This window comes from Equus przewalskii, chromosome 13 (genome assembly GCF_037783145.1).
Source record: "Equus przewalskii isolate Varuska chromosome 13, EquPr2, whole genome shotgun sequence".
NCBI classification, from domain to species: Eukaryota; Metazoa; Chordata; class Mammalia; order Perissodactyla; family Equidae; genus Equus; species Equus przewalskii.
The window spans coordinates 82,179,150-82,755,865 of record NC_091843.1 but is presented as its reverse complement, the minus strand read 5'-3'; the positions used below and the strand labels follow the sequence as shown (position 1 = coordinate 82,755,865).

At 37.6% G+C, this 576,716-nt stretch overlaps 2 protein-coding genes, 4 long non-coding RNA genes and 1 other non-coding gene across 16 annotated transcripts; 3 read left to right on the top strand and 4 right to left on the bottom strand.

The window, feature by feature from the left end:
• Positions 1 to 176,330: 176,330 nt before the first annotated feature.
• LOC103563710 (uncharacterized) lies at positions 176,331 to 179,240 on the bottom strand. The gene is made up of 5 exons (XR_547929.2): positions 179,137 to 179,240; positions 178,057 to 178,128; positions 177,546 to 177,693; positions 176,909 to 177,074; positions 176,331 to 176,490 (listed from the first exon to the last, which is right to left on the bottom strand). It is a non-coding gene; the product is annotated as an uncharacterized lncRNA (long non-coding RNA).
• Positions 179,241 to 179,261: 21 nt separating this feature from the next.
• On the top strand, positions 179,262 to 188,205 carry LOC139075168 (uncharacterized). The gene is made up of 6 exons (XR_011525303.1): positions 179,262 to 179,389; positions 179,847 to 179,885; positions 183,567 to 183,723; positions 184,102 to 184,330; positions 186,153 to 186,210; positions 187,652 to 188,205. It is a non-coding gene; the product is annotated as an uncharacterized lncRNA (long non-coding RNA).
• A 107,026-nt stretch (positions 188,206 to 295,231) lies between these two features.
• TMEM167A (transmembrane protein 167A) lies at positions 295,232 to 321,441 on the bottom strand. Of its 2 annotated transcripts, XM_008539151.2 has the most exons (4): positions 321,277 to 321,407; positions 309,530 to 309,639; positions 304,417 to 304,451; positions 295,232 to 299,252 (listed from the first exon to the last, which is right to left on the bottom strand). In XM_008539151.2, exons 1-4 carry the CDS (start codon positions 321,277 to 321,279, stop codon positions 299,182 to 299,184), a joined length of 219 nt encoding a protein of 72 aa, XP_008537373.1. In that variant the 5' UTR covers positions 321,280 to 321,407; the 3' UTR covers positions 295,232 to 299,181. The 2 variants fall into 2 exon arrangements, with proteins under 2 accessions (XP_008537373.1, XP_070425873.1); XM_070569772.1 differs by lacking the exons at positions 295,232 to 299,252; positions 309,530 to 309,639 and adding an exon at positions 300,113 to 300,453 and having other exon boundaries at positions 321,277 to 321,441.
• On the bottom strand, positions 307,534 to 307,668 carry LOC139075454 (small nucleolar RNA U109). Its single transcript, XR_011525816.1, has one exon. It is a non-coding gene; the product is annotated as a small nucleolar RNA U109 (small nucleolar RNA).
• Positions 310,375 to 315,280, bottom strand: LOC139075167 (uncharacterized). The gene is made up of 3 exons (XR_011525302.1): positions 315,159 to 315,280; positions 313,165 to 313,279; positions 310,375 to 310,510 (listed from the first exon to the last, which is right to left on the bottom strand). It is a non-coding gene; the product is annotated as an uncharacterized lncRNA (long non-coding RNA).
• An 8-nt stretch (positions 321,442 to 321,449) lies between the features above and the next one.
• On the top strand, positions 321,450 to 556,712 carry XRCC4 (X-ray repair cross complementing 4). 9 transcript variants are annotated; one of them, XM_070569769.1, is made up of 10 exons: positions 321,558 to 321,727; positions 325,965 to 326,307; positions 327,665 to 327,763; positions 338,417 to 338,568; positions 345,029 to 345,204; positions 413,637 to 413,803; positions 420,559 to 420,711; positions 421,781 to 421,887; positions 463,541 to 463,688; positions 556,111 to 556,712. In XM_070569769.1, exons 4-10 carry the CDS (start codon positions 338,430 to 338,432, stop codon positions 556,220 to 556,222), a joined length of 1,002 nt encoding a protein of 333 aa, XP_070425870.1. In that variant the 5' UTR covers positions 321,558 to 321,727; positions 325,965 to 326,307; positions 327,665 to 327,763; positions 338,417 to 338,429; the 3' UTR covers positions 556,223 to 556,712. The 9 variants fall into 9 exon arrangements, with proteins under 9 accessions (XP_008537347.2, XP_008537320.2, XP_008537311.2 ...); XM_008539119.2 differs by lacking the exon at positions 325,965 to 326,307 and having other exon boundaries at positions 321,511 to 321,571; XM_070569771.1 differs by lacking the exon at positions 325,965 to 326,307 and having other exon boundaries at positions 321,526 to 321,571; positions 338,420 to 338,568.
• On the top strand, positions 388,121 to 393,077 carry LOC103563648 (uncharacterized). The gene is made up of 3 exons (XR_547915.2): positions 388,121 to 389,082; positions 390,549 to 390,592; positions 391,155 to 393,077. It is a non-coding gene; the product is annotated as an uncharacterized lncRNA (long non-coding RNA).
• Positions 556,713 to 576,716: the final 20,004 nt, after the last annotated feature.

Sequence of the window (576,716 nt, the reverse complement as noted above, 5' to 3'; positions counted from 1 at the left end):
AACTATGCCAAAAGCAGCAGTTCTTTTGGTATAGCTGAGTTGTGTGTAGCCAATTTTTAATAAAAATAAGGACTATAAATTGCTTTTCTCAAGTTAAGATGCTCTTTTCTCAGGCACGCCACTACAATCTCTTTCTCCATTTAGTTACGGTGAACAACATCTATACACAATAATGGGATTCCTTCCGGTGAAACCAGCTGCTGCTCAAGCCATGAGCTAACACCCAATGTCCTGGTCAGAGAGGGAGAACCATCTGGCTATTTACATTCAATTTTTGCTTTTGTTACAAGTTGCTTTTCTTTGTTTGAAAAGCACCAGACCCCTTTTCTGTTCCACTTTGTAGTAATGTGTAAAAAACGCCATCATTACTGGCAAGAGCTTCCCAGGAGCTTTTCTCGTCCTGATTCAGCGGTTTCATTTGAACTAATCTGAAAGTTACCTCTGTGTTAAGCTCTTTTATTTTGAAAATAATAGACAATTAAGCATGCCTAGGAATTATTTACTTGTTTTTAAACAGGCTGAGTGAACACAAGATCTTGAAAAGATGTGAATGATGCTCAGTCCATGCCTGACTTATTCTAAATCATGAAGTGGGGAGATCCCACTTGAAGAGTTCAGACCTGAGTCGTGAAATAGATATATCTCTCCCATACACACATGAAATATAATTGTGTAGTTTGAAAAGTCCGAAATGTCTTATGGAAATACTTGGGACTCACTGGGGAGGTTTCTGTAACAGGACTCTTCCCTGCAGTGAGCAGTGAAGCGAATGGAAAAGGAAGCCTGGTACATTAAACCATAAAAGAGTCATTAGTACTGTCCTCTAGGCCAGATGTTTTTAAAAGATTGCTGGGAAGATTTCTCCCAAAGAAGGCTATCTGATGATTGACTATTTGGCCACTTGAACAATTGGAAGCATATTTCTTCGTGGGCATGGTTTCCTTTGGGTTGGCACGTTTAGAGTTGTAGAGTGTTAGATTGCTCCCATTGCTGGTGGTGAGCAGAGGGACACACAGGTTTTGTGATCTGAAAAAGGTCACTGAGTGACAGAGTGGCAGAGCTGGGACTAAAACCCAAAACTCTTGTTAACAGTTCCTCAAAACCAGAGAGCCTGTGCTTTGTTCTGGTTTGTTTTATTGACTTATCAAGAGAGATGCTTTATGACAAAAATGTCAAAAGAGAATGTACCAGATTCTTCTTATTGGAGTACTATCTAAAAACACAGTAGGCACTACTTCTCTTCACAGTCTTCATTGCATATAACAGAATAACCACTTAGAACTTACGATATTAATTCTGACTTCATGCCTTCCCGGCACAGAACACAGATAAGCCACTGGAACCACTGATGAGAAACGGGTTGGTCCCAGTCCAACCAATCTAATAGGGTAAACTAGACCTGAATAACAGCCACAGGGCAGTATTTCCTGGCTCAGCTCCCATCTAAAAAATGTGGGGCCGCAGCCCCCTCAAATTTCTCTCAATTAGTTCAAGAAATCCCTTGAGCTTATTTCCAAATATGGTCATGTAAACAATACTCCTGGCCACTAAGTGGAGTCTTCCATTTTCTCCAGCAGGCACTTGGGGATGCTGCTCTCCTGGTACCTCATAGTATCTTTGCTTTCTCAATTTTTGTCTTCTCCCATCTATCTAGTATAGTGATGTTGAACTCTGCCTACCCCATCTGATCCTCCATGATGCAGTATGTCCTCTGGGATTTCTAAGCAACTCCAGATGTAGACTAGATAGGCCCATCAGGCTACTGTGACTTCTTCTGCTTTGCATCTTGTGCTGGGTTACCTAAGTCCCCAGTTCAGCATCCTGCTGAAGGAAAGCAAAATTCTCTACCTAATTCACGTTAGACTATTCCAGGGCCACAATGCTGGGCTGTCTCATGCTGTCAATACCATATAGTAAGCCTAGTGAAACTGCATATGTGCTCCTGCTATTGCCCTCGCTCTTTCAAAGGCTTCATTGTGCAGGACTCTGGCACAAACCTGAGGTAGAAGGATGAGCTGGAGAGCGATATACATCCCAGTGGTGCTCGCAAGAGTACTTCTCTCTCTCACCATTTCCCTTGGTCCATACTTGCATGAATCATGTTTTTCTGTCCTTAGGATATGTGATTTCATGTGGTTCTTCACTTCCTCATGCAAACATTGTCTTTGAGGCGCCACCCACCGTGCTCAGATAGGTGTGGATTTGCATGGTGCAGATACTCAAGGCCCCTTGTTGAGTATGTTTCTTTCTACAACAATGAAAGAATGCATTTAACTTAAGGATATTCTGTTGGCTACCAGAATTCAAGATATACAGAGGCTTCTTGTCGTGTAGTCAATTTCTTTTGGTTCATAGTGATCCACAAAGCTAGTAGTCAATAAGATATCAGTCATAGTACAACACGTGAACCATGGAAAAGTGTAGTTACTGGTGTGCTGGTAAATTATCAGGAGCCAGCTCTCTGGAGGGCAAATCCCTGATTTGTAGCAATTGTTGATTTCCATGGTGTAAATGCTCCTATCAGTGCTGATTTTAAGCCAATGACACAACATCACTGAAGGTGGAATTCGGAAGAGAGGCTCAGTAGCAAAACATATAGTATTTTCACCGAACAGATACAATAGTGATAAATAATCTCAAGGGCATAGATACTAATAAAATAATTAGGAAATGACAAACTTTTAGCATTTGTTACCTTTGCTTTGAATATAGTTTATTTAATTGTAAGTTTATATAATGTAACTTTTAATAATGGCTGTATTGAATAAGTGCTCACAAAATTCCTGAAAATTTAACAATCGGCTCTTACAAGCAGCACACCCGGACTCCAGCACTCCACTGGGTGTAATATAATGAGGCAAGTCTAATACTAATCTTCCAGAGCTGTGTAAGCTAGCACTGCAGATTGTCATGAAGGTAAAATGAGTGCATATGAAATGAAAATGTCTCGTATAATGCCTGGCACATTTGGTGCTCAATAAATTCTGGGTGAATCCATTAAGATAGTCTTGGATGGTAGAAGAGGCAGGAATTAGTGCGATGCTCTGAAGCAAGTCAGAGCTTTCACCTTAACAATTCTGAGACTGTATGCACTTTGTGTCCTGCTCAGAGTGGATCAAATCCTACAGTTAGAGAGGGAGAAGGAGAGAGAGACCAAATGACATCATTTCGCTTATGCTCCTCAAATGGTCCTCATTAAGTTGACTGCACAGACTATAAAGAGGGATTTTAAGAGCCTGGAAAAGTTGAAGGCAGACAATCCCTTGTTCAGAGGATGAAATGGGGTAAACCATAACATATGTACCAAATAATATAGTCTTTGTTTTACGTAATAATTTATTTTCCTTCCTCCCCTTCCTCTACATAGAAGAGCCCTAACTCAAGGTCAATTCTCAGTACCCCTGAAAGCTGAAGAAAGAGCATAACTGATTTGACGGCTTCTCTGGCAGGCACATGGCTGGAGTCCACTGCACAGTGGCAGCCTCGCCGGTTAAATTATGATGGCTGCTTTGATGAGAGGAGGTTTCCTGCTTTATGAGGCTGATAGCATTCTGCATTTAAACCATTAAATTTTGCATCTGGGAAAGCCCTGGTCAGGAAAAGGTAAAAAGGTCAAATTTTCATAGTGGCTCTCAGAGCCAAAATGGTATCTTTCCTGAAGGGCTGGCTGGAAAACATTCAGCTTTTTGTTGTAATAGAGGTCTTGCTTAATTGAAAATCAGTGAGATAAAAAGATCTTTTAACAAGAGTACTTAAACTCATTGACAGATATTTTCCTACTAATTCTTGGGACTAGTGGCTAAATATAGGATGTTGCTGTGAACACAATGAATCTCCTCATTTAAACTTGTGGGGATCTATTCCCTTGAGTTCATCAATATTGTCAAAATGAGCAGATGATTGCCACACATCCAATGAACTTAGTGTAGTATGAAACCAGACTTAGAGCCAGTTTTTCAAAATTGTTTCAGGATTGAGATTTTATAACTTTGTTGAGCCAATGACAGTTTATTTTAAGATGACGTTTGCTGCTCTAATAATTCTTAGTTCTGTTTCTCCCAAGTACGGTCAATTGTGCTATAATGTGACATGTGCATGCCTAAAATGCACATGCTATGCAAAATCATTTAACGGAAACCATAGGGCTTTAACGCCAAAGCATGAGCCATAAAAGACAAGACTGATGAATTGAGCTTCATCAAAGTGAAAAACTTTAGCTCTGTGCTCTGTGAAAGACCCTGTTAAGATCATGGAAAGACACACTACAGACCAGGAAAAAAAATTTGCCATTCACATAGCTGACAAAGGACTAGTATCTAGAATATATAAAGAACTCTGAAATCAACACAGTAACAAGGCAAACAAGCCAATCCAATCAGAAAATAAGAAAAAGACATGAACAGACATTTTACTGAAGAAGATATACAGATGGTAAATAAGCACATGAAAAAATGTTCAACAACATTGGGAAAATTAAAATTAAAATCACAATAAGATTTCAGCATGCACCTGTCAGAATGGCTAAAATAAAAAATAATGACACCATCAAATGCTGATGAGGATCCTGAGAAAGTGAGTCACTCACACATTGCCAATAGGAATGTAAAATGGCACCGCTGCTCTGGAAAACAGTTTGAAAATTTCTTAACAAACTAAGCATACAGCCTCCATACAGCCCAGTGTTTGAACTCCTGGGCATTTATCCCAGAGAAATCAAGACTTACGTCCCTACAAAGACCTATACATGGATGTTCATAGCAGTTATATTTGTAATAGTCCCAAACTGGGAACAACCCAGATGCTCTTCAACCCTGAACAGTTAAACTGTGGTATATCCATACCACAGAATACTATTCAGCAATAAAAAAGGAACAAACTACTGACACATACAACAAGTCTAATGAATTTCCAGGGAATTATGCTGAGTGAAAAAAGCCAATCTTCAGAAGGTTATATAGCATACATTCCATTTATATAACATTCTTTAAATAACAAAACGACAAAAATGGAGAACAGATTAGTAGCTGCTAGGAGTTAAAGATGGGGGGCGGGGGAGGACCAAGGGGGAAACAGGAATCGCTCTAAAAAGGCAACAGGAAGCATCCTTTTGTGAGGAAATCATTCTATATCTCGACTGTCTCAACAACAATATCTTGGCTGTAATATTGTACTATACTTCTACAAGATGTTATCATTGGGGGAACTAACTGAGTAAGGATCACTGGATCAGTCAGTATAATTTCTTACAGCTGCAAATGAATCTACAATCATCTCAAAACAAAAAAGTTTAATTAAAAAAACTATAGGGATTAGGTGAAAAATGAGGTTGGGGGTACATCACTCAAAAATTTTGTCAGGTATATTAAAAAAATAGGAAGAACCTGATAAAACTGGTAGCACAGTTTTACGTGTGTTAAATGGTTAAGAAATACAGAAATACCACACTACACATGGCACTTTACCTTAAAAAAGACCTGAAGCTAGCCTGTGGAAGTGCACACTGCCAGGGTTGCAGCTTGTGAGTTCCAGGGAAGTGGTGGAAGAAGGCTTATTTGAAATGGGATGAAAAGTTGTAATGCCAGGTGTATTGGGAACTCAACTCATGCAGTGAACTGAGATCGCTCATAGATGTTGGAGAACTGAGATGTGTGCACGTCTGTGTTTTGTGTATTTCTACCCATCTCGTGGTAGAGCTGGGTGTAGTTTTTGTTCACCTACTATTTCTTGCAGTCAAAACTACACATAAATAAACACAAAATTGTGCTCAAATTGTTCCCCAACATATCAATTGCTTTGAAACAAATTTGCATTTTTTAAAACAAGCATTATAGCAGAACTGATTGTACATTCGGTATCCAAAAGGGACAAAACCTCCAGATAATTACTGGAAAGGGAAGAAAATTCCACTTCAAATAAAGATAATGCCGTCAAAGATTTCAGAGACTTTCAATCATAGTGATCTACACAAGTTACTTTCTGCACCTGGAAAGTATGTTAAATTTTGGCAGGATTTGTTCTTCTTTGTTTCCCCAATGTAAATTGATTAAACTTAAAAATAAACAAGTAGAACCTTCTGGATTTTGACTTAAAAACAGTATTTGAGTGGTATCATATGTGAGCTAAAAGGAAGTCAAAAAACAGATTTGTCACAATTTTAGAAAGAAATTGGGCACAATATATTTATGCTTATTTTTTTCTATTTTATTGGTTATCTTACCTATACTCCAGTCTAACAAGTAAGAGAGAGAAAGAAGTATGTGTGGTGAACAATTACACTTACATTGCTTTTTTGAAGGAACTTAAAATGTATTATATATATTTTGTTATTGGAGGTGCTGTACCTATTGAAGTGGATGGGGACATAGATTGCATATTAGAGCACATTACTTATGGAGTAGGAAATTGAGCCCATGGTTGATTGGTTCATTTAGGTAGAAACAGAGTCCTAATAAAACAAAGGCCATAAGCTTGGTTCCTGTGGTCTAGTTAAGTATGTTTGTTTCTGTTGATGCAGATGGCTCACCTAGCCACACTTGCCATCTTGTAGTACACTCTATTGGTTACCCAAAAAATTTATGAAATTATACATAATTCAAATGTATCACCACTTTGAAACTCTAGTGCTTACGGATCAGTAGTATTAAGGAATTCAACTTAGACATCTAGACTGCCCATTAGACATTACTATAATCATGGCTTCATCTTTGTATAACTGGTCCCAGAGCTCAAACACTGAATTATTATGTGGTGATACACAAATTATAGGGAAAAAGGCACCAGATGATTTTCTTGTTCCCGACTTAAAGTTAATAACCCCCAGAGATAGTGGGAAGAGAAGCTGTTGTGGAGAAAAATTCTAAGCTGCATGTTGAATCATTAAAATAGGTGTGGTGTTTTCTAGAAATGAGAAGATGATAGCAATAACCATGGGATAAATTAAATTCCAGAAGAGGAGGACACCTTTGGTTAAAGCTCACACTCCTTCTCAAACCAGTTGTAAATAGCACATTAGTGAAAAATAAGAGAAAATTTCTCCATTTTCAATAAAACAAGGAAATAGCCACAACCTCAAACCACAAATTATAAGGCAAACCTTCCAAATACTGAGAAATCTATACCAATGAAAACAAGAGGAAGCTGAGTGCCCATGTAAGCCTCTTCAGACATCAAGCAGGATACAAATTTCCTTAAAAGTCAGCATTACAATCCTAAAAGGCCCAGCCGGTGATCCTTTCATTAGACGAGATCTCCAGGTTGTGGGAAAACTTAGAAGAAGTAGGACCATTCCTTGTAGACAGCTAGCTCAAACAGCTCAGCATGGCCGGGAAGGTATTATCTCTGCTGTAGCCTCCTAGCATAGGTACCTGACAGGGCAAAGAAGGAAGCAATCTGGCATGCAAGGGACTTTACTGTTAGGAAAGCTGGGTCTTTGAATGCCAAACGTGAAGAAAGAGAAATATGCACTCAGGTAAAAGGAAAAAACAGATACAATGGAAAAGTTTCAAGATAACAAACCTGAGTTGTAGAGTTGTCCATTTATTCATTCAAAACATATTTATTGAGAACTTCTTTGTGCCAGAACCACTGCTCTCTGTTGGTGACAGAGCAGTGAAGAGGAGAAACATCTCAATCTTTATAGAGTTACTATCCCGGGATGCAGGTGCATTTGTATCTCCAACTCAAGAACACTCCTCCTGATACTATTCTTCAGCAGAGAGCTCGCTCCATTCAAAAATGAGTAATCATTAGAAAAACTGAAAATGGATCATATACATGAAAAGTGAATAAGAATAAAGCAGGAAAGGAACTTAAACAATAGGCAAATTAAGAATATATATTTTTATTTCTATCAATGTAAACATTAATTTCATATCAATAACATAAGAGTATATTTTGAATTTCCAAGGACCAAAAATGAAAATGGAACCAAAAACCTCTCCTAGAGCTAAGGCAGCCCTACAGGTATTTGCCACCATCAGAAACATTTGGCCATGGATTTTAATAGCTATATGCATTCAGGAACAAGACTTTAGATCTGTGCAAGGGGCAATTAGAACCAAGAATGCTGCAGGGTAGGTGAGAAAATATATGCCTTTCTGAAAAGGGAGACTGCAAATTAATTTGTCTTTACAGTGAAAAAAAGAAATTCTTCCCTGAGAATTTGTAACCCTAAGCCAGCCATTACATGAATTTGAAGTTTTAAATTTGGACTACTGTGTAGTCCAGGAAACTCATAATAGGAAATTAATTTAAAGTAATCCTAAATGCTCCAGGGTCCTTGAAAGAAACAAATGCAAAACTTGTCTAGAGGAGTGCCTTTTCAACTTGGGACCCTCATGATTCCCACAGATTTAGATCACCAAACTAAGAGCATACAACCCAAATTATAAACAAGAAAAGAAACCCTGCAAGTCAGCAAAAAGAAGCAGAGGAATTAAACCCTGAAGGGCTTCAAATTTTGAAAATATCATATGAGAAACATGAAATGATTATCTTCAAATATATAAAGAAATAATAATGAAACTAAGAAGCTATAAGATTAGATTAGAAAAAAATTAGAAATAAAAGTAAAAATTTAGAGGCCAGCTGCATGGCCGAGTGGTTAAATTTGCATTGTCTGCTTCAGCAGTCCAGGGTTTCATCAGTTTGGATCCTGGGCACGGACATGACACCGCTCATCAGGCCATATTGAGGCAACGTCCCACATGCCACAAATAGAAGGACTCACAACTAAGTTGTACAACTATGTACTGGGGAGATTTGGGGAGAAATAAAAAGAAGAAGATTGGCAACAGTTCTTAGCTCAGGTGCCGATCTTTAATTTAAAAAAAAGTAAAAATCTAATGTACAGGTTAGATAGTAGACTAAATACAATTGAAGACAGAATTAATAAACTGGAAGATAATTCTGAGGAAATCACCCAGAATGTGCATCAAAGAAAGAAAAAGTGAGGGAAAATATGAAAATAAGTTAAAGAAACATAGGGAGTGTGATAGAATGAGAAAGTCTAAATATATCTAATTAGAGTTTCAAAAAGAGAAAAGAGGGGGGCCAGTCCCATGGGGGAGTGGTTAAGTTCGTGCACTCCACTTCGGTGGCCCAGGGTTTCACTGGTTCAGATCCTGGGCTCGGACATGACACTACTCGTCAGGCCACACTGAGGCAGTGTCCCACATGCCACAAATAGAAGGACCCACAACTAAAATATACAACTGGGTACTGGGGGGATTTGGGGAGAAAAAGATAAAAAAATAGATTGGCAACAGTTGTTAGTTCAGGTGCCAATCTTTAAAAAAAAAGAAAAGAAGGAAAAGAGAGAAAATGATGGGAGCCAATAGTGGAGATAAATGATTAAGAAGTTTTAAGAGCTCAAGAGAAACATCAATCGAAAGATTCAGGAATCTCAACAAATCCCAAGAAGAATAAATTTAAAAATCCCTATCTACACACATTGTGAAATTGCAGAACACCCAAACCAAACCAAAGAGTTTGAAAGCAGTAAGAGAGAGAGAAAAAATGATCTATAAAGAAAAGTTAGTTATACTGATGGCTGACTTCTCAACAGCAACAGTAGAAATCAGAAGGTAGTGAAATATCTTCAAAGTGCTGACAGAAAATTATTGTCAACTTAGAATATTTATCCTAAAGAGCAAAGTAGACCATTTTCATAAAAATCAAAGCTGAAATTAGACTGCTAATGGACTTTCACAACAGAATCTTCTAAAAGGTGTTCTTCAATAAAAAAGAAATTGAACCCCAAAAAGACTCAGCTTCGAGAAGGAAAGATGAAGAAAGACACTTTTAGACACGTGGGTAAGTCCTAAAAAATATTGAGCACATAAAACAATAATGATGTTTTTTAAAAGAAGAGAATGAGTATAGAAACATAAACAATGATAAGATGTAAGATGAAATTGGACTCATGGCATTAGTGTCCTAAGCTTTTTGTATCGTCTAGGAAAAAGGTTGAGATGATTAACTTAAAAAAAAAGATCACTGTAACAATTTTAGGGGGTGCCAAGTGTTGCATATGACTTAAAAACTAATAAAAGAGGAAAAATGGAAATAAAATAGCAGAACCAATCCAAAAAAAGGTATAAAATTTGGGTGAGGGGGGATCACAGGAAAAATAGGAGAAATTATAAGTATAAAATGAGACAGTAGAAATAACAACAAATAGGCAGCAATCAAAAAATGTATAAGCAGACCAAACACTTTGGTTAAAAGATTGATATTATCCTATTGGCTTTAAAAAAAAATCTAATTCTGTGCTCCTTGGAGAAAGTATACCTAAAAGGTAAGAACACAGAAAGGCTAAAATTAAGATACAGAAATTATATACCAAGCAAACACTCATCAAAAGAAATCTGGTATAAAATTAATACCAGAGAAAATAAACTTTAAGTCAATAAATATGTGAGTAATAAATAGTACTGCATAATGACAAAAGATTCATTTCACCAAGAGAATAATACAATTATAATTTTGTGTACATAAAAATACATGACATAAATATAAAAAAACAAGTATTAACAGAACTATAATGAGAAACTGACAAATCCACTTTCATAATATGAGATTTATGACACTAAAATTATAACTGGTAGAGTAAGTATGAAAAAGTTAGCAAGACTGTAGAAGACTGGAATAGGGTGATTAACAAAATTTGATCTAACAGGTAGATACAGAAACCTACCTCGCCAAATATATTTCACAGTATTGTTAAGCACACATGGACTATTTACAAAGCTAACCAAAACCTAGGCCATAAAACAAGTATTAACCAATTTTTAGAAATCTGTTATCTTGTGTTTCATTCTCTAACCACAAAATTTAAGGTAGCAGTCAATAACAAGATAACAAAAAAGCCCCTATGTGTTTAGAAATTTTAAAACTTACTTCTAAAGAGCTCATAGGCCAAGGAAGGAATTAATATGAATTAATAGGCCAAGAGAGGAATTAATAAGAATTTTAAACCGCATTTTAAAATTAAAAGTAAATGATTAAAATAAAACTAACATATTGAAAACTACATATCAAAATTAATTGACTGTAGCTAAAGCAGTAAAGAAAGGAAAATTTATAGCCATATATATTTATATTTTTTATATATAAATATATATACTTTAAATTTATATATTTATTTTTTATATATATTTATTTTATATAATATGTTTTGTTTATATATATTTTATATATATTTATGTATATGTTTATATATATTTGTTTATTATTCGTATATTATTATATATATTTATAAATATATATATATATTTGAGGGGTTAGTGTCAAGATGGTGGTGTAGGTGGACTCTGAACTGACCTCTTCCCACAGACTCAACAAATTTGCAACTACTCTTGGGACAATTACCCCTGAGAGAGAGCTGAAAACTGGATAAAAAGAACCCCCTCAACAAGAGACAGTGATGATTGAGGCGGGAGAGGCAGAAAGTCCTTTCTGGAGAGGAAAAAAGCCACCTTTGTAAGCTGCAGCACTCCATGGCCAGCCAGGAGCAATCCTAAGCTATACAGCCTTCCCTGGAGGAACAGGGGATCTGAGTGGGGGAGTGTTACCACTATCAGCAGCTTTTGGACTCAGCACAACCAAGACATGTGTCATAATATCTGGCTTTGCTGGCTACTAACAACAATGGGGAATACCCCTGGAAAAGCTATCAGACATAAGGGAAAAAAAGCCAGCTACTAAATGCCCCTTGCATAGATTCATTTGTTTCAGAAAGCAACTTAAAATCACCAGAAAAAGAGGTGCACAGTGCTTTGGTGATAGGTTCTAGGTGCATCTCAGTGAGACCTCTCCAGGCACTGAGACATTGGTGGCAGCTACTATTGTGACCTAGCACAGCTATACTGACACAGACGCTGGCAGACGCCATTGGAGTTCTTCTACTGACCCGTTAGCCCAGGATCTGCCCCATCCACTAGAGCACCAATTTAATCCAGCTCAGCCAGGGCAGGTAGCCCCCCTAGGAACTGACCCTACTCAACAGCAAGTCCTTGGGCAACTTGTGGGCCAATGTAGGCAGAGTGCCTGGGTCCTCTACAGCTGGGTGAGTGGGTCCACCTCTGTGGGGCAGGTGTGCATGACAAGCAGGTGGAATGTATGCAGCATTGATGGCGCGTGTGGGGGCTCTGCAGCAGGGTTATGGGCCTGCTTCAGGAGGTCAGGGCACATGCACAGGGCAGGACTATGTAGATGGTATGTGTGGCCCTGTGGATGGTGGGGCTTGTCAGCAGCAGAAGACTTGTCTTTCTCAAACAGCCACATAGGGGATAGGCTCCAGCTTCCAAAGCCTGAAACAACTGAGTCCTCCTGTGCCTGGGGCCAGACCCACTCAGCTGCAATCCTGAGAGACCTGACAAGAGCATTGCAGGCCAGAGACATACAGCAATTGAGATCCCTGAGGCTAGCAATCAGCCAGGCTGGGGGCCTACTCCCTTAACAGAAAAACTGCAACAGGAATGTGCTATTAGACCTTGCAGCCAACTGTGCTTGGGCTCCCCATGCCTGACAAAGTGACTGAAGAATCCATAGCAGCCACACACAGCTGAGCATTATAACAAGTTGGCCAGGGGCTCAGACTAGCCTCTTTGGCCAGCTGTGGCAAGAGCAACCTTGCCACAACAGAAGGACACATGTAGCACACACAGGGGTCACTCTTGGAACACTTGGAATTGGTGATGAGAGGGAAGCACACTGCCAGGCCTCATAAGGCATCTCTTACATAAGGCCACTTCTCCAAGATCAAGAGATGTACCTGACCTACCTAATGCATAGATATGAGCACAGAGAAAGAGGCAAAATGAGGAGACAAAGGAATATATCCCAAGTAAGGGAACAAGACAAAATATCACAAAAAGAACTAAATGAAACAGAAATAAACAAGCTACCTGACAAAGAGTTCAAACAAAAAGTCGTGAGAATGCTCACTGATCTTGGGAGAAGAATGGATGAACTCAGTGAGAACTTCAACAAAAACTGGAAAATATAAAAGGACCCAATCAGAAATGAAGAATATAATACTGGAAACGAAAAATTCACTAGAGGGACACAATAGCAGGGCAGATGTTACAGAAGAATGGAACAGTGAGCTGGATGAAAGACTAGAGAAAATCACCTAAACTGAATACATAAAAGAAAAAAGAATTAAAAAGAACAAGAACAATCTTACGGACCTCTGGGATGACATCAAGCACACTAACATTTGTATTATAGATGTCCCAGAAGACAAAGGAGCAGAGAATCTATTTGAAGAAATAATAGCTGAAAATTTTCCTAACCTAAGGAAGGAAACAGACATCGAGGCACAGGAAGCACAGAGAACATTAAACAAGATAAACCCAAAGAGGCCCACACCAAGACAGATTATAATTAGAATGTCAAGAATTAAAGATAAAGAGAGAATCCTAAAAACTGCAAGAGAAAGGCAACAAGTTATATACAAAGGAAACCCAAGAAGGCTATCAGCTGACTTCTCAGCAGGAACCTTACAGGCTAGAAGGGAACAGTATGATATATTTAAAGTGCTGAAAGGAAAAAACCAGCCAAGAATACTCTACTCAGCAAAGTTATCATTCAGAATGGAAGGAGAGATAAAGCATTTACCAAACAAGCAAAAATTAAAGGAGTTTATCACCAAGAAACCAGTCTTACAAGAAATGCTAAAGGGACTTATTTAAGTGAGAAAGAGAAGACCACAAATAAGAATAAGAAAATTATCCAAAAAAAAAAAAAAACAGGTAATAAAACTACTGGTAAAGGCAAAATACAGTAAAGGTAGCAGATCAACCACCTATGAAGATAATATGAAGGTCAAAACACAAAAGCACTAAAATTACCCATTTCCATGATAAGAGGGTAATGGATACACACACACACACACAAAGAGGTTAGGTATGAGATAAAAAACATAAAACGTGGGAGGAGGAAAGTAAAAGAGTAGAGCTTGTAGGAAGAGGTCAAACAAAAGAGACCATCAATTTAATATAGATTGCTATATATGTAGATTATTATATACGAACCTCAGGATAATCACAAACCAGAACCTATAATAAATATACAAAAAAATTAGGAGAAAGGAACTCAAACATAATACTAAAGAAAGCCATCGAACTATAAAGGAAGAGAGCAAGAGAAGAAGAAAGGAACAGAGAAGAACTACAAAACATTCAGAAAAGAAGTAACAAATGGCAATAAGTACATACTTATCAATAGTTACTTTAAATGTCAATGGACTAAATGCTCCAATCAAAAGGCATAGGGTAGTTGATTGGATAAAAAAACAAGACCTATGTATATGCTGCATATAAGAGACAAACTTCAGACCTAAAGGCACTCACAAACTGAAAGTGAAAGGATGGAAAAGGATACTCCATGGAAACGACAATGAAAACAAAGCTGGGGTAGCAATACTTATGTCAGACAAAATAGACTTTAAAATAAAAACTGTAATGAGAGATAAAGAAGGGCACTACACAACAATTAAGGGAACAATCCAACAAGAGGATGTAACACTTGTAAATATCTATGTACCCAACACAGGACCACCTAAATATATAAAGCAATTATTACCAAACATAAAAGGAGAAATAGACGGTAACATGATAATAGGGGACTTTAACAGTCCGCTTACACCAATGGCTACATCACCCAAACAGAAGATCACTAAGGAAACGTTGACCTTAAAGACACATTAGACAAGATGGACTTAGTAAATATATACAGAACATTCCATCCAAAAGCCACAGAATGCACATTCTTTTAAAATGCACATGGAACCTTCTCCAGGACTGATCACATATTAGGCCACAAAATAAGTCTCAATAAATTTAAGAAGACTGAAATAATACCACACCTCTTTTCTGGCCACAATGGTATAAAGCTAGAAATCAACTACAGGAGGAAAATCAGAAAAGCCACAAATATGTGGAGATTAAACAAAATGCTACTGAACAATGATTGGATCGATGAAGAAATCAAAGGAGAAATCAAAAAATACCTGGAGACAAATGAAAATATGACATGCCAGAATTCATGGGATACAGCAAAAGCCCATTCTAAGGGGCAAGTTGATAGCAATACAAGCCTACCTCAACAAACAAGAAAAATCTCAAATAAACAATCTAACAGTGCACCTAAAGGAACTGGAAAAAGAAGAACAATCAAAGCCCAAATTCAGTAGAAGGAAGAAAATAATAAAAATCAGAGCAGAAATCAATGAAATAGAGACTAAAAGAACAGTAGAGAAAATCAATGAAACTAAGAACTTGTTCTTTGAGAAGATAAACAAAATTGACAAACCTTTAGCTAGACTCACCAAGAAAAAAACAGAGAAGGCTCAAATAAATAAAAACAGAAATGACAAAGGAGAAATTACAATAGACAATTCAGAAATACAAAAGATTATAAGAGAATTCTATGAAAAGCTTTATGCCAACAAATTGGATAATCTAGAAGAAATGGATAAATTCTTAGAATCTTCCAACCTTCCAAAACTGAATCAAGAAGAAATAGAGAATTTGAATAGACCAATCACCAGTAAGGAGATCGGAACAGCAATCAAAAATCTCCCAAAAAATAAAAGTCCGGTACCAGACAGCTTCCCTGGTGAATTCTACCAAACATTCAACATTCAAAGAAGACTTAATACCTATCCTTCTCAAACTCTTATAAAAAATTGAAGAGGAGGGGAAGCTTCCTAACTCATTCTACAAAGCCAGCATTACTCTGATACCAAAACCAGAGAAGGACAGCAAAAAAATAAGAAAATTACAGGCCAATATCACTGATAAACTTCAATGAAAAATCCTAAACAAAATAGTAGCAAATCAAATACCAACAATACATTAAAAAGTTCATACACCATAATCAAGTGGGTTTTATTCCAGGGATGCAGGGATGGTTCAACTTCTGCAAATCAATCAACGTGATATACCACATTAACAAAATGAAGAGTAAAAATCACATGATCATCTCAATAGATGCAGAGAAAGCATTTGACAAGATACAGCATCCATTTATGATAAAAACTCTGAATAAAATGGGTATAGAAGGAAAATACCTCAACATAATAAAGGCCTTATATAACAGGCCCACAGCTAATATCATTCTAAATGGAGAAAAACTGAAAGCTATCCCTCTAAGAACAGGAACCAAACAAGCATGCCCACTTTCACCACTCTTAATTAACATAGTATTGGAAGTCCTAGCCAGAGCAATCAAGCAAGAAAAAGAAATGAAAGGGATCCAAAGTGGAAAGGAAGAAGTGAAACTTACTATTTGAAGGTGACATGATTTTACATATAGGAAACTCAAAAGAATCCACCAGAAAACTTTTAGAAATAAATGAATACAGTAAAGTTGCAGAATACAAAAATCAATATACAAAAATCAGTTGTCTTTCTATATACTAATAGTGAAGTAGCAGAGAAATTAAGAATACAATCCCACTTACAATTGCAACAAAAAGAATAAGATACCTACGAGTAAACTTACCCAAAGAGATGGAAGATCTGTACACTGAAAACTGTAAAACATTGTTGAAAGAAATTGAAGAAGACATAAAGAAATGGAAAGACGTTCTGTGCTCTTGGATTGGAAGAATTAACACAGTTAAAGTTTCCATACTTCCTAAAGCAATCTATAGATTCATTGTAATCCTTATCAAAGTTCTAACAACATTTTTCACAGAAATAGAACAAAGAATCCTAACATTTATATGGAACAACAAAAGACCCTGAATAGCCAAAGGAATCCTGAGAAAAAAGAACAAAGCTGGAGATATCACACTCTCTGACTCGTATAGAGGGTTATGTCTATAAGTGTATAGCCAAGTATATATAATTATTATTGTTATTGATATTATCATCACTATTAAAGCATACAAGCTAGCAATTTATAAACATGGCAAAAATTACAAATTAATGGTTGTAAAACTAATATTTTTGACTGTAGAATGGCTTCGTAAAATGGTGAGGACCAAGAAAAAAAGCCAAGGAGAAAAAGAAAGGGATGGATCATTTTTTTGGTAGAATCTCCTAACCACGACTATTTAGCCTTGAGTTTGTGTTTATTACCATGATTCCACAGTTCTGAGCAGACACTGAAACATGATGGTTTTTCAGGACTGCCGCCCCCTTCTCCCCACTCCTTTTGTCAAAGCATGAGTAGACCCAGTGTGCACACCTGTGAGATCAACTTTCCAGTCTAAATATCTTACATAAAATCTTTTGAAAGCAAGAGAGTGTACCACTTAAAGCTTGAGGAATAGGAGCCAATTTTTAATTTGTTCCTCCTGTTTGCTGAAAATATAGTATTTCTCTTTCAAAGACTTTATTAGAAACTTGGTTTTCTTATGGGAACACAGACAAGCAATATGCAGTGATGAATTAGTGATGATGGTTAGAGTCAAGAGGTTCTTCAGTTATTAGAGGTTTGTACTATTTTAAAAAGGCATTAAAGTTGCACAAATATTTCATCTTTTAAAGGAGCCAGTTCCAAAAAGAGAATAAGAGCAGTTAATAATGACAGTCATGATGATGATAAGGACAACGATGACTACTACCCTACCTGACGATATGCCAGGCATCATGCAAAGCATTTCACATATATTTTCTCCTTTAAGAATAAGTACAAGTGGATGGCACAGTCTTATTAGAATTATGTCAAGAAGTATGTTGTGAAAATGTTGATGGCAGAAAAAAAACCAAACCTGCTGTACATTATTTTTTGAAGCCATAAAAGCATGGGAAAAATAGGCCTATTGCCCAAGGACAGTGGTGCAATTTTGGAGATACAAAAAGCTGAACTCCACATTCTGTTCTGCTTCTCTCTTTTCCATCAAGAAGAATCATCTTGAGATGGAAAATGATGAGATGATACAACTAAGGAAAAAGAAGCCCAAGATGTATAAAATGATTCTAAAAGTTTCCCTAACTGCTCTGAAGGAGTCTACCTAACGGCTAAAATGAATTCAACCATAAGATACATAGAGAACTTTCAAAAGAGAGCAGCAGCCATCTTGTAATCTTGGAAGACAGAGGAGTGTTGAAAGACTAGGGGTACATGTGTGTAACTCCGCTATTTTACAATGAGAGAGAAGCATATGCCACAAACTGCTTTGTGGGGCATGATTCTAAGAGGGATTATTGTGTTCTCTTGATTTTTTATTTATTTATTTAATTTTTTTGGCAATGAAGACTGGCCCTGAGCTAACACCTGTGCTAGTCTTCCTCTGTTTTGTATGTGGGATGCTGCCACTGCATGGCTTGATGAACAGTGTGTAGGTCTGTGCCCAGGATCCAAACCTATGAACCCTAGGCTGCCAAAGCTGAGGGCGCCAACTTAACCACTATACCACCGGGCTAGCTCTCTTGATTTTAAGTCACACTTTTCTTTTTAGCACATTAACATTTTGGAAAATGGAAGGTGTCTAATAACTAAAGACAAAGAACACTCTTCAGCCATCAGACCCAATATAAATTGTTAATGCTTACAAATGCATTAGTGATGATTAATTGTCTCATGTTCTTTCATGAAGTTATTTGCACTGAACACATGTGGTTGGGTTTGAACTCAAATTTGGATCCTTTTTTTGTCATATAAAATATCTTAAAAACCAATATGATGTAGCATTGGAACCAAAAGCTCTGGGGCATATAAAATGTGCATTACAAACAAAAGACAATTAATACAATTATGAGTGGTAGAAATAGTCACTTTTCTGGAATACACCATAGCATTTTCAAAGCTCAAAGAGCTTGGCGTGACTAATATATGTGATGTCCTCTCCCTGCCAAAAACTTCAGGATATATTTTGAACATTTATTCATAGCCAAGTCTAAAAGTAACAAGAGATCATAATCATAAGTATGGGTTTTGAAAAGAAGAATATATCATGGCAAGGCCAAAATGATACAAAAGAATCCTTAGGCTTTGAATGTAAAGAAGGCTGAGATTTTTGAAAGTGGTATATAATTGTAGGCTAACTTGTGCTATTTTCAATAAAAAGAAAAAAAAACGTCATTCCACTCCAAATATATTATTAAATTGATGTGATTTCTTAGCATGCTGTTCTATTAGATTAAAATAGCATTAAAAATAAACTCTAACATTTACGGTCAAATTGCTTTAGACATAGGGGCCAAGACAATTTATTGGGGAACAAAAGAGTCTTTTCAACAAAATATGCTTGTACAAGGTATCTATGTGCAAAAAAGTGAATTTAGACCCCTCACACAATACAAAAAAATTAACTCGAAGTGAATCATGGACACAAATGCAGGAGTTAGAACTATAAAACTGTTAGAAGAAAACACAAGAGTAAATCTTTATGACCTTGAGTTAGTCAATGATTTCTTAGATATGACACCAAAAGCACAAGTAAAAAAAGATTGATAAATTGGACTTTATCAACATTAAAATTTTTTTTTCTAAAGGATACCACCAGGAAAGTGAAAAGACAACCAGCAGAATGGGGGGAAAATATTTACAAATCATAACTCTGTTAAGAGACTTGTAGTTAGAGTATATGATGGACTCTTAAAATTCAACAATAAAAAGACAACCAAATTTTTAAAATGTATAAACTATTTGAATATTGACATTAATCCCAAGAAGATGGCTAATTAGCACATGAAAAGATACTCAACATCATTAATACTAGGAAAATGCCAATCAAAACCGTGTGATACCACTTCACATTCATTAGAGTGGCTATGATAAAAAAGCAGACAATAACAAGTGTTGGTGAGGATGTTGAGAAACTGAAACTCTCATTCGCTGCTGGTGGGAAACATTAGAAAACATTTGGCTGCTCCTCAAAATGTTAAATATGGAGTTAACACATGACCCAGTAATTTCACTCTTAAGTATTTATCCAAGAGAAAGGAAGCACAGCCTCACACAAAAATTTGTACACAAATGTTCATAGCAGCATTATTCATAATAATTAAAAAGAAAAAATAATCCAGATATCATCATCTAATAAATGGATAAATAAAATGTGATGTATCTATACAATGGAATATTATTCAGCAATAAAAATGAATACTGATACATGTTACAACATGAATGAACCTTAAAAACATTAGATAAAATGAAAGAAGCCAGTCACCAAAGAACACATATTGTGCAATGCCATTTATAGGAAATGTCCAGAATAAGCAAATATATAAAGGCAGAAAGTAGATAAGTGGTTGCGGGGAGGTATAGGGAAGGGGGATGGAATTGGGGTGGAGGGGATGGAATTGGGGTGGAGGGGATGGAATTGGGGTGGAGGGGATGGGAAGTAACCGTTAATGGGTACAAGCTAAAATGAGATTACAGTGATGGTTGTATAACTGTAAATATATACAAACCATTGAATTGTACACTTTAAAAAGGTGAACCTTATGATATGTAAATTATGTTTCAACCAAACTATTGTTTTTAAAGCCATTAAAAGTGGATAGTTCTTGAGTTGCTGGAAGAGAAACCAGAGATCACAAGGACCCAGCCTGGGTTTACTAAAAATAAATCAAATTGGGCTAACTTCATCTTTGTACAGGTGGGGCTACTCATCTACTAGATCCAGAAATGCTCTAAACCTAGTGTATCTGGATTTTATTAAGGTATATTGTAAAGGACTTTCATAAGGTTCTGTTGAACAATTGGACAATTTGGGGAAATATGACTTGAAATCATTGAGAGTTTGATGGATTCATAACTGAACATAACAATACTAAAAAGAGGCTTATTCATGAATTCTCATCATTCTTAGAGGGATATTTCATTTTGAGATGCAGTATTATGTATCAAATATTCTTCTGATTGTATTTTTATCAATGACTTGGTATATGATAGATGACTGGGAGTAATTGCTTATTGAATCCTAGCAACAAAATGCTAAATATCATTGACAAAAGATCTCAGTACATTAGCTAATATTTATCTAGATATACCTAGTGAAAAAATCAATGGGAAAATGAAACAAAAGGCAGGAGATATTTCCTGGGATTCCTGGGATGATCATGTATTCATATGCTCCAAATAACTTTATAAAATGTTCAAATTTAGAAAAATGGGGTCTCAAGGTATCTAGTTCTATTCTTTTTCCAAAGTGCCCCCAAATTTCAATTCAGAATTGAGTAACTAAAGCCACTGGAAGGTACATGCATGCTGAACAACATCGCTAGTCTTGGCCAGCAAGGCCCCCACGGACTAGAGCTGTGCACAGGCCATAATGAGTACTGGGTTTTGTTTCCAGACACAAAATTCACTTCCGCAGCAAGGAAAGGCTAGGAGACGCTTGGGGAATTAACATCCTTAAGAACCCATCAAGACAAGCTTCTCTTCTTCTGGCCAGTTTGAAACAAAATCGATGGTTCTGTGCACATGTTGTCCTCCACCTGGATTGCATGCTGACTGCTCCATGATATTTATTAAAAGTGGAAAAGCCAAGTACAACTTGTTTTGGAAATTAAATACCTGGTGTTCTCATACACACTTTCTGGATGAGCCTTGAGTTAATGGGTTCCTCACAAATGCTGGTCTGTTCATTCAGTGTTTACTAGGAAAGATGTTTTCTGCTCTTTTTTTTATTGCTTGGTTAGAATACATTTTTTCTCTGGGACTTTGAATAAAGTCGGAAGATGCACTTTGCCAAAACACAGGTTGCAAAACACCTTTAAGTGACTGAAGCTGCGGCACCAAGCACAAATTGCTGAAATCCAGGCTTTCCACGCTTCCGCAGAGTTCTTGCAAACAGTGTTGGGTCTGTTCTCCAATGAAATAGATACTGTATGCTGTTCTCCAGGGCTTCTCTCAGCAACCTACTTCCACAAACAATGCAAAGCAGAAAAGTGGTGGCTTTTAACAAGATAAATGCAGATTACGTGTCCTGTCTAAAGAACATATACTATGTGAGGGCTTTAATAATTAATTTAAAGTATTACTTAACATTGTAATTTCTGCCTACAATTCTCTGATAGCATCTCTTTCTTTAGTCATAATAACATAATTTAGGCCAAATCCCATGATTGCTTTGGTTTGGGTATGGGATTACTTTGCCTTGATTCTAGAGTTTTCAATGACTCTAGTAATCCTAAGAGTACATACCATTTGGCAGTTGTGCCAAACATATGACATGCAGCATTTCCAGACCTTGTAGCATTCCTACAAGATAGATGTTACTGTTCCTATTTTCTGTATGAAGATGTTGGCGCTCAGAGTGATTAAGTAATTTGTATAGTCTTACTAGCCGTAAGTGACAGAGTCAAGATTTGAACCCATGTTTGTCTGACTCCAGATTATTGTCTCCTCCTTTGAGGTGGGTGAGCCAGTCTCATAATCCTTTTCTTTCAGGTTTGCAAAGCTTTATTATTGCTTAAGTGGGAATGCACAGATATGCTTGCAAAGCTATGCTGCATATTAAAAAGAGTAACAAATTTTAGGTGAGGAGAAGAATATTCCACTCAGGGGTGTTTACTATATATGATTTTAAGCCTTCATTTATAAAAGTTATAGTTAGCCCATCTGTTTCTTCATAGCATAGATTATTTTCTTAGTCTAAAGACCCACTATTGTCCTATCTATATTAAGTCCTGGGTCTTAAGGCTTTTTGATTCTCTATTACCTTTCCTTCTTATTTATTCTAAATTACACACTTTTTTATTTATTCATTATTTATTTATTTACTTTATTATCTTATCTCCAACTTGACTTTTTTCTCAGATAATTTACACAAAAAGATTTATGTAAATCAGAAAATACACAAACAATCCGTTAGTGTTGAGGCCCTAATGTATTAAATTCAAGTATGGATTATTTCCAACAAGTTTTACACACACATCATCATACCTCGTGATTTACCTTGCAAAAAAATAATTAAAATCTTACTTAAAAACAAAGAGTATTGTAGACCAAGAATATCATAAAAGATGAAGCTACCAAAAAAATCCTCTACATTACAGTGCATTTGTCCTTTTTTCATTGAGTAAAAAGGACCATAGCAAAGAGATTGCTTCTGTCTTATCTGTGTCTTATAATCAAAGATTTAAGAAGAGCTGGCATTGCAGTATTTTCTAGTTGAAAAAAAAAAACAAAACAAAATCTGATCTAAAGCAGGGCAGTAACAAACAGATGGTGTTTTAGGAAGCACCTCTGGAGGCATGGAGCATATTTAGGAGATTATTATAATAGTTTATGCAACAGCTGCTGAGATTTGAACCAAGATAGAGGTAAGAGAAAGGTATCAGATGTGAGAGCTGTTAAGGAGATGATATCTTATGGGGCTGAGGGGACGATTGGATGAGGAGCATGAGAAAAAGGAAAGTTTCTTGAGTGTCTCCCAAAATGAAGAGGAGTAGGTTTGGGAGGAAAGATGATACTTACAAATAGATTTTTTTAAATCTCTTTGCATATTACTCATCAATTAGATTGTAAGAGCCGTAGGACATGAATTTAGTTTTATTTGGCTTAATACCTGACATTTAATAGACACTCAATATCGAGTAAGTTCAACTTGCTTATGTTGAGCTTTAGATGTTTGTGGGTCTATAGTTAGAGGTGTAAAGAGTCAAAAAAAAAAAAGAACTAAAATACTAATTGTGATTATCTTGTTTGTTAGAATTGTGCTCATTTTTATTTTATTTTATTCTGAGTACATCAGATTTATCTTAATATTTTATTTTGAATACCCCAGATCACTACAATGAACATATAATACCTTTGTTTTAAGAAAAAATTAAAGCTTACTTATTGTTTCAAAAGATAATAAGGCTGAGCAGACAAATATGAAACCATTGGGGCGACCTACAGGGACAAATAATTTATATCAAAGAAATGGTTAGGAATTTGAACAAAAACTTTATACGAATTTTATACTCCCATCCAAATTTTGGCAGCGCTGTGTCGGCACACAATTAAGCACAGGTGTCATAGCTTGTTTTCAGACTTCATATGCCCCTCTATGTTAATTAGGGGAATCAGTGTTCTGGGCTAACTCATCTGGTCCTTCAGACTCAAAAAACAAAGAGCCGGTAACACCCCTCAGCCGACAGCTCCACTTCCTGTTACACACCTCTCCTTCTGTTTTGAGTTTCTAAAAGTCTTTTATGTTCAGGCAAAAGAGATCACTGTGTCTGTCTGTAGCTGCTCTTAGTTGTCTTCTAAACTCACATTTTATTAAAAAAAATTCCTCTAGCAGGCAGTCCATTTTACAGCAGAACTAAATATGAGGTAAACAAAATAAATGCCAAACACGTAAGCTAGACATACGTAAAACAATGTTTCGTTTTTATTTTTTCAGCCTAGAGTGAAACTTTTCCTTAAGTTTCTCTGACACAGGAGGGGTAAGAAGTAACTTTATGTAAGCCAATGCAGCTGCTTTCCCTGACAGCCAGAAAAAAGAAAAGGAAAGAAAGGACAAAGAGAGTTCTTTCAAGAACCATATGAAACAAAGAATTAAAGAACGTGTAGTCCATTGGAAGAGTGGAGGAACTGTGACCTACATGAGGAGACAGAAGAAAAATGGCTTAGCAAGGAAGAGAGGAGGCACAAACAGACATATTTTCTCCTGTCATTAATACAAAAATATTAAATATTCATTGCAGGGGCCGGCCTGTGGCCGAGTGGTTAAGTTCACGCACTCTTGCTTCGGTGGCCCAGGGTTTGCCAGCTGGGATCCTGGGCACAGACCTGGCACTGCTCATCAAGCCATGCTCAGGCAGCGTCCCACATAGAAGAACTGGAAGAACCTGCAACTAGGATATACAACTACGTACTGAGGGGCTTTGGGGAGAAAAAAAAAGAGGAAGATTGGCAATAGGTGTTAGCTCAGGGCCAATCTTCCTCACCGAAAAGAAGCATACCTTTAAAAAAAAAAATCATTGCAGACAGCAATAAAGGCAAAGTAGAAAAGAGAGAGAAGGAAAAAAAGAACAAAGTCTGTCAAATGTCCTATTTTATTTCCTGTCATTAACTTGCGGCATTTTAAACTCTAACCAAGTGTACGATGCTCTGCTTTTTCGCTACAGGTCTATAATGCAAACATATACATGTGACGTTTCTGGAAAACTTGCTTTTTCCTATTGACCCTCTTCCTCTGCAAGACATTTCTTAGAGGCAAACATATTTTTAGTGAGATAGGACAGATTAGTGACATACCAAGCACTGAGAATAAAAGATCTAAATGGTCTTTAATGCACCAAGAAGAGAAGAGGAAAAAAGATTATCTGTCGGGGAGAGGACCAGTCTCAAAACCATCCTCCTAATTCAATATCAGAATGCAGTTCAAAGAAATCATCAAGTGACTCGTTCAGGATTTTATCGTGGGCATCTTCCTTATAAAGTCACTAGGCATGTCACAAATGCCAAGTGTGAAAGAATGTGATGTAAGGTTTAGAGGGTGGGGAAATTCTTGGCTGACTTTTGAAAACCCATATGGAGGGAAATAGTGAAAACCGCTGGCTGGAATATGCCATGAGGACAAGGATCTGTATCGTTCATGTGTTATTTACAAGTGAAGGGGTTGCTAGCCAGGTCATCATGCACAAGAGACATGGTGATGTTACAGATGTCAGCTAAGGACCAGGATCTAGACAGATTTGAGCTATTTATAGAAGAATGTAAATATAAGAGACAATCGTGACTAGGAGAGACCTAGTATAAACCATCAATCATGACTCTTTTTCACAGCAGTGGAAACCTTCAGAAGATATATCTGCCCTTGGATACTCATCGTAAATTTGGGTTTTAGATACACTTAAGTTTGACTTGTACAAAATCTGAATGTTTCAGTTGCAGTCAACAGAAGCATATTATTATAGAGAAAAATGTGTATATTATATTACTTGCTAGGTAATAAACTTTATATTTATTCTAGAAGAAACAGATATATGGAAGCAATAATTTGAGAAAGACTGCTTGTGAGGGAAATTGATAAATACAGGAAAGGAAGAAGGTGGTACAAGATGGCATTCAAAGGGCCAAGGATGCATACATTAATATATTCTGATGTGTGAAAGTTATTGCTTCAAGTTGTGAATTACCTTAGCCTGGAAGACGCTGTGGCCGTGATTTACATGGACATGGGTATGGTAGACTGATGGCATTAATGGTCTCAGTTCTTCACCCTTCCCTAGGTCCATGTTCTTTGCCATGTGACTTAACAGCTCTTGCCATCCAGAGGTGAAGTATGTTTCCTTGTTTCTTGATTCAGAGTTCAGCCACGTGGCTCACTTCGGCTGATAGGATTTAGAAGATACGACCAAGTTGAGACTTGGGAAGGTGTTTGCACATTTTCAGTTGTGCTTTTGCCCTCTTTCATCATCATGACAACACATCTGAGCTAATCTACTTGATAAGATCCATGTGAAGCAGAAGTGAGTCACCCCAGTCAACCTAGCCATAGCCATCCTTGATCAGCCATGAGCTAACCACACCCCAGACATGCGAGTGAACCCTGCCAAGATCACAGGATGCTTAACCACAGACCCCGATGTGTGAGCAATCAATGCTTATTTTTGTATGCTGCTAAGGATTTATGGTTGGTCATTATGGGGCATTTTTGTGGCCATAGAAAACCAAATCGATGGGTAAGATGATTATGCTTGTAACATCCAAGACAGCCAAATGATTTCTTATGGATAGACAGAATCATATATTTTTGATTATTTGTCACTGTAAGATTTGTTTTGAATAGTGGGAAATGATCAAGTTTTCAAAGACTTTTGTAAACACGTCTTCCCTTCTGGAAATCAATTACTTTAAATATTTTACTCAATGCATTAAGAACTTAATGTTAACCATCTGGCCTCTATATAGTAGGATGAATTTAAAAAAATATAAAATATTCCATAGAAATTTTCAATTTATTTTTAGAACCAAAATTAAACATGATTTTTATCTGCATCTATTTTCAAAAGGTTTAAATGGTTTATGCTAGTTAATATTGTTGAGTGCTTACTGCATACAATGCTGTAAGAGAGAAGTACTAATATTATCTTTAATTTCCAATGAGAAAACTAAGACCAAAAGAAGCGAAGAAACTCGTTCAGAATCACAAAGGTAGGAATTAGTTGAGCTAGAATTTAGTAAGGCTTCAGACTCCACGCTTTAACCACCATACTTCATTACATGAAAAATAAGGGAATAATTAAGTGTTGGATTTGGCGATACACTTGTGGTTTTATTTTTAAAGGAGTATTTCAGTGTACATGCATTTTAATCATTTGCAAGTGTCCAAAACTTGTAATTAATTTTTAATTCAGTAAATAAAAAGAAAGAAAACTGGAGTTAGGCCATTGGGCACCTACTGCTAGTTCTATCAACTTTATTTTTAGATATTTTTGGACATTTTTATGCAAACAGATTAACCACTTTTTTCCAAGTAATTTTATTGGGATCATAATGATTTATAACATTGCATAATTTCGGGTGTACAGGATTGTTAGTCAATTCCTGAATACACTTCATCCTGCTCACTCCCAGGAGTCTAATTTTTATCCATCACCATACATATGTGCCCATTTGTCCCTTTCACCCACCCGCCAACCCGCCAACCCCCTTCCCCTCTGGTAACCCTAATCTGTTCTCTTTATCCATCTATTTGTTATCTTCCACATATGAGTGAAATCATGCAGTATTTGTCTTTCTCTGTCTGACTTATTTCACTTAATATCATACCCTCAAAGTCCATCCATGTTGTTGCAAATGGGACAATCTTGTCTCTTTTTAAGGCTGAGTGGTATTCCATTGTATATATATATATATACCACATCTTCTTTATCCATTCATCTGTAGAAGGGTACTTGGGTTGCTTCCACATCTTGGCTATGGTGAATAAAGCTGCAGTGAACATAGGGGTGCATAAATCTCTTTGGATCACTGATTTCAAGTCCTTTGGATAAATACCCAGTAGTGGGATAGCTGGGTCATATGGTACTTCTATTTTTAATTTCTTGAGAAATCTCCATACTGTTGTCCACAGTGGCTGCACCAGTTTGCATTCCCACCAGCAGTGTATGAGGGTTCCCTTTTCTCCACATCCTCTCCAACATTTGTTGTTTTTTGTCTCGGTAATTATAGCCATTCTGACTGGTATGAGGTGATATCTCAATGTAGTTTTGATTTGCACTTCTCTAACAATTAGTGATGTTGAGCGTCTTTTCACGTGTCTGTTGGCCATCTGTATATCTTCCTTGGAAAAATATCTGTTCATGTCCTCTGCCCATTTTTTGATTGGATTGTTTGGGGTTTTTTTGTTGAGTTGTATGAGTAAGATTAACCACTTTTGTTTTCATTTTCATTGTATGTGTAATCAGGGCAATAGCATTTGATTCATTAAAAAAATAATCTTTTGCACTTCTTACATTAAAAGATACAGAATAATTACATTATTATTCCTATTGTGGCATTAACACTTAAGGGTTGGTAGTAGATGGCAAACTTTCTTATGTAATTACACAGTTCTGCACTGTATTGATAGAACACTGACCTGTTGATGGTACAACACCCATTAGAATAAATGCCAAGACTCTGTGCACAGTCTTCATAGTCCTAGGCTGATGATAAACTACTGCTTTGCCATTTCTAGGAAATCAGGACTAATAACACTATTTACTTTGCAAAAGAGCTGGGCCTGATGAAGGCAAGTATACCACTTCTATTCAGTTGCCTCGACTAACGTGAGACACTTAGATACATCACACTTAGACATGCTTAACGATGGCACCCCCAAGGACTGTGGAGGGAAGTTGCAACATGAGATACGCTTGGCTTGAGCTGATACTTAACATTGTAGAGACCTAGAAGAAAAAAAAGTTAAAACATTTCACTTAGTTTTTAGGCAATAGCTGGAGAAAATGAATGATACTGATCATCAATTTTTTCTTCTCTTTCAAGCAGAGGTTTCCTAAATTTGTTCCCGTTATTTTTAAACATAGGGAAATGATCACGCAGTGGAAAAGCACAGGTCTGAAGCAGAGGTCCTTAACTTTTTTGTGCCGTGATCACCTTTGGCCTTCTAGCTTATGGATACATCTTAGAACAGCGTTTTTAATACACAAAATAAAATGCATTCTACTACAAAGGAAACTAATTATAATGAAATATAGTCATCAGTATATTTTAAAATGTTGCAATATAGTCCCATTTGTGTTCCTTTATTAATGACTAAATAACTAGACAATATATTTAAAATATAAGAAAGTTAAAGTTAAATACCGTATTTTCAAGATAGAAATTTAAAGGCTAGAATGAGAACATTAGGCATGGGGTGGTCTTTAATTCACCTTCTTCCCAGTATTGATCACCAACAATTACAGGTATGAAGTGCTGGAAAGTAACCTAGACGTCTGGGTTACCAGAGTGGGAAACCTCAACTTCACCATGTTGACTGAACTACAAAACACCAAGTGCCTGGATAGTTCCCATGAGCATCCATAGGCAGGAAGGCGTGAATCGCATGTGATCCAGCAGCGATTTTAAAGTAGTCATGTATGTAAATGAGAGCTCCAGGTATCTTTTCAACTGTATGGTGATATGAAAATGTCTATTACTTCTATTGGTGACTATCATGAACAGACTGTGTCGTCCTCAAATTCATAAGTTGAAGGCCTTTGGGAAGTAATTAGGCTTAGATGAGGTCATGAGGGACGGTGTCCCCGAGATAGGATTAGAGGCCTTATAAGAAGGAGAAAGACCAGAGCTGCTCGCTCTCTTCCTGCCGTGTGAGGACACAGAAAGAAGCCATCTGCAAGCTAGGAAGTGGTTCTCACCAGACACCAAATCTGCCAGCACCTTGATCTTGGACTTCCCAGCCTCCAGAAGTGAGAGAAATAAATGTCCATTGTTTAAGCCATCCAGCCTACGGTATTTTGTTATGGCAGCCCAAGCTAAGACAGTGACAGTCGCAGGGACTATGAATACTACTGAGGTTTATTGCATACATTTAAAATGGAAATAAATGCTTAGTTACAAGTTATGAAATAAAGATATGAATTGGTTTTCCTACCCAAGTTCAGGGATCTCCTGAATTAGAGTCATAAATCTAGCTTTAAATAAGGGCTCTACCACTTATTGACTGTGAACTTTGTCAGTCATTTTAACTTTCCGAGCTTGGATTTTTTTAATCTATAAAGTGAGGACACGAATATGTTCTTTACAGTATTGTCTCACGATCAAATGAGATACTGAATATAGGAATGCTTTTTAAACTCTAGAGGAATAAACAAATGTTAGCTAATTTTATTATGTCTTTATACTTGCATCCTTAAGGAAATTTTGAATTTGGTTTGGATTCAAGCCAAATTCAATAAGATTTGAATCCAGTTTGTTCTCTCATGAACTCAAGTGATTCTTCAATCTCCCATCACTTTCCATTTAAGATATGAAGAGAAAAGGATGAGAGAAGAAGAGATGGGGAAACTAAATAAAATAAAATAGAGCAGGAACTAGAGAGGAGACTAACTGAAGCCAGCTCTTTTACTCTCTTCATTTTTTAGTTGAGGTCAAACACACATACAATAAAGTGCATAAAATGTACAAGTTTTAGGATTATACAGCTTGATGACTTTGTACCTATATACAGACCTGGGTAGCTACACCTAGATCAAACTATAGAACATTCCAGACCCCAGAAGTCCTGAATGTCCTTTCCCAGTCATGTCCAACTGTTACCCTCTGAGATAACTACTATTCTGACTTCAACACCAAAAATTAGTCTTGCCTGTTCTTGACCTTCCTATAATGAACCATATAGTATGTAGGTTTTTGTGTCTAGCTTCTTTGCTCAATATAATGTCTGTGACATTCATCCATTTGCATGATATCAGTATTTCATTGTTTTTATTGCTGTGTAGAGCCCCTTCACTTTTATCGTTGGTTTCATCTTGCTCAGAATTCTACTAATTCGACTAACGATTTGTATCTCCACTTTAGAGATGGTACAAATATGATGACCAGTTGCACCCTTAAAGGAAGTAGAGTTTTCAAAGACAGCTCTTACTTCCCCTATCTTTCCAATTCAGGAAGAAAACTTTTCCATTTCTTGTGGGTCTCCTTTCTTTCACTAGGTCTGGAATGCATGAAAATGTGAATAATCTATAGTGTGAAACGAGATAATATGAGCATTTTTGTGGTCTTTTCTGACACCATCTTTGAGCAATTGCCCAATAGACGAAATCAACATTGAATCAATAATAACCATTGTTATAAGTTAAAGAAAAAAGAAATACAGATCTAACATTAACAATAGAAGAGCAGAAAATCATCTGAGAACCTAGTGTGAACCTTTTCGGTAAGTTGTGAGTATAACTCTGGTTCCGTCACATTAAAGATTGTTATGCTTGTAGAAAAGCTGAGACACTGGGGTCTGTTTGCAATTTCCAAATCAAAATGCCATTAACTAGTCACTGGGAACAAACAATGATGTCTTTAAATGCCCTTTTGGAAATGCAGAATTGGTAACGGGGATCAGGTTCCCAAGGTTCGGATGTTTTCACTTACGAGCCTTCCTATGAAATATTGGTCTGAGGATAGCTGCAAGAGCCTGTCTTAGGAGAGAGAAAGAGAGGGAGAGAGAGAGAGACAGAAAATACAAAGCAAATGGCACTTGCATCTAGGCACTGGGGCTTCTCTTAATTTCACAACACTTCAAAGGAAACTTTCTCTCCATTCCTGAGTCATTTTGTTCTAACCTCACTTACAATGTATAAATACATTTCAAACTAAGGATTGAATTTTGCTAGCACATGATCTTTTTCCCTACAAAATTCTTACAGGAAATGTCTCTGATATGGCTGAGATATGTAATTTGGGTTAAAAAAAAACTTTGCTGCTTATGGCAGTAAGAATATTTCATTTCTCTTTCAATAACAGCGTAGCTGACAAGATAGAAATGTTCATTTTCTCCCTTCTCCTTTGTAAAAGCGTTTCTCTAGTGTATTATTTCCTAAACATTCATTTGATGTGTATTAGCTATTTGTTGTTTCCTGTAAAATCAGTCTTTAGTCAACATTTGGCTATAGCTTTTAATGGAGAACAAAAACATTGAAATATATCTATCAAAGTGGCAATAATAAAAACAAAATAATAACATTTTTCATCCTTCCAATACTTGTCCATTACAAAGGATGTTCACTCAGTGAAATTCATAGGCATTCTCTTTATATTTCTCCTGATACTATACTGATGGAGGTGGGAAAGGCTAGTAGAATGGTTTGAAGTTGAGCAAGAGGAGAAGCAGTGGGGAGTCTGGCTAATCCATGAGCTGTTTCTCAGACTGAAGTTTGACTCAATAATGGCCCCATAATGATGGTCTCAGGGAGGAACATGGAGCCGTGAAGGATTACCCTGAATTCAGTTGACTTCTGAGGCTCATGCTCAGCTCACTCAGGAGCAGAGAACTCTAGAGGTAGATTAGGTCACTCCAAGCATTTTATGCAAAAACAGCAGAAAAAAGCCCACCAATTTTCTCTAAAGAGTGCTTCCCTCAGCAAAAAGAAGTAGCTGCAGACTCACCCCTAGTGATTGCTGGCCTGGAGCTAGTATAATTGGAAGCCCTATACCATTTGTTGAAATACTTAAATGTTATATGTCAAGAGAAAATACTCTTAAATAAAATATGTTAGCCTCCTACCTTGATAAATGTACCTTGATAGAAATCAGGAAGGCCAGTTTAGAGCTCGGAACTCTTGGACTCCTCAGAGTTCCCAGCTGGAATGCGGCAGTGTAGGGGGAACTGGTCCAGGCTCTGCTCCCCTTTCTCCACCATCTGCAGCCTGCCCCACTTCTCTTTCAGCCCCAGCTCCAACCCAAATCTCAAGGTGTCTTCTGAGTTCGCATGTGGACACCCTAGCCCTCTGGTCCAAGCTCCATCCACAACCCCTGCAAAGAGTCATCCCGCGGCCGGTCCCCAGCCTGGGGGTGCATACATTGTGGGCTCAGGGGAGAGCCCCTAGGAGGTCAAACGTGTGGAGAGGTCAGCTCAGTCCTTTAAAAAGTGTTTGGGGCCATTTGTGCAGTGAATTTCAGAGTCCATGTATTTACAGACTAGTCTAGAAACAGGGAGGGTTCTGGGTGGGCATGGCCCTCAGCCACAGAGAAGCCTCACCCCATTGGGAAAGGCATAAGTGCAGGAGGCCAGAGTAGAGCCCTTCACAGAAGGGGTCCCCCTGCTGGGGTCTAAGACAGTACTGAATAGCTGCTCTGGACTACAGGTTAGGGATGTCAGACACTTCACAAATTCTTCCCTTTAATGTACCAGGGTCTGTGCCAGATACTGCAGATTCAGAGATGAGTAAGTTACCACCCTTAAATGAATTATCCCCTTGTGAAAGGGCTACTACAAAATACAAACATCAGCACAGGCAGAGAGAGGAGTTTGTTCCTTCCCCAGGACCACTGTAATGTGACTGTCTCTCAGATGGGCTGTTTCATTTAAAGGGTAGTACTGAAAGCCAGAGCTTGGTTGGCAGAGCCACTGATTCATGTTTTCTAAGAGACATACGTGCTTCGGTATATAGCTCTCCATCTAGTTTCTACTTCAATCCTGACCCACTATCTGCTCTCCACCCTTTTCTTCTGACTGTAATTTCCTGATCACAAACTCATAAGAGGGGACCCTTCCCCACCAGCCAGTACCCAGACCAACCCACCTGGGATTTAGAATCTTTGGTAGCTGCATCTGCCAGAGTCTTCCTGAGCAGTGGTCACACACACCGGTGGTCTCTCCTGGTCTGGACCAGGACCTGTGGGAGATGGCAACTGGGTCATCTTTCCTGCCTAGACTACATCATCTTAATAAGCAGACAAATCTGGAAGGCGAGACACTCTGCGAGACTACTGGGCCAGTTCCTTTGACAAATTGAGGTCATAATAAAAACATTGTGCTTGATTAAGAGACCTAAGGACCTAATACAATGAGTCTTCTTGGATCTTGGTTGGGACAAAACAGCTGAAACAGTGTTTTAGGGACAATTGGGTAAATCTGAATATGGTCTCAGTATTACAGGAAATGAAATTTTATTGAAAGGGAAAGATGAATATTGGTGATTGGAAAAAAAAGCAAGCTGGAAAAAAATATCATATTTGCAGAAATATCTGGAAAGATATGACTAAGAATTTATAGTGGTGATCATTGGGTTTTGGAAATGTAAAATTTTAATTTTTTTCTAATTATCTCCAGTGTTTGTATACTTCTATAAAGAGGTATTATTTAAATCTAATTGGAAGATGTAATATTATAATTCTATTTGTTTAGAGAATTATTGCATACTTCTCAGCCTATCCTTCCAGACTAGCTCAGGCCTACTACAGACCCTAGAGCAAGGTGTGATATAAAAATCAGGAGTTCCCAGAGGTATTTGCAGACAGAACAGCATTAATCTTTTACCCTCATAAGTTTATTGAGTTAAAGTTTAATGTTATTCCTTCAGCTTCCACAGAAAGATGAAATAGAAACATCTATTTGAAGAATGATATGTAAAACTGTAATAGAAGTCATTTTCTTATTATTTCATGTGGTGTCTCAAGTAAGTACGTAATTTATGAATTCTATCTAGAGTTCAGTGGCTAGAAAAAAATTGTCTTCCTTTTAGCAATTCTTTTTCTGGACAAGAGAACACTATAATCTATCAGGTTTTCCTGTTATCTTGGCTGCTGGGGAACTAAGATGTAAATTTAGCATGTAATTGCATTAACTCATTACCTAGGAGCTTGAAAGAGTAAACTATTTCCTCTTTACATTTCGTTATGATTTCATAAAAATCTATCTTAAAAACAATTCTAATTGCCTTTTTCTGCTTATATGATGATTTTCTACACCATTTAGAATTCGTTTTGGAAGAAGGTAGAGTATAAATCAGTAATGAGACTGCCCTACTGATCTTTGTAGAACCTGCAGGCAAGGGAACGAACAGTAGACAGTGTTGCAGAGTGTCTGCCCAGCCCACGCTCTTCTCACTTTCTCTGAGTAGTGAGCCCCCCAAGGTGACCCTCCCGTTTCCAGCTGCAACTGCACAACTGGATCCGATGGACACAAGGCCAAATCAGAGTGTGAGAGTCCATTGTGGGCATTAGGAATCGGTAAGACAATTCTCTCTGATCTTGACTGCTCACTTAGGATGCTGTGAGGCATAAATAAGCCAACAATTTAAACATCCAGTCTGTAGTGGTCTCTTTTTATCTTTGAAAAAGAAATACAACTTAAACAAACCATGCTGAATCATCTTATTTTGCTTTTTTCTAAAAGATGGATATTGGAAATAGGAGAATATTCTAAGCTCTGGAATCAAAAAGAACCAAGCACAATAGCATGACTACTCTGCAGTGTTCAATGAAGCAGCCTTAGTGAGCTGGGTAGGGCAGGAGTAGGCGACCATTATCATCACTTGAGGAGCAATGACTAAAAGTACATTTCACCCCTATGTCCCCCCTTCTCTGTAGAGGAGGCAGGCTTTAGGAAGGTTCGCTTTTAAAGGCTATAGATAATTCTGATGCCTGCCTACTTCCTGCCTCCTCCAAGAATGAATAAAGAAAGGATCTGTGTCCTTTTTAGTAACGATGATTTGACTGAACATCATTGCAAAGACAGTGATGTACGTATAACAGAGTCCCTGCCAAGGAAATGCACTCACTTCCCCACATGTCATTAACATTCTCAATTGTCTCCACTTTTGTAGTTTCAGACAGACGTTTTTGTTCTGGCTGGTGTACTATGTGGCATTTAATGTGCTTTTTCCCCAACTTGAGGTTTATTATGATTGCTGGAGTTGCTCCCCAGAAACTACGAATTACACAAAAATCCATGTTTTGTCTCATCAAGCCAGCCTCTCTAACTAAGTGGTTGGAATAAGAATTCTCTCTTCTCTCAAGTGGAACTGATAAGGTAAGCTTTTGATAAACGGTCACTGATTTTAATAGAATTAGAATTAAGATCACACTGCTTTAGTGGCATGAGAGAGCAACTTGTTAAATAAGCTCCTTCCGGTTTGGAAAAGCCAATAAGCTTCTCAGATGAGACAGGTTCAGTGCCCTTACAGCTGAAATGCCCTGAATGGAGCAGTGAGAGTGGCTCGAATTGGTTACACCTCTAACAGATCAAGGGCCTACTGTGAGTCCACTCCACCCCCTCCCACTCCCAACCATAGACTCCAATTCTCTACACAGAATTCTGATCCCTTCGTTTTCTGATTTTCACATGTCTGTTAAAAAAAGAAAAGTGATGTATTCTCAAAACAGAAACAGATGTGAGATCTAATTTCTTATTGGAAGTGACAAAACATATAAAGATTTGGCAAGATTGTATTTCACATATTTCAAGATATCAAAAATAGTCATCAAATAAATAAAGGAAGAGCTAGAGAGCAGGGCGATCTTTCTCTGGTTTCTGTGTTCCTTTTTCTAAGATTCCCATGATGGTCTATTGTCAATAAGATATAGAAAATACAGAAATGTCAAATATATAGTAGAAAATATATAAATATATGCTATCAAAATAATGATTTAAGAAAAAAAACAGCAAGATGTTCTCTTAGTTTTAAATAAGAACTGACTATGATAATTTCTACATTTTAATCTGACTGTAAACTTCTATCAAATCATATTTAGCCAAATGAGATTTCTGTATCAAAAAGAGCAAAAGCTCACAAAGAATCATTTTACTCATTAAGTTCCAAGGGCAGTTGCTGTACAGAGCAAAGAAGTGGACATAATAGCTTTTAAGAAAGAAAGACGTGAGGAGGCATATACTGATGAGTGTGTGTGATTGTGGTGAATAAGTAAATTTGCATTTATATAGCACCATTTTTCAGGTGAGACAATTGGTAATATATTTGCTACAGTGCGGTGCTGTGATGTAAAATCCATACTAAAGAGAAATGATGTGGCTCTTTTTCTAAAATAGAGGCATTTGGATCTGATGAACATTTATCTAGAGCCTACAATGTACCAGGCATGGGGCGAGGTAGGGACTTCTTGCTGTCATTTAACTGTCACAATAACCCTGTTCAGTATTACTACCTCCATTTTTGAAAATACAGAAACTAAGTGTCCAGGAAAATGAAATGACTCAAAGTCACATATTTGGTAAATTGCAGGCCAACATTGGAATGTAGACTTTTCTGAGTCTGAAGTTGTTTTGAAATTACCCCAGTTAAATTGAGGGAAAATGCGACAGATGTTCAGATGTCCTTATATTTGAATAGGGCCTAAAGTTTGCAAATTAATTTTGCAGGCTGTTTTTTAAATCCTTCAAACAACTTGTAAAGACATCATGGTAGAGATGAGGAATGGTTCGCAAAGTTTCGGGGACTTGCCAAAGTTTGCGCATGGTTTGTGAAGAACAGGAGCTCGGCAGCTTTGGAGGACTTGGATTAGTGCCTGACACTCCCCTCCAGTCAAGCTCAACCAAAACGTGTTGCGTGAAAAGTCTGCTCTGCTTAGAAGAATGGTGGTCTTCTAACTGTGTCTCAGGCAGCCCACAGGCTTCTGCGGAGAGCCTCAGATGGGAGTCTGATGGGGAGAGGAAACAGTAGCTAGGGAACAGAGACCTGGGGTAGAATCTGTGCAAATGGGGCTTCAAGCTACCTCTCCCTTTTAATCAGGAGAGTCCTGCTTTAATTTGCTTTGTATATTGACCTCCCTTATCAGATTTTGCTTGGAGAAAAGAGTTCTATGGCTTTAAAATGTTTGAAAACTACATCTTTACTCCATGCACATATTGCATCATTTTGAAGTTTTTGTATCCAGGCATTTGAGGAGCCTGGTTAAAACCAGTGATTAAGAAATAGACAAGTAAGGAAGGTGGAGCAGAGTGTTTGAGAGTACATAAGGTTATGCGTATATTTTATGTGTATATCACAGTCAAGATTCACCAGCTGGTTAATGTTTACCAGTAATCAGAAAATTAACCAACTATGTCTATGTTGGGCTTTAACATCAAACCTAACAGACTTTCTTGAGGGGAGCTTCTTGGTGCATCCCAACAGCTGTTTGTGGAGCCTGACAAAGTAAGCATGCCACTGGTGGTTAGATTTCCAATTTTTAGGGCAGCTGTGGGTCTTAAACAAATGTAAGATGTGCTAAGATTTCTTATGGAAGGATACAAATAAATAGATCTCATTGTAGGCGTTCTCTCCCAGATTATTAATCACTTGGGAATATTCACACATACACACACGCATAAGCACACACACACACACACACACACACACACATATGCATACATTCACCCATCATGGATACTGCTAAGGTTCCTATTTTCAACTCCAAATTCATCTGAGTTTCTACTTTAACTGTACACCCCCATTTCTATTATTCTATGGCACTGATAAACTCTTGAATAATATCATTTCTGTGTCATCTGAAAGTTAAAATAATACCATCTTTTATTTTTATTTTTAAAATATGGTAGAATGGGCCTGAGAGCAATTTTTGGCTTTTGTCCAAAATGTGCTTAAAGTAACTGAATGCTATTTGTGTTATGTTATGATATTTTCATACCCTATTGGACAAACTATATGTCTCCAATCCATCAGCATTTTGGATAGAAGAGGATAAATCTTCTGGACAAAAAAATGTCTTATTGATGGTAACCATGCTTCACTTGAGTGAATCTCGATTCAAATGATACTTCTGTCTTTTATGATAAATACTACATTTAACCAAAGGTATTCTTGTTCTTGGATCCCTAACATAGCACATCCACAAGTGACTTTGAAGATGCTCTTAGAAATTCTTAGGTTTTCCCTTTGGACGGCAGTAGAAATATTATTGAATCCATACCAAGTATGGTTGTCTTTACGAATCTCTGAGGAATTTTTTTTGGATTGAATTTAATGGTCTTCTCGGCTTCCTATCCTCTCATTCTCCATTGCTCACACTATATATTTCAGCTGAGATCACCTAAAAATATGCATAAGCTCTTTCCCACTCTGAGTTCCGGGACTGATACTTTCCTCAGTCCTACTAGACTAGCTCAGGTGAGGTAGCTTCTAGTCAACCTTTCCTAGTCCTATTCTGACCCTGTGCTCTGTTTGTTTTTCTTCTTTATACATAACATATAGTTATTATTAAAATTTTTAAGACAAAAATAAGAGCTTAAAAAAAGCAGAGGATAAATGTTCATTGGGAAGGATTTGGCAAGTATCTCCGAGACCAGCTACGTGGGGAAAAGGCAGTGATGCAACAAAATATCAAGAGAAAAAGTAGACCTTCTGCTCCCAGAGCTCCCACTCTGAGGCCGTGAGTGGGCGAAGCTTCCTTTTTACCAAGACAGCTGGTAGAAGAAATAGGTCCCAAAATGCAGTATCTGAATCATCTGAGAAGCTTTATTAATATTCATGTATCCAAGCCCCACTCTAAAAATTCTTATTAGCAGGTCTGAGATAGGGCCCAGGAAACAGTTAGTAAAAAGTTTCTCAATGATTCAAATGCATAGCTGAGTATAGAAACAACTGGCATGTTTTGATGACAAAGCTGCATTTCTAAAGCCTATGTTTTCTTTGGAGAACTACTTTCCGAGTAGAGATTGCATCACTCTGGACCAGCACACTGTTGCTTTCTCCTATGGAAGTGGCTATTTTGATCTAAGCAATTGCTTGCTGAAAATTAGGATTGAAAGCCCACAAGGTAGAAGTGTGCATAGCATGATCTTTACTTCCTGTTACAGGAAGCATTCCCGCATGAGATCTGCCACCACTGAAGCAGGACTGCATTTTCCCCAACTTGAAGATATATACCACTTTCTCCTAACTAATGGACATCCATTCCTTCTGAAGTCCTTATATTGAGGATTCCTAAGAATCCTCCAGAAGCCACAGATTTCAGAAGTGGACTCAAGATGATGCAATATGACTAATTTTCTGATTCTTCAACATCTATTTCTGTCCCTTTACTACCAATCTTGCCTATCATTCCACTTTACCTCAAGTGGTAGGGAGTATTCTTGGATGAAATTTGTCAACATTCAACAAAGACTGTATTGTAACAAGAAAGAGGCTAACTTTTCTCTTTATAATTGGGAAGTAAATTTGAGGAAGGGATGCCCTCCACCACCAGATGGGAAACACTCTCACCCATTCTGGATTATTCTTTTCCAAAGTGGTTACTGGATCCCAAGCCGCATCACTTGTGAGTATAACAATGGACCTGCTCTGAGGGAAGTAGAAATTCACATCTGTCAGTCATGCTAGAAAAAAGTAGATCCTGGGACAATGAATAAGGAAATGGTAGACTGACTCTAGTCTGGAGGGAAGCTTAGGATAAGAAGTTTCTTTGGATCTACTCAGTTCTGGATAAGAGATGATCAGGGGAGATCCCAGATGGTGAGGGAAAGACGACCTCAGCTAAACGCACACACCAAGAACTAAACAGAAAGGAAAGTTCATAACTGGACAGAAAAGAGTCTATGGCCTGGCTTGGAGGTACCATGCAGGGTTTTCCTAAGGCGGAGTCAGGGTCTGTGCTGCAGGATCAGTCCTGTGGGTAGAGAGCTAGTTTTCTGTCCCTGTGTTGTAATTCTCTTCCATTAACTGGGGACCTTTACTAAAGTCTTTTTAAACTTTACATACTAATCTTCATATGCAAGGGGGACAAGCCTTGCATTGCCCAGGACTTTCTGGGTTGTAAGTGACAGAAAACAGCTCATATCCACCTAAGGTCATTTATATTCACCTAAAGGTCATTTATTGACTCACAAAACTAGAAAGTCAAAGAGGCAGCTGGCTGAATTCATTGCTAGATCTAGAAATGCAGATGGTATTGCTCCCTCTACCCATCCCTTGGCTCTGGTTCTTTTCCCATGATGGCTGCATTATCCAACTTCTGTCGAGAGCCTCTCCTACGGTGGTGGAGGCACCCACTGGCACCCTGAGTCCCAGTCTCTCACCAGTCCATGTTTGTCCTTCGTATTGACAGCCAAGCATTTGAATCCCTGTTCTGGAAAAAATAAATCCTTCCATAATACAGGTTCTTTATGCTTCAGATGAGAAGGACAAGAAAAGGAAAAGAGAGCTTCTGAATTTAGGAAAAAGAACATCAAGAATATGACAAACTGCCTTCTTTATTAATTAGAATCAATCTATTTCTTTCACAATCTAGGCAAGAAGACTACAAATATTATCAAGTATATTAACACTGAATATTGTAATATCAACTTCTGAAAATAAAATTAAGAATAATTTTTATTAAATTTAAAGTAATTATAGCAACAAAGGAAATATGGTCGGGACCTAAAACAAGAATGCAAAAGTGATCGTTTCTTAGAAAAGAAATTAGTGAGATAAAAATGGAATACATTTAGGCCTTGAAAAGAGGTAAATCTATCTCCTATCTACAAAGTGCCATTTTTGTTTTCTTCTCAGAGATCAGTCTTTTTCAGCTGCTAAGACCCTCTTCCCTCTGCAAACTGTGATAATAAATAGGAATATGAAATCACTGTTAGAAATAGGATGATTATTCCTGTTGTGGGACCACCTTTTCTCCAGGCATCATAATTTCCCATGGAGGAATTTAAGATTAACACTGCTGGCCTCTCTCTGGCCCTCCCTTACTCCTGCCCAGGGGGAGGAGGAGAGACTGGGCACAGGGGCTCAGAGCTTCGGAGCAGTCCCATCAGACCACTTGTCTGGGCTTTGCCAGGCTCTCTGGGGCCTGCCACTTCACAGGAGACCTGCAGAAGCCCGGCTTCGTCAGGAGCTGTCAGATATGTCTATTTAATGCTGGAATATAAAATTGCAAGCCTTTTTGGCTGCAGATCTAAAGTCACATTGTCTAATTATCAGTAATGAAAGTGATACTTTGACTTCCATCTGTTCGACTCTTGGTTCTGTCTCCCAACTGATTCACAATTCAGCTAGCAAAGGAGAAGGTCCTAGGTATTGATCCCTTAAAATTCCAACATTATTATTATTATAAACCATAGTAAAATAAAGGACCACATCTTCTAAAATTGTTTTTCACAGTAGCAAGTGCATGAATGCATACAAATGATGTTTGAAAATGCAGTTTCCAACACTGAATTGGAACAGATGCCAAATAGTTTTCCTCCCTATGGAGCCAAAAGAAGAGAGTAATTCAGGCTAAAATCCAACATGCATTTCCAGCCTTGTGTGGGACCACGGAGCAGCCCTGAGACAATCCACAACTTTGCCCCTAACTTTCTGCTTTGCTATTGCTTGTCTTATGTCTTTCTTTTTTTGAATAATTAGTTTATAATTTGACCAATCTAAAAAAATTCCAGAAACATGTTTCCTTGCATTTTACTCTAAATTCCCACTTCAATATACAAATGCCAATTTTGTCCTTATAAGGGGAAAGAAGAAATGTGTTCCATTTTACAAACCATACCGTTCCCTCACCCCTTACCTATCTCCCTTCTCAGTTCCTTGTAATTCAGCTTGCTTTGCAATTGAAAAGAAAATGCCAGATCCTCTAGATTTTTGGGTGTGATCCAAAATTGCTTTCAAGGATCCCGCTGGTCTTTTGGCAAAGGGAAATCTCAGTAGATTAGGTGATTGAAATAATGTAACCCCAAGAGAAGTGGACACTAAGCAGTGTGCTTAGCTGCTAAAGTGAACTTCTTTAGTAACTTAGGAAACAATGCAAAATTAAACAGTAATAATTGCACGGAAGAGCCACTCCTCCTATTTGTCTTTTACTGTTTTTCTTTGTTTTTCTGAGTTGTTTAGACTCATTCCTCTTCCAAGTCAACTTAGAATTCTAGACTCTGGTAATGGGAAAGTCTTTCAATTCATCACCTCCATCCTTTGGTCAGCCTCCTCACGTGTGGACACAGACAACTCCGCTGTATAGCCAACACAGCATCACATACATGGCCGACCAGAAAATAAACCCACCCATGAGCCTCCTTTCTATTCTTGCTTGTTGATTTCTCACTGCCACGTGGTTATGAGAATTTAGGAAAGATCTTTAAGATGTTGGAGGTTTTTGCTTGTTTGTCTGTTCATGAGTTTCAGCATGAAAGAAGAGTATAGAAAGAGCAGCAAGTCTAGGTAAATTTCCTTCCTCCCTTTGTCCTGATTCATAGTGCCGGGTAAAATGCATACAGCAAGTGTACTTCTAGAAAGAATTCAGCCAGCACAATTAAGTTTTATCAAAGAAAGAAGCTTTAACATGCAAGGTTTCCTCCAGCATTTCACACCCCCCATCTCTTCTTTCTTTTGAGTCTCTGCCTCTGGATGTTTTTCTTCTCTGACAAGAGTTTCTGACAGCTGAAGAGTGGGGAGCGGGGAAAGTTCTCGCATCCAGTCTTGGGAACTGAAGAACTACTGTGTCTTGAGTGCCTTCAGAACTTAATGACTTCAATATAGCCAGCTGTTTATTGTTGATGTGTTATCTATTCCTACTTATTTCATGTGCTTGCTTGGCCTTCCTTTTAGTGTCCCCTTTTCCTTTGTGTTTGTCGACATCCTGCACAGCACACACAGGGCTACAGGTTTATTAGACAGACACAGTCCATGCTGATGCTAATGGACAAAGAAGACCATCTGAATTCCAAGTCCCAGATCAAGCTCCAGCATCCAGTAGTATTGGCTTTCTTTTCCGGTTTTGCTGCTTTAAATTGATTGTAGAAAGGGACTTGACCAAACAGCCATTGTTACTCAAGAACAATGGTCCTTTAACATAATGTGAATCACATTGAACATCCTAGATTTCTGGGACTTCGTTCTGGGTTGCGATGTCTGAGATGTGCTGTGATCCCAGAGCATTCTACTGTCAGCTAGAGTTGTCCCTTCAGACTGCACAACCTCTTCTAACGTTTCAAATATAACTCCTGGCCAGAGGTGAAAACAACCAGCAAATGCAGCCCTTACTTACCCTCTGAGACTGGCTGGTTTGCTTCCAGTTCTCCTGTCCTATGAGCACTTCTGCCTTTCTCCCACTTTTTGTGACTAACACACACACATGCACACGTACAGTCACACACGCGAAGGCACACACATGTGCACACACGCGCAAACACACCCCTCCCTGGAAACACAGTCGTGCCATTTTCTTTTCTCTCAGGCTAATCAGTGATAAGAACCATATTTGAAAGCCAGATAGAACAAAGCTAACATCACTTACGAATAACACACGAGATGCTATTTTGAAAAACATTGATCCAATCACCACTGGCTCTGTTAAATAAAGGATCTCCAATGTGGCCCGTGATCAAGCTCACTTCCTCGTTAAGGGCACAAGCATAAGGAAAGACAGAGCCTCCTTTGTTTAAAAGAGACTGTGTGCACTCTGCCACGAGTCCCCAGACACCCCTAAGTCCTCTGTTCTGAACGTGTAATTAATTCGTAAGAAATCAGGTACCACTGCAGCAACGGTTTGACAGTAGATTCATTCAGCACCAGCCAGATGTGAAAGGCTTTCAGAGGGACCAAAAAGCCCGCCTATTGCCCAAAGAAGCAGGAGACGGTAACCTCTGGTTAGCAGCCTTACCATCACCCGGTTATGCCATTTCTAATATATTTCAGTTTGCTCTTAACAGTCACAGATGTTTTTGCAAAACCCAAGGTTATTGATTAACCCAGAGCAGGTAGGAGGTCCCTATTTGAGTTCTTATATTTTTTCAGCCTCAGATAACTTATAAACCACCGGGTAGGAAATCCTCATGTCAATCATATATTACTACTTACTAAGCTCTTTTTCAAACACGGATAAAGAGTTATTTTCAAGGATTAAAGGAAAAACATTTTCTTTTAAAAAAATTGTAGGTTCTTTTCATAAAATGTGCTTTATAGAGAGGGTGATAAAAAGTTTCTTCTGGGAAGACTCTATCAGAGTGTCGCTAGATTCAGTTCTATTCAATCTCCATCAACAACCTGGAAGATGGAGAAGGTGTCTTTTTTACATTTTGAAATGACACAAAGCTGGGAGAAATACTTAATGCAATAAGCTAATTCGAGATGAAAAACTATCTTGACATCGGAATCGATAATGCAGAACTCATCAGCAATAAATACGAAAACTTGCATTCAGGATTTAAAAATCAATTATGCAAGAAGAGGATAAAGGAGGCTGGGTGTCTTTGAATTCATATTAGAAAAAAATCTGCGGGTTTTACTTTGTCGTAAGTTCACTGAGAATTGGCAATATGGTTTGGCTATTAAAAAATCAAACATAATTTTGCACTACATTAATAAAAAGTCATTTGCACACTAGTCATTCTGTATTCTGCCTTAGCCAGAGCATATCTGAAATATTATAGTAAACTCTGGACTTCGCATGTTAAGAGTGACGTGGCTTTTCCAGAAGGTGCAACTAGCAAGGAATTTGGAAACTTTATCAGATAGTGTTAAACAAACTGAGTAGCCATCTTCGAATACGGCCTCCCAACCAGTGTGAGAATCCACCGTAAAGTATCCGTGCCTGATGGTCATTTATCTTTGGCTAGAATGTGTTTAGTTATAAGGAGCTCATTACTCTGCATTGTTGGGCAGTTCCCATTTTTAGGCTTTTTTAACTTCACTTTCTATTATTGCTCTCTTTATCCTAGGTTATTAGTAACCTGTTTCTCTTGACAAGCCATTTTAGATTTGAAAGCGGATTATGACTTCTTTGAAGGATTTAAAGAAATTCCTTCCTTTCCTCGGAAAAATCAACTTGTAAGAAAACTGATCAATATGATAATGAGCAAAGATGTCCACCAGGTATTTAAAATTTGGTAAGTACAGATTGTAATTCTCAGAGGTTATCATAATTGTTGATAGATAATCAAATTTTTTAAAAACTTCATCAATTCTTATGTTTTGTCATTTGAGTGTCTGCGCTGATCTTTAAACTTGGTTAGCAGATTTATCTGATGGAGCAAACTTGAATTACTACAGGAGTCTCCTCAGAGTTCATCTTCTCTCCAGTCAATTTCATGACTCCAGCCAGCTAAAGCTAGTAATTTGAAAATGAGCTGGTTTTTGTCTTTAGGGATGTTTAAAATATAAATCATGTCCTAGCTGATAAAGGTAATAATTTACTATTTAAATTGGCCCTAACTACTCTTTACTCCACTAAAGACCTATCACAAAAGAGTGAAGAAAAATTATTAAAGATGGTGGGTTTTCGTGTTATGCCATGTTCTTAATTATTTAAGGTCTATTTGAGAGACTGAGAGAAAGAGAGAGAAATAAAAGGCATCTTCACACAGGCTGAGGTCAAGTCATATAAAGAAGGAAGAATGGGTGAGACAGGGGAGCTAACAGATTCACAATTTGAAGTGCCACTAATACCCCTAAATAGCAGTACCAAACTTATTTACAAAACCTTACATATCAGCTCTTATGTGTTAAATTTTACGTCTGCCTCTGGCAAAGACAACGATCTGGAAGACAATCCGGAGTCCTTGGACTTATCTCCCCAAAGGTGATTTGTTACCCAACACTCCTCCACCTTCTTTACACAGCACCTGGTCGTTCCTAGTAGGATCCCTTTCAGCCTGTCTCTGCCAACAGCAGAAAATACTCCCTTGGCTCCAAATTCAAGGAGACTAGTATACAGAAATTCGGGTTCCTTTCATTTTGTCTAAATCTTAGTGGCACAAGATAAATTTCACAGTCCCCTGAGGTCTATTTGAGAACCAAGGATGTCCGCATGTGGGATGTCCCCATGCATGAAAGGGCCTCCGGTGATGAAGAGAGAAGAAAAGAAAAGAGAAACGGAACCATGAGAAGACCTCATACCATTTGGGCGGGAGCGCTGACAGGCAGTAGCTGAGGGAGAAGTTGTGGTTATTGCCCTGTTAACACGTCCCCCTGTAAATCCATCATTGGAGGGGAGTCTTGAAGCAGGGTGTGGGAATTGAGAAAAAGCAAAACAAGAAATACACACCAACAATTAAAAGTAGGCTTTTTAATGAAAAACATATCTATAATGTCCAAAGTTTTGCAATGAGACAAGTAAAATTCATGGAAACATTTATTAATGAGACAAGTGAGCCATAGTTTAGGTTTCTTACCATGATCTCTTTCCCCTCTTCACAAGGAACAAAGAGGAGAAAATTTTATGCATAAATATGTAATATCACATGAAGTATATTTCAAAGATTGCAGAGAATTAATAGCCTTACTACTTCCCATGCTGCAGTTAATTAATCCAGCGTATGTGAAAAATTGAAAAATGAGAGAACAATGAAATGAAGCAGATGCCAAAGTATCTGGAATGAGAACAAAGACAAGGAAATGAGACAATGAGCAGCCACAGAGCAGGAAACCACAGGCAAATTTCCAGGAGAAGTGTACAGATGATAATTCAGAAATGTCTATTCAGCATTTATTTTGTTTAGAACTGTCCCAAGTACCAAAAAAAAAAAAAAAAAACAAAATATCTAAAAATATACACAAATAGGTGAGAAGTTGAACAAAATAAAGCCATTTGTCTCCACTAATGAATGTGCACCTGAATAAAAAAATTTGTGGGTGAATTTGGTATAGGCATAGAGGAATCGAGAAATGATGGAATTTTTTAAGGTTTTGAACTGCAGTTCAGAGAATCTGATAGTAGAAATCATTCAGAAATTAAGGAGATTTTTCCCTTCTACTTTCTTTTCAATCTCTGTCTCAAGAACAGGGGGCCTTTGTTACCTACTCTGGGCACAAAGATGGGGAGCATCCTGTGTGACTTAAGATGAAATGCACAACCTCCTGGGGTCACCAGCCTCTCCTCTACAAAATGCCACCAAGAATACTGAAGCACCTTTAAACTTGGCCCTTGGGATCTATTGCTTATTAAAATGGTTATAAGAAAGTTTAAGCTTTCTACACGCATTAAATATCAATTACCAAACAACCTTAATTTCAGGTTCTTTTCTTCCATTTATATCTCATGAGTTTAAAGAAAAGCAACAGAAAAGTTTTCCCCATATTGGAAGTATGAGAGTGACTAGAGGAAATGAGTCATCAAGATAATTTATGATCTTTCCCATAACTTGCAATGCACGAACATAAGTAATCCTTTGTTATCCAGGCCACTCAGTGACCAAACTCCAGGACCTTGATGGGACATAATTAAAATAGGATTTCTGTATACTCAAGTCTCTGCTTTACATCCCAAAATAGTTTTACCTCATGGCAATACACACATTTAATAATATTTGCTATTTTTTACCCTTCCACTATATGATCACATCAAGCTAGCCTCCAGAAGAAATTATTTTTTAAATGAATAAAGTAAAGTTCCTGGTTTCTAAGAGCTTATAATCTATAGGAGAAGCCCCAAAGAGCTGGAATACTCGGTGAAGTATGCTGAGTCACAGGAGAGATTCAAAGTATTAGAAGAGAGAGAGATTTTGCATTCAAACCAGAGGTTTTTGTTTAGTTTTGTTTTCTTAAGATTTGAAACTTCTGGATCAGTATGGAAACACTTCTAATTAGGTGTGGTTTTTAAAACTCTGGTTATTTTTGAGAATCATTTGATACAGAAGTCAAAGGATGTCCTTCGACTCATTTCCAGGGAGAAAAGTGTTCAACAATTTAAAAACTCTAAGAGGTGAGTAAAGTTTTGTATTTTTAAAAAGTTTTATATTTTCTATATATTTGTAAAATTTACTTTCTGAATGCCTTTCTAGGTATAGCGCATATTATCTTAAATAGTCTCCCACCCGTGAAATGTGATTTAGCCTGATTGGGTGTCGAGGGGTGTCCTCCGGGCCCAGAGCAAGGATAGCCTTTCACATCCTGTCTTCTGGTAAACACACCATCGTAAAGCACTTATCCTTAACACCTTGGAAAATTGGGAAAGACCTGGCCTTTGGTCTGCCACATTATTTATCATGTAGATGCAGTCCATTGATAATTCCAGACACTACACATGGGAAAAGGAATTTCTAAAGTAACACATTGACCTCCCTCGTGAGCAGCAGGAAACTCATTCTGTGTGGGAATATTTGCTGAGCCAAACTCTGGTTTGGTGAAAATATTTTGTTGGGCGGATACAATTCAACCTTAAAAAAGTCATCTGACTCACTTCACAAAGAACATTTTTTGGACGTTATTTAGTTCTGGCTATGCTAGTCCATTGCCTGCACTCTTGGAGATATTAGACCACGTATCTGCACATGAACGCATGCATGTGCGCATGTGTACCACACACAGTTCTATGTCATGTGAGGTTAGCTCCCAAGTGCCCACTGGAATACCAAACACATTTTCCTAAAGTTTGGGCATTCACCAAATTATGTAAAGCCGTAAGGATTTAAAATAATTTCCTCCATTTCTAGACAACGAGCCCCAATTTTTGGCTTAGAAAATATGGTCACCAAGTATATACAATGATGCTACTGACCCACCATCAATATGGCATGTACTTTTTGAAGTTTCCTGGTGATAATCAATCCACATTAATTATCTGAGAATAATAAATGAATTATGAGATGCCTGGCTAGATTCTCCACCACAATGGATTGGAACCAAGTTATGGCCCCTACAGGGAATAATCGCAGGCAAAAGGTAGTATGTCCTTTCCTAAGATGACACCCTCAATAATTGGGGAAGAGTAAGATGTACATCCCATACAGAACAGAGATTCTAAAAGAAATCAGTGCAATCACAATACTATACCTCCACTTCTCCATCTCTCACACGTTTATAATCTCTTTTCCATGAAAGCTTTTCCAAAATCTGATTCTTTTAAGACTCATAATTTGTGCTCCTGTGTGGCTGCTTCCCCTGTTTGGCTCTTCTATTTAGAAAGATTTCTACAACATGTGGGACTGAGTTTTAAGTTGTATGTAGGTAGAAAAAGAATTGTTAAGCAGCCAGGGTGTTTGATAAACATAGAAATACCTAGGCCTGATAATTCAGGTCTTAAATCTAATGCAACACCAGTCAAATTAACAAATAATCAATAATTACTTCCTTTCTTAAGGAGTGAAGTTGGGCGGAGGAAGCAGAATGAATCTTTTGTAATAGTCTACTATGAGTTATGTATATCACACAGTATCTTACTTCCACTTCATGACAAATGCTATTCTTAGCCCTGTTTTACTAATGAGAAGGAAATGGAGACTTTAAGAAACTAATAACTAGCCTGAGGTCACAGAGCTAGTAGTGAGGAGAGCTGGAATTTGATTTTGGTTGGCTGCAAAGTCCAGGCTCTTTTTAAAACACTAAGCTGCCTCTTTACTATCCCAGCTGAGTAGATACTGCCCAAATGAAGAATGGTAAGCCAAAAACATAAAACCAAGGAAAGGTGGGGGTGGGAAAGTCCTCGTGTGATCCAAATTTATTCCATTCCTTCCTGGCAGCTCAAATAACCACAGAATCCCTGGTGATCCTAAGCATTTGAAGATGAATGCGTGAGGTATGGAAAGTACTTGCGCTGAAGGGCCAAGTGATCGACTAATCATTCCAACGTGCAGCCTCCCCTGCACTGTGTGCCCGGGGAAAATGAGATGTAAAAGAGAGAAAGGACCACAGCTCCTTTTGCTAGAGCGGAAACATAAAAGAGGAGGCTAAGCAATAACACATATGAACATTCATTTACAATTACTTCTCTTCTAACTTAATGTAGGGCCTGGGGTCATATGATAAAGTAGCAGTTTGGGCACTTCAAGGCATAATAACTTCCTCTCTTTTCAGAGATCAGAGTGAGAGAATAACTCCCCCAAGCCGTACGTTGCAGTAAGTCTCTACAATAAGCCTTTGGTGCTAACTAGTCTGTATTTTTTAGCCTTCCAAGTGACCTTCAAACACTTTCTTTCAAAACCTCATGCTTGTGGTTTGCTAAATCTTCCCCAGGTCTTTTCCTTAGAAACAGCTTTTCTTTCCCTTATTTTGCATTGCTCCCTTATTAATGGCAGGACTAAATTTACCAGTTCAGAATCTTCTTAAAGACAATATGTAAAACAATATTTGGGATTGGAATGAATTCCCACAATAGTTGTGTATCCAAAAACTCCGGTTAATAAATGCTCTCTGAGCTGTGGAACTGAAATACCATTCAACCTACCTCTAACTGTCATTTAGAGGATTGTTTTTATCAGGAAAAAAATGTATTCCCGGTTCCAGATTCATTTATTTCTTCATTCAAGAAATATTAGTGAATGCCCACTAGGGTCCAGGTAGCATGGACAAAATGGTAAGTAAATACCATGAGCTTGGGGAGCATTCAGTCTAGAGGTTAAGATAGTCAATTAAACACATTAACACACACCAAAAAATGTGATAAGGAAAAGTTCAGGCTGTGACTGAATACACTGCGGGGGCATGTGACAACCTAAATGATGAACAGGAATATGCAGGTAAAGGTAGTGACAAAGAGGAGGACACGGGTCACATGCAGAGGGAACACATGGGAAAGATGAAGCAGGAGAGAGCACAGTTCCCCAAAAGCACTTAAAAAGTTGAGCAAACTGGAACCCAGGACAAAAGGGGTTAGTGACCAGGCAAAGCTGGGCAGATGGGCGTGGGTTGGACTTCAGAGGGCTTACGAGCTGAGTGAAAGAGTTTAAACTTTGACCCAGGGAAAAAGGGAGAGTTAAACATGTCAACAACATGGTCATATACTCTTTTTAAGACAAGCTTGTCAAACTTGGGAATGCATAACAATTATCTAGAGAACTTCTTAAAATATAGTGTCTTTATCCCTTTGTATAGAGAGGATGAAGAGTAGGCCTGGAGTGGGGCTTGAGAATTTGCATTTCTAATAAGTTCCTAGGTGATGCTGACGCTGCTGGTCCATGGACCACACTTTGAGTAGTACTGTTTTATAAAATTCGCTCTGGCACTCTGCAGAATATGTTGGTAGGGGTGAGACTGAGAACAAAGTTCGCTTTGTCATTCATTTATTCACTTATTCGTTCATTCAACAACTGTTTGTTTTGGAACAGTACATGCCAAATTCCACTGTAAACACAGGCGCTATAGAAATGAACAGAATGAAGTCTCTTTTCTCATACAGTTTACATTCTAATCAAGGAGACAAGACGTCTAATAAGTAGATAAACTATATTAGTTGATGATAAGTGCTATGAAGAAAGCTAAAACAGGATAAAGGGACTGGAAAGTGGTGGTGGGTGGGGTGATGCTTTTTTAAGTAGGGTGCTCCAAAAAGGTCTCCCCAAAAATGTGACATTGAGTGGAGCTCTGAGTGCAGTGAGGAAGCGAGTCCTGGAGAGATCGAGGGAGAAGCTTTTCTGGCAGAGGATTAGCGTATGCTAAGGTTCTAAGTTGGAAGCATGCTTGGTGTTTTAGGGGAGGAACAGCAAGAATATCAGCAAAAGGTCAAAGAGGGAGAGATGGGGTAAAAGGAGGTGTCAGCGAGGTGGGGGGAGAGGGGCCCAGAGTAAAGATTTTGCATTTGACTTTGAGGTGATTGAAGGGACATATATGTAGAGAGGTGGTGGTTTAATGTTTGAACAGAAGGAGAATTGAAGTAGTCACTGCGAAGAAGGGAAAAGCAGAGACAGTGAAATATAGTGGGGTGCTGGGCACGTTGAGGACACCGTGATGAATTTAGGGTGCCAGTCTGCCTGGTTGTATGATTTCCTTCAGCTGCTCCAGGCACAGGTGAAGAGAAGGGTAGCAGGTTGACCCAGCATTTTGCAAGACAGATGATGTACCTTAAAAATGAGAAGGTACAACATTAAAGCGACTGAGCCAATCTCACCGTGGAATATGAATTAATTTGTGAACTATGTGTATTATAGATATAGTACTTTTCTAGATTGGCATATTATTCAACGACTTCAATCTTCTAATTCATTAAGTGCTTACGGGAGCATTTGAAGCCTCTTCCTAAACGGCGTTTCACCCCAGAGTAACTTACTTTTGGATCTCACTAGAGTTGTATTCTTGCTGACGTTTGAGTGTGAGGTCTCCATGTTAAGAAAATAATGAACGTATCCCTTTACAGCTGGACTGCGTGGAAGATGGAAAGAATACGTGTCCTCACTCTGTCCTCCTGCTTGGCTAATCATTAAGTTCCCACTGCATTGAAAAACTGATGCAAACACCTCCAAAAGCTGGCGATCTCTAAACTTGCTTTTAAACCCCATCCGAGCAGCAGAAAGATACTGGTTTTTGTTTAAATGAAAGCAGTATCTGATTCTGAAAAAGCTGGAGTAAACCATAATGGCAGCCTCACAAACCTGAGAGGCCTGTGCCAAGAAGCAGGGCGGTGGAGTCTGGTGGTGGTGGCCAGGAACACAGGCTCTGGGACCATGTAGTCAAACTGTGCCTTCACGACTTAAGTCTATGTCACTGTGGGCAAGTCACAGTGGATGTTCTAGATCTTAATTTTCTCATCTGCTAAAATAGGGTAGTAGTACCTAGATTATAGTATGGTTATGAATAACAACCTATAAAAAGCCTGGAGCTAGCAGAGTGTCTAGTTCATTGTAAAGCTGTATACATTTTAGCTACTATTATTTTTATTGTTTCGATTAGCAAAGAACTTTAAAACTTGATGAAAAAAATGAATAGGAATCCAAATGGAAGATTTGTCAATTGAGGCAATTGAGAGGTGGATGAATGAGGACATTTATAATATCAAAATTGTGAAAAAAAACATTAAAACTTATTTAATGTTGTAGAACTTTGAATAATATCAACGAATATTGATTTTACTGGGAAATAGGCATCTGATGTAATCTTAAGTAAAAAATTTAAATAAAAAATTAATGTATAATTAATGAATACTTACAGTAGAAATTCTGGATAACTTTACAGTAAATACAATAAAAGAAATCATTCAAAATCCCAGCATCCAGAGAAGATGATCGAAATTTTGGTATATATCCTTTAAGCCTCTTATAGAGCAAATTAACATATGTCAATAATATGGTTTAAAAACAATAAAGCTTTATTGTAAAACTAATTGTGGTAATGATAATGGTTGTATAGTAATGAGAAATTTGATACTGTATGCAAGCTTTTGCCTGTGATGGATGGTCCAGGCACATCCAGTTGATTTCTTTTCTTATGGCTTATTCCTACTCAATTGGAACTTCCTAACTCACAATTATAAGATATTAAGAATGGCGCTGTTTGATGGTTTTCTCAGATAATTTCTGGATAGTCAGATGAAACAATGACCCAAAAACTATGGAGCCCAAAGGGCCTAGGGGACAGTCCGCTATCAAAGTGGTAAGAGCTTGTGAAATGAGAAGGGCGCCAGCATTGTGAGAAGCTCAGTGGTGACTATCCCGGGACACATGTGATAGATATTGCTAGATAACGGGGCTCCCTCGTGGCAATGTAAGTAAGAAGATCCTGAAACAATAGAGATCAAGTGGAGACGCTTAACTATCGGAAGCAAGGTAGGTGCAAGTACAGCAATAAAAGGCAAGGTCAGAGGGGGCTATGGAGCTAGATCAAAGAACTTAGCACCCGTGGCAGCAAGATGAATGGGCAGCAGGCAATATGGATATTAATCTATAAAAGAAAAAGAAATAAAGGATAGATAGATAGGATTAGATGGCCTCAGGGCAGCTGTCCAATAAAAAGTCAAGGTCTCTCTTAGTTTTAGAAAACAGGCCTGTTTTAAGGCTCCGAGCTCACTGACTGTAGAAGGCAGGTCCCCAAAAGGAAGGACCGTGCAATATCACAGTAAATGTATAGGTAATAACTCCCCCAGAGCCTCCCAAAGGAGGCTGTTTACTCACAGAACTGTGATCTGGGGAAAGAAGAATACTCAGATATTTTGAGACCTGCTGTAACAGGGTCCAAGTTGACATCGATACCAAGGAACGTAAAGCATCAAGATGATAAGTTGTTTACATTGAACCCCTTCTACCCTGGAAGGGACAGTGGTTCATCTTGCCCAGAATTGGCACATATTCTGAGTCAGAGTTTGTCTCTCCTATTCACAGGGCCTCAGCCAGCATCACCATCCAAGGACTGATGGAGCATTTGATCCACTGACATGACATCCCAACTATTATCCCATCAGACCAAGGAACTCACTTTAAAATAGAAAAGAATGCCCATGGGATTCACTGATCCTATCACATACGGTACCACCCAGAAGTTGCCAGCCTGGTAAAACAAGGGAATGTCCTTATGTTGGCGCAGCTGAGGTACTAGCTTGGAGATGATACCTACTAGGATGAGGTACCATCCTCCAGAACAGAGTACATCACAAATCAAGGACTATTATACGATAACTTTGTCCCCATGGAACCAACCTATGGTTCCAGGAATCAGGAGCAGAAGCAGGAGTGGCCCTACTTACTATTGTGCCCAGAAACCAACTTTCTGCACAGCTTAGGGTTTCCAAATGTGCAAAAGTAGAAGTTGCAAAGCCTTACTGAGACTTAGCTGTGGAGCTAGCAAGGTGTTGCTTCTGCTGCATTTCATTGGTTAAAGCAAAGGGCTAGTCCATAGTCAACAACTATTTACTGTCTTTCCAGAGTAGAAGGGGCCCAATGTAAATAACTTGCCATTTTGATGCATCAGGGCCCCTGGCATTAATAAAAATTTGGACAGTGTCCAGCTACCCTCAAAATATTCAAATATTCCCCTGTCACCAGAATGCAGTCACTTGAGTAAGTTGTAATGGGTGCTGTTGGGGGAGGATGGTGGAATTATTACTCTATATATTTACCATGATGTTACAGGGTCTTTATGCCTGGGGACCTGGCTTAAAAATATTATTCCCTTCAGGGGACATCAAAATGGCATAAATACCAGGAGGTATAATTTACTGGGAGCCACCACTATAAAAGACAACAGCATTCCTCAAAATGAGCTCATTATTTCCCTAGTGTTATGAATGGGAACCCAGGTTCTATGCAATGCCAAAGGCAGTGCCTGAACTCACCTTCCTACACTGTGTAGGAAAGCAGTTCTAGTGTGAAGTGCGGGCTTCCCTCCTGAGCACACACCTGCTGTCTCCAAGGTAGGGAGGGTCACAAACTCGGAGTTCATTAATACAAATATCCTAGGTCTCTTCTTCTGTGACCCTGTATTTCTGCCTTAGGGTTTGATTTGTGTTTTTGTCAGATAAACTTCTTCATGGTATCTGCAGATCATGTAAATAGTCTTAATACCTAGCTCCTCTGGCAGTTTACTTCTCTCTCCCATTCTTCTTTCTTTCTTTCTTTCTTTTCTGTGAGGAAGATTGGCCCTGAGCTAACATCTGTTGCCAATCTTCCTCTTTTTGCTTGAGGAAGACAGTCCCTGAGCTAACATCCGTGCCAATCTTCCTCTACTTTGCATATGGGATGACGCCACAGCATGGCTTGATGAGTGTGGTGTGTAGGTCCACACCTGGGATCCGGGCCCACAAACCCCAGGCCACGGAAGCAGAATGTGAAAACTTAACCACTACGTCACTAGGCTGGGCCCCCTCTCTTCCATCTTTATTTATTAATATTTTATAGGCAGGTAGGGATGGGAAAATCAGGAGTAAATAATTTTCTGTTTCTTTAATTAAGGATAAGAATTTAGTTTAGCAATTTGAGGCTGGGGTAGGTGAGGGGAGTCAGTGAGGAGAGTCAGTGAGAGAGGAGAGGATGAAGAACATAATTAAGGAACTTTTCAAGTTGTACCCTTAGCTCTCTGGTGAAGTGATAGAGAGGGGAAAGGGGAAAGTTTGAGGGCCTTGATTACCATCTTTTTAATGGAGAACATATTGTAAATATAACGCTTAGCTTCCCAAAAATTATTATTGGAGAATATCTATCTTTAATTTTTATCTAAACCCTAGTTTATCATTTATATTTAAAAATTCCTTTTCAACCACAAAGCGTTTTACAGAATCTGACTCTTAGCAGTTAGTATGAGCTATCATTGCTTCCTGCTGAAATTTTCCTTGGGTTTGACTGTCCTTACCTAATAGGTAAGCTAAAGTAAGAGATGCTGTTTATGAAAATTTTGAGGGCATAGAAAGTTATTTAGAAAGAAACACGAAATCTGAGGAAAAGCAAAAATATTTTCGGTACCCTCTCCATAGCCTTCTTTAGCTATCGAAAATTACTTTGTTTCTAAACAGGTAGTTCCCTCTTTGATTTAGGCAATTATTCTATCCAAACTAACCTTAAAGGGAAGCAATCCTCTGGGTCAAATTAGCATTGAGAGAACCAGAAGTTTCTGGGTTTTCTGCATACCACCAAACAAGCTTGAGGCTTTGATCATGCTGAAAATCCACTGTCCTGACTCTGTCAGTGTACCTTGCCAGACTCCGAGTGAGAAGGGTCTCCTGGAGAGCTCAAATCCCAATTCTAAATGGAGCCTGAAATAAAAATAAGCTGCTAAATGGTTGATAAAGTATGCAAATATATTAATATTATATCACATAATAAAAATATGGAAATTAAAACTATACCTGCACACCATTTTCTACTGTTAGGCAAAAATTTAAAATATACCTAATAAACAATGTTGAAAAACCTATGGGGAAATAGGCATTCTCAAATATTGTTGATAGGGCATAAATTGGGTATTTTGAGATCCATCGGTATTATTTTTAAAGATTGGTTTGTTTTCTAGAATAATTTCAGAAGATGTTACGGCTGTATTACACAGAGTACTTCTACAGTATTGTAATGATCCTATTTGATAATTGTATTCTGTAGGCAAGTTTTTCATGAAAACATTTCTATTGCCTTGACAATAGACATCATTTGGGTAATTGCTCTAAAATAAAAATCTTGAGAACAGATTTGGAAAGTTTTTAGGAAATCATGCTTAACGTGATCTCCTCCCCGGCCTGCCCCTGAAGACATTTCTTACTTTTTTTTTCCCGTCTATACCCATCTCTAAATGTGGCCCTGTCCGTCGCTATAGGCCTCTGCATCCAGTCCACTAAGATGATCAGATAAGTTAGAATTGAATAAGTATGTTGATTTACTTATTGATTACCAGTCCAAGAAAGTCAGTAAATATTTTGCATACCTTGGGAGTGTTCACACAAAAATCCTTATTTCTGGCCATTCTTCAACACCAGCAACTCAGTCTATATTTTCGTATAGAATCAGCGTACAGGAGCTGAGGAGCAGCCGAACACTTTAGAAGGGGTTTATACTCTCCAGACGGCCACAGTTCCCCCACGCCCCCATTCCACTTTACTCTTTCATTTTTACCTCCATGGCTCAGGGCCTTTCAGTTTGCAATCCTCATCTAGTTATTTCCTCATAAGATTGTTTCGCTGAACCTAGCACATTTCAGTTCATATTCCTGGCTCTCTGGTGAACTGGGAGAGAGGGTGAAGGTGGAAGGTTGAAGACTACGATTGTTACCTTTTTAATAGAGATCATACTGAAAATGTTATGTTTTACTTTTCCAAAAATGTATTACTGGGGAATATTTATTCTTCTTATTTCCAGCACATAGTACATGTTTAAGAAATGTTTACTGACTAATAAATGAAGATCAGTTGGTCAAAATACCCTAGTAAATAAATTGCTCAATTCACAGTCCTCTCAAGTCCATGTTTACCTTTATTGTACTGAAAATCACTCCCATCAACACCACCAATGATAAAAATCGCTACTAGAAAAATATATCATGTATCCCAGGTCGGGTAAAGGCTAAGTTCATGTCACAAGGAGGCCCCTATATACAGTGGCTCAAAGAACATACAATTTAATATACATATAACAGGAACTAGGTTAGTAGGGCCACTCTGTTTCACTCAGTCATTTAGAGAATCAGAGCAGCTCTTGTTGCTCTGCCAGACCATATCCAGGCACTACCTTAACCTGGCTTGCAAACAAAGGAAGAGAGGACATGGATCCAATATTGTAAGGCCCAGACTTGCCATTGGAGAGAGTCACATGACTGAGGAAATATGGAAACTGGCTGTGCAGCCAGGTGCCTGACAATGACTACCTCTATCCCTATGCAAGAAGGTGAGAATGGATTCTGATTGATCACTAGCGGGCTCCACCATACCATTAGATGTATATCTAAAACAAAGAGCAAATGCAGACAACATTCAGTACTATTTTTTTTTTTTGAGGAAGATTAGCCCTGAGCTAACATCTGCTGCCAATCCTCCTCTCTTTTCTGAGGAAGACTGGCCCTGAGCTAACATTCATGCCCATCTTCCTCTACTTTATATGTGAGACACCTGCCACAGCATGGCTTGTCAAGCAGGGAGTAGGTCCACACCCAGGATCCAAACCAGTGAACCCCAGGCCGCCGAAGCGGAATGTGCGCACTTAACCGCTGCGCCACTGGGCCAGCCCCAACATTCAGTATTTTTAAAGATAATTTTCTGATCCATTAGAGGAAGTCCTCTCAAGATTGAGGACTGGATATTTGTGCAGAAGCTGATGAAGAGGGATAGTTACCTACTATAAAAACACCTAACTTCTTCGATCCAATACCAGCCTAAAGGACTTGTGTTTCTTGGTGCCTGTCAGTTTATGGTGCACTTTCCAATTCCTTTTGTGGTTTACTGAGAGTTTCTCAACCTTGGCACCGTGACACTTGGGGGTGGATAATTTGTCTGAAGTGCCTTGCAGGATGTTTAGCAGCATCCTGGCCTTTACCTACTAGATGCCAGTAATGCCTCCTCACCCCCAACCTCCATTGTGGTAACCAAAATTGTCTCAGACATTGCCAAATCTCTCTTGGTGCAAAATTGTCACCAGTTGAGAACCACCGATTTAACTATAATCAAAACTATAGAGGGGCCAGCCCCCCTGGCGGAGTGGTTAAGTTCACACGCTCCGTGTTGGCGGCCCAGGGTTTCACTGGTTCGGATCCTGGGTGTGGACATGGCACCGCTCATCAGGCCATGTTGAGATGGCATCCCATATGCCACAACTAGAAGGACCTACAACTAAAATACAGCTATATATTGGGGGGATTTGGGGAGACAAAGCAGAAAAAACAAACAAAAAAAGATTGGCAACAGTTGTTAGCTCAGGTGCCAATCTTTAAAAAAAAAACTACAGAAAATATAGCAGTTTTGATAAAACATGCTTTTCAATTAACTTCTTCCTATGGATATGTGGTTAAACCTCTCTCTGATATTTAAATGGTTTCAACATAATAACAACTGTATTTTGCAAATGATTCTAACATCAATAGTCTCTTTCCTTTATGTTAGATCATGCCACTTCAGATGTTTTTAGTCAAGGTTTATGAATCATGCTTGACATCAAGGTTTAGATTATTAGGTTAAGTAAAAAGCAATTTGAAAATGGTTTCGTGGTGGCAAAAATAAGATGTTTATGCAGGAATGTAAATTATGTAGACTCATATTGTAACAGTCAGCAGCAGCTGTTTCAGGAGAAAGTTTGACTACATATCAATTGGGTTCATTAAACGGATTTCCATCCCAAGTGTGGAATTTGCCTAAGCCTGTTCATATCATTATTCATCTCTGACAAGATTGAAAATTTACTAAAGAAAGAATGTTAAATTTCTCTTTTCTACTTAATCTTTCTGCCTTTGGGTTTAAACAAGGATTTGATTGTCAAAGCACTAACCTAGGTATTGTGGAGACTATACAGGCCTCCTTTCAAGGGGCTATAAGAGGAGCTGGAAGTTAGGAAGAAGATTGTGTGCCTCCCCTCCCAACTCTTCTGAAGGAATTTAAGGAAAAAGCCATGCCCCCTACTGAGTAGCATCCCCTTGTGGCTTTATCCCCTTGGATTCAGCCTGACTGCAGTGGCTGGCATGCCTGTCTCCTATGGAAATTTCCCACATGCATGGCCTTTATGCCTGGTTAGCCCTGTTTTACATCTCCTGAAAACCTCCCTAGCAACTAGAGCTGATTGGAGCAGGGGCAGACATGTGACCCAAGAACATGGATTCCTATGAGTGAGTTATGACATTGGTCCTAAAAGATGAGCTAGACCAAACGTATTTCCTCTTGAGGATTTACTCTAGGGAATATGCAGTGAAAGTTGAAGTTGATAAACTACATAGAGAAATGGGCCATGAGGTAGAGTCAGGGTCTTAATATAGACTCTGAGCTGTAAGGCATTATGCCAAACTAATGTTATGAATAAGAAAAACACTTGTGAGGATACAGAAACTAAAATTTAGAACAAATATATTTAGAATAGAGGAAAAGAATAACTCACTTGTTGACTATCTGTATGGGAAAGAAAAAAAAATACTTTTGAATTCCCCCCTCTCTTTTTTCACTAGAATTATTACAAGAACTCCAGCCAAAGGTAATATTGTGTAATGGTTAAGGGTGTCGGCTGTGGAGTCAGGCAGCCTGGGTTAGAATCACAGCTTTGCTATTTCATAGCTGAAGGTTCATAGTTATGCAAATTGCAAAACTCTCTGTGCTGCACTTTCTTCCTTCCTCAGAACCTGGAGACCATAAGCTGAAAGCAACCCTTTCAAAAATAATTTTCTCCTTAATAGGTGGGTCTCTGGATATGCTCACTTTCTTTTGTTCTAAGCCCTCAACGTTGTCTGGGGCCTCTGTGTCTCCATTGCTTTTCCAGTTCGTGAATATGCTATTTAAAAACATATAAAATATACAACAATAAAAAACCCAACACCCACCCATTATAAGCTGGTCACTAGCTGGGGATATCCCACCCTCTAAGGAGGCCTTGGGGCGAGATGTCACTTTTTAGGACACTAACTGCTCAAAACCTCACACGTCCCTACACAGCACAGCTCTACCCCTTCCAGCCTTCCCTCTTTATTTTTTCTGAGATAATCACTCCAGTCGTGACAGATTTGTAGATTGCAAATATGTCTCCTCATATAAGTTTCTCAGTTCTGCTCATTATATGTCGCTTACTTACAATTTATCACATATTCCTCCTCTTGGCCTCTCCTGAGCCCTCTCCCCCTACAAGGTCTTCCAGGAACCCTTCCCTGGTCATCCCACCCCTGACAAAGATTCTCGCCTTGATGGAACTTAAGTCAGGCTCCTCGGAGCCCTCTGCTCAGCTAGGCCTGAACTTGGGCTTCCCTCTCTATCCTTGTAGGGTCCAGTTGTAGCAAGAATCGTACTAAGTCCATTTAGCCAAGATCTCCCACCCTTGGTATCTGATCACCCTTCATATCTGACCAAATTCCTCATCTCTTACCAGCCCCTAGGTAATATCTGATCACCCTGGGCTGCCTTCAGCAAGAAGCCTAATTCATCAGTTTAGCAAAAAATTACCCTATCCTCTTAGCAATTTTTGTCCACTAACTCCCTCACTCTGCTCCTTGGCTAAACACCCCCACTTTTCCTTGTTGTATTTGAAATTGAGCATGATCCCTCTCTCCTTTACTGCAAAACCCCACTGCAGTAGTCCCTACACCTATGGCAATAGTCCTAAATAAAGTCTGCCATACCATTTTAACAAGCGTCATGAATAACTTTTTCTTTAGCCCTCACGTTGGCCTTGTCTGCCTCAAGTCCCGCTGTGTGTACAGCTCATTTCAGCCGTTATAAGCTACTTGTGGTGTTATTTCTGTGCCTCAGAGTCTGCAGCAAATTGCTCCGTGTTGCCCACTGTGGTGCCTCAAACACTAAATGTATTTAATAAATAAGTGTCAATTCTTCTAGAGATACATATAACTCTGTCAAGTTGGCATAAGACTGGGCAATGTGGTGGCTGAAAACTCCTAAGAAACTTACCCCGCAACTTTGTGAGGGACTTGCAGGAGCGGGGGAAGATCAGGTGGGTTGTGTGGGAAGCAGATTCTGGGATGGAGATTGATGTGCAGGAGGGTTATCAGGCATGGGATCAATGACTGAAGAAGGGGAGGGAAGGAAGCAAGATTTGGCAGAGAGGGAAACTGGGCTGCAGAGATAGTTACAACAAGGCCTTGGCAGACCAACTGGGGAACATTGAAGTCAGGACAACCCTTCAGAGGCTTCCCAAATCGGAGCGAGGGGAAGAGACCTTTACACCCACTCTCACCTCCTTGACCAGTTGTTAGATGTGGACTGCCCTTAAAGAGACCACTCTCTCCAGCTGAGGCAGTTCCCAGAGAAGGCTGACAACTGAAGTCTATCCACAGACAGCATTCCCAGGTCCTTCAGTTCTGGGAGGCAGAGCACAAGTTCCAAAACAGACCTCTGCAAAGAGTTAAGGACCTTGAGACTGGAACGATTGAGTCTAGATTATATCAGACAAGGTCCATATCTGTGTCAACAACCCCTTTTGACTCTTTCCTGATACTGGCACAACTCTTACCTCATGAGGCATTTTCTTCAACGTGCTTTTAACTCTTGCCCAGGTAATAAAGTGCCCTCTCTTCTGCCTGCCATCCAGCCCACAGTGGACCTTTCTTTCATTCCTTCACAACCCCCAAAACACCAGAATGACTTCTGCTTGGCTCATGTTTTTTCCTCTGCATAGAATACCCTTTGGCCATCCAAGCCATGTCCACCCTGGAAGCCAACTCTTTTCTTCCCATCTCATCCTTCACTGACCCCTCACCCCAGCCTTGGCTACCAGTTCCTTCTACAGTACGCAAAAATTGTTCCATCTGCTCCATTTGTTCAGGCCCTTTAAAATGCCCTGCTCTGTGTGGCCGCGTATCTGAGAGATGTGTATATTTTGCTCTGCTGGTGAACTGTTAAGTTCCTTGAGGGTGAGAACCGTGTTTATAACATCCGGCATAGGGCATGGTACAGAGTAGTCATCCAAAATATATTTACTCCTCAAACGCTAACCCACCTCAGGCCTGCTGTGTAGGAGAAAAAAAATCTTTGTTTCTTAAAAATGCTCTTGAATGGACCTCACTTAGCTCTCCTCATACATGGGTGCCTCTGCTGCAATGAGAACTCATAACATTCAGCTCAGTAGACAAAAGAAAAGAGAAAAAACAAAGGATGGGGCCCCTGCTCAGATGTTCTCTTCAGTTGCAACATACTTCAAGACAGGAAGTAAAGACTTCCTGCCAATTCAAATGACATTATTTTTGTGGAAACTTATCCACTGGCATGTAGGAAGACATGTGCACAAGATTAGTTAATGCTATCCACTATGAATTGGTTAAAACTGAGTTCAAGTAAATCAGAAATTTTTGAAGAGTCAACAAAATTTCAAAATTCAGTCATTTCCTGAAAGTACAGTCTGGTAAAATTGGCTTATCACCTCACTTTTAATGCACATATGTGATTTCCTGCTCACAGCATTTCCCAAAGGGATGAGAAAAAAGTATTTTACAACTTGGGAAGTTTTATAAGAGGGATTATCTATAGTTCCTGCATCAGAAGCCTGCTCCCTCCCCAGCACACCTGCAGCTCCTAATAACCGACTTAAGCAATTTTCCTCTCTACTTGAATCAAAATTGGCAATAAATGTTGTATACGTCTCAAAAAGTGAATTTTTAAATCTTATATTTACTGGTTCATGAAGCCGGTTCCCTCCAGTTTACCAGTGCGAAGGGGAGGGTTTGCAGAGAGCAATTAGGAATAAGATAGCCCAAGAAACACAAAGTCAGTTGAAAAAAGAAATCTGTGTGTCTGGCTCTCTCTATGAATTATGACTATTCAAGGGGGAAAAAAATCTGAACCTTTGCCAAAAGACTGGCGTGTAAAGGGACAGCTGGAGTTTTCTGTTGGGGGTTACAATGCATTACTTGTTCCATAAGGGAAGAAGGAGATCCCTCACCACAGTGACTCACACACTGCGCGAGCCACGGGCACATCTCTACTTCGGGAAGCATTTTCTTCAAAGGAAAAGAACTCGGTATGTCAGGAAGGTCACTGAGGATCTCTGAGTGCAGACACGCTGACCTTCCTGGTAGAGATTCACAGCCTTTGTGGAGTGTGGACCCGGTCTCTATAGGCGTCTTCACTGTGCTGTAACTTTTATACAGGATGCATTGTTTAAACTGCCAATCCTAACTCCAATTCCCTTGGAGACTCGGGAAATTCTAACTAAATGAAACAAAACTCCATTGTATTTTTCTTTGGTTAAGATGCAAACAACTACTTGGAACAAGAATGTGAATGAACACGTAAACGTGGTACAAAGCTGAAACTTTCAACGGGACTCTAAAATCTAGATGTTTCTAACAGCAAAGGAGACACGAGTAAGGAGAATGGGAATAGAATGATAACCACATTTAAAAATCTATCATAGCGGCCAGAGCCTCTGCCACCGCTGTGTTCTGCCCCTGAACGTGTGCTTACAGGGGGTCCGTCTGTTTGCCTCTCAGCCCTGAGAACAGCACCGATCAGTGAGGGTTAAACTCGGAAGGGCAACCCTCTCCACCAGGGTTGATGCAGATGCATGGGGACTCCTTTCTTAACCCTAGATGCAAGCAAACAAACAAATGTTTATAGGCTGATTGGACAAATCAGGGTCAGTGAGGTGCAATCTGTTTATTGTATACAATTGGGGTTAATTTTCTAGATTTCCAAAATTACTAGACGAGTCAAACTCCTTGCTCGTTGAGCATATCATGACATATTAATTTAAAAATTCATCATATATTTGATTTGCCTTAGAAAGTCACATGTTTAAATAGATACTCATAATGACTATAGAGAGAAAAAAATACTTGCTAAGTCCAGGACCTGGTGCATTTAAACCAAGCCTGAGGTGCTTGGGAGTCTCAGGCAAAGGGGCGCGGGTTCCAGCGTTCACAGTAAGAGCCTTCTGGAAGGCAGCTAGCTGGTGATTCCATTTGGTTTCCTTAACAATGGAGCACATACCAGTGCTTACATCTTCTTGGGCTGTGGCCTCAAGCAATGAAGCTGCACTAAAGGCCCAGGACTTGTTCAAATTCAAGGGCAACTCTGAACCAGAGTCTCAGAGAGCAGGCCGCTCACATTCTTTTTAGACCTCTATTTGTGGGGAGACTTCAGTAGAAAGAGGTAACTGTAGTTGATGTATAGTGTTTTCCAGAAGGTTCCAGTTGCCTGCAGGACTTCCTATCATTTAAAATGTCTGTTGGCAGGTATACTGAATAAAAATAATTTATTCTCACTAGGACTTTAGAAAATTGTTGAATGCTTATATTAATGATGAAAGACCTGAAAGAATATGAAAGGAGCCCACACTGTTTTATGCTCTGTTCAGATCACATATTAATGTTCCAGAAAGTAGCTCATTACCATTCCTATTGAAGAGATCCCTTTCCACTTCACTCAGGTTTGCTTTCTTTAACATCACATAGACTAAAGGAGTCTGTTTAGTATTTTTGTCATTGAGCTTTTATCTTTACTCACATTTTGCTCTGTAATATCTTATGTGAGCGTACATATTTCTTAGAATGGGTAATGTCTGTAATCTTTTTTAATATCATAGAAAGAAAAAACAGGAAGTCCTTAGTAGTTGATTGAAGAACTATAGCTTGCAATCACAGTTCTTTTTTTTAATCATCCGGATTGTTTTAAATTGTGGCAAAATACACATAACATAAAGTTTACCATCATAACCATTTTTAAGTACATACAGTCATGCACTGCATAACGAGGTTTCAGTCAATGACTGACTGCATAAATGGAGGTGGTTCCATAAAATTAGTACCACCTAGCCTCGGTGTGCAGTGGGCTATACCACCTAGGTTTCTGTAAGTACACTCGATGATCTTCACACAAGTGTGAAATCGCCTAAGGACGCATTTCTCAGAATGTATCCCAGTCGTTAAATGATACATAACGTGCGTGATGCGTGATCAGTATTGGTCAGTGTATTTCACTCTACTGTGCAACCATGCTCCAGAACTTTTCAACTTGCAAGACTGAAAGTCTACCCCCATTAAACAACTGCATACTCCCCCCTCATCCCAGCCCCGGGCAACCACCATTCTATTCTTTGTTTCTATAAACTTGACTACTCTAGGTACTTTGTCTAAGTGGAATCCTGCAGTGTTTGTCTTTCTGTGACTGGCTTATTTTACACAGCATAATATCCTCATGGTTCATCCATGTTCTAGTGTCAGAATTTCCTTCCTTTTTAAGGTTGAATAATATTCCATTGTATTTATGTACCACATTTGTTTATCCATTCATCCACTGATGGACACTTGGGTTGCTTACAACTTTGAGCTATTGTGAATAATGCTTCTAGGAACATGCGTGTACAAATACCTGTTTTGAGTCCTTGCTTTCAATTCTTTTGGATGTATATCCAGATCATCTGGTAATTCTATTTTTACTTTTTTAGGGAACTGCCATACTGTTTTCCATAGTAGCTGCAGCATTTTACATTTCTACCAACTGTGCGCGGGAGTTCCAGTTTTTCCACATCCTTGTGAACACTTGTTACTTTCTGGTTTTTCCGATAATAGCCGTTCTGATGGATATGAGGTGATATTTCATTGTGGCTTTAATTTGCTTTTCCATAATGATTAGTGATGTTGAAATCTTTTCCTATGCTTGTTAACTATTTGTATGTCATCTTTAAGGAAACATCTGTTCAAGTCCTTTGCCCATTTTTTAATCAGGTTACTTCTTTGTTGTTGTTGTCAAGTTGTAGGAGTTCTTTATATGGTCCGGATAGTAATCCCTTATCAGATATATGATTTGCAAATATTTTCTTCCACTCTATAGGCTGTATTTTCATTCTGTTGATTGTGTCCTTTGATGCAGAGAAGTTTTTAATTTTGATATATTCCAATCTATCTACTTTTATGTTTGTTTTCTGCATCCGCAGTCATTCAGTTGATATTTGTACATTATAAGAGATTAATCAGATTTCTACATCTGTAGTTAAATTTAATGCTGTTTCCACATGGCAGTAGTTTCTAGCAGTTTTTCAAGATTTTGAGCTTGATAGACAAGATGATGACTCCATCCATTTAAAGGGTTGAGTTGATGAAAATATAGAGATTGGAGTATATTTAGAGAACAGCATTTTTTGTTCAGCCAAATTTATGCCACTCATTTTTTTTCAGTGAAAGACTAAAGGAATTTTTTATTACTGTATATTTTAGCTCTCCCAAGAATAGTAAAAAGGGAGAAAATGATGCTTTTAACATATAATCAGAAATCTATGCATTGAAACTCAATAGAGAAAGGCAAGAGATATTGTTCCTCTCTGTAACTACAATTAACACAACCTGCCTTTCTCCTAAAACCAAACCTTTTGATCTACACTGAGAGTAAACAGGAGTTTCTTTGTGTAGTCTTACAAGCCCTGAATGCTGAGAAGCTAACTCTGGAGGATAAAATATTAAAGAAGATCTCTTTGCGTTAGGAGAGCTACTGCTCAACATTTGTAGTTTCCTGGTGGAAAATATGGTTGCAAAATATCAGTAAAGCTCATATGCACTTACAGGAGAATGGAGAAAAGGGTAACAAGAAAACACAAACCTTTGTTATTCTTTTCAAATCACTACCATTAATTTTTCCTTTTGTGTTTTTCCCCCCATTTTATTGTGATGTGTTGAAACAATAGATCTACAATGTAGGGCATTTTTTGTTTTTCTATGCAAGTCTATATTTAAGCATTAAAAAGTATTTTACTTTTCTTTTTTTCTATGATAATCCAACAGCTGCTAAAGTAGATAAAGGTTAAGGTCCATAACTATCTGTGTTATTCTGTATCTTTCATAGCAGACAGATTCTTACAGGTCAAATCTGAATTTGGTTTCTGCAGAACATTCAAGACCTCAAGGCTATCTCAGACTTTGCTATCACTTGCCACTTTTAACTCTCAACTTACTGGGAGAGAGTGCATTCCTAGTGGTCTCGGATAACTTTTTGTTCTCATGTATGTGCGATTTATAAGGACTTGAGTAATGTCCTGATGACCGTGTGTCACCTTTTTGAGATGAGCTTCTGGTTGGATGAGGCCTCTATGGCTCTTCCTATGAATATTGACTATTTATGGAAATGCAAATTGGGCTTATTACATTCAAAGGAATATTTCTTTTTCTTTTTCTTTGTTACTTTGATATTAATATTGCTTTTACTTTTTGTATTGGAAGGAGAATAAATGTTATGGTGAGGAAATTTAGAAAAAGAGTGGAAGGAATAAATAGGAATAAAAGAAATGATAAAGAGAAAGAAGAGAGAATAATTAGGAGGCAGGAGTAGAGACGAGAAGAAAAAGCGAAAGTAAAACAGAATATTTTGATCTGCCTGCCCCTCTGCTAATTTTTTACAGCTTTGAACTTTATACCGTAATTATTATTCAAATGACCTCACACATCAGGTTGGTAAGATGAGAGAAGCTGATGACTTGAGAATTCAAGCTGAAGGAGCCTTTGAAGGAACTTTATCTAGCTAAGCCCCACAACTTGAAAAGGGAGAAACCACCATGTGAAATGGTTTCTCCAAGTTCTCCCTGGTAGTTAAAAACAGAACTCGAACTAGAACTAATGACCAAGGCAGTATTATAAAGTGACAAATGGGGGTAATCAAAATTCTGAGATTAAACCAACTCAAACTCTAATGAAGGCCATTCCTCATACATTACACATTCTAAATCGTGTCACTGCAGTCTATGTGAATCATGCCCTTCAGAGGCTCCGGAAAAGGATTTGGGAAACTCCTTTGCCACAGTGGGCAAATCTCTTCACTTCTGGGCTTCAGTTTCCTTGTTTGTAAAATATAAGAATTGGACAGATGACTTCTAAAGTCTTTTCCGGGTCTGAAGATAAATCTCTGGAAATATATCCTCATTCAAGCTCACATATCACTCCCCACATGCTCAGTCCTCGAGTACCTTTCCCAGAGCAGTATTTGTCTAGATCTCATCAGCATGCAATCCGCCACGTCAACACAGTCACCCTGGCTGGCCGGTGGGTCTGGATCAGCTTCGCTGCTTTACTCACTTTGAACCAGCCAGAGCTACTCTCCTCTGCATCCACACCACTCAAGTTTGCATTCCTGATCTGGCCAACATTGCTGAATGGCTCAAAAGGGGAGAGTTTTTGGTTTTTCGCTTTTTCTTTTCATGTTTTCTTTTTAAATTCTCAACAGAGAACAAAGAAAAGGGTATTAGAAAACTACATATGATACAATTACTCTGCTAGGCTCTGTACATCATCCTAGAGAGGGCAGGACTCATTTCTCCAGCCCAGAAAATTTCAAAAGCAAACCTTAAATTTGTCCAGCATGAAGTTAACTCCATTGCACAGTGGAAAGAACCTCAAAAATAGACTTGGTTTATTGAAGAACAAAAGAATGAAAACAGATGTAAGACTTTCGTAAATAGTGGGAAATGATCTACAGATGGATGGATGGATTGCCATAAGAGCTGATGTGCTTGTAACTAAGTAGTGTGAACATACATCCTGCTTGCCTGGGACAGTCCTAATTACTCCTGTTCTTCCAGTGTAACTATTAACAGCACTTCCTTTTACTCCAAATGTCCCCTAGTTGGGACATTTAATAGCAGGGGCACCCTTCAAATAAGCCACGCTAATGAAAGGAAGTCTTCTCCACTCCTGGAATGGAGGGGACAGCTCTCTTCAAGGCTCCCTTTCAAGATTCTTACCTTGAATTCCTAACTCAGGAACATTGGTCTCTTGTATGTCCATTACAGTAAAGTTTATTGTCCCACTTCAGTTGCCTATCAACCTAACCATGAGAAAGCTATTTGATCATACTTATGGATGATTCCACCTCTATCTTGGACCATTTGAAGGCAGATTCCCAATGGCAGCATCTTCTGAGTCACGTGTCATGACACTGGGAAGTGACCTTCTTTGAGAAACATTGACTCTCCACAGCTTAAGAGCAGCTCAGCCTTTGTTCTCCTCTTTGCTGGAGAAAACTAGGCTCCTCAAAGATAAAAAATGGGGGAGAGTGTGTTAACTGTTAACGTGTGCCATATGTCAACACTAAGAAGGAAGAATTTTGTACTACAACATAAAAAATTAAAAAGCTTGCTTGTTGGTAAGTGAAGTGGACTGTCAATTCACTGTGTGTTTTTATAAACAGGAGCCAAAATAAATTTTCAGATGTCCTATCATAGATCATATGATCCACGAGAGGGATGGTTCTTGCCAGGCAAGACGAGGCGTGTAGCACCACTACTCACATGGAAAGTCAGATGGTCACATCTGGGGCTTCTCCAGGAAGTGCCGAGTACCCTGCATCACAGAGAAACACATGTGGATGAATGTGGCATCTTTCATTCCCTGTGAACCCAGACACATCCTAGGAGGACAAATGGAAAAGGGGTGAACCATCTACAGGAGGCATGTTTGTTTTGTGTCTACATTTTTTTTTCTGGTGGTTGGTTTTATTTTTATTTTTTTAGAAGGAAATGATAAATATACTGGGAAATTTCATTTTTGCTTTATAACAAACAGAGTTTCTGTAAATAGGCAGATATTTTTGCATTAGACAATAATCATCCATATCAAGTGTATCCTAGGAAAACAACAAGAAGGATAAGATGTATGTGATCTGTGATTATATGCACAGGAAAAAAAAAAATTCTTTTGCCTTTTTTTTGCTGAAAATACAAATTGTAAATGTAAAGGGACCATATCTTACTCTAGGAGACATTTTTAAAAATTGAAGCATTAATAAAGTATTACAAGACCTTTCAAAGTAATACAATTAGAGTAAATAAATTATTTACTTTTTCATAGGACAACAAATATTATTGACATTATTAATTGCATTAATATTTAAGTAGAAGAAAAAAGAAGCGATTTATTATGAAAATATTTTAGTAAGTTCTGACATTAGTTTTCCGGAAAGAACACCACTCCCATGTCTAATTTGTTCATCCTACTTAAAATTTTTCTTTTCTTTTCTTTTGAAGAAATTTCTCATCAGCCATATCCCTGAAGCCACGTCTTTCTATAATGTTCTTTTGATGACCTTTAAGTAAAGCTTTCCTTCCTATTTCTGGGAGCCATTTCAGCTAACCCGTAAACATTTTTAAAGATCATAGAAGGAACTGGATTGAGAACTAAATCACATTCTTTTTAACTCATGGTGGATTCCATTTCCTCAGTATTTATTCACCCAACAGTTCCCAGGGGATTTTCCTAAGATAGACGATGGAGAGAATCAAACAGGAGGCCCTCAGAATTCCTACTTCACATTGACATCGTATTTGCATGGACCCCATGGAGCATGAAGCTTGATTTCTGCCTAAAAATATTTGTTTACTATACTTGGGTTTACTTTCTCTCCCCAATATCATATCTTATCCATCTTTATATCCATTGCACACTTTTAAAAAAGTATTTATTGAGCTTAATTATGTCCCACAAATTGACTGATGAGACTAAATAGGTCCAAGCTGTTCTTGGGAGGTGTTTCATCATGTAGATGATTCAAATCTTTGAGGATTTTTTTTTTCCTTTTTCCATTTGTGTTTCAATTTTTTTTTTCTTTTTTATCCCATTAAAGAGAGCATTTCTTGTGGACAGCCCCATGCACTAGTGGTTAAGTTTGGCTTCAGTGGCCCTGGTTCAGTTCCTGGGCACAGACCTATACCACTTGTCTGTGGCCATGCTGTGGCAGCAGCCCACATACAAAATGGAGGAAGATTGGCACAAATGTCAGCTCAGGGTGAATCTTCCTCAGTAAAAAAAAGAGAGAGAGAGAGAGAGAGGATTCCAAGCAGGAGGCTCTTAAATGACACTGGATCTGGCTCACCCCTTTCCTCACTTTTTAACTTTCTGGTTTATCAAGAAAATCTAGAAGTGGGAGAAGACCAGAGGGAGAAAAACAACTGGGTTAGGGTGAGGGGAGAGTCTCTGAGGACTACAAGATCATAGCTTCACCCAGATTCATGTCCTCGAGCCTCCGGAGGGCCTTGAAGTGTATTGGCATGCAGCACCGTTGTTCTAGCTCCTCCTTTATGAGACTATTTCCCTCTTCCGTTAACAATTCAAGTGCTTTAGACAAGCTCTCCCCTGGGAATATAATGGAAGAATCTTGGGATCTCACTCTTCAAGATGTAATTGCTTACTAGAATTTATAACAGTTTGCCCAAAATACAATAAAAACATGCTGAGTCAGGCTGCTTCATTGTCTCTTTTGCTTACAAGAGGGACTAGAAAGATTTGACACCCAATTCTTATTAAAACATCATACTGTTATAAAAATCCTTCTCAGCTGTACCAACTGTCTGTAAAATAGATGCTTTCTTTGCCTTTTAGACCAAAAGAGCAGTCTTATTTTTCATCCTATTCTGGGTTTTGTCTCGAAGCGAAATAAAAAGCATGTTCAATTTTCTCACACTCAGTTTTCTTCATATGGGAAGACATTTGCTTTCTTACTTCAGAGCAATGATCTGATTATTGTCCTTTAAAAAGTAATGTCTTGGAGGGCTGGGTTTAGCCGTATTTACGTTCCGTTTATTTGGACTGCATCCCTTTGAGAAAACGGCAAATTCTTTCGGTATGCCAGCAGGAGAGGGATGTGCTTATGTACAAAGCAAAAACCACTTTTGTTTTTAACAAGTAATTTTTTTCATCTGGTTCAAACAAGGATTTCTGCACAATCCATCAGTTGATTCCACCACACAGTAAATCTGATTCAATTGTTTAATTGACAGGAAACTGGTTTGAATGGGTTTAGAAGTTTTTAAAATTTTATTTTAAAGAAAAGAGCTCAGCCTCCAGGAATATCATTTTAAAAACCAGAGCTTAATTCCTTTTCAGAATTACAAATCAGTCAATTCTCTCTCATTCTTATTCTTTTTCAAATAATAGGTTTCTAAATCTCTTGTTAACCATTTTACAGCTATTATGCAGCTTCATGAAGCAATTTAGAAGTCTCGGGATATGACAGTGTAAAGCTATTTATAAATACTAATCAAAAATGAAAAACCTAACACTTTATTGTTCGTGTAGAGTTTTATCTTCCAAAGAAATGATTATTGCCTGGTTTGGCTAGTCTACCATCTTGTTTATTAAGTGCACAATATTTACCACTTTATCCAGCTCAATTTTGTATTCATTTGCTGGGTTTAAAGATATTCTTAACTAATAAACAAATCCTAATAGAAAATGGGAGACACTAAGCAGTACTGGAAAGACATTTTTCTAGAGATTATAACTTTTGTTGTTCCTGTGTTCTGTCTTGATAGAAAAAAGGATGACTCTATCTTCTGCATCTAAAGCAAATGATACTTGTTTCTATTTTTTGACAAAAAACCTAAAACCATAGTTCCTTATAATATCAAAATCATTGAACTTTTTATCAGATTTACAAATAGACGCATAAAAACAACGACCATTTTTGCCTTGTTTGTTCTTAATTTTTTTTTTTTAAAGATTTTATTTTATTTTTTCTCCCCAAAGCCCCCAAGTACACAGTTGTATATTCTTTGTTGTGGGTCCTTGTAGTTGTGGCATGTGGGACGCTGCCTCAGCGTGGTTTGATGAGCAGTGCCATGTCCGCGCCCAGGATTCGAACTAACGAAACACTGGGCCGCCTGCAGCAGAGAGCGCGAACTTAACCACTCGGCCACGGGGCCAGCCCCGTTTTGTTTTTAATTTTTGATGAGGAAGATTCACCCTGAGATAACATCTGTGCCAGTCTTCCTCTATTTCGTATGTGGGATGCTGCCACAGCATGGCTGATGAGTGGCATAGGTCCCCACCCAAGATCAAGCCTACAAACCTGAGCTGCTGAAGTGGAGCACACTGAACTCAACCACTATGCCGTGGGGCTGGCCCCTTGCCTTTTTTAGCAGAACCTTTTCAGAACTTTTCTCCTTACCAATTTGATTATAATGCACCTTGGTGTGGTTTTTACCATGTTTCTTGTGCTTGAAGTTTATTGGGTTTCTTGGGTCTGCGGGTTTATAGTTTCATCAATCTGAACAATTTTCCTCACCTTTCTCTCTCCCTTCCTCTGGGGGCTCCGATTATATGTATGTTTGGTCATTTGAAGTCATCCCACAGATCACTGACACTCTGTTCTTTTTTTGTTGTTAGACTTTTTTTCTTGGTGTTTTTTATTTTGGGCTGTTTCTATTGCTATGTCTTCAAGCTTTGTAATCTTTTCTACTGCAATGTCTAATTGGTGCTATTCCCATCCAGTGAATTTTTTAATCAGATGTAGTTTTCATCACTATAAGTTGGGTTGTTTTTATATTTTCCATGTCTTTACTTAGCTTGTTCAATCTTACTTCTGGCTTCTTCAATGTGTGGAATACAATGATAATAACTGTTTAAATGTCCTAATCTAATTCCATCATCTGTGTCAACTACAGGTCGGTTCCAAAGGATTGATTCGTCTCGTAATTATTTTCTCACTTCTTTGCAGGACATTGGATGCCAGACATTGTAAATTGTGCCTTGTTGGGTGCTGGATATTTTTGTATTCCTGTAAAGATTCTTGAGCTTTGTTTTAGTACTAAGATAGCTTGTTATGATTGGATGTTGTTTTTAGACTTTGTTTGCAGACCACTGTGGCAGGTAGTCTGGGGTTAAGTTTCCCCATGACTGTTTTCTTAGTACTCTAAGTGATGCCTCTGAATTGTGAGGTTCTTCCTCAACTCTTGGAATCAGGCACTATCCCTGGCCCTGTGTACGTTCTGGGCACTGTTTCCTCTAATTCTTTCAGGAGGTTTCTCCCCCAGCTCAACTAGCTTCCTCACAAACATTCCCTAATCAGTACTCTCTGGAGTCCTCTGTGCCACCGTCTGCTCTCTGGTGCTCTGCAACCTTGAGACACCGTGACTTCCCCAGACTCGCAGCAGGCTCCTCAATTCAGGAGATTGCTGGGCTCCCTCTGGTTTCTCCCTCTTAGTACTGTGGCCCAAAAACTTTCTTCAGGTAGAAAGTTGGGCAACTGAAGGGCTCAATTGATTTGTTTTCCATCTCTCAGAGATCCTTTGCTACATGAAGTCCACTGTTTTGAAAGCTGTTGTTTCATGTATTTTATCTGGGTTTTTAGTTGCTTTAAGTAGAAGGATAAATTCAATCCCTATTCCTCCATCAGAGGCAGATCTTCCAGGGTGGCTTTTAAAAACAGAAATAATATTTTGTCAGTCCCTTGCTCCAAATCTCCAAATTGTTTCCCTTCAAACACTTCTTACCAAGGTCCGCAAGACTCTACATGTTCCGGACTCACTTACCTCTCAGATGGCATCTACCATTCTCAAGCTATGTCACTCTCAATGCTTATCTTGCTGTTATTCCAAAATGCCAACCTTGCTCTTGCTTTTGGGCCTCTGCTCTAGGACCTCTCCACCTGGAGCATCTTTTTTCCCAGATTTTCTGGTAGCTGACTCCTTGTCTCCACTCAGGACTCTACCCAGCCATCATCTCCTCAGCAGGGCCATCCTGTCTAAGTAGCTCTGTACCTCGCCTTCACTATATTTCCTCACTCTACTTTATTTTTCCAGTGACACTTTATCCCTGACATTATATTATATAATTTTTTACTTACTTGCTTATTGTCTATTTCTTCTATAAAATAAGGGAAATAACTTTTTCTTATCGACCACTCTGTCTCCAGAGCACCATTGTCTGGCACTTAGATGCTCATTACATTTGTAGTGCATGGATGGATGGATGGATGGATGGATGGATGGATGGGTGGATATAATCTCAAAGTTAAAGGGTAACAGAGAATCCTATATAGGAAGTTAGGTACCAATTTACATTTCAGACAGTTCTTGTGTCATCAGTTGACAGTAGGAGGCTGGAGAAAGAAATAAATTTTCGTAGAAAATGAGAGTTAAAAAATTGCTGTCTTCTTCTTGCTCATTCAGAGTTTAAAGGAAATCCACAGCCCAGCAGTCAGAAGACCCAAGTGCTGGAGATTTGCCCTCATGACCTCCCACCCCTGACTGTTGCTTCTTTTCTTGTTTCTTCAGCTGTCGTTTCTCTTTCCTTTTGTCTTCCCCAATCCTCCATGTGACTTGAGAGGTAAGTTCCCTCCCTGTGGATGGCTGCGCTCAGGGCTTTTTTGTGTTAGTCTCACAGGGCTGCTTACTCCTGTGCTCGGTGGCCAACAGCCTCGTTCTTCTTTGGAGCCTGGCACACCTTTGTTACTTACAAGGCAAAAGGTAAGTCTTCAGCTGCAGAGGACACATTCCCCCAAAACTCCCATGCCATCTTTCAAGTAATCTTTAGGAACAGTTTCTCTCCACTAATGCATCTACCACATGACCTTACAGCTTGGCTGAAGTCACTGTCACTGAGGTTTTTTACTGAAACGCCATGTACCCTCAAAGATTGCATGCCCTACACCATGGTTTTGAGATAGAAAATTTGTAAGCTGATATTGAATATGATTAGACCTAATGCATTGGATATTATTCACTGAATTTTAAGTATGAAAACCCAATTTTTTTTTTCTAGATGAAGGCAATTCTGCTTGGAAGTGAAAATGTGGATTTTGTCTACGTCCCTCACTTATAAATATAAGCATCTGTAAAATATTACAAATTCCTTCTTGGAAGGAAGATTCTCTCTCTCCCCACACAAACTCCTCAGAATAAACTTATAGTAAGTGACTTACCGAGTTATTCACTGATATGTGTGATATTTACTCTGATATCCTTGTCCTAAAATGTTGCTGTGGTAAGACTGTGGGGACGGGAGACATTTGAGGAGGAAACACTTGATTAATTTTTTGGTCAGAGAGGAGCTGGATTTGGAAGTCAAGCTTTTCTGACTTGATGAATTCCTGTTTCCATGATGGTTATAGATCATCACATCACTTCAGAAACATTGACAGTTGAAGTTTTTCATGAATTGATCTGAGAATCTAACTGGCGTGTATAACATTGTTTCCATAGGAAAGTGCATTCTGAATTACAAATCAACACCTTACACATAAGCTGTTGGAACACAATTGCTCTATAAGTTGTGAGCCCTCTGTACTCAGGGAACAAAAAGACACAATTGCCAGTAAGCACCTCTAAGGAGAAGAGCTACATCCACTCCCAAAGAACAAAGTAAATCCAAAGAAGGGAGAGGTTGGTCTTCTTTTGAAAGAGAACCTTCTGGTAGAGTGGAGAATGCGAATTAGGTCAGGGGACCTGAGTCATAACTTCATCTGTGTCGCTCCTAGCCAGAGTTTCCTTATCTATCAGTTCATAGCACTGGCCTTGATGTCTTTGCTGATTCTCAAAGATCGGAAGATCAGAAGAGTGGCTGGATGGAGGCCCTCTTGCGACTCCCACATGACTACTGAATCTTACCTCTCGCCAGTGTTAGAAATGGAACTCCCAACCTGCAAGTCCCTGAAGCCAGCAGGCTGAAGAGGTCATCCTTTGGAATGAGCTCTAGGCAAAACTGAGGAGGGGACTAATTTAGTCTTCAGTCCTCCCTTCCTGCTCTAACCTAGCCCTGCCCTTCCTGGTGCCCTAAGATTTCTTCTGACTTCGTGGTCTTTCCTTCCTCTGTTAAAACACCCTTAAAGAATGCTTTAAATGACTAAAAAAGCTCCATATACTCCTTCTTTCTGGAATGTGTGCTTTACAACAGAAGACAAAGGCTGTAATTAAGTCAAAGGAATGTATCTCTAATCATTGAATCTCAAGCATTCAGGTGTCAGTAGGGGAGAAACTCAGGAGAAGAAGGATTTTTTTCAGCACCTAAGAAATCATTCTACATAAATAACCAATTGATTTTACCAGTCCTTTGAGAGGCTGTTAGTACAGTAGTGGTTCTCAACTCTGGCTGCACATTAGAATCTCTAAGTTTTTAAGAACTATCTGATGCTGCAGGCCCCCACAAAGATGCTGACTTAATTGGTCCAGGGTAGAACATAGGCACTGGGATATTTATAAAGTTTTGCAGGCAATTCTAACAGGAGCCAGGATTGAAAACCACTCTTATAAAGGTACAACAACTCTTGTGCTCTTTCCTCCAGAGACACTTTCTCTCCCATCCCCACCCCTGCCTCTAGCAGGCCTGACAGTGCACCCCTTTCTCTCCTCTGTGCCCCTGCTCCACAGGGCTGAGTGGCCAGTGTGTCTTTGCCCACAGCCACGATGGAACAGGAGCATGTCCCTGCCTGGAGAGGGGGTTTCCCTGGGAGAGAAGGGTGTGTCAGTGGGCGGCCGACTTGCCAACCGTCTGGACCTGAGCAGGCGGGTTTGGGCTCACTGGGTAGAGTAACATGCTCCTTAAGAATATTGTTCTAGCAGATGGACTCACCAGGGGGATTTTCTGAGCAATTTGATTCAAATGACAATCTATTTCTGCCCCTGTAAGAACCACAAATCAATATAGCAGTTTCTATTGTGAGTTAGTGAGATTGAGCACTGCTATGAATGTTTTATGTGCTGAGAAATCCACACATTTACTCAGAGCCATTTTCAGAAAACCTTGATCACAGATAGCCCTTTTTGTGAGTTTCTGAGGAAGTCATGTGTACCTGACGGGCATTTAAATGAATCAGGTACAATTAGGTCTCCTGATTCGATGAACTTGATAAATTAATTGTTCCTGCAGAGAACTGGATCTGCCGGGCTGGTCTCAATGGTTCTCAATTCTGACTGCACACGAGTCATCTGGAAGCTTTAACAACAACACCAACAACAAACTGATAACTGGCTCCACTCCAGAGGAAAAAAACCTCTGAGATTGGAGCACAGAGATGGTGCTCTGAACGGGGCCCCAGGCCTGGAGATTTTAATGTGGAGCCAGGGGTGAAAACTGCCACTCACTCACAAAGCTTGTCAGGTCGTGTTGGGGGCAAGTCTACCACTGCAGCAAATTCACCCAAGTCTGCTCCACACACAGTAGATTTCTTTTCTGAGCAACCAGGTTCTGTTTGGTTTGGCTTGGTTGATAAATCCCATAATGCTAAATTTTGAGGAATGTTGTTGACCAGCAGCAAATGTAAGCAAACCTTCGAAAATCATCTATTTTCCCGTATGTGGGGAGCTGTTTTATGTTTAATGTCATAAAAGTTACCAATATGTTTGCTTTTCCTGTCCAACAACTCATTACGAAACTTAGCAAGAAAGAAGTTGGCCCATGGTGAGAATGGGATCTTCCTTGAGCACTTCTGAAGCATAAGGCTCTTGAAGTGACACAGTAATCTTCCTGCGGCCAGCAGAAGGGCAGGACTTCGCCCAGGACTTGACGTTAGAAGTGAATATCGGAAGAAACTTTCTGGTACCAGAGACTGTTTTGAGGAGGAAGATTTTCTTTTTTCTGACAGGACAAACATGTCAGAATTTTCCTTTCCCTTGGCATTTAGAAGAGCCCTTCAAGTTTCTGTACGAACTTTAGAAAACAGAATCTGAATGCTCTTTTTACAGCCTGGCTGTAAATGTCCTGTACTATCAAATGGAGATTTTTCTCAAGGTGAAGAAGAGGACGTAATCTGATGACTCCTGATTCCACCGAGGCAGCCAAACAATAAGAGCCCATGAGAGGCTTTATAGGACGTGCTGTGCAAGGACACAAATCAAATTCAATTTTCTAATCTATGTGGACATACAAAATGACATTCAGCAACCACATCTAGTTGGAATCTCATTCAGACTAGATAACTGTAAGAAAAAGTACACATATATACATGTGCATATGGGTATATGGCACTTTTGGCAAAGAACAAGAAAACGTTGTTAATAAGAATCACGCTTAAAATATGTGAAGAGAATTTTATTAATTGGAAAATAAGAAAGGAAGAAAGAAAGAGAAAAGAAAGAAAGAAAGGAAGGAAGAAAGGAAGGAAGGAGGACAGGAAGGCAGTAAAGAAGAAACAAAGAAAGAAAAAGAAGGCAAGAAGGACGGAAAAGAGATGGAGGGAGGGAGAAAGGAAGTCTCAGACCTTGAGAAGCTGTCGTGTAGATCCAGGTCCTGTGAGGCTGCTGTGCATGCGAAGCGAAGGACTATGACGGAGATCACGGGTGGGGTCTGGGAGATCCCAGTTCTGCCCTAATCACCTGTGTGACCCCAGGCAGGTCTTTCTTCACTTCTCAGGGCCTCACCTTGTGCAAGAGAGGGAAATTTCCTTTGAGTTCTGAGATTTCCCAGGAAGAGGAATGAGAAAAGGACTATCACTTGAAGGCAAACGGGGAAATTTTCTGACAAAAATTTAGAAAAATGCTAGTCAAATTCCAAACAAATAAAGGCAAGAGCACATTCTCAGAGAAAGATGTCTTTGAGCTTTCCCGCATCCCTGATCTGTCACTGGATCAATATTGGCGTACTTTAGGTTTATTTAAACAGAAGAGCTCTGCTTTGTGCAGCTTCGCTGCTCATCAGCAACCCACAGAACCCCAAGACAGGAATGTTTTGAATATACAGAACAGAAATTTCAGGGCATAGTCTGGCTTTGGGGCCCTGAAACTAGATTCTCCTGCATTCTCTGGTAATTTTTAGAAATCTGTGTTAGTAAGTGGAGGCACAGGATTCAATTTTGAGAAAAGTGAGAACATGGGCCTTTTCTTTCCTCCTACATCAGATTTCTAGGTGAAGTTCTAGAATGCTTAGGATATTTTTTTTTTTTAAATGAGGAAGATTGTCCCTGAGCTAACATCTGTGCCAATCTTCCTCTATTTTGTATGTGGGACACCGCCACAGAATGGCATGATGAATGGTGTGTAGGTCTGTGCCCAGGATCCAAACCTATGAACCCTGGACCACCACAGTGGAGCACATGAACTTAACCACTATGCCACTGGGCCGGCCTTAGAATGCTTAGGATTTTTGTCAGTGTTAGTAGAATGGCTATAAAATCTAATCATTATTTAAAACCTACTGTCCTGATTAGGCCTATGATCTGGGGAAACGTAACATGCAGACCTGGGTACATCCTGCCCTACTGAGGAGAAGCTGTAATTGGAGATGAAGTGCTAAGCTTTCAGTCTTTAGCAAGGATGAAAAACTGCATGCAACCCAATCTTTTCATTTGAGATTTAGAAGGCTCTTGCAGTAATTAACAGGAGAGCCACTTGACTTAGCGAGATCCATCCTCTTGGGAATTTGGGAAGCTGCCCACAAAAAGCTGGAGCTTTCTGCCCAAGGAGAGGATTACAGCCTGATCCTTGGGAGAGACCCTCCTGTTTGTTCTTTGAAGTGACTGCTTCTCTGCAGGTGTCAAGTAGCTCCCTTCGTGGGGCTGCCTTCAGATTTGGAGCTTTCTACTAAGCACTCTCAGTGACCTTTCTCCACGGGTCTTTGGGAAATTTACATGGTAATCCCTTAAAAGCCCTACAGAGATCAGAAACAGTTCTTAAAGCAAAATCGAAGAAGGGTGCCCAGCACTCTCATTCCCAGCTTCAATTTTTCTTAAGGTGGGACTAGCCCAGGTGAGGCCTTTCCAGCATTCTCCTTCCCTCTCTTCAGATAGGCAGCATCCTGCCCTTTCCCAGCCAGGCACACAGGTCAGAAGGACAGTGTTTTCCAGGCTTGATCCTTCTTTGTTTTTTGTTTTTGAGGAAGATTACCCCTGAGCTAACATCTGTGCTCATCTTCCTCTACTTTATATATGGGACGCCTGCCACAGAACAGCTTGATAAGCAACACATAGGTCTATGCCTCAGATCCAAACTGGCTAACTCGGGGCGGGCGAAGTGAGCACATGAACTTAACTGCTATGCCATCAGGCTGACCCTTGATCCGTCTTTGTTAAATGTCCTATGCCAGAATTTACTCCTCCAAGGTGGAGGCACTGGAGGTGTGTCCCATTCCTGTGGCCATCTTGAGTGACTTCCCTATCTCAGCCTGGGGCTCTGGGACCAGCCTCAGGTGTTCACTTTTCCTGTTCTACCTTTCTTTCCTCACAGCTATTCCAACTACCTCTCTGTCAGGAAAGGGAGATGATAACCTCATTTGTTTCTCTCCGTATTTGGGGTATTAATGAGTATTTTCTGTACTCGCTGACGATGCCCATTAGGGCTTTGGCAGGCGAGGCAGGACAAGGGGCCAAGGAAGGCCACCTTAGGACTAGTTCTCATGCTTCTTTCCCCAGCTGTCACTTTCTGAAGTTAACTTCCTTTGTTGTGCCCTTTTGTTTAGTTGTTTCTTTCAAATTTTTTAAAGTCTAGTCTCACCACTCTTAAATTTTATTTAAAATCTGTACCGGACTAATTAATGAACTAATTTTATTCATTTCATTTCATAGCAGGGAAAGTAGATTTTTTGATGGTTCTTCATTTCACCATCTTTAGTCAGAATAATTGTTAAATATTCTAAAAATGTTTTTGGTTAACAAGAGACAACTGTATTTAAAAATAAGACTTGTTTGAGCTCAAGTCCTTGCTGTCTAACTTGGACCAAGCTGCTTCCCCTCTCAAAGACTCAGTTTCCTCACCTTTAAGAACTGAGAAGATAGCACCTACAACACAGCAATGTTATAGTGATTACATGAAGCAATGGTGTCTAGCTTCCAGCAGCACGCCCAACATATGGTAAGTAATCCATAAATGACAGTGACCATGAGGATGACCAGTGAATGCATTTTGTGTGGAGGAAGGGGCAGAGTTGATGAAGGGGGAGATCACTGTGCTGGGAATCTGCAAGTTTGGAGCAGACATGAAAGCAACAAAGGAAACAACTTATTTAAAGATTGCAGAGATAAACAACAGCAAAGAGCTCAAACAGTACCTATAACCAGGAGCAGCACAGACTCCACACACATGTACATACACATCTACACACACACACACTCCTTCCCTCCCCCCCACATGCCTGCACACACATATACGTATAGACTCACATACTCCCCCCAACATACCACATTTATGTACACACTCATCCATATATGCTCACTAATTTATGCACGTACACGTGTATATAATGCATGGTTTGGAAAGCTATTGATAGTGAGGACTTTTTAATTATGTGTTCAGCTTAAACAGTCACCTTGTCCTAGTCTTACTGTCAGGAGCGTCCCTGGCTGTTTCTGGCACAGTTCTATCCCAGATATAGGTCATTCACTTGACTACACTTTGATTTGACCTTGTAAACAAGCTTCTTTCCCTGCTGTGGTCCATGTGGTTTCTGTGGTCTTCTATTTTTTAATCTGTTAAAACACTTTGAAGTTCAGCTTTGTGGATTTGACATCCAACTCCCACTGGAGCCTGGTGTTGGTTTCCTATTTCTGGTTTATTGCTAAAGAATGATCAGCAAGAGAAAGCATAGACCAAGGTCACTACAATGTGCTAAATAAGAAATATATCCATAGTGAACGTTTCCAAGGCAAAATAAAGAGGGCTTCCTCTCAGGGTGATTTTCTGTCTTTGTCCTGTCTTAGAAAATGAACTATAATTCTCTGGATTATTTGTCACATTACTTACTTTATCAACCATGATATTTCTATCTTCACATCTGCTTGTAATTAAAGAGAAGGGTCTCTGAATGTGGCAAGGACACTAGAGTACATGCAAAGGGACCTGTAAGCTGCTGCAAGAAGATTTTGGTTGAATTCCCCAGCTACTTTAAAACTCTGATACTCAAAAAAATATCAAAACAAAAAAACACCTACTAACACTTGACCCCCAAGAGCTGCTCGACCTGCAGATCTGTGCTGAGCTGCTAACATGAGTGTCTGTTTGGCCAGATGATGTTTGTTCGAGTTGTCAACAATGAAGCGTACCTCCAGTGATGCCAAGTGTAATCCGGGAGAGGAGGAGAGGGTAGAACTGAGTACTATGTTTAGAAATGCTTGAAAATCCAGGATAAGAATAAGTAAAACACACTCCAATACAGGATGATAGTGTAACTGACAGAAAGGTCATGTGAAAAGTGCTCGTGCTCATGAATTCCCTAAGTAAAGAGTAAGGGTTCTCCTGAGAAATGTTGCTGTGGCACATGGTTGTGGCCCCTGAGTGTCTGCTGTGGGCCAGCACTACTTCTTAATGGGTTTGGCATCAATAAGACCTCTGAAGATCAAGTGGAGGCAGGAGAGACAAATACAAGGTGGAATATAGTGAAGACCAACTTTTGCAGGCTGCTTGGATGCCAGCCTCACCAGAACTCTCCCTGGAAACAAAGCTTTTGGGGTTCTGAGGGAGCTGAGGGTGGAGACACATTCAGCCCTTACAGCACCGAATGATTCCGAGCTATTGCTGAGAAAGCAAAGAATTCAATGCAGAAACACCTTATAAGCACATCAAGGGAAGAAGTTGAAGGGACTTATACAACAATTTTCTCTATACACTATGAACGGTGTAACTCCAGACCCGGCAGGAGAGATGCTGGGGAAAGTGCATTCGATCTAAGAGAAAAATATATGATTGGAACAGGTGTGACAATTGATCCAAAGGTAGTCAATTTCTTCATATGCTTCCAGAAACTTATGCCCCGTGAGGCTTGGCTAAAAATCCTAAGTGGAGCCAATCTTCCCTAGGAATGTGGAGACTGAAACACGTGTTAGTGAGCAGATAGGGGTCAGAAACCTGAGTATCAAGAGTTCCCACAATATGACAGGAGCTGGATCAGCCCCTCTGAATTACGTACATGCTGAAGAAGAGGTAGGCAGAGATGAAGATGGATCATACACACAGAGAGTAGCAGAGACCCCATAACCCTGTGGCCTCCCCAGAGAGATGGAGCAGCCTTGATTCCTAACAGCTTTGCTACTTTGGGTCTCAGGCCTGATTACATAATGGGTCCAGTTCCTGGATTTCTATGAGCCTCACCTTATCTTTGTAATAACCTAAGTTCTCGAGCCACTGAAGTGGGTTTCTGCTTCTTGCTACCAAAGAACCTTGACAGGAACACGGCCTGATTACATGATGTCGTGGAGAAAATGGCTAAGTCCATGAACATCTGAGAGAGGCGTTTTGGTGCAGGTCATTTGAATGACTCTTACCAGGTAACCATTATCATATTTATAAAGATTGCCATTCTGACTATAATAGAAACAAATACAGCTGTCAATTTATACATAAAAATTGAATTTGTTAGCCCATCATGCTGGTACAGTTTTGAATGCACTGAATATATAACATATAGCAATTTATGGGTGAAACCTATCTCACTGGTAACTCTGAAGTCTGACGAGTTAGATAAGAAACCAAAATCTCTATAACAGTTACTATGAATTTAGCATTATAGATTTAAAACCTCCTCTACACTATTTCCTTTCCAAAATATAAACCTACAACTTCTGCTAGATATCCGCAAGGCTATTGTCTTAAACTTCTGTCTCATCTTTCTACTGACATACTTTAAATCCTGAAACATTCTTTCATCTTTTGAACCTGTCATTATGATGTCTATTTTGCAGTAAATTTCAGCCAATAAAAATATCCAGAATGATATAACTCTGTAAGATTCTAATGTCGTTTTTCAACTCAAAGAGAGGTATACCTACTGTCCAGAAATATCTTGAAGATTCTGTCTTTTAAAGAATTAAATTGTATCCTTCCTCTTTATACAAAATAAGTAATAGTCCTTTAATTGCATGGACATATCAGTAGAATGTGTGTTCTTCTGGAATAAAAAAATTAGTTATTAAAGAAATGTTTACCCATGTGCTCTCATGGTAAAAATGGAATTTGTGTGGGTTTGAATAGTCATAAGTTAATTGCAGCTTGTGAGATACTTCCTTATAGATATTTTAAAAGGAAGCATGTTCTATAATCTAAAACAAAGAGGTTAGAAAATTTAATTGGGAAATGCAATCAATTGAATATTTGCCAAGTAGGAAAAAGTCCTTGTAGTCAAGAAAACTACAAATGTAAAGAAAAGAATTAATAAAATCTTGAGTCAGAGAAGGCCACATGAATTCAGGGTCACTCTGACTACAGTAATATAATATATAGGTGGAAATGTACAGGACATAGAATTACAAAAGCAATCTTGAAAAAGTAGAACAAAGTTAGAGGACTTTAAAATACCTGATTTCAAGAATTACTGTAAAACAATCGTCATCAAGATGGCATAGTGCTGGTGTAAGGCGCAATGGAATAATATAGAGAATTCAGAAATAGATCCATACATATTTGGTCTTTTTTTTTTTTTTTAATGAGGAACTAAATAGCTCAATGGAAAAAGAATAGTCTTTTCAACAGATGCTCCTGGAAGAATTGGCTATCCATATGGGGAAAAAAATGGACCTCTGGGGCCGGCCTGATAGCGCAGTGGTTATATGCACACGTTCTGCTTTGGTGGCCTGGGGTTCACTGGTTTGGATCCAGGGTGCGGACAAGGCACTGCTTGGCATGCCATGCTGTGGCAGGTGTCCCACATATAAAGTAGAGGAAGATGGGCATGGATGTTAGCTCAGGGCCAATCTTCCTCAGCAAAAAGAGGAGGATTGGCAGCAGATGTTAGCTCAGGGCTAATCTTCCTCTAAAAAATAAAAAAGAACCTCGATTCTTACCTCACACCATACATAAAAATTAACTTGAAAAGGACCATATATCTAAATATAAAAAATTAAAACCTTAGAACTTTTAAAAGAAAGCCCATGAAAAAGTCTTCATGGCACTGGCATGGGCAAAGATTTCTTTGAGGACAAAATGCACAGACCATAACAATGAAAATTGATAAACTGGACTTCATCAAAATAAATACTCTACTCTTTGAAGACACTATTAAAAAAAGGAAAGAGTCAAACCAGAAACTGAGAGAATATATTGACAATAGATATATCTCACAGAAAGTTTTGCATTCAGAATACATCAAGAACTCTTAAAACTGAAGAATAAAAAGGCATGGTTCAATTAAAATAAATAGGCAGAAAATTTAAACAGACATGTCACAAAAGGAAATTTATGAATGGTCAATAATCACATGGAGACATGTTCAAAATCATTAGTCATCAGGTAAATATAAATTAAAACATGAAATGCCACTACATACACATCATAATGGCTAAAATTAAAAAGACTGAAAATATTGACAATGCTGTGGAGCAACTGGAACTCTCATACATTGCTGGTGAGAATATTAAAATAGTGCAGCCATTTTGGACAACTGTTCGGCAGTTTCTTATAAAATTAAATGTATACTTATATACAACCCACCAATTGCACTCATAGACACTTACTCCAAAGAAATGAAAACGCATGCTCTCACAAAGACTTGCACTTATATGTTTACAGAAGCTTTACTCATAATAACCAATAATTAGAAATAATCCAAATATACATGAGCAAATGAATAGATAAACAAATATGGTGTATCCATACACTGGAATATCATACAACTATCTAAAGGAACAAATTACTGGTACATACGACAACATGGAAGAAACTTGAAAACATTGTGCCAGTTGAAAGAAGCCAGAAACAAAAGATTCCAATTATATGACAGTAAAGAAAGAAAGAAACTAACCTATGGTGACTAAAAGCACATCAGTAGTTGCCTGGGGGCCAGTGTGTGTGTATGTAGAGGGGGATGTGATTGATAAGATACACAAGGGAATTCTGGGATTAATACAACCATTCCATATCTTGATATCTTCATGGTTAAGGTGATTCCATAGGTCTATACATTGGATACAAGTATCAAACATCCAGAAAGACTTTTTAGATGCATCATCTAAGGTGAAGACAGTAAAGTTGCAAAAACTAAAACCCATTTTTGAGATACAACTGTAAAGTCTTTTGACCAAACTAGCAAAGTTTAACCATACAAAGTAAGTTCAGCCTAATGACCTGTGTGTGAGTCAACTGAGACGAGGCATCTGGGTTGCACTGTCCCAATAAGAAATTAACCAATTGATCATCTGGATCTTGTGACCTCTATTGTCTGCAGAGGTGTTCTTTTTCTTTTCAGTCTGGTAATATTTCTGCAATGCTAGCAAGATGTTAAAATTATATTTTAAAACTTTTGGAGGATATTAAAATCAAAATAGTTATAACCCAGGGGAGATACAGAAACTAGCATAGAAAACAAGTAAGGGAATGACTTTAAGCTCACAGTGTTAGCTTTTTGGAATATGTTTATGTATAACTGTATTCATTTGTATGTTTGTCTGATTTTTAAATATTTGATTTATGGAAAATAATCAGCAATAACAAAATTTTTATTGTGTAAACTGTTTCAGGAAATTTAAGATCAAATGTTTGATTAATAACTAAATGCTCAAGAAAACAATTAGTTCTCAAAATTTTTAATTTAATAAAAGAGTTTAATAATTTTTGCACTCAATGTTAGGTGGTTAAATGTGCCCTTTACATGTTTATAAAATGTATGCAAAACCATCTTGCCACAATTAAAGAACAGCTATAGCCATGGCTCCTTGTGAACTATCCAAGAATCTGAGATTTCTGCTATTTCCCTGGGAAAGGACTTTTCATTTGCATTAGTTAGAATTATTCCAATTTCAAGGAACAGAAAAAGTTTAGTTAAACAGAGAAATAAGGAATTATGGGTAGCTTCTCAGCAGTCATATAATTCTTAGCACTTCTAAGGCCAAAATATATGGCCATAATCTGACCAAGAACGTGGGCACCCTGTTGTCATAGTTTGAGTTTACCCCGAACTCACATCTAAACAAAGATTGAGAGAAAGTGATTTATTAAAGAGGTGCTCTTAGGAGAAACCAGTAAGGGGGTGGGGGAAGCAGGATAGGAGGGAGGAGAAGCTAAGTAAATGGATTGCAGCCTGATCACAAGGGCATCTCTGGGATGTCAATCACTCCTCAGAGTTCCTATTTCCCTGAGGTGAAGGAACTGGGCTTTTATATCTCACTCCAATCAGCAATGGCGAAATGGCTCAAGGAAGGGGGAGAAGGGAAGAGAAAGGGAAGAACGGAAAATTTCAAGTCCTTTGGTTCAGGCAAGGCAGCTCCTGTGGCTCCAATGGCCAAGGTCAGTCTTAGCCTTAGGAGCAAAGCAAAGAAGCTGGGGGCTGGGCTCGCAGGGTTAGTGGAGGAAAACCCAGGGGATCTGGGTCGGGTGGCAACAGTCTCCACTACACTTGTACAGTCTAATAATGTGTCACCCCTTGAAATGCAAATCAAAACTACACTAAGATATCACCTTACACCCGTTAGAATGATAAAAATATCTAAAACTAATAGCAACAAATGTTGGAGAGGTTGTGGAGAAAAAGGAACCCTCATACACTGCTGGTGGGAATGCAAACTGGTGCAGCCACTATGGAAAACAGCATGGAGATTCCTCAAAAAACTAAAAATAGAACTACCATACGATCCAGCCATCCCACTACTGGGTATTTATCCAAAGAGCCTGAAGTCAGCAATCCCAAAAGTCCTGTGCACCCCAATGTTTATTGCAGCACTGTTTACAATAGCCAAGACGTGGAAGCAACCTAAGTGCCCGTCAACAGAGGAATGGATAAAGAAGATGTGGTACATATATACAATGGAATACTACTCAGCTGCAAAACAGAACAAAATCATTCCATTTGCAATAACATGGATGGACCTTGAGAGAATTATGTTAAGTGAAATAAGCCAGCAAGAGAAAGATAATCTGTGTATGACTCCACTCATATGAGGAATTTAAAACTATGGACCAAGAACAGTTTAGTGGATACCAGGGGAAAGGTGGGGTGGGGGGGTGGGCACAAAGGGTGAAGTGGTGCACCTACAACATGACTGACAAACATTAATGTACAATTGAAATTTCACAAGATTGTAACCTATCAATAACTCAATAAAAAAAAAAAGAAAGAAAGAAAAAAATAATGTGTCACCCCTTCAAACCTATATTCTCCAATATTGGGACAGATGCTAAGAACCACTTAGAGAAAAGGTAGAAAGCATGAACTTCAGTGACAGAGCTTAATCTCTCTACTATCTACTCAAGAAATTCAAATCTAACCCCAAAATGCAAAATTCACTCAGGAAAGAGAAACAACCCCCTGATAAAAAGCTACAGTAAATGGTTTTATTCTTCTTAAAAGGCAGGTTAGGAATCACGCATTGCGTGTCTCTTGAAGTAGGTCTCACCTCTACCTCAAACACCTTTTTCAAGATTTCCTTTCAACCACATTATAACACTCTTTCTGAGAGAAGTTCCCAGTGAACACGTCTTCTCACATGTCCAGGGCTGTTAGCAACCCTTGTGGATTGGTGCCGCAGGCTACTTCCCAAGTCTTCCTTAACCCAACTCAATACAGCAAGCCCCAAAGTGAACTGGAACAGGCGGTCATCACCTACTGGATTTTAGCATCTATACCACACAGCTAACTCCCTCATCCCCTTCAAGAGTCTGCTCAAACAGCTTCTTAGTAACACCTGATCAGAACACTCTGTTTTAAATTTTGTTATATATTTTTTATCACAATAAAAAACTTAATTTGGGGAAAAAAATCAAATACCAAAACCCCATCTACCACCACTACCAAACTTTTTTTTTAAAAAGATTTTAGTTTTTTCCTTTTTCTCCCTAAAGCCCCCTGGTACATAGTTGTATATTCTTAGTTGTGGGTCCTTCTAGTTGTGGCATGTGGGATGCCGCCCCAGTGTGGCTCAATGAGCAGTGCCATGTCCGCAGCACCCAGGACTTGAACTGATGAAACACTGGGCCGCCTGCGGCGGAGCACGCGAGCTTAACCACTCACCCCCGGGGCCAGCCCCCAACTTTTTTGATCCCCTTACCAAGCTCTCTACCATTTCTGTCCATAGTGCACATAGCACCTTCCAATCTACTATTTATACATTATGTTGATGTCTTACTGTCTGTTCCCCTCTCCCACTACGATGAAACTACATAAAGTTAGGCCTTCATTGCTTTTATACATTGATGTGTTCCAAGCACCTAGAACAGTGCCCAGCACATAGTAGGTGCTCAATAAATCTTTACTGCTTCAGAATCCTACAGTGCAAGTGGATCCTGATACCCTGCTGTTCTCTAAGAAGCATGGGCCCTTTGTTCCCTGCTGTGGTGTCAGCCATTCTCATGATTCAGTCCCAGCTTCTCCCTCGACTGACTCAACTCTATTCTCTCTCTCTCTCTCAAGTTCCTTAAACAAAAATAATCTGATTAGGTCTGATCAGTTACCATCTGCTCTGCAACATCTCTATGGGGCACGCTTTAAACAAGGCTTCCTAGGGAACAGATCCATGAGCCAGCAACTGTTGCCTCCGTAGCAGGACTACAAGACATGAAACATGACAACTTCTGAATTTTAGCAACAGTTCATTTTCTTCTCATTCTAAATGAGGTCAGTGGGAACAGCCAATACTTGGCTGTGCCTCAAACACTTATTTCAATGAAAATGTATGTGTAGCTATATCTGGACGTGAGTTGACGACCTCAGGGCTCTGGCCCTCTGTCAATTGGCTCCCCAAATCACCTCTTTCGGGAACCCTGGAGAGAAATTCTATCTATGACAGACTTGCTGGTGAGGAAAAACAGCACAGAAGAGAGACCTAGAGTTTAATAGCAAACTGTGATCATATTTAAGTAAATGTGTTTATAGATTATAGTCTGGATATAGGATTAAAACGTTATATGGGTATAATGATTCCTTTGACTTCCTCAAGTCCATAAAATTTAGAAAGAAAAAAAATTGATGTTGTGGAAAGAACTGGGCACTGGCATTCTCATCTAGCTTCTGCCTCTAAGAAATTATTTGACACTGGCTAAGTACTATAACCTCTCCAGTGCCCCATCTTCACACCCATAAAACAGTGGGCTTGGCCGAGAGAACCTGTAGCCTTGCCAGCTTGCAGTCACGCCACGATCACTTAGAATTCTGGATTCAAAGTATATGGATGAACAGTCTGCTAAATTCCCCCAAATACATTGCCTCGTCAATACATTCCCCACAATAACGTTCTGAAAATACTACACACATTTTAAAGGTAAGAATTCCCCATTCGGACAGAAACCAAAGAACAAAGAAATAATAGTTACAAAATTCATCTTTTGTCCATTATCCGGCATTACGGCATGTCTGTGGACAATTTTAACCACTAAAGAATGATGCTTTTTATCCTATAAAATATCAAATGTAGTACTAATCCATTACAATATGAAGCGCCAAGGGTCACAGACAACCCTGCTAGCACAAGCTGTCTGCATTATGGTGACAGAGCCGGATAATACAGCACAGTGCACTGGGGACATGATGAGCACGCAGAGTTAAGAAGAGTGTTTGTGTTGCTTTATAATAGCTTTTTGGTCTTTTAACAAGGATCCTGCCACTCTTGCCCTTTAACAGTCTTTGTTCAGTAGCTATAATTCAACTGCATTTTGCCCAACCTATCCGTAAAACATACAAAAATGTATCTAACCTTTATTTTGTAAAATTATCCATCCTTTTGGGTTTCTCTGTGAGACTGGACTGAACGTGCAGTAGAAAATTCATAAGAACTCTATTCTGAAAATACAATAATGCGTCTCCAACCCTAAATAAATTGTAGAATGATAGAACACAAACTTGATGTCCATCTTATCTAAATCCATCATTTAACCTGTAGACAATGTTATAGATGAAGTGACAAATTATAATGTCATTTTTTAAAAGCTTCCAGCAATAATAGTAACAAATACTGATATGGCCCTTCTATGGGCACTGTTTCAAGGGTTTTACCTGTATTAACTCATTTAATCCCTCCTGCAATCTGACCTTTGACAATCCTATGAGATGCATACTGTTTATTACTCCCATTTTACATATGAAGAAATTGAACACAGAAAAGCTAAGTAACCTGGTCAGGATCACACAGCTAGTAAGCCATAGGGCCAGTGTTTCAACCCAAGCAATCTGGTTCCATGTGTAAAGGTGTATATGTGTATCAAAGAAAAGAAGAACCCCTACAAATAAAAGGCTACTAGAATTTAAACATATGAATAGACATATTTCAGCTATTTTGCACTTCTGTACCAAAGGTAACCATCTCTTTCATGGGTGAGTTTCTTTTGTTAGATCACAAAAGTCTTGCTGGAGAATTATACGGTGGGTCTGACTGTCATACCAGCGTGGCACGCTAGGAGCTCTGTTTGGATTTACATTGTGTTCATCACATGTCATATTAAATAGAGGCATAGGTGACTGGCTTTGTGGGTTTTAGTACGACTATTACACAGATTTACTATACTCTAGGACTCACTAAATGAACTTAACATAAAGAATATGCTATTTGGCACACAGCAAAGGATTTAAATTTTCAGCATGATTCAAAGGAATAATGAGAAAGAAAGCAAAACCTGAATTTCCCTATAAGATTTTAAACAAAGAATAATCAGGAAGTCATAATCAAGCTTGTAAAAGCTCTTTTATACAAGCTGACCTGCAGAATAAAGTCAGTTCAAACTCTTTCACCTTCTTACCTTACCTGACAGGAAAGCGTTTCCCCTCAATTCTTCCCCTTTCAACATCATCACATTGATGGTGGTCATTGTTCTGACAGCTTTTATCGAGTTCTGAGTACTTTGAGGTACCTTACATAAATTATTTCTAATCCTTACCACAGTCCTGCAATTAGGTATTGTTATCCCCATTTTCAGTTTAAGAATCCGAGGTTCTGAGAGACAAAATAACTTGCCCAAAGCTATGTGATCACTCATCAGGATGGTAGAAATGAATTTACCACACTGAGTTTACATTATTAATTCGAAAATCTGACTCCACTGAGTGCACCCCATGTGCCAAGCATTGTGCCAATTATTTCACACTCTTATTTATTTCTTAAAAACATCCTATAGGGGCTGGCCCAGTGGCGCAGCAATTAAGTGCGCACATTCCACTTTGGGGGCCCTGGGTTGGCGGGTTCGGATCCTGGGTGCAGACATGGCACTGCTCATCAAGCCATGCTGTGGTAGGCGTCCCACATATAAATTAGAGGAAGATGGGCACAGATGTTAGCTCAGGGCTAGTCTTCCTCAGCAAAAAGTGGAGGATTGGCAGGTGTTAGCTCAGGGCTGATCTTCCTCAAAAAAAAAAAAAAAAATCCTTATAACATAGGTGTTATTTTTCCTATTTTACTGATGGGGATGGGAGGCTGAATAATGACCCCTCCAAAGATGTCAATGTTTGAATGCCCAGGACCAGTGAATATATTACCTTACACTTTGCAGATGTGATTAATTTAAGATTTTAAGTTGGGGAGATAATACTGAATTATCCAAGTGGGTCCAATGTAATCAGAAGGGTCCTTTAAGAGGCAAGTAGAGAGAGACTGACGATAGAAGAGGAGTGTCAGAGTGATGCAGCGTGAGAAAGACCCCACCAGCCGCTGCTGGCTTTAAAGATGGCAAAAGGGACCATCAGCCAAGGAATGCAGGTAGCCTTTAGAAATGAGAAAAGGCAAGCAAATGGGTGCTCCCCTAAATCCTCTGGAAGGAACACTGCCCTGCTGACTCATTTTAGGGCTTCTAGTCTCCAGAACTATAATACATTCGTGCTTTTTTAAAGTTACAGTCACGCACCTCATAATGATGTTTCAGTCAATGAAGGACCACATGTATGACAGTGATCCCATAAGATTAGTACCATAGAACCGAGGTGTGTAGTAGGCTATACCATCTAGGTTTGTGTAAGTACACTCTATGATGTTCACACAACTACAAAATTGCATAACAATGCATCTCTCAGAATGCGTCCTGTCATTAAGTGACACATGCTGCCCTTAGTTTGTCACAATTTGTTACAGCAGCAATATGAAACTCATACAAAGGAAGTTATATAACATGTCCAATATCACACAATTACTCAATGGCAGACTTAAGATTCAAACACAGGTCTGTGCAGATACAAAACCTGAGTTTTCAATCACTGAGCCTCTGGCAGAGTCAATCAAATGAGCTGCTTGGTACAAGATGGGGAATGTGTTCATCCCAGTCAGGATTATGCCAATATCCTCCTGACACCTATTTGTACACACATTCCTCTTCTTAAGAATTGTCAGAATATTTGATTTCTTCTTTTCAAGTTTTTGAAATTCATGTTGTCTAAACAGAACTCACAGGGTACAAGATGAGAATACAAGAATTGATAATACTTTTGCCAAATCTCATCCATGCAAAAACCAGGACTGAAAACAGATCACTTTCTCATGGAACCATTTTCTGGAAATAACTGCTTAAATTGAAGAGAAGAAAATGTCTGTCCAAGAAAATTACAAACATAACTTACTATTGCCAAAACAGTTTGTCATCTAACAGATTGTCATCTAACATCTGAGAGATTTTCACTTATAACTTTAATTAAAGCATCATAATTGTTATCACAATTTTATAATAATATTCTCTATTTTCTAATTTTTTCATTGAGGTATTATTATATACAGTGACAGATTCTAAGACTACAGTCTGATGAGTTTTGACTCCTCATTCATGTAACCAATGTCCCAATCAAGACAGAACACTTCCATCACCTTTCAAAGTTTCCTCATGCCCCTTACAGTTTTAATCTTAAAGATGACTATTTAAGATTAAATTGTAAGCAATCTATTTCTTACTCCCTGATTTGTTACCATCTGTTGTACCCACATCTGATAATACACATATTTGGAATAGAAATTAGGGTTGTATTATTTAGGGTACACCTAAAGAATACTTGCTCACCTTTCAATATCATCTCATTGAGTGGCCTCCATAATTCGTCCCTTCTCCTCTTTGATTGTATGCTCCCTAGTCGTAGCATCCCCTACTCTGACCCCACACTCCTAGAGAATATCTATACACCTTTTAATATCAATTCAAGGCTACCTCTTCATTGAAGCCCTTCTTAAAGTCCCTCCCAATTTAGTAAGAGTTCTCTCCTCCTTTGTGACTGTCTTAATCTTTTCAGGCTGCTATAACAGAATACCATAGATTGGGTGGCTGACAGACAACATAAATTTATTTTTCACAGTTTCAGAGGCTGGGGAGTCCAAGATCGAGGTGCTGGAAGATTTGGTGGCCGGTGAGGATCTGTTTCCTGGTTTGTAGATGGCTGTCTTCACGATGCGTCCTCACATGGTGAAATGGGGAGAGGGAGCTCCTTGGAGTCTCTTTTATAAGGGTACTAACCCCATTCATGAAGGCTCCACCCTCATGACCTAATCACCTCCCAAAAGCCCAACCTCCTAATACCATCACGTTAGAGGTAGGATTTAACATAAGAATTCTGAGGGACACAAACATTCAATCTATAGCAGTGCCCGACTGTGTCTTTATCACTTTGCTCACAGGAAACCCATTATTGCATTTATTTATATGTGTCACTTTCCATTAAAATAGGGTCATAAGGTAGGGTGGCAAACTCAAATGCCTTAATGACCAAGAAAAAAAATGAATGAAGGAAGCAGCTGGATTAATATAATAGGGGATGATTGGGAGTGTAGCAAACTAGAAAATACATACCACCAACTAGAGAATGCAAAGGAACTTTTTAAAGTAAAACAAAACTGAAAAAAAACTATAAGGCCAAAAACTTAAGATACTATTCCTTTCACCTATAAACCACTAACGTGAGTGTGGACTCTTCAAGATGGAGAGGGCAAATACTAGCGACTGACCAAGGTTTAAAAGAGTTTGCATGTCAAGGAGTTTCCTCGCTCAATCCCTATCTAGTAATTGGCTCTCCTGCCTGGGAGAGGAAACCACAACTAATTGCCCTTACCTAAATTTCTAGGTATTATCTGAGAAAACAGGAAACAATTTTCTTCCCAATACCTAATTGCTCACAGATTAGTTTTACTTCCGTAGAGAAAGTCAAGTGAAGATACAATTTCTTATAAATACTATATTCCTCTCTTTGACATCACACAACAGCTCTTTCTCATTAAGCAGCATGCTTAAACTCGGGATTTTAAAACATCTACAACATGTTCCCATTTTATAGGCAACTATGGCACATCATGTGTATAATGGGGATCTGGATTTACGGCACATTGTCAGATAATCTCCCCACTAATGCTCACGACAAGTCTTTTATAAGATTTATTTATTTTGACAACATTACTTTCTTGAGTATTTTCACATTCCTTGTGAGGGGTCTCACTTCAAGCAATATTTCATGGAGTGTGTGGTAAGAAAGAAATACAAGCCAGAAGTTTGAACAATGCCGCTAGTCAGATGCTCCTTTGAAGAAATCAAGTCTCAAAACTTCCAAAGGAAATGCGGATGAGGAAGAAATAGTTCTGGTAAACTCTCTTTAATCCCTTGGAAGACCATGATGAGTGATCTTTGCTAGAATTTTCGATGATGCTAATGTAATTTGAAGCATCTGCTTATGTAGGCAGTGCAGTGCAGAGATTAGTTGTACGGGCTCTGAAGTCAGAGGTCTTGGGTCAAATTTAAGGTCACACTTAATCCTTTAACCCTCAGGTTCCTTATCCGTAAAACTAGCTGCCTCACAGGCTTGTTAAAAAGCCCAAATGAGGGGCCAGCCCAGTGGTGTAGTAGTTAAGTTTGACCACTCCACTTTAGTGGCCCTGGGTTCCTGGGTTCGGATCCTGCACACAGACCTACACACTGCTCATCAAGTCACGCTGTGGTGGCATCCCACATACAAAACAGAGAAAGATTGTCACAGATGTCAGCTCAGGGGCAATCTTCCTCACCAAAAAATATAATAGATCAAATGAGAGAATTTACAAAGTACTTGGCATCAACTGACACAAGTAGGACTCAATAAATGATAACAGGTACTACTATTATTATTTGCCTGAAATTAAACCAAGAAATCAGATGACAATTATACTTTTGGTTGTAGAGAAGCTTTTTTCTGACTATTCCTTTTACTGATTGTTTAAAAGCTTTAACATCTCTGTTTTATATACACTCACACAACATACATATATAACAATTTTTATGATAAGATTATAGTAAAAAAAATGATAATTTTACCAAAGCTACAATGACAAAGGAATTATCTCTATGCAAACTCCATCAGCAGTGTTGGAAACTATCACAAGAAACTACAGTGTAATTGCTACACATACTTATTCAATTACTGACTTCACTGACCTTTCAAATTCTTATTCAAGCACGATGAAGAGAATATAGGATGTTCAATCTCTAGTTGGGAAATTATAAATAATTAAATTTAATTAAACCCTAATTATACATAGAGAAAAGCCTAGCATTTCCTTGGGCCTTGAGATGTTCATGCAGTCTCCTGACTAGCTGGGCTGGGTGCACACAGCCGCACAAAACTTGAGAACTGATAGGAAACCTAAAATGTCAGCAGATGCCATGAACTCAGTGTGTACACTTGAGCAAGTGACCCTGCTTTTGTGAGACTTAACTTGCTCCCCTACATAGCCTTGGGTGGGATCAGTTCCTTCCAAGATTTCTTCCAGACCTCAAAGTCTGTGCTCTTATGATCATCTGCTCCACCTTTTTCCTATCCTGACATAACTGAAGGAAAGCAGCACATTCCCATCATTAGCAGTGACAGTGACCCTCAAATAGAACGACAGATGCCCCTACTGGAGACCATCAGAAGTGCTAGTGAGGGGGGAAGGGAAATCCGTAGATTGAAGATACTCCCCCACCTCAGGGCAATCCTTCAATGCCCTACAACTGGGCTTTACTTCCCTCTTCTCCACTGACACAATTACACCAACCATCCAAATATTAAATTCTAAAACATATCATTTAGAAAATCTCTAATCCAGAGGTCATAACAGGGTGGCTTCCAGACTCTTAATAGCCTATCTAAATATTTTATGCGGTCAAACAGGAACCGGCAAGAGAACCGGCATTCCTGATTTCCTTCCACCCTCAGGCCATCAGGCTACGCTAGGCTCACGTTGCCGCAGAGCCCCGTGGGCTGCAGCCCAGCAGTAGCTGCGTCTCCGTGCTCTGCGTGTCCACAGATCTGCCACCCTCTATGTGCTATTCAACGTTTATCACTTGGCACTGCTCTCCTTTTTCTTCTAGTAGAGAAACGTTTCTCCATATCCTCGCTCTGTCAAAGGTAGGAAAATGAAAGGTGGACCACGCTCTCTGCACCCACGCTGTTCCGTTGATTTAGCATGTGTGTTGTCTTATTTGACCCACCACAATCCCTCTGTTTGTTTCCCACAGACTGGTTGATCCAATACCAAAATTTTTTTCTGTTTTATCCCTTTGGGAAATATTGATTTGACCAATTCTTACTCTTACACTTTTTATTCACACACTCTCAAGTTGATTACCAGATTTTCCTTTCCTCTGAATCTTATTTATTTTAACAAATTATAATATATGTATGAAAAGTGCACATATATGCATGTACTAGAAAAAGAATATTCATGATACACACAGATACTATAAGGCAAATATAAGAAAACACGACCAAGAACTTCATATAGAAGAAGACAAAATGTTTCTGAAAGATATAAAAAGTAAGTATATATAACGAACAATATGCCACATTCACAAATAAGAAGAGGCGATAATACAGGATGCATTTATCCCAAAATTCATTTATAAAGTCAGGAAACTTCCAAAAAGAATTAAATATTTTTTGTGAAAATGAATAAGCTGATCCTAAAACGTATACATAGTATCAAAAGGGCCAAGTCAATTCAAGAGAATTTTCAACAAGAAAAGGTAGAAGAACTTGCCCTAAAAATTTCAGAACTTTAAACTATGGAAGTTAAAATGATAAGGTATTAAAACAAGAAGGAGCGACCATACAGAAACTGACACATATGTCTCCCTAGTGTCCATATTGTGGTCTCTAAATATCATTTCCTACTAAAATGAGCCAGAGCTCCTTAGAGAAATAGCTGATTCCAGATCTGAGGTAATAAATTTATAAGATGGTCTGAAATATCTTGTCATCCCCCAAAGCAAGAAAGCTCTCAAAACTACTAAGGTTGTGACAAAAGGACTTAGAAGCCAATGTAAAGAGGTTCCCACAGGTCGAAGATAAGCTAAGTATCCATAAGAATAATAATAAAAGTGATTGAAGTAAATATGTATATATCATTGAGATCACAATGATGCTACACAACAGTAATCACCGTAACAGACCTCATTCATCACTTTTAGGGGACACTGGAGAACCAACTTATTTTGCTAACTAGTAAATAAAGGAGAAGAATCAAGCTTTTATTCTGACTTTCCAATACAAACTATAACTCAAGGGATCCAAAAAAGCAATGAGAATTTTTTTGCAAAAGATTTTCCGCTAATAAATCAAGAAGGAATGACAGAATTAGAATATCACTATTTTCTAACCCTTAGTGAAAGAATTAATCTAGGAAATGATTATTAACATCACCAAAAGCAAAAAAAGACATGGCTTGCTTTCTAAAAGAAGTATGTGTCTCAAAATGTACCCTTGGGATTTTAACATTGAGAGAGGTAATGCCGTTGAGAGAAGATTTTCCTGGAGGAGGGGGCAGGCCACAGGACTCAGGGTCACATTGGGAAGCACCAGATCTGCTCAGGAGGCAGAAGGGGCAAGAGGAAAGCATGACTCGCAGATTTTATTGTGCCTTGGGGGGAAAGGCAAGGTAAAGTGGGAGAAACCATTTAGGATTGGCTAATTGGAATAATATCAGCAGGCTCTGGGCTCTAGGGGTGGTCTCTAGTTGTCTGGTACCTAGCCCTGGCTGATGAGGCGGAAGCACCTTGCCTTTTGGAATGTAAAAGCCAGATAGAGAAGGTGGTTCCAGGTATGGGCTCTGGATTGGCTAGGGCGTGTACAATGGAAGTCCTTGGCTATCTCTGAGGATTGGCTAGCTCTGGGAGGGGCAGTCTCTCCACAGTCAGCAAGGCCACAAATGCCAAAGCATCAAGAATATGGAAAATAAGAAAAGATAGTTTATGCAGTATGCACTGCCATGTAGGAAACATTACTGCCCCAAAATTGAACCTGAAATATATATACCAGCACACAGGAAGTATTATTACCAAAAACAATTAATCTGACCAAGATTCTGGGCCTAACTGCCAATTTACAGGATATAGAGTATGAAGAGGAAATTGTTAAATGACACCTAGGATGCGTTCAGCAAAATTCAGACTATAGGAAACTCTGTAAGACAAACAAGCCTGTTTCTCAAAAAAACAAATTGCAAAAGTAAGTAAATAAATAAGAGAGAGGGGACATAAATTGAGAGACATCACACTTCAAGCAATTGCAATATTTAGATCTTATATGGATCCCGATACTAATAAACTGTGAAGATACACAAAACAATTGGGAAAATTTGAACACTGACTGGGTATGTAATGATATTAAGAAATTATTGTTAGTTTTTTAGGTATGACAATGATTTTGTAGTTATTTTTAAAGAATCCTCATATTTTAGAGACTGAGACTGAAATACTTACAGATGAAATAATATGCTGTCAGTGCTTTGCTTCAAAATATTCATCAAGGGTCATTATAGTACTTTCTGCTTTTTTAATATGTTTAAACTTTTGCATAATAAAAAAGCTAAAAAATAGAAAACTTGAAAAATTAGAGTGAGGCAATATCCAGTTTTGCAGGCCTGTAAAATCCTGGGAGTACAAACTGGTCCCTCTGCTTTAGAGAACAATTTGGCGACATCTGGTAAATCTGAAGACGGGAAACTCCGCGACACGACCAGTCCACATCTAGTTGTATACCCCAGAGAAACTTTTCATCCGTACACGAGAATACACATACAAGATTACTCTTACTCCTTGCCAAAAAAAAACAAACAGGAAATAACCTAAATGTCCACTAACAGAAAAGAGGACAAATGAATCCATATAAACGACAGATACTCCATAAAAATTAAAAGAAAGAAATGAGAGCTTCATGCATCGTCACAACTAAATCCCAAAGCTATAATTTTGAGTTGAAATAAAGTTAGTTCTAGAATAATAGGTATAGTATAATTTACACATAATCTTATATAAAGCTCAAAAACAAGAAAAATTAAACTCGTATAGTATTTATAAATACATGAGATAATAATGTATAAAATACATGTGGTTATGATAAACTCCCAATTCAGGACCGCCATAGGTGCCAGCATGCTTAAAAAATAGTTCATCGTTCTAAAATAAAAATGATGATGTGTTCTGTGTCAATAATGCAAGAATGGAATGTTGCAGCTGTTTCAAAATTGCCTAAAAATAAATTAATGATGTAAACCGATGTGAACACAAGGATGGGTCCAGGGAACTGAGAGTCTGGACCTCTCTGGTGTTAAGTGAGTGTTATGACACCCAACTGGCCTCTTACATTAACTGCTGTTAAAACAGGAAAAAACGTATCTCATTATCCTAGCTTCTATTTTTAATCTACTCAATGAAGATTAGCGTTTGTTCCTTCCCTTGACTTTTGAAAATCATAGTTTCCACTTCTAATATAAAACTGTTTAGCACTAGCTTGACTTTGTGGGGCGACTGCATTATTAGATGCCTCATATATACAAATGATCACTTGTAATCCGTTTTAAAGAGCCCAAATGAGATAGTTGCTTCTTTTTTTATGTTACATTTGAAATCAGGCTGCAGCAAACAGACACTTCAGTGATGACTCCAAATACTGACAGCAATAAGGAGCTGCAGAACAATCCACTCCTTGTTGCCTACAGTGGTTTCTTTCCAATTGAGAGAGAGATTTGAAATGCTCCGAGGTAGGCTTTTTTTCCTTTCCTCCCTTTTGATCCTATTTTCTGTCTTTCTTTTTTGTTATTAGTGTTGCCCTAGAAAGGATACCCAATGACATTGCTTCAATTCTGAGAAAACGTCTTTTAATACTGTGGCCATATTTTAACGTCAGCGGTTGGCACATAGTGTGTTCATTCTCATGGAGAGCGAAGTGTGAAATGTGCTATAGAACGGTCCCATATGCATGACTCCACAAAGATGCCTTCTGTTGCACAGCCAAAGCCTGTCAGCAGCATCTTTGGGGTGCAGCAACAACAAGTAGTCGTAAATGGAGACAGAAGGCTAGCCTCTGACTACAGCAAATGCTCAGCCTCTGAGGGGGCTATTATTAGTGTCTTGTTAAGGAAGCAATAGAAAGACTCCAAATACGCTTGGTAGAATCTCTGAAAGAAAGCTTAGTCAAAAGTCTCTAGAATCTCTGCCTCCTTAATTTCAGACTGTTAAAACAGGAAAGACCCAGCTCTCTGGGTGAGTGGCGAAAGAGTAGAATCACCCAGGGTGACGGACTTGGCATAGATGTCACTTCTATATGTTGGAAAATGTATATGATCTTCAGAAGCAAGACTGTAGGCAGATGTGTTTGTGACTTATTAGGGGTATTATCCCAGTGCGTTCCTGTTTAGACAATGATGCAAAATAAAACAAAACAGGAAATCATTCAGGTTTGGAAGAAATCATTGGCTTGTATCCTCTGTCCTTTTCCTAAATTGGAACACACTAGAAAAATGGCCTCAATTATACAGGGAGGGAGAGTGTGAAGACTAAAGCTGTGCTTAAGCCAAAGCAGAGACAACCTTTTCCACTCTCCTCCATTGCCCTTCAACAGATTTCCTTTCTATAGAAGGAATGAAATGGAATAGATACATCAACTTCTTAATTTCTTTTTTGTTAATCTCTATTTTTGCCTTCCATTTTATCTTTCTTGTTCTGTTCTCATTCCTTTCTTAATTTTCTTTCTTCAGCTTCTAGCTTGACATTCATAATAACCTTTTCATCTGGTTTCTACCCCAAACCACATGTTTGCATGTTTGTTCTTATGACTTCTGGTTATTGCAATTGCCATAGTTCTTTGCTAGCTATTTTCTCATCTTGTAACAACTTCATCATAACTTGGATGTCTCTAAGAAAATAAAACTACATAAACTGTGATACTAAACAAAAATATCTGAAATTAATCCAAAAAAATCACAATTTTTCATGAAATCCTGAGAGTTAACGGGTCAGTAAATAATTTCAGGGTTTTCTCCAAAAAATGAGCACAAAAAACAAAAAGTATTTTTACCAAAGTGGACATAAAATGCATATTTATCTCCTGAGACTCTGAAAAATATGTGAATAATTAATTCCTGCAACAAAATGCTCATCTCATGGTTGCAATTAATTTGGCTGAAATCTTAGATTTCTTCCTGAGTTTTTCTTGGGTCTACAGAGTCTATCATCTAGTCCTAGGGGGTCACAATTTCTAACAGTTCTTGGAATAACAAGAAAATCACCGCATATTTCAGCTCCTCTTTGTCTGTCTATAAACTTTCATTGGTCTAATACTTTGTCAACAGTTCATCAAGGTAACTAATGCGCGGTCTGCCAGTTTTATCTCATGGTCCACCACATCCATCTGTGAGGTCTCCCAGTTGTCTCTCCATGGAAGAGTGAATACACAGGACTGCTTCAGGGGCTGGGTGGGGAACATCATTCTTTCCTCTCCAGGAGTCTAAGCCAATCCCGATAACAGGCCCAAGTCATTTGGTCTTTCTCAAAATGTGTTTACAGAAGAATTTTTGTTTGTTTGCTCAAGCTCTGTTATTTATGTAATGTTATGGTGCATTTGGCATCCAATTTTTGTTTCTAAAGAATTGACCAAGTAAGCTGACCAAAACTGGAACCATGTCCTTCTCACGGCTATACCCCATTGGCCAGCACAGGGTTTATCTAATTTAACACCACGATGTAGCACTTTACAAACACTAACTCATTTAATCTCCATGATCGCCCTGTGAAATTACTTTGGCTTTTATCCCCGTTTTAAGGATGAGGAAACCAAGGCATAAAGATGTTTAGTGACCTTGCTCAAGGTCTCTAGACAATAAGCAATAGAACCTAGCTTCCAAGTCTCCAATATTCTTGTGCTGGTTTATACATTTATGTGGCGCTGCTTCTGGCACTTCCACGTATTCAGTACAAGTCTGTGGATGCGAGAGCAGGTAGAAATGCGAGAAGGAGGAAAGAATGGAGGGGGAGAAGGAGGCAATTTTAAAAATACATGAACCTAAAAATATCATTAATGAATCAGAGAGAAAATTTGGATTTGAATTTTCTTATTATTACATAGCACCATCTGGACTAAACTTTCATTACCTTTTTAATGTATTTGGATAACTGTAACATATAGGTAATATTTATTTAAATTTTAGAGCATAATAATATAATGAATACCCACAAAACTACCACTCATTCAAAAACTAGAATGTGAGTCTACCAGTGCATTACTAACGTCTCATCTCCCTGTCACCCCTGGAGAAGCAGTAACAGCGGGACTGAACTTTGTGTTCACCATTCCCTTCCTTTCTTTATATAGTTTTATCACACATATTGGTAATCTAAACAATACATTCTTTAGTTTTGCTTGGTTTTGAGTTTTCTCAAAATGTCACTATACTATATAAAGTCTTCTGTCATTTTCTTTTTCACTTCACATGGTACTTGTAAGATTCGTCTACGTTGAGTAAATAAATTCTTTATAAAACGTCATAGTTTTCAAAGCACTTTAATGTAAATTATCTCATTTGATTCACATAAAAATCTATTGGAAACAGGTAGATTGGTCAAATTTTTCCTATTCCTTTTATAACAATAGTATCAAACACTGTGCCAGCAGCCACTAACAAATTTGGATTTTCAGTCGGGTCACCATATGCATCAGGACCCGCAGGTCAATATGGGCTCTAAGTCTTAATACCAACGGTGACACTACAAGCATTCTGTATCAGTGGATATGTTTGAATGCTTGTAACTGTGAATTTACTTTCCATGTGGTAGATGTTCCCATATCATACTGAGAGAAAAAAAGTGAAATAAAAATGAGCCAATGCACTGTCCTGAGGACTTCTTGGAAATTCATCTTATTTCCATATGTGTGGCAAATAAATAAAGCTTTGTGTTCATTCCAAATACGATTGTCATGTCTATTTCATCATATTCGATAGGAGATGGTAAATAATAGCATCTGTAAATTCTCCCAAAAATGTATCTGAGGGAAGATTCTGTCTTTTGTTACCATCTGAATATCTTTTTCAGACATTCTTTCAGCTGCCTGGCAAGCACATGAGGCAAGAAGAGATCTGATGTTCCTGTGGTTGTCATGGGTTTGGGGTTATTTATTCCTCATTGATGTGCTAATGTCTCCCTTACAAAATACAGTGGTTAGCAGAGAAATTAGAATTCTGCTTCCTACGTGAAATGTTCAGAACAAATATACCAATGGCCCATGATGCCCAAGAGAAGATTAAGAAAGCAGAAAGCTTTTGTTGACTAAACTGAAAGAGTACTAAATGCTCTGGTGGTTTCCTCCGTGGCATGGGACTAACTGATAGCTCCTTGTCTTACATGGTATAGTTAATACAACACTGGATCCTTTCTTCATGACTTTTCACTGAAGTTGTGTCTGCATATGGAGATTCATTAATGAATTGAAGAAACTAACAGAGTAATTCAGAGCACCCTTCCCTAACTGTTGGGAAAAGAGTGAAAGGTGAATTTTCCACATAAACTTTTCAAGTTCTCTTTCTTCTGGATTGAATAGCCAGTTTAGCTGTCTAACCACAAAAAGATAGTCATTATCATCCAAGGAGTAAAATATATGTATATACCAGCATCAACGTGTGCTGTAAAAATAGTGAGACTTGGCTTGTGTTAAACAGTCAAACTAAAACAGTTACCATCCTGAAGACAAGAACAAGTTGTCCAATATCTCTTTTATTTTTTTAAATATTGGCATCTGAGCTAACATATGTTGCCAATCTTTTTTTTTTTTCCTTCTCCCCACAGCCCCTCAGTACATAGTTGTGTTTTCTAGTTGTAGGTCCTTCTAGTTGTGGCATGTGGGATACCACCTCAGCATGACCTGATGAGGAAAGCTAGGTCCATGCCCAGGACCTGAACCAGCGAAACCCTGGGCCACTGAAGTGGAGTGCATGAACTTAACCACTCAGCCTCGGGGCCGGCCCTTCAACATCTTTTAAGTAGTCAAAAGAACTGCTCCCCTTTGGGTTTATATGGCTTAAAGAAAAACCTAGAGCAAAACTTGTTTCCTTTACCTTATTGGCCTGCAATACAGTACAGAAGTTGAGGGCACTTGATTTGGTATCAACCAGTCTTGGGTTCAAGTTTCATCTTTGCCTACTAATTTCAGAACTTAAGAAAGTTACCGAACCTCTTTGAACCTTGGTTTCCAACATTGTAAAATGGGGATCTTTTTTATGGTCTTTACTTCATAGAGTTGTTATGAATAATACGTGAAATAAAGCAAATAAATCACCTGACAGCATGTGACATGTAGCAAGAGCTCCTTGAGCAGAGTGTCCCATTGGTTGATGGGATCATCCTGCTGATTTAAGAGCTCTATCATACTTGCCATACTAGGACCATGTTCTCCTGCAGGCAGAGAGTTGGTGGTTGCATTCTTAGACAACATATTGCATTTGGTTTCCATGTGGCCCCCAGCTGGAGCAGAGGGACAGGAGTTGGTGCTCAGCAGCACATGGGGAATGGCCAGTCTGCACTAGGGTTGCACTTTGTTTGCTCAGACATCTGGCCAGCCGGAGGAGGCCCACTGCCTCCTCTCTCCCCCGTGTAATCCCTATGGAGAGTCAGTATACACAACCCACTTTATTTTTGCCTCCACATGGCGATTGCTGTTCTTTTCTGGGGCTTCATGTTTTCTTTCTTACCAAGTCCTTTTCATGTTAAAGTTGGTCAAGATGCATCTGCACAGCAGGCCTGCTCTCCCTTCCTGGTGAGTATCTATCTATCCCGCATGGCTAAAGCTGGTTGTTTTGTGAAACAAACAGGCTTGGCCCAAGTCAGGGCAAACAGGATGTGTTCCTGCTCAGGGGGTGGCATCTATAAAGGAAAGGCCCCCGTGAGGTATGCTCTTTCACCCAATTACTCTGTTTGAAATGGTCAAGAAGACCAAAGAAAATCTGGACAAAAGGAATAAAGTTCATCCAAGTGAGATTTGCTGGTTTCAATCAGAGCCCATTTTGCTTCAGAAACAAAACTGGGCCTAGTATTTTAAAGATAGAATACACTTGGAAACTATAATCAAGCAGCATAAATGTACTTAGGATATGAAACTGAAATTAGGAGTTCCATTCTCAAAACTGAATGATTCCAAAGGGCTTCCAATGACTGGTATTTAACGAAAACATGATGATTTTAGCTCACCACTGAATAATATGTATCACAGAGAGGCTGAAGAAAAAAAAGAGAGAGGGGACCTTCTGGTTTAGTTCAGAAATGGAAATTGAGAAGAACAAGGGTAGAGTGAAGAAAGGGAAAACTATAGGGAGTCAGTGGAGAGAATGGTGTTTCCAGTGAGAATTGGCCGTGTCCTGAACTCAGAGTTCTAAGGGGGCGTCTTCCCCAGGATTTCTCAGGAATTTCCCCAGGAATCCTCGATTATTTCTTGCTGCTACTTTCCTCCCCTTAAACGTTTATGCACAGACAGTCAGTTAGAGGTGAGAGTCCCAGCCGGTAATTTCACAGGCTGCGCATTCCTCTCATCGCACAGCTTCATCTTTGGCCTTTTGGCTTGTCATTTCTTTTTCCCAATGTAACTCTTGCACCTACTGCCAGTCTTGCAGTATACACAGTCAGCTGCATTGATTGAGACTGACTGGGATTCTCATCTTAAGCAGATTTAAACTCATTTGAATATATTTCTATTGAAATTATTTTAATGCATTCTAGCACACAGTTTTCAAAACTTTCAAATTTAGTTTTTTAAGGAATTGACGGAAAGGTTGATTGGCGTCGTGGTTTTTCAAAATTCATAGAACTGTACACTGAAATGGTGAAATTTACCTAATGTCAATTACACCTCAATTTTTAAAAGCTTTTAAGAAAGAGAAGTAAATGTTGCAAAATTATCTGCTAATTGGAGCACTATACATTAACAGAACAAGTTGGGTATAATGTACTGAAGCTTAGAACATCATGAATGCTAGATTTTAGGCCCAGCTAAGCCACTAATCAACTGTGGGATCTTGGGCGTGAAATTTAATCTCTAAGGACTCGGTTCATCGTCTGTAAAATGAAGGGTTTGTCCGGATTAGCATTTCTCAAAGTACATTTGGCAAAATGCTAGCTCTTCAGAATGTTCACAGTTTTTATATGAAAACAAAAAAGATTCCTTTGTCAAATTTAATCAAACAAAATCAAACACGTTTCCTTAGTGCAGCACTTGTCAAGGCCTTCTCGCCTATATACAAACGTGTGCAACATTCCGTAAGCTTATTTAATCATCGCACCCTTTATCCACCACAGCCCAGCCTCCAGCATCTGTGGGTGTGGTATAGGAACTTTGCGGGACACTTAACAAAGCCTAATGTCTTCTTGACAATTGTTCTCATAATTTTGTCAGCTAACAATTTTACTTGGGCCCTTAAGTTCGCACATGCAAGCAAAATGAAGTTATCAGTTTGTTATTTTAACACAGCGATTTGTCACAAGAAGTTGAATAATTAGGACACTTCACATTGCGTGTGTAGACACAGATATGGTCAATGTATTTATCCTGTAAATACGTTTCTGGTTTGCCTCAACATCTTTTGAGTGGGGTGTATGTAAGTAGGCTGAGGCTAGCAGAAATAAGAGATAACAGAAGTATGGACGGAGTCAAACCAAATTCCATTGGAAAACAAAAACAACGATAAGCCTGAAAAATGTTTGAACCATGTTACACACTAGAATCAATTATTTTCTCTTTCCTCTCCAACCCCTATAGGAGCCAAGTTACAGCACAAACAAAGGCCTCATTTTCAGCCCCATTCTGGGAGCCCATGTATCTACTGTTGAGGTGCAAAGCTGGGAATGGGGGATGCTTCTGAACTCAAAGAACTAGAAAAAAGCAGTAAACTGTTTTTCCACCCTGTAATTAGCAGCCCAGCTTTATGCAGCCATATCTCTAAGGAAAAGTTCATCTTAACTTTTCCCAAGTTCCTTTGGTATATATCAGATTATTTCTGTGCTGTCAAAAATTGGCTGAGACCCAGTTACCCACAACTATGCACAATTCCTAGAAAATTTAGCATACAATGTTCCTGTGGTCTTCTCTGCCTTTCTACGAGAAACTTATTTAGTTATATTAAGGGTTATTGGACTCTTTTACCATTCTTTTGCAACAGAATCCTTCTGGACAACACAAATATACAAAATGTAAATATGGTCATATGTAATAAATGACTGCTTTTACAATGGCTTGTCTATATGGTGTATATGATGAATCCCAGTGGTCTTCTCTCTTTCCGAGTTATATTTATGAGAAAGGGTGATTGAGTTTCTTATGTTACCAGAAATAATACACTGTTAAGCAATTCCCAACATACATTTTTTATGAGTTAAATTTCTATCAGTTAAATAAATAAAAATCTTCGTAATTAAATTAATGGCATAATTTTCTTGGAAAGAAGTTGAACAAATGCAATGAGGAAAATATGGAGACCTCAGTCAGAGTTGCAGAAAATAAAATTATAATACACACGATTGGAAACAGAAGGATAATAGAAATTTGTGTCTCCTCCAAGGCAAAATTTCAAGAGTGACCTGACTAGCCATTTACTGGAAAATAAATGGATTTAAGTATCTTCTCCTTCACTCTACTAGAGGTTTTTAGTAGGAAAGAGGAAAAAGCAGCAATATTGTTTTCTCCTGTATGTTAGAGCAGTCTTTACCCATCAGCCGGGGGAATGACTGATCTCTAGCAACAGAACGCTTCCTTCTACTATTGCCCATGCTTACACTATTATACTTCAAATACCCTGCAAGTGAAGAAAATGCACCCATTAGAGTCACTAATAAACCTCTATAAGTACCTTGAGTTGATCTGGCTGAACTTTGAATTAGTAAATAACAGGCTCGCCTTCAGCCCCTAAACTGTCACCTTTAACCTTTCCTTATTCTGCCTGGTCCCAAGTGTTCCTGGGCCCACTTTGGTGAAAACTGCTTTCATAATTGTAATATTTCTGTGTTTGGTTTGATATCACCAACATGGAATCAGATCTAGAGAATTAACACCATTAGCATCTAATATAGAGACATCAATCCTTGATGTAAAGGTCAATAGTAAAAATCTCATGAGATCATAAAATTGCATTGGTTTTTTAGATTTTTATTTGTAATTTCCTTCAGTTTACATATTTACAAAAGAGCTTAAAAATAATATAGTTGAGTTTGGTTATTCAAGATGAATAAGTCCTAGAAATCTACTGTGTAGCGTAGTACCTAGAGTTAACAATACTGTATTGTATACTTAATTTGCTGAGAGAGTAGATCTTATGTCAAGTGTTCTTATCACAAATGATGATAATAATCATGATAAATAAGAGGGAGAGAGGGAACATTTGGAGGTGGTGGATAGGTTTATGGCGACGATCGTCGTTATAGTTTCACAGTGTATATTTATTTCCAAACTCATCCAGTAGTATACACTAGTTATGTGCAGCTTTTTGTATGTCAATAAATAGTTAAATAAACAAGTTAATAAATAAAGAAATAAAAGAAATTAATTTAAGAATAATAATAATTTGAACTTCTTCAAAGATAACTACCAGCTATGTATGTCTTGTTCCTATTCTGTGAAGAAAAAAGAGGACATGAAAAATATTATTTCGAAGTTTCCAGCAATACCTTCAAGGTACATAGTAAGAAATTTAAAATGCTTAATAAGTTGAAATACTGTCAGCTAATGAGTAATTATCTGATAAATAATACCTATGAATCTCATCACTTGAAGATGGCCAAAACTAAACTACGGACTGAAAAGTTTAAAAAGCTCCAGAACACAATAAGATGGTTGGCCTTCTTTCCTGGCACAGCAGGATAAGGCACTGAATAGACCCCAACCCCGGAGAGAATTTTATTGTCCTATGAGTCTTCTGCGTGCTATTCCTTTAAATGCCAGTAACTTCTTCCCAGAGGAGAAATCACCTGACATTTTCTGTATTCTCGGGACAGCAAGAAGAGTCTATGCTGTTCACACACTTGCCTGCATGACCCTACTATGTACTAGCACAGGGCTGCTGCGCTGGGGTCTGGCACAAGGCGATGACCCAGATTTGAGGAGAAAAGAGAGAAGATACTGCTTGCCCTAAAAATAACACTTCATGTTTCCTAAATTGATGGCCCAGTTCCTTTATTACTGCTGCAAACAAGACTTTGAAGACTGTTGAAATGAAAATATTTGGGTGAGTAATACCTTTTAAGCCTACTACGGTAAATAGATTTGACCCCATAGGACATCTTTGATCAAGTGGCAGAGGCTGTCTGTAATGTGCTGAAAAGGACTCTAAGGGCACCTCCAAACTCAGCAGAAGCAAATTCTGTTTTCAATTAGCAGCGTCTGCTATGAGAATGGGAGAAGAGATTTGCAACATGTAAGCTGAGTATTTCCTGACCCTGTTATTTTTGCTTGACCAGCATCTATTGCTCTTTCTTCTGCCAGTGTCCTGATTTTCCTTTGAAGATTCACTTCTTCCAGAAAGCATCCATTAGCCTTCCAAAATTTTTGTATCTCTGTTCCTTTTACACATTAAGATTCAGATCAGTTTGATTAAGATAGAAATGTGTCAATAATTATAGATGTCCCCTCCTGTCAACTGCGTAGGTGGGCTAATTGGTTGGTGTAGAGAAGAGGGGTTTGCTCTAGCTTCAGCTTTGTAATAAATGGATTGACAATAAAACTTAGAAGAATTTGCATTGAATCATCATGTGCTTGGTGAGAACATCCAGCAGTTACAGAGCATTTTTCTGAGACTTAAAAGAATAAATAAAACAAAGAAGAATAAAGATCAAAATATAGTATATTTCAAGCTAGTACAGGCTTGTTCAAAATATTTTAAAAGTGGTGCAAGATTATCTGACAAAACCTTATGAGATAATCTGTAGCACCAATTATTCTTTCTCAAAAATTAAAGAAGCTGTTTAAAGAGAAGAGCTATCTGTCAGAGCAAGTTTCTAACACCGATGCACCTGGTTTCTGCGAGAGAATATCTTATTTGATTTAACGGACTCTAACCCTACATTGACTTCCATGTTTCTTGTTTCTCCCCTAACCATTTATTTTCCCTGAGAGTTTGATCTTGCTGTCTATGACATTTTGAAGAAGTAAGTCCAGATTTTGCCAAAGGGGTGTGTCAGATTTTCTTTTCCATACGGCAATCTGTAAGGCTTCCTAAATCAGCTTGTTCTTGGAATCCATGTTTTCAAAAATAGGTGTAAAATTTCCCTCTATCTCATGCCCTGTTTATTTCCTCCATATCACTTATCACAATCTGTAATTAATTTCTTTTCTGTTTCCCTGTTCTTTGTCTACATCATAAAAGCTGCATGAGTGCAGGGACTTGTGTGTCTTGTGCACTGTGTGTCTCCAACACCGGGCAGAGTGCCTGGTACAATAATTATGTGTGAAAAGGGTAATGAATAAATGAATGAAGTCGATGGTGATAGAACAGAGTGGAAGCGGTTTTATTTCGCAAGCATCTTCGTTCATCAATTCATGAGTTCATAAGCGGGAAGCTCGCGAGTAGAGAAGCTTCTGTACTCCTTCCTGCTTCTCTTGAGCATGGCCTCAATACTCATCTCATGTAGATTTCTAGGCTGCCACTTCCAATGGATCCCTGACATTCCTGGACTAAGGTATTGTGAACCCAAAGCAGGTTTTCATGTCTCTGTTGGTCTTGAGTCTGCTGGGAGCCTTTACTCAGTAAAGTCAACAAAGGCGCATTTTCTTCTCATGTCTTACCAATTGAGTCTGCACAAAAGTTTGGACCTTTCAGTGCTTTGTCGAGAAATACTCTCTACACCATTCATAACATCTGGCCCACAGATTCTAATAACCAGCAGGATGCCTTGACACATACAACAGCTAATTTCCTATTATGCAAGGTTTTGGTTATATTAAAAAATGAGATAATGTACATGGGGGTACTTTATAAACTACAAAACCATATACAAATGAAATAGATACTGATCATGAATATTGCCATCATCATTGTTGCCTTAGCTAAGACAAAAATCTCTTTGAAAAGCCTTTTCACATTCTTTCTTTAGGCTTTTAAAAAATATTGAGCTACACACTTCCAGGGAAGAAATTGTTTCCTGGCGTTAAAATAGAAATTTTAAGAAAATCACATTAACACTTCCAAGTGCTATATTATAGAAGAGAGGAGAAAAAACAAACAAAAACCGTTTCCTCTTGACCCAGATCCACCCTTTATCCAGAATGTGGAGGCAGGCATTTCTTAGCGGTTTATATTAGCAGGCATATAGCATAAGTTTTCAAATATACTTTCATTTCCTATCCTGAAGATGAGCCTGATTCCCCCTTTCACAAACTATCTCCTTATCCCTCTTCACAGAAACTATCTCCTTAAGGAAGAGACCCCGCTATGCCAATCAACAGAGCAATATCTCAGATCACATCAGACTCATCATAAGAGAAGTAGAAGTTGCCTGACCAGTGTAATTTGAAGCGCATCAGAAAGGTCCCCAAATGGCTCTACCCAGAGGTCTGGCCATGGGGATTAAATAAATTGAATAATAATCCTCGTCTCTTTGAGCACTTTCAACCAATAAGCAAAAGTCACGCTAAGCAAGTGGGAGTAAAAGATGGATATATACAAACATGCTTCTTTAACATATGAATGTTCCTGGGAGGTATTGAATTACAGGTTAGCAAGAGAGCTAGCTGAAGAAAGGGGAGTCTCAGAAAGGGTCTTATAAGCAAATTCCTCTGTTTCACAAGTTTGTCTTTGTGTTCAAGAACATTCAGCTGTCTCCCACTACCTTGAGCAATATTACCATTCCCTATTAATCCAGATAAAAGAAAATGTATACCAAGAGTCCTTGAAAGCCCGTCACTTACCAAATGACACCACAGGACTCTGAATAAGTTGATAGGGATTTCAAATGTGTAATATACTCTCATGAGGGATCATACTCTCACAGAAAGAATGTAGCTCATCAGCTTTTGGAAGAACAAAAGCACTTGTCAAGGCTTATTTTTTGCAACATCAGACTTTCCTTTAGCTCCCCTCTAGTTATGAAGAATCAGAGGGGAAATAATGAAACCTACCTCAAGTAAAAGGCATCTGACTGAGGGACCTCAACATTGTTTACAAGCATTTGACACTGACTTGACGTTTCACTGATGATTGGACTGGAAGCTAGCGTTTGTGAAGAAGCCTTTGCATAGCATTCAGCAGGCTCTTAAAAATATGGATAATTTAGCTCTGGTAGTTTGCACAAAGTAGAGGTTAGATTCTGCCAATGACCTTTCATGACCTTCTAGGAGGGGATAGTCTTTTGGTGTAAAGGTAAAAAATAAAGACTCTCTTTTCCTACCAAGGTGGCAATTACACTTAAGTTTAGATAGTTCTGGTGTACGTGGGAGATCTTTATAATTTACTCCTGGGTAGGCTCTCTCTGTGAAGCTTTTTTTTTCCCTTGAGCGAAAAAATTTTTTTTTAACTAACATCCTTGCAAATTGGATAAGTGTTGCATTACAGTGCTTTGCAGCCCATTGATAGAGACTTTCATGCTTTGAACTTTAGTAACAGCATTTGAAAGAGAGGTTAAAATCCTCTTAACCAGCAAGCATTCACTTTCTAAAAGTTCCTATTTCCAAGGCATGAAAGCACTGCACGTTGAAAGCCATGTAAGTCCAAGCAAACAGAATGTACCTCTACTCAAATGAGTTCACTGGTGGTCGGGTCTTTCGGAAAATGACTTTTTTTGAGGCTGTCTGCAAATCACCAAAGAAGCTCGCCCTTCGCTCAACATCACAGGGTTCCTCTGCCATCATGATAATTACACATATTGCCAACCCAATTAAGACTGCACAGGGAAAGATGAGTATTCATTGCAGCCATTTCGCTTGACAGTCAGTAGTAAATTCTGTGAGAAAACTTCATCCGGCAACTTTCCCAAGCCCCTGGAAGGGGGGCCCTTGGTGGTCAGCCAGAAACACGCAAACCTATCAATATAATTCATGCTGCTTAGGGGTTCAAAACAACAGATATTTCCCAAGCCAGGGCAAATTAGCCTTTGGCATTGGAACTCTGGATTATTTATCCACTCAGGCACATCTATACAATGAGAAACAACTGCCTTGAAAGGCAATAAAATGTTGCACACAGTTCCCAGGGGCCTGTCCGCCTGATGCAGCGTTTAACCGAGTAGGCCATGGAGCCATTTGCCTTCTATGTACGTAGGGGAGGCAGCCAGTGAAGCTGGTTAAAAGGAAGCCATCTGGCCCAGAGCTTGATTTTCTCCACAAGGCTCTTCAGGCAAAGGCCCAAAAGTCCATCTTCAGGCTATTGCAGGGTGTTTCCCGCTCAAGAAATCAACTCTGCTTTCTCAGGAAACTCAAGTCGGGAAGGTGTTTGTCCTCACCCTCCTCCTGAACTCTCAGACTTGTGCTTAGCACTTCTGACTAATCATTTTGAGTGTTTCAGTTTTCTTTCTCCAATAATAATGGAGACTACATGCAGGCAGGAGGATGGCCGTTTTCCCCACAGCATCTAAAAGAGTGCTTGAGTGGAGAACTGGTTCTTGAACAGTGCGTCTTGATTTGTCTACTCGTGGCCCCTCACTTAAGCAAAATTTCCATTTGGAGATGGGAATACCCCACTCCCTTACGTAAACATAACCTTCCCTTTCTTTTGTTCTAGGCCTTTCCCTCAACCCTTTCCATCTTATGCTTCCTGACTATGAAGTCTCCTAGGTCAAAAATTTGCTACTTAAAAAATTTTCAGGGGCTTGCCAAGTGGCATAGTGGTTAAGTTCAGCGTTCTCCACTTTGGCGGCCTGGGTTCAGGGGTTCAGCTCCTGGGCGTGGACCTATATCCGTGCTGTGGCAGCTACTCATATACAAAATAGAGGACGATTGGCACAGATGTAGGCTTAGGGCTACTCTTCCTGAGGCAAAAAGAGGAAGATTGGGAACAGATGTTAGCTCAGGGCCAATCTTCCTCACCAAAGGAAAAAAAATCTTTTTTCAATGTAAAAGCTTTCAGAGAAGCAAGATAACTATGCATCAGAGCAAAAGGACAGTACTAGTTTCTCTAATGGTACTTTGCATGTAAGAATAAAAGGGAAAAGATCTTTTGGAACTCTAGTTTTTCATCTCTGGAGGAGCATCTGTACAAATTAACTGGCCTCCTTATTCAGGACGCACAAAGAACCTTCCTTTATGTATTTGAGTATTATGGATGCATTTATTTGAATAAACTTGTCAGGCTCTGCAGTGAGCTCTAATTCCAATCTCCAAGTCCTCCTTACTGTAGAACCATTGATGACTTATTTGGGGTCTAGGTGTGCTGAGCTATACCAGAGGATAATCTCATCTCTACCACTTATTAGCTGTATGATTTCGGTCACATTATTTACCCTTGATGCCTCAGTTTCCAAATTTGTGAAATGGAAATAGCAATAGTTCATAAGGCTATTGTGAAGATTAAATGAGTTAATACAATTAGCATTTAGTGCCTGGCACTTGGTACACACTCATCAAATACCAGTCATTTTTTTTTCTTCCAGATTTAAGGATGTTCTTACGTGTCCCAGTAAATTTTGTCGCATATCAGCTGAGTGTAGTGGGAGAGTGCCACTTCTTAATTTAGAGTTCTTAGTGCTGAGTCCTTGGCCTTTTAGTACATGCTTGTTCAAAATATAAGCTTCAAGTGATGACTCTGTATTTCCACTATCTCCAGGAACATCTTAGATTGAGAGATCCCTAAGGACAGCAACTCTATCCCAGCTTCTTTGTATTACCCACCCTGCTGAACACAGTATGTCACACAAAGAGATCCTTATTTATTTTTGTTGATAATTTTTTCAGTTTCTTCCCCTCCAGTTGTCCAAGGCTGATTATGGCAACATTCCACTCTTCATCCTCTTCCACGCCATGTGTGTTTTGATCTGCTAGGGGTTACAGAGCCTGTGAAGCACAAAGCGATGGGGGACTTAACATATCACTAACCAAATATGTGATCCTTGCCAGAACTCTTGCTGTTTAGAAAGAAGAAAGGGCAAAGATGCTTTGGACAGATTTGTGTCCTGGGTAATTCGTGGGCTGCTTGTGGGGTACTTATGCGTTGGCATGCTGATAAAATTAGAAGGCATAAAAAATTCTCACAAACATTCAATTGAAGAGAATCATTGATTTTGAGCAGCTTTGGCTGCATCATCAGAGAAGACAGTCCATAAAGGTGTGTTTAATGGAAAACACTCCACCATATGAATGAAGATAACGAATGAAAACTTCTTATTCACTAGACCAGACTCCTTTCCACACATTCTCATGTGGTCCAAGGGCAAAACTCCTCTTTCTCACCTGTTCATTGCATCTTTGAAATCAAATTCAATAGTCAACTGGCCTCATTCTCTCCAGAAGGAAGTATTTCCAGTGCTAGAAAATGCAGCCACAAAAGAAAACCCTTGTAGAGGAATTTCACTCTGATGGGAAGAGTCAAACTCGCACGTGACCAGATGGTTTTCACACAAACTCTACGGAAAGTCCCTTCTCTTGTTCAGTCCTCTGCCTCCCCATTTGGCCTAATCCCCCATGATAGTATTCAGAGCTATGTTGTGATTATTATTAATGTTACTAGCTTACTATTTCAGACATCCTAGGCTCCAGGCCATAAGAGTGAAACTTCCCTTTTCTTATCCAACTGCTTGCGAAAGACCTCTCCTGGATTTTTATCCTTTAGGTTCTGACTTTCCTCAGCACCTTTCCTCAGTTTGGTCTGATTTGTTGTGTACTAACTTTAAAACAAACAAATGGGGCCGGCCTGGTGGCGCAGCGGTTAAGTTCGCACATTCCACTTCTCGGCAGCCCGGGGTTCTTGGGTTCGGATCCCGGGTGCGGACATGGCACCGCTTGGCAAAAGCCATGCTGTGGTAGGCATCCCACATATAAAATAGAGGAAGATGGGCACAATGTTAGCTCGGGGCCAGTCTTCCTCAGCAAATAGAGGAGGATTGGCAGTAGTTAGCTCAGGGCTAATCTTCCTCAAAAAAATAAATAAATAAAATAAAATAAAATAAAATAAACAAATAATTAAATTAAAAAAGTTATTCTAGTGAAGGGTTTTGATGTTGTTTGCTTTTCAATTTTGCTCTTTTAGATGCTTTTCTAAAACCCAGATGTTGTTTAAAATTAGTAGGGGACATTTGAACTGTATGACTCAAAAGACATAAACTATCATCATCCACTGAGTTTCATATATTTTTAAATACATAAAATAAAATTATACCTACTTGTGATTTGTTGGTGGGTTTTAAATTTGCGCTCTAATGAGAAGAACTTCGTGCTATTGTCCAGCATGAATTACTGAGGAAATTTCAAATAAGGAAATGTCCTTCTCTTCAAATTGGTCTGAATATCAAGAAGGGACAGTCATGTTTCAGGCCAGTTTCTTTGATGGCTGCCAAAGAGGTCAGGAAGATCCCGCTTGAGCGGGACTAGGGCAGAGAAGATCTCAGAAAACAAAGCCTCCTTAGTTTCCTAAGCCTGAGAGAAACCGGGAAAGGAGGTTCCTGAAGGCGAGGATGAGGTCTTTCTTACTTACTCTGTAAATAGCCTTCTCTTTCCCACCAGCGTCGACAACAGGGAATAAAAGTCTAGCATTAAATGCTGAACTGAATTTTTAGTTTGGGTTAGAGTGAAGGACTTTCAAATCTCCTGGAGGTAATCACTAGGTGATTGATTGCTCTCTCCCTACCACTGCAAGTTACTTAATCTCTCTGTGCCTCAGTGTCCTCATCTTTAAGAGCTGTATCGTTTGCCTCCTCCACTATCTCCCACAAACACGAACACAAATGCCATTCCAGTGCTGCTGGTTGCTCGAGCTATACAGCTTTATGTCCTCAACAGGCTATTTCCACTCAACTGAAGTGAAATAGAGAATTGAAAGTAAATGGAGAATTGAAATCACATGTTCAATTTGACTCTTGCAACATTCAGAGAATGACTGCCTTTTGAATACCTATGGAACTGCCCTGGAACTCGCCCTATGGTAAATAAGGAAATAGATGGAATAGAGGTGATATCCTGGAGCTCCTTTTCTTCAAACATCTACCGCCTCAAATCCACCAACATGACCTGTGCTGAGATCACCAGAACCCTCCTAATTATCAGATCCAACGGGAATCCAAGCTCTTCCCATTCATTATCTTCACTGACTTCTCTGGATCATGTGGCCTTGTGAAATTGTGGGCCAGTCTCTCCACCTGAAACATTTTTTGTTTTACTTTAGGGAGGCATTACAGAAAAGACAACGGTATTGAGTCTGGAATAAAGTGAGCCACTATCTACTGGCTCGTGTTCTTAGGCAAGTTACTTGACCTCTCTGTGCCTCAGGGTCCCCATCTTATAATTGGAGATAACAGAACTTTCTTTATAAGGTTGTTGTATTAGTTGAGTTAACTTACACACAATGCTTAAAAAGGGCTCTCCCACATAGATGACATTCAGTAAATATTAGCTTAATTATGCATAACCCTAATCTCCCTAGTTTTCTTCCCATGCTGATCACTGTCTCATGGTCTGCTCATGGGTACGCCTATACCATAAACTCAGTGTCCTTGTCTCTTCTTGCTCTACACACTCACCTTAGATGACCTCATTCACCCCATTCCTTCACATGCATCCAAGAGGCAAAACCTCTCTAATCTCAGTCTCCACCTAAGCCTCCCTCTTGAGCTCCAAGCTCTCTCTACAACTCCTTACTGCACAATTCCTCTTGCTTCTACCATCAACACCTCAAATTTAATATGTCCAAAGAGGAATTCATCAGCCCCTTTGCTAAAACTGTAACCACAAGAGATTAGGGCAGTCCACTCCAAGCAACACGAGAGGGATACCAAGGTGGGGGTAGTCGTTATGAGTGGACAGAGACTTCAATCTAAGAAGGTGAGTTTGGCTCAGCTTTTTACAAACCTTGTTTATAATTCTGGATTCCATTCTATGAGGAATGGGGAAATCATTGAAAATTTATGATCAGAGCAACTCCTAAAAAATATTATCACATGTTTCTAGCTCTCATGTCATTACCTATTAGACTTTAATGACATCTTGGATGATCTCAGTCTCTTCCTTTGTGTTCTACCATCTCTGTTAAGAACAATCAAAGAGCCTGCTGCCATCAGTTTTTCTATCAGTTGGCTGAAATGGTCCAAAATGCGAACATGAATCCTTTCCACCACGGAACCCTGAAACCCAGTTGACATGGCTCCCTGCCTCTTTCCAAAATCTCTGCTGAAATGAGATCATCCAGTTCCAGTTGCAGGACTTCAGGCCAGGCTGACAGCTGGTGTTTCATGGCAGGTTATGCTGCACTATTTTAACTCATACCTGGGAGGGTATTTTTCACAGATTTCCTGAGACATGGTCGCAGTTTAATATTAGTCATCTTATTAGATCACAGGTTCCAATTTCTTCAACTACCCATATATTCATGGAGTAAAAGTCCTAAGGCTGGGGCTCAAGCTGGACACTCACCAGTGACAGCTTAAGCGACTCTAAAGAGTTGGCAGGGCAGCCAAACAAATCATAGGAGATGGCCTCAAAGCATCTTTACTTTGTCATCTAGTAAGAAAATGTAACACAAGTCAGAGAAGCTGTCGCCACTCAAGACTGTCTTCCTAGCACAGTATATGTTAATGCAAGGCAAAAGAGGACCACAACCACACCGGGTGTAGATGGCATGGGACATCCACAGCTGAAAAGAGTAATTTCTGACTGTTACATGCTGAGCATGCAAAAATTACTCAGGAGGAACACTGTCATTCACACCACTTCATTCAATAACTATTAATTTAGCATCTATTAAATACCAGACACTCTTCTAGATGCCAGGAGTACGCCAACAAACAGACAGACAAAAATCCCAAGCTCATGGAATTTATACCCTATTGGACTGAGAAGGGATTTGAGACATGGGAGATAATTGGATTGGAGAGTTTTGCTTAATTGTCTTGCTGAGACCAAATTCCTTAATTGTACAGCTCTGCTCTAGTATTAAAGCAATCAAACAAAAACATACACACAGATATATATACTGACATATATGTATATTGTCATACATAATCATAAATATAATTAACAACACCATTCCCCTCACCCCACACGTATTTCTATGAGTGAGAAGGTGTTCTCTCAGATGGTGTCACCGTTGAAAAGAAAAGCAGATGGTACTCCTAGAGGAGGCAGCTTGCTTGCTGAAATGTCATGGATATACAGAAATAAAACTGAAAATGAAAGGCAAGAAAATATTCTCATTTGAATAATGAATTATCTGATGTTTCCTCAGAGCTATGCAGCTCAGAAAACGAAAAGAAACACTCTCAGATCCTTTGTTCTGCATTTACAACAAAACTCAAACCACATGTCTGTCATGTAACAAGCCACTCTGGATAATTTCTTGAAGAATAATAATCATCGTTTGATGGAACCACTTGTAAACTCCAGAAGGTACCCCAGAGAAGCTGGCACTCATAGTAAACTATCCAAGGGGTAATTTGTGATGACAAATGATACACTGAGTATTGCATTTAAACTTTAAAACAATTGCTCATACACAAAAGAAAACTCATGGCTGAGCCCACTCTCCACCCCAGCTTCCTGTCACTGTTCATTTTTCAGTGTGCCCCGTGGTTGAAGGAAGCCCTCAGGACTCATGGCAGCAGATAGTTCAAAATGATGCCTATAAAGCTTTTATAATTATTATTATGTTAAACACATAATTTGGTTGCTTTGTTCTGTGACTATAAGTGCTCATTTCAGCCTCATAATAGTTGCCAGATTCTGCTGCATGATTTGTATCCTGCAGTGAAATGCACAGACCACAAGTTTGCTTTTCTTCACCCTCTGTTCCACCAGCGCTCTGCACATCAACAATGCCCATCATTGTCTCCCGGGAGCTTTGTGCAGACCTGAGGTGACAAAGGGAGTAACTTCAGATAAATCAACAGAATGTAATTACAGGTGAGGAGTCTGGCTTTACTCCCTCGAAAGGTCTGTGAGGCCAGGGATAAATTTTGACTCAGCACCAACTGGACCGGTTTTAGAATCAGTTGTTTACTTAAATCTCTTACATCCAGATTTCACATGAGCCAAGAAACCCACCTGCAAAGCTTGCCCAAAGTTTACTGTCTTTTCAACTACCTTCTGGGACAGGGAAAATCCTTTGGGGAAGATTAAGTGAAAGATACTGGAGATGTGACCTTTAGCACTGTCAGGGAGGACTATAACCAAGTTGTTAAGGCCCGTGGGATCTCAGTGATGCGAAGAGGAGACAACCATTGCATACATCCCTCTGATGATTGCCACCCCACTCCAGACTCCCTCCTCCCAAAGCTGCTTCTGGGAACAAAGCAATTTGCCTGCTACTTGGAAACATATCACCCCTGGTCTGAACAGACAGAGCAGACGTTTCTTTTACAGAGAAGTTGAGATGCTCTAAAAGTAATGTGAGCCAGAAAGGGAAGAGGTTTGGAAAATCGATTGAATTGTTTTCCCTTAAGAGTTGCTTAATTGAATAGTGAAAGGCCAATTGTTAGAATTTGAAAACAATTCAGAAGTTGTAGAAATCCTTTGACTGTAACCTCCCTTGCCCCGACCTTGGTCTCAGGAGAAAGAAAACTCTCTTCAATTAGAGTTGGCAAATCATGGCTCCACTAAGATTCTCGATAAGGGCAAATGAATCAAAGGCAACAGGAGGCAGCCAGTAGCAGTGCTTTGCAGTCTGACGAATCCTGGTTTTAAAAATCCGTCCTTTCCTGTACATAGTGGAGAAATCAGACAACATATTGACCAGGTGTCACGGTTAAAATTATCAAGGAAAGGAAGACGGACATTGGGTGCGATATCTTGAGAAGGACACAACCTCATCTACTAAATGTACTGTAGCTTCTTGCTACTGTATATTTCACTTGAAACTGATATTAATTGAACAGCCATTGTCATAACACGTCCCTGAGATGCTTTTCGTGTTTATAAGATATCAAACTGGAAACAGTCGAGAACTCTGATTGAGGAATTCTTCAGCTGGAAGTGACCGCTGTCTCTTTGACCCTTTCCATCCCCGAGTATGTTCGCTGTGTTCCCGTGGGAGTCATTCCATTCAGGCTACGTCATTCTCATGAGACTGTTCTGTGCCTGGAGCACCTTCTGCCAGAGCTTGTGTTAAAGAAAGTACCGAGGGAAGGGAGAAATGGTGCCTGGAGGGAGAGCCTCTCCCTTTTATAAGCTTCTGCTCCAGATCCTCCCTGCTCAGCTTGCCCTCAGAACACTGGCCTGGCCTCCCAGTCTTCTCTGGAACGCAGAGGCACTGTGTCGGAACTCTTGGGTTAGAGGCTCATCTGCCAAGGAACTGTTTTCCACCAACAAATCAAGACTGTTTGGTTGAATTTTCTGAGGAAGAACCTCTATTTTCTCTCATTTCCCATTCTCAAGAGAGCAAGGTAATGTTTTTCCTGTAGAGACTGACAAATAAAAATGGCAAGTAATAGGCTATATTGGAGAATATGAGGAAGCCATTTGGTGTAAACCTAATTCGGCCTGACCTTGTCTTTCCAAAAGGGCCTGACCGAGGCCGTTGAGCATGCATTGTATATCTGCTTTAGAGATTCCCTATGGCAAGGGCAAAGGCCCTTGAGATAAAGGTGCAACTTCCCTCCTCCTCCCAACGTTGGCATTTCTTTAAACATTAAACATCTTTCCTTAGGCTAGAAACTGATTGCTGCGCTCACCTGTGACCACCCAGCTCACGACAATAGGCTTGCCTCCTGTTACGCCCTCTGAGAGAGCAGACCCACTACCTGCTGTGTCCATCAAGTGCTGTGCTGACAGGGCAATCTTGTGACTATTGTGGGAGGGACATTTCAATCATATGTGAAAGGTCCTGTTTGGGGGTAAATAACCACTCTGTATACCTCACTTCCTTGGTGCCCTTTCTTCCTTTGGGAAGAAAGGCCCCGGGCCATGGTCCTCAGATTTCAGCTCAGAATAAACTCACCCAAATTTTCATTTATAGATTGGCTATGGATTATTTTTGTCAACAAGACAATATTCTCTTCAGGAGATTTGAAATTAGACAGACTTTTTTTCAAATCCTAACTTTATCACCTACTAGTTACATGACCTCAAGCCATATTTGACCCATCTATAAAAATGGGTTTTATAGATAGGGTGATGGTAAAGGGTGATATTTATCTTTACATCATCAAATATGTATAGCAGGTACTCAGTAAGCTATTCAATGTTTGTAAGAAGAATAAATAAATTCCTAAACATCCCTGTTTGGTCAAGCTAGACCATGCTCTTCTTTAAAGCTGTAGAAATAAAACCTTGAGTGGCAAATACAGTTGGAATGTCTTAGGTGATCTATAGAAGCCATTTTCTTGGGCTGGAAACCTCCAGTTATTCCATACTTGGTATATATCCCGAAGAGGTTCTCACACAGATCCAAGGGGCCACATACAAGGATATCCACTGCAACATTACACGAGGTAGCAGAAAGTTAGAGTAAGTTGCATGTCTATCATTATGATAGTGCAGTGTATATGCACCAGGAATGTAACAGTTAGAAGCAATGGATTCAGTGTATACATGGCAAGAAGGATGTATCTTAAAATCATCGTGCTTAGGGACAAAAAGTGAAACACAAAGCAATTTACATATAGGCACACAAAACAGCAATAGTCATTTTGCGAGGAAAGCATGCAAATAGAAGATTCACAATAAAAGGAGTAGAGAGATTGACTATGGGGTGGAGAAAAACGACTAATGGGAATGAAGATTAAAGAAATTGGATAATGAAGGAAGAGAAGAAAGAGGAGGAAAGGGAGGAAGGACGGAGGAAAGGAAAGAAGGAAGGGAGGAAGGGAGCAAGGGAGGAAGGGCGGGAGGGAGGCAGGGAGGAAGAAGGGGAAAGGAAAAGAGATTCTCTGCTTGCAACAACGATTATTAGGTTCTATGAGCTGAACTGAAGGGTATAATTAATTGTTCCTTCTGCACTGAGGTCAGAAACGAAGACATAAAGAAAAATGAAATAAGCCGATAAGAAGTAGTTCTCAACCTCTCCCCAACCCCCAAACCCCCTGCCCAAGAGTTCCAGTATCCTTCCAGCAGGACACTAACTCTCCAGCGACTGGAGGGGAGGAGCAGAGGAAGATGGAGGTTTACAATGTGTGAAGATCACAGCTCTAGGACAGTGTTTCTCAAAATCCGGTCAGAGCCAGCCATCTCAGAAACACAAGAGGCTCCAGTTAAAAAGGTGAGTTAACGAGCCTCATCCCAAACCCACTGACTCAGCACCTCCAGAGGTGAGGCGGGGGGTGTGTACTTTGACAAGCTCTTTGGGTGATTCTCTCTCACCTGAAGTGTGAGGACCACTTCTGTAGAAGGTACCACTCTTCAGTCTACATCAAAAGATACTAAGCCTTTCCTTGCACTGAGTTCAGATACATTTCTATAAGCTGATTTGTGTTCCCTGAGCTTAAGGCTATGAGGCATCCAAGTGAGTAGTTATGGAAGCCATCTCCTTTCATTTTCTACTTACTTTTATGGCAGGCAAAGTTGGAGAAGAGGAAAAATCAGGTTTATTAATCAGATGTTATGAAAACAATTTGCCATTCCTTTTCACACAAAAGTAAAAACAAATCCAAGAAATTTGTTTGCATTGATATATCCTAAGGGCTTCAAATCACATGACATTGGCAATAAAATGTTAGCAGAACTGGTATCTGGTATAATTTTACATATTGTTGTGTTATTTCTTCTTCCATGGAACACATGGCAACTATCCAGAAATTCTTGATCTGTTATTATACTGTAATATTCTTCAATGCAGAGGAAGATGGTTTTTTAAAACTTTTCCTCTTACCTTTGAAATTATTTCCCATGCCTTGCACAGACCTTGGTAATCTTCCAGAACTTTTCTAATCACTGTAACATTGTAAATTGTCAGAACAGATTTTCTTCACCAGAATTTATATGAAACTATACATTTAATATCTATTCTACATAAATCCTTCTATCCTTTTCTTTTTGTGTTATTTCATTTGTTTCTTGAGTGTTTTTTTTTTTCTTTTCAGATCTATTGAGTTATCTCCAATTTTAAGGGCTTTATTAAAGTGGCTCTAGAATTCCATCTCCAGGAAAACTGAATCAGCAGAATCTTTTTGACAATTTTCTGTCGAGTTACTTGGAGTTCGTGACTCACTTCATTTGAAAAGCTTCTAAAAGGAAGGCTGTTAGGACCTTGAGGAGGAAGAACTGTTTTGATCAAACTGGTTAGTAAGTTCAGTTGTATCACTAGCGAATTCCGATAACAAGCTGGTTGATTATGAGGTTGTTTTGTTGTTCTTTTCAATATATTGAGTGGCTGTCTTAACGAATTTACCATATAACAGTTTTGTTTGTTTTGTTATATTTTGCCTCATTCTAGTCCATAATCATAAAATAACCATATTGAAAATAAAATTAAAGCTTAAAATCAAACAATAATAGCAAATCAATAGATGAAGTTGCTTCTTCGTGTAAACTGTTTATAAACCTTCCACGCTTCAAGTTGTTTTCATTGTCTTCTTTGTCCATTAGCATCACTGACATAAAAATAACATGCTGCACAAGCTCCATAATCCATCTGCATCATATTGGCTTCCATTCCTAAAGAAAACTCTCTATATGGTTTCTCTGGAGTATCAGATTTGATAGTGTGAATAGAAAAATAATACTTGTCTGAAAACACAGAATGTAACAGCTGCTTAGGGTATATTAAAATAATAGATCAGGGGCCGGCCCCGTGGCTGAGTGGTTAAGTTTGCATGCTCTGCTTTGGTGGCCCAGGGTCTTGCCAGTTTGGATCCTGGGTGCGGACATGGCACCACTCATCAGGCCACGTTGAGGTGACATCCCACATGCCACAACTAGAAGGACCCACAACTAAAATGTACAACTATATACTGGGGAGAAAAAAAGCAGAAAAAATAAAATAATAAAATGAAATAAAATAATAGATCAACTTCATGTTATTATTTGTTTTGTGGTTTTTTGGTTTGTAATTGCTGTCATCCTTTAATCTTCTCCGGCAGTGCAGTGGGATTTAGGAATCACTGGGTGTTGGTTCCACATGGTCATCTACATCTTTGCTACTCAGTGTAGTCTGGGGACCAGCATCATCAGCACGAGCTGGGAGCTTGTTAGACACACAGAATCTCAGGCTGCAATATGTACTTGAACAGGATTTCCTGATAATTTGTGTGCACTTAAAGCTCGAGAACTGTTCTTCCTTGTGATGCACTGACTGGCTTCTTCTTGCATTCACATTCCTAACATGACCTCAATTTCTGGCATCAATTATTTTTTGTTTGTTTGTTTAATGAAATCAATTATCACCCACCGGCAAAACTTTCGTTTATTTCTGTGGATTTCTCTTTTTTTTTTTTTCTCCCCAAAACCCCCTGGTACATAGTTGTGTATTTTTAGCTGTGGGTCTTTCTAGTTGGGGCGTGTGGGATGCCGCCTCAGCACGATCCGATGAGCCGTGCCATGTCCTCGCCCAGGATCTGAACCGGTGAGACCCTGGGCCACCAAAGCAGAGTGTGCAAACTTAACCACTCAGCCGTGGGGCTGGCCCTTTTTTTTTCTTTCCCTTTGGATTTCTTTTTCGCTACAGATAACACAAAAACAAAAACTTACATTGCTTGACTTGACTTTGTCCTCCAAGTGAGTTAAACTAGCAGAGTGCCATTGAAATGCACTTTACCTGAGTTCTGTTTGTAGGTGCATCCTGGCCTCAATGGCCTAGGGAGGGCATTTAAGGGCGGTTTCGACTACATGAAATTTTTATCATACAGTTATTTAAAACCTAATTTCCTTATAAAATAGATCTGTGATTAAATATTCAGAATTAACAGGTTATTTTGGCACCAATTCACCAATTTTTAAAAATGTTTATGTTGTATTATATAGATAAAACAACTGATAATTCAGAAAAATGTTCTAATGTTAATAATCACTTGCCTGAATGGGATATAAAAATAACATTATATGACAAGTTAAAAATGGAAAAAAAAACCCTAATATTTACCAGGTAAGATATTATTCTTCTTTATATAATGTCACCATAGCTGTAAATTACAATTATGATTTGAGCTCCATATATTTCAGCATTCTATTGACTTTGTGTTACTGATTGTTCTTTTAAAAAACATACATTGGAGAAGATATGCAGGATTTTATATTTATTAAAGACCTGCCAACCAGTAGGAAGATGTGAGACTGGATATGTCCTGAACTTTACTTACCTTTGTGCTTATTCCTGTAGTGTAATATGAGCAGACAAGGAAGGAACATGAAAGGATGTGTGATTGAGTAAGAAGAGCGGAGACGAGCCAACTCGGTGTTCATGAGTTAGCAACAATGTTAGTTATTTTGCAATATGAACCTTTCTGTCAATTTGGGTTTAAGGCTAAATGAGAATTATTTAAACACTTTGAAATGAGACTGCTGACAGAGTGGAAATGTTTTGTTTTCTGAAAATACTACAGACTATTTCTGAAACATTTAGACCTTGGCATTAACCAAATATATTTTCCAAATGCCCTTTCCCTGTTTAAAAATATGAATACATATAGTCCACATGTTTCTGATTCATTTGCAACTAATTTATCAAAATTGGCAAGACCGACTTGCTGACCACAAGACCTAGGGAGCCAGTTGAAAAAAAAGTGAAAGCCTTTTGAAATCTTTCTTTTGGGCCATTCAGTTAATCCAAAGGGGGTTCAAACTCTGATGATGGGAGTTGATTAAACACCAAGAAGCCTCTGAGTATTTCCTTTCTGTCTGTTGTTTCTATTTGATCTCCCTGCCAATCGGAGAGGGCCCCAATTCTCCTTTGCCTGCTTGCTCTCAAGATAGGTGGGACATGTTCACTAACAATATTAGCAATAATAAATTCCCAAAATATGTATTATGAATATTAATACTTGCATTTCCCTTGGTTCTTATTTTGAAACACAAAAAAAGTTATTGGAAGTCAGCTGCATAAGGAATTTAGCACATTTACTTTTGGTTTCTTCCATACTTAACTGATGGTGTATTTCAGTACAGATGTCTTCCACTTAAACTTTCCCCAAAACCCAACACAGAAGCTGAGTTTGCATATTAGAAATTAAACAGTTGAATATCTAAACATTAATCTATCTGTTAATTAATCAGTTAACAAATATTCTCGTATTACCCAGGCTCCCAAATGTGCCTCTTCATAGGACTTTCCCGGTGGGGCCGACCCGGTGGCATAGCATTTGAGTGCACACTTTCCGCTTCTCGGCGGCCCGAGGTTTGCTGGTTCAGATCCCAGCTGTGGACACGGCACCGCTTGGCACGCCATGATGTGGTACGCGTCCCACATGATCAGTAGAGGAAGATGGGCACGGATGTTAGCTCAGGGCCAGTCTTCCTCAACAAAAAGAGGAGGACTGGCAGTAGTTAGCTCAGGGCTAATCTTCCTCAAAAGAAAAAACAAAAAGGACTTCCTCGGGCACTTACTTAACAGACAGATCCCTGGTCCCTGCTCTGGAAGCTGGGGAATGTGGGTGTTTAACCAGTGCCCTGAAATGACTCTTGACAATCAGGGCCTTGCCGACACTGTGCTGGTTCGTTATGCTTGCTATGATACAGAGGTTCTCAAATGGCCTTGATTTTGGATCATTTCAATAAAGATAACATTTGACATGTACAATTGCATGTCATTTAATATTTTATACATCATAAGACCTTTCCTATTAATATATTTACCAGCTGGAAAACTTCCTTTGTCAGACCACTTGTAATTTTTCCCTAGGAAAAATGATCTCCATAATATTATGTACAGTCTCTCTCTTCAAGAAGGTTGAAGGAGCTGTTTAGAAAGGAGACATACTGGTGACAGCCACAAACTAGCTTTGTGACATTAGACAAGTCACGTAATCTATTTTAAATTCACCTGGACATTAAGGCAAATATCAAAATTAGAAAGAAAGTTGTATATACTCTGAGAAAAAAGCAGCCCATTATGCCATTGCTTTTATTTTATTTGGTCAAAGTACTTATTTTTATTTTGTATTTTAGGTAACATTAAAGGAGTACTAAATGTGTATATTTACATTTATGAAACGGGGGCATGAATCAAAACAGGTTGAGAAGTACTGGTTTAGGAGGTACAGTAATTTTCTATTGCCATGTAATAAATGACCACAAATTTAGTGGCTTCAAACAACACACATTTTGTTTGCTAGCTTCTGTGGGTCGGAAGTCCAGGCACAGCTTGGCTGGCTTTTCTGCTCAGGATCTCAGAAGGCTGCAATAAATGTGTTGCCTTGATTTGGAGGCTTGAATAGGAAAGACTGTGCTTCCAAGCTCATTCAGATTGTTGGGAGAATTCGTTTCCTGGTGGTTGTAGGACTTAGGGCCCTTGCTTCTTATAGGTCATCTGCTGGCGGCTGCCCACAGTTCTCGGTCCACTCCATAGGCAGCTGATACCATGGCTGTTTGTTCCTGCATGCCAGTGGGAGCGTCTCTCTCCAGTTCACTAAGATGAAGTCTTAGGTAATAAAACAATTACAGGAGCGACATCTCATCACCTGTGCTATATTCTATTGATTAAAAGCAAATCATAGGTTCCATCTGCTCAAGGGGTGGGGATTATGCCAGGAGCATGAATCACTGGGAGTTACCCAAGAGTGGGTCGACCACAGGAGTGTAAAGTAGATCATGTCTAAAGTAAGTTCTGTACTTAGAAGACAGTGTGATTTGAAATGTGGTCCCTAGACCTCATTCATGAGAATCTCCTGAACTGCTTATTAAAAATGCAGATTACTGGGTCCAGATCCACACCTGCTGAATCAGAATGTCTTAGGACTGGATAAAGGAATCTATGTTTTTCAGAAGCTCCCAGATGATCCTGATGCATATTAACATTTGGGGACGTTATCACTCCTATGGTTCTGTGTATTAATTATGAAAAAGTAACTTGTAAAAGGTAATGAGGATCCCTGGGCTAGCCCTGATGGCCTAGTGGTTAAAGTTGGGTATGCTCCACTTTGGCATCCTGGGTTCACTTCCCAGGTGCAGAACCACACCACTCATCTGTCAGTAGCCATACCATGGTGGCAGCTCACAGAGAAGAAATAGAAGGACTTATAGCTAGAATATACAACTATGTGCTGGGGCTTTGGCGAAGAAAAAAAGAGAGGAAAATTGGCAACAGATGTTAGCTCACGGCAAATCTTCCCCAGTAAAAAAGAAAAAAAAGGTAATGAAGATACCAAAGAAAGAAAGTAATTGGACTTCATTAAAATAAGAACTTTCATGCTTCAAAGGATACTATCAAGAAAATGAAAAAACAAGCCACAAAATGGGAGAAAACATTTGCACATCAGGATGTATTTTCCAGATTATATAAGTAATTCTTACAACTTAAAAATAAAAAGGCAAATTACCCAATTAAAAATGGGCAGAGAATTTGAATAGATATTTCTGCAGAGAAGATATAAAATTGGCCAATAAACATATGAAAAGATAATCAACATCATTAGTCCTTAGGGAAATGTAAATCAAACCTCAATGAGCTACCACTTCACATCCACTACTATTGTTATGATAAAAAGACAGATAATAACAGGTGTTAGTGGGGACATAAAGAAATCAGAACTCTTATACATTGCTGATGACAAAGACTTCCTCCTTGATCAAACTTTAGCCAGGCTCCTCTGAGCCTTCATCTCCACTAGGCATCATCCTTAGCCTGCTGTCCTTGGACTGCTGAGCCCAGTTCCACAAGAATCCTGCCAACCCACGTTAGCAAGAATCATCCACCTTGATACCCAACCAAGTTCCTCTTAGTAATTTTCCGTTCACTGATTCCCTCACTCTGCCAGTTGGCTATAAATCCTCAGCTGCCCCTGTTGTATTGTAGTTGGGTTCCATCTCTCTCTCCTATTGCAACTGTCTTGAATTAGGTCTTCCTTGCATGTTTAACTCTGTCCAGTCCAATTTTTATATGACACTGGTGAGAATACAAAATGGTGCGGCTGCTTTGAAAACAGTTTGGTAGTTACTCAAAAGGTTAAACATGGAGTTCTCTAGCAATTCCATCCCTATGTATATACCCAAGAGAACTAAAAACGTAGTTCACACAAAAACTTGCACATGAATGTTCATAGCATAATTATTCATATAGCCAAAAAGTGGAAATTCAAATGTCTATCAACTAATGAGTGGGTAAACAAAATGTAGTACATCCATACAATGGAATATTATTCATCCATACAGAGAAATGAAGTATTGATATATGCTAAAACATTATGCTTAGTGAAAGAAACCTGACACAAAAGGCCACATATTATATAATTTCATTTATGTGAAATGTCCAGAAGAATTCATAAAGACAGCAAGGAGATTAATGGTTGGCAGGGACTGAGGGTGGAGGGGAATGAGGAGTGACTGCTAATGGGTATAGGATTTCTTTCGTGGATGACGAAAATATTCTGGAATTAGATAGTAGTGATGGTTGCACAATCTTGTGAACAAACTAAAAGCCACAGAATTCTACACTTTAAGAGTGTGAATTTTATGGTTTGTGGATTGTATCTCATTTTTTCAAGAAGTATATTAAAAAAGCATTGAGAAGACATCTTCTAAATGAATGTGCTTCCTGTGTGTTGGTATGTTATGTAAGTCTGATTGCTGAAAATGAATATTAATTGAGACTAAAATAGAAAATAATTAAGTGTTAGTATTTCAAACAAGTACACCATCAAAATTGATACTGGGGGTCAACACAAGGTTGACATAAGGGAAGAATGTTGTAAGAAAGAAACCATATTGTAACTTTGAATGACCTCTAATGAACTAACCCAGACATGCTCTGTAGATTTTGTGGCCCCTCCCAGCTGCTATAAGTTGATAACTTTGTTCTTTGGAGTCCCTTAGGAATATGATGACCCACCACCTCCCCCCGCCCCCGACCCGAGGCAGAGAGTCTATGCTGACAGCCATAATCAAGGAGAACTCAAAGATAAGGATGTAGGGCCTTGCTCTGGTCTCTAATGTATATCCAGCAAAACAAAAGATTACCAGGAGCTAAGACCAGATGTCTACTGCCACCCAAAGACCAGCTGCCTCCCTCACCTGGAGACCAGCCTCCTACATAACTGGCCTGTAGTCTTTGTTCCTTAAGATGGTTCTTTCAGACATGACTCAGCCATCTTCCCCTTTGCTAGCAAGCTGTAATAAAAAACCCTTTCTCTCTCACCATCTTGCCTCTTGACTATTGGCATGTCTTGCAGTGGGCAGATGACCCCTCACCTTGGGTGGTAATAAAATCACTTCTCTTTTTCTAAGCACTAAATCTAACCTTGCACTAAGCTTTTAAGGACTCACTATCCTTAACTAATTAATAGAAAAGGGTCAAGGAACTAAGGTGCAATGGATAAAGCTTTTCTGTAGCACATCGTCAGAGATATACACATTTTCTCAGATACGTAGCTCATCTCACTGTGCTTCTCTGAAGCTTTGTGTTATCAAGTCGGGGAGTGGGGGCAGGGAGGGGGGAACAAAGGAGGAGGAGGGAAAGGAGGAGAAGCAGGGGGAGGGAGAAGAAAAGGAAATAACTTAAAAAAAGAAAGGAAAGGAGAAGAAATAGTCATTAAAGCTCATCCCTGATTTCTACCTTAGTGCTTTGAAGCTGCCGCTGGTTTTCTCCAACACTATCAAGATTAGGCATTTAGGCTGCAAAGCATTCTATAACACATTCTGAAATACATTTTGCAATATTAATGTGTAGCTATTGAGTTACATGTCCAATGGTTTGGAAGCAGACTACAAAAACAGGAAAAAACAAACTGCTTTGCATAAGAAAGGAATAGGAAACTCATGAGTGAAAGGCAAGCAATTAAAAACAGCCTCAGGAGGGGATAGAGAACCCAGTGAAAAGACAGAATTCCAATAAAATGGTGAGCTGTCCAGCTCTGTGGGGAGGTGTTAGCCGTTGAGAATGCAGAAGGACTCTTTAAGAACAGGAATCTCTAATATAATTGTAAGGAACTTTTTGAGTGGTGCTACAGTATACTACCACTTGTTTTCCCTCAAAGTTGGCCAAATGCGCAGCATCTTGCCTGTAGTACTTTGGGAAGTCAATAAATAAATGTCAGGGTTGGAGGCGAGGTGTCCCAGTACACAAAGTGAGAGGATATTGTGCTAGTAGCAAAGTAACCACACAGGTAATGCTGTGAGAGAGTGGAGATGCTAAAAAGCAGGGAGTAAATGTGGTGAGGCGGTTGTCTCTGATTGCGTTGGAAAGAACCCTGCATTTCCCGCTGTGTTCTTCTGCTCTCTTCTGTCTTCTCAGGGGAGGCTATAACAGGGCCTCCTATGAGCCAATAAAGAATAAAACTGAAAATATTAAGTTCATATTTTCTTATCCTATGAACTAATTACAATCATTTTGGGTGTCATCCTGAGAAAGGACTTGTAAGAATTCAGTGTGCAGAATGTCACATAGAGGGAATGTCACAAGTCCCTGCAAAAGACTGCGCTTGGCTGGTTCATCCTGGCCTGTCCATCCACCCTATTCACTGGATACCAACTGTGTCAGACGCTTTGATGGGTGTTTTGGCGTAATGATCAATAAAAGATGGTCTCTGTTGTTAAGGAAACATTGATCTATGTTTAAAGTGCAAATATAGTGTTAATGGTGCTCAAGTCTGGTGCTACTCTTAGAGTGATCTGCAGACCACTGCTAGTCCACATGATGTTTACTGTGGCAAGATAAGTACAGAAATTGAAAGGAAGTGTTTGAAACTTTTATAGTACATTGACAGAACAATTTTATCTTTGATTCTAATGATCAAAAATTGGGATTGTATTTTATATCTTTTTCTTTTATTTTTCTATGGATTTACTTATATATTATAAAATTATTAGTCCTGGATTGGACATAATGGATTGGAGTTAAAAAAAAAATACTAGTCCTTCATCGCTAATACTTTGAGAAGTTCTGTTCTAATAGAGAGATTTAGGGTGCCCGATAACTAAACCTGTTCTGGAGAGTCAGGGAGAACCTGCCAGAGGAAATGATTCTAGTGGAGAAAACTCAAAGGTAAATAGATTTGTCAGGCAGACACGGAAGAAAGGCATTGGAGGAAGGAAGAAGTGCACACGCTGGGGCAGAGAGTTGTGGGCTAGCGAGGTGCTCTCCAAGAACTGCAAGTTGTCCAATATGGTGGCCTGGGTGCTGGGTTGGGGTGCAGGGGGAATAATTGGAGGTGAAATTGGAAAATGACCTTATAGTATAGTTTGAATTTCACATTGCAGGCAATGGGTGAGGGTAGTAAGTAGAGACTGTAGCTCGTCTTCGTCTGCTCAGGCTACTATAATAAAACACGGTGGGCTGGACAGCTTAAACAACAGGCAGTTATTTCTCACAGTTCTAGAGGCTGAGGCGTCCAAGAGCAGGGTGCTGGCAGAATGAGTTCTTGGTAACGGCCCTCTTCCTGGCTTGCAGACCGCAGCCTTCTCACTGTATATTCCTATGGTAGAGAGAGGAAGCTCTGGTGTCTCTTCCTATTCTTTCAAGGTCCCTAATTCCATCATGGGGGCTCCACCCTTATGACTTCAGACTTAGATATTTCCCAAAGGCTCTACCTCCTAATACCATCACATTGAGGGTTAGGACTTTAACAGACAAATTTTGGGGGAACACAACCATTCAGTCCGTAACATAGCTAATGAGTTGGCCATGTCTTGTTAGAACAATAGTTGGACATCCAGAAGAGCTGCCCAGTAGGCAATTGTGTGTATCAGCATGGCACTCAACAGAGACTCACCCAGGTTCAAGATTTGGTCTGCAAAGTCATCAACCTAAGGCGATCATTAAAACCAAGGAAGTACTAAGATGCCGCAGGTATAGGGTATAGAGTTACTAGAGAAAGTCAAAAACCGTGGGGATTCCAATAGCCACACAGCAGAAGAGGAATCTGCTTAGGAAACTACAGGACACTGCCAGAGAGAGAGGGAGAAGGGAACGTGGAGTCAAAGAAGCAAAAGAGGAGAATTCCAAGGATCGTGGAAGGGCTGTGAAGGATACACTACTGATGTGCCCCCTAGTCCCTCCTATTGGCTGGCCACTTTGTTTAAAATTTTATCATCTGATCATCCCAAATGTTAGCAAGCCAGTGGTGGAAAGATGCAAGAGCATCCTGACTCAGCCTGGTTTCGCTTCAGACTTTGCTACCTATTGAGTCATCATCAGTGAATCATTTAGCCCCTCAGAACCATAGCATTGTCACCTGCAAAATCAAGGTCATATTTCTAGCCACATCTCCTATTTCACAGGGTTGTTGTGAGTATTGAGTGAAATCATACGTGTGGTTATTAAAATGTTATGTCTACAAAATGATAATATTTTAAAAGTGTCCTGCTAAGCTGCAACATCTTAACTGAGAAGAATTTATTATCACCCATAATCACATTTATGGTTGATTAATTCTCATCAGCTTCCTCCCAGAGATGGAACATGTGCTTGGGTGATCACAGGAAATGTCCACGGCAGGAAATACAAAGCTGAGTATCAGAAGGACACTGAGAAGAGAGATGACAACAAAGGACAGCGGGTGTTGAAGAAGAAACTTGTTCCAGGCCAGAATTACTGGGTCTAGAAAGGTCCGTGAATTCACAGCATTGCAAAGTCCCTGCAGTTTGGTGAAAGGAGAGGTGGTCCTTTGAACTCAGTTTTAAAGAAGTTACATTTAAAATTCACGTGCAATGGAAAAGGTCCTTTAAAAGAAATAATAGCTGAAGTGTCGGCATAGTTACCAGCTGGTTTTCTAGCGTTAAATACACATTCTGAAAATAGAAAGGACATTTCATAAATCTTCTTCTCTAGCCAAACAACCAAGAAGTAAGTGGTAGAGGTCTCAGACCCTTGGATGACAGAATTACTGAACTCAGGGAGGAGAAATGTTTCTGATGCTGGCGCTTCTAAAATTACTGGTGACAAGACTATGGAGAATGTGTCAAATAAACAAAAGCACCAACTTCAGAGACCACAAGTCACCGATTTCCCTGTGGAAATATCAAATGTTTTACAGGAATACCTGGCCCAATGTATGCTCAAGTTAGTTAAAGAGAGCGTATTGTGATATTTTTCATTTCTCTTGCTCTGAATTTGTTATTTACATATTACAAAGAAAGTGAAGTTGACAGGTAGGACAAAATACAGACTAGATGCCTTGATGGTCAAATCGGTTCTGAATAAGACAGTTGCTATTAGGGAATTTCCCATAAAGGAATTTAAGTTTTCTAGCCTTGGGCATAGAAGCAGAAGGAATTCTTGTAGAATAAGTGAAACAAAGAAGAGAAGAATAGGGAGATGTTCTGCCAAGTGAAGGATTCGAAAGAGAGCCAAGTTTTCTTCAATTCACTTATTCATTCATAAAATGAATCCACACAACAATTATTAATTGAGTCCTTTTATGTGCCAGACACGTTGCCAGAGCTGTGGAACGAGCAGGAAGGAGCTGTAAGGGGCCTCTGCTCTTACAGAGCTCACAGCCTAGTTGGGAAGACTTACATCCAACAAGTCATTAAACTGAGCACCACATGGTTGTTTGGATAGACAATGGTCTGTTGGAGGGAGATGAATGGAAACTCACTTGAGGCTGTGGACACTACACAATGTCTTCAACCTCTCCTTTCCCTCAGATTGCTATTTGCCTCAAACACTGTGATTCTGTTCCAGCCTTCTTTTGATTCTAACAAAAAGTTTGGAAGGTTTGGACTGTATGTCAGAAACTGAAGAAAGGCCTTGGCTCAGCACAGAATCAAGTGCTAGTTATGGTTGTAGCCAAAGTTAATCTGTCAAACTAGTGGACATGCACAATCTATATTGCGCTTCACTGTAATTAACCTTAAACGATTCAGGTAAATCACTTGAATTTGTATTATGTTGACAGAATCAAACTACTTTGTGTTGTTGTGTTTCTCTTCACCTTTTAGTTTAATCTTGTCTATTATTGACATCGTAGCTTATGCTAGGAAACCATCAGTGTTTCTCCCGTTTGCTATTGTCTGAAATTCTTTCAGCAATGATAAGAGAACAGAGAGGTGTCTTGTATCCCACTATGGGAGCTGGAATGAAGGAAGCTGAAGAGTCAGGGCTGGTCTGCATGGGTTCTTTCCAAGAACCTTTGTATATTTGTAATTTTGTATTATTTTTTCTTGAATAGGGCCCCAAAATCTTGGATGCACCCTCAAACAAGATTCAAACTAAAAAAGTGTATACCCATGAGAATAAAAATGTTGATTATGGCCATGGCATAATGGTTAAGTTCAGCACACTCTGCTTTGGTGGCGCAGGTTCATGGGCCCGGATCCTGGGCGCAGACGTACACCACTCATCAGCCATGCTGTGGCGGTGACCCACACATAAAGTGGAGGAAGATTGTTAGATCAGGGCTAATCTTCTTCAGCAAAAAAAAAAGTTGACTAAAATATATTCACACACTATCAGTGGGGCATTACAGTAAAAGATATATTTGCATGCAGGACGGGACTGTTCATGGAGGAAAAGGTGCAGAAATAAACTTAACTGGTTTTTTCTACCCTTGCTTGGGGCCAGCACTTTTCAAACATTCAATAACTCAACAAATATTTATTGTGTGTTCACTATGTGCCAGGAAGTATTCTGGAAAAGTGGAGCACATCAGGAAACTAAACAACCAATAATGCCTGACTTGTGGAGCTCACATTCTAGCCAAGGAAGACAGACGATAAACACTAAGCTTAGTAAGTAACCACCTACTACATTCGAAGGTGGTGAGTACAATGAGGGGGGAGGTAGAGCAGGAGAAGGGAGATTGAGAGTATGGGGTGAGAAAAAAGTTCCACGCTGCTAGGAAAAGACTGATTATTCTGTAGTTCCAGTAACAACTTTCAATGAATCAGGAAAACTCACCTCGGTGAATATGTTTTTTACAAGCCAATCAATCCCTAGCTTCTAAGTCAGCCAATCAGGAAGGAACTCATTGCAAAAAAATATCCCTCTGAGTACCAACCCACCAATCAAAAGCAGTCTCAGGGAGTAAGCTTGCTGCTACCGATGAAATTCATGCCTCTGAAATCCTGCCGATCCCTGCACTTCATGCTCCCCAAAACTCTGTATAAGGTTAATCTAACAGTCTGCTCTCTGCTCTGCTTGGAGAGACCATGTGTGAGCCATGTAGCTCTCCTACCATAGTAAGCAAAACAATTGAGCTTTGCCTTTTTATTTCTGAGATGCTAAGGAATTGAGTGGTGGACAGTATTGAGTGGTGGACAATTGGACAGAGCAGATTCCATTGAGAAGATGACATTTGAGCAAAAACATGAAGAAAGTTAGAGAGTTGGCCAAGCAAATATCTGGAGAGAGAAAGTTCTAAGAAGGAGCACTTAGTACAAAGACCCTCATGTAGGCTCGTGTCTGACATGTTCAGGAACAGAAAAGAAGACAGTGGGCCTGGATGAGAGTGAGCAAGAGGCAGGGTAGTAGGAGATGAGAGCAGAGAAATCACGGAGGACACATCACACAAGGCCTATAGGCCACTAAAAAGACTTCACATGTCCAATTTGGAAAAGATGCCATAGACTGGCCTCTCCCTACTCCTCCCTGCTAAGTACAACTATAAATCCTAGAAATAATGCAAGAGATAATCAAAGAGCTCTGAAAGGTGGGAAGCGGAAGGCAAACTGCTTTGGCATCTCGAGACTGGAGGAGCAACATAGCAGCAGGACATCTTACAACCTTCCACCCAGAAGAAGAAGGTGGTCCAGGCGCAGCATCTTCTGACCCCCAATCTAGTAACAGAAGGCATCCAGGTAGGCTCATTTCCCCACCAGATCAAACAGAAGTCTCACCAACACCACCAGGTGAACCTGGTATAATTGGCAAGGGGGATAGATCAGAAGACTTCTTGAGAGAAAGTGGTAAAAGGAGGCCTTCTCTTTCTCTACCAGATCTGAGACTCCCCTCCCTCACCCACAGACACCTTGTTGCCTAGGGGCACCAATAAGTGGCACCATGTCACAGGTAGGCCAGTTTAGGAAGCTTTGCCTCTGAGATTTCCTTCTCTCACCCAGAGACACCACATGCCTGGGGACATCAAGAGGGATCATGCCAGAAAAAGCGGCCCCAGCCCAGGAAGTACTCTCATTGCCTACAGGGCTTGAGAATCTCCTCCCCAAGCAGAGACACCAGCAAGGGGGATCCCACCACAACAAGCGCCTGGCCCAGGAAGCGTTCTTTGTCCCTACCTGCCAGAAACTTCTCCCCTGCCTAGAGGCAGCAGGCAGATCAGCCTGGTTCCCTCCCTCTGGCCCTCAAGCAGCATTTGCAGGGACCAGCAGGAGCCCCAGGGGCACAAGATAAACCAAGCCGACCAAAAGCACTACAAAGGCTCGAAAATTAGATTGCCATTGAAACCACAGCCCACGAAGGTAGACCTGGACCTGGATGCTAACCATAAACAGAGTGACTGCCTGCTAAAATAAAAAAATGTAAATAGGACCCAGAGTCTCCTAACATAATAACCAAAATTTTCAAAAATCACCAAGAACTGTGAAAATCACAACTTGAGTGAGAAAAGACAGTTAACTCACACCAGTACCAAGATGAACCAGACATTGGAATTATCTGACGAGGATTTTAAAGCAACTAATGTAAAAATGATTCAACAAACAATCACAAGTTGTCTTGAAACAAAGGAAAAAAATAGAAAACCTCAGCAAAGAAATAGAAGTTATAAAACAAGCCAAATGGAAATTGTTTAATTGAAAAATACCGTAACAGCAAACAGAAAAGAAATCATGAAATGGCAACAATAAAATATCAATAATTATCTGAAATGTAAATGGTTTAAATTCTAAAAGAATCAATCCTCCAAGAAGATATAACTATCCTAAATGTACATGGACCAAACAACATGAAACAAAAGCTGAATTGAAAAGAGAAATAGGAAAATCCACAATTATGGTTGAGACCTTAACATCCACCTTTCAACCACTTATAGAACTACTAGACAGAAATTCAGCAAAGATGTAAAAGGTCTGAACAACACTCTTAACCAACAGCATATACAGAGTGCTTTATATGTGAACACTTCACCCAATAGTAGCAGAACACACAATTTTTTCACATACTCTTGGATATTTACCAAGATAAACCATATCCTGGGCCATAAAGCAAACCTCAACAAATTTTTTAAAAATGAATAGAAGACTTTGGCTTTTCCTGTGAACAAAATGTGGACTCATTGCAGGGTGTTGAACTAGAGGGACCTGGTAAGTCCACTGTAGCTATTTTCTTCTCTTGAGGGCAAGGGTAGAGGCTTTGAGACCAATTGGGAGGCTGTAGCCATAATCTGGGCAAGAGATTATGGTGGGTTTGGATCAAGGTGTTAGCTTTGAAGGCAATAAGAGTGGTACAATTCTGGAAACATTCAAGAAAGTACAGAAATGTTTTAATCTTGCTAACACTTGAAATAATATTCATGGTGAGGGGCCAGCCCTGTGGCTGAGTGATTAAGTTTGCGCACTCTGCTTCAGCAGCCCAGGGTCTCACTGGTTTGGATCCTGGGCGCAGACCTAGCACCGCTCATCAAGCCATGCTGAGGCAGCATCCCACATAGCAGAACTGGAAGGACCTACAACTAGAATATGCAACTGTGCACTGGGGGGCTTTGGGAAGAAGGAAAAAAAAAGAGGAAGATTGGCAACAGATGTTAGCTCAGGGCAAATCTTTAAAAAAAAAAATATATATATATATATATTCATGGTGAATGATAATAGAATACTTATCTGAGAAGAGAAACATTGTTAATCTTACGTGACACAACTTGCCTTACTTTTCCCAAATAATAATTGACAAGCTTTACACTTCAAAATGTTGGTAAAGAGAGATTGCTTCACATTTAATTTTTGTGAATTCAATTATCTTGTCTTGACAAAGAGAGACAGAAGGAGGAATTGATGAAATAGGAGGAAACAAATAAGTTAAATTGGGTTACAATTCTTTGCACTTTCGCTAAACATCCACGGAATGAAAGAGTCTGCTCTCCCCTAGATCCATTCCTGAGTGCCTCTTAGCATAAGACTAATGTTTAAAAACATGAATTTTGACATCATGTGTTGCCTACATGAAAAACTGCTACACTACTTGATGTGCAATCGGAGAAACAACAATCCGCTCCAATACTGGAAGAAAACTCGACAGTGGTAGACATATTGAGATACGGACTGTGGGTCTCCAAAAAGGTGACTTCCTAAGGATTTTCAAGGAAAAATTGATTATATTTAAATATCACTTTACTTACTGATTCTCAAACCTAATCACCAAGTAACATGCAATTCCATTTGTATTGAGACATATTCCTTCTAACACTGTATTCCAGTACTGTTAAATATGCTAATTATTTTATCTTCATAATAACTCCATAAATTTATATACACACATACGTATTTATCCTATGAAGTTTCCATTCTACTTATGAAGGAATTGAGGAACAGAGAGCTGAGCAATTTGCCAGCGTCACACATTTAGTAACAGTAGAGCTCGGGTTTCAAACCCAGACAATCTGGCTCTGGAGTCTGAGCTTCCACAAGTTGGGATATATTACTGTAGGAGTGCTTTTATGACTAAATATTGATTTTTGCAAACTCAAAAATGGTTGCTTTCTTCCAAGCAAAGGAAAAGTTTCTTCTCATCTTCCACCAGTCAATATTAAGTAACCGAATTCACTATACCGCCACAAAGTGCTTAAGCGTTGTGAGATTCAGAAGAAAGGTAGAATGTACAGACCCCTGATGCTGAGAAAAACGAAATGCTCAAGACAATAGACAAACCTTCCATGGCCTCCTCAGGTGCACAGAGCTAGCACTTTCCGGAATTAATGATCTGCTGCTTCACCATTCTCCACGCCCCTCTCTGCCTGCCCCACCCACCAGCCCCTCCCGAATGGGAGCGTCTAAATAGGTAGAACTGTGCTGTCTGCTGATAAGAGCCCAGGTGCCTAGTACAGTGCCTGGTACATAAGAGAATCTCAAAAATGTGTTCAATGAAGTAATTAAATGAATGAAAAAAAGAATAAAATTGTGGTTTAGATGGTGATTGACTTTTTGTTCTTTTTATCTATATATGAGTCAAACATGCAAGAATATATTATTCAGAAAACTTGAGGCTGCTGCTCGTCACTTTCAGGGAGCCCCGAGTAATTACGCTGTCCTGAAAACTCTATGAAGGGCCTTGTGCAAAATCTTCAGAGGCTTATCCCCAGGGGCATTCCACATTAGGTTACCTAAAGCAATTTTTGGAAGCAGTAGAAGTACTATCAAAACTAGCAGAAAGTGGTCACTTGCTTTTATGTACATAGTGAATTGCCTGTCTTTATCGTCACCTTCATAAGGAAGAAAGTATGTGTTTTTAAATCCAGGAGTGGAGATAATGAAATGGTGAGGGAAAGGCCGAATTCTGTGCTGACTTCGAATCATTAGCAATAAAGATGGTTAAAATTCAAGGGTGTTCCCTCTAAGGCAGAGTTTGCACCTCAGGGCAATCTTTGCTTCTTTGTGAAACCAAGCTGGCTAATTGGTATCCTCCTCTAGAAACGTCTGCACTGGGTCTCCAGAGCCCAGCAAGAATCTAGGGCTCCCAGCTATGTAGCAATAATGGGGACAAGAGGGGAATAAATTATCATTAAAGGCTCATTGTCCTCCAAAGCTGGGAGTTTGGGCATTTGAAAACATCAAAATGTGCTGGGTCACTTAATAATTCACTTCCTGAAGTGCAATCTAATTCTAATTGGAATGTATGTTCTAATTAGCACGATGTGGGAAACTTAAAATCGAACCGCACTTCTAAAGGCATCTCTTTGAGAACTGCAGGCTTTAGTTTTATCGAGCAGCCTCCCCTTCATCTGCATCACTTTCTAGTTCATATAGATTTTATAAAGGTAACTCTTCTCGTAAATCTGGTACAGGGTTGGTTTTTCCCCTCGACTTTGTTCATGCAGAATTCAGACGCCTGACTCTGGAACAGAAAGTGAACAAGCATGCTTTGCAGATGATTCTTACTTACACATACGGCTATTAGGTTGTACATTTTAAACATTATATTTAATTTAGTAACTTTAAGTGCTTTCCATATGGTTTTTTCCTTCAATTCCATGCAGATTAGTTCTTGCTCTCCTAGCCCATAACCTTGAGGGCTATACTAATTGGTCAAAGAATGACCACATACCAGCTTCAAGTTGTATGTAGTTAGAACTCTTTTGGCTGCCAGTAACACGAGCCAGCTTAAACAATTAGGACAAATATTGTCTCATTAACTGGAAAGTCCAGAGCCCGGGGAAACTCCAAATTTGATCAGCAGCCCGACCATGTTACCAAAGCCCTGGGTTCGTTCTTTCTCTGCTCTCCGCCAAACTCAATGTTCATCCAAAGGCTGGCTCCCCTTGTTGTACCAAGAAGGCTGACAGCATTAATCAAGCCTTTATTCTTTCTTATTCTTGGCCAGCAGGAGAGAGAAAGAAAGAAACCATGCCCACAGGCAACGTCTTTGCTGTCACCCTGGCTGGGCCATCTTAGGCCCCAGACCAATTACCATTGCCAGGAGAAGGTGGCCAGCTTAGACCTTCAATGACCAACATGGTGGCCACGAGCCACATGTGGCTACTGGGGAGTTGCAATGAGGCTAGTCCAAGATGATACGTGCTCTAAGTGAAAAAGACACGCTGGATTGTAAAGACTTACTATGAAAGAAAGAATATAATATATCTCATTAATAATTTCTATATTGATTATATATATTGACAATGTATTTTAGGTATGTTGAATTAAAAAAATACATTATTAAAATTAGCTCTACCTATTTCTTTTTACTTTTTTAAAAGTGTGACTACAAGAAAATTTAAAATTACATATACGGCTCTCTGTATTTCTATCAGACAGTGTGAGCTAAGCAATCAGGACTCCCTCTGTAGCAGGCGGGCAGGTACACACAAACAAAATTCAGGGTTTTCTTAGGAAGAGGAGGAATTGGTGTTGGATAAACAACCATATGGTCTACTACATATGGAGAACTATTTCTTTAATTACTCTTTTGCTATTTTTATTCCTATTTCTAACTGGTGGCTGGAGGATATAGGAAAATCAGGAGCTCCCCATGAGTTCCATCTTGGACAGGATAGCTTCTTCTAAGCATTCCGAACCCACAGCCACTGTCCTCGCCAGGAGTTTTGAGGCAGCAGAGAGTTCAAATCCTGCTTCTGATTTCCCTGCAAACCCGCTTACTGGGAACAAAGCTGGAATCATCTCACAGGCCTGGGTTCTCTTCCCCCACTTAGCCCGAAACACTTTTATTTTGTTTTATATTTGGTACTCTGTCATTAAAGCTGTGTAACAGCAGTAGCTTGGTCCCTGTGCGGGGGAACAGGAGAGTCCCTGGCTGTTGCTCGTTGCCTTCCGGCTCTGCACCACTGCTCGTTTTCACCTTCTGGTTTCTGTCTTACACACGTAAGTAGAAGGGTTCTTTTCCACACTTACCTTACTGGGAGGTTATCCCTGTCTCTCTGACAGCTAATTGTGCAATCGTTCTAAGAACAAGAATCCAAAAGGATTTGTAGAGTAATCAGGAGGCCTGTAGAAATTAGTAAAGAAAAATCAAGTGTGAATTCTCAAAAAATTAAATATTATGGCCAAGCTCAGTTGTAAAGTGAAGACTCTTCCTTTGAGAAAAGCTTTCCCTCTCTCTTTGTTCAAGGTGTGCGTGCAGGGCAGAGCTACCCTCAATTTTAGAGGCAACTACACCCAGAGCCAATCTTCTGCTGTGCGCAGCAGCACAGGCTATACCAGGAGAGGCAATACTGAACTGCTTCTGTACTAATCAATTAACAACCACTGCCTCAAGCCCCCACATGCCTTTCTTACCCCTGGCTCTCCTGGCCTCTCCCCCCGCAACCCTGCAGGCCCATGCAGCGTCTCCTGGCACTGGGGGGCGCCTCCAGCACTCTCCCGCACTTGCAAACAGCCCCATCCATGATTTAATGTTTTGAACCTAACTTACACAATTGATCAGCTTTCCTCTTAGCAAAGAAACAAAGGAAAACAAAAGGTTTGGGACAAAAACCAAGAAGGCCACTCAGTAAGTTCTCTTCGATAACTAATATTGAAAACCACAACCACCGTTTTTTTTTTTTATGAATACATGCCAGTTAAAGACCTCTCCTAAAGTGTCATAGTGGAACAGCGAGAAGACCACTGAACTTGGTGACACAATAGCTGGACTCCAGTCTCTGCCCCCTGACACCTACCAGCCATGTGAACTTGGAAGGGTTCTTAATTTCTCAGAGCCTCAGTTTCCCTTTAGGTAAAAAGCAAGAATGACAGTTCCCACTTCACAGAGTTATGAAAGGAAAAATGAAATAACAAACTGTGAAAGCACCCACCCCTGTCCCCGGCACATCACCAACGCTCCATGAGTTCCAGTTGAATTAGAATTTGAAAAGCTGGGGGAAACTGCTTGAAAAGACTTTTTGTAACTTTTTTTTTTAAAGATTTTATTTTTTTCCTTTTTCTCCCCAACGCCCCCCGGTACATAGTTGTGTATTCTTCGTTGTGGGTTTTTCTAGTTCTGGCATGTGGGACGCTGCCTCAGCGTGGTCTGATGAGCAGTGCCATGTCCGCGCCCAGGATTCAAACCAACGAAACACTGGGCGGCCTGCAGCAGAGAGCGCGAACTTAACCACTCGGCCACGGGACCAGCCCCTTTTTGTAACTTTTTATTGAGGTAAAACATACATGCAGAAAAATGCACAAATCGTTGGTGTGTACTTCCGTGAATTCTCACAGACGGAACACGTGTAACCCGCACCCACCCAGAAATAAGACATCTGCCATCCCCAGGGGCCCCACTGCCTCCTTGCAGTCACCCCGCCCCTTGGGGTTGCGGAGGCCGAACTGACAGTTTGGTTGAGCATAGAAACTGAGAATGCTGCACACGCCCTGATGGACTTTGATGCTGAAAACCAAACAAAAAGGTTTAGGTGAGCTGTTTGCCAGGTTCAATAGAGAACCTGTGATAGATTAAGCAGAGGAAAGTTCAAGATTAGCAGAAAATCACTCACTCGCTCTGCAAATCTGTGTTGATTTGCACGTCTGCAAATGACACTGTGTTAGAGATCACGGTGTTTGAGAACATGGTCCTTGTTCTTTAGGATTTTTACAAAGGGATCTGTGTTAGCAAAATGGGAAAACCTAGTGTCTAGGGATCAGTGAGCAGTCTGGTTTCTCCCAGTCTACTGGTGAAACACAAGCCTCGACTGGAGGGGTGGACTGGAGAAGGCCGCAAATGCCAGGCTAAGGGGATATCAGCAGGCAGTGTGGAGCTAAGGGTGACAAGGTAGAAATACTATTATTGTGGAGGATGGATAGAGGAACAGAGAGACTGGTAGGAGGCTTTGGGAAACAGTGTAAGCCAATGGTGCGTAGAATCACCAGGAGGGCTTATTAAGCCATAGATTGCTGCTGCTCCCTGGGGTTTCTGATTTAGTAGGTCTAGGGCAGGATTTGAGAATCTGGATTTGTCACAAGTTCCCAGGGTGCTGCTGTTGCTGCTGGTCTCGGTACCACACTTTGAGAATCACGGTCTGTGCCAATGGTTCTCAGCCTTCACGAGACGTTAGACTCACCTGGAGAGAGTTTTTTAAGTAACTGTGCTCACAGTGTACACTCCAAAAAAGAGTCTGGCAAAAGCCTAGCCATTGATATTTTCTAAGAGTAATTCTATTTTGTAACCAAGTTTGAGAACCGCTCCTCTGGATAGCGATTCTGAAATGTGGCCGCCTGTCAGAATTACCCGGGAGTTTATGAAGCGGATTCCTGGGCACCACCCCAGCGCATTCTGATAAGGAAATCTGGAGCAGGGCCTGGCATTCACGCGTTGACTCTTCACAGACTAGTCATTGTGATGCTGCCAGTTTCTGCACTGGCTTTTGGGAAGTGCTAGTCTAGACAGAGAAGTGAAGACACAAATCCTGAAAACAAAGTAGGAGGCGAGGCCACAGCACAGATTTCCTAGGATTTGCTGACTGGTTAGATGGGCGGATCAGGGAAAGGGGTTGAAGCCTAGAGGGTGGAAATACACTAAAAAGTCACAAGAAAGCCTTATGTGGCAGTCAAGGTATTGCCATCGAAAACTGCCGGTGACACAAAGAGCCACTACTTGAGTGAATTTTCTTCTTGCCATCAGCCTGGCACATCCAGACACCCCATCTTGTCAGACCCTGACAATTAGTGGAGGCTAATTCATGTGGACTAAGTCCCAGGAAGCTCAAATCCCTAACACGGGATAACAATTGTTAATTTTCAATGAGAAGCAATAATGACCAAGGCCACCAAGCACTCGTATCTCTCTCATGGACAGATTACACAGAAAGCCAAATTAGAATCAGAAAGTTGCCGGGTCAGCATGGAATCAGAGCAAAGGAGTGAACTGTATGATTCAAATGTTTAGAGACATCAGCTTGTGATAACTGGCCGCATCCTTCTCTACAAGTAAACACTGGATGAGACTGAGAAGATACACACCCTGGTGGACAGTTCCGATGGGCACAGCCAGTATTTGCCCCAGTGACTGCCATGTTTATGCTCCTCACAACTGATTAACTCATTATTTCTGTAGATATATAAATACCCTCAATCAGATGAGTCTCCTCTTGCCTACCTATGGGACACTGTGTTTCTTAAGGTATTTTGTATCTCTCCCACCTGAGCAACATTGTATATAATAGTTTAGTTCTTGGAGGACAATTCCGTTTTCCTTAAGTCTTCATTTCTGGGATGGTTCCTCAACTTCACTGTTGCCACATGCAGTTCATTTTCATTCTTTTGACAATGATTGGACTCTTTTTATAATTAGAGGCTAATATTTTAATTAAGAATTCTACTATGTTTTTTCAAAAAACAATTTATTTCCAGGATAAAAAGAGACTTCGTTAACCATGAGCATAGGAAGCCTTTATACTGTGGGGGCCTGGAATTGGCCACCCCAAGATATGTCTCTTTGGCATGAGGATTATTTGGGGCTGGTTACTTTTAATAAACTGCAGACAGGAAAGGAGGCTCTGAGAAGCAGAGTTTACTTACCCTTTGTTAAGAGACATTTACATTGTGAAGGAAATCTCCATCTGTAAAGATGTCTCCCTCTCTGTGCCAGGAAGAAAGGGGGATAACCTTATCTCTAGAAATTCTTAATCAATGGGGAAGACAAGGACTTAAATCTGTATTTGTTTATTGTGCTTGTCTGGTAACCTCCTGTAACTGACTCCCCCCACCCCCCACATCCTCCTTTGTCTTTAGCTGAATATGATATTTAAGGTGGGGGCTTCAGTCATTTTGGCGAGTTGCTCAGGTTGCCTGAGCCTCTCCCATGTATACCTGTTATAAAGCTTTGTTTAATTTTCTCCTGTTATTCTGTCTCATGTGAATTTAATTTGTTCTCCGGCCAGACAAACCCAGAGAGGGTAGAGGCAATGTCTTCCTCCCCTACAATACTCGGACCATGAGGCCACAGTGCCTGGGTCCCTCTTCACCTTCTAAGAGCTTCCTCAAAGAGCGGGCAGGAAGCTGTAATTGGAAGGGAAGGAATCAGGCTCCACAAGTGTGTGCGCCAACCTAAACCTGCAAAGTGATGGCACATGGCCCAACCACATTTTAGCTTTACAGTTTTACCAAGAGTGAAGAGCCAGAAATAGAACAAAGCATTCTATCATGCTGGATATAGATAACAAAAGAAAGAAATCCAAACTACAGCACTCGGTTGATGTCTTTTGGGGTGAGGGTGAAGCTGGGGGCGGTTGAATGTAGACTCTCCAAGTGCCCATTTGTTGCTTTGGAATATAAGGAGCAGCTTTCCACCGGAGGGCAGAAGATGCAGGTGGGAAAGGCTTGAATCCGCTTTCCACGGGAACAGACAGGATGTGTCTCCTGCGACCTCATGCTCCTCTCCTATTTATGTCAGGCCTTCTGGGTGATTGCGTTCAGATCCTTATTTAAATCCAATTAAATCTGAGACTTGAGTAAACACACATGTATACCATCCAGAAGATAGTATGAAAGGATTCTGCATTTAGGCCAGAACAGCTGTATCTTTTCTGCTAGTTAAGATTTGTTCTTTCTCTTAGTATCTTTGGGGAAAAAAAAATTGGCAGTAAATATTGGAGGTTTTAATTTCATACAAAACCAGAGTGTCCCTCTTTTCTGGTCTTTCTCCCTTTTTTGTCTAGGCTGGACAGATTGTCTTAAAACATAATCTGATCGGGTCTCTCTCCTTCCAGGGGCTCCCCTTTGCCCACAGAATAAAGTCCAGCCTCCTAGGGGCACCTCAGATTCCCTTTATGAGCTGGTCCCTTCTTGTCTATCTAGCTTTATATGGGGCGACTTCTCTTCTCACATAGAATATTCCATCAAATCCAGACTCTCGCATATTCTCTAGCTCTGAGCTGTTTCACACCTGCAAGCTTTACTGGCTTGTTTATCTTGCCTAGGAGTGGAAATTATGCAGATTCTGGAGCCCAACCTGCATTTTGGCTCTGACACTTTGTTAGCGGTGTCTGACCTTAGGCAAATTACTTAATGTCTCTGTGCCTCAGTTTTCTGTTGCCCAGAGCAGGAATGAGAGTATCTATCTCCCATGCTTATTGTAGGGATTATGTGAATCAACATGTGTAAAATACCCAGGATAGTGCCTGGCACATAGAAAGTGCTTAATATTAACTTCTACTTAGTCTACACAACCAAGACTAAACATTATTTCCTGCGGGAAGTCTTATCTGAAAAAGAATCCCCTCCCTTGTCCAAGACAGTTGATTTATTTAATTTCCCCGCTGTGCCTTATATATCTCCTATCATGGCATTTATACCCTTCAACTCTCAGTCCCCCACAATCCCCTCAACTCTCAATCCACCCCCATCTGCATATCATCACGTGTGTTTGTGTGTGACTGGTCCTCAACTAGATTGTGAGCTCTAAAAAGAATGGTCCTCTGTCCTCATTGCCTTATCCTCCCCAGTCGGTAGCACAATAATCAGTGTGTGGTAGTGTCACAGACTAATTCCCCCAAGGAACTCAAGGGGGAACTTTAACTGTTTTTCCAAATTGTTTTTTTCCCTTTTCTTATGTTAAGGAGATGTAATCACCAACCACCCTGAACCAGACCAAGCCTCACCACAAGAGCTACGCCTGTGACCTTTGCCTTACTTTTAACACTAAAATCTCTCCAGGAGGAGCTTAGGCCTTATTACCATAACCTGCAGTGTATGTGGAAGCGTGTTTCCCAACTGAGCCTGAGCAAGCAAATACCCACTTCTCCCTTTGGAATGTTCATTCCCCATCTGAAATAAAAGGGCCCTGCTCGCCTTTGTTCCGGGACACCATGATTCTGCCTGGTCTCCTATTTGCCGCAAATATTCTTTACTTTGTGAGACAACTACTTCTGCTGGAGAGTCGGATTTAACTCGCCAGGAGGGAACCCACTTTGGTTTCGGTAACAGTAGATGTTCTGTGAAAGAATAAACCATTTTCTAGAGTATAGGAGCCAATATCCACTCTTTCATTATAACTGAATAGTTTCTAGAAAGAAGATGACTGAGGGCTACCCTGTGAAGGGCAAGACTTTAAATTTATAATACTTGCATTCTCACTTTTTGCTAATTATAAAAGATCACCAGACATCGCAAGATTTCAGTTAGCGCACAACAACATTTTCGCACTCCATGGACATAGATGTGGAGTCTACCAATTGATCACTCGCAAACTAAACTGGGAGCATAGTGTCGATGAAAATAATCCATAACCAATCTATAAATGAAAATTTGGGTGAGTTTATTCTGAGCTTAAATTTTAGGATTATGACCCGGGAGAGTCTTTCCACAAAGGAACAGAGCACTCCAAAGAAGTGGGGGTTCATAGGGCGGTTATATACCCTCAAAGAGGGTGTTTCACATATGATTGCAATGTCCCTCTCACAATAGTCACAGGATTGCCCTGTCGGCACAGCACTTGATGGACACAGCAGGTTGTGGGTCTGCACTCTTGGTGGGCGTAGCAGGAGGCAAGTCTATTGTCTCCAGCTGGGTGGTCACAGGTGAGCGCAGCAATCAGTTTCTAGCCTAAGGAAAGATGCTTAATCCTTAAGGAGACGCCAACGTTGGGAGGGGGAGGGAAGTTGCACCTTTACCTGAAGGGCCTTTGTTCTTGCCATAGGGAAAATCTAAAGCAGATATACAATGCATGCTCTACGGCCCCAGTCAGGCCCTTTTGGAAAGACAAGGTCAGGCCGAATTAGGTTTATATCAAATGGCTTCCTCATATATTCCAATATATCCTATTACTTGCCATTTTTATTTGACAATAGCCATCCTGAGAACTAGCTAGGTGATCTTAGGCAAGCCACTTCACCTCAGTATCATCTAAATTGTAGACCGGGAGCAATGATAGACTACATACACTCTCTACCTCAGAGGAGTGTTAGAACATGAGAGAATATAATTTTTGTGGACACTTCTGAAAATGTACACTGACAGATATCAGGCAGTTCTCACCAAGGAGTGATTTTGCCCCACCCCCCAGGGGGCACTCAGCAATGTGCGGAGACATTTCTCATTGTCGCAATTGGGAGGATGTTCCTGGTAGAGGCCAGGATGCTGGTAAAAAATCTACAATGCCTTGGACAATCCTCAGCTCCGCAACAAAGAATTATGAGGCCCCAGATGTCACTAGTGCTAAAGTTGAGAAATCCTGATGTAAGGTGCACTGTGACGTTTCTTAGCATTCAGTTCCGCTAATATGTACCCTTAAATCTTTATTGAAGACAACAAAGGATGACAATAATACTTAAGTTTTGCAAACTATAACTTGTAGACTCGTGGATTTATTGAATTGTAGGCTTCTTTGCCACCTTAGTTAACTAGCTGCCACTCTTGAGCAGGTGCTGTTCTAAGCACTTTCCCTGTATTAGCTCATTTAATCCTCATCACAACCCTGTGAAGGAAGTACTTTATTACCCCATTTTACAGATGAGGAAACTGAGTCAAAGTGACAGAGCTGGGTTGGAACTCAGTCTTGCTCCAGGCATTGTGCAAGGAGCCGGGGAAGACTCAGTCCCCCTGTGCTCCATCCGCCATCAGGAATCATCTCACTGCCTGTCTTAAATGTTATTTAATCCTGTTTTATTTTTCTTTCTTTGTCACCTTTAGCAGCGAGATCAACTCTGGTGTATCGGATCCTCTTAACAGAGGACCTACTGAATTTGAGGTGTTAGACTGATTGCACAAGAGAACAGCAAGAAAAAGGGCATAAGAAAATAAAGCTCTCGAGAATTTGGGATTTGAGCCTGGTCATCTGTGTGAAGGCACCTTGCAAGTTGCAAGGCAGTCGTTTTCAAACTATAATATATTCAAGAATTACAGGGGGGCTTGTTAAAAATGCTGATTGCCCAGCGTTGCCCTCAGAGTTTTCCATTCGCAGGGTCTGGGAGGTTCCCAGGAATCTGCCTTTTTAACAAGCTCCCAGCCAGGTGCGCCTCAGGCAGGCGGTCCAAGCACACACCTTGAGAAACACTCCCAGACATGCGGGGCTTGGGGACGAGAGCTGGCTAATCCCAGGAGACTTGAGTCGGCCTGCACATTAATTCAAACCACCTGGGTGGAAGCCGATTTGTGCTGCACTGGTTCCCGTAACTCACTCGCTCCAGGCCAGGGAGCTTGACTGAGAGGGCAGGGATGGGGAGGATGCAAAGGAGAAGAAAGGAGCAGGCCAATTACAACCTCTTCCAGGGAGGCCATTGTTTCTCTGTGGACAGCGACGGAGCTGTCACTGCAGCCCCTTCTTCCTGCAGTATCCCCCTAATTGGCTGTAGTGGCTATCATTCTGCCCTGAGGGAGTTTAATAGAAACAAGGAGAGAGAGAAAAGGACGCCGAATAACTTGGAGCGGGAACAAAAGAGGAACGGGGCTCTTTTCCACCAGCACGGAGAGAAGCCCTGATTGGTCCCTCTCCCCCAGGTCCTCTTTCACACCGTCTCTGCAACCTTTCCCCTCCTTTTCCTCTTCTCCCTCACAGGGACCAATAAACACAGGTTGTCTGGGCAGGCAGAGCTTTATAATTATCTAGGGAAAATTCCGATGGCCCAGAATTCTGCCCGAAAGTAATGTGCTATTGCAGAGTGGCGCTGTTCTTGACCTTCTTCCTGAATCACATTCTCTTGGAAATGAACACCGGGGAGAGGCTCTTTAATTCTGAGCATCTTTCCAAGAGATCACTTGAGTTATTTTGATTTTAATATCTGAGTATTATATAGAATGCATTAACAATGTAGGCGACTTTGCCTTTCACTCAACTAAGTAATTTAAAGTCGTTTCAGCAACACAGTGTAGCATAATGATTAAGACTGCCTGGCTTCAGTCCTAGCCCTGCAAATCACTGGCTGTGTGACCTTGAAGGTGACTTTACATCTCTAAGTTGCAGGTACCAATCTGTAAAATTGAGATAATAATAGGACCTGGCTCCAAACACACACACACACACACACACACACACACACACACGTGCACACTTCAGTGGATTGTTCTGACCACCAGATGAGACAATGTATGTAAAATATTTGGCCTCATTCACAGTAAACCCGCAATAATGTTTACCTCCATTGTTTTCAATGTTTTTTCCTGAATTATCAATGTTTGATATTTTAAACCTAACATCAGGACAAAAATTGGCAGAAAAATACAAGAAAGAAAAAGAGAAACAATGGAAAAAGCGTTTCCCCTGTCTTCGCATTGAGTTTCAATGCACACTGTGAGCAGAACAACAGATGAATCCCATCCAAAGGGAAGGAACATAACTTGAGAAGCAAACAGACAGAGGGGAAGATAAATCACTCAGTTGCTTACCACACACATTGTGAGACACCAAATGTGGATGAGAAGTTCCTTACCAATAGTTTGGCCCCCATTTCTTGAGTGGTTTTATATTTCCAGACTGCAAACAAATGATCATGTGTGTGAAAAAAAATATGTAATAGGCTGGAGCACAAATTCAAGTGAGCCAGAAGATCGGGGGCTCTGCACTTCTGGTGTGTTGCTCCCTGCACAGGGAGTCCTGAGTGCGGTGATGCTGACAGCCGTCTCATTCACACGCGGGTTCCTCCAGCTCCAGCTCTGAGAGCAACCGCCCCCAGCCAGTGCGGAGTTACGGAGCAGCTCGCCTCCCACTGAGGCATGCAAGGAGAGAAAGCCTGGAGTGTAAAAACAAAAGAAAACCAAAACGCCCTGCTGAGCAGAGCTAATAACACAACCTGCTCTTCTCCTTTAGTAAATTTACCCTCAAGCTAGTTTACCTTCACCAGAGGTAGAAAGTGATCTGCAATTTTATAAAGCAACTTCAAGCAACGTTTTAGATTACTGCCCATAAATTTTATGTTAAAGTGGAGCCTTAGACAGAGTCATATTGTGTGTATCATCTCTCAACTGGGTGCCTGAATGGAAGGCAATTATCATTTGAAGAATAGTTTTAACAACTAATTTATCCAATTTTTAGTTTTGGACTTGAAATTGCTCTATTATTTTTATATTATCTAAGTCACATATGCTTACGGCAAAAATTACTATTTTTGAACTAGTTAATGCAAAGATGACAATGAAGAATAGCCAATTAATGATTTAGTTGGATCATTATTGGCTTCAGTTGGATCATTAGAGCTTATTTTAAAAATTCCAAATCTGTACATGCTTGTATGTTCCCTACACGTCCCTTGAGGGAGACACAGTGGGACACTTTCCTGTTCTAGTTCTTTGACTGGCATTTATTAGCCATTGGTCTGTGCAGAGCACTGTGCTAGACACTGGGGCTGAAGGGGAGAAGGAAGAAGATAGGCCGAGAAATGGCAAAGGTCCAACCCCTCAAAGCAGCACAGATTTAGTGTTTCCTGCACGTAGATAATACAAGAGGTGATGGCAGGGGGAATGAGGAAGCTCTTAACCATGTCATAATTGTGGAAATCACCAGCTTCAAATTGCCAAGTTAGAGCATCACTGTTGTTGCCTTTACCAGGATGGGGCAGGAGAGCAGGAAGGGGGAGTGTCAGAGAATGAGATTCCCAAATAGAAATGAGCGTGGGTCTGACAGCATGCTGTACCTTCCAGCCTTTTCCACAGCATGGTACATATACATAAAGAAAACCATAGTTTTATTTTTACAATGCATCAAGGCAAAAGGAGTTGCACGAGAGGAGAATGAGTCTTAGGTGAGCCAGATCTTGTCCAGCTGTTTCCAAGGCTGATAGGCTTGGCACACCTGTGGCCTGACACGCCCCCTGGGAAGCTCTGCCCATTTGAGACATGCTGCTTATTTACATGGTTTTGCCCTCTGGTGAGCCAGAATCTTCGACATAACATGAAGGAATGCTGCTCCACACAGTTAACTACAGTATGTGTGATGTGGCATGCTCAGCAAGGCAATGGAGGCAAACCGAGCTGGGACAGAAGCCCAGCCTGAGCACTCACTGGTTCACACGACCTTGGGCAAGTTAGCTCAATTCTCTAAATCCAGGAAAACGTCACTAATAATATGCAGTGCCCATGCTGGAGCCTGATCCTATACATACTTATCAAAATCTCCTCCCGTATTTTGAATCAACTGGGAAAAGTCCACGGAAGCTCTCCAGAGAAGACTGACGCCTGTATATAAAGCTTTGCTTTGCCCATTCTGTTCGCACACCATTATAAACCCTAAAAATTGCTAAGCTGGTGGGGACATGCTGATTGGGAATGCCTCTTCCTGTTGCATAACAATACAGCGTTGTACAGCCTATTTTTATTTAAAATTATGTTTTATTCTTCATGAGGTTTTTGTATTAATTTTGTTGTTTTTTAATATTATATTAAAGTGTTGTTTCTGTTGAGTGCTGACATTTTTGACACTCCCTTAAATTTTGCTCCTGTGTTGAGTGCATCACTTGCCTCACCCTAATCCTGGTCCTGAAAATATGTGCTTCGAAGGACTATTATAATTAGGAATAAAGATTGTAAAACATCTTCGCAAAATCAGCCCCTCAAAGTAGTAGCCATTGCTGTGTTATTTTCTAATATCTACTGGGATTCCGTAGCTCTTAACAGAACACATTTGCTGGGAATCCGGGGAGCAGCAATGTGTTACTAACAGCACGCAGTTTAGTAACGTGTTTGAGAAGATAGACAGTGAGTTCTGAGATTCGCCTCCACATCCTGCTTACCAAGGAAACGTTGATCGTTAGCCAGAATCTGCAAGGAAGGGTGCTGGCCCAGCGAGGATCCCTCTTCTAAGTTCTGGGAACCCTCTTGTGAATTCCACACCAATCTGCACTCTGATGCCCACCTGTCACTTTAGACCTCAATGATTACAATCAGATAGTTTTTAATCGTTGTCCCCAAAATATTCTATAAGCACGGAGTTTACCAATAGACTTCCCTAAAAAGCTCCGATTCCCTCCATTATGCTCAGCAAAATGCGAATGGCCTGCTCGACTAACTGCCCCGTAGGCCTTCTGTCTCTCCAGCTAGGTAATTCCTCTCTGGCCCAAAGTTGATTCTCGGCGGACAGACCTGGGGATTTTAAACCCCCCTTTAATGGGAAAAATAGCTTCCTGTTAGGAGTCTGACCCAAAGCGCCCCCTGTCGGCCATGCCTTGTGGGTACCTGAGCCCCTTTCTTCAGCAGCAGCTGCAGCAACTGAACAGCTTTCGTGATGAACCACTTCACATGCAATACCGTTAGAGCGACAGAAAATAAACCAGCGTGAAACATCACCTGCCTCTGCCCCTGAGAATGGTACCCCGGGGGAATTTGATGGCGAGCGCAAGAAACGCACCACTGTACAGTTAATTCAACCAACGTTGAAAAATTAGCACATTGACTGTTTCTAACTACCTCCTTTTATTCTCTAACGTGATGACTGATGCAAGAATTCCTTGGTAATTTTGCAATATGTTGCTTTCAGCCTAGGAAGGGAAATAAATTGGTGCTGCCTTAGCTTTTCTTTCCCTTAGTTGTTCGTAGAGAGTGCAAAAAAAAAAAAATAATAACCAACCTGTTAAATATTGAAAAACTATTAGTCATCAAAAGAGAAAGTGCTTACAAGAGGAAAGATTAGGCAAAAAGTAATATCTAGACACAGCACAGGGCTTCTCACTAGGATGAATTTGCAGCCTGAATGCTAAAATCTGCTCTTTCCCATTTCACCTTATTTCCACAGAGACCACGGCTGACAAACAGCCCATCACCAACAGCTACCGCCCTTTGTCTGCCCTGGATGCTGAAGGCGCTGTGAGCAGGGAGTGAGCAAATGTGGGATAAATGTTAGCTGCTGATTTCATTCTCAGTTGAGCCTTATCTCTCTCACTTCTGAGTCACTGAGGAGCTCTCAGATTTGCTTCAATCTGACTCATTTTACACTCTGGCTTTTCTATTGTCTTCTTCCTCTTTGTGTAATAAAAAGAAAATACACTACAAGATGCTGCTGTGTTCCTCATTTGCTTTTTCAGATTTTAATTCAAATCCCTTTATTGTTTATTCTCATCACAAAAGCAATATATGTCCTATAAGCTGTTCCAACAATGTAGGAAGATGGAAAGCAAAAAGTTAAAAATCACTGATAATCTCATCGCCAAAAAAAGAACCGCAAGTAACAGTTTGATGTAACTTCTTGCAGATTTTTTTCCTGCCTTCCTCTCCGTATTTATTTCTTCTCTGTCCATTTTCATCCCTCACTTATTTGAAATGCCACTTATATTATACAGCAAATTCCCAAATATTCTTGGGTGTGTTTCTAGACTCAGTTCCAATGATCTTTTCCATATTGGCTCACAGAGTTCTGAGGACTCTTCAAGTCCTTTAAAACATGATTTCAGAAGGCGGGTGTGTGGTGGGCAGGAAGAGGATCGGTCTGCTGTGAGAGCTTGAGGTTCAGCTCTCAGTCCTGCGTTTACCAGACCAGCTTTGATCTTTTTCCATATATTTGGGCTTCTGTTTGAGATTTTGTTTGAATAAAGAGTTATGAGGAAAAAACAAAATCAAATGAAAACTTCATGTATTCTGTTTCGTTTTCCTGTCAGGATATGAGATTTTGATATCAAGTTTTTGTAGCAGTCATTTTGATGTGACTACATTGATGTGACAGTTTTGAAGTGGGGGGTGTTTCTATATGGCCTAAAAAGCAATCATTACATGTATAATTCCTGTGAGCATAGTATGAAATAGATGCCCTCGCCCAGTTCCTGAGCCATCCCTGGACATGGCTGTCCTTTTCTGGTGTCCTCTGTTGATACCTCTCTCCACCCCAGGGTGGGAACAGGGTTCCCACAAGGGCTACATTCATTCCTGGCTGCTCTCACCATCCACTAGTGGTGTGAAACTCAGACATGCCCCCTGAGACTGGAGGACTCCACAATGGCGGGATCTGACTTGCTATAGAGACTGCCCACCAAATACACTATTTTTCTTGCTATAGCAACTGTCGCCCTGCAAAATATGGAACCACAATGCCCCAATCACCTCTTGTCTGTCTTTATAGGCCAGGGATAGATCACCACCCCGTTGTCATACCCTCCTCCCTTCCATTCCCACACTCACTGATGAAACCCTCTAGGTCTCTCCATGACTCATTTCTGCTCCAAGAATAACCATTTCCCAGAATTCCTGAGAGGAGGACTATTTTTTCTAGGTAGGGAAAAACTCGTCTCTTATGAATCAGGATGTGGCCTTGCCTCATGACCCAAGAAGGAAAATAACAAAAAAGTTTTACATTGATACACATATATATTTTGAAGTGTGGGTTATCTGTCTTACCCATGAATACTTTGTCACATAAGTAAGCAAAAAATCTGCACATTTTCTGAGAACTCATTTGTATGTAAATAGTCTGCCTCTCAATGCTTTGATTTCTCTCTTCACTTTACTACGGTCTTATACATTTCCATGCAGTTAATAAATTGACTACCAGTGGCACTTATTTAAAGATCTAAAAGATATATACCTCTGTTTTCATAGACTTCCTCATTATTCTAAATCTATTTGAATGGATATAAAGTAAACACTATGAGAGAGTACGAGTGGGAAGGGGGATAATCGGACTTAAAACACATCACTAACATTTATGCAATACTCGCAATGATGTATGTGAATTATATTAAATTTATAATTACGGTTAGAAAGGATAGGATAGGTATATTCTTGGAGGCTAACTTACTTATAATAGGCTTTTGAAATGTTTTATTGAATTGATATGACTTTAAAATTAGTGCATATGTAATTTTTTAAATCCCAACAGTATAGTATCGAATAAAGTAAAAGATTGCCATCATTGGTGTAAGGGTTAGAGACAGAATAAGGGTCAAGGATGTCTTTGGTACATATTACTTGGTAATAAAGAAAAGTTATTTTACACTTTCGCAGGATCATTTTGGTGGGATTATGCAAAAATATCTCAGATTGGTGGTCTACACCAAAACCACAGTTTTAATTGCAATAGCTGTATAATGCAGTTCAATATCTACCAGGGCAAAGGCTCACTAATTACTCTTTTTTTTCCCCTCAGGATTTTATTGGTCTTATTTATTCTTCCGGATATGCTTTAGAATCATTCAATCAAGAATTGAATTAAACTTTGACTTTACAGAAACAGTATTTACAGAAGCTAAGAGAAGCGACAATGTCTAAAGGCATGATCTTTAAATGCACCTCTATTAAATGCTACAAGCGTTTTGCTTCAGTGAGGATCACCAGAAACTCTCCTGACCTTTAATGCCTAACGTTTGTCCTCATTGTAAATTAGAATTTGTGAACACAGTTGGTGGTTCGTTCTATCTTTACACTGTTTTTCCCAGGGGAATGTCTGAAAGGTGTGAGCGTGCTGTCCTGATCCATCAGCACCTCGTGAAGGTGAGTGTTATTGGATCATAAGGTGACTGCTGCTCTCTTAATAGGAATCGTATGGTGGAAGCTGTCGTTGGGGAAGAGAAACCAAGCAGATGTGGGAACGAGGCAAAAACTTCGCCTTACAAAATGGGAGGTGGGCTATGGAAGACAAAGTTTGTTTTTCCTGCAGTTAGTCTTTGTTATTTCAGAAAATTTATGCAGATGTATCTCTACACACAGTTTCTAGCTGGCAACACAAACCTACTACCTGTTCCCCTCTCTCGTCTCCTTTAACCTCTGTTCTCTTAGGTTGCTAAGAACAGAGACAAGCTCGAGTTTCCCAGGTTACGGCATTTTATTTTAAGGATGCATGGTGAAATGAGGAATCTTTAAACTCTATCAGGTTACAAGGAACAGAGAAACTTGCCATGGGGGGCAAATATAAGGATGCCCTCTGAAATAAGAATGACAGAAAATAGCAAAAGAGTTTTATATGGGTACATATGACCTATCTTGAAGTGTGGGTTCTCTGTCCTACCCATGAAGACTTTGCTGCATAAGCAAACAAACAAGTGTGCCTTTTCTGAGAATTCATGTGTATATTAAATGATCTGCTTCTCAACTTCATTGATTTCTCTCTTGACTTTACCATAGTTTTATTCACTGATATTCAACTAATAAATTATTTGACTGTTTACTAATAGCAGCTGCCCATTCAGGCTTCAAAGAACTAGAACAGGATCTATCAAATGGCATTCAGAATACAGTGCTTCCTACACTCGGATGTCCTTCTAGCAGGGACTCAAGACATCTCTGCTTTCACTTCTTCTGAGACTCCTTAACCACTTCTGACTAGCTCTTCTGATGCCTGATTCTGGGCATCTTCTTACTCTTGACACATGACATCTCCCTACTGCCTTCTTTCTCTCTGTCTCCCTCATCCCGTGCCACTTCACTCTGCCAAATCTCTCTGGATATCTGGCATTCAAACTCGCCAAGAGAGAGAAACTGATTAGTTCAACCTGTCACCCTCCTTACTGAAAAGCTTTGGTAGTAGTCTCTAAATGGGCTGCCTCTGTCAGGCATCAGTCCCCGGCCCAGTTAACTGTGACCAGGGCAGGGTCACCTGGCAGAAAGCATGAATCTTGATGCCCAGGGAATCCCCTGCAGCTGCTTTTCTCAGAAAGACACCGTGCACATGGCAGGCCTTCAGAGTGGAATGGCCTGTTTCGTATGGGAAAGTTTTAGATTTTCGTTCATGCTCGCTAAAGAGGTCGTAAAGTACTGTTGTACTGGCACAAACACTGGTCTTGACATTGGTCATTGAAATGACAGAGTGCCACAGAATGCAGCTCAAAGTAGTGCACAGTGGCAGCAGAGATTTCTTGCCCTTTAACCACTCAAACAGCATCAGTGAGCAACTCCTGCCAGGAAGACGTAGCTGCTGGTAAGTATGGCACATATGTGACCTGTGTGTCCCAAGTCGTTCAGTCCTGGGGATAGGACATCAACATCAGCAGCCAAATAGAATTTGTCAAAGTCCACCCTATTGTGTGCAGACGGAATTGCTTCATCCCTCAAATTTTTCACCCACAGAGCTTGGAGTTCCCAGAGGTTTTCTCCATGTGCGCTGAGCGCTAAGCCTGTTGAGCACCATGGCATGCCTGAATTCTCTCCCTCTTTTGTCTTGAATCCTTGTGACAAAGACCCTGGCTGCAGCTGATGTCAAGAGGAGCAGCTGTGCATCCTGCCAAGAGTACCACCACAGCTGCTGCCGCTGCTGCCGCTGCCTTCCAGACGAAAGCTGCTCCTGCCTGCGGAAGAAGATGCCACTAGATCTACACCAAGTGTAACCAAGCCCAATGTCCAGGGACTGACATCTAGCTACAGCTGCAGCAAACTGTGCTTCCACTAAGGTTGCTGATTTCCTTGCCACTACTGCTGTCACCACCACTGGTGCCAGTCCTTGGTGCCTAGGAGCCTAATGCCTTGCACTCTTAATACCCAGAGAGATCTAAGGGAAAACAGCTTTTTTACTTTCACTTGTTCTTTCACTAAAATTTTATCCTCCACAAACTCGGTATGAGTCCATAGGAGCTGGGCCCGGGCATAATCCAGGTGACAAATTGTGTTCAGAATCACTCCTCCCTTCCAATATCAGCCCACTGGCTTCCCTACTTTGTTTATTTGGTATGAGTTCTTTCCTGCCAACTTCTTGGTCCCTCATGTGTATAGGAACAAGCTAGGCCTCAGCCAGCCCACAGCTGCAGAGGAATTTACCACCTCAGAGTAAGTAGCTATAAGTTTTTATATGATTAAGTAATTTAAAGGTCACCCGGGCTAAAAGAAATAGTCTATAAACATGTGCTTGAGGAGATTTAGGGATGTCCTAATATATATATGATTGATGTGAAGAAGAATTAGCATTTTATCAGCTGTGTTCTTTCCAGTCTGAAGAATGAAAGAGAAGGTGAGTAGTTTCCCTGGATTACAGAAATGGGCAGACCAACATGCAGAAAGTTTCACACTTATTCAACATCGTCCAGAGGAAGAAGACGCTGAATCTGGTAGACAAAAATATCCCAATCACTACAAATGTGTAGTCTATTTTAGCACAAATATCTTACTATACTTCACCACGGCCTGAGTAAAATATTTCCTCAAGATCAATCATGTATTTACTCTATTTCTATGTTCACCAAGACATTCTTGTGGACTATTAAGTTCATTTTGAGCATTAATAAATTTGAGGCGGTGTGAATCACCTAAATAGACATGTTATTTAGATACCTGGATATTCAAAAGGAGAAGATTGACCTAGAGATATAAATTGATGAGTTTCAGCATATATGTGTAGGCAGGAGAGTGGATGAAATCACTGAGATGGAGAGAGAGAGAGGGAGTTTAGAAAAGAGAAAAGGGCTGGAAACCAAGCCCCAAAGAACTCCAGTGTCTAAATGTTGAATAGAAAGGAAGGGTCTGGCATCTGAGATCCAGAAAGAGTGGCCCAGAGAAGGAGGAAGAAGATGAGAAGAACGGGATGTTGTGGAAAGCAATTTAAGAGACAATTTCAACCTGGAGAGAGTGGTCAGTGCTGTCTAATGCTCGTGAGTGATCCAAAAGTTTGATTTTAAAAAGTTAAAAACATGACTTTCATAAAAATATAATATTCACACGAGCCAAATCTCTACCCTTACTGAGTTGCAAAATAGCCTACTGAATAAAAACTTAATCAAAGGTGCCTACCCCTATAAAACTATACCCAGATGAGCTAGACAATGACTATCACTCTACTCAAAGGACACCCAGTAATCTGTTTTGTCTTTTTCCAAATTTGGGGTACTTTTTCTTGACAGTGATCATATAACAGGAGAACACAAATTGTCCATTGCATATAACAATATGGAGGTCACTGGTGACCTTAGCAAGAAGAGCTATAGTTGAATGTGTGTGGAAGTGGAAGGCAAACTGGATAAGTTGAAGAATAAATGGAAGGTGGGACAATAGGCACACTCTTTATCCAGAGTATATTAGTTTTTAACAAGAAGATATCTTAAACTACTTTTGACTAACCATCTTTTCTGAACCAGCAATTGTCACTACATAACTTGACAATGAAAACATGCTTATGGACCTGAATATATAAAAAGAGAACCAGGAAAGGAACACATCCTCATATTTAGTGTTGGATACAGAGTTAGTTTCTGTATAGTATTGAGTAAGTGCACACTATATTTACTGATTTTTTTCCTTCTCTAAAGTTCTAGAAAGTCGCTCAAACTAAACTCTTTACTGGGAATTATGGACACTCTTAATTCATAAACATTTATCTCCCTAAATTCATGTCCTTGTTTATGATACTTACTTTAAATGGGAAATTAGAGAGCCATTACTTAGTTTCTTTAAAAATAACAATTTTTCTGAAACTGTAGAGAATGTTTCTTTTGTGAAAAAAAGTATTTATGCTGTCTTCCTATTTCCCCTAGGGCTATTAAACACTGTGTGGTAGTCCTTTATCAGCAGTGTTTATACTGCATGATTTTGTTTATTTAGATGCTTGTAGAGTGTAAAATTATGGGTTTGGTGGTTTGTAGTCAGAATTTGCTTCCCCACTTCCATCCTTCCTTTTACCTGAATTTTGAAGGTTTTTTTTTTTTTTATTTAGTATGTTTTTGTTTTCCTCTGTAAAGCAGATAAAGAGTGTGTAACTTCCCCAAGGAACGCTTCACAGATTGATAATTGGGGAGAATTCCTCTCCATTTTGGAGCTGCGCAATTTTCAAGTCAAGTTGTATAAAAGGAGTATAGCTTGGGTCAGGCTGGGAGCTGGACTTGTAAGGTCTGCAGCTTTCCCCCACCACAGAAGTCCACCTGCTTGCCCGTAGTCTCTCCCAGAAGAGTTCCTGTTCTCTTCTTAATTTAGGAAGCAACTTAGGAAGGCTGATTGTCTCAAAGCTATGGAGAGTATCAGTTTTAGTTCATCTATTTTCTGCATGAGCCAAATATAAACCTACTTTATAGCTTTATAGGAAAGAAGAATCTAGAGCTGAGCTGTTCACCTCTCTTCCTCTAAACGCTTGTGTTGCTATGTGCTCCTTGACAGGGGAATACCAGCCTTTGTCAGGTTCTTAAATAGCTCTCAGCTCATCCCGATTTTGTGACTTCCACACTCTTAAGTCTCACGGATGTTTGGGAGGTAAAGTCAATTTTCCTTTCAGAAGGCTGCGTAGAGTTAAAATTATTGAATCTATTCAACCATGAACAGCTATGCAACATGAATTATATTAGTTTTTATTGTTATTTTTGTTTTGTTTTGGTGGGCTGGGAAGGTCTGTTGGTTTTTTTGGTTGCAAATAACAGAAAATCAACTTGAACTAAGTCAGGCAACCAAAACAGGCAAGGGGGTTTACTGGTTCATGGAAACTGAGGACTGAAGAAACAGGAAGGATACAAATGCACCTGGGCCCTAAATCACCATGAAACCTTGGCCTGGATTTTGCAAGGTCTCTCTTTCTCTCTGTCTCTCTCTCTTTCCCTCCCTCTCCATCTTCCCCTTCCCATGACTCACTTCTGCTCTTCTCAGAGAGTCAGCTTCATTCTCTTTCACTGAAACTTACCTTCTCCGTGGAACAAGAAATATGACCACTGGTGGCTTCTCATTTCCCATTTTGTGATTCCCAAGTACCAGAGAGGTACTGAATCTCTTCTTTACTTTCTGGTTGAAATTATCCAGGGAAGAACTTTGAATGGCTCAGCAGGGAGAGGTGCCCACCCCTGAACTAATCAAGGGATGAATCAAAGGCACTGTCTTGTAAGAACTTCCTGATTTCTATGGCAACCACAGGTTGGATTGTGGGGAGGGGGAGAAGCCGAGAGGGAAGACTTCCCCAAAGAAGGGGTGGAGCAAGGATGCCTGGCATCCACAGAAATGAAACAATACATACTCATTAGAGGAAGGTGATATAGCTGTATGAGTATAAGGAAATTCCTTATCTGTATTTGAGTGAGCGAGCTGACACGTTCTTATTTGTTACTGCCCCACATCCACTCCTAAGATTGGATATTTCCCCTTTTAAGCATGTGGAAAAAATAGGCTTATTTGTGTGTACTTAAGGATAATTAAGATTTTTTTTTTGTATTATGAGATAAGTTATCCCGTAAAATTTAACTTTTTCCCTAGTGTATTTGTTTATTGACTGATCTTGGATCCACAAAGAAGTTTGAGGTGGTTTAAAGGAAACACATTCAGACTCCTTCCATTATGTGTGATGTGCTTAAAAGTAAAACAAACCTTCCACATGGCCAGCGCGGAAAAAACTGCGACTTCAATCACAGAATCAAAGCGTCATCGTGAAACCCACCCTACAGAAGTCTCATAAAGCTGCCATTTGAGTTACTTTTTGTTTTTCCTGACTTTACTCTAAAGGTTATGTAAGCATTGTGCAGGCCATGGCTCATCCCAATATTGGATAAAGGAAAACTTCAAAAATCTCCTGGGAATTTCCTCTGGTTGTAAATTAATAGAAAGAGTGGAATTTTTGACAGTCAATGGATAAATTTAACAAAGGATTACTCATTAAAAACATAAACAAAAAGAAACCAAAGCTGCCCTGGCTTTGAGAATTGACCTCACTAGCGAGATTACTTTTTTCCTTTTTCTTCACCTTTTGCCCTCTTTTAGATAGCTGTAAAGCAAAATGCACTATTGAAAATTGTGCTATTTTCAATTTCAATATTCAATATTTTCAGTATATATTCAATATTAACTATTAAAAACCAGCCATGTGTGCACTCCCTTCTTGCTTTCCTTTCCCCAGCATCCGATTTTTTTTTTTTTTTTAAAGATTTTATTTTTTCCTTTTTCTCCCCAAAGCCCCCCGGTACATAGTTGTGTATTCTTCGTTGTGGGTCCTTCTAGTTGTGGCATGTGGGACGCCGCCTCAGCGTGGTCTGATGAGCAGTGCCATGTCCGCGCCCAGGATTCGAACCAACGAAACACTGGGCCGCCTGCAGTGGAGCGCGCGAACTTAACCACTCGGCCACGGGGCCAGCCCCTCCCAGCATCCGATTTTTAATGCACACTTGCAGAGAGTCTGTCTTGATCGGCAGAGGAATGTAGCCCAAGGCAGCAATTTGACAATGCTTCATCCATGTAGTCTACAAACACTTATTGAAGGCCTACTAGGTGCCAGCTACAGTGCTAGGTGCTGGCCTACGGCCCTCTTTTACTGGACCTCCTTTGGTCACAACACAACTTTCCATGTGTATAACCTCGAAATCTGTAGCTTCAGGTATCAAATAAAGCTCCGTAGATCTCATAGCATGTCAAACATGTCTGCATATCTGGTTCCCACCTCAAATTCAGTATGGACAAAAAATGAGCCACCACCATCTGCCTTCAGTGTCCTCCTCCCTCCACACTCCCTACTTTCGATAATTACAGCCCTACTAACCCCACTGCATCACTCAGACTTAAAATCTCAGACATCACTGCAATGGTTTAAACAGGTCTTTTTGCCTCCAATATTCTCTCTCTCTGATCCAGATTGAGTATTGGTTCCAGAGGAAAATTAATGAAGAAAAACCAATAGTTAAATAAGATCATATATAGTGAAGAACTCAGTAAACTATAAAAGAATGTCCCATGTTGGTCCTTTCTCATGTTAGTTATTATGTCATGATCCAGCTGAGGAGTTTTCAATGACTACTTACACTTCTCAGATAAATTCTGAACTCTTGGACTGAGCATTTGAGGCCCCATAGGATCTGCTCTTTGTCTATTTTTCACATGCATTTGCCTTCAAACTTTCTACGCATTGGACAACTGGAGTTGTTCTCTATTTTCTTCACAGCCACATCAGAGAGCCTTCTCACTTAGGCTATGTTTTTCCTTTGTCCTAGAATGCACATGTCTCAACCCATCCCTTCATGTCTCTCCTCTCACTGCCAACAGTTGATCTCTGCCAAGAGGAGACGCCCTAGCATGGGGGTAATGGAATTTCACAGGGCACAGGATATCTGTGGCTTCATGGGTCAGTTAGCATAAACCTTTGTTTGAAAAGGCCAGGCTGAGAAGGCTTGTGAAGTAGTATTCTAATTTGGGGAGGGAGGCCAGAGGGTTTATGGGACTTTAGCAGTAGGAGGCCAGCCAGCAAATGCTGGTTTCAGAAATGGGAATAGAGGGATTGCTCTTGCAGGCTGAGTATTTGGTGGGAAGGATGAGTTAGGAGATAAAGCTATTTGCAGGAGGAGGGCAGCAGGCACCAAGGACATGCGAGGCTGCAGTGGAAAATTTTCAAGCCTCAAGTCCTTCAGGGTCTCTCAGAGCAGGCACGTATCTACTGCACATCTGCCCAAGCTCAGAGAGCTTATAAGAGCTCTTCTGAATCACAGAAACTAGCTACAAAATTTTCACTAAAGAGAAAAAGGAATAAATTAAATTCTGCCATTTTTGCCTGTGTGGTTCATTCAACTTGCACAGACAAAGAACTACTGAAATCTGGAAATTTCCCAAGGATTTATTATTTGTGCTTGTCAGCACACCTGAGTAAAATCCAACTCTTGAGAATTATCTAACCTAAATGTACAGGTGGCTTCAGGGAGAAGTAAATATCTAAATGCTTAGAGGCAAGTCAAGTGTAAAATATGCTTTGTGAAAATGCCTGATGAATTTTGACATGACATGCTTTATTATAACAATGGAGGATCTGACAGGAAGGGCCCTCGGGCTTTTCAGACTCATTGGTGTCAATTTTTGGAACACGGGTAGAAGATTTTATCTTCAAGCTTCACTGTTATGCTTTATTTTGGAGATCTTTTTAGAGATGTCTATGATTGTCATTCAATAAAAACAACAAAAACCAGAAGATCTGCCATAGCATTTTTATATGAATGATCCAAGATTATCATCAAGCTATAAATCTATCTTGCGATGTTTAGTGTGCGTGAACTGAATTTTTGGCATAAATATAAAAAGGAAGCCTATTTCTTGGTTACTCATGTCAACTCGCCATTTGTATTTGTAACAAATTTCCCAATTTTGATAAGTCTTACGCATAACTCCTGATGTCCCTCCACCAACCTGCTCTATCTGAAGACACTTCCATCTCAGTAAATGGTAACTCCATCCTTCCAGTTGCTCAGGCCGTGATCTTGGAATCGTTCTTGACTCTGCTCTTTCTCTTAAACCCCAACATTCAAACAATCAGCGTATCCTATTGGTTTATCTTCAAAATAGAGCTAGAATCCAATCACTTCTCATTTCCTTCATCACCACCTTCCTGGTCCAAGCAACTATCATCTGTGGCCAGGTTATTGCAGTAGCCTTATTTCAGCCTTCCTGCTTCACTCTGCTTCAAAGAGCCTACCCTCAACAGAGTAGCCAGAGGGATTCTTTAAAAACCTCATATATTGTTGCTTAAAACTTTCCAATAACCTCCCATTTCTCCTAGAGTAAAAGTCTTTCAAAGTCCTTCAAAGTCTCCAAGGCTTTACAAAATCTACCCCCTTCCCACACCATCCCATTTTCCTCTCAGACCTCCCCTCCCAGGATTCTCTCCCCTGCTGAGCTCCAGCCACCTTGCCTTCCTTGCCCTTCCTCCATTCTGAAGGTGCTAGTAGCAGCCTCTGTGACTCAGTCCTCCAACCTGAGTCTTCTGCTCTTGACCCATAAGAGCTGCATCGCCAGCATAAGAACTTCCAGCCTCGAAGCTAGCAGTGAACAGTCATTAGGAGGAAACGGTTCCTATCACACTCCTTTAATGTCTCCTGTTAAAGTCACAGGTTTTCTCAGGCATGAAGATCTGCTAAATCATATGTGATGGAAAGAAAAGAAAAGGAAGATTGGGAGACCTAAGGTAACTGTGAAGTAATGAGAGTGGAACCATAAGCCAAAATGAGATTACTTCCAAAAGTACTTCATATTATTTTATAGTCTCACTTTCATTAAACCTAGAAATTTCAAAGGAACCTTCCAGTACCATTTAGAAGAGAGGCAGGAATTTGGGATTTTCAGCAGGCTATGCTTCTTAGCCAACCTCTTGAAATATATACAAATGAAGAATATGGTTCTGAGGCATCCAACTAAAGCTTCCAGGGTGGGGTTTTCTTCCAGTTTCTAAGAAACTCTGGTCAGCTTTGGCAGACAGAAGTATGTTCATCCTTCATTCCTCTAGCCTAAGCAAATGACTGAATAGGATTATGAATTTTGAGGTCTTAGGTACCGACCGAAGAATAAAAGAAGTCAAACAGCCGAAAAATGCATGTTCTGTGAGGTCCAGATTCAGAAACATTGGTGAAATTCACCAAAGCAACCATCGCTATTTTTAGTATGTATTAAACATTTTCTTAATAAGAGTATCCACATGATCCACCTCTAGTGGCTTCTGAGTACAGATTCAGGATAAAGACCAGGTTTCCAGGACTGACTGCAAATGCGCTCATCCTTTGGGAACACTGGAAAGGAAATCTAACGATACAGAAATCTTCACAGGGCAGCCGGGAAAGAAAGAGACCAGAGGAGAAGGCAGACTGGATGGCAAAAGGGACCCCAAAGAGCTTGAAGTCAGTAGTCAAACAACTCCCCAAACTACGCTCGATGATTTCGCGGAGCAGGGGAAGTAAAGGAGGGATTGGGACTAGACTTCACTCGCCTTCAGCTGTACTGGGAGTTTTGCTCGATTCCAGTAAAAGTAAGCATCACCTTTGTCTCTTATGATCGATTACTAGATTATTTTAAAATGATAAAATTTCATCCGGAAATTGTCCTTCCTTCCCTATAATTTTCATATTTTCCAAACTCTCTGAGTTTCCTAAAATTCTTAGCAAGAATTCTAGATATTATAGTGCTAATTTTATTTCTTTTTAAAAAATATTTATTTTTTGTAATAAAAGTAATGCATGCGCATGGTTTAAATACAAAATGGTACAAAGAGTTCAAAATGCAAAGCATCGGTCTTCTGCTCCCACCATCCACTCCCAAACTCCATCTTCCCATGTTTTTTTTCAGCTTTGTTGAGGTAGAATTGACAAATAAAATTGTAAGATATCTAAAAGTAAAGATATTTACCCTCCTTGAACCTCAAAGACATCCACTTTTACTTCTTTTGGTTCTTCTGCTGTTTCCCCCTATATTTCTACAAGTTTACATGCCAGCTTTTGATTTATTAATTATAGCTATAATCTGTTATTAGCTTCCTGCTATGATAGGTTATTATTTAACTCATTTACACAATCATGTTGGTAAATTTTGTTTTTCTTTTAGTTGCTTTTGATAATTATTTTTGTTTCTATCAACTGTAAATAGTATCTTTTGACTCCACTGTGTTATTCATCCCCACATTCAGCCATTTGTGCTTATCCAGTTCTTATCAAATTTAATAACATTTCATTTTTGTGGTAGGTCAATAAATACTTCTATTTTTTATATGTAGTTTGTTGTTGTTTTGACTGATACCTGTTGAGGACCTACTATGTGTCAAGCACTACTAGAAGTGCTTTGTGTAAAGGAACTCATTTAAGCCTCTCAAGACTATAAAATAACTTATGATGTGCACCTTACAGAAAGGAAATTGAGTAACACAGAAATTAAGTAAATTTCTGGATTCATATAGCCAGTAAGAATTTTAGTCTTTGCTCCTAACAATTGTTTCATACTATATCTATAGGTTGTCTATTAAAGTTGAAAGTGATTAGCCACTGTTTACATTCTAATGACCATATAAACAGTATCCATTGCAATGCCAAGCAATGTAGTAGGATTACACTTAGTTTCTTATCTGGTTGATATGTTTTCTTGACGTTTCTAATTGCTCTTCTTTTTTTCTTAAATTCCCTGACTTTTCTGTCTCCTACATTCTTTTAATATCTCAAGAATAGTATTAAATCTCTTTTTTTCTTTTGATATCTATTCTCAAGGCTTCGTTTATCCTGTTCCGAGTTGTTCTGAGTTCTCCCCAGGACGAATCACTGCACAGTCCTCTCCTGGACTGGATCATCTACTTGCCAGATCTCATGCTTTCCTTTTTCTTGGTTTACTGTCCCATTGTACAACAACATATCCTCAAGCAATGTCCTAAGAAATAGTGGCAGAAAGTATCTTGCAGGGGATTTACATTTTTGAGGGTTTTAAAAATGTACCCTTCTTTGGATAGTTGGTTTGACTGCTTTTAGAATTCTAAGCGAAAAATAATTTACACTCAAAGCTCTGAAGGCATTGTTCTATTACCTTCTAGCATTTACAATTGTTGACTGGATGGCCAATGCCAATACAATAACAATATGCCTGTTATTTTGTTAATGTCCTGTTTCTTCTCCCTGAAAATTACTGGGAGAATTTTTTTCCCTGGGATTGGGAAATTTTATCACACTTTGACAGTAAGAGATGGCTCAAATATTAGATGCTCTGGGAACTCACTGAAGACTTTTTCTTCCACTCCGGGTAGTTTTTTTTTTTTCCTCTCCTCCGTCTTATCCATTCTCTTTCTAAATTTCCTATCAATAGGATGTTGAATTTTGAATAATTATATATGTTAATATATGTCAAAACTTTTTGCTATTTTCTATTTTTTAACTTTTTGATTTTTATTCTAGGAGGTTACTCAACAATCTCTTCAAATCCTTCTATTTTTCCTTTTTCTTATTGTTTCATAAAACACACATTTTTTAAGTATCCAGAGCCCTTTTTGTTCTCTAAATGTTCTTTTTTCATTGCATCCTGTTTTTGTTTTATGGATGCAGAATCATCACTGATCTCTCTAACATTAATTAGAAGGATTTTTTTTTTCTGAATTCTGAATTAACTCTGTATCCTCCAGGATCACTCTTTCTGTTTGTTGATTTTGATCTTTCTCTTTTTTAGTTGCAGGATTTGCTCATGTTTGGTATCTCGTGTTTTTTTGCTTAGATTTAAGTAGAGTCAGTTTGTGAGCTCTCTGAGGTGAATGGAGCTTGTCAGTTAGCCAGCTGCACTCCAGGGTGAGGGGCCAGGGAGCCGGCTCTCACATGAAGGGACTCTAAAATGACAGAACACAGAGGCATTTGCTCCACTCCCCTCCTGGTTGTCCCGGTTCTCCTCAGATTGTTCATCCAATGCCATGAGAAAAGATCCTCCTCCTGCTTCCCTTTGTGTGTTTGTTAAAGGAGTCATGCCTGGCTGCCAGGAGTGCTGGGGGAGGGCAGGCAGTGGCCGCGTAATTTACATTTGGTGCTTTAATTAACCCCTTGCTCTGTGCCCCATCTTTCACTCCCACCTCCACTGTCCCTGTGATTCTAAGAGCCACACCTCTCAGGGCTGTGCAGAGCTGAGGGGTTGCCTTCTTACCTTCAGCTCTCCCTCCATTTCAGGCTTCAGCTGCCTCTCTTCCACGTCAGCAAGCACCAGTCACTCTTGTACTTCCAGGAAAGTATTGAAGTCTCTATTCTGATGATGGGTCCCTTCCTGTTATCTTTACCGTCCTGAGTTTGTATCTTTACTATTAATGTTCAGACCCTACAGTCTTCACCAACAGAATACGCTGAATGTTGTGGTTTGATTATTAGACATTTTATGTTGGCCCTTTTTCCTCAAAATGTCCTCCTGTTTAGCCTTCCAGGACTGAAAATCTTCCCTTCCAGTTCTTCTCATCATTCTTCCAGCTCAGTTTAATTAAATCAGAATTTCTGGGGTGAGGCTTAGGTATGGGTGTTTTCTTGGAAAGCTCTGTGGGTGATCATAACATGGAACCACAGCTGAGAGTCACTGCTCTTGCCCTGAGCACGGAGGAGGTACGTTGCAGTCCATCTCGGAGCTGATGTTCGTCTCCCGGTACGACCTATTTCAAACTTCCTACCTTGGTAGACATTTTTAAAAGACTGTCTTGGTTATACATTAATAGTCATTAACTGAAATTTAGAGAGTGCCGTAATCAAGCTACTGAAGTGTTATTATCAAGTTCTGTTAGTTGTTACTTGCAAGTAACAATGTGTTTAATAGTCATAGGATCAGGACGTTCCTGAGTCCTGAGTTTCCTTGGTGTGATGGGACAGAAAAGCCTCCTGTGACTCATGTTCCAGGAATGCAGGTCTCTGCGGCCACTCACGCAACAGAGTAATATTATGTTACTTTTAAACTTCCCATAAGGAAAAGTATATATTCTTAATGTTAAGCATATACCTGACCATATATATACATATACATATGTATGTGTGTGTGTATCTCAGTTCAATTAATTCTGCTGATAAATTACCAACATGATAAGCTGTCCTAAAATACTATTGGAAATACGCATTTTTAGTGTGGAAGTTTACAAAACTTCTATTTGATGCATGATGGTATTCTGTTGACTAGAAAGCTCTGAATTTTCTGCCCAGGTCCCACTTTTAAATTAAAGCCGCCACTCCTTGGAAAGTAAGTTTTCCCACTATGAAAGAATTCTGAAATTCTAGGTGAATCACCAGGTGAGTTTATTAAAAATACAAAATCCTAGGCCTTGAGCCTAGAAAGTCTGGTTCAGGAGATGTGGGCTGAGGCCCAAGAATCTGCATTGTAATAAATTGTGCAGGTTATTCAAATGCGGATGTCCTTGGACCTTCTTTTGAGAATCCCACTTGAAGTCATTGAAGGAGAAAGAGGCAGATTAATTAACAAGTCAGTGTCTTCTGATAAATACTTTAAGAGGAAATGGAGCAGAGAAAATCAGCATGTAAAGGTCTCTAAAGTACCTGAGTCCCACTAGAGTTAAATAGATGGTAATTCTTCACATTATACATGTAAATGAACTGAAGGATATGGATGTCATTATCAGGTTAATTTCTTTTTTTTTTTTTAAGAAAAACTCACTTACTTAGATAAAGAACTTTCAGCCATCAAAATACTAACTTTGAAATGATAATATTTTCATCTGCTTTGTGAAATACTAGTTCTACAGAATACATTTTTTTCTGCAAACTAGATTGATGTGTCCCTCCAAACGATGCCTAACCTCAACCTGCCCTTTTTAAATCAATAGCAGTTTTCATACTTGCCTTTTCCCAGGAATATCTCAGATTCTCTGAAGCCTTGTGGACTTGTTCAGTGTGTCAGGCAAACCGCAGGCTCAGAGACAAGAGTGAGCTGGTAAACGTGTCAGAACTGAGGACTTTCTTTGCCGTCAACTCTTTCACCCAGAGGAAAGATCACCAAAGGGAGCTCCTGGTTGAAAATAAATACCCAAATCAAGTCAGTATTAAACTCAAGCTGTTTTCTTCATTTTTTTGAAACTTGCTATTTTTCACTGTGTTATTGCAGACAGGTGGAAACCTGCAGACTCAAACTGCGAGGGCAGGAAGGTGACAGAGCCTTGGTTAGATCCTTGACATAGATCGGCCTGCCTCCCTCCACTGTGTACCCCCAGACAAGGAGTTATGATTTCTTCACAGATATTAAATTCTACGAGGAAGTTACTCACTCTGGTTGAAAAGACTGGCATGATTGGGCCCAAAATGACCATGGCCAGGTGCCACGTGAAATTTCCTCTAAACATAAATGTCTTGCGCATTTCCACAATCCTAGACAAGGGCAGCTTCAAATCTGTTCAGCTCCCGCTCTGTCCCTCCACCACGCAGAGCAAAAGCTCTGGGCCTCCCCTCCCTTAAACTGCTCCTTCTCACCTGCACTCCTTACCTGGCTGTATGTCTGTGGCCTGTATTTAAAGGCTGAAATGTGGGCTGGTTTATCAATGCTTACATCTGCTCAGCTTGCAGTTTTACAGATATTTTGATCCAAAAATGATTCCATTTTCTTAGACGTAGAAATTTCCTCGATTTTTGGGCTAGTCGCACAGGAGAGAGGAGGCAGGAGAGGAGGGGAAGGAAAGAGAAAGGGGCCCGGGGGACATCCGCTGTGAGCGGCTCTGCTCTGCCTTTGCACCTTCCCCTCAACCTAACAGCTCCTTCTCTCGGGGCTTGGAAATGGGCTCAGGTCCTCTCTTCCCATATTTATCTTGTGATTCAGTTTTTGGTTTAAAAAAAAAAGGGATCAGTTTACCTGTGGCACACTGTGACCGAAAATAAAACCAAAATCAAGAGGGGACAAGTTTGCTAATTCACTTATATAAGGTGATGAGAATATGCAAAGCGTTAAGCCAAGCGGGTGTCAGTATATCAACCATTTCTATCCATAAAAATGCAGTTACCGATGGCCCATTCTGTGCCAGACACTGCGCTGAAGCGAAGGTCTTGCTGTGTTCACTTCGGCAGCACACACACTAAAATTGGAATGACACACAGATTAGCGTGGCCTCATGCAAAGATGATATGCAAATTCTCAAAGAATTCCATGTTAAAAAAATAAAAAAGAAAGAAAGAAAGAAAGGTCCCTCTATTATATTCATATCACCCAGGCTTAGAAAAAATGTAGTCTTCATTTCTACCTGCCACTTGTGTTTATTTTACAAAATAATAGGGTTTCATTACTTGCCCTCTACTATCACAAAAGAATATTTTCTATGTTTCAAAATCTTCCATGATGGCTCACTACGTCATCCGTCCTCAGACAGTGGTTGGTACATGCTGGGATGGGCCTGCCCTCAAGGGCTTAGAGTCTAGCTGGGGAGCTAAATTAGTCAAAATATGACGATCCAACGTTGTAATCATGTTTGTGATCTCCAGTGGAGTTTTCTACCTAATAAGTAACAACTGTTTCCTAATTTTTTCCTGGGCCTGATGGTCAACATTAGAAAGATGCAATGTTGACACAGTAATACAAAATACTAATAATCAAAATATTTCCATTTGGTTTTAACTTTTTTTTTTAAATTACAATAGAACATGAGTTTAGCTTTCTTCATTTTACAGTACTTTAAATTACAATACATCAAATGAGTAAAAACAGGTCCTGTGAATAAAAATTGCCCCTATGGTTAAGTTCTCTGGGCCCAGGGGTAGGAACAGGCTGTCCCCTCGCAGGCAGCTAAAAGTACCACAGCAAGCAAGGCTGAGGAGAGGAATTGATGAGGTAATTAGGCCTATGAGAGTCGACCAAGTAGTATCAAATAAATAATTTAATTATAGCCTTTTCCATTAATATAAAAAACTGGAGGACGGGGGAGTTTCAGCTGTCTCCTTCTAGTACTCGTAAATTACATAAGTAGCATTCAAAATTTCTATTGCTATTCTAGGCTCAGGGATTACGTTAGTAATAAAAGGTCTGAGGCTAATACCTAGCTAGGAGTTTTGACTCCTAATCCAATATTTTTCCCACTGCAATACCATACCTTGATCTTCAGCAAGAGATATTTTGCTGAAAGGGAATTCTTGTAGGACATAATAAGATGTATTCTGGAATGCCCAATGGAATCTTTTAACTTTGGTCTCCAAGATCCAAGTGTGAGCAGCTGTCATAAAGAGCAAGTTCTCAGCAGAAACAAGTGCTTGGACACAGGGGAGAGGCGGGGGGGGGGGGGGGGGGGGGGGAAGGAGGAAGAAGGATATCTCTCTCTTCTCCCCTATCCTGCCCCAGGCCAAAATGTACCCATGACTCTCATTTCAGAATCAGTTTCGAAGCAGAGGCAGCATTTGAGGGTGGCTGGATATTCACAAAAGCAATGCTCTTCCTTTAGCACCCACCCAGTCTGAAACCCAGAGCACTGAAATCCTTGATCTCTGGATATACCCACAGGGTTTACAACTGTTTTATGTGAAGAGAGAGGCTAAGCTGATCAATTACTTTTCTAAGTCATTTTCTAACAATCACACGACAAATCTCATGGCAAAACCTGACACAATTTAAACACAACTTTAAAACTTGCTTTCAGATATTATTATAAAAACATACTAATAATTAGTTGATGAAACTAATAATGTAATAGGGGGATCAGAAATTGAGTTTTTGCAATTAATTAAATGCAATTAATAATAGAAATCATAGAAAACACTCCATTCAATGAAAGTAAATGCTATTTAATACATTTTTCTTCTTTTCTAGCAATGATGGATGACAGTATCAGAACTTCAAGAAGTGAAGGTATTTCTGTGGAAAAAAATCAGTTAGAGGAGTCAAATTATGCCATCAATCATTTACATCTAGGTATTCCCATCAACATTTACAACCCAATCAAAGTTTGGGCTCTCCAGCTGGTCTCTATAAATTATATTCACAACACCCAAAATTTGTATAGTGTTCAGTCTCAATTTTATAATTTAAAACTAAATTGGGAAGAATATGTTGGGTGAAGATTGAAATGCAAAGCAGTGTGGGCCAGAGGGTAAAGTTAAACCTGAACCAGAGCCATAGCATCTTGTTATAAATATGCTTAAAAATGTAAAGTCTTTGTCTTTGCCAATTGATATGGGAAACTCAGGACATTCTATGAGGATAATTAAGAGAGTATAGAGAAAACCAAAATCACCCTTGGATTTGAGATATTTAGAAAATGCATGTAAAGATTTGTGGTTTTGTCTGGGCTTGAACCATCTAAATATAATTGCTATAAATTCACCACTTATTGTGTGTCCATGAGGTCTTTAGAATAAGACATAAAAGAACACTTTTTAGAAACATGTTTGTTGAACGACAGCTAGAGTGAATGAATAAGTACACGTCGTCTACACAAACACTAACACCCACCAGATTGCCTTCCTTATCATCACTCCTTTCTTGAGAATATCTGGAATGTTAATTGACAGTTATTTTTTTTTTAAGTAATAAAACACTATTTAGACTTAATTATAAGTTTTACAGTTTCTCTTGCTCAATTATTATTTTTTTTTATTCATGGCTTTTTCTTATACTCACTTTTTTTACTTTGCTGGAACCTATGCTCTAGTAATTCTTTCTGAGAAATTCAGTGGGTGGTAAACTTTCTGAATCCTTACAGGTCTTAATGTTAGTTCGCATTCTTGGCTCAAAATTATTTTCCCACAGAAATTTTGAAGAAGTTGTTTCATTCTTTTCTTACATTTAGTGTTGCTGATGGAAAGTCAATAGAATATATTGACGTAGCACAAAGTAGGTAGGTTCTTGAGTCTGAAGAATGAAACTGGTAAAGGAGTGCAGAGTGTTCGCAGTGCATGATTAATCTGGCAAGGAAGGAAGAGTGGACAAAGGGTGATGTCAGGGGTTTTTAAAAGTGGTAGGATCAATGGATTGGACATCCCTACAAGGTCAAAACATACTTGCAGTGGGCATACAGAGTACAGATGGTTAATTTTGTGCATCAATTTGACTGGTCCACGGTGCCTAGATATTTGATCAAACATTATTCTGGATGTTTCTGTGAGGGTGTTTTGGGATGAGATTAACATTTAAATTGGTATAGTTTGAGTAAAGCAGATTGCCCTCCATAATGTGGGTGGGCCTCATCCAAGCAGTTGAAGGCCTCAGTAGAACAAAAGACTGATCTTCCCCAAACAAGAGGGAATTTTGTCAACAGACAGCCTTTGGACTTGAGCTGCAACATCAGCTCTTCCCTGGGTCTCCAATCTGTTGGCCCACCTTGAAGATTTTGGACTTGCCAGTCTCCATAATTGTATAAGTCAGTTTCTTTAAATAAATCTCTCTCTCTAGATATATATATTTATTTTAGAGATGAAGAAACTGAAACTTGTAAAAGTTAAACAAATTGTCTGAGACCATTCGACAACCAAGTGGCAGCGTCGTGCTGGAAACCAGGTCTGCTTTATCACTCCCTTTCCATTTGTGTATTTTTAACTTAGACACTAATGTAGAACACTCCAGCATCACTACCTTATTCCTCTTTCCCGCCCCCTGATAATATCTTGCTCTTGTGTTTTTCCGCTCCTCAGTCTTCTTACTGGACTCTAGTGACCCTGTGTCACTAACTAGATGTTCACCCCTGAGCAGTTCACACCAGCCCTGCAAACCTCACCATCGTCTTCTACAATGTGAGGGGGTTGGCCAAGACGCTCCTTCCCGTCCCTTATTTTCTGACGGTGTACATTTGCCTAACATTTACTACAGCGGTTGTATTTGTTTTCTCTTACTGTGGGACAAGTTACCACAAACTTAGAGGCTTAATATGGCACAAAGTTAGGATCTCTGTTTCACGAGTCAGGAGTTCGGGCACAGGGTGACTGGAGTCTCTGCTCAAGGCCTTACAAGGCTGAAATCAAAAGTCACTTGGGGCTGTGAGCTCATCTGAGGCTCAGGGTTCCCTTCCAAGATCACCAGTCATTGGCAGAATTCAGTTCCTTGCGGTCGTAGACTAGGGTCCCTGTTTTCTTGCTGGCTTTCGAGTGGGGATCACTCTCAGCTTTTAGAGGCCACCTGCACTTGCCTGACATGGGCCCTCTCCACAACAGCAGTTTGTGTTTTCAAGGCCACGAGAGAAAGAATCTCTCTGACTTTTCTCTCTGTCTTCTAGAAGCTCTAGTAATAGGGCTCACCTGATTAGATCAGACCCACTCACACCCAGGGGATTTTTTTTCCCAAATAATATGATTTAGAGGGCCATTCATTTTGCTACATGTTATTCTTGCTCATTCACTTTTAATTGTTATATTGAATCCCACTGTATGAACATAACAGTCATCCTTCAGATGTTAGTTCGGATATTTCGTCAGGAAAGACTCTTCTGTTCTGACAAACGTCCCCCAACACCTCCTTGCCCTGTACATCAATCAATCGATCGATTGATCTCATAGCACTCTGCGTTTTTCTTCGTAATGCTTTTTTACTATTTGTAATTATTTCATTTAGTTAATTTCTCTCTCCCCTACCAGATTATTAGCCCCATGAAGGAAGCAACCATGCTTCTTTTGCTCGCTATTGTGTCCTCAGTGCCTAGCACAAAGGAGATCAAAACATATTCGTTGAATGAAGAATGTTTCTGTGCTAACATTTCTAGCAGCATAGTTTTAATAGAATTCTGTGGCTGTGCACATTGGTGAAATGTGGAAGGCAGAATCTCAAAGTTGAAACCCCTGTTAATAAAAGCAGGAAACTAGAGATGGGTGCACACAGGACATCTGCCCTCAGAGCTGCAATAATGCTGGAGTCCCTGCAGTCAGGGGGCAACTGTGGCTTATCTTTTCTCTGTCAATAGAGAATTAAGTGTGTGTGCTTATGGGGTTCAAGGTTATTTTCCTTTGAGAGAGTTAATTGATGGAAGGTTAAATAAAGCCACAAATTTTTACTTAAAGGAAACAGAGAAAATGAAGAATTACTTTAATTATGAGCAATATGTCAAAAGAAATGTTTCCCAAATTAATCTTTTCTGGGAGTGAAATGTATCTTTCTATAATTCATTTTAACTCCTCTTAAAAAAAAAGGATGGGGGTCCATTCTCCTCCATCCTTCTCTTACACAGACAATCACGCACACACACACACAAGAGTTTTCAGTCAGCTTTTGCTTAGATTACAATAAACAAGAAGAATTAATTACAGGCATTAAAGCTTTTCTTCCCAAGGTATTTGCTTTCCAAAGATTAGTTTTCCCATGTTAGCTGTGGGAGGCATCCCTTTCTGGTTAAAGAAGTGGCTCATTCTGGAAAAACTTTAGTGCTCCCCCCAAAACACCCCAAATCCCAGAGGTCAAGGGTCTGAAATGTTACATATCCAACTGTGTCCTTTAAAGGCAACTCAACCGAATACTCCTGGAGAAAGAAAGCTGAACATTCTTGGAAGGGTTTGACTGTTAACATTTGTTCTTAATCTATCAAAATTCTCCTACTCATGTTCACAGAGTTTCTGAGTATTCTCTGAAGCCTTTTCAGAGCTGGAAATCAGTCCAATCCCAGTAGTAGGGTAGGATTTAAAAGGACGGAGGAGGTGTCCTGTTGATTTCTTTGTTTCCTTCAATGTCAACAAGTAAGAAAACTCCAAGACCTTCTTTCTTAGAGGTCAGTGTTTTGGGTTTTTTCCTCTTGGTCTCCCTAAGGGGAAAGTGCTGTAAGGTGGGGGTGGGAAAACAGGAAGGAGAAGGGGAAGAGTGGGAAGGGTGGGCATGGATCTAAGAGTGAGGACGGTAAACCAAGGGTGAAATTGTCAAGATTTGAGTAGCTTCCTCTAACTAACCTGCCGTGAGCTCTGTGTGGTGACATCACGACGGAATCTGAAACCCCAGGAAAGGCAGGGAAAGACAATGGGTGGGGAAAGTTGAGTTTTCCCATGTAATAATTCTGGTCAAGAGCCAGAATCTTTCAGGGTTTTGCACTTGTTTTCAGACTGGCCATGTTTCTTGTTAGTTTGTTTTGCCTTAACCTTACATACTCACACAGATTTTCTGGAAGTTCGAGAAGAGAGTTCACAATGAGTTGGCCTTGCCTGATGTGATTTGTGATAAACGGTAAGCCTCAGCAGTGTTTAATGGCAATTGGACAAAGCACACTCGGAAGAATATGGGATAACTTCATACAGCACTAAGAAGTTGTCGACATAAAAGCGCAGGGAATGTTAGGTGTCTGAGCGATGGCAGAGGAGAGGAGCAGAAAAACAGAGTTACTGAAGGTAAGTGGCTAACCCTGAAGCTATGAGTAAGGCAGGCAGCAGGGGATAAAATGTCAGAAGAAGCAAGTCATATATCGCTATTCCTGTCTCAGCTGAGGAGGTCAACCAGAAGTATAAAAACAACTGCCTGAGGATCTGGAAAGAGAATGTCAGGTCCTTTTCTTCTCCCCACATGCAAGGGAAATGGACATGGTCTTAGAAATAAGTGAGGAACAAATATTCTCAGCTCACCACATAGCGCCCCAGAGTACTGACACTGACCATTTGCTCAGGGTCAGATGAATACCATTAGAGGCTCTCAGCGTTGAGAATATTATGAGCTCTCTGCCATCAGTAAGTCAGAATAACACCTAAATAGTGAAACTCGACTTGCGGGAATGCTGAAAATAAAATAGTTTCTTTCTAGATCTTTTGATTACTGAATCCTGGGCGGGTTCATTGGAGCTTGACTTTTCCTGTTGGCGTGGGGTTGGTGGCTCACTTTTGCTGGTGCCCTGTAGCCATACTCAGCCTGCCTGTTGCTTTACCCACCACTGGATGTCTTCCAGATCCAAACAGGGGCTGGAGAAGGCAGAGGTAGAGAGGCTGGGGCACTGGTATAGAGCATGCACTGGATCACTGTGGAAAGCTTTTGGAATCATCTTCCCTCTGATGTGGTCTCCCATCGCAGGCCTCAGCAGTCCTGGGCAGTGAGGAGGGCACCGAGGAGCACCTCCCCCAACCCCCACCTGCATCTGAGGCCAGGCGGGTGAAGCCAGAGCCCTGACAGCACCCTGGTGGTCACTTCGCAGTTTAACTTCCAGGCTGCACAGTAAGGCCCCTGAAGGGAAAACGTCTGTGCTTGAAGTAATCACAGGCTTTTTCCTCTAATACCAGCCTGCCCTGCCAAAGTGTCAGCAGCTTTACAAGGGCCCCGGTATTCTTCCCCCATCAGGGAGTAAGCCGCACATCCCCCTGCCACTTGGCTCCAAGCCCCATGTCTGGACAGCAGCACAGCTGGGCTTTCATTTAACGAGGGGTGGATTCAAGCTGATTACTTTTATTTGGCCTTCACTGAAGGCAACAGAGCCCGAGGTATTTTACATTTGTCTTGTGTTCAAAGCCCCGACGTGGGATGACTCAAGAACATTTTCTTCTCAGAGCACAGGCTACTAATGAAAAATCACATAAAAAAATTTTTTTAACAAAAGGAACGTTAAGAAAGGGCTCAGAATTTTATGCAGAAAGCACGTATTACCTGAATTATCAGAAAAATAAAACAGCATTAATTTAAAAGAGAGAAGCAAAGAAAATTATCTGAGTATTTTAAGTAATTGTCTTAAGGATAAATTGCTTTATTTTCTTTACTTTCTCCTTGGCAATCTCCTCTCCCCTCTGGCCCCAACTTTCACCTGTTGACTGATGGTTCCCAAAATCTATATCTTCCATCCAGTCTTTCACACCGAGCCCCAGACTCATCTATATCCAACTCACTTCTTGTCATCTCAATTTGCATATATGGCAACTTCCTCAAACAACACCTGAGACTTTCTTTCTTCTTTCACGACCTTCCCAAAATCTTCACACCTTTTGGGAGTCTTTCCTCGTTATCAGGTAGTCAATTGTTATCCCAGTTGTCAAGTTATCCTCATGTCTTCTTTTTTTAATCTCCCTTTATTCTATCAATTTCCATATCCCATCAATTTCCTCTTTCTGGGATAATGATATGACATTTATTGAGCACTTCTGTTGTGCCAAATACTATTTTAATTGCTCTTCATGTATTATTTAATCCTCACAACGATTCTAAGAAGCAAGTACTATTATAATCTCCATTTTACAGATGAGGAAACTGATGTACGAAGATGTTATACGACTTGCCAGATAACATCATCCAACAGGTGAGTAAAGAAGGAAGAAATGAGTCGCAAGCTGATTAACTCCAGAGGCTAAGCTCTCAATCACAGTGCTATGCTGCCTTCTCAGATTGTTTATTTCTGCATATATTTTTATCTACACACTGCTCTCCCTCCTCACTACTTCCATAAGGCTGTGACCGTAATGTGTCTAGATGATCCCTCTCTCAGAATTACATTCCTAAAGCACAGATGTGTTCTTGTCACCCTCCTGCTTAATTTCAATGGATTCCTGGGAATGATTCTCACTTTATCATTTTCTCAATTGGTCATTTTCACAGATGTGTTGCCAAATTTGGGGCAATGTGCACCTGTTTTTCTTTGTGGGCTCCAGCCAGGGATAACACAATGGCAGTGACATCTGTCACACAGAACATTGAATTGAGGTGATCATGAGACGATGGAGCAGGGGTGCAGGTTACTACAGGAAAGCTAGTGGCATTGAGAAATGTCAAGTTGGACCAAGGGAAGCATGTGTCCATGGAACATGAGGGCGCTTTTCCTACCTGATAATCCAGGCAGGATGCAGTTCTACTCACACTGAGACCTAAAAAGCTCTGCAGTACATATAGATGCAAGTTCATTTTAGTGTGCCACTAGGAAGTCCCGTATGAAAAAGTACCTAAGAAACTCAGACCTGGTAGAAAAGACAAGTCTAGAGGAAAAGGTTCAAAGTCCTCTCATGTCAACAACCCCATTTGTCTGTTCCCTGTCTCATCTAGTGCCGCCCCATGATGCCTTCTCCTCACACTCTGCTCCAGCTGTAATGACTTTATGTGTTAAGCACACTGTCCTCTTTCCTTTCTCTCTGCCTAAATATTCTATTCTCTCTGCCTAGAATGCCCTTATCTGGTCTTTCTGGAAAGTCTGTCTTTGTTTGTTAGAGTTCAGCTCAATGCTCCCCTCCTCCTTGCACCAGGTAGATAAGCTGCTCTTCTCGACTATGTTATATTCATCTCCTCACCTGAAGCACATCCGATTGTGGCACAGATCACACAGCATTCTAACAGTTCATTCTTCTGTCTCCGTCGCTGGACTCTGGGCTCTTTAACAGTCAGGTCCTTGCTCTGGTCGTCTGTATATCCCAATTCAGGGCATACTGAATAACACATCGTAGGTGCCCTAGAAATATCAGAAGGAAGGAAGAAATGCTGTTTCTAAACTCTTCAGCTGATCAGGTCACAAATGTGGTGGTGTTTTGGCTGCGTTACCCAGATAGTACATTCTCTTCTCCTTTTATCTTTTTATGCTGCAAAGAAGAAGACACCAGAAACCTTTGCTTCAGCTAGCTATTCCTTTTCCTGAAGTAATGTGGATATACCTATTATAAAAACCGACAGTGAAAGGCCTGAGATGCCTTAATGGAATCTCAGGGTGAAGGAAAGGAGTGTCTGTGTGCCAGCAACTTAATATTTTCCTGTTTCAGCTGTCCTGCCAGGGATTGTAATTCAGGAACCGATCTCAAGCTGAGCAGAGGAAAAAATGAGATGCTTAATGAAAATGGCCAAATGTCATTACCAGCTATTTCGTGAGAAGAGCGGGATCAGTATCCACCCCTGCGTAAAATGGGCTTTCTCCGACTTCCAGCCATCTGCAGGGTCGTGAAGACTCGCAACTCTTACGTCTCCTGAGGGAGTCGTTTCAGTTTTATGCTTTGCTTTTCTGATGCTGAGAAATACAGACACTCGCGATTTACTACTGGGCGCTTTCAGGGATGGAGTCAACTATTTTCTAAGAAACTCAAAGGCTGAAATAGGAAATGCTAGAAAAATGTATATCAGAAAGCTTGAAAAGCAGAAAAAAACAATAACTCTGGTTAATAAAATGTTATAGATTAATGAGAGCCTGAAAATCCTTTTGCTTCCAGTATATTTTTGAAATTTCTAAACTGTATTAGTTTTCTTTTTTGCCTTAGGAGTTACCATATAGTAAGTGTGTGAGAGAATGTAATTCCAAATAAATATTATTAATTTTGTTGAATACGTGTTTGAAGATTTGGTGTTTTGGTATTTGAGGTCACAGTAGCATATTATACAGAAGGAAGGTAGACTGGAAGAATTAGAGGGCTCCAAGTTAGAAATGCTAGAGTCTAGTTTTATCACTTATAAATTCTGTGACCTTGAACAAGTCATTTTGCCCCCCAGAGTTTCAGGTACTTCATCTATAAAATAAAGATATTCCGACTGTTTCATTCCCTATGTTCCCACCTCAGCTCATAAAATAGGAACTTACCAATACTTCTCGCCTCAAAGGCAATTTCTTTGAGGCCAAACACAACTATTTTCTCTGCATTTTGCTTCTCCCTTCCCTAAGAGGAGGAAGTGACTTAATCAATTGATGCAATTAGGGAGGTCCTGACATCTGTTCATCTTGGTTCCTTTTGGAAGAGATAATGCATTAATTTTCTCTATGTGTGGCCCCCTTTTTTTTTTTTTTTGAGGTGGAAGACTACTGTCTTTGTTTTCAATTGTTTGAGAATCAAGAAGAGGAGAATGAATAATTAACTGGTAATCTCCAGTGATCCCAATAATAAGGCTTGTGATGTTAGTTCCGGATCAAGAGGGTAGAATGAGCAACAGAGCTCCCATCAATCTAATGGAAATCCCAGTGATTTTAAGTTATCATACAGCAGTACAAAAAAATCAATTTAATTAGCAAAGAAGATAATGGAAGGGTGGAAGAGGTAACATTAGAACAGAGATTCCAACAAATTTTTGAAAGACAGGAGAGGGATAAAGGGTTATTGGCACTTGAAATAGACCAGAGCAAAAGGCAGGTCCAAATCTACTTGCAGACTGCGGTGGAGATGGAGGTGGAGTCAGCCTTCCCTCTGGAGGCACCACCTGAAGTGAGCAAATAAGGCAGAGTGTGGAAGTTAGAGCAAACCGGAAGATTATCTGGAGGTCTAGGAACCAGATAGCTGCCCGATGTACCTCTCCTTCCTTACACCAGAAAGTAGAGAGGCAAGCAGCCTGAAGCCTCTTTGATCAATAAATTGGTTGAGCCACTAAGGCTTCTACTGGGGTACAGACATTTGAAACCTCTTTGTTCTAGCATTTAGAGAAACTGCAACCTGTCAGCTGATGCCCATCTCTCTCATTCTGAAACAACTCAGCTTATTTGATATGCCCTTGCCCACATACATGAAGCTGCCAGCCAAATTTCAATGTGTAGAGGATACATTTGGAAAAAGACTTATTCACACACCAGCAGAGGAAACTTACACCAATCACCTAGAATAAAGGGCCTCATTCTTTATTCTTAAAAGTGGTTAGATAACAAAAAGTTTAGGAAAACCAGAAGCACAGAAGAAAAAGATCAAAATAATAAAACAGAAAAACCAACTCTCCAGAAAACAGAAGAGAATTTAATAACAGTTAGCATTTACATAGCACTTGGTGTCAGACACTGTTCTTTGGACTTATTATATATATTAACTTATGTATGTCTCACCATCACCTTACCAAGTACGTACTATCACTATCCTCATTTTACAGAAAAGGAAACTGAGGCACAGAGAAGTGCAGTGAGTTACCCAAGGGCATACAGCTGTTAAGATGTGGAGCCATGATTCTAACAGGGACGGCTAGCCCCAGAGTTTGCTGTCTTAGTTAATCTATCAATTTTAATTGATATCCTGGCCATGATGTGAGAACACATTACATTCATGTAATAAGAATAGAATGCAATGAAAAAAGAACAATGCAGCTGTGAGGAGGAGATTTTCGAGATTGAAAACATAACTAAAGTAGAATAAACGCATAGCATAGTCAAAGATAAATACTGAAATTTAGAAGAGATGATAACCAGACACACATGCAAGCTCATGCTTCCATAGGCTAGCCAGGAACTGAACATTGCCTGAGTGTGTTAATGGAAATACCCATGCTGGGAGAGTGAGGGCTACAAACACGTGCAAGACCTGGCCCTTGAGGAGCTTGCAGACACTCGTGGATCTATAACCAGAGAGAAAACAAGCCAACTACTTCTGGGAACCTCCAGGGACTTGGCAGCTTGTTAAGGAGCAGCAAAATGGGACAGTTGAGCACTGGCTCCCCTTCCATAAAGTCAGTAATGACCCCTCAGGAGCACAGAGGAGAGAATGCCTCCTCCCCGCTCCTCCAAACCACCCTTTTTTGCACACAACACAGGCTCATCCGTTAGGCTCAGTGGAAGGGAGAAGTGCTTCCCAGATGAAGGTAAGTATTTAAGGTCTCACACAGAGAACCATTTGTGCATGCAGACATGCCACCACAAAGTTCCCGTGAGGGAGAGCAACTCTGAAAGTCCCTGCAAGGAAGGTGGAGACCTTCTTGTGCTATCTCTGTTGTGCCCATTTCAAAATCCTGTGCCTCCCCACCCCGACTCCCTATTACACATAGCCATATGAAGACATCACCAAGAGGCTGGAGAAAGTCGCCCTGTCTATACCAACTGCCTGGCCCTCCTGGGTCCAACTCACTTCCTTCTCCCTTCTATGGGAAAGGAAAAAAAATCATCTACGAGAGGAATCAACACCAGGAGATAATTGCCCCTGTATTGGTCAAGGTTCTTGAAAGCAGACAACAGAATCCATTCTAGTTGGTGTCAGCGGGAAGGGATTTATTAGAGCGTATCGAGCAGATTACAGAATCATAATTACAGAAGGCATGGAGTCTGAGGAAATCTTCCAGAAATAACTCCCAGCTCCTTGTCACACCAGAGGACTAGCCTGGAAAAGGGCATGTTTCACCCCAGTATCATGAACAAGTCTTCTCCTGCACAACGAGGAAGCTCCCCCGACGCCACCAACCAGAGAACCATGCTACTCCAACCCAGTTTGGAAAACTACTGGTACCATCACCAACATCTTCCATCCTGCTCCAACCAAATGGATGCTGCTAGCCTGCCTGCCTCTCAGATTCCTAAGTTGTGGTCCAGGACTCGCATGGGCATGCCTGATGGGCAGAATAAAGGTCCCATGTCTTCACCTTACTGGCAAAAGGGGCTGGGATATGTTGCGAAGGTGAAGTTCACTCTGTAGGGTAATCATCAAAATACAGAAAAGCTTGAATTCATAGAGACAGAAGGTAAAATAGAGGATAGCAGGGGCTGGAGAGAGAGGAGAATGGGGAGTTATCACTTAATGAGCACAGAGTTTAAGTTTAGGATGATGGAAAAAGTTTTGGAGATGCATAGTGGTGATGGTTGCACAACAATGTGAATATACTTAATACCAATGGGTTTGTCACTTAAAAATGGTTAAAGTATTAAGTTTTATATCAGGTATATTTTACCACAATTATAAAAATGAACCTCCCTCCCAAAAGTTGTTTAAGATATAGAGGCAGTCATGAGTCAGAGATATTCACTACAGCTCCTTCAATCTATTTGCCTAATTGCCAAAGTGAATGGACAGACATTTGAGAAAAATTGTGAAATGCTTTTTTAAACCATCCTATCAAGTGGAACCCATCCTAATATGGAAAGATTGCCACAGAAGGAAATTCCACAAATTTCCTTTGTAAACCCTTGCAATATTTAACCCACGTTATCAAGAAATTCTTCTTTATATCTAACCTAAATCCGTCTTGCTACATTTTAAAACATTTCCTGGTTTCCTTCTTTGGTGGAGATGGAGAGCAAGTGGCCAGCATTTTGCATACTTCCCCTTTAGGCCAAAATAATTCCAACTGTTTTAACCCTGTCTGCGAGGCTGTGCTGTCTATCTCTTGATTTCGTTTTCTTGGATCTCTTCTGAATCGCCCTTCTCTGCAATTTTGTTTCAACATTAGGGCCTGCCTGGGGCCTGAGTAGCGTGAATAAATTGCGTCGATCCTTTTTCAACATTATCAACACCAATTCCTAATTTGTAAACAACATTGTTAGAAGTACTTAAGTTCATACTGAGTCACAGTGAGTAACTTACATCCTGAGAAAACTGATAATGAAAGGGAAATTACACTGCCGTCTCCAGGACGTGGGAACACCACTAAGGGGCAACATGGACAAGGGGGCAGCAGGAAAGGGCAAACCGTGGGTGTAGCGTGGGGACAATGAGGTGTGTTGGACTGCTCTGCTGGGAGCACAGCTACATCCCATGTCCGGGGTGTGTGTGCTCTGGGAGGAAAGCTCTGTGTGTGGTGAGGCAACTGGGTCACATCCCCAGGGTGGTGGCATCTGCACACAGCAGATGGGAGCTGAAGGAGTGCGATGAATGGGCTATTTGAATGGAAAACGTCACTTCTGAGGATGACTCTATCTCCTGGCTGTCAAGGAGGGCTCTGCTGCTCTGATCAGGTGAGACACCAGGTACTGATGTTGGCAGTTGGAGAGACTCAGATCAGTCAGGGCAGGGACTTTGTGGAATCAAATACAAGGCATACCTTATATTTGCCCAGCACATTATGGCCTACAAAATACTTCCACATTCTTGTTCCTACTTGTGTCATGCATAGCCTTGTGCTGTTGGCAGGCCACGAGTGTTATCATCTCTCTACTGGGAAGGAGATGGAGGAGGATCATTGAATCAGGAAAGAGCTAGGACAAGCCTGACATCCTTTTGACTCCAATTTTGGTGCTCTTTGCTCCACACCCACTGCCTTTCCTGAGGGAGTCATCAGGCCAGGGTACAGTGAGCACTTTGTCGAGATTCTTCTGTAAGGCACAGAGTGCCGATTAGTTAGCTAAAGACTTCCATCACCTGAACCCAACCCATGCACAAAGCACGCTTTATCAACACCAAGAGGAGGTGGGAGTTACCCTGAGGAAATAGGGAGGAGGCCATTTCCACTGGCGCAGTGAACCACCTGGAGAGCCCCCCAAAACTGATGACCATCGAAAAATAGTGTTGACTCTGGTGTAGAATTGATGAGGGTCCCTTTGACCATTGCTATACTCCTTCATAAATCAACACTGAACAGAAAGAAGACAAGCTCTTTAAATGTATGTGTCCTTTAATAACATAAAAGGACACATTCAAAGAATTATTAATGCTATTTTTTATTCACATACCCTAAAACTAAACATTATCCCAAACTGAGTAAGCTGTGTACATTGAATTGTTCATGAGTCAAATAAGAAATGAATACTGTATTGAAACCAAAGCAAAATTCGGGTTTTTTTTCCCCAGGAAGAAAGGGCTCCTTCTTCCCACCCCCAGAGTTTCCACGCAGATTAGAGAATGGTCTATTTTATTTTAACAAAGCTTTTGGCAAAATGTTAACCAACCACAACTGTGGTCTCTGAGCCCAGGCACTGAAGAAATTAATACTGTTTCTTTGAGAAATACAGAGTTTGTCCAACAGATGAGAAGAAATAGAAAACCATAGTTGTATCAAACCTGGAAACTTAGTAAATTCGACTATTCCAATTGTAGTGTGAAATTTCTCGTAAATCTGCTGCCATCAAGTCACACTGTACAATATCAGTTTTTATTTTTACCACATTTTGTGGTGGTCCCCAATATAAATTAATGGCTAGCTTAGTGTGTTCACTTGTTTATTTGTTCAATACTGTTATGAGAACATGGGAATTTTCAGCCTGGACAATTCAGTCAGACCACACAAAACCACCAGTAAACAGCAAGACAGATACATCTGGTCCCGGCGCTACAGGGCAGTCATATAGGTAACTAGTGCCAAATCTGCCAGACCAATCAGAGAGAACAGCAATTAGATGTCTTGGATCCAATCATGGATGTAGAACTATGAATAATGGAATAGAAAACTCATTCTAGATCCCATGAGAGTTTCAGTGGAAAAGTACGGAAAATGTATTTTGTATTTGACTTCATAGTTACGTCACTTTAACCAAAAGGTTATTCTTGGTCCTAAGAAGATAACTTCTCTGATTCAGATTCCTCATTCTACACAAGCTTTCTTTATGTATCCCGATTACTAGAGACTTAAAACTTCAGTCACAGGATGATGGTATGTATGGCAGTTTGTGGGCTTACGTTCTCCATCTCATACATGTCTGAAGAATATTCAGGCTTATTTGCTCAGTGTCTCAACAGTTATAATCCGTCTACACAGTGTATCAAGTAGTTCATTTATCTTAGTTCATGGTGCAAATAAGTCCAGGTGGCATGTTCAGTCCCTCTAAAAGTTGTTCATTTTATACAGCGACAAATTGGCCACCCTTGAGCAGACCACAAGGGAGATGGGGCATCTGTGGATGGTTCATACCAGACCTCTCGCCTGCCAATGAAAAACAAGCTCTTGGGATGTAATCACTGTGGGCTCTGAACAATTATCTCCATCTGCAACCCCCTAATCTGGTTGAGTAGCTTCTGAAATAATAGCCCATTCACACAGCCAGTGAACTCACAACGAAAGCCTTTGGAGCACCAGGAAATCAGTCTGCTCCAGAGCTTCCATCAGGAGCTGTCTCCACTGGTTGCACCACTTCTCTGCCCTGACCTGGACTAGGCACCCCCTTTTGGACTTGTGCTAGGATGGCAGAGCTCCTCATCCCCTGTGATCGTGATTCTGCATGGCTTTTATTAACTGAGCAGAGCATAGAGAGCAATTTACATTAGAGCCAAACTAAGCTGTGGTAGAAATTCCTTGAAGGTATGAAGTGAGCACACTGTCCCCTCCCTGTGAGAGGCAAAGTCAGGAGGGTGACAAATCGGAGTCCTGCTTTATTACACAAAATATACAACCCCTGAGGGCTTTATCTGAAAGGAATCTAGGGACTAATGAAGTGTTATAGAACTTTTACCCAATAAATGAAACTGATAAACCCAGAAGTAGTGAAGTGATTAATGCAGGTCAGCAGTAGAGTAGAATGAGTTCCCTACTGCTGCCGTAAGAAGTTACCACAAGTTTAAAACAACACACGTTTATTATCTCAGAGTTCTGGAGGTCATCAAGTCAAAACTGAGCTGGCAGGCTTGAGTTCTTTCTGGAGGATCTATAGGACAATTAGTTTCCTCGCTGTCCTAGCTTCTAGAGGCTACTGGCATTCCTTGGCTCATGGCCCCATTGTCCATCTTCAAAGCCAGTAGCATAGCAGTATCTTTCCTCTCTGACCTCTGCATCCGTTGTCACATCTCCTTCTCTGAGTCTGACCCTTCTGCCTCCCTCTTACAAGGACCCTTATGATTACACTTGGCCCATCTGCTTAATCCAGGCTAATCTCCCCAATTTAAGATCTTTAACTTAATCACAAATGCAAAGTTTCTTTTGCTAGGTAAGGTAACATATCCACAGATTTGGGGTATTTGGATGAGAGGGGTAGGATATTATTCTGCATACCACAAATAATAACCAAAAAGTCTAAACCTCATCAGGGACTAAAGATCCAGCAAATACATGTGTTAATTTCATTCAAAAGATAGTTAATTACTTACTAGGTACCAGATACCATGACTGACAAACATGGTAAAACAAATAATAGGCCTGAAATGCTCTTTTATTGATTTGCAAAGATATATCTTAAATGTAATTCACAAATAGAAACAACTTCTTAACATCCTTTAGAAAGAAAAAAAATTAAGAACGAAACTGCTGATATATAAAAGACAAAGAGCTCATACTCCCAATATTTTAAAAAATGATCCTATAAGTCAAAAAGAATGGGATGAACAACCCAGTAGGAAACATGGGGAAATGGGCAATTTACATTATAAAATATACAAATGGATAATGCATATGTAATGAGAACTCCTCTTTTACTTCTCAGATTGGCAAGACTAAAAAGATTACAAAGATTGGTGATAAAAGTCTTTACAATGGCCTGCGTGATCGGCTCCTTGGTCCCTCTCTCATCTCATCTCCACTCACTTATTTTCTACAGCCAAAAACTGCCCTTTCACACATTGTAACAGGACAACTTTGCAATATCTACTAAAAGTCAAATATGTGTGTGTGTGTGTGTGTGTGTGTGCATTTGACCTAGCAATGAACTTATAGGAATTTAATTTTCATAAATGTTCATACAAATGAGAAATGTTACATTACAAAAATGTAACCGGAAAAACTTGGTAACAACCTAAACATTCCTAAGTAGAGATTTGGTTAATAAATTAATGTAAGTTTGTAAAACAAAATACTACGTAACAACTAACGTGTGTGTGTGTGTGTGTGTGTGTGTATAAAATGTTTCTCAAATATGCCGACACGGAAAGATCTCTGAATTGTTTCATTGAATATAATTAGCAGCATGTATGTTTTAGTCCTTCAGGCCGCTATAACAAAAATGTCATAATCTGGGTGGTATATAAACAACGTAAAATTTATTTCTCATATTTCTGGAAGCTGGAAGTCTGACATCAGGGTACCAGTATGGTCAGGTTGTGGTGAGGACTCTCGTCCCGGGTTACAGACTGCAGTCTTCTCGTTGTTCTCACCCAATGGAAAGGAGGATGGGAGAGCTCCCTGGAGCCTCTTTCATAAGGGCACTAATCCCATTCATGAAGGCCCCACCCTCATGATCTAATTACTTCCCAAAAGCTTCACCTCCCAATACCATCACACTGGGGGATAGGATTTCAAGTACAAATTTGAGGAGGTCACAAACATTCAGTCCATAACACTGTATGTTGTATGTTATTTGTTTAGTCCTTATACTTTATCATCAAATAAATATATCCCCTTACATGTCCCTTCCAAAATATCTAAAAATGGCTGGAAGAGGAATGAATATTATTTTCCATTTAGCTGATTATTAACATATATAAACTGACAGTCTGTTCAGGCTGCTATAACAAAATATCACAGACTCGGTGGCTTATAAACAGCAGAAATTTATTTCCCACCGTTCTAGAGGCTGGAAGTCCGAGATAGGCTGCCAGCATGCTTGAGTGAGGCCCCTTCTGAGTGGCTGACTTCTCAGTGCATCCTCACGTGGTAGAAGGGACTGGAGCATCTCTGGAGCCCCTCTTGTAAGGCATTAAGCCTATCCATGAGGATTCCACTCTCACAATTTCAGCACCTCCCAGAGGCCACACCTACCAATGCCATCAAATAACCTTTGGGGTCAGAATTTCAACATACAAATTTGGGGAGGGGGGGCACAAACATTCATACCATAGCATAAACCCAGAGGAAACATTGCTTCAAATCATCTTCTTTTTTTTTTCAAATCAGAGAGAAAAATATCTTTTCCTCTGGATTTTTTTCCATCTGCCAACTTCTTAGGACCATCCCAGCCACAACTGACTTTGTCAAGACTTTGGAAAATCTCATTCCTGGTAGTCTATGTTTTACGATTCAAAGTCAACACTGTCTGTTATATACATCACACCCAAAACCCTCTGGGTGTTTTCATTACATTCTGTACTGCATAGAGAAGACTTAGGCATCCTTAGAATTTTTATAAGCATATGTTCTCCCTTCTTCATGAGGAATATAGACCTCACTAAAGTAAACTTTTCTAAAATAAAATATTTTAGACGTATAGACTTAGTGAGATTCCATCTGAAAGCCACAAACTTCTGCTACAATCTTAAATGTGGCCAAACTAACCTACAGTGAATTTTATTAAAGAAGAAGCAAAAACAGCTTTGTCTTATCTCTTAAGAAAACTCAGAGAGTGGTCTCTGTAGACATGATTTCTTCTAGTTTTCACATATGAAATTATTCTTGCTCTTACTAAAATGGTTTCTAATCATTAGCATCACCAGATAAAATTATTTCAAATAACCAAATTCTCTACTTCTTTTTTGTTTTTGGTGAGGAAGATTGGCCCTGAGCTTACATCTGTTGCCAATCTTCCCCTTTTTGCTTGAGGAAGATTGGTCCAGAGCTAACATCTGTGTCTGTCTTCCTCTATTTTGTATGTGGGATGCTGCCACAGCATGGCTTAATGAGCGGTGTGTAGGTCCTTGCCTGGGATTGAACCCACGAACCCTGGACTGCCAAAATGGAGCACGCAAACTTGACCATTACTCCACTGGGCCCCCCAAATTCTCCATCTTTATTTTTAATGGGATCATTTCCAAACAATCATTTCCTAGGTTGTTTTTAATTTAACATTTTCTTCTCTGCAGATCCATACATGTGATGTGATGGACACTTTCCCTCTGAACAACATCCTCTCCAGCCACATTTGTGCAGTTGGGTCTCAATGTCCTAAAAGAAACAGCACTGGATAAGGTCAAGTTGAAACAGACTAAATTTAAATTAGAGGCATTTCTGGTATTAATAAGGTTGTGTTAGTCAGCATTTTCCCTCTTCTTCTCTTGGAAATCAAACAAAAGAAACAAGAAATACAAAAAGAACCCACAAACTCAATTTTTGGCAAAACTAGGAAGCAGATTTCAACTACAGTCTAAAAAATAAGAGTAAGGGCAACCAAAAACAGCAAAAACCAGGCAGGAGCCATACAGAAAACATGGGGAAAGAAGCAAAGTCATGAGATGATCCGATGGCAGCAGATTTCAGAAAAGAGTGCTTTCTGCAGGTGAGAGGTTCATTGAGAGATGAAGAAGCTGTATCCATGGTAGCAGAAATGGATGTAGGATCTGTGTGAGCAGAGCAGACAGCAGAAGCCTTCATGGACCTGTAAATTGAGAAAGCAGAGAAGTCAGGGCTATGCCACACTGGAAGGAAGAAGTCTGTCTCTGAGGAAGCAGAATAAGAGAGAGCTCCGCATTAGCAAGCCTGAAAGGCTACAGTTGTGTTTTTCTCCTACAAGAAATTCCTACCAAAAGTTGCCCAGAAAATCCAAATTATGCGTTAATAAAAGGTATGGACACAGTATTGATACCAAGATTATATAAGAGAGAATATAGAAAATAGCAATAAAACCTCCAAACATGAAGAACACTGACCAGAAAAAAATGTTGTCACAAAGCAAATGAAAATTGTAGCCAAATGTTTCATTGTGAATTTAAAAATTTAATAAATCAATTTTCTCTTTGAAGGAGAACCATAAAGCAGAAATACTAAGAATAAAAAATGGAAGAAGCGCAGAGAGAACAGACAATACAAAAAGCAGGTAGAGAACTTGAGAGTCAGGAGAAAAGTGAGGGAAAGGTAGAGCTTTGGAAATAGGGAAAGAAGATTCAACGTAGTCCTTAGAAGCTGCCAAGGGGGAAAACGACCTGATGGAACAGAACAAATAGCTGGAGATAGAATTCAAGAAAACTTTCCTAAAATGAAAGATGACTTAAAACTACATACTGAAAGGGCACATTGAGTGCCAGGGAATATTAACCCAAAATGTCAGCACCAAGACATATTCAGTAAATATGTTGGATTTTAAAGACATAGAAAGAATTGTAAGCAAAATAATCAGGTAATTTATAAGGCAGAAAAAAATATTAGGTGGTCCTCAGACTTCTCCACACCTTCATCCAAGGACAGGAGTAGTAAAACAACACCTACAAGATTCTCCAGGCAAGAAAATGCAAGCTCAGGTTTTTATATGCAGCCAAACTATCCTTCAAGTATAAAGGGTACAAACCAAACAGTTTAACATTCAGGAATCCAGGAAATACTGTTCCCCAACGTCCTTCTTGATACAATTGCTATAGGACAAACTTCAGCCAACCAAAGTTCAAAAATTAGGACAAAAGAATTGGTGACAATCACAGAATATATTTAAATACAATACAAAATCGAAAACAAATATGGAGCTGAATGTGAGCAAATGTAATATAAATTTTATATGTAAGCTAGCAATGCAGAAATGATACAGCTCAGAAAAACTGGGAGAGAAAGGAAAAGGAATGAGGGAACTGGGGTAAATTTCCTCTTTGCCTCTTTCAAAATAGCTGAAAGCTAAAGGAGAGCATTTAAAGCAAACAAACCAAGAATTCAACACTCTAGGTCTGTTTAACAGTAATAAGTCACATTAAGTAAGATAATATTATTAACCAAACTGGGTGGCAAAGGATAGGAAGGGCGGGGGGAAAGAGGAAAATGTCAATTCTGCATTGCTCATAGGAGAGACTAACATATACTGTCTAAAGAAAAAAAGAGTTAAAAGTACTATATATACAGTAATAATCATAAAAGTAAATCCTTGATAAAAAATACAAAACTTCTTAAATAATAAAAGGGAGCCAAGACCAAACCAATTATGTCACTAAAAGGAAACGGACTTAACTCACCTATCTAAAAGATTTTCAGATTAAATCATGTGGCAAAACCCAACTCCACACTATTCCAAAGAAATACACTTACAAAGAAGCAAAGATTCACAAAGCTTGAAAATAAAAGATTTGGCAATAATATACTGGGCAAGTAGAAACAAAATAAAGCAATCATGATTTGGAATTTAGATTAAAAAGCATGAAATGAACCAAAGGGGCTTTCTATGATAGAAAAGTGAGTGAATATGTAATGAAGATAAAATTGATCAGAATATCTATGCTCTAATAACTCAGCAGCAACATTAAAAAAGCACAAATAAAAGAGATTTGTTGCAAAACAGAGGGACACCAATGGCAAAGGATCTCACTTCTTTCTTTCAGTCCACGCCATCTCAAAAACACAAAAAATAAAGGTACGGAAGACTGAAGTAACACGATAAATCAGACATCACCGATTGATACACATCAATCTCTGTGCACTAAAAGGGAGAATGCACCTTCTTTCTTTGAATATTCATAAACTATTGCCATCATTAGGCGACAATAAAACTACAACACATTTTAAAAGGTAGGAGTAGTACAGAGAGCACTCTTTACTTACAATGCAGCTAGACTGGAAATGAATAATAAAAGTTGAATCTCTGCTTCACATTGACTCCAGGATAAATGGCAAAAAGTCAAATATAAAAGGACTAGAAGAAACTATGAGAGAGTTCATTTCAATCTTGTAAGGAGGAAGAATTTGTGTTATGACTGAAAACACAGATGCCGTAAACCTAAGTAATATATTCCAACACATAAAATGAAGCAATATTCTTTATGTAAAAAAAAGAGAGATATAAGCAAAGTCTAATGACAATGACAATCTTGGAGAATACTATATGTCATATCACAAAGGTTAGTTTCTCTAATATATAAGGGACTCTTAGAATTGATTTTTTTTTTAAAAAAAAGAGCAATAGCTCAGTACAAAAAATGAGTAAAATATATCAATAGACCACTCATAGAAGAGTAAATACAAATGGCTCTGAAACATATAAAATACCCTGATGAAGGAAACAATAATATAGAAATTTGGAATAAGTTAGTAATAAATTGCCTGGACTTAACTTCACAGTTCAATCCAATTACAAAGAACAATACCAGATTTCTTTACAACATAGTACCTGATGCATAATAGATGTTCAATAAATACTTGATAAACAAATGAATTACAGAGCTTCTTTTTATCCTCTTTGTTACACTGTCTGTAAAAAACGGTATCTTTTGTATCAGTTGGCTATTGCTGTGTGACCAAGCAATCCAAAATTTAGTGACTTAAGCACCAATGACGTATCATCGCTCACAAGTCTATGGGTTGCATGGGCACTTCTGATGATCTGGGCCATGCTAGCTGATCTTGGTTTAGCTTACTTATATGCATCTACATACAGTCAGTCAAGACTGTCTTGTTGGTTGGGACAATGGCGATTACCGGCCATCGCTATCTCTCATCATTTAACAAGCTCAGGGTTGTTCACATAGTGGCCGAAGAGTTTCAAGAGAGTGGGGAAGCACACAAGACCTTCTGAGGCTTCAGTTTAGGACTGGCACCATCACTTCTGTGCATTTTATAGGACAAAGCAAGTCATAAGACCAGTTCAGATTCTAGTAGTAAGGAATCAGACTCCAAGTCTTGAGGGGAGAAGAGTCAAATTCACATTCCAAATGGCATGGATGTAAGAGGGGTAGGTACTGGGAATATTTTTTTGCAATCAGGCTGCCACGCTTTCTAACTATGACCTACAGAAAAGTATAAAAAATGACAATGTAGCAAGAAAGGGGTACACAGAGACGGGGGAGAAGTGGACAGGTCCTCCGACAACACTTCATCTTTCATCTTTTTAAAAAATTCTCTCTCTTTCTCTCTCTGTCACTGGTTCTTTTACTCTGCGTGCCTAGACTTGCACTGCCTCCATTTGATTCTGTTCCTTTTCTATCACCTTCTTTACAGACTCCTATCCCTACCCCTATGTTTCTTTCCTTTTCCTCGATTTCTCTCCTTCTTTCTTATAGAAATTTCTTCTTCTCCTCACTCACAGTAGTGATTATAGAATTTAGCTTTAAATAACTAATTTCATGGGATTGCTTATTTTTGCTGTTCCTGCTTTTAAATTGTTGATGACTCCACGGTTTCATAGTTCAGGGTAATTTATTTTCTGAGTCATTTATGTATATATTTGTCAAATCAACTGATAAAGTGCTATGCAGGAAGAAATTTCTGAAAATGATAAACAAATGACTGACCTTTCTTTTGTATCATTTAAACATTTTTCATACATCTTTCTTATTCATTAGATTATTTTGTTTTCCCAACTAAAGGATTTACTCTTAAATAGTTAACATTTCTGGTAGGTTTACCATCTCTTTGAGAAATTTTTTTGGCGCATGTAGATCAGTGTTTCTTGAATTTCAGAAAGATAATTTTTAAATGGAAAAAACAATCTCATGAACCATTAATGTTAACTATAATTATTATTATAACATTACTTAATTATGCATATACCAAAAAATTAGTTGCAGGTTTTGTTCTCTCTGATACAATTATAAAATCAAAGCAGACAAATCAATGTAAAAAAATTACAAAAATAAAATTGAAATTAATAGGTTATGTGACAAATTATATCTTGTGGAAATGAAATCACCATCCACAAGACAGAGAGTTCACATGCCAACACCACTGTGGGTCTTTCGAAGATTCAGTTTTCCTTCTAAGTTTTTTTTCATTTGAATTATGCCTAAAGATGTAATTTGTTCTTAGTGGGAAGTCATTATTTCTCAATTAAGTTATCTTTTGTTCTGTCTCTAATTAACACACAACAGTAACATGGTGTCTTTTAGCACCAGTAAGAAAGTTGACAAAAATGCAAATGCAGGCACTAAAATCAGATGGTGTTGTTCAACCATAAACAGTCAGAATAGCAAAACAAGCTTCTATTAATTTTGTTTTAGTTTATGTTGAATGCAAAGCACAGAATTTTTTAAAAAATTTTCAGTGTTCTTTCAGATTCCTGTTTGGGAAACATTATTCTAGATTTTTAGGACCCTAAACGTTTCCTATAACGATCTCCAGACAACCAGACCTGGTATGTTCTTGGTGAGCCAAGTCTGATTTTATAACATTCCATGATTCTTAGTGCCAGAGTCTCACATTGCACACAAGAGTACTGTTCTGTGGCTTGGTTTTAAGACTTACATCAGGGTGGGAATCTCAGATATTTAATGTTTCACCTTTTCTGAGAGTAATAAAGAGTCTGAAGAGTAAAAACTAGGAGTAAGGCTCTGGAGATTTAACGGAGAGTCAATTATAAGACTTGTCAAGACTCCAGGATATGTAGTTAGGGGTCAGAGTCTGAATCCCAGGGGACAGATGAAGAACTTCGGAGATGGGAAGGAATGAAAACATTAAGAACTATAAAGATATAAAGTGGTATTATCAGTACATATTACATCCTATGTATGTAGAAGAGGAGATCTGTAAATAATCAGTGGATAGACTCAGAGTCACCCAAAAAAGGCATTGGGATTCTACCAGTCTGCACGCTAAGCACTGAGGCTGTAGAGCCTCTGGGCTTTTACCAGTTGCCCTCCGCATGGAAATTTTCACTGGATACAGGAACTCACCAACCACTTACTGGCCACAGTTGGTTTTGGAGAAATGCCCCTTTATGAGAATTGCCATGCCCTCTTCTTTACCTCCCATCCTTTCTCTGCTGACTTGTTCTGGAAAGAACTGCTGTGGAAGTCCCTTCAAGGCACTGTCTTTTCTGAAGGAAAATGGATAGCATCAGCTGCTTGGAAGGCGTTTCCTCCCTGAGAATGAAGAAGGGAAATATTCCAGGTCCCTTTTAAAAGGTAGAATTAAGTTAATTTTAAGCTATGATTAAGTTAGAGATTGTAGGCAGAATCAACTAGTTTTTGACCACATTCTGCGTGTGCCTATAACTGACTGTAAAAAACATTTGTTCAGGTTAAGAGTTCCAGGAACTAAATTAGTCATTACTTTCAATGCTTTGTCATGGAGAACACGTTTAAGCAATGAGAACTAATAAAAATACTCAACCCAAACCATATTGTTTTTATCTTAAAATACGGTAAAAATAGAAACAGTGCGTTAAAAGTGAAATAACTATATGGATGTTATCATGCAAGTCTGGTTTATTGAAGGGAAACCTCAACAAAACTGTCATGTCTAAATCCAGAATCTAGCTTCCCTAGTAATAATGAACTACAACTAACAGAAGTGAGAGTTTACCCCTGCATTTGCTTAAATTTGCTATACTTAGTTTGTTTTTGCTTATGGTGTGTCAAAGATGGGTTTACTCCCCTTAGGCTTTATTTCCCAATTATGGTACTTATTTCAGTGCTATTCCTAATCTGTAACACACTAGCAATAGTGTTCTGTTGTAGTATACTGTTAATATTCTGGAAAGTTCTATTGGCTGTGTCCTTGAAGCAATGTAGCAACTTAGCACCATGCCTTTTGAATAGTTATGGATCACACATGGAGCAAATGTTGTCTTGTTATGTTTTGCTCTACTTTAAGTTTTTCCAACTTAATGCCGCAAGAAAGCTTATGATGAACAGTAAGTTTTCTTCTCTTCCCATGTGTAGGTAAGGAGATATTATATGACACAAGGCAATTTCAGATGCTTAAGTGCAAACATACACCCTCTCATCACCACTATCATTTTAAATGTCTGGGTGGTGTACTCCACCTGCACTTTATTCTCAAAAGTGGTCCTTGCTAACTAAGGAAATAGCTTTGGTTCATGTACTAGTCTGCTGGGACTACTATAACAAAATACCACAGACTGGTGGCTTAAACAACAGAAATTTATTTTCTCACAGTTCTGCAGGCTAGAAGTCTCAGATCAAGGTGTCTGTGGTATTGGGTTCTCCTGGGGCCTTTTTCCTTGGCTTGCAGATGGCCATCCTCTTGCTGCATCCTCACTTGGTCTTTTCTCTGTGCATGAGCATCCCCAGTGTCTCTTCTCTTATAGAGACACCAGTCCCATTGGATTAGGGCCCCAGCCATATGGCCTCATTGAATCTTAATTACCTCTTTAAAGGCCTTATCTCCAAAAACAATCCCATTGAGGGTTAGGGCTTCAACACATAAATTTCAGAACACAATTCAGTCCATAAGAGTTCACAACCTTAAGGAAATAATGGAGAGGTGTCTCAGGAATAAATAAAAACAGCATCATATTCCTCCTCTAAACTCTACAGATCTTCTCATGACATGTATAATCTTAACCCCAGGGTACCATGTTGTGACATGTGTCTTTCCAATTGATATTATATCGGACACAAATACTCCCAGATGTTCTCTGCTGCCTGAATCAGCCTAGGACTGGCTTCATCATCCCTTTTCATGCCAGAGATTGGAGAAATAATTCTATCATGTTCTCCAACTGATCAACGTCTAAGTGGCTGGAGTTATTTCATGTGATACCTTTCTGTCTGACCAAAAATTAAAATATGATCTCATAAAACAAATAAACAAACAAAGAAGGTTGAAATTATCCAGGTTAGAGATTATAAACCACTTTGACGGTATAGTCTCTGATGGAAGGAACGTAAGCCAGCAGAGCATCTCTAATGATAAATTATAGTGTTACTGTCCTAAAAAGTGTCAAGTTAGAACAAGAATGTTTACTCTTGTGTAAGGGAAAGTTTGCAGGGATTATTAGTTTTTCTTAACATGGTAGAGTCAATCCACTTGTTCTTGGGTGGGCCGACCGGGTAAATCACAAAGACAAGGATGAAATCATTCGGCAGCCAGAATGAAGTCAGAAGAGATCTGTGCTTGAAAACGATCTTCTGTGAGTCCAAAAAAATGTAAACTTTGTAGACCCTTTCCATCACTTACCAAAGTAGCCTGAGAGACACACAGTGGACAGACCAGGTCAGGAAACAGAAAAGAACAAACGCAAGACTTTAGATCCTCTTCATTAACCACTTGAGTTTCACTCTGAAGTAGAAGAGAAAATGAGTCTCCCCAAAACAACTTTGCCACTGTCTGTTCCTCTCCAGGTCTCAGCCTGATTCCCTCCTTAGTACTCCGAACCAGAAAAAGAGTCACACAAGACTGGGAGCGTAAATAAAATGATACAGACCAACGGGCTAAATGCTCATCTGTGTAATTAACCAGCCCTGAGAGCTCTCAGTAGAAACTGCTTTGATTTTTGACTTTTAGAAAGTTGTTCTACCAGAGGATTATTATGGTAATTGAAATTAGGAATGGAATTATGGTTGAACCCTAAATAACACGATGTAGATGCTAAAACTGCTATTTAGCTGTTACACTGAACCATGTGGAACAATGGAAGGGACAGGGTGTGCTAGTGAGGGCTCTAATTTTAATTTGGGGATTGCCAATTTGTTAGCCTTTCACTGCTTCCTTAAAGGAAATGCAGGGTCTTAAGGAACTTGCCCAAGGCCTATATTCAAGTAGAAAATTACGAGCTTCACTTCCTAAGGAGGAGATATTTAATTTCTTCCTCCTTTGAAGGTGCTGCAGCTTTGCATTCATGGGTCTCAAAATCTCTCCTACAAAATGGGAGATTCTCTGTGATGGGTCAGTTGTAAAAGCTAATTACTTTGGGAATAATCTCTCTCTTTACAAGCGTTTGCATAGCTCATTATTTTTCTGAAAAAAAAAAAAAGGAGTATGGGGTGCTACTATAAAGACGTGATTTCTCGGCAAATGTATGATAGAAGATCAGACTAAGGTCCAATTGTCATCAGGCAGAATTCTGACAGTTAATTTGTTCTTATCTTCATCTTCTAAGACATTAGCAGACATTTGAATGAATGGGTATCAATGGCAAAGAGTTATCACACAGCTTCACTAGACAATGAAGAGTATTATTATGGTAATTGAAATCAGGAGTCACAAAGAATCAAATTAGAGTCACAAGAAGCAAATTAAAGAAAAAAGTAGGAAACATTTATGTTTTGAAAAAAATAATAGGCAGGGCCTATCATATGTTTTCTCCAAATTGACAATGCATTTCATTTTTGTCCCTATCTTTTAAAAAGTAAAAAACAATAATACATACAATAAAGAAAATAATACATACGTTTGGATATTCATACACAACAAAACTAGCTGAGAGTCCTTGTTACCACCAGCCTCTGAGAGACAAGAACTATTAATAGTGTGCTGTGGTATTTTCTCAAATATATATTATGTATATACTATCATGTTACTATTGCTATAAGAATGGGTATATATAGTATATATTGGGCTGCAATATTTTTTCACTAAACGTATTAAGGGTAACTTTCTTTGTCATTTTATGAGGGAGAAGTGGATAAATCACACACATATGATAATAAACGCATCCAAATTTTTTGGAACAAACCCACGAAACTACAAACCATGCTTTGCCCTACAAAGTGGAAACAGAGGTGAGGACAGTGGTGGGAGGACTTTTAGTTCTCAATTTTGTTCTCTTCTGAATGATCTAAATTTTATAATAACCATAATCACGTATTATTTTTATTGACAGATAGCTAGGTGAGGCAAGTGAGCAAGAGAGAGAAAGAGAGGCTTAATTTAAAAGGATAAAGTAAGAAAAAACCAAAAAAAATAAAATATCAAATATTTGATTGATTAAATCTGTGGCTATTTGTAGAAAAATCTATAAATAGCAAGCAAAGTTTTTATCCACTTTCCCAAGAAACCAAATTCACACTCCTCTGGTCCCCTTCAATGAGTTTCCACCCTGGGCAGCCTGATCATGTTGTTCTGTTCCTGTACACTCTATTTCTGTGAGGATAATTCTAACCCAAAAGTGCTTTTGCGGCCAACCTGACTAATGATTCTAATGAACAGAAGGTCCAGTAAATTCCCTGAGAAGTTTGATTTCTATAGCCCACGTTTTGGTTATTTTTTTATTCTGAGGTAATGCCTGGACCCAGTGGAGGGAAATCTTTGTTTATTTACTTTCATCTTACTAAGAGCTCATTTAAAGCAAAGGTCCCAGCTGGGGACCTGTATGTGGGGACAAATATACTCAAAAGTCTGATTGCTTGGCATTGTGCTTCTTTCCAGTACATTGCACAGAGCCTCCTCTATGAGGACTCCAATGAGAAATTTCTTTCTGGTCTCGAGAATAGTTGAAAGTGACTGAGCAATTAATTAGCTTTTACATTAAGGACAAAGTGGATTTTGCAATGAGGCCTGTTTCTGGTTTTCATATTATTTAAACTGTGTAACCTAGATGTCCCTAGACCCCACCAGCCTAGGGGCACAAGTGAGTCACATTAACATTAATTCTCCAACAGTGTTGGCTGATGGGCCTCGACCCCCTACAGAGAAGACCCCTTGCTCCAAACATTTCTGCATATCCCTCGGGTGTATCACGTGTGCTTACATTCGTTGATTTTAAGTAAAAGAAACCAACTGTGTTAGCTTAAGCAAAGAAAAAGGAATTTATCATAAGGATTAGGAGATGACCTCTAGAACCTGAGGGCAGGGATGTACCCTTATCTCAGAAAAGACTGGGACCAGAGATTCAAGATTCAAGTGTCATCAGGAAGTTCCCTCTGTCTTTCATCTCTGCTTCTTGCTGTATAATTCTCTCTCTTTCTCTCTCTCTCTCTCTCTCTCTCTCTGTTGATCAGCTTCTCCTGCTGATCCAACTCAGTAACAGAAAATGAAGGCAACTGAGGACTCCCAGGTTTGTATGACACAGGTCCAGCTACCTGGAGACGGACTGGAAAATATTTCTTGGTCCCAATTCTGAATTTCTGGAGAAGGGATTGATGTTACAGCTTGAACAGAGTACACACCTTTGCTCCAGCTCACTGTGGCAAGGGTGGCAAGGGCATGTGGCCCTGGAATGGCCTGCTGGCTAGGTGGGTGGGAGAGTATAGTTCTCAGAGAAGGGGATGAGCAGAGCTATGCTGACAGCAGAGGACAACTTCAGGTAGAAGGGGGTGCCCTCCGGGTGTGGCTGCTCTCCCCAAGCCCCCAGAGAAAGCTGCCAGGCTTCTGGGGGACTCTGCTCTGCGCTGCTCATCTCACAGAACAATGTCTTCCATGTTTCTCAAGGCCGCTCCATCCCAGCAACACACCCCTGCTCTGCCTGCTGTAATGCTTTTGCAACAAATCTCAAAGCTCCCAACTCTCAAGATGCTGAAACATCACTAAACACCTTCAGTCCTTGGGCTCTGGGGCCGTCTGTGCACCAGCAGAGAGAAGAGAAGAATGTCTCTCCACAGGAGGCAGACCTCATCCCAGAGGCCAGGCTAGGTTTATTTTGCCCAAGTTTACACAACAAAAACAGAGTAAGGATGGTCTTTGAGTCCACATCTGTCTGATTCTGCAGCCCCTCATTTTTTCCCATTCTAAAAATAAACCTTATACAAATGTGCAGTGGGTACATTTTGCTTTAATCAAATGTTACAAAGCCTAACATGTAGAAGAGATCAAAGTGGGGGGCTTTGACAGAACGGGGTAAAAGCAGAGCGCTGGGTGCGCATCCCCGTGCTGCCTGCCTCCCGAGGTGGGTGCTGGACGAGTCCTCAGAACCCCGGGCTCTCCACATCCTAGACTAGGCGGGTAGAGAAATAGGACTAAGCCTTCAAAATTTTTAACATGCTTAAGTGTTAGCTAACTAATGTTATTGCTGGAATAAAATGCGAGAGTGCACTAATGTCATGTGTATATCTCTGGAAGAACATTAAAAAATGAATCCAATTTAGGATGTGTCAGACAGCAACAGCACCACCATGGATCTTTTTCCTACCTCTCTGATCAACCCACAGAGACATCTGGTTCTACGTGTTAATTCGAGTTTACTTCCCCTCAAAGTCCCATAGGAATATTTAAAAATAAAAATTAAATGGCCAAAAACATATATGTCTTACTGATAGAAAATAGAGGAGGGAACCATCCACAATCCCCACACCTGGAGGAATTCCTCAAAGTGCACATGGGACCCCATCGCAAGATGTAGCGAACGGCCTGCCTGCAGTTCAACGAATACGAAAGAAAAACTTAATGGCCCAGATAGCTTTAAAGGTAAATTTCATTCAATTCTTCCTGGACTGGATAATTCCAAGGACACTTAAACTGTTTCAACAACTTAAAAAATTAAATTCTAAATCCATTCATATCAGGAGTATAAAATTGCGTAGGATATTTAAAGTTCCTCTTGTGGCTATCTAGACTTAGGGCTTGGATTTTTTTTTTTATCTGAGTCAAGCATAAACTTGTAAGCATCAAAATTTTCTAATCAAATATTCTTTTTGTTTTTCTCCCTTGAAAACAAGAAGCAAAAGTCATATTGACATGACTAGGTTTCAGCCAGTGAGTATATTCGTTTACTTAACAACTAACAGATGGCTTTACACATTTCAAGTCAGGGTCCAAAAGAGTCGATGAATATCACACCTGTTATAAGATACATCCATTCTGGGGAAAACTGTGATTCTCCTCTCTGCAGGGCACAGGGAACAGAGTAGGAAAACAGGCTCCTTGGTTCCACTTCCTCATTTTCCTTTCAGTCTAAAACAAACAAATAGGCTTCTTTTCTTTTTTTAAGGCTCTGATTGTAAAAAAAGCTTAATTTAATTAAAATATACAAGAGGATCAGGCAGTTGAAAAAGTTATCTATTGTCACTCAATGTAGCTTGAGTTATTCTCTAAATCCAAGCTAACGGGACCTAATGCTACATCCAATAAATAAAACACATAAAGAAAACTAGAGTTTTAGCTCAGTTATTTATAGGTGTAAAAATCTCAAATAAATATTAGTAAATCAAAAGCTCCAATATATACACTATGTCTACAATAGGAACTGGTCCAGGAATACACCTATAAATCTGAAGATGGTTCACTATTTTAAAATCTACCAATAGATCACATGAGATCTTAACCTTGATAGAAGCTGAAAAGATATTTGGTGAAATCTTGCTGATTAAAGCAAAATTTTTGGTAAAACAGGGCCACAAATATATTTCCTTAACATAATAGAAATACCTGTCTGAAACAAATAGTCACCATTACTTGCAAATACCAGAGATTTACTATTAAAGTATATAACAAGGATTACAACCATTATTATTTAATATTGCTTTAATTTCTAGCCGTAGCTTTAGGTAAAAAAAAAAAAAAAAAATTAGTTATCAAAAATATAAATAAGGTAGCAAAATTCTAGATAATGCAATTATTTACCTGGTAATTCCAAAGGAATCAAGTTTAAAATTTAAAAATGTAATAGGCAAGCTTAATAAGTTGGCCAGCCATAAAATAAATATATATAACTCCAACTTATACCAAATTTATGAGTTAAAAATTAAAAAGTCACCAAACTAAAATATCCCCAGACTCAAGTACTTATATAAAAATGTAATATATGACTAATGCAGTGTTTGAAATTAGTAAGAAAAGATGAAAATATTCAATAATTGATAATGGGACAAATGGCATCTGTGCTGGGAAGTCCAAAGTTAGAGGCCCATCTCATAACTTACAGCAAAATAAATTCCATATGAATTAAAGATGGAAACGTAAAATACGAAATCATAAAATTACAACAAGAAATATGAATAAATACTTAGGCAACCTTGGAATAGATAAGTCCTTTCTAAAGGCAAATAAAAGAAAAAGAAAAGGGTGATAGTGTGTTTCATCATTTATCAAAATCTTTAGAATGCCTAAACGAGCACCATAAACAATGCTGAAAGACAAATATACAGAGCAAAGGCCAAGTAGTTAGACCATCTAAAGAAAAAGGTGAAAAATGCTCAGAAGATACAGACAGGCAGTTCACAGTAGTGGAAACAAATGATTAATAAACATATGAAACAGGAAAAAATCCAACTCATGAATAGTCAAATGCACACAGTAATGGCATTTGAGTGTCTGGTTCATTTTTTTCTTATGCAATTGCTAAGAGGTTTTAAAATAGATTTTTAAATGAAAGCAATATTCACTAAAGATGAGAACAAATTGGTACTCTTTGATACTGCTGATTGGTGAAGAATCTTTCCGGAAGAAAATTTCTTTTTCTTGCTAAAGAAATATGTATTTAAAAGCCTTAAAATGTGAAGACTTTTTGACCCATTTCTGGGAATTTATCTAAGAAAACAATAGACAGATGTACATAAAGGTTTACCACAAAACCTCTGTGTGGAGGTTATAGTGAAAAATTGGCATGATATTAAAGTGTTATAGTGGTGGAATAAATTATAGTACATTCATATTATGGAATGTAACATCGATCTAAACATACAGCGTCAGTATTTATTGACCTGGAAGGATGGTTACATAAAATAATAGGTCTGAAACAGAAAGGACATACAGCACAATGTTAACTGGTCGTTCCTGGCTGAGCAAATATGATTGATTTCTATTTTCTCTAGATTGGTTTATTTATGTTTTCTAATTTGTCTTCAATGATCATGTGTCACCTGCATAATATTTTTTTAAGCTTTTCAAAAATCGCTCTAGTGACACAAATTCTTTCTACACATAAATTTCCCCCATCATTGGAAATAAATATATTTGTACACCCTTCTTTAAAAACAGAAAGAACACCTCTTATAGTTATATAGACTATGCTATAAACCTCTATATATTAAGTTCACAGTCAATATTCAAAAATGAAAGAAGGAGAATGAGAATAAAGAAAAAAGGAACATAGATCTAAGTACAAAATGCTCAGTTTAACACCTTTTATCAGTTCTCTATCCTTCAGTGGCTCTCAAGCAGGAATGGTACCACTTCTTGGGGCTGTTCTGAAGACTGCATGGAGGGTCTTTTTTGGTTGTTCCAGTGACTGGTGAGCACTACCAACATTTAGTGGGTAGGGACAAGAGAGGCTGACTACCCTGCAATGTTTGAAACGTCCGGAACAAGAAAGATTTTGCTGCCCAAAATGTCAACAGCACCTTCCACTGAGAAACTGTCCTAAATTAAATCTCTTTAAATAAAATACAAGGCCTTCACTCACTAACCCCTGACTATTTTTCTAATCTCATCTCTTCCAGCTTCCCTCCTTTTTTTACACGCCTCTCTGTCTCCCTTCAGTCCCTTTATCTCCGGCCTCATGCCTTCACTGTATCAAATTGCTGGCAATTCTCTTAGAGTGCTGGTAATTATGATGCTTCCCAGTTTTCATTTGGTTTAGATTATTTGCTTTGCCTAGAATACTCCTTTCACAAAGTCCTGCTCATTCTTGAAGATTCAGCTTAATCATCTTCTTTGTGGAGCCTTTTTTGGATCATAGGTTCTTCCCCTTTTTTGCCCTCACTGTTACTTGTATACATCTCTATTGTAACACTTAGGATAACACACAGTATTTATTTCACATCTGTACTCTCCCTCTAGAAGTACAAGTTCCTTGAGGGCAAAGAGGGAATACTTGTTCATAGTTTAGCCCCAAGCATGAGGGAAAAAATCTCTGGCACATAACAGCTACTCAACAAATGCTTGTTAGCTGGAGGGGGTTGGGGGTGGGGGGTTAATTTTGAGAAAATTAATTCAGTCAGTAAAAGAAGGAAAAAAATAAGATTTGGTTTCTGCCTTCAAATTATTTACCATTTCAATAAAAATAATATTTGACATCTGTCTCATATTATTTGTCATCTCACACAAAGTAATTGGACAAAAACAGCAAGAAAATATATGTTTATTTGCTCCAAATTTGTCCAAAGGCCCAAATGCTAAGAAATCCACCATTGCATATTGGTCTGTGATACAGATGTATATCATCCTACTTGTAGCATAGTTTATTCTATTATAACGTGAAATTGCCAGCAAATGCAAAGTAAGTTAAGGCTAAGAAGAAACTCCAGTAATCTTTCTGATCGAAGGTCAGAGGAATTCCAGGGGCATTTCTTCTAATTGACAGTTGAATCTTCTTCTTGCTTGCAGAATATATGATATGTTACGGTGATCACCGACTTTAAGGGACTGAGATATGGGAATATTTTGAGCAAATTAAAATTAAGAGTCAGAGGCTAGAGACAGGGATCTCACTTTTGTTTTACATGTTTTTATCTTTAAGTTTTAAATGTTTTTCTTCTTCTATTCATATAGTGTTTAGAAATGTATTATTTAGTCATTTACTAATAGGAGGTCTATTAACTGTTCTTGTATTTTAGGAGACAAATACAGTTTTATATTCTAATTAAAAATTGAAACAAAACATTAGGTGTGAAGAGGGTGTCATAGCTATCTAATGTTTCTGCTAACTATTTCATCCCACATCACAGACATCATTTTTCCCCCTTGAAAATGATATAACTACAAGGCATTAAGCACTGTGTATGTTATTGTCACAGATAAAAAATAAGAATTCAAAACTTCTCCTCTGATAGTTCAAACTTTAGTATAAAGGATAAAATAAACATATAGATAAAGTAAAAAGAGTAAAGGCAATTCAGAAGAGAAAGAATCTTCTAGCTGCAGGAAATGTAATAGAGCATTTGAGATGGAAATTGAAAGATGGATAAGTTTTGGGCTGCTTGATGTGAGTGAAGAGTATGACAGATTTAAAAGAAACAGTCCTTGCAACCATAAAGATTTCAAACAGTAAATTATTCTATTTGAAAATTGGGACAGGGGCCGGCCCTGTGGCTGAGTGATTAAGTTCGCACCCTCCACTGTGACGGCCCAGGGTTTCGCTGGTTTGGATCCTGGGCATGGACATGGCACAGCTTGTCAGGCCATGTTGAGGTGGCATCCCACATGCCACAACTAGAAGGATCTGCAACTAAGATATACAACTATGTACCAGGGGGGATTTGGGGAGATAAAGCAGAAAAAAAAAAAGAAAATTGGGACAGATTAGTTCTTTATTGTAAAAATTATGAGTGAGAGTTTTGTTTTTCAGTCAAAATGGAGTAATAGAGATTTACCCTCCTGCCTGAAACAACCAAAAATCAGAAAATATCTGAAACAATGGTATTCAAGACACTGGACATCAATCAACAAAGGACAGGGATCCCTGAGAGACAGGAAACAAACAAAGTGAGCAAATTGCCCGAACTTACTGCCGTGGGAGAGTTTACAGGCCATGGCACAGGGAAGAAAAGCTTGGGCAAAGTACAGTCGTGTGTCACTTAACAATGGGAATACGTTCTGAGAAATTCATCGTTAGGTGAGTTCATCATTTTGTGAACATTATAGAGTGTACTTACACAAGCCTCAATGGTATAGCCTACTACACACCTAGGCTCTATGGTATTAATCTTATGGGACCACCATCGTGTATGCACACATCGTTGACTGAAATGTGGCTATGTGGTGCATGGCTGTATTGCAGATTCTCTGAGTTGAGGAATAATGCTGAGAGTCTGGGGAAATAGGGTGTCAGGAATCTGAAGGACAGAAGAACAGAGAGGATAAAAATGCACAGAAAAGAAACTCTGGAGGCTCTTCAAATGGTCTCCTTTGACTATTCAATAGAGTATTGATAAGCACATGCATGTGAGAAAACTACCTGAAGCTAGGGAAAGAACTACACAAGGATGCAAAAAGAATAGTGCGTGGCACTCACGCAGAAATATTGTTTGTCCCACCAGTGAGAAAAAACTCATAATTCAGAGGGCATCACATGGCAAGAATGGTCAGAATGGTCTTACTTCAAGAGTAAATAATTAATCCTACTTTAAACATGGGTCTAGTCCTGCCTAACAAATCTTAAAACCAAGACCCAAAAGGATCACACTGTTTCCTAAGTAACTTAACAGCACCCCAGAATGAACATCAAGAATATTTATAGGAATATAAAAATATCTAATACCCAAAAGGATGAAATCCACAGCATCTGGCATCTAACTACTAGGCATGCAAAGTAGCAGAAATATATATCCACTAATGAGGGGAAAAATCAATCAATCAAAACCAACAGAACTGACACATATCAAACTCAGAAGACAGAGACATTAAAACAGGTAATACAGCTATTTCTCAAGCTCAAAAAGTTAGGTAGAGATGTAGAAGATATAAAAAGACCAAAAAAGCCAAACTTTTAGAGATGAAAACTCCATCTTATATGAAAACTATACTAGATGAAATAAATGGTAGATTACATATTGTAGAAGAAAAGACTAGTAAAATTGAAAGCACAGCAATAGAAACTATCCAAAATGCTGCATCAGAGAAAAAAGAATAAATAAACAAATAGTGTTTATGAACTGTAAGACAACTTCAAGTAGCCTAATGTATGTTTAACTGAAGGCTTCAAAGAGTAAGAGACAGAGGGAGAGACAGAAAAATATTTCAAGAAATAATAGTTAAAAATTTTCAAACTTTAATAAAAATGATACACCCACAGATGTGAGAATTGTAATGAACCCCAACATAATAAATGTGGAGAAAACTATACCAATGCACATCTTAAATTTCTCAAAACCACTGACAAAGAGAAAGTCCTAGAAGCGGCCAAAGAAAAAACATACATTGCAAACAGAAGAACAAAGATAAGGTTGACAGCATATTTCTCATTAGAAATAATGCAATTGATAAGGAGTAGCATCTTTAAAACACTGAAAGAAGAAAAACTGCCAACCTGGAATTTTATAGCCAGCAAAATTATCTTTCAAAAATGCAGATGCAGAGGATGTCAGACAAACAAAAGCTGAAAGACTTCATTGCCAGCAGGCCCGCACTACAAGAAATGTTAAAGAATTCTTTCAGGGAGAAAGAAAACGATACCATTTAGAGATATTGATCTACATGAAGGAATGAAGAGCACTGGAAATGGTAACTACATCAGTAAATACACGACGGTTTTTCTTGTTATTGAAAACTCTGTAAGAGATAACCAACAGTTTAAACAAAAACTAATAGCAATTTGCATGAGGCTTATGATATATATAAAAGTAAAATGCATGACATAATACCACAATGACTGAGAAAGGACAAATAGAAATATAGTATTTTAAAGTTCTTATACCATACATAAAGTGCTAGCATATCACCTTAAAATTAAATTGTGATAAGTTAAAAATGTATACCATAAACCCTAAAGCAACCACTAAAATGACAACTGGTCACAGTTAATGAGCCAACAGAGGATATAAAATGGAATCATAAAAAATATTCAAAAACACTCAGCTTATCTCTCTGACCTAATTTCTTACTCCCTTCTTCTCCTACACATGCATCTACACCTCAGATTTGCCAAACTTCAGACAAAGTAGATTTCAGATCAGAAAATATTACATGGAATAGAGAAGGCTATTGAATAATGATAAGTGAGTCAATCCATCAAACGGATATAACAATTGCAAAAGTTTATGCACCTAATAACAGAGCTTCAAAATACATGAAGCAAAAACTGATAGAACTGTAAGGAGAAATAGACAACACCACAATTACAGTAAGAAATTCCAATACCTTTGTCTCAACAAGTAGACAGAAAATCAGTAACACAGAAGATATGAACAACGCAATAAACCAACTTGGCCCAATTTTTTTTTTTTGAGGAAGATTAGCCCTGAGCTAACTACTGTCAGTCTTCCTCTTTTTGCTGAGGAAGACTGGCCCTGAGCTAACGTCCATGCCCATCTTCCTGTCTTTTATACATGAGACACCTACCACAGCATGGCTTTTGCCAAACGGTGACATGTCTGTACACAGGATCCGAACTGGCGAACCCTGGGCCGCTGAGAAGCAGAACATGTGAACTTAACTGCTGCACCACCAGGCCGGCCCAACTTTACCCAATTTAACATTTACAGATCACTCCACCGAACCACAGCAGAATTCTTTTCAAGTGCACATGGAATATTTACCAAGATACACCATATTCTGAGACAAAAAATAAATCTCAGTAAATTTAAAATGATTTCAGTTACACAAGGTATGTCCCAAATGAAGTTAATTTAAAAATCAGTAACAAAGATATATGTAAAGTCTGCAAATATTTGGAAACTAATATACTTCTAAAAGTGGGTCTAACGAGAAATCAAAATGGAGATTAAAAAAAGGAATTTTGAACTGAATGAAAATGAAAACACAATATATCAAATTATGTGAGATGTTGGTGGGGGAAATATATACCCCTAAATGCCTATATTAGAAAAGAAGAAAAGTATGTCTTGGAAAAACAACTGCAAATAAAACTGAAATTAAGCAGAAGGAAGAAAATGATAAATATCAGAGTGGAAATCAATGAAAACCAAAAGCTAGAGTTTTTTTAATAACCTCTATTTAGACTAATTAGAGAAAAAAAAAAGCGAATGTAGATATTCCCAATATAGATATTATCAGTATCCTGACAAGATTTGCTCATTTTTTCAGCGAAACCGTAACTTCTTAGTTGGTACAAAGTGCTAAATGGTCTTTGAACACATGTATTTTCCTACTTGTCTTGCATCTTATTGAAAACAGAAATGTCTTCAGGTTTGAGTGTATGGAAACAGTTTTAAATGTATAACAGATTGTCTTATCAAAGAAACTGAAATCTCCCAGCACCAGGAGATTGTGTCTGAAAACGAAACTTCTTAGGGCCACCATCATTTCAAAAAATAATCACTCTTTGTCAACTGGGACGGCAGTTGAAAATTGATTTTCCTTTGTATGTACATATGCTTTCCCTCAAAAATCTACGAAATTTTACCGTGAATTGAATAAACTCGTTAAGTGCTCAGACCTCAAGTGCAAAAACATGTCCATATTTACCTCCGGTCTTGAAGACTGACCTGCACATCTTCTAACTGCTCTAAACGTCTCTATCGACATTTGATTGCTTCAAAAGAAAAAAAGCAAATCCTCTAAGATTAGCCAAGTAACAGCCATTCTGTTTAGGGCTTATTTTCATCTTTTAGGCTTTATGAGGATGGAAGAAGCTTGTGATGTAAATTTCTCAAGTAAATATTTCTTGATTATCAAAATTAGATTTCTCACCAACATTTGCATTTAACATCAGAAAGAAAGATGAAGGGAAGAAAGGCAATGTTTATCCAGGGAAGCTGGGCAGTCCTTCAGGAATGAGTTCCAGATGCTGTAGCCTGGAAGACCTTGGCTTCCAGGGAAGGCCTTGTGTCTTTCATGATACAAGAAGCTCAGGAGGATAAGTTTCCTTTCAAAACCAAATGATTCAATCCCTTCAGTAGTTGCAACTTGAAAGAGGAGGATTTACTTCCCCTGTCAGGTTCTGTCAATCCACCTAAGGGGACCACGGTGCAGGCAGGTTTGTCAGAGAAATCAGAACATCTCAGAGGAATCTGGATGTATGTAATAATTTATTATAGATGCTCCTGCTATTTTCATTCCACTGCCCATTTGTCACAATTGAAAAGAATGAGAAGTTTTCGGTAATCTCACATATGGAAAATGGCAAAAGCCAGAATTTATTGAATGACTTTTTTTGCGCGGGGGGGGGGTGGGGGGTGGGGGGGGTGGGGGGGTGGGTGGGAGGATATTTCTTAAAGAGGAGTTTAACGGCTTTATAGTTGCTTATTGAATAAAAGATTAAAATAGATACGAATGCCTGATGAAATGTCAAAGACTTAATTCTACCAGAAATTTTCCGTGAATTATATCTTTCCTACCATGAGATTTGTGCATCTTATTATGTTTAAATGAAACATTTTTTGTCTCAGCTCTCTGATTCTGTTAAAGGGAAGGCTCTCTGTTATCAGTTTTACAGACCTGTCAAATCATGACAAATTTACCAACCAGCAGCTGTGTAGAGCACTGACGCTCGAACTTACTGCTCATCGCTCATCTCTCAGCGTCCACCATTGCCCTCTCACAATCCAGTCTCCAAACGAAAACAGTCAGAATGATCTTTTCAAAATGTAAACAGCTCACGTGTTTCCTCCACTCAAGATCCCCTCTGATAGGTTGCCACGCCATTCAGAATCAACTCCCAACTCCTTATTCAGCTTTAGAAGTTCTTCATATTCTGGCCCCTGCCCTCCCCGAGGTCTATCCTTCTCCCCATTCACTCACTCTGCTCCAGCCACCTCCACCAATCAGCCAAGACTTATAGATTCTATGTATTAAAGAGGCTTTTTATGTATCAATTGCTGCTTCCCATGATTAGTTCTCACATCGAACACTGAAAAAGCCCCTACTCACCTCCCTACCCCCAGCTTTAGGCTCTCCACACTGTAGCCAGAGTGATCTTTGAAAACACTAATCAGATTACATCAGATGCATGCTTAAAATATTTAAATGGCACCTCATTGCCATCGCAATGACATAAAAACCCTTAACCTAGCTTGCGAGGTGTTTCATAATATGACTGCTGCTTATTTCTCTGTCCTAATTCCACACTCCAAACTCCCATCTTGCCCTACACACCCCCACCTCAGTTGCCATACTCTTGTCATAGTGTGCCATTTTCAGTCATGGTTTCTAATCTTATTTACAAATGTTCTTTTCTTGGACCGTAATGTCCTTTCCATCCTTCTTTGCCTTAAAAAGTTCCCACCCATGACCAAAAGCACCTGGACCCCAAATGTTATAGCTCTTGAATAGTGCAGTTCTTTCAAAGCACATACATGCAATATTTTTCCCAAGGTGTGTCCACAACATCAAAGTCTGACATGATCAGACTAGGTCCCAGCATCAATAGTACGCTGGCACGCCCCCTCTGCCAGCTAAGCTCTCTGACCACTCCTCTCCACCCACCTCAGCACCAGATCACATCCCCTTTACTCTTAGGATGGGTTTAACCGCATGGACCCTCTGCTCATGTCTGCAAAGCTGACCCCAAAGAGAAGAGCCTAGCTATCAGACATGGTTTATGTATTTGGACCTCAAGGTAGGAGAAAGAGTAAAGTTCCTTTCCTTTTTCATCCAGCAGGCTTCTATAGAAATATCCAGAATCCAAATGCAAAGGATTTATTATCAGAAAAGAAGGAAGAATCATAACTCCTCCAACCAAGAGCCTCTAAGCCCCAGGGCCTTGAGCAGCAAAAAATATCTTGAAATACACATGTCAACAATGCTATACCTAATTATACCATTAGCTTTTTCTTTAAATTAAATAATGTAGATGATTTTATGCAAGCCTGCTTAGCTTAAGGAGAAATTATTTCCAAGCAAGACAAAGTACTAAAATAATTTTTGCTTGCTTTAGTGTAGTATACTTAGGGCACAATTTCCTACCCTGTCACCTTGTATTATTTTGACCAGAAGTTGTAGTGCAAAGATCATGCTTTCTCCTAGGTACTGAAAGGCCTGGACCTGCCTGAAGAACCCAGAAACTTTGAACATGTTTGCTTTCTAGGACCTACAGGTTTGTAAAAGAGAGCATCTTACCTCCAACAGTAATAGAGTTGTTTGATGGCAGTTGCTGCCCAATTAGGAAACAGAAGGATGGAGATGTCTTATATCCATGGTTCCTATCGGCAGTGCAAGTAGAAGCTTCCATTTTTTCCGCAAACATGGAAAGATGATGCTTACTGTACATTAACAAATGACATGGATTCAAAGGAATTATTCTGCAGCTGTAGACTTTAAATATGCCTGGGAAGCATTCTATCCAGCTTTTCCTACTATGTGTGAACAAACTACACCCTTGCATTGATTTCTTCTTTATGCATCACTGTCATGATGGATATTCTGAAGAAGGAAATGGAGAAAAAAAGGAGATAGCTAAGAAGTCCTCCCTCAAACTGAAGCAGGTTTAAAAATTAGTTTATTTCTTACAAAGAGACTTATACACTGCTATGTTCGTTGCAGCATTATTCACAATAGCCAAGACATGGAAACAACCCAAGTGCCCAATGACTGATGATTGGATAAAGAAGATGTGGTATATATATATATATACATACATACATACACACACACACACACACACACACACACTGGGATACTACTCAGCCATAAAAAAGACATAATTGTCCCATTCGCAACCACATGGATGGACCTTGAGGGTATGATGTTAAGCAAAATAAGCTGGACAGAGAAAGAAAAACACCGTATGATTTCACTCATATGTGGAAGATAAACAAACTTCTGGACAAAGAGAACAGTTTAGTGGTTACCACGGGGAAGGTGGGGAGGCTGCGCACAAGGGGTACAGGGGCACATTTGTTTGACAAATATTAATGTACAACTGAAATTTCACAACGTCATAAACTATTTAGACCACAATAAAAAATTTTTTAATAGGAAGATTTTGAAATATAATTTAAAAAATTAGTTTATTTCTTATTTAATGTTATGTAGACTCCTTCTCAATAGCTTACATCTACTTTCACAGACTGAGATTCATTAATACTTGAGAAATTCCACAGGGGAATGGAAATAATGATTTTGGGAATCCTGACTCTGTTACTCTCATATTACTTGCGCTCTGACTGATTTACATTTGCTTATTTATGGGACAAGGAGAGGAAGAGGCAGCATCAATCTACCTTTAGGTTCATTTCTTCCTGCTGCAAACATGAGAGATATGTGTCCTCACTTGTACCTTAAGATGATGTGTGTTGTTAAGTTTCCTATACATTAAATAGCAATCTTTATTTTTCAATTCAATCTCCACCATCACTTCAACTATAGATTATTGGGGACTTGCTAAGGACTGGAATCTAATCTACATAGTTGAAATGCAGAAACTCACAGGTACCCTGGAGGGTAGAATTATGGTGGCCGTTTTATACTTGAGAAAACTGAGAGTTTGCCTGGCTTACCCAACTTTACGCATCTGGTAAAAGCAACTGAGCTGAACAACCAAGGAACTTTCTTTTATCCTAGGCTGGTAAAATATTCGTGGCTGGTTAACTCAGATGGATAGAGGTTAAAGTTCAGTGCTAATGAGGTCAAAGTCATAAACGTGAAGCTTAAGTGAGGGCTTTCCTCTGATTCATAACTGGACGTTCAACACTTAACCCTGGCCAGTCAACGTGCTGTTGCTCACAAGGAGGATAGAGTGAGAGTGGGTGGCTCACATAGATCCATCACTAATGCTGGGAGCAGTACTCAGAAACGTATTTCCTGATAAATAGTCAAAATCATCATCTTTTTCCAACAGCAACAGTAGTTATATTTAAGCTAGCAAGTCAACTGTATTTTTCACTCTAATAGCCCAACAATGGGAAAATCAGAGAATGGTTGAGCTAAATGCTACCACTAGACATTTCCTTCATTTGATAAATAAGACGACAAATTAAAATTCCTAAGTAGAAGGCAGAGGCAGGGGTTATTGGCTTATTTCCCCAATGTCTCTAAGTTGGAGGTAGAGAGTAGGGAATAGAACTTGATTTTTCTCACTCCTGGTTTATGACTCTTTCTACCAAACTAGGGAAAGAGTGCACCGCGGCCCCGAGCCAGAAGGAAACGAGCTTCTGGCCACCTCCTGAATGTGAAGAGCGCATAGCTAACCTGCCTCCAGATGTAAAAGGGAGAATGAAGTTCATCGTTTCCCTTAGGAAACGGCCAATTCTGAAGGACTCCTTTCTTCATTCCCATTTAAATTTCTCTCCTTTTTCTTAAGCTTAGTAAAATTTACATTTAAATTTTTTCTTTCTCTGTCTTATTGGGTCCCTCTTTTTTCTTCTCAGAATCCTAAGCCACATCATTCTCTGTGAACAATAACCCCTAGGCTGTCTTTCATGATAAAGCACCAACCAGCAGCCTCTCCCACCTGTGAGTATTACGTCTTTGGGAACAGAGCCTGGCCTTGTAGATTCCTTTGCTCTCTTCACATAGAAAATTCTAGGAATCTTTTAGAAAGTGAGTGATGTTTATAGAAATACTGATTTCTAGTATATGTCTCCCTGTGAATCCTCTTTTCACCTTTAAATTGTATAACTTGGCAGGCTGTCGACACTGACAAACAATGAACATAGAGACTAGGCAGCTGTATAGAAAGAAAAGTAAAGTAAAAAACAATCTAAATATTTAGTATATACATGACTTTGTTTTCAGCCAATTAGAGTCATCTTTCTTTCCTTGAATGAATTGAAACCCAGTGAAAAGAAAGGGATTTGACGGTGTTGCGACGCCATTAATAAACAGTCTTTTATTTAGATCAGCATCAGCATTTTAAATTTTACCTTCTAAATTTGACTTCATATTTCCATGACATCCAAAGAAAACTGTAAATAAAGTAATTGTGTGGGTTTTGTTCAGACTTATGTCATTGCAGCTTAAGATTACTCGTAAGCTTGAAACAGCAGTGATGGAATTGTTTTCAATTTTTTTTCTACCCACTTTTCAGTGGTTCTCAACCGTAGTGAGCACCGGGATCACGGAGAGGGCTTGTCAGCGCACATTGCAGGGCCCTCACTCCCAGAGTTTATGATTCAGTAGCTCTTGGTGAGGCCTAAGAGTTTACATTTCTACAAGTTCCCAGGTAAGGCCGATCCTGGGACCACATTTTGCAAACCAGTGATTTAAACCAGTGAAAATCTGAATTCTTTCTTTCTGTTGGTGTAAATAGACACTTTAACACAAAAGCAACCTCAGACACTAACCATTTGACAAGAATCCGATTTGGGTTTTATAGACGTCTGGAGAAAATTACCGTGGGCAATTTCACTTTGCCTCTCCTCGACGAAGTCGCTCGGTCCAGGTGAGCCTTAAGGTGTACTCACTCCCAGCCAGACTGTCAAATCTAATTCCAAATACGAAGATATTTGGAAAATACAATAAAGGATTATAAATGCCCTTGATCTTGTGAACACCTAACAACTGTCCTTGGAAACTAGTTCATAGCTCAAATTATGTAAATGCTGCATAATGTTCATCATGCGCAAAAGGGAAATACTAAAAAAAGCAGAAACAAACCCTCAACAGTTTTGTTTTTCGGAACTACCTGGGTGGCACCATTCGCTCAGCCTTGTTCTCATCCTGAATGAAGTCAGTCACTTTGCCGAGTAGTCAAAATAAATATTAGCAAGATAAGAAAGAAAAAAAAGGAGGAAAGACTTATGTAAATAATCGCCTTGTAGCTGCTTGTAACATTACTATAGTTTTTATGCACAATAGAAATAGTCCCAGCTTTTCTTCCATTTAAAAAAAAATGGTCTGAATCGTAATATAAATCACGCTCATTTACTTCCACCGTGACAGTTTGCTTTAGCAAAGCAGCTTGCTGCGATTTATTGTGCTAGACAACCGTTTGAGACCCACAGAAGCTGTCTGGGGAGTAGGTAAGCACAGCCTAGCTTAGAAACGCAAAGTCTGCTTCAGTGTGGTCTTTGCAGACACTCCGATGCTCGTTCGTCCTGGGCCTATTTCCTGAATGGAAATAATCTGTTTTGCAGCAGATTTTAGTACCTTTTGTTAGAGAGGCTCCATTCTCCAAGCCAAAAGCAGAAACTTTAGGTTTCAGTGCATCAGGCCTCTCCTGACAGGCCACTAACAGCTCTGAAAAGACTTTATAATTTAAGGTGAAAAATCATGATTATGAGTCTCAAAACCCTCAGTGCCAAAAAGCATTTTAAACAGAAGACTGACAGGCCTGTCAAGCGGTAATGCATCTGTATTCGCATCTGACCTGAAAGCACTTTCAACATCTGCAAGGACAAAAAAAAAAAAAAAAAAAAAAGCAGCCAAAGAAAAGTCATCTTGGAGGGAAACATTAACGACACAGCCAATTGCCTAGTTCTGGCAGGAAAGCCTGTCGCCGCAACTCCAGTTGTCACCCAGAATCGGATATTCTCTGGAATGAGCTCTGTCTTTGGGGTTAGATATTTGTTTTCTGCAGGCTAAAGCAAGGACAAGAGGGACAAAAAGAACCTATTTCACGTCTTTTTAACTGCAGTGAATCCACAGGAACTGGTTCAAAAATGAATACTGAGCTGTCTGTCAACTCGAGTGGATGTCTCCTTTGTAAACACTTTTGTGATCAGCTTCCTTCCAGTCTGGTCGTGGTATTTGTAATCATTTCTTACAAGAAGGGGTTGGAAAAAGGTATCTGTTTCAATAGACTGACAACAGGTCAAAGTCTCTGCTGACAAAGTTTGGACAGTGGAAGCCAAAAGCATTTTAATCTTGGACTTATTTTGTTCCAGCATAATAAACCTATACATGAAATTAATGAGTGGGTCTTGCAAAAGCATATGCAAATTAGAGAAAGAATATTAAATGTTTCTCTAATAGTTATACGCCCATTATTCTCAGCTGGCATCGTGTCTGTAGCATGATGTGGATTCACTGGGTTTGATGGGGAATTTGAAGGTAATCTTATCACACTGTATATTGTAAATGTTGTAAATTGATCAAATATACATGCCTTTGTAAGAAGGAAAGTTTTAGAGTAATTTTACGCAATTTTCCTGATATGCTTAAGTCCAGTTTCAGTTATAATTAACATAAGGAGAGCGCTCTTAAAGCTATTTACAGAATAAAATGTCTCTAGGGGTTAGTAAATTGCATGCTTTTGAGGTAATTTTCTAAGGAAGAAGCTTTTATACCTTACTATGAAATCTCTTGGACACCTCCGGTGGAGATAGAGTTGACTTTCATAAACAACATAATGACTACATGTCAAAGAAAGAGTGATAAACTGTGGGTCTTCAAAGAAATAGAAAGAGCCCACAAGCTTGCTTGCTTTCTGTTGACACGTAGAACATAAAATTAGCCCACAAAGACATTTGAAAATATACTTTCTTTTGCAAAGGTGGGTGATTATTTTCAACATTACAAAGCAACTGTGGCTTCCTTGTTTAAAATATTCTGTTTGTTACTGTTTTCTTAGGGAAGAAGAAAATTCTTTAACAAAGTAAAGATTTTTTAAAACATATAGACCTCCATAAAAACGATACTACACGCTATCGAGGAAACAAGTAAAAAATCTCTTTGTCAATGTTCCCAGGAACTTAATAATTATAGGTTATAAAAGGATAAATTCACATATGTGAGCCCAGATACTTTACCTTAGAATTTAGGAAACCCTAAACACTCTTCATGTTTGCAACTAGCATCGTGTGTGGTCTTGTCCTATCTTCTGCCTGTCCTTTCTGTAATGATTTTCAAAGTTAACATAAATACGTGTGACCGTTGTTCATGAAATGTTCATCTTCTGATGGTAGCTTAGTATAGATGTATATGTTACACGTCTGAGAGCTATGTTTTTAAATTTACTGAGCTATTCTAAGTGCAACGATATACTATAAAATGAGATTTTAAGAAAGAAATTATTCTGCTAAAAGCAATTCATTATTAAAATATAAAATATTTTGAATGCACTTGCCTCAATAGTAAATATTTCTAGCCATAATAGAAACAAAAGAAACAAACATATTATCTTTGGAACGTAATTCAAAACAGAACAGGTTTTAGGCTCCTAAAATTTAAAAAGAAAGTTATATTGGAGAAATTAGATGTCATAATAATATTATATTAAATTTATACAGTGTTTTTTGAGTCTTAAAAACACTTTCAAATATATCATCTTTTCTATTTTCATAATAGCTTCATAAAAAAGACAGAACAAGTCACCATTTTCTAAATTGAGAGATTGATGCTCAAAGTAACTATGTGACTTGTCCAGGTTTATGCAACAAAAGGCAATAAATCCAAGTTTGGCATCTATATTTCCAAGTGCCAGTCTAATGTTCTTCTCGTGTGGACTCCTAATAGAACAAGTCCTGAAAATATTCCCCAAAACATCCCATCCCAGATTTCTGTAAACATGAATTGATTTCCCGTGGCCCCTAGACACATAAAGAGCCACCACTGGAGACCCTTCCCCCAACAGTCCCCAACACTCCACTGCCATCAGCCCTCCCTTGGGACACCACGGAACTTCACATGATCCAACAACTGAAGGGTTAAGGCCTGGCTGAGCAGGAGGCCTTCAGGACCCACCTCCAGCCCTCTAGTTAGAATCTCTTCTGAATGGTCAGTGGCCATGGCAAACTGGTCAATAAACATTTTGAATATCACCTTTGGTCTCATGGGCCCACCTGAAAATGCGCATGAGTTCAAATCAGCTTTCATGGGAAATGTGAAAACTATTCCCAAACTGTTAAGTTCCCTTATACTTCTTATTATAGAGGGCTTCAGGAAAGATTGATTTCTTGAGTTTTCTGTGGTAAAAATTGCTTTAGTTAGTTGTTAGTTAGTTTAGTTGTTAAAAATGTTTAAATTTTAAAATTTTACTGACAAGAAACATGAAATCAGTGATATATTAGTATTATGGGTATATAACATCAAGTATTGGACGCATGAAGAGAGGTCTTATTTAACATTTATACTTAGCTGACCTTAAGAGTTAATAGTTAAAAAACAAAGACTATTGTCTCTAGGAGGCGAAAAGACAATTTTTTTTTATTCAATTCAATCAAACTAGCATTCCTTGAGTATCTCTAAAGCATAGGCATCTTGTTAAGTATGAACTTTTCAAATATAAGAAACAAGCTCAGAGTTTGGTGGAACAGAGAGACAATTATAAAAGAATCAGTAAGGCCCTATAAATGCACCATTCTCAATGCTAATTGTCTTGTTCTAGATCTTTCCCCTTAGTTCAGTGATTAGTATGCACGTAATCAGAGACAAGCAATACAATATGTAGGAGAAGCATGAATCTAGAGTCACAGACCAGTTTGAGCCCTGGTTCTGCCATTCCCTGGCCTCCTAAGCTTGCAAAAATAATTTAAAGAGATCCAAATATCTCTTTTACCACCACCACTCCCATCTACCTATAATTCTGCATCCTTTCTGGAGTACATACAGCTGGTATAGAAAATGTTACAGATTTACAACTAACAACTGAACTAAGCAGTTGAGTGAGGATATATAGGAGTCAGATTTGAAGATATTCATGGGGTGAATTACCAGAATTTTGTGATCATTTGGATACGGAATATGAGAAAGAGGGAATAGATAAAGATGTCTCCTCGTTTTCTAGTTTGCAAGCATGCTCAGGTGACATTGTCATTCAACTGAGATGGACAGCATAGAAGGAACCAGTTTGGGAGTGAAGATATTAGCTTCTTTTTAGGTTAGCGCACATTCAGATGGAGGTGACTGTGGGAATCACCTTGAACTCTACTTCAAGCCTGTCATCTATGCCTCTGATTCGAGCCAAGTTACGGTGAACAGCTCAGTACAGGTTTTGACCCAACTCCTACGGACAGTGCCCATCCTCAAGTTTAAACTGCTGAACACTAGCTTCCTTCCAGAGGAGTTTCTCTGGTTCTGGTGTGGGATGCTGGTTTTCAAGGGAGCCCACTCAGCATTCAGATATGAACTACTATGAGTGTGAGGGAATAAACACCAAGTGGGACAATCAAGAAAAAATGGGGGAAGGTAGACAACAGATAAAGCTTCTTCCCTTCCTTCCCTGTATAGACAATTCTGAGAAGCCTTTTAGAAGGAGACCTTTGGGAGCCTTCCAAAGGCTCCCGAGAAGACGGATGCAATAACATACCCTTACAACAGCGTTCCCTCCTATTTTTCACTCTTCCTGGTCCCCAACTCCTACCCCCTGGATCACATCCCAAAATAAACTACCTTGTCTCAGACTCGACTTTCCAGGGAGAATTCCAGTTAAAATACACACCTAAATAAAGATTCCCAGTAGAAAGTTGGAAACACAGTTTTGGAGCTCGAGAGAGAGGTAGACACAGTTGGAAATAATTGTTTAAAAGTAGCATTTGAAGGCTTGGGAGTGGATGGTAGTAGAAGAAAACAACAGAAGAGGAAGATACCTGAAAAGAAAGATGAGCTCCAGACAGAACCGTGGAGAAGAGCGATGTTACCAGTGGACATAGAGGAAGAAGATCCAGTAAAAGAGAAAGAGAAAAAGTAGTCAGAGAAGTAAGAAAACCGGAAGAAGCTATCAGGGAGGCCAAAAGAGGAGTTTCTACAAAGAGCCTTTTTCCACCTGTGTTATTGCTGTGTTCCAAGACGCCCCATGGGAAAGACCGAAGGAAAGTAGGAAAAATATGGAAAGGAGGAACAGTATAGCATGCTGGACACATACTTCTTTTTTGTTGTGCTACAGAGTACAGCACACGAGCATGTGGACAATTCTCATGCTTCTTCCCGGTGGTTGGTAGATGTGGTAAGTATGAGTTTCTATTTGAGAGCTCCTGTAGCCGAAAGCTGAGAAACACAATTCACAATGGGTATCTCCAGGTATTTTTCTCAGCATGGTTTACAAAATAAAATGCCAGTAGTCCAGGGAGTTTATCACCCTTTCTGGATAACTATGAAATGACCTCTAGGATATCATAACAAAATGAATTCTCAATATTACTAGCTTTCTTCTTAAAAGGGCTTACTACAATCCCACTACTTTTGTGAATGTGTGTGGACACGTGTGTGTATGCATTTAAACAGTTTGGAAGGACATCTGCCAACATCACAGCGGCAATCATTGGGTGTTGGGATTACTGAAAGTTTTTAGTTTTTAAATATGCCTTTATGTATTTTCTGAGATTTGGGGGAAGGGCATTTTTTTCTTATACTTAACACAAAAAAATAAAGAAAAAACTTAAAGAAAAAACTAAACTGAATTATGTAAAAAATATTTCCTCCATAAATTGTTGGCTGCCTAAAACATCTTATCTTCAATATGTTGTCACAGTTTTGCCAACTCTTCTCTTTCCAGCAGATAAATGGGGTTTTGTTCCAACACTGTTATCTACAGGTGGAGGTAACAGTGGGACAGAAATGTCTCCCTATGGGCTTAGTGCGAACAGAACAGGGCAGGAAAACTGCGCACTGAAGCAGCTTTTATTGTCCGTGGATTAAAGTGTATTAGTCCTCATTGTAAAGATGAGGGACATCAGCTGTGGATTAAGGAGGTGTGAGGAGAAACTGACAAAACTTAATCCTAAAATTACCTAATTCTGAATCATAGGTATTCTCCTCAGAGGATGATGGCTGGATCTGTTTTTTGTTTTTGTTTCTTTTAATTTCATTTGTTCAGGCTAGTAAATGTGCCAGCTTTCATTCTGGCCTTTGGAAACCTGAACATCGAATCGGTTCAGCAGAAGTTAATTGATTTTCTCTGATAGGAACCTGAAAATGTTTTCTCTTTTAAGGGTTTGAAACATACAGAGAGAGTTTAGAATAAGGGAAAATTGTTAGGCAAAAGGTTTTAACATACAAGAGAAAACTTGTGTCTCCAAGGGACACAACTTTTAACTCTGCTAAAGATTTGGCGGTGGGTGAACCCTGTGGGCAATGGGGGTCTCTTTGGTTTACTGTTCGGGGCACCAAATCCCTTCTATCAGCGGTTTCCAGCTCCTCAAGGCTAAGCAAGTACTCTTTCTACCATAGAACACATCAGAGCTCTGTGTAAGAGTTGTTGATTAAGGAAATTCATAATGTCAGAGAGCTATTATAAATTCACTATGTCCTTGAAACAAATGTTTTATGTTTAAAAATTCTCACAGCATCCACATACATTTGAAAATATAGGTCATTTAACTGAGAGTCTAAACAATGAAAGCATCAAAAGTGGAATTTTTCTATAGGACCACCCATTTTTAAAAAACACTCCACTGTGATAATTGAAGGACAATTAGTTATAATGTGTGATATGCAATAAAGACATTATACTGTATGAGCAAATGAGCAATACTGACAAGGTGATATGACTCAAACAATGGAAACGCCCATGCATTGGTCTAGTTGCTTGTATATTTTGGCAAATAACGAATGTTTTAAAGATTTAAATTGCAATGGTTAAAATACCTATTTTTATGTATCTCATTTCTTAATCTATATAACAGAAAGAAAACCCAAAAGAATACATTAAGAAAATTTTAGGAATTAATCAATTGGTTATTTTTCTTATGCTTTTTTTTCAATTAAGCTATTTAAATTTTGGAATTGTCGTTAATTTGGAACAGGTTATTTCCATGCTGTCTGAATAAACAATCTTAGACTGTGTAAGATATATGGAGAAGGGTAATATTTTTGAGATCTTAATGTTTGTTTTGTTTACTTTTTCATTTTTCCCCACCCCGCTTTGCGAGCACGGAGCACTGTGTATCAGGGAAGACTCTACGAGTAGGGACTGTCACTCACAACACAAAGTAAAATCACCACAAAAGCTTGTTGACTGGCTTCCCTGACAAGTCCAAGTGTGGCTGGAACCAAAGCTCAAATGATGATATCTGTCTCTGCCCATCTCTGCCCTGCTTTTCTCTGGGCTTGTTCCCGTCTTTTACGGGCTCTCTGCCCCCACTTCCTAGCAGCTCTAGGCCTATCAATTATAGAAGAGAGTGCCTCTATCCTCATGGTTCCATTCTTCCTGGATTAGGTCTCATTGGCCCAGCTTGAGTCTCTTGCTCATCTCTTAGTAAATCACTGTGGTCAAAGGGATAAATTCTCTTATTGGTCAGAATTGAGTCATCTGTCCACGCCAGCAAAGCCAAATAAGCCAAATGAACCAATCGTGGGGAGGAGATGGTGGATTCCCCAAGGAAACCAAGGTACTGTTACCAAAATAAGGAACAATTACTGGGCAGACAAAGGGAAAAATATTCAAGTCACCCCCTCTTAGGAATTTTTACAGACTTGAAAGCAGAAGTTGCTTGAAGACTGCATTCTGGCAGGTCCTGATCCCACAGGGATCCAGGCAGCCCAGTAGCCAGAGAGCAGTGGACCTTGCAGAGTGACCAGTGGGAAATGCAGGAGCCTCCTCATGCTTTGGGGCTACATGAAGACTGAGGAGCCTGAAACAACTATGGAGAAGAAAACCCAGTGATCACTGTGACGGAATTTCCTGCCAGCCTCATATGTTGGGTGTTTGGTATTTGATGACTAAGATCGAAGTGACCACTCACATTAATTATTCAGGCATCAGAAAGTATTTAGAACACATACAGACTCATGCCATCTTTGAAAAACAATTATGACACTCTAGGCCTGGGAGCTCTGGGTTGGAAACCACTTTTCAGATCCAGTTCAGTAGTATTAAGTATATACACGTTGCTGTGAAACAGATCTCCAGACCTTTTTCACCTTACAAATTTGAAACTCTATACTCACTAAACAACAACTCGTCTTTCCCTCCTCCCAGCCCTTGGTAACACCATTCTACTTCCTAGTTTCATTCCATTGTGATCAGAAAAGGTACTTTGTATGGTTTCCATCTTCTTGAATTTGTTAAGCTTTGTTTTGTAGCCTAGCATGTGGTCTATCCTGGAAAATGTTCCATGTGTGGTGGAGAAGAATGTGTATTTTGTTGTTGTTGAGTGGAGTATTCTCTATATATCTGTTAGATCTGATTGGTCTATACTGTTGTTCAAGTTTTCAATTTCCTTATTGATTTTCTGTCTGGTTGTTCTAATTAATTTTTAGAAGTTTCAGTACCTCATCTGTAAAAAGACAATAAAAGCAATACCTCACAGGTTGATTTAAGGATTTAAAAAGCTACTCCTTATAAAGTGTTAACACATTTGACGTATAGTAACTGCTCAGTAAATGTCAGCTAGTATTATTAATCCCCAAGAAAGTATGAAAGGATCACAGTCTATCCATCACCACATTTCAAACGTCATTGCAAAAAAGCTTAGCCTAAGGACTCAAAGGCACAGTTGGTTGAATTATTGAAGGACAGATTTGCCAAGAAGTGGAAAAGAGGAATATTACTAATTTTGTTCATATTTGTGATAACCAGTTGTCAGCTAGATTACTTCCTCCCTCTACCTGCAGCCATCAGTCTCCCTGCCCTCACCTAGGTGCTGTCATCAGGATTTAGGCACATGGCATAAACTTCTCATGTTCATGACCCAGGAGAGTCCAGAGCCATCCCCGGCATGCTTTCTACCAATTCCTAATAACTCTTACTCTGATATTTTCCCTGAATCTGTGTATGAGGCTTTATTTCAGCCTCTGCTGACCTAGATCCAAAATTCAGCTTCTTAGCTGATTTCCACAAAAGATCAATTCGAACCAACAATTTCATGCATTCTAAAACATTCCTAAAGTTTCAAAAGGGCATGGGAAGAGGTCACATCCCACTCTACCATTTTGCTAGACCTACCCTGCTCACTCTCTTCTTTTGCTCCAACCTCTCCAGAGCAACAAGCAATCCTTACTCATATCCCTTGGAATGAACTTTTTATTTCCAAGTAAAATTAACAAGATATAATTTCCAAACAAATATAGTTTTCTTACTGAGGAATTCTGCTGCAGATGTTAGACAACTAATATTTTTAATCCCATGACATTCTGTTAGCCTTCATTACATTCAGAACATGCAGACTGTGCATATACTTTGTGAAAAGTACTCTACAGAGGATGAGACCTTGAGCAAAGATTCTGCTATCCTATATACCACCAATGAAACAACATTACATCTCATTGAACCAATAACAAAGGCAAAGAATATAATGAATCTGCCGGAATATTGAAGTGAAATATTACTATGTTTTAAAACTTCAAATTATTGTGAATTTTTAAGTGCTGACAATTGATAGACTTTTAATTTTATTTCTGTTTTCAATGCTGATATTTCATATAATTCATATTTATTTCATTAAACTCTGGAGATTGCCGCCAAGACAAAGAACTTCATTTTCTGGCCTATAGGAAATTAATATTCCCTCAAAAATCTGTGTTTCCAAGAGAAGAAAACTCTGGGATTACAAAATTACTTATTTGGAAAGTTAATAATGAATATAAACTCCCAAAAGGCAGGAGATTTTGTCTCTTTTGTTCACTAAAGTATTCCAAGCTCCCAGAACAGTGTCTGGCAGGTACTTAATCCACATTTGGTAAACTAATTAACACACAATAATTTATAAAACTTCATTTATCCAACGTACATTTATTATGTGCTTATTTTATGTCTGTCTGGTTCTAGGTGAGTTAGCTGTTTAACTTACTCAATTGTATTTTTAAGGTTCCTAAACATCAAACTTTTATCGTTTTCTTAGAGAGATAAACAGCTCTGATAATTAGCTTTCCCTGAAAATTAAATGTTTTATTTTTTTTTCATCTTCCCTCGCAACTCAGTCCTTCAATTTCCCTCTCAAGTGATCTTTACTGACCTATGTGCCACTAACCAGTGTCTTTTCAGAACTGTACGCTTGCCCTAAACAAAGCATCGTGTTCCAGCTGTGAACTCTCCAGTCATGTCGCAAGGAACTATCAGCTCCCTGGGTTTAGGAACCATAATAGTTTAAGTGTAGTTTTCTGTGGCACTAAGTTTTTCTATTTTTCACTGACATAAGTGCTACTGAGAATTACCTTTCATTTTTTACCCTTATCTGAATGGAGCTTTTTCAGAATGACTGTCTTTTGTGTTTTTATCAGTACATTCTTCCAGCTCACATCTAAGAAACATCTACAGCTGGCTCTGAGAAATGTTTTACATACATTATCTCATGCAATTCTCACCATGAAAATATCTCTATGACATAAATATTATTACTGTGGCTGTAATATGGATGGAGGATGGGGTCATCCAGCTGTAATGAGCTGAGATTTGAACCTGTTTATTGTAACTCAAACTCTTAACCACTCTGCTATTGTTGTCACGTGTTAGATCAAGTTTATTTACACTGTCTTTTCTTTACTACTTTTCGTTAATATTTTTAACTTCTGCGCCTAATATTGGTCTACATCTCAGGACAGAATCTTGGGATGGGAAAGGTCTTATTTTTTCCATGCTTGGTGCACTAACACATGTTCAACATGGATGTAGATGTTTGTTGGTGGCCTCCCAAGTACCCATGTTTGTCTTTCCCCTTCCTAAGAGCAACCAGATTCTCCTCTGGGGGATCAATCTCCCTTCATTGTGCAGCAGGCATTATGGTTTGAATGGAATTAACCCCACTTGCTGCTCTAGGTGTGGACTTTGATTGGTGTCAATCTATCTGTTAGTCTAATCCCTGATGGTTGAGGAAGGACAGCCATTTAGATTCAAGTCAATCAGGACATGACATTCATTTGAATTCCGTGATTCGTTTAGGTTGGTCCAAAATGAAATTCAGGTGTTCTTGTCATGGTGGAGGGAAGAAAAAGCCTCTCTCTGGCTGTGGATAGTGTGTTGTACACAAATGAGACCTGGAATTGCTGCAGCCATTTTGTTATAATGAAGGGAACCAGTCTAAGACAAAGCAACACATAGAGCAAGACACAGCCAAGTGAACTGATGAGAACTTCAGCCAGATTCCTGGTCAAACCATGACTGAAGCCCACTCAGCACAGCTGAACTAATACTTATGTGTGCCAATAAATTTCTCCTATTGTTTAAGTAGGTTTTTTTGTTACCTGGAACTGATATCATCTAAACTGATAGAACTACTCTCACTTTTATTTCCAAATGTAATTATTGTTTTCTTTTACTTGACCAAGAAATTTCTCCTAAATTTCTTCTTTTGAAAGATATAGTCTATGCTTAACCTTGTCCTTGGAATAACAATTTAAAAAATTCACTTAAATTAGTTTCTAGATTTCTCTAATTTTCTAGTCCTTTCTTTCTCCGGTTCAATTCACTTAAAATTCTTTCCCTGAGGCCCATTTATTAGTGTACTGAATTATCACAGCTCAAGGTCACCAGTAGCAAAGTCGCCTCTTAACTTCATATTGCAAATTAATTTGTTCCTGCCAATAAGCTGTAAATATAATATAAATATTCCTACCAATAAGCTGTAAATATTTTATGACTTTGCCTCCATTCAGACCACAGAAACCATATAATCTTAGTGGCGGAAGGAACCTTAGGGGTCATCTACTTCTACTCAATTATTTTACAGATTGGAAAATTGGAACCAAAAGAAATTAAGTGACCTGCCTAAGGTCCCACAGTTAATGGCAGGTCTCCTGCAATTCCTGGCTCTTTCCATTAAATTATGCCTCCTCATACGCAGTGAAGCCTACTAAAACTAAATAAATAAAACCCAGTATTTCAGGAGACTAGTCTCATTCCATAATGTGTGGTGCAATCCATGTGCCGTAAACCATGAGGCAAATAAAAGGGGCACTGAATTGAACTGAATTGATTTCAAGTCCCAATGGAAATAATATAATTTTCTATAGCTAAAATTTGATTTGAACTTTGAGAGTCACTGAAGATTAATTTTTTAATACATTTTGGATCATAAAATTGACTACTTAATGCTAGGAAAATTCATTGAAGAAACAACGTAGATTGTTTTTTATAAAACAGCAGAAATTTTAAATATGAAATAACATGATTTTGGTAGACTTTTCTTTCCCTACTTTAAGAAAGTGACATTTAAATTTAAATTTTTTTCGCATGCTTCCTATATAACAGATTGACATTTCTGTTTTGTTCTCATATGTAACATGGCTTTTAAAACCTCTGGGGTCATCAGAATCAGGCTGCGGGCTTTATAAAATTGCAAATTCTCAGCTACATCTAGAACCAGAACCTCCGAAGGACAGCTCAGACATCTGTATTGTGTTCAAAGTTCCTCTGGTGATTCTGCTAGTTGGTCAAGTTTAGGAAGTACACCTCTACTGCATTCTAGAAAATGTATAGCTAGAAATATTTTACTATAAAAAAAATTCCAGCATACACACACACACCACACTCATTCCGTGAACAATGAATGACAGCTGGAATAGTTATCAAAATAAATAGTCTCCTTTTCTGTATTGGTGAAAATAAGCAGGCAAACAAAAGCCAAGTTTCATTGACTCTACGATACCATTGACTGTAAGATGCACCATTGTATATGTACCACTGAGAAATAAAGGGTATTAACTAAGCTGACATGCCATCAATTGTAAGATAGCTTGTGATTTCAGGCATGATAAAAACATGCATCTTAAAATTGATAAAGTTCAGTAAGGTCTACCCTTGGGATCAGAATTATAATGGTGTCTGCAAGCAGAAAGTGAGTAAAAGAGGGAGATTTAACTTCTAGCATTTTCAGAGAAGGGGAAACCCATATTAATGATCCAAGCAATACTGTTAAAACATCTCTGTGGATCTTATGTGTATCTACTTCTAAGGCTTTTCTGATAACTAGAGATCTGTCCTGTTGAATTCTGAGCTCCAATGACATCTTGGGTAGCTTTGGATAAAATTGACGGCAGGATGGGGCCCTTCATCTTCAGGTCCGACTTTGACGCACACCATACACACACACACACACACACACTCTTCTCAGAGGTCACTGAGAAGCACAGCATTGAAAGCAAAACATGCCAAAGAAAAAAAAAGTGCCTCTTCACAAGGGTGGTATTCTATTGTTACTGTGCATTGAGCTGGGAGAATCCAATTTTAGAGAGTTTCATATTATCACTGCTTGGACCAAAATTGTAGGAGTTGTATCTCCTGTTGGGCTCCTCAACTTGGTTCCCATAGCTAACAAGAGAAATGCTTTTAGTTTGTCTCATAAAAGAAAAACCAAGATTTAAACCAAAAGTTTTTAATAGATGAGTAGTTATTGAAAAATATGGACTGAACTTACATTCTAACCAAAGTAAGCCTCTTTTCCATTCTCCTTCCTTGATTTTCACTGTAAATAATGATATATCTGGATTTATCTCTGTCTTTTTGTTTCAAAACTACCTATACTAATTTCAGGGTATAATATCCTCTCTTATTTATAATATTAATTTTATCTATTTTAGCATTCTCTTCTGGCTGCTCTACTAACTTGGTTTCCTTTGATATTGAGTATATTGCCTTTCTTTTTGGTTGACTTTCCTTAAGTGTGTGATACTTTTGGGTGGTGCATTCACCTTTATCATTGAGAGTCCTCATTAGATTGTCTTGAAACGTCTTTTCGTGTAGTTTTTTTGGGGGGGGAGAAAGTGGGAACTACTCTGTAGCTTGCATGTCATGCTGTTTTTAGTGAGAAAGGGGGTATGGCAAGATATGCCACTGGGCAGTGGCTGTTTTTGTGATCTTGGGTTGCCCCTCTTCAATCAGTATGCTCATTGTCATTGTCCCTACTTGGAGGCAAACTTCCAGTTTAAGCTTACAGCCCAAGGTAGGGACATAAGCAGAGCTCAGCATGCATTTCTGCTCCTTCCTTCTGAACTCCAAATAATGATTGTCTCCAATGCCCAGGCCCCTGCTACACTTGGCTTGCTCTCCCTCTGTCTGTGGCCCGTCATTGGTGCTCCCTGCACACATCCCGGCCCTCAATTTCTCTATTCAATTTGATCTCATCTGCTTTCCAGAACTCATGGATTCATCATAGGTTCTGGTCTTCTGAGTTCTATGTCATTTTCAAGAGCAGCTTTATATTTGTGCATGTTGTGTGTGTACTTATAGAGGCTCAGTGAAGGAGGGTTGAGTGTCAGTTTGCTCCCTTTTCACTTTTCTGCTTCATATTGCAGGAACTACAATTTCTATGTCTCTTTGTGTACTTCTGAGTCAGCCTGCTAACAAGAGACACTGGCAAAAGATTGGAAGATTGGAGGAGGGGAAAAGCCAGGGTATTCCCCTATTTCACTCTATTTCTTTTGGCATCTCTAGCAATGGTTCTGCTTTCTCTGTGGCTTCAGTACCCATTCAATCCCGCATTTTAAGATCCCATGCCAAGTCTAGACCCACAGGTGGATGGCCCTACCCTCTGAGCTGTGTTAAACAGTCGCTTTCTTATGTTTTATATCTTTTATTTCTCTCACTATCTCCTGTTTTCCTTCTCTACATTTCCATCATGTGGTAACCAATCCCCTATATTAAATTTCTTTCATTTAAAATACCTAGAATAGTTTGTTTTCTTGACAGTGCTTGAATGATAGAGTGGAAGACTAAAGCATGTTCTCAATCCACCATCTTAAAATGAACATATAGAAATGTTAATATATTTTAAGAGTACTGTTTAAATGCTATTTAAAGTCACCTAAAAAACCATGAACCCATTCTGTGTTTCAAGTTCAAAACTCCCTAGCTAAGTAATTTGCCAGAGCAGCTGGGCTCATTCTGGTCCTTTCATAGTCCTCCGTTTTCCAGTGAACCTGCAGTAGTACCTTAGTGACAATGATTATTACCTATCTAAACTGTTCACTTTGGTTTTTATATTTGCAAACTGGTTTAAATAAAAACTGTCTTCAACTTGCATGGCACCTGCTTTTATGTTCGAAAGCATTTTGTTGTCAACTCCAGCCAGAGTTTGGCAGTTTGGTGAGTCACTTTATTGCTGCCATGCTGGGCATGAAAGACATTACTTCGGCCACCAAGAGCCTTTAATTATCTACGTATTTTAATTGCTTTGGAGAGCACTTTACCTGTGTTTACTTCCTGTTTAACTCAAGAAATGAAAATTCTTGCATTTCTTTGTCCAAAGAGAATTCCCTCCCTGCATTGCCCCTACCTCATGGCAGGTGAGGAAGAGGCAGTTAGCAAGGAACCCCCGTACACAAGCCATATTCCTCCGCCATATTCCTCCGAGGCTCTTTTCCTCCCAAGAATCATCAGTAGCTCCTCCCCCAATTTGCTCCTTGATCTCAAATAAAATTTTGTTTAAATCTGCTATTACATATTACTTTATATAGAATGACTCAAGATTACCCATTAACTAGTTGAAAACGATGTTTTTTTTAACTAGAGACTTTTAAATGGCCTAACTTCTTTTTTTCTCATGAACGTTTCTGAACCAAACCCAAGAGTTTCAGTCAGCCAGGTGATGGTTTGTTCACAGGTATTTGTAATTAAAGCAAATCTATTGTAAAGGGATCTTTTGTATGTGGACACATCTTGTACCATGAATCATAAACATTCATTATAAGTAAAAATGACAACTAAAATTTTCAGTTTGGATCTTCCTTCTCTAAATTCTAAAACAACTTCAGATTTTTTTAAAGGCTCTGAGAAAATCCAGTTTGATAGCCACATAGAAGCTTTTGAAAAATAGCTTATGACAAAGCAGTTTCCAAACAGTTTCCCTGCAGTTTTAAGAGGTCCATTACTTCTTTGTCAAATCACCAAAGCAAAAAACCAGTTAGTTTTCTTGGTCTAAAAGATTCCATAGGCCTTAACCCTTTGAAGATGGCTGAAAAACTGCTACAAGGTAAGAAAACAAGGTTTTCACTTGCCATTCTGGAGCTTGTAATGGATGCTTCTTCATTCTGCACAATCTCACCCACAGCAGTTTCACCCATTGGTCTGACGGGAGCAAGATAAATCACGTGCTTTATTTCACTTATATTTACATTATCTCATTATCTCGATATTTCTATTATCTTATTTTTTTCGTTTATATTTGTTCTGAAGGAAAATGTCTTACTTCTAAAACAAGGTGCTGCGGAATATCAGTGCCTTTATGACTAAGACCCTCTACCAAGGAAGCGGACAATGTCTATCACTTCTGTACTGATTTATTTGCCCTTCCCCTGCTTTCCATCTGGAACTACCATTTTCAAGCAATCACCACAAATATGTGGAGGGCCAAATTGGCAGTCTGTATAAGTACTTATGCTTCAGAAAACTCCTTTATTCATGGCAAGGCTGGATTCCGCAGGGACAGCCAATGTGGGTACATTTAGCATCGCTTTTAGTCCCAGCTCACTCCTTCCTGCCTGAGTTTCTGAGCCACACACGCTTTAATCATTCCAGCCCACTGACTCATTGAAAAATAAACACTGAGGTGATAATTAATTAGAAAGCTTGCATATTCCTCTCCTACAACAAGTTAAGTGTTTCTTCCTGCCAGCAATTGGCTTTCAGGAAAGGAGGTGTGTGATGTCCTTATGTTTGGGTTTACATTGGTTCATTTTTCATCAGATTCTCCAAGCTTTGATACCTGTGGCTTAATAGTCATAACATTTTGCTTGGATTTTCAACTTTATTCAAAACCCATATAACTTCCACAACCAGTTGAGAGAAACCAGATGAAAGATTCCAACCACATCCACTCACCAAACTAATTTGTTGCTGTTTTCTTAGGTTTCTGGTCGCCCCATCTGTGTGGCTTGGTTCGTGTGAGGCCGGATTTAGAAGCGGGTGGGAAAATGTTGCCTAACTAAAGGAGTGTTAATCATTTCCACTTAATAGAGGGAATGTTTTCACTGCTGCTTTACTGAGAGAATCTTTCCCCCAAGGCAAGAAACAGTAACAAAATCCCTCCTACCTGCCTGTCTTAAGAGAATTCTAATCTGTCTGGGAAATAATGATCCCCAAGGGATGTTTGTTGAATGCCCTCAGGAGGGTGGTAGTCCTTTGGAAATAAGCATCAGGTCAGGAAAGAGTAAGCATGAACTAGGATGCAGAGGGTCTGGGTTCCAGTTTTGATCTGCTGTTTATCAGCTGTGAACTTGGAGAAGAGCAATCAGCATTTATTGAACATCTGGAATTTGCTAAGCATTTTACGTTCATTTCTAAGAATGTCAATAATGCTACAATAATTTTTAAACTTCCATTTTATAGATTAAAATAAAACAAGGCATAGAGAAATTCAATAACCTGCTTAAGTACTAACAGCTAGCAACTTGCTGAGCCAGAAACTTGCTGAGCCCCCGGGTTTTATTTTTTGGACTCCAAAGCAGAAAAGTTTCACTATATTATGACACGTAATTTTTCTTTTCTGGGTTTTAGTTTTGATTTATTTTAATCTGAAAAATAAAGTGATTGGGGTAAACCTTAAAAAACTCCTTTGAACTCAGATACCCTATGATCCTATAATTGAGCCTAGCCTTAAACTTGTAGAGATTATAGTTTGGTTCAGTTCAGCCAAACAATACACATATTTATAAAATGAAATTCAGTGGCGTTGGGTAGGAGGTGGTATGAGATTAAGGGTCTGGTACTAATCCGGGAAAGCTTCCGGCCTAAAGGGTTTTCATCTGGTCCAGGCAGGAAGAGACACGATGTAGGGTGGCAGATGGGATGAGGTCGGCTCCAGCCTCTGAGGGTCTCTAGGAAAACACTGTTGGGGAGAATTCATTGTGAGAGACCATTAGCTGGTCTGGCTGGTGGAAGGCTAGACTCTCTGGATCAAGGCACCCGTGCCGAGGAAAATGAAAACGGGCCCTTCACTCATTCTTCCCTCCATGGGAATTCCATAAACGTTATTGACTGACTGGCTGAGGTGAACTGAACTGCAGAATTGCTTTGAAGCCCACAGTTACAAACTATAATTGAGAAACTGTCAAGAGATTCAAATTCATGGAAAACCATGAAAGAATAATGTTTCCATGTTTCAGAGCTTGCCAAAATATAAAGTTTCCTTTCTGCTGTTAATTTCCTCCCCTTTCTAATTCATTTTTAAAAACTTTTCCATCAAGGAGAAGTCTATTTTGCAACTATGCATAATGAGTGTTTAGCATCTTTCTTTCCAGAATCTTCAAAATGTTAGCAAATGTTGAAAATTGTAACTTTTTAGTATCCTGGGGGAAAAGAGCACTAGCTGTAAATACTGCTCTAGTTTTTTTTTTTTTTTTTGCTGATAAACAGGAACACTATTAAGAAAGGAATTCTAAAATGCACAGGATCACTAGCTACAAAATAACCGTAAATAAATGCAGGCTGGGAACTATAGCTCAACTCTTTACAGTGAGTTCTTGTTCTCTTCCTCTAGCACAGTATTAATGATCTGTTCCTAACAGTGGCTTGAAAGATGCAATCTTTAAACCTTTAAAAACAGTCATATATACTATGTGCCCGACATCTTTTGCTAGACACTTTACATATATTATCTTTAATCTTCAAAGCATTGACTATCCTTAAGCCAGAGGAGATTTCAGGACGGAGTGGTTCAGTACCGGGCCCAAGTTGGCGAAGCCAGATTACAACACTGGGGGGTTTGACCTCAATCCTTTGCTCCTTCCATTCCGCCCCTCACAAAAGACATGTGTGGACCAACAGGCACCTCTAACAAAAGTCACTGATATGATCTTCAGTCATTCTTTCAGAATATCTTTAAACTAGTCCTTTACAGAATCACATGAAATGTGCCAAAAAGCACAGCCACTCTCAAATATTTCCCTTATCTTAGCTTGGAAGGAAATTTTCAATTTTGAAGTCAATGGGTGAAAATATAAATAAAGAAGGGGTATAGGTGTAAAGAAATATTTTCCAGAAAGTTAACGTTGCTGTTTAAATAGATCTCTTTGTTAAGAAATAAAGGCAGACTTTGGGATGGGCGAGATCCTCCTACATTCTCACACAGATTAATAATTGCTTTACAAATAGGGCAGGGCATGTAGATGCTAAATTGCTCCCGGTGGATTCTACTTCTTGCAAAGATAAACACTAACACGGGGTAATGCTAAAAATCAAATCCATCTACATTAAACATACATGCCTATGTGCACAGAAATGGGTACATGCAGTATATTAGATTGTTTTCATTTGACAATTTTTTAATCAATAAAATTCATTCACACTTTGACTGTCCAAGGAAAATCCCATGATCTGCCAGATTATTTAGGTTAAGTAGGGCTGAATACGTCTTCTGTTCTCAAAGAACCCATATAATATAAATAATAAGAAATTTACAAAGTGAATTTGTCAGTTAACTCATCTTAAGTGAAGGAATAAGAGGTCTCAGAAATCACAAGGATGTGTTCATTTCACTTTATCGAAGAAAAATTACAGATGCCATGCGGAAGGTAAGCAGCACCCAAAGAAATCAGAAAGTGAGCTGCATCCTGTGAGGAAATTAGGAGAACAATCTTCTTGATCTCCTAATTCTGATTCCATAGCGATTCATTATGTATCTTCACGCTCTTTGAATCTGTGAGTCTCTGTGAAAGTTGTCTCCTTGTTCTTAGAGTAGAAGTTAAGGGCAAATACTAGTAATGAGACAGAGGTAAACAGATGTGGTTGGCCCATAGGCTCAGGGCTACAGCCCAAGCTGAAAGTTTTTCAAGTCAAAACAAATTTGTAAACTGAGAAATATTTCTTAGTAAATGCCACCACCCTGACTGTTCCCACAGGCACTCAGAAACCTCAGCTCCAGAACTGCCTTGGGAGGGGTGAGGTTTGGGGACATCAGCAAGGGTAGCCTCTGCCGGCAGATAGCACTTGGATCAATAACCACTCCAAAAATCATCACTCCAAGAGCAATCCAAAGGCTTCATATCATTTCTATCAGTTTTTTTTTTTAACTCATGCACTTACCTTTGCCTTTAAAATAGTAAGGCTTTTGTTCAGAGTAGAAAACAGCCACTATTTTATTTATCTCACATCTTCATGATTAACGCATTGTCCTCTTTCTACAGTCCCACTAATATATTTTGTATGTTCTTTTTTGTAAATTCTTGAAGGTAAACATTCAGTAAAGACAGAAATTTTTAAATTTCTTGAGATGTATTTGGATTCCTTTTCAGGTCTTTCCTCTAAAATTCCTCCGTTTTCCTGCTTATTTAAAAACAAGACACAAAATTAAGACTCAGAAGGACTTTCTTTCAAATACCAAAATTCAGCTAGAAAACCTTCCCTATTATATATAGTCATTGGATATCATTTTAGAGCCATTTTCCCTCAGAAGGTTGGCAATAGAAGTGGGATACTGAAATGTTCTGGATACCAAACCCCTAACACTTTCAGCCTTTCATTTCAGAGGAAGAACATGCGCATTGAAACATTTTACTACAGTTTTATTGAGGAACCAAGTGACAAACGCTATTGTTTTAATAACAACCCAGGGAGGTAATCTATGTCCCTTGACCTATTGCCTCAATCTTCTGAAAACATTTAACATATATTGCCCTCATGTTTTAAACCGTATCCTAACAAACAGACGTGCCTAGTCATTGCAATGGACAATCTCTGGGATATGGACCACATTCGCAGAAGTAACTGCTATAAGTATCTGATATCTGAATTACCGTTAATATCCATGAGTATAATTACCTTTTATTACAAAATAAAAGCCAAACCTTCATGTTATGGTACTGGATTAGGTATCACACAATCAAGCCTAATAGATATGATCCCTTCCTTCTACAGGCTTCAAAAATGAAAATGATGATATCCTCGTGTCATCACATATAATGTATGCTAATTATAAGTCCTAATTTCTAATCTATCTTCGTATAAAAAACCAAAAGAAAAAGGTATTGACCAGAATTCCTTTCAGGGAGGACACTGAAATTCTTCAGAAAAATAATTCACAGACACTTGAGGTTAAAGTGCAGTGAGGCTAGTCTTCAAACTGCTCTGCAGTACAAAGTCGAAGAATGTCCTGGTTACATCAGAGAGGTATGGAAAGGAGGGGAAAGCAAAAGAAGGTGGGAGGAGAGGAGAAGAAAGAGTGATGACAGAATGCTGCCACTCCGCAGAGACCCGACTCCCCTAATATCTTCAGAAAAGTTACAGAACCCCAACCTACTTCAGTCTGTGTAGATTCATTCATAAATTTATTCGCTTGTTTGCTTACTTAGTCTTTACAACAGGAAGCAAGGAGAGCAGCTGGGACCGCGGTCTGTAACAGAGAGGTAAAGTGGACAGAAGGAAGGGGAAGTAAGCTTCATACTTTAGGAGCTCTGAGTCAAGATTTACTGATACTTTCAGGCGAAAAAAGGCCCCAAATGGAGTATGGGTTGCTTAAGGTTTTTCCAGACCTTTCTGAACATAGCACAGTGAGATTCTCAAGCACAATAGTCTCATATATGAAAAATTATCTCCTGAAGGACAATATTCATTGTTGTTTGCCCTGGAGGAAAAGTTTTATATTAACATTTTTACTGAATATTTTTATATTATATAGCCTTACCTCTTATGCTTATAATCCTGAATATTCTTCAGTTAGATCATAGCTCAGCTGGTTATGAACAAACAGAGGTATTCCAAGCGTCTTTTTATGCATAGTTTTCAAAATAAGATATCTCTCTCATAATGTTTAAAATTTGTTAGCCATTACATATTTTCAAGGTATGAAGATGAAGTAAATTATAAATTCTCTTTATGTTATTACCATGTGGTAGTCCCACTTTAACTGATAAGTAGAAGTACTTGTCATCTCTTTGGTTCACATGGGAAAATTAGTCTTGAATTATGCACATTATTCAGGGTAATCAGGAATGCTTCTTTGGTGTAGACATTGATTGTCCTGCTGCTGAAGAAGTTGGGGAAAGCATCAGAGAGTAGCTGGCGTGAGATGTGGAACTTGAATGACAGGACTGCAATAGGGAGGAATGAGAAAACATCATTTCAGAAAGAAGGATGACATGGAGACAAGAAATCAGAGTATGTCTGGGGAAGAGCCCATGGGCCCATTCAACTGGAGGGTGAGGTGCAAGAGTCAGCCTTAGGAGCCTGCTCTTGGCACAAGGGTTGATGTTCTCACGATGGAACAGCGGTCAGGCTCCTTCAATGAGCTTTTTATGCAGCGGGCGTTGACAAGTGGAAACCAGAAAGGAAGAAGCTGGAGGATGCCAAGTGTTGACTACAGCTGGCAAATGGGTGTGATTGGGACCAAAATTACTAACGTATGACTGTTGTCAGTCTTCCCCATCCACTTCCTGCCTCAGGAGGAATCTGACTTTTCTAGACAATTTCTTGCCTTTCTCCACCCGCATAGGAGGGCCCTGCCTTGTCAGTTGCATTGTTTTGGTTCTCACAATCAAGAACAGAAGAGACAAAACAGTACATGATCAGAGAGGCAGAAAAAGGCCTGTGCCCTTGTTATTGGAATGTCATGGAACGCAGCAATCTTCAGAAGAACCCAATACACAAGCTCAAAACAGCTTTCTTCCTTTTTTTTTCGGTAAATCCAAAATAAAGTTAGATAATCAAAACCAGAAGTTTAAGGATCGTTCTCTGCAAGGGGTAGCTAAGCACCATTGTAATTTGGGCATAAATATAATTTATATTCATTGGTTAGTGGGATAAGGGCTATTATGGGAAGCATAAATGACAGACTGGGGAGATTTTGCTTAATTAGACAAGGACTAGGGAAACTTTGAGGGCTCCTGAACAAGGTGGTGATGTGATTGGTATTCTTTAGGAAGAATCATCTAACAGCTTTATCCATATAAATGGGAGGGGAAAAAAATCAAAGCCAAGTGAAATCAGGTAGGAGACTACGAGATGGCAGGTGAAAGGCAATGAGGCAGTATACTAGAAGGGGAGAGTGAGGATAGAAAAGAGAAGACGGCAAGGTGTTTGCAAAGCAAAATCAACAGAACCATTAAGAGAGGCAAAGGAAAAGAGCTGACGATTCGATGTTTGAGGCCTCAGGAATTGAAGAAACAAAAGTGCCGTTAACAGAAGAGAGGATGCTAGAAGAAAAAGCTGCCTTCAGGGTAGAAGTAATTAACCCAATTTTACTTGAGTTGTTTTGATGTACGGGTGGAACATCTGGGTGAGGATGCCTCATGGACTACTAGAAATGCAAGCTCCAAGAGGAAACGTCTGTGTCTGTTTTGCTCACTTTTCACCATAGCATCTCTGAAGCCCAGCGTATAACAGGTGTTCAATAAACAGTGCTGAAGGAATGAAGAGCAAACGTAAGTCTGTTCAACACTCTGAGTTCTTATGATATACTATTGCAATTTTTTTCACGCTTGCTTCTCTTATTTGTAGATTCTGAGTTTTACATATACATCCTAGATCTCCATTTCCGAGTGCCTGGTATGCATTAAGCCCTCAATAGGTGTTTGTTGAATTAATGTTACTAGATTAATGTTAGTAGATGCTCTTTTAGTTTATGTACAACCCTATCCACAACACTCATCTCCTTTTTTAATATGCAAATAAGATAGAGCTCACTAAATGTCCTATTAACATAAATAAACATACATTTTCAGAAAACTTATCCTAAAGAAAGAGTGACAGTAGTAAATCCTGGGTTTGTCCCATTACTCTGGAGGCAGCTACAGGTATTTCAACGTTTGGTAATTCTGTTTGGGCTGACGACCTACTTGCTGTTGTCAAAAATTATATTTCCTTTCAACTACAAAGAGCTTGAAAAAGACCTTTGGGCAACAACTTGGAAATGATTGTTGAAAAGGTAAACATACTTTAATTTCATGAATGGTTGGAGCTTCCCCATACTCAGCAGCAACACGTGACTGATTCACTTTTGTCCGCTGCATGGGCTTTCAGAGCAAATCCTGACGGCAGAAGTGAGCGCTCACAGGCTCCTGTGACGCAGGCTCTGTCTCCTCCCACGTGTGTGAGGGGCTTCGTAAGGAACGCGGGGCTTCGTAAGGAACGCGGGGCTTCGTAAGGAACGCGGCGCTTCCATTTGGGGCAAACTTCTCACCCCATATTCTAGGTTAAAAGAATTTGACCATATATGAGCATTGTATATAACCCGTTTATACCGAAAGGGTCTCTGGTTATTAGCAAAATATAAAATGCAAAATTTTAGTCAGCAGTGATTTTTTTCCCCTTGGGCTGAGATGGCTTCATGAAAGTTGAAATTTTTTTAAAAAGGCAAACCTTGAAAACAACATCTGGTGTTGGGTTCAGAAATTAGAACCAGATATGCTTCCTTATCCGTACTTCAGTTCACATGATTCGCCTGCCAGAATGGTGACAGGGAAAAGGTTTACTAATTTAATTTTTGTTTTGTTTTTGAAGAATAATAGAAATATTTTAATGCTGAAAGCAGCTATGGGTCTTTTTTTTTAAGTACACAGACCATCCCTGAATATACATAAAGAAATATTAGAATTAATATAAATTTTAGATAGAGTTAGCAATATTACAATTCACATTCAAAGGATTTGCTAAGGATTTTCTCTAAGCAAGAATAGCCAAATAGTATAAAGGCCTCATGTACTGCTTTTAAAACCAGTTTTCCGAATAATTTATGGTATATGGGTTCCTAAACAAAAACTGAGAGAGCAAATAGCCATTTGATCCAGCCATGCTACAAGTCTTAGTACGCTTCCCATTCAGAATACCACCATAAAAGAGCAAGTACAATTTTCGTTCTTTTAAAACTTGATCAATGATTCATATGATGAAAAGAATAAAGATATGCCCAGAAACCTTTGAGAAGGTGATTACTAGAATTCAGGTCGGTGTTTACCATTTACCAAGCACTATGAAGCCTATTTTATTTTATATTTATAACAAGCTTCACGTAAACCAAGCACATATTGTTATTTCCATTTAACAGATAATCAAATTGTAATCTGCAAACAGTATGTTACAAAGTTACTTTCATAAAGACAGTAAGCTAGAATCTAGAACTGCTGTATCTTAGATCGGAGCTTTTTCTTTTATTTCATGCTACCTTCCTGCATGATGAAAATCCAATCAACTGTATCCCTAATTGGCTGGTATTTGGGACCAATACCAAATTTTACTCTAACTACACTCAATCCTAGAAAAATCTACCTAAGTGAAGCATCAGCATTAAAAACAAACATATTAACATTGCACTTGGACTATCTATGTGGTAAGGAATCCAGTGGATCTGGAACTCATTACTTTGATGGGATATCTTTATTAATGGATTTCTTTTCTAATTTACTTTGTAAATATGATTACATTTTCTACTTTTTCAATTGTTTTACACATAAGTTTCTCCATAATCTTTTCATTTCAAGAAATTCTGCAGTCATAAAAATATGTCCTTTGTTCATTCAAGTGTAGCAAAACAATAAAATTGTCTAATGCATACATTACATTAATAAGATTTGTTTTCCTTTTTTTGAGGGGAATGAGAAGAGATCTTTGAAAATCTGCTCTACATCTTACAAACGAGAAAATTGAAATGGAATGTTTCCCTGTTTTTAAACAGGGTTTTTCATGGTGGCGTGGACCTTCGGCTCTTCTGTTGAGGTCAGTTCCAGAGTCTTATTTCAGTCCTAGATTATCAAGTTTCCCCAAATGAGCATGGGCCCTGGAACATTTTCTCTTTTTTTTTTTAACCCCTCCTCAATTAATGGATAGTCAATCCTGTCTCTTTATATAGGATTAACAACAACCATAGTAATAATAGATGTCTCTCATTATTACAATTTAGTATTGATTCTCAGGTATGTGAAATCAGTAGAAGAAACTAGAAAATCACAAAATGACAATAAGGCATATTGCTTTTTGTACTTTATACTGTATACAATTTGGCTTACTCCTCAAAAACTATGACATAGACAGTGAAATTTATATGCCTCCCATGCTAAAGAAATAGAAATAGGGGCTCAGAGAAGGTAAATAAGGTACACAAGGTTATGTGATCCATAAATGGCAGAACTGGACTAGGAATCCAGGTATCTCTACCCTCTTGCTGATTTGCAGTGGGTTCGCTCTGCCAAGTTCTCTAATTCTGAAGCTACATTCACTTTGAATAACCAGATGAGACAAGTGTGTACCAGTCTGAAATTCAGGCACTGTGAATTCCTGTCTCCGGGCCATCTAGTCTCAGACATCCTGAGAGGATAAAGGCGTGGGCTCTAGAAGCATCCAGACTTGGCTTCACATCCTCATTCCTCCGCTTACTAGCTCAATGAGCTTCAGCAAATTAGTTTCTCTCAGCCTCAGTTTCCTCATCTGTAAAACAAAGATTGCTATGAAACTTAAACAAGAGAACAAATACAAAATTCTTGGCCGTAATAAGTTTATCATTGCTACTAGCATTTCACTTTATGCTGATTTCTCTTCTCCCAAAATGCTCAGCAACTGCTAGTATGTATGTAAAAGTTTCTTAGAGGAAAGAAAACGAAACCCATATTGGTTTCATCAGACATAAAATGCCAAACACACACGGAGAACTTTCCCCCAGACACTAACGTTCTACCTCCTGAACACCTCAGAATTATCGCAAGGTCCTTGAATCCAGATGTACACGAAGCATTTCTTTGAACTGAATAAATAATATATCTTACATAACTACGTGACCCCCAATATTTTTACCTCTGGGTTTTTTTATCTCATAATAAATAAATTGAAAATTTACTAAAAAGCTTTACTGAGTTCTATTATGGATTTTCTTGATCAACAAATGGTTAGAGTTTCACCATAATTATAGACGGGGTAAGGACACATCGCTTTGTGAAAACATTAGACATTTTTCAAAAGGGCTGTGAATCAATATTAGCCTTCAAACCTCAATAAGCATGAATTTATAAATATTTCTAAAATCAGATGGTCCAATTATATATTTATTCTTAGAGGATAGATTATTCTTTTTCATTTATGGCTTGAATCCATTTCCTCAAATATATCCCAACAACTAAGTCAAGATCATGTTTGATGAAATAGTCAGAGTTACCAATGAACACCCTGTTTTTTTCTTGCCTCCTTTTAATTTTATCATCCAAAAATTTAGGCTTAAAATAAAGCAGTAATAAATGTAAAGGTGAGAAACTCAATTATAATTCCAAGGGATTGATTCAAAGACACCCCACAATCTTTATACAAATTATCAGTTGTTCATGACTTCATCAACGTACTTGCGTACATGAATTCAGAAGATTTCTGTATCATTTAGCATGCTCTCAGGCACAAGTAATAGGAAAACTCAAAATGGATTAAACATTAAGGAAATTATTGGCTTGCATGGCTGGGAAGGCAAGGGTAAAGTGAACTTCGGAGGAGGCATTATCCAATGGTTCTGATTGGTTTCCCCTCCAGTTCTCTTGGCTCTGTCCCACTCTATGTATAATGTGGTCCTCAGGAAGGAGTAGGATGGCTTCTGAAGATACACACCCCACAACAACAAAAGACCACAGCCAAGAGAAGGAAAAAAGTAGCTTTCAGAACTCTCTCGTAAAAGAAAAACCTTCTTTCTGACTTCCCCAGCAAACTCCGCCTCAAATGCCTTTGGTTAAAATAGGGTTGCATGCCTACTTGTGTACCAATGTTTGAGGCAGTAAAGTGGTGGAATTATGGCCCACCCAAGGTCAGTTTCCCCTGAGGTACTTGGCTGCAAAATAAAAGGGTGACGAATAAAACAAAATTGAGATTCTCTCGGGAAGGAAAACGAGGAGAACACACACTTCTGTGTAGGCAACCATTAACATCTTCTATGTCTTCCAAAATCTACCCATTCATTTTTCTAAGAGTTATTAACTGAGTTAATTAAGACCCTGAAACACAAATACTCCTTCTGATATGCCCTTGGAAGAAAAGTACAAATGTTTTAAGTATTAAATAAATTGGCTTGAGCTATGAAATTCTTATACTGCTGGCAAGCAACCATGTCACAAGGCATGGACAAGATTAAACTTTAAGTTGAATGGCTGGGATAAGTCCAAGTATAGGAAAACAGGCCTCTGCAAATATGTTTCATGCACATATTATGGTGCATATTACCTCTTAAAAATATAAACCAGAAGATTTCATGCAAACGAACATTAAAGAGGGAAAATGAGGTTTCTTATGGAAAGTACTCAGCTTTGGGATAGGCAAGTAGGAGTGGTATGGTATTAAGATTCCCATAACACCAGATACTACTATAATTCACAGATTAATCTTAACCAGTGACCTGTCCAGACCCAATAACCAAAACTGTCTGCCCTGGAAATGAGATTTTACTTACAAGAAGATTGATATATGACTGGTAATGTTTACCACAATTTTAAAAAATGAAAAATGAGGATTTTTCAGAGCTCTAATGAAACCAAGAGGAAAATACAGACTTCTGGAAAGGTGTTTTGGACATTGAAGACTGCATCAAAGTAGGAATTTTTTTTTTATAATTTTATAATTTCCTTTTTTTCCCTGCCCTATATTGTTCTTAAAGTGCCTCCAAATCTCTACTCCAAAGAAGCAATTGAGCTTTCCTCTAAAACTAAAGTTAGAAAATGATTAATTATTTATATGAATTGATTATTTAAGTATTTATAGAACAGGTACCATATGCCCAGAAAGAATTATAATGAATAGTCCCTGCCCTCAAGGAATTTAAAAGTTATTTGAGGACGTCAATCCAAAAATATAAGAAACAAAGCAGCATTTAATTAACCACTAAATTGTGAATCAGAGCATATTGATGTAGAAAAGACCAGATAAGGAAAATCTTGTGCTTTAGAGAAATTACAGAAGCTTTACCATCATACTAACATCTATTGAACACTCATCTTGTACCAGATATGTTTAATAATATATGATTTACTCTTATAACAACCCTATAACTTCCGATCATTATCATGAATATTTTACAGACGAAGAAATTGAGGCCTGGAGAGATTAACTTGCCCCAAATTGGAAAGTTCATAAAAAGTAGGTTTAGGAATTGAGCACATATAGTCAAATCCTGCAGTTTAGTTGCTTAGCTACTAAAGTATTCTGCCTTCATGGAATAAGATAAACTTGATAAGCACTTTGCAGACTCAGCAGTCCTTCTTAATCAAGGAGGACATAGAAGGGTATTTTAGGGAGGATGACCAATATGACGAAGACATAGTCACTGGAGTGTCCATTGTATACATTGGGGCCCTTAAAGAAATTGCCCAACTGAGTCTAAAGTTTGGACAAGGACAAAGGGGAAAAAAAATGATTGGACAAATCCGGGGGAGTTGGATTATAGAGCTTGGTAAAGACATTAATGAGTTTTACAAACAATTTCTCAGTGTAAAATAACTGTCCAAACTTTCTCATCCCCTCTCTTTCTCATCCTCAGCTGCATCTTCAAACTGTGAAGGACTTGAAATGAATCACTGGAGACCACCCAACATCTTTCAGACGTTTAGATTAAACTCAAAAGCATAGAAGTGTTCTTAATAGCTAAAAGGTTAATACTTTTCAAATCCCGGGTCAGACTACCCCAGGAGAAAGCCAGAGACACTCTGGTGACCTGGAAATCCCACAGGCCCCCAGGTGACGTCCCAGGGCTGCTCCTCCACATTCCACACATTTTGCTGTCTGGCAATACCATGTCAGTTTGAAGCGGAATGCAGGCTCACACTGTCCCACAGCTGAAATTCTCCTCCTAAACTGGAAGGGAAATAGCTCCCAAAACTCAAATAGCTCATACATACGTGTTTATAAATACATGGATTATCTCTGGGAGAAAACGTAAAAACTGGTCATTATGATTGCCTCTAGGAAAGAAAGCTGGGTGTGTGGGGGACATTCAAAGAGAGGAGACGTACTTTTCCTTACCAACTCCTTGTACTTTTTCAATTTAGAAGGCTATAATGTATTCTTATGTATTAAAAAAATATGTATATTGCAAGTGAATTACTCTCTAGTGGCCTTTTAGCCTGTCTCACGATGCATTCAAAGCATAATTTCCAGATTAATCTTCCCAAAAGCATACTTCCCATCACATTCTACCCTAGTCCAATACCTTCTGTGCTTGCCCATCACTAAGGATAACCAATTTACGAGGTTCACAAGAATTGACTTGCTGATATAATTTATGTGTCACAGCACATTTTGAAGTAGATTATGCCTCAAGTGACAAGTAGTGAAATGACATGAATTTAAAAGATTTGGTCAGGGTTACGTAGCTGGCTGGTGGCACTGCTGAAACTTGAGCCTGGAATATTGCTGCTTTCTGTGATATCACGCTGCTTCTCACGTACAGCTTACGGAATTAAATAAAACTCTTAATCTACACTGGTCTCTAACCTTCCTTGGAAGTTTCCTCATGCAAGTCTGCAACACTTATCCTTTGCTCCAGGAAAACTACTTAAACACTGGCACCTCACATACCTCTCCCTTTTCCATCACCGTCCCTTTTCTCATGTTCTTTCTTCCCCATGAGAATGTCTCCCCACTTCATTTACCACTTATGAGAATCTCCCATGGCTCACCACAAATGGTCCCCCAGTGCACCTTTCCCTGATTCCTGCAGTGTTTCAAGGTTTCCCCGTCCAGGGCTTTATTTGCACCGCCCACAAAACTACATGAGTCTTAAATCATAACTGTACCAGTTTTTGTCTTCACCTGACCACAAAACTATAAACTTTGAGAACAAAGATTGTTGCTACCCGTGTTCATATTTTCCAAATGTCTAGCAAACTACTTTTCACTAATTAGGGGCTCAAAAATATTTGCCGAATTCACTTTGAGAACTGATTTTCTGGGACACCAAGAGTGCATTGTAAGATGAAGTGAACTTGGAGAGAATTCAAAAACTCATTTTACAACAAAGATCACAACCCAGCAGTTTTTGTCACTCTCTGAAACACAGGTATATTTGTTAGACAGCACAGGGTTTATTTCTTTTTGGGTTTTAGCTTTTAATTTAAACTATTTCCCAGCATTTCAAATCAGAAGCTCTCAAGTAAAAGTCTGGATTTCTAGCTTTTCTTGAAAATGGGAAAATCAAGCACCATTGAGCCTATATGACCACGTGACAAAATTGGCTAGAGTTGAGTAATGCGTGCCCATTTTCAATGAGGTGCAGGCTGCCTGGGGTGCCACCGCCCACCACTCACTGTTGTCTTACAATGGCCAGCTCTCCTGATCTGTGATAACTGTTGGGTGCTATATATCTACATTTGCAATTCCTACAAGATTGTTGAAAAAAGTCCCTAACACTCGTTACTTGTTCCTGGAGCTCCACATCTGTTTCAACAAATGCCTGGGGGAAGCACTTTTCTCAACTGTCTTTCAAAGAGTACCTTTCCCTCTTCACGTAGGAAAACCCCAAGTGGAAGTTAAGGCAGTTGTTGTATTCAGGCATGTTAATGGAAATACAGGGAAATTCTATACACAGAAAGAAAACTGTCATTTGAACCACAGTGTGTCACACCGAGACATTGCCAGTGAAGCCACCTACTAGTGTCCCACAAGTAGCGGGGAGCAGAACACAATGAGGGTGACAGAATTCCACAGCTAGAAGAAATCTAAAGAAGGGCAATCCAACGCTTTAATTACCTCTATGACACTCCTACCAAGTTGATTTCTAGAATCTCGAGCTCTCCACTGAGGGCAAGCCCGTTTCAATTTTCACAATTTGTGCTGCAAAAGCATTCTTTTTCACACGTAAGGAAAAGATGATTTACTGCAACTTTCCCCCTTTGGTCCTTCATTTCCCCTCTGGAGTAATAATAATCACATGTGGCAGCCTTTTTAATATTTAAAGACTATGATCACGTTACCTTGAGGTCCTCCATTCTTCAAGAGCAACACCTATGGTTTCCGGTTAGTAGCACCCTCATCATCATCCCCTGGATAAGTCTTCTCTGGTTTGTTACATTCCATCAAAATTTTTGGCACCCTAAACTGGACATAGAATTACAACTACTGTCTGGTCCAACAAAGTATAGCAAAACTATACCGAATGGCTTCATTTCTATAATTTTATTTACAGAGCCTCAAAGTTTAATTAGTTGTTTTGGCAGCTACAAATCTCTGTTGACTCACATTGTGATTGCAGTCAACTGGAACCCCCAAGTTCCATTAAAGCTCATCTTCACCATCATGTGCTTTCATAATTAGATTTTTGGACTTCATATTTATTCCTGTTAAATATCATCATGTTTATATTGGCCCATTATTTCAACCTGTCACGGTCTTTCTGGATTTGATTCTAGAACTCTCCCTTCTTGATTTTGGTCTCTGCAAATTTGATGTGTATGTGGCTCGTTCTTTCCTCCAGGGCTCTAGAAAACAAGCAGAACAGGAAAGACCTGGCTTCAGGTCCTCCTTCATGGTTTCCAGATTAAAGCTGGTCCCTCAGTAATTTTTGAGAAGAGACATTTATATGTCACTGATGCACCCAACTCTATTGTTATTTTTCTCATCTTATCATCAAGAACACTGTGAAAAAACTGTTGGATTTCTCACATACACAGAAATATGCACTTTCTTTGGGAGAGCATCCATAGCTTCCACTGGGTTTTTAGAAAGTTTTCTGAAATAAAAAAAGATTAAGAACTATTAACTTAGTAAATTCTCCTCATAGATAATATATAAAAAAATACCCTATTTTTAAAATCTCTAGTGATTCTTATTTATTGAGTGCCTACTATATGCCAGGAATGCTCTAGATATTGAGGATAGAGATGTAAACAAGATTGATTAAGCCTCTGCTCTCATGGAGTTGACTTCCTAGTGAGGAAGAATACTAGACCATAATGACCAAAATTAATAAGGAAACAGCACATTTAATAGCGATAAGTGCTAGGGAACAAAAATAAAGCAGAGCAAGGAGATATGAAGTGTTGGTTGAGAAGGCTGCCTCACTGAGAAGATGACATTCATGTAAAGACCTATAAGAACTGAGATGACTTGCGGGAAGAAGTTCCCAGGTATAGAAAACAGTAAGTACAAGGCACCTGAGAGCAAAATGCTTAGTCTACCCAACAAGCGACAAAGCTGCGACAGAGTAAACCAAGTGGAAGTAGGTGGAGATGAGTAAGAGAGGAGTGTGGGTAGGGAAGACACTTGGTCATCCAATGGTGGCAGAGATCTCTCAGGGTGCTTTTGGAAATGGGTGGGGGGTATTTTTTAGTTGTTACCATGACTCCAGGACCCTACTGATACTTAGGGAGAACAGAGATATCAAAGATCTTGTAATCAGCAGGATATTTTGAACAGTGAAAAACTGTTTTGCCCAAAATGCCAACATCATTCCCATGGAGAGACCCTGAATAACTTTAGCCATTATATAAACTCTGGACTTTTCTCTGAATGAGATAGGAAGCCATTAGAGGCCCCTGTGCAGAAGAGTGAATCTAACATGTTTATTAAGGCTCTGTCTAGCGATTATGTTGGAGGTGAAGGAGACCAAGGCAAAAGCACAGAGACCAGTTAAGAGGCTGTCACAATACTCCATGCAAGAGATGCTGGTGGCTGGACCAGGGTGGTAGGAAGGAGTTGATAAGAACTGGCTGGATTCTGAATAAATATCTAAGATAGAGTCAACAGGTATTGCTGATACATTAGAAGTGGCGTGTGAGAGAAAGAGGAGTAGAAGACGTATCCAACATTTTAGACCTGATCAGTATCAATCATTTGGAAAGACAGAATTGTCATTTGTGGTTGTGATGGAAAACACAGGAGGAAATCAATTTTGGTTGGAGGTGGAGGGATTAGGAAGAAAGATCATATCAAGTAGCGACTTAGGTTGATAGATGGATGGAAGTATATAAGGATGTGTATGGTACATAGATATAGTTACAGAGAGATAAAGATATGGACATGAGTATTGACATGGAAAAAATAGAGAAATAGAAATACAGAAATGTAGAAAGAAAACAAAAGAAACCAAAATGTTAACACCAGCTATCTCTAGTTTTTTAGTTCATTGATTTTTCTCTTACGTTTCCTAAATTATTTACATTAAAAACATCAATTTTGTGAAATGTAAAAATTTCTTTGAATATTCATGACATTACATCACAAAGCTCACTTGCAACAGGGCTCTGATTCGACTTTTTTCCTTGCTAGACTCTCTTTCTCCTCCTCCTTCTCCAGCTGCTCACTCATCAGCTATCAGCGTACTCTCCACTTATGGATGCCACTCTCAGCGATTTTAAATCTCAGCCTTACTCTACCGGGGTCATTATAACCATGCAATACATTTCCAGACCCCCAGGATTTTCATTCCAAGGAGAAATGGTGGAATTGTTAGCAGCTGTATTCTCTTTGAAAGATCAAGCTGCACATATTTACTAGAGCTCTGGGGGATTGTAGGAGGAGCAAAACAACTGTCACTTGGGTCCCCTTTCCTGGCAGCACCTCAAAGGGTTACCAAGTGGGAACAGCGGTGCCCAGCTGCCCTGAAAAGCCAGAGAGGGAGTGAAATTTAAAACTTGAATTGCCTCTCTCTTCTCATTATGTATTATTTGTCAATCATGGATAAAAAGTGGTTTTTGCCCTCCAGCTGCTAGCCCTGGGGTGCATATATCACTCAATGGTGCCAGTTTCTGGCAGAACATTGCAAGAAAAATCAATGGTTGCACCTTTCTTTCTTTAAAGAAAGGTGGGCTTTTTTTCTTATGTTTTTCTTTTTTCATTTTTAACTCGATGGTTTAAACTAAGAAGGCAAGTCACTTGAAGAAAAAGAAACAAAACATAAACTTTGTTCTTAAGGTGATGGACATCTTAGATATTGAAATAATGCATATTAGAACACATATGAGGAAACTTTCCTCTTTCCTATGGGAGCCAAATGTCTGAAATTTGCTGGGTTGTTGCAGCCTCCTGGGAGGGGCATATTTTAGTCCTTTGTACTGGGCCTTGCAAACGAGCAATAAAATGCATATTATCACTCAGTATGAAATACAGACGTTTAGAAATAGATTCGTTTTGATGTCCGCCTTTCAAACTTATTTTACAACATCAAAACACATTTCCCTCATTTGTACATTTTATTCATGTGACATAGGAGGTGCTTTTTAAAAATTTCTAGCGCCATTTTAGGACATAAGTAACTTTTTATGGTACTATGAAAGGAAGTGAAGACATGAAGCTCAGATATATTTTCAGTTGACGTAATAAATATATGGTAAGCCATAGTACACGTGACTTTCTGTCTAACGTTCCTAAACAGAGCACTGAGGCGTCACGTCCGTTATTCAAACATACTCAAATAGAAAACTCTTTAGCATTTTTTGGATTTTAAAGTCTGCATCTTTTACTTTTATAAAGGAGAAAAGTCCCAATAGAGGCAATGTGGAACTTTTCTTAAGATTTCTTTAACCAGGAAAATACACTAAAAGCATTAGTAGTCACAGCTTTTATTCTTTTGTAAGTTAAGTACCATCACAAAACAATTCAAAATTGTGATTAATTGTATGCATTTTACAGGTGAATCAAAAAGTGCTAACATAATCGATAACCTGCAATGGAACAGATCCTGTTGAAGTAAAATAAGAAAATATTTTCTTCCTCTCATTCTTTTTTCCTAATTCCATCTAGCAATTATGAAGCTGACACCAAGTGGAAAAGTCCAATAATGGAAGCCCCAGCAAATCAAGCTTCCCCTCTCATGCTCTAATTTACATGGAAGTGTGAGATGATCCCATCTGTCGCGAATTTTACAAGAATGTAGGTTTGGGCGGTGAGGACAGTCAAATAAGTTTGGGCTCACCTATTTCTTCAAGCTTCTTATTTTCTGAGGGCAGGATAAGCACCCTGCAGTAGGCTCAGGATCAAACGGAAATAAAACCACTGAGAGCCCCACTGGAAGGTACTGAACTGGCTGGGCTTCCGGCTAAAGCTGTGCAATGCCATGGCATTTCAAATAGTTTCCATCTGGAGCTACAAAGGACTGGAGCATGTCTGTCTGTACCTATGAATGTATGTATACAGGCCGCCACATTGGCTGGTTCTGATTTATCCCTAACTCTCTCCAGGCTCCCTAGAAATGAACTTTGGTGAACTTCATACAAGTTCAATGTTCATAACCAAAGCTGAAGTTCCAGAAGTTTTGTCTGGGATTCAGTTTCAAAATGAGGACATGTCTTTCCAAGTTACATGTTTCCAACTATTGTTGATTATTTGGCCCCAGTGTCTATCGTGTTTAATACTGTGCATTCCTGAATAACTAGACAATGTAAGAGACTTGGAATTTAGAGAACCAGCTCGGTGGGGTGAGTGGCTGTTGAACACCCTAAACTTCCAAGTGTGTCTCATAAAGAAGCTTCCAAAAGTATAAAGAATCTGTGATGGTCCTTGGCAGCAAGCATCGATTAGTTGCTTTTAACCGTCCTCCTTTTCTCTTTATACCTCTTCACCCTTCCCAACCTACCCATCAAAACTGAGATGCGGAGTTAGCCCACCTGAAGTCCTGCTCTTGCTTTGTTGATTCTCTCTGAGTTTTCAACTTTATGCTTTTCTTCTTCACTCCTCTACATGGAAATCTTTTTCCTTTTGTCATATATCCATAATCTCACTAATCATAAGGCCTGGTTTATAGCCTCTTCATCCCTGGAGCCTTTTCTGACTCTGTCAACTGGAAGTAACCCCTCCTTTATCTGAACTTCCATAGCTTTTATGGAATGGCATCATCGTCCTGATGTGAATACATATATTATCTCCCACATTAGACGGTAAGATACTTGAGGGCAGGACTAATTCATAATTCATCTTTCTATCACACAGCTGTTAGAAAGATGATAGAGTTGGTCAACTGATATTTGTTGAAAGAATAATGAATATTCATAGTGTTCAAACACAAAGTGGCCGGAGCACTTGAACATAACCCATCAGTACCATAGCAGAAGGCTGCAGAGAAAGAAAGCATTTAAGGAGGAAAGACATGTTCAGGGCCCTTCTTGGTCTTGTGTACTGTCTAGTGAATGCCAACCTCACCACCGCTGTGAGCCCCAGAAGGACAAACACCTCACTTCCCTCATTGACTGGTACATCCCCAGCCCTCAGCACAGTAACTGGCCCATAATAGACACTCAGTAGATGTTTGTTGAATGAGATCAACTGAACTTTAAAAAGCAAGGACTCTTTGTACAATGCAAGCTTTTGGGCTAAAAAGGGAAATCTTAAAGACATCAGAAGGAGAAGATAAGATAAAGAAACTAAACAAAACATAAAGCATCTTCAGGCAAACCACTAAAAATGGTCTTCTAATTTCTACCTGTCTGACCTTGTCTGAGACTCCTTGAGCTTTGAGCTCTCCTTCTGTACTACATCAAGTGAAAGAGACAGCCACAAGTGATAATCTGTGTAAACTCAACTACTCTCTCATTAGCTCGGAGCAGATTATAAAAACTGATACTAGCCCTTGAGAGTCCTCCTGCAGAGCACTCTCTTATTTCCAAAGCAGCTCCAAAGCTTGATAAGATCCAAACCCATGGAGGAGAGATTAGCATCAGACCCAGTGGGGATTTTTAATCACATTAAAACAAGATAACATGTTATCTAAGAGAAAATTAATCCTCACTTCTAGGCTATGTTATTTATGCAACTTGACACATGAGAATTCTTTTAACTAGTTATCTGGTCCATTTCATTTCATAGGCTTTTATTGTCTTGACATCAAAATATCTCTAATTTATAAGTATTCAAATGGTTCCTGATTAAAAGAATTAACATTTTTTTTATTATTTCTTGCTTCATACTTAAGTAACGCAATCAAACTCCTAAAGAGAGCATATTAGTATCATATTGCCAATTAGAACTCCAGGCTTCTAACATAAGGTACCCAAAGTTGACAACATAAACCAATTCATTTAGTTCTGTACTTACAATTTGATATTATCTGGAAGAGAGCTACAGAAAATTGCATAGTGGCCTACACTCATTCATAAAGGAATGAAGAAAGGTTGATGCACATTTTAATGAATTTTGTAAAGCAAGTAATTGCTTGTTTAAAATTCTTCAAATTTCCAGACAATTCTTGTGACTTTTGATGGCACCATATCCTATTTCAAAATATACAAAATCTTTACTTATTTATAGAACTAGATATTCCCATCTCTTTCTGCAAATGGTTTTAGATGGAGTCCTCAGTAATATGATTTCATTAGAAGAGGAAAAAGAAGTTTATCTTTATTTAACAAACTTTACCTGGTTAATGAAAACGAAAGGTATAAACGAGATTATAAGGGAAGAGTTTAAGATATTTCAATACTTCAAATACCTTCAACAATTTAATAAGCATCATTCGTATATTGACTACCAAGCCAGAAAACATTTCTCAATCACTAATATGAAATGGGGTAAGCACAGCCAAAAACTGTTTAAGCCTAGTTACATGCAAAGTATTGGTGGTGAATTACCAGTTATTCTTATTTGGTTATTATAAAGAAAGCTAGTTCCAAAAGATCTCTCTGTTAACCTACTTTGTTATTGTTTATAATTATAGTTATAATAGTAATCAAATTCCTACAGAGTCCCTTAAAGGATATTAATATCACATTCTCAATTAAACTGCAGTTTTACAACATCAAGCACTAAAAGGTGAAAGTATAAACAAATTCATCCAGTTCAACCACTTATTTTACTTTAAAACATTCTACAATTTTGGTACTTTGTGTGCGATATGCATTCTAGCAAACCACTCATAGGATGGATTCTAATCTCCAAATACAAACTACAGTGGCCTAAATAATTGTATTTCTGAGTTGGAGCAGCATAGTAAAATAGCTTCAGAATTCTGATACAGAAAGAATTCACTCAATATTTTAGGTAATTCTTAATTTTCTGTTTGAAAACACAAAGTGACTATTTGAGTGATGAGTTCAAGGCTTAATCATAGGTTCCAAAATGTTACATTAGTTAATACAAGATAAATAACCACAAAATTAGCACTTTTTCTCCACCCTCATTTACTCATAGAAATCCTATGATCAGGTCAAAACTATGCTATCACATATTCCCTCTTTTTTGAAAATCAAAACAGGGCATTTCCACCCCCTTCCTCACTCCATTTTACATAAGAGAAATTTGAGACTCAGAGGCTAAGTTCCTCAAGATCACATAGTTGGTAAGTACAAGACCCAGAGAGCCAGATTGTGGGGAAAAGGATTTGCCAGGAAAAATTAACAAGGCATTATGCATTCAGGGCAGCCAGAACCACTATCTCTCCATTCCCTATATTTTTTCCAAGAACTCTGACTTGCTTTCCTATGCATCTTCCTGATTTGTTTCTCCTCTACTTGAATGGTAGCAGGTCCTCTTTATGTGATCAATTTATTGCCTTCAGATTTCTATTCTCCCTCATCCTTGGTTCAAGTGTTGGTATCCTTACACAGTTATTTTTAGCCTGTCAATCAAAGGTCCTATAAAGTTTTCTTCCTTTCAAAGTACCCTATACCTGAGAGAAATCACAAGAGCAGAAATAAAATACAGCCAAGTCAAAAACATATCTTAGGAAGAAATTTGCTTTGTGTACTGTTGTTCAACAAATATTCACTTGATTCCTCCCATGTATCTGACAATGACTGAAAAAGTTACTACCTAATAGGGAAGACCTACATTAAGCCGATAGATGACTACAGTGTACGTGATATGCGCACTAATAGAAGCAACAAGTCAGACAGCTCCCAGGAGTGGGTAGGTAACACTGGAGGAGTTAGGGGACAACTGAAATAGCCATTGAAAGATGCAAAGGAATCAACAAATGAAGAATGCAAAGAAGGGCAATCCAGACAAAGAAGAGAGTAGCCCAACCTACGGTGGCACTTTTAAGGATCTGCCCTCTTCTGGCAGAAAGTGACATACCCTGCAGAGCAGAAATTTAATTGCATGCTCAGTTTTCCTAAACTTTTCTTCTTGAAACGCCAATTTTCATCAGCTTTGCATGACCCAACTACTACTATAACTTGGCCTCCTCCCATGTGGCTCAAAAAAGGAGCCAATATGCCTTACACTTTGACCCGAGCAATGGTTTCATCTCTCAGCTTATTGCTGGAGAGATGGGTTACACCACCCTAGTTCAACCCAAAGTCTAGTACTTTCCAATTATCCATAGCTCCTTTAGGCCTTTGTCTATTAAATCTGTCTTGTCCTCCTGGGTAGGGCCTGAAAAATGGAGGGAAATCACAGGATATTGTCCAGGAACTGGCAACAATTGAATATGGCTGGAAAATATGGAAGTCTGGGAAAAGGCAGCCAATGCTAGAGCGAGGAAAGTAAAAACAAGATCAACAACAATGATAAAACTTTGCAAGCAAAGAGCAGTAGCTATACATCAGGCACCATGTCAAGTATTTTTTTGCATTATCTGATTTAATCCTCCCAAGAATTCCATAAGGTAGATAACTGTTACTATCTCTATTTTACAAATGAAGTGATTGAAGATCAGAGAGGTTAAGTAATTCCCTAAAATCACACAACTGGTAAAGGGACCAGCTAGACTCCCACCCACACTCCAGAACCCACACTCTTAAGCTATATGCCTCTTAAATATAGGATGAGTTGGCTTGTGAACCCTCATTTTATGTTTCAGTCAAAATCTGAACTTGATCCTGATAAGAGGAGCCCTGGAAGGTTTTTAAGCAGGGTTGTGTTTAAACTTGAATTTTATAAAGATCATTCTATGGGTATAGGATGGAACAGAGAGAATGTAGAGAGTTCAAAGACCATGGCATGACCCCGTGTGAGAAGATGAGGCCCTCAACTTGTGTGTGGTGGCAGCAGCAGGAGAAGGAGACAAGAAGTATTTGAGAAGTAACTCACCACGTGTGTGGATGAGGAACGTGAGGTGAAGATTGTGAAGTCTCTGTCCTGGCTAGCTGTTGGTGGCTGCTGAGAGTTGCAGCAGAGAGAAAGAACACAGGAGGAGCTGGTTTAAGAGAAAAGATGCAGGGGCCGGTCCTGTGGCTGAGTGGTTAAGTTCGCACGCTCCGCTGCAGGCAGCCCAGGTTTTGTCGGTTCGAATCCTGGGAGCAGACATGGCACCACTCATCGAGCCACGCTGAGGCAGTGTCCCACATGCCACAACTAGAAGGACCCACAACTAAGAATATACAACTATGTACCTGGGGGTTTTGGAGAGAAAAAGGAAAAAAAATAAAATAAAATCTAAAAAAAACAAAGAGAAAAGCTGAGTTATATTACTCCCCACCACCAGACACTCTCTCACTATGACCAAGCTTGCTTGTGTCCAGATTGTTCTTCCAGGTCAATTTTATAGCTGAAATTAATAATAATAATAATCTTCTTGGAGATCTGTCAAAGAGTGTAAAATACTTAAAGACTAAAAATCTGTGTACTGTCCGTTCTGATGAGTCTGGATTCACATTCTCTACTTATTCCATTTTCTAGAATATTTTTAGGTGCTACAAAAGAATCCACTGTTATCTTCCAAATCAGCATTCAGGCCTTACAGGAAAGGAGCCCACCCAGCAGGATTTTAATTGCCTCTGTGTCTAACCATCCAAATATCTTTGTCATCTACTCTTTTTTTGAATTCCATGACTCATCAGACCACCAGGTAAAAAGCCCCAGGTCAGCAACCCAGCAGCCAGGGAGAGCACAGAAAGAATAGAGAATGGCTCCTAACGTGTTCCATTTTAAAAGCTTTTGCAATTTATTCTTCCTGAGCAGAAAGCAACTTTTGAGTGGTCCGATTTATTGAGATACCACAAGGCTGACACAGCTGAGATTCAGCTTATTATGAAAATATGAATTGGCTTTCCGTGCTAAGAAACACAAAGCCAGTGACATTTCCTCAGAGCCAAATATTTCATCACATGAGCTAAAGCCTCTTAGTTGTAGGTCATGTGTGAACAAGAGGGTTGTTTATTTTTTTAAGCATGTGTCACATGACCCAATGGCATCATCTATAATAATTTTCTGGAGTGAACCAGACAACCGGGACCCTCTATCAAATACAAATACTGAGGCCAAGTCAAATTGGCAGCTGCTGTGTGTTTCTGAATGGGCCGTTGTAATTTAAATGTCTCATTCCATTGGGAGCTAAGGGAGGTGACACATCCCAGAAGAAGCTGGGAAGTAAGAGTGTTTGTAGGGGTGGCTGAACTAGGTGAACTTTATGGTCTGCCCTCCGATTCTGTCTCTGGGAGTCAATGAATGTACTTCAGGAGTGTTAGGGGCTCAGGACAAGCTTCTTGGGAGGTTTATTGGAAAGGAAGAGAAAAGTGAGGCTGCAAGAAGGTGGATATGATGAATGGTTTTTCTTTACTTCTTTACTTTTCTTTACTTTCCACAGAAAGTTGTTTTTTTAAAAAAAAGATTGGCATCTGAGCTAACATCCATTGCCAATCATTTTTTTCTTCTTCTCCCCCAAAACCCTCCAGTACATAGTTGTATATTCTAGTTGTAGGTCCTTCTGGTTGCGGCATGTAGGACGCCACCTCAGCATGGCTTGATGAGTGGCGCCATGTCCGCACCCAGGATCCAAACCGGCGAGACCCTAGGCCACCAAAGCGGAGCATGAGAACTTAATCACTTGGCCATGGGGCTGGCCCCCACAGAAAGTATTTTTAAGTGGCTAGTTAAATTGTGGATGTCTGTTATGCTCTATATTATGAGAAAAGAGGAAGTTCATCTTCTTGTACCAAATCCATACTACAATGGTGGATGCCTGGGCAGCAGTAACAGGCAGAAATCAAGTTGATTCTAGTAATTTGCTTTAGCTCAGAGAAGAAGAGTATCACTAAGCACTTCTTACTTTCTATTGTTAAAAAAAAAAAAAAAAAAAAGAGTAGTTAAAAGGGACTTGGAACCTGACATACAGATTGTCATTTCAGTATTGTGGCCAAATTTTCTCATGAAAGGTGGATCTTAATTTTTACTCTAAAATCTTAATTCTTAAATTATACACTGAGTCAGATTTTCTACGCATTAAATGGTATCATTCAGTTAGTATTCACTAATTTCTAATAAAACGTAATATAGTTATCTCGATACATGTAGAAAAAGCATCAGATAACATGATAAGATTCAACATCCTTTCGTGATAAAAATCCTCAACAAACTAAGAATAGCAGGAAACTACCTCAACATAAGAAAGATCACTTAAGAAAAGTCCACAGCTAACATCATACTCAACAGGGAAAGGCTGAAAGCTTTTCTTCTAAGATCAGGAGCAAGACAAGGATGCTCAGTATCACCACATCTATTCAACATAATACTAGAAGTCCTGGCCAGATCATTCAGGCCAGAATAAGAAATAAACAACAACCATATTGGAAAGGAAGAAGCAAAATTGTCTCTGTTTACACGTGACATGATCATCTGATGATATAGAACACTCTAAAGACTCCACCAAAAAACTATGAGAACTAATAAGCAAATTCAGTAAAGTTGCAGGATACAAAATCAACAGACAAAAAATCAGTTGTGCTTCTATACACTAAGAATGATCTATTTGAAAAAGAATTAAAGAAAACAATCCTATTTACAATAATATCAAAAACAATAAAATACTTAAGAATAAATTTAACCACGGAGGTGAAATATCTGTATACTGAAAACTATAAAACATTGATGAAAGAAATCAAAGAAGGCACAATTAAATGAAAAGATACCTTGTGTTCATGGTCTGGAAGAATCAATATTGTTCAAATGTCCATACTACCCAAAGCGATCTACAGATTCAATGCAATCCCTATCAAAATTCTAATGGATTTTTCACAGAAATAGAAAAAACAGCCCTAAAATTCACACAGGACTACAAAACACCCTGAATAGCCAAAACAGTCTTGAGCAAAAAGAATAAAGCTCGAGGTATCACACTACCTGATTTCAAAATATACTACAAAGCTATAGAAATCAAAACAGTATATTACTGGCATAAAAACAGATATATAGATCAATGGAACAGAATAGGGATCTTGGAAATAAATCTACACATTTATGGTCAACTGATCTTTGACAAACGTGCCAAGAACATACAATGGGGAAAGGATAGTCTCTTCAATAAATGGTGTAGGGGAAACTGCCTATCCACATGTAGAAGAGAGAAATTGGACCCTTATCTCACACTGTATACAAAATCAACTCAAAATGGATAAAGACTTAAATGTTAGACCTGAAACTGTAAAATTACTGAAAGAAATCATAAGGAAAAAGCTACTTGACATTGGTTTGGGCAATGATTTTAAAAATATGGCTCCAAAAACACAGGCTACCAAAGCAAAAATAGATAAATGGGATTACATCAAACTAAAAGGTTCCTGCCCAGCAGGGGAGACAGTCAACAGAATAAAGAGACGACCTACACAATGGGAGAAAATGCTTTAAATTATATATCTGATAAGGGTTTAATGTCCAAAATATACAAGGGACTCAAACAACTTAATAGTAAGAAAACCAATAACCTGATTTAAAAATGGACAAAGGACCTGAACAGACATTTCTCAAAAGAAGACATAGAAATGGCAAACAGGTATACGAAAAAGTGCTCAATATCACTAATCATCAGGAAAATGCAAATCAAAAGCACAATGACATATCACCTAATACCTGTTAGAATGCCTGTCATCAAAAAGATAGCGGGTGTTAGGGAAGAAGTGGAGAAAAGGAAATCCTTGTGCACTGTTGGGGGGAATGTAAATTGGTACAGCCACTGTGGAAAACAGTATGGAGGTTCCTCATACTTTTGGTTGGGTCAAGAGCACTTTACAGATTTATATTATATTCGTTACATTGAACAATAGTGTGTACAGTAATCAACTTGGAAATTTTCTACTTAATTTAGGCTTTTTATCTGAAAGTTAAGATTGCTATCAAAGCTAACATTCATGAAAGGATCATGATGAGATTGAGAAAATGGTTAGAGACTCCATCTCTGTAAAAGCATATAAGGTGACAGGGAATAAGGGTCTAATTATCATGGAATAAAGTCATGTTCCATATCCTAGACCTTACCATGAACTCTGAATTTATGTTCCAAGTGATATATAATACTAATTTCAATTCCAAAGGATCTAGAAGTTACTCATATTTAGTCATTTATGTTATATATTGAACCAATTTCTCACCCTCTATGAGAACTGCCTCATAAGTTTTATGAGCCTGAAATTCCCCGATAGGCCATCTCATGTGTATCAAGTGTTCTGTCCTACTTGGATCAAGATGCTCTACTTACAACCTTTGAAATGTCACACAGCTTCCAGTGATTTCTGACCCTGGGTGGAAGCCTGGATATGGGAGTCTTGTCAAATTTGCCTAGAGGACACCATTAGACACTGGGTCTGGTCCTGCTCTGTTTTTGCCCTCTTTTGTTCTCCAAATCCAGCACTGCTGGTAGGGTAGTTCACCCAGAGCACAGTTTGAAACCTGAGCACACCCAACAGAGCCCTAAGGACGGCTGCCAAAATGATATTTTTGGAGTAATTTTGGGAATCTTCTCAGGCCTTCCTCTGGGAGTCTTTTCCAAACTAGTGCTGTTTTTTATTTGGTGGGCTCAGAATTGGAACAATTTCTCGAGTACTCTGAGGTTGTCTTTGACCATGAAGTGAGAGGCAGGAAATGAAAACACTGCCTCCACTCATCTTCAGGACAGGAAGTGTCCTAACCAGCAGAGACAATTGAGCCACACCGACCTCCTCTTTCTTCTTCTTGTCCTTGGTCAGCCTTAGTCCTTGGGTCCTAATTTTCTCCTCTTTTGGCTTTGTTTCTATTTCCTAGTTCTTGACTCAACCTGGTTCTTGTCTTTCATTCCGTAAATAGAGCTCTTTAAAGAACATGATTAATGGATTAATGTCAAACTGGAGGGAGCTCTTCAGAAGACTGTGAGGGTCTCTTCCTTGCCCCACTCTTGTATTCAACTACTACAATGACTTGGATAGGACAGAACGCTTGTCAAATTTTCCAACTATACATGGTAGAATTGATATTAATATATTTTATAGTTATGCAGTGTTTTGTTATTTCAAAAAGTTTCTGCATATAGTATCTCATTTGATTCTAGGAGTGACAGGTACAGACGATAAGACAAATTTCATTTCAGTCAATTTCTGCAAATTGACCTGTCCAAAGATGAAACAGCAAGCTTCACATAAAAGTGAGTTTCAGAGATGGAGATGTTTGAGTAGTTGGTGAAAGGTCAACTCCCAGGGATTTTGTAGAAAGAGCCTTAGTTTGGGTGAAAGCTTGGATTAAATGACACTATGATGAGAGAGAGAAAAAGAGAAAGAGGATACGTATTAATCCAAACACATTGTCTAGGGAGAGAGAACAATTGAGAACATAGGCTGCAGCTTCCTCAGTTTTTGTTTGGCAAGATTATGGATCTCCCAGTACAGGTTTAACATAGGACCTTAAGCACATTCACTTGAGCAATTCATCATTTTTTAGCTTTTGTTTCAAAAGTTCAATAAGAGTGTGAAATGGTATAGGTTAAACCCTGGTCTCAGGATTACACAGGGATGTGAAGTTTACTCCTCAGACCAAATCAACCAAACCCTGAAGAGTTAATGGGAATATCTAAGGGTTAATTAGCAAGATGCATGTGAGGCTGAAGATACTGCCCAGGTATGGATAGAAGGATGGGGTGGGGAGAGCAGCTGACTGAAGAAAATGCTGGGGCAGCCAAAAAGAAGAGTAGGATTACCGAAGCAGCATGGGGCAGGGCTAGAAGGAGGTCACTGCCCTGTTGAATTAGAAGCAGAAGAATCAAACCAAACACCAGAACTGGTTTGCATTAGTGCTTCCACGCTTGGAAGGAATGCCTCCCTTCTTTGCTCCAAGACCAGCTCCAGTGGAGCATTTTAGTAAAATATTCACTCGGCCTAGTCCAACTTTACCTTAAAAAGTGATCGCTCCATGACTTCTTAGAAAAAATCTCTTAATGGTTCTGTGGTACTGGGGCAGATGGGGCAAAGGAAAGTAGAACAAAGGATTTAGCAATTGAATAGACCAGAGTATAATATTCAGTGTGAGCTTCCATTCTTTTGAGAAGAGAAAAATATCCTCTTAAATTTCTTTTTTTGATTATTTGAATATTATCAAACTGCATGCTCATAATAAAATTAAGTAGCAACATTTGGAAATTATAATTATAATTCATTTCAGTAGTTTAAGAAGTGTTCGTATGCTATATACCAAGTATTGTGTTCACAATGTCTTTAAAAACATAATCTTTAAAAACCTTACAACCTAGTGGACACATATACAGAACAATTGTGCAATTTTAATCCTTTTTCTGTTTGAGGTAGTCTTTCATCTTCCATCTCCCCTTGGGCCAACCTATTTCCTTTTCTCTTTCACCGAGGTAATTTTTTTTCCCAAGTAACATTAAATATAATAATATAATATAACATTAAATTCTAATTGCTTGCCACATTTCATATTTGACTCATACACACACAAAAGATTACAAGAAGTCTTAATTTGTCTGACTTGGGTACAGTTTCTGTCCTATACCTAGGGTACCATTGCTATTACCTAGAGTGCCTTCGTGATATGGTGCTAGACAAGAGATTTCAGATGTTCTTCAAATTTTACCATGTGAAAATGTGTCCCTTGGAAAATTGTTCAGGATAGTATATGTTGCTCATCTTTTCCAGGGAAACCTGATTAGAAATCACTAACAATGCTCTATTGAATGTTAAGCATCTAGCTCTCAGATCTTGCTTTTTTACCTTCTCTAATAAAAGGAATCAAGGGTCTCTGGAGAAACACCTGATTTTACGCCTAGAGCAGGAACTGTACGAGATGATCTGGAACATCTCGGACATAGTGCCAGGAAGTAAGGAAGTTCTCCAAAACAAAACAAAGCAAAACAACAAAACAAAAAGAACCCCAAAAGACCACAGTGATGGGGGCCGTGTCAAAGAGACACAGGAGCCAACTGAAAGCACTCCCAATGGCCCAGCGAAGGCTGAAATGATTTGAGCAACAAAGTAAATAAAGTTGCACTGGATAATAACTCAAAGTATAAAATAAATACCCACAGGTCTAAACTGGTATAAAAAACATGACTGGATAAAGGGGAAATAGACAAATCTCCCACTCAAAAAGAAATCTAAATAATGTCTGCTGACACTTGGCCCTCAAGGAAGTCGATCAAAACTCCCTCCTCGTTTTGTTTGCACTACGAACAGCGACCTCTTTCCCAAGACTACTTTATGTGAAGGGCAAAAACAAGCAGCTTTCCAGTGCAGTACCCTGACCAACACGACCTCAACCAAGTGACCGAGGTTAGCATCACAGTCATAAATCATATAGACACCATGCGATGAGAATGGCACTTTACCTCTGTGCTCCTCGTCCCCAAAACTCAAAATCCTGGTCTAATCACACAAAAAAAATGTCAAACAAATCCCAATTGAGGGCCATTCTACAAAATGCCTGACTGGTACTCCTCTAAACTGTCAAGGTTATTAAAAACAAGGAAAGTCTAAGAAACTGTCACAGCCAAGAGGAGCCTAAGGAGACATTAACGCTTAAATTCTATATGGTGTCCTGGAACAAAAAAAGGACATTAGGAAAAAACTAAGGAAATGTGAACAAAGCATGGACTTTACTTGATAACAATGTATCAACATTGGTTCATTAATTGTGACAAATATACCATACTAAGGCAAGATATTAATATTTGGGGAAACTAGGAATGAGGTATATGGGAACTCTGTACTATCTTAACAATTTTTCTATAAACCTGAAACTATTCTAAAGCAAAACTTTATTAAATGAAATCTAAATACATGATCCTGTCAGTAAATAGAAATTCAGTTATTCATCTTTCAAAGTTGTTAGATCAGGTAATATTTGAGACAAGCTCAGTGCCCGGTAGTCACTAAATCCTGAAGGGATGATGATTATATGGTTCAATGAACCAAAGAGACACTTTGCTGTAATGCTTTTTTTTTAAAAAGATTTGGCAAAAACAAAAAGTGATAAGCTGCTCACGGTTCGGAGACACATCAATTCCTTGTGGTCCCTCAAGCACCATTATACGTTCCAGTAAAAAGCAATGGAATAAATGTGCTCTGTCCACGGCCCTAGCTATTAGCAACATGTGACTACGGAGCCCTTGAAATGTGGCTGGACCAAGCTAAGATGTGCTGTCAATGCAAATACACACCGCGTTTTGAAGACGACGTCAACAACAAGGATGCAAAATACTTCCTTAATAATTTTTAACACTGCTTGTTTGTTGAAATGGTGCTTTAGATACAGTGAGTTAAGTTACATATATTATTAAAATTTATTTCACTTGTATCTTTTTACTTATTCTAGTATAGCCAACAGAAAACTTAAAATTACATATGTGGCTCACATTACGTTTCTTTTGGACAGGGCTGGATCGAACAGATCCCAGGGGCCTGGACGAGTCAATGGATCTCCCAACAGAAGAGTCTCTTGCAGAAAGTGACAAACTCCACATGGGTTTCCTGGCTCCCATCACAAAGAGCTGGAATTGTGCTGTATCAAGGCAACTTCTGCGAGATGACTCTCGCCACCATGAAAAACCACCTACAGGGACAAGAGGCTTTCTTGATATTTCTCCCCTATTTTCTTGAAGATTACACAGAAAAAGGAATGTTGGAGAGCCGCTTCTTGAAGGGTTTGTCAGTGAGAAAATTAAAATGTATAATGAAATATGTGCCACTATATAGAACACTTCTAATATCAGCTTTTTTATAGGTTTGCCTTTGACGTGGGGATGTAGCTTCTTTCAAATTCCATTTGGAACAACATTTTCAAAAGCATGAAAATATTCTAAGGCAGGATCCAGACTACAGCAAAGCAATTGGTCAAAAAATGAAACGTTAACATGTCCGTTGTTTGCACAACAGACTATCACACAACCAAGGAGAACAATTAACAGGAGACCTCTTAGTTCGCTAAAGGTGAATTTCCTCTTGAAAGAGGAGTGGAGAACAGGTTTCAGCTAGTATGTGGGGAAATGTATGTTTTATTTTGAACAAATTTGGTTTTTTAATTTGACTTCCTAGTGTACATTATCTTAAGAAAGAGTAATAAAAGCCACACAGAATGTTTTAGTTTTACATAAGCAACACAGGTACATCTGACCACAAAATTTCTAAATTTTACTAGTTTGTCACCATAAGCAAGATAAATCAATTGCCAATAATTATTGTCACCTTCAGCTGCGAGCAGCTCTTAAAAGGAAATTATCCAAAAGTGATAAAGCCCTGTTTTTTTTCTTCTGAGAGCCTTGGGAAAGAGGGTTGAGTGTGGAGTTTGCCCCACTCTGACAGGTAGAATTGAGTGCGAGATGTGTAAAAAAAATACAATTTATTTCATAATTTCTAATTTGTCTATTCATGCATTTACTTTGGCAGTGCAGGAGATTCATTCTCAAATTGTAGGAAACAACCAGGACTGGCAATCCATGTGTCTACACATACAGGAGACGTGAGAAAACGGAGGCACAGAAAGCTCAAGTAATTTGCAGCCATACAGTCATGCAGGTGCTCCTGGACTGGGGCTCTGATCCTACCTTCTTTCCAGAACTTTCCCTGCCTCTTTTACAAACACCCTGCCTGCAGACCCTCTTAACCAGTGTACTGGAAGACTACAGGACACCTGCTGCCGGGTTAAAAAACCTGTTGGATAAGCAGAGGTTGATGGAGCTGATTCTTTTCCTTGAGCAGAAAGGAGAAAAAGCTGCCTGGCCCTTTCACTGAAGTGTCCCGCTGAGACAGTTCTCCCTCAGCATCATGAGAGCTTTGTTTACAGCTGTGTCTCAGTGGTGTTTCTTTGCCTCAAAAGCTCAATTCGATCAACTTGTATACCTATGCAAAGCCACCAAGCTCCTCAAGCAATCACACTGGGCTCATGGGGAGAATCTACATGTGTTCTTATGCGCACGAGGAGCAGGAGACGTGCTCCCTGCATTTCAGCATCTCTGCAGGACAGTCATGCTCACCACTCTGTCCTGGGCAGAAGCCAGCTCAGTTTGCCCCCTTTATTCCAGCTCTGAAACCCAAGTCCTGTGTGAAGGGCCAGAGGAGAGGCTTGGTGCTCCATTAGGCCAGCCCTGCTGCGCCCGGCTGGAGAAGTGCATGAGTAATAATTTAGCTCTCAGCAGCTGCCAGGGCCGAGGCCCCCGCCGAGTGCCAGTCTTTGATTCTCCTCTCTCCCAGGCAGTTGCGAGTTCATTCCCTGGGCACCCAGCCACATTTCAGAGAGCAGGACTGGTGATGGCCGAGACAGCACAGACACACAGCCCCCTTAACAAGCCACTACTATGAACTAGCCGGCACCATTAACAGCGTTGAAGAATTGAGCCATTAGCAACTACGAAGATACAGGGAATGATTCATTTAAAGAATTGTAGAGCCAGCGATGGAGTATAAAGTTCTGAATAAATGTCTTATAATAAGCAGGACATGATTTAGAGTGCTGACTAGCAGGGTGGCTTCTAAGTGAGACCCAATTTTAAATGCGTGGATTCTGGAGCTCAATTGGTTTTCTAATTAAAAAATAAATATACAATCCACCATTTCCTGTCAGATCCCAGGGTGGTTCCCTGGAGTCAAAGGGTCATCAATCACCCCAAACATAAGGTAATCAATGGTTTAGAGTGTGTGTGGGAGGCAGGGTGTATGAAACATCGGCTGCCTCCGCAGTGTGTGGAAAGCTCCTCAAATCACTTTTACCCAACGTAAAATTTCCTTCATATCCTGCCAGGTTTTTCACCCCTTCGTCTCATCTAGATCAGATCTGTAATGTCAACATCAAGTCCTATTCACGGTGGCATTATTACAGCACTGTTTTATCTGAAACGGCAGCTCTTATTCCAACAGACCCCCTGGCTTCTGTTTGTGGCAATCTGGGTTTGTGCGTGTTGTCAGCCTAAGGGGTTAAAATTCATTTTAAATAACAGCATGATGGGTGCGATCCTTCTTTCCACTTGCCTCAGGAACTGTTTGGTAATTTGCATTTAAAGTCACAGAACCTATTTGGGTTTGGGAGCAAATTTTATTGCAATTAGACTTTTTTTGAAGGTACAAGAAAAAATCACTATTTAATAAATATTGAGCTAATACGGCATGCTGCAGAAAAGTTTTTCAATACTAATGACAGGTTTATTCTGTAATTTAAAATAGATGACAACGCTATTGCAGTCACCATGTTTTTAAAATCTGTATTCCTATTTTTTCAAGAAAGAAAGAACCTTGAAGCATCCTGTGGTCTTAATCTCTTAGAAGTCCTAAGGGATGCTTGAGTCAATTAATAAACAGCCTCTTCACTTGAAGTATTTGAAAGCCGACATTTGCAGGGAACAGGGAACATTGGTTAATCTTAGGAATGATTCCTTTGTTCACTGTGTGAAAGTGGTTTCTAGCACACATTCTTATAGTCCCATACACAATATTTATCTTCTCAAAGCCAAACTCATTCAAACAGCCGATGTGACCATTAAAGAGTTTTTTTTTTTGTCTCTTGGAAAACAATTTAAGAGGTTTCACTATATTAGTGGGATTTTCCCTTTTTTTCTAGTCTTCAAAAGATTTTTCTTTCATCTTCTTTTTCTTTCTCTCCAATTACAAAATGTGCTCATTACGGACCTATCTGTCAGCTGCAGAAAGAGGGAGACTCCTTCCATTTCAGCAGGTATGAATCTCAATGGCTGCTTTCATCTACAGAGAGTTCTCTTCTGCTCCACTTAATAAAACCCAACTCTTCAGTTATCAGAGTCATTAGGAGGCAGCAGGGTTGGAAGAAGGAAAGGCTTCATTTATTTTAGTGTCATGTATAATTATACCATTTATTATAAATATTATAAATAAATTATACCATTTATTTCCCAAATGGCTCTATACTTTTCCACTATCTTTTTTTTTCTTTTCTAAAGATTTCTGAAGGAAAGCCCCTCATGTGGAAAACAAAGATTAAGCAGCAACAAAATAAAAAACACTCCTTCAGAAACCAAAGTCGTTCTAATACCAGGCAATTAGCACAAGTAAGTGCCTGGGATGCCATTCATCCCTGAATACACCGAATCCCCCTGCATATCATTGTCACTTTGTTTATTGTCTTTTTCTCTCAACTAATGGGAAGCGTGATTGTGGAGCCAAGTTTGCCCTGTGGATCTAAGTTGGATAACTTTAGAGGGCTACAGTCTCTGTGGACTGCAGATATGACTGATAAAGGTTGTAAAATGCATCTCCTGAAGCTACGATCAGAAATCCGGTATTCCACTAGCTCATGAAAACCAAGCTCAACTAATTAATTAACCATCTAATCAACCATCCTTTGTTTAAGAAACTAAAAAAATATAAAAATTTGCAATTAATTGAAAGTGCAAACTATCCTGAAAATCAGTGTTGGGTCCGTGGGGAAGTGGATTGCAATGGCTCTCCACCAAGGGCACCCATGTATCCTGCCCCCCCAGAGTTCAGTGGCTGAGCTAGGAGATAAGCCAGTAGCTGATCCTAACATATTAATTCAGATGACTTAAAAAATGGAATCGTATCATCTAGTTTTTAATTTTTTAATGAGAAGAAACCCCAAAAGTTAGGAAATTTTTAAAAGGAGTTCATAACCTCCCGAATATATAAGCATAATTATTCATAGGTATGTGCATATTTCTCCTTCGGTTTTATCAGCTTCCTAAGAGATTTATGACCCAAGGAAATGTAAAAATTGTTAATCTAGCTCATTCTCCATCTCTACAAGAACTTGCTATACATGCAATAAGGCTATATTTTTTCTAATCCATCAGTTGATGGTCAGTCTGCATACAGTTGTAGGGGAGGAAGACATTTCCTCTACCCTCTCTGGGTTCGTCTGGCCAGAGAATGAATTAAATTCACAGGAGACAGAATAGCAGGAGAAAATTAAGCAAAGCTTTATGAGGACCATGGCCAAGGGCCTTTCTTCCCGAAGGAAGAAAGGGTACTGAAGAAGTGGGGTGCACAGAGTGGTTATATACCCCCAAACAGGATGTTTCACATAGGATTGAAATGTCCATTTTACAATAGTCGCAAGACTGCTCTGTTGCACAGCGATTGATGGAAACAGCAGATAGGTCTGCTGTCTCGGTGAACACAGCAGGGTGGCAGGTCTGTTGTCTCGAGCTGGGTGGTCACAGGTGAGCTGGATGGTCAAAGGTGAGTGCAGCAATCAGTTCCTAGCCTAAGGAAAGATGCTTAATCCTTAAGGAAATGCCAACGTTGGGAGGGGGAGGGAAGTTGCACCTTTATCTCAAGGGCCTTTATTCTTGCCATAGAGAATATCTAAAGCAGATATACAATGCATGCTCAACGGCCACGGTCAGGCCCTTTTGGGAAGACAAGGTCAGGCCGAATTAGGTTTACACCAAATGGCTTCCTCATGTACTCCAATATATCCTATTGCTTGCCATTTCTATTTGTCAATGTATACATGGGAGTTGCTCACACAAGCTGAGCAACTCTCCAAAATGGCTGAAACCACCACCCCAAACATCATCTCCAGCTAAAGACAAAGGAGGATGTTGGGGTTGGGGGGGAGTCAGTTACAGGAGGTTACCAGACAAGCACAATAAACAAATGCAGATTTAAGTCCTTGCTTTCCCCATTGATTAAGAGTTTCTTGAGATAAGGCCATCTCCCCTTCTTCCTGGTAGAGAGGGAGATATCTTTACAGATGGAGATTTCTTTTACGATGTAAATGTCTCTTACAAAGGGTAAGTAAATTCTACTTTTCAGTTGCTTTCCTGTCTGCAAAGTAACGAGCCCCAAATAATCATCATGCCAAAGAGACATATCTTGGGGTGGCCAAATCCAGGCCCCCACACAGTCAGCTAGCATTGTGTGACATTCTCCACATACAGTTGGTTCAGTGTAGTTAATGAACAGACTCAGAAACTTTGCAACACAAAGCAAAATTTTCTCTAACTTGCCCTTGGTTGCCTAGGTCAATTGCTTTATTGTAGCCACATAGATTAACCTGACCATTTTCGTTCTTAAGAAATCAGTGCTGATTCTTATTAAGTCTCTACCCTATATGTAAAATATAATCAAAAATTAATTTTTGTACATTTTCCCAGTGCATTTTTTAAGATGTGCAGAGATATAATTTCTGGTCTTTATGGACTGAAACCGGAAATGTGAATTTCATTGAGGCGCGAACTGGAAACCTGTAAAGATTATGGATGACATGTGCACCATATGGAAAACATTGTTCAAAATTCAAATTGTACCTTTCAAGTGTCTCTCATATCTCAACATGGTTTTGTTTTTCCAATATAAGGAGGTCAAATCACTGGTATTGGGTGTCTTTTTGCCTAGATTTGACATCTTGCAGTACCAAGACTCTTGTTTGGTTTGGCTTTTCTACTTCTCCTTTTCCTGGTGTTAGTTTTCTCCTCATCTCTTCCCCACCTCCCTCACCCCGTGCATTCTCCCCTTCCTGCTCAGCCTTCCCAACCAGAAAGGGAAAGTATAACTTGTGTCGTGTAAAAGGGGGTCAGAGAGAACTATCCTGACAATTATATGGAAAACAACAAAAGCATAAGTAATTACAATCTATCTAGTAAAGCAAAAGTCAGAGACTCCCAGTCATCTGAAAATGAAACAGGGAGGGAAGTCTTACTTTTTAAATGTATGAAAAACGTACAAAGAAATAGATTTTAGTAGGTTAGCCACAAATGGTGGAAGTATTTCCTCTAGATCCATTCAAGGAAAGGCTATGTGTCTGGTTTAGTTGAAACTAGTCTCCCTGGCAAGAGAATGGAGTCATGAGTGCCTATTCTTTTGTATAAATGTATATCACTGACTTCAAAACTGATGGTATTCGTGTGACACTCTCTTTTTTCAGTAACACTTCCATTTACCCAGCTTATAGGATTCAGAGGTCTAGCACATGGTGAGGTCTGATCCTGGTGTCAAACCATCTAGGTCTCAGCCTGGAGCCACCACTTACTAACGCTGCGAGTAGTCACTTCATCTTGTGAAGGCTCAATTTACTTAGCTATAAAATGGGGATAATAATAGTAACTACTTTACAAACTTATGGTGAGGTTTTAATGAGATCATGAATGTAAAGCAAAATGTCTGACACCTTGAGTTTTCCATAACCATTACAATTGCTACCACTGTTGTTTTTATTATGATTAAGCTCTATGCCTTGTGTTCTTGCATCAGAAAACACTCTACAATGCCCCTCTCGTTGGGGTTGCAACTTCAGATCTTTTTCATTTTAACATCCTTCTGTTCCAGTGGTTCTCAAACTTCAGCCTGGAACAGAGTCACCTAGACGGCTTATTAAAAACACAGATTGCTGGACCCCGTTCCCAGAGTTTCTGATTCAAAAGTCTGGGGTGGGCCCAAGACTTAGCATTTCTAACAAGTTTCCAGATGCTAATGATGCTGCTAGTCATGAATCATACTTTGAGCATCAATATTCTATATCAGGATTGGCAAACTTTTTCTATAAACCACCAGACAGTAAGTATTTCAAAAGCAGCCCTGGACAATATGTAGATAAATGAGTGTGGCTATGTTTTGGTCAAAGTTTATTTATTTTAATTTCATGTAATTTTCACCTCCTGAAGTATTTTACATATACATATGTATATATATGTATATGTTTTAATCATTTAAAAATATAAAAACCATTCTTAGCATGTGGGTCATATAGAAAAAGGGTGTGGGCCAGTTTTGGCCTGTGGGCTGTAATTTGTCAGTCCTTGTTCTGTGGAGCCCCAAGTGCTTTTCACCTGCCCAGTCTGAGGCCTAGTTATCTGCTATCCTTCCTGGCTCAGGCTGAGCCCAGCAGTTCACTCTCTACCAATAGGAGTCTCAGCAGCAGGCTGACTGAATTCCTGGTGAGCCAGTCTGCTTCCTACTCTCATTCCCAGGAAGTGCTGCCCTGCTATTCCAGCTTATGAGCTGCAGCTTCAGGCTGTCTTAAAGCACACACTTTGGTATATGTAGAGGAATCAGTTTTCTCCCCAGTTTTATTGTCCCCCTTCTTCTGGCAAGTATATACCAATTTTCCTTTGGGGAACTTAATTTCCTCCACTGGTAGTGGCCCTGTGATTTGGGTAGGTTAGGCCAATGAAAGCATCCGTTTTCCCCTGGTCACAGTCATTGGTTTAGGAATGAGGACAAGACCTCATTCAAGCCAATAAAACGAGAAAGGATTTTTGCTGGAGAATTATGGGAAAGAAATTTACCTGTTCTTCCTCAGGAGCTAAGGAAGAGATCCTTTCTTTTGCTGTGGACTGTATGGTGAGGGGAAAAATTCTGGAATTGCTGCAGCTGTTAATGCTGTAGGAAAGAAATAACAGTGAGGCAAAAACAAACATATGGAGAATGGAGCTGAGAAAACTATATATAAACAATCAGAGTCCTATTCATAGGTCTAGATCACGCTTCTGGATCAAGCCACTCCTGAATCTGTTGGATTACTCAGGACTATTCAGTTATTTGAGTCAATATATCCCCTTTTATTGATAAAAAGATTAAGAGTAATGTTTTATCTTACCTGAATTTGAAATCATCCTAGCAAATGGAATTAGTGTAATCTAGAATAAACTCAATGGAAAAGAAAAGCAGAGAAGGATCAGGATGCTTATATTCTTGTTTCAGATTGACCAATTATTAACTACATGTCTGAAACACTGGCCCCTCAGGACAAATGAGGGAGTAGGTTAGATTGGTGGTGAAATCCTTTCTTCAAATGAAGTCTTATGCAGAATCCAAAGATTTGCTACCCAAATGGGAGCCCAGAGTGCTGTTTGGGCTCTTCTGTGACCTTCTGTGTCCTCAAGGAACCTTTAAGGATTATCTATGGCTTTGAGAATCACAGTTGGAAAGTAACTGGGAGTGGTGATCAGGGGGCTGGAATTAGACTTGAGAACACAAGTTTGGTGTTCAACAGACATGGCTTCCAACCCAAACTCTGATGCATTCACTCTCTATGTGATCTTGGATAACTTACCAAAACCTCTCTAAGCTTCATTTTTCTCATCTGTAAGTGGAATAATGACAGCACCTATCTCGTTGGGTGGTTTCGAAGACCAGGAAATAGAGCACTAGAAGTCCCCAGCACAGTGCCTGGCACTGTGAGTGCTCACATGTTAACTGCATAAAATTCTTTGATTTAAGCAGCCAACGAAAATCTTCATAAGTCTTCCTCCCTTCCTCTTTTCTCTTATGAGATATGCTTCAATTAGGCATTACACTCAGGAGTAAGGGATAAAAGAACAAGTAATTAAACCATTGCTATGATCTTAATTACCACTAATTGAATGAACCTTCGGTGTGGCAGAACAAAATGATTTCTGCCAGTCTGTTATATCCAAAGGCTGTTTGGGGGCGTGGATGGATTGTCAAGGCAAGCTGGCAGGAATTATAAGCACCCTTTGATTCCCTCTCACATGTTGTTTCTCATTATAGAAAGACAACCTATGACTTATCTAGGAACATCTGGATACTTTGAGGGGTCTTCCAAGAACTCTCTCCTTATTAAAGGACCTGAATATACACAAAGTGCTTGAGAAATAAGAAGCAGAATTATGTCTAGAGTCATAAGCAGAGTAGATGACTCTTGAGTCATGTCTTGTGGAGTTTTCCAGTGTTTAAAAGCATCACCTAGCTGTTGCTTGACTTCAAGTAGTTGTCTCTGTCCTAGTTAGAAGATGGGAGACATTCAGCCAGCCACCTGTTCTGGAGGATGCTGTTGGAGGGGCACCTGACGACGAACCCTTCCTGGGTTCTCTAGTGGGTACAAAGTAATACTGCGTAGTTGTGAGAGTCTCTGGCTAACTTGCATGTCCTTGAACCCTGGTCTGTCCTCCAAAAGGACTGTGTTGGGTATAGTTATTTTAGTTTCAAACAACAGAAACAAAATTCAGCTAATTTAAGCAAAAAAAAAAAATTAAAAAAAGAAAAGGAGCAAGAAAGTTACTGAAAAGCTTTTGAGGGTTTTCGTGAGTATCTCATCAGAACGCTGCCATTAATGCACCTCAACTCCACTTCCTCCAAGCTTCACTGTCTCTCCAAACCAGATTTCAAATACCTGGGAGAAAGACTCTGATTGTCTACACCGGCCAGGTGTCACCCGCACCCAGAAGAGTCAGCCCCATGTGGGGCTGTTCCCAGAGAAGCAGGAAAACTAAGCTGGGTTGGCACTCCAAAAGGGTCCGGTACAGGAAACTTGTGCCAACTACACATCACTCAAACACACACGATCTCCACAAAAGTGCCACAGTTGAGGGCAAGGATCTAACTTCCACAGAAGGAGGAAGTTCATTTCTTGTTGAATTCAACCAGACTAACATCTTTTTTTGCGAGGGAAAAATTCGGTACTGAGCATACATCCGCATTTTGATAGCCAGGCCACCAGATGCCTCCTTGCCTCAGTGTTCAGTACCTCATATGGTTGAACTGGGAGGAAGATAGAAACTGTCTGAGATGCTTCTTAGGGACTGGGTGACATCAATGGTAGATACTTGATGACTTTTAAGGAAGTTACCTTGGAGGTCTCTTGTCTAGAGAAATCAGTCTAACAAATCGTCACCAAGAGTAGTAGCAACTGTTTGTTTACAAAATTGACCTGCCCACAAGTCCCTTTGGCCATACCAGGTGCAATATAGTAACTGGTCCATCTGTAAGCCTAGCAGAATTTTCCAGTGAATGACCCTGGAACTCTCTCCAGCAACAAGCTAGGTGGACCTAATTTTGTTGGTGGGAGAAATACATCTGAACTCAACTTTCCACGGGAATTTGGATCTCCAAAGTCTTCATGTGTTGAGCAGCTAGTATTTCTTATTATTGCCATAAACAACTAATGGTTTGGCAGCTGAGTCCAAAACATTTATTTCCCCAACCAATGTTTCTCTCTTACCTGACTTATAAAAAGGTAGAGTGACAGAGGGCAACGTCCCTTTCCTGATGCACAGTCCAGTGTATTAGCTATGCAGCAGCCCAACGATGCCCCTCTGAAGGATGTGGAGTAAGAAGTTACCCATGGACCAGCTCTTCCTTCTGCCCCTACATTCTCATCTTCACCAAGTCATGCCTTACAAAGCTATGCCTGAACTCACATTTAGGAAGATCATAGAAGTCCAGAGACTAGAGGTAGACTCAGCCTACATTTCCCCCAAATTTCTGTTTTTGTTCCTACAGAAGTGTCGAGTAATGATTGTTAAAATTCTTAAGAGAAAAAAATGATGTTTGGAAGAAGATTTCCCTGATTTTTAATTTTTTTTTAAGGAGTTTAACTCTTGCTCCTGGGATGTGTGTGTATGAAGGGGGTTGAACATCTTCATAAATAAGAGTGTTCCTTTCTTTCCATTTCACATATATTTACTTCTGAGAGAAGAATAGCATTTTGAGTCAGGATTCTGTATAGAACCAGAGCAAAGGTGTGACAAGTATGATCATTTCATTGTCATTATTCTGGAGAAAATGGTGTTTTCTCTTCTTTTCCTACTATGTAGTCGAGGTCTCCAAATTCCTACTCTGATTTAATTTTCACTTTCCAAGTATGCAATTCCTTTAGTGTCTACCAGAACTCCATTGAATGGAACGGGAAAGCATAATGATTGGGCATTTTTGATGGATATTTCTTGCTTTGAAGGCTGCTCAGCATTTGAACCCCTTCTGGTAGGGCCCTTTCTCCCCTGGAGAAGCAGAAAGGAACAGATACTTGCTCTACACATCCTCTTGGCTGCTGGGGCACCATCGCAAGGCCTGAACTTAACTAATAGGAATTGTCACTGGAATAAATTAAAATATTAGCCCAAATTCTTCACCCCTTCCTGTGTCTATCACCTTTGCTATGTGACTTCACAACTCTTCTCATTAGAGGTGGATTTTTTTTCACTGCCCCTTGACTTTGGGCTTGCCGTATGACTTGTTTCTGCCAATGGAACATTAGTAGTTTGATGTTGCAGAGGTTTGAAATGTACTTACACAGTTTGGCTGGCCATCTTGAACTTCTGCCATCACCATGAGAAGAAATGTCAGGCAGGGCACTCATCCACTAAGACTGAGAGATAAGGAGTTCAAATGGGACCCAACCTGAAGTTTGAGGCCAAGTACACCCAAGCACAGCTTAGCTCAGCCAACCCTCAGCTGACCCACAGACAAATGAGCAAAAATAAATTGCTATTCTTTTAAGCCACTGAATTTTGGAGTGGTTTTGTTATGCAGCTCTAGTGTGGCAACTCTTGACCAATACACTCAATCTTGGGACTTTGAATCTGTAGTCCACGATACATAGGAACAGAGACAGTGAAGATTTCATTTCATGCACAGAGATATGACATTTAGGGACAAGTGATGGAGTGTTAATGACAAGGCTCAGTGTTCCGCAGTGGCATTAACCCAGCTTCGCTATGCTGTTGTTTGATTTCCTTCCCTGGTTTGCTAGCTTTCTGGATTATTCTATGAGATAACTAATATCCTTATGAGATAACTAATATCCTCCCAAATAAATTTGTTTTCTTAATTTGGTCTGGGTCAGTATGTGTTTGTGAATAAGAGCCCTGACTGAATCAGCCCTTATGTTTCATCAGAAGTGGAGGATTTGGAAAGCAGAGAGTAAAACTGGCCAGTAGTCAAGGAAACAGGGACATTAGTCCATGGGTCCATAGTTTTGGAAGCAGGATGTGGAGGAGAATTTCTGAATGGTGTAAGGCAGGATTTTCATTTTATGCCTCTGAGAACTTTTTGATGGTTCTCACGTTCACATAGAGCAGGTGAGTAATGGGGTCGGTGAACAGGCTATCTTTCAAAAGGAGTGATCAAAGTTTTTCAGTCAGTAAACTATGTTCATCAACAAGCCTAAAACTAATAAATTATGCCTCATTGACACTTCTATTCCTTATCTAATTATTAATTCTTAGACATCCTTTTGATACGCTAAGAACTCCTGGTGAGGAAGGTGGAATAGACCATTAGCTGAGAAAAGACTTCAATCATTAGCCACAACTCCTATATAATAGGCTTCTTCTACATGCCATCCATTAACCTGTCACCCATTACTGGCTTCAGTAATCAACAGGATTATAGAAAAATCTTTTTTTTTTTTTTTTTTTTTGCTGAGGAAGATTCACCCTGAGCTAACATCTGTTGCCAATCTTCCTCTTTTTGCTTGAGGAAGATTTGCCCTGAGCTAACATCTGTGCCAATCTTCTTCTATTTTATATGTATGTCACCACCACAGCATGGGCACTGATGAGTGGTGTAGGTCCATGCCCGGGAACCAAACCCAGGGTGCCAAAGTGGAACACGCTGAGCTTAACCACAAGACCACTGGGCCAGCCCCTAGAAAAAACATTTTTAAGTGTCCAAAGCCACACCTAACTACTACAAATCATTCATGCACATTTTTTTCTTACTAAGATTGGTCAAATAATTTTTTTCAAAAGCCTCAAAGTATACATAATTGAATGGTGTAATAAATACCAAATTCTCCAGTACTTTATAAGGTATGTACAATGAATGGAGATATGTTTGCCATTATTGTCATAAAGCAGAGAATCAGGAAAATTGATAAAGTTGACATCTTTGTGCCATGTAATCCTAGATAGATACATTTCATTTAGCATGGAAGAGAATTGTTTCATCACTCGAAATATAAACTCATTTATTTGGCATTAATTTTATATTCAATGCAAGGCATTTATTTCTGGAACTTGGATCCCTCACTCTGCTGTATATGAAAACTTTCATTGACTAGTATATACATTTTAAGTTTATTATCTTTTGCCTTTACACAAAACCCTTGGCAGACTCTTTTTAATGCATATATGTTGGAGATAATTGAGTCTGTTTCTTGTCAGTTCTAAATTTAAATGATTTACTTTTCTTGATGGTTGAAAATGCTTGAAGTCAGGGCATTAGGGGGGTAAATTCAGTCCATTTGTGTTTCTTCAAAGAATTAAGAATTTACATGATAGATGAAAGTTTACTAAATACTGTTAACATTCTGGATTTCCAAAGGCAAATAAGGAGTGACCACCCTTGAGTACTTTAAATTCAGATGAAACATCTAGTTTGAGAGAGTGAGTATGGGAGAAAGTGGGAAAAAAGGGAGATAGAGCAACAGATTCAGAGATAAAACAACAAAGTCCTCTCATATTCTCATGGGCATGAAACAAAGAGGAAAAAATCAATAAAGCAAGTTGCAAAAGGAGCCTGATGGTCTGAAAATATCAAGCATGAAGAAAAAAAGTAGAGTACAAAATTACAATGTATATTCTTGCTATTTATTTTATCATAAATGTTTACCATAAAAATACAAATTTAAAAAAGAAAAGAAAAGAAAAACCATTGTTATTCCTATTTTCTAGAGAAAGCCATTGTTGGCATGTTGGTATGGATTTTTATAGCTCTTTTCCTATAAATATGAGTGTGTGTGTGCACATATACATGCACACATGTGGGGTTATTTACACTAAGGGATAATATTCCATAAAGTGTTTTGTAACATGATTTCATCATTTAATATATTGTGTGCATCTTTTCATATCAAAAATATACTTCAATATACACTTAATGGTGACATAAATATTCCATTTTGTAGAATAAACAAATAAATGAATTCCATCAAAATTTTCTGTAAATCTATCCCCTATACCTTCCATTATTAAAATGGTCCCACTCGAGCCCCACTGCACCCTGAATGACTGCAAAACTGTGGAAGCAGAGATGTCAGCAGGATAGATGACTGTGGAACATTCAGGCTGTTGCATCCAGGGGTGCTTTGCTCTGTCTGAATGTTCTATACCATGCCCACAGCCTCGGCTCACTTTTCAAGTTCTTGTGTCTGCTATTACTCTTCTCTCTCACTTCTCAGAGGCCTGATTTCTTTTGCCCAGCCTGGGGAACATCTCTGTTTTGCTCATTGTCCTGCAGTGTTTAACAGAACTGGATTCAGCAGCTGTGGCCCCACCTAATGTCTGCAGATCCTTCAAGGCAGACTCATGGTGGTGGGGGAGGGGATGCTCTGAAATGCATTGTGCCTTACTCTGTTAAAGGTTAATAAAATATAAATGTGAAGCTTTTCAAAGGTGTAATTTCAGTTTGCACGTAGAAGTGGAGCGAGGAGCTATTTCCAAGTGCCCTTGAAATAATCAGAAGTAAGCAGTCAACTCTTTTGCCTACATGTACCTCTTATCCTGAACAAAAGACCTGTTCATGCAGAGCTAAGTGGAAATTTGGGATATCCACTTAACTTAAGTATGTGTGTGATGTAAATTGATCTTAGAGGACACCGATGTGATTTGTACCATCCTGTCCTTTTAAATATATAATTTCCAAAGTGGAAAGAATATAGTTGTCCAATAACAGGCTGTAGGTTAAATAAATTAGATTGTATTCTCTAGTGAAATACTTTCCAATTATTTTTAAATGGTATAATAGCAAAAATCTATAATTTGTGTAAAGAAGTTCATGATATATTGTTAAATGGGGAGGCTACAAAATAGCATGTCCTATTGTATCCTATTTTGTAAAAATAAGTTAATTATATAAGTTAACTTATAAAAGTTAGTTATATAAGTTTTATCTTTACATGGATATTTTTACATGCATCGTTAATGGTGGTTATTTTGGACTTAAAGGGCTACTGAAAACTTCTTCTTTTTGTGTATTTCCATTTTCTAAATTTTCTCAATTCATAAATTTAAGTTCTGTAGTGGGAGAAATTTTTTAAAATCATTTTTAGGTATGAGACTAAAGTTGCCATGAAATGTTGTCTCCCAAGTGATTCTGAAGGGGCTCATTGCACTGTCTTTCAAACACAAGGTTTATCAGTCAGAGGTCACCATCCTCTTAGAAGGAAGAATAAATAGAAACTAGAAGCATTTCTTGCTTAGAGACTCATACTGTGCTGGGTGATCAGAGGTAAAGGGCAGTTATATTAGTGTATTGTCTTGGATCACAGTGAGTAAAAACATCAGGACCGCAGAGAGTAGGGGGAAATGATAAGCATTTAAAGGCCTAGAAGTGGGGCTGGCTCCATGGCCCAGTGGTTAAGTTTGCGTGCTCTGCTGCGGCGGCCCAGGGTTCAGATCCTGGGTGCAGACATGGCAGCGCTCATCAGGCCACGTTGAGGCGGCGTCCCACATCCCACAACTAGAAGAACCGGCAACTAAGATATACAACTGTGTACAGGGAGGGGCTGGGGAGATAAAGCAGAAAGAAAAAAAAAAAAAAGATTGGCAACAGTTGTTAGCCCAGGTACCAATCCTTAAAAAACAAAAAATAAAGGCCTAGAAGTAATTTTCTTTGTACTTTTTCTCCTTCTCTTCTTCAAGGTCATGTGGCTATTTCCCTTTGGGTGGTATAGCTAATGGGTAAGTTGGTTATTGCTGATATTCATAGATAAGGTTAATCTCAGGATCAGGTAAAGAAAGGAATTTCCTACTGAAGTAACCACTGTATGATAACAGAATGTCTCCTTAACTTTTAAAGAGACCAAAGTGACCCTCACATAATTTATGGTAAGGTGAATTCTTGGGTACATTTCACAAAGTAGAACTGCCAGCCACAGAGGGATTTCCAAGAACGTGCCTGGAAAAAATGAATGAATCTTTACTCTCTTTGCCCGTATTTAAGCAACTGCTGAGAAATATTAGGCCGGGGCAGGGGGTGGACAGTGAAAAACAACTTGTACTATAAATACAGAAGAGTCATCGGTTTTCAGAGCTAGAAAGGCTTTCAGAGATCTTCTAACCCAAACCTGAGAGAGATGAGGAGACTTGCCCCAAAGTTCTGTATCTAGCATATGGATTGTAGCTTCCTCCTACCACTTTCCCATTGTAGAAATCGAAAAGAACTGTGTTCTCTTTCTTAGGCTAAAGTTCTGTTCCTCACTCATATTTTCTCATAATGCCTTTCGGCATTTGTGCCACAACTCTGACTATATAGACTTCATTGGAAGGAAGAAGTGGGAGTAGGGAATGTAAGATGAGCTATACCCAGATTATGTGGACAAGAACACAAGTAGGATGTACTCAGAGATATTTGTCCGCTTTAAAAGAAAATAAAAACATAAGAATTGAGTTTATTTGTTTTAAATCTCAACGAGTTTATTTTGAGAGCTGATTTCTCTAGATTTCCATGACTAATTAAAAGATGACAAATCTGGACGCAGCTGAAAAAGTCCCTTTGAAATAGATTAGAGAGCGTTAATATGCTTAAGTAGAAAGAAAATTTCTGTAGAAGAATTAATGATACATGACTGGGGTTCTGTAAAGTCTGCTGATCATACCAGCACCAGCTCACCAGTCCCTTCCAATGACCACTTATTTCCTTGTAACTCCATTGGGTGTGATATTCAGAGTGTCCAAGATCATCTATCATTTTGTTGGACTTCTTCACAGCCCCTCTGCTTCCTGGCTGAGTTATTTATGTAACATTATTCCACATGGGAAAGCCCAGCTGTTAAAGTTTTAGAATCAGGAATAAGAACACATTTTTATTAGATCTTTCATCTTGTCTACAGTGTGTTTTTCTTGGTTTAAATAATGATAACAGCATGCTAGCTCCTCCACCATAACTCACCCCCCTGTACATGTCTTTGGTGGAGAGAATGCCCTGGTTGTACTTCTGGGGTTCCAGAATGGGGCTTACATCAAACTAAATATGAAATCTGTGTGAGGGATTGCACAATCACCTGCTGAGTTTGAACTCATACACCTGGGGTGGGCACTGCAGAGGTAAAAATGATAAAACTAAGTTACAGTTTGGTGGGAGCAAGAAAAGGATATGAGAGAGACAAAAGAGAAGCTCAGGGGATTAGAAAGTTTTGATCATAGAAAGAAAGTTGTACCGTTTACAAAAATAGGGAAACCCAGAGGAGAGCAGGTTTAGAAAGGAAGATGAAGAGCTCTGTTTGGGGTATATTAAGTTCGAGTTGCTGGGAGATCTAGGTGGAAAGGTCTTAGAGGGCATGATGACCTTGGAATGTGTTAACTTGGTTAGGCTGACCTACATTTTCTAGAATCCCCTTCCCTGTTAAGTTTCCTATTAGAGTGGGCCACGGGAAAGTCTGGTGTGAAATTTGGAAGGCAGACGTGAAGCAGCAGCCATTTTGTTAGCCCACTAATATTGTCACCGATGTGCTGACTAACCTTGTTAGCATGAGGCAATGGCTGGGCCTCCAACTACTCTACCTTCTTCAGCCTCTCTGACTCTCAGGCCAGATGCGTGTGTTTAGCTCCAAGATGAAGGGCACTGGCTTCTTTATGGAGGACATCCATAGCACCAAGATCAGACCAAGAACTGACGTGTTTCAGTCCAACCTGAGGCTTCTAGCCTTCCCTTCCTGACTACTTGCCCTGTGGATTTCAGCTCCGATATTAGACACAAAGACAACAGCCTTACAGAGACTACCATGCCTGCTCCAAGTGGGTAAGGTCAAATCCTTTGCATGAGTCTGCCGGCCTTTTCAATGGCTTAAAGCACTGCACGATTTAGACCATTTTTCTATCTAAATTATAACATTTTTGTCTTAATATATTCTTTCTGCTAATTTCCTAACAATTTCTCCACCATTTCAAGTCCCAGGCTCCTTTCCATCTCTGGGTCTTTGAAAATGTCATCCCCTCTGCCTCTCGGCTTATGCTCTTTTCATCTGCAGGTCTTAGCCTAACCATCAACTCCATGGACTGGCCTTCTCTGATCACTCCATCTAAATCATCCGTTCTTTGTTTTCTTCAGGGTTCTTACCAGAAGTTGTGCAGCTTATCTAATTTTTTGATTAGTTGATCTTCACTAGAATCTAGGTTTCATGATAGCAGGAGCTGTATTTGTTCCACATTGTAGACCCTGTCTCTAGCACTGTGTCTGGCACAGCCAGTTCTCAAAAGATTCTTCTAGGGAGTATGGAGGGCTCTATCTTGTGGGGCAGAAATGCCAGAGGGATTAATTTTTCATTCCTTAGAGGCATAAAGATTATCCTGAGTTCTACCCCTATTTCTGTTCTTCGTGGCAGGTCAATCTAATTGCCTAGGGATTCAGGAACCATCTTACTAGTTTTCTACGTCCAATTTCTAAGTGTTAACAGATTCAATTGAACTTCTTTGAAAAGATGCTTGAGATGGTCATACTTAAAAACAACTCAACTAGTATTGGAGTTGCCAGAGTAAGAATGCAATTTCACATTATGGGTTTAGAACTACGTCACTATATGTTATTTTGGCTTTAATTCACTTAGAGCTAAGGACAGCGACCCATAAACAGAGATGTGGATGAGGCAGATTACTCATTAAAACTTAATTTTCACAAAATTCATCCAACCCTACATTTCGTGTTCTATAGCTCTCTTAATTTCATATTGTAAACTTCTTAAATATATTTTACAAGTACTCTCATCATTTTCCAAGATTTAATAGCAGTTCCATTTGTGAATAACATTAGGTAAAAGTAAGCAAAGAGTAAACAATATTAAATAAATAAATCAAAGGAAAATACTGTATGCTGTTTGTCAGGTGCTCCAACAAAACGTTATTGAAAGAGTATTCTCATTATCTTCATAGCTTTTAATTCTCAAGGTCAAATCTTTGGGTGATACCTGAGCCTGCAGATCACTTTTCTTTCACACTTAATACTACAGATATTTCCTCCTTGATGCTGGCCTTCTTAAAATCCTTCATGTCTTCAACATTTCCTTATTTCTATTTAAACAGTTCAATATCTTTGCACATTATTTTTCCAGCATTTAGCCTAGACATAGTACTTGATCAAAAATGTTGAAGTGACTGAAAAATTACATTTTGGCAATTTGGGTACAAACTCTCAATCACTACACATTTGCTTCTAGGTCACCTCTCTTGCCAAATAAAGCTCAATCAGCAGTGGCATCTGGGTATTTTGCAGGTCCTGAGTGCTCTCATCCCCCACAGTGTGTGTAAACTGACTTACCCTTATTTTCAATTATTTATGTTTCTTTTTACGCCCAGTCTTATCTGGTATGCTTAAGAATATTAACGCGAACCCTCTGAATTGAAAACAGAGTTAGCTTTCCTACTGTTAAATTCAGTGGTCTCAAGCAAACCCATTAAGAATTCTTTTGAGTTAGAAATCAGAAAGTTAGTGATTTTCTCTATCAAGTCTCACATTAACTGGTAGTTACAATGGAGCAGTGAGGGAGTTTTACAAGATACATCAAAGGAAACAACATTTAAACAGATACTTTTAAATTCGTATCTGAAGTACTTTTTGAGTTCACTCAACTGAAAATATAATTGGTGCAATTCATTTGGTTATGCAAATTCTTTCTAGAAAGCGGTCAAACACAGGTTTGCTGTGTTAATTCGCTGCTGAAAAGATAAGGGTAGAAAGGCCACGCTACCAAAGCAAGGCCCGCAGCACAAGCGTGCTTCCTCCTAGTTCTCCAGAAACGGTCTACGCTGGCTGAGTAATCTGACTGATGGGCAGTGCTCACAGACTTTGGAGAGAAAATGATAACTACTTGCCAGAATATTTGGGCATCTGAAGGCCCTCAGTTGAGGACAAGGTTGAAATTAATTATCAACAATTATTAACTGTTACTTTCATTCAGAATCAGATGTCAACCGGTTCTGAGTGAATTAATGACCTATGTAAAGCAAGTCATTTAGGCTCTTGAAGGCTTGCTCCAAGAAACAGCAATGTAATATACTGAACAGCTTTAAGATGCAAAGCAGGGGCTGGCCCAGTGGTGCAGTGGTTAAGTTCACAGGCTCTGCTTTGGCAGCCTGGGGTTTGCAGGTTTGGATCCCAGGCACGGACCTACAAACCGCTCATCAAGCCACATTGTGGCAGTGTTCCACATAGAAGAGAGTAAGACTGGTACAGATGTTAGCTCAGAGCCAATCTCCCTAAAAAAAAAAAAAAAAAAAAAAAAGGCAAAACAAGATACAAACTCCCCAAAACTAATCTTGACCAGCCATGAAAATTAAAATATAGGCAAAACAAATAGAAATATTTCTCCATTCTCGTCTTACTCAAAAGGTGGCAATTTCAATTTTTAACCCTTAAAAAAAAGGCTTTCACTCATCTGACATTAAGACAAAACTAGGAGGCTCTTGAGAGTTAATTTTAATTTTTATTACACACTACAGACATGTGCACTAGGCAGAGGAAGGTTTTCTGTACTCTTATAATCACAGGAAACATACTCCCACCCCTCCCTCCCCTTTTCTGATACTGGAGCGGCATTTCAGATTATTATTTTGGGATTAGTTTAGGGCAAAGTAAAAGACACCATGGCAGGCAGTGTATAAATGACATAATTACGAAGCTATTTTTGGAAGCTGCATAACTCGCAGTAACTTGCTGATCGAGAGCAACAAGGTTGTGCAGCGCTCACAATGCTATTACTCACCTACTTACAGTTTGAACATCTACTGTTACTGGATACCAAGAAAGTGAGGAGCAGTCCCCAAGAATCTTCCACTCTTGTTTTCTGCTTCCTATGATCCAGTAACTTCTCAAAGGCTTTGAAAAGAGCACAAGTCCTTGCTCACTGGAAATCTTTTCTGAGCAATCGGAAATGTAGACAATGCAACCACCTCTACTTCTTGTGCAGATACACATGTGCTTCAACAACCGTGGCTGCTTCTGGCATTGATACAGTGTGAGCTACTAAGAGTTCCTAAAAACACTTGACCTGACTGGTCAGTTACCTCAGCTTTATATGCTACGCAGGTGAGTCTGGAGAGTACACTATTTTATTCCTGGTCCAAATTCAGGTTGGCATGGATATATTTAACCATGTTTACACATACGCCAAGGGAGGACTTTATTTTTTTCTTGAAGTTTTTTGTCAGGCAGGAGAGAACATATATTCAATTTCAATTTTGAGGTAGGTAATAGACAGTAATGAGAAAAATACAGACCCTCTAGGATCTAACTTCTGTCCATCTGTCTAGGCTTGTCTTAATGTTCCCCAATTGGCACAAGCTAGGTATTTATGGTCCATAATGTACCACTGGTGCTTTTGCATATTGCTCTTAAATTCAACTGAAGCATGCTCCTCTAGAAGGAAGTTCATATCTGAGTTGTCCTTCTTTTATTTTCCTCTAGAATCCTAGCATTATCTTAATAATAAATGCTATCACATTGCACTTTGTATAAATAACTTCATCTCTCTCTCACCTCCTACATTATGAACGACTAGAGGGAAGAAACTGTACTTGTGTCCATCTTCAGGGATAATATACCAAATACACATATAAATGCTTCTTGAAAGAATGGTGAAATACACATATTCTATTTACAAGGGCTAGGTCTTTTTCACAAAACCAGGCAGAGACTTTGTAAACTTGAAGTTACCTCATTCAAACCTCTATTTTGTCTTATAAGATAAAACTAGACTGATCTGGGCATTACTAAGATGAAGGAATCTATTACAAATTATATATTATTATTATCCCCAGCATGAAAGGGCTATTTTGAATTTGAACATGTAAGAACATTCAGGATATTGCCTGGCACAGCAGCACAGGCAATAACAAGACATTGGACTTGCATCCAAACTTTTTTAAGCCACAGAAGGAATTTAACTGACCATGTGGCCTTTTGATTGACCACGTTTTAAGACTGCCTGGAAACAAGACATGCTCCTGTCACAGACACAGCTGAGGCCAATCAGGAACTAAACATCAGCACAAAACAAACTCCAGAGAGACAGAATCAAGATTCTGGAGCCAGGAAGGGGGTTAGGAAGAGTATTTGAATCTAGTAAGATGTGGACTTCAGTGCCCATCATCCCATCCAGTGCTGCAAAGTCTGAGTGACAGAGGTGGTTCATCCGAGGCTTAAATTGATCTTTAATCCTCGTCTGCATCCTACCACCCCAGCAAGACCACAAAAAAATCTCTGAATATTCCACGGGCTTAAACCTACCTATGCTGCCTTTGAGTTAGAGAACAGGATTCAGTGGTAGGTCTTTGAAAAAAATACAGTAAAGAAAATGCTAACTGCTTTTCTTCATAGAATCCTGTGTCTTTCTCCCACCTCCCAAAGAGCTTGTGTTTCAAAAGGTCAGAATGTCTTGGGTCAGAAATAAGCTGCCTCCCACTCTGTTCAGTATCTACACAGAGTAAAAATTTTTGTTACCACAAAGTTTCCAAAGAAATTAATTCTTCCTCCACTTTCCACCTACTGCCTCTGAAATGTCAAATTAAAGAAATGTTTTAGAACTGATTGTGTAGAATATTCTTCCTTTGTTATATTAGATTTGTATCAGCATATAAAAATTTAGTTGACACAGCTTTTGGAAAAATCTAGTTGGCAGCAGAGTTAGACAACAGATGGCCACTCAGAAACTAGACCCAGAAAGGTGACTTACTTGCACGTATATGCTTATAAGAGAGGCCTATTTTTGGGATACCCTGAAAATCATTGACCTAATGCAAAGCCCAAGAGACAGGTCAGGGTAGGAATTATCATAACCTGATTCCTTGTCTAAAGCGAAATATACCACTTTTAACCAGCTATAGATATGCCAAAAATGTAAAATAAACAGATACTGACAGTGGGCAGCAACTTTTACCTTTTGTAAAAAAAAGCAAGCAACACATAAAAATTTTTTTTAGATATTTCCTAGAATTCTTCCCACGTAGTTTAATGTGGTCTTTAAAAATAGGTGGCTTTCAGTTCCATACTTTGTTTCTGCAGAAAGAGCTACTGGCAGACTCATTTTAAAATAATGATAAAGAATTTTCTTTTCTTAAAAGAAAAAGAATAAAGGATTCCTTTTTACCTTTATGGGGAATTAATAGCTGAAAACAATATTTAATTAATGCCATCCATAACGGGCAATTTTTAGCTAAGATACGTAAGTTCCTTTTAGCTTTGAAATTTTAACTCAATTTCAGTTGAACTTAAGAAATGTTAACCATAAACTTAAAACAACGGCTCTACTGCAAGATTTGTAAGTCACATTCCCAATGGTCCTCTTGCCTCAACGAAAACTACTGAAGTTTCTCCTTTATTAACAAAGCTCAAAGACACATACGCCATGATATATGGATAAGTAGATTTAAAAACTGTTTATCATAACCTACTAAGTTACACAAGAGATTCCAGTTCAAGTTGACAGACAAAACATAAACTAGATTTAAAGTGCTGTATTAAAAAACAACAAAAAATACAGTTTGCATTTTGGAGCAATTAAAATAAGTGGAGACCTAACACTAAAAATAAAAAAAGAAAAACATATATAGGATTATCATTCTGTAAGTGTTCTGTTTTGCTCTTTTCATTCTAAGAATGCAGTCTTGTTTAGAGAATGACAGTTAGCTGGTCAAATTTATGCTCAAGACATTTATCCATACTTAACCAGAGAGGCTGCAGAGGCTTCTAAGCCAGTCAGCTATTCTAAACTTTTCTATGTTAAATATGAACATTTTAGCAATACTACTCTTAAATCACTTCTCATTTATCTTCCTCCTTAAGAACTGCATAGGCTTGTTTTAAATAGTTTAAACACTGTAATAAGCTACAGTTTGCTAAGAGTAGAGGTACTCTGGTTAATGCTCAAAACGGTGTGGCCAGAGGAAAAGCAAGCATTATTAAATATGAATGCAATCCTTACCAACACAAATTGAACCTTTTTTTTTTCAATAAAAAAGCTAGTCTAAAAAAGGCCTCATTCTATAAAGATATACCATTTCCAAATCACAGTGAAAGTAACTTGAGTAATTTACCAATTTTGTTTTCTATGTACCTTAGAGATACCTCACTAAAAACTGGTATCTGACACAACAGAATGATGTTTGCAAATGTAATATTGTAGTGACAGGAGTGAGGCTGATTGTTACAGACATATCAAACTCTGAGTATTAAATGGTTGCATCCTAATTATTTATATAGAACATTGGTCCAATAACAAAAATAGAGAACAGCAGCTGGAAATTTATCTCATTCAATGTTCAGAGATAAAAAGGTTAACCATTCTTTCCACTATTTTCTGCAGATAAGTCCTTTTTTCATATTGAAATCTGATGACAAATTCTGGCATTTTTCCAAGCTACTGTATGAACAGGATGCTGAAGGCCATCACTATACAGCATATTGCAACATAGGGACTCTTCCGTTCGCCTGTTGAAAAAAAGGGAGACATTCATGTTGATTAACTGAGTGGCTAACATGGATATGATATGATTATTACTATGGGAGAGGTGTACATAGGAATCTAGATAAAGTTCTTGCCTCTGAGGCCCACACATTTGATGGGGGAGGGTGGCAGGCAAAACAAGAACTAGATGCAATATAAAAGCAAGTACAATATAGAAAGAGCTAAACTATACAGACTTATTTCTAAGACATTTCTTTATCATGTGTTTAGAAAACTCTTAATGTGCCATTCCCATGCCACTGGGTAAAACCAGTATTAAAAAATACAATGCAGAATGTAGGATAGAAATCCAAGAGAAACAATCAAGAACAACTCAATTAAGGCCAAAGAAATACTGCTTATTTTTTCCTGTATAAAAGGAAAATTTCCACCTAAAAAAAGAAATTTAACATACACGTTTTAGCCATAATTTTTTCCCTCACTGGTAGCAACTCATGACATTTTTTAAAGGAGGAACAAAAGAAAGCACTTGTGGATGAAAAATGAACAGAGGCTGATCAATAAAACTACATTTTGAAAATGTATATAAAATAAAATGCTTAATAAAAACATATTAGGAAAAACTTTCTGAGATGGATTTCATATCACATCTTTTATAATATGATTACTCTGGGTTAGAAATGTAGAACTTAAAACAACCACTTCTGTATGAGTCAATTTCACATGTGTTTAAGAAGTGTTTATACATGAAGACTGTCCTTTGCAGGAAGCCCTGAAGTTGGCTTGTGAAATTGTCTTGCAAAGAGTTAGAGATGCTGTGATTTTGAGTTAATTCAAATTCCTTTGTTCTTTCTTGTTTCTTCAGTAATCACAAAGCTGTACAATTCCACAAAGCACCAGGCATCTATATGTTCCCTTGAGGGCACATAAGAAAGAAAGAAGGAAGAAGAAAGAGTGACGGGCTACTTCTGGAGAGAATCCTGAGTGTGCACCTGGTGTCCTCTCGTAGAGATAGTTTATACTCCCCTCACTTGTGTTTTTCTACGATATTTAAAATCAGCTCTTTCCCAGTAACTAAGTTCCATGTTTCACTTAGCAAGTTAACTACCTTTGGAAAATGGCAATCTTCACCACCCTTACCAATGAAAATCTTCAAGGTCATTGTCATCTTCAGAGCTTCCTCACTGAGCTCAGTCGCACTGTTCATAAATTTATATCTTTTGTCTGCTCAATGACAATATTCATAGAAAATATGACACATATAAATAAAATAAACATTTGGTATTTTTTATCCATAGACATTTAAATGGACTGCCTTTCAGCTAAGGGAAAATCTAGAAAGTGAGAGAAGAGTGTTCTCAGAATACCACTATCTTAACTGGAAAAAAAAAAAAAATCTTTTAAAACTAAAAAATACCTTGGATCATCACTTGTAAGCAATGCTAATTGTTTTGCGGGCAAAAAACCCAAGTTACCAAGCAAAACAAAAAAACTCATTCAGACAAATTTCAGGTAGATTTCATAAGCAGGACTGTCATCTTATTAGGGTTAGATATTCCCACTGTCTAATATAGTCTCATTAAATACCTAAAAGAAGAAATTAATATTGTCCTAAATTTTCTATCTGCTGGAAATCAATTTTTGGGGAAGTTCTTCTCTTCCTCTTCCTCTAACTTAGAATGCTATAATTTACATATGGGTTTCATTTTCCTGTTTTTAATTTTCTTGAAAGAGATTGCCATGCGGCAGAGGTAAACATCTTGGTGAACTTGGGTAAGAATGTTACTTCTTGTCTAGTCTTAGTTCTGTATAAGTGAATGTGAAACAGTTGCTGTAATGTGATGTGTAACGTGATAAGATGACTTCGCCAGGCCCTTTCCCACTAAAACTGCATCCTTTCCTTGTGGATGTATTGTGTCAAGATAAGAGAGGAGCTTGTGGTTGACAAAGCAGCATATCAGCATCAACATTTTCTAAGCCACTTTGCCAAAATGAAAAGCTAATGCTTTCACATAATTGGCAAGAATGAATACTTTAACTGAACCATTTAATCTATGGCATTCATACAGATAAGAGAGGAAAATGGCAATAATAAATGAACAAGAAAAAAAGAAAAGATGGTTTACAATTAGACATAGAAACAGCTGATACTACAGTAAATAATTAAGAAAGCTACAATCTAGATGTCTTAAACTTTTAGCTATACTTTCAAATAATATTTATGAACAGAAGGGTCACCTGGGTTGGCTACTGAATGGAGGTGTGCATACTATTCTAATTTATTACGTAGAATGGACTTAAGATATCTTAATATTTTATTTATGAGTTAGTGACTTAATACTGAGATGAAAGCTCAGCCTCCTAACTCCAGACCTTTTCTATTTTTACTAATGAATATTTAGTATTATGCTAATACAGTGATGTTCTCTCTATTCTCCCAAACTCTCTTGCTCTTCCATTACGTGCTCTCTTTGCAGTTTTCTGGAGGTACTCTTACAACTCTGTTCCTTGACAATATTCTTTCTTTTTCTGGGTGACTTGGCTCTGAAGCAAGCAGTTTAGTTTACATATATTTCCATTTACCACAAACTATCAGCATTGGCCATTGATGGTGCTATTTTGTTTCTCTCTCTTCTCGGTTAGTTTGAAGTGCTTACGATTTCTTCTGTTATTTCAGGATGTGCAACTGTTGAGCATGACTGCATGCCAGATAAGTCTGTACCACAAACCTCTATAAATCTAGGCTGGGCCCTCTCAACTGCAGCACTATTGACAATTTGGGCTAATTCTGTTGTGAGGGGCTGTCTTGTGCACTGTGGGATGTTTAGCAACATCCCTGACCTATACCCATATGTCCCGACTCTAGCTGTGACAACCAAAAATGAACCCAGACATTGTAAATGTCCCCAGATTGATAACCATTTATTTAGGCTCTATCTGTGCTTTACCAATCTAAGGTAAATAATATTTCTCACAAAAGAAACATTCTCATGCCTATCACCGTAAGAGATAATAAAGTATGACTAAGAACACTGAGGAAGGACACTTTATCATGTTAAAAGCACGCTGAATTTCTTCATCTCCGAAAGACGTCTGTTTTCAACAGTCAACATATTAGAACGAGGGCCTTGAAAGAAGCACTTTTCTGTGAAGCTCTTTATGCTTATACTATCATTTTCTATGGCAAGAAACCCAAGAGGCCAAGGAATTTTATAATGTCATCATAAGCGACTTAACAAGGACTTCTATGTAATTTAGTACTATGCTTACAACTTCCACTGATAATGGGTCTATCATTAAAAGCTTAAGGGAAGAAAATTTGCTCTCTCAAAATTATTTCAATGGCTAACAATACATGAATCTTAGAAGATGCTTTAAAGAATTTGAAACCTGTACAACTAATTTTTAGTCCTTAGCTGAGACTAGATTATGCCTATAAGTATCTTCAGATGTAATATATCAATTCTCAGGTCTTCTTTGAAAAATTTCTAAATATTACAAGAACTTAGTGTATTTTTCAATCTTTAATCAATTTTGTTTCTTGTTATGGACCATCTTCTAAAATGTTCCACATCTCTGAGAAGTGAAAACCAAAATAAAGCATCATACTCTAAAAGGAACGCAGCTTATCTAAGGGAGATGACTCTTAAATTCCCCATCCTATTTAAAGAGATTAGTTTGGGGAACTCAGGCTGTCGTCAGACTGGCTAACTAGACTAAACGCCAAACAGGGAAAAAATATTTTCATTATGAAACCTGACAGCTTTATGAAAGAAAAAAGTACTTATGTATAAATTTAAATTATTAAATTTAATAATTCATTAAATTTATAAATTATACATTTATAATTTAATAAATTGACTTTAGTACTAAAGTTAAACAATTTTTGAGGGGGTCATGTAAATTCCAAAGAGGACAAGAAATATTCATTTTCAATCCACGTATATAAGAACAAATGCCCTGAAGTGTTTTTTGAAACTTCGCATGTTAAAAAGGGTATACAGTCACGTATTGCTTAACAATGGGGATATGTTCTGACAAATGTACCATTAGGCAATTTTGTTGTTGTATAAACATTGTAGCGTGTACTTATACAAACCTAGTGGTATACACACTAGCCTGCTACACACCTGGGTTATATGGGACCACCACTGTACATGTGATCCATTGTTTGACCGGAAACATCATTTTGTGGTGTACAACCATAATCTATTATTCAAGAATATTGGTGAATTATAGGAATAAAATCCATTTTAATTCATTCACTTACCAAGCATTCGAGAGTCTACTATGTGCTAGGCACTGTGTTAAATGTTGTATACATAGGGGAATGGGACAAGAGTATTATTTTACTTATCCAGTTTTGGTGAGGAAGATTGTCACTGGGCTAAGATCTGTGCCAATCTTCCTTTATTTTGTATGTGGGACACCACCATAGCATGGCTTGATGAGTGGTGTGCAGGACCATGCCTGGGATCTGAACCTGTGAAGCCTGGACCGCCGAAGTGGAGCACACAAACTTAACTAACCATTATGCCACTGGACGGGCCCCAGGGCGATGGGACAAGAGTGGTATTACCTAAATATAAACATACTTAAGATGCTGCTCATCTTATTATGAAAAGTTAGAAGATAACCACATCTACCTTAACTTTAATCAGTCAGAATAAAGCTCAGCTGTGACCACATGGTTTCAACAGACAAAAACAGTTAATGTTTTTTAAAAGCAACAAATAAGATTCTATGATTTAGCATAGGGCAACAAAATGACTGCTTAGTTAGTTGCTTAGCAGGCCTTCCATTAGATAGGAATTCATTCTCAGTTATCAAAATAGCACACACAGCATGCTCTATACTATAAGCATGTGTGTGCATAAAACTAGACACATTTGTCTGAAATCTCCTCAAAACCAGAAATGGATAGTACTTGATATCTGAATTACAGAGATTTTTCTTATATTTTCCATCTCACTGCTAATGAAGTATTATGACGTATCAAACAAGTCTAGGTTTAAATAGCATAAGGAAAAGAGTTTGCTGGAATGCTACAAAATTTTGCAAAAATGCACAAAATTGGGGAGCCTGCATTTTTAAAACTGATATTTGATATGTGTGAATATGACGTAAGTAAAGTGGCCAGCAAGTTAGAGCTGAATAAGTGGAGGGAGATCATAGACAGATACTTACCAATTCTGGCGCACTTCCAAAATATACCCAACAACCTACAGAGAATAAAAAAGAAAAAAGTAGCTATTGATTACGGAAAGGTAAATCATTTTCCTAGTATCACGTAGACAATTCATCATATACTAGCATTTTAACTTCGGATGCTTTGCTTCAAAACTGAAATTTGTTTGCTGTCAAACCACCATTTATGTAGAAAAGTAGAATAAAATAGTTGATCAACCATCAAAATCAACAAATTGGAATATATTTGATGTCATAGGTTAAACTCAGGGTAAATTAATGTGAGAGTGGCAAAAATTTGTACAAGCGTTTGTAGGATTAACAGTCAACTTCAAGTGCTTTACGTTCAAAAGCAGAAAACACATATGCCAATTTAAATAAACATTAATTTTGAGGAAATGGTAAATGAACACAGTTGGTTTGAGATGAATTTTTATATTAAAAAATAAAATTCATACTAAAAAACCTTACTCATAGAATGTAGCTCTATATTAAATGACCTATAATCAAAAACTCCAATGATAGCATTTACATAACTATGTCATTCAATAAGCAGGAAAACAAAAATATGTATGTATGTTTTCAATGTAAGTAGAAAACTCTAGTTTAGGACATTGTATGAGTTAATCAAATACAGCATTTAAAACACATATATTCTGGAAATAAGAATTAGACGGAAGATATAGATTTCAATTTTATGAATGGATATATTATGAATTAAATATATATTATATGGATACTATCACTTATTTGGCATGTATAAAAAGTAACCAGCTTTTTTTTATGGGGCTGGCCCCGTGGCCGAGTGGTTAAGTTCGCGCGCTCCGCTGCAGGCGGCCCAGTGTTTCGTTGGTTCGAGTCCTGGGCGCGGACATGGCACTGCTCATCAGGCCACGCTGAGGCAGCGTCCCACATGCCACAGCTGGAGGAACCCACAACGAAGAATACACAATTATGTACCGGGGGGCTTTGGGGAGAAAAAGGAAAAAAAAAAAAGTAACCAGCTTTTAAACAAAAACCCAACTGAGCCAATCAATGATTAGAGGTATCTGAAAAAAAAATTATAGACAGCTATTTTGTTGGTCTAACAAAAGAAAAGAATTATAAACGGTGTTACCCATGGTTACAAATCAAGATAAATTAACATTGCCTACTGCAGTAAGTTAGGACTGGCATAGCAAAATCATAATACTTAAATTCTAGGGAAATTTATACTACATTTTTTTTGCTCAAAAAGATGGCTAATGAATCATTATATTTGAATGGTTAAGACTGAAATAAAATACTGGGTCAATTAAGTTCTATATATGTTCCTCCTCTGATGTATAACTTCCTGACCTCAAAGCACAAAGTCCCTTAGTTCAGATTAAATAAAATGGGCAAAAACACAGGTTTATTTTAAAAGATGGACATTCTGACAGATGAAATGATTTTACTATAAGAATAAAAGGACATTGGGGCTGGCCCCGTGGCCAAGTGGTTAAGTTCGCACGCTCCGCTGCAGGAGGCCCACTGTGCTCTTGGTTCGAATCCTGGGCACTGATATGGCACTGCTCATCAAACCACGCTGAGGCAGTGTCCCACATGCCACAACTAGAAGGACCCACAACAAAGAATATACAACTATGTACTGGGGAGCTTTGGGGAGAAAAAGGAAAAAAATAAAATCTTTAAAAAAAAGAATAAAAGGACAAAAACCATCTATACTCCTGAAAGCAACGTAGGATAATATAAGGGCCAGACCGTGCCTAAATTCAGTCCTACTTAATTGGCTGCGTAACTGTGAGCAAGTTATTTTCTCTTTACAAGCACTCATACTCATAGCGCTGTTGTAACGATTAAGTGAGTTATTACAGACAGTCTTCAGACTAGTGATTAATGCGCTGTATTCAGTAATATGTAGGTTAAAGGCACATGTACAATAACTCCAGATGTCACTTAAAATCCGCTTACATTTTATCAAAATATGGAAGACACTGGTTAGTGATCTGCAATGCCATGGTTCCTTGATTCTAAAAACATATTGATTATAACATGCACTACTGATTTAAAGCTACTCCAATTGAGGGACTCAGAGACAGGACACCTGAAACTCCTCAATGGGAAGCTTTAGAGCCCCACAGAACATAGTCTGAAACCATATGATGACAGTCAAGGTCTTTTCAGGCCTGATATTCTAGAAATAACTCAAAGTATCACTGGGAAATTGGTAGAACATAGTATATTGAAAGCTATTTAAACAAAAAAAATTTCCGGGGCCTGCCGGGTGGTGCAGCCGTTAAGTGTGCACGTTCTGCTTTGGCGGCCCAGGGTTCGCCAGTTCAGATCCCGGATGCAGACATGGCACCGCTCATCAAGCTATGCTGTGGTAGGCGTCCCATATATAAAGTGGAGGAAAATGGACACGGATGTTAGCTCAGGGCCAGTCTTCCTCAGCAAAAAGAGGAGGATTGGCAGCAGTTAGCTCAGGGCTAATCTTCCTCAAATAAATAAATAAATAAATAAAAATAAAAATAAAATAAAATAAAAATTTCCTAGCTTGGCAACTTAGAGATTTATCAGTACCACTTTGGCCTTTTTCACATATTTCCTTTGACATATTTCTGTAATATCCCAAATGCTATTTATTAAAACACAGGAACTTTATTAGTTGGCAAAAACCAACACAATTATGCTGCTTAGTTCTCTGGCTATAAGGCACTAAGTATACTTGCTGATAAAGCTATCAGGTCTATGAAAATAGGAAACAAGACAAAGTAGCAATCTTTTTCTTAGTTCTATATTATTTGAAGCAGCAAAAAATTAAGTTATTTTCAACAGTGAAGTCATCAAAAACTTGTTTTATTCAATTAGTCTAGACATCTCCACTTAAGCATGAAATACTCACTATAATGAAAGAAAAGTTTATTATGAGTCTCATAAAAATATGTATTATGACAGAAAAGAACAATGGCCTATAAAAATTTCTTCTGCAGAAAATATTTATGGACAAGTCAAAATAAAATTGGCTAAACATTTCTATAGATAGAAATAAAGTCTTAAAAAAGCTTTCAAACAATTAACTGTATCAGTATATACTTTAAAATATAAAAATAGGCATGCTATTTCTTCGGTCCCTTATGTAGGAGAAATATACTACTACTCAACCTCTACTGTAAGGTTGGCAGCCCTGAGAACTCCTTTTTTACTGTAGCATGATACGGATGTGTTCCTGCCCCCAAAGGAATGAGGAGCAGACATTTCCACATGCAACCTATTTTCTTCATAACAGCATCAGAAAAGTACAAATATTCTATTCTACGACTATGTGATTATTCTTTAATGAAATAAACACTTATCTTCTTAGATAGAAGTTTATGTATTATATTAGAATTCCAAGCAACTGATTAATGAGAATATTTACTGGTTTCTATCTTATGCTTTAACTGTAAGTTAACAGTTGGGGGTTGCAGAGGAAGGGATGGAAGAAATAAAACCATTTGCTTGGGTAGAAAAGCTTCATGCACAACTAAGCCACAAATAAGATTATATAATTTAACAAACAGACAAAGTATTAAATTGAGTGCTGAAGACTAAGTGCAACAGGAGTTCAGAGAAAAAGGTGAAATGACGAGGAAGGCAGTGTCTACAAGGGAAGTGGTGCAGTGTCAGAAAACTGAAGGACAAGTCACATCTGTTTTCACCTTCAGTAGGTTAAATAAAATCCTTTAGGTTAATAGAGACAGATTATCAGTTTACTGAAACAGGGTTACTGATTTTCAATATTCAAAACTAGTTAGAGGTTCTACTTATTCCTTTATACATGTTCAAATAATTGGTAACAAAAGGAAATAAAAGGAATAGTAACAAAAGCTAAATGATTTAGATAATGAGATGTTTGAATAAATGCTAACTATGATAAATGGAGTTGAAGGAAAGAGAAGCAGAAATTATTACTCTCATAGCTGGATATCTACAACCTGGCTTCTTGTAAGGGCTTTTTATTAGTGGAAAAGCAGAGTCTGACCTTGCAGGACCCTAATTTGACCCTTTTCTTTCCATTAAAAACAAAAAAAGGTGCTGGAGATGATTATTATTCCTATGAAAAGTATTCTATTTCATCCTTTTATTTCGCAAAATCATTAAGTGAGGTACAGGCTCTCATCAAGAAAGGATTAGGACAATTATTCATACAAATTAATAAATATTAATTCACAAATAAATAAATAAATAGGCAAAGAAAGTTGACATAGTTTTTACCACAGTCTCTGTTTTTTTATATGTATTCTTCTTTTTTGTTGAATTCAACATGTATTTTTGTATTAGGAACACGGCACTTTAAAATTTTAATTCTTTGTGGTGGTATATTAAGCTTAAATCTTTCCAGGGTATGAATGTATAATTAAAAGGAATATGACATATCCAAGACTTAATTTTTTTTTTTAACATTGGCACCTGAGCTAACAACTGTTGCCAATCTTGTCTTTTCTTTTCTTCTTCTTCTTCTCCCCCACAAAGCCCCACAGTACATAGTTGTATATTTTAGTTGTGAGTGCCTCTGGTTGTGCTATTTGGGATGCCACCTCAGAATGGCCTGATGAGTAATGCCATGTCCACACCCAGGATGCGAACTGGCGAAAACCTGGGCCACTGAAGCAGAGTGTGCGAACTGAACCACTAGGCCGTGGGGCTGGCTTCTTTATTACTGTTTTAAGTAAGCTAAATAAACTTCTCCAAAGATGTTTGCGGTCTGATACAGACAGGGAGCCTATATGATTAGCGCAATCTTGGACTGGAGAGGGAATGTCTACATTATTTTTATGGACACAGCACCTGCAAACTGTTTAATACTTTCAAAATATGATAACCAACTTTACTAATTATTCTATACAAAGTAAGGCCAAATACTGCCTTTGAAAGTACTAAATTGTATCTCTAGTCCCAGAAAAAAAAAATCTGTCATATCTTTTTAAATATATTTTTCTTCAGTCCAAAACATTTCAGGTCACTTCTGATACTTATCTTATTTAGTGAGATTCTGTAAATACAAAGTTTTTGGATTTTAAAAAACAAAGGGAGGAAATAACGTAAGTTACAAACTAATTTGGGTGATTAGACATCATTAGTAACATACCCAGTTTTATTCCTGTCCAGGAGGCTGGGCGCCAAGGATCGGATATAAGCACAGGTACATATAAGCAGCAAGATTACAGTCAACAGACTCTGAAAATTGAAAATGGCAGACTAAAAAGAGAAAAATAAAAGTTAATATCACAAGAAAAATTGCATAGGTAAAATGCCAGACAATTCTATGTTAAGAATCATACTTTTTTCTTCAAAAAGGCAAACAGAATAACATGTTTGAGAACAGTTAAAAACCAAAATCTTGAGGTGCTGCAAGAGTGTAATTTCTTCTCCATTCTTTGGGCTAAGGAACGCAGAAGGTGCAACAAAAATTCTAAATCCAAGAACTTGAAAACGTTAACAAAAAGAATATGAATCCAAAATAGCTCAGCAAAGCTGAATCAATACGTAATTAACACAGATGTCCTAGGAGCCCCGACTATGAGGCAGGACACGGACTCTCCAAGCTCTGCCAGTAGCTGGCTGTATGACTTCAGTTGACCAATTAGCCTCTCTAAGTCTCTGTTTCACATCTGTAAAACTGGAAGAAGAGTGGGGAGATAGACTAAATGTTGGCTAAAGTTTCTTTCAATTCTGAAATTCTTTTAGGATAAGAATGTTTTAAATTTAAGCAATCATGTTCCATGCATTGACTAAAATTAGGCGATCAGGTTTTGGTGAAAGAAAAGTACTTGCTCATTCACTGCTGATTCTTTAAAAGTTATTCAAAACATTTAACACAGGAATCATAGGAAATCATAGGTTTCCAGTCAAAGTAAAATGGAGGTCATCTTACTTCATTCAAAGTTCAGCTCAAGGATCATCTTTTCCAGGAAGTCTCCTTGGGCTCATCTGCCTCCCCTCTCCTACTTCATATAGAACTCTCCTTTCTGTTTCCACAGCAAACTGCTATCCATTTATTATAATACTTATCCCTGAAGAGTGGACAATGTCTTCTCAGACTCTGAATCTCCAGCACCTGACTATGTGCCTGCCACACAGTAGGAGCTCAATAAGGGATGGTTGAATAAAATAACAAAACAAAAAACCCCCAAAACAACCTTTAAAAGTGCAGGAATACTACATAAAATATAATAAAGAGTAACATTTCCATTATATATGGGTAGATAAAATACATCAATCTCACACAGTAGCCAGCAATATTTATTTAGTAAACTTAGAAGCACTTCCTGAAAGCCAGGAGTTAAACAAAGAGTAAGAGTTACAAAATTTGTTTTGATAAGGAAGATTGGCCCTGAGCTAACATCTGTTGCCAATCTTCTTTCTGCTTGAGGAAGATTTGCCTGAGCTAACATCTGTGCCAATCTCCCTCTATCTGTATGTGGGACACTGCCACAGCACGGCTTGTCAAGTGGTGCATAGGGCCACGCCAGGGATCTGAACCAATGATCCCTGGGCCACTGAAGCAGAGAGCAGAAACTCAACCACTACGCCACCAGGCTGGCCCCACAAAAATGTTTTTAAAAAGGCAAAATTGTTACTTGCAAATGATGAATGCTACCTGAAAAACCCAAAATAATCTAGTGGAAAACGATTACAGACCATAAGAGAACTGAGTAAAGTGGCTGGGTACATAATTAAAATAATTAAATCAATAGCTTTCATAATTATACTATCAACTAGCTGAAAGACATAATGGAAAAAAGACTCCACTTATAATAGCAAATAGAAAATAAGCTAAAATATCTAGCAATACGCTTAACAAGAAACATGCAACACTGGCATCAAAGGACAAAGCTGACAAAAATCTTGAAATATGCTGAAGAACATAAAAGCAGAATGAGGCGGTATATGCCACGTTCTTATATTGGAAGGCAACATCATAAAGCTAATGTATAAATTTAAAGTGAGCTCAAAACCAACAAATTATTTTTGAAATAGACAACTAATTTTGAAGTGCATACAGAAAAAGAAATAATAGCCAGAATCCTAAAAAAAGAATCAGTCCTGTCAAAATTGTCATATTTTTTAACCCTTTATACAATTTTATAATACTTACTAATTATTCAGTACATTTTTGAAAAATTATATTTACCAATACTTAACAAAAGACAAAAAAATGCTTATGTACAATGCTAAGTGGTAGGAAAACCAGCATGCAAGGTTTCACAATCAGCATATCTTTAGCCATGTAAACGTTCATGCAACACGTAAACTTTCATGCAAAGAAGAAGGGAGAATACAGAGATTATCTCTGGAAAGTTTTTAATCTAATTCTCAACTTTTCTGGATTTTTCAAATTTTCTAAGTGTTACTTTTATGGTCTGAAAAAGATAAAGAAAAATGATCTGTAATTATTATTTTAATAGTTGTTTTTCTATGCAAATCATTTCTTCATGGATATAGCAAGAGTAAAGTTTAATACGTCTTGATTTTTAATTGAATTGGGTTTTAATTTTGCATCTGTAAAAGCAAGTGATATACATTTTATCACTTGAAATAAATCAACGAATGAACTCTAATGGTCAATTCTAGATAGAAAATACAGTATCTCACAATGATCTCTCAAAGGCCATATTTTGAACATGTATACAGTGATAAATAGAATTTGATAACAACCTCATAAAATATAAAACACAGACTTCCTTCCAGCCAACATAACTAAACAGGTATTTAGTATCTACCCTGTCTGGGGCATGAGGCTAGACACAGGATTAAAAAAGTTACATAGCATGATTCCTTCCCTCCAGGAGTTTATAGATAACAACAATAACATATTCACTGAGTGCTTGTTCTGGATTATCTTATTTATCCTCATATATTTGAAGTAGATGCTATTAATACCCTTATTTTATACAAGACAACTGAGGCATAGAGCAGTTATAATTGAGTTAAAACAGGACATATATTTTAAAAACTAAATAGCAACTCATTATAGTATATGTAAGTGATGCCTGAGCCGTGCTGACAAAAAAATGCTGTTTTCATAAAGAAAAGTCACGAAAAGGTTCAAAGAGAAAGCAGGAACTGAGTTAAGCCTTGAAAGGGCACAATTAGATGGGCCAAGAATAGAGAGGCTCCAGAAGAGACAAAAGCATGGAAAACATGCTCACAGAATCAGGAATTTCCATGTTCAAGGAATAATGAACAGACTTACTGTATTAAGCAAAGCATTCAGGTAGTAAAGTGGTTGGAAAAGAAATTTGCAAAGTAGGTTTATCATCTTCCTAATGGAGTATCTGAATTCATGATTTTGCAATGTGTACTTTTTCCTTTCCTGAATGACTTGTTAAAGAAACATGCTTAAATGATATGATGTCTGGGATTGGTTTCTAAATAATCCAGTGTGTGTGTGGTGGGAGGTGTGGGGTTGATGATGAAATGCTGAGCATATGAGGCTTCATTAAACTCTTCTTTCTACCTTTGTATGTTTGGATTGTTTTCATAATGAAAGAGTTTAAGAGGCACTTAAAAACATGCCTATTATTAAAGAAGTGGGGTGTATATATAAGGATATTTGTGTGTGAAACCATTTACAAATGAAAACCATTTACAAGTATGCAATATACGATACATACAACTTTGTTCCTGGCATTTATAGACCCTAAAATTTAAACAAATTATTTTAGGTGGATAAGTCTCTTAGATGTACTCAGACTCATGTCAAGAGTGTTGCAAACTTACAGACATGAGCCGACCGCTGCTTGGCCTACCGAAGCATTCCTCTTAATGCTTAGCATCTGTTGTTCGCTGATATACAATTTTAGTCTCATGGTTAAAGGAAACAGATGTTCCTGTTCTGTAGAAAAATAATTGGGATTTTCAATGCGAAAATGTTATTAAAGGAAAGGGAGGAAGCTAAGAAAAAAGCACATTCGATCACAAACTTGAGGGAAAGATGATGAAAAAGGTGATAAGACAAGTAAAATTCATTGACTATGTTTAATTTTTTTCAGATCCTTTAAACCATGAAATCTTTTTCAAGGTAGTGTTTTTGCACATGCCATCTGTTTTTTCCTGCCTGGCGAACTGATTCAGCCATTTGGTCTCAACTTGAGTCACCTCCTCTACGAAGTCTTCTCTGGCCACTCTCCACGTGGAGCAGTCAGGACCTTTGTACACGTATGTGTCACACACATACCTGCCCATGATAGCACCCATCTAGCTGCACAGTACTGTCTCTCCTCTATTTTACTGAGGTGCTTATCAATTCCCCAGTGCCAACTGAATAAAACAGTGCACAGCAGCCACTGAAAAATACTGACTGAACAGGAACTTGAAACAAATGCAAATGAACATTTTAACAAATGCAAGAGCATACTTAGATTCCAGATTAATAATGCATGTTATTAAAAGTATAGATCAGACTGCTGAATATTTTATTAACTATTCAAGAGAAACCTCTACACACTGCTTTGCATTTTTATTTAATTGTCAACGATATTTGGAAAATCCAGAAGGAAGCAAATATCCTTAAGTTTATGTTAAAGGCGTAGGTTGTAGCGTAAAATAAAGGCCTGAGGTAATTTCCTTAGTATCTAAATCTCCTTCTATCACCAACTGGAATTCAGAGGAAGTTCTCTCGAGCAGCCAGCCTTGAGGTGCTTGCACACGGCAGTATGTGGATTCCACCTAACTTCTAAGAGACATTCAGAGGTCTGGATGACTTAGTAGGCAAGCTGGCTGCCAGAAAACTCTAGAATCTCAAATAATTTTCAAATTTAAGGTATACCTGATTTTCAGTGAGGACACCCTGTGACAGTGTCAGGGAGTTATACAATGTCATGCTATCCAGTTTAATAAATTTAGCTAACTATTAAACATTAAATAACTCACATGGGAACTAAGGAGTTCTAAAACACAAAACAATTCGTTCCTTCTGGAGGCTCTAGGAAAGAATCTGTTTTCTTCCCTTTTCCAGCTTCTAGAGGCTCCCTGCATTCCTTGGCTAGTGACCCTTCATCACTCTGACCTCCGCAGTCACTTCTTTTGTGACTATGACTGACCCTCCTGCCTCTCTCTTACAAGGATTCTTATGATTAAATTGCCCCCTCTCCCCACAATTCAAGATAATCTTCCCATTCCAAAATTATTAACTTCATCACACATGCAAAGTCCCATTGGCCAAGTAAGATAATATAGTCACAGTGTTACTTTTTGGGGGGGAGGTGGGAGTGGGTGCTGGGAAGGCCATTCTGTCTACCACACCTGTAACCACTTCCTTTTTATAGTGAGGTATCCAGTAACATTCCCTAGACTCAGGGCTGCCTGTGGCACCCTCTGGAGCACAATCTCAACCACAATCAGAATGGTAACCTTGGAGCTGTGGAATACAGCAGCCTGTCTTGACCTCTGACCAGTACTCTCAGTTATGCTCATTATTCTAAAAAATGGCAATGGACATCTCAAACTACTTTTATCCAAAGGCCCTTTGATTATCCCCCCACAGTCCTGACCCATCACACTAATATCATAAGCTAATGTGAGCTTCTGATATGCTTCAAATAGTTAACTTTACTGTACTGATTTATCCAAACCAGAAAGAAAGAAACTTGATGAGTCAGTTACTCTGCATAATCATTCTTAAGTAAATCACAATTTGTTATGCCACCTGAAATAATAAAAATAATTCAGACTTTCATTTGGCTACCACTATAGTAGACGAAACATGAAATTACCTGTAATGTTGACGCTTTTTTTTTTCCCTGTGGAAAATTTGTCAAGCTAACATCTGTGCCAATGTTCCTCAATTTTGTACGTGGGTTGCTGCCACAGTGTGGCCACCAATGAGTGGTGAGGGTCCACACCTGGGAACTGAACCTGGGCTGCATAAGCGGAGTGCAACAAACTTAACCACTAGGCCACGGGGCTGGCCCCTTAACACACCTTTTTCATTCTCTATTCTCAAGTAAAATGGAAAAGTTAGGAATATTTATTTCAGATTCAACTTTTATTATTTTATCTATAAAGATATAATTTCTTATTTTCAGAGTTATTCCTGAATGTCAAACCTATATTCAATAAGTTTGGATATAAGAGGAAGAATTCAATACAGGGTTTTGTTTTTAGATGTATAAATAAAAATACTTCTGCATAAAAGAAACCACCCAAAACACAGCAACACAGGGAAAAAAAGGTAAAAGATCCAAGTAGTATAAAGGCGCAAAGAAAGAAACAAGGGGAAAAGTGGCAGAAATATACATTATAAGATGCTCAACAGTGGTTTGCCCAGAGTGCTCAACGACTGCTTACTAACCATACTTAATCTGCAGAAAAGACTTTGACTAAGCCTACAGTATTTTCATTAGTCCTGGATCACTTGAGCATCACGTAGCTTATTTATTTTTTAGGATCATCAAACAAATTCTTTAAGCAATTTGTTGATTAAGGGCTTGCTTTATGCATCGATTGCCTCCTATGTGGGAATTAAATTTTTATTGACATATTAATCCCTCCAGTTTATCTGAAGTTTACTTTAAAACAAGAATTGAATAACAAAGATTTAAATTTTTAAAATTCCAAATAGTAACAATTTTACCTGTTTTATAATACCTACTGCTTTTATATAAAATTAAAGTTGTTTAGCCCTCTCTGGACGTGGAAGGAAACCCAGAAATGACATTCCTGACTTAACTGTGATAAAAATTATACAGCACTGGAAAAGCGGGTCAGGATTTTATTATTTACAAATCTAGAATCTAGGTCAGGTCAGCATTTTCCAACTAGTTTCTACCTGTAAATTCATATGTACCACTTATCTCTTAAAATGGAAAACATGGAAACGCACGGACAAATGTAAGCCTGTACGTAAATGTGCAAACACACACACACCCCATTCGCTCAAGGTAAGTGACCACAGGTGATTGAAAAGGTTTCCACTAACATACAGAAATATTTAACACCTTCTTTTGGTATTATTAGCACTTAAGTTCAACCTCTGTGGCTCACTGAAGGTAGCACTGATATTGTACCAAATATGCAAGTTATCCTGGTTTAATTTGAAACCAAGAAAACAGGATTGCTTAATGTTTCAATGTTAAGAACACATCACCTGTCTCTTAGCACCAGTGGCCACTAAAAAAATTGGATTATTTACTGAAATTAATTTATTAATTACTTAATGAAACAATCTAAGCATACATATTTGTCCTTGGATAAATCAGCTTCTCTATGCTTCAATTTCTTTCACTTGTAAAATGAGGGGGCTGGATTAAATAGCATTTGATCTCACTAGCCCTGTTTCAAAAATGTAGAGACTTTCTCTACTCACACTTTCCATTTAAAATTAAGAACTTTCGTGGCTATGAGTAAAGCCACTGTCCAGAGTCGAAGCACCTCAACTCTGTTCTCCACTGGCAAGAGGCGGGCATTTGTGTTGATTTTCATCTTACTGCCATGGTACCCAGAATGCATTTGCTATGTTTGTGCTGCGTGGTTTTGGAGCTACTTTATAGACACATCAGATCTAAATACAAAGCAAAAAGGATGCCAAAGGTGTTAACAAGAGAAAGCGTACGTATAACTCTGATAAATAGGAGACTTTAAAAAAACGAAGAAACAAACGTTTTACGTGTGTCCTTGATAAATGATTTGACAAGAGAAAGTATTCTGCAGGACAAAAGTGCAAATCCTGTTATAAAAAAGGTACTCTGACCATGCAATCAGAAAAGACAAAGATGGATAAAATAGAAAAACTTCCGAATACATGGAGTCAAACGCAGTATAAACCCTGGCTACTCATTAGAATCACTTGGAACTTTTAAAAACAATCAATGCCCAGAAATTTGGACTGAACTTGTTGAGCATCTATAGTTTCTCAAAGCTCCCTGGGAGTTTTTACCTGCAGTCAGAGTTATAAGGCACTACGATACAGAGGACCAGCATCCACAACAGATACCTATTAGCCTAATGCACTGGTTTACAAAGTGTAGTTTATGGAACCTTTCCATGGGTCTATGAGGTCAAAACTACTTTTATAATACTCAGAAGATATTTGCCTTTCTATTGTGCCGCCATATGTGCCGATGGTGCAAAAGCAAGAGTAGCCACAGAATTATCATCTTAACCCACTCCTCCCACCCCCAACCACTGAAGCATATAGACCTTGCTTTTCCTCTTGAATTTCCTGTGGAATTAATGGCATTATTGTATAACAAAAAGGGCACAAGATTTAGTGACAAACAGTTGTTAAGTTTAAATCTTAGCTTCACTATTTATAAGCAGTGTGATCTTGGGAAAGACACTTAACCTTTCTGAGCTGTTTCCTTCGTAAGTACAATGTGGTCCATAATCTAAGTCTTTAATAAAACATTGTTTGTAAAGTGACTGGCAGGGAAGGTGCTTAACCAATATTTCTTTCCAATCCAATCGACCATCCAAACTGGATTGTGCTTCATCACCCCTCACTAAGCACCTTCAAGATGACCTTCTTATTTATCCTTTCCTTTCAATCTAACTACTATCGTCAAGAGTTGAGGCATTCATCTATTACCTGGACCACTACATTTGTTTCTAAACTGCTCTCCCGCATTTTAATCTTCGTCTATTTAAATATACTCTCCATACTGTTACCATTTGGTTTTCTAAAAGGAACACCATACTTATTCCTGCCAAAAGCCTTTATCAAGTAAGCAGTTAAACATTATCAAAATATAAAGCCCTTGGTATGGCACAAACTCGTTCAAGATCTGCCCCAATGTCTCTAATCTCATCTCTCATCATTTCATTGCTTAATTTCTATTCCTGCCACAAAGTCTCCAAGCAACTATTCAACTTCGTGCCCTTTGTCTCCATAACTGCCATTTCCTTATCTACGGAAAGGATAGAGAACATTGTCCCAGCTCTAGCTAATGACTCCTTCCCTAAACCCTATTCACTCTTAAACATACAGGTCAGTGTCACCTCCTTAGGGATGTCTTCCTAGCAGTTCTCAGCCAGAATTCCTCTTTCCTCTGTGTTTCTAACATATTTTCTACATAGCTCTGCTACAAGACGAGGAAAAATATTTCATATCCCTCCTTTGACACTCAGTTTAAATATAAAACGTGGGCAATAGCTCCTACTTTGTAGGGTTTATGAGCACTAAATGAGACTATCTGTAAGTCACTTACAGCAAGAGGAAGAAATGAAGATAAACCCCCCCAGGTTAACCAAGTAAGGATGTTTGGCTCAGTCTAAAGCCTATGCTCTTTCCACTACGTGTCTCTCTACATCCTGGCAGATAACACATGGAATTTACTTCTTTAATAATCTTCCCCACTGGACTGTATATTCAGTATCCTTAAAGATAATGAGCATGTTTTTTTACATGACTTTATACCCCCATACTCTCATTCGAGTACTAACTCGAATTGACACTATGATGTAGAGATTAAAAGAGCTAGTCTCTACTCTAAGAACTCTGCCTAGACATGGGAGAAATACAGGCAACACTCCTTGCTGTTTTCTGCGATAAAGTGCTATGCTAGAGGGACACGAGAGGTATATACATTGACTATAGATGCCCAAATGGATACCTAAAAGAAGTAGAAGAAAATAGAAGGGGGAGGGAAGGCTTCCTGGGAAGAGATGAAACTTGAGTGAATCTTGGAGGATGTTAAGAGTTAGAGAGAATGAAGCATTTTGAAGTCCTTAAAAATATTAATTCATAAGTGATATAATAATTAGACTGCTTATGCTCTGACAGTTGTAAATTATTACTGCTAAGAAGTATTTTGTGGCTTTGAAATGCATTTTAAAAAAGGATTCATTAAAATACAGTAATTCAGATTTAAGTCATTAGTACTGAATTACCTCACAAATATACAAGGTTTAGGTGCAAACTCAAAAAGAAACCGTATTGTGTTGCTCTTCCAACTACAATGTAATTTCTGTAAAATGCTGACATCCTAAGCTCATAAGAACAGAGCAGCAATGAACAACTAATCATCTGGCAGTTGTTTCCATTATCCACCTAGGTTTGACTGGCATATCATATTTGAGAGCAACACATCACTAAGACATGTTTTATCTTCAGTTATGTTGTTTCTATTAACAACAGCATGAAGATCTCTAGCATATGACATTAAAATAAGTTTGAATCCTGGCTGCATGACCTACTAGGTGTGCGACTCCAAGCACCTCAGTCTCCTTGTGCCTGACTTCCTACACCTATAAATATCTACTCAGAAGTTGTTCTAGAGCTTGAAATAAGACAATGCCTATAAACTGACTTTTCAAACACAGCCTGGCACATATCAAGTGCTAATAAATGAGAGCTATTATTGTTACTTTGGAAAAAACAAGGAAGGCCAGAGTTTAAATAGCGTAGATCTTAAACAAAGTATATGTGTTGCTTTTAGCTAGTACATAAGACAATGAAACGATGGAAAGAAGAATATGAATACCTTTGCCTTTTACTATGAGCAAGATAACCCAACTTCAGCTTCGAAGAAGATATACAAGAATTTAGACTGACGGTCCCCCTACTCTTTTTAAATAGAAAAAGAAACCAAATTTTCTATGTTAAATAACAGCTCACTAATGACACTCTTTAAGAGCAAGTGTATCCATGCTACCATGTGGTAGGTGGGGAAAGAAGCTGGCAATATCCTTGGCCAAGGAAGGAATAACCTGCCAATAAACTGCCCTCTTCTCTTCTCGGCAGAGAGACTATGACTTATGCCCCAGCTATCATCAAAGTAGCAGGCCTAGAGCAAGCAACAATTAACCAGTTTTCGATTAAATGTCTAACAGTTTCGTGCTGTATGGGATTTTGCAGGAGCCTCTGAGACACAAGCTTGGCAACTTTTCACAGAACAGTTTTGGGGTCATGGTTGCTTTTGATACTCTAATAAAAGGCAGGCATCCTTTCCCCAGAAATATGCTCATAAACATAACATCGGGCACGTGGACCTCATAAACTCAGCATGAGGGTCTGCTGCAGAGGCATTCATTCACCATAACAAAGATAAAATGCCTTCAGACACACCGTGGAAGATTTTACTAACACCATTGACTACGACATCTGCACTTTGGCCACGCCGGCTTTATGTACCTCCTTTTCTCAGCCTGGAAATGTAAGCATCTTCTGTGAACTTTTATGATTTATTTCAAGCTTTTTTAAGAGGCCCAAACTATCAAAAGAAGCTGCAATAACACAAAATAATACATACAACCTTACTAATGTGTGGGGAGATGAGGAAGGCCCAAGGCCAGACACCACTCCAAGTGCACTAAGCTCTTAGGAGAAAAACCACCTCTGCAGAGAACTCCAATCATTAAAACCTATAGTTTGAAAAGTAGCATCTTTAAGCTTGAGAGAATGGAGTAAGAGGGGCCTGAAAGGCCACTAATTCAACAGGTGACAGTAAGGGATGGAGTTTGGGGTTTATTTGAGAGGAATGAAATAAACCCTGGGTCAGGCCCGTAGGAAGCTAAGGAGACTCAAAAGAACAAGCGCAAACTCGAGAAGCTCTTATGCCTCAAACAGCCAAAGACCACAGCGTCTATGGGACGGGCAAAGTCAGCCAAACCAGTGCATTCCTTCGAAATAAATCAAGAAAGTGGCCGCTGGGGGAGGAGCAGGGCTCCGCGACCCCGGGGTCTTTCCTGGGCGATCTCCCTGGTTCTCCCAGGTGGGGCTGCAAGGGCCACATGGCTCCCAGGCCTGTGCATCCTCCGAGCCCCGGGAGAAGCAAATTAGGGACTGAGCTCCCTGGCCCGCGGGCCCAGAGACGCCGCCCAACCCCCCAGCCCTAGTTCGGGCTCACAGCCCCTCACCAAACTCAGCCGCGACCCCACAGCCCCAGTTCTTACCATAGTGAGGCCGGCGAAGCCCCAGCCACATCACCCTTCCGGGCCCAGGGCGGAAGAGGCGTGCACGCCCCGCCCGCCTCCTCGCTCCCTCCCGCCATCCGGTTGGGCCCGTCGGAGCTCCTCCTCCTGAGCCGTGCGACTCAGGCGCTAGGATAGGCTCCTCTTTACCGGAAAAGGCGGGATTTACATGACGTCAGGCGGGCCTGCGGAAGTAAATGACGCTCTCATTGGCCTCCGGCCTTCTGTCTGTGGGAGCGGGCCTTTTGGAGGAGACCGGAAGTGGAGTCTCTGAGAGGTAGGGCCAGGAAGTGGTGGCTGCGTCTTTAAGTAATAGTGATCCGTAGTCCTTTTCTTTTTTTCTTTTTCTTTTTTTTTTTTTTCAGTTCCCTTTTATTTCCCTCAAGAACCTCGCAGTGGGCGGATTTTTCCCGGCTCGGATCCCCCTCAATGTGTAAGCTCCTGGGCCTTCCGTTTGTGGTCTCACGGGGATGCAGGGCGTGCACCTGCTGGGCCCCTTTTTATTTTGTCCTTTGGCACTTGAAGGTTTGTTTGGAATGCAGAACGCCTATGAAATGCCCTGTAATGGTTGCGGTATTAGGAGGACGCTTGAATCCGGAGAGTTGTGCTGAGTAGGCTGTTGGATCATTTCTCTAACACTGGCCTTCTCTCTCCCCCATTCCCCAGTTTTTTGTAAACTGTAGATGGGTACCATCTGGGGCTGAAACGTACTAGGCCCTTTGGGGTCAGGAAAGAACTTTCTGTGGTAACAAATGGGAAGGACCTGCCGTTCCTGAGTTCAGTAGTTGATTAGGTCACTCTACAGAAGTGATCCACCAGCAAGACAAATCACATGCCAACTTTAAATCAGTAGTAGTATTATTTAGCTTCCTCTAATTTTAATTATCACATTAGTTGAGGCTCTATTTTCCACCCGTTTTTGTCTTCGCATATTTTAGATTGAGAAACAGGCGCTTTGACGTGTTCAGTTTGCATAGTTCTTGGGAACTCAGTTAAAAGGTTTTTGAATTAAATTGGTAGTGTCTTTATACCACCAGACCACTTTCTCCCCCTTTTCTCTTTTTAATTTGTATCTACTATTGATAATGTTGGTGGTTTCCTTTTATAAGATTTACCTTTTTTTCATTCACTGATATTCACATATGTTAAAAGACAATGGTTTTAATTAACTGCTTGTTTTCTCTAATAGAACTATCAGACTATAGCCTCCATAGTCTGAGGTTGAGGTGTTCTAGTGTTTGTCTCCCCGTGCTTTATTATTTTTCCCCTATGGCTCTTAGATTAAGACCCATAAAAGTTTTGCTTGATCTTCGTGTTGTTTCTTTTACCTTAAATGCTTCCTTAACCTTTCTCCACTTCCAACCCATTTATTTGCTTTTCTAAATGAAAATCTTCTAGTGAGTTCTGTATGCTCCAAACAATTCCTCTTTTTCTATTCTTTCTTGAGATCATTCCAACATGGTTATTGCTCCCATGCTCCCCCAAAATGCTCTTGTTAGTGTCACCGGTGATCTCCAGGTGTTGATCATTCTTGGATCTGACTGTATTTGACCTATCAACAACCTTTGATACAGTTGATCACTCCCTTCTCCATGATATATTTTCTTCACTTGATTTCCAGGACACCACACTCTCTTGGTTTTCTTTCTACCTCATTGGTTGCTCCTTCTCACTCTTCCTTCTGTTCTTCCTGATTTCTTATTGTTGAAGTGTTCCAGTGCTCAATCTTTGATTCTCTTCTTTTCTTCTGTCTATACTTCTTTTGATGATATCAAGTCTTAGTGACTTTAAATACCATCTGTATACTGACAACTCCCAAAGTCATATTCCTAGTCTGTCCTCTTTCTGAATTCCAGACTTACATATCCAGTTGTTGGCCTCTACATGTCCACTTGTTTATTTAAAGATATCTCAAACTCAAATGTCACAATCTGAACTCTTTTTCCCCCCAAACCTGTACCATTCTTCTCATCTCAGTTGATGGCAACACTATACAGCCAGTTACTCAAAGTTAAGTATTTGGAATCATCCTTGACTCTACTTTTTCTTATATTCCATGAAATCCATCAGCAAATTCTGTTAACTCTCTCTATAAAATATATCTAGAATTTGACCATTTCCTACTATTTCTGTCATTAGTACACTGATCATCTCTTTCTTGGATGTCTGTTATTAGTCACTATCATTCTTGCTTGGATTACAGTAATAGTGTTCTAGCTCATCTCCCTGCTTTCTTCAGTCCTTGCCTCTCTATAGTCTATTCTCATATAATAGCCAGAGTGATACTGTTAAAATATAAGTAAAAAATTGTATTAAAATGTAAGATTCTAAATGCAGTGTGTTATCCTAGATTCAATCCTGGGACAAGAGATACTATTGGAAAAACCGGTAGAATCTGAAGAGTCTGGAGTTCAGTTAGTAGTAATACACCAGTGTTGGTTTCTTTCATTTTGATAAATGCACCGTGGTAATATAAGATGTTAATATTCGAGGAAACTGGGTCAGGGGTATATGAGAACTGTGTATTATCTTTGCAACTTTTCTATAGTTCAGAATTATTCTAAAATAAAAAGTTTATTAAAAACCAATGTAACATTACTTCTTTGCTTAAAAGCCTTTTATGACTTCTCATTTGACTCACTGTGAAAGCCAGCATCCTCACGTTGGCCTACAAGACTCTGCATGATCTGGTTTCCCATTAATTACCTCTCTGACTTCATCCCTCTGTATTCTCTCCCCCTCACTCTGTTTCAGCCATATTGGCTGCCTTGTTTCTTAACACACTAGGCCCTCTTCCACCTTAGGACCTTTGCTCTGGCTGCTTCACCTGCTTGGAATGCTTTTTCCCCAGACATGCATACAACTAATTCCTTCATCTCCTTTATGTATTTGCTCAGGTGTCAACTTTTCAACAAAGCCTACCTCAACCTCCTATTTCAAATTGCAGCTTTGCAACTATCTGCCCCACTCCCACCCCCAACTGGCTTCTGCACTCCCAGTTTCCTCTACCCTGTTTTCTCTTCTCTTATTGCTATAGCACTTATCACCATATATTTTACATATTTATTATGTGTATTTTTAATTGTTCTCCTCCTATTAAAATGTAAACTCCACAAAGGCAGGAATTTTTATGCATTTCATTCCCTTATGCCAAGTTCTAAAACACTGTCTGAGGCATAGAAGTACACAGTATGTTTTGGTTGAATGAATGAACTTGACTGGCTATTTGAATTTGTAATCCTTGATTTGCAGTCAGTCTGAAGCACTGAATTGTTTGTCATTTCCATATATTATGCTATTTCTTGCCTCCAAGCCTTTGCGCCTGCAGATTCTTCTGCCTGGAGTGCCTTTTCTTATCTTTTTTCCTTCCATGCCTAACCCTTTTTCACCTTTTAAGATTCATATCAGGTGTAACCCAGGGAAGCCTTCCCTGAAATGTCAGATTGGCTTACCTGCTACTTTTCAGAGGAGCTCCCACCCTGAATCTGCACTTTACACGCTTGTAAAATAATTCTCTTTGGGTGTTTCTCGCTAGAGAGCTGGGATTGTGTCTTACTTGTCTTTGGGATATCAAAGCCTGGTACATAGGAAGTAGTCAATGAACATTTTAATGCATCAATAGTGTGAGCAAAGTCACTCAGCTATGAAATCGCAGAGTTTTGATTTCAAGCTGGGTCTTCTGAATATAAAATCAATGCTCTATTTGCCATACCTTGTTTTCTGGGAAAAATGTAGCTGTCTTTAAAATAGTAGGATAGTTCTTTTTATGTGAGTGGGAGGTAGTTAATGCATTTTATAGCCCTGGGCAATTTGTTGCTTGTCATTCGTGAAGCTGCCAGCACTGATGAGAAAGTGAGTTGTGCTTTTTCCTGAGACACTGGCTGAAATCAATGAACAGAGGGTTGTTGTAGTCAGCAAATTTTTAATGTTGATGAAATTGGGCTCCTTTTGGGAGAAAAACACTGTTGAGACTTTTGTTGCCCAAAAGAGAAATCCATACTAGAATTCCAAATTACTCATGAGGCATTCATCCTTTTGCTAGATTCCAGTACTGCCAATAGCTTTACATTAAACTTCTGCTTGTGTGCCATTGGGAAATCCCATGGTATTTACAAGAGATTGCAAAGATTTTTCTTCCAATGATATGGAAATTTTCTCTTCAGGTTGATTTAATGATGATTAGTTTGTTAACATGATCCCTGATACTTGGCACAAAAATTAGGTAAACTAATTTTGCATTTAAAATACTGTTTAATCCTAGATAATGAGCCAGACTTTTCAACTACTTTTTATGGTGGACTTTCTGAATTCAAACTGTCCTCTGAATATCATCACTATTATTGCATTCTGTAAACCAATCTTTTCCAACTTTGTCTAGCCTTTAGGACTAACAGAAAAGAGTTAAAGTTAAAAAAATTTTTAAAGCTATAAATTCTGAAAAAGCTTCAGTGGCTTTCAACCCCCGCAACGGAGTTGAAAATGATGATTAGGCTTGGGATTAAGTAATCAAAACCGAATATTACTTGGAGGACACTTCTGAGTTTGTGCCTTGTTTCTTTGAGCTTTACTAACCCTGCAGAAGTGACTAAAATGTTGAAATAAGCAAGGAGCTCAGTCTGATCTTTGTGTGAGAGGATGCTAGTAGCTTACGTGTAATTTTATCTCAACAGTTGGTGAGAATTTTATTGAATAAAGAAAGACCTTGCTCAACTGGAACAGAAACAACTGGCTGCTAAGAACTAAGAGGCAGCCATTGTCGAAGATACTCATCAAAGTCCTGACAGTATAAATATTGACATCCTGAGATGTGTCAATATTTACCATAGAATTTGGAAGTTGCCAAGTTCCTGTTTAAGAAATGTGACCCTAGCATTGAACACAGTATGTCAATAAATAAGGAACGTGTCCAAATGAACAGCTGCTCAGAGAAAATAGGATAACATCTGTCTAAACTTTGGGGCACTTGAAAAGTTAAATTTAAAAAATTTATTGATTTTTTTTGGTAATTTGTAGGTATGTGCTTGTACACTATAGTATACTAATATAGTTCCATATAAGGTTTTAGTGTTTAAGTGTTTTTTAAAAATGACAGCATGGTTTCAATTTATAACTTTGTAAATTAGTTGTCCTAGGATACTCATCTATAAATTGAATTAAAAAAAATCTTGCTTTAATGTTGTGTTTAGGAACCAACCTCTGGATTTTAAGCATTATTCTTACAGAAATTAGCTCGAGTCATGACTTAGATAATACTTTTGGGGACCAAAAGTTTGTGCTCTGAGAATTTAGCAATAGAGAAAACATAAGAAGTTTATGAAGTTAAAGCGTGCTGAGGAAATCTCTCCTGATTATTTTCTGACAGCTACGTTGCAGAAGAAAATCTGCGGAGTAAAGAGCGAGTGAAGTTGATATGTTTGGTTGAGTATCACAGATCACCACGGTTAATTCCCATATGAGTATCAGTGTAAAACAACAGAGCATTTGGTGCAAAGTAGAGAGACATGTGAAGCTTTTATATCAAGTCATTAGAACCACACAAACAATCTTACATCTGTTTGCAGACTTCTAGGAAAGGTTAAACTTAACATTCTTTGAATGATAGTCCTAAAACAGTCCTGAAAGAGCATAAACCACAGGTATTGAGACTGGTCCTCTCATTGCTTCTCTTTTCTGATAGTAAGGATTGATGGCTTTTATATAGTAATCTAATCATTTAACCGCATCATAATGTTATGTTTATATTGGGAAGAATGGGTGCAAAATACAGTTGAGGTCATATATTCTGTCAGAAGCTACATTTGTTTCTATAAATATCTTGATAAACATGAAAAAACAAATTTGCTTAGAGGTTCATAAAAGGATTTTAACCTATTTTCAATATATTAAGGATAGAAGAGAAAGAAACACAATCTTAAAATTTAAATCGATTGGATCCCTCTTTTAGAGAGAATTTGCCAATATTTTGAGGTAAGATGGTGAGTTTTAAGGAGAAAACATTAAACTTATTAATTAGTGATTTTAAAACTTGGAAAACATTTTTTGCCGTGTAACCACGACTTGAAACTTTGTTTTGAATAGACATATTATGATTTTTTTCCTAGAATCTTTAGGGTATTATGCAAAATATTCACCAGTTGTCTTCTTGAACCACCTGTTACCAGTTATTTATTATGTAGTGATAACAAAGTTGTCCAGTGTTTTCAAAATGTCACGTGTTCTAGATTTGACGAGAGTGTAAGTATATTAAGTTGAAAATGTAAAACTTCCTCTTTGGCATTGAATATTATGAGTTTAATATAGTGTTTCCTAAAGCGTGGTATTCATACCACTGACAGAATATACACATTGCTTGCTTACAACTGTTTTGCAGGTACTATGAGATAAATGAAGTTAAGAGAATGCCACACAATCAATGAATGACAGTAAAGATTCATCCTGAAGTCTTTCTGATCCCAAAGCCTGACATAAGGTAGCTTAAGCAAAAAGGAATTTCTTGGCTTCATACCTACAACATCCGTGGTTAGATCTAGATTCTCTTGCTGCTGGAATCAGATACAAGCTGCTGCCTACCCCTCAGTTCCACCTTCTGCTGTGTTGGTTTTGTTGTCAGCAGCTCTAGGCTCACAGCATCATAACATGAAATCCAGTAGAGAAGAATCTATATCCTTCTTGATGCAAATAAAATTCTTGGAATTGAGCCTCACTGGTCTTAGTTGTCCTAACTTGAATCACGTGCTCATCTCTGAATCTGTCACTGGGGATTAGAATGTAATGTTGGCTTAGTCCAGGTGCGTGTTCTACTCCTGGAACATGGGGCTAAAGTCAGTTTACTCTAAGCCTGTGGACTGAGAATAGGAGAGGTGGGGATCATTCAAAGTTTTGTTCCTATAAGCAGGGGAAGTCTGTATTAGGTGGCAAAAATCATCCAGTTCTCTCTAAATTTGGGAGAATGAATGTTTTTAACCTGAATTGCAGTGGGATGTGAACTATGGCACTGATAGCATTCTCTGATCACTGTTTAGAGATAGCTAACAATGCTGAATCCTTCACTTGGGAATCTGTGTTTTTTAAGGAACTGAGAAGAAAAAGTGTAAGCTGGAGTCATTCAAATTAGGATAGATAATGAATGCAGCCATATGAGTTAGGGCCATTTATTATGTGCCAGGAACCATAATAGGTATTTGATTCATATTGGTTAGATAAAATTTAAGACAGTGTGATTCTAATGATATGCCACAGGATGGGAAATTTTGGAAAATAGTGCAATTATTATTTGTGGTTTCTTTATTGTAACTATTATGTGCAGTCATTGAATATACATATGAAGTAGCTCATGTATTGAATATTTTGTTATATTTTTTTAAACATTTTGGCCTTAAGAACAAATTATTAATGTATAGCCAGTAAATATTGAAATAATTTCAGATATTTTTGATTATCATCTTTTCAGTTGATTATAAAAAATATTTTTGTCTTTAGTATCTTTGAGTCAATGTTGCACAGCAAAATTCACCAATGCATTATGCGCCAATGTTCTGTGTGTAATGCTTATCAGATAGGAGTATTTACCAAAGAGCCAATACTGAGCCCAAGACTTCTTTAGATAGTCTCCTAAAATTTGAAGTATTAGACTATATATTTAAAATTTCTAATAGGTGACTTTTTCTCTTTTTACAAAGTTACTCTATAACAACCGTAATCAGCCTGATGGTCAAATAACATTTATTGAAAACTCTTTTCCTTTTATCCATTTTATTTTGAAAATTTCAAACATATATAAAAGTAGAGAGAATAATGGATTCCCATGTACCCATCACCTAGCACAACAATTGTCAACCTCATTGTCAATCTCATTTCACTTATATCCTATTCAGATTTCCCTCTTCTTTTCTAAATTATTTTTAAACAAATCCCAGACATCTTATCATTTCATCTGTAAATATTCTAACATGTATCTTTAAAAAGTAAGGACACTTTAGAAAACATACGCACAATTCTATTAACATAACTGAAAAATTAACGATAATTCCTTAATATCATCAAATACCTAATCTGTCTTCAGATGACTTCAGAAGTTTTAATTGGTGGTTGAATTAGGTTTTAAATAAGGTCTATAAATTGTAGCTGCATGTGGCTTTTAAGTCTCTTTTAACCTAATATTCCATCCCTCCCATCTCTCCCTTTTGCATTGAAACTTATTTGTTGAGAAACTGGGTCAGTTACCTGCCATGGAGTTTCCCACAGATTTGGGGATAAAGGAGTTGGTTTCCGACTTAGTACAGGTTGTATACCAATGGCCTTAAAGCTGGACTAAGGATTTTTTTTTTTTGGCACATTAGGGTGTTTTCCAACACCAACAACCAATTCTTCAATTCTCTACCACCTGGGTGTCCAGCAGTCAGTTCGATTCTGACACTGTCTACCTGGAGTTAGCATCAGTTCCTACAGGTTAAAGGGCTCCTTCCCACAAGACTTCCCTGGGCCATCCATACTTCTGACCTGCCATAAGTCAGGGGTTCCTAAGACTACCTTTTCAGGTTTGATAATTTGCTAAAATAGCTCACAGAATTTAGGAAAACACTTTACTTGTATTTGCCCATTTAGTATAAAGGATACAACTGAGGAATAACCAAATGGAAGAGATGCGTAGGGCAAGGTATGGGAGGTAGGAAGCAGAGCTTCTGTGCCCCCACTGGGCATGCCGTTCTCTCAGGACATTGATGTATTCACAACTCAGAAGCCCCCCAAATTTCTTTGTTCTAGAGTTTTTATAGTGGTCGGTCTTCAGCTCTACCCTCCTCTCTGGGGGTGGGATTGGGAATGAGGCTGAAAGTGTGAACCCCTGAGTCATTTGGCCTTTCTAGTGACCGGGCCCTTTATGAGGCTATCTAATGTCACCACCCTAACTCACCTCATTAGCGTAAACGGTGTGATTGAAAGGGACTCCTCTTGAATAACAAAAGACACTTACATCTCAGGAAATTCCAAGGGTTTTAGGAGCTCTATCTGGGACAAAGACCAAATATACTTCTTCTTATACCACACATATCCAGTGTTTTTAAAAAATATGAGCCAACTTTTAAAAGTCAGGTGACTTCTGCATAAAAATAGGGACTTTTAGGTTTCTTGAATCATCAGAATAGCAGACCACTAAAGAGCAGTACTTACCCGTGCTAACAATCTGCACTGAGCAGTGGCTGCCGCTTTTATATGTCACTTGTCTTTTCTATTAGCCACAGTCCTTGCTCCTCATGCAATGAATGTCTGTGGGCTTGCTCCTGACCTGCATAGGCCCTGGAGGTGTTAGGACTTGTACCCCTGCAGTACAAGGCTTGATGCAAAGTTTAGCAGGTACAAAGTTTCAGTTCAGTTTGAGAAGCCATCACCCAAGGGGACTCAGAATTGAACCTTTTGCTTTTATCTTGTAAGGAGGATTGTCCAAAATATGTTCAGGGATGTGGTTGAAAAGGACTTAGACTTAGAAATTGCAACATGGGAAATAAGTATGTAATTATTCATCCAATTAAGAATGGAAGTCCTCATATGCTGTTTATCTCTTAGTATTATTTGAACTGTGTGAAATTGCCATTTTTTGTAGGTTAAAAATTGTTAAATACTGGCAGTTTCATATGGTTCCTAAATATTTTTCTAGGGCTGAATTAGGCAGTGTCACCAGTTGAGGATATGTTATAGGGTTGGATTTTTTCCCCCCAGGATTAACTCTCATTTGTACCCCAATCTTATCATTCATCCCCTTTTTTGCCATTAGGAAATAGGCAGATAAATGGTTACAGTTGTAAGTAAATGGTGGGTTTGGGAATGGGAGGAAAGTATAGTGCAGATCTTGTGCCTTTCCCATGCAAGTTCTTTTAGTTACATTTCACTTCTGAGCAGCACATTTTTCAAGTAGAAAAGACTGTTTGTAAACTTACCGGTGGTGTTTCATAGGAACACCCTCATGCTTGTGAAATTAAAATGTAAGAGAGGTGTCAAAATTTTGAGGTTTAAGAAATCATAATTACTTAATTCTTAATGAAAAAAGACTTGCTTAGCTGATGCTGTATTTCAGGTACTATCTTATCTCTTCCGTTCTGTTAAGTGTCATTCTCACATGAAACTGCAGTTAGAACTGAAGTGTTCTTGTGAAAGTTTAGAAAGTTTCCAAAATGATAAGTATACTCTCATCCTTTCTGCCAGAGTTATTTGTAATCAAGAGTGTCCCTTTGATGAGTATAAAGGAAGTCATAGTCTTGGGACTTTGGGTCTAATTTTAAGGGCTGGATCTAGTGTTAGATTTTACGTGGTAAATTTACTCAGGCCATTTTATTGTTTTTACGTACTCATTTGTTGGGGTAAGAGAAAAGAAAGGAGAGGAAGTGAAATTTAAATGAATCACTGAAGCTAATGACTATTAATGGTGTTTGTAAAAGATAAGCAGAGGAAATCAGCAGTAATATGATATTTGGAATGGCGGCAGCTGGCATTCCACAGTGATAAGAGGTAATTGAGAATGGACTATGACCATGGCAAAGATGCCTTATTTTTTAGACTTAATTTATAGTTCTAATGCTTTATTCCTGAAGCATCAGATTGTTAATTTAATGTTTCCTTGATCACCAGCTGTATGTTACATGTTTTTGAACAAGATCTGCCAACAGTTTTAGCTATATTTTGCTCTTACTTAGGGTGACCAGTCATCCTACTTTGCCTGGGTTGAGAGGTTTCCTAAGACACAGGACTTTCAGTGTTAAAACTGGGAAAATCTCAGGCAAAGCTGGACAGATGGTCACCTTACTTTCATTTTCAAAATTAATAGAATGGAGATAGTCTTGGCATGATGAGAAAGGTATTTAATAATCCTGTAAATTCTTTACCCATAAGGTTTAGAAAATTCTGACCTGAAAACATTTCAGGAAAGCATTTCTTCTGTAGAAGGTTAGTTTGATATTTTTGTTCTAATTGCTTTGGAAATTGAAAGGTAAATTGATTTTGTGGTCATTTTTCAAAAAAAACCCTTAATTTACCCTTTGGTCAGGTAGGTCATGCCAACCAGCAAGTCGACATGCTCTTAATAATGAAAATAGCAACAAATTATTAATTTAAAGAAATCCTCATTGTGGGGATTCTGATAATAAGGAAAACATGAATAGTCAATGCTTTTAAAAAATACTAAACAAATAGGAAAATAGTCCTCTTCTTTGCACTTAGTTTCCCTGAAGTGTTGTCTGATGTTTGTCGTATCAAAAGACATGCATCAGAAGACATAGGTGGTTGTTGCATAAACCTTTCTTTCCTTTTTATCTAGCACTTATGTGTGGTCCTATTCTTGAATTTTTAAATGTGATAGAACTTTTAAAAAATTTATCACCACACTTTTGGTTCACAATTTGCATTTTCTTTCTTTTCCTCCTTTTAATAAAAATCAGGTCAAACAAAATAATGTGATCAGGAATCTAATGACAGACTAATTACCAGCATGTGCTGTGTGCTAATCTTTATTCTGAACTCACTTTAGGTATCTGCCTACTTTGCTCAACAAGGGGGCACTTAAGTTAATTGCTTCATTAGAAACATGCATTTAGCTCTTTCTGATCTGTAAGTACAACCCCTTGGCATAGCTGCAGACGTGTGAACACCTGCAGCCCAAGCAGCTTGAAAAGAAGCCATAACTTACTATAAAGGCAAATAAAAGAAGCTCAAGTTCAAAATGATGTTATCAATGATACAGTGTTGTCACTAACTTGAGCTGACCTAAGTGAGTTGGCTTCTGCAGTGCTCCTTATCAGCATCCAAAAGGGCATACAAAATTCTTTGTAAACTAATTTAAAAAGCGTCTTGTTTATTCAGAGGCAACTGTGAATGGCATTTGTTCAGAGTGTAGATCACATCAACTGCATACCAGCCAACAACTTATTTTTCTCTTCTAAGAGAGAGGCCAAGTATCAAAGACACAAAGTACTAAAGATAAGCTTCTCAATTCTCAACTGTTCTCAGCTCTCAATAAAGCTACTGATGGACAACTTGGGGTGGGACCCAACTGTTTCCACCTGCAGGCTGTCTTAGCTCCTTGGCTCTGGCTGGGAGAGGTGCAGATACTAGTTGGACCGTTAGTGCCCTTAGAAAACAAAATACAGGCTTTCTTATGGCCCTACTTAATCCGTCCCTCTGAAGAGGATTCCACCCCCTTTCTTCAAGTACTCTTGGGGCAAAAAAACTGGGGCTGACTATCCACATTTGCAGGGCTGGTGAAAGCAGAGAGATCATTGATTTGCTGTTACTGAATCTTAAAAGACTTTCCAAGTCATCCTTTTTTTCTGTTTCTGTGGTTGATTCTTAGATATGTTATATTTCATATTTAATGAGAAGGTGACCTCAGTAAGTAAAAGAATGAAGTACTTTCAAAACTGGTTCAAATAGTATGTTATCAGGAAATTAAGACAGTTGATACAAGGAAAACATTCCTAAGGTTAGTGAGGCGCAAAATAACTATAGGAAACTGAGTTGTCATATTTGGGCTATTAATATGTTAAGTGCTTAAACATGGCTCACATGTAGCAGCCAGAGTTTCAAATCTGAGTTTACTAAAATAATAGAATCTTTAAAATAAAATGTGATGAGTACCTAGAGTTAATTAGAAATTTGGAAAAGACTTGAAATATGAATAATTCAAAAATGTTGTTAAAACTAATCTGACCTCTACATGTCTTTTTAGCATTGTTGAGGTTAAAGCCCTTTGTGTCATGTGAAACTGGGATGAGTTACTGACAGGCATCTGGAGTATTACATTTTCAACTAATTTGTTTCTGTAATTAGAAATTTGTCACTTGTTTCAAATATGGTAAAAAAAAGCAGTGAAACCAATTGCAGTTTTAGAGTAACTCTAAGTGCTGCGTTTTCCTTTCACAAAATTACATTGCTAGCAATAGCCATGGTTCTTGAGGCACATTTAAGAAGAAAAATCTGTAAGTGTGTTTGTATCTGTGTATTTGTATATAAATTCTATCGAGGCAAAAAATGGCCTTCATAACTGGTTTCTATTACCCTCCTCCCCTCAAAATTGTGAGGTTTCGGCCCATTAGAATTATGTAAGCCTTTAACTATGTGTCTTTTTCAATGATTGGCAAAGAAAAACAGTAACACACATTTTCCAGTAATTTCAAATTTAAGGATTATAGAGCATGTGAGTAACTGACTGCATATTAAGTATATTGACTAATTGATCTCAAAGAAAATATTCACAAATGGATAAAGCATTTAAGAATTAAGTGCATCAAGGCAAAGAAGACCTTGATGTAGGAAAAACTTTTGACTAAATGAAATATTTGAAAGTAATTATATTTTTTTCATGATTATGATATAGTCAAACCTACAAGTTTACTTTGTTTTCCCTTTGGTGAGGAAGATTGGCCATGAGTGAACATCTGTGTCAGTGGGATGCCTCCGCAGTATGGCTTGATGAGCAGTGTGTAGGTCCATGCCTGGGATCCAAACCCATGTACACTGGGCCGCAGAAGCAGAGTGCACAAACTTAACCACTAGGCCACTGAGCAGGCCCCAAATTTACATGTTTTTAAAATGTTAACATGCTTAATTGATGTGGTTAGAAGTATGGTTATTTTATAACTTTGTCTTTTACTGGAAAGAAGAATAGTTTTCTGAGCAAACTTTATGTACAAATTAGTTATTACTAATTTGTCAATTTGGAGGTATCTTACACTCTTAGTTTTAGATATTTTTTCTCTCAACCTGGAAGTTTCTCTGCTTCCTTATGCTTTTTACTGTAAGATAGTACAGCTCTATCATTCTATAATTAAGCATCCTTTCCACCCTTAGAAGATAGAGATCTGTAGTAAATTAGCCTTGTTTTGTGAAGAGCTGACAAAGTGAGTTGTTTTTATTTTCATATTCAATTGCTATTTGAGAGACATATGATGCTTTCTTTGTGAGAACGTAATAGTTTTAAATTGAGAAATCAAATTAAAACTCCTGATTTAAAAATTTGTTTTGTTAATCAGTTGTTAATCAAATACCAATTAATAATTTACTTTTGGATTTTTATTGCATATTATATTTGGGTCATAAAAATTTGAAGCAGTTTTACACTCTTCCCCCAAATAAAAGATTGAAGAATATTTTTTTTTTAGCTTTTTTAGTATCATCTAGTAAGAGATTCATGCTATGTGATTAAAGAATAATTCTCTCTAGTTTTTCATCTTTGAAGTTTGTGCTTGATTCCTGGTTTTGACTTTTTATAATGTTTTTTCTTTGCATATTTGTAATTTTTAGGATCTTTAGTTTTGTTTGTTAGCTTCTGTAGCTTAAGCATCTCTTAATGGAGTGCATATGGTCAAAGGATATTCCAGTATTAGAAAAAATATATTTATTTGCTTTGAACTAAATAGTATATGTCATACCACAGTCTGGTAAGTTTGAGGTCAATCTGGGCAAGATTCTAGAGTGAATTACCAGAAGAATGATTTTTTAATTCATAGAAAAAGAAGCTTTAATTATTAGAAATAACAGTGGGATCAGTAAGAAATAATCTCAGTCTTAATTTATTTCCCTTTTTCTTTTAATTGCCTTGCTAGACTGGTAGAATAGGTAGTTTTTGCAAAGGACTCTCCTGATATCTGTGACTTCAATGGAGATGTTAGCAGTGGACACACCTAGGAGCATTGATGGATGTCTACAAGAGGCTTGTTTCAAATGGCAGTCCAGAGAAGTCTATGCTTGAGCTTATCCTGCTCAATGTTTTACATAAATGATTTTAATACATAGAAGAGAAGTTTGTCAGATTTTTAAATGGCAGGGTCAGGGAGAGATTATAAATGTGTCAGATCACAGTAACAGAATCACTATTCAATGTAACCTTGATAAGCCAAATATAAAATATGAAATTGCACCCCTGCAAAAAAACCCCACAAAACCAAAATGGGACCTTGTATATGTATTTGGTCACATGATTTATGATGAAGGTACAGCAGTGCAGTCAGGAAAGGATGGTCTTTAGTAAATAGTACTGGGTCAGTTAGATATCCATGTGGAAAAAATATATCTTGACCCCTACTGGACACGATGCACAAAAACCAGTTCCAGATGGATTGCAGATCTAAATGAGAGAGATACAATTATAGCTTTTAGATAAACACAGGAGACATCTTAGTGACCAAAGAGTTCTTAAGTAGGACACAAAAAGTATAATCTAATATAAACATTTTGATGAGTTTACACTTCATTAAAATTAAGAACTTCTTTTCATCCAAAGATACTATTATGAGAAAAAAAAGGTAGCTTACAGAGTGGAAGAAGATATTCACAGTACATATATCTATAAAAGGAGTCATATCTAAAATATAAAGAACAAATCACAAAGAAAGAAAGAAAAAATCAATAAGAAAAAGGCAACTGAAGAAAAACATTGGCAAGATTGAACAGACACTCCACGAAACAGGATATTCAAATGCCCAATAAATATATGAAAAGGACTCAACATCATTACTCATCAAGGAAATGTGAATTAAGACCACAATGTAATACTGTATACCTACCTAAATGGCTAAAACTGAAAAGATGAGAAATGTTTGCAAGGATATGGAATAAGCAGAACATTCATATACCAAGTGTAAATTGGTACAAACTTTTTAGAAAACTTTTGGCTGTATAGTACTAAAACTGAACACTTGCATTTCTTCTGACCTGGCACTTCCGCTCATAGATATATATATTCATAGGTATACACCCAACAGAAAAGCCTAGATATTTGCTAGAATATTTACGGCAGCACTTTTTGTGATAGTCAACACCTGGAGGGGCCGGCCTGGTGGCACAGCGATTAAGTTTGCATGTTCCACTTCGATGGCCCTGGGTTTGCCGGTTCGGATCCTGGCTGCGGACATGGCATCGCTTGGCAAGCCATGCTGTGGTAGGCGTCCCACATGTAAAGTAGAGGAAATTGGGCATGGATGTTAGCTCAGGGCCAGTCTTCCTCAGCAAAAAGGGGAGGATTGGCAGCAGGTGTTAGCTCAGGGCTAATCTTCCTCAAAAATAAAACATCTGGAAAGTTCTCTAATGCCTATCACTGGCAGAATGGATAAATGAGTTGTACTATAGCCATGTAATGGAATACTGTACAGCCATGAGCGTGATCTACAACTCTGAGAAACAATATAGATGAATTTCTCAAACAGGATGTTGGACAAAAGAAGCCAGACAGAAAATAAAGCCTGCTGCATGATTATATTTACAGTAAAGTCCAAAAATACTCAAAACTCTCATCTCTGTTGGAAGTATGGAGAGTGGTTGTTTTGGGACATAGTGAGTGGAAGGAAGGTATTATGAGACTGAGTTCTGGGGTGGTAGTGTTCTGCTTCTTGATCTAGGTACTGCTTACATGGACTTGTTCAATTGTAAAACTTAGCAAGTTGTATTTTAGATATATGTACTTTTCCCTGTATATAATGCTTCAATACAAAGTTTTAAAATTGCAAAAAAAGTTTATTGGTCTCAGGCTGTGATAGTTCGATATAACCCATCTCTACTACAGGATGCTCCTGCCTCAGTGGACAGAGTGCATCCCTGAGCCTGGGAACCCCTTTCTTAGAGAAGGCATGACTGGGTACTGCTGACTCTTGGGTTCTGAGATTTTCTTTTCCTCATCTTTGTGCTTACTTTCCTTCATTTCCCGCAGCTTTCTCCAGACAGAAACTAAGACACTTGATCAAACTTATCCTCACTCATTATATTCACGTTCCAGTCCTGATATTACTCCCACGTCACTCACACAAGTTCTTCTGACCATTTCTTTTGTTGTAGAGAAAGAGGCTCTTGACTCTTGGGGAAGATTTACTTTTCGTATTGTTAGAGATAGTAATTTTTATTCAGATACACAACTTGGGCAAATCATTTGCCATTTATGGGCCTCTACCTTTCTTATCGGCAAAAATTGTGAATCAATATTGAAGAGAACTATGATTTACTAAGTTCAGTGGTTGGCTAACTACCATACACTTTTTTACTTTACTGATTTCCTTGGTGACTTGTATAGCTGAGCGAGCAATATAGAAAATATCACTTTTGGTTAGGCACAGTTTCTTGCAAATATATTAATTTTTTTGTTCTATAGCAGGTGACCAGAAATGGAGAGAAAAGTAAGCAGAATCTATCTTGCTTCTGAACCTGGTATAATTCATTTTCTACAAATTGCTTGGGAGAAAACACTAGGATCTGGTTTCGTTATTACACTTACTGATGGTCAGTCAGCATGGACCGGGACAGGTAATGTTAAAAGCAAATTTTTTAAAAGTAAAATTTCAATAATGTGTTATTCTTCAGTCCTCAGTGATACTTCAGATTAAAGTGTTTCTTTAATAGATAGTGGGTAAAATTAACACGATTGCTTTTACTTGTTATAGCTGTCTAATTTACACACGGATTTGTAAATTTAATGCCATTTTCTATAATTAACATTAATAGAAAGAGAGAAATAAGCATGTGCTCCAGCAAATTCTGGTTGCCATTTGAGTCTAAGTACTTGGAGTTGGTTAGCGTTTTTAAATGATCTCTTTATAGAAAGCATAAAAGTAGTACTTTTTATGTGTGTTTTTTTCTCAGCACCCCAGGGAAATATTAGGAGGCACGGAAAGGTGGGTTGGCTGGGCCTGGGGTTTCTGTTGGCTTGGGAGAATGGGGTGGCGGTGGTTTTCTTTTTATTTCATATAGTTAGATTGTTTGAATTATTTTCCGATAAACATATGCTACGCTTGTAACAGAACAAAACGGAACTCATTTTCTAGAACTTTGTCAACCAAGGTTCAAACCTGTATGTGAGATTTTGACCATCATTTTATGACATAGACTTTTGATATTTTTTGTCTTTGGTGATAATCTTTTAAAAAGGCTAATGGCCCTGATATCGTTTATGGAACATGGCAGGTATAAAGTCAAAATATCTAGAATTATGTTTTACTCATATAGCAAAGTTTTAATACTCTTTTAAAGTATTTTATTAAAAGATTTAAAAAGCTATTTCTACAATTATGCAACAGTCATTTCTAGAGTTATGTTGTGAATGGTGTTTTAAGTAAAATAATTTTGACATGTTAAATTGCATACTATTTGTATCTTCAATGAAGTTTTGAAATGTTTTCCTAAAATTTGTTACTATCATTATATCACTGTTTAAAATTATGATACATTGTAAAGTTTTGTTTCTCTCTTGAATGTTACAAATTCTGTTACACAACCAGTCAAACTGAATTTGTGCTTGCAGGTTTTTTTTTTTTTGATTTATCTTTTGTAACAAAGAGCAAGGAATGTTAATATGTCTTATAAAATAAATTTCAAGGGTAATCTTTGCAGTGCCTGTTATGGTATTTATTTAAGCTGTAAATTTCCATGTAAGAGAAATCAGTTGTTGGTTGGTTATTGCAGTGCAGGAGTGGAGGAAGATTTGTCACATTAGCTCTATGTACCTGGTGAAGGTGCGCCCAGGTGATAACAGCTCTGTTTGGGGGTGAAGATGGGTGCTAGGGCTGAAGCCCACGGCTGTAGGATAATGCTGGTTGTCTGGGAGAGAGGAGCAGCTCCAATAGCACAGCCCGGGAAGCAGGTCCTAGGTGAAGTGATTGCTTGTGTGGCAGGAGTACTGTGTTTATAACTTAGATGTTTCTAATTGAAAAATGGCTTATTCTAAGTATAATGAGAACTTGTGGTCAGACAGATGACCTTGAGATGCTTTGAGAGCCTTAATTATCAAAGGAAAAGAGTAAATTCTGATCTAGTCAGTAAACCTTGTTCTCCAAAGCAAAGAACAATAATAATATGTTGTTTGAATTTTTTTTATCATTAAGTTTTGGGGAAAAAAAGAGTACTCTGATTAACTCATAAGTCTTAATTTACCCAGACATTTAAGTTAACTTTACATTTGTGGGACATGTTGTTTCTATCATTCAAAATGCGCTGGCTGTTGTTCTTAATATTACTAATATGAATATTGTTTCACTAGACTAGAGCCGTTGAGAGCAAGGAACACACCTGTTTGTCAACCACTCTGTATACGTATCTAGACTAGTACCTAGGACTCATGTGCTCAATGGATATTCTTTGAAAGAAAAAGTGAAAGGATGCCTCAAATATGTAAAATTGGCTAGGAAAAAGAGAAAATGTATCATTCATTTTAGAATTAGCATATTTTTAATGAAAGCTCCAGTTTCATATTTATTTATTAAGTTGGCATTGATCATAAATGTGGTATGTGTTACTGTTTGTTTTTCAGCTCATGAAATTTAGTGTGACAAAAATGTGGTATCAAACTTCTGCATCCTTTCATGGGTTATTAACATTTTGGCTTCCTGTACTGAAGAAGCTTTCAAACATAAAATTTTACAGTGCACTGTATATGGTCATTCTATTTTCAAAGATATCAAATGAAATTTTAAATCTCACCAATGTTTTATACCTTTCATTGTTCATTTCTATTTTCTTGTGTAAATACAGGGACAAAATATGAAAGAAAATAATATAACATTGTTTCCATGTTTAGTTAAGTTTTATTATATAAATATAATTTGGTTTGGCACTTTACAGATAAATAACATGATTAAGAACATTGAAACAATTAAATAATTGAAACATGAAAATGGATTTCCTTCCTATACCTCATCCTGTTTTCTGTACAACTTTTGATTGCTCCAACCTTCAATTTGGATAATTTTTTTTTCTCTTTTCATTTGAGTAAAATTAAAAGGATGTGGCGTTCCTTTTAATCTCCCACACACTAAACTCGCTGATTTCTTTTCCATTAGCAATCTTTTATCTAATGAATGTTTTGGAGTCTAATTATCATGTGGTCTATCATCACTTCAACATTATAGAGGGTTGTATCACAGGGTTAAGTCACAAAGTGGGTTAATGATCGATGACTATTACGTGACTTTCATAAGAATTGCAGTCGGCAGTAAGAAACTTATATCACCCGTCACTGGAGTAAAGTTCATTGAAGAGTAAATTCAATTTTAGTAATGCATTTATTGACAAATAATTATATCCACTGATATTTGTCCTAAACATTGATATTTGGTGACATATATGGAGATTATGTGACAGAGCTCAGTGGAAAAAGGATTTTTCTTTTCTATTTCATTTTTTATTGAGGTTATGATAGTTTAGAACCTTGTGAAATTTCAGTTGTACATTATTATTTGTCAATCATGTTATAGGTGCACCTCTTCACCCTGGAGAAAGAGTTTTTAATAAATTAAGTAGTAAGATGGGTCCATGATGTAATACCATCAAGATCGCTAATGGGATGATAAGGCTGTGTGTCTTCTAAGCTCTGACACAAACTTAGGATATGCACAGTCTTTGGGTTTGTTATACATAAGGAACCAAAGGAAATTATCTTCTTTCCTTACTTAATATCTTCACCTATGCTCAAAGAGTGTTAAAGTCATGCTTTCTTGTCTCCTACCTGTCTGAGAACAATTCCTTGTTTTCGGCCATGTTGATCTGCTCACTTTTTATGCCGTATTATGTGGTTCAGCTGTATCCTTGCTGAATTTTATTGTTTCCATGGCTTTTATTCCTGGTCAGTGACGTTTTTGGAGCATTGAATGCTAACAGCTGTCCTTCTTCCAGATGTTCTTAGCACAAAATTCAAAACTGGTGACCAAGTTTTTTGTTCCAGGATTGAAGTTCCAAATAGGCAGTCAAAATTTCGTGTTTGCTATAATAGGAAATGTTCAAGTAAATTTTTTTTCTTAAACTGGTACCTTTTTTTTAAACATAGTTTTTAAAAGGGAAGTGTAAATAGAGAAATAATTTCTTTTCATAGGTTTTTTTCTCTCAAAAATGAAAGATTCTGTAACAATAATCGGCACAGCATTCACAGATGGAGTAACATCAGAGGAGATCTAAGATGATATCTAAAAGGATACTGCCAAGGAGATTTAAGATGTCAGCTCTTGAAGTTAGGCTCCATAAAACTGACATTTTTGTCTGTCAGTTTGACTCTTGTATCCTAGAATAGTGCCTGGCACATAGTAGTTGCTTATTAAGCATTTTTTGAATAAATGAATTGAATCAATAAATTCTATTAAATATTTTCAGATAGTATCTTTTCATTCTAATGTAATTTAGAATGCTTTTTACTAGATGTTTTATCAATAGATATACTTTATTTTTCTTTTATGTTTTCTGATGTTTTTCTACAGTTCTACAGATTTATTTCCTATTTCTCTGTGAATTATTTCTCTCCCTAGGCATTTAAAACTTCACAACTATCCAAACACAAAATATGAAATAATTCCTTAAGTAAGAAGCATTTGTCTTCTTATTTTTATGTTTTTTCAGAAGAAGTAATAGGGTATTTGAAAGGTCAATAGAGTTGATGGGGGTGATCATCTTAAATACTGTTCATCTGCCTCAGAGAGAAAAAATATGTGAGAGTATTTTAGAAGCTGTAAAATCACATCGGAATATAAGGTTTTTTTCTTTTTTTTTGAGGAAGATTAGCCCTGTGCTAACTACTGCCAATCCTCCTCTTTTTGCTGAGGAAGACTGGCCCTGAGCTAGCATCCTTGCCCATCTTCCTCTACTTTATATGAGGGACGCCTACCACAGCATGGCTTTTGCGAAGTGGTGCCATGTGCGCACCCGGGATCCCAACTGGCGAACTCCGGGCCGCCGAGAAGCGGAACAATCACACTTAACTGCTGCGCCACCGGGCTGTCCCCTAAGATATTTTTATTCTTACCTTTTCTCAAAGGCTGTGTTGAGGCTCATGTTTCAGTATCAGAACTTATTATAAAAAATTGGTCATGAAAAATATATGGATACATTCCAAGACTCTCTTTCTCGTTGCCTATCTTGGAGCTTCCAGACATTTCACAGCACACAGACCAAAGTTATGAAAAGCTGTGTTTACATTTTAAAATCAAGATTTCATTGTTTTCTATAATATTTCATACTAATGTATTGTTTAATATCATGGAAGGAAATAATTTATCCAACGTCCCGTATCTCTGCCCCACCTCAAAATGAAACAACCAGAGAGACATAATTATGAATCCCAGCTTTATGACTTACCTACTGCATGACCCTAGATCATTACTTGATCTCTCTGAGTTTCAGTTGTATCATTTGTAAAATGAAAATGTCCATCCTTCAGTGTTATAAGGGGTAAAAGAGATAAACGTAACCTTTAAATAGAAAAGTATTGAACCATATGGATCTTTCATCGTTGCAGTAGCCTGAGTTGACGCAGGAAACCACCCAGCCACACACACATTTCAAACAAATGTTAGATTTAAATCTTGTAATTTTAAAGGCAAACAGACACACTGCAGCTTTTGAGTGTAAGAAAGGGAAATTCCCAGGTGCCATGTATGAAGAGCTGTCTGAAAACCAAAGTGGTTAATGAGAACTAAAGCTTAACTATAAGGTTCATGGAATGTCTGAACTACATATGTGTCTAAATGACTGTGATTGTAATACCTGAGTGGGGTGGGATCTTGAAGCTGCACGCCTTTTAAGGAATTGGAACTGAGCTCTTGGTATAAAGAAAGGAACCTGTAAACCCTCTGGCTTGGAGATGCAGCATAGAACCAGACTACTCATCAAGGGCTATGAGTGAATAAAGTCCTAACAAAAATCAGAACCCCGAATCTGTGTTTTGTATGGGTGTGGGGTGTGGGATTTAAATTTGAACTCTTTCACTCAAGTGTAAAAACCAAGTTAAGAAATTAACTTTCAAAATTGGTCCAGAACTGGTGAAACCTGTTGGGACTCCTAGAAAGGCAAACCAGCAACCTTCATTTAAGACCACCCCTACTGCCCAGAGCTCTTGATATTCGAGCTAGAGCTTGATACTCGTTCAAACATTACAAAGCATGAAAGAAAAAAAAGCAGACGAGAATGTGTCAGCAGCTAGAAGAAATGGAATTAATACCCCGGGAACCACACGTACAGTCTAATCTGAAAGAGATCTTAAACATGTTTAAGCTTTCAAATGTTTAAAAGAAGGGTGTGGCAAGAACAGGATAGTATGAAAAAAAAACAGAGAATATCAAGAATTGAAAATATAATTATTGAAGTAAAAATCTCAATAATGAGTAAAATATCAGCTTTAAATTTACCTAGATGAGAGAATTGGAAGCCAGATCTGTAGTATAATGTATGCCGTAGAGGAGACTCAATAAATATTAATGTCCTGCCCTTTCCTTCCTCATCTCCCTTCATCCACTTTTCTTATTTTCAGCACATAATGAGATGAGAAGAATGAACTCCATTTTTAGTTTAATTTGACTCTGCCCATGTAAGTGAGAAATAGACTATATACTCTTTAATCTCTTTAATAATTGAGGCAAGGAAGAAAGATGTTGTAAAATACTGAGCTTATTAATCATTGTAGGAAATAATTTATCTGGCTATGACCTAGGAGCAGGTACACAAGATGGTAGTTTCTGTGGTAATTACAATGCATATATTTTGTCTGAGGACAGACAAAGAATGCAAGGAGTCTAATGCTTTTCAGATGAGATTTGAGACTAAATCAAAAGTTGCTAGTTTTGTTAGAAGGTATAATTGAATTAAAAAATGTGTGGTGTGGGTATTGACTTTACTTTTTGTTCAAAATTCTGTTACGTAAGTGATAAATTAGTGGCAACAGGTAAACAAATGTTCTCATGTTTAGAAATTTATTTTTTATTTCAAAACTTTTCATTAATGTTTCCCATAGTTTGTGAATCAGAGATTTCCCAAGAAGCTGATGACATGGCAATGGAAAAAGAGAAATATGTTGATGAACTGAGAAAAGCATTGGTGTCAGGAGCAGGACCAACTGACGCATACAAGTTTAATTTTTCTAAAGAGTCTTGTCATTTCTCCTTTGAGAAAAACCTGAAAGATGTTTCAGTAAGTAAAACTTTCCATAATGTTATAAGTAATAAAATGTCAGAGCACTTATTGAGGAATTATTTAAGTAACTAGCATATTATTACCCCAATCCCTCAGAAATAAAAGTTTGAAAAGTACCTGGTTTCCAGATTGGAAAAATGCTTGGAAGTTACAGTCATTAAATGTTTTATATTAATGAATTGTGAAAAATAATTATTGGAAAATGTATTTAGTTTTTAATGCTTTAAAAATAAGTGTCCTAGAGATAATTACGTGAGTGAGCAGTTCTGAAAAGTGGGGTCAGCGGTTTTAGACCATTGAGACAAGGTTTAATGAGTAAGATTGGGGAAATACTGATTTTAACAAAAAAAAAATATGTTTACCTTTGAATATTTAATAATTACGACTTATTTTCTACTTTATTAGAATGTATTTGAAATTACAAAATGATATAGTTAAGTGTAGTAAGACATACAGTTAGGAGTTAAGGTATTTTATTTATATTATCAAACTTAGAAGTATTAAAATAGGGAGAAATAACTTTGAACCCGAGCTTTCCAAAACTTGCATGCTTTACAGACAAGGATATCTGCTAATTGTCCTACACCAGTTCAGCTCAAGGTGGGTCGTTTGTTTATTGAAAGTATCATACTTACTGTTTGTATATTTTACCCAAGCTTATGGGATAATTAGAGATTGAATTACTTGCTTTTTGCTAGTGGTTTATCAATCAGATATGAGATCTATAGTAGAAGAAAGGAAGGGAAAGCTTTACTACATTAAGTTTAGAGACAGTATTGACAATTTGTGCGGAACTAAATTGAGTTAAAAAATTCTTTAAAAAAATTAATTCAGAATGATTAAAGAGATTTCACCAATTAGAGAAACATTTGAAGCAACAGATGGAATCATTCTTTTCAAATATATGTTATCCTATAGAGAATAATACAGAGAGACTGGTTTCAATAATTATTTGTATTTAGAAGATACACACTTTTTCTGCTTAGCTGCCAATTTGTGTGTTTCAATATGCTGAGGTCCTTAAAATGATAATTTAAAATGGGTTAAGTAAGGTTTGAACTGGCTGCTAAAATTTTGTTATTTATTGCAGTGTTCCTTCCTATGGCCCAAGCACGATCAAATGATGTTAAATACTACAGAACTGCCAACTGTTTCTTCTGATATTTTGAAGCAGATCATTGTCAAATTAGGAGTAATGCCACTTACCTTTTAACGAGCATTTGCATGTAACGACTAACGTTAATTTCGTGCAGCCAGTTTCTGGTTATTATCTGTTTTGTGTACACTGGTGGATAACAAATTCCAAGTTTGTGAGGTACCCTTGGAATCGCTGAAAGGCTTTTGGTATCTTTGACATGGTGAAAGGGAGATTTGGTACAATCGGCCTGGATAGGGTACTTGCTACGCTTGGCAATACATCTGATTTAGTGCTTTTGTGAAGAGAGAACTTTAAGTCCTCATGATTTATGTCTTTCACAACTGGCTTGGCATATACCCGCATCAAAAACTGTGACAATAATCCTGAAAGATATCTTGCTTACCACTCTGAAATTAGTCAACTTTATCAGAGTGAGAGCCTTGATCCACTACCTTTTCAACAGGTTTTCTCAAGAAATGGAAACAGAATAAGAGATTCCCAGTAACGTAGGAGAGTGTTGGTTCCCTAAAGGATATGTCCTAAAGCACTACACTGCAGTTTAGATAGCTGCCTCCTTATTTATTCGTTTATTAATTTGCTTTTGAGAAAGGCTACTCTCAGAACAGTTTGATAAGGAGGAGTTTATTCATGACTTGGCTTACTTGAGAGATATTTTGAGATCTTTGAATGAAGTAAAGCTTTCAGTTTGGGTTGCTGCCGTCATCCTTATGGATGCGGATAAAAATCACAAGTTCATTGGGCCAAATTGCCGTGGGAAACTTCCAGTGCTTCAGGATGTCCTTCTGCAAGTTGAATTTTAGAGTGACAATATCTTGTAAATTCATCTGCTGGTAACAGTATGTACACAATTGGAAAGATGGCAGAATACTTTTTAAGGCTAATTGTACTTTGGATGACCTAAAAATTTAAAAGGGCTTTGTAATCCTTTTCTTGATGACACAGATATCTAATTGTTGCCAAAAATGACCTCCTACACTTAGAAGAAAAGAAAAGAATGAACATGGATTCAACTCCAAAAGTTGTAGTGAATTCTGTTGTTTGTTGACATAAGGTTACTCTCCCATGGCCAAGCATATTCCATGTGTTCTAAGTACTTTTGCTACCAGATTTGTGCCTCTGAGAGTCAGGGTTTTTAGGCATTTGTTACCATCGATTCAAGAAGTTTTATGTGTCTAATTCTGTGTTGGAGATCACTGCATAATTTGAACATCTTGGACATTCAAGTCATACAAGACATCTGAAATTTCTATTTGTATTAAATTTTTTTTTGCCTATTTTTTTTTAAAGGAAGTAACTACTAATTTTTGTATTCAAAAAGACTGGATGTTTTGGAAATATTATCTTGTGTTTTGTCAGAGTGGAAGAATTGTCAATTTCCAAAGCAATGGAGTAGTTAAAATATATAGTGTGTATGTTGATGTTTATATACATTTTTTTGGAGGCAGTGGTTCCATAATTTTCATGAGATTGCTTTTGAGCTCCTAACACCCAAAATTTTATTTATGCTATAATTGGCTTTTATTTATAAATAAATAGATGGTTTTATTTTAACTTAATTCCCATTGAAATGCATGCTGAATGGTCAGCTAGACACTAACTCTTTTTCTCCGTACAGTACATGCCTCTGGCACCCCTCCTGCCTCATCACCAGTGCTCTTCAGTTGGCAGTAGATTGTTCTGGATGAAAGCATACTCTAGTGCAAGTGTTTAGAACTCATTGTCTCTTCACTCTAAGTACTATCGCCCACTCAGGAGATTATTCTGTACTTTGTGTTACTGTTTTCCCTCTGCCTTTCAAAGTCGTACTGACTTGCAATATATACTTTGTCTTGCAAATAGTACATCTTAATTAATAATGTCTTCCTCTTCCTTTTTTGCTTTCATAACTTGCTCTCTTTCTTCAGAAAAAAATTTCATTTATGAGCCACAAAAGAAGACCTAATTATTTTTGATAAGAATAACCTTAGACTTATCATTTAGCTTGCTCCTACCTCTGTTTTTTTATCTGTAAAGTTTTAAAGTGATTTCTTGGATTCATTCCACATCATCTAACATACTGTAGTTTTATATTTCTAAAAATAGTCTTAATGAAAGAAAACCATGAAGCTTGAAGGAAAATTAAACATGATACGTACACACACACACACACACACACACACACAAGAATTGGCTGTAGGCCTCTATTAGAATCATAGTAAAGTCTATTTGTATTTCCTTTCCCTTCATCTCCCCTGCACCCACCACTGGATATTGGCTTGGGATACAGTTTAGGCTGAAAATTTGATGACTTGAATAACATGGAGGTTTGTTTTTCTCTGATGTAAAAATCCAAATAGGCAGTCTCGGGTTGATATGATGGCTTTATGATGTTGGAGGCCCAGGCTTGTATAATCAGTGCTGTTTTGCCATTTTTAACAGGTGATTTTTATCACCTTGTCCAAGATGGCTGCTCTCGCTTCACTGTTATGTTCACCTTTCAGGCAACAGGACTGAGTTAAAGAGAAAATAAAGAGCATGTGCGTTTTCTTTAAGGCCATCACCCTGAAATTGCATGCGTTACTTTTGCTCACATCCCATTGTCCAGAAGTAAGTCACACAGCTTCACCTAGCTGCAAGGGAATCTGTGAGCTGTGATCTTCAGCTGTGTCCTCTGCCCAGATTTCCATTACTGTATAAAAAGGGGAGGGTGGATGTTGAGGGACAAGCAGCAATAGCTGTATGTTAACATTTAGGAGAAATTGAAGCATCATTCAGAAGAGTTACTTTTATTGTTACAGGACTATTTCTCTAGTATTTTCATTACAAATAATTGTTTCAATCATATTTTAGTTTAAAAAATGTTACAACATATAATAAGATGCAGACTAGTTTGTATCTTACTATATGTTGCAACTATTTTTTTAAAATGGAAAATGCATTCTAAGTTCAAACAGCCTCCCTACATTTATTTAACTTACATTTTTCAGATATATAAAAATGAGGTAAAGTAAGTTAGCCGAAAGCAGCCAAAATTGTTTTTAAAAACAGCAATCCAGAATCCTATATTATTGCCATGTGTCCCTGTGGTTTGGAGGACTTTGAATTCAAATGGGTATTTCCAGATGAAATATCGGAATTGGAGCATTTATTATGGTACTCTGCCAAAGACTTTGTCAGAAATAATAATGACTTTCAGGTTTGTGGGAGTATGGGTTGAAATGTGTTGTTTGGATCCCTGAAAACGAAATCGTAGTATTCTTCATTTCCGTGATAAAAATGTTTGTATACATCTGCCATTTTTATTTGAAACACTTTATAATTTCCTGTCCTTTTTGGAATGTGGGAACTAAATCAGTAATGTAAGTGGTGCAGAAATCCTGCTCAAAGTATGTTTTTTCTAGTTAAGCCATAGAAGAGACATTGGAATTATCATTTTTAAAAAATTATTAATTTTTAGTTATACTTTTTTGTCTTTGAGAACTCATTTTCTTTTTCTTGCTTTGTATTGCTTTGCTTTAAGATGTTTTCTTCTTTTATGAGAAATGTTTCAAAATCATTATATTTTAATTTTCTCAGTTACACCAGGATTGTTCCAGAAGGAACCAACTTACAATAAAAACATAAGTAGAAAATAGCATGTAAAATCTATGCCCTAAAAGGACTTGTGAGGGTTCATAATATTAATATTTGCTTATCACTTTTCAGTTCTCTCCTTTAACATGTACTCTCGTTTCCTCATGTGGACTTGGCACTGTTGCTGTTTGTATGTGAGGAAACGTATGCTACAAGCAGAAGCAAGTTCCTGGGGAAAGCAGAGCTAGTAGGTTAGGTAGGGCAGAATCCAGGCCTCTGGCTTGTGAATCCTAAATCAGTTTTTAAAAAACTTGTTATTGTTTAGGTATAATGTACATATAATAAAATGCACCTTTGTTAAATGTACAGTTTTCATCACTCCAGACAGTTCCTTCATGCCTCTTTGCAGGCTGTCCTCAATTAGCCTCTTTTCTTCCCAATCCTGCTCACCCTCCAGGCCCCAGGCAACCACCAAGCTACTTTCTGTCACTGTAGATCATAATCTAGCTTTACTTGTTCCAGAATTTCACATAAATTGAACCATACAGTATGTGCTCTTGCATGTAACTTTATTTGCATAGTATAATGTTTTTGAGATTCATTATCATGTGGTGTGTATCAGCAGTTCATTCCTTTTGATTGCTGCGTAGTATTCCCTTGTATGGTTATAACCACTTTGCTTTTGGATGGATTTGTGGGTGGTTTCCAGTTGTGGGCTACTGTGAATAAAGCAGCTGTATACATTCATGTATAAATCTTTTTGTGGGTATGTTTTTTTTTTTAACAGCTTTATTGAGATATAATGTGCATATAGAAAGTGTACAGTCTGATAAATTTTAAAATGTGTCCATACCCATGAAACTGTCACCACAATCAAAATATTGAACAAATCCTCACTCCCCCGCTCAATTGTTTTGTATGCCTTTGTAATCCTCCCCTCCCACCTCTCCCTGTCTCCCCACTCAGTCTCCAGAGAACCACTGATCAGCTTTGTGTCACTAGATTATTTTACATTTTCTAGAATTTTATATAAATATAATTCTATGGTAGGTACATTTTCTTTTGGTCTGGCCTCTTTCACTCAGCATAATTATTTTGAGATTTCTCCAGGATGTTGTGTGATTCATTAATTTCTTTCTTACTGCTAAGTAGTATTTCATTTTATGGATATATCCCAATTTATTTATGCTTTCACCTGTTGATGGACATGTGGTTTCTTTCTAGTTTTGGACTATAAGACATAAAGCTATCATGAATATCTGTATACAAATGTTTGTATGGAAGTATGTTTTCTTTTTCTCGATGAGGAGAAGAATAGTTGGGTTAAAAAGTGGGTGAATGTTTAATTTTTTGAGAAGCTAATAAACAGTTTTCCATAGTGGCTGTGCTATTTTACTTTCCCATCAGTGATATTTGAGAATTTCAGTCCCTCCACATCTTCACCAACACTTATTATGGTCATATTTTTTATTTTAGACATTCTAATGTGGGTGTGTGATAGCATCTTAGTGTATTTTAAATTTGCATTTCTCTAATGTCTGGTTATGTTATTTGCCATCAGTATATTTTCATTAGTGACATGTTTGTTTGGACTACATATTTTTTTAGCATTTTTTTTTTTTGTTGAGTTGCTTGTTTTCTTATTGTGTTTTGAAGAGTTCTTTATGTATTCTGCATACTAGTTCCTTAAAAGATATCTGATTTTGGAATACTTTATTCCTGTTTGTGGTAGAAGTGGAGAAATTCTTAATTTTGAGGAAGTCAGATTTTTTTCTTTTATGGATCATGCTTTTGTTGTCATATCTAATAAATTTTTGCCTAACCTAAGGTCAGAGACTTTCTCCTAAGTTCTCATGTATGAGTTTTATAGTTATAGTTTTTACATTTAGAGTCAGTGATATATTTTAAGTTAATTTTTGTATATATGGTGTGAGGTAGAGATTGAGGTTCATTTTTTTGCATATGAGTATTCAGTTGTTCTAGCACCATTTGTTGAATTCTCCACTGAATTTTCTTCACTTTGTCAAAAATCACTTGTCCATATATGTATAGGTATATACCTGGACTCTGTTCTACTCCACTCATCTGTTTATTTATCTCTGTGCCAACCCTAAACTGTCTTGATTACTTAGGTTTATGGTAAATCTTGAATTCAGGTAGTATAAGTCTTTCAACCTTGTCTTTTTTCAAAATTGTTTGGAATATTCTATATACTTCAAATTTTCTTATGAGATTTAGAATCAATTTCTACAAATAAGTCTGCTGAAATCTTGATTGGGAATGCATTGAATCTACAGAATTGACATCTTAACAATACATTGAATTGCTTTTGCGTCTTTATTAAAAATCATTGCTGTACTTGTGTGGATTTACTTCTGGACTCTGTGTTCTGTTTCATGAATCTATGTGTCCATCCCTCCACCAGCACCACACTGTCTTAATTACTATAGCTACATTGTAATCCTTAAAATTGGGTTATGTAATTCCTCCAACTTTACTCTTTTTTTTAATGTTGTTCTGGGTAATTTAGTTACTTTGCCTTTGGAAATACATTTTAAAATCACCTTTACTCTATTTACAAAAAACTCAAGTGAGTTTTCTGCCTATGGACACAGTATGTCTACATTTTTAGGTTTTCTTTAGTATCTTTCATCACCATTTGGTAGTTTTTAGCATACAGATCCTGTACATTTTGTTAGATTTATTTCTAGTTATTTCAGTCTTCTTGGAGCTATTATAAATTTGAGTTTCCAATTGTTCATTATTAGTATTTAAAAATACAGTTTATTTTTTTGTGTTGATTTTATATTCTCCAGCCTTACTAAATTCCCTTATTTGTTCTAGGTTGTTTATTTTATTTTATTTTGTTTTGGTAGATTCCTTGGGATCCTTTATGTAGACAATAATGTTATCTGCAAATAGGTGCAATTTTATTCTTCCTTTCCAGTTTTTATGCCTTTTACATCCTCTACTTGCCTTATTTCACTGGCTAGGACATGAAACTACTGTGTTGAACTGTAGTGGTAAGAACAGAAATCCTTGCCTTATTTCCCATTTTAGGGGGAAAACTTTCCGTCTTTTACCAGTTAGTATGATGTTATCTGTAGCTTATTTTGTATATACTCTTTATCAGGTTACAGAAGTTCCCTTCTGTTCCTAGTTTGCTGATTGGTTTTATTATGGATAGGTATTGAATTGTCTTAAATGCTTTTTCTACATCAATTGATGTGGTCATATGAGTTTTCTTCTTCAGAGTGTTAATATGGTGGATTACAAAATTTGAGCTTTTGCCTTACATTTCTGCAATACACCCTGCTTGGTCATGGTGTATGTCTTTGGTAGTGGGGAGAAGAGTGCCACCTGATTGGTGCAGGGTGAGAATGGATGATAAGTCTCTTCCCACAAATTCCATGGCTGCAGCACCAAGTTGGGAGAGGAAAAGACTTCACCTCGTTAGTTCAGGGTGAGGATGGTGGACCAAGATCTACCTAGAGTCTCCTCTCTGTGATACTAGATGGGGATCAAGGTGGGGATGAGTGTAGCTTCTTCTGAGTTCTTTCTGTGGACTGAGATGGCAGGGAAGGGTTCTAGGCAAAAGGCTTTTGTCTTTCATGGCTACCCTTTTCTACTTCTTTTGGCCGGATAGAGGTGGCTTTACTTTTTGTTTGTTTATTTGCACCCAATAGTGTTTTGTGTTCTCTAATGTCCAGTCTGCAAATATAAAAGACAACAAAACAAAACAAAACCAATCAGGGAACTCTTTGCCAAGTCATTCCTCAAGTTCCAAGGTCCCTAGTAAATCTGCTTTCTTTTCTTCACCTTAGAGAATCTTTTCATCATTGCTTTAAGTATCTTTTCAAGGTTTTTGGTTGTAAAGTGAAAATAATAGGATGTAATGAACTATTGCCATTTTGTCTAGAATCAGAATTCTGAGTTATCTTTTAAAGTGATTTATATATTTTTTAAAAGTCTTTTATATTTACTCAGAAAGTTACCTCTTGCAGAGCAATTCATTCTTTTACATAGATCTAGATTTCCATGTAATAGTATTTACCATTTGTCAGTAGGACTTTATTTAATGTGTTTTTTCATGCATTCAGAATTCATTGTGATGAATTCTGTCAGGTTTTGTGTATGTGCAGCAGTCTGTGTTTCACCTTTCTTTTTAAAAGATATTTTCACTGGGTATAAAATTCTAAGTTGATGATTTTTCCTTTCGGTACTTTAAAAATGTTACTCTACTGTCTTCTGGCTAGTCAACTGCCATTCTTATTGTTTCTATCTAAGCAATGTGCCTTTTTTCTCCAGACGCTTCTAAGATTTTTCTCTTTATCATTTCCTATAAGCAATTTGATTATGATGTGCTTTGGTGTAGTTTTCTTTCTTTATGAGCTTCTTTGATCTGTTAGTTCATATCTTTAGTTAATTTTGGCGAAATTTTGGTCATTATTTGAATAGTTTTTCTGTTTCCCTTCCTCCTTGTTTGGAGACTCCAATTACGTGTATATTATGTTGCTTGAATTTATCCCAAAGCTCACTGATCCTCTTTTCTTTCTTTTCTGTTTTTCTTCCTGTTTATAATTTTGAATAGTTTCCATTGCTCTGTCTTCATATTCACCAGTTGTTTCTTCTGCTCCCAACTTGGTGTTGCAGTCATGGAATTTGTGGGAAGAGACTTATCCATTCTCACCCTGCACTGCTGCTAATTCATTCAGTTTATTTTTCATCTCAGACATTGTGGTTTTCATGCAAGTTTGATTTGCATCTTTTTAGTATCTTCCATTAACTCTTCTTACCATGTTCAGTCTTTCTTTTACATTCTTGAATGTAAGGAATAGGATTATAGTAACTTTTAATGACGTTGCCTACAAATTCTGTAATCTGTATTATTTTGGGGTAGGTTTTGATAGATTTTTCTGCTCATTATATATTTTTCTTTTTTGTTGCATGCCTGTTAATCTTTGATTGGATGCCAAGCATTGTAAATCTTCTGGTTTGGTGTTGTTTATTTTTGTATTTCTATAAACCTGTGCTTTGTTTTGGGACACAGGTAAGTTACTTGCAAACAATGTCATCCTTAGGGTCTTGCTTCTAAAGCTATGTTGAAGAGGATCAGAACACTTATTTTAGGTCTAATTTTACACCACTATTGAGGTAAAACACTTCTGAGTCCCTTACCTGATACCCATTGTTTCTACCAAGGGTAGTAAAATAAAGGATTTTACAATTATGTGTGGCATTTCAGCTTTGTGTTTCAATTACAGTATCTTGTCTTTGGCTTCTTAAGTTAGATTGCATGTTGTGGTAATCTATCTCTTAGATTTGTTGCTTATTTTGCCCTTGCAGAAACTTTTAAAATTTGAGATGATTTTTCTTCCCTGGGTAAGATGGCATAGTCAGTCTTCTGGATATCATTCCTTCATCCTTGCACTTAAGACATTAAGGTTCAGCAAGAAAATTATCAGGACAGTTGAGTCAAAAGTTGTGATAATCTTCATTATTTAGTGACTTGTTTTGAATTTGGCTTTTCTTTTGATTCTCATAACTCTTCAGTTTTAATTAAAAGTAAGCCATATAGTCATTAAGTTATCATTTAAAATTAATCTTTTGAGGATAAAGTACTCAAGGTGATTCTAGGCCTTTGAAATTCTCATTTCAGAATTTTTAATTTTCAAAATATTTTTAGGCACCTCCATTCTTAATCCTGTTTCAGATTATTGCACAGAAAAAATGTTAAAATTAGTGATACTCTGACAAATTAATTCTTTGAAGTTATATAAAGACCTACAGTCTTCTTCATCAATTTAATTATGTTCAGCTATTTCTTTTCCTAAATAGACACTTTTTTATTTCTGAAAGAAAACCATTTATTATGAAATTCAGTCAAGAATCAGATTTTCATTTACTAGTATGATCATGAAGTTATAAGTAAATAACCAATTGAGAAAATCAATAGAATGTAAAATATTTTAGGAACATCAGAAATCAGATGGTGATGATGATGATGGCACATACAAACTAATTGTTAATTAAGTCGATATTAAGGCTCAGTTTTTTTTTTTTTTTTGGAAGATTGGCCCTGAGCTGACATCTGTTGCCAATCTTTTTTTTTTTCTTCTTCTTCTTTTCCCCAAAGCCCCCCGGGACGTAGTTGTATATCCTACTTGTGAGTGCCTCTGGTTGTGCTATGTGAGGTGCTTCCTCAGCATGGCCTGATGAGTGGTGCCCTGTCTGCGCCCAGGATCTGAAACAGTGAACCCTGGGCTGCTGAAGCGGAGTGCGGAAACTTAGCCACTTGGCCACGGGGTTTTTTTTTGCATGAATGCAGAATAGAAATCTTCACTCTTGGTAAATAAATCACAAGTAGTATAATAATTAGACTGTGTAGGATATCTCAATGGTTAAGTTTGGAAGAGGTGCAATGTAGTATAGCTGTGTGTACCTCCTCAAAAAATTATTGAATTTAGGAATTTACAGAGGGAGAAATATTGTTCAAATGACGTTAAAACTATTATACATTTTTGAATGACTATACTTTTATAATTTAAAATATCCCTACTGTAACAGTTTATAGCCCTGAGAATCCTACTGCACATCTGTAGCCCATTCTGGACGTGTTGTTGTCCCACTGCCTAGTAGTGATGAACACTTAGCCTGACTACCTGATCTGAATCTCAGCCCTGCAGCTTACTAGGTGTGAGACTGTGGGCAGCTTATTCAATTGTTTATCCTCTGTTTCTTTTTCATAATTTGGAAATAATGCTAATACCTGACTCAGGGTGATTATAAGGATTTAATGAATTAGCGTATGGTGGGTGTGTGCATGTGTGTGTATACGTTTTCTAGAACAGTTCTTTCTTATAATAGGTACTTTGTAAGTATTTGTTATTGTTAATTATTTACTTGTGTGTCTCTTCAATTATATAGTGAACTTGAGGGCAGTGATCATGTCTTAGCTGAATTTTGAAATTCCAGCAAATCCAGATGTTTTGGAGATGGCCGTTTATTGAGGGGAAATGAGGCATAGTGGAAAGAACTGAAGTTCTTGGCTTGAGTATTGAATCTATTTCTAATTATATGGATTTTAGGAAAGCATTTATTATTATGCTGGAAAAACAGTTCGAATAGGCTAATAATGCTAACTCACAGAGTTTATGGTGTGGGCACTAAGATTGATGTGTGTGGTGTACTACCAGGCCTGTCTCAGGAGGCCACTGGGTTAATGCCCTGCTTTCTGATGGACTTCTAGCATATAGTTGTGATGTTATCTGTAAATGAGTTTATACACATGGTGATAGAAGATATTTTTTATACTAGTTTAAAATTGTATCCTATTACAAGTCATACCTCTTGAAGTACACTATGAATAGCATCAATTTAAATATATCAATACAATTTTTATAATCTTGTTTTGACTTTTAATATATCTGGAGACTAAAAAATTGGTAGTGGCTTGGATCTCCTTTGACCTCAGATAAGCCTTGTTAAACAGATATTTGTTATTGTTATGCTGTGTACTCTATTGGCTGTAAGTTTACTGGTGGACACAGAGCTTCCGTTTTCTTTGTTGAATTTTCTGGTATAGTAAATAACATGCATTTATTAAAATTGACCACATAGTAAATAATTTTTATTCAAAACTGGAATCATCCAAACAAAAGAATTGCTTTAGAAGATATACCATTGTCATGATTAGAGATGTTGCTTTATTTGTGGCACTCCTGGAGAGAATGTGGTATTTTTGGCTACAAATGATCCCAAACCAGTCCACTAGTCGGGATATGCCCATAGTAGTTAAAACCATAATGTTGCATTATAGTGACATTTTCCTGATTTGTTGTGGTTCTTGGTCATTTATATCTTTTGACAGCTATCTTTTTTAACACTTTAATTTTAGACTTAGAGAAAAGTGGCAAAAATAGTAAAGAGAATTCCTATCACCCTTTACCCTACATTCCATAATATTCTCACTTTACATAACCATGGTACAATTATTAAAATCAGGAAATTAACATTGACATAGTAACCTACAGATCTTATTTGAATTTCATCGTTTTTCGCACTGTCTTAGTCTGCTATGGCTTCCATAACAAAATACCATAGATTCATTTCTCACAGTTCTGGAAGGTGGGAAGTCCAAGATCAAGGTACCAGCAAATTCATTTCTTGGTGAAGGCCTGATTCCTGCCTTGTGGTCGGCTGCCTTCTTGCTGTATCCTCATTGGCGGCGATAGAGCACCTCTATCTTGTCTCTCCTTTTGCTTTCAAGGATAGCGATCCCATCATGGGAGCCCTGCCCTTTTGAACTCATTTAAACCAAAGTCCCTCCCAAAGGCCCCACCTCCAAATAACACCACATCAGGAGGGGTTAGGGCTTCAACATACAAATTTCGGGGGAATACAAACATTCAGTCCATAACACCCACTAAAGTTTTTTCTCTTGTCCAGAATACAATTAAGTGTCTCCTATTGAATTTAATGGTCTCTTTCATCTTTTACAGTCTGTGAAAGTTCTTCAGTCTTTGTCTTTCACGGCTTTGACTCTTTTGAAGAATACTGGCTGGTTATTTTGTAGAATGTGCCTCAATTTGGAATTATCTGATGTTTTCTCATGGTTAGATTGAGTTTATGGATTTTTGACAAAAATACCACAGAAATGGTGTTGTTCCCTTCTCAGTGCAACATATGAGGAGGTACATGATATCTATATGCATTATTAGTGGTGATGTGAACTTTGAATACTTGGTTAAGGTGGTGTCTGCCAGGGTTCTCCACGGTTAATTTGCTATTTTTTCCTTTTTTATTAGTAAGTATCTTTTGTGGAGCTGTTCTGAGAGTATACAAATACCCTGTTTTTCATCATGGTTTTACCCACTGATTTTAGCATCCATCAATGATTTTTGTCTCCAACGGTTGTTACTGTGATATCCCTAATTATGATTTTCTATTTTCATCATTCCTTTACTTTATTAATTGGAATCCTACTGTAAGGAAAAGCTGTTCATTCTCCTCCATTTATTTATTCAATTATTTATTTATATCATGTACTCCCATGAATACATTTATTTTATTCTCTGGGTTAAGTTACACTTACTATTTATTTTGATGCTCAAATTGTCCTAGATTTGGCCATTGGGAGCTTCTTCAACTTGACTTCTGTATCTTTTAGATGTGGCTCTATTGCTTTGAACCCTTCCTTGTTTTCTGGCACCACAAGGTATATGAGTCTCATCTTGTCAGCCCTGGAATCAACCATTTGTCCAAAGAACCATAGTTCCTTTTGTCTGAGATTATATTTTTTAATCAATGTCTGGGTGCTAGTTGTGCTCATTGCTATGTAGGAACCGTTGCTTCTGGGTCCTCTCAGCAGACCAGCAGAGCTAGCCAATATATGTTTATACTTAGACATGTATGTGCACACATCTGTATTTCTCCATCTGTATATATGTTAAAAGCCATTAGTTCAGTCCATGTCACAGAGTTTATTCTATCCTTCCCCTCCTTCCCCTCTTTCTTATTTGTAACTTTCTCTGACAGTGAGAAGTCTGGCTTTCGTTATGCACAATATGTTTACTTATTTACTCAGTCCTAGTATACATGTAAAGTAGTTTCAGAATTGCTAACTTATATCCCTGTGAAAAACAAATTTTCTAAATATAATACAGTATTTGTATATAGTTCTTTTTGTCTTTATCCTTACAATATATATGCAAAATATCATTTTTCCAAAATGTCTTAAATTAGTTCTGTTCCTTCCCATCCCTTTCAGTGTCTCTATTCCATTTTGAGTTTATCTCACATTCTGGTTGATAGTAGTTAATTATTTATTTTTTGGTATGTGAGCAATGATCAAGAATCAGAGCTATATAAAAATGTATATTCAGAGAAGGGTCACTTCTCCCTCATCTCTGCTACCCTTTTCCCATTTCCATACTTGTTTCATTACATTCCCAGCCAACTCCTCTAGGTAACCAAGCTTCTGGTTTATGTGTCCTGTATTTCTTTTGTACAAATGAACATTGTATTTTCTTATATTTTGCTTTTTCTTATATGAAGGGTAATAAACAAACCTTTTTTCCTTTTTGCATTTTGATTTTTTCACATAACAACATCCTGGAAATCACTCCATGTCAATTCATAAAGATTTTCCTCTTTAACTTTTACAGGTACTTCATACTCCATTGTGTAGATATATCAGTTTTTTAACCACTGTCCTATGTATGAGCATTTAAGTTGTTTCTAGTGTTTTGCAATTCAAATAATGCTGTAATGCATTATCTGTGTGTTTTTGTATTGTAGGTTTATCTTCAGAGTAAATTCCTGGCTGTGTGATTGCTAGAAAATAAGTGGATATATTATTTTCTTAAATATTGCCGAATTCCTCTCCAGAATTGTTGGACTGGTTTGCATTACCACTGGCAGCATGTGAAATTGTCTGGTTCCCCGCAGCCTCACTAACAGAATGAGCTGTTATACTTTTTAATTTTCCGCTGTCTGAGAGGTGTGAAATGGTATCTCAGTGTTGTTTTAATTTGCGTTTCTCTAATTCTGAGTGAATTTGGGCACCTTTCCCTAAAGTCATTTTTATTTCTTTTTTGTGTATTGTCTGTTCATGCCTTTTTCATGTTTTTCCTATTGTTTTTTTGGGCTTTTGGCCCTCAAATTTTAAGAGTTCTTTATATCTTAGAGACATTAGCCCTTTGTATGGGTATTACTTATTTTAAAGCGTAGTGAGATTTACTCAGTCAGTGTGCTGCTTGCTTGTTAAACTTCCCCAAATATTTATCTGGAACAGATCAGGTCTCAGATATTCTGGATAAATAGTCTTGTACTAAAAAAAAAAAAAATGCTGTTTTAATCTCTTTGTAACAGAGAATGAATCAGACATTTTGGTCACCTCTGGATGATCCTTGTTATTCTCTAAATATCTTTTATGTATTCTGTCCTGGGGAAATTGCATATTTTTGTAGATGTATGGGAATGCCTTATCCTTCAAGAAGTTTTCACTTGCCTTCTCCCTTTATTCAAAACTGTTAGTGCCTTTCTTGGTGTTCCTGTAGATTTTCTGTATTTTCATTTACATTGTGTTCAGCTATTATAGCTATCTAAGGTCTGAGACCTTGGAATTGTCATATTTCATTCTTTTACTGTGCTTAATAGTGAGAATGACCACTATGTGCCATATAGTAAGCTACATGCAACCCTGATGATTTTATGAAATAGGTCCTGTTACCGTCTCAGTATTATGGATGAGGAAACTAACACTCAGTGGTTTATAATGTATCCAAAGCCAAATAGCTAGTGAGTGGCAGAGCTGGGATTGAACACAGGTGGTATGACTTCAAAGCATATGGGGCTAATTACTATACTATATATATTGTCTCTTAATTTTGTATGTAGTTAATGTGCTTAAATTTTTATGGAATTGATTTATGAAAGTTCTGTGGCATTCACGATACTCCAGGTGTAAAGCTGGGAGGGCCTTGGCTGAGGGAGCAGCAGTAAAAGGAAAGAGTAGTGGCAGGACAAATTGCACCTCCACACGTAGTCAGTGCACACTGAGCTGCTGTGGTCAGTTTTTAAAGGATGTTTGAAGTCTTGGCAGGGTGAGCCTCCTTGTCTTTTAAGAAATTATCATTAATTCTGATCACATTGGCCAGAGGACCCCAATCTGGACGTGGCTACTGGGTAGATGACATTCCAGAGATACCCCTTTCCTTTGTATGTTGTTTAACATTGTTATTCAGAGAACCCAGCTGTGATTTTATCTTTATGTCTAAGTGCTAAGTGTTAGATATTATGAAAATTTCCTCCAGAGAAAGTACTTGTTTAAATAATTTTCACAAATCCTTGATTAACATAAATGTTTTTCAGTGGGTTTGTTTGTCAATTTGGGATACAATGCTTATGATACAATTTTGATTATACCAGGTGATCCTTTACTGTTGATGCCACTCGAATGTAGAGATTCAAATAGTTATCAGTGACAGAATCCTTTTTTTCTTTTGAGGAAGATTAGCCCTGAGCTAACATCTGCTGCCAATCCTCCTCTTTTTGCTGAGGAAGACTGGCCCTGAGCCAACAACCGTGTCCTCTACTTTACATGTGGGACGCCTACCACAGCATGGCTTGCCAAGCAGTGCCATGTCCACACCTGGGATCCAAACCAGTGAACCCCAGGCTGCCAAAGTGGAATGTGCGCACTTAACCACTATGCCACTGGGCCGGCCCCCAAAATACTTTTTGATGAAAAGTGATAACCTTTTTTCATGTTATTTTAGAGGCTCCTTATAACCCTATGGAATAGGTATGATTATTTGTTAGGGTGATTCAAAGATTAAATTTTTGCCAAAATCCTATTCCAGTGCTGTCTTGATATTTGGAGAATCAGTTTTTGTAGTTTTTGTTTGGTAAGGAAGATTGGCCCTGAGCTAACATCTATTTCCATTCTTCCTCTTTTTGCTTGAGGAAGATTGTCCCTGAGCTAACATCTGTGCCAGTCTTCCAATATTTTGTGTGGGACCCCACCACAGCATGGCTTGACAGGTGGCGGTAGGTCTGCGCCCAGGATCCTAACCCACGAACCTCAGGCTGCCGAAGCGGAGCACATGAACCCAACCACTACACCACTGGGCTGGCCCCCAGTAGTGTTGTTTTTTTAAACTTACCATTACACCAAAAATACTTAGGTATAGTAAAGTCTATTGTACTTATAAATGAAATGGAAATATAGAAATGTAATATAAAACAGCTCAGTTACTTAATTTTAAAGATATTCACTACTTTATATTGCAAGTTTACCCACTTGAATAACTTTTCCTCTTAATTAAAAAAAATATGACTGCTAAAAGCAAAAATTCTAACATTATACTGTGGATTGACACATCCCATTTCTTTAGCTCCTTATTCCTTCCTGCTGATCCATATTCCTATCTGATATCATTTCCTTTCAGCCTGAAGAAGTCCTTCTTAGCATTTCTTGTAGTGTAGGTTTGCTGGCAATGAATTCTCCAATTTTTTTTTTATCTGAGAGTGCCTTTATTTTGCCTTCAATCTTAAAGGATCTTTTTGTTGGAGAAAGAATTCTGTATTGACATTTTCTGTTGTCTTTTTCAGGAATTTCAATCCGTTAATTTCCTGTTTTCGCATTTCTCTTGTTTCTGATGAGAAGTTAGCATTCATTTGAATTATTGTTCTCCTGTGTGTAATGTATTTTTCCCTGGCTGCTTTTATTATTTTCTCTTTATCTTTGGTTTTCAACAATTTGACCATGATATGCCGTGGAGTGGACTTTTAAAGTGTCTTTTACACAGGGCTTCCTGAGTTTCTTAAATCTGTTAATTTATGTCTTTCACTAAAATTGGGAAATTCTTGGTCATTATTTCTCAAATTTTGTTTTCCACTGCTCTTCTCTTTCTCCTTTCTTTCTAAGACTTGAAGTAAAGATCCTTGAGGCTATTTTCATTTTTAGAAGAAAACTTTTGTTTTACCGGGAAAGATTTAAATCCCTGAACTAACGTCTGTTACCAATCTTCCTCTCTTTTATCTTTTTAAATTTTTTTTCCTCCAAAAGCCCCAGTACATAGTTGTATATTTTAGTTGTGGGTCCTTTTACCTCTTCTACATGAGCCGCTGCCGTAGCATGGCTACTGACAGATGAGTGGTGTGATTCCGTGCCCAAGAACTGAATCTGGGCCCCTAAAGTGGAGCATGCTGAACTTTAACCACTAGGCCATCAGAACTGGCTCTATTTTCATTTTTTAAATCTGTTTCTCTGTTCTTCAGATTAGATTATTTGTATTGATCTTTCTTCAAGTTCATTGTCTCTTCTTTCATCTCAGTCCAGTGACTTTTTTTTGTTGTTGAGGAAGATTAGCCCTGAACTAACTACTGCCAATCGTCTGATTTTGCTGAGGAAGACTGGCCCTGAGCTAACATCCATGCTCATCGTCCTCTGTTTTATATGTGGGATGCCTACCACAGCATGGCTTTTGCCAAGTGGTGCCATGTCCATACCCGGGATCCAAACTGGTGAACCCCAGGCCACCGAGAAGCAGAATGTGCAAACTTAACCGCTGCATCACCAGGCTGGCCCCGGTGATTTTTTTTTAATTTAATTTTTTTATTTCTAATATTTCCGTTTGGTTCTTCTTTATAACTTTTATTTCTCCACTAAGATTTTATATCTTTTAATTTATTATCATATTTTACTTTAAATCCTTAATCATAGTTATGTTAGCTGATTTAAAATACTTGTCTGCTAATTCCAACCTCTAGATAAACTCACGTCAATCTCCATTGATTGTATATGTTGTATCTTTAATATGTTTTTGCTTCTTCATTGTTGAGAACTTTCAGATTTTATCCTGGGCATTGTGAATGATGTATTATAGAAAGTAGATTCTGTTAGACTCATTTGAAGGATATTGATTTTTTTTTGGTATCTGTTTGTTTTCTAAGTCAGTTAACTTGGCTGTACTCCAACTTCAATTTCTGTTTTCCATGTGGTGGATGTTAGCTGAAATTTCAGGTCAGTTCTTTTAACCTTAGTAGGGCTGCTTGGAGTCTGTCTTTCACATACTTGATTTGGGGATTAGCAAGAGACTTGAACAGTTTATCCGTAGAATTTAGAGCTTCCCTTCTCTGCTGTTCTCCTTTGCAGAATTCTCCCCCTCACTTTGTTGCTGTGGTTTCTCTGGAACCCGTCTTCTGATTCTGCAAGAGGATAGGGCTATTGGTTTCTATTAAATTTTAACTGCTCTTCATGGCAGGGAATGGGGTCCTCACTCAGGCTAAAAGCCATAAAAATGGAAATCTTATTCAGTGCTACTTCCTTTTTTCCAGAATTAGCTTGCTTTTGTTCACTTTCCTGTGCCTTCAGGTCTTTTTTTAAAAAAATATTTTGTTCAGAGTTTATAATTGTTATCAATAGTAGGTTTGGTCCTGTGGGAACTGTCTGACCATGGCTAGAAGCAGAGACCGGTACTTAGCTTTTGAGCTCTCCAGTCCCTTATGGTCTCATGTCTTTTCTCCATATTTCAGCAAAAGCATGTTTATATTGTTGAACTTTCTGCTTGTTCAAAAGTTGGTGCTCTGGCCTAATTCCTTAGAATCAGTTTCTGCTGTCCTAGTTTATGCCTTGTCTAATTAAAGTCATGCCTGTATTTGAAAAGTGGAAAATTTCCAGAGAAAGTGAGCAGCTGGTATTGACACTGCAAAGAGTTTTATGAAATGAAAGTAAGCAAAGGGCCAGTTAGGCTGAACCTCAGGAAAAAGTATCTAATGGTGAGATTTGTGAGACTAAACATTCTGGCAAGGGGACTTGCTCTGAGCTATTTCAAACTGAATTGGAAAAGTCAGAGGAAAAACAAGTAATAAGCCCAGGTCATGTATTGGCAGATGGATAGTTTTTATGATCTCATAGTCACCTTTCTCAGTGGCTATTTGACTGTGTGGTCATTAGCAGGAAAGCCTTTTAGGTTTTACATTGTTAATATAAGTATCTGAACTGGAGTGAGAAAATGGGTTCCTCTAAAAAGCTTATACTTGATAGTAAAAATTCTCCTGGAAAGGAAGAAATACAATGATGTTCATCTTCTTATGTTCTTCATAAAATTCTATGATAGCAGGGACTTGCACTGTCCTGTTTATCATTGTTTTCTGAGCATCCAGGATAGTGCCTGGCACATAGAAGGCATTCAGTAAATATCAGCATCCCTTGTGCTTTTATTATGCTTTATTAAAAAGCAACACAGTCTCAAATGGATGCCAGTTATTGGAAGTCTCATTTAAGGTTGATGTTTTCCATTATTTCTCCTATTTTTCACTGTTTCCCTTTTCCCCTAAGTCCAGAAGCCTGAATTTAAGGTGTTTAGGTTTTCTTTGTACTTTTGGCCACAGGAAAAAACGAAAGGATTTAGTTTGGTCATAACTGTGAAATGCACTGTAGGAAAACAGAATATCAAAGTTATTTGCTGAAAGAGAGAATATTAAACAAAGTGGTTAACGGTACCAGATCTGAGGTCAAATAGTCCTGGCTTTGAATTCTGGCTACTTATTATACTTGTTTTGTGACCTTCGACAACTTCCTTAAATTCTCTGAACCTCAGTTTCATCATTATTTTAAAAGTATGGATTTTTAATACCTATTTTATGTGGAGGGGTGAGTTTAAAATGAGATTAATGTATAAAATTATTTAGCGTCTTGCCAGGTACATAGTAGGTACTCAGTGAAAGATAGCTGCTATCTTATGATGGTTATTCTATTCATCTTCATTTTCTTTGTGGTTTCTTTTTTCTTGCTATATAGATAATTTTATATTTTAACATGGGACCAATTACTTCCCCTGTGACCCTGAACCTTATTCGCTTAACTTTTGATCCTCAGTTAAATTGTTTATGAAATGAGAAGTTGAATTAACTCTGATTCTCTCCCTTGTGCCATCTCTGATTGGCAGGAGCTTCTTGGAGTGCTATTCTTCAAAGCACTCTGGGTTTACTTTCATGGTTCACCGGAAGACATCCTGTAATGACATGAGTCTGTGAACTAGATTTGACGTCACTTACCTGTTCATAGCCTCAATCTTCAACTTTCAGTAGATGAGAATATAAAGTCCTTGAAGTAATAACTTTGCATTTTTTAAAATCACTGCTTATTGAGTGCCCACTTTATATAATGCATTGTGTTAGGTGCTTCCTTTGGGTCTGTGAGGGGTGAAGGTATCAGTGAGCAAATGACTGTGGGATTTTCCTGGAGTAGATATCTTAATTAGGACAGTCAGTATAAGACAATAAATTGTATAAAGACATAAAAAAATAGTAAAGAAGTTGTAGCAAATGTACTCCAAATGAAGAGAGTCTCTTTTTAACAGAGTATTTAACAAGCTGTAAGAACTTTAATTCCTATCAGCAGAAACAAGAGTTTATATAATTTATTTTTGCAACATTGCACAGTGAATAGCCCTATCCAAAACAAGAACTGTATTATTAAATCACATTACTGAAATATGGTGTGTTTTATATTGAATTATCAGATCATATCATTGACGTGTTAATATGACCATATTGATTTATGTTTTCATTTCCTAATGGTTTCTGCAGCCATGCAGAAATTTGGATCAATCCATTGATGGTTCTTTTTGATGAATCTTGAAATATAAGAAAAGTCTCTACATGGTCTTCTGCTGGTCAGAGAGCTTACTTTGGGCTCTTGTTTTCTTTAGTCAGGGTTAGCCTGTATTCTTCAAATGGCTGAACTATGTTGAACCATGTTGCATTATCTTACTCCTGGTCTACAATATTTTGATGTTTTTGAGATATAAGAAATGTAGTAATGGATATGTCATGTTATGTTATGTAAATATGTTATGTAAAGTCAGCTTTAAAGCAAAATGAATAATTCATTCAACACAAAAAGAAACTCCAAATATTTCTAGCATTCTTAATTGTAATTATTGCTCTCTTTTTAGTCTTTTGAAGCAGGGATCAAAGAAGTTGCATTTCTGTGTGACTCAGTATTTTGAAATATTTACTCCCAAATAAAGTAATATTTCATCAAAGGAGATGATGTCGTTAGAACTGATTTATAAATGCACTGATACCCTAACCCACTAAGCTGCTATCTTGCAGGTTGTAAATGTTCTATATGAGAGCACTTTTTTAGGGTTTTGAGTAGTGAGAGCAGACGGTGTTGTTTATTCCTATTAAAATAACAATTTGTTTGGTATACTGTGTGCTAAACCAGCTGCAGTGCCAAAATGGGCCACCCACAGGGTCCAGTGAGGGCTTATTGAGGCTTAGCCGCCTACACTGCTGCCACCTAAGCAAATAGCATTGCCGATTCTGTGATTTATGCTTGACGTGAGGTAGTGATTACTTAGAAATAAATCTTTCCACGTACCTGAGCTGCTGAGATTATATGTTTAAAATGAAAATAATACAAATAACAAAACAGGAAGAACCTTCTTTGATATAAATTTAAAATCTGATAATGAAATAGAGTCTTATAATAGTGGCTAAATTATAATATTTTCTTTAATTTTACTATGGTAAACATCTTATCATTTCAAGTAATGTCCAACTAGCTTTCTGTGCAATTCCATTATTCTTCATAAAATATTATATTTGTATTGTCTGTCTCTGTGTTTTACCACAACAATGGGGTTTTTGAGAATATTAAAAACGTGCTTATCACTCTGATATCGGTTTTATTGAGTATCCTTGAATGATGCACATTCATAGGAATTGATCATAATCAAGTAAGTGTTTTACTTTGCAGAGGAAGCCTCTTGGTGTTAAAAACTTCCTAAGCACAGTTTGGTAGATCAAGGCTGGAGTGGTAATATAATTGTGTGGTCTGGTGATGGAGTGTTTGGATAGCAGAGGTCACTAGGAGTTCAGAGTGTTTCCCAGGTAATTTAACTAACTGCTCAATTAAGGAAAAAAAGCATGCTCAAAGGTGAAGTTATGCTTTCAATGGTCACAGAAAATATGGGTACAATGAAAACTTATGTGAATATTAACTACTTACTGAGAGTTCAACATAAATACAAACACCAAAGTCCTTGCATTGATGGTATATGAATAATGAGAAAGATTATTGGACTTGTATGCAATGATATTTTCCAAAAATATATCCTAACTTTTTGGAAATTTGTTCTGTATCCTGTCACACAGCCGTAAATTAGTGTGAAGGATTTCTAGGATTTACTGTGGCTGGAATTGTTACCTCTGTGATGAAGATAAACCTATTCAGGGAATTGTGTGTTTGTGTAATTCATAGTCTGCTGGTCAAGAGGATTTTTTATATTGGAACATGTCTTATTATAAATAGAGCTTGTATGTTTTTTAATATAGCAAGTTTTAAAATAAGATTTATTTAAATTAAAAACAAAATTCTTACATAAACTTTCTTATATAAACATAAGCATATAGCACTTTTTAAGTGCTTTGTTTGCCTATGGCCCTCCACATAGAGAGTGGTAGGTTAAGTGAAATGAGTTCGTGTAAATCATGGAGGATTATGTTACAATTATAGTGGAGTCTGGAAGGAGGGGCTAAATTTTAAACTCAGTGCCTAAGGTAAAAGTTGAACCTGGTCAAAAATTACCCTCAGAAGTCCTTTAAATTACCGTTAAGTATAATATCCATGGCACTGTCGACCAATAAGTCCAGCACATGCAGTTTTTCCTCTAGTGATAAAAGACATTGCTGCTGCTTTCAGTGAGCACCAGGTGAAAATGTTACCTTTAATTTAGGTGCTGTGTTGTACCAAAAATATTTGTTTGTATTTTTTTTCATAAGCACATAAAGTTGATATTGTGTATCTTAAGTACACGTATGATGTAACTTCACTGTATTGCTTATGGTTGCTTGTGGTAATAGCCCAAGGTAAGTATTTATAAAATATTGCCAGTATGTAATCAGAAGAGCATGGGCTTTCATGGTAGGTAACTCCTGGTTCAAATCCAGCCCTTTCATTCAGTGTGCGGGCCTAGGGCATTTTGCTAAGCTTCTCTGCCTCAGCCCACTTGTAATGGGAACAGTAATATTCTTCCAGTAGTATGTAAAAGTGCCTTGGCAATCAGTTGGCATCAACTCTATTTCTCTTTTCCTTTTCTATCCCACCATGAATGTAACTACAGATGGTCTTTGAAAAGTAACTAGAATAACACTGGTTATTTAAAATGCATGTAATTTATAGGTAAAGACTTATTAAAGCAAAATAATTTGTTATTAGACATAACACATTCTGTATCTGCTCCCTACTTAAAATATTTTAACAATTCTCAAAAACTTTCCAAATTTTTAATTTTTAATTTTCTTAAAAATTAAACTTTTTAGCATGGCATATGAGGCTGTTTATGATCTGTTTTCTCAAACTTTCCCTGTCTATTTCCACTAAGAAATCCTTTCTGCTTGTGCTGCTGGCTTTCTCACTATCCTTACCCTACTAATCTTGATACTTTGAGACGTGGCTCAGTTATCAACACACACCCCTTGGTTTCTCAAACCATCCTCACCTTCATCTTCTCGCCACCTTCTCTTCCAAGTCTGAATTCTGTTCCTTCTGTGTATTTCCATAGCACTCTGCATGATGACATAAGTATTGTAATTATTTAACCCACTTCTCTTAAATGTTGTGTTTTACTTTATTTGAGGTCGTAGACCATACATGCACAATACTTAGCATAAGTGCATTTTTGAAAAAGAGAGAAAGGTTTACGTGAGCACCGCCATGTTACTCTGGGATAGTTTTTGAGATTCCCACTTTTCACTTGCACACTAAACTGTGAATATTTCATCAACAACCAAGTTTCCAACTGCATCATATTTATATATGTTGTATACTAAATATATTTGCTTTTTGACAAGTAGTGGTTTCCCATGAACAACACAGTAGGATTCAAGATGTCCTATACACTTTACTCAGAGGATTAGTCATTTTTTTGAATTCTATCAGTATCAGAAGGAAAAATAATCATCGTCAGTAGTAGATCTTTGTCAGAGCATCTAGACATACTGGTCAGAATCAGTTCTGAGAAATGAGTGGAGCTGTAATTAACTTGCTGGGCGTTACACAGAAGCAGCTGGCGATGCTACAACCAGAAGACAACTATTTCATCCTTGATAGAGCCAGGGGAGTGGTTTGCTTGTAAATGTGGGTTTTATTTTAGAAAAAAGATTGAGAATTGTTTTTTTAAAACAGCAACACCTTAGGCCAGGGATTGGCAAACCACAGTCTGTGGGCGAAATTCAGCCTGCCTTCTGTTTTTGTAAATAAAGTTTCATTGGAGTACAGCTACATTCATTCACTTATGGTCTGCGGCTGCTTTTGTGCAATGTGGGCAGAGGTGAATCGTTAAAACAGAGAACTGCATGGTCCTCAAAGTCTCAAATATTAACTGTTTGAACCTTAACAGAAAAAGTTTACTGATCCTTGCATTTGTACTTTGTCAGTTTTACAGTTTGACACTTGTAGAGTGAGAAATTCATATCTAAACAGCCTAACAAGGAAAGTAAAACTACCTCACATGCAGTTTAGTAAAATGAAACCAACTTTTGTTTTTTATTAAATCTATTAAAGTATAATTTCAAAAAAAGTAAAATCATGACTCATAAATATGAAATCAACCCATAAAAGCTTTTATTTAACTCATTAGTTAATGAGGGAACTTGTGAGATATTAAAACTGTTTCAAAGGAGAATATGATATATAGGTAATCAGTAATGTTGAAATAAATTTACTAATCTATCTAAAACTGGATAATATTCTGTAGAGCAATGTAATGTTTGGAATCATATTTTCTGTGGGTGGAAATTAGTATGGACACAAACGTAAGCATTACTAACAATTTTCTACAACTTACACTATTATAAAAGAGCCTAGTCAAAGACAATCATATTTGTGCGCCTCTATAGAATCAGATAACCTGGGGGGCTCTCTCAAGAACATCCAGCATTCCGTTGAAAGGACACTCAGAAATATCTTTTTGCTTGTTGTAAAGTCTTTAACAATTTTCCCTATCAAATGTAAGCCAGTTTGAAAATACTTTGAAACAAAAAACATATAGGAACCAAAATAAAAAATAATATTATTGACTGTTGCTCCAAAGGAAGTGAGATACTCAGATATAAACTTAATAAATCGTGTACAGAATCTGTATCCAAAAGAAATTTAAAAAAACCTAAATCACTGGAGGTATATATTGTGTTTATGAATTGAAGACTCAACGTAGTAAAGATTTTATTTCTCCCCAGATTAACCCATAGATTTAATCTAATTTCTGTCAAATCACAGAGAAAGTTTTTGTAGACACAAATATATTCTAAATTTTATTCCACTGGAAAGGCACAGACCCTAGAATAGCTAAAACAAACTTAACAAATAAGAATAAAGTGGGAGGAGTCCCTCTAGTCGATATGAAGCCTTTTTATTTAGCTACGTTAATCAAGACAGTATGATATGGGCTCAGATATAGACACAGATCAACGGAACAGAATTGAGAACGGCTGAAATAGACCCACACAAATATGCACAATTGATATTTAAAAAAAATCATTTTAATTCATTAAGTGTTGTAGTCAAAGTAGATATAAAATCCTGAGGCAGTAGTTACCAGGGAATGCTCAACTGCAGGTCAAGGAATCAGGAAATGCCTCATGGACAAGCCTAGTAATTATGATAGTTCTGCTCCACTTTGTGTCATTGTTTAAAATTCATGCCAATCTAAAATCATATGACTTAGACTTTTTAGTTGGTTCCGGCTCTTGTTGGGGAAGATGATGAAGGGAAGTGAAGTAGAAACCACTCCAGCCACCTGGGACTACTCACCAACCTTACTCTTTTTTTCCAGCTGATGTTGGTAAAAGTGCAAAAACAATTTAATGAAGGAATGATAGCCTTTTCAATAAATGGTGCTGGAGCATCCATAGACAAGAAAATGAAGCTCCACCTACATCTCACACCTTACACAAAAATTAACTCAAAATGAATTACAGATTTAAATCTAGCACATAAGACCATTTAACTTTTAGAAAGGAGAACATAAGGAATAATCTTTGGGATATTTTTGGGATCTGTGTATAAGTAAAAAGTGCTTAGACTTGACACCAAAAGTGTGATTCATGAAAGGAAAAATTGATAAAGTGGACCTTAAAAAAATTAAAAACTTTTGGTTTGCAAAAGACCCTGTGAAGAGGATGAAAAGACAAGCTACAGACTGGAGAGGATATTTGCAAACCACATATCCAATAGAGGACTAGTGTCTAGAATATACAAAGACTCTCAAACTGCAACAGGAAAAAACCAAACGATTCAATTAGAAAAATGGGTGAAAAACACGAACAAACATTTCGCTGAAGAGATTATAAGGTGGTAAGTAAGCACATGAAAGGTGTTCAACATAGTTAACCATTAGAGAAATGCAAATTAAAAACCACAATGAAATATCACACTACATACCTATCACAATGACTCAAATAAAAAATAGTGACAGTAACAAATGTTGGGGAGGATGTGTAAAAACTATCACACAATCATTGCTGGTGGGAACATAAATTGTCACAGTTGCTCTGGAAAACAATTTGGCTGGTTCTTATAAAACTAAACAAATACTTTTATGACCTAGTAATCATACTCCTGGACATTTGTTCCAGAGAGATGAAAACTTATATTCACATAAAAATTGTTCAGTAATGTTCATAGCAGCTTTATTCTTAGTAGCCCCAAACTGGAAACCACCCATATGTCCTTCAGCTGGTGAGTGGTTCAACAAACTGTAATACATCTACAATGGAATACTACTCAACAATAAAAATGAATGAAGTTTTCATACATACAATGACTTGGATGAATCTCAAGCAAATTGTGCTGACTGAAAAAAGCCAATCCCAAGGTGATTCTATTTATTTCTAAAATTCTTGAAATGACCAAACTGTAGAGATGGAGAACAGCTTAGTCCTTGCCAGGGGTTAAGCGTAGAGCAACATGAGGGATTTCTTATGGTGATGGAACTGTAGTAATGGAATGTGTTCTTGACTCTGGTGATGGATACAGAAACCTACACATGAAATACAATTACATAGAACTTAATACACAGATACGAAAATGAATACATGTAAAACTGGGGAAATCTGAATAAGATGGGTAGATTGTATCAATGTCAATTTCCTAGTTGTGATATTGCACTATCGTTTTGCAAGATGTTACCATTTAGGAAACTGAGTAAAGTCTACACAAGATTTCTTTGTACTACTTCTACAAGTGCATGTGAATCCACAGTTATCTCAACATTAAAAATTTAATAACAAGAAAAGAACATGGATCTTTGTAGAACATTCTTTTAAATTTAAAACAGTTATTTAAAATAAATATATATGAAGTCCTGTAACAATTGTGCCTACATATACACTTAAATATTCTTAGGCATTAAATTTAACTTAGGAAGGGGGGACATCTCTTAGTCGCTTAAAAATTTAAAAAGATTCCTGACTAGGATGTATTTTTTTAATTTTAATAATTGGAAATTAATATTAAATTACTGTTAACAGCAATGGAATTAACATTTTTCAATATTTTATAGTTTGGTCACAGCTAATTCAATACTTCAGTTTCATTTTTGAATTTCTATGAAATATTAGTTATGAGTTTGTATGTTTTATATTATATAGGTTTAGAAAATAAGAAATAATTGTAAGTGATTCTTATGGAATTATAAGTGGTCCTACCAACAGCTGGCTAACCATAGCTCCACTTTGGAGTACTCACTGGGATCAGTCCTAGGACTGTAGTGACAAAGTGCTTTAGCAAGGGAAGCGATGCATTTAGAAAATATTTTAGGGGCCGGCTCTGTGGCCGAGTGCTTAGGTTCGCGTGCTCCGCTGCGGTGACCCAGGGTTCAGATCCTGGGCGCGGACATGGCACCGCTCGTCAGGCCACGTTGAGGCGGCGTCCCACATCCCACAACTAGAAGGACCTGCAACTAAGATATACAACTATGTACCGGGGGTGGCGGGTGGAGGGGGGGGCTTGGGAAATAAAGCAGGGAAAAAAAAAAAAAAAGATTGGCAACAGTTGTTAGCCCAGGTGCCAATCTTTAAAAAAAAAAAAAATTTGGTTACGTGTGGTTTTGAAGAATCTCTGCTGAACTGAATCTGTATTATAAAATTTGACTTTTCTTATTCTGCATCAAACTACATATTCAGGTAACATTATTATGTACTGATATCTGACTTGTTCTTGCAGTCAGTTCCAGACTCTTGCTTAGTGGTACTATTTCAGCATAAATGTGTTTATCGAAAATAGTAGTGCACGCAGAACCTTGGTAAATCAAAATGGAAGAGTGTGTGTTATTGGTTTTGAATAGAGTATTTTTTTATTGTTGTTAATACAGGCACAACTAAACTAAAATAGCTTTCTTCATGTTTGTATTAACTAAAGATTTTATATGTTTGATGGAAATATTTTCTATTCATCAGCTTTTAGAATCTGATAAAAAATAATATATATATAAAAGCTTTTCATAGGTGGGATTTTCTGTAAATTTTCTTGCAAAGGAAAAGATATTTTCTTCCGGATTCAGTTCAGTAACAGTTCTTGCTCGTGATATATCTCTTTTTTGACAGTATGTAAGCCTGTAATACTAGGAGGAAAGCCACCTGCATAATAAATATCGTTCTGGTCTCTCGTCTTATTTCCTCTAGTTGTGACAATCATTGGGTATATACTGTTCCATAAAAGGCTATCCTGTGAAGAAAATACTCTCATGTTTGTAATATTTGTTTTCCATAAAGTTCAGAATCTAATTTTGAAATATTACACTTATTTTTAAAAGTAAAATACATATTAATGAGTCTATTTTACTTTCATGAAAACATTTGATATTTTTCCATAATGTTTCCCTATGTCTAAAATTCGTATATAAATATATCTATGTCTGTCTCTCTTTCTCTCTCTATACATAACCCTGCTATTTTGAAATACATGGTTTTTGCATATAGTGGGCATTTGTTTCCTGTGGCTGCTGTAACAAATTACCACAAGCTGGATGGCTTAAAACAGAAATTGATTCTCTCACAGTTCTGGTGGCCAGAGGCCCCAAATCAAGCTGTCTGTATAGGCAGCGCCACACTCCCTCCAGAGACTCTGGGGGAGAGTCTGTTCCATGCCTCTTCTAGGTTTGTTTCCACCCCCCAGTCCCGCCCATTTTTTAAAAAATTGTGGTGAAATACACATAACATAAAATTTACCATCTTAGCCATTCTTAAGTGTGCAGTTCAGTGATGTTCACAATTGTATTTGCCTTTTCTAGCTCTTGTAGGTGCTGTTCCTTGTCATGCGTTCATATCACTGCAATTTCTGGCTCATCTTCACATTGCGTGCTGTGTGTGTGTGTATGTGTGTGTGTGTGTGTAAACTCCCTCTGACTTATAAGGAGAAGTTCTTTCCCTCAAGAGCCTTAACTTAATCACATCTTTTGCCATACAAGTTAATATTTACAGGTTCCAGGGATGAGGAAGTAAATATATTTTTGGGACCCCATTATGTCAGCCTGTCACAGTAGACATTCATTAAATGTTTAATTATAGCCCATATACGGAGTTATTTTGGGGATTATTTTATGTAAGGGATTCCTTTACATATAAACTTCACAAATCAATTGGACAAATCGGAAGGTGACTACAAGGTGCCTCTTGGGCCTATACGGATATGGCTCAAGCTTTTCTTTGAGGCGCTCATTACGTGGCCTGTGCCTTCATGCCCCTTCATCTCTCATCATTCCTAGTCTTGGGGATTCTTATGTATCCAAACACACACATGTTGTTTTTCATTTCTCTCCAGAAACCACAGTATTTTTCTATTCTATACTCTTGCTGATGTTCTCACCTTGTCTGGAATTCTCTCCTTTACCCCTTCACTCATTCTTTAAAACAAATAATTCTTAGCTTTGGGGCTGGGAAAGGAGAAAGAGCATGGATATAGTTTCAAAAAATATATTCAGTATCATAATAATTACATATTTGGAAAAGTAACAGTTTGTTTCTTTGTTTTAAACTTAAATTACCACAGTTTATTTATCCATTCATCTACTGAAGAACATCTTGGTTGCTTCCAAGTTTTGGCAATTAGAAATAAAGCTGCTATAAACTTATGTCCACACGAAAACATGCCCAGGGATGTTCGTAGCAGCTTTATTGCCAAAACTTGGAAGCAACCAAGATGTCCTTCAGTAGGTGAATGGGTAAATAAGCTGGGGTCCATCAGACAATGGAATATGTTGATAATGGGGGAGGCTGCACATGTGTAAGGGTATATGGGAAATTTCTGTACATTCCTCTCAGTTTTGCTGTGAACTTAAAACTGCTCTGAAAGAAAAAGTCTTGAAAACATTACTTACTAAAAACAAAGCTTGTCATAACCTTGCCTGCTAGAAGTACGTTCAACATATGATTCTCTATCAAACCTCCTTGGGGGAGTCCTCATCAGAATCTTTAAAGTGAACTTTGATGTATTTCTAAAGGGGGAAAGGATTAAAATACTATAGCAAAATATTACTTTAGTCACCCTTCAGAGGCTTTCCCTCAGTCCCTTTATTCAAGCAAGTAGTATACAAAACTATTAATTGCTTCGTATATACCAATCACCTGCCTAATGTATTCACTAGCTTAAAAAGGGTTTGCAGGTATTGATTTTGTGTCACCTTACATGATGTGAAATTGGAAACTATTAGTTTTATGTAAAGTATAAAATAGATGTATATTTATTGAGTCATTAACTCTGTCCTTGATGGATTTAATTTCAGCATACGAAGATTCCTCTTAGACTGGCCTATTCTGGAGTGATTTAATGTATAAGTCAGGAAGCAGCTCTTAGATGATCATAGTTTAGACATTTTTCTAATACACCAAAAAATTCATCTAAAAATACTGTTAAAACTGTAAGAATAGACATGATTAGAATATGATTAACTAATAGTAATTTAGCACCTAGAATAGTTGAAAAACGTTTACATAATTTGAATGTCAATATTCATTTTGGTGCCAAGATAAAACTTAAGAAAAACCCTTTTTAAGAATGATTTCTTCCAAAAATCATTTTTTTACTTTTTTTCAAAAACAATTTTAAAAACAGATATTTCTAGGATATTTTGTTTAAACCTATTGTTATTTTAGCTTTTCTTTCTTTAACTTTACTCAGGGAACATGAACTGTAATCTTCACGGCTTTTTACGTGTTAATTTGTCGTATATATTACTCTCGTTAGTTAAATGCTTTCTGGAAATTGGTAGCTTAAAAATAGAAGACTAAATAAAACAAGTTATCATAACTGATTTGTTAGTTGTGAATGAAATATGTTCAACGCAAAAAACTGTTAACTATTTTATTTTGAAATTTTTAGAAGGGCAAACCGAGAAGAACATAACATTTAATTTTGAAATGAGGTCTTCATGCATCATTTATTTGCAGCTACATTCTTCAGGGAATATGACCTATCTTTGTCTTTTGAATGACAAACAGTTGAAAATTTAAGACCTTCATCAAAGCAATTCCCCTGCCAGTACTAGTCTGGTCCCTGTGGGATTTTCTCAAGTGCTTTGTCTGGGCTCGTTCTAGACTTAAGTGATGCGGCTTTCATTACATTCCTAGGGAGATTATTTCATCATTTAATATACTTCACTTTAAGAAAATGTTTTGCTCTGTTCAGATTTATACCGTTATTGTGGTCATGCCCTCTTCGCCACCCTTATTTTTTCCCTTTGCTCATCCTCTTCTTTGCTTCCGCTGCTATATTTATATTTGTTTCAAGATGATTTGTTCGTTGTATAGAAAGCAAAAAGCCTTTTATGGAGTGATCCATATAGTGTATGTGAGTCTTAGGGAATGAATTTAAGTTTCTAGAAGACCTAAGTGCTAGTAGTAGTAACTTCTACCTTGTGCTTTTAAACTGCACTTATAGGGCTTTTTACAGATCTTTTTCAGCTATTTTTTAATAAAGTCAAAGTTTTTTATTTTTTGAATGATTTGAACAGTTTATATTCAGGAATACTCATACTTTTCTTCTTTTGATTCATGAAATACAAACCTGGAAGAGAAGGAGATTTTGGCAGAATTCCTGCAAGGTTTCTGTCAGGCATACATCATGCTATTTAATTTTCATTATATATTGTGAAATCATATTATTACCGTATTATATAATTGTGTAATTATGAGTTTGTGCCAGTGTCATCTGAAACAAATTAACAATCATAATCACAGTTGTATTTTTGCTTGTAACAAATGATAACATTTCATATAGTTGAGTAAATAGTAGTTATATAACAGACATAGCCCAAGTTACAATATAAGTCTTCGTCTGATATATTTTGTGTAATAGCTCATTTCTAGCTGTTTTATGCTCTTTGTTTTCTTTTTGTCTCATCTTTCTAAACATTGTTCTTTTTTGGATTATATGGGATATGAGTATATTTTTTAAAAAATAATATATTCTGTTAGTATTTTTATTGTGTTTTTAGACTAATTGGACAAAATAAAAGCATTACAACTAAAGGATAAAATTAAAATCCTCTGTGATGAATAAGACTAAAGGCCTGGGGCTCTCAGTATATCCTTGATATTCAAGGATTTTACATTGGTGTGCTACGCAAGTGTGTGACATAAAGTAATTTTTTTCCCCAAGGCACAAATTTAAATCCTCTACACCTTAAAGGATCTTCTATGGGAGTTAATTCACTTACTAAGTGAGAGAGCTAAATTGATAAATTGATATCTCAAAACTCCTTTGTTTTTTGCCACATACTGTATTATATACAAAAACTATTATGAAGTAATAAAACTATTTCTTTGTGAAAATGGTTATTCACAAGAAAATGAAAATGTGCTAGTGATGAAACAGCATTAAGAAACAACATATAAAATGTAAAAAGCTTAAAAATCAAACAAACTGAGCACTGTCATGTAAACATGCCATTTATTAACTAGGATAAGGTAGTTACTCTTTAAAAGGTTATAGTATTTCTTGAACATTAAAATATTCTCAGTGGTATACTTTAAAAATAATCAAAAGTCATTCCTGAGAAATACTAACATACACAATCAAATTAAGTTCCTTAGTGAGAGAGTAGTTTTAAGAAGTGAAGATGTCTAAGAAATCAACGAATCTTACTAAAAAAAATAGTTTTTATTAGTCAAAGAAGGAAATGTTGAAACTAGGGAGTTGCTCTCAGATCTATGACTTAAACGTCAAAACTGAAATCCTCAGTATTATTTGGTAAAGTTAATTATTGCAAAAGAATCTATTTTGAGGTATATACATCTTTAAATATTAAATATACCACTAATCTTATGGCAAAACTTTTGGTCATTTAACTAGCTGAAGATAGACTTACGCATATATATTTTTTTCTCTATGTTTCTGATAAAATTTATATGCAGTGAAATGCACAGATCCTAAATGTACAGTCTGATGAGTTTTGAAGATGTATACACCTGTGTAACCACCACCTCAGTCAAGGTACAGAACTTTAATATCACCTCAGAATATTCCCTTATGCCCTTATCTAGTCAATCCCTATCCCCCGTAGGCAAGCAGTCTTCTGATCTCCCTCATGAGAGACTAGTTTTGCCTGTTGTTGCACTTTGTGTAAATAGAATCATACAGTATGTAATCTTATATGGCCAGCCTCCTTTGCTCAGCATAATGTTTGTGAGATTCATCCATGTTGGTGCCTGTATCAGTAGCTCATTCCTTCTCGTTGAACAGAGTTCTGATGCACTGATAGACAACAATTTGATTATCTAATAATCAGTTGATGGACTTTTGTATGGTTACAATTGCAATTAGAGTTTGATTATCTTAATTCTTTAATTTTTTTTAAGAGTATTTTTAGGACAGTTGTAGGTTCACTGCAAAATTGAGGGGAAGGTACAGAGATTTCCCATATACTACCTGATCCCACACATATATAGCCTCCCCCACTGTCAACACCCCCCACCAGAGTGGTACATTTGTTACAGTTGATGAACCTCCATTGGAACACATTATCACCCAAAGTTCATAGTTTGTGATAGGGTTCAGTCTGGGTGTTGACAAATGTATAATGACATGTATCGATCATTATAGTATCATATAGAGTATTTTCACTGCCATGAAAATCATCGGTGGTTTGCCTATTTATCTCCACCTGCCTCTGCTCCCAACCCCTGACAACTGCTGATCTTTTATTGTCTCCATAGTTTTACTTTTTCCGGAACGTCATATAGTTAGAATTGTATAGTATGTAGCTTTTTCAGATTGGCTTTTCATTTAGTAATATGCATTTAAGGTTCCTCCATGTCTTACTTGGCTTGACAGCTCATTTCTTTTTAGTGCCAAATAATATTCCATTGTCTGGATGTACCATACTTTATCCATTCACCTACTGAAGAACATCTTGGTTACTTCCAAGTTTTGGCAATTATGAATAAAGCTGCTATATACATCTATGTGCAGATTTTTTTGTGGATATAAGTTTTCAACTCCTTTGGATAAATAGCAAGGAATGCAGTTGCTGGATTATGTGGTAAGAGTATGTTTAGTTTTATAGGAAACCTCCAAACTGTCTTCCAAAGTGGCCATACCATTTTGCAATCCCACCAGCAGTGAGTGAGAGTTCCTGCTACTCGACATCCTTGTCAGCATTTGGTGTTATCAGTGTTCCAGATTTTGGCCGTTCTGATAGATGTGTAGTGTATCTTCTTGTTTTATTTTGCGTTTCCCCAATGACATACCATGTTGAGCAGTTTTTCATATGCTTATTTTCCATCTCTATGTCTTCTTTGGTGGATTGTCTGTTAAGGTTTTTGAATCATCTTTTAATCATGTTTTTTGTTTCTTATTGTTGAGTTTTAAGAGTTCTTCCTATATTTTGGATAACAGTCCTTTATTGTATTTGTCTTTTCCAAATATTTTCTCCTAGTCTGTATCTCATTTTCTCATTCTTTAGACATTATTTTTGCAGAGCAGACATTTTTAATTTTAATGAAGTCCAGCTTATCAATTATTTATTTGGTGGATTATGCCTTTGGTGTTATATCTAAAAACTCACTGCCATTCTCAGGGTCCTCTAGGTTGTCTCCCATGTTATCTTCTAGGAGTTTTTAGTTTTGCATTTTACATTTAGGTCTATGATCCATTTTGAGTTAATTTTTGTAAAGGGCATAAAGTTTGTGTCTAGGTTTCTGTTTTTACATGTGGATGTCCAGTTGTTCCAGCACCATTTGTTGAAACCAACTATCTTTGCTCCATTGTATTGCTTTTGCTCCTTTGTCAAAGATCAGTTTTTCATTAGTTTTTGAATTCAGAGACTATGTGTATTTAGACATTGTTCCTCAAAATTTTCCACTCAATTATCTCTTTTTGCTAAGGGGAGTGAACTAGGTGATTGGCCTATTAGCTTACATAAATGCAAAATTTCTTTCAAGTGTCTTATATTGCTTTAAATATTTTGTATGAGCCCTTCTGTTAACATGGCAGAAACTCAGTACAAATTCACAAAGCCAAGAAGAATAGTAGAGGGCATCTAAGAGATATCTGTGAAATTTGTGATGATGGAAGGCATATGAATGATTAGTAACTCAGTAAGTGGAGTGGAGGAAGACTCTAATGTATTCAGGGGAGGTTGCTACAGAGGCACACTGGGTCCTAAGCGGAAAGCCTCAGGAATTGGAGGTACCAGTTACCTCCAAAGGTGAGGGTATAAAACAGTGTTGAAAGCATGAGGATTTGTTCAAAGCTAATAAGGGTCATTTAGATCACCCAGGTAGCCATGCACCTCATTCTCCCTCTTCTTGTTTCCTGAAAAAAATCTGGGTTCACAGATACCAAATACAGCTGAACAGGTTGAAGGACTGTATGAAAAACATGAGGATTAAATGAAAATCTACATAATTAACAATGGGAACAGTCTCCCTTTCCTTGCTTAATTGCAAGAATTCTAGCAGCCAGTCTTGTAATTCCCGAGTGCAAGGAGGAACTGATCAAGAGAAAAGACTTGGATATTGGCAGGTAGGGGTGTCTTGAAATACAGTGTCTCTGCATGACCACGCTATACTGAGGCCTCTCCATACCGAGTTTACAGTAAGTTCTCTGTTCCTTACTCTTAAGTATGAATGGATAGTCAAGGATTACCAGGTATTGGGCGGAGGGCTTGGGGGGGGGGGATGATTCTGTAGTATAAAACCCAATAATCAAATCAAATAAAAATTATAAAACAGCTTTGAGTAAAGAGATGCTGAAGGGGACAGAATAAATGTCTAATAACTTATCATTAATATTTCAGATAAATCAGAGAAGTTTGCATCAGTAAAGCAAAAATAGGATATATGCTATTAAAACAGAGCTATCAGAGAAAGGACGGAGGTCCTGAAAATTAAAATAAGTTTAAAAAAATATTAGAATGGTGGAAGATAAATGGAGCCAGCCTTCCATGAAGTAAAATTATAAGAAAAAGAGATGCACAAAATGGGAGAGGAAAGAAAAGAAAATTTGTTCATTGATCCAAGAATTTCATTCTTTGGTAAGAGTTATAGAAAAAGATAGAGGAAAATGACAGAGAAGAAGTTAATTTTATAAAAGAAAAAATACAAGAATATTTGTTGTATATGTGGGACATATATAATATATATGAAACGCCTACAAAGTACCCAGCACAATGAATGGATAAAGACCCATACCAGGTCATGTATCACTGTGAAATTTCAAAGTACTGAAATACAAGGATGACCCCAAAAATATCTGGGAAAGGAAGAAAAAAAGGGTAAATACACACAAAACATTAGAAATGAGAAAGTCTTTGAACGTCTCAATAGCAACACTGGAAGCTAGCAAAGAGTAGATCAAATTTTGAGGGAGAATAATTTTTAACCTGGAATTCTTCTGTAACCAGCCAAACTGTCAATAGTCAATAAAGATACCTTTAGATAGTCAAGTTCTCAGAAATTTTACCTCATGGGAATTCCTTCTCATTTAGTTTCTGCAGAGTGTGTTTCACTAAAACAGGGAGTACACCAAGAGAGAAGAAAAAGACAAGTACTCAAGTAGGTAGATATCTAATCCGGGAGAGAGGCAAAGGGAATGGTCCGTTGATAGTGATGGGCTGAAATCCCAGGATAACTGGTTTGCTCCAGCCCCAGGGAGTAACCACCCCGTGGGTGAGCGAAAAGATAGAGGGCTTCAGGAAAGTTCTACCCAAGGGGAAAAATGTAATGCCTAATTAATGTTTGTCCGTGTTTAGAGACATTTACAACTCTATTGGAGACTTTGGGGATGAATTAGTGATAAATACATAGAAAACAAAACAAATGCAGAAGTGAAGCAGTAATTAATTCAGAGAACAAATAGTTGTACAAGAAAGAAAATAAAATCATAGTATATTACATAGTTCAGCCAAGAGCAATTTTATACATTCATAATTATGTAAACGTAAAATGATGTATTAAAACGATATAACTGTGGTGGATGAAGGGAAGCAGAGAAAGTGAAGTGGGAGTGAGGAGAGCTGAAAGAGTTAGAGCCACATCTTGCATAGTAAGTAGACTGAAGAAAGAGTAAAGGAAATCATCGTGAATGGCTAAAATTGATGAGTCATGAAAAGTAGCTAAAAGCATTGAAAGGCTGCTTATGTGGAGCTGAAATCTGCTGGTGGACATGGGATGGGACTTTTTCATCATAAATGTTGTAGAACCCTGACTTTTTAAATTATGTACATGCATTATTTTGGTCAAAAATAGAATTCAGAATATGCCTATGACTTTGATATTCTCTTCCATATTATACCTGTGATTGTTTTACTGTTAAGAAAAGTTTCCAACTCTCACAATGCTTGAATTAAATGTTCATTTGATGGTCCAGGTTGATTATGTGGATTGCTGTGCCCACTTTCTTGGCTCGTAGCCACATACTTCTACTAGGATATAAAACCCACTTCGAAAAATATGGATTTAATTATTTCCTCATTATATAAAACTGTGCTGTGAACATTTAAGAACATAAATAATTTTTGATAAAGTTATGGTAGTAACCACTGCTGTATGAATGAAAAATTGTTTTTAAAAAACCCCAACAATACCCCTTTGGATATTCTGTGATTCAAAATGCCAATCCTTATTTTGAACTTTGTTGTCCATCCAAGTAGCTGTTTATCAAGAATCTACTTAGGTGGGTAGTACATTATATGGTGAAGAGTTTGTTTACTCAAATGCAGTTTAGAAGTTTTTGTAAATGTAGATATGACTGCTCTATTGTAGTATCATTGTGTGAGGAAGCACTCCCTAAATCTAAATACTTATGTGGGATCTTATCTCTTGAAAACAATTTGAGAAAAGCTGACTGTATTTAATAACTTTAAATTTGTGAAACCATGGGATTTCTACCAAGTAAAGGATTAGGACATCATCTTCTGTAATGGCCTGTTATGCTTCTGGGCTAGGAGGAAGTACATGACAACAGATGGATTAGATGACCTAACAGTTATTTTTCCATTTAAAAAGAATTCTTATTTTCTTTTTAATAAATTCAGAAAACAACCACTCCACATATGACATTTTACAACAGGGATTAGATCCCTTTCTAGATTGTGAGAGAATCATTGTCTATATTCCAGTACCAATATAAAAAGGTTTTATGTTGATAATTAATAAATATCGTTGTCAACCTATGAAAGAGACTTTTCAAAATAAACTAATGAAATTTACCTGATACACAAGATAAATAACAATATTTCATGCAAAGATGATAATTATGTCAAATACTGTAAAGTCATAATATTTAGAAACGAAAGAGGAAAGTAAGGGGGAATAATTTATGAGTGGGCAAAGATGATTTGAGGCTTGGCTTTTATGATTCATAATAAATATTAAAAATTTTTCCTCATAAGACTGTTGCAGGAGAACTGCAAACAATTTTAATCATAGGAGGCAGAAGGGAATGTTGCCCATTTTTGCTGAAGCTGTGCTTTTTTCTTTAGTTATAAATAGAAAATATGATAATTACAAAGTACTAATCTTATGTGTACAACATTGAGCAAAAAATACAAAATATTTATTTTCTATAATTGATATATTTATGTTCATTCCTTTTATAGTTCTCGTCTTCCACCACTCACCAAATTGCTTTACTTCTCCAAGTGACATGTGCTCCTATGACACAGATGTCAGTAACAGCCTAAGCTGGACTGTACCCCAGCCATACAAACTAAGAGAAGAAATATATTGAAATTAGGTTCCTAGAACTTGTGAAGTTCTATGGAATTTGTGTTAGTACAGAATTCTGGGATTAGTAAACAGGTAGAAAGACACGTATTGGAGGATTACATGGAAAATAGGAAAACAGCGATCAATTTTAAGGTAATAAAATGTGTTGAAACTTCTCAAAATTATTAAAATTCTTCCATACTTTCATTATTTGAAAAAAGTAATGATTACTCATTTCAGTGCTGCTTATATTTCCAAATCATATTTTGATCTATTTGCAAGACAGATAATTCCCTTTATTTAGAGAATTTATAATCTAGTGGAACTGTTAGTCGTTTAGCCGGGGTAGTTGGAGAGCGTAAGATAGTTTGAGGGCCGTGGGAATGTTTGTCCCAGAGTGCTAGTGCATGCGACTTAAAAGGCATCCATGAATATTCAGAGCACTGCCGTGAGACTGAAACAGATGGACACGCTGAAAGAAAAGAGTATTTGAATATAGGAAATTCGGTGAAGATGCAATTATAATTTAGTTATAGCATGACCAAGGTAAGTGAGTATGTAAAAGATAAAACTTTTTGCTATTATGATAGGTGAAGTATCAAGGGGCTTCCCATGACCTTATTTCACATGGGTTCTATCACTTTTTTATTTTACTGATGTCTTCCTGTGTGGAAAATGTGGGAGTTAATCTGTAGTCATGAAAACTTGAGGGAAAAAGTAGAAAATCTCAGAAAAATTGAGATTAAAATATATGGTAATAAAATCTGTTGGAGCAATCCATTGAAACATTCTTGGTGGCAAAATTCACATTTGTGAAAGGCTTCAAACTTAGGCTTTTTGATGTTATTTCCAAATAAGATTTTACCTACAGTTCCAGAGAAACCCTGATAGGATGAAAGAATAATTCTCTTATCTTACTACTTAAAATTTGAGTCCCATTATCAGATCAGATTACCTATATTGTGCTATGAATATTTTCAGAGCTTCTGTTGATTATGATCAGAAATGCATAAAATTTTATATTAGACACAGTTGTAAATGTATAGAATTTTATGTTAAATCAATAATTTGTTAAATGTAAACATTTAGAAGTGTTCCTAATTTTTAAGACCCTGTTTGGTGTTTCTTCATTTTTAATATGTCGTGAGCTAAAAGAATTTTTTAAAAAAGGAAGTGGCTCTGAATCTTATCTTCCAAATTTTATTCTTTTTCTGAAATTAAAGAACAAATTCAAGTTGTCAGATTCTTACTTCTGAGAGCCCTGTAAAGGGTTAACTTTGATAGCGTATGCCATTTGGATTGTATCAGTCAGAGAATATGAAATTGTTTGAGGGAACCAAAAGAGGAAAAACTCCAGTAGCCTATCCATGTGATTGTATAACAGTCAGCTTTCAAATTCATGATCGAATATATTGAGCATATTCTCCAACCCTTGGATGCATCCATTATTAATTACAATTATGTAGGGACAGTGTCTAATTGGAAGGTAGTCTGTCAGTTCTGCTTCATTTGCCCGTATTTTCCTTGAAATGTTCTAGGTATTGATGAGAACAGCCTCTTTGTTCCAAGATATCAAAGGTTTTACGATCCAAAATGAGATCATATGTATATGTATGCAGATGTCGCCAGTGTACCATATAGGATGATTGACAAGCCTTTGTTTGCATTATTCTGTGAAGTTCTTTATTTGTTCTTACTTCAGAAAGTGTTCTGTCAGAAGTCTAATGAGGTGGCATTTTCAAGTAGGAAGTCGGTTATGATTGTCTTGGATTAGTGTTCTGCTTTTCTTCTCAGTGTTTTTCCATGACTTATCTTTTAGTTGTTTATAGACTGCTGTCACCTCAGTGTCACAAGAGATGGTACAGACCTCTTCCTCTAGTTTTTTAAACTTCTCCCACTTAAGAAGGAGACCAAATTTAAATTTGATTACATCAAAATAATTACTTTTTAAATTTGTCATGTAATTTTCTGTAATTTGTCATTTTTCAGGCACTTAATATAGCACTTATATGAGCCAAGACTGTTCTAAGTGCTTTGCAAATAGAAGCTAATTTAATAAGAACTTTATGAGGTTGATACTATTATCATCTTCATTTTATAGATGAGGAAACTGATACTCAGAGAGGACCATAGCTAGTAAGTGATCATAGTGTTCTCAGGTCTTTTTATTCTTATGGGGTGAATAATCAGACATTTTTATGTTAAAAGGGGCCCTTGATTACAAATCATACTTTTTAATAGATAAGAGAATAAAAACAATACCTAATTGAAGAAGTCAAGGGAATCCCTCAATATTTATAATATTTATTATAATATATAATATACATAAATATATATTATTAATATTATTAATGTTAATACTTGTTAATATACTCAATTTTGATTTATTTTATTTCAATTCGAATCAGTTGTATTTGGCTATTTTTTAGACCTCTATAGAATTAGGTGCTAACAGAGGACTAGGTTGCTCCAGGTGATTCGTGAAGTGCTATTCTTTCCTTCACTCAGCATGTCTGTTCATTTGTCTTGTCTATCAGAAGTATAAAGACCTTCGATAAATAGGCTGCCTTTCCTATCGTGTCCTTGGATCTGGACTCATAATTTCCTGTGAATTTGGTATGTACAGTGAACTTTTGGCTTGCTGATACCAGCAATTGTTTGGTACTTTAATTCTGGCTTAGCATATGCCTTTAAAATCGTATTCAGTTTTTTTGAGTAGCTATTGAACTCAAATGCTTATATAAAATTTAAGTTCATTTGTTTTCTGCACTGAAGATGCTAATTCCCTCTTATGTTGAGTTAACCTGCTTGCTGTTGTCATTTTTCACTAAGTAACTATGAAATTCCCAAACTTCACTTGGTTATTCATTAGTTAATCCAGGGAAAAAATGAAAGTAAAATAATTTGCCTTTTATTTCCTCTCTTATGTTTGGATTCCTATGTTAATGACAATCAATTTGTAATAATGGCTTATGGAGTTCACCAATTTCAGGAAACTCCTGACCACCTCTTCAGCTATCTTCCTTATTGATACAGGAAGAACTGTATTTGGAAGCTTTTGATTAGCTCTTGTTAAATACGTACTAAAGTGTATTACAGATTTTACCACTGAGTCATTTTGTAACTATCTCCTTTTTGTTTCTAATACATGTTTTTTCCATGTGAGTACATCTCTAAAGTTACTGAGTTTCCAGAAACACAAATAAAGAACAGATGGGTACTCACACCTTACAACGAGTACAATGGGGACAGAGGACTTTCATCACATCCCTGTGTCAGCGTGTTAGCTATCATGTGGTGGACATCTGTGGTTGTTTGAAATGGTCCCTGCTGCTGTTTTGGACTCTCTCAGATCTGGTCTTCTTTACAGTAGCTTATTTTCAAGCAATTGGGTTTCTCCATTGTTTATTTGTCTGAAGAAAGACAGACAATTCTGAGTAAGTAAGAGTTAGGAAGTGTCTCAAATAAGGGTATTCCTTTTTTAGAATGTCCCATAATTTTACAAATTGATTCATTAATGTTGATTGATATCTCCTTACTCATCAGCATTGCCAGATTTGGGAATCGAACTTCATTAATGAGAGTATCTTAGTGTACACATTTCTGTACTTGTATGCCTATTGATAAAGCACTGTAAAACAAAATAGAGCATTGTAATTTGGATTAATTCAGAGAGAAGACCAAATGTAAAAATTTAAATCATGGATTATATCAGTAGACTCCTGATATTTATAACTTCAATATCCAAATCATGAGCAAGCGCTAAGGGTCTATGACATGAAACAATCTGTAATTTTCTGTGGCTCTAATTTTAATTTTGCACCACAGATTCCTAGGTGGGAGAGTTGCCTATTTATCCCATATGATATGAGATTTTGTTCTCTTCTTATCACTACAGTAACCTTTGAAGTTTTCAAAATATTGTGTCTTTGTGGAGAAATGGACATCAAATCAGAAGGAAAATTTTAGTGAATAATAAAAATGATCTTAACTTTTAACAAAACACATCAGAAACGCATGTGAGAGCAATGTGGCTTTGAAAATGCTAGGAGCTAGTACAAAGGTTTATGTTTTTGTAAATGTGTGCAGAATTCTAAGGTCTTAGAAAATCTAGCCAGCATGTCAAGGGACTTCTGTATGGAATTTTTAAAGAAATGCTGTAATAGATGGCATTAAGTTCTTAAACAAAACAAAAATAAAAAAAAACCTATTGGTTGTTAAAGGATAATTTTTAAAAATTACCTGAAGTGCTTAGAAAGAAATTTAGTCTATTAAGAAGTCTTATCCACCCTAATGACCTCTGATATCTATGTAAGAATTTACTAAACATAAAAAATCTTCAGCTTCATACTGAAATTTGAAATAGTAGAATATACAATAGTTAATTTTATTCTATCAGCACAGCCTTTTAGTAAACTTGACATCTTTAAATTGTTCCTCAGAGAAATTTTTGTTACACATGTTTTAAAGAATAATATTTTCAATAAATCATTCTATCTAAAAATCAAAAATCGTTACTCTTTAGACTTACTAAGATCAGGAAAAGGAAATTTTTAAAATGTTACAGTTTGGGACATATTTTGGGCATGTGACATATTGCACTAAAGTATCTTCTGTAAAAAAATCTTTCAATATCTCATATTTTCTCCCAGATTAAATAAGAATGCATCTGTGAATCATTGATTAAAATTGATTTTGAATTCAAAATCGCTGATCGCTGATTTTAGTTTGTTAAGACTCTAAGAAAGTTTTAGGAGTAAACTCTCATAATTATAGTTGACAATATAAAAACTTGTTAGGAATATGAAATTGCTTTATGGATGACATATAAATTGTGATTCTGTTTTATCTGATATGTTTATTTTATTTAATTTTAAATAATTAAAATATCTTTTCTTTCAAGGCTCCAAATAATGTGAAATGTTAAAGAAACTATTATCTGATTAGGTAAGGATTTAAGATTATCTCATTTTAAAATAGCTTCCCAGAGCTTTACAACTTTTAACAAATGTTCAGAATTAGTTATCATTTTTCAATTCAAAATTCCTGATCCAGGCATAATGAAATAACCGTTTTATCTATATAAGCATAACTTATGAAAAAATTAGTTTCTCTAAGGAGATATTCCTTCTTAAAAATCTCTTAGCATTTCTTGAGGTAATAACCGTGTCTGGGATTAAGTTAATCCCTAGACATAATTGATTTATATTAGATTTAATTAAAAAATATTATGAAAAAGATACTGTGTAATTAGAGGGTTTTATTTCTTGGATAGGAAGCTGGAATAGTGATAACACTGCATGTTGAAATTGCTGACAATGATGAATAATTCTCAGGCCTTTTGTAAACTCCAAGTCGACAAAGAACATGACTTTCTTGTCATTCGTGTTTGTGCTGAGCTGAGCACTCAATAAATGCCAAATGATATTCATGAAAGTAATGTGAGTGATCAGAAAATCATTGTATGGATTTCTGGGACTGACCTGTGATATGATCCTTCCCATTCCAGGTACATAGAAATGCTGAGGCAAGAAAAGAGGGGAAATCTCCAGGGAACAGAAATGAAAAGATAACTTGAAGTCAGAGCATGAGTTATGCTTCATTGGCCAGAAGAGTCATTTGGCTGTATATAAGTTCTGTGGGCTTGAGTTTAATGCCTCTGTTGTGATAGGGTATTAGGAACTGGTTAGGGGGAGAGGAGGGAGGGTGGAAGGGAACCCCCCCATGCACATGTTTGAATGACGTCAGAATTTATACTGTCCCCATAACACAGGAATCTCAAGCCAAGAGATTGTCTGAAACTTTTGCAAAAGCAAAGCCTATGCTATTCAGAAGCTAATGCAAAGCTCATGCAGATGGGACTCTTCTAGAAAGAATACCTCCTTTGAATATAAGCGCAGAATAAAAAATTCCGGCCACATGAATTATCTAACACGATACAGTCAACAATAAAAAGGAGAGTTATTACCATACATCATGAAGTAATATAAAACATTGAATGTAATATAAAATAAGTGTATTTTAAGTGATTAAGCAGATTTTAAAGGAATAGTAAACATAATAAAATAGAGCAAAGGAAAAATACATACATAGAAAATAGGCAAACAAAATAAGATGGTAGAAATAAATAAGTAAATCAATTATGTGACTATAAACTCTCCTGTTAAAAGACGGATTGTAGATTCTATAAAATACAAAATCCAACTTAATGCTGTTTATAAGAAACACAGCTAAAACATAAGGATCATAAAGGTTGGAAATAAAGAGATAAAAGTAATACACCAGAAAAACATTAATGAAAATATAACTTGTGAGTCAATTTTATTATCATACAAAAAATACATTTCAAGGCAATAAGTATTGCTAAGAATAGGGAAGACCAAATGACTAGGAAGATATGAGAACCTGTATTCACCTGACAATATAACCTCAGCATACATAAAGCAACAATTGACTCACAAGTTGAAATTAAAAAATCCAAAATCATGTTGAAAGTTTTTAAAACACCTCTGTCAAACACTGATATATTAAGCAGATAAGAAAACACACAAAAAAATAGCAGATTTGAACAGTATATTTTAAATAAGTTATTCTAATGGATGAATGAATGGATAGATAGATCCCTTTAACAATTACAGAATGTACTTTTTTCAAGCATACTAAAACATGACAATATTTAACTATATACTAGGTCACAAAGGACTTCTTGACTAGAGAATCAAGCTACAGTTCAAGTTTTCTGTAATAACTTAATCGTAAAAAGATTGTCTCTCCCACAAATATAAAAGCACACACATAAGAAGATCTGTGGACCAAAGAGAAAACTTAAAGAAAGATTGTGAAATACGTAGACTTGAACACCAGCCAAAACACTGCATATCTGAACTTGAAGCCAAATAATTTGTATAGTTTTAAATGCACATTTTAGCAATGATTGAAGATTGATGAGCCACTCTTTCAATTTGTGTCATTCAGTCTAAGAAACAGGGTATACAACAAAGAGAATCCTCAGGATGATGCTGAAGGGAGACCCAGGATGACTGTGTGAAATGAGTAAGAGGAACCTCAACTAAATTGGAATGGGGGAGTCCTGTAGGGGGGCTCTCACATCCTATTGTACATGGTCAATTACTCCAAACGGAAACAGACTTAGGTTTGCATCTCTGGAGGGAAGTGCAAGTACTTTCCTACTGAAGGAAGATTTCTCTCTGCCTGTCAACTGCAGCCAACTGCAGCTCAGCCAATGAGAAGCTATTGCCCCCCGAGTGTTACTTTCCTTCAATGGACTTTTGTTTAGAACAGCTCTCCCTACTCTCCCGTTTGCTCTATAAAAGTAAGCCCCTTCCTTTGTCTCTCTGGATTTGCATATGGTCGACCAAAGCATGGACATCACAAATTGCAATTCATGAATAAACTCGTTTTGAGGGTAAAATAACTGGCTTATTTGCTTTTTAAGTTGACAACTGCAATACAGTTAACTTAGAGGGCACCAGTCCATCTTGCAGCAGGGGATGGTCAGAGGGCCAGGTGGGACTAATCCAAGGGGGCTGGTGGTTGGGGGTGGTTGTTTGATGAGTTGGATTGTTTTGAGTTAGAGTTGAAATTTGCCAAACATAAATTATTTTTTAATATTTTCCCCATTCTCATTTTCCATGTATTTAATGCTTCCATTTTTAAAGGAATATATTTCAGATTTATTTTCTAATTTCCTGGAAAATAGTTATTTTTCCTTTTTAAAATTGTGAATGATTTTATATTTTTTTACTAAGTTTAAAGGGAACTACTTTTGTTCTGTTTAGAATATATGCTGATTAGACTGTAAAGAATACCTCCTTGAAACTGTTCATGTGAGGACAACTCTAAATTTTCTTACAGATTGATTTTCTTACATTCCTTAATTTAGAATAGACTTTCACTTTTCATCTAAAGAGACCTTTTTTGTTCTCTTTGGGGAAAGAGAGTTGAAAGTTGACAAGAGAAAGATGAAACATAAAGCAAGTGCTGTGTTTACTAACATCAAATGAACAAAACGGACACATTATGTCATGGGCTGCTTGTCTCCCTTAGGCGACAAGGACTAGGAGGATCTGGGCCATCCTTCTATTAAGTTAGAACAGCTGGAGTCTGACATGATTCTTCTCTAAATCTAAAGACTGGATGATGTTCATATGGGATCTTACTTGTCTTTTACACATTTGGTCTTCTGTGATCTTTTTGGCTGGGGATCTTGGTTAGTGTGCAGGATGAATTTGAGAAAAAAATTTCTCATTTCAGGATGGAATATTTAAAATAAACAGGCTGTGTGTTTATTACTGTGGAAACCAGACAGTATGACTATAAACAGAATGATTTCAAAAGACTAAGTGATTAAATGCCAACAGGATTGCAATGATACTATTATTTTTTCATGACTTTCTACCATAATTATTAAAATGCTTTCTAAAATAATTTTATGATATATGTGTGATTCTTTTGCCATACATACATGATTTTTTTTAGAGTTTTATTATAAACTGTCCAACTCCTTTGATATATATCTTAAAATTTCATGTAACAGAAGTTATTTCTCTTTCTAGTGGGTCATTTCGTGCCTCCTATGACATTTGGGAAAAGCTTGATGAGACCAAAGTTGCTAGAAAATAAATTCAGCTTTACTCTCATTCATGGCAGTTCCACCAACCTTATCTTGAAGCAATTCCTGTTGTTTTATTCAGAAAACTTATTTTCTATTTACTAAGTGTATTAGTTTTCAATTACTCTATAATAAATTGTTGCCAACTTAGCAGTTTAAAAGCAACAACCATTATCTCACAGCTTCTATAGGTTAGAAGTCCAGGCATAGCACGACTTGCTTCTCTGCTCAGGATCTCAACAAGGCTGAAATCAAAGTGTCAGCCAGACTGCATTCTCATCTGGAACTCAGATTCCTCTTCCAAGCTCACCTGATTGTGGGCAGCATTCATTTCCTTGCTGGCTGTTAGCCGAGGATTGCTCTCATCTCCTAGAAGCCATTCTCATGGCACCCTCCATCTTCAAATCCAGCAACAGGGAATTTCCTTCAAGTCCAACCCCTGCTTTTCCTGAAGAACCCAGTCCATTTTAAGGGCTCACTTGATTTAATCAAGCCCAGCCAGAATAATCTCTCTTTTTTAAAGTCAGCTGTGCCATATAACTTAACCTAAGCACAGGAGTGAATATCTCATTAAATTCACAAGTTCTCACCCAACCACAAAAGGAGAGGATTATACGGGACATGCACACCAGCGCATGGAAATCTTGAGAGCCATGTTAGAACTCTGCCTACCATGAAAATAATAGAGGCTATTAGGTATGTATTTCTTCAAATTTCTTTTTGTCATATCTGTATGTGTTTGTATTATTTTCCTCCTTGAATTCACTCTATTAGGCCTGTGTTCCCACTCTTAACACTCACCTCTACTCTCATATTTTTATTTTCCCCTACTTGCTGCTTCTCTTCAATTATGTTGCCTAGTCCTCAGTTCTTTTCACTCAAGTGAATCTGTCTGCACTTTTCTATGGCTCAAGTTTAAATCCACTTCTTTTATGCAGGGACTCTTGCAAACAGCTGATCTCCCCGTGTTTGGTCCTCCATACTCTCATCTACTACCCAAGAAAAATTTCTAAAGTGCAAATCTAATCACATTATTCTGTTAAAAATCATTGGAAATCTCACCTTATTGTCTTTAGCAGAAGCTCAAATATGGTCTATATATATGTTATGGTTTGGCCGAAAAAAAATTTAAGCAAGTTTTCAACAATTCAAATTAGGAACTTATAGCTAAAAATCTAGATTTCATTCCTTTCTTGAAAAATTAGAAATCTGATTAATATGGCCCCCCAATCCACAAGACAACAATCCACTGACACTACCTAGTGGCTGTCCCTGTAGATGGGAAATGCTGTCTATAGCTTGCCAGCCCATCAACTTTATTCATTTACTTTATCTGCTTGGCCTGTGAAGACAGTTTGCAAGCCCTGACCTAGAGAATAAAAGCTAAACATCATAGCATGGCATTCATACTTTTTCCTGACTTCATCGCATTCATTCTTTTCAAATCGTGTTGCATTTTAGTTGGGTGATTACGTTTCATTTTCTCCTGCCGGATTATGATTTCCATAAGGACAGGAAGTATGCTTTGTTTATGCTTTCATTCTCAGCCCCTGACATAATTTCTAACACATACTAGGAACTCAATGAAATTGATTTGAATGATGCTGATTGTCCTTTTACGCTGACATACTGATTTCATGTGTCCAAATAATTGGTCAAAAGTCAGTGCAGACGAAAGTGTGTATAAGCTCTCTAGCACTGTTGAAAATCTTAAGGCAAACCTTTATTCTCTACCAAAGATGAATCAATAGAATTATTTTGTGTTACAAAGAATGATTCATTCTAGTACTACGATGCAGGCAGTGGTGGTGGAAACTCTTCAATATTATTGGTGTCTTGATCCTTTTATTCTTTTTTGGGAGTGTGTGAATTGGGACTCCCCTGAGAGTGTTATATGTTCAGTCTGCTGGAGAACACACAGAAAATAGGACTTCCAGTTGGCCTTTGTTCCTTTCTTTTAAGATATTGAAAGGATTTCTGTTTGTTGACATCCATCAATCAATAAATATTTATAACTTTTCTAAACAGGTTTCCTAACCATTGCTGGTCATTAAAGAGCATTTTAAACTGTGATTCTTAACCTAAAGTTCTTTTGAGAATGATGGGTTTGGTTATTGGAGGATTAAATAAGATGTTTTATGGAATTGCTACTGTAGTTCTTTATGATTGGATTAAAACATGAAAATGTAAACAGGATTATTGAACTATATAAATCTAGAAGGATGAAGTTTACAATGCTCTGTCTACTTAAATTGTCCTGTTAGGGTTCAAGGATGGCCTTTCCTCTGCAGATTTTGTTGTTTTTCAGACATGTCATATTGAACTATTAAAAAAATACATCTCCCCAGTATCCCACAAAAGGATTTTTGCATGGAATTAGAGGTAGCTACTCATGTTAAAAAGAATCATAGATTGTTGTTGGCAATGAGAAGGAAATCATGTTTAATCCAAGACAGGGTGGTTCCTCTAGGTTACTCAGTGATGAGACAATAACAATGGAAAAATTTGCATCATTGCTCTTTTTCTCTCTCTCAAATTGTGAACAAATTCTTTTCATGATCCTGTTTTTATGTTGATCTCACAGGTTCAAAACATTCTGGACTGTTCTTTTTTTCAGCGGTAGTTCTTAGTGATGACGTGAGCTGTCTACAAGAAATTGTTTTCTGATTATATTCCAACAACAGTCATTATTTTTGATACTCTCTGGCTTTAGTTTTAGATATTGTTCCAGTATTTCTTTATTTTGTATTTATAATGTTCAGTCCACACTCAGGAAAGAAAAAACTTGGCTAAAAGTAATTCTCATCCTCTTCACATTTTGGGAAACGAGTTATCATTAGGACATAATCATAGACTATGTAAGGTTGAAATACTACTACCTGTATTAAAGTTTTCTAGAGAAACAGATTAATAGTCATTATAAAATATTGGCTCACACAATTATGGAGGCCGATAAATCTCATTATCTAGAAGCCAGAGGCCCAGGAAAGCTGGTGATATAGTTCAAAGCCTGACAGCTGGAGAGCTGATGGTGTAGATTCCAGTCCAGGTCTGAAGGTCTGAGAACCACAAGTGCCAAGGGCAAGAGAAGATCTATGTCCCAGCTCAAGTTCTCAGGCAGGGTGAATTCATCTTTCCTCTGCCTTTTTGTTCTATTCTGGCCCTCAAGTGATTGGATAATGCCCAGCCACATTAAGGAGGGCCATCTGCTTTACTTAGTCTACCACTCAGATGCTAATCTTTTCCAGAAACACCCTCACAGACACACCCAGAAATAATATTTAACCAGCTATCTGGGCATGCGGTGGCTCAGTCAAGTTGACACATAAAATTAACTGTCACACTAGCTATTGCTAGTCTTGATATCGAGAATCTGATTATGGTCCCATATACTGACACCTTGGTTAATATTTCATGCTGCTACTGTTATCCCCAAAACGTGCTTATCTGTTCTGAGATCAACGTACTTGTGAAAAATATTGAATATGATACCAATGAGCACTTTTTTTTTTTTGAGGAAGATTAGTCCTGAGCTAACTGCTGCCAATCCTCCTCCTTTTGCTGAGGAAGACTGGCCCTGAGCTAACATCCATGCCCATCTTCCTCTACTTTATATGTGGGACGCCTACCACGGCATGGTGTGCCAAGCGGTGCCATGTCCACGCTTGGGATCTGAACCAGCAAACCCCAGGCCGCCAAAGCGGAACGTGCGAACTTAACTGCTGCGCCACACGGCTGGCACTTTTTTTTATGACACTTCTCACACTATGTAATGGTTACTTCTTTGCAAGTCTCTTTGCAGGCAAAGGCAAGCTTTATGCTTGATGTATATCCTAGTATTTGGTGAAAAATTCCTTAAAAATGTTTGTTGAATAGAAATTAAAAGAGTGAACAGTTCTTTGAGGTTATATAGTAGTTTTTCTTTTTGAATGCCACCCATATAATACCTGTGAATTAGGGTAAATAGGTTGAACAATAGTATTATTTGAAGTTTTTGAAGTTCAAAGATCAAGGTCACGGTTTGTTGGTAAAGGAACCTCCTTTAGACTACTATTTATCTCATGTATATCTTGTTCTGGAACTTAAGTACAAAGGATGTGGATAACATTATAGGAAGCGGATTTCAAATTTTTTAACACATCCTGTTTTTCTTCATATTTTTCATAGCTAAAAGAAAGATGTATATAGGAGGAAAGAAATGTGTTAAGAAAAACCAGAATTGAAATCTGATTGTCAGTCTTTGACATGGCATTTAGGTCTAGGAAATAGCCGTTAAAGCCAATTTAATTGTTACATTTAAAAACCTCAAAATTTAAAGTAGGCTTTGAATTTATGCTCATTAAACACAGATATTGCTAAGATAGAGAGTTGTTAAAAGCGGAAATCTTAGTAAAACATGTGCTAAATAAATACGAATTTGCTTTTGAGGTAGCTCTTCCAATAGATATTCAATTCCAGAGAATCCTTCTAGATCGTAGAGTCAAGTTGGTCAGATTTCCTAAAATCGTTAAGAGGAGATCCGCACAGATAACCTTTGAGGCTGGAGGCATAAGAGGAATGTTCATACAAATGCGAGTGTTTCGGTCAAGGGGAAGGTAAGGACAGAATGGAAAATAGCTTCTTTTGGCCCCCCAATCATGCCTGGTTTCTAGTTTCTATGAGACTAATGTTCAGTGAACTGGAATATTATCTCCGTCCAGTTTAGGAAAACAGCCTAACCTCGTGGCAACCACTTCTATTTGCTTAAAATCAACACTTCCTTTTTAATTTGAATGGAATGTGACGATTGCTGTCACTTACTGTATAGAATCTCTTTGGGAAGAGTTTAGGTCGAGTTGCTTCAGAAGCAGTTGGTCATCCTCATACTCAGTCCTTAGATAATTTTCTTTGCCTTGTTCATTGATCCAGTTAGCAATACTTGAGTGGCAAATTTGAGTCTATGCAAAGCATTAACTTGTAAAAGCTTGCCATGAAATTGTAGAAGTTTACATATCCAGTCTAAGAATTAAATAAACCTGTTGGAGCTACCCTTCCAAAAAGGAACTCTGTATGTGACAGGCACACCAGGCATCATGGCCCCCTTCTTCAGTTTATAGCCAAACACTGATTTATAAATTTAGGATAACTTTTAAAGAGTCTATATTCTGTAGTTTTCTGAACTGGCTTACTAAGGGGAATGCTTTTTCTCCCTTAATTTATTGTAACCATGACAGTAAGTGCCAAAGCATTTCTGGTAGTTGAACATAAATCTTTGATCTGACCTTTGGAGTCATACAATCAAAGAAAAACTATGCTTTTAAAAATTTTGTGAAATATTCATTTTGCATCTGACATTGTTTCCTCATGGATGTGACTTTTCATCTTACCATGTATCTCAGTACATACTGTATTTTCAGAATGCCACCCTCCTTCCACTGCTCGCTCACTGTAGTTTTAGGGATTTATCCCTTAGCACCCCATCGAATGAATTGTGATTACTACATTGTCAAAATACAATAACTGCTATACCATTTGGACATTTTTGGCAATGGGTTAAGTGTTCTTTTATGAGATTGCTTCATAAGAAACAATTCACAGAAGTGGAACTGTAGTATGCCAAAACAGTTGATTTCTTTTGGACTCAACTGAAACTGGGTTTCTGGTTTTAATATTTGCTAACAGTAAGGTGCTATTCTATGTAACATGACTTATTTACTTAGTTACCGCAAAACACTTGGTGTTTCATGCAGTAATGACATTATTTCATTGAAAACAGTAATTTTAGTACTGCGATATTTCAACATTTTTGCCTGGCTGCATTTACACTTTGAGCTTTTAAAAGTTGAAAATTCATGGTTGTGGTATTATAGTTTGTATGAGGTTTTCTGAAATTAATCTATTAACATTGTAGTGTTATAAAATACTGCTACTCTCTTTACATTTATGTAAAGCAGATAGTCTATCTGATTCATCTTTCTGTAATGAGATTGCCTTGCACATGTGCATGGTAGGAACTAAGAAAGAATATTTGGGGCTGGCCCTGTGGCCGAATGGTTAAGTTTGCGCGCTCCACTTCGGCGGCCCAGGGTTCGGATCCTGGGCACGGACATGGCACCATTCATTAGACCATGTTGAGGTGGCGTCCCATGTGCCACAACTAGAAGGACCCACAACTAAAATATACAACTATGTACCAGGGGGATTTGGGGAGGAAAAAAAAAAAGCAGGAAAAAAAAAGAATATTGAATTGAATTTCAAGTTTTCATGTATGATTCTACAGAAATTTATTGACTACATTCACATATTCCTGATACTATTTTAGTCTTAGATCTGGAGCTCAAAATCTAAATTTATTGCTATTAATCCCAGGGAGACTTCTGTATTAATTGACATAAGGCCTGAAACATAGGAAACACTTAATAAATGTTACTTCTTATTATTATTTGAAAAATATTATGCTTATTCAGCTTATTTGATTATGTAGGTGGAACATATTCTCTGAATATGTATTATTTTTAAGAAATTAATTTGTAGACTTCTAATATCTGGCATTGCTATAGGAAAACAGATGGCATTCCAATTCCTTATCATTCTCATATAACCTATTGTATTGCTCTGGAATCTTTTAGGACTCTCTTTTTGTCCCAAATGTCCCAAAATTTAATGATGCTGTGTCTTGATATGAGTCCTTTTTTAATGCAGTTATCTAGGACCTTAGTAGAACCTTTCTATCTGGAAATTTAAATCTTTCAGTTCATGCATTTCTTCTTCTACTTTTTAAATTACTTCTCTGTTTTGTGTTTCATTTGGCTAACTCTGTTCTGTGGATTTTAACTGATTCTGTACTGTACTGATCCTCTAATTTTCTTACATCTTCTCTCCTATTTTCCATATATTTATTTATTTGTGTATATGCGCACGTGTGTGTGTGCAGCCCAGAATTCCATCTCTTGATCTCTGTAGCTAGTGAGTATGGTTTCTACTTGTTTGACATGAGCTCTAGGCCTGGGGAGTGCCTTGTGAGGAACAGCCATGTAAACATGATCTCACCGTGTTGAGTACCCTCCAGTTGGCTGCCTGCTTTGACTCATTCTCCAGTCCCTTGAAATAGATTTTTCTTTTTTGTCTTTTTTTTGGATTCAGAGTTTATAATAATTATCTCTAGGAGGGTTAATCTAATACAGTTTACTCTGCTATTATCTGAACTGGAACTACTTCAATGTTAACTTTTAATTACATTTTTCTTTGCAAGAAAATTCAATTAAATGCATGGTTACCATCCATCGCGCTCTCCACTTCTTAATCTCATCGAAAATACATGCTAATTTTCATGCCTTATGGGCAGTTTTCCTATTAGTTATTCACCTAAAAAAAACCTTAAAAATTTAAAAATATTTTTAGACTAGTAGTTTGTTTTTATCTTGTCTCTACATAAAGAAATAAATCAAAGTAAATATTACTAGTTTTCTGTACAAATATTGTCGATAGAAATTTGTTTCCTACAGACCTGCCCTTAAATTACAATAAGTAATGTTTTTCTAGGATTCATAGTAAATATTTTTGAATGAAAAAATATGGGAGAAGAATTTTTAATCAATAGTTTAAAGAGAAAATTATTAGACTTTAAAAAATTCTTTAGAAATAAATTCATAAACCTTACAAAAATTAGCATATTTTGTCTTGAGTCCTTATTTTATAATGTAATTTAAATTGAGGATTTAAGGATACTTGGTATTTCTTAATTTTTTTTAAGGATCACTAGTTTTTAGTTTTTTAGTTTATGATAACTGATTTTAAGGGTAATGGAGGTATAGTTAACACAGTAAGTTTTCATGAAAATGTTTTGTTCCCAAAAAGTTTCTACTGTCAATATAATGCTTTTTAACCAATCATGCCATTACATCAAATAAGTATAGTTCAGTGCTTTTGGGCAAGATGGAGAAGGTTGGCCTTAAGTTTCTGATATTTTTAAATGGCAAAGGACCAGAATTTTTTTAAAAAAAAATACAGGATTCTATTGTTTTATTTTTCCTAGAGAATGCTATGAGACACCTGAGCAATTGTTACTAAACAGGGTAAACTGTTTTAAATTCAGAAATGAATGATCCATGATATTTCATACTATTTCCTCTTAAGTTATGTTTCCTAAGTATCCCGTAGCATGATATTTTATCATATTATAAGTTGTGTCCAGTGTTGGCTCACTCACTGTTTCTGTGAGGCCTCTGAAACTACGCAACAGTAAACAGTAATCTCAGCCCCAGTGAGATTTTTCTCTGTCATAGCAACTCTGGAATGCTACTGTGGTAAAGTAATCAACCATTTTTAGAAGACAAATCAAGTTCAAACTGACTCAAGAGAGTGCAGGTTTTTTGTGCCCTTAGGTGTTATTTCTATTGTGTCTTATTTGTAAAATCCTTCATAAGCAGGCCTTAGATTTTGTTCACAAATCTCCTATAGGAAAAGTCATTATTTTGAATACAGAGATTACAATTGCTTATTCAGGAACCCACTACAAATAAATGTCAGTATTGGGATTTTAAGGTAGAGATTTCTAAGGTTCCCATATACTGTATAATTCTTTTGATGTGACCAAGGGATCAAAAATAATGAAGAATAAGACTAAGTAGGCAATTATGTTCATATTTCTACCTACAGATCATTTGATAGTCTTATCATCTGCAATGTGGGGAGTCTGAGTCAAAAATAAGCAATGAGAAACAGTTAAAGAACATGGAAATAACTCTTGATTAGATGAAAAAACATTATGTTCCTGAACTGAGGAATTACCTTATAATTCATATTGGAAAGAAGTCAATTCCTTATAAAATAATTTGAAAATGAATGTAATTCCAAACCAAATTCCCAGTATTTTTTTAGTTGCTGTTGTTTTGTTTTTGATTTGTCTGAAATTCATAGTCAAAATTTCTTGGGATATTCTTGGGAAAACAAGAAAATAAAATTTTGAGAAAAGAATTATGAGATGGAACTTATCCTTATTAGTAAAACATATTATAAAGCTATGATAATTAAAAGAGCATGCTACTGGTTAAAGGATAGAGACCAGTGAGACTGAATAGGGAACTCAAGACCATAGTTCAGTATGCATAAATATGTACTTTCTAATAATGGTGGCATTTCATATCATTAGGGAGAGAATAGATTTCTGGATAAATGGAGAAGAAATGTTGGTTACGTGTTTGGAGAGAGAAAGTTAAAAATGAAAACATAGGTGAATAGTAACTCTGATTAGCAAAGACCTTAAGAGGAAACTATTGTTAGATTTAACTACATTAAAATGTAAATACTCGGGGCTGGCCCAGTGGCGCACTAAGTACACACGTTCCGCTTCTCGTTGGCCCAGGGTTCGCTGGTTCGGATCCTGGGTGCGGACATGGCACAGCTTGGCAAGCCATGCTGTGGTAGGCATCCCACATAGAAAGTAGACGAAGATGGGCATAGATATTAGCTCAGGGCCAGTCTTCCTCAGCAAAAAGAGGAGGATTGGCAGCAGTTAGCTCAGGGCTAATATTCCTCAAGAAAAATAAATATGTAAAATAAAATGTAAATGCTCTATAAGTAATATTGCCAAACCAGAAAAATATTTGCAACATTTATGACCAAGAATTCACTCACTCAGTTAACATTTTTTGAATCCCTACTGTGAGCATGGGGCTTACATTGAGGGTGGGGAAGACAGACAATAAATATTTATAAAGAATATGATTTAAGATGATAACGTTGCTATGAAGATCATAAAACATTATTTCCCAATAATGCACTATTGGCATTTCTTTTTATACTGCCTGGAGGATTCTAGAATTATTATATCATATATAGGGTAGTCAAGAAAGTATCTCTGGAGAGGTAGCATTGAACAGATACTTGAATAAAGTAAATTAGGTAGCCATGTGAATTTTATGGAGAAGAACATTCCAGGAAGAATATGCAAATACTCTGTGTTAGTTTCCTGTTACCACTGTAACCAAGTTCCCCAAATTTATTTCTTTCAGCTTCTAGAGTCTGCTGACATTCCTTGGCTTATGGTCAAATCTTTCCAGTCTCTTTTTGCATCATCACATTGCCTTCTGCTCACTCTGATCTGCTTCCCTTTTATAAGGACCCTTGTGATTACATTGGGCCCACAGGATAATCCACAGGACTGTGACAATTGTCCCATCTCACGATCCTTGATTTAGTCGTATCTGGTAAATCCCTTTACCCATATAAGGTAATATTCACAGATTCTGGAGATTAGGATGTGAACATCTTTGGGGGGCCATTATTCAGTCTACCATAGACCCTGAGGCAGTGTATTCATTTTCAGTGCCTACTCTAACAAATTACCACAGATATAGCAGCTTAAAACAACTAAATTTTCTATCTTACATTCTGTAGGTTAAGTCCAACACAGGTCTCACGTAGTTAAAATCAGTATGTCAGCAGGGCTGCAATCCTTTCTGGAAGCTCTATAGGAGAAGCCATTGCCTTGCCTCTTCCAGCTTCTAGAAACCACCCATATCTTTGATTCATGATCTTCTTTCATCTTCAAAGCCAGCAATTTTGTATCTTTCTCTGCCTGTCTTCAAATTACATGTCCCTCTGAATTGTAGCTGGGAAAGGAAGTTTCTCTGGTTTTAAGGATTTTATGTGAATAGATTGGGCTCACCCAGATAATCCAGAATCATCTTCCCATCTCAAGGTCTATAACCTTTTTCCCATGGAAGTTAATTTAAATTTAAATAGCCTTGTGTGGCTAGTGACTACTGTATTGCACAGTGCAGATAATAGATACAGTTTTGGAGAAGTTTTGCTATAATGAGAGCAGAGAAATGGACAGTAGCTGGAATCAGAAGGATATGGGATTAAGGGAGTTTTTGCTTTGCTTTCTTTTTTTAGATTGGTAATATTAAAACATTTTTATATTCATTATGTATTGTTGAGTAACAAGTGACCACAAACTTTGCAGCTTAAAACCACATGCATTTATTATTTCATGGTTTCTATGGGTCAGGAGTCCAGGCATGGCTTTTCTAGGGCTTATATGAAAGCTGCATCAAGGTGTTGGCCAGGTCTGTCATCTCATCTCAAGGTGAAGGCTCTTCTCTGAAGATCATGTAGATGCTGGCATAGTTCAGTTCCTTGTGGCCCAGTGGACTGAGGGCCTCAGTTTCTTGCTGGCTGTAGGTGGTTAATTTTATGTGTCAACCTGGCTGGACCGAGGTGCACAGATGTGTGGTCAAACATTGTTTTGGATATTCTGTGAGGATTTTTTTTGGATGAGATTAACATTTAAATTAGTGGACTTTGGGCAAAGCATGTTACCTTCCATAATAAGGGTGGGCCTCAATCAATCAGTTAAAGGCCTGAATAGAACAAAAGAGTGACCTTACTGGAGCAAGAAGGAATTCTGCCATCTGGTGGCATCCGTCCTTCCTGGGCCTCCACCTTGTTGGCCCACCCACCAGATTTTGGACTTGCCAGCCTCTGTAATCACATGAGCCAATTCCTTAACATAAATCTCTTTCAGTATATATACACATCCTATTGGTTTGATTTCTCAGGAGAACCCAAACTAGTACACTGCCTGTTGGTCAGAGATCTCCCTTAGTTTTTAAATGATTGTTTGCCAGATACCACTCTCGGCTTCCTGCCACAAGAGCTTCTCCAACATGGCTGCTAGTCCATAAAAGCCAGAAAGGAGAGAGTCTGTTAGCAAGATGGCCATTACAATCTTATAGAATTTAGTCACTGAAGTGATATTTGTCACTTTTGCCATATTCTTTTGGTTAGAAGCAAGTCACAGGCCTGCCCACACTCCTGGGGAGGGGATTATACAGGGTATGTGTACCAGGAGGTTGGGATAATTGGGCAGTCTTAGAGGAAACTCTGAGTCCTCTTTACCCACTCATTTTCCTGCCTGTAAACTTCCAATAGCTTTTTGTTGTAATTAGGATTAATTCGGAATGTGCTACTGCGGCCTACGAAGTCCCACGTGCCCTAGTCTCCTGTGTAACTTTCCATTCTCATCTCCCCCATCCTCTCCCTCCGTTTTTATCCTCTCATACTGGCCTGCTTTTGTTCCTAAAAACCTGTCACTCCAGGCCTTCTTACTTGGTTGCTCTTCTGCCTAGAGTCAGCTCTTCCTACAGCTGTCATGTTTTCATCCTTTAGGTGTTGGTGCCAATAGCACTTATCTGGCAAGGACTTGTTCCTGACTACTGTATCCAAAGATACTCTGCCCTCTAGTCACTATCTCATTATCCATTTTATTTTCTTCATTGAATCTACATCTGTTATTTGATCATTATGCATCGTCAACTCTCTCCGCTAAAATACAAGCTTCAAGAGAGTGGACACATTGTTTTTCTTGCTCACAACAGTGTCTCCAATGCCTGGCACTTCCTACATGCTCAAAATATCCAGTAAATGAATGATTGAGTACATTCTATGTTTCACCATATGAAGACGGAAATAGTAATATGAGTAATATGTAGACCTATCCTTTTGCAGCTTTTATCCCAGTGCAAGAAAAAATAGCAGATACTGTAAAGCTATGGTAGGTGTCCATACTCACCCGTTAGACCACCCAAGTATAATTGAATAAATGGTGAATGTCTGGTAGAAAATACAGGGAGGTGCTAGTTTGGTAATGAGGGAGATGGACAATGAATTCTGTTTTGACATTTGAAGTTTGAGGTCCATATAGGACATCCTGGTGGCTCCAAAAAAGAGTCAAATGTGTATATAGGTGTGGACTTTAGGAGAGGCGTTACCCAGAGATATAGACTTGGCAGTTTTTAGCTTATCTGTAATGGTGGAAGCTGTGATTGTGGATAACCCTATAATTCTATAGAAGAGAAAGAGGAGTGGGTCAAGGGACCATTCCAAGAAATAGTGCCATTTAGCATCTAAGTAGAAGATAAGGAAGCGTCCTGTAAAGAAATGATTAGATAAGGATTATGAGTTCTAGAAGAGTGTCAGGGAATCCAAGACAATATTTCTTTATCAGCTTCTAATACCAAAAGTAATGTAACGGGAAAATAATAGGCAACCCCTGCTCCCTACTCCGCCCCCTTAGTCCAGTTACTATAAGAAGAGCCTTCCGGTTAATTTTCATAGTTAGTTATAACTCCTAATTAGGCTAAGATAAATCTTCTAGATTTTACTATATTTTCCATGAACCAAAAGACTCATCATCTCTATTTTAAGACAGTAATGGAATGAACATTTCTAGTCATTCAAATTGAAGTAACTTCTGAGATTCCGTCACCATGTAGACTTTTGGAACTTTTGCCCTCAAGGATTCCTTGACTCCCACCGAAGATTTTTGCAATTATGAAGACCAAAATAAGAATTCTTAGATGATATTTAATATAATAAGCATATAGCATGACCTTAAAATTGCTAATAATTTGTAGTTCTATAATTAAAGTTCAAAATACTTTTCACTCATAGGTTATTGTGTTTTGAGTATACGAACCTACAAGATCTAAAATACACAGAGCCTTGCTGGATCGTGAATCATCTTGAGCTGTTTAAGCATTTTTTATAAGCTGTAAGAAATTTGGGCGAGAAAATAGTTGGAAATATGAGATTAGTGGTCTCGCAGATATAGCTGTCAGTCTCTTTAGAAGGAATCCTTATAGGCATCCTTTTCTCAGTTCCAGCTACCTTAGAAGATAAATGTGACCAGTCATCAGCTTAGATATGTTACTGCTCCAGGAGGTTCATTTGTAATACTCTTTATTTAAAGCTAAAATAAACATTTCAGCAGCTCACTAAACCAAAGCGTTTCTGATACAAAGATCTCAATAAAAATGTAGTTGATTTGAAATACTTATAATTGATGTTAACATAAGTAGGCCAAAGTAATACAGTATAGTCACTTTTTTTTATGTAACTTGACTGATTTCCTATATTACTAGAATTTTACAACTGTGTATTACAACAACTATGCATATGCAACTATGTATTTGTACAATAGACAAAATATTCTGTATTATAAATTATAAAGGACAGGTTTGCTTTTTTAGTGTACACATTTCTAGATAAAGCTAAACTTTTCTCTGATAAGAATAAATTTAAAAACAAATACTGAAAGAAATGAATTCCTGTCTGACCATTATTTGCCTGGTAATAACATCAGGATATCTTTATTCTTCCCTTTCTTTTAGCTTTACATCTTGGTTCCCAGGACAGTAATGCAGATTCATTCTGAAGCTTGTCTAGACTAATCTGATAATGTCTCAAAACTCAAACCCTTCAGTTGATATGATCTAAGCAGACTATCAACTCACACCTTGGTAGTCTGCCTCTCCCTAGAAACATTCAGAATGGCCGCAAGCAATTCTCTAGGAATTGGTTAGTAATTATTCTTGGTGTTTATTTTGTATACTTTACCAGTACTATAAATTCTTTTTTATCTGTTTGGCCACTCCAAAGAACCTGAAAACTGAGTATATAAGTTTATATCTAAAATATATTCTTTAAAAAACAAATCTGGGGGCCGGCCCCAAGGCGTAGTGGTAAAGTTTGGCATGCTCCGCTTCAGCAGCCTGGGTTCATGGTTTCGAATCTTGGGCACGGATCTATACCACTCGTCAGCCATGCTGTGGCGGTGACCCACAAATAAGAGGAAGATTGGCACAGATGTTAGCTCAGAGCTAATCTTCCTCAAGGAAACAAACAAACAAACAAATCTGTTTAGGTTTTATCAAGCCTGTATATTATCACAGAATCAGGTGCTATTATGCAATTTTTTAGCCCTTTTTGTTTAAATTATGCTATTCAATAAAATAAAACTGTTATATCTTTAAACTGCTTAAAATATTTCTTAGTTTGTATCCAGAGCATTACCAATCCCAGTTCTTGTCTTTACCTGCCCTATTATAATTATGTTCCCATTTTAATAAGGATCATTCCAATAAAAAAATTCAAGTCTTCATTGAGCACTTAATCTGTGTCCAGATTTGTGCAAAATACAGTGGAGGCTGTAGAAGAAATATAAGATATGGCCTCTGATCTCAAAGAGGTAGATATTTAAAGGAAAAGACTGCATTTCTGAAACAACAGGAGAAAAATATAAGGATGAAACTGAGTAGATGCTTGTGTGAAACAAAGTCTGAAGTATTAAGAATAGAGAGGTCAATGTAGGTTAAAGTAGTTAAAGAGAACTGGGCTTTGAGTGATGGCTGAGGGGATGTGGCATTTAAACTTGGACTTAAAGGATTGACAGAAAAACAGATATCCAGAATAAACAAAGCCTGGGCTAAAGAAAATGGATACGTTTTCTGAAATGGAGAATTTTTAATGCAGATCAGATAAAAAATTCCATTATTTGTTTGTTTTAGTAGCTAAAGTGATAACCGTTTAGAGCCAACTAGTGCAATCTACTATAATTATCAGTATTCAAAAAGTTAATTGTTCTGGGGCTGGCCCCGTGGCCAAGTGGTTAAGTTCGTGTGCTCCGCTGCAGGCGGACCAGTGTTTTGTTGGTTCGAATCCTGGGCGCGGACATGGCACTGCTCATCAAACCACACTGAGGCAGCATCCCACATGCCACAACTAGAAGGACCCACAATGAAGAATATACAACTATGTACCAGGGGGCTTTGGGGAGAAAAAGGAAAAAAAATAAAATCTTTTAAAAAAATGTTAATTGTTCTCTGGCCGGCTCAGTGGCATAGTTTTTAAGTTTCCACACTCTGCTTTGGTGGCCTAGGGTTCATGGGTTCAGATCCCAGGCACAGACCTACACACCACTCATCAAGCCATGCTGTGGCAGCCTCCCACATACAAAATAGAGGAAGACTGGCATGGACCTTAGTTCAGCAACAATCTTCCTCAAGCAAAAAGGGGAAGATTGACAACAGATGTTAACTCAGGGCCAATCTTCCTTACCAAAAAAAAACAGGAGTTAATCCTTCTCAACTTTTTTACGTAGCAAAATAAAGACACAACTTAAAATCTTCGATGATTATAGACTGAATGAAGTGCTTAGTACAGATCTTTGTACTCTGAATTCTCCATAAGATCTTGAGACTGACTACAAAAAGAAACTTAGTTTTGCCAGTGTCTCTAACAGTGCAGAGACATGCTCTCAAAATGTCTTTAATTTGTGGTTTCTGACTCTTGTGTACGATTTGAAGTCCTGATTTTATATTGTAGATTATTTTGAAATGACAGAACTAATAAATAAAGAACAGCTGTGCTGATAGCCTTACATGTCAAACAAAAACTAAAGGAAAAGATTTAAAAGATGACACAACCATACAATACAGTTTTTCTGCCAATTTGCTGATTTAAGATCAGTGCTGTCCTAAGTTGCCACTTTTCGTTTGAGGAGCAGTATAAGGATGGGCTGGATGTGGAGTTAGAGCAGAGAAATATTTTATGCTTCTCAATTCATTAGGCCTGATGCGAGGTCCTTATCAACCTCTGGTGCCTGCCGGCGTGTGGCCCCTTGCATCTGTGATGATGTGGATTGGCTGGAACCACAGCGGTGAAGGTGGAAGGGTGCTTCCTGCTGTGGCTCTGAATCACATGTATACAGGCAGAATGGCTGGCAGAATCACTCTTTCGTATATTCCAGAACTTTTCTAAAAAATAATCTGAATATTTCAAGTAAAATCCTTTTCTTGGATTGAGTTTCTGGAGACTTCTTGTTTATTTTTATTGTTTGGAGTAACAGATGTTCACACCTGTTAAAGGACCAAAAACTAGTGAATATAATTAGAAAATAGAAACCAAAAAATAGTTGTCTGCTCTTAAGAAGGGATGACATTTTAAGTTTATTGTGTATTGAATTGTCAAGAAAAGATTTAAGAATTCTCTTTCGGAATTTTGAATATATACCTTTGAATGATATTTTGAAAGACATTTCTTGTTACTAGTGGTTTAAAATTGGTCCCTTCTTCTTTTGCCATCTAAGACTGAAGGCTAGAGGGCTGGAATTGTGTTTATCTGTACGTTGATGTCTTACCAATTACTTTGTTCAAGATCAAAGTGTGGCACAAATTTATTATTCATTTGGCATTGTTGTAACTTTTGAGTGATGAAAAACTCTTTCCTGTCTAAAAATGCCCATCTTAGTCAAAGCTGCCTGACAGGTGTGATAATGAGAGAATCCAAAATCACTTTGTGCGTTTATGTTTTACTGATAACATAATCTGTTGTCTAAAAATAAAATAAGCTTAATTTTTCTTTGCTTTGTATTGACTCAAAAAAGTAATATTCTACAGGTGACCTTTATCTTTATTTTCGTGTGTTTGTTGACGCTAAGAGAAGCTTCAAAAAATGGATGCTTAAATTTACTTTCAATTTATATATTCTTTACATAGATAAAACTTTCTTATTTAAACTTACATGCTTGTTAAATGGACTCATGTTTCATTATATGAGAAACCTGCAGATGCTTTTGACCATTTGATTCTAAGTTTAAGAGAAATAAATCAGAAATGACAAATGGTCTTAAATAATTCCAACTGAATAAATAAAAATTCTTAGAATTTTTCTAAGTCTTTTTTTGGTGAACATTGCCTAAAGAGCTTAATTTAGGTTATCTATTTAAGCCTAATACAACTGGGCGCACTCGTTGAAATAAAGGACAATTTTTCTTAATCTGATTCTACTTCTTTTGTTAAGAAACAGGAAGAGGTGAGGTAAAACAAATTAAAGGACTAAACAAACGTTTTGACCTGCTTGGGTTTCAAAAACAAAGTACATACACAATTTCTTTGTGGCTAGAACAGTAATACTCAGTTCTCTAAATGCTAACCATAATACTGAAGAATATAAATTTTCTTTGTTTTTCCTTTACATTTTAAGTGAATATAAATAAATGTTTCTCAACACCCAGGAATCAGTATTTAAGCCATGTGACAGCACTTCTGTGATATTAAGTAAGACATCTACCTATGTTTTCTATCTGAAAATTTAAAGTAAATTAGTAAACATAATTCATCCATAAAAGTTTGCTCTGTGGAGTTAAAGATCCAAATGATCCTAAATTATTGAAATTGCCTGAAATGTTTTCTAAAATGCCGCTCAGATTGCAAAGATTGGATTTTTACTTTAGTGACTTTTATTTGTAAATTGACTAATAGGGATTTGTCTTACAGTTCTCAATCACTGCTAAATATTTCTCAATCTGTGTGTAACATATTTATAGAAATATCCTTTTAAAAGCAAGACGTTTTGGAAATGTTCCTATTAGACAAATGCCATAATAGAAATTATTGACCTCTGAGACTAGAAAACAAAACCAAGACAGAAAACAAAAAACCCTTCAGTCTTCCTCTCAATTTTGCCACTCATGCAGTGCCATTAGTCTCTCTTCAGGATTATGTGTGGCTTCTGAACCTAGTTCTTCCTCTTACTAGTTATTTAGAAAGGATACAGCATAACAGCGTAGCACAGTAGGATCTTGACTTTGTCCCTTTGATAGATTAGGCAACTACTCTGAACCTCAGTTTACTGATCTATAAGATGGATATAAGAATAGATCCGTTTTGGTAATGATTAGATGAATTTGTATCTGTGCTAGGCTTGAGTTATACTTCAACTGCAAGACATAGTAGCTATATAATAATAATTATTTTGAAAAATTATTTTAGTTATAATTCTAACTTTAGTTGTTATTACTAATCACTGTATTTCAGTATTTTTATCTACCAAATGAGGAAAACCTGTGTTCCCTTCAGAATTTCATAACTGTAACCAAAACTGTATTATAATATTTTGATTTAAATTGCCTCCTAGTAGAGGAATTAAGATATTTTTATACGTCTTACCTTTATGCAAAAGTACTGAAATTGACAGTTGACATTATTATTTGCAATTTGTAGTATTAAATTATTGGGTTTTGATAAAGGACTAATTATTGTGTGGTGCCCCAGGTTTATCAGTTTCCTAAAACCCTATGCTTCTCTTAGTTATTACCAAAATTTTGCTCTTTCTTCAGAAGTAGGTTATGTTGATTTATTTCATTTTACCATTAGTATTAACAGAAACTGTTGTTAAAAATCTTCGTGTGTAATTCCTTTTCTTATTCTCAGCAGAGTGACTGAAATTAGCTTGTAGCAAACAGATGGTAGTGTGCTTATATGGTATTTATGCTGTTTTCTTCTCTGCTAAGAGGTGAGAGAGGGACTTACCACTTATAGAAATTGTTATTAGGTATATGTTGATTTATATGATAAACTTTAGTAAGAAAGTAGGAAGCTGCCCAGATTTTTTGTTCACTGTATTTATATCTGGTACATGCACTGTATTTGAATCTTACATTTTTTCGCCTCAGAGGAAATTCTGGATGCTTAAAACTGGGCTGCTTAGTCTTGATATTCTCCCAAAGCTCATCATGTTTTCCTTTCATCCTAGTTCAGACTTGGTACCTTCAACCTAGAGAAAGTTGCAAGCCCAGCTGAGGTCATTAGAGAGCTTATATGTGACTGCCTGGACACCATTGCAGAAAACCAAGCCAAAAATGAGCACCTGCGGAAAGAAAATGAAAGGCTTCTGAGAGACTGGAATGACGTTCAAGGACGGTGTGTGCATAATGTGCTTGTGTTATAAAAGCACTAGGCTCTCTTTATATATTTGTGGTTTTAAGTTGATGATTTGTAAATTTATAATATATGTAGACTGCCAGATATTTAAAGTAAAATCTGTCATTAATTATACTTTTACTTAATATGATTTAATCAAGTTATTGGTCACTGTTGTACATTATAGGAGTCCATTAACACTTTTAGGCCATTAGTATTTGGTGATAACTTGTAAACAATAAGGAGTAATTGGGCAATGAGAATTAGAACTCATTAATGTTAGTCAAAATTTAGTAAGTTGATATTTGTAAGGATTAATTTAGCTCAAATTAAGGATTAATAATGAATAAAACAGAGATGAAATATAAGTAAGCACAACTGATTCCTTATTTGGAATCTTTATACGAATGGCAGCTATTTCAAATGATTTGTTTTGGCTCCTGATAGAGACTTCTTTTTCCTGATTGATTGAAAATTCACCTTACCAGCATTTTTAAAAATGAGGTAATTGCAACTACTGGATGAGACATTTGAAAGCCTTTTATTTTCCTGATTTTGCTTCTTGTTTTTTAAATGATGAAGAAGAAAGTCACTTATCTTCTCAAATGTACATTTTCTCAACTTTATCACAATCTAGGCTGGCCCAGAGTGTAGATCTATTGTGTAAAATATCTTTGAAGAAAATAAGATGTATGTTTTGAACATTTCTGACTCTGCAGAGACATATGTAATATAATAAGCATATGTTTGTACATATATATCTTGTATGAAAATTATGTAGAATGTATATAATAATGATAATAATTATTATTATTACATCCAGTATATCAGTATATTTTTTCTCTTTCATTCAAACTAGTAGCCATAAAATATAAGATTTATCCCATTTAGGGTCTTCTTAGGGCAATCATTGAGATGATTTTTATGGACATTAGTTAAGTATATATGGGAGAGTATATGGAAAATAGTGAAGGGTTTTACCACTATTAATATATGTATGTGAAAATGAGGTTGACTAAAAGAAATTATGTTTCTACACATTCAGTTATATTTATTAATTAATGCATACATAAAATTAAGTTCCTAACACCTGGTTATATTTGGCTCTCAGTTATTATATTAAGAAAGTAATTATCTTGTTCTCTTTCAGCTCTGAATTAATTTTCATCTCCAATTGTATAAAAATAATGAGACCAAAATGGTATAAATATTAGGAAATCATACGAAAAATAAGTTAATTTTTCTCTTTAGCTTTCGTTTTGTTCATGTTAATGTGAATCAATATCAAGTATCTGAGCTAGAAAGCATGTTTGGGGGCCTATATCTGTAGTTTGGGTGTGTTTTTCTATTTTGTATACTAAATAAATCAAATTAAAGGAGACGTACTGCGATCTTGATAAGCCATTATATTTAAAACTCAGAATACCCTCAGGATGATAGGAAATTTGATCCACAAATTGCCTACAAAAATGCAGACCAGGTACTTGGTACTTGAACAAATTGCTTTAAAATGTCTGCCAGAGGTTGAAAGAAGTATTACCTCATCAGTATTCAGCCCCACTGCTGTAGAATGGAAAGCAGCAGGGAGCACAGAGGAGGCGAATGCATTCTGTGCTGTAGAACAGTGTGTGTGAGGGGTACGTATGGTATTTGGCCAGAGAGGCTTGATTCACCATTTCGGAACTATCCAGAAGGTGCTTTTGTGTTATTGTGACAAAAGATTTTCTATTTGATCAAAAGGACAGCGGGTATCTTATCACCTGCCTTATTGTGCTCCAGCCATTCTTCTTTTGTAAATACTGGATTAGACATCTATCAGGGGCTGAGGTTGTGTGCCTCAGGGGTAGCCCTCCCAACTGAGAGGAAAGGGAGTCCGCTCCAGAGAGTTCTGGGCTCTTTATTATATAACAGATATCAGACTAGTAGCTTTATCTTTTCCCACATTTGGTTTTCTTTCCTATCAGAGGAGAAAGTGGCCATTTTGAGGAGCTGTAAGTGCATCTTGGTCCTGGCCAAGCGGTGTTCCCTCTCTAGAGCCTTAGTATACTGGAAAATGAGCAAAAGATTTACAGCTCCGGCATCTATAAGGCAGTAATATTGATCAGGAGTCTTTAGAGGGATTAGAAGTAGGTCAAGGGGCTGGCCCCGTGGCCGAGTGGTTAAGTTCGCACGCTCCGCTGCAGGCGGCCCAGTGTTTCATTGGTTCAAATCCGGGGTGTGCACATGGCACTGCTCATCAAACCACGCTGAGGCAGTGTCCCACTGCCACAACTAGAAGGACCCACAACGAAGAATATACAACTATGTACTGGGGGGGCTTTGGGGAGAAAAAGGAAAAAATACAATCTTTAAAAAAAGAGGAAAGAAGTAGGTCAAGAACACACTGAGTCAGGTAACTCAGGACATGGAAAGTAGAGCATCATTAAAGTTGGGGCTAGCATGTTAGGCCTGGCCACAGTTCCGTTTTCTGGGCAGCCTCTGATTACTCCAACCATGGTCCAATCATTTCTTCCCCATCATTGTTCCAGACTGTGTATGCATGGGACAGGGGCACAAAATAGGGGCTGTGAAGACCCTAGAAGCTATGGAAGATAAGTCTGAGATATATTTAATACATGATAGACTATTTTATGAGCCCAAAGCAGTCATATACAGGCGAGCTTATAAGATGGAAAATGTTTGTGGCATGTTATGAGGAGAAATGTGAATTACCGAAAATATAAATTATCATCACATTTTTCGGAAAATATATCTTTAGATAGAGAATATCTAGAAGGAGGAAAATGAAATGTTGATAGTGTATGTCTGGAATTGTGGATTAAATTTTCCTTTACTTTTGGGGGGTATTTTTTGCATATATTTTGGTATTTAAGTATGTATCATTGTTATCAGCAGAGCTAACTCTAGAGCTGTTTCCATTTGGGGTGACAGTGGAGAATAAATGAGGTTTGAGTAAGGAATGAGGAATTACAATGAGGAAATAGATTGAGCTCTAATATGTAGCCTTTTTAACATATATATTTGCTGCTATTTTTTATTTACTGTTTTATAATTGTGGTCTTAGTGCCGTTTTGAACAAGTGACATTACTAGATTAATTTAATTTTGCATAGTTTTGATAAAGGAGGAAACATTAGAAACAATGTATGTGAATCTTTAGGTTATTAACTATATTTATTTCACTGTTTTTTCCTACTTAATTTCAAACAACAACTCTCAAGTTCCATGTTACTGAATAGGTCTTTTGTTTGCACTCAGGCATCAAGTTAGAAACTCTCCAGCTTTATTCTCACTTATAGTTGTTATGAACCTATAATTGGAGGCAGTTTTCAGCAGATTGAATTGGATTGACACTCATGGAGTCATTAGAATAGAAGAGACCTTGAAAGCTCTTCTACTTCAGCTTTCTGCCTCGAAGCTAGGACCACATTATATCCAGATGAATTCAGTCCGACTTTTAAAGACCTCAAGAGATATCTGCAGTGCCCCTTGGTAGCCCATTATAGTGTTTAAGAACAGTCTCAGTCAGAAAATTCTTCCTTGCATCTATTGGTAATCTGAGTCCTTCAGGGTGTAGTTGAAGACCATTTCCTCTTGTTCTGTCGCCAGAAAGCATGAGGAACAGCTGTTCACCGTCTTCTTCCGTACTCAAAGCCTTATTAAATCTCTACCACTGCTTTCTTTTCCAGTTCTTTTTAGTGTTCTTTGTCTTCTGAACGCTATTCAGATATTCTTTTGCTGTACAACCCTGACCTGGATATAAATTTGGCCAGAGCTGATTTTAAATATAAGGATTACTACACTCTTTCTAAGTACCATATGCTCACATTTATGTATCTGTTGTTTCATTTTGGGTTATTATTTAATCTGTTGTTTTATTTTGGGTCCTATTTCTGCATGAAATTACCTTGTTTCTGCTCTTATTTAGTTGTTTTTTGAGGTTATTCTTAGATTCTTTGTTTTCTCACCCAGAAATATTTTATTTTGAATATTCACTATTTTTCCATATTTAGTTTTTATCCTTTTAATTTTTTAAAAATTACTCTCCTTTGGTCCAAGTTCCTAAATGCCTCAGTCCTAGGTTACTAATTAAACTTAGCACTGTTGTTCTGTTGTCCACATCACTGTCGAAAGGATGAAGTATCGTTAGGTCTTTCCCCTTTGATGTATTTTATGGTTTCACCAGGTTGGAGCTTTGCCTTAGAGGTGATCCTTGGACTAGTAGTGGTGTAATGCAGTTGTGTGTGAGCTTTCCTTTAGCGTCACTAAACTTAGCAGTGAATTCCATTTCTCTCCTCCACTAAATGGTCTCGAATACTAATTCCTGTCCAGTTCTTGAGTTGGAGAGTTGACAAGAGGCAAGTAACATGGAAGGCATAGTAACAACACAATGCTATAAGGGAATGTTGGCATGAAAAATGGGGTGGGGAGAATAGTATGTACCTCTTAGTTACTGCATATTAAATAAGAGGATAGCATTTTCCGAGTGTGTTGAGAAATTAGTAATTAAGAGTAAATTCATATCCTGAAATTGTTCACAATGATACTCTGTCCCAACCAACCCCCATTCCCCAGCTTTGTCTAGGAAGTGTTATCCAGTTTGATGGCTAGAAGTTTGGTTGCAACAAAATCCTAAAGCTTTGCTAAAACCAAGCAAGGTTAATTTACATGATGCCATTCATTGTGTTGAGTTTGTTTTTCTATCACAGAAATGTTGTCACCTTTGACTCTGTAGCTGTGATACTAGTTACTTATATTTACCAATATTCTTTAGGCAAATTGTATATTTCATTTTGATACCTATTTCATTTTTGATTCATGTGTTATACCAAATGTTAATTTTAATAAAGTTTCGGAAATTTGCTTGATAGTTAATAAGTGCACATAATTTGTCAATCAAGAATTATTGAAGTGATTTACATGGAAAATAAATACTTATTTAAATCAGATAAATTGCTAATTGGTTACTATTCCTAAAATTTATAATTTTAAAAATTATAATATTATACAAGATTTTTATTGTGCGTTTTTATATATTGGTTTTTACTTTGCATATGTTTAAAGTATTTTCTTATTATATACTCAGGCATTTTAGTGGTATGTGTGTTCTATTCATGTTTAAAAAATTTTTGTCATTGTGTTAATTAGAAAATAGTACAGAAAGATGTTTATAATGTTTACATAACACTTTGCATCTGAAATATAAATACAGTGACATGTCCCTGCTTAAAGGAAGCCATCAATATTGGCAGCTCCTCTTCAACTTTGGCTGTTTTTTTTTACGACACCTTTTTGATGTACTTCTTTCTCAGAGAGCTTCGTTTGATGAAAGGAGTACTATTATATTAATATTTACCACAAATTTTTTAGAAGCTGAAGATGAAAAACATCACTGTTACAATGGTGAATAGCTGTTAAATGAATGAAGTTTAATATTCAGAATCACTAATTTTCCATTTCCTTATAAGATGTCCAGATTAACTCACTCACTTTATTCATTTATCTAATAAATAGCTGCTAAACATTTGTCAAATGCCAAATACTGTGCTAGGCGCTGAGGATAAAGCAACCAAAGAACACACATTCTCTCCGCCCTTATGGAGTTCACAGCCTTGGCAATGACTATGCTATAGGAGTGCTGTAAGAGGTCCCAGAAAATATATTGCCATATGTTTCTTTTCATCCTATGAGAGGCCCTACCTCTCTGCATCTCTAGATAGGTAGGTTGTTGAAAGTATAAAAGCGTATATATCAAAGGTATAGAATTTTGACATTTTTCTTCCTAATTATTAAACTGAAAAAAATACATGATAAATTTTATATGTATATAAAGTGAAAATACTAGGATGTCTGTATAGAACAACAGAAGAATAAATAAATAGTACGGTAAAAAGAAAACTAGGTAGACCTAGGCTACATTTAGAGGAATATTTTACATGAAATAATTTATATTTGAATCTTTAAAATAGTGGTTTATTCATGGTGTATGTATGTATCAAGTATATGTACCTCTGCTAGTTTTGCTTTCTTTTTGTATATATATCTGGGAGATTAAAATTAATACCGTCCCTTGTTAACTTATTTGATCATTTTAGGAAGGATTATAAATGATAGAGAATTTTATGTTTGGGGTTATATATCCGAAATTGAAGGAATGTAGTGTTTCACATTTGCTGTTTCATTAATCTCTCCTTGGAAATTTTAAGTTGGGTACTTTCATTTATTAGATATGTGTGTGTGTGTGTGTGTATGGTGCTGGGTTATAAGGATATAACTGGTAAGTCCTTTTCTTGCTGTGGAGCAGTTCATAATCTGGTTAGGGAAACGGATTAGAGAAATCACCTAATCACAAAACAAGATCACAGTTGTTATCATATTAACAAAGTACAGGAAACATAGGCTCTAGTTATTCTTATTTGAAATTTCTCCCATAAAAATATTTTTCTGGAAATAAACCATAGATGTGAATAAATTATTACATTTAGATATTTAGATTTTTTAAGCTTTTTTTGTATCAGTTTCCAATTTTGATCCTTATCTCAGTACATAAGTTACTAACATTAATAACTTCTAATAAGCTCTAATTATTTGCTTAGCTGTCGATGTAAAACTTTAAATCAGTGAAAATGTAAAAATGATTTTTGATTGTATTTTTCTTGGGAAGTTTTCTTGAAATTATCTTCAGCGTTAGACTGAATAATATTAATACTAAAAAAACCTGTGATTTATTTATATATTTCTTTATTTACGTTTCAGATTTGAAAAATGTGTGAGTGCCAAGGAAGCTGTGGAGGCTGACCTTTATAAACGGTTTATTCTGGTGCTGAATGAGAAGAAAGCAAAGATCAGAAGCTTACATAAATTGTTAAATGAAGTTCAAGAACTAGAAAAGAACATGGAACATGAAAAGTATTTTGACCTTTCTATTTTTGAATGACAGATGCATAAATTTCAATGGAATTTCTTCCTAAACTTAATGAAAGTTGGGTGCCAACTTTTTAGTAATATGAGATCCTTGATAGTCTGGGGTTGGATGCTCTGGCTGTTAGGGACGCAGGGGGCTGAAGAGTTCTCAGTGTGATCTCTCCATGTTTGCCCTGCATTTAAATCATGCCTACTGCACCTACATTTAAAACGTAAAACTGGCATGAGGTTTATCTTAATGTTAATTAGTTAATTCTTAGATATCACTAGGAAATATATTAATTAAAACTTTCCTCTTCTGCAAAATTACAGAGTTGGATGCACATTTGTAATCTTGATGTCTAAGCAGTGGTTAACTTTGTAATCAAGTGGCTCTGACAGTAGATGTACTTGCTTTTTAAGGAAGACTCATAGATGACTTATGGTTGGTATAGCTTTGGAAAATTATAATTATTTTTGGCATTAGTGGATATAGGTTTGGATCTATTGCCCTGAATTGGAGAGAAAGCACAGGTTTACCAATGTCATAATATATAGAATATAACAGTTGCTGTCAGATGAACCTAGTTCGAGCTCTGGTCTGCCACTGATGTCTATTACTGCATGACTTTGGGCAAGTCCTTTAAACTCTCTGTGCCTTACTTTCTCTTCATAATAAGATTAAAGGTACCCATCTCAGGAATTTTGGGAGATCAAATGAAAAGCAGAACTGCTTTGAGATCAGTAAAATGTTGAACACTCTGTGATCGCAGAAGAAAATTTGGTAGAATAGTATTTTGATGGAAGAATCATATGTGGTAAGAAACTGATATAAGAATTAAATATAGTTAGCACTAGAACACATTTAGATTTTTAGGTAAAAGAGAAACTTGTTCTTAAGAGAGTTAACATATAGTCTTTAAAGTAGTTTCATCTAAATCATATATATTTCAATATATGTTTGTTTAATTAGAGTCTTTTTCCAGGGATATTTTCTATACTTACTTACTGGTGGATTTGATACCTATCCAGGGGTCAGCCAATAATTTGTAATTCTACCTCTCTCTGTTTCTAGGGAAACTACAACATGTTCTGAAATGACTGCTGACAGAGATGCAGCGTATGATGAAAGTACTGATGAGGACAGTGAAAACCTGCCTGATCCCTCTGGGTCAGCTCCAGGTGAGAGAAAGGCAGTTATTTCCTTTGTTGAATATCTCCCTTGGGCTTTATTACTCTAATGATAATAAACCATAATGAAAGGTGTTATGAAAAAAATTTTTTCTACAAAAATTCCTTAGGGTTTTCAGTCTAGAACCTCAAATACTTAGTATCAAAAATTAGTATTTATTATAAAATTTCAGCAACTCATTAGCATCAATAAGCAAGCATGCACATATACATAGACACCAAGGTGTAGTACTCCTTGTTAAATGAGGATGCATAAGGAATGAGCAAGATGTGCCTTCATGCTAAGTATCTGCAGCTCGAAGTTGGCACCTTTAACATTGGGACCTTATCTAGTTAGAGCTATGGGTAGGGCAGTGGAGCAGGGTGATCTAGAATGCTTTAGATTATCCTGAATTTGAGGCCTTCTCTCACTATTCAGAAAAAAGATTGCAATAGGGTGAGCTGGGAGAGAAGACGAGAAGGGAGATGGCAGTTTAGTTTAAAGTGAGCCATACCCAATCCCTCAGATCAAGTACCCAGCAGGTTTTCAAACCCTTGGATTATTTTCTAGAGTTTTATAGAGGCAGGAACCCCTGGACTCATCTTATACTTAGATGGTTCTGACGTAAGCCCAATGTTCTCAAAATAAATGTTTGATTTATTTATTCAGCAAGTATGTTTTAAGCATCTATTATGTACCAGGAACTTTTCTATGCAGTAGGGGGCAAAACACAAAAATGTCTGCTTCCATGGAGTTTCAATTCTAGTCAGGGAAACAGACAATAAGAAGATGAATAAATTAAATATAAAGTATTTTAGGTAGTGATAAGTGCTAAAGAGAAAAATAAACCAGGGGAGGATGATAGAAAATGTCAGGGTGGGAATAGGGATGAGGATTGTGATTGTGGTCCAGGGCACCACAAAAGGCCTCAATGAGAAAGTGACGAGTCTGTCTGTGGGAAGAGCCGGCCAGGCAGAAAAAGCAGTTGAGTACAAAGGCCCTGGTTTGGCAGATTGCCCAATGTGTTCAAGCCATACCATGGAGGGTAGTATGGATAAAGTGGAGACATGAGGATTAGGAGATAAGGTCAGAGAGAGGCAGATCATGTGTAGGGCCCTATAGGCCATTGTAAGGATTTCAACTTTTACTTTGAGTTGTATTGGAAACTGTTGGAGGGTTTTATGTGTGTTTTTTTTTTTTTTGAGGAAGATTAGCCCTGAGTTAACATCTGCTGTTAATCCTCCTCTTTTTGCTGAGGAACACTGGCCCTGAGCTAACATCCATGTCCATCTTCCTCTACTTTATACGTGGGACACCTACCACAGAATGGCTTGCCAAGTGGTGCCATGTCCACACCCGGAATCCAAGCTGGCGAACCCCGGGCCGCTGAAGTGGCATGTGCAAACTTAACTGCTGTGCCACCAGGCCGGCCCCTGTTGGAGGCTTTTAAATAGTCAGGTGACATGGTCTAACTTAAGTTTTAACAGGATTAATCTGGTGGTTGTGTTGAGAATAGAGTACAGGATGATAAGTGCAGAAGAAGATATAAGAAATGGAAAGGGAGTGCAACCATGAGTGAAGGACGAGAGTAGCTTAGGCGAGAGTGATAGCAGTGAGGGTGATAAACAGTGGGCAGATGTTAGATGTGTTTAGAGGAGCAGGACTTGCTGATGAGGTAGGTGTGGGTCATCAGAGACAGACAGATGTGAAGAATGGTAAGTTTTTGGACTGAACTACTGACGGCATGCACTTGACTTAACGGAGTTGGACTGGACTGCAAAAGAAGGTTGGGAACTCAGTTTTAGAAAGATTAATTCTGAGGTTTTGAATAGGGAGTTGGATATACAGATTTGGAGTTTTGGGGAGGACTTCCTGCTGAAGGCATCAGTAAAGATGATATTTAAAGCTGACTGAGATATCAGGGGAGTTAGAGAAGTCAGGAAAGAGCAGTGGTCCCAGAATTCCATCCTCGTATGCTTGAATGTGTAGAGTCAGGAAGATGAGGAGAGCAGCAAGAACACGGAGAGGGAGCCTCCAGGAACTAGCAGGCGAATACTGTGAGTGGGGTATCCTGGAAGGCAAGTCAAGAAAGTATTTCAAGGAGGAGACAGTGATCGACTGAGTTGAAGGCTGCAAATTGAGTTAGGAAGATGAGGCTTGAGGCTTCACTGATGGATTTAGCAACACGAATGTTATTGTGGGGGTCTTAAAACATTTTCAGTGGAATGATGGGGAATGGAAGAGAATAAGAGGTTCAAAAAGAATGAGAGGAGAGAATTGGAAAAGAGATGGCAAGTCTGAGCAAGGCTTTTAACAAGTTCACTGTAAAGAAAAGAGAAGACCTGGGGCAGCAGCTGGAGAGGGGAGAATGGCGTCAAGAGGGTTTTTTTCCCAGATGAGAGAAATGATATTGCATACTGATCAGTTTGCATACTGATGGGAGTAAATAAGGAGAGAGGGGAAAAAAAATGTCCAGGCAGTAGACGGAGGTAAGAATTGCTGGAATACTGTCTCTGAGTAGGTAAGAGAAGACCCATTTAAAATGAAATCATCTTTAATAGTAAAATGTAATCCAAAGCTCACAAAGAGAATCTGTTCTTTTCCTAATTTAAATTTTCAGAATCTTTATTAAATACAATGGCCTTTGATTTTGTTCCTTATTCAGAGTAACTCACCAGCCTTTGAAGTAGACAAAAATTATTGTTGAAGAGAAAATATGTGGTTAATATGGCTGTATGAGAATGGGGTTCTTTGTGTGTTCATTCTCTTTTAAGCAAAGCTTTAAGCTATAATTGTACTATTTTAAATTTGGCAGAATTTCTCTTCTCTTCAAAAAATTTTTGGTTCATTGCATATTTTTTCTATATTTTACATGGCATGTTTTCTTTAACTTATATCTAGTTCGCTACATATTTGATGCATAGGTCTCTCATTCTAATTCTTTTTTTTGCATTTAACTTGCTTTTTGCAAGTTTTTTATGTCAAGAATTAAGAGCATTTTTATTAGAAGTTTTAACTTTCCTTCTGCTTCAGTAAGAAATATTCAGAAAACTGATTTGCTAAAAAGAAAAAAATGAACCTCAGCTCTAAAATGCTTAATATTGAATTAAGACCTAGATTCCATAAATCTGAGGAAAAATATTGTTAAACAACTAAATGAGCCTCCTTGTAATGTACCAGATTCCATAATTCATTCTTTTACAAAGACAAAATATATTCTTAGTCCAAGAGATCTTTTTTTTTTTAAATCACAGATTTGTCTTTTGTTATTTTATATCTTATTACTATGTGATTGGGGCAGAGTGCTGAGAATTTCTTCCTGAGCTTCTTTTGTCTTGAACTTTATTTGCCAATAAATTACTTATTATTAGAGTACAAGTAAATATTTGAATTGATTTTAGATACTGCAGGTTCATGATTGCATGCCCTACAATAAAAACAAGAGGAAAAGAAATCAATGGAGTTTAATACATTTCCTCTACCTTTCAGAAAGCCATTTCTTTAAATGGCTAACTGTATAACTTGGTAGTAATTGTTATTATGTAAATGTATTTTCATCAATTATTAAAGTCACCATATTTCCTCATGAGTTGTTCACATTATTACCCCATTCCTGCATGATAAAGGAGGTTTTAGTGAGACTGAGATCATTTAGTGATTCCACAATATTCATTCAAGGAAAAGGTCTGTTTATTTTTATGCATATATCCAGAAGTAGGGTAGGGATGTTATAGTTTGAAGGTAACTGATAGGTAACATTTTTATGAATAAGCAATCTTTTTTATTATGTTTTTTCTCCAAAGTCTTACATTTCCTCCCTATCATTAGGCTTGTTAAAGAAATAACTAATGATAAGTAGTCAAATCAAATGAACTACATCACGCTTATGTGTACCACACCATATAATATGAAAAACCTTTAAAATATTCATTGAGTTTATTAGCCAAAAGGAGATCTTAGAAGTATTCTGAAACTTGAACATCATAGTCTGTACCACCCAACAGCTACATTTTATATTTTTCTTTAGCAAGATTTACTTGTTCTATGTCTGAACTTCCAGAATTTCTAAATAGGTAGCAATGGTATTACAGATTTTATTTCCTACACTGTAACTGCATACTAAGACCCTAGAGATAGAGTTCATAGATATTTCACTTTGTTTCAGATTAAGATTATGACAAACTAGTTGCTGACGTCTCCATTTATAGCTCAACTTCTGGATTACAAAGGAGGGCGAGTCAATTTTACTCTCATCTTGTCTGTATTAACACCTTGCTGCTTTAAGGATTTCCTGGCTAGTCTGGACTCCTTCTACCTCCAGGGTCTTGTTTTTGTTTTGGAAACTTGTTCGGTTTTTACAGATATTGTAAAACAACCTTCTCTACAGGAAACCCTCTGTTTCTTTGAATACAAATCAGGGTAAGACCTGATGTCCATGACTATGGAGACACTTCAAGTTGAATTAAGTCCACTGAGTAACAGAACCTTACCAAAATATACAGATATATAAGCATAATTAGTATAGCATCTGAGTGCCAAAATTTCCATCAGGGCATCCAAATGGCCTTTCGTTTGCCCCAACAATATCTGATATAACCTGAAAAATAATTCATGGTTCTGCCGTTTTTTATACGGTTTCATGACCATTTTGATACTGTAGTAACAGAATTATATGTGAAAACAATTTTTAAATGTATATGAATATTCTAAAAATTTTAGCCATTATTACAAATTTTTCTTAGTCTTATGTTTCAAAGTGTGTATGAATATTTATTGGAAAAATTGGATTTCTTTCATAGAAATAGGATCTTTCTGGTGAAGCATTTCAAAAGCTTGTGCTTAATTGGCTCCTAATTAGCCATCACAAGAGGAATTATTTTAATGCCTCAGTATTTATTATTTTTAAATTATTTTAATAAATAATTAATATTTTAAAAATTATAATTATTTCTATAATAGAAATTGACAGTATTTCTTACCATTAGAGACCAATTAAATCAGAAGTACAGATAAAAATAGACTTTTTCTTGAATGTTTTACCCTTCTTAGCTTCATGTTAAAGGTGCACAACCACTCAAAACAAACAAAATAAGCTTCCTTTCCACTTTTCTGCATAATTATTAGCCTGAGATTTAGCACACTAGTTTAATTAGTCCTGCTTCTTAACCAACAGGAAAGTCCCTGTATAACTGCTATCAGTAATTTAGGCTTCTGCTTACTTGGTGGGCTTCCTGAAAGGAAGTGTGATTATAGAATAGCCTTTTTGAAAGTAAATGAATGGCTATGTCCAACAGTTGATGAATACTGATATAGTAGCTTTTAAAAATAGAACAGAATCCAAAATTTCGAAGTATCAAAGAGCTTGTTGCTTCGAACAGTGAATGTCTACTCACAGAGGGGATAACAACATGTACTGCCAAAGAGATTACTCAGAAATTCAGCTTTAGAATCACAGATTATGCCCTTCATCTTATCCAACTTTTTATCATAGGCACATTTATTTATAAATTCTAAATAAAAGCTTGATTTAGTAAAACCTATCACAAAACTAGAAAACATTTTGGGTGTATTTCCTAGCGATTGTAGGCTTTTATATGGTAGCAGTGTTGCTGAGGAATGACTGTACTTCAGAAATCTAGATCTCATACAGTTCCAGATCTTCTAGTTCAAGCCCAACATTTTTCAGAAGAGGAAACAGAGGCCTAGAAAGGTTAGGTATGTTACCGTTGGTCACATAGGAAAAAGAACGAGAAAACATGTGCCTTTTATAAAAATAAAATAGCCGCATTTGCACATCTCTTTTTGAGATATTGTAAAAACCCATAGAATCTCCTAACACTAAGGAAATCACCGTTGATGCAATAGAATAATAACAGTTTTTCTCCTAAAAAGAGGAGAGATCCTGTTTGTATGTAAATTCTCTGGAAAGACAGTCTACATCATCAGATTAAACAAACAAGACTTAATGATATCTGGGTTATGGAGAAAATTCCAGAATGCACATATTTCTATTGAAGTCATCCGTCTGTAAATGTTTTTTACTGAGATATAATCGGCATAAAACATAGTGTAAGTTTAAGGTGTACAACATGTTGATTTGATATATTTATTTACTGCAACATGGCATTAGCTAACACCTCTATCAATCACATATTTATCATTTCTTTTTTGTGGTGAGGACACTTAAGATCTAGTCTCTTAGCGACTTTGAAGTTTATAATATGGTATCGTTGACTATAATCACTATCCTGTGCGTTAGATCTCAGGACTTATTTATCTACTAGTTGCAAGTTTGTATCTTTAAATTACATCTCCCCAGTTCCTGTGCCCCCACGGTAACCATCATTCTACTCTCCATTTTTATGAGTTTGGCTTTTTTAGATTTCACATATAAGTGATATATAGTATTTGTCTTTGTCTGTCTGACTTATCTCACTCTCTCTGTATATTAATTGCTTCAGATTTTGGCTTAGTATTTATTTACCTGAGAACTCTCAAATATACCAAAGGTTATTGGCAAATCTATGTTAATATCTCTATACCTCCCTATTAAAATATTACCTTGATATGACCTCCTAGGCAACTATTACTACGTCTTTCTATGTTCTTGGAGAGACAAAAAAGAAATTCTGTTAAGAATATTTGCCTCTGGCTGTGGATGAATGAGAAGGTTGGCAAATCCTCTCCCTAAAAAGTAACTATCGGGGCCAGACTGCTGGTGTAGTGGTTAAGTCTGTGCACTCCACTTCAGTGGCCCGGGGTTCGCTGGTTCAGATCCTGGGTGCGGACCTACGCACTGCTTATGAAGCCATGCTGTGGCAGGGGTCCAACATATAAAATAGAGGAAGATGGGCACAGATATTAGTTCAGGGCCAATCTTCCTTAGCACAAGAGGAGAATTGGTGGTGGATGTTAAGTCAGGGCTAATCTTCCTCACACACACACACACACACACACACACGCAAACAAAAGTGACTATAAATCTAAAATTGACAAAAAAGAATCAAACATTTTAGTGCCCTGGAAATTGGCAAAAGGCAAACAACAACATGAGAAATGTTTATGCTTGAAAAGTTGCTGAAATTCAGGTAAGAACTGGGAGTTTGTGGACTTCTTGCTTAGGGCTGCCCCCATTGCTGTCTTCCTACCCCCATTCCCTGAGCTTGATCAGTGTGGAAGTTCTGTCAGGACCTGAGAGGTCATGAGTACTGGCAACTGTTATGCCTGGACCAAAGAGGGCTTAACAATTAGCAGTAGGAAGTGATACCCACATCCAGCAATGTTGTTGGTGTAAATAAGTAATGACCTTGGCAGCAGTTAAGAGGGTTGGGCCAATGGATCTACTAACTTGGGATTAGCCTGCTGTGTGGCTACATTTGTACCATCTTGCTCCAAGCATCTGTGACTAGAATTTTATAGATTATGGCGACTTGACATAAACAGTCGTCTACATATTATTTCAGCAGGTAATACATGTGTGAGAAAAAATTATGCAGTCACTTATTTAACTTAAACAATTTTTTCTGCATAATTTCTCAATCTTTAATATGCTAATGTGCACAGTTATGAAGGGTGGAATGGACTATGAAACATTTCTCAAAATTGTAAGACCGTAGGAACTTTTTCAATGGACGTTATTATTCCGTGCAACCCATGTGAGAAATCCTGCTTTAGATCCTCTCGACTTGTTTATGAATGAGATGAGAAAAGGGGAAGTATCTAAAGGAAATAAGTATTTCCCCAGAACAGTCTCTCTATGTCCTTGGACATGTACTAGGACATGTAGAGGACATGTACTACATATGTGGAGAGGATTGTATAATCAAGGATATATATTCTCAAAGTGTAGCAAGAACTCATGAGAATAATATTAAACCTCAGAACATGAGTTGACTTGAAGGAATTCTGAGGATGGTTTAAAAAATGATAGTGTTGCCATTGTTGTAGTAAGAGGAATGATCTGAGAATGGACTTAGACAAATGTTGGTTGATATAATTCATGTTAATAGTTGACGGAAACATTGCATAAAGGCTATTTAATTTGGTTCATTCCATCTCAAAGTGAATTCTTAACCTCTGGTTCTTAAAGAGTGGTTATTGGGGGGATCTTTGAGCCCTTTGGAATGATATGTAAAATGATATGTATATCTGGATATATTAGTTTGCTAGGGCTGCTTTACCAAATTACTACAAACTGAGTGGCTTCAACAGCAGAACTACATCGTCTGTAGGGCTGGAGGCTAGAAGTCTGAAGTTAAGATATCAGCAGGGTTGGTTCCTTCTGAGGGCCATGAGGGAAAGATCTATCCCAGCCCTTTCTTCTTGGCTTGTTGATGTCCATCTTCTCCCTACATCTCTTCACATCATCTTCCCTCTATGTGTTTCTGTGTCCAAATTTCCTCCTTTTATAAGGACACCCATCATTATTGGATTAGGGCCCACAAAAATAACCTCATTATTTGATTACCTCTGTACATACTCTTGTCTCCAGATAAGGTCACATTCTTAGGTACTGATGATTAGGACTTCAAAATATCTTTTTTGAGAGGTACAATTCAACCCATAACAATGTAAATATACATTTTTCTGGAGTAAGGGTCCAAATTTTTATTCTATTTCCAATGAGGACCATGTTCCAAAAAGATTCAGAATCATTGACCTGGGAGAATGGTGTTTAAACCAGAAAAGATAGAGTAAGACTTGTTAAAAGGAAACTGAAGCTTAGACTAAATGAGAAGATGAGATGAGAAGAGAAAGCATTTGAGCAGAAGCTGAATCACCGTCCGTCGGTGCATCGGACTAGGGGTTTATCTCCAGCTGCACTGTTCAGTAAAGTAGCCACTCGCTCCCTGAGACTGTTGAACAGGGGAAATGTGGCTGGTCCCAATTGAAATGTGCTGTAAGTATAGACTGCAGATTGGATTTCAAAAATTTAGTGTAAAAAAGAATGTGGTACGTCTCTAATAAATTTTTATCATTATTAAATCTTGAAATAATTATTTTGGATATTTTTAGTTAAATTAAATATATTATTAATATTAACTTCAATTGTTTCTTTTTTATTTTTTAAAATGGCTAATAGGAAATTTAAAATTCTGTGTGACTTGCATTATGTTCCTGTTTGACACACTGATCTTGGTGTTCTGAAAAATTCCATCTCAGGCTGATTCTGTGGTTCTATAATAGCTTTATATTGTTGTGAAAAAGAAGTCAAATTGTACTACCAAGTCTTTATGAAGCTGTTAGTGTAAGGTCATGAGATCTTTAGGTGGGTGTAGATGATTGTGGTTGTAACTGAGTATTTACACCTAAGAAATGCAAAAGGTGTTGCATTGGTTTTTGAATTCATTGTAGTAAAACAGACTTATGAAAGCCTGGATCGTTTATCAATTTGTCCAAATAAAATGAAACTGAACATTTTCACTGGCTCTGTAAAAACTGCAAATCGTGACCCAGTTGAGACTAAAGGTGGTGTAACACAGCAAGAACCTTTAAATCAGCTGGATGTCTGTAATGTAGCATGTAGGATTCTTGACTCTCTGTGATTGTGACAGGGATCTCTGCTACAAACAGCACATCTGGTTCCTTGAGCCATTTCATCAACATCACCTATAAGCCATATTTAAGATCAAAAGGAGAGAGGAGGTTACCAGTGATGAGGTTCTGGACTGTTGCCAGCCCACCAGCATTGACATGATGCTTGCTGCAACTTAGCTTTGAGGGCCTGGGGATGTGTGAAGGATGGATATCAGCAGGCCTGCTAAGCAGAGTCTGAGTGTGTGAGGTAGTGAAAGAGAACAGTTACAAGTAGGTACACGGAAGAAAGACTCAAAGTGAGATTCTCAGGGCCAAACGCAAAATTCGTGGTAAAACTCAGGAATGCTGAGAAACAGTAACTGCAGACGTATACCTAGTGAGCCTCAGGTTTTGGGGGCAGAGCGGAAGGTTATAATTTGAGGGATGACTGAACAAAAAGAACTTAGGGTGCTGCTGGCCATGCTCCTTTTCAAGCACAGTCGTTAGCCATATTAACAGCTATATTGTTATAACAATATAACAGCTCTATTGTTTTTAACTTAAATGAATACCTTGGACTAAATCAGAGGTTATAAGCTGGTGATCCTTGGTATGATCTAGGTCACATACTTTGTTTTTCCTTTGGTGACATCAGTGTTTCAAATAATAAGTCTGAATGCATTTAAACAGGACATAGGTTCCCTGGTTTTCTGGAGTCCTCAACACTCCCTTTTATCTTAGATCTGGCTCATTTCACTCCTTGATGTCACTTGCATGATTTCTAGAATTATTTAAGTTGGTGACCCCTGGAAGATGATGGTCATTCCTACAATGATGGCTAGTACAACTAAACTAGTTCTTCTAATACTAATTCTGCTACTGCAATCATAAGTGACTACTACTACTGCCTCTCCTCCTCCTCTCCTCCTCCTTCTCTTTTTTACTATTACTGTTATTGTTCTGTTATAGTTCCGTTACCATTTTTACTGGTAACATCATCGCCACCACCACAACTACTAGACTCATAGTTATTTTAAGTACTTATGTGGGTGCCAGAGTCTACTCTAGGTTTCTTAGATGCATTATTTCATTTATATCTAACAACAATCCTACAAAGTGTGTTCTGTTATTATTACCATTTTACAGCTGAGAGAACTGAAGCACAGAGAAATTAGAAAACTCGCCCCGGGTAACACAACTAGTAAGTTACAGAGCTGGAGTTCTAACCCAGGCAGTATCACCACGGAGCTCATCTCTGAGAGCCCTTCCTGTGCTAAAGTTAAACACTCTAATTTATTAAAATCTTAGAGTTCTATGAGTATGATTTTGTATTTTGAATTCAAGTATATTTGATGCCTTCAATTTTATAAAATAGTTTGTCACCTGAAAGAGGAAGGGTGGAATATATGGCCTCCGTTTCTTCTTACTTAATGGAGCAGGCACATATTCAACTAGGGAAAAATATAGCTTGGTGACATTAAAGTACCATTAAGATGAATGGGAATGTTCATATCTCTGTTGGAGGTTCTGTCATGAGTTGATGGCAAAGCAAATAAGGCAGGAGAACAATGATTTATACTGAGTCCTTGATTAAAAGGCTTGGGTAAAGAGATGGTAAATAAACAGTAAGCAATACTACCAAATATCCATATAGACATTTAAAAAATATAGACATACTTTTAAATATAGACTTATACTATATGCTATTTATAAATTATTTGGTGGATATAAATTTAGAATTGTCATATCTTTCTGGTGAGTTGCCTTCTTCTGATCATTGTGAAATGGCTCTCATTATGTCTAGCAATGCCTCTTTCCTTAAACTTCTCCTTGTCTGGTAGTAGTATAGTTATACCAACTTTTCTTTTCCTTGATGTTTATGTGGTTTAATTTTTTCATCTTTGTCCATTCTTTTCCTTTCAACCTTCATATATTTAAAATCTTTTATTAGCAATGTGCAGGTGTTTTTTAAATCCAGCCTGATGATCTTTCTCTTTTAATTGGAGTGTTTACTCCATTTATAGTTCATGTAGCTACTTATATATTTAGATTTAGATCTATTAAAGATACTATTTGTTTTTATTTTCATGATTCCAACTTTCTCTTTTTATTAACTTGGTTATGCATTCTTATATTTTTGTTTTAGTGGTTACCCTAGAGACAGCAACATACATCTGTGACCTGTTGCAGTCTAGTAGAAATTTAATTTTCCTACTTCCTAGATAACACTGGAACTTGAGGACACGTTAACTCCACTTAACTCCATCACCTTTTTGCATTATTGTAACGTTATTTAAATTTGCCGTATGTTTTACATTTCATAAAGCATTATTATTGTAGTTTTGAAAAGTCAATATTCATTTATGTTTATTCACATCTTTACCTTTTACTTTGTTCTTTATTCCTTTTTGCAATATGTGTTTTTTGTTCAGTGTTACTTTTCTTCAACCTGGAGAATCCCTTTAATATTTCTTTTCACGTACCTCAGCTTTTGTCAAATTCTCTATGTTTTGGTTTTTGTGAAAGCCTTGAGCTTTGAAGGCAATTTTTGCTGGTATAGATTTCTTGGTTGACAATTGTTTTCTTTCAGTGCTCTGAAGATGCCACTTCATTGTCTTCTGTCTTTGTCAGCTCTTAATCATGTTGCTGCTTCTATGAAGTTAATGTCTTTTTATTCTTACTCATTTTATCCTATGGCTTTCCTGTTAAGTAGCTTTTCTCTAATGTACCTAATTGTGGTTTTCTTTGTGTTTATCCTACTGGAGATTCATAGAGCTTCTTGAATTGGTGGCTTGATATCTTTTGTCTATTTTAGAAAGTTATTGGCTAGTAGTTTTTCAAATATCAATTCTATCCTGTTCTTTCTCTTCTCTCTTTCTAGGAATCCAATTACACTTATATTAGACTTTTCCATGTTAGAGTTTTCACCATGTATGACATTTCTTATGTTATTTTCTGTAATTTCAATCCCATTAGCTTTCTGTGCTCCAGCCTAAATATTTCCAAGTGATCCACTTTGTTTATTAAAATTCTCAATCTCTGTTAATTTGTTCTTTACTTATTTCCCTTTTATATCATTATTAGATGTGTGTTTTAATCCACTATGAAGACATGTTTCTGTCCATTAGATTGTTAGCTGCCTGAAAGTGGTGATCTCTTATAGCACATAGTTCATTCAGTGTCTTGCAACTAAAAGGAACACAATAATTTTTTAAAAATAATTTAATCAGTGAATATAATTTGTGTGTATGCCTCGTATTGTTTTACTGATGGAAGATGTATGTAATGTACTTCAAAAGTGTTTTTACCCTATTTATGACATATTTCAAAATATATAAAAGTGCCCAAACTAGTAGTGAGCATGTTTTAATCATATACTAAATGGGGCTGTAGTAAACTGTTCATATATTTAGGAAATAGTTGTCTTTAATTATCTACATGGTTTTCCCTGGTTAACACTGGTCAGTGGCATGTATTTTCAAGTTTGTTGTCTAAAGATAGTCGTTAGCTTGTTTTCTAGTTAGGATGATTTCAACTGCAAGTAACAAAGACTCAGTTATGGCTAACAATAAGGAGTTTATTATCTCACATAGCAAATTTGAACAAAAAGAATTTCTATAGTTAAAGGAGATGAAAGACTTGTACTCTGAAAACTATAAGACACGATGAAAGAAATTGAAGACAACACAAGTAAATGGAAAGATATACTGTGCTCATGGATTGGAAAAATTAATATTGTTAAAATGTCCATACTATCCAAAGCAATCTACAGATTCACTGTAATCCCTATCAAAATACCAATGGCATTTTTCACGGAACTAGAACACATAATCCTAAAATTTGTATGGAACCACAAAAGACCCCAAATAGTGAAAGCAATGTTGAGAAAGAAGGACAAAGCTGGAAGTATCATGGTCTCTGATTTCAAACTATACTACAAAACTAGAGTAATCAAAACTGCATGGTGCTGGCACAAAAACAGACACACAGATCAGTGGAACAGAATAGAGAGCCAAGAAATAAACCTACACTTCCATGGTCAATTAATCTATAACAGAAGAGGCAAGAATATACAATGAGGAAAAGACAGTCTCTTCAATAAATGGTGCTGAGGAAACTAGACAGCTACATGCAAAAGAATGAAACTGTACCACTTTCTTACACCATATACAAAAATAAACTAACACATTAAAGACTTAAATATAAGACCTGAAACCATAAAACTCCTAGAAGAAAACATAGGCAGTAAGCTCTTTGACATCAGTCTGAGCAATACTTTTTTTGGATCTGTCTCCTCAAAGTTAACAAAAGCAAAAATAAACCGATGGGACTACATCAAACTAAAAAGCTTTTGCACAGTGAAAGACACCATCAACAAAATGAAAAGACAACCTACTGAATGGGAGAAGATATTTGCAAATGACGTATCCAGTAAGGGGTTACTTTCCAAAAAAAATAGCTCATATAACTCAATATCAAAAAAACACAAATAATCTGATTAAAAAATGGGCAAAGGACCCAAATAGACATTTTTCCAAAAAAGACGTACAGCTGGCCAACAGATGCATGAAAAGATCCTCAGCATCACTAATCATCAGGGAAATGCAAATCAAAACCACCAGGAGATATCACCTCACACCTGTCAGAATGGCTATTATCAAAAAGACAACATATAACAAGTGTTGACAAGGATATGGAGAAAAGAGAACCCTCATGCACTGTTGATGGGAAAATAAACTGGTGCAGCTACTATAGAAATTATCAAAAAATTAAAAATCAAGCTACACAATGCATATTTCTGGGCGTTTATCTGAAGAAAGTGAAAACACTATTTGAAACGATACATGCACCCCTATGTTCATTGCAGCATTATTTACAATAGCCAAGATACGGAAGCAACCTAAGTGTCCATCAATAGATGAATGGATAAAGAAGATGTGGTGTATATATATCTGTGTGTGTGTGTGTGTGTGTGTGTGTGTGTGTGTGTGTGAATGAAATGAAATATTATTCAGCCATAAAAAAGAATGAAGTCTTGCCAATTGAAACAACATGGATGGACCTAGAGGATATTATGCTAAGTGAAATAAGTCAGAGAAAGACAAATACTATATAATTTTGCTTATATGTGGAATCTAAAAAGCAAAACAAATGAACAAACAAAACAAAAGAGAAATAAGCTCATACATACAAAGAACAAAGCAGTGGCTGCCAGAGAGGAAGTGGTGGGGAGTTGAGTGAAACAGGTGAAGGGGATTAAGAGGTACAAACTTCCAGTTATAAAATAAATAAGACACAGGATGTAATGTACAGCATATGGAATATAGTCAATAAAATCGCAGTAAACTTGTATGGTGACAGATGGTTACTAGATTTGTCATGGTGATCATTTCATATTGTATATGAATGTTGAATTGCTATGTTGTACACCTGACACTAATATAACATTGTATGTCAACTATACTTTAATTAAAAATAAAAGAATTTCCATGGTTGGATAATTCAGTATCTCTACAATGTCATCAAGAATTCAGCTTCTTTTATGTTTCTACTCTATTCTCTTCAGGTTTTTTCTCTCATGCAGAAAAATGCAAGATGGCTGCCATTGCTTCAGCATTGTGTCTATCATATGTTTGTAAAGATTTCCTCACAGGCTTTCTAAAGAATTGCCACAAACCCTTTCCTGAAACCAACACTTGTAAGGCAGATGGAATACTTTCAGTGATTTGCTTAATTAGTCAAGACTTCATCCCCAAGGCTCATCTGTTGAAAGTGAATAAATTGGGTCTCTGTAATCAAGAAAGAAGGAGATGTGGAATGGCTGTTGGCTAGACTTGGAAAAAAGCAAAACTAAGAGTCGTGTCCTTAGAAGGTTCTATTTTCTGTGCCACTGTCAGAAATCCTTCATGCTTGGTAGTGTAGATTGGTCAGGGAGTTTCCTAGGAAAGAAACCAGGTATCTATATTTTACAACTGTGCATTTTGCTCTATTTAAAGTTCTTTATTTAATCTCAGTTCTATGATAATTGAAGTAATATATCTCAATTTTTATAATGAAGTATGTCTACTTGTTCGTAATTTTGAATGTATGTGGTAGACTAAACTTTGATTTCCTATTGGATTTCTCATTGTGACACTACTTTTAGATGTGCCATCTTGATTATAAATTACTTGAAAGCAAAAACCATGTACTTTTGTGCATCCAAATTTTCTTTCTGAAGTAGGACTTCCATAAATGTCCTAAAGAGGCAAAATTAATCTCTAATCTAAGCCAACATTTGAAAGGGAATGAGTATTTTCAAGAATTACTACAATAAATATACCAGTGCTCAGTTGCTGAAAAATTTGATTCTACATTTAGGATTCTAGAAGTTGCCCAATCATTAATGAGCATCCATTCACATTCTAGGTTTCACTGTTTTCAAAAACACTGTTTTGAAAGATTTTGTTGTTGTTTTCTTTTTTTTCATTTGTAGCACGTACACCTTGGTGGTAAACTTCCTTCGTTAAAAGAAAAAAATTCACCTATAATGTTCAGAACTGGGGTGAAGTGTACTGGATGCTGATTTTTAAGTACAAACTTTCTTCACCAGTTTTGCTATATTCTCTCCCATAAGGCCCTTTATGATATCCTGCTTTCCTTTTACATTAAACATTTAGAGTCTCCTTTCTTGATTAATCTGCAGTTAGATGCAACACTCTTTACCATCCCTATATTTGCAAAATGGGATCTATGTGGGTCAATATTGGCCAAATATTGGCAATTTCATGTGTTTTGACCTAATATTTACAGTTACCTTGGTGCAGAGATACAAGGACCAGCTTGATTTAGAGAGAATTTGTCCAAGGCAAATTAGCACCATAACTGAATTCCACCAAAAGGTAATTAAAATCAACAGGAACGACTGCAGAATTTAAACACTGTAGTTTATCCTTTTCACCTCTCTTGCTGTAATGCTCCACTGTTTATTATTGGAGATGAGTCTTATGCTATTGGGAGGGAACTGGGAATTGTGTTGCAATATGAATGGGAACTTTTAAAAAGTTCTTTGTGTGAGCTGGCATTGAGATACGAGGTTTTGTCATGCACCGTGATACTCTCGAGCATTTTGATGGCAAATGTCAGAATGACTACAAGATTCATTAACTGAGTATACAAGTCAGCTTGCACTCTCTTCAGTCTATCACCTTGCTGACCCCATGGTTCTTAAAACTCCTGGGGCCAGTAGTGGTGACAGTGGTGATGGGGCATAAGGGGTGAATCGATTATTGTTAACTCAAAAGACCAATGATGGATTCTGACAAAGATGCTATATGCCTTCCTTTGACTGCATTTCCAATGGTTTTTATTTGGGGAAAAAAGGTTAAAATTGAATACTAACAGGAAGATATATTTGAACTAGAGAAATATCTTCTAAGAAATTATCTCATTCCATTAAAACTATATTCCAGGAGACAAATTTTAAAATATTTTTTGCTAAAAATGAGTTTTATGACCAAGTAAGTTTGGAAAATACTGAGTTAATAAAAACTAAACACATTTCTTTACTTTTGAAATTGTTCAGTCTTCAATATGGTAATTAGTATGCATTTTCAGTCATATTAAATGAGCAGTACAGCATGCACCATTTTCCACAGTTCAACATTTGCATTATTGGAAAGTTAATGTATTTCCAGCAGAACGTGAGATTATTGAAAATTAAAGTGCTTAACAATATTTGATATACATACTTTACTTTTTAATTTGCCCGTGTATACTGGAATTAATTTCATTGATATTAAATTAGTCTTTAATAAACAATGTTTACTGAAACGAGGCTCCCTTACATTGCTCTGGTCATTTATCTTTTCTTTATTTACTTTTATTGTAGAGGTATTTGTAGCATACTTGATTTGGAAGTGTAAAATTATGAAGTTAAGTAATATTATATTTTAAAACAAAATTTTTAATAGTATCAATTTTTGAGAGATTTGAAAAAGAATAAATGGGTTTAGTTTCCCTGACAAAACTCCTGCCTTATTAAAACATCTTGCCTTATTAAAAAACATGAATTTCAAAGGCTAATTAACGTGACTTTCCTTTTGAAAACCCTGAAGGTTTCTTTTCATAATTTTTCAACTGCAGATCAGTCCTTCACAGGAGCTCTTTCTCTACTATATTACGGTGTAGCTTTCCAAAGTGAAATAAAATTAGACTTTGCTACCATTGGAATCAGGATTCACGTGAATAATATCTTTAAGACATTATGTGTGCAAAGTGTTATATACTTGCTGTAATTTCCATTACAAAGGAGATCAGGAATAATGAATCGTTTCTTTTTAAAATGTAATTGCTTTTTAAGTGACAACTTTTCTTTTACACTTTATTTTTTAAACCCAAAGATAAACAAAACAAACAAAAAATAGCATCTGATGATTATATGGAGAACCTTCCATAGACATGCTGACAGTTGAAAAGCCTTTATTTTCAAAGCCAAGTTCTTGTAGCTCATGTTACAAAGAGTGTGATTGGCAGCTCAGTCACTTGGTAACTCAGACTAAGAAGTGTGTTGTTTTAAAAACATAGAATGAAGGTGCCACCACTTTATTAGCATCTTTCAATTGCTTCACTTTGTGCTTATTTAGGAAGAAAAAATTAAAAGCAAAAAATTAAATACTTTAAGAACTAATCTGTGTTCTCTCTTAGGAAAATTTGACATCTCTTGAATCACTAGCTCTTTGTAATTCTGAAGAGGAACATTTACCCTCTTGTAAGATTTCCTTTTCTCCTAGGTTTACTCATGTATTGTTCTACATGCTTGTTTAAATATCAAATAAATTGTAACAAACCACATATTTTAGTTGGTACTGCATTCTAATCCTACTTCTGTATTTGAATGTCAGCATCATGAAAATAAAATTCACGTCCGTGAGGAGAGGCAGCATAGCCTGTTTTAATGGAAAAGATTTAGACTGTGAGCCGAGAGCTCATGTCTGATCTTCCTTTTATTATTGTGGATAGGGATACCTGTCCCTTACCTCTCTGTCAGGCAGAGTTTCTGGAAGCCGTATATTAATAATAATGTGAAAGTATATGCACTCTGTAGAGCACACAGACTGGTATTATTCTTATCAATGTTATTCTTTTAAGTAGGAATTTATGGATTCCGAAGAACGTTTAGATGCAGTTTCCTTTGTTTCCCATATTCTTTGTTCTCTGTGTTCTAAAAGGTAGTTGAGTTGATTTAGTGTTATTCTTGCATCTCCTAGCACAGTACCTTACACACAGTAGGATTTTTAACATATATTTATTAAGTAGTGAATGAATCCTTTGCAATATAGATGAATATATTTGAGGTAAACACAAATAAATGCAGTTTAAATTGGATTATTATTTTTAATTCATTTTACCTGCCATTTGTTTAAAATACCATTAGTAAAATATTGACAAATTTGGACTTTTTTGGTTACTATCTGGTATAAAATGGAGACTGTCTCAGAGTTTATTTTACCATCGTCATATTGCTAAACAAAGCCCTGCGGTTATGATTTTATTTGGTGTAATTTCCTACCTATTTCAGAAGGATAAAGTATGGTTTATACTAGTTGTTTTTCTCTAAGCGTCATAACACTTATTTAAACATTGTGTTATATCCAAATTAGCCTAAAAGACTCCATTCATTCTTTGTTCTTTGGCTGGTGTGCCACTTACTCACAGATTCATTGACTATGATTGATTATAAAATGCCTGTGAGACCCACTTACATGGATTCGTCATTTGTTAAAGTTTAAATGAGTCACAATTCCCTCTGCTATTGGACTTTACAACGTGTAATAAGGTGTTTTTAATGACTTTCCCTGCAAAATACACTCCTTTCATCTGCAAGTCAGTCTGGTTTAAATCTCTATTTCGTTGGACACTACCCCAAAGAAAAGTTTTATCCCTCATTATTCTTTGTTTTCCATGAAACTGTATCCTAAAATATTTTAAAAGTCAGAGTGCAAAGTAATTATTTCTCCATAAAGTATTTTCAGAAAACCAAACAGTTACAATATTCTACATTAGCCTTTTCACCAAAATCACCTTTTAAATTGTCTGCATTCCTGATAAATTTTAAAATGCACAACAGAGGCCACCAATATACTTAGTTATGTACTTGCCTGATTGTGAGCTCCTTAAGAGATAAAACCATTGTTTACTCCTCTTAGCTTCCCAGCATCAGCACAGTGCTTTGTACTTAGTGAGTAGCCAACTTTTTTTGTCGAATTGAATTGTTTAATACTTCCATAAAAGATCTGTGAGAAGTCTTACTAGGGAGCGCTCCCCCAAGGTCTTTAGTAGAACTCTTGCGTAAAGCCAAAACATCAAGAGCAGGAGCTGAGCTGTCACATAATTCTCAGGTGGCTGGGTAGAAGATCAGGCATTAGAGCATTAGGCGTTAAAGCCTCTGAACCTACTTGTCCATGTTGGGATTGAGAACTGAATATGCGGAGTTTTATCCAAATCTGTCTACATAACCACTACCCCCTTTCAAAACAATATCTAAATTAGGATGCTTAGGATTATTGTAATCAAATCTTGATTCCACGACCTTGCTCTTGAACAGTGTTGTTGAACCTTGTAAGTTTCTGATCAAAAAGAGTAATGGGAAAGTGAACTAACATTGATTTTACGGGACATATGTGGGATACTGTGCTAGGTGCTGTACATAATTTATCTCATTTCATCTTGACCACAATCAATATCAGGCCTCATAGCTCTCAATTCAAGAGAGGTTAGGTAATTTGTCCAAGGTTATACAACTAGTAAGAGAAACAGCTAAAATTTGAACTCACTTGTGGCTGATAACAAAGCCCCTGCTATTTCATTACCCACTCTGTTATTCAGGCTCTTTTACTATCAGTTAATAACTAGATTTGGTTGTAAAACAAATCTTAGCTATTTTATCTTAGTGAACTGACAAGATTTAATGTAAAGAATATTGAAGTTAAAAAGCTATTTTGTCATTTTACTATACTGGAAAATAAATAGTTATTGAGACATTACTTAAAATTTAATTGGATGTACAGAAAGGACCAATCTGTAAAGAACCTTTCCTAGTTTAATAAGTCTGATGTCAATATAAATCCTACTTATTTCTCTAACTTTGGCTTGGATAACCACATGTTCCTGTGTCTGTGCAGTAGGCAAATGGAAGTACCTAATTGCTTCTGATTTTCCCTGGAAATGAATCCAGAGAAAGTCTAAGAGCCTCCTCTACTCTTCCTCATCCTTAGGCATTCTAGAGGAGGTTACTGTTGTTAATCATCAGCTACATCACCTTTGAAGCATTAATTTAGTATAATGTAAGTTGAACTTATGCTTACTGATTGCCTCATTAGGGAGAACCCATTTTTCTCCAGAAAAGGACAGATCTTTCCTGAATTTACGTATTATCCAGAAACCTTTACTTCCCAGAAGTTCTATTTTTAAAAAATTCTAGTTAACGATAATTACCAAGTGATTCACAACACGATTATGTACAGCACTATGGAACTCTAGGGTGCAGTTGTGGTTCTACCAATACCTTAGCTCTCTGATCGAGGCATTCTTTCCCAACTTCTCTGCATCTCATTTTACTTATCTGTAAAATTTAAGGAGAAAATTGCATAATCTTTGAGGTTCAATCAGCTCTAAATTTACAGTTTTTCAGTGCATTTAAAGTCTACTGTTTGTTCTATAATGAGGTCAGGGAAAACACAATGTGCCAGGAAGTAGCTGTGATGCCCTTGGGTGGGAGTGTTCCTAAGTTTTCCTCTACCTATTGCCATACCAATAATTCTGAAAGGAATTATATGGGTGGCCCACTGCTGAAGTCACAGCTTTATGTTCCTGCATCTGATTTTTGAGACATGCTAAAGTATTTGATAATCCTGCCCATCAGAAAGTATAATCCAAAAATGTTATCAAGGAAAAACTTACAAGGGTTATAAAATTGATCAGGCTGAGCTTGAACATTTCTTCTATGTTACCAGGAGAATGTATGGTTCACTTTATTTGTATTGTTAAGCAGTGGAGGACACTGTATTAAGGGAGACCTCTATAGGTTTAAATTTAAGCCTCTTTAAATATATATATTTATATATGTTATATGTTAATAATATATTATTAAATTTCTGCAATTTAATACAGTACCTGTCACATACTCAATAAAAATTAGCTGATGCTAGCATTAATATTAATATTAATATTGGTGGTGATGATAAAAAGTACCACTGTTAAGTGAAATAAAATATTACTATTTTATTTAAACTTTCAAAAAATATTTAAAGTAAACATGCTAATAATGTTCATTCTAGTAATTCAAATATTTTAAAAATGTTCCTAGAATTTAATCGTAGTAAAATTTGATAATAAATTTGTGAACAGATGTAGTGATAGTCTTCAGAAAACGAGATCTTGTCTCTTGAACAAATACTTTTGATTTTGGAAAAAAATCTGCCAGGCTTCAGAGAAATGTGAGTTGTTAGGATAAACAATGAGCCTTCATACCCCTGGGTGCTTTCAAAACTGGACAAAGCTGCTGTGCTCTGATCATTCTTTTAGTGCTTTTTTGGGTCAGTAGATGTTATTAAGCTCACACAGCTCTTTCCTGAGCATGTTCTCTAATGTGCAGCCTGATTTTAAATAGCACAAAAATAAACATTAAAGAATGAGTAGAAAAAACAAAATAATAAATACTAAATAGACACAAAGTGTTCGTCTCTGGGTATATATATCTGAGCAAAGAGAAAAAAATTGTATTTACCTAAGTGATTTTGTCAATATTGAAATTTGATTTTTCCATGAATCAATTTATTTTTCATAAAAGAAGAAAGCTTAGATCATACCTTTTAGCTATATGGTTCTCAGCTTCATCAGTAATTTAAAAAATGTAAACCATTTTCTCAAGACACATAAAAGTCTTTAAGGTACAGAATTTTCGAAGTATAAGGAACCAGACACAATAATCTTAACTTTTCCTTTCAAAAATGGTTAGTTGCTAGGACACCATGAATAGGAGTTAATGATTCCAAATTTCAGGCAGCTCTTAAGCGGGCTCAGATCTCTTTAGAATAGATGTTTAATTCCTCTTCACACTGCTGTGCCATTAATAATTAAATGCCTAATGATTCTGTTCTCACAGAATTTTAAATTTTGTTGGGGAGAATAGAAATAATTGAAGGGTAGAAGAAAATAGTGTGTTAGAAAGCATCAAATTAATCCATTTACTCCAGCATTTACTAAATGCCTATTAGGTGTTGGGCCTGATGTCTGGCTCCAGGGATGTCACCTTAAAGAAGATGTGGTCTCAGCCTTTTAGGAGTTCACCCTCTATTTGAGGAAAGAAACATCTAAACAATTAATTACAAAGCAAAGTAACAAGTGTATAATTATAGAAGGTACTCAGTATATGGTAAGTGAGTGAATGATTAATGAATGAATGTTTAAAATGCTGTGTAGAAAGTGCTGTGAAGGTAAAAAGGAAGGAATGACTATGGTTTACATCTATGGTTTACATCCATCTATGGTTTACAGAGTTGGAGATATTTGAACTGTATATCAAAGAGTAAGAGAGCTTAAGACAGAGCAGGTTGAGAAGGCAGCACAGAACATTCCAGGTAGAGAAAACAACATACACAAAGGCAGGAAGGTGTTTAAAAAAAAGAGTGAAAGAATAGGACATCTTCAAGGAAGGGAGACAAGTTGTGTGTGACTGCTCAGTGTGTGTGTGTGGTCGAATGGTGAGAAATGAGCTGTGTAGAGAGTCTGAGGGTAATGCAATTACACTGACATTTTAGAAAGATAACTCCAATTAGAATGTGGAGGATGGACCAGAAAGGGGAAACCCAGAAGGCAGAGGTGAATTAAAAGGGTATTGAATTAAAACAAGAGGAAATAGTGTCCTCCGAAATAGAGAATGGAGAGCCTGAGAGCTCTTTGCAGATAGAATTGACAGAATTTGATGATTAATTCCACATGAATGGGAACATTCTGACTTTTAGGTTTCTGTCTTAAACTAGTAGGTAGACAATAAGGCTAGTGTGTAATCAAAACTAATGATTTAAAATTTTCACATATTGAATTTGTGCTTTCGGGACCTCAGGTAAAAAAATTCCTGCAAACAGTTGGAGCTCTGTATGCAGAGCTAAGAAAACTTGCACAAGGCCATATTCTGTGCCCTTTTGTGTCATGATAACTGAGGCTGCGGAAATGGGCAGGATCATCAGGGAGCTGGTACTACTGGATACTGAGAGTTCTGACACATCCTCTGAGGACACTGCTAGCAGGATCAAAGGTTATTTTTGAGGAATTTCTAAGGTAACCCAAACTAAGTAATACAGTCGTGTGAAAACCAACCTTTAGATTTAATTGACATCTGGTGAATGTCCCACAGAACTTTCAAAAAGTGATTCATTCACTGTGTTAAAAATTCAGTAATACAAAGTAAATGAATTAAGAAAATAAACATTCGGGTTGTAAGATTTTTAAGTTAATGCATTTGTTAAATCATTGCACTCATATTATTTATTTTAAAAGCCAAGAAGCACAACATAATTTTACACATATCTGTTGTTTTTGTAGTGAATATAATATACAGGCGAATTAATTCTGTTAAATAAAGTAACACTTCCCTGGTCCCCGTTTACTGATCGTCTTTCTTCTCACCTCAGAGGAAAAGTCTTTCTCTTTCAAAAATTGCCTTATACTCTAAGTTAAGGTTTTCAAAATTTTTTGCTAAGACTCACTAAGAATATATTTCAACTAAGCATGCACATTCATCTGTGTGTGTGTAAAGCCAACACAAACATTTCATGAAGCACCACTTACCCTTCTTATATCTCATGAACTCTGATATTCTCTAAGATATTTTATTTTTTTAAATGCTGATTACTACCCATTTAATTTATTTTATAACTTACTAGTGGGTCACAAACTGCAGTTTAAAAAACTCTGCTCCAGACATTATTTGACCTCCTTAATCTCTTTCATTGTTTTGCTTCATAGGTTCTCTCACCCTCACTGAGACTCCTCTATAAGACTGCAAACATGGACAATTATCTTTTTTCTTAAAACAAATAAAAAACCTTTCTCTCTTACTCTAATTATTTTTTAAACTATTATTTTGAAAATTTACCTCTAAATTTCAACACCTGCTACTTCAGCCTTCCCATCAATCACCTTGGCCCTTTTCCCTACACTTACTCCCTTAGCAATCCATCCAAGTTCAGTTCCCCTGATAATAGCAAACACTTATATAACAGTTAATGTGCCAGGCTAAACTGGGATTCAACTCTAGGTGTCATAGATAGCTGACTCTTAAGCTAATTTCCGTAATACCACATTGCTGTTTGTATTTTCAACCAAGATACCTCTCTCTCAATCTTGATATATCATTTCCATTGAAAATCAAACATTTTTAAAGACTCAGATATAATATTGGAATAATAGTCTAGAAGTAGCAGTGGTTGGTAAAAGGTCTGGCTACATGCTTGTCTTACCTCATGGGGTGAGAATGATGTTTTAATGGATATGATGTCATCAAGCTAATTTTACAATGATGAGCAGGTTGAGTTCCAGCAAAAATGAAAATGTATTTGGGAGTATATTGGTTTGCTGGGACTGCTATAACAAAATACCACAGACTGGTGGCTTAAACAACAGAAATTTATTTTCTCATACTTCTGGAGGCTGGAAGTCCAAGATCAAGATGTTGGCACGTTTAGTTTGTCCTGAGCCCTGTGTCTTGGCTTGCAGATGGCTGACTTGTTGCTGTGTTCTCACATGGCCTTTTCTCTGTGTGTGTGCATCCCTGGTGTCTCTCTTGTAAGAACACCAGGGCCCACTCATATAACCTCATTTAGCCTTAATTCCCTCTTTAAAGGCCTTTTCTCTAAGTAAAATCACATTCTGAGGTATACTGGGGGTTAGCACTTTAAAATATGAATTTGAGGGGGACAAATTCAGTTCATAACAAGGAATTTGTTACTATGAAAAAAGGCGGTCTACTATGTATAGTTACCCTGGAAAGGACTGTGGTTCAATTTCATGAGAATGAGAGCTAGCAAAGAGATGTCAGCAGATAAAGTATTGATCCTGCATACTGATCTCAGCAGGATAAAAGAGGCAATAGATTAGGAAATTGGAAGCACGTTTTAATGATGTGGGGGAAGAAAGGATGACAAATAGATGTGCTAGGTTTGTTGACCTAATGGCCTCCCTAGATGCAAGCAGAAAGTTAATGTTCAGAGCTCTGCAAAGCGTACATCCTTACTATGTGCCTGTCACTTAGAAAGTCTGAATTAATACAGTGGAGTAAGCAGTGGTGGGGATGTCCCAGATGAAAGTAGGCTTTTGTTTATTTATTTTTTTCCTTTTTCTCCCCAAAGCCCCCCGGTACATAGTTGTATATTCTTCGTTGTGGGTCCTTCTAGTTGTGGCATGTGGGACGCTGCCTCAGTGTGGTCTGATGAGCAGTGCCATGTCCGCGCCCAGGATTCGAACCAACGAAACACTGGGCCGCCTGCAGCGGAGCGCACGAACTTAACCACTCGGCCACGGGGCCAGCCCCAAAAGTAGGCTTTTAGAGTGTATCTTTTTGAGATAATGTATCAAGTTAAAATGTGTTTGGAATTGAAGAGGTGTAACTAATTTAAAAATATTATTTTTCTATAATTATAAAGATTGTACTATTTTATGATGGTGAATATAATAGAAAAATGAATATAACGCTCATCATCATGTACTTGAAATATTAGTGATTTCTTCCTTATTATGGATCACATTTTCCTATTTTACATTTTTAGTTATTTTTTTGTTGTATACTGGGCATTATGATTTCTATGTTGTTGAGAGTCTGGAATCTGTTGTCTTCCTTTAAAGAGCGTTGAGTTTTGTTCTGGCAGGCAGTTAATTTACTGGCAGGTAAGCTTGACCCCTTTTTTTCCAAGCTTAATTAGGGTGTGTGTAGACATTTTAGGAGTGTCACCTAAATGCTCAGCATTTTCATTGTGGTTTCCCACTTCACTAGTCAGAAGTTCTGTATCTCCCAGCATATGTAATATCTGCAATTTCTATTTAGCTCACAGCTCTGGCTCATCAGTAGCTATTTTCTGCCGGGCCTTACAGAGTCTTGCTCTGTGCACGTGCAGCCTACTAGTCATCCAACAACTTAGGGTGACTCCTTTGGGGGTTCATTTTTTGCAGTTATGTCTTTTCCTGTATCCTGCTCTGCAGATTTCAACTATTTCAAAGCACCAAACTCGAATTTCTGCCTCTTCAGTTGAGTGAAATCACTGTGCTCTGCTTGGGCTCCATCTACCCCTCTGTGCTGAAGTCCAGAAAGTGCCTCTAGTCACAAAGACAGCGTGACCCTGGGGCTCACCTCTTGTATTTCCCTTCTTTCAGGAAGCATAGTCCTGCACTAACTGTTGTCCAGTGTTGAACAACAATCATTGTTTTTTGAGAAATTGAAAATGTCTTTACCATGAGTTTTGATAAAACTAATTTCAGCTTCGTAGAGGTTGTTTTTTGCTAAGATCAATTTTATATGTTCATACTAATAGTACTACTGTTTTGAAGAAGTTAAACATGGCTATATATTAGCAACATATCAAAAATAAATCACACCAGCTTGAAACATTAACGTAAACCACTTTTTAAAAACCCCATCCTGAGAAGGAGCAACATGTTGAAATTACTTGGGTTGAGAAAAGTGTTCTGAGAATGGTTCTCTTAAAGAAAGTTTGTTTTCTTAGCTTTTGATGTCCTCGGATAACAAAATCAACATTCTTCTGTATTTAATGAAAGTAGGTTTAGAAAAAACAACAGGTGTTTTGGCAATAAAAAACTATTTATGGCTTAAGTCATTAGGGTGCCCTGTTTTCCTTATTATAATTACTGAAACAAGAGATGGTGAAATTAATCTGTTGCTGTATAGACTTGGAGAAGGGAGTCTAGGAAGTGACCTTATTGATCTTTGGACCTATCAAGTTTAGTGTGACAACTTAGAGTTAGTAGATTTTAAAATGATTTATTGTCCAAAAACAGAAGCAGGTAGCTACTAGAAACCTAGGAATATAATTTTTATTGTTGTCCTAGAAATAATACATTAATAAATACCAGATAATTGAAGTGGAGTTAGACAAATTACATTTTGAGTAATTGCATAAGATTTTTTTCATGAATGTTAAAATATGCCAGTTTATTTAAATTTTCAATATTTAAATGTTGATTTGATATCTGTATTTAAAAGGGATAATTGTTTACCTGAAAAAAATGGATAGAGTAAATAATTGTTTGATATTTTAAAATATTTCACTTGATGAGACAGGCAAACAATACAAATGAATGATAGATAGGGGTTCAGTAAAAATTTCCTTCTTGATCTGTCTTCCCTTCCTCCCTTCCCTCTCCTCCTCATCCTTTCTGTTTCTCTTTCCCCCTCCCTACTCTCTTTCTCTCTTCCTTTATTTAAAAAAAATTAATTTGGGTCTAATATTATTGTGTGTTATTATGATGTAAAGAAAAAAATGGAGGCCAGGTCTCCCAAAGTGGTGCGCTAGTTATCTGGGTAAGTCAGGCAGAGTTTCTGGTTACTTCCCTGAGAGGTGACATTTGCATTTTGCCAGTTTGCCTGGATAATTATGTCTAAATCCTGGTATTCTATAGCTATGGAAGCTTGGTATCAGGGAGTATTCGTACCATCCTTTTGCCCAACTTTGATAGTAGATGATTGAATTGTTTGGTTGTCCTATTTGTACTCTTTCTACTTCTCCAAATTCAGGATTCCAGGCAATTATTTGAGTGTCATGATGGGCTTGATATCTGTCTTGTTAGACTTGCAGCCAAGGTCTAGCATTTGGCAAGGCATGAGTATATTTAATGTTTCTATTACAAAAGTTTTGACAACATATAATATGAAACCACTAAATAAGGCAGAAAAATTTACACTTTACAACGTTTCTAATTGCCACAGAAACCTTTTGAAAAATATACCAAGTGTTAAGAAAGGAAAAGAATTTTTTTAATCTATATATTTTGTATCCCAATATTGTTTCTGGATTATAAACCCTTTATAGGTAGAGATTGCGCATGTTGATTTTATAAAGGCCAATTTTATAAAATTTTAGAAAGGGCAGGTATCTTATGCATGGTTTTTATAACACTAATAATATATTAGTTTACTTATAAAGAAGGGTACCTGAGTCTGGCCTGCCTCTGCTATTTGTTAGCTTTGTAATCTTGGATACTTAACGTCTCTTGAGTGACAATTTCCTTATGTGGAACATAAAGATAATAGTACCTAGCTCATAGAGTTGTTATGATTCAATGAGTTAATCTAAATGAAACATTTAGAATATGTAGGTAGGTGTTTTATATTATTATTTATCCCTATGCTAATATGTCTTAAAATCTTGCTGTTGTCAGTGTTCTATGAAAGCAATTGTACATCTTATGTACCTCCCTGTATGAACAATAGATGCAAATGATAAGCATTCTGCTGTGGTCAGAATATTTGAGTACCCCCAAAATTCATTTTTGATATCCTAATGCCCAGTGTGATGGTATTTGGAGGTGGGGCCTTTGGAGAGTGATTAGGTCATGAGGGTGGAACCCTTATGAATGAGATTAGTGCCCTTATAAAAGAGGTCCAAGAGAAAGTCAAATACCATATGATCTTACTCATAAGTAGAAGATAACAACAACAACAAACAAACACGTAGAGACAGATTGGATTGATGGTTACCAGCGGGGAAGGAGGGAGGGAGGAGGGAGAAAGGGGTCCTCAGGCACAGGTGTGTGGTGACGGATTGTAATTAGTCTTTGGGTGGTGAACATGATGTAATCTACACAGAAGTCGAAATATATAACGATGTACACCTGAAATTTATATAACCTTATAAACCAATGATACTGCGAGAAAAAAAATTTCAAACAATGAAAAAAAAAGCCCAAGAAAGCTCCTTTGCCCCTTCTACCATGTGCAGACACAGCAAAAAGTCAACAGTCTGCGACCTGGAGGAGAGCCTTCACTGAGCCCTGGTACCCTGACCTCAGACTTCCAGCCCCAGAACTGTGAGAAATAAATTTCTGTTCTTCATACACTACCCAGTTTGTGGTATTTTATTATAGCAGCCCAAACAGACTAAGACACTTTCCCATTTTCTAAAATAACATTATTTTAAGTTTCTGTTTGATTAGGAACAACAAGACATTTTTATTGACTAGTCTTATTAGAATTTAGAAATGTGACCTTTCAAAGTTGATTTTCTGTTTTTGGGGTATTTATTTCAATATGATTAAATATTAAGAACACAGAGAGACTTTATGTAGAGATCTAGTCTAACCCAGTAATTTTTGAGAATAGACCTACATAAAGTTTAAATCTAGTGGAGTTGTTATTTTTTAATTCGCACTGTGAGATGGTGACTTTGCCGAGGATCAAACGTCAGTCACCTGATTCACATCTAGTGTACTTTTAACCACTCTGTGCTGATATTGATAGGGCTCTAAACAAGGGAGAAACGTCTTTGCTGTCCAAATAATTGAGCAGAAATGTATGTTAAATTGTCTAAGATACGTGATTTGGATGATAAAGTTTGTGGATATGTGTCTTTCTCTTGCCTGGTAGTTGCTCTGTCACTACCCTTCTAATTGGCTCCCAGACTAATGCACATATCTGGGAAAGAGTTGTATATTATGAGCAAAGAAACACAGGCCTAATTGCTTTTGCTCTTTGAAAATGGCCTCTCTTTAAAATGTGAAATATTTATGAATTGACAATAACAAATCTGCTAGAAGATTTAAAGCGCCCAACACAGAACTTTGGTTCCTTGACTCTACTCTGAGGTTATCGTTGGTAATTGGCATTTGAATTACTCATCATTAACACTATTGTGTATGAGATGGATTATCACCTGTTGAAGCTTTTCAAAAACATAGATGACAACCAATGACCTATTGAGTGAGAATTTTATAGGCGTGGGCTGTATAAAAATTCTACATATTTGTAAGTGCCTAGGATTATTATAAAATGCACCTCTTGTTGAGATCTACTGTTTTAAAGGATAGCTTTGCTGCTTATAGGAAATGGTTTAAAAAACCAACCACGTAAAGAAAGTGTGATTCCTAGGTAGTCTTTTGTACTGATAGGATTGTATGGGAACCTCTTCATTAAGGTCATTTTTCAAAATTTGCTGTAAAGAACACCAGTTCCTCAGTATGTTAATAGGTTTTCCAGCTGGGAAGTTGGGGAAGTATTCTTTAAACAAGTAAGTTTAGAAAATATAGCTTTTTATGTTAGGACTTTCAGAATGTTAAAATAGAATTGTTGCGCAATTCATTTATGGATTCTTTTATGCTGGACTCTTTTGTATGTTCTATATAGGAAAAAACCTGTAAAACAAAAAACCTTCGAAATTTGCAGACTTAAGACTTTATTGGTTCTGACAAAGCTTCCCAGGGTGGGGATGGTGGGGGAGGGGAACAGATTAAGGTTATTGAATAAAAAGCATTGACATCTTCTCTCTATTAATGCCAGCCTAATTTGCCTACTTCTAAGTAATTATTTGACTTTTATCAATCATGTTAAGTCAGGATATATCTGGAAACATTTCCCTTTCCATGCCTGTTTCTGCTGAATCTGTGTTCATGATCAAAATCATTCTTACACAATACCCTAGGATACTTTTACCAAACTATTAGAGTTGGCATCAAAGATAATATCCAAAAGAATATAGATATTCTTTTTTATGTTTTATTGAATCAGTACCTGAACGAGAAGGTTAAGCAAAACTTTTGTGCTGATTCTACTCTAGGAAAATAATATCAGCTTTTACTCAGATGATTTATGAACTCATTACATTTACCTCTTTTTCCTCTGAAATTCAAATTGGCAAAATAAATCCAGTGGCAATTATTTAGGCGTGAATTTAAACCACTTTGCATAGACATCCACAATAACCATGTGATCTACTCGAACTGTGTTATTGTCTGTTGAACTCTCCTTGAAGATATTGATTTCTTTCACTCTCATGTTTCTGTATTTTCTCTATCAAGTTATTTGCTTAAATTTCTTCAAAGTTAATTCTTTTCTATCATTTTCCTTAGGTATGGTACTTCTCCCATTTATTTAGAGACTTTATAATTTTTTATTTTCCAATTTATATATAATATATATATGTTTGTGTATAGATACAGATCTATTTATTTATCTACCTATACGAACAGTAACACAAATGCAGACTTTTTTCTGCTTCTGTACTTTCCCAGCTGTGTTTTGATAACTTCCCTTGTGTAACTGTGTTCCTTAGCTAAGGTTCTGGTAACCATTATTTAGAAATAATATACTCCTTTGTACACGGTTATAATATTCTCCACAAGGACGTTTTAAATGCCAACTCTAGTTAAATGTATTAGGCTTTGAATTCAGTGTTTACTTCATAATGAATATTACAGACTTCTTTTATTTAGAAGTTATGTTTGTGGATAAGTAAATTCATCGAACTTTTATTTTATTATTTTTGCTTAAATTTGCACTTAACTACAAAAGTTTGCTATCTTTTAAATTCTATTTTATTTATAAAATCTTCAATATTTTCCTTGATGCTATCTTCATTCAACAATAGTACTTTGAGCACCCACAACCTACCAGACAACATGATGGACCATTTTTCTCAATGTCAGTTTACTATGGAATAGTATAAATATCAAAAATGGGGGGATACATACAGCATTCACTTCATTGGACGGACGTTTCTTGTATTGGTAGTCTCATCTTTTTTTTTTTCATTTTATACAAAATTATAATGCCTAAAAATTACTAGCCCTTCATAGTAATAGTTTTTACATTTTAATTTATTACTAAACATTATGGTGAATGCGTCTGTGTAAGAGCTTATTTTGTGAATTTCAGGGAGACTGAGGTGTGTCACTCTGAGGCCTGCTGTACTATGATGTCCCTACTTCACAATTAAAACCCCTTGAGAGATTGAAATTTGAGCTCCCTATTCATTTATGAATTATGATGGAGTGGCATCATATATATTTAACCTTATTTAACTATATTTTCTATGTAAATATAGATTTTACAAAGGGAGAAGAAAATTTCGATTTTTAAATAGTTCTGCCGGTTGCCTGCTATTCCGCTTAACAAGTATATGTCCTCAAGTAGTGGGTATAATCAAGCCAGATGAGAGTAAATAGCAATGGGAAAAACTGATGAACAAATATGAGTAACTTTAAGGTCTGGGGCTATTACAAAGAAATAGTAAGCGCTATTTAGCTAGTCAAGCAAGTAGGGTGATAATGTCTTCATTCAGGAAAGAAAACAATGAAAACTTCATTTGGAACCATAAAGAAATCTCACTGAGGAAACATTAGAGTAACTGATACATCTTCCACAGAAGATTAAGACAAGGACATTTAACCAGAAGAGCTAGCAAGTTGAATGTTTCTGTATTGATGATGTGTTTAGGTTATTGAAAACCTCAAGTAATCTTCTTTCTGAATACAATTTCTCTATGAAATTATATACTATGGTATTCATTAGATATTTATGCATGAATATTACCATACAGAGTTAAATACACTATTATATACTCTACTTACTGGACAGTTTAAGGAATTTTCAACGGTAGTTTTGATTAATTGTAATTGTTTGCCTTGTGCACTGACTTTACAATAAGATTCAACCTCACTGTATCTGCTACTCCCTAGGAGAACCCAAAATACTTTTCTCCCACTTCATTTTTCTTAGTCTGTGACCTTAACCAGTCCCCCGTTCTGCAGAGATAGGAGTAGTAAAAGGTGCTGTGGGGGCCCAGAGAAGGGACATCTAACCTAGACATCTAAGGCTTCCTGACAGTGTGATATTTTTACTGAGATGTCAAGGATGGGTGAGAGCCAGTTGAGTGAGAGGTGGTATAGCAGTATTTCTGGAAGAAGATCATATGTGCAAAATCCAGGAGAGAGAGAATGGTACATCAGACCAAATTCAGTAAGCCTGTAAAAGTAAGCTGCACCAGGAAAAAAAGATGATGTTAAAGTGCATTAGGGAGTTTTATCTTTGTCTTTAAGGCAGTGGAAAAAGACATGACTTGATCATATTTGCGTTTTTAGAAAAACTCTCCTGCATATTTTGTAGGGAGTGAATTGTAACTGCTTTGGCCATTTATAAGCTATAGCAATAATCTAAGCAAGAGATTATGGAAGTACTGTGGATGCAGAGAACTTTTAGACAAATTTAAGAACTTTTTTGGGAGGTGCTGATTGGATGTGCCAGATGAAGTTTTGGAAGGCATCAAGAATGACTCCCAGTATGACTCTTGGCAAGTTGTGGGGATAGTGGCATTATGAAGGCTTTGTCCTGAGACAGCACGTTACTGAGTAGCCTGCTGAACAGGATTGGTAACAGTGACTATGAAGTTTGCTAACCAAGTAATGTAAAGAGTATACATTCATAGTAAACTGTAATAAATTCCCCAAATGATATTCTCTTTGTCAAATTGATGCTTAAAGTAATTTTTGCTTTTGTCTAATTTTGAGCATTAAGACAAAAAAATATACAAATTATTTCTTTAGGGAGCTGACCCGGTGGCCTAGTGGTTAAGTTCATGTGCTCTGCTTCAGTGACCTGGAGTTTGTGGGTTCAGATCCTGGGCATGGACCTACACACCACTCATTAGGCCCTGTTGTGATGATGTCCCATATACAAAGCACAAGATTGGCATAGATGTTAGCTCAGGGTCAATCTTCCTCATGCAAACAGAGGAAGACTGGCAACAGCTGTTAGCTCAGGGCCAAGCTTCCTCACCAAAATAATAATAATAATAAAACTATTTGTTTAAAAATAAAAACTTTACAAAATTTTTACTGAAAAATAAAAAATCCATAAAGAATGTGAAACAGTGTAATACACAGAAAAGTATGTGGATGTTTGGAAGTGAAATTTCTCAAGAAAAACTTTCTCATTGGTGCAAGACGTTTACCCAATACTAACTTAAAATGCTTCAAAATGGTCTGAAAGTGTATTGAGTTTTTCTTACCAAATTCAGTCAATATAAGAGAATCGTTTATAAAAATCATAATGACTTAAATTATGGAATCAGAATTTTTATACCAGAAGTTACTATTTGGTCTAACTGCTGCATGCCTAATTTTATAGATTAAAATATAAACCTTTACAGAATTGTTCTGTGATTTGCCCATGGTCATTGAGATAGTGATTACCAGAGTTAAGTTCAGGATCCTTCTGAAGTGTTTTGTTAATTCAGTATAAACATTATCTAAGTTATTTGACCATTTGGCAGAGAATTTTTCTTTATCCTACTTAGTAAAAGTATTGTCTTAGTCACATTTGGTTTGAAAACTAGTTGGGACAACTGCAGATCTGGGAATCTCCTTTTTTGAAAATCATTCCACAGTTTTCAAGGGAAGCCTCTGAAATTTAGCCTCGTGTTTCCTCTTGGTAGAACCACCACAAACTGACTGAATTATATCACAAAAGCTTTACCCGCATTGCAAAGGAGTTTAACAATGTGCAAATGGTGTACTTCTCTTAATGTGTCAGAATTATTCCAGATTTTTCTAAGATTAAGCAAATGCTGGCAAAATGACGTGCAAAAGTCTATCAAGGCACGTAAACACAATCAAGTCCTTCTTCCCACCCTGTTAATATTTAAAGAAAGTGTTTGTGACCTAGATTAATGATTCTTATCTGCCTAGTTCACTGTATAATTATGCACTGCTTCACTTTTGCCGCTTTGATCCTATTCTGGTGCTAGTTAAACTAGTGATCTTCTCCTAGTTCTAGCCGGTTAACCTAGAGTCACTGCAGATAATGTGCTGGTAATAGATTACTAAAATAAAAATAAACTGAAAGATACCCTATTATTTCTTAAAACAAGGTTTTATTTTGGTCTAATTTTTTCATTTATGCTAGTTCAATGAAATCCTCTCTAAGATCTGTAAAAAGTGTAGGTGTTACTAAAAGTTGACCAAAATAAAAAAGAATGAAAATTTCAAAAAGCTTTAAATCTCTATGCAGAAAATGCTAAAAAACAATGTCTTATGTTGACAGAAATCCATACCTGACTTACAAACAACAATGAAAGCTTTATGTTGGCTCCAAACATTTCATGACGTGGGTCGCAGCAGAGGCCCCTTTATAAAGCTGGTGAAAGCTGAAAACTTGTAGTTTTGTTTTCTGAAAACTTATTGACAATTAAACTGCTTTCCAGTATTTATTTTTAACTACAAAATAATATAAATTGAAGAGTAATTTTGCTCTTTTATAAACTGCTTTTCCCCACTAATATTCTTCTTAATGTTAACTGGACTGACAGCAGCAGACATAGCTAGGCAATAGGGTAGTATTTTACATAGGTTCCAAATAATTTTTAAGAAGTATATGATTAACTCTGTTAGTATTTAAGAAGTTATATCAATCAGTCGACTAATATTTATTGAGGAATTACTGTGTGTTAGAGATCACACTACTCTAACAGTAAATAAGACACACTCAGCCCCTGCCTTCATGGAGCTTATAAATATTAGATAAACTATTACAAGTGTGATGAAATCTACTAAGGATGTTGTGGGACAATGTAATGGATTATCCAAAAAGTAATTGTGCAGTTTCAATTCGGATATGCTGTTTGAGTTCACTTTGAAACAGCCTTAAAACTTAATTTTAAAACCCTGCCTTTCCTCGCCTGTTTGCTCATAGTGAGCTAGCCTTTTAATTTTCTTTTTTGGGAAATCTACTTCAGAGCCATCTGATACCAATGGTTATGTTATCCAAAGAAATATCCATACAGGAAAAAAAAATGCAAGAAATCAAGTTATAATCAGTGTTTGCTATTGGAAAAAAGAAATTGAAGCTTCAAAGATTAATTTGGGAAACATAGTAAAAGGTTGGAAAGCTGCGCCTATCTTAGAACTTTCAAATTATTTCTTTTATAATTGCTTGTATGACTTACAGCTTTCTTGCAGATGGTGTCCTTCTGCCCTACTCAATTATAAACTTTTTGAATACATGGTGGCAGTGTCTTCTGGATGATGCCTGACACATAGAAAACACTCAGTAAATACTTGTTGAATAAGTGAAAGAATGAATGAATCCTTAAGATTTCAAGAACTGAACTCATTTGCTATTAAAATTTTTAGAAATACATTTTTTCAATTGGATTGTTTTGTAGGTATAGAACAATACTTAATATATTCAACTTACTTTTTTTTTAATGCTGTGAATACTTCTGGAGTCTGTACTTTTTCTTTAGTGGCCCACCCTGCCTCTGACATTGAGTGTATTAGATTTCCAAAGATGACCTCTCGGGTTACCCCAGTGTCAGTACGTATTTGTCATTAAGTCTGACTTCCAGCTGTGCTGGCTAAAAGAGGAGCCTGACTTTTGGAAAAGTGTACATACGTGGATGCACACACACACACACACACACACTTTTAAGTGTTTAGTGCAATGTTAATTATCAGTTTATTTGGTGATTGCTGATTAATAGGTTAGACCATTGACCTTTCGTGTAAGATGGTCATCAGTTATTCAGATTAGATTGTGGAAACTGGGTAGGAACTGATTACAGGTTTGGAAAAGGGCTATTTGATGAATGGGGAGGGAAAATAATGTTTGCTTATTTGGTCAGATTAGAAATTTACTACCTCAAGATAGGTCTCTTTAAGATAGTACTTACTGAAGTATGGCATGACCAACCTTATCTAAGCTTCTTTTTTGCTTATCTTTATACCTGTCAGTAAGACAAACTACAGAGACAGAAGGTAGCCCCAGCCATTGGTTGCTTGTTTTCCCCAGTGAAAGAGTATGTTTTTTGAAGTTTCGGATTTACTTAGGGTAGTATCTTAAGGTTTAGATTTTGGTTTTTCGCCTCGCTATTTTATATCTTTTGAAATAAAACAAAATGACTTATTGATTGTAAACACTTAGTGAAGTGAATAAAATAGTGAAAAACAGCCATAGTGGACTGTACCTGTCTTCATAATGGATGACAGTTCTGTGACAATTGGGTTATTTTGAATTTGGAAAACCATGAATTTATCTTACTTTTTAAAAATTTTATTTGTATGTCTCTAAGCAGCTATAGAAGATAGCCTAAAAGTTCTTCAAATTCATCTAAATGAATTCAGTTTGATCTTTTATAAGGGCACACATTTTGTTAGTAATACTTGTTACTGATACCACATATTTCTGACACTATGATTTATAAAACAGTTCATAGTATCCCATGTAATCATGTCAGAAATCATGGTTAATATACATTTTTTAAGCTCAGGAACTTGGAGATTCTGTAATTGGTTCAAGGTAAATGGCTGAACTAGAGACCCAAACTCAGGTCTTCTGACTCTAATTTTCCCTACAGTACCTTGTCTAGATGCCCAAGTAAATAAATTTTGATTAAAAAAATAAGGTACACATTCAAAAATAAACTTCAAGTCTTCATATTCCTCAGGTCTAACGCTTTGGGTTATATGTTAGGGATATAGCTAACTATAAGTCATGGCCTCTAGCTGTAGGGTGTTCATGATCTAGTTAGAGAAACAGGAGATATGCATAAAAACAATAAAAAGAGAATAACAATACAAGATGGTATGTGTGAAATGAATGGTTCAAACTATAAGCCCTGTAGAGAAAGAAGAGATTGCTGTGGATTGGAACTCCTACAGGTGACCGCAATGACTGAAATGGGCTGTGCTGGAAGAGAGCACATAGTCAAGCCAAGAGAGAAGTGGATAACATTCAAGACAGGGAAAGTAAGGAACACAAAGGAAGATGTAGGAACCCTGGAGCCGTTGGAATAGTTTATATACCGTGGTAGGAGATTCCTGGGAGGTATAGTCAGAGAGGCAGGTGACGGTCGCATTGTAGAGGGATTCTAATGCAAGGTTAGGATCTTAGGCATTTATTTTATAGGCAGTGGGGAACCACTGAGAGTTTTTTGTTTAGACATGGCGTATTGCAAACAGCACACATTTTTTTCATGCTCTAGGGACCTGAAGATCAGAGCCTGCTTCATTCAATAATTTAATAGCTAAGTAGCCAATGCCATGAATAACATGCCTCGGGACATTAATTTTTTTGCAGGGGGAAGGAGAGGCAAGGAGTGAAGATAAGTGTGTGTGTTTGGGGGGCGGTGAGAAGAGGAGTTTTGTAGACTCTGTGAAGGAAGCTATATATCATATGAAGAGGGAAGAAAATCCATAGATATGATACAAACAATGAGGCCCTGATAAATAATGAATTATAAACTTGAAAAATTATTTCTAAAAACATTGAGGTTTAAGGGTTTAATGGTCAGAGATTTAAGTTTACCAGGTGGTTTAACTCATGGGGTTTATCCAGATTCTGGCGTTTTAGCCAAGCGTGCCCTTGCGTTTGGACATTGAGAGTACCCAGGGAAGCCAACGCTCTGCAGCTCTCATGTCTGAACTGCTGCTGCCAGGCTCCTGCAGCTCTTCTGTCAGACGGGAAGAAGTGTGGCTTTCTGTGGAGCCACCTTTTACAATAGCAAGGCTTGTGGAAAGATTCCCCATTTTCTAGAGGCACTGAACCTAGTGAGAATTGGAAATTCATCCCATAGCTCTGCCAGTCAGTATTTCAGCTGTAGTAAGTTCATTGGCAATAGTTTTTCTTTTCTTTTTTAAAAGAGTCTTGGAAACAGTGAAAGACATTCTCATGACAGAGAAACTGACGATAATATTAAAAACTGAGGATTCTGGATGTAGAACCTTAGGAAAAAACACCACAGCCAGTATCAAATTTATACTCTTCTGCCTGGAGTTGAAAGCTTGCAAATTTATTTAATATATCTGTCTCCTTTTTCCTTCCCCTCCTTCTCTGCTGCTCATAATTATCCCTTCTCATTTCCTGCATCTCTCTCTCTCTCCCATGAACACGACTTCAATCAGGCCACACTCCTCCTTATTCCCCTTTGAACATTTATCTTTCTTTTCCAACTCAATTCACACTCTTCCTCATAGCTAAAATGAGTATGTATAGCCTAGTAAATTTAATATGAATTGATTTTTTTCCTTAAAAATGGGATGCAAGACTTGCAAGTGAAAGCTTTAATTGTTGCTCTTAGAAATATGTAAGGTTATGAATAATGTAGGGATCTTGGAAATCCCGTATTTGACTCCCTGTAGATGTAGTTCAGATCCCTTCTGTTGTAGTAGACAAAACAGCTTTGCTGTTTGGAGACCCAGAATCATTGTTCAAGGGATCCAACGTCAGAATAGAAATATAGTATCCAGCATCAAGACCAAGTGGAATAAGAGGACCAAACATTAGCCCAAGAAGAGAATAGAAGTAGGATGGGTTGAAATTTGAGGAATGCTTGAGATGAGGAATTTAATACTTAGGTATTAGAGTAGTACCTCTTTTTGCTGGTTTCTGGCATTGTGGGGTGGAGAGGAAAGGATAGGATGGAACATTTTTCCTTTTATTAAAGCCTATACAAATATTATTAAAACTTCATTGTAAAGGAATGTATAAATTAAGAGAAGCTATCACCATACAATGTGCTATTACATGTGTGTAATAAATTAAAGGGAAGACTGTTTCTCATGGTGCAAACACAAACCAAAAAATATGGATTTCATTTAAACAGTAATTAACTTTGTATGCCATCCCATTTTTCTCATGACAATGGTATAGACAGGCTACACTGCAATTGTCAAGAGAAAGGAATAAAAATCGTGCAGTGAAGTGACCTGAAACACTTGGTTATACACAACTCTTATGTTCTTTGTGGTAAATAATGGTAGCCACCAAGAAGTTTGAAGTGTGGGATAATAATAATAAATCATCCGACTATGTTTTCCCACACATACGGACAATTACCAATTAAATATTTACTAGCAAGTAAGCACAAAATAATTTGTGAACCTGTCCTGTAAGTTTGAAGAATTTTCAGCTATTTGTCCTTTTAGGTGTCCCAGTCACCCCCTCACATAAAATGTTCACTTTTGACAAGTATAAAGATTTCTGAGGCAGGAATGGCGATTCTTCCTGGCATCAGGCAACCACAGTTGTCCAGAGTTCACAACTAGACACAGAACTACTAAGATTTAGCACAGGGCATTATCTCTAAGTGTAAACAGACCCCTCTGGATTCTTACACCCTGTTCATAGAATAGTGGGGAGTGTCTCTGAAATACTTTAACCAATCTGTGTATCTCGAATGCCTTTAATTTCACTCATGAGAGCCGATATGCAATGTTTGTCATGCTTGTTTTTGTGCCTTGTTTTCACCAATTTACATATTTTTGTTATTCAGTATACTAATTAGTAAATCATCAGTTATTGATTGAGGTGCAAATAACAAAAGTGCCTCTGTTAGCCCTCTATTACCCCATTCATTATTTGCCAGTAGCAAAAGAGCTCTTTTCTTTTACAGAAACATGTAGTATTGCAGAATGTGCTGTGTATTGGAGGGAAGAATGAATATTCTGAACTCCCCTAAAGCTCTTTAGAACTAAGTTGTTTATAAAGGAATATAGATCAAGGCTGTTTCTGTTGTTGCTTCTGTCTCATGTGTATCAAATACTTTTACAGGTAATTTAATGGTTTAGCCACCTTGGAGACATTCGTTAGTATTTTCTTACATTTTTCTTGTGCTTATTCCCCACAGTTGGCCGAAAAGTCTATGAAATTATCCCTGGATCGCTAGCAGACGTCCCCATTCCTGCTAATAATTGCTGTTTAATATCAATTTGATTCATATTATTCCTATAGCAATATTTTTGCCCCCAAACACCTTTTAGAGGTGCCTCTAAGGCACTTTTATTTACTTCTAGCACTGAGAGATCAAACTGTGCCTGTAATGCATTTGGGAAGGTTGTTGCCCAAGACAGGAAAAGACCATTTTGATCAGATTATTCCATGTGTACAATATACTTTATTGTATATTCCATATGTATCAATATACAATATTGATATTAAAGTATTACACACTGTCTAACTGGCTCACTTCACCAAATCTGAATAAATTTTTAAAAAAGAATTTTGCTGATTATAATTGTTACTTTATATCAGTGCTAAAGCAGCAGGTTAATACTTTACTCACAAATTATATGCATGATTTTGTTGGGTCACATTTTTATGTCATTTTATTTTAGCTACTTTAAGAAGAGATGATTCTATTATTTCAAGTCCTGATGTCACTGATATTGCACCAACTAGAAAGAGGAGGCAGCGGATGCCAAAAAATCTTGGGACAGAATCCAAAATGGCTTCTCAGGAGAAACAGCATCAAGAAAAGGCAAAGTAAGTTATTCTTTGCAACAGAGTGAGATGACGTCTTTAAAAATCTAATATATAATCTTAAAAATTATATTTTTATTTCTGAATTCACTTAAGCCTCTTTTTAAAGAACAAAAATTATGATTTTGGAAATTGTAAAATCTTTTAATCAATATATTTTCTCTGGTATTTGGTTAATTCCTATTAATATTTAAAGCAGAAGTGCTAAAAATGTGAGCAACATTTTTTTCTTGTGGTTTTCGTGAATTAATTAGAAATGGCATGTAGGATACTAAAAATATTAGAATCCAGCTTGTGTTCAGTAAAGTGTTTCAATCTAATTTCCTGCTTTAAAGAGACCCATAGACCGTTCCTCTTAGCCACTTGATTTTGTTAAGCTTGGTACTTTTTCAAGTAAAAAGTATCTTTCTAGTCATCCATTTATTTTTATTAAATTTTGGAATTATATACATTATTTTTACTGTTTTTCGCTTTTTTATCCAGACTACTCTCCTTCAATCTACATCTCAATTTAGTTGTAATGAGCTGAGAAATTGGGATAATTAACATTTCATTGCAGCAAAACAATCAGCATTTATAAATAATATTATCAGTTGAGTCAAAAATGAATGTGTACATCATTTGTGTGTTTGCATATATGTATCTATGCTCTGAGAATTTCTTTCTTTTTCCCTAAACTTTTCATTAATTTAGCAAATGGTTATTGAGCAATAGCCTTGTGACAGACGATAGTGTAGACCAGTGTTTTTCAAAGTGTGGAATGGGACCTCTGGGAGTTCCCAGAGCTCTTTCTGGTGATCTACAGGGTCATCTTCTCTTCAGTTCCATACCTGCATGAGGCCAGATTTTCTTCATATATTTCAATTAGAATAACATTTCTTATAAACCAGTGTTGCCTCAATTAAAAAAAAAAGTCACATCTGTTTGAATGCAGAAGCTAATAAGAATCCAACTGTTTTCATTCAATCCAGCTGTCAAACAGATTTGCAAAAGTGTAAAACATTACCCTCACAAGATTTTTTGTTTGGGAAATATAACGATTTTTCATAAAGAATTTGTTATTTATATTATCATGTACTGAGTTTGTTATTTTTAAATGAATTGATACATGTTTTTAAATTTTCTCAATTTTAATTTTGAATATTGCAAATATAGTCCACATAAACAAAAGCTCTTGAGGTCCTCAAGAACTTTTAAAAGTATAAAGGGTCTTGAGAGCAAAAGTTTCAGAATTCTGTTGTGGATGATGAGATTCCAAGATAGCCACAACCCATGCCTTCAGGAAACTGACAGCCCATCAGGAGGGAGTTTTCCAGTTTCTTACATAAAAATAAGCATTGTGCAGTTAGTAGTGGAATTGTTTGTCTATTTATCATTGGGTTTTTATTCTTTTCACAACTGGCCTGGTTTACTTGTACTTGAAAATACCGTTTCTATGCTACAATGGGTCCCTACTGCTTTCAGACGTATATGCAAAAACCCAATGTGTGCTAAACTCTTACTACTTTGTGTATATCATCTGAATTTATTCGTTAGCTCATAACCCCCTGGCTTCATAGAGTTCAGAGTATTTTATGATCTCTTAAATAATGAACCAAATTATTTCCAATTTGCAAACATTAGAGGATCAAAACTATTTCTATAAATCAATATAGGAGAAAATTAAATTACAATAAGCAGTTTGAAATATTCAGAAAACTCTGTACTTCATTCAGTCAATCTCTAAGCAAATGAGTTATGAGTAGCAGTTATGTTCCGGGCTTAATATTGGACCCTGGGGATTCAGGAGAGTAGAAAATAGACTACGCCCCTGTCCTCATGGAACTTTTGGTCTAAGTGTTTTGTCTGATAAGGATTTCAGGGTCTAGGGGATGAATGAAATATGTTGGTTTTAGGTTGGAGAGCTGCATCTTAGATCTTTCACCGTACATGTGAAGTAAATGTAAGGTTTTGAGGTAACTAACATTTTCTGAATACGCTACATTGCTTAAACAGGATTCTGGTATTCACGGTACAGAGATGAAAGAAGTTTAGATATGAATCAAGACTAAATATTTCATTTAGGCTTTTTAGTAAAGGTAATGTGTTTGTTTCCACCAGCATATATGCGATTAATATTGTTTTCCTTTGTTTGTCCATGTTTAGATGATCATGTCAATATTTTTATTTATTTATTTATTTATTTATTCATTTATGTTGGTGAGAAAGATTGGCCCTGAGCTAACAGCTCTACCAATCTTCCTCTATTTTTTTTGTGTGGGATGCCTCCACAGCATGACTTGATGAGTTGTGTAAATATCTGTGCCCAGGATCCGAACCTGTGAACCCCGGGCCGCCAAAGCAGAGCATGCAAACTTAACTACTGCACCATTGGGCCAGACCCCAATATTTATTTTCTATACTTTCCCTACTTTAAAAGTTGGTATAAACCATATCAGCTGTTTTGAATTGTCTACCAGTTATTTCGTTTTGGACTTTTAGGCTCAACAGCCCCTAAGTAGAAATGAAACATAAATGTTAGATGTCAAGAAGAATTTTAAAGATTAAAGGATTAGTTTAGTATTTATCTATTAGATATTGATGATGCCCCACTTTACAATTCCTCTTCCTTTCCTCAAATTAAACAAAAAGATAAATTGTATATTTTGTTCATGTTTTTTAATACTTTGGGGTGTTTTTTCCATTTTGAATACAGCCTACTGAAATTTTATGGCTCTTAAAATTCAAAATACTAGTTCTACTTTCCCAATTCTTTTCATAAAAAAAATTAGAACGCCTCTACAAAACAAAAAACAAGACAAGCCCATAACTGTAAAGAAATCTAAGAATAAGACCTTAGAATCTGCTGATGAGTAATCATCAAATACTGATGATTAACCCTTATTTTATCTTTCACATTCAAACTACTACCTATTTCCTACCTTCCTAAACACCTTTTCTCTCTGATAACTTCTGATAAACAACGTGTACACAGTTAGGTTACTATACTCTACTGTAGCCTCTCAAACAAATGCAGATGTGGTTAGTTTGTTACTTAGGGGTGAAAAAATATTGGCTTCTAACTCTAAACATCAATTCCCTTGGCCTTTAGCCCTTCATACATTCCCACTAGCATCTTCCATAATATTTCTTTGTTTGCCTTCTCCAGCTCTGCATCTCAAGAACAAAGTGGGGAGTGGTACTGTAGACATGATTCTATTAAACAGTGTCAAATACTGTATTGTACAAAGGTACACCAAGTTTAAGTAACTTACCCAAGGTCACATAGCTAGTGAGTGATTTTAAATAATTATTCAGTGGATTAATGAATGACATATTCTCCATTGTTCATAAAAGAGAATAAGAGGCTGTCTTTGTGTGGATGAGTTGTTTTAACTTGCCAAATTTAGCTATAAACCCAGTTTAATTATTATTATTGTGTTAATACTGTTATTATCTTACCAAATTAAACTGTTGGTTCAGCATTAACCAATTACTAATGTGTGTGGAGCTGTTTGACTACATGTTGTTTCCTTCCAGTTTACTATACTAAAGAAGGTATTGCTTGCTTATAAACCTGTGTTACCTGGTAAAAGTCATGAAATATTTGGGTGGGTATCTCTTTAAGCATATGTTCTAAGGACATTGAATAAAAGTAACTCTCAGATGACCATTATCAAGAGTTTTCAAAATTCTGAATACTTAAAGACTTTTGTTTGTGAAAAAGGATATTCTGCCATATTCATTTTCCTTGTATTCTTAGCCATGTTTAACTAGAAAAAATTAACTGAGAATGAATGTGTTACACAATTCTGTATACTTCTCTTAGTGCTGAAGAAAAGATTGCACAGAAAGTTTTGAGTTTATCGTTCACATTGCCATGGCGTATTAACCATTATATCCCATTAAAGTTATCTAGGATACTGACTTCACTAGTTGTTTTCAATTCTAAGCATATGCTAGATTTCAACATTTTTGTCAATCTCTCACAATGTTATTTCCTCTGTGCGTCCTGCAATACCCTTTCAGTAAAATTTACATTCATTGTGTGACTACCACATGATTTCACATTGTCTGTGGAAATGCACAGTAGATACTGTTGGCTGTGGAGAACAAAAGAATTCTGACCATGGCTTTCCCTCTTTCATTTGTTTAACAGATGTTTACATGCTGAGCATTAGGCACACATTGCTGAGCAAACTAAACACAGTCTCTTATCTCATAAAGCTTAGTCTATGTGAGAAAAGACAAGTCTTAACCATATCATAACATAGATACGAGGAGTACAGTAGTAGGGTTGAGGGCAGAGCGTTTAGGCATGCGCCCAGGGGGAATGTGTGAGTGTGATGGGAGTGGAGGGAGCAAGAAGGGGAGGGAATGCGCTGAGGCTGAGGGCTGTTCAGAGGCTAGACCAAATCTGGTGGTGTGGCTCTTGTTATAAATTCAGCCTTTTCTCATGTATATAGTAGCATTTCTGCTTCTCCATCACAGAGGATTTTTCATCTGTTTTCCCTACCTTTTGATACTGCTTTTTAACTCTTCTTAAGAGTTGTCAAAATATTGGATTGACTAGAAAACTCTGATATTTTGGTTATTATTGCATCTTCTTAGATATAATCATTTAAAATTATCTAAAGCTATTGTACTTAGTTTCTTTCTTTTTAGGTCTACTTTCAAACTGCTTAATGTTGTACAATTTTGTATTCCCAATAAAACTTTCATTCTTTTGAAACACAGGAAACTAGAAAATTGAAAACATACTGAAACTTATATAGAGTGCTCATAGGGCTAATAGCTTGAATTGGCATGTGTTAGCAGTCTTGAGGTGTAGAATTGTTACTGCCATTTTGCCCTTTTTTTGGTAAATATAAATGCTTTTTTCAGGAATATTTTTAGATCTTTGATGATTTCCTGCTTTTAGTAAGACTCTGAAATCCTTGAATCTGGTATATATTGATAAATATTCATTAAAAAATTTAGTGTGACTAATCCACACAATATGATTCTGCTTGGGGAACACTCATCCTGTTCTGTCAACTAGCATCAACACTAGGAGTCATTATTCAACATAACCATATGCTGTGCATTCCTTGCTATTTACTATCTTGCATCACTTGAAATTATGATTTGTAGAGTTTTTTTGGTATGTCTTTTTAATTCCATATTTTAAACAAAATGAACCAGCTGACAAAGACTACAGAAATTGTAAAATTAGTTTCATATTTGTATACTTTATTAACATCATCAGGTAAAATCTTGAGTGTAAATGAGAACACTGTAAAATTACTTTGTATAAGCAGGCAATGGAACAATATGTGTCTAAATGAAATAGCACTATATTCGGGTTTTATTAGGCACCCAACTTAAATTTTTAATGAGGTATAGCTTTATTATACAGCATAATAACCAAGGAAGAATTTTCCATTTAAATTTTTTTTTAATTTAAGAGCTCTCATTAATTCTTCTAACATCCTAAAAAAAAGCTAATATAAAACTCTATTAATAGCATACTGTTGGTGTGACAGGAAGTCGTTGTGGCCAGGTAGACTAGTTAGATTATTTTAACAAATTGTTTAATTAATCCAGTCATTATTTACTTATTTGTCTAAATTGAGGCAATGTCCCAGTCTTATTGAAATTAGCAACCAGTTAATAAAATCAACTAACAAAATTCTCAAATTAAATGACTTAATTATTACTTTAATGCTTATCACTCCTTCCACTGTTTCAGCCCATTTGTTCCCACCTGAAAATTCTACTTTACCTCCTTATAGCTGTTCTGTTTCTCTTTTCTGTAGGTTCTCTTTCTCAAAAGCAAACTAGTTTTAAGAGATATTGATATTAGTATCTGAACAAGGGACCTTTCAATGAAAAATTTGTCTTAGAATCAGGGCTCCAGACCCTGGGAGAGGTGGACAAGAAGAGAGCCATACCCGAGTTACAACCAAATCAAGATTATGCTGGAGACCAACACAGGGAGTCCTGTAAGGGATGTATGATAATAAACTGCTTACCAAAACTGGGCTGTAAAGTTCTTCTTAGGGCAGGAACAAGCGCTATTGCAGGTCTGAAGCAACTCTAACTTAATTTTGAGCTCTTTCTTAAATGATCCTTGATGAGAAAAAGCATTGGTCCCTGTGGTCAGGAGAAGAGTTAAATATATAAGCAGGAACAAAATGCCTCCGACTCTGAGATTTGGATAGGTGGAGGGAAGAAAGTCAAGGCATTTATTGAGGTTAAATGATAATGAGTCCAGAATTATTCTTTACAATATCGTTCACAGACTTTGTTCTGCAGAATTTATAAAGTTTTTAAAGGAGATCTTAATAAGTAGCCTACAAAGGGTTCCATATCTAAACAAGTTTAGAAATTGCTGCATTCCATAGCTCCCACGCTTCCATATGCTCCAACCCCCAAAACTTGGAGATTTATATGTTAAAGGCTTTGAAAAACCCCATACTAAAGAATTCATTTGACTTTTTAAAATCATTTTTCAAATGTCCTTAAGCATAGCACCCTCATGCAGGCTACCTCCCTCCTCCCAAAAAGGGCTTGGTAACAGTCCAAGGGATCGCATTTTGCAAGGCCCCAGTTTAGGATATGAACTCTCAAAATTCTCAAGCATCAATGATCTTAAAAATATAAGAACCTTTTGACCGTAATTATAGAGTATTAGGCATTAAATGTATCTGAAGAAAAATTTGTTGCTGTGTACGTGGGACCTCTGTCTCCCTCTCCCACAATTCTGCTACTCAGAAAACCTCCTGCTTGTCCAGTTGATGGCTCTCTGAGCAGCAGGGTTATTTTCTGAGAGAATTCTAGTGATTGGAACACATTGGTACACTCCTAGAAGGAGCACTTCATCATCGTCTCAGCTGCAAGATGAAACCATTAAAATAGTTTGGGCCAAAAGTACAAATAAGTACTTGTATAGGCTTTAGATACTTTTATATAGTCTTTGTTTCTGCAGGTTAGCAAGTGAAAAATATATACATTCACATATCTCATGTGAGGCCCACAGACATGATTTAATCTTCTATGTGATGGATGTCTTCTGAAAACACCGAGTTCTAACACGTTGTTCCAAACAACATTAAAGATATTATTAAATTATAACTTTTCACAGATGTTGCTCCTTGAACTGTAGTGAAGAGGTTTTAACTGTGTGTTCTGAATCAACCATAAAGTGGTCCCATTAAGTAGTTGTATAGCTGCAGTATTTTAGGTGAGTGTAGGTGGCAGAACACACACACACACGCGCACACACACATACACACACACCCTTCTTAGATTAACTCTGATTTAATTAACCAGGGTTACCCAAGCTTACTATAGTCCATGTGGCCACAGGGAGCAGGAAAAGATGCTGCATATCTTAGGACAGTATTTCCTCACTTCCTTGGAGTGGGGTGGGATATTGCACAACTGCCACTAATACAGTTTCTATAAGGTATAGTCTTCCTAGAACCAGAAAAGTTCAATTCTTTCCTATTTATACAAGAAGCTTACAGCATCATCCTGGATGAAATTGCACAGTACATATACTTTTGTTTAGAGGAATAATTATAGATCTTAGGTTCTCCTGGCTGCTTAACCAAAGTTATCATGCATACCAAAGTGTTTCAGGGTCCTAGGGAGCCCACTTCCCCACAGTAACCCACTTGCAGTGAAATGGAGTTTAAAATAAAATATTTACTAAGACTCCTCTTGTGATGGCGTTTTGGAGAAAGTTATTTGTTTGCCTTCTGATACACTTCTTCCAACGTTTTCATCATTGTACGGATTATGAAAATCTAAGTAAAATTTAAGACTAGGGAAGGGAAAAGCCCAGTATTAATTCATTTATATATTTATTTACTTGTTTACTTTATTTTTCACAGTAGTTTTAGGTTCACAGCAAAACTGAGCAGAAAGTACAGAGTTCCTATATACCCTGGTCCCCAGACATGCACAACCAACCCCACTATGAACATCCCCCACTAGGGATTAGTTACAATCAATGAACCTGTATCGATACATCTTTATCATCCAAAGTCCGTATTTTACATTGCGATTCACTCTCGATGTTGTACATTCTATAGATTTGGACATGTATATAATGACAAATATCTACCATTGTAGTATCGTACAGAATAGTTTCACTACCCTAAAAATCCTCTGTGCTCCACCAATTCATCCCTCCCTCCCTTTAACTCCTGGCAGCCAGTAATCTTTTAACTCAATCCATAGTTTTACCTGTCCCAGAATGTCATATCATTGCAATCATACCATATATAGCCTTTTCAGATTGGCTTCATTTGCTTAATAATATTCATTTAAGTTTCTTTCATGTCTTTTCATGGCGTGATATCTCATTTCTTTCTAGTGCTGAACAATAATCCATTGTCTGGATGTACCACAGTTAATCCACTTACCTACTGAAGGAATCTATTTATTTTTTAATAAAATGAGGTTGATTTTATTTGTTTTCTGAGTATAGAAGTAGCACATGCTTATCCCAGAAAAATCAGAAAGCACACAGAAACAGAATGATGACCAGGAGATACATAACCCCACCCACCTGGAGATGACCACCACAAACACCATGGTACTCTGTGTATTTGTAGATCTCTTCTTCTTCTACACTTTATGTGCGAAACAAGGCTCATACCATTTATGTTGTAGCCTGCTATTTTCAAATTTATATATATTATAAACATGTTTCTACTTTAATAGATACATTTCTTCAATATCATGTTATATTTATAGTATTCCATTGTATACATGTACCGTAATCTTTTTTAACCAGTTCCTATATTGTACATTTAGGCCTTATCCACATTTGTATTATTACTAAGAATGTTGTATATACTTGTACATAAATTTGCACATATGACTGATTATTTCCTTGGTATGAATTCCCAAAAGTAGAATTACTGGATCAGAGGGCATATGTACTTGTGATTTCTTTGTTATATTTTGCTGGAATTCCTCCAGAAGGCTCTAACAATTTGTACTCCCACAAGCACGGGTTGTCTTTTGTTCTTTTGTTTTCCAATTCATTTTGATCATTGCCAGATCATTTTAATTATTTAATCAATGAATAGTATCTCACTGTTTAATTTTTGTGTCTAACCGTTAGAGAAATCTATTTTTTCTCTATGTTTATTGATTATTGGCATTTCGTCTTTTGTTTATTACCTATCCATTACCCCTCAGCTGATTTTCGGTGGAGGTCTTTATCTCCTATTGCTTTATAAGAGCTCCTATATCTAAAAATATTAATCTTTATGTTTCCCAGATTGTCATTTGCTTTTTAATTTTTGTTAATGACATCTTGTATTTACATAAGTTATTAGTTAAATCCATCAATAATAATGATAATATTTAACTTTCATTGAATACTTATGTCCTGTGCTAAGCCCTTTATATGCATTATCTCATTTAACTATGCCCATTCCATACATTAAGAAGCTCAGACCTGGAGAGATTAAGTAACTTGCCCAAAGACAAGTGCTACGTCTGTGATTTTGAATCTGAGATCATCTTATTCCAAAGACCTTACTTTTTAGCTACTTTATTTACTGCTTCAAAAATAACAGTAACTAATATTTATTTGATTACTGTGTGCCAGGCATTGTGTTAAGCACTTAAATTCCATTAATTCGTTTAATTCTCAGAATGACTCTGTGAATTAGAGCTCTGTTTATATCTATATTTATTAATAGTTGAATAAAGGTGAGTTTCAGGGAGGTTTGCTTGTTCAAAATTTCTACAATAACACAGTAGAAACAGAACTGTGAGCTCTGTAAATGCAAGGACTGGGTTAATGTACCTCCTGCCTGCCTTTCAACATAGATATGAGAGTCAGATGAGATCGTGTATATGAAAGCACAATCTAAGTAGGACACTCTAGGAATATGATGTACAGTTATTTTTAAAGCACTATTTTCCCCAAGCTTTGGGCTAAATCTTAGAAGCCTGTTTCTGGTAAGAAAACTATGTTTATGAAATTTTCAAACCTGGAGTGTTTCCTTCCCTCATAATTCTTATGGAAATGAGGATTGCCCATACCCTTCTATGTGTTAACTCAGCAAGTCTTCTTTTCTTCCATTTAACAATCAATAGCATAGTATGTATGGAGGAAAATACAATTCAAAGGCCAAGTTTTTAAAAGCAGTTGACTAATTTGATATATATATAAATATGCATATATAAACATTTGTATTCTATCATATTTTATATTATTAATCATTTAAAATTTAATTTCCAAATCACTGAAGCATTTACTAATTTTTTGCAATTTAATCAATTTAGAATATGGTAGTTGGCCATCCTAGTCTTTCAAAAAGAACCTGTTTTCATGTTTATACCTTGATTCTTAAAAATACCCAACAATTTATTGCTTTTTTTCTACTTTAAAACTCAACATATTTGAAATGTGTGTATGTATGTTTAAATTAACATGGATAATATAATTCATCAGATTCAAATATCTAATTCTTGAAGATTTTTGGTAACTGAACTTTAAATTTCTTTAGTGTCAAATTAGGGACATAAAATGTATGTGTAATTGCTGTGTTTTTACTTTGGTCATCATGAGGAAACCTCATTTTTTTTTACACAACTTTAATTTTATCATAATGTTTATCTTAGTTGCAAAAGTAAACACAGTGGTGGTTTTCAAACGAGATAGGTTTTTATTAGCTGCGCTGTGTGTTTACCTAACTGTTCAGGCTGTGGCTCTCACTTTTCTTGCTGCGTGTTTTGATTAATGGCCCCCTGGACTTGTTCCAGAATATACTGATTATGGTCAGTGCACTTCAAAGATGATTTATTAATTGTGTTTGCGACTCAAAATAATTAAGTAAAGATTGATCATATGCATTATTATAGGTTTGCCAATAAAATCAGCAGTTACATTTTTAAGATAAAGTTTGCCTGAGTGGATTTTTTTAACTATACAGAAAGGGCAACATATTAATATTTTTAAACATATTCAATATTAACCACAGCTTTATAGCCTTTTAAAGCATGATTATTAAATGTGTCAGAGGCTTAGTCTTATAGGTACATGTATTTTAAATTCTATTTTAACGTAATTTCAAAATAACATGTTTCAAAGGACATTACATAGATGTTTAAATAAAGTATTTCGATATTTATAACTCAGTCTGGGAACAACCGTTTTACTACAGTTCCCTCAGGCTATTACATGCATTTAGATTTCAAATTACTGACAAGCTTGGATTTTTGTTCTAAAAAAATTTTAATAGGAAGCTGTTATAATTTTTCTGTGTTTTAAGTAAAGGGAGTTTATCATATATTTCATACATTTATTAGACTCCTATTGTTTGACAGACTTTCTTACATAAAATTTCTTTAAATTTTGCTTGATAATAGTTATTGTTTCAGGCATTTTAAGCACTCTGACAACATAGAATAATGTGTAAATATTCATTATGACTGGTCAGAGAGGTTATTAATCAAAGAAAATGACTCCCTGCTCATAATTTATAGTTCAATATTGAAAGAAAAATAGGTATTTTTTTATTATTTGGTGTACTATATTCAAAATTTGCATTTTAATAGTGAAATTCTATAACTTGTCATCTACTATGATATGCAACTAAATATTATAGGTATTTGGTTTGTATTAAAACATCATGAAATGAAACAAAATATTTTATCACAGTCGAAGTGAAGGCTGTTTCATATTCTAAGCTTTGTGTGAAAGTATAAGCTAGTTATGTCAAAATAAGAAGATATAAACCCACAAGTAGCTGAGATGTTGGCAACTGGAGTAAAGAAATCAAACAGAATAAAAAACAAACAATAAACAAAAAACCTAAATAGAGAAATTAAAAATCTATTATGATTCATAAATATTATTTGAAGATTTTGTTTGCTTTTGGTAAATCGTTACTCAAGGGCAAAGAGCACAGACATGCTTTGTTTAAACATCATTATTTAAAAATATTTTTAGTAAAATTTTAGAACATTTGTTTAATTGAAAATCTTTTACAGTAATTTTGTTTCTAAAAAATTCCTAAAAATTATAATTTCTCTAGATCAAATTTATTTGTGTTACTTTTTAAAATGTTAATTTTATAAGAAATGAAGATAAATTATCAGTGCATTGAAAAAAGCAATGTTATCTTTGCCAGCATTATTGAGTGCTTACTCCTGCATACACCACTTCTAGAAATACAGAATAAAGAGATTGGCACAGGCTGTGTCTTCAACAATTTTTATATGTGAAATAAAACAGTAAAGCAAAATTAATCAATAGCACACACATCCCTTTTCCTTTTTGGCCACATTGTATTTCCTGACAAGCTATCTTTAATATGTATACAGGTAAAATATGCCAAGTTCCATTATAGGTACAAGACCTATGAAATTTCAGAGGAGGTAGTTGACATTCTATTTGGAGGACTGTGGAAGAAGGAGATCCTGTGATAAGATCAGAGATGACTGGGTAGAAGGAGGTGTGGTTTGTAGGGGTGTGGGGATTTCTAGAGACATAAACTGAAGAAAGATAGCACAGAGACTAATAACTGAACCCAGTCTCCAGACTTCCCTTTTTTCTCTCAATAATTGAACCACCTCTGCCACCCCGTGTGTCCCCAAGTTCTAACACGGCCCATGGCTGCCAACCTAGAGGCTGCATTTCCCAGCCTCACTGGCAGTGAGGTGTGGCCATGTGACAAAATCCTTGCCACTGGGATATGAATGGAAATGATATGTGCAATTTGGGGATCTTGCCCGTAAAATGCTTGGGCATAGATTCCCCTGTCTCTTTCTCTGTTCTTAGCCTGTCTTCTACCTAGCATTTAAGGAAAACATCCTAGGAGATGGCAGAGCAACAAGAGAGGACAAGTCCTAGTCCATGGACAATCTCCTGGAGCAAAAGGCAGCATATCCACTATGGACTACCCAGCTACCCCTAGACTGTTGTGTGAGAGAGAAATAAATGTCTAGCTTGACTGAGCCGTGGTGCTTTTTGGGTCTCTTTATTACAGAAATTTGAGATTCCTCTAACTAGAAGGAAGGGCTTTCCTTTCCTGTCAGGGGAACAGAGTGCATAAGTAAATGCATGGACGAGGAGTCTGGAAGATAGGGGACTAGTGACCATATCATGAGGTGCATAGAGATGCAAATAAAGCTGGCAAGGTAGGCAGAACCCAGATCACGAAGGGACTTAAATGCTAAGCTGATTTATTTGGACTTTTTTTTATGAACGCGGCAATGAACTGTTAAAGGTTTTGAGGCAAAGAATGGCATAATAAAGAGTGCTTTAAGAAAATTTCCCTAGAATAAAGAAGATGTGGTGTATATACACAATGGAATACTACTTGGCCGTAAGAAACAGTAAAGTCCAGCCATTTGTGACAACATGGATGGACCTTGAGGGTATTGTGCTAAGTGAAATGAGTCAGAGGGAGAAAGTCAAATACCGTATGATCTCACTCATAAGTAGAAGATGAAAACAACAACAAACAAAACTCATAGAAACAGAGATTGTATTTGTGGTTACCAGAGGGGAAGTGGGGTGGCAAGAGGGCAAAATGGGTGATTAGGCATATGTGTGTGGTAATGGATTATAATTAGTCTTTGGGTGGTGAAAATGATGTCATCTACACAGAAATCGAAATATAATGATATACACCTGAAATTTATATAATGTTATAAGCCAGTGTTACCGCAATAAAAATAAAAGCTATTATTTATTGATCATTCAAAAAAAAGAAAAAGAATATTTCCCTGGAAACCATATATTTGGTAGAGGGAATGTTTGCAGATCTGCAGTGAAGATAGGAGAATATTACAGTAGTCCAGGAAGAGTTATCTGAAGAAGGATAACTATTCTAAGTATGTGTGATTGGAAAGGAAAGGAAGGGATGGATTGAGAAACACTTAAGGTTGTTATCCTCTTACCACCAAAGACCTGGGAAGCCTCATGAGCTATTGAAAGCTATTTGTTAAACATGGTCTTTATCAAAGTAAGTCATCTGTCTTACTTCAGAAATCGGCCCACCACAAAAGCTGGATAAACAAAATTTGGTGGTCATTGGCATTGACTTCCCAAAAGACCAGAAAAGTTTCCTTTTCCATATTTATATACTCAAGTATATAGATATATGCTACATTTATGTGTATTATTTTACTTCTTTTCATTTATGTAAATTTTTAACTTAATTTATCATATAGGCATGTGAATCAGTAAGCTGTCTTCAAATCACGCTTTAAGAAAGGTTGTCACTCTGGAAGGTGAAGTACTATAGCTTCTGAACACCTTCCTTGATGTAGGGGTTCTTGTTAGCTCCAGCCACGGAAGTATTCCTTTTGGACATATCTTTTCATTTCAATCTGACTTTATGAGGTTTCTCTTGCTTGGAGTTATATGATATTCTACTTATGAACTACAGAGAAAATCAACTTTTTTACTGTCACAATCTGTTATGGATTTTATAAAGGATTTTGATTTTATAAAGTGCTGATTTTATAAAGCATTTTGCCTAGGGCCAAGATATATGACTTTCTAGAGGGTTCCAGACCATAGGAGATAAAATAAGAATTGTATTCACAAATAAATTTGGCAAACTAATGAAGTGGTGAGATATTGGTATAAAACCAAACAGCCCTGTATAGCCCTATTTCAAGGAAACCATGAAAATAATAATTTTTTATTTATTGAGGTTTATTTTTGGTTAAAAAGTACCGTATAAAGCATAGAAACTGTTAAAGAGAATATTTCATTTATTCTCAACTGCTAATGTGCAAGTAAGACAAATGAAAGTCTCAATATTCTTACTGAATAATAAGATGGTCTTTCAGGTCTGAAGTGTACTTTTGGAGTCCTCCATATAAGCTCTGAGATACATATACCAATAACTTGTAAAGGAGGAAAATAAACCCAGCATAGGAAAGAAAACTGGCATTACAGATTACTGTTAGACATTGGTTATAGGCCTATGCCTTGAATCTCCACCTTAGTAGAGTAGTGGAGTACTTATTTTGTGTCAGGCACTGTGCTTGGTGCTGGGGCTACAGCACCAAACAAGATGGACCAGGTTCTTCCCCTCTTGGAGGATATGATGTCATTGCAGAAACAGACCAGTAACTAATTACAATATAGTGTGATAAGGAGGCTATGTGGTATAATAGTTCCTGGTGCATTTGGAATGCTTAACTAAAATGAATACTAGAGGTGGGCATAAAGAACACAAAGTGAAAATTACTACCTCTTTTCTTTAATGAAGGATGGACACACAGATCAGTGACGGCACGTGAGAAAACATATTACCTTTGATAGAGTTAAAAAATTAACATCCAGAATTGGGAATTCAATACAAATTGACAGTTACAAAAGGAAAATATTCTAAACTAGCATGATACCTGGCACATACTAGGTACTCTGTAGTTATTGAGTAAATGAAACAGTGAATGGATCTTATCTATAATGAGGTAAAGGAAATATTAAGTGGATCTCACCCAGCTGTGTCTTCCCCCTTCTTGGTAAGTGGTGCTACCCTCTACACAGTTGTACCATCTGCAACAAAAGCCTGAAACTAAAAGTCATTCTTAACTTCTCCCTTTCTCTCACCCCACATTCAGTCCATCTGCTGGTCTCATACTTTCTGCCTCTAAGACATCTCTTGGAACTGAATCACTTGTTGTCTACTTACACTGCCACTACCTTAGTCCAGGACACAATCATCGTTTACCTGGATGACGGCAGCCTGCTCCCTTTTGTTCTCCCCATTTCCACTTCTCCATCCTATAATCCATTCTCTACAAAGTAAACTTCTGAAAGCAGAAATTATGTTACGTCTTTATATTCCTCCTCATCTCTCCCAACTTTCCATCCCTTCCCTAAAATATTCCAATGGCAACCCCTTGTACTTAAAAGCTAAACTCAGTACCGTGGGTCGCATGCTCTGAATGACCTTGCCCCTGCCTCTTGAAACTAATTGTGTGATTTATTCATTTGTTTAAAAAGATTTGGGAACCATGGACATGTATAGTCTATACTCATTCTCAGCAGTTATGTTCTATAAAGTTGCTGTGAACACTAAATTAGCAAGTACTGAATCATTGTCCCTAGGGGGAATATAGGGTTAGGTTCCTGGAGCCTCTGGTCACATTTTTGTCAACCAACCAATACATAACCTGGTTTTATATATGTTTATGTTTAAAGATACCTTATTTGATATATACTGTTGATTCATTGACATTAAACTCATGGTCAACAGCACTGCAATTCATGCCTGAATAAAGCTTATCTAACATATGTATTTTCTCCTGTAAGGTAACGTCATGGCCTTCGTGTGCTTAAGAACACTAGACAGCACTTCAGCACTGTACTTGAGGGCCATTTGAAGAAGCAAAATCACCAATAAAAAGCATAAAAATGCAAAAAACATGGCACCAAATATACTGCAAAAAGAACTTGTGTATAATATGAGACATGAAACCAGAAGGCATTACCTTTGTTCCACTTCAGCTGGGCACATACACTTCAAGAACTCAGATTTTTCACTGCACGTGCATATCCTCAAATGATTGAGAGAGCACTTTAAGTGTTGATTTGTGGATTATGAATAAATTTTAGGGAGTAGGAAAATTTAGAAATACAGAATCTGTGAATAATGAGAATTGACTGTAGTTAGTACTTAAAGCCATGGGACAGAGGCACTCACCCAGATTCTGAATAAAGGATCCCCAAGATTGAGCCCTAGGACATTCCAGGGTTTGGGGGTCAGGCTCTACATACATCACCAATTGGATGCCAAGCTCTGAGGAAGAGAGATTATTAAGATAGGAGGAAAATGAGGTGATTATGACTTAATAGAAACCAAAAATATGTTTCAAGAAGGAAGGTCAGTTCTCTCAAATGCTACTGAGAAATCAAGTACAGTAAGGACAGAGAATCTACTGGGGTCTCAGGGAAGCCTTGAGGAGACAGATGGTTAATTAGAGTAGAATGAGGTAAGAATTAGAATACACAGAATGTGAGTAAACCTTTCAAGAAGTATTGCTCCAAAAGTGAACAGACAAATGGAGAAGTAGCCAGAGAGGGCTGTGGGCTCCAGGGAGGTTTTTGCTCGCTTATTTCATATAGGAGGTACATGAATGTGATTTTATGCTTTTGATAATGACCGAGTCAAGTAGAAAATATAATTTTGACCAAGTCACTCAACATTTCTTGCCCTTAGTTTTTCTCTTTATAAAATGAGGGACTTACCAGATAAAATTATCCTGATTTACTTTGTGTGTAGGCCAACACCATACTATAGTAATTTAGAGTGTGGATTCTGAAATCTAGCTGCCAGGGTCTGTGTTTTAGCTTCACAACTTACTACCTGTCAGATTTCAGACATCACACTTTACCTTGCTATGCTTTGGTTTCCTTATCAGTAAAAAGAGTAATAATAGCACCTACCTGGATTTGTAGGAATTATGAGATACTGGATGTAAAAATCTTAGCACAGTGCCAAGTACATAACTAGCACTCTGTACATGTTAACTATTTTTTATTATGTATCATTGCTATTTTTATCTTCCCCTCTCTAAGATGCTCTCAGCTGTGAATCCCATATTTATGTCACGTTCTTTTGACTTTCTCTACATGCTCTACAGTATATAGAGAGTACAGAAATGTCTTCTGCCATTTTTTATAATACTGTTATGAACAATGATAATTTCTATTAACAAGCCAGTAGGAAGTTTCGTATTTAAAACGGGGTTCTTTGGAGGAGACAGTTTTTCTAATAAAAAATTTGTTGAACAAATACTTGCAGGCCTAGTATTTGCCAACAAAACGAAGTCCCTCTTTTCATGGAGTTGAAGTCTTAGTCAAAAAAGAGAAATCTTGAATTCACCACAAATTTCAATTCTTTCTCGAAGTCCCGTACCATGTGTCTTTGGCAGTTTAGAAAAGCATGTTTTTAAAAAAAATAAAAGTGAGAGAAAGATGTTTTGAAAGAGACAAATGGAAGAGGGAGAAGGGGAAGGAAAAAATAAGAAAGAAAGAGGGAAGGGAGGAAGGGAAAGGGTCTCAGCATGATAGTATATAGAGGTTGAAAGTTTATTTTTCTGGTTGTCTGGCTCTTGTGAATATCTGCCGAGTCCTCCTTGGGAGGTTTGCTATTAATAATTATTTTTCATAACTTCAACTTGCTTTTGTTATTTTAAAAATCATCTTATTACTCTTGGGTTCTCTAGTCAGTGGTGTTTGATAGTATATCATGTATAACCTTATATTTAAATCCATCTCAGACTTCAGACCCACATTTATTGAGTAGCAGGCACTGTACCATTCCTTTTTCTCAAGGTAGCAGGTAAGGCAGATAGATAAAAAGAGAATTTCTATATAATATGATAACTTTTAAAATACAGATATACACAGACTACATATAGGAATACAGAAGAGATTTTATTTAGCCCATTGAATCAACTGCTGACTCAGATGCATTCCGGGATTATCTTTCAGAGACACTATTGTACCCTGTTTTTTCAATGAAGCCAATTGAAATTTTCTTTTGGTTAAAGTGACCTGAAACTTTGAAAACTCTTGTTTCTCTTGGCATTTATATTATATTTATTATTATATAATTTTCTCCTGTCTTATGCATTTTTCTTTAAACTTCAAAATTATTGTAATCCTGTGCTACATTTCAAATAATTTATAATGGTAGGACATCCAATCCAATGACTCGTTCACTCTGAATGAAATCAGGGATATTATATATCACTGATTTACTCTAAGAATCTTAAGTTTATTACTTATTATGGTCCCATTTGGACTCCAAGCAATAAAGGAAGCACTAATGTGGATAATTTAAAGTAGCAGACAATAATTCTTATTCTTCCTACTATTTTCTTTTTATTGTGTCCACTTGTTTCAGGAATTATTGTGTTAATTTTGGAATGGAATTTATTGATTATCTAATCCAAAATATATGGCCATGTAAACTTTATATAAATGTTTTGTGAGACAAAAGGCTTACTGCTTTAAGTGAAAGCCCATTTCACCCAGTAATGTCCATCGATTGGCCCTAGTTCTGCCTTCTGTGTCATATCAGATAAATCTTCTACCTTAAAGCCACTCATATAGAGAGGACTCACGTTATAAGAGCATACAATTTATGCATGTTCGGCATACATTCTCCATCTACCTCTCCCACCATCAAAAGGGGCAAGGGAGAGAGAGAGGGAAAAAAAACAATTTAAATGGTTCTGGGCATTATACACAAACATATGTCCGGGAGTGAGTATGAAATGGGAAACATATATCTCCTTTCCCCCATCTGTCTGTGTTGTCATTATCCTTCTATAACATGACCAGCACATTTAAAGATAAACCTTTTTCATACAACATGGCCAGTAAACACGAGGCAACTACTTTATATTTCTACTGCTTGATGGGAAAAAAAGTAGCCATTTATCAAAATAGAAGGAAAACCCTGTGGTGCTGGACCAATTGAAATTGGTATATCATGCTGGAGTATAATATTTTCCTGAAGATTTTTCAGGATAATTTGATTTCCAAGTTAAGATCCACCATTAAAACTCGACCTATAAATAAGGTATCACTCCATTTAATATGGAGACCATTTCATCCTCTGAATTTTTTTTCTGCAAGCTAAAAGAGCCTAAGTTTATCAACATTCCCCAAGTATAACTTGGTTTTCACCTGATCAATCTCCTGGTTGGAGTTAGTTCTCACTGAATGCATATAGTTTGCCAGTGTTCCATTACCATCAAGTCACCAGAACTTGCTTATATCTCAGATGTTGTGTGATCTACACAGAGAATAATGAGCACCATACTTCTGTTAATATGGGGTGTTCCCTTGCTGTTACATCTTTCGTTCCTGATATATCACTAATTTTTTTTTTTTGAAAACCTACTTAAAAAGATAAGTACAATGGTCCTGAATTTCCCTAACTTCAGTCATGCACAGGCCACCACTTGGATTTGTGTTGTATCTGAGTTTCACTACCTTCCTCCACAATTTTTGCCACTTCTTGGTAATACTTGCATTATGAGTTATCTATTAAATCATTTCACTTTTTAAGTTAAATATGCTTATTTAAAGAAGAAGCTACACTTTTTTATTGTGAATGGAAAACCAGTATCATTGAAGGTAAATGTAAAATTTAATACAATATGAAGTTAATGAATACAATAAAATATGGCACTGTTACCTGAAGGCTCTGCGGTTAAGTACGGTTCTCTCTTTTTTAAAAGGCCTACTAGCCATCAGCTCTTTGAAAGCAATATCACTAATTTTATGGTTGTGGTACCTACTGGTGCTCCGCAGTCCAGACTCACCACCTAACTGTCTTATAAGGGCATGCCATAGAGTAAGGAGATGTAGATTTACAGCCTAACTCTGACAGTTAGTTGCTGTGTGATTTATGGCAAGCTACTTAATCACTCTTAGCCTCAATATTCTAATTTCTAAAATAAGAATAGTAACATCCAGCTCATTAAAATTAATGAGGTGACAAACATAATGTGCCAGGCACGTGGTAAATGCTCGATATTGGTTATTACCGCTGCTCTTGTTCTTGTTCGTGTTACTTTCCCTTTCCAGTGTCCTACTGTCCAGATTTGAATGTAAATTGTCTTCCAGGTCAAGTTAATTTCTTATGGTAAAATTATACCACGAAAGCATTTAACACATTTTATTATGTGTAATAATTCATAATCTAATAACTTTTATCATCAGAAATTCCAGAATAAAATGACCAAAGATGAATTTAGAAGTATTATGTTATGTAACTTTGGTAGTACCTTGCTTGCTGATACCATGTACCTTGTGCATACTCAAATCATAATATCTTTTCAATACATGTTTGCCGAGTACCTAGCATGAGCCAAGTACTGACGAGGGCACAGATCTAAGCAGAGAGGGTATGGTGGTGAGCAAACAGCTGATGTTACATTCTAGTGGTATACACCAAGCAAAAGATAAACAGTTAACCAAGGACACCTCAGATAATAATCAAGAGATATACAGATAATTAAAAGATAGTGATGTAAAAGATAGGACGAGAAGTTTCCTCTTTGTGCAGAGTGGTCATGGAAGGTCTCTCTGAGGAATTGATATTTAAGTAACCTAAAGGTTATTTATAACCTATTATAACCTAAAGGACCTAAATAACAAGCAGACATCCCTGCGAAGACTGGGAGAAAACAAGTAATGCACAGGCCCTAAGGAGAGCCAAACCTGACATGTTGAAGGCATAGAAAGATGGTCCGTGTAGTGGGAAGGAGGAGTGATATGTGATATAAATATGTGGTCAGGGAAATGGAGATGGTCGTATCCTGCAGTGCTTTGAGGGCCAATATTCTTTAAGTTTTATTCACAGTGAAGTGGTGGATTTTAAGGAGGGAAATGACATGATCTGATGCTTGTTTTGAAAGATTGCTATGACCACTATGTGGAAAATATATGAGGAGGGAGTTAGTGAAAACAAATCAGTTAGGAGATTTTAGAGTAGTCCAGGTGAAAATCAGTAGTGGCTTAGGCTATTGGGAGAAATAGTGAGAAGTTCCTCGATCTTGGGTATGTTTTAGCAGGAGTGTTGCCAGGACTTACTGCTAGGTTTGACTTAGCAGAATAAGGGAGAGAGGAGAAGCAGGAGGATTCCTATGTTTTTGGCTTGAGAAAGTAGGTGAGTGTTGCAGTTTTCAGACATGGGAAGGACTAAGAAAGAAGCGTGTTTGCAGAGCAGAAAAATGAGAAGTTCTGTTTTGGCTAGGTTAAGTTTAAAACTTAGCAGACATCAAAGCAGAGATATCAAGATTTATGAGTCTGGAGTTCCTGGGAGAAGTGAGGTTTCGAGATAAAGATTTGAGAGTCCTAAACATTTGGGATTTCTGGTGATCTTAAAGTGAGAACAGTCAGCATGGGTGGGTGTTTCTCTTCAACAATGTTTGAGTGGTTCCTAATGGGGAGCTTTAAACAGCAAATACAGGAAAGGTAAAGGGAGATGTTAGCGTAATGTCTGATTCTAGGATTTATTCTTTAATAGATTATAACAATTATAACTGATAATTCAGTCCATTTTTGATTATCTATTTTATGGATTATACATACATTGAATAGCCAGGTGATTAGTTTCTGGGCTCTCAACTCATCTGAACAATTTTTTATCTGTTCCTGGCAACTTTAGTATTATATCAAAACTGGATTTTAAAATATATATGTATTGGGGAAAAAGTTCCAAAAGGACGTAATTGCTTTATCTAAAGCACTCTTTAAATTGACCTCTTCTCTTTATGTATAACCATTGAATCAAAAGAATTTGTTAGGAGCCTTTTAAGTTGTAGATTATAACCTCACTGTCCAGCCAGGTAGAGAAAACAAAGACACATGAAACCAAAATAGAGCTTTTATTTGGGTGACTGTGATACTCATTAGTCTGTTCAGCAAATATATCCAGCTCTCTGCCTTCCGGGCACGTGGTAAAATTGCACTCCACAGCTATAGTTGAGTGGAGCTTCGAGACTAGTTCTTACCAGCAAGTTTTGATTAAAAGTGTCATGTGTAATTTCTGAGCCAGAGAGCTTTCTTTCCTTCTGCCATAGTGACTGGCAGTGTTGTCAGCTGCCCTTGTCATCCTAGGTCCTGGAATGAGGACAGCAGAGTGGAACCTCCAGGCCACTCCTGATGGACATAGGGTACAAAGGAGAAATTAAAGCTTTATTGTTTCAAGCCATTGAGATGCCGGGGTATTTGCTACTGCAGTATACCCTAACTTATTCCGACCAATGGAATACAGACTTGTCCACATATAACATATTCTTAGCACCTACTCTTTAAAAGATAAGGAACCATGAGACAACATTGGTTGAAAGTTCAGTACCATTGCCATAAAGTGAATGTTATAAGCAGAATAGAGGGTCAGAATAAACCACTGCTTAGCTGCATTATTACAAACTTACAAATACATAACATATTTCCAAATGTGAAAATTTGGAAGTTTTACTTTCTCTCAGTACCAATGTAATTGTATAGTAGAGAAACTTTAGGACAACTATAAATTCTTTAACAATTTTGCAAATGAATTAATATTTAATAAAGAAAAAATAATAGCATTTTCAGCTTTTTCTCAAGCAGATAGTAGGAATCAATTTTATTATTCACAGAGCTATTTAACAAATGCCCTTTTATAAGCCCATCTTGTGCCAGTCAGACGAATGAAATCCAGCTCCCATCCAGAAGATTAAGAGAGAAAACACTCAGAGATTTGACATCACTTCACCCCACCTAATGACTTCACTTTCCATTTGACTTGCTTGTTGTCTGGCTCAGTTATTCATTGAACTAAAAAATGTACTAACCAAATTAAAGCTGCAGTCTTCACTGCCACCAAGTATGCGGGGATTAACCATGATGCAGATGATCCAGAAACTCATAAATTGAGTAATATTTAGTCATAGAATTTTTGAGGTGGAAATAAAGTAAGATAGTCCTTTCTGTTCTTTTACCAAATACTTGATGATATCTTTATCCATTGTTCAGTTGTAAACTGGCATAGAACATTAGTCAAATGAGGCACAATAGGAGGGGGCTTTATTCCTTGTCAATGTCTGTGCCCACTGCCTATCTCCTCATGATTTCTCTGTGTATCCTCTTTCCTGGAGTTTATGTTAGTGTATCATTTACCTATACCACACTAATAGTATCTGTAAGAAAAAATTCTGCTGTTTCAAGCTAATGTTTTCATAGAATCTCTCCTGTACCTTATTAAGTGCAAACTAAATGGTATTCCACTCCAAAAAGACATCCTACACTACTGGTATAGTTATAAGACTATTCAGCAAGGAGATAGGAGACCTAAGTTCAAGTCTCAACTGTGTCGTTTGCTAAACTGAATGCCTTGTTTAACATCTTTCAAATCGGTTTCCTCCTTTCCGTGTCTCCGTTACTGCCTTGGTTTAAGCCCTCATTACATCGCTCCCTTCCAGACTGCACACAGCTGCCAGAGGGATGCTTCTAAGATGTTAATTGGCTTCAAGTCTTTTATTGAGCCCCTGCAGTTTTCAGGATAAAGTCCAAACCTCTTAGCTTAGTCCACAGAGCTTTCATGAGCGACTGCCTCCCTGATTCCCTAGCCCTGAGGTGGTGAACGGGCAGGCTGTTGGCAAAATTCAGCTCACATACGTGTTTGGTCTGGTTTGCACCATGTTTTCTTAAAAATGTGGTACCAACATTAATTTAAAAATTGGGAAATTTCTGGCTTCTCATGAAATTAAAAGATTATCCCCTTACATGGTGGCCATTGGCTATAGTGACTGTTCTCTTTAGAGAAGACATTCACTAATTTACCACAGTGCTCTCCCATGGAGTTTCACCCTTTACGTGACTTGTGGACGTTTGAGTTTGCATCCCCCTCTGGCCTCATCTCTAGCCACTTTTTCCTGTTCATCCTTTATGGTACTGAACTATACCAAGTTCTTCAAGGTTAATACTTACCCTTGCCTGGAGTGCCAACCTGCCTTTCCATTTCTTTATCTCACTGACTGGTTCATTTCATTCAAAGTACAGTTTAATTGTTGTCTTCTTCAGAAAACTTACCCAACCTACCCTTCTGATGTACTGGCGCCACCTTATTCTCCCATAGTATCTATCACCATAGTATCTATCATGGTATCCATGGATAGTATTTGCTGATTTATTTGTCTGTATCTCCTACTAGGCTATAACTCCTTGGGGACATTATTTTTGTGTCACAATTTGGATTCTGAGGAGTCACTGTAGACCTCGATATCGTCATCTATAAAATGATGAGCATAGGTTAGATGATCTCCAAGTTTCTACTTATTTGAAAATCTGCTCTATACTGTTCATTTTTGGGAATCTGGGGTCAGAGGCTGTTTTGAACAGATTTTAACCAAAGCTTAGATACATACTAAACAGCACTTATAGAAACTAAGACATGTCCTAAAGTGCCAAGTAACAAAGGTATTCCCCTCCAAAGGCTAGTTTGTCTGGTTATTTCTTTATAGAAGTTGACTGCTTGACAGATCATTGTCCAAAGGTAGCAAAGGTTAGTCTACTAGGCATCTGATGGCATTGAACAGAAAGGAATTATTGGTGCTTCAAAGAGGGCATTTATTTAACCTTAAAAGCAACCTACTCAGAGTCATGAGGAAGAGAAAGGGAAGATGAGGGAATAGAGAAATAAAATATGATTCAAATGCTACAATTGAGGTTAGTTGCCATTAAAAAAGTAGAAGAGAAAATGCATACCTCCTGCCAGTTACAAATGGTTTGGGAAGAGGTGATCATCAAAGTCAGTTGACATGACAATGAATGCTTTAAAACCGTTTGACCCAGAAATTCCACCTCCAGGAATTTATCCTAAGGAAATAACCATGAATGTACACAAAGATCTGAATGTTATTTGTAACAACAACAACAACAACAGATTTGGGAACAATTTAAATGTCCAACATTAGGAAATTGTTTGAGTCATTTGTTCTAAAATAGTACTTCTTCCAGCATAGGGTTCCATAGGAGGATTTTGATAACCATCTCAGTAAAACCCCTGCCCTCCATCACCACTTCAACCAGAGTACTTTCACTTTTATTTGTTGTACATATTAAGGTTACAAGTGAGATTTTCTTTAGAAAAAAAGATTCTGCTCATAAAAGTAAAAAATTTGGAAACCACTGGATTCAATAAATTATAGTAGTTTGTACAACAAGAGATATGGAAACGTATGCTAACATCTCAGGTTATCTTTGGGTAGTGACTGTAGCTCATTCTTTTTTCTTACTTGGATTTGTCTCTATTTTCCATGTTGTCTACAGGTAACATAATTTTTTCTGTAACCAGACAAAAAATGGTTTTTGGAAAAAAATTAGTTGACAGCAGTAAATAGTCCACAAGTCACTGAAAATTTCCCAGAATACCATTTTTGGCATTCAAATCATAGGTTTTATAAACCTGCTACTGTTATGAAATTTTTCCCATGAAATATCATAGGTTGTAGAGAACACTGAAGACACAGTCCAGCCCCCTCATTTTATATTTGAAGAAACTATGATCCAAAATGTTTCAGTATGTTGCAGCTAGAGCTGAGAGCCTGTGGTCTTCTGACTTCATGTGTTTTCCCTGCTATCCACCCCATTTGTAGGTTGGATAGCCATAATTTTCATTTCTCTCATTTATGTCTACCTACTTGGAGCATCCATCATTTTGTTATTTCTTACTTTTTCCTATGAGTGAAAACTAGTTTTCTGAAGTGCCAGTGGTCAAAATTTTTCTATTTAGAAAAACTGGCACAAACTAAGACTTTAAAACAGGTCCTAAAACTGTCGTATGCCTCATTGTTCTGATTTATTCAATTAGAGTTTTATAATCTACTTTATTCCACTAATTCATTAAATGTTTATGTTCACCCAGATTTATAATTTGGAGTTGGACTCAGTTGACCTCAAATAATTCTTACAGTTTGCCTTCACTTTTGGCATCTGAAAGGTAGACATTAGATACATGTTCCATCTGCCCCACCTTCCTTCTCAGACATGAATGCGCCTGGGCAGAGCTCTGGCTTAGTGGTGTGTCGGGACCTGAACTCATCTCGGAGTTATCTTGCTCTATCACATAGACCCTCCCCAAATGCAGTGACTGTGTGTCATGTTTTTTACATCTATGTATATGTGTCAGCACTTTTCCTTGGTTCGTTTTCATTTTGATGTTGAGAAATGAAAATTGGGTACCCAGTTGAACTTGGAGATTCTGAAGAAATAGTCTGAGGTAATGTGTTTCAAATAAAGGAATATGGGAAGGTTCAGAAACACCAGTCCCTCCCCTGAAATCCCCTACCAACCTCCAGCCAAAAAGATGTGAATAATTCACAGTGGAAAGCAATCAGAACAAATACATGGAGGTTTTTATTTAAGGTGTTAGTGATACCATTTGTTATTGATGATCCTATTCATGTAAAAACCTAGAAATGAGGGGCTTTGTAGAGCATTCTTTTTTAACCATTTCCTCCAAGAGTCTTAATGTCTTAATTTACTTAAAATGCAAACCTTTCAGGCTTGTAGCTTATAAAGAACATTAGGCTTAAAAGAATTGTAACTTAAACTGTAATCGTTTATACAGTTGTTTTTAATAAAATAATTCCTTTGAACACCACATGTAGCAGATTTGGGGTAAATTTTAAAATATTTTTAAATGTCATAGTTTTGCAACCCCTTTCCTGATTTAGTCTAATTGTTTTAATACACTTGGGCTGCTGTTCATTTACTCTGGGAATCAAGCACAGAAGCTCACAGATGAAAAATGGAATCAGAATTGTAAACAATCAGTTTAATAACTTGAACTTACATGCAAATATATTTTTTCATGATTAAACTTTTAATATAATATTTCAAAGTGTTTCCAGTGAAGCGTTCAAAGCTGGGAATGACTATGCCACTAGCTAAAGATTTCAATATTAAAATATTCTTATAATGCTTCTTTGTTAAAATTTTAAGTTAAATACCCATAGTATATACTTTTTGAATAGTAGCACTACCTGATTTTATTTTCCAGATAATATTTAATTTATACATAAAACTGCACACCTTTGAAAGCACATACACCTACTACTTCATTTAGTTTTTACACAAAACCTAAAAGATTGAAGATTCCTGAAAACTGAGGTAGTAAGGTTAGTGATATACCTAAAATTTCCTGCCTGTGCACAGATCTGGAGCCTGCTGCATGTCCAGCATTATTTCTACTAATCTTTTAACCTCTATAAATGAACATGTGTTCCCTAGAATTTCTTACAGCTTCATAAAAGCAAGTTGCAAAATTGTACATACATTATAATGGCAATTAGTAAAACACAGAACAGAAAATAGCAAATATCTCATATTGACACAGAAAGATTCTGAAAGGTTAATGGCCACCTCTGATGCAAGTAGGAGTCAGAATTGGAGCACGGTGAGTATCTCAAAGGAGATTTGAGCCTTATCTCAAGTACAGTCTAAATACGTTGATATATGACTTACGGATTTGAAAATAATTTTTAAAAACTGTAAAGAATGTACAGGTGGATCCTGGGAGTTATAGGGCTATACCAGGAGGGAGAAGGAACGGATAGAGAGGTAAATGGGGAGTTGTCACTGTCTTGTAAATAAAAACAGGCCATTACACTGTCTTTGGAAGCTCTACGAAATATTTTTCATAGCTTGTTTTGACCTACTGGTTGACAGAAACAAAGGAACTGAAAGTAAGCATCTTTTCAGAATCATTCAGATTTGTTCATAGTTTTGGGAAATACTCAGCCATCAAAGAGAAATTGGCTGTGGCGCTTTATTGTGCAACAAATTAATATGAATCAAACGGGGGGGTTGTTTGTTTCATCACAATAGGCTTGGTAAATTAAAAGTAATAAATTCAGTTGAAAACCATGAGTATGTTCTTGTAATTCTGAGTTGTATAATTTTTTCTGGGCCTGTGGGTAATTCCCCTGGGCTCTGCGCAGAGGGCGGAGGTGTGGGCATGGTTACCTCCACTTTCCCTCCACCCTTCTGGAATGTAGCATCTGATTTACGAAAACGAAAAACTTGCTTTTTCACAGGAGCTTGTTATTCCTTTTTTCAAAGTTTGTTTGCATCAGAAGTGGGATTAGTCTAAGATATCCCCTGCCCTTGGCATGTGTTCCTTTAGAAAAGCCGGATGATCCAGCCCTTAATTCCTGGTTAGTAAGATAATATCCATAGCTGGGTGAGGTTCTAGAGATGGAACAGTTTGGCCCAACACATCTCTGACTGAAACCTAAATGTGACTCTTGGGACCAGTGGCCTATGAATTGTTCTGTCTGTGTGAATTTCAATTTCCTTTCTCTGCTAGTCAGCTTCATGCCGAAAATGTCTAAAAAAGCTCCCTAATACAGTTTTTCTCTGACCTTTCTGACTCACACATTTGCTTTTCTGTCTCACAGCTTTTCATCTTTATTCAACACCCAAAGCAACCAACAGTGGTCCCTCACCCTCATTTAAGAAGCTCCCTAGAGTGATTCTCCAAGGTGTACTCTATAATACAAGGAGCTCTGTACATTTGTGATTATAATAACGACAGCAATAATAGCAGTGGCCACCATTTATTTAGCACCTACTATGTTTCCATTACACTACATCTAGTAGTGTAGTCTTTAATGTTTACACGAATCTTGCAAGGTAGGTCTTATTATCCTCATTGGACATGTGAAGAAACTGAGATCCAGGGAGCTAGCTTTCCTCAGGATACATGGCAAAGGAAGGATTTTTAGACCCATGTCTAAATAGTCAAATGTCAAATGTCCAAACAAGCCTGCCTAATAGCAAGTCTCACTATATAGTAGTAACAAACAGCGAGGTTCCAATGAACACATATTGCTATCAAAATCAGTTCTGCCAAGCATCACAGTTTCTTGTTAATTTTGATATTTGCTATAAATTAAACAAGTATGAGTTAACTTATTGAAAGATAGTTGCTATTGTTTTTCCTGGCATTTTTCTGCTTCAAAGACTATATTAAATGCTATTTTTCAGATATTTATATTAGTCTGATTATCTGCTAGTCACATGACTGTTCGATCCTAGAAATGGTTCAGAAAAATTGTGTACCACTAGCCGCTGTTCCTCGATAACTACAACAGTGTCAACACACAGTCACTGGTTTGGAAAAGTGGAATATATTCTATTCCGTCAGATCATATCTCGGTTAAATAACAGTTAAGAACTCAGGCTTTGGAATCATGAACTTTACTACCTACCAGCTGTTTTGACCTTAGGCAAATTGCTTCATATCACATGGGACAAATGCTGTAATTGGCAGTAGAACGCTGCGCTAATAGTTGTTCGTTTACCATCAGTATTCTAGGCTGGCCTACGCAGGCTTTAGATTTCACTGCTGTATGTGGCATATCTAGGATTTTTTAGGCATGCTACCAGGGAATACTAATGTAGAGTTTTCATGGCTCTTTACCCTTGTTCTCCTGCCCTCTGCTACCCCACCTTTCCACAGTTCTAATCAACATGTTCTTAGATGGGAGACTGGAAAAGAAGGGCATACATACTGAAAACATCTGTTGGTAGACTAGGTATTCTGCCCATTCATAAGGTTTCAGGAGCAATGTGAGATAAAAAAGAAAAAAGTCTTCAGTGCAAAATCATTGGCTGAAGTTTATCCATCTGACAAGGAAATCTGTGTTTTCAAACAAACTACAACCCGAGATCCTAGGGTGACCCGGGCACGATAGCACAGCTCTCTAGGCCTTATTCCACAAATGTTCATCTGAAGGGTTGAAAAGTAAGGCTGAGTGAAGTTTTATTAATGTTGACGTTTGATTATTTCAGCCTGACACTTTGTAATACCATTTTATAATGCTTTTTTTCTTCATTTTATAAATGATTTGGAACAGAAGTGCAGACATATATCTAGAAATATAATAATTAAATCCTCATGATACATTCTTATACATATAATATTCAAAACACTGTGGACTACTATCAGTGTTTTGACCATCTGTATTATATTCAGTCTCTCCTCCAAATGTTTAATTTTCTTATTTGAACATACGTTAAATGAATGAATAAATGCAATGTTATAAAATGTTTACAGTTTACAAGATACTTCCACATACACTGTCTAATGTAATACATTTTATTCATCTTTTCAAAAGACAGATTTTGGTTTTGTTGATTTTCTCTATTTTTATCTTTCTAATTTTACTGATTTCTGCTCTAAAATTTACTATTTATTTTCTTCTGCTTATTTTTGGCTTAAATTGCTCTTCTTTCTATAGTTTCCTATAAATTTCCTATAAGACTATAAATTTCCCTCTAAATACTGCTTTCACTGCATCCCACAAATTTTGATAAGTTGTATTTTGATTATTATTTACTTCAAAATATTTTTAAATTTCTCTTGAGATTTCTTATTTGACCATGTGTTTAGAAGTATGTTGTTTAGGCGTGTTTAGCAGTAGGTTGTTTAACTTCCAAATATTTTGGGATTTTCCAGCTGTAGAGTTTCTGTTATTGATTTCTCGTTTATTTCCATCATGGTCTAAGAACATTTTTTTTTTATAATTTTTGATTTTTGTTTTTTAAAATGTAGTAAGGTATGTTTTATGGCCTAGTATATGGCCTATTTTTGTGAATGTTCCTTGTGAGCTTGAAAGGAATGTGTATCTTGCTATTGTTAGATGGAAGATTCTATAAAATAAATGTCGATTAATTCAAGGTGATTGTTAGTACTGTTCAGATCCACTGTACCCTTACTGATTTTCTACGTGGTTGATCTATCAATTGCTAAAGGAATGGTATTGAAGTCTCCATCTCTAGTAGTGAATTTGTCTTTCATTCCTATCAGTTTTTCATCATGTGTTTTGACACTTATTAGCTGCATAAATGCTTGGATTTTTACGTCATGTTGTCTGTCTTTTTTTGTTTGTCTGAGAGAGAAAGTCAGTATTTCTCCTTCACTTATGAAGGATAGCTTCACCAGATATAGAATTTTAGGTTGATGAGTTTCTTTCTTTCACATTTTAAATATTTCACTCCACTTTCTTCTTGTTTACACAGTTTCTGAGATGTCCACTGTAACATTTAATTTGTTTCTCTATAGGTAAGATATTTTATCCTCTCTTGTTCCTTGCAAGATTTTCTCTTCATGTTTAGTTTTCCACAATTTAAATATGACATGCCTAGGTGTCTATTGTGTGTTTGTTTGTTTGTTTGTTTATGGTATTTATCTGGTTTGATGTTCTCTGACCTTCCTGGATATGTGGCTTAGTGACTGTCATTAATTTTGAAAAGTTCTGACATTATTACTTCAAATATTTCTTCTGCTCTGGTTCCTCTTCTTTCTCCTTGTGGTATTCCAATTACACATTTCTTGTACCTTTTGAAATTGTCCCACAGTTCTTGGATATTCTGTTCTATTTTTTTATTCTTTTAATGCTCTGCATTTCAGTTTAAGTAGTTTCTAGTTAACTATTTTCAAGCTCACTGATTTTTTTCCTTTGGCTCTGTCCAGTCTGTTGATGAGCCCATAAAATGTATTCTTCATTTCTGTTATAGTGCTTTTGATTTCTAGCATTTCATTTTTATTTTTTCTTGGAGTTTCCATCTCTCTACTTACATTGCTCATCTCTTCTTGCAGACTGTCTACTTCTTCCATTAACACCCTTAACATGTTTATCATAATTATTTTAAATTTCCTGTGTGGTGATTCCACCATCCATTCCATAGCTGAGTTTGATTCTGATGCTTCCTTTTACTCTTAAGACTGTTTTTTCTTGCTGTCTGGCATGCCTTGTAATTTTTTTGTTGAAAGCTGCACATGTATTGAATAATAGGAACTGAAGTGAAGAGGACTTTAATGTGAGGGTTTATTAATGTTACTATGGCTAGGAGTTGTGCTATATTTAGTATTTATTGCAGCTGTAGGTGTCAGAAGTTTCAAATTCCCCTACTGTCCTTGTTTTTGTCTCCCTTCTTATCTTTGGGCTTCCCTGAGTACCTCTCCTCAGAAAAAGTCTGCATCTTCCAGCTCTTCCAACTGTAATCCACTGTTGTTTTCCTGAAACCCTATTGGTGTGATGGTATGGTATAGGAGAGAAGCTTTCTATATTTTTATGATTAAATCTCAGTCTTTTAGTGGGCCTGTGTCTTGGGGCTGTGACCTTCAGAAGTGTTTCTCAAGTGTTTTAGCTTTTTTTCTCCCCTCTTAGGTGAATTGAGAAGGGTGGAGGGGGCTGAAGAATGTGAAACATTCTTACCCCAGGTGGGAAAAAGCTCAGGTCCAAGAAGGGTAGTGGGGGCTGGAGAACTTGAAACATCCTTACCCCAGGTGGGAAGAAGCTCAGGTCCAGTCTTTATTCCCTGGAGAGTAGGCTTTTGTTATGGAGTGGCCCTAGACATAATTCACAATGATGACTCTTTCTCTCCCTCTGCTAGAATGAGTCGGGGATCTTTCTTGGATCTTCACCAGGAGAACCTGGTGGGGTTCCTGGAGGTAAAATCCAGAAAAGAGTGGGAATTCCCCAAGACTGTGCCCCCAGGAGTTTCTCCTCTCAAGCTAGTGTGCATCAGCCTCCAGCAATTCATTAAAATTCCCATTTAAGTGTTCCTACCAGTTTATGGCTCCAGGGACCTCAACTCCAGGTAAGCAGATCTCAAAGGTGACTCTCTGCATTAACCTCTCTCTCAAGATTTTAGGGAGGTAGTTTGCCCTACAATCTCAGTTATCCAGTTGGTCCAAGAAAAGTTATCGATTTTCAGTTTGTTCAGCTTTAGTTGTAAGGATGGGACTGACAACTTATAAGCTCTTTATATATCAGAAGTGAAACTGGATATCTCCCTCATGTAATAAATTAAATTTACTTAATAAACAAATGGAGAACTGAAATATTCTTGACAAAGTTCAATTTTTACAATTGAAAAACTATAAAAATGGAATTATATATACATTATACAGGATTATATATGACGTGGATACTTTTATTAATTCTGTTTAAGAAAATCAAAACTTTATCTATCCATATTTCATTCATTTTGTAAGTGTTTATTGCCTGATTACTGCATTCCAAGTACTCTAATTATATTCTATACCATGCAATTTATGAGAATTCTCTGCTAAAAATCAATCTTCATTACTTGGACACTTTATAAAGCACATTATTAAGGCTCCAGCTGATGGTTTCTTGAGTGAAAAATAATCGGAAAAAATCTGTTTCACTTTATTATTTGCATAAAGGGAAATTTTTCATTTTGTGACTTCCTATTTAAGAGCTCATGTGGTTATTTAGAGAGCTCGAGGATTTTCTAAATAAGTGCAAAGAAGTCTAAGTTCTTCACAATTATCTTTTCTCTCCTGTAAATAAGTTGAATTTTTATTCTTCTGTCAATATTCATTATTCAGAAATTTGTAAAAGACTAAAAGTTACCACCCCTCATGAGTACTGGCAGGTAAAGATGTGCTCTTCCTTAGGCATGATAATGACAGTGTCGCTTTTGAAGGAGAAGTGTAGTAACTCACAGGATCGTTGTTTTCTTGGGTTTTGTGTTTATTCAGCTTAAGTAGATTACGCATGTGTTGTCAAGACTTCAAAGTCAGCAGATGAATATGAATAAACAAAATTTAATAAATATTTCAGGTAGCTTTTAATCTCTCAAAACATTTAAATATATAGAACACAAATACAAAGACAAAATATATTACCTTTTTTGTGTGCCTTGTGTAAAGATTTTCCCAAACAAAACAAAAAGCTGGGAGGCGCTCTGGTGAAATGGAGAGCTTCAGTGACAAGGAGTATCAAGAGTTGGTTCTGAGCCCTGGTTATGCCACAAGTTTGTGTGACTTTGAGTTCATTTATCGCCCCTCCTCCCTTTTAAAATTTCATCCATAGATGAGAATATTGGACTAGGTCATTAGTAAGAGTAGTTTCAGCTCATAAATTATGTAATTCTGTGACACAGTTCACACCAAGATTATGCAGTTATGAAATTTGTAAAATATGGGTTTTTTAAAAAGATTTGTCATTTTTTTATAAAATTTTCCTGAGTTTTCTTTCTATATTTTTTTCTTTATTTTGTGCTGGGAAGGTTATGAAAAGAACAATGAAACATTGGAATCCTTTTCTCTAAGTATAATAGCATTACTTTCCCTGGATAGAAATTTATTACTGGACTTAGATGTAAGCCAGATGGAGAGACACTAATGTAGAATAGTTGTTGGGTGAGCAGGATAGAGAATCTTTCCTCAGATTCTACCTACCCTTGTGCCACAATACTGTTTGTGGTTGCTTTCTTTGGGTTAAGACAGCCAGACCTTTTCTTTTAAAATTTCTGTACACCTAATCACCTACCCATGTTATCTACCAAATCATCTTAATATATTAGGTTCTTTTCTGTGACAGCTGATTTGGAGATACTATGTGTTAAGACTTTTGATTTGGGAGAAATGGAAGGAGAAAACAGCTGGATCCTGGGGCATTGCCAAGGAAGGATAAATTTTGATAGATACATAGATATAAAGGATTTATACATATTTAAAATTTTATATGTATGTTATGTGATGTATATGTATCTATGTATTTGTGTGTGTGTGTGTCTGTGTGTGTATGTATATACGTATGAGGGGTAGGACAAGGTGCAGGCCTTGAGGACAAGATATAAAGAGAGGTGAAGCAAAACTAGCAAAGTTTGAGGAGAAAAGTGAATTCCATGATTTCTCCAGAGCAGCATCTCACCTTGTTCCTTGGAATGGTACCAAGTATCTGGCAAATCACAGGTTCCCTGGTCATATGCTCTGGGGAGACTTTGCAGGCTGCTGTCCTTCCCTGAGGTTCACAGTGCACATTTGCATGTTAGCTTTATTGCACCAGCATTTCCCAAACGTGTTTGAATTTAGAACACCTTTTACTGGAGCGCCTCATGGGATTTTGGAAAACATTTGCCCAGAGCAGTTTCTGATTACCATTATTACTATTCTAGTAAGTAACTCCCAAAATAATTTGGATTTATTAAATTTTTTTCTGCTGAAGATTTCAGTGTTTCATGGTATTCATCATCCACAAACGAGCTCCAGAATCTAATTTGAATCAAATCTTTAAATATGCATTTGACTTTCCCACTTTTTGCCTTATGGTAATGAAATGGCATTATTTTATCTCATCTAAATGACATTTTGCATAGTACCATATTTCCAAAGATTAATGAAATGATTTAATTTCTTTTTACAGATGAAATTAATTTACAGTTCTGTGAGTTAAACACAGCAGCACTCATTCTTTATTTTCATTCTTACAGGCCAGGGAACATCCCAGTGAACCCAGTGAACTGAATGCACAGGCAACCTTTTCTTCCCTTTTTTTTTTTGTTTTGTTTTTTTGGTTTTTTTAGTCTAGTTGTTTGAGCGGTAGCATATTAACTAAATTATTTTTTTTATAAATTCACAATTTAATCAAATGTGTGTCTTTTTCTCCGTTTTCTAGACTAGATACAAAAGCATATCTTGGATTTTTCTTAGTTCACAAGAAAAGAGAGGAACTTAAGTCTTTATTTTATTGTAGATTTAATGACGAGATAAAGTGATCTTTTTAAACTCAATATATAGTAATCTGGGTAGAGTTGGTTCCAATTCTCATAAGTAATGGAAATAACAAAGAGATTTATTGTAGGCCTGTTTCTTGCTCAATGTAATTTTGTTTAACAGTTATAATTTAAAATGTAAATGAGGATATGGAACTCCTTATTTGTCAGCTGACTAAGCTGTTCTTTCCATAGTTACGTTCCCAGGCCACCACACCGGAGACTGTGTCTCTAGTCATGGCCCCAGTAGAAGATATTCTTTACTCTTTCTTATTTGTCACCAGTCGTATGCCTCTTAGGTATCGCCATAGCTTCTTCCTTCCCTTCCTGAAGAAAATGATGTCCTTTCCCATGACCAAACCTCCACAAGCTTGTCTCCTAATGCTACCCTATGCCTTACCTAACAGTGCTTTCCTCAAATTAGACTTACTGAAATTCCTCAAATATATCTAATCCCTTCACTTCTTTTTCTTTTTTTTGCCTAAACTGCTTTCTCTGCTCAAATTCTTATTCCCCACTTCCTTTGTAGTCCTATCCTTCAAAACTCAGCTCTTCTTGGGGCTGGCCCCGTGGCCGAGTGGTTAAGTTCGCGCGCTCCGCTGCAGGCGGCCCAGTGTTTCGTCGGTTCGAATCCTGGGCGCGGACATGGCACTGCTCGTCAGACCACGCTGAGGCAGCGTCCCACATGCCACAACTAGAGGAACCCACAACGAAGAATACACAACTATGTACCCGGGGGCTTTGGGGAGAAAAAGGAAAAAATAAAATCTTTAAAAAAAAAAAAAAAAAAAAAAAAAACTCAGCTCTTCTACCAGGCTTTCCTAGAAACCACAAGAACCATCTCTCTTTCCTCTTTGAGCTTGTAGGCTGTTAAGCACATCATCTAATGGGTAACCCATTTTGCCTGGTATTTATGTACGCATCTTACCTCCATCCTCAGTTTGTAAGCTGCTTGAGCACTGAGATAGGGCGCCTGCACCTTCTCTGTTGCACCGCGCTTAGCAAGATACTTCTACGTTGAGTGATGGGTATGCATGACATATTTGTTACATTAATAAAATGAGTGAATGAATGTGTTTTTACATCAGATTGCCTAAGGAAAAAATTAGAATATACAAGAATATATAAGTGCAGAAGCAATTCTGGTTTTGAACAGTGTAGATTGCAAAAGATTCATTTAAATGAACACTGTAAAAGCAAACAATATATAGGTTTTTTCAAAGTTGATTTCATTTTAAAAATTGTAGATATTGATGTCATTAGTATCTAATTCTACCTTTCCAAATTCTTTTCCAAAATGTTCAAAGATGTTTAATTTTTGCGTTTTTCTCTTTTCATCATAAAAAGATCCAAACAGTACTTTAAACACTCTGTGGACTAAAGAATAAAATATGAGACAAAGAAAATGACCATGACTAACTGTGAATACCATCTGTTGGTAGATGAACAGACATACTTGTGCTCTGACCAATGGCATGTATAGCAACAGAAGTTCCTAACCACATAGGAGGAACTTAGAGAACTTTTTCTGCCCAAATAGTATTTTGTGCCAAAGACATATAATCAAAAGATAATGGGAGCAAGAAAAACAAAGATTCGGTATTGTTGAATTTCAAGGTTTAAATTTTTGGTCTTTTGAACCAAAAATGTAAAGTTATGAAATGGTTCAAAGATGGCATTAGTAAAAGTAGCTTTCCCAGTGGAAATTTATCTTCACTATATCATGCTATAAAAAGTCATGTACTCCAAGTGTTCATGACTATCAATAAAACTTCTGATGAACTGGCTAAACAAAATGTTTTAGGAGCAATGGACATCCAAGTAATATATTACTTCAATGAATATGTGTGACCTATAAAAACCATGGGCAGAGATTACCATTAGCACTAAATTCTACCTGGATAGCTTTGTAGTAATTAATTTAGAAGACTTCTCGTTGCCTGATTAGATCACAAGAAAAAGAATAAATACATAAAATAATAATAACAATAAAACTAGCATAGTTATGGTTAAAGAACCATGTGTCAAAACTAAAAAACAAAATACAAAATCTAGATGTAGGCTTGAAGGTTAGGTGTGCCTGAGTTATTACTGGTTTATTATTAGTTCACGTAAATTTGTTTAGGTTCAGTGATAATGCTTTTCTTCTACCACTGACATTTTTTAAGGATATTTTTTAGATCATTTTAGACATTTTTATAGATCAGGAGGTTTTTTGAGGAGCACTGTTTCATGCCATGAGGAAAGTCAATAGACAAATAGTTCTTCCCTGGACCTCTATAGCATCATTTCTCAAAGTTCTTGGGTTGAACACTAGTACCTCAGGAAGTTAATAAATGCTAAATAAGGACATGAAGAAGGAGTTTGCAGAATCTACAAATACACGAATCAATGGATGGAGTAAAAGTGAAAGGATTTCTTTACTTCTCAGAGCTTTCAATATTGTAGTGTGCGTCGTGGACCCTCAAGAGGAACTTATAGTGTATAGCACTTGAAAAGAATTAATGGACTGGTGGCGCAGTGTTTAAGTTCTCATGTTCTGCTTCTCGGCGGCCCGAGGTTCGCTGGTTCGGATCCCAGGTGCGGACATGGCACCGCCTGGCAAAAGCCATGCTGTGGCAGGAGTCCCACGTATAAAGTAGAGGAAGATGAGCACGGATGTTAGCTCAGGGCCAGGCTTCCTCAGCAAAAAGAGGAGGATTGGCAGTAGTTAGCTCAGGGCTAATCTTCCTCAAAAAAAAAAAAAAAAGAAAAGAATTGTTGGACCATAGAACCGCTTTTTCATCGAACATCATGCATTAGTATGGAACACATTTTCTAAAGCACTGTCCTCTATTCCAAGGTGGAAAAAAATGTGCATGTAGAATAATCTACCTTATATTTCTATCATAAAAAGATGTCATCAAAAAAGACACACACCTCTCTGTCATCATAGAGCTTACGTGTTAAGTGAGTAACTTTATAAAAAGCTGACAAATATAAAATATAATTGCACACTGTGATATATGCTGAGAAGGAAACAAACAGGGAGTTGAGATAGGTGGTCAGGAAGGACTCCCGGCAGGTGACATTTAAGCTGCATATAAACAGAAGGAGCTCAGCTGTTAGAAGTGAGATATTCCACGAAGAAAGAACATCATATGCAAAGGCTCTCTAAGGTGGGAAGAAACTTGGCATGGTGAGGTAGTAATATACACAGGAAGCAACACACACGCACATACACACGTGTGTGGGGGTGTGTGTGAGGTTGTGTGTAGCTTGGAGAGGTAGGCAGAAGCCAGATCATACAGAGCCTGGAGGCCAAAGGGAGGGAGTTTGGGGTTTATTCCATGTGCTTTGGGAAGCTTCTACAGGGTTTTAAACAGTGAGTCTTGTTATTTGATTTACACCGTGAGAAGACCACTTTTTCTGCTGTAAGGTAGATTGATTGAACGTGGGCAAGAGTGGAACTCTGGAAGACCTGTTAAGAGGCTGTTGTAATCCAGATGAAAGATAAAAGGGATGATATGTTGTCAGATTCTAGATAGAACCTGATGTTTTCCAGTAGGACATAAGAGACAAGTAGCAAATAAGGAAGACCCTGATCTACTTTTCCTCAGCTCTCCTTTCCAAATAGCAGCACCAGTGATATTTAGCATTGCTTTATGCCAAAGTAGAAATTATATAAATTACAAATGTCTCTTGAGTTGGAGTTTATTTGATGTAATGTTTGGAAGATTTCCAAAATGGTTGACAGAGACAATGTGGGAAATCCCTTGGAATCACATTTCCCCTGTGCCTGTTCTGTTCATCTTATTCCGACACTTCAATTTATTTCAGCACACCCTTTCACTTTGAGTGAACTTCGTTTGCTTTCACCTTGGTTGCGACACTCTTATGTAGGACATGCAAATAAAACTTAAATTGGTATTGTGAAAAATAAGAATGTTTTGCAAGGATATGCCACCATGGCATTCTCTGCAATAGTTGTTCTTATTACTATTATTTACGCTAGCCAGGTGTTATTCCTGTTAAATTTAAATCATGCTTCATACCACCTATGGGCTTTGAGTCAATGATTAAAAATAAAAACAAAACTAAGTTATGGAGGAAACTCTTCCATTTACAGTGCTTGTGCTACATAGAAGTACTGTGCAGATTAATTTTAACTTCATTTATTAAAATTTAAATTGCATGCATTTTTATGTTAGCCAAATTCCATCTAAATGAAAATAATAAAGCAAATAGAGAGTTTGGTTTAGTATTTGCCTCATTTGTGTTTATGAACTGAATTTCCTCAAAACTCTATGCTTAGAAACATTTTGTCTTGGATTTTCTAAGATTGTTTAGTGAATACACCAATATGTAAGTATTTTAAGTATCTGTTAATAGCAGATAACAGAAATAGGCAGTGTTTTTGCTTTTGGGGATTGGTTGTGAAGAAGAAATATCTAACAGTGAGGATTATTAAACTTTAGACAGACTCTCTTAAAGAGTGAGATCGTAGAATGCTTTAAAAATAAATGTAATAAAGCGGATATGTATATACATACAGTCATGCAATGCATAGCGACATTCGGTCAACCAACAACCACATATACGACGATGGTCCCATAAGATTAGCACCATATACTCTAGGTTTGTAGAAGGCTATACCGTCTAGGTTTGTGTAGGTACACTCTATGATGTTCACACAGTGATAAAATCACCTAATGGCTCATTTCGTATGTATATATGTATGTATGCATGTATGTATGTATATATATAAAGATACTGTGGCTCAGTTTCTTTTTCTTATAGGTCATAGAGACATTGCCTGTAAGAGTGGCTCTTAAATTGTCTATTTTAAGGAATGATAAAATTATGTGCTTTAGCATCCTTAGTTATTCACCAAAGAATTTTAAAGTAATAACAATATATTTAGTAAGCCTTGTTTCTGTTAGTTCCCTTTGGGACGGAAATTGTTAAATAATAACATGAATATCTGTGAAGATATGTCCTTTCAGTGCTCTTCAAGCCCTCATTATTTCTCATCTAATTTGTTGTAATTTCTTCTTAATACATCCCCCTGCTTCCAGTTTTCCCTTTCTCTAAGCCATTCTCCACCTTGCTGCCAAATTTTCTTTCTAAAACACATCTAAGTGTGTCATTCCTTGTTTAAATTCATTAGTTTAAAATCCAAACTTTTTCTCTTTGCATACAGGACCCTTTAATGCATCATCTCTGTGTCTCTGCTTACATAGCAGAAGTATACTATTACTATCCCCATTTTGAAGTTAGGAGACTGAAGCTCAGAGAGGTTAAAGAACTTCAGCACAGTCATAAAGCTAAGTGACAGAGTTTAGATGACATAGTGTATGAATTCGGTCCTTTGAAATTCATTGAAAATTTTCTTAGAGCACCGTAAATGTGCTGGAAAAAAATGTGCCTGCAATTGTTGGATGAAGTATTCTATACATGTTCAGTGGGTCAAATTTGTTAATCTTGTTATTAAAATCTTCTCTATCCATACTTGTTTTCCTCTGGTTATTCTGTGAACAGAGATGTGTTGTCTCCCACTTTGATAATAAATTGTCTATATCTCCTTGTAGTTGTCAATCTCAGGCTATATTATTAGATAAAATAGTTTTATCTTTCTGAACAGTGGAATCTTTTATTATTATAAAATGGCTTATTATTTCTAGTAATGCTTTTCTCTCCATAAAAGATGTTAATATAACCACGAGATTCCTTTTGGTTAGAATTTATTTGGTGTATGTGTTTTCCATCCTTGTTACTTTCCACCTTTATGTAGCCTTACATTTTGAAAGTCTCTCTGGTGTATTGCATTAAGCTGGATTTTTTTAAATCCCATCTGATAGTTTTTGTCTTTCGACTTTGGTCTTTTACCACTTTAGAGGAAATATACTGTTTCTCTTCTTTTAGTGGCTACTCTAAAATTCCAACATGCCTTCTTAACTTAGGAAAGTATGAAGTCAGTCAAGTACCCATTCACTCTTGTCAGACAACGCAATGATTTAGAAACTTTAATTCCTTTAAACTTTAATTCCTTTAAATGCAAGTATCTCACCAATTTATATGTTATTTTTCTGTATTTAGGGATAGTTTAATTCTGCCTTTTGTTAAAAAAAATGAGACATTCTTATTATTGTTTTGTACATATAGCCAGTATCATTTAAATGTATCTACAAATTTATAACTTTCGTTGTTCTTTTTTTCCTTCTTGCATTTCAGATCTACTCTCTGGGATTATTTTCCATTTATCTGAAATACATTCTTTAGAAGTTCCTTTAATGAAGCTCTTCTAGAGGCAAACTTTCTCAACTTTTAGTGGGTTGGAAATATCTTTTTTACCTTTTGTTCTTGAAAAAAATTCTACTGGAGCTAGAATTTTGGGTTTGTAGTTATTTTCTTTCTACATGCTAATGATGAAACTTCATGAGAAGTTGAGCGTTTGCTGACAGTCTGTCAGTCACTGCTTGGCAGGCAGTCTGCCTTTTCTCACTGACTGCTACTAAGACTGCCTCTTTGTCTTTGATGTTCTGAAGTTTCACTATGATACATCCAAGTATGGATTTCTTTTCAGTTATTTTGCTTGTGATTTGTGGTATTTAAGGATAACTATAGGTCAGTTTCATCTGTTGTGAAAACTTCTATTATTTTGTCAAATATCTCTTCTGCCTCATTCTCTCTGTCTCTTCCTTTTGGAGCTCAAATTATACTTAGGTTAGACCATCTCACTAATTTTTTATGTCTCTTAACTTCTATTTTTTATTGCCTTCACTTTCTATGCTGAATTCTGTATAATTCCTTCTAGGCTTGTGTTTCAGTTTACTAATTCTCTGTTAAGTCTGGCCATTGCAATTTGAATTTCAGGTATTACGTGTTTTATTTCTAGAAAGTGTATGTGGTTCTTTTTCAAATCTGTTTTGTCATTCTTTATAGTTTCCTGTTATCATTCTTAAAAGTATCTTTTATTTCATGAAATGTAGCAAGCATTGTTGTTTTATTGTTGTCTGTTATAATATTTGAAGTCTTCACAACCAACTTCTATGGCTCTTGTTTCTATGGTTCTTACTCATTAGCTTTGTTTCCTGATGAAGGAAATGATTATTGACTGTGTGATACTCATTTTTTGTGGAAACTTATGTATGGGAATTCTTTGAGGCCTAGTAGGAAGGTGTTTTCCTTGAAAAATATTTGTCACTGCTTCTGCTACATAGGGGCACTGATGGTCCTTGACCACTTTAATCTACATAGTTTACAGTTTTCTTGTTTGTTTATTTCAGTTTTATTGAGGTCTAATTGACAAAATTGTAATATATTTAAAAGTGTACAATGTGACGATTTGATAATACTTATACACTGTGAAAGGAGTCCCACAATCGAGTTAATTAACACATCCATCGTTGAGATTTTTTTTTTAACTATTCAGATCTCATTAATTTGGGCAGCAAATACACCCCAGGGCAAGTCTGCGGTTACTAAGTGAATCTGTGTTGTCCCACCTCTATGGGGGAGGGTCTCCACTTTGGGCATGCCCTCAGCTTTGTCTCTGCCCACTGTGTTCCACAGCGCTGTGAGAACTGCAGCTTAACTTCACTAAATTCCAGTAAATGTCCTCAGGCAAGAAAAAAAAAAAGGTTTCAGTGCTCCTTACCTCTCTTGGGTCTTGCCTTCCCTTGATTTTCATCTAATAATTTTCTTAGTACCTTATCAGCTCTCTAATGCTATTAAGAAACAAAAATATGTATGTGATCACATGCGCACACACATACACAAGCACGTACACATGTTCCAGCATACTTAGTTCTTTTAAGCAAGAAATACTATGTAGACACCTAACCTTTCAAATATTGGAAACAAGCATTCAAATTCACAAGCTAAAATTTAGCAAGAATTGTGCTAAAGGTATAAGTAGAATAACTTTATGGGTAAAATTAATCAGATGGCTAGAAGACAGCTTATTGTGACACGCAAATTTCATCTTTAGTAGGGAATAAATTATGGAAGAACTAACTCAAGGAGACATAGCTCATTAGAGTTTTAGGGATGATGAAAAATAACACCAACAACAAAAATAATAGTAGCTGATACTATTAAGAACTTACAACGTAACAGTTTTTCAAAGTGCTTTACATCCACTACCTTAGTTAATCCTTCCACTAATTCTGTGAGATAGCTAGTATTTTTATCCCCATTTTGTGCATGAGAATGCTGAGACACAGAATCATAGATAATTAGTGGTGTAATAGAGAATCAGACTTGGGAGTAACAATCGAAAGTCCGTGGTCTATACTGTATTTCTGCCATAGCAGTAAAGGACAATGAAGGATATTTTTATTTATGTGTAGAGAAAGTTTTCAAATATATCTCTGTGCATAAAATTAAAGCAAAACATGCATTTGTAAGAACAGTTATTATATAGTATAGGAAATGTCACAAATATTGGTTGGTGACTAAATGTTTTTATTATGAGAAAACTTTAATTATAATTGTGGTAGTATAATAAAATATAAGGAAAATGAATAACAGCAATAATTTACAATACTTACAAGTTGTGAAAGAGAGATTACTTTATGGCAAATCTTTAAAAAGTAGGTCAATTAAAATATCTGTACTTTTATACTACAATAGCTTGTGAAAATCAAACAATCTAGCAAAAAGCCTACAAATAACACAATAGAAAATTCAATTAGAGAGACAAACACCACATAGCCTATTATATTTAGTTAATGTTATGTGGAGTAAACTGTTTGAGAATGAAGGATTTGAGATAATGATTCAAATAAGTGCAATTTCAAGTTCAAAAAATGGTTACAGATATAATTAAGAAAGACTTTGATAGTATTTGCAGATGACGCAGGGCAAATAAGGAAACAATTTGAGAATATAGTAAAACTAATTACTTTGAACTCAACTACAGTCAACCCTTGATTAACTGGCATAATTGGGGTGATGAATAGATAGAAAGGAAACCACAAATTACCCAGAATTGCGGTTAAAACAAAACTTACAGAACTAATAACAATATGATACAACATAAATTTATTAATAATCTGGTATTTCAGAACACAGTCCACAGATATCATCCAAAAGTGTAAAAGTAATAGAAGTACTTGGGTTTAAGACCACATAAATTATCTGCCAAAAAATAATGGGCTGTTAAACAGCTTCTTAGCAAAATCCCCTGTGTTCATGAGACTTGAACTAAGCAGACACATGCCTCCTTTGTCTTCCGTTGCCGCCCTTACCTAAATTCAGCAGAGTCCTTGCTCTACAGTATTAGACCATGCCACCAGCACTGCTCTGTTGCCTGAGGGACAGGGCCTAGTCCATCAGGCTATCTTAGACAGTTCTGTACCGTCCACTAGTTACTACAGATATCTTTAGGTATGTAGGTGTTTTATTGATCCATAGTAATTTTAACTTCTTCACAAATACACTCTCTATGATTAGTTATTACTATAGTTATCTTCTACCAGATAATCAAGAGTTGAGTGCCCTCCCACGTGTGTAGTCATTTAGATAATCTCTAGAGGAAAAATTTACCTTTGCTTTGCTTCTATAAAATGTTCACATAGACTGTTAATTTTTGCATAAATTGATATTTAGGTAAGACTCTAGGAATAATGTTTCATTTGCTTCAGGAAACAAAAATGTGAAGTGTCTTTTAAAGACAGACTCAAATTGGTTGGGATGAGATAGCTACCTAAAAATATATGTTAAATTGAATTACTAACCTGAAGTTGAATTTCTGAATTAAAAACAAACAAGCAAACATAGAAACAAACTAATTCCAATTCATTCTTATTTTGGCAACATTTTATGATTATTGGGAAAAAAAGAAAGAAACGAACCTTAGTGGTCATTTTGAAACCAAGAAAACCATTGTAATGAGCTGAGTAAGGCCTCCCAACAGCAACTCTTTAGAGCTGAGTCTAGAAGGCAGATTTCTTAATTCGGCTCTTAGTGTTATTTCATGTTCAGCTCCCAAACTAGCCTTTTTTAGAATAGATTTTATTATTTAGAATAGTTTCATATTTACAGAAAACTTGAGAAGATAGTACAGAGTATTCGTGTATACACGACACACAGCTTCCCCTGTTATTCAGATCTCTCTTTAGTATGGTACATTTGTTATAGCTAATAAACCAATATTGATACCTTATTATTAACTAAGTCTGTAGTTTATTCAGATTTCTTTAGTCCTACCTAATATAAATTAATTTTACAGGCTGTTAATGGTGTTCTTGGTGGGAGGAGAAAAAAATGTTCTGTGGTAAAATAGGTTTAGGAAATGCTAAGGTAAACAAAGTCAGACATATATCTCACCTGAAAAACTCAGAGTCCTTAAGATATATAATTTAAATCTCAAAGTGGAGTTAGAAATATGTTGTATTTCCCAAAATGATTGGGTAACTGAACTCTTTTAGATAGAACATTTAGGATTTATATTCTGAGGCATGCCCTTTGGAAAATTCTGTCTTACACCATGGCCTGCGACATTAATTTAGACTGGGTGAATCATCTCTGGGAGTGTGGCTGAGAAATTGATGTGTTTAGTTCCTTGAGGTCACTATTGGCTAAAGGTGTAAGGATGAAGAGAAGATCTATTTCTTGTGTACTAGTTTGTACCTTTTAAAATTTAGTACCAAATGCATGTATTACCTATTCAAAAATTAACAAAATGCTATAAATTGGATTACTCTGTAATTCAGTCTATACTGGAAAACAATGTTTACTGTATAAATATGGATTTTTCTTTTTGAGGAAGATTAACCCTGAGCTAACATCTGCCACTAATCTTCCTCTTTTTGCTGAGGAGGATTGGTCCTGAGCTAACATTTGTGCCTGTTTTCCTCTATTTTATATGTGGGATGCCTGCCACAGCATGGCTTGCTAAGTGGTGCATAGGTCAGCACCCAGGATCTGAACCAGCAAACCCCAGGCTGCCGAAGCAGTACATGCAAACTTAACCACTGCGTTACTGGGATGGCCCTGGATTTTGCTACCATAACTGTTATGGTATATGTCAACATAAAAGTATCAATATAAGAATATTTTAGAAAATAACGAATCCAAGATGTTCTTAGATAAGGTTATAGTAAGAAATCAGAAAATTATACTCACAAGACATGCATGTCTGAAATTTAATAAAATGGGTAAGGTAGTATGCCTTATTGATTATAGTTTTTTGCTTAATATAAATAATGTGTTTTTAAAAGTTGGTTGTTCTGAAGAATTTAACCCAAATTTGCTAAAAAACATCAAAGTTCATTAAACAACATGTTCTGCAGTGAGGGATCCATCGTAATTTAGCCTCAGTACAAAAAGCAACTTTCTCAGTCCTTTCATTGGGAAATGTCTATCCAAATGAAATTGTTATAAAATACTTGGCTAGTGGGGCCTGTTCTGTAGCATGTTATTCTGATTTACAAAAATAAAATAATAACCTACTTTATTTATGTTCCATATATTTATACGGTTATTATCATTATCATTATTTTACTCTTACAATAGTCCTGGGATGTATATAGTATGGATTTATCATTGATGCCACTTTACAAAGAAGAGAATGGACACAACAGTCAAAGGGCTTTTTCTAGTTTACCTAGAGGTCTCAGGGCATTGTCGGCTCCACTCTCCTGATCCAGCTTTATGAAACTTCTTCTGAATGTTATACTCCCAGACTGTAGCTACAACTTAAAAATATAAAGCCTCAATAATTAGAAATTCAAGCAGAATTAATTAAAAGAAAGATGGTATTAAGTATTTTTTTAAAGAAAAATATTCAAGGAATTTCAGAATAATCTCTTCAGAATCACAACACAATGAGAACTGATTCTTAGGATGGTCACCTGAAGGAGGTCTTAAATTTCGACCTGTAGCCTCTATTAAGTAAGGAAAGTAGAAGGATATATTTTACAAAAAGTTTTCAGGTAATATCTTTTCATTAGTGCTCAATTATCCAGAAAAAAGCCCAAAACTATTACCCATACCAATTTATGCCTGTGCATTCCAGTGAATTTTCTACTGAAGGCTGCAGATTCCTAGAGAGCAGAAACCATGTGATCCTCCTCAAGTGTTGTTACGATAACCTATATGGGCTGATACATAATCAGTGCTTCTATATAGGTATCTATCAATAAATATTCATGAGCATCAACAAGTAGGCAAATGAGTAGTTATTGAAAACCACAGAATTTGTCATCACATTAAAATTTATTCAAGATTAGGGGCTGGCCTGGTGGCGCAGTGGTTAAGTGCGCACATTCGGCTTCAGCACCCCGGGGTTCGCCGGTTCAAATCCTGGGTGCGGACATGGCACCGATCATCAAGCCATGCTGTGGCAGGCATCCCACATATAAAGTGGAGGAAGATGGACACGGATGTTAGCTCAGGGCCAGTCTTCCTCAGCAAAAAGAGGAGGATTGGCAGCAGATCTTAGCTTAGGGCTGATCTTCCTCAAAAAAAAAAAAATTATTCAAGATTAGTTAGTCATTTCTATGTTCATCTCATTTTAGAAATGAAAAGAAAAACATTTCAGTATGTGAAATCACAGATCATTATTCAATTCCCATATTAGACTTTATAGTTACATTTTAAAGCATGGCCAAACTTAAAAACATTCAAGTAAAGACAATCTCTTAAGATTGTGGACTCTTCTCTTCAGATTGACATTTTAGGTGCCAAATGATTAAGATTTTCTGTTAACAAGAATAATTTTATAATCAACAGAGAGTGTCAGTATCAAAGAAATGGAGCATCACAATTCCTAGCCATTGTTCTTTGATACGTTGCATAGTTTAGGATTTTCCAAGCGAGTAAGCAATAATAGCATCGATGGGGCCTGGAGGATGCCAGCAAAGCCACAGCGGCAACGTCCCTCCCGGCCTCCAGTGAAGGGACTGATTAGGCAACAGGATCTGCATCACTGAAGGGCTTCAGCTGGGGCAGTATCTTCATTAGAGAGGCTGGAAACCCTGACTCATGTTTGTGGCTTCTTTTCTTCCCTCATGAATCACAAAATACAGAACAATGAACAGAACACACCAAAAAAGGGGGAAAGGAAGAAGGGAAATTTCATAACTCCCTAAAGTATTTCAGTGTTCAACTCTTTGATCAGACCTTATTCTGTGGAAATAAGTACTCAGAATTGCTTGTATTTGGGGTTCAAACCTTTTACTTTGCCAGAGTGGGAGCACACTTACCTTCAGTCCCTCTCCCCTGTTATGGGTTCTAGCGTTGCCTGGCCACGTATTGAAAAGAGGCACAAGAGTTTTTCCCAAAGTATTTCAGTCCACGCTTTCTTGCTAATGGAAGAATTCTGAAAGTGTTCGTGGAATTCTGATGGGATTTTTAATTTCATTAATTCAAACTAGTAATGTTTACTCATTTGTTCTAAAAGGTGGTTATATACTGTTTCTGCTAGTTGTCTGGGGCTTGGGGCCAGGGGAGGAGTTGTAGAGAATAGGTAATATTTCTATCTGTGGCCCTTCCACGAGCAATTCTGAAAGATTTCACATTATATTCAACACTGAGGGGCTACCGGCTTTCCCTAATGTGGCTCCCTGAATATACTTACAATTTAGTTGAGGGATGACCAAATGCACAAAATCTGTCCTCTTAAGGCAAAATAGGATATGTGTCTTAAAATTATAAAGAGAGTGTTTTTAATTGTTTTAAGAGAATCATAAGCAGAGTGTCACAGACCAGTGTGGAGGGCAAACTCAGTCCTGGCTCTCAGGAAGCTGTATACCAAAGTGGTAAAGAGCTGGCTTTGTGAATGGTGGAGGCAAAGCAGACTCCTAACAGAGAATGGAGGTTGAGAGAGAACTGCAGAAGTAAGATGAAGCCCGGAGGTGTTTTGTGGTTATACATACAACTCTTTACTACCTGTACACACTTTAAAAGATTGGCTGTCTAGAACCATATGGAATTCCAGACAGAAAATTCTGGATCAAGTAATTTAGAGTTAGCACTAAGCAATTGAACCTTATACTTTAACCTTTGTGAAGGTCTTTATTAGGCATGCAGTATACTCTTTGTCTTACTAAAGCATATTATATACTCTCCTGTTTCCGATTATGTTTCATGAAGCCCTAAAAATTTGTCAGAAATATTTTGGAGGACCAAGGGAGCCGGTGGTAAACGAAAGGGTCTTCCTCCCACCTCCTCTCCCTCATTCTCAGAGCAGTTCAGCTTTTTGCTGTTTTGCTTGTTAGATGATTTCTACAAGATTTCATTTGAAGAAGGAGTTCCACCGGTACAATGAAGTTTGAGTCCAGTGAGAAATTCTTGTGTAGTTGTATTACTAAGAAAGCATTGACTCATTGTGACCAGTCCATTTCTTTTAATATAATAGACAGAGTTATCATGGATAGACAGATGGATAGAAGCCTAGGCGCGTGAAGGAAGTAGTAGTGCATGGCATTGGATATTTGAATGAAAAACTATGTGTGTGATAATAAGTTAATATCATATTATCGAAATAGGCCATTTTTAACCATTTATATTTTGGAGAAAATAGAAATCTTGTTAATACATGGATACAGGCATTTACAAAATAGTTTCCTGGTTTCCTTAGAAAGGGCAATGCCAAAAGTCCTCCACACTTTTCAATGAGTTTTTTGTCCTTCATTCAAAAGCTCTCGTTGAAAATACTTACTCTACATCTAAGAAACTGTAAGTACTTGTACTATTTGGCACGTTCTTTACCTAATAGAAAAATATTCTTATTAAATATGTATCTCCTAAACTTAAAATGACAGAAAATGCAATCCTAGTTGTGTATTTTAAATGAAATGTTTCAAATATTTACTCTTTGTATAATCCACAAGTCACTCATTAAATTTTAGATTGCATAATCATTAAATCTTTGTGCAATTTAGTCTTGATTCATAATTATTTCCATTATCTAATATTTTTATCCCAATAGCAAATTTGATTTCTTTCCATAGTTCCGTGTGTGAGAATTCATGATATGAGAACATCCTTTTCATTTATTGCACAGCAAGGATCAAATCTGTAGAGAATATTATCCATAGAAAATATAATTTGCCATTTTAGGCTATTCATGACAATCACATTAAATTAACAAACATCGAAATATCAAAACTGAAATTTTCACTGGGCTCTGTTAAGCTACTTTTATTAATATTTATAGCAATGTAGTTTTCGTATGCTTCCTGAACAGAGTGAATTATTTGGGGATCTTCTCACAAATGGATTAAGGATTTAGGAGAAAAGGAAATTTTTACATACTGTCTGTTGTCATCTCTCTGCAGTTAGTGGCTGGTTTCAGTAGAAAGTGAAAGTGCAGCAAATTAAAAAGAATTTCAAAATTAATTTTTGTTACAGGAAGCTTCGAGAAAAGTACACGTAGTCTAGACTTACAAAAATAGACATATGCTAATATATAAATGTGTCAAACCAACACGTTGTACACCTCAAACTTAAACAATATGTCAATTATATCTCAATTTTAAAACTCACTTTTAAAAAAATGTAGACATATTCTGTAGGCAGTAGTATGAATTTCCCTTTGGTATATACAGGAATGAGACATAATTAGCTACCTGTGAATGCAAAATAAAGTATGTGACATCCAGGAGCTTACATTCCTGCTGGCGATAAAGATGTGGCCATATGTGAAGATCACCGTTCACAGTCATAAATCTTATGATGGTAAAGGGAACACTACAGGATCCCCAAACTCGCTTTAAGCTGAAGTGATGAAGGAAGACTTTAGGCAGCAGGAAGGCTTGCTGTTGGTCACTGAAATAGTGAGGGAGGACTGAAGCTGTGCTAGAGCGAGGAGGAGGCCATCCCACCTGGACGAGCAGGAGGAGCAAAGGCAGGGAGGCAGTGCGCTCACTGGTGGAGGCCTGCTGGCTCTAGCAGGAGGTTTATCCAGGGGAGCAGCAGGAGTCAGAGCTCAACAGGGAGGATGGGCTAGATGTGGGGAAGGTGAAAGAGAAAAGAATCCTCCTGGCCTCACTGCAAGTGTCATCATTTTGGTGTCAGGTTTTCACATTCATTCTATGTGCCTTTCTGTGGCAGGAAGAATAATGCCTCCTTCCACTCCCCAAAGATGTCAACGTCCTAATGCCTGGAACCTGGGAATGTGTTACCCCTCATGGTGACGTGTGAAAGAGGAAGGCATAGTGCAGTACTGAATAATAGTCCCCAGAAATATCCAGGTCCTAATCTCTGGAACCTGTGACTGTTACCTTATATGGCAGAAGGATTGTGCAGCTGTGATTAAATTAAGGCTATTGAGATGCACAAATTATCCTGGACTATCCAGATGAGCTCTAACTGCAATTACAAGTGTCCTTATTACAAGGAGGAAGAGGAAGATTTCAGACAGAAGAGAAAGACACTGTGTGATGAAGCAGAGTCAGAGAGAGAAGATACTAAGCTGCTGACTTTGAACATACAGGAAGGGAGCATGAGCCAAGGAATGCAAGAAATGCGGCCCTAGACACTGGAAAAGGCAAGGAATTGGATTTACTTTGGAGCCTCTGGAGGGAGCATGGCCTGGCCAACATTTTGATTTGAGCCCCATAAGACTCACAGCAGCCTTGTAGCCTCCAGAACTGTAAGAGAATACATTTCTATTGTGTACGCCACCAAGTTGGGCATAATTTAGCTACAGAAAATTATTACACTTGAGGCATCGCATGCTCATAAAGTCATCGGAAAGCCTGCGCAAAATTCTAGTGAACCTCTAGGAGTGATCTGCCTCAGGCTGCCATCAGAACACAAGAAACCACTGTGTAACTCTAATCCAGTTGCCAGGATGCTCTACTTCATGACAGCCTCAAAAGTGGTGGATGGCATGGGAACATGTATCCTGGCCACTACCTCTACCACAATTTGCCTTGACACACAGAGCTGAAAAACGGGCACAGAAATCTGCTACAGAAAACCCTTTTATTCTGCATCAGGACTTTGCTTGTTGGGGACGTGGGGCAGGGGGAAGACAGTAAATGAGTCAAGAAGGAGTCCTTTGCCTCATTTTCACCTTTCAGATATCTCAATAGTTTTGCAGAGGAGATTGGGAAATCCAGATTTTAGCTTTCCAGCTTCTGCAGTAGTAAAAGGTTGTCCTAGAAAGAGAGTGGAACTGAAAGCTGGGCAGAAAAATCAACAGAATTCACCACAAAGAGCTTGAGGTTATTTGTGTGACCATTCTAGGCTCCATCATTCCCTATGTTTTTACAGAATTACCTTTTTTTTCTTTTGAAGATTGGCCCTAAGCTAACATCTGTTGCCAGGCATCCTCCTTTTTTTTCTCCCCAAAGCCCCAGTGCGTAGTTGTATATCTAGTTGTAAGTCATTCTAGTTCTTCTATGTGGGATGCCATCACAGCATGACTTGATGAGCTGTGCGTAGGTCTGCACCCAGGATCCGAACCAGGAAACCCCAGGCCGCCGAAGCACAGTGCGCAAACTTAACCACTCAGCCATGGGGCCGGCCCCCAGAATTACTTTCTAAGCCATATGATTTAATAAAATTAAGTCGGTTCCTGCAGCAGCATGGATAGAACACATATTGTGTGGGGAGCGTCGTATGAGGTCAAGATGGGAAGATACTAAAGAAAAGAAAGACTTGGCCCCTGTTCTCACAGAAGACTATGTGCTTAATGCAAAAGGCATTTGGTTAATGCAGGATAAATTATGTTTGGACATTCTGAGCAATACAAATAAGCTGGAAATGAATTCAGGGTGTCTTCATGTGAGAGGAGAGTTTTGAAAGAAGACTTCATTTTTCTGAGAAGAGTAGGAAATGCATTCTGGATGATGGAGGACAGCTTATCTGGAGGCCAGAGGCAGGAGGGAATGTAGTCATATGTGTGATTCTCGTTGGTTAATACACAAGTCAGCATGGAGAAGTTAGAGGAATGAAAGTGCTAACATTGATGGAGTTGTTCAGTAACCCAGAGGCTCAAATTGAGGAACTGATTTTTCTTAGTGAACTTGTTATGACTTAGCAAAATCATGGAAATAAGCACTGAGAAAGGAAGTTAGGAAACAAACACTTGGAAAATTCATTTGAGGATGCTGAGATGGCATCCAAAGGGCAAAAGGCAAGAGTCTTATGTCAACTGCTGATGAGGTTTGACTGAAGAGAGACTATACCACAAATGTACAAATAGCTCTTTTTCTTGTCTTTGTAAAGTAAAAATAATATATAAAGATGGTTGAAAAAAAAATAGTACAGGGGCTGGCTTGGTGGCGTAGCAGTGAAGTTCTCATGCTCTGCTTCAGTGGCCCAGGGTTTGCCAGTTCAGATCCTGGGTGCAGGCCCACACATCACTTATCAAGCCAAGCTGTGGCAGGTGTCCCACATATAAAATGGAGGAACATGGGCACAGATGTTAGCTCAGGGCTAATCTTCCTCAAAAAAAAAAAAGTACAGAAAAGTATAAAATGAAAAGTAAAACCTCTCTCATACTCCCCCTACCTCTGGATCTTCTATCTAGAGGTTGCTGCCATTAACTGTTTCTTATGTATGCTTTTGGAAAGCATTTTTCTGACATAAAGAACACATATTAATGTACATAAATGGGATCATGGTATATGCACAGTACTTAACCTGTGCATTGAGTTCTTTTAGTACCAACACATTTAGATCTAACCCATTCTTGGTAATGACTCCAAAGTTTCTCACTGTACAGATTTCCCGTGATGCATGTAATCAGTCTACTGCTGTAGGATATTTATATGGAGCTTTTTCCCACTCAATTTTTACCTCTCTGCCGATTTACCTCTCTGAGCTCATTCTACTCTTCTCCTTGCTCACTCTACTCCAGCCACACCCACCTCCTGCTTATTCTTCAAACACTTCAGTTGTAGTCCTGCTTTGGCACAAGCATTCCTCTGCCTAGAGCACTCTTCCTTTAGATATCACTTTGCTCCCTTCTTCACATCTTAGCTCACATTTCGACTTCTCAGTAAGACCATCTTTGATCACACTATTTAATATAAACCCATCCCACTCTCAATCTACTTCCTTTTTAAATCGTTCTCCATAGGACATTTCACTCTCTAAAACATTTATGATAATTTATTTTGTCTCTCTTTTTCACCTAAATTGTAGGTTTCATATGAATGGTTATTTTTGTATGTTATTTGTTACTAATATATTTATGAGTAAAGAATTGCTAGACATCTTATGACCAGATAAGAATATAATATTTAATAAAATATTATTCTCTATCAATATTAATTATTATTTTTTAAAATTTTCCTGAGATTATTTGAGGCTCTGCATGATCTTTTATTTTTTTTCCTAGATTGGCCCTGAGCTAACATCTGTTGCCAATCTTATTTTTTTCTTCTTCTTCTTCTCCCCAAAGCCACTCAGTACATAGTTGTATATTCCAGTTGTAGGTCCTTCTAGTTCTGCCATGTGGGATGCCACCTCAGCATGGCCTGATGAGCCATGCTAGGTCTGCGCCCAGGATCTGAACCAGTGGAACCCTGGGCCACCGAAGCGGAACGCACATAGTTAGCCACTAGGCCACGGGACCAGCCCTGTTTAATTATTCTTTCATCACATCTTCGCTTCAGATGTCTCCCTTTTATTCGCAAATATCTCCTAACACTGTAGACTTTTTATTTAGTAAATATTACTTTAATCTACATTTCTTTAAAAACACATAATCATAGCACATGATAGACACTAGTTAAAAAAAACTGTATCAGTCAAATAAATCATATCCTTTGCTCTAATAAAGGTATAAAAGTAATGTAGTCCTATACTTTGATAATTATCCTTTAACACCATTTTTAGGTAATACGTGGCCAGGTGAAAGAAAATCATTTGATTGCACAAAAAAGTTCTAATTGTAAACGAAATTGTAACGTGTAATAGTTTGGATTCTCTGCACCCAAAATGGAAAGAAATAGTAATTTAAATGATGTAGATAATAACAGCTTTCAATAGACAGTGTTTTTCCAATATTCAGTAAACAATAGTTTTGACCATTATGACTGTAATAAATTTGTATCAGTTTTACTTCAGTTTTTTAGTGTTGCAAAATTTGCCACAAATTTCATCAGATATTTTGGAATGACATAGCAGAATACATCAATAAAATCTCCAACTCTTTTGACAATAAGTCTTATCAGAGCTTTTAGATCCCCTCCTTCATGGAAAAATTTATGTTATTAATATAGAAAAACAGATTAAATTATTTTCTTGGTAGCCTTGTAAGTTTTGTTAAGCCACAGCAAATTTTTATTAATAAGGTTATATGTTAAATTTTTTTATTTTTCAAATTGCTGTTAATTTCAAGTACACTGGAGAGCAAAGATACCAAGAACTTGATCTCTCATAAAGTAAAGTATGGGATGAGTTAGATCTCTCTCTGACAGGCACAGGTATGGGGGCTTATTTCGTAGCATTAACTGGAGTTGTGGAATACAGATAGAAACATAATATAATTGCAGAGATGTGATATTCCCTGAAGAATGGCCTCTGTCAAGACATTTATCATCCATGATCAAGATGCAAAGAAGTTGTAATGTGTTGTGATATTGTCCCTCATTACCCATGATTAAGTCACGCCAAAATGGCACAAAGACTAGGAGACCAGCTAGATTTTCACCAGGGGCATGCCTTTTCAATCTCTGAGAGATCCAATTGATTTCTGTGAGTTCATGAAGATTTCATTATCTAGTATCTATGATTTTTAAATAGAACAACCCTTTTAAAGATAATAGTTGCTAATATGTGAATTATATTTTTAATTGGAAGAATAATGAGCTTGTACAGGTGAGCTATTTCTTATTTTATTGTATGTTCTGTGCTTTTACACTTAACAGTGTATTTATTTATAAATTGTACTGGCTGGAGAGTTTTTTTCCTTGTTTGATGTCTGCATAATTCTTGAACATTGTTAAATGTTGAATGGAACTCTATTTAGAAAAGAAATTCTGTTATTCATTATATATGACCACTAAAAACACTGAGGCCGGCCTGGTGGTGTGGCAGTTAAGATCGTGTGCTATGCTTCAGTGGCCGGGGGTTCACTGGTTCAGATTCTGGGCATGGACCTATGTATTCCTTGTCAAGCTATGCTGTGGCAGGTGTCCCATATATAAAGTGGAGGAAGATGGGCACAGATGTTAGCTCAGGGCCAGTCTTCCTCAGCAAAAGAGAGGAGGATTGGCGGTGGATGTTAGCTCAGAGCTAATCTTCCTCAAAAAAAACCGAAAAGAAAAAACCATTACTGTTAGCCTATTAAAGCCTCTATTCAGTTTTCTCAATACTGAATTCTACTAAGCACTATAAACTCACAATTTTGCATGAATTTATGTCCAATTAAAACCTAAGTGAAATTATATTTGTTTTTTCCACAATTATGTAGCCTCTACTCTGTGCCAAGTAATATGCTAAGGACTGAAGGTGTCAACATGAATGAGATGCCTCTCCATCCCTGAGTTTGGTGGGCTGCATATTTGCCCCCTAAGATGTCCACATCCTAATCCCTGGAACATGTGAATGTTACCATATATGGGCAAAGACCTAGACAAGGGACCAAATTAAGGATCTTTAGATTATCCTAGGATTATCCTGAAGTATTGGGGTGGACCCAAATGTAGTTACAGGTATTCCTATAAGATGGAACTACAGGGAGATTTGACAGAGACGGAAGAGGACAAGGCAATGCGACAACAGAGGCAGAGATTGGAGTAACGTGGCTCCAACACTAGAAGCTGGAAGAAGCAAGGAACAGACTCTCCCCAGTGGATGTGGAGGGAGCCGAGCCCTGCCAACCCCTTGATTCTGGCCCAGTGGTACTGATTTCAGAATTCTGAGAGAGAGTAAATGTGTGTTGTTTTCAGTCATGAAGTTTTGTGGTAATTGTTGCGGCAGTCATAGGAAATTAATATATTGAGGTCCTCAAAATTCAATGAAAGGGAGAAACACAAAAACTAATAATTATATTGCGGTGAGCGCCGTTTCGGAGGTGTGTGGGAAAGGAAGTGGGAGGACGGGGTGGAGCGTTCACTCCAGCAGATCAAGTTCTATAAAGCTACTTGAAGATCTGAACTGAGGCTTGTAGTAAAAATAAGAGTTTTCCTAAAAGAAAGAGAAGGCAAAATTGCAGAAACGAAGTGTGGTGAGTTTTATAATACAAAACTGTATTTTGAAATGCATAGTTTTCCCGGAAATATTAAGCCTTAAAATAATTTTTATTCATTTAAAAAATTTTGATTAGTCATGTTTATGAAAGAAGAGAGTAAGGCTGTGAAGCAATCTTAGAAAGATTAATATCATATACACTACAAATAAGATAAAGGAAGATTCCAGTGTTGCAAAAGTAAAGAATAGCTATTATTTCCTGTCATTGCCAATAGCTGAGGGTTTTAGAGAAGCTAGTATGTGGAAATTTTGATGAAAGCATCTCCACAGTGCCATAGTTTAATCAGCTGGGAAGAGAGACATCATTTATTCTAGTTATACTAATAATTACTAGCCCCTCAAATTGTTATAAAAATAAGGCAACAATTTTAATAAAAATATTTCTCTTCTCTTTTTCCGTTTTATTTGGATTAGTATGAATTTTGCCCAGAAGTTTTTGGCCAAGTGAAAAATAGAGAGAGGTCATTTCTTTGTGTTCTCTTGTCAAAACTAAACAGTAGAAATAGTGAGGATGACTAAAGAAAACATCTGATACTCTGTTGGGGACCCCTAGAAATTTTGCAGACTGGACAGAATTTGGATGAGTTTTGAAATCTATTTTCAAAGTTGATTTAAGTATTTGAGAGAGAAAGTGATAAAGAAAAGATGTTGTAAATCAAATGGAGATTGACTACTATGCGTCTCAGGGTATCAGTGATTTGGCTTGAGAACAAAGAGGGAAAGACCAATAAATTATAATATAAAGAACAATTAGATTATCCAGGGATGGCAAGAAAAGTCAAAGTGAAAAGGCAGTTGTGGATTTTAGTTCTTTTCCCGGAGCCAAGAAACTAGATTAGCTGATCACTAAATACTGAGAATTTCATTCTCATTCCCTTCCCAGCATTAGACATCATCAAACTTTTCAATACTGTAAGGAAAGAGGCCAAGTACTGGCACTTCCCAAAGCACTAGGGAATAAAAATTTGTCAATGATGTTTTAGCTATATTTGCCACGCTTCCTGTGGAAGCCCAGTGATTGCTCCCTTCCCCATCCTCTCCAGTTTACCTGTTAACGTTGGAGCTCACAACCCCTGCCCAGGCCTTCCTGGCTTCTGGCCCAAACACTTGGCAAATTGAACCTTGTCTACACTCCAGTTAAAAGTAATTTTCCAAACTCAGCCAGTCGGGGGGGAGGGGGTCTCACTTCATGTATTATTATGACAGAGGGTTTTCTGGGATAATTGCCTCCAATACAGTCTAAAACACTTTGCCATTAATGCAAATAGACATAGAACTGAGAGAAAGATTAGAATTCATTTAGACAGATGGCAGTATTCTGTTTTTTTTTTTTAAATCAGTGGCCCAAGAGAACTTTCCTATTGATAAAACCTTAAAAATATTTTATTCATATGCACAGTAATTATGCTTAATTGATGCATGGTGCATAGTTTAGAAAGTCCTCTCGTTATTCCTATGGTCATAGTTTCACTTTTTTTTCCTGTATATATCACTTGGGGTACCTGTAAAAATAATCAGGACACTAGTAACCTATGGGAGCAATACGTAGGCTAATAGTCATAGAAAAATTAATTTTAAATATTTTACAATTTCCGCTTCTCATTTTGCTGCAAAACAAAAGATTTCTATGACTATACTAAAAATATATTTCTCTCTTAGTTTTGTGTCAGAGATCAGATATTCATGTATATTGATAATATCATCCATTTACGAAGACATACCTTTCCATTAATCTTCAGGGATTTTTCATAAGTCGTCTCCACTGGCTACTCTGTAAACAAAAAATAATAGTCTAATGCTGTCTCTGTGTCTCTGGTTTCTCTCCATGCCAGCTAAAGCCTGGAAACTCAGTCATTCCAAAATTATTTGGTCTGCTAGTCTCTAGACAACAAATTACTTCTGTTTGTCACCATTTGGCTATAATAGGGAAACTAGACCGAAAACTACCAGTTTAATCAGCCAATAAACCAATGCGAATTTTATGAAAGTCACAATTGTACTTGGGACACTGTGTTAATTTATTTAATATTTCAGCAGATCTCATCCTTGCCTCAACCTAACAGATGTAAGAGAATCGGTAGAATGTGTGCATCAGTGCTTTTTTTTAAAGTACATAAAATGAGGTTGGATTTTGCTATTCCTGAAACTTTTTTGTTTTTATTATTCTAGGAAGACAAACAGTATGCCCTGGTAATTAACCCTAAGACTTTGCTAAGGTTGGGACCTACTTGACATGAGGTAGTTACCTTAGGAAAGTAAAGATAATATACCTATTGTCACCATCTAAATTCAAAAACACACCCACTCTGCAAAAGCACACTAAAAGTCATTTTCAAATATACTTATTGGGAACTCAGAAGATTGATTTGAGTCTCAGGTAATCATGTAAAATAGGATCTCTCCCCACTTTTTGCTACTTTCACGGTTAAAATGGGAACCCTTTGAGTGATGTTTTAAGAAGTTGCTTCCTAGAACAATGTAGTCCAGAACAGTCTCTTTTGACTTTAGAAATTTCCTATTCTACTCCCTACTATGACCCAATTCCAAAGTCAACATTCCCCTTTTGCAGTGAGGCTGGAAATGTTTCTGCCTCATAATCAAAGCTATCACATAGTTGAGCTTATTGTGCTTTTAGAAATTGTGACTTTACCTGCTTTCAGCCAGAATCTCTTATTACTAAGAGGCAGTTTTCCTCCAAATTCCATTTTATTTAGTTATTCCTATAATAAGAATCTGTCTCTAATTTTTAAAGCATAATTGAAAGAAATTAAGCAATCCTTCTAACCAAGCTTGAGCCATTTCACATCTAGTATTCTTTATGGGAAAATCCATTTTGGATCTGTATATTCTGCTAACATCACATTTTCCACTCTTCCATTTTGAACTACAATATAGTTTATTTCTTGAAATTTTGCCTTGACAAGTGTAATTGTGTCATTGTATAACATGAGTTTTTAGTACTAACAGTTGCATTTCTAGTGGTCTTATAGTTAGTAATTCCTGCCAGAAAGCAGCTTGTAATCTATTTCTTAAAGAGCGTAGAAAGAAATAGAAAATCTAAAGAAGCATATTAAGTACCCTTGACAGTTTGAAACTAGCAAGGCTCCTTCTTTAATTACTTTCCTCCATTCCCAGAGGATTGGTAAGGAAGTCTTATTGCTGTTCCTTGCATATATCTTTCACAATTAACAATGCACTGTATTTTTTTCAAGATCAGATTTTCGAAATAATTAATGGCATGCATAACTCTCTATGTTCAGCAGAGACAAAAGCTCGTCATGAATATAGCTTGAAAATGCTCTTTCAGGGGAAAGATTGCTAACTGTTTTTTTTGCTTGTTTTGCTCATTGAGGTATAATTAACATAAAGTCAAATTCACAATTCTTAAGGTATATAGTTCTATGAATTTTGGCAGACATACAGTCAGGCTAGTAAATATTTCTATCATCCCAAGAAGCTTCTTCACACTTGTTTGTAGTCAATCCTCTCTTCCCACACCCAGCTGATCTGTCCCAATAGTTTTGCTTTTTTCAGAATGTCATATAAAATCATACAGTATGTAGCCATTTTGCCTCTGACTTCTTTCATGTAGCATAATGCTTTTGAGAGTCTGCCATGTAGAAGTGTGTCAGTATTTCATTGCTGTGAATGAGTAGTAGTCTATGTGTGGATGTATCATATTTGTTTATACATTTGCCTTATAAATTCTTTCAGTATTAATAATTATATTATTATATATTATTATTATTGTAAAACTTTAGCTGTCACTTTAAAGTACTTACTGTGTCCAAGTACTATGGTGGACTTTTACATAACTTAAATGATTTAGTGCTGCAAATCATAACAGTATTTTTTAACAACAGAGCCAGACTTTAGATTTTAATCCCATCTCCTCCACTTATTGATTTTATGACCTTGGGCTAGTTACTTAACATTCTCTAGTTGCACAGCTGTGCAAAGGAGGTGATAACAGTACTACCCCATAGGGCTGTTGTGAAGATTAAATGAGTTAATACCTGTAAGTCCTTATAACAGTGTCTGGCTCTTAGTGTTCAGCAAATGCCAGTTATATTTTGTTCTATGCTTTTAGACGGCTGTATGAAGTAGGGGTTGGTATCCCCAACGTAAAGAGGAGACAGGCTCAGAAAAGTTCAGACTTCCTCAAAATCGCATCATCACTAAAGTGGCAGATCCAAGATTTTAACCCAGCCTTATCTGACTCCAGTGTTGGTATTTCTTCCCTGACAGTACACTACTTATTATTAAATTAAAACCACTGAATCTCTTCCTGACAATATGGCAGACTAGACATTCTGAGGGACCCTACCGTTAAAATACAACTAAGTCCTGCATAAATTACGAATATTTTTTTTCTAGTGCACACAAAAATGAATTTAAATGTATAGGGTATCTTCAGGACAAAAATAACAACAAGCTGAAGCCAAAGCAGGCACCTTGCTATAAGCATGAAACAAACTGAAAAGCAGGGCTGCCGTGAGATAAAAATGCTGGTTGGGCGCAGCTGCTGGAAGACCCCATTAGGCACCGAGTACCCTTGGTAGTGCCGCCTTCCTCTCAGTATAAACACAAATCCTCTCTGGAGAAAGGTCCTTAGGTTTTTCAAGGAATGAGTTCTTTTAATATTATCAAATTTTTCTGGCAAACTAAATGGGAGAACACTCCCAACTCACTCCATAAGGCTAACATAGCCTCAATTTCAGAATCAAAAAAAAAAAAGCAATAGTGTGGCAAAGAAAATTCCAGACCAATCTTATTCCTGAGCATAGGTGGGAAAATCCTGAACAGTATTAGAAAACTAAATCCAACAATGCATTTTTTTTGGTGTGCTTTTTTTTTTAATTGCAGTAACATTGGTTTATAATATTATATAAATTTCAGGTGTACATCATTATATTTCGATTTCTATGTAGGTTACATCATATTCACCACTTTAGGACTGATTACAGTCCATCACTACAAATATATGCCTAATCACCCCTTTCGCCCTCCCCCTTCCCCCCTTCCCCTCTGGTAACCACCAATCCAATCTGTGTCTCTATGTGTGTGTTTGTTATTGTTTTTATCTTCTGTTTATGAATGAGATCATCTGGTATTTGACTTTCTCCCTCTGACTTATTTCGCTTACCATAATACCTACCAGGTCCATCCATGTTATAACAGGTGGCTGGATTTCATCATTTTTTATGGCTGAGTAGTATTCCATTATGTATATATACTACTTCTTCATCCATTTGTCCCTTGATGGGCATCTAGGTTGCTTCCAAATCTTGGCTATTGTAAATAATGCTGCAGTGAACACAGGGGTGCATATATCTTTACACATTTGCGTTTTCATGTTATTTGGATAAATACTCAGCAGTGGAATAACTGGATCATGTGGTAGTTTTGAGGAACCTTCATACTGTTTTGCATAGGGGCTACACCAGTTTGCACTCCTACCAGCAGTGTATGAGGGTTCCCTTTTCTCCACATCCTCTCCAACAATTGTTATTTCCTGTCTTGTTAATTTTAGCCATTCTGATGAGCATAAGGTGATTGATATCTCCTTGTGATTTTGATTTGCATTTCCCTGATAATTAGTGATGTTGAACATCTTTTCATGTGCCTGTTGGCCATCTGTATATCTTCTTTGGAGAAATGTCTGTTTAGATCTTTTGCCCATTTTTCAATTGGGTGGTTAGTTTTTTTTGTTGTCGAGATGTGTAAATCTCTATAGTTTTTAGATATTAACCCCTTATCAGATATATTGCTTGCAAATATCATCTCTCAATTGTTAGGTTGTCTTTTTGTTTTGTTGATGGTTTCCTTTGCTGTGCAGAAGCTTTTTAGTTTGGTGTAGTCCCATTTGTTTATTTTTTCTATTGTTTCCCTTGCCCGGACAGACATAGTACTTGAAAATAATGCTGCTAAGACCAATGTCGAAGAGTGTACTGCCTATGTTTTCTTCTAGAAGTTTCATGGTTTCAGGTCTTACATTCAAGTCTTTAATACGTTTTGAGTTAATTTTTGTGTATGTTGTAATATAATGGTCTACATTGATTCTTTTGCATGTAGCTGTCCAATTTTTCCAACACCATTTATTGAAGAGACTTTCCTTTCTCCATTGTATGTTCTTGGCTCTCTTGTCAAATATTAGCTGTCAGTAGATGTGTGGGTTTATTTCTGGGCTCTTGATTCTGTTCCATTCAATTCTGTTCTTCGTGTCTATTTTGTGCCATTGCTGTGCTGTTTTGATTACTGTAGCTTTGTAGTATATTTTGAATTCAGGGAGTGTGATACCTCCAGCTTTGTTCTTTTTTCTCAGGATTTCTTTAGCTGTTCAGGGTTTTTTGTTGTTCTGTGTAAATTCTAGGATTCTTAGTTCTATTTCTGTGAAAAATGTCATTGGAAGTTTGATAGGGATTGCATTGAAGCTGTAGATTACTTTAGGAAGTATAGACATTATAACTATGTTAATTCTTCTAATCCAAGAGGAGAGAATATCTTTCTGTTTCTTTGTATCTTGTATTTCTTTCAACAATGTTTTATAGTTTTCAGTGTACAGGTTTTTCAACTCCTTGGTTAAGTTTATTCATAGATATTTTATTCTTTTCATCACAATTGTAAATGGGATTATATTCCTATTCTTAGAGGGATAATTTTCAGTTTTTCTCCACTGATAATGATAATAGCTGTGGGTTTCTCATATATGACCTTTATTATGTTGAGGTGCTTTCCTTCAATACCCATTTTATCCAGAGTTTTTATCTTAAAAGCATGCTGTATCTTGTCAGATGCTTTCTCTGCATCTATTGAGATGATCTTGTGATTTTTATTCTTCATTTTGTTAAGGTGGTGTATCATGTTGATTGATTTGCAGATGTTGAACCATCCCTGCATCCCTGGAATGAATCCCACTTGATCATGGTGTATGATCTTTTTAATGTATTGTTGTATTCCACTTACTAGTATTTTGTTGAGGATTTTTGCATCAATGTTCATAAGTGATATTGGCCTGTGATTTTCTTTTTGTGTGTGTGTTATCCTTGTCTAGTTTTGGTATCAGGGTGATGTTGGCCTCATAGACTGAGTTAGGAAGTTTCCCCTCCTCTCCAGTTTTTTGGAAGAGTTTGAGAAGGATAGGTATTAAGTCTTCTTTGAATGTTTGGTAGAATTCACCAGAGAAGCCATTTAGTACTGGACTTTTAGTTTTGGGGAAGTTTTTGATTACTGTTTCCATCTCCTTACTGATGATTGGTCTTTTCAAACTCTCTGTTTCTTCTTGATTCAGTTTTGGAAGGTTGTATGATTCTAAGAATTTATCCTTTTCTTCTAGATTATCCAATTTCTTGGTGTATAGCTTTTCATAGTATTCTCTCATAATCTTTTGTATTTCTGTGGTGTCTGTTGTAATTTCTCCTCTTTCATTTCTGATTTTATTTGAGCCTTCTCTCTTTTTTTCTCGGTGAGTCTGTCTAAAGGTTTGTCAATTATGTTTATGTTTTCAAAGAACCAGCTCTTTGTTTCATTGATTTTTACTATTGTTTTTTCAGTCTCCATTTCATTGATTTCTTCTCTGATTTTTATTATTTCCTTCCTTCTACTGATTTTGGGCTTTGGTTGTTCTTCTTTTTCCAGTTCGCTTAGGTGCACTCTTAGACTGTTTATTTGAGACTTTTCTTATTTGTTGAAGTAGGCCTGTATTGCTATAAACTTCCCTCTTAGAACTGCTTTTGGTGTATCCCATAAATTTTGGCATGTCATATTTTCATTTTCATTTGTCTCCAGGTATTTTTTGATTTCTCCTTTGATTTCTTTGTTAACCCAATTGTTCAGTAGCATTTTGTTTACTCTCAACATATTTGTGACTTTTCCGATTTTCTTCCTGTAGTTGATTTATAGTTTCATCCTGTTGTGGTCAGAAAAGATGCTTGGCATTATTTGAGTCTTCTTAAATTTATTGAGACTTGTTTTGTGGACTAATATATGATCTATCCTGGAGAATGTTCCATGTGCGTTTGAAAAGATGTGTATTCTGTGATTTGGGGATGCAATGTTCTATATGGATCTACTAAGTCCATTTGGACTAATGTGCCATTTAAGACCAATGTTTCCTTATTGATCTTCTGTTTGGATGAAGTGGAGTGTTGGTATAAGTGGAGTGTTAAAGTCCCCTACTATTATTGTGTTACTGTCTATTTCTCCTTTTATGTCTGGTGATAATTGCTTTGTATATTTAGGTGCTCCTATGTTGGATGCATAGATATTTAGAAGTGTTATATCCTATTGTTGGATTGTTCCCTTTATCATTATGTAGTGCTCTTCTTTGTCTCATTACAGTTTTTGTTTTAAAGTCTATTTTGTCTGATATTGGTATTGCTACCCCTACTTTCTTTTCTTTCCCATTTGCATGGAGTATCTTTTTCCATCTCTTCACTTTCAGTTTGTGAGTGTCTTTAGGTCTGAAGTGTGTCTCTTGTATGCATCATACATATGGGTCTTGTTTTTTAATCCAGTCGACCACCATATGCCTTTTGATTGGAGCATTTGTCCATTGACATTTAAAGTAGCTGTTGATAAGAATGTACTTATTGCCATTTGTTATGTTTTCTCTGGATGTTTTAGTAGTTCTTCTCTGTTCCTTTCTTCTTCTCTTGTGGTTTGATGGTTTTCTTTAGTATTATGTTTGGGCTCCTTTCTCTTAATTTTTTGTGTATTTATTATAGGTATCTGGTTTGTGATTACCATGAGGTTCATATGTAATAACCTACATATATAGCAATTTGCATTAAGTTGATGGTCTCTTGAGTTAGACCTCTAGCTAAAAGCCTCCCCACTTGCTACATTTTATGTTTTTGATATCATATCTAACCTCTTTTTCTGTGCACATGTGTTACCCTCTTATCATAGAAATAGATAATTTTAGGGGACCAGCCCTGTGGCCAAGTGGTTAAGTTTGTGCACTCTGCTTCGGTGGCCCAGGGTTTTGCCAGTTTGAATCCTGGGCGTGGACATGGCACTGCTCATCAAGCACGCTGAGGCGGCATCCCACATGCCACAACTAGAAGGACCCACAACTAAAAATACACAACTATGTACCAGGGGCTTTGGGAGAAAAAGGAAAAATAACATCTTTAAAAAAAAAAAGATAATTTTAGTACTTTTGTGTTTTGACCTCCATATTATCTTCATAGGTGGTTCATCTGCTACTTTTACTATATATTTGCCTTTACCAGTGATTTTATTGCTTTTTTTTTTGATAATTTTTTTTTTCCTATTTGTGGTCTTTCCTACTTAAATAAGTCCCTTTAGCATTTGTTGTAAGACTGGTTTCTTTGTGATAAACTCCTTTAATTTTGCTTGTCTGGGAAACTCTTTATCTCTCCTTCCATTCTGAATGATAACCTTGCTGGGTAGAGTATTCTTGGCTGTAGATTTTTTCCTTTCAGCATTTTGAATATATTGTGACAGTCCCTTCTAGCCTATAAAGTTTCTGCTGAGAAGTCCACTGATAGCCTTATGGGCTTTCCTTTTTGTGTAACTAACTGTTGCCTTTCTCTTGTGGCCTTTAAGATTCTCTCTTTATCTTTAATACTTGACATTTTAATTCTAATGTGTCTTGCTGTGGTCTTGGTTATCTCTGTTTTGTTTAGTTCTTTCTCTGGGGTTTGTCCTGTTCCCTTACTTGGAATGTATTCCTTTGTCTCCTCATTTTGCCTCTTTCTCTGTGCTTATATCTATGATATTAGGTAGGTTAGCTATGTCTCCCAGTCTTGGAGAAGTGGCCTTATGTAGAGATACCTTATGAGGCCCAGTAGTGTGCTTCCCTTTTGTCACCAGTTCCAAATGTTCCAGGAGTGTCCCTTGTGTAGGCTACATGTGCCCTTCTGTTACAGCAGAGTTGCTCTTAATGCAGGTGCCCAGGGAGGCTAGGCCGTTGCCCTGGCCTGCAGGTTGTAATTCTCAGCTGCATGTGGCTGCTATGGACCCTTCAGACACTTTATCGGGCATGGGAATTCCCAGCACAGTTGTCTGCAAGGTCTAGTAGCACATTCCTGTTGCAGTTTTTCTGTTAAGTGAGGAGGCACACCCTGCCCTGCAGAGGCAGACCCACTGACCCAGCTGCTGAGGTTATGCAGTCTACAAGTTGCCTGAGGGCTTACTGTTGGGTGGAGCCAATACCTAGGGCAGGCTACCTACCCTGACTGAACTGGATTAAATCAGCACTCCAGCAGGTGGTGCAGACCCCTGGTCTAAGAGGCCAGGGGAAGAACTCCAGTGGCATCTGCCAGGGTCTGTTTCAGCATGTCTGTACTATGTCACAATAATGGCTGCTGCCAATGTCTCAGTCCCTAGGGAGGTCTCACCTCTCACCGAGATACACTCAAAGCCTATTAAGTGAGTCTCTTTTCACCAAACAGCTGTGCACCTTTCTTTCTGGTGATTTTAGGTTGCTTTCTGAAACGGGTGAATTTGTGCATGGGCCCTTTAAGGGCAGGCTTTTTTCCCCTTGTGTCTGATAGCTTTTCTAGGGATATTCCCCATTATAGTTAATGGCCAGCAAAGCCAGGTGTTATGACACTTGTGCTGAGTCCAAAAGTTGCTTACTATGGTAACGCTCCCCTTCTCAGATCTCCCCCTGCTCCAAGGAAGGCTTCATACCTTAAGATTGTTCCCAGCCGTGAAGTGCCGCGGCTTGACGATGGCTTTTTTCTCTCCAGGAAGGAATTTCTGCCTCTTCCACCTCAATCAGCACTGTGCCCCATTGTGGGGGTTCTTTTTATACAGTTTTCAGTTCTTTCTCAGGGGTAATTGTTCCAAGAGTAGTTGTAAATTTGTTGTGTCCATGGGAGAAGGTGAGTTTGAGTCTGTCTACACCACCATCTTAATACTGTACTTCTGGTGACTCCAGCAATGCATTTTTTTAAGCATAAAAAATATATTATGAAAAAGATTAATTTATTTCAGGAAGGAATAATTATAGTATACCACATTAATAGATAAAAAGAGAAAAACCTTATGATTAAATCAATTGATTCATAGAAATTTAATAAAAGTCACCACTTAGATATAATAAAATTTCTTTGAAAGTTAGAATTTATAGGTATTTCCTTATGTACCCAACAAAACTCATGAAAGATAGAAGCATTTCTTCAGACCAAGGTTCCCACGGTCACTACTTCTATTCAGTATTATATTGGAGAGCCTGGCCAGTGCATATAGAGCACAAAAAGAAATAAAATGTATAAATCTTGGAAAGAAAGACAATTTTCAATATTCACAGTTCATATAATTGACTACATAGAAAACCCAAAAGAATCTGCAGGTAAATACTTTGAATTAATAAGTATTTTATCAAAGTGGCTCAATATGTGATAAAAATACAAAAATCATTTGCATTTCTATATACCAGCATCAAATGATTAAAAAATGTTATTTAAAACATACATGGATTAAATTATAAAAAGATGCAGCAAATTTTAAAATTTGAGAGATAGGAAGATTCAGTATCATAAAAATTTCAGTTCTTTCTAAATTATCTGTAGAGTCACTCCATTTGTAATCAAAATCCCAATAAGGCTTTGGCAAGTTGTTTCTGAAATTTATGTGGAAGAACAGTAGACCAAGAATAGCCAATGCAGTCCTGAAGAAGAATAAAGTGGGAAAATTTCTTTACCAAATATCATGACTTGTTATATAGGAATAGTAATTAGTAGAGTATAGTATTGACTCTGACATAGACAACTATGTAAATTAAACAGAAGAGTCTAACATTATACCCATGTTTATATGTAGATTTTATATGTGACAAAATTGGTGATCCAGTTCACTAGGGAAAGAATCAACTAGGAGAATTGGTTTTCTCTTTGAAAAATAATGAAATTTCCTGTCCTCCTCAATCCTACATGAAAATAAATTTCAAATCAATTAAAAATGTGAACATAAAGGTCAATAGTTTAAAAATTTTGAAAGAAAACACATGAGAATATTTTTAAGGTCTTGAGGAAGAGAAGAGTTTCTTAAACAAGTCTGAAAGACAGCAACTCATAGAAGAAAAGATGTGTAAATCTGACCACATTAAAATAAAGAGCTTCTGTTCATCAAAAGACATTATAAAGAAAATGACAACCCACATACTGAGATAAAATACTTGCCACCTTTATAACTGACAAAGAATGTATATTCTCCTCCTAAGTCAATAAAATAAAATACAAGCAACCCAATAGAAAAATGGCCCAAAGACTTAAGCAGGTATTTCAGAGAAAAAACACACAAATATCTTTTAAATGTATGACAAGATGGTCAACTTCATTAATTCTCCATGAAACATGTATTGATGACAATGGGGGGAAGAGAAACTTTATAGTAGAGAAGCATGGCAGACACTAGCTTGTGATCAAAGTGAACAGCATCAGTAATGGTACAAACTGAAATCTTACACCACTTGATCGGATGTAATAAGGAAATAAGTCCACTTCTGTGATAGTCCTGCCAGAGGTGTGTAACTTTAATCAAACCATGAGGAACTATCAGGAAAATTTAAGTACATTCTACCATCTAACTGGCCAGTCATCATCAAAAGTACCTCAAGAAATGACTGAAGAACTGAGAAAGAAGACTAAAGAGATATGACTACTAAAATCACGTGTGGTTTTGAAGTGGAGCTTTTTGTTAGAAAGGATTTTATTGGGACTATGGGAGACTGAATGGAGACGGAGGATTAGATGGCAGTAATGTGTGAGTGTTAATTTGCTGATTTTGATGGTCGTCTTCTTGTTACGTAGGAGAGTGTTTATAAGGACATTTATGCTCACCATGTACTCACGGAAATAATGAGGTAACAGGGACATGATATTGGCAACTTATTTTCAAATAATACTGTTCCTACAACTTTTCTTTCAACCTAAAAAGTAAATTTTTTAAAAATGCTGCAGAGAGATACTATTTAACAACATTTTAGCAAAAACTTAAAGTTCTGACAGTATCAAGTGTTGGAGAGAAATTGATTAACAGGAACTCTTAAACACTGCTAATGGGAGTGGAAATTAGTTCGAACACTTTGAAAAACTATTGACAGTGTTTTGTAAAAAGAATTCACATACAGTATGACTTGGAAATTCAAATCCTAGGCATATTACCAAAGAGAGATTCTACTATATGTGCTCTAAAAATTTTATATAAGATGGTCACAGCAGTGTTGTTTGTACTATATATATGTATATAGTCACAATATAATGTTATACGTGGTGAAAATGAATGAGATAGATGAATCATAGTTACCTAATGTTGAGTGAAAGAAGCAAGTCACAGAAGGCTTTATAAAAGTGTGATTCCACTTTTATAAAGCTCCAAAATAAAACAGGTTTTATACGAGATATTTAGGAATTTGTATATATGTAATAAAACTTTCCTTTTTAAGGCAAAGGAATGATTAACACCCAATATAGGATAGGATTGTGCTTCTGTGAGGAGGCAAGGGGAGCAGCTTGGAGAAAGGAGCGTGTTGCATGTAACCGTATTGGTAATTTTGTAGTCTTAAGTGGTGGCATTGCAGGAGTTTGATTTATTATTATGCTTTATAACTTATATGTATTTACGTATTATATGTATATCGTATGTACCAAATATTACATAAAACTATTTTTAAATTGTTGAAACCATGGAGGAGTGATTTTAGGTCGCAGGTTTGGCTCTTCCCTTTAATGCTGGTAAGAAACCCTTTTAAGCCTGGAGAAAAAGGGGAAGACGTAGCAAATCAACCTGCCAGGACATTTTTTGACTGTGTAGTCAAACAATAAATGAAAGAAAACCCTGGGGCTAAAGCGTTAATATACTGCTCAGTATTATGTCGTAAGGGCCTCGGTTATTTGAGAATACTTCCAGCTGCTTCTCCCTCAGCCTTCAAGTCCAGCAGGGGTAGCTGGGTACAGTACTCGAGACGCTTTGATGCTGTGTGCCCTCCCGGTGTAGTTTCCTGACCTAAGTGTTCCATAGAAGTAGACTTTGGCATGCCAATTTTCTTTGTTTTAAAAGAGTCTCTTTGAAGCAGAAAATTAAAGTCCTCTTAAAAGGACTTTGCTGTTAACTAAAGAGTTCCATTTCTATTTGTCAGACAGTTCTCCGACACATGAAGAAAACAAGCAAATCGATTATATAAATAGGTAGACAGCTTTATGAAACACAGACTAGTGACCCCTGGAGCTCCGAGAATCGGTGTTGTACAGCAGAGATGCTTCCTGACAGCTTTTACATGGGCTTTGTTTATCTGCAGTGAATCCATCTATATTGAATCAATATTTAAACTATATGCGAAAGAAAACATTCACAATAGTGTGTGACTGAGCTCATTGTAAGTGAACGTTTACCCTAACAGTCATTAACTGGAAATATAGGAGTTGTGTGGCCACTAAACATTTTATTTTCTGTTGAAGTAAAATCCTTTGAAAAGGAGAAGATATAACGTGAACTTTATTGTCACAATCTTTTCTCATAAGAGGCAGCAATAGACATCTGTCTCAAAGACATTTGACTGAACACATATGATTATCACTTACCTCTCCACAAGGATAATATAGCAAAGCAGCAGAAGAGTTTACATTTGAACATCTCAAAGTACCCATTTTTATATTTTCCACTACTTCAGGATGGATAGTACCATATGGCTTCCACATAAGTGGACCTGTTACTAATAAACTAGGACTGATGTGTAATTACGCTTTCAGTGATTCATCTGCGAAACACCCTGGGTTATTTTACATAGAAGCATCTGGTTCACATGTGTACTGTGGTTATTCTGTGCTGATTGACATCTGTATTCTTCTAATAAAGTCTCAGTTGCACAGATGTGAGCTATTGCCTTCTTTCTTATACAGACAAAACCTGCATTTGAAAAATCCTTATCTCGACCCTGAATGTGAACATTTCAATGTTCTACACACACACACACCACTTGTACTGTGACTGGAACATAACATAAATATTTCATGCAATGTATTTCAATTGTTGAACAGATGTATGTAGGCACCTTTATCTCTTTTTATGTTTGTTTATACCATGACATCTGTTTTTGATTGTAAGCTCAAAGAGGGCAGTGACCATGTCAATTTAGTATTATGCAGACAGTGTCCAGTAAAGCATAATTCACTTTCAAATGCTTGCTAAGTATTTGTCAGTCAAGATGGTGATGTTAATGACTTTAAGAAAAAATGGAGCTTATAATCTGACTGTAAACACCTTTTGGTCTTGAAGAAGTATTTGCTGTAAATGGCCTTGCTTTCGATTTCACACATTATAATTAGCCAGGTAACACACAAAGCTATGTTGTTTTGAGCAGAATTAGTTTACTTTATTTTCGAATAAATCTTTAGTGATATAAGATTTCAAAGAGGTAGAATTCAAGGCAAGTTTCATGAGAGATGTAGCATTTTAGCTGAGCCCTCAAGAGTAGGTAGAAATTGGGCACGTAGTAATGAAGGGAAGGGCATTTGAGGGCAAGGGAAAAGGGAAAGAGGCATCAGCTAAGAGCATGGAGGAGACCAGCAGGCCTGGGTTCAATTCCTGCCTTGGCTATTTATAATTGTGAGAACTTGGGTGAGTTGCTCAAATATTTAAGATATTGATTTCTCATCTGGAAAATAGAGACCATAACAGGACATAGGATTATTGTGACAGTTACATGAATGAGGAGCTTAACACAGTACCTGGCATAAGGAAAACATTTAATGAATGTTAGCTGTTACTCTCGGTGATAAATTAGCAGCTTTAAATATACTTTCAATGGAACTTTGAATATTGAATTTGAAAAAATGGAGAGCCAGCTCCAGGTTATGTGCGAAGATCTAAAACTTCGGGTTGAAATTCTTATTTGCACCAAGAAAGGTCAAGGTCCTCTTCTTAAAAAGTCATATTTTTCCCTCTTAAATTATTCTCTTCAATTACACATGCAGCAGAGTGACATCAGGGTATAATCATGTGTGCTTGAATTAAAACAGCAATATCACAATGAATAAGACACTTTCAATGCGTAATTTACCTTTGTTTTTTAGCCCTTTTACTTTTCCTCTACACGTCAGGCTCAGAAGCATTGTCAACACTGACTCTTCACGAATCCTGTGAAAAAACCCTCTTTGCCTTGTTTCCAAATTTATAATAACCATTTATTTCATGTGGAAGGAAGAGAGTTTGGCCCACACTTCAACAAGCAGACATAAACACCTGTCTCCTGTAATAGGTCATATGACCTAATCTAATTTCCCTAAGAAAAATTAACAAAAATAGCAGTCAGTGTATGATATTTATGAGGTCCAGCTCCAATGTGTAGTATTAAAACTGGGAAGCAAGGGGAGTGGTCTTCAAAGAGAAATCTAAAGAATTTCTAATCATTTTCTATTTTGGCAATATGCAAGTATTTTAATAAATAGTCTTCACTTTCCCAGGTTTTAATTTCTTTTTTTTTCCAGATTTATATGGACAGTTAATGTGTCCCATTAACATTTTTATCTCTTTGTAGAACTTTAATCTTCCTGTGGTAAAAATCACATCATTTCAAAAGAAAACTTTCATTAAAAAATAATTTAATTTCCAAGTAGTTAAAAAGTGTATATGCTCCTCTGTTGCTTGTAAGCTGTGTTTATCCCTTTAACATTCCTAAGAGTAAGAACTTTCAGGAACTGTAATGTTATAGTCACCCATTTTCAATTAGAATTAAATACCCCTGTTGCCTTAAGAACAGTAACTAGAAGGAGTATGTTCAAGGATGTTCATTGAAATGTGATTTCAATAGGCATTTAAGTTGTTTATAATTTTTGTCTGTGAGTAGAGAATTAGTTAAATTTTTAAGGTACTTAATGTAATGGAATACTATGAGGCCATTAAAAGTGATTTTGTAAACCCATTATTGGCAAAAAAGGTGTTCCCCAATGGATTATTAAGTGAAATATGATACAAAGTACTTTTCATAGTATAATTATTTTTAAAAGACTGCATAGTTGTATATAAATTCAAAGAAGATATACACAAAAATATCAACAGGTGAACGGACAGAGGATGATCTTTATTTTATTCTATTTTTCTGAGGTTCTTTGAGTCTTGCAGTGTACATATACTAATTTATATACCAAAAAACAAATAATTTTTGTTATTGCTTACATCCACTGGGATCTATATGGGATTTAGAATTTCTGTATTTGAAACCCTAGTCTTCTTAAGAAGTGATTAGGGAAACTCTTTATTTCTTTTTACGAAATGTTTATTTTAAGCAGTTACTATTTCACCCTAAGGAATATTTGTTTGATTATGACTCAATACCGAAAATAAGTTAGAGAGGAGATAATATGGAAAATTTAGATTCATAACTTTGGGTGAAACCTAAAAGTTCTTATTCTCTTCTATCCTGAAAATACAATACTAGAATTTTGGATCTAGAAGGGACAGTCCAGATGTGGAAATAACCTTTTAACTTCATCTCACCTAAATGTTGGATATTTGGATTGGGTTTATCTGGATTTCTAACAGGGTCTATCGTTATTTTAATAAAATTCCCAAGAATATAAATAAACTTTTTCCTTAAATATTCAGTGTTCTGATAGAGCAATCAATTCCATTTTTTTATAAGAAAAGTTGCTCAAGGAAAGAAAACACTTATTGCTGTTATGAATAAGAGTTACTTTTAATCATTAACAGCCAAGTAGCTCTTCAAAAGTTATGAAAAATTACCATGTCGTAAACATCAAATAGCATTTTATGTGTAACACGGTAATTTTTATGTATATATCTGCAAATACAAATAAGCCTACAAAAAGGAAAGATGTGTTCTTGACATCTAGATTTGGAACTTAAAATATTTTTTAATCTTATAAATCAATATTTTGTACACACTTCATCATAGCATGTTATATTTGTCTAAATATATTTTTTCTCAACTAGATTGTGAGATTTTCAAGGTTTGGAGTTATGTTTTATTTGTTCATCTCAGAGGCCAGCACAGTGCCTGACATTGAGAAAATATTGGTTGAAGCAAAGAATGTGTGAAAGACAGGTTCTTATATTTGTGTTGACTGTTAGTTCTCATGATGACTATTTCTAATAGTTTGTTTATATCACAGGCTAAATGGTCTTTGTGGAATGGTCTAAGAAAATCTATTGTTTATAACATTTCTGAAAAATGTGTGCTGAGTTTAAGTTTCAAAACATACTTTAAAAAAAAAAAAAACTCTTTCCTAAATTGTAAATCTCCTGTGTGTGGTAAACTATACATAGACAACCGAGGTTCCTGCCTTCTGGAAACTTACATTGTTACAAATGGGATTTTTAATGGCTCCTTCTAGTCACTTCCAAATTTCTTAGTTATAGAAAAGTGTCCAGTGATAGAATAGGAAATATCAAATATCTTTTTTCTTTTACAATATAACAAATGGGGCTGTTTTTACAGAAAGCAGTAAAAGAATGCACTATATAGATGGCAATTTAAGAGAATTAAGAGTTAAGGTTTTCTCTATTTTCCCATCCATAGAGGCTCAATAACATTTTGAGAGGAGGTAATATATATTTTAAGGGAAATTATGATCAGACTGGAGAATCCAGCTGAATATTTTCCATGCGTGTTTATACCCTGTTCAATTTTCATGGTTGTCTTTTGGGGCTGCATGTGAATTTATGGATGACAGCTTCCCTAATTCCAAACAAGTGTTAGAATTTCTTGGTTCAACATTTAATTTCTGTTTATGGTTTCTGGTTTTTGAAATCTGATTCTCCTTCTTGATTGGTCATTGATTGTGAGATTGATGGTGATAATTCCTTATTGCTAATAGGGTTCACATTTCTTCTCAGAAGAAAAGACGTGTAGAGCTGAAGAGTTTATTTAACTTTAACTTCTACTTGCATTATTAAGGAAAGTATGATTGCTTACTTTTTCCTTGTTGTTTCTCAATAGCCAGATAGAAGAGGTTTAAACTGACTAACATTCCTAAATAATAATAATTTAATTAAACTTAAGTTAACAGAAAATCCAACCAACTGGAGTCTTCTAGTAGTTGGGTTCTGTGTGTTCACTTAGAAACTTACCAGCTTTTGCTAGTGAGGCTTTTAGCCTGAGGATTGAAACACCATTCATTTAAACACACCTCTCCCTTTCCAAGTATTCCAGTAAAGAGGGGTATAAATAAACTAATGGTATTAGTGTGAACTTGTAAGCAGGTAAATTAATAAACATCAAAACTACTGGGAAAAAATAATTTGTTACTTCATTATAGAAAGTGAGCTAACTACTGGCCAGCAATGCTGTCAGAAATTAAAATGTACTTGCTAACCCATAAATAAGGTTTAAATTTATTTTATGTGATAGTATTTCTAAAAAAGCCTATCTTACTGCCCTTCTGATCTGGGATGGGTTTTATTCTGTGTAAATTATGTGTGAAACTAGCCGTAGTTTGTTTCCACGCTCAACTCTAGGAGAAGCAAAAAGGCAAACACCCTCAACAAGAGACTTTTCAGTCAAGTTCAACAGACACACAGTTCTGCATTCTAGGAACTGTGCCAAATTCAGAATGAAACAGTGCTTCTACAGCATAGTCCCTGTTTTGGAGTTGCTTACAATATAACTGACAAGGATGTGCAGAATTAAAGTCTGTAGTTGATACTCCTTCCGTTGAGAGTTGATTTCTCTCTCTCCTCCCCTCAAATCTAGGTGGGCTTTTGACTCATTCATAAACAGTAGAATGCAGAAGTGATGCTGTGTGATTTCCAGAGTCTAGGTCAGAAAAGGCAACCTTGTGCTTAGAGCCCTAAGCATTGATGTAAGAAGTCTGACTACCCTAGGCTGCCTTGCTGCAAGGAAGCCAGGCCACCAAACACTCTCCACCAGCCAGTCCTCGTCTCTGTGGGCTCCCAGCCCAAGCACCAGATATGCGTGGTTGAGCTTTTAGAGGATTCCAGCTCCCGGCCGTGTGTCAGCCCCAGTTTGCCAGTATTCCTAGCTAAGGCCCTGACACCATGGCATAAAGACAAGCCATCCCCACTGTGCCCTGTCCAAATTCCTGACTCACAGAAAGTATGAGCACAATCAAATGGTCATTATTTTGTGCCAGTAAGTTTAAGGTGGTTTGTTACACAGCAGTGGTTGCTGGAACAAAGACCTGCTTGATTTAGGACGTACTGTTGGAAAATACGAGATAATTAATTTCTCTGCCTAAGAGAGTATGGAAGTCTTCCCAGAAGCAGTGCCATCTGAATATGGCTTTCAATGATGAGTAGGAGCTTGCTAAGTAAAGAAGTTAAGAGAAAGAGTCCTCAAGCTAAGGGAACTGTGTGGAAAAGTAGGGCGACGAAGAGAGAATGATGTGTTTGGTGGATGACAAGAGCTTGGTGTGCAAAAGCATTGGCTAGTTAGAGCCAGAAAGGTAGACATGAAACTAGAAATCAGACGATCATTTCTTTCTCTTTTTTCGCTATGCCAAGGGAGTTTCAACTGTAGCCTTGGAGGAGTGGAAAGTAATACTCAGACTTGTGTTGTAGAAAGACAATTAGCAGCAGTTGGAAGATGGGCTGAGGGAGGAAAAAATAAAAGGCAAGGAGAAAAGTTAATAATTATATAGTTCAGATGACAGAGGATCCAGACTGAGATCTGTAGCTTTCTCATAGTAGCAAAATAAGATCAGTTAGGTAACAATTGTTGTTTGAGTTGTTAATCGATTATTTACTGAATTTGTCTGTCTTAGTAATTAAATGCTATAGCCAGTCCTGCATTTTGGCATAGCAAACCAACGCCTTTACAAAACATTGACTTCATTAAATTTGTTAATGTAAATTTAACATAAAAGCTTCTTCCACTATAAATTTTGGAGAAATAATTTAAAAATACTATTTTTCTATTTTCTTAAGGCATTGATTGCAGTAGGACGTTTAAAGAAATGAGACCAAATTGTATCAGTTAATGCTAACAGAACTATATGTCACACTTACTCTGCTTCTTCAAAATACACATCAGTTCAGTACAAATCTTGAAAAAAATGGTAATTTATGTAATCATAAAGAAATCACAATGAGAAAATGTATATAGTGTACTTAGTAAATATAGTTATGTAAACACAGCACACAACTGTAGTCAATAGCTTTATGTGTGGATTTGATTGACTTTTAAATAACATTTGAGATACTTCACATATTTTTAGTGGTAAATGAAAGTTTAGTAGTGACATTTGAACTTTTATTGGAATCATAATACTGTACATGTAATAAACTTTTCAAGGGCAAAAAGGTTAGATAGATCTTTCTCCAGTCATTCTGAGTGTATAGACTACATTTTCCATGGCTGTGCTCCCATATCTACACAGTAAATTGCTACCAATTGTAGATACAGTGATTTGTTTTAAAAACATTCTGCCTCCGTATACAATTTGGTTTTACTTTACAGTTTAGTTATATTTTGAAATCAACTGAAAAGTTTAATCTTTCTAATTCAAAATCAAAATCCACAAAATTTTGTATATTATTTCCATCTGCCTTCTTCCATCCTCTGACCCCTTTCTGACATGTTTCTTTATGACAGACAGAAAGAATATCTCCTAGAATTTGAGGAGTAACACTCGTTACTTTCACCCATAATACCAAATTGAATGAGTAACTTTGTGAAGTTACTTTCTAGTTTGTTTATTTTATGTATCAGTTATATGATATTTTATTTATATGAAAGTTATATGATGTTGGTGATACTCTAAAATAGCCTGTTTTCTTTAAAAAGTCTGGCTGCCCAGGGCCAGCCCAGTGGCATAACGGTTAAGTTCCCATGCTCCACTTTGGCTGCCCAGGGTTCTCTGGTTTGTATCCCAGGCACAGACCTATGCACCACTTATCAAGCCATGCTATGGCAGGCATCCCACATAAAGTGGAGGAAGATGGGCACAGATCTTAGCTCAGGGCCAGTCTTCCTCAGCACAAAAAAAAAAAAAAAAAAGGGAAGATTTACAGCAGATGTTAGCTCAGGGCTAATCTTCCTCAAAAAAAAAAGTCTGTCTGCATAATTATCTTTAGTCACCCATACCATGAAAAGCCTAGAAAAATATTCAGGAAGGATATTCAACAAATCAAAAAGGGAGGAGATAACGTAGGCCACAGCACAGGATGGCAGTGATGACACGTTCACTGCTTTGTGAACAGAGGAATTAATTAGACCAGGTAATTTTGAGAACACTAAGAATAAAGTGCACTGGCATGAACTAAAATAGTGGAAAAATCTGTAAATTAGAGAAGAAACTGAATTCTTTTACTGTAAAACAAAAGATAGCAGAGCTTTAAAAAAGAAAAAGAGGAGGAGAGAGAAGGACAGAGCTGGGTATTTATTTGCCAGGAAAAGGCATTCTTCTTTATTTATTTGCTGCCAAAAAAAAAATTAGCAGTGAAATAATTCACCAAGTATTTTATTTCCCTGAAGAGAAAAAGTAGATGTTTTTTAATTGTTAGAAAGGAGGTTTACAGGTGTTTGTGCTAATTAAAGATCAAAACTAGATTCTGGGGGCTGGCACATGGCCGAGTGGTTAAGTTTGCGCACTCCACTTTGGTGGCCCAGGGTTTCGCCGGTTCGGATCCTGGGCACGGACCTAGCATTGCTCATCAAGCCATGCTGAGGTGGTGTCCCACATGCCACAACTAGAAGGACCTACAACAAGAATATACAACTATGTACTGGGGGGCTTTGGGAGAAGAAAAAAATAGATTCTGAATAGGACAGAATCAGTCCAAACTTCAGTACATAACAGGTTGAAAAAAAATAGTCCCATTGTTTTTTGGTCCAGAATAAGTCTGAGCAATCAGTTAGGATCAGTTTAGGTCTGGTATACTGAGGTCACTCAAAGTGTGTGGTCAGGACACACTAAGGTAGCTTGCAGGACCAGTGCAAAACGAAATCACAGAGCCCTTTTCTTCAAAATTATGAAGAATTTCAAGACAGTGACAGCAGAGCATTAAGCCAGGGATGAGGCCCTTCTAAGCTTGTGGCCCTGTGTGACTGCCAGCGCAGGTCATAGGCCCATGAGGGTGGCATTGTCTGTGGTTCTTTAACAGCCTGACTCTTTAGAACCGTCATAGGGAAAGCCAGCTCCCTGTTGTGTTACCCCAGACAGAGGCTGCTGTGAGCGCATATTTAGGAGCGCTCGGCAACTCACTGTTACTTCCATCTTGGCTTGTTTGTTTGCTCCCTTTGTATCCCAGGCATCTAGCGCTGTCTCTGACCTGTGATAAGCACTTAAAAAATAGTGAACAGGTAGGTGATGGATGATGGTACTTGCCAGCCTCTCTCAGTGACTCTGCTTCAGTTCATCTCTAGATAGGAAGACCCAGTATGGGTACTTTTGAGCTTCATGTCATATTACACAGACCTTGCAGATGCCTCCTCCAGCCAGCTTGAGGGTTTCTTATAGCTCTGGGCTTTGCATGCCCTGCTCTCACTCAACCTATTGCTCTATTCAGTTATCCTGAAACCTATTTAAGCTGATAGATTAGAATAACAATTGAGCCTTAAGTAAGTTAAGGCTACAGTGGTATGCAGAATAATGCTTCTCCCTCACAAAGATGTCGGGGTCGTAATTCCTGGAATCTGAGACTATATTAGATCACATGGCAAAGGGAAATTAAGGTTGCAGATGGATTAAGGTTGCTAATGAACTGACCTTAAAAGTTATCCTGGATTATTCAGGTGGGTCCAGTGTATCACAAGACTCTTAAGTAGAAGAGAGAGGTTGAAGGAGAGTCAGAGAAAGAGATGTGACAAAGGAAGCAAGGTCGGAGTGAGGGGATGTGAGAAGTCCACCAGCAAGTGCTGGCTTTGCAGATGGAGGAGGGGGCAGCCTCTGGAAGCTGGAAAAAGCAGGGAAACAGATTTTCTGGTCGAGCCTCCAGAGAGGAGCACGGCTCTGCCAACATCTTGATTCTAGCCCAGTGAAATCTGGGTCAGACTGCCAACCCCCAGAACTGGAAGATAATGAATTTGTGTTGTTTTAAGCCACTCTGTTATGGTAATTTGTTGCACCAGCAGCAGGAAACTAAAACAGCTGGTTCCACACTGTGGCGAAACTATCATTCCTGGTCCCTGGTTCCATAGAGATTGCTCAGCTCCGTGGTTGGGTATTATTGTCTGCCCATGTTTTCTCCGCTTCTCTTGGTAGCCAAAAGTAGAGTTCTGTCTTCTTTTTCTGTGTTTTTATTTTCCTTCATTGGACCATTAAGTTTTTGGGTTCAGGCTAGTAGATGTTATATTCTCAGAGAAGCAAGTAATGCAGCCTGTTCCAGAGAACACTAGTTTCTTGGAATATTAATAGCTAAGAGATAGTGAGAAAAGAGGCTTTGGCTGCCAAATTCATTTGTAAAACCTAGGATAAACAAGCTCTTTTTTTTTTCTTCAAGCACTTTAAAAAGATATAATCTGTGTGTAAGGTTTAAAAACAATCTCAACAGTTTAAAAGAATATTCAGCAAAAAAGTACCTCTGTCCTTCAGCCCACGGTTCTCTCCTCAGAGTCGGCCATTTCTAGTGGGCCATCACATCCTCCCAGAGTGATTCTATGTACATGTAAACACACATAGACCTATATATATGTATGTGTGTAAATATACACACACTCTAATTTCCTACACACACTCTTCTGCACCTTGCTTTTGTTTTACCTAATAATTTAATTAACAAGTTTATTTATGGAAGAACTTCCATGGCTTTTAAAGCATAATATCCACATGAAATACTTAGAGAACTTAGTGTAGAAAAATAAATATTTTCCAAACGTTTTGGACCACAGCTTTCATTTTTTAGAGTGTCTCGTGGAACTCCTTTTTGAGACACACTGCACAACACCCAGCTGCCTTCCTCTGGACTAGTAGTAAGAATGAGTGACCCCTACACTGGTGTAGCCTGAAGGGTATGGGCTTTGGAGCGGGGGAACCTGGGCTAATGTCCTGGCTTCATTGTTGACTTGCCTGCCTGCTGGCTTCCATGCTTACTGGCTGTGTGGCTTTGGGCAAGTCACTTGGCTTTGTTGAGCCTTCTTGTTTACACTGGCTACCTCATTTATTCAGTCATTTGTTTATTAATTAATACATGCAATCATTGGGACATTTATGAACCAGGTCAAATAAAGCAGAGTCTCTCCGCTTGAGAAGCTTCTAGTCTAGTGAGGGAGACTGCATTTATAGCACACCGAGCAGCAATAAGCAATGGCCTGCCTTAAAATTAAAGTTGTAGAGAATAATTTTCTACCAAGATGACAGTTTTCTACTTTTATAGGCATAGATCAACAGTAGCAAATATCAAAACTTGCAAGGAATGCAGGAAGAAGTGGGGTTTAATGTAGGGCATTTCAGGTGTTGATCTTTTGAAGCATGTATGGACTTTGATTTTGGCCATCTAGTGAATTGCCAGAGTAATATTATTTATCTGAATAAAGAGCAGTAACAGTGACAAAATCTTTCAATTTCGTATTATGAAATTCCTGCATAAATTTTGGCATCCTTGTAAATTATGGACATATTTATCTTAATGATTGTGACTTTAAACATTGAATTATATAAAACTAGAGATTTTTATATATTTTACAGGAAGTTTACAGGAGAAATTTTAGAATTATTGTCCTTTCCCAAAGTCTATAAAGCATTGTGTGTTTTAGCATTAAATGTATTCACTCTTCATAATTCTCCTTTCTTTGTTTCATTCAGAATTACCTAGTGTATGTCCATTTTCTTGCTCTTGATAAATTCCAACAGCAAAGTAATAGTCATTAGAAAAAGATATCTTTAGGAATTTAATTGAAAATAACTAATGCAGTTTCTTTTATTTGCCATTTTGGTTGCCAGAAAGAAAGTTTCAACTTCTTTTCTCTCATTTTCTCAGGCCAGTGAAAGGCCGTCTGGGCCTACCAACTTGCAGACAATGTACAACACTCGTTTTGCTGAATCCTCATGACTTCAGTCAGTTAACTTATTTAGGAGACGCTTTTGGTTTTTATAAGGTCAACCAGAAATTTGAAGCCACTTTTCTCATTTATTTTAAGAACAAATATTTTTTTTAAATACTGAGATTTAATTTGAAAATATGGTGGTGACTTTGGTGATGTCAAATCTTTAAGCACATTATTTAAAACTTTTCCATTTAGAAGGTGTTTCTATAATTGAGTTTTTTCCATAGTGGGAATTCTGTTAAGGTCCGAATGATAGCTGACTAGCTATTTAATAGTAGCAAGTACCTAATACTTTCATTTGGCTGTTTTTTGTGATCATTTTGATAAAGGTTTGATTTGCTACATCCTAAAAAACAAACCAGTAGATGTTTGGCTTTTATTATTACCAAATATTGTATGTGCCAGCCAATGCTTAGGTCTGATTCTCTCCCTATAGATTGCTCTTACCTCACCTCTATCTTCATCCCTCGCCCCACATCTGACCTTAACTCTAATCCCAGGGGAAAGTCAGAGATGACATGGGTGGATGACAGGGAAGTTGGTAGTAAAACAAAGTTTTAGATATATAATTTTTTTAATAATGTGAGAGAAGCAGCTACTTTACTGTGCTTTGGTGGCCACGCAGGAATTGACCATTTTGCTAGATTTTTGCTGTGACTGCTATAGTCCAAGAGTTTAAGACTTCCTTCTTCCCAAAAGAAGACGTTGCCTGTTCTTCTTATCTGTAATAAATCAAAAGCATAGCAGCATCCTTGCAGGCTATTCTCCTCGACTCCAGATAATTCATAGCGGGTAAAAATAATTTACCTAACCTGTGTTTACAGATTCATCAGTTAAAGTTGTATAAAAAGCCAGCATTTAAGTGGCAAGTGGAAACAGCACAAGCTGTGGGCACACAAAATAAACTTGGTCCTTGGCTTCTGTGACAACACTTCTCATAGCTCTCAAATCGTTCCTTTTCAATCTTCTTTTATTCCTTTTCCTCTCTAGCTGTCTGCCCTACATTTTAATATTCTCCAGGATTCCATGTTTTTTCTCTGGTTGACTTTCTCTGGGCAATCTCTTTAACTCACTCATTTGCCGTTAGTGGCAGGGATGTGGCAGTGACTTCTGTCTCTGTATGTGTAGTTCACACATCCCTCCTGAGCTCTACACTGATAGACTCATCTACCGACTCAACATCTCTCTCCATTTGGATACCCTGCAGTCACCCAGACTCACCCAGTATGTCTAAAGTGGATCCCTTATGCCTAATACTAAACCTGCCCCTCTTCTGTGTCACCATCTTCGCCATAACTACAGTTATAGGACTCAGAAATCTGAGAACATTGTCATGGAAGAGCAAATAAGATCCAGAACTATTAAGTCCATGCACAGATATAGACACACCACACACACACACGCACACGCACATACACACCAGTGTTCAAAGAGTAATGCTGCAGAGGTTTGCATGTTTTTGAACTTTAAATGAGGAGAATCATATTGTGTGTATTCTTTTATGCCTTGCTCTTTTGGTGAACATTATGTTTGAGATTCATGCATGTGTATAACTGTATCATAGTCCATTGTGTGAAAACTATGACTTATTTGCCCATTTTCCTGTGAAGACATATGGGTAGTTTTTAGTTTTTCACTGTTAGAAACACTGCACCTGTGAACATTTGTGTTATCTCCTGACACACATACGTAAATGTTTCTCTAGAGTGTGTGCCTAGGAGTGGAATTCCTGAGTTATAGGTGCTTACATCTTCGTGTACCTTGGCAGTTATTGCCAAATTGTTATCCACGGTGGTTTCCAATGGTTACACTCCAACCAGCAGTAATTTATCTTGTTATTCCATGTCCTGCTTGATCTTTGATATTCTTGGACATTTTAGTTTTTGCTAATCTGTTGTAAAATTACTTATTAATGGTTGCTAATGCTTATTTGCCCCCATTCTTTCCTCTTCTTGGAAGTTCCTGTAGTCTTTGGCATATATTTTTTAATTATGTTGGGTTTTTTAAAGTATAGGATTTCTTTGGATAGTAATCCTTTGTTAGTAGCATATGTTACAGTGTCCTCCCCAGTTTGTGACTCATCTTTTCAGTCTATTTAAGGTGTCTATTGATGAAAAGGAGTACTTACTTCTAAAATAACTGAATTTATCACTTTTTGCCTTTATGGTTTCATTTTCTGCCTTTAAAAAAGGAAAACTTCCCTATTCTAATATCCTAATGACATTCTCCTTTATTTTCTTCCAAATGCTTTAAAGTTTTGCCGTTGTCATTTAGACGTTTAATTCACCTAGAAATGAATTTTATGTGTATTGTGCAGGTAGAAATATAGTTAGGCCACATAAACATTGACTTTTGATTTTTGATTTCAGAACCATTGTTTATTTCATAGTCAAATGAGCATGATTTTTCAACTATCATGGTGCCATCGGTCATTACACATTTTCCTGGACCTCTCACTTTGCTCAGATAGGCACCTTGTCATGTTTCAGAAATATTATTCTCAGAATATGTTATAAAATGCAACTAATCCACTCCAAACAATACTAATGCTTCCCTTTTAAATAAGAAAATCTTGATAGTCCAGCCATGGTAATATCATTTTAAACTCAGCTGAGAAAATGTCTATACAAAATGAGCCAATAGCTGGAAATACCAATGCAAAAGATGTTGGTAATTCAACACCCAGAAAGTTAAAAGAGAAGGCAATCGTTCATTCTAACATTTTAGAGAAACTTTCTCAGGATGAGATATTTCTTTTGACAAATTTAACTTTTTTTTTTTATTGAGTTATTGATAGGTTACAATCTTGTGAAATTTCAATTGTACATTAATGTTTGTCAGTCATGTTGTAGGTGCACCACTTCACCCTTTGTGCCCACCCCCCACCCCACCTTTCCCCTGGTAGCCACTAAACTGTTCTTGGTCCATAGTTTTAAATTCCTCATATGAGTGGAGTCATACACAGATTATCTTTCTCTTACTGGCTTATTTCACTTAACATAATTCTCTCAAGGTCCATCCACGTTATTGCAAATGGAATGATTTTGTTCTGTTTTGCAGCTGAGTAGTATTCCATTGTATACATGTACCACATCTTCTTTATTCATTCGTCTGTTGATGGGCACTTAGGTTGCTTCCACGTCTTGGCTATTGTAAACAGTGCTGCAATAAACATTGGGGTGCACAGGACTTTTGGGATTGCTGACTTCAGGCTCTTTGGATAAATACCCAGTAGTGGGATGGCTGGATCGTATGGTAGTTCTATTTTTAGTTTTTTGAGGAATCTCCATACTGTTTTCCATAGTGGCTGCACCAGTTTGCATTCCCACCAGCAGTGTATGAGGGTTCCTTTTTCTCCGCAACCTCTCCAACATTTGTTGCTATTAGTTTTAGATATTTTTTGACAAATTTAACTTTTGATCTACACTATTTATTGTTAATTAGATGGTGGTAGTACAATTTTGATCAAGTTGTAATAATCTTTTTCGTGTTTGTGTGTGTGTGTTTTAATGCAGTGTGAAATCAAGCTAAGAGAACTTAGAACTTCAATTATATTGTTGAGAATTTAAGCCATCTTTTAGTGAGGTTGTCATCATCTGAAGAAGTTTCATTTTATTCTCTTTATTTGAAATAGTCCTTATACTTTAGCCTTTAACTGTACCAAGGTGGTTTCTTAATCTGTCATTGATCTTTCTTCTTTAATTCACATCATTCATTTGTTCCACAGATATTTTTTCAGAACCTGTATTTTGCAAGGTAGTCTGTGCTCAACTGTTTGAGTACGACTGTCTCAGAATTTGGGAACTGAAAGAACTCAAGGTCATTGATAATAACCCTAACTTTCCACAAATTAAGAAACCAAGATCCAGAAAGGTGCAGTCGCCTGATCGAGAGCTCATGTGGTGGAGCAGCAGTAAAGATCTCCTGATCCTGTTGAACCATGTTGTTCATAAAAACTCTGAAAATCTATGGACAGCTAATCTTTGATAAAGGAGCAGAGGGCCTACAATGGAGAAAAGAAAGTCTCTTCAACAAATGGTGCTGGGAAAACTGGACAGCCACATGCAAAAGATTGAAAATTGACCAGTCTTTTTCACCACACACCAAAATAAACTCAAAATGGATCAAAGACCTAAAGATTAGGCCTGAGACAATAAGTCTTTTGGAAGAAAATATAGGCAGTACACTCTTTGACATCAGTTTCAAAAGAATCTTTTCGGACGCTGTAACTCCTCAGTTGAGGGAAACAATAGAAAGAATAAATAAATGGGACTTCATCAGACTAAAGAGCTTCTTCAAGGCAAGGGAAAACAGGATTGAAACAAAAAAACAGCTCACTAATTGGGAAAAAATATTTACAAGCCACTTATCCGACAAAGGGTTAATCTCCATAATATACAAACAACTCACACTGCTTAACTACAAAAAAACAAACAACCCGATCAAAAAATGGGCAGAGGACATGAACAGACATTTCTCAAAAGAAGATATGAATATGGCCAATAGACACATGAAAAGATGTTCATCATCGCTAATCATCAGGGAAATGCAAATCAAAACTACACTAAGATATCACCTTACACCCGTTAGATTGGCAAAAACATCCAAAACCAAGAGTGACAAATGTTGGAGAGGTTGTGGAGAAAAAGGAACCCTCATACACTGTTGGTGGGAATGCAAACTGGTACAGCCACTATGGAAAACAGTATGGAGACTTCTCAAAAAGTTAAAAATAGAAATACCCTATGACCCAGCCATCGCATTACTGGGTATCTATCCTAAGAACCTGATATCAGAAATCTCAAGAGTCCGTTGCACCCCTATGTTCATCGCAGCATTATTTACAATAGCCAAGACGTGGAACCAGCCTACATGCCCAGAAACTGATGATTGGATAAAGAAGATGTGGTATATATTTAGATATATATGTTTGTATATACACACAAACACACACACTGGAATATTACTCAGCCAAAAAGAAAAAAAGTTGAAATCTTACCCTTTTTTGACAATATGAATGGACCTTGAGGGTAGTATGCTAAGCGAAATAAGTCAGACAGAGAAAGACAAATACTGTATGATTTCACTCATGTGGAAGATTAAAAATAACAACAACAAACAAATACGTAGATACAGAGAACAGATTGGTGGTTACCAGAGGGGAAGGTGGGGTGGGGAGGGAGTGCTAGAGGGAGTCATTGTACAGTGATGGATGGAAACTAGACATTTGGTGGTGAGCGTGATGTATGTATACAGAAGTCGAATTATAGTGATGTACACCTGAAGTCTGTATAATATAAACCAGTGTTACCACAATTACAAACAAAGAAATGTAGAGTGCAGGTATTAGTTACTTTAAATCATCAGAGAAAAGAAAAATCAGCCTGAATGTGGAAAGTTAAAAAAAAAAAATGCTTCATGGTAGATTTACAACTTAAAGTAGGCCATAACTAATGGTGGTAATTTAAGTAGACAGAGAGGAACTCCCAAGTTTCAAATTACTTATTTAGCTCACTTTCTATTAAGACTTTAGATACAGGTTCTGTGAGTTATTTGCTTTCAAATTTCACCTCTAAGCATGAATTCTTAGAATAAGTGTGTTCATGAAAAAATACTTTGATAAATATGCTAAGGTTAATTATTGTATTGTTTGTAAGACCATTAAAAAAAATGGGACCAACTCAAATATTCATCAGTGGATTGATAGTTAATACATCCAAATTAAAATTAATGATAAATAGGGGCTGGCCCCGTGGCCGAGTGGTTAAGTTCGCACGCTCCGCTGCAGGCGGCCCAGTGTTTCGTTGGTTCGAATCCTGGGCGCGGACATGGCACTGGTCATCAAACCACGCTGAGGCAGCGTCCCACATGCCACAACTAGAAGGACCCACAACGAAGAATATACAACTATGTACTGGGGGGCTTTGGGGAGAAAAAGGAAAAAAAAATTAAATCTTTAAAAAAAAATTAATGATAAATAGATCTATATTTTTCAACATGCAATGACATTGCTAATATATTGTAGAGTAAAATCATCAAGCTGCAAAGTTATATAGAGAAAGTGATCTCACTTTTGAAAAAATACATATGAAAATACAAATAATGCAAAATAGGATAATGTACATTTTTATTGTCCTCTTTATGCTTTTCAGAATTTATAAAAAGTCTTAGAGTAAACATTTATTACTTATAAAAATGATTTTTTTCTTTTTTGGTTGTAAGGAGAGTTCTAAATGTACTCTGTTGACTTACCAGGGATAGGAAAGCTGTAGAACAGTGACCTCCATTCATTGAACAACTTGAGCATCTGACATGTGCTGGGCACTAAGAACGAAGGAGTCAAAATCTGTTTCTTAAGCTCCTCGTGACTTTAGAAGGAGATGAGAATCATAAATGGAGCATCAGGAATCTATTTCCTTCAGACTTTCCTCTTCAGTGTAGTCCATTTGTCTTGTGCTGACTTTTTTTTTAGCTAAACTGATAGATCTCTGTGTTCTGGTTGTACATTGTCTAGACTATGAGCAAAATTACTGACGTTTTTCCGTGTCTGACTTTTTAATAGAAATAATTCAATTCTCTATTTTGTCTAAGAGGACAAAAAGCAACTCTAAGACATTTAGGGCCAGAGAAAAATGTTTAATGTGTTTGGAGTTGACATTGAAAACTTACACATGTAATAATTATACTTTTATCCTGTACTGTATCATTTTCTCCTCCCATGGAATATATTTTTAGATATTTAATTACATGTTACAGTAATTATCTCCATACTTATTGTTGATTTTAACATTGAAACTCCCAGGGGGTAGTACTTGTCATCTTGACAATGCATTAATGCCTAGCACCTTGGCATTCCTGTGAGGGTAATGCTGTCTGAACTTGGTTTGCTCAGGATAAGACAGAACCTGTCCCAGGTCTCATGGCGCCGACAACGGATATTTGCATGCAGTCATGAGGCCAAGGAGGACCCTGTGGTGGCTTCATGTTTAAGAATCTGTGCAGCTAAGAATGAGTGCAGGCCTTTTGAAATACTCATAGTCTAAACATACTCAATGTTTGGGGATTTTTAATGGGCTGTTCTTTTAAATTAAAGACACTATTAGCGGGAGCTCTTTTTATAGTTTATGCAATATTAGTAACTACTAATAACAGTTTCCAAATGTTTTGTCGGAATTTACAAGCATTTTTATTTGTAACACCTCATTTAGTCTTTAGACTACCTCTGAGGCAAATATTATTATCTCAGTTTTAGAAATGAGAGAACAGAAGTTCCGTTAGGTTAAATGACTTGCCTAAAGTCACAGAGCTGATAAGAAATAGACCTGAATTCAAATCTTTATGTCCTGACTTCAAGTCCCATTCTCTTTCAGCTATACCAAGCTGCCATGGCTCCTCCTCTGCCTTTGAAGTTGGAAATATGAGGGTATTACTGAGTATTACTGGGTTGACTCAACCTAGTCATAATTGCCCCTGAAGCCACCTCTAATCGTGAATATTAAGCATATTTTATTTAGGTTCCATAGAGAACCGCTGACAAGGTTTATACCAGGGTATAAACATGTTCCGAAGCTGTCCTGGTTGAGCTCTTTTACCCTCCAGCTTACCGTTTTTAAGACTAGTTAACAATCAGTGATCTTGCCTTTTATCCTAGGACTCAAAGAGAACATTTACATAAAAATAGAGATCAGTGCGTTGATGTAGTGCCTGCAGTCCTGAAGCCGAATACAACTGTTATTAAATGAGGATATGGAGATTCAGTAAATGAGTGTGGACCAACAGCATTTCATCAACAACTGCTAAATGTGCAGGCGTTATTAGTTATGTACATGCTGATAATCAAATGACCACGAGGGAAATTCGTGTGATCAGAACTCCCTGCTGTTAGGAGATTAAAGTGCATGTTAATAGGTAGAATTTAAGAGAGCCAAAGGAAAATGTAAACTGTGATGAAATTATTAAAGAAATGGCTTGAGAAACCTTATATCGTGGCATAAAAATACAGCACAGAGAATATTTCATTTCTCAACCTTAATTATGAATATTGTCGTAGGCCGTTGAATTTTTGTTAGCTCAGAATAGAGACAAATTAATTCTAAAGCAGTTAAAGAAACTAAACTCCCTTCATCTGTGTTTGTGTTAAGTCAGCAGAGGGAAATAAGTCTCTAAACCAATTCTGTAACAGAGTTTAACTTTTGTTTCACTCATGTATCTCTTAATATTCTTTTACTCTATATGGAATTTTTAAAAATAAAATTATCTTGATTTTCTTTTTGCTCTAGGCATGAACCTCCACTACCTGAGGCGTTGAGAAAGGAGCACAGCTCAGCTGAAAACATGTCTTTAGAAACTCTAAGAAACAGGAGTCCAGAAGACCTCTTTGATGAGATTTAACTGTCTCAGAAAAGTACTTTGATGTTCACTAGACTGTACTTTCTATTCATTTCTTTAAACTGAAAAAGCAAAATTTCAACTCAGCAGCAGCTATTACTGCACCTTACAATTTAATTACATACACACCGAGTTGAAACCATTGTGCAGAGTGGATTACACGTGTATGAAGATATGATTTGATGACAATGGCACATTATTCTAAACTGTTCATTCAGCATGACTATAATTACATAAAATCTCAGACTTTTTGTTGCGGAGGACACATTTATCTTATCCAATTCACACATATTATATGTGGTAGCTGTCTAACATCCTGTCTAGGAGGATTTTGGAAACAGGACAGAGAAAATGTCTATGGTGCTTTTTTGAATAGTCATATTCTGAACAACGATGTTTGAGCATTTTAATTTGTGGAATGATGTATAAAAGCTATTTTTAGTTGTACACAAGCAACCTGAAAATCTGATAATAAAATTTTTGATGTATTGAAGACTTTGTGTTCTTAATAATGTTATTTAGCTCCACTTTTTCCTTTATAAAGGCCTGCTCCTATAGTAACGTGCTTATTAATATAAATGTAGCCCTCTTTTGTATCCAAAAAAGAATACTTTTCAGAGATTGTTAATAAAAGATTTATCTTAACATGTACAAGGGCCTTCTTTGAAGACAGGGACCTTGTCGTATTCACTTGTCTATCCTCAATAACATCTGGCACTTTTTTTTTTTTTAGTATTCACTATTCCTACTTCTTAACCTCTCATTCTGTCTTCACTTCTCTCTGCTTGAACATCCGTTCCCTCCTTGCTACTCAGAGTTAACAATGACCACCATGTCGCTAAATCCCATAGCTGGTCCGTTCTCATCTTACTAAGCCTCTCAGCAACATTTGACATAGTTAATCACTTCTCCTCAGTAAACATTTTCTTCACTTGACTCTTGCAGTAACATACACTGTTTGTATTTCTCTTGTTTTCTGGCCACTCATTTTTTAGACTTCTTGGCTGATTCCTTCTTGCCTAACAGTTAAATGTGAGTGCCCTGGGCTTAATCTTCAGCCTTCTCTTCATCACCCACATTGGCTCCTTAGGTTATCTGTGGCTTTAAAAACCATCTATAGGCTAATATCTCCAAGATTAAAGTAGTTCTCTTTCGATAGTATATAATATATATATTATATTCTGATATTTGTTCAACAGTATATAATATATATAATTATTTATCATTAATTTATCATAGAAAGAGGTTCTTAAAAATCTGGCTGAGTACGTCTGTCTGTTCATGCTTTTATTTGGATGCTTTAGCACATCTAAAGCAGAGATTAGATTATATCTCAATCGTGTAGTTTCCTCCCTAGTCTTCCCATCCAACAGACTGCACTACTACTTACCCACTTCTTCAAGCTAAAAACCCAGGAATCCTCCTCGCTGACTCTGCTTCCCTCCCCTCCCACATCCATTATTTTTACCTCCAAAACGCAGCTCGACCCTGCCTTCTTCTCTCGTTCTGTCGGCTGTGTCTGCCTCCGGACCGGCCTTCCTGCTTCGTCTCCTGCTCCTCTACAATCCAGACGAAGGGGTTTTAAAATCTTCGATAAGATCATTTCACTGCCTGGATTAAAACCCTCCTCCAATGGTAATCCATTGCCCTTTGAGTCAAGTCCACACCCCTTACCACAGCCTACAAGGTCTTATAGGATCAGGCCCCTGCCTCTCTCCCCTGACTTCCTGCTCCTTTCTCTTTACTTACCTTGCCCCTTACTGTCCCTCAGGTCGGCCAGATCTCAGAACCATTGTACTGTTGATCCTCCTGCCGAAGGCTCATCTTCGTACGGTGGGTTTCTTCTCATCTTTCAGATCTAGAATCAAATGTCACCTCTTCAGAGATGCTTTCCGTGAAATACCCTGTTTAAAGATATGCATGCTCCCAGTCACTCTGTCCCGTTGAAATGTGTTCTTCACGGTGCATATCACTGTCTAGAAGTATTTTTTTCATGTCACTCTCTCTTTCTCTTTTTCTCTCCATAGTCTCTCCATAGAAAGTAAGCCCCCTCATAGCAGAGGCATGGCCATCTGCTCTCTCTCTCTATCTCCCAGTACCTAGAATAGGGCTGTATTCATAGAGGCTTAGTAAGTGTTTGTTGAATGAATAAATGCATGTCTGTCACATAGTAGGCACTCAAATGTTATCTTTAAGTTACTAAACCATTTTGAAAAGAAACTCATTAAAAGATTGAAATTTAGTCAGATGAATTGATACAAAGAAATAATTGTTCAGAAAGCTCAAGTACATTTTGTGATTAATTATAAATAATATATACACGTATGTATATGCATATAGGCTTGGCTACAGAGAGAGAGAACAAGAAAGAAATCACACATTATTGTTTATATCAGAAATAGGATTTTACTAAGTCAATGGAACAACAAAATATTTTAAGTTGAAATTTTGCTGCATTTTTCCTTCCATAGTGGCTTCCACTTAAGAAGAAAAATTTTAAATGTAAGTATAAATATGTGAAATATAAAAATATAAAATATAAAATTTTACTCAGCCGCATAGAATTTCACTAATGAACCTCATATAATCCAAGGTTTACCTTGGATTTTTCCAAAGGGATTTTGTACATAAATTACCAGAATCTCAAAATAATGTTATCTCATCTGAATAGACCACAAAAGACTAACCAAAATCAGTATACAACTCTGTATGTGTATATGTGTGTATGTGTGTGCATGTATGTACACACGCATATATATTTTATATATATATATAATTTTGTAAGTGAAAGAGAAGAAAAATAAAACAGAATTTTGATTATTAACCCACTAGTGGTGAGAGAGGGATGTACGGAAAGTGTTTCCTGAGGAATCGTAACAATAGAATGTATAAAATTCTAAATATTTACAAAATTTTGATTGTATTTTTCTAGGGCAGTGAATCTTTTCAAGCATTGCTTGTGTCAGATTGATTCAGCTGGTTAGTACAGAGCATAAGAAGCCCTTAATCTTGGTTTCCTCTTTATATGTAGTGTGGAGAAATTGAAGGGCTGTTTTTATATGTCTATCTACAGATCTGGCTTTAAGATATCCAGATCCTGTCATTCCACGCCGTGGTTTTTCTATTGTCTGTAACTAAACAGCTTGTTGTGGAAGAACGCTGAAATGTGGGCACAAGAATTGAGTTATCATGCAGCATGCCTTTCTTTACCTTGTCGCCCTCACTTCTAAAGCAAGGTGATTGCACTTCTGAAGCTTTGTTCAGCTTAAAATTTACAATTCTTGGCCCTGGCATCAGGTGATATGGCTCAGGCCTCATTAGGGAAGTTCGTGAAACATGAAGTCCATCTCAGAAAGAAATGTCTTTATTTTGTAGTTTTAAAAGGTCAGGAAACTACTTTAGAAAAGTTTTTCTTAGTGGCCTATAACTGAAATTTATAAAATACTAGACCCCGTGTTTTAGAGCCAAACACGGCTCTAAGTTATCCTTTAATGGATAAGTTTGATTCAACAAATGTTTATAAAGGATCAGTTATGCACAAAATATAGAATCAGGCCATGTGGAGAATTTAAAGGTAAATCCATCCATTCACTACATGTTTGTTAAGCATTTGTGCCACTCTCTGTTCTGGGCTCTAGATGCATCAGTGAAGAATGCAGGTGCTCTGTTGCTGTGGAGTTTATATTCCACTAAGTGAAATTTGAGACCTGCTTTTAAAGAACTGAGTATATGGGATGGAGGGTTGAGATCAGGGCCCAAAACCACTATATAATGAACTGTAATATCAAGGAGTGGTAGGATAAGTGGCATAAAGAGAAGAACAAAACGTTAAAAGTTATGGGTGACGATCCGCAGAAGATAAGAGATCCAATTGGGAGGTTAAGAGAAATTCGTGGGGCTTGGGGAGAGTGAGCTGAGGATGGAGTTGTCTGCCAGAGCAGAGGAGAGTGCAGAAGGTCCTGGGGGGGGGGGAGTGGGCGGGGACTGGGGTTAATGCCCAAGTTTGTAATTGTCACTCATCAGAATGAAGGAGGCAAGTTAGAAGGTATCGACACCCAGAAGGAATGTTGGCCAGAGGTGTTTAGGAGTATGATGCCAAGTTATGTAGTAAAGACATGACAAGAATTGAGCTCCACAGTTCTAACTGACACTGCCTTGGGAAGATATGGGCCAGAAAGCTTCAGGTCCTGAGGCCTGGACAGCTGGGAATGGGGGAGGAAGGCCACTCAAGAGGGCCCCGGATAGATACTGCCCAGAAGAGCAGCCAACCCACATCCTTTTGTGTCTCTCATTCTTGCACTCAGTATTATTTATAGAATCCATTTTTTAATAAAATGAAAGATAGCTGGCATCTAAATTTATGAAAGGCCTCATGAATTGACCTATAAATCAGGAAATCCAAAATTTAGGTGGTTAACACATTTGGTAAGGGAGAATGATATAACCACAAAAGAACTACCCACGCATCCATTTGTTGCTATTGTCCGAATTAAAAATCTTCGCTGCTGATCTGACAGCTTCTAAAAATGCTTTTCAGGAGGGCGAATTTCATTTGCTAGTGTTCTATAAGCTAACCTAAGATGATTTTCTCTGTTTTTTGCACTTGAGCTTTAACCAAAAGGCCGACAAGCGACGCTTTCTCTGTACATTAATAACTGGAAAAGGATACCTTGAAAAATCCATTACAACAAACAAGTCATGGTCACTTCATAACTGACCATCGCTGTCTCCTGTGCTAACACACTATGCTCTTTCTTACCCATTCAACCTAAACCATTCTCCAGACTGCCTTCTACTCGTTTTCTCCCTTTCAAATATCCACATATCCTCTCATTTACCCACTATTGTTCTCGCTTTCTGATTTTCCTCCCCTCTATTTGAATAAAACTCATAGCTGATTTTTCTTCCCTCTTTTGAAGGCCCTTCATCCTAAACTCTCATCTCACGATGTCGCAGATAATTATACTTTCTGAATAAGGGCCCCTTTTCCCCCAAGGGCTCTCATTTTGTAGGAAAGGAGAGGGAGAGTAAAGCTCTGCATCTGTCTGGACAGTGGAGGTCCCTATTAAGAGCAGGAGTAATTTTGGTGGCCACTGTTCCAGTAAATGGAATATAGGCTAGTCCTGAACCACTTATTTTTGATTTAGAGACAGTCTCCAACTTAATTACTATCTGAAAAATACCCAGTCAAATAAATATAGGCGAATTAGACAAATTTCTGGAAGCTGCGCATACAAGACTCTTCCAGAAATCTGTTTTACTCTGCGCTCCTCCAAAGCCGAGCCTGAGAGGAGGCCTCGAGTACAGGCAATTCGTTTGCAATATGACCCCAGGGAGCAGGACTGCAGGACAGGAATCAGAGCACAGGAAAGGGGGAAAAGCCAGTGCAAGGATGCCCCATCAAGTCGGCCAGCCCTGTGGATGGTGGATGCTCCACCCCACCAGGATCTTCTGAGGCACTCCTGAAATGCATCTCAGAAATATAAGTCCAAGGGTGAAAGGGAACAGCATTTATCCATGGGGTGCTATTTCCCATCGGTCATGGGTGGCCTGGAAGCATTGCTCCCGCATACTTCACGTTGCACCTGTGTGAACACACAGCAGGTGCCTGCAGGTAACCCAAGCTGCAGTCTCAGGGAAGCCCTAGAGCTGGAAACCAGAGGAGCACAGGTGCCGGTTTTACCTGCTTGAAGTAGGGCAAAGCCTGCCTCGAACCGATTGCCAAAGAATTGGGTGGAGCCCAGAGGACTTGGAGGTATACAAGACATGTCCTATAGAGGAGCCTCATTTCAGGCCACATGACCCTGCCCACTTCCCAGCCCCAGCCAAAGTTGATTAGACCTGGAGAAGAAACGTGACCCCATGGCCCAGCTGGACCTGGGTTCACTGAAAAAGCCAGTCTATAAGTTAGCAGAGAAAGATGATTGCAAGAGACAGAAAGCCGCAGATTTGCAGAAACAGAGGGGCCCTGTGACCCTTGGGACTGATGGGAGAGTAGCCAGCGCCCGGCGTAGCCTCAGATCCTTATGTGTTTCAGAGCCAGTTCCACAGGCATGTCCTTAAAAATCACTGGTCCCTTTCCTGGAGTTTTATCAATGGAGTGGTTCTTGAAAACAAACAACCAGATACCCAACTAAAAGGGAAAGCAAATGCATTCTCCAGAAAAAATCTCAGTTAATTTTCATTATCTCCAATTAATAAGTTGTCACTAGTTAACATACCATTAAAAGAATATTTCAAAAGAGCTTTACTCTAGACTGGTATAGACAAACTTTTGAATATGATGGGAAAGTAAAATCACTTTTATAATTAAAATTTATATAATATTTCATAATATAAATTTTAAAATTCATTAAAATGCCATTACATACAGCTAAGGTCTTATCTACATTAGATATGTCTTCAAATCATTGACAGATTTTAGTGATAGTATGAAATGTCTGATCTTCAGCAACATGGGTCAGTACTATAAATTGTATTTAAAAGTGAATTTTAAGTGTGAGATCTCACAAAGTTGCCACCATTGGTAAAATAATATGTATATTGATCCTTTAAAGAATCCAAAGCAATGTAATTTTTCTTGATCTTATCAAATAGTCAAGAGACTACTTTCAAGTTATAGCATTTTCATGCAATGACAAAGGGTTCTCTCTGTCACTCTCTCCTTCATATATCATCTGATTGAAAACTTTGAGACTTCTAGACCCCTGTTGGGGTGCGAAGGTGGTAGTGAGGTTCAGAGAAGTATACTTAAAAGTGGTGGTTTTGTCATTATGCCTTGCAAACATTTAGGGAATTCAAGCAAGTAAAATTTTCTAGAACCTCTACTGAATAATATTGGAAGCAATCTTGTTCCACTCCCTTAAGAGAGATAATATAGTGTCTCTCTCTAAGGAGCTAAGGTTGCAGAGGAGTAATTAGGTTACCATGGAAGATTAAATTACTGTCAACAAGTATTTACTCTCCACCATCATCACTCCATTGACTTGCTTTGGCTGATAAAACATGGATGAAATAACAATATACCAGTTTTGAGCCTAGGAGTTAAGAGGCATTACATATTTCCCCTTTTCCTTTGGGAGCTTCTAGTCTCTGCCGTGAGAGGAACATACCCCAGGTAGCTGCTGCACCTCCTACCTGGGCCCCTGATCAGACATGGAGCAAAACTGAACCCAGTGCACAAGCTGGAGCCAAGCTCGCTGCCCTGAGAGCTTTAGAAGAGCCATCCAGCTGAGCCCAATCCAGATAAACTGAACTGCAGTCAACTGTGCTGACGGTGACCATGAGAACAACTGCTTGCAGCTCAAAGCCACTGAGATTTGGGATAGTTGGTTACATAATGCCACTTTGACAATAGCTTACACAGTTACTCACATAGAATAACATACAGAGACATTTTTACATTTGTAGTGGCTTTTAGTATATACATGAGACAAAAAGCAGGTGCGTTCTGGCTGGAACCTAGTAATAGACAGGAATTAGAAATATGGATTTGGGGCCCGGATGAAGCCAAGTTTCTACTCTGTGTCTACCAGCTGTTAACTGTGTGACTCTTGTTTTCTCTGAACTTGAGTTTTCTCATCCGCACAAGGAGAATTAAATAAGATAATGCAGATAAAGTACTTGGCACAGTGCCTGCTACACAGTAAGTGAAGTGTGTATGGAAGCGCTTGTCATGATTGTCACTATTGCATTATCAAATTGGCACATAATGGATCAACAGAGTTATGTACAACCAGATTAGCAGCTAAATTGACCCTTTCTTTGAAATATTAGCTCAAGTTTCCTATCCCTGATCCTTTCTAAAGTCTGATGCTCTTCCCAAGACTTTTGAATTCCTGTGGAATTTATTTCCACGGTCACTTCTGTCTGAATTCCTGCTTCCACTGGGCTCTCAGTCTCACTGATGTCTTATCAACCCTGATTTTCTTCTTTTTCCATTCGCTCTGTGCCAACCCAGCCATGGAACTCACTTCCTGTTCTTTGATTTCCGTGACAAAAGCACTCAGAAATCTCTGTATGTAGCAGAATTTATTGAAGGTTTGGGTCAGAGAGAGACTCTTCACCTCAAAGAAAATGAGCAATTTATATCTGATTTTACCAAAACTCTATTCCTTAAAATCTTCTGGCTTTCCTATTGCATGAATTTCCCATTGGCAACATGTCTCCATTGTGTCCAGCCTCCTGCCATATTGTCCATCCCTTCCCTCTCTCCTCCCTCTTTCCTCTCTCTGCTTTCCTCCAATTCCTATTATTTTCTCAGGCAGAGCCACTTAGCTATCTCTTTCTTTTGGGTGTCCCTTGTTTTGATCAAATAGTCATGTAACATGTTTTCATGTAATGTTTTCCCAGTGTTAAATGTTAAAGTAATACTGTCTACCCCCCACCATACATGCAATGTCATGTTGAAAAGATGGCATAACTTCCAGGCAAAGCAAGACCTGATTGAAGGTATTGACCTATCTAAAAAGATAATGTGACTGTCAGAAGGGAGGTGGATCTGCCACTGACGTATAAAACTGAAGAAGTTCAGAGGAAAACATTGTGTCTATCCATATGCTATCAGGGAAGAGAAAAATCTACCCGAGAGCTTTAAGTATGCTCACGTATTCACTCACTAATTCATTTATTCATATTCTCCCTCAAAAGATAAAATTACAATTCTTCTATATTGGCTGTAACTGGTTATCTTTCCTTATGATGTGGAATCTCAAAGTATGGTTACTTCTGACTTGGAGATAGATTTTCGTACTCAATACCATATCATCTGAATGCCATGTTTGTTTAACAAGAATTTATATTCTGCAAGAATTAGATTTAAGGAAGATGAGACAGAGAGAGAAAAAGTACATAATAAAAATAATACTAGGATTTTCTTGAGAATTCTATGCAAAATACTGCCCTTTCTGAACAGCATGACTGCCTTTGACTTTTCCATTATAGCCCTAACCTGTCAGACGTGGTATCAATAACTTTCATAACTGCCTACAATCAGCAAATGTCAAGTTTTTTCTGTGATGGTAACCCACTATGTGCTTTCACTTCCACTATCGTTTGTCACAGTAATCTTATTAATCTCAAGAATTTGACCTTTGGCCTATATCCACGGACATGGGACCTTGGGCTTACACAGAGTTCTCAACCATGGTTAGAAGAACACAAGTCCTCATGTGTATGTCTTCATTCATTCATCAGGTGTTTACTGAACACTTGGTGCCAAGCACTCTGCCAGGCACTGGGGGTATGAAAATGAATAAGACATCTCCTGTCTCACGGTGTCTGGAAGTCTAGGCCAAAGAAGGAGGCAGACCTGTACCCAGACAATCAAGAGCTATGGAAGTGCCGTGAAAGAGATGTGCCCAGGATGCTTAGGGGGCACGAAGGAGAGTCAGCCTGCTCCTATTTTGTGGGAGAGTACAGGGAGAAGAGGTTGTGGCCAAGGGAAGCTTGAGAGAGTTATAGAGTATCCTTTCCCCCTGAATATAAAGTGGCAGAAATAGCACTTTTAAAACATCAAATTATATTTTGTTTTCAAGTTTCAACAGGAAACTTGGAATAATGTTTCTCACTGTCTTCCTAGTAGATGCACATATTGGCCACGTTTTCTCCACAGATTTCAGTGGGCAACTGCACGAGGAGGCACTTTTTCCACCTCGCTGATGATTTTTGCAGTAACTGAACTTTAGAAGAATATAGAAAATCTTTCATGAGTCAATCTTCCAGTGCACTTGAAAATGATTAGGTTTTCTATCACTTCCCTTCATCCTCTTATCAGAGAAGCATTTGTAACCCGGCCTTCCATGAGTGTGGCTAAATCTCATCACAGAATCGTTGATAACGCCTTAAATATTAAAGCAACTAGCAATGTCCCTGGAGCCCTGACACAGGTGCCAGCATCCCCGCTCAGGATTGTGCATCAGTCCTGCTAATACGACAACCCAGCAGCCTCTCCTTCTAAAGAAATGGCAGGTTTAGTCCTTATTTTATTCCTTTTAATTAAAGAACAGCTGAAAATCCTGTCTTGCATTTTCAACACCTGGTTCCAATTAGCGCAGCAGAGCCGGCCCCTGAATTTGATAAAAGCACTGACGTACCTTTGGTGCTTGTACAATGCCCTCTTTCATTTTACAAGGTGGCTGAAGTGCAGTTTTAAATATCTTTTTTAAACGTTAACAAAAACCCAGGGGTGTAAGCTTAGAAAAAGTGAAGAGAGGTAAGCACCATTTTTTTTTAATCGCCTGACTTTTATAACCCTCTATGCAGAAGGAGGCTTATTTGGTAAAATCTGCGCTGGGCATTTACCGGATTGTGTGCTAAAAGCATTACGGTTCATGAGACTTACACCCAGAGGCCATCAGATGGGAGATCTGTCACCTCAGGAAATAACCATCTACTGTACTGCACATTTGCTTCTGGGCATCAGTCTGCTCAAAAGGCTGTGGAAATCCCATTTGAACAAATTGTTTCAGACCGCGCTGCCACTGATCAGCCATCTGCTTTCACTGTGAATCTTTCTGGGTAACTTCAAGTGGGAAAGTAAAACTGGTGTCCCAGAATCTGGGAATTCGATGTGGAGAAGCCTAATTTAGGTCATCACATCCCACCTCCTGTGAAAATAAAGGGAACTAGCAAGAGGGAAAAAGAAGATAAAACAAGTAAAATGTTTTCTGACTGCTTTGCATGGTGTGTGTTCTGTGCTGTTCCAGAAACAGAACAGTGGAATGTTTCTACTTCAGGTTATGGGAAAGCGTGGTGTCCTTAGTCCCAGAAGGGTGAGACACTTAGTGTCACAGGGCCCTGCGTGAAGGTGAAAACAAACCTTTTTGTGCCTGGCTTTTGTTTTCAGAGCTACCACGCCACTTTTGGCCCATAATTCACAAACTAGAGAAATGTGCGTATCAAGAACAGTAAACTCCATCCCCGGACTTGCTACCACTTGCCTTGTTCTGAAATATTATCCCAAAGTGCCAAGATAAGAAGAAAAATCTGAATAGAATAAAAGTGAGTAAATGGATTCCTTTTGACTAACTTCAACTTCAGAAAATAATAATAATTGAGATGGTCTTTCTGATGGCCTCAGTGTCAGCGGCCATGTCAACAGGTCTACTGTGTGTCCTCCCTTAGTTCTTACAACTATAAAATAGAATTTTCCACTTTTCTAGAAGAGGCTCCAAATTGTAACTGAATGGAACCCTGCACCCCTGTCCTTACGTAGATCCCTCCTCAGCTTATGCCTTCTGCTACCCTTGGTGGTACACCTTCCTCAGACGATGTCGAGGGGACTGTGCCATCCTTGGGGAGTCTCTTTTTAACAGGCCTGCTAACTCTCACTGTGAGCTGACTTATTGAAACATAGGTGATTATTCTACATCAATAATAAACAATTCTAATTCAGAGTATCTCTAAATCTTCAAATCGTGGTCCCAGCTGAACTGTGCTATAGGCACATTTCCCATTCTCTCTTGAAACCCGCTCCAGTCAAGCCATCACATCTACCACTCCACCACAGAGTTCTTATCAAGATCACAAAGGATCCCCGTGTTGTTAAAGTCAGCGGTCATTCCTAAATCCTCCTCTTAGTCACATTGCCACATTGATAACTTAAAGCTCTTGTTCTCTGGTTCATCTTTCTCTCTTGATTCTCTTCCTACTCCACTGGCAAGTCCTTCTTTACTCTTTTTCTGCTTCCTCCTAATTTCTCCGTCTCCATAAAGGGGTCTGTGCTTGGGTCTCATCTCTTCTCTATATTGATTCTTTAAGTGCTCTCATCTGGTCCATAACTTTAAAGGACTTTATACACTGAAAGCTGCCTATTGCCTCCTGACCTCTTTACTTGAATGTCCAATCGACATGATAAATCTAATATTAAAATCCTTTATTTTCTCCTCAAACACGTCACCAGTCTTTCCCATTCATAAATGTCAACTCCATTCAGCCAGTTGTCCAGGCCGGGAACTTTTAGAAACACCCTTGATTCATCTATTTCTCTCACAACCTACATCCAATTTACAAGCAATATGTACCCAGAATCTGATCTTTTTTTGTTTTTCTTTTCTTTTACCAACCTCAGAACTAGAAGAAGCCAACCTTCTGTCTCACCTGGGTTCTCCCAGCAGCCTCCTCACCAGTGTCCCTGCAGTCTCTTCCCACATCAGCCAGTGAGCATTTTAAAATGTCAGATCATGTTCCTTCTCTGCTCACCTCTCCCATGCCATACCTGCACACTCAAGTAGAAGCCAAGATCTTTACCGTGGTTTAAGAGGCTCTGATGATTGGCCCCCAGCTCCATCTCTCTGACTTCATCTCCTACCCTGCCTCCTTCTGCCCTCTCATCTCTAATCACACTCATGTCATTACTGTGCCTTGAACAAACCAAGCATCTCCTGCTTTTACACATGCTGTTCCCTCTGGCTGGAATGCTCTTCCCTTTAGATAACCACATAGTCTCTCCTTTACTTCTTTCGTGTTTCTGCTCACATTTCCTGTTATTAGGGAGGCTTCCCAGATCACTCTGTGTGAAATAGCACCTTCCTTCTCTGCCTGTCACATTATTATTTCCCTTGCCTGATTAGTTATTTTTCCACATCACTGATCAGAACCTGGGATATTATAGAATGTATTTGTTTGTTTATTGACTGTCTCTTCTCACCAGATTGTAAACACCCTTAGAACAGGGACTCAATCTGTTTTGTTCTCCCCACCAATCTCATTGCCTGGAGTGATGCTGGGTACACAACAGATGCTCAATAGTTTTTTTTTTAAGTCAATAATTTAAACCTGTATCATGATAACTATGAGAACAATAAGCTATAAAAAGTTTTGTTGATTGAGCTCACTAAAATTTTACTACAACAAATCCTTTACTAAATCTAACTTGAGAAGTTGGTCTAAATTAGAATATCAGACTCTCTTAGCATTGATAGTGTTCAAGTTTTACCTTTCTACGTGCAAATCATATATCCAAGCCCTGTCAATGTAAGGCTAAAAATGAAACCCTGTTTACTTTTTTTTGGTTTTATTTATTTACTTTTGACAAATAAAAACTGTATATCTCTAAGGTGTACAACGTAATGTTTTGATGTATGCATACATTGTGAAATGATTACCACAATCAAACCAATTAACATATCCATCGCCTCCCATACTTATCATTTTGTGTGTGTGTGTGTCGAGAACACTTGAGATTTACTCTCTTAGCAAATTTCCAGTATCCAGTACATTATCATTAGCTGTAGTCACCATGATGCACATTAGGGCTCTAGAACTTATTCCTTTTACAACTGAAAGTAACCCTCTGATCATTCTCTGCTCTTTTCCCCTACCCCCTAGCCTATGATAACCACCATTCTACTGTCTGTCACTCTGACTTCGACATTTTTTTTTAATTCCACATATAAGTGAGATCATGTAATATTATCTTTCTGTATCTGGCTTATTTCACTTAGAATAATGTCCTCCAGTTTCATCCATATTGTCGCAAACGTCAGGATTCCCTTCATTTTTAAAGCTGAATAATATTCCATTATATATATATATATATATATATATATATATACACACACACCACATTTTTTTATCCACTCATCTGTTGATGGACACTTAGGTTGTTTCCACATCTCGGCTACTGTGAATAGTAATGCTGCAGTGAACTAATTTTCAACAAATGTGCCAAGAATACACAACGGGGAAAGGATAGTCTCATCAATAAATGATATTGGGAAAACCAGATATCCACATGCAAAAGAATGAAATTGAACCTTATCTTACACTGTACACAAAAATCAACTCAAAGTGGATTAAAGATTTAAACATAAGCCCCAAAACCGTAAAACTCCTAGAAAAAAACATCCTTCTTGATATTGGCCTTGATATAGCACAATATACCTCCTTCATATCGGGCTTGGCAATGATTTTTTGGAAATGACACCAGAGCACAGTCAACAAAAGCAAAAATAAACAAGTGGGACTACATCAAACTAAAACGTTTCTGGACAGCAAAGGAAATCATCAACAAAATGGAAAGGAAACCTCTGGAGTGGGAGAAAATATTTGCAAACCACATATCTGATAAAGGATTAATGTCCAAAATATATAGGGAATTTATATAACTCAATAACAAAAAAAAGAGAGAGAGAAGACCCAATGACCTGATTTTTAAAGTAGGTAAAGAATCTGAATAGACATTTTTTTCTAAAGAAGACATAAAATCATCAATGGGTACATCAAAAGATGCTCAACATCACTAATCATCAGGGAAAAGCTAATCAAAACCATAATGAGATATCACCTCACGCCGTTAGAATAGCTATTATCCAAAAGTCGAAAGATAACAAGTGTTGATGAGGATGTGGAGAAAAGGAAGCTCTCGTGCACTGTTGGTGGGAATGCAAATTGGTTCAACCATTATGGAAAACAACGTGGAGGTTTCTCAAAAAATTAAAAATAGAACTACCATCTGATCCAGAAATTCCTCTTCTGTATATGTATCCAAAGGACAAAAAATCACTATCTTGAAGAGATATTTGCACTCCCATGTTCATATTAACTTTAAATATCCAAAATAAAGACCTGAGCCTTAATCTTTTGTGACTTTTGAGTTCTCCTCTCTGTAGGTCCATCCTGGCCATTGTTTATCATTTCAGCCGACCATCTGGTTCAGACTTTAAGTCTCTGCTCCTTTCATGGGCCAGTGCTCACTCCTTTACCTCCTAGAACCACCTTCCTTAGGCTGCTGCCCCACCATACTGCTACATCCCCAAAGTGGACATCAGGCCTTCTCTCGATTCCCCACAGCACAGCAGAAGCCAGGCTGTCACTTTAAATAAGTCCTTATCAAGCTCTCCAGTGACCTCCACGTTGCCGACTTCAGTGGTCATGCCACGGTCTTCATCTTCTTCACACTGCAACTCTGACTACTTGGAAACCTGAAAGATTAGGAATAATGCAAGGGAAGTGCACCCCACTGATTAATTTAATGTACAGTAGCCAGACCTATAGGGAGTCACCAATCACATGTGGTGGCCATGTTGCAGGAGCCCGCTTTTCAACACACACCCTCCAGCACACACGTCTCAGTGAGAGTCTCCCCTAACACGTCTCCCCTCCCAGCCCAATCATCATGAGGGCCCAAGGGAAAGAGAAGGCCCTCCTCTCCTCATCCCAAAGCCTGCTTCCTGGGCCGTCAGTGCACATCCCAGGATCTGCCTCTTTCCAGGATGACAGTGTTAATTCTCCAAGGGAAACCCCGCACCCTGCCTCAGAGCCGGCCTTAACCTATCTATATTTCAGCAGGCAAGTGGTTCAATATCAGTATATTTCTCCAAAACTGGGGCTATTGAGTCACTTATTATACCAAGTATGGGGCATCTGCAGTAGTCCAAGCTGTACCAAGCCCAGTCAAGAACTTTTTATAAAATGTTAAGTTTAGGGGCCAGCCCAGTGGCACAGTGGTTAAGTTCGCACATTCCACTCTGGCGGCCCGGGGTTCACCCGTTGGGCTCCTGGGTGCGGACCTACACACTGCTTGGCAAGCCATGCTGTGATAGGTGTCCCACATATAAAGTAGAGGAAGATGGGCATGGATGTTAGCTCAAGGCCAGTCTTCCTCAGCAAAAAGAGAGGGATTGGTGGTAGATGTTAGCTCAAGGCTAATCTTCCTCAAAAAAAAGTTGAGTTCAGACATACCCAACTTTGCTGCAGTCCTCAGATTCTCTGATGCCAAGATCTTGACATCTGGGAACAATAACACATAAAGACTTGCATTTATGTATACACACACACACACACACACATCACAGGCCTGCGAGCTCGGAGAGGGTCTCCCTGACAATAAACAAGAATATGCTGTTGCAAAGCAACATAAATCCATATAAAGAAAAAGAAAAGTTTTCTGCCCTGGACTCTGCCCTCCTCCACCCCAAAAAGTGTCTGCAGAGGAAGAGAACTCTGTTAGGTCGTATCCAATTCGTGTGACTAAATGGAAGACTCAGCCTCTGGGTTTAAGCGTCTGACTCCAGGTTATTAGTTCTGCCCCAGGAACAGGAAGTATTTACTTTTTCTATTTTTCAGAACTGAAAGGCATATTGGGTTTTCCCAGAATAAAAAAAATAGCTGCCTGCTCTAGGTTTCACTTCTTGGGATGCAAAAAACTACTCACAGCACCAAAATAGCAGATTCCTTAGCTTCTGCCTTTTGGTGCCCCAAAGCTTTGAAGTACAGTCTGATGCAGGAAACCCCATTGCGTACGATTTCCTGAGTGGTTGTGGTTTATTCACATTACTTCTCTATAATCTGAGCTTCCTATATCTATTAGGTAATACTAATGCTTTGATTCCAGAAAGTTCTCGTGCTGTACAACGAATTCTCACAACATGTTTTCTGAATTGTGAAATGATAGCTATGGCTAGAATGAAGACAGTAACGTTTTTCTACCTGTAGAACTGTCGTTAGGAAAAATTCTAAAGAGACTCGCCTCATGTTTTCTTCGAGTGGCCTGTAAGAAATTAGATCTGATTAGTTGCCTTTTAAATAAACTCTGCAATGAATGGAACCATGTCATTTTTTTAAAAATTTCTGCTAGGTGGGACCAGCTCATTATGGAAAAAAATTGCTTTTTCTCTGTGTGTCCCCCTCCATCTCTCACGGTCTTTTGAATGGGTCCTCACTCTTGTAACTGTTTCTTCCCACTAGCAAAATATACCCGGCTATGTCTCTTGTCCTGGTACACTACTGAATGACAAGGTAGCTAATAAATTGATGGCAAAGATAGATAAGAGTTAACATTTACTGGTCTACTTTTTGTTTCATCGTGTGATCAGTTTGACAGCCTTCACTGATCTAACTCAGAGTTACTGATGTAAGAGTTTAGACTCTGTAGTCAGTCAGCAGGCTGTTCTTTTAGTCAATCGTTTAGCGGTGTGAGAGCACACAACACAGGCAGTTCTGGATTCCGTGCGGAGTTAGTTATACAGCTGGTTCAGATGCTGCACGGAGACTGCACGGCAAATGCAGGAGCTTCAGACTGTTTTTAAAACATGCCTGTGGACCCTTATTTCCATGACCTCTTCTCTACTACACCAGTTCTGGGGGACCCTTGGGAAATGTCTTCCTCTCCCTGAACTTCAGTTTTGTCATTTCTAAAATGCAGCCAATGACCCCACGTCACAGGTGGTTCTGAGCATTAAATGAAATCATGTAAAACAGTGTTTAGCACGTGCCTGGTGCACAAGAATAGCCACATTAAGGGTGTGGAATTGGAGTGTTAATCTGCTGCCACTTCCATTTTAGCCCAAACTGTTACGAGGAAAGATAGGTGGAGTGTGATGCCAGAGGTCACAAAAACTGGTGCTGGTGACTAACCGAACACCCCCCTGAGGGTAGCAGAACTATCGTTTTTTGTAAAGTGAGTTAAATCACTCCCTAGTGTGGCTAACAATGACTAATACAGCAGAAGGGAGTTGGCCAGCCTTTTGCAAGGCTCTGTTGGGAAGTCGACTGTGCTCTGCTTACAGAAATTCAGGTCACCAGTGAGCCCTGACCCTTATGACTCCTGCCATAGTTCTTATCTTAGAGGGAATTTACTCACTTGCAGGAGAAATTTCAACCCTTAAGATATGCTCAATATAATTTTCTGGGAATTCCTAACAGATTTCGTGGAGCAAAATACACTCCCTGAACTGGTGTATTCATAGCTTTTGACGAGGCCAGTTGTGTTAGTATATAAAGTACAGAGAGATACAAAGGACTAGATCAATGATAAGTAATGGGAGTGTAAACTGGAAAACTCGTGTTGAAAACAGAAAAATCATCCCCTTGGACCAAAATATTTGAATTCTTTCATTTTTGTGCCACTAACAGCATAGAGAGGCATAGTATTTCAACTAGGGGTGTTAGAAATGTATTGGCATTAAATAAATATCTAGCAATTTGAATGATTTCTTAAAAGTGACGGAAATACAGTTCCTCATTTTTTTTGTATAACCCTTTTTACAAATTGCTCCAGATAGGATTGCAAAAGCAATGATCTTGCAAGAAACGAGACCTCCACTGCTAATGGTATGCACCATTAAAATACAAAAGAAAATACACAAGCCAACAAAGCTAAGATGAAAAAAGCTAATATTTTTTCCCTTATATTTCATCTATCTATACTCGTTTCAATTTGATCTGATTTGCTGACCCCAAACCTGGATATATCATCAAGACCTTGCCAGCATCCTGAAAAGGACAAGTGCCCCCAACTCAGGTTTTAGCCATTTCAGAGCTACTTCTGCTCCCCCTAAATTCCTTACCCCCATGACCACTGAGGCCTCCTAAAGCATATTGTTTTAAGGCAATGTGTTTTGGTAATGAGATCCTGTGACCTTTGGCACTGAGTGTCTGATTCTTGTGGCAGATTCTCTGATACCTCAATTCTCAGAGCCATGGATCTTGAGCTGTGGCTTCTGTCTGTCTGTCGTGGGATATGTCCTCCTGCTAGGAAGAAAGATATATCCTCCCCTAGAAGCATGTCACTCCACTCTCCGCATCTTGTATTATGGGTCACTCAGACATGCCCCCTAAAAGGGCTCCCAGGAACAGAGAAATCATCACTATTTCCTCGTTATGTATCTCTGAGAGAGACAGAGGAGAGCCAGTACCTTTCAGGGTCCCCACTGCCTGTCCAAGTGAGTCTCTGCTTTTGAAGAAAGTCAACAAGCTCCAATTGAACTCATAATCTGCCTTCCACCTTTAGCCACATCTTGTTCTACTTGGGTGCTTTCCAAACTGGTGAAAGCATCAACCTTATCATAGTTGTTATTACTGACTCTTCCATCTCCCCAACTAGACATCGTCCACCATCCTGGGCCCAACCAATCACCAAATGTTGTTGTTTCTTCCTCTGTGATGGCCAGTTCTGTCTAGCCCCACTATACCACCATCTGTTTCCTGAGTCAATGTCACAGAATCCCAGCAAGTCTTCCTTCCTCTAGCCTTGCCCCCTTCTAATCCTTTCTCCCACTTCCATCATTTTTCAGCTCCACATTCTTCAGTGGTTCCCTGCTGCCTTCAATAAGAGTTTAATCTTCCTAAATTGTCTTACAAGGACTATCATGATATGATGCTTCCTCACTCCAGTGACATTTTTATCATTCTCTCCTTGGTTACCCTTTCCCCCAAAACACCCTCCATTTGATTGGCACTAACCTACTCCGTCTCTCCATGATCTCTCTTCCCTTCCAAGGCCTTGCATCTGCTCTTCCCTTTGTCTTGGCTTCCCTTTCTCACTGTGCTCCCTCCATTCTCTAGCTAACTCCTGTTTGTCTTTCAAGTCTTGGATTAGGTGTTGTTTCCTCAGGAGGCTTTCCCTGACCTTCTAAATCCTGATTAGGCATTCCTCATAGGTCCTGTCTGAACACCATATTTTCCCCACCATAACATTTAGCACACTCTATGGTAACTGCATCTTTGCTTCTCTGTCTCTCTGACACTGTCATTCATCAAGACAAGAGTCTTTCTTTTTCTCTGTTCTAATCTTTGTACCCAGAGCAAGTCTTCCTCAATGAATAAATGAATGAGTATAATGGAAACAAACTTAAGAAAGTATTTAAAGAAGGAGTGTCAACATGTCAGATGCATCTGAGAGAGCAAGAGAGCTAAGAACCAAAAGTGACCTTTGAGTGCATGGGGAAGTGGTTTGTGGCCATGGCAGTGGCACTTTCAGTAGAGTAGCTGAGGCAGAAGCCAGAGCGGAGTGGGTTGAAACAGGCTAAGACATAAGTACATGTGGAGAGCAAATGTAGACAAGGTTATTGGAAAGTTGTACCGTGATAAGAGAAAGACATTATTGATACAGGAAGGAGAGGGCATGACTGCAGAACATGAACATAAAAGATTCAAGAAACTGGTGTAAGAAAGTCAGAACTGTCCTAGAGTCACACAAAAGGCAGACCCAAAAGAAGGAAAGCACAATTGGGCAGAAGTCCGCAAGCACATTTTGAATCACAAGTTCTGATACAGTGTGCCAGGACAAATGAGTTAAAGTTCCAGAAAGTAAGTTTGCAATGTTACTTAGCTATGCTTTGTGCAGCAAGTAGTAACTTTACTGGTAGATTTTCTTGGCCTTTTGTGATAACAACGTAAAGGGAAACAGCTGTAACTGAGATACAAGAAATCCTGGTGCTTCCATTTCTTAGTAAATCGTATGTCACAAAGCTGTTAAGAGTCACACAGCGACCGACCATGTGTGCACCTCCTATCTTGAGGGTTGGCGTATTACTAAATGCAGTAGAAGACCTGGTGCATCTTGACTTTAAAATGACTTCTTTCTCGGTTGCACGAGTCTCCATTTAAAGTGCAATTCATTTTTTAGCATGACAAAAATGTTTCCACTGTGGGAAGTCATAACCGACTTGTTGAAGTTTATACAGAAAATATTTTCAGTAAACAAAGCAGAGTGCAGAGTTTCAGGAAGAAAGTGTGAGGGTCAGGATGATAAAAGCGATGGAAGGCCAGCAGA

What these genes read in the sequence shown, in the direction of transcription:
- TMEM167A (XM_070569772.1), bottom strand. Translation starts at nt 321,374, where the DNA reads ATGGCGGGAGGGAGCGAGGAGGCGGGCGGGGCGTGCACGCCTCTTCCG. An exon ending in GCTTCGCCGGCCTCACTATG is followed by an intron (nt 304,452 to 321,276) that starts GTAAGAACTGGG and finishes TATTCTCTGTAG; the next exon opens with GTTGTTGGGTATATTTTGGA. An exon ending in TTGGAAGTGCGCCAGAATTG is followed by an intron (nt 300,454 to 304,416) that starts GTAAGTATCTGT and finishes GTCATTGAGCAG; the next exon opens with ACAAAAGATATAAATTTATG.
- XRCC4 (XM_008539125.2), top strand. Translation starts at nt 338,430, where the DNA reads ATGGAGAGAAAAGTAAGCAGAATCTATCTTGCTTCTGAACCTGGTATA. An exon ending in AAAACCTGAAAGATGTTTCA is followed by an intron (nt 345,205 to 413,636) that starts GTAAGTAAAACT and finishes CTTTCATCCTAG; the next exon opens with TTCAGACTTGGTACCTTCAA. An exon ending in TCCCTCTGGGTCAGCTCCAG is followed by an intron (nt 421,888 to 463,540) that starts GTGAGAGAAAGG and finishes ATTTTATTTTAG; the next exon opens with CTACTTTAAGAAGAGATGAT.